Here is a 512,643-nt window from a genome sequence, read left to right on the forward strand (position 1 = left end):
TTATGTGCCTTATTAAGTTTATGCACTTAATAAGGCGCACCAGACTTATAGTGCAAAAAAATACGGTAAGTCCAGAAGATAGCTCATCCAGCATCGTCTTTTATTTCTGGCTCGTCGTCATGAAAATTGTGTCACCAATTTATCATTTTATGTAAAACTTGTATGAGGTGATACAACATTTTGTGAAGGAGACACTATAACACAAAATAAGGTCTTTTATGTTCCAATTAATTTGCTCTTAATTTAAAAAGAAACATGTCCTGGTCTTGTCATGACATTAAAATACTTTTCTGATGCCTACAAACCCCTTTTAAATTTTTACTTTCCGCCAAAGTGCCTATTGTTCCAATTAATTTCCTTTTAATTTGAAAAGAAACATGTCCTGTTCTTGTCATGACATTAAAATACTTTTCTGATGCCTACAAACCCCTTTTAAATTTTTACTTTCCGACAAAGTCCCTTAAAATGCTTAGTTTTATTTCAAATATTTTTTTAATTTCCCCTTCTCAAGTAAAATCCCGAGTAGAATCTTCTACTGCACAAAAATCTAACCTTTGCACACAACCAGCAGTGGGCAGCTATAAATGTCCTGGGAGCATTTCCAGTTCTCTCTACCTTTGTTTTGGTCAGGAGCGCTGACAGGAATATTCATTCTTAACATACTGTACATGTCGTTTGGCCGAGAGGAGGAAAGTGAAAAGCACCTGGCGGACGCCCACGCGCGCATGATGTCACCATGCAGTGAGAGGCAGTGGGTTGTTTTTATGGTTATTTGAGATGCTGCTGAGGTGTTCTATAAAAACCTTTACACTTTTAGCACTTTTTTATTTTCCAGTCAAATATAATAACTGTCAGGAAAAAAATACACTCAAGTATAGATTTTTGTGCTCTGCTCTCAACCACATGGAGCAAGATGCAGTTAAGATAAACTTGTTATTTTTTTTATTTATATATATATAGTGGGATTAAAGTTGAACAGGAAAGGTCTGCTTAGCTGTGATAAGGTTAGCTCACAGTGCATGACATTGTTTAATCCCTATACAACTATTCTCATACGTTAAATAAACAATGATAAACTAAATAAAACCGCGCTCACTTTTTCCTCTCAGTTTTGCCGTAATCTTAGCGAGCAGGAGTGTGATTGGGCTGATGCGCGACATGAGATCTGCCACATCTTTTTTTCCATCCTCTTTCACCTCTTCACCCCCCCCCCCCCCTCCCCCCCATCCTTTCCCTCCTCCTCCCTGCTTTCGTGTCCTGACTAAATAAGGGTGTTGAAGATGGAGGGCTGGTCAAGTCGCCTCCTCTGACTTTCAGCTAATGTAGCAAATACTCCAGTGTGTAATAGAAGTGGGAACCGATGCATTTTTAATTCATACTAAAATGTCACATTTTGACAAATAGCTCCTCGGGCCTCATCCAACCGCGAGGCTGCAATCCATCACTTCATTCGTGATTGTGGGTCATTTTGATCAATGCGATGTACTGAGTAGCGGTGTTGCTTAAGGGCCCGGAGCTGGCGGAACTGAAAACAAGGCGCTTTTATACTGGGCCGGGGCGTGACACATCCTGCTCTAATGGATTTAAGGAGAAAGCCTCTGAATGAACCAGGGAGCCGCCTCTGCTGCTGCTGCTGTCCGGAAAAGTCAATTCTACGCACACTGTCCAGAGCCTATTAAACCAGTGTTTAAATATAACTTAGAATCGATCAGGGATAGGGCCAGTAGATTCTCAAAATTAGCGGGAAACTACCATTTCACTGAAAATCAAATATGCGAGGAATTCTCACCAGAAATTATTCGGAACAAATTGATGACTGGTTGCTATGCTAGTACTTTAGCGAAAACTAAATGCTGTCTTAGTTGATAGTTCAACAGAGCTTTTTTGCGTGCTCAATGAGTGTAGTTAGGAAGGTTTCTGTATTCCTATTGTGTGAGTGGTCACTGAACGCGCCTCGCGTCAAATGCTGAGCACGAGATCAGTGCTTGCTTTCCAGAATCACTCCTTAAATGCCAGCACTTTTTATTTACAGTAAGTGTTTATGCATGTCATGTATTTATTTATTATTAAGAAAAGTGGAAAGTTAAAAAAAGAACATATATTTATGTATGTATGTATGTATGTATGTATGTATTTTGCAATCCTTGTTAACAAAACTGGAAATTAAAAAATAAGTATGTATGTACTGTATGTATGTACTGTATGTGTAGGTGTAAATGTTATTTTTTTGCAATTCTTGTTAAGAAAACTGGAAATTAAAATGTTTGTATCTATGTATGCATGTTTTTGATAAACATTTTTCAGGAAACTGGAAATAAAACACAACAATCTATTTTTTCTGGTCACTCAAGTTTAGAGGTCAAATTAAGTTCATCTAGGTACTTTTTTCACCACTTTTTTCAGTCGTTGTGGACTTGAGATGTCAGGTAAGTACATATACTTTGTTACCTAACTTATCTTCCCTCCCTGGGAGTATGAATCAATGAAAAAAATAAACATTGTTGAAATTTGGGGAGTCTAGCGATAATCATATTTTCAGTCTTTTTTTTTTTTAAACATGCAAATAATGGCATGTAAATTGGACATGATTTGATACCGGGGTGTCTTGAAAGTTCATTATAATAAGGGGGTGGGGACTTGTTTTGTCCATCTGAATGTTATAGTTTGTTTCATGCCCATAATGTAATGTGATGCATTACAGTCATTTCCAATTTGCTTTATTTTCAAGTCCTTTTAAAATAATTCTTTCTACATGAGTCGAGTTTTGCCTTCTAGATAAGTCTTCTTAAACCCGAATACATCTCACAAACGATAGATATATCGGCACCGCTGTCTACTTCCCGTTTTTTCCTTGTCACGTGACATTCAGTCGCATATTATCCGACAGTCTTTGAAGGCGGCATCCCCTGCCTGAAGTGGGGGGAACCCCGAGCAGTGACGTACATGAAAGCGTGTATGGTGAATCCCCAGCCACATCGTCATTCAATCAAAGTAGGTCAGTACTATCTGCAATATTACATTTGCTTGCTTGTTTGCATCCTTCCACTTGTCAGCTATGAGTTAATTAAAGACGTTTTACGCGGGTTGTCTATACGTTGAACCTACAGTGGAACACAATGGAAGCTTCTCCATTTGACACCGGCTGCCTCATTAAAGCTTAAAATCGCTCAGGCCTTTCCGTGCCCTCGCTTGTGAAGGGAATTTTTTTTGCCACGCTAGTTAGATAATGTGCGTCACTCCATATTTTAAATCACAATTAGGCACCAGCCATTTTAAATATCTTGTTTTTTAATATGCGATATTTTGTTGTGCCTCAAAGACAACCAGGTAAGAAACCGTTTCGTAATTGAATTAATCCATCTAAACACCTGTCGAAAATATTTGTGTTGTTGTTGTTCTTGCTCTCTGTTTGGGGCGACCCTTTTGCAATAATAACTGTAAAAAGATGTTTAAGAAATTACGGAATGAATCCAGCACAATTGTGTGAATACTAATTTAATCCTAATTTTCCTTGAAAAAAGATTGCGAATCAATGCTGATATTAGTTGTAACGCACATAATGCAAATGAATAGCTCATCAGTATGCTTCGCAAAATCCTGACGCTGATTTGAATCAGATGTGTTGGTCGAAGGGAAACATGGAAAACAGGCTGGATTGGAGCTCTCGAGGATCGAACTTGGTCACCCCTGGCTAAGAACATAATTCCGGCTGAAAATGTTGAAATACACTAAATACAATACAATACAAAACAAAACAAAAAAGATAACAAAATCTTACTGAATATTTTACAGATTTTTTTCTGCATTTAAAAAAACATTACATTTCCTAAAATAGACTGTGATTTAACGATTTTATCGATTTTACAATGCAACTGTAAAAACAACACACAAAACAGTAAAAATACGTGAATTCATTGTTAAAATATGTTCATAAATGTATCATATTTGCACAAATATTTTTTTATCTAATATTTGTGCTCTCTCTCTAGATTGGATGGTTTTAGTAACAGGGCTGTGATATCGATAAATATTACAATTTAAAATATAATTAAAAAAAAAAAAGCTTTTAGTGGTTATGTTATGAGCATATGCTATGAGGGGATAGCGTGATGCAATTCGCATATGTAATTGCACAACTACGCCACCAGGTAGTGCAGTGGCGCTCTTATTGTCAAAGTCTATGTGGGACTTATAAACTTTTGAAATAATTCTCAATTTACCTTTTACTTCTGGTTAAAATGGTGAAGATATTGATGCTCCTGTGTTAATGTTCTAGATCAATTAACATTTATTCTTATTATATTTTCTTCTTATTAAATAATCTGGGGGGTTCTTCAGCGTCAGTTAGTCAATAACGGTTTCTAGTTTGAACAAGAACATATATATATATATATATATATATATATATATATATATATATATATATATATATATATATATATATATATATATATATACTCACACACGTAAGTTTCAGGCACTTTGATGCACTTTAAAGTTTCAGGTTGAACTATAACTTGTACAAACCTTGTTAAAAGCGAAGTTAACATTTGTTGAAAGTTAATTTTTATATATTGTTTCCTTTTGTTAATGTTAAAATGATACAATTTTAGATTTACCTTTAAAATTTCTTATTTACAAATTTCTTATTTGCAAAAATAATTGAGACGCACTGGGCTATAGTCATCAAACAGACTGTTGAGGGGAAAATGATTAAGTAACTATAGTGCGAACGAATAGGGCTTTACTACAAAAAAGTTCTTTGAGAATTTTATTTTAACAGTCAGGAAGACACAAACGTAATATGTACAAAACAAGTGCGTATTCCCTTTTTATTTATTCTTTTAATTGAGAACGTTTGTTTATTTCTAGTTGTGACTTCTGCGCACATTTCAAATCGACGCGAGTGGTCGAGACGCAAAGGGTTAAAGAGGCGCAGCTAGAGCGGTCGGAGCTGAAGTCATCCAGCAAAAAAGCGCACAGCGAAGGAGGAAGAGCAGCAGCAGGAGGACAATTGGAGCTACACAAAGCACCTCCAAAAATACTCCAGATGCATTTTCTCTCCCGTTTCTCCAAGTATTCGTGAAGAACTGGAATGAGAAGAGCAGAAAGAAAATCAGCAGCCCCGCATGGCTCCAAGCAGCACGACGCTCGGAAGCGAGCTCCTCCAGTCCGCCGCCTCGCACGAGCGTGCTGTCGTGCGCCATGAGAGGAGTATTGTGGCTCAGCTCCACTGAGAGGAGGATATATCACCTGACAAGCGCCCTCCTCCCTCTCCATCACCACCGAAAGGGCGACACGAGCAGACGCCGTCGCTTCCCCCATTTCGCACACGGGAGGCAGTGAACGCCTCACAGCGGCTGCGCATCGTTGGAAGGACGCAACTTTTATCACCTGGGGAAACAAAGAAAAAAAACAAAAAACACCTCGGGGCAACTTGCGTCCCCGAGCTTTGAGTTTTGAAAGTCCAGAAAAAGTCCCGATAAAGTCCTGGGGGCACTGTATCGAAGATGCCGGTCCGGAGAGGCCATGTGGCTCCGCAGAACACCTTCCTGGACACCATCATCAGGAAATTCGACAGTCAAAGTAAGTTCGAATTTAATTCATCTTCCGGATCAAGGTTAACAACCTGCTAGTAATTGTGAACGTGAATTTTGTGACTAGAAAGCAGAATTAACGTCCTTAATTTCCACTTCGTCCTCACTGTGAAGACGATTCGGCACACCAATCGAGTGACTGTCTCACTAGTATTGGACTAATCTATCCCCCCCTCAATTAAGGATGTGAAATAAGCTCTCAAATTCCACACATATTCCCTATATTAGTGATGAAATCTTCTTTTCAGACCAGTACTCCCTAAACGTTTTGTGTCACTATTAATATTGTGTATCCATTTCAAATTTAATAAAGGCATGCATCATCTTGCATGCCGTTATAACACAATTTAGAAACGAGTTCATGTTCCAATCAATTTGCTATTAATTTGAAGATAAAAAAGTGTTCTTCAAAGAATTTAAAAATCAATAAAGTATGTTTGCTGATACCTGCAGATATCCGATTAGTTACAAGACTTAACAAATGAAAGGCATACAACGTGCTTCATGTGCCAATCAGTTTGCTCTTAATTTGAAAAGAAACCTTTATCTTCCTGTCAGAGAATTCAAAATTTAAAAATCAGTAGATTACATTTACTAATACCGGCAGAAATCTGGTTAGTTACAAAACTTAACAAAATAAAGGCGTCGAACATTTTTCAAGTCATAACACAATTTTGTTACATTTAATTTGCTCCTAATTTTGAATGAAATTAGATTTATTTTACCTGCAGAAAACCAGTTAAAATCTCATATAACAAGACCCACTCCTCTACATGGTCTAAGTAGTCCTCTTGTCCTCCTCACTAAAAGAACAACTTTGCCATTTAGTTACAAGGGTCAAAACTATGCACCAGTTGCCACACTTGATGTCAACTAGTAAACTTTGACCTGACTGTAATGACATAAAACAGATATAGGAGCTTCTGTGCACCATTTTTGTTGAAAGATTGCAATAACAAGTGACATGATGAATCATTATCGGAAACATACAAAAAGGTGTTGATGTTTTTTTCATGTTTGTGATGGATAATTTAAGGTCAACTGCATGTAATCTGTGAGGAAAAACGACGTAATATTTGATAGCCACAACTGACTTGAAGACAGATTGTGCTTGTACATGGACATATATGATAGATAAGATAGATAAGAAGAATGCTTGCGATAATCAATTATCTTTGAATATCATTTAGGTAGGACAGACAATATACAATATCAAGTAAGCAGCTGTACCGGTAAAGTGGATGTTCAGATATTAGTGCTGTATAAAACAAAAAGTGACACGTTTAGAGTCAAATTGATTTTTATTTTGCTTCTTTTTATGTCTGGTTATTTATGAGTAGCAATTACGGCAGTTAATAGTTGAGTCTGGCAGCTTGTCTGAAGCTACATAATCGTTTAGTTTTATATACACACCCAATAAATTTGTGTGGTTTTTTTTTTAACTAAAAAGAAAAAATATCTACACTATAAATGATGCTTTTTTTTTAAATGTATTTCTTTTTAAATCTACAGAATGTTTCCTTGTGCCCTTGGAAATATAGCCAGAAAGGTGCCCATATTGCAAGTCTACCCAAGTCCCCTGTTCCTCACATCCTTCCTAGATCTTTGATGCGCATCATTCATGTTTTTTTTTTTCCTCCCTCGTGAATGTGTGAGTAGACTTCAAACGAGTCTCGGTGGTTAACAATGGCACCGTTTCTCTGGAAAGTCACCCCAGGGCATGATGAAGAGGAGAGTGCTAGAGCTTCTGGTTTGCTAGATCAGCTCAGGTTGATTGCATTAGTTCCTCTCTAGCAGTTTCAATGGAGAGAAGACTAATATATATATATATATATATATATATATATATATATATATATATATATATATATATATATATATATATATATATATATATATATATATATATATATATATATATATATTAGTGACGTGGCACCTGTATGTCCGTTTCCAGATGATACCATGTATCTGTGCTCGAGATGGAATTCAGCACTAATTAGAGCACTCTCTTGGAGCACTTTTGTGAGCAAGGACTGGAAACAAGAAGTCAGAAAATTTGCAGTTAATTGTATAAAATTTTAGGGAAAATTGTCTATTTTTAAGGATGAGGGAATGTTGTGTGTCAAAACTACGAGTGGTGTCGGTACTTGGTATTGGCAAATCATCAAATTGTCATCAAAAATCATCAAAAAAGTCTGGTTTTGAAAAAAGAAATTTATTCAATAAATCTGATGTCAAACATCTGATTCATTAGTTAATCTATTAGTAAAATAATCATTAGTTGCAGCCCGAATCAAAATAATGTGAAAGAAATGTGTTCTTATTAAACATCCTGTGTAATATCTTTTTTTTTTAATTTTGGGGGAAAAAGTGTTACTCACAGAATTTTACTGATGACTTTTAATCGCAATCTGTTATATTTAACCGTTAAACACCAAAGCCAAATTTGTATAAAAAAAAAAAGACCTAGCAGTCCTTGAAGGCCAGTAGTCCACATAAATGTCTCCCCGCAAAGGTGAGCATTTTCCCCTGGCTTTCCTGTACACTTTCTCCAACACGTCTTCATCACAGATTTACATCTGCTCAAGCGAGTGGCAGGTTGCCCCTTCATCACCGGGCGGGATGAATATTTATGGCCAGCAAAATGTGCTTGTGAGAGGTCCATAAGCACACATCAGTGCTTTCCCAGTGACTCATTTCTTCCCTAAGAAATCTCACGTGGTTGCAGCAGGTCTTTTAGTTTGCCAAACAAAGCATGCTAATGGCCATGGAGAGCCTAATAGCTAAAATTCATTTCACTTTTTGCTGATACATATCCAAACTTGTACTAGTCTTGATAAGGGTGCCGGTGCCCGCCTGAACCAGAAGGTGGTGCTGTTTTGTTTTCATTGCATTTTTTTATTTGATATTTCAGTAGACACACTCAGCCCCTTTGGAGATGCTGTTTGCATTTGTTTAGATTCAATTTTGCTCGTGGGAAATTATAATGGAGCCACAGCAGTAAGTAAGCGTTTTCTTCACATTCGCGCGAGCGTAAAACCGACCACTGTGGGATGTAACGACGGTTTCGCTCAGATCAGGTGTTTTAAACTGTATAATGGAAACGATAAAATTTCGCCTGACAACTAATGGCGTGCTCTATTGTTCTGAATTTTTGCCTTTCATACGATGTAATATATTGTAATCGAATTTCATGTAATCTGATCAATGTCATCTACGGTAATCTAGCACAAATTAATCCAATGTGATATAATCTAATCTAATCCACTGTAGCCAAATGAAATTTATTGTAATCCATTCTATGCGTTTATTGGTGGTTCATTGTTACTGCCCTAATTGCTTTATCTTTCTGTTTTTGTGTTATAGCCTACCTTATTATTTACTTGATTATGGAATGTAGTCTGCTCGGGGAAAGTGAACAGAATAAGAATGTGGTGTGGTATTACTATGCATATGACAATAAAACTCTTGAATTTTGTAATGTAATCCAATTTGATCTAATCGTATATAATACAAACTGAATTAACGTAATCCTATACAATCTGATGTAATATAATCTATAATATAATGTGATGTTATATAATGTAATCCACCATAATGTAATCAAATATATTGCAATATAATATAAAAAATCTGAACAAATTTTTGTAATGCAATGTAATCTATAATCAAATACAGTCTAATTTGATGCCCTGCAATCTAATCCAATCTAATTTAATTGAATGTAATCTAATCAATGCAATTTAATAAAATCCAGTGTAATGTAATTTAATTTAATCTGAATGAATGTAATCCAATGTAATATGTAACCCTATGTAATCTAATGTGATGTAATGCAATCTAATTTAATCTGAATGAATGTAATCCAGTGTAATATCTAACCCTATGTAATCTAATGTGAAGTAATGTAATCTAATCCACTGTAATGTAGTCAAATATATAATAATAAAGTTAATAAAATAATGTAATCCAATGTAATTTAATCCAGTTTAATAACATTATATAATTTGATTTAATCTAATCTATAACTAATCTAATTCAGTCTAATGCAATGTATTCGCTGTGTTTCACTGAAGCAATTTTCTAATATTTTGTCATTTTTAGCGCAAAGGAATTAATGTTAATTGATGTGAGGCGAGGATCATTTTTTTTCCTGTCTATTTCTTCACTGACATGGTGACACGTTGGACAATAGAGCAGTCACTGGCAAATATTTTCAAAATGGAATATTCTGTTATTCCATCGATTCATTTTGGTTTGCTGATTGTTACCAGTTCAGTTTCCCAATGTATAAAATGATGTTTGCAAATGATTCATTTTGATCAAACGCAAAAGATGAACAGTACGGACTTGAAGACTCCAAATCGTTTGACCCGAGAGTGTTTCGCGACTAACCGGCCAACAGACCAAGGAAGTCAGCCGGGATCGGCTCCCGTTACCCCCGATCCTAATAAAGACGGCCGATCTAGAATTGCCTTCTTTGATGGCTCTTTATCAACATGCTGACTGGCTAAACTTTTGTCCCGGCGACAATCAGAAAGCGGGCCATTGTGTTTGTCGTGCTAGCGCTGATGGAAACCGTCGCAGGTGGGAATGAGTCAGGAGAGAAAAGCAATCTCCACGCTCCAATGAACATGGCAGACTAATTTATTTCCGCTGTGGTGTAGTGCTTTTGAAATAATGTCCTCGGATCACTCACGGCGGATGCTTAATAGTCAACCTTGGAGAAGGATGATTAAGGAGAGAAAAACTACTACAGTTGTCACCGTGCGGCAGATTTAGCGTACTGTATCGCGTGAGGCAATCCGCTGCACGCTGCGGACAAAAGTATTTGGAAAGAACAAAAAACTCAATCGGTTCGAACATTTGAGTTTCAGCCGGTGTGCCTCAGGGCTCCGTGCCGGGCCATCGCAATTTATATCCTCGTGTAAAGCGCGCGCGCACACGCGGTCCTCATGACGTCATCGCCACTTTGAAGTATGCCGATTGATTCAAGCGCAGACTGTTTGTGAATCAAGCAGGTCAAGGGTACACTGGCTGCTAAACAGAGCCTGACACGATGTAGCTGTTCATTGGATTATTCGACAGATGCGAGCAAGAGGTCAAAGCTATTTGGCATGCATTTATTGACGTGTCCACTGGGGGAAAATCAATGGGGCAGAGTGATGTTTGCTTCAATGAAAAGTTCCACGACTAGCAAGAAAGTCTATGTACAAACACATGGAATTATACTGTAAGAACAAAGCTTACTATGGGTGGTTAATTCGTACACCAAATTAGCAATTATCACAGCGTTTGTACACAAAAGACCTTTTGTGTTCTTTTTATATCCAAATGCAAGTGTTTTTGCTTAAAACAAATTGGGTTTCATGTGTAAAATCTCAAATATGTTTGCCCCATGTGGTCTCATTCTGAAATGTCAGCGTTAGGCCTGAGGGTTCGCTCTTTATTTATTTTGAGCCATTGATTGATGATGCATAATTCATGTTGAGATCTTTTACAGTCGCCGTGTTCTCTTCAAGCTTTAATTTTGTGTGCCGCATACACATTTTGCTCTGATACAGCAATTTGCAACCTTATTTCAATGATGTAGCTTCTGTAAGACCAATCAAGTTCTTCTTAACCAGCGTAAAGCATATTTGGATTTAAAAAAAAAAGACTTGAGTGCTGCACTATACATTTCTGATTTGATAAATGTTGGTACTACATTTGTAGTGTTAATCCTAGGCGTATTTTCTTCAGCAGCTTCAGAAAGTAGATGGTGTAACAGCATGAGTTTTATTTCTGGCTTGTCTGCCAGAAAATTGTGTCACACAACACAATTTAGCAAAAGAGGCTTTGTGTTCCAATTTATTTGCTCTCAATTGGAAAAGAAAGTAATATTCCTGTTATACTGCAGAATAAATGAGCAAATATTAATTTTTGTATTTCTTTAAAATAATGCAAAAAGGTAAAATTAAATAAGAGTGTGAAAATTCAAAGATGGACCAGAAATAACTCTTAAAAAAAATTTCAGTCACGAGAAATAAATATTGCTTTGTTTGCATTTGGGGATGCATTTCTGAAAAAATTAAATTGGATTGTGCAAGCAATAACAAGGAGTGTAAAAGTGCATGTTTAAGTTGAATTTTGTAGTGCAGTATATGTTGCAATTAATTGCACTGACAAGCACAATTAATTTTGAAACTATTAGAATATTACTGAAAGGCATGTAAAAAAAATCTTAAAATGTAATTCAGTGGAAAAAAAAATCTTGTGCAAACATTCAAATCCAAATATCAATCAAAAATATCAAATGAAAAATATCACTTTTAATGACCAAGAAGCTGCAAGAAATATTTTGGGGGCCTGCATTGAAATCATCAAAGTTTCCGAGAAAAACCCAACATCAACTAAATATAAGTAAAACTGCAAGTTATGAGTGAAAATAGCATTTTTAAGTAGATTTTGTTGTCTTGATTGAAAAAAAAAAAAAAAAAAAAATATATATATATATATATATATATATATATATATATATATATATATATATATATATATATATATATATATATATATATATAGTATTTGTATTCAGCCCCCCCCCCACACACACACACAGACAAGTTGTAGTAGAGTGTGAGAGTGCACGATGCAGCACAACAACAAACATCATTTCTGACCTCAACGTGAGGCCACAGCAACCTTTTGGGGCTTTATGTTTTTTGTTATGCTCCTTAGAGAAGGACGTCGTCCAATTACAATGCTTGAATCCACCGTCCTCCCTGGAGGAGGTTACCATTGGGCAGCTTCAAGTACACACACACATAGACATATGCACATGCGCACACATGCACACACTCTTCCGTCGCCGTGGCAACTGAACCCCTCGACACACCCACCCACACAACCTCCCACTGTCTCTCTCTTTTTTAGGACTGTAATACACACAACATAGAACCGCTGTGTGTTAGGACCTCATACTATTACAAAACTTTTACCCAGCAGAAAATAAAGAATGATTGATATTAAAATGGGCGGAGCAATATTATATGTGCACATGTCAGATTTGTTTAGACAATTTTTTTTTTTTTCATAGGGTGTTTCATATGAAATGAAAGAGTGAGAAATGTTAACAGCTCTGGTTGTTTGAAATCAGATTTATTTTTACATTATATTTTTAGGAATGAACAAAGGTACTAATGTCAATAAAATCCAAGAAAATTAATTAATTGAAGAAGAAAAGTATTTGGATTAATTTGTCAATCGATTAATCAGATTTTATAAAATATTTTTTAATTTCCATTACTTCATTGAAAAACAAAATTTGACAAAAATTGGCAGTGCATCAAATGCACAAACATTTCTTTTATGATTTGCACTAGTTTGGTCACAAACATGACACAAATGAGCAAAAATAAAAAAATAATTTTGTCACCTAATTCTTGTTTTTGTTGCAAAAAATTTCCAGGCTAATGCTATGTGATGCTAGGCCCTCTGCATTCGCAACGCTAGCTCGGAACAAATAAATCCACCTCTAATAATCAACCCAAGTCCTAAAAATCGCAATTGTACAATATTATGGCATCGCTGCCAACGTTGTTTACCAACAGCAGCAGGTCGTCCGCCAGAGTGTTTGGAGCTTGACGCATGGCTGCTTCATTGTACTTTGATGAGCTTGGCAATGGCTTGCATAATGTGAGGGGCCTTCATGTTCCCAGCGGGAGGGTGGAAGCAGGGAAGCCTTCTGTGGCCCTGTGAAAAGACAGGGGAATTACACGCAACATTATAATTGCACACGCACAGCTTTGCATCTTACTATAATTTCACGGAAAAACGTGAGCCTTTCATTGTTAGCAAACGGAAAAAAGAAGTGTAACCGTTGAGCACGTGAACATATATATGTCATTTGTCAAATATAATTGTTAGCCATTATATCTCAATCTAAAAATAACTTTATTGCTGCAACGCGCGGAGAAGCGAGGGCCTTCCCCTGTGGTTGGCTTCATTCCTCTGGCCCATCTGTTTAACTTGTCCTCGTGAGTAGAGCAGCAATGGAGCTAGCTAGCTTTAGCATGGACGGTCTCTCTTTCAATTCTATTGTCCACTACCTACTCGTAAACTTGGAGATCATGTAAACGCTCGCTGCTGACCTCACTCGGTTCTTTCTTCTTACTGTTCTTCTTGAAATGTTTATCAGGTTTTAAAGGGGAAGCCAACCCAAAATGTTATATATAATATTCTAAACATGGCATTACGATTACTATTGTGTCTGGAATATAAATGAAGTAGAAAAATTCCTCTTTTTTTTAAACCATCTCTGGAGGCGGTAAATTTTGCCTCTTTGTGTGCACTGAGAATGACATCACAGATGCTCAGGCAACGGCCAATCACAGCTCACAGGTTTTCTGAGTTTGCCCTCGTGACATTAACTAGCTGAGCCATGATTGGTCTAATCTAGTGGTGTGCATAAAATACATAACTGAGAAGAAACATTTTTTTTTTGACTTTCAAGTAACATTTGAATATTCCAGCTGTTGTGTGGTTTTGTTTGAACTTCCTCGAAAAACAATGGCGTAGTCGAAATATAACGAAGTGCTGGTGTCCCAAAGTGGGAAAAAATACAGTAAAAGGCAAAAACACATCTTGGGTCTGTATCTGTCGGTCTTTCGATATCCTACAGAAAACTTGAATCGACTATCCGGGGTTAAAATAAAAACAAGTTTTTGTTTTTTTTGCTTGATAGAAAACAATTATAAATACTGAAGAACAAATGCATTTTCACTTCATTTTTCTAAAATTTAAGTAGCCCTCTAGAAAAATTAGATTTTAGACAAATGTCTTTTTTTGTCTACTAAAAAAAACAACATTTAAGTCAGCTTGGTTTGTTTGTATTAGGCTGTCATCATGAAAGTGTGCGATCAATTACGTCTCTCATGCCAGCCTATATGGAGCACAGAAGCACTGCTAGCTAGTAGCTAATTTATACTAGACGCAGCTATAACAACGTCCAAGCCATTGTAAATAATGGCAACAGGTGCTGTATGTCAGCATAATGAAGACATTTGTTATTGCCCTGAATTGTGCTAGTGAGCCCTATTTCTTGCATTAACTCCGCCCCTTTTAGGCCTTCCCATTTCCTGTGCCAAAGACTGAGTGAGCAAATTAAAAAAGCTCCTACATTTAGCAGCTTCTGCTGCTAGCAGGTCACCCCACTGCCTAAACGTCAGTATTTTTCAGCCTTCCAATCTTCACTAAGCTCACTCGTTGTCATGGCGACTGGGAGCTCAACAACGCTCCATTGGAACATTTTGAATGTAATTCTGCTTGTCAAGTACCTCTTGGTGTATGGGCCATGAAGAAATTGGAGGACATTTCACTTAGTTTCTCTTGAACACTTCTACTTGTTTTTTTTGTTTTTTTTACAATAAATGTGAACAATAAAACGCCCCGAAAACCCAAGACAAAAAAAAATTAAAAATCCATGCAGACTTAATTATTTCCTCAATAGAAGTTGATCTGCACTCTGTGGATCAATGCAAAGAGTCAGACCATGTTTTTTTTCCTATGATTTCATTGCTATTTCATCATGATGAACTTGCAATTTGTGTTTTTGGTATTCAATTAAGTGGAGAGCATTTTGGCCCCGTTAGAGAGTTGAACTTGATAGGAAGACGCATAAGCCCCTCAAAACCAGCTTTTGCGCAAATCCATTTCTTTTTAGTGAGCCCTCTGATCGTTTCTCTCAGATCTTTAAATACATCACCCAGTGCTGCGTTTCCCTCCTGACTCCGGACTTATAAAATTGCGTGCCTATTATGAGAATGTGTCCAAGCTATAAAACATCAAACACCAGCGTCCCTGCCGAGTTTTCTTTACCTGCTCGGATAAAATAATAATTGAACGGGGACACATTCGCACGGTATTTCTTGAACGCAAAATATGAAACTTAATGGGCTGTAGAGTTGATCCCAAGTACTTGAACTCCTGCCCGTCTAGTCCTTGAAATCTTCCCATGCCACCAGCCTCCCTTTTATTCATACTCATATTTTCCCGTTAACACCTCCACCTTTCAAGGTGGTTTCCCACTCAGACAGCGGATCAAAATGTCATCTGCTAACATCATGGCCCACTGAGACTTGTCTGACCTCATCTATCAATCTGTCCATCAGCAGAGTAAACAAAAAAAGAGGGTGTCAGAGGCGATCCTTGTTGCTTGGTTTGAGGCACAGAGTGCTCATCAATTCCAGTTACTAGTTTATTGGAGGGAATATTATGAGACTCGGTGGCTGCTGTGCTTTATTTTGAAGTGTCGTGACAACAGCTGATGACTTTTGATACTGATACTGCACAAAGTTGAGTCGCCTCTCCTCACATAAAGAATGCCAATTCCGGGCACTTAAAAATGATTTAATTATGCTGACATTTTAGCGTTTAGCGCGGCATCTAGTAAAAACCGGCCGCTAACTAGCAGCACTCGAGTGCTCCCGCAAGCAGTCGGATCACTTTTCAAAGTCAATTTAATAGACGTGAATGACTCTGCGCACTTTGATGCTGATAGCATGGCATGGTTGCTGTTGCTACTGATCACTTTCAAAGAAACCAAGCTGGCTCAAATTTGTGTTCTGTGGTTTTGGCATCGCTTTGTCTCATTTACCAAAAAAAAAAAAAATAATACATATATATATATATATATATATATATATATATATATATATATATATATATATATATATATATGTATATGTATATGTATGATTGATCATCAACAAACAGGGACGCTCAGTGGATGAGTGGTTAGCATGTCTGCCTCACAGTTAAGGGTTTTAAACTTGGGTTCACTCAAGTTTGATTCCAGCTGGATCTGGCCTTCCTGTGTAGAGTTTGCATGTTCTCCCCGAGCCTGTGTGGGTTCACTTCGAGGCATTCCGGCTTCCTCCCACACTCTAAAAACGTGCATGGTAGGTGTATCTGGCACACTAAATTGTCCTTAGGTATGATTAGGTGCTTGAATGGTTTTATGTCCCGGTGTGCTCTGTGATTGGTTGGCAACCAGTCCCGGGGTGTCTCCTGCCTACTTCCCGAGGATAAACAGCTAAAGAAAATGCATGGATGGATTACCAATGAGTTTTTGGCTACACATGTGGACATTTTTAATTGGTCTTCTGTATTTGTTTTACACCAAGCAAAAAGCACGTATTTGTAATTTTTATCCAAATACCAAAAGACTCAATATTTGAAGCCCAAGACGATGCTCCATTTTCGAATCAGCTGTGAGGCAATATTTTGGTTTTCTGGTTGAAGAAAGGGATGGTAAAATATTAACAGATATAAATAAGTAAAAAGTTAAGAAAGTTAAAAAAAATTCGCAATACGCTGCAACTAACAGGAGTTTCTTTAGTTAAACTATTCAGTCAGGGGAAAGATCTCAGCAGCAGCTGAAAAAGGAGGTTGACTCTCCTTTTACGTTTACATTTGCATGCAAGATGGTTAATTTTGTTGCAGACTGCACCAAACAAAAAACAATTTGAAAACTGGAAATTTTATTTGAAGGTCTATTTTATATGAAAAACTTTGCAAAAATCTCATCTCATTCTTGTGGACTCAAGTTGGTGAGACATCTCTTCTCGCGAGATTTGTGTCTCATCCTAGATGAGTGTTATCCAACTCTAAAGCACCATTTAAACAATTTTTATGGATGATCAGACCGGAAAAATTTGTATTCAAATACCAGTGTCAGACTTTCAAATTTTTATAGCGGTAAATTTTTCAAAATGTTCTTGCTTGTAAAATTGATCAAAGCAAGGCTGTACATCCTAATTTCCTGTCCGCCTCGCAACATTTTGCTTTTACTTGTTTATCACTGCTTCATCACCCTCCAGATGCCCTTTCTCTCATGCCATTCACAAATCTATTCATTAATGTCTTCCCCCTTTATGTCTCTCACCTGTTCAGAATTTCCTTTTCATGCTCCTTTAGCTGCTTACGCCACCTTGAAAGGGGCACGGAAAAGGTCAGTACAGCGAATGAAAGACTGAAGTCCACAGAGTCTTTAGGATTAGTGCTCATTTGCATAAATCTGGAAAACCTCATTAAGACAGAGGGAGATGCTGTACACACTGTAGACTGAGACACTTTTGAGCGAACAAGCCCATTTAGGATTGCTGTGATTATGGGATTATTGCTGTTAATGACAGGAGGGGGATTGGGTCGCTGTGCCATGTTGCATGGAAGAAACCAGCATTTGGGCAAAGTCGTCTATTCAGTTGTTTACTCTTAAATTCATACAAATAGATATATTGGGCATTTTGACATAAATCGGAATTTGCCTTTTTTTTTAAATCTGATGGATGATTCTTATATTGCTTAATTAGTGTTTATTTCATGAAACAGTTTATTTACAAACTTAGAAAAGCTGCCTCACACTATATCTTTTGTTTTTGTTTGTCACCATTCTTTCCTTCCTCACCAACAAAGTTATGTTTTCTAAAGTTTAATTTAAAAAAGAAACTGTTATGTGAATTGGAAAAGTTGTTAGACATTTCCACAAATGTCGAATTTTTATATATATTTTTTTTAAAGTTGGACATTAATATTTGACCTTTACTGAGCATGAATATCAGCTCCAAATATTATGTGCTTCTTTGACTACTAATAATCTTTATAGACACACACAAAAAAAATCCAATGTAACCACAACAAGGATCAGAAACTAGACCTGGAAAACTTGACTCAAAAACTAGACTCAAACTAGACTCAAAAACTCGGCTCAGAATTTAGGTTCAGAAGGTAGACTTGGAAACTAAACTCTGAATACTAAACTAAACAAATCTTGGAAGAAAACTTGACACGACAGCTTGAGAGCTTGACATTGGTCTTAACATTGGTTTTCAGTCCTAAATGACCTACAATACGGTGACATACAAAAACCCTTGGAACAGTTCTGGATTGCGGCAGGTTTTTTCCAGCAAAGTTATTGAAAAAGATGAGTCATTTTTTTATTGCAATAGGGAGCTGTATTTCAATTATTACAGTAATAAAAAGAGCATTCGCAACCAGGACGGGATAGAATATTGTAACGGTTTGGAAATTTAGCAATGTCAGAGCTTCAGTTTCCATGGCAATAGCCCATTTTGAAGCGGGAGCCGAAATACAATTTCTCATCCCGTAGTGGAGTTTGGTCGGCAGCAGTAACACATAAATGTTCCAATTCGCTTTGTGCCTCTTGCGTAATATCCCCAATATTCTTTTTGCACCGCGTATCTCGCTATCCTTTGTCCTTCCCCCGCCGTCTGTGCGGCGAGCAGGCTCAGAGCGGCTGCGTGGACTTGTGCCTTCTAGCACACGGGCTTCCCTCCTCATCCGCCTACGCAGTGTACTCGGGGAGATTCCAAGCAAACACAGCAACACTGGCGGATACACGCTCGCCCACGCGCGCAGACACACAGCTTGCACATGCGCTAACCGGCAGACTGCAGAGAAGGCCTCAAAGTCTGCTGCCGCCGAGTGAATTATTCAGTCTGCGTTGGCGAGTCCGCTTTGAAACACGTGTGTGCATCCGAGATGCTTTGTACCCATGTGCGCATTTACACGCGCATAAATATGTACACGCGTGTCTGCGGGTGAATATTAAAAGGTGTTTTCCTCCCGAGCAGCAGCGAGGCTTTAATCAGCCTTTCTATCTGCGCTCTCTGGGCTTCAAAAGCTCATTAGAGAGAAACTGCAGAGAACTCTGCCAGTGATGTCACTAATAGCAGAGATGGCTTGACAACAAATGCGGATTGTTGTGCATTGATCAAGTCAAGCATGTGCTGTTATATTCAGAGCAGTTTGAGCAAACTGGTCCCAATAATTGCAGTGTGTTTTAAGTCAAATGTACAGTGGTGCTCCTTGCACTAGCTTTTACTTTCATACATGCAAATGTATTGAGATTAAGTGAGCTAAAGCATATCTATGCTTTTGTGAGGCAGGGTATACCAAATCACCCCTCTGGAATAAAAAAGTTTAAAATAGGAGATTTTTGTTATGCGTCTATAAACCTGTTTAACTCTTGTGTCCAATCCTTTCATCTGTATATCAAAGGCATTTCACAACAAAGAAGGAAGACACTAGGGACCTGAAAATTCGGGCAGGAGTCCTGCCCTCATTGGTCGATGGCCGTGCCAGGAGCGGATCACGTGTCTTGAAACTCACACATGCAGTTTATATTGACGCGAAGGAAGAGGAGAAGAAAACAGTGCCGCACCGGAGCATTGTAAATCTCTTATCTAGGTTTCTTTTGTAAAAAATTGGAATTTCAAGCCTAAATGGATTCTTTTCATGTTTGGTCAGCTACAGGCTTCACTTTAATTAGACTTGCGGGTGCCACTAATATAACCGCGGCTCTTCATGAGACTACAATAAGAAATTAAGATTTATGTAACTGCATGTACTGCAGTAGTATGACATTCAAGGAGTGCCTTTAAAGTTATATGCATTTATAGTATTTATATTTATAGTGTGTGCGTGTGTGTATGTGTAAATTAGGGTTATTTTTATTGTAAAATAAATAGTTTAATAAAAGCCTCCCATGATGACCTTAAAATTCAGTCTCCACATGGCTGACTTGGCTCTAAAACAGAAGAGTAATTAGACCAGTATAAACCCTCGATAATATTGCGGTGTGAGAAGGCCAAAGCACCGAAGAGCATGGAAGGTTACAAAGAAGTAACATGAGATGCAGCCCACGTTCAGACAAAAGACACGATGAGCTCAAGCAGTAGACACAGGAACTCAAAACCATTTCCAAATCCAAAGACCAGAGCTCAATCCCTTACAAAAGACAAACGATCTTTTCCAGAGTCAAATGCGTTCGACCTCTTCACGTGTATCTTTTTATCGTATATCATCGCACACATACTGTTTTCTTCCAAAACCAATGGAGCTCTCGAAACAAGCTTAACAGCATGAAACAACCTTTCTTGCTCGCAGGTCATTATCAATGACTAAAGAGCGCATAGTCAAAAGGCAGAAAAGTGGAATGTAGTACGCACGCTCCCATTTCTGCCGTCGGATTACCAAGTGCTCGTTGCAGCAAGACAAACCTATCAAGTTTTATGGGCCTCCGAGGACCACTGCTGCTGCTAATTCATGGAGGCGAGCTATCAAGCGCAACCACACAACGGATCTTCACTGTTTCCATGAATACGTGAACAGGCTTTCCATCACTTATGTCTCCTGTGAGAATGGCCCGTTCAATCCACAATCTACGCCTTTGATAAACTATGTTTATGGTCATAGAAAAAGAGAGTGCGACCTGTAATCATCGCCGTAATTGCAGGCTGAAAGTCTGAAAAAAATAGCAAAATAATTTTTAATTACCACACAGAAGGGTAAATATATTTAGAGTTTATGTGTTCGTTTAGATGTGGCCAAGTAGTTGCGCTCATGTTTGAAAAGGATGGAAAGTGCCCAACAGTTAACTCATTCAATCCCAAAGACCTATTATTACGTTTTTTAAGAGTTCAAACATTCAAATTGAGAAATGTAAAGTACTAGTTCATGAGTTAAGTATTAAAGTAATACTTTAGGTACTTAAGTAGTCAAATATTCAATTAGCCTAGGTAATAAGTACTAAAGCAATGAACACTAAGCACTTAGAACTCAAATATCCAAGTAGTTGGACACTTAAATACTCAGATACTATTTTTGTCCCCCTGGGGTAAAACATTCGGTGCACGGGCTGGTTGTGGCCCGTGAACAGGTTTGATCTGGCCCGCGAGATAATTTTTTCATGTAAAGTATAAGAATGAGCCTTTAAAGCCTGTGTGATGTCATCTTACAAAAATAGGAAGGATGTTTTTCCTATAACTTTGGTTAATTTTAGTTTGTTTATAATGTCTTAATAGTAATAATGACAATAATAATACTAAACTTATTATAGATGCAATGGTCCAGATAAAAGCAGAAAATCCATAGAAAAGATATAAAAACAATTTAAAAGCACCTTACACAATAAATAGTGACATTATATTACTTTTTTGAAAACATTTCTTTTTAAATTTCATCCATGAATATTCTCACAAACTGTATTTTTTTCTTACCGTTTTGTTAGTTTTTGTTAACTTAGGTTTTGTTGTAAATATTTTATCTACACAAGTGAGAATGTCCTGTTAGAAATCAGAGAATCAGCTCCTACCAGGAAAATAAAAAATATCTGGAAGAGTTTGAAATATTGCAACGTATTTGAGGTTAAATAGCTTCTTAATTTGTTCTTTCTTTGAAGTAGTGAAAACGCACAGATGGAAAATGTTTAACAATAAATTACGTTAAGACAAGATCCTTCTAACGATTCTATCTTAATGTATTTTGGCTTGAGTCACTGTAAGCTCATTGCGGTCCGAATCTGAAGTTTTGCATTCCGATTAAGAACGATGGCTGCAAGAAAATCAACCACAAGTCCTCGAAACCATTTTGCAAGAGTTTGCCTTTGCGAAGATGGCCTAAAATGGAATTTAAATGACACCAAATATTGTTTTTGGACATTCGCGGCGCTTTTAATGACCCGCCTGCCTCATATTCCCTGTCATAATAATCCTCTCGCTGAATCACCCTTATTATGATCCCAAATGAATTCTGCTAGTTGCGGTTGCAAATCTTTTCTCTTGCCTTCAAGAATTTGTCGTCATTAAAATAGACACGTTTCACTTGAAATACAGCCTTGTTAGCCGCACCGAAACGTGTTTGCACAAAAAACTTTGGATCTCGAATATCCCTTGATACCTCCTTTGTTCGAATCTCGCCATTTGTTATCATAGTGCTGAAATGTATTTCTTTAGAGAGCTTTATGGCAGAGTTTGCGAACTCATTAATGCTTGATTGGAATGGTTTCTTGACACAAAATAAATCTGCACTCATGATCCACTTTTCCTTTTAATTTCTAAGATTTTTGTTTGTGTTAAGTTATTTTAGTTTCAGTATATATTCCTGAGACACTGCCTATTTATTTGTGTCCACTATTGTGTCTATTTTGTCTCAGCAAGACAGCAAAGTGAGCTTTCCTATCTTTAATCAATATCCACAAAAAAGGGTACTATCGTTTTACTGTATCTTTGGTTTGTTCCCGTTTTTAGTTTGTTTCCTTCGTTTAAAAAAATAATACATAAAAATAAAAAAATAAATCTTTTGACTGGTTTGATTTAGAAAGAATATTGAGAAAAATATCAAGGTAAACTTCCAATAACTGTATAATCATAAATGAAAATTCCCTCAGAGTTTGATTTTTTTTTTTTTTTTTTGCTTTTTTTTCCCGTTTTAATTTGTTTCTTGAAACAAGTGAGCCTGTATTTGAAAATGATATGGTTAATTACTTATAAATGAAAATCCGCAGAAGTGAAATACGGCAATGTAGGGAGGTAGCACTGTACTGCCATGATTTTCAATTTAGAGGGAGAATATCTAACTCATTCACTGCCACTGACGGCTATAGACAGCAATTTAGTTAATTGCATCCCACCCAAACACACGAGACATCAAAGCGAAGGGTGTGGTGTCCTCTATTGAACACGTTAGGGTTTAGTAGGCTAGCAAGAATGAGACAAACGATAAAGATCAAAATCAAATGTCCACTACAGTGGACACAAATGAACGGGGTTTGGTTTCATCGCAGACCTTGAGAAAACAATGGATTCTTTCAAACTCCATTAACCTCTCCACATATCATTGTCCCTTCAGCATGTAGCTTCTGCTTCAGTCTTATAATTCCTCATCCCCTCAGTATGTCTTTATTTTTCCTTGAGCCGTCCACCAAGCCAACAGTTTCATCTTCTTTAATTCATGAAACCTCAACCCTCACATTTTCTTTATTTCCTCATTCTTCAGTTTTTTCATTCACCATGGATTCCACAGACTATATGCCCTTCTGAGACCCACTCTATTGATTTGCGGCCACTGATGTGAACTGTTGTTTTTCGTCTATAGCTTTGAACTGATTGAAGCTACTCTACTAAGTCCTAGTGTGCTCATCTGAGGACGTCCTGACCTTTCTTTCCATTGAGGCAATCTAAATCCAAATGTCTTGAGTATTAACAAGGAGCATATTACCTATTTAAAACGTTTGAAGAATCATTGTAAGATGCTTAACTTTTTAACTTTTGTTTCGCCAGGTCGCAAGTTCGTCATTGCCAACGCAAGAGTGGAGAACTGCGCCATTATCTTCTGCAATGATGGCTTTTGTGTCATGTGCGGTTACTCGCGAGCTGAGATCATGCAGAAGCCGTGCACGTGCAACTTTCTCTACGGACCCGACACCAAACGTCTGGCCATCGCGCAGATGGCGCAGGCCCTGCTGGGGTCAGAAGAGAGGAAAGTGGAAATCAACCTTTACCGTAAAGATGGTAGGATTTTTTTTCTTTAATCCTATTTGGGTCTTTCACCAGCTGTGTGTTGAATCGGGATCAGCGAATGGGCACAGAATTCAAACTCCTTTAGAAATACAGGATATTTCGTCTAAGGAGTGTCAGGCTAGCACTAAAACAAAGAAAAAATGCCATGACAGAAGCACTGTAAAATCTGGAATATTAGTCAATCTGAGACACTCAATCTTGGAATTATTCCATTTATCTTAATATTTGTTAAAAACATATACTGCGGTTCCTTTTTATTACATTTTATTTGTACAGGTAGTATAACCTTAATCTGTGCAACTTTTTCTCAAATTGCCTGATTTATATATATATATATATATATATATATATATATATATATATATATATATATATATATATATATATATATATATATATATATAGTGTTTTTCCCCTGCCAATTCTACATACTAAGATTTTTTTTTTGACAAGCTCAAAGTGGTTGAATTGCGTATTGGGTATGTTGTGTGACTGCTTGGTTTAGGAACAGTGAAAAATATGGTCCCTTTGTTGTTTGACTCCTGAGAGTCATCCATTCCACAATAAGGAGCCCGGTGACATTTTGGAAAGAAAAGCGAAAAAAAAATGTATCACTGATCTTGTGGCATTTGCTAGTTTGTCTCACTGACATATTTTATCTTGAATTCAACTCAAGCGGATTTGTTTTCAGCAAAGCTGTTTTGGTATATCTGTGACAAAAAAAGAATGGAATTAAGCCAATAGTGCGTGTGTATTTTTCAGCTAATTTCTGTGCGAATTGGTTTCAGGATTTGTTTTTTCGGTGTAACACTTGTTAATGTGCATGCTCATTTTGTATGCGAGCTGTTGTGCATGAACGACTTGACTAGAACGACTTGGTTTTGATATGCTAATTTAGTGTCCCTGTGCCAGCTATTGGATCGGCCTTTTCTCGTATTTATAGTCCTCTTCAAAGCCATGAAACTCCAAAAGCAATTGTATTATTTTTTCTTCCATAATTCCATTAACATGAATTAAATTTGTATAGCTAAAAATGTTCTTAAAAGAAAGCCAGGAGGGGTAAGCGTCACAGTCCGGTTTCCAAGGGTGACAGAATGTAATTATATGTGCACTCTGCACTCCTGACTGCTGGACCAGTCCCAGATAAGGGGCCACTGGTATTGGTATCAATACGCAGCTTCCCTGGCAATAAACTGCTGCCATTGTACTCATGTTGGCATGTCCCCGAGCCATTCAAAGCATCTGCTAGACATTTTGCACCTGTGAGCAGACACAAGAAGGAAGGAAAGGAGAAGACAGATGGAGGAAATTGGTGGGCAAGATGAAAGGCCTTGAAAGAAAAAGCGGTGAAACGAGAGGGCAAGAAGACATAAGAGGCAAGTAAACAACGTAACAGGCAAAGTGAGGACTCGCCAAGCAAGCGGGGGGAGAAACTGCGACAGTTTCAACATGTCTTTGGCACATAACGCGAGCACACTGCTGGCGGTCAGAGGGAGAACAAGGACGAGGCACAGATAGGTGTCACCAGCTGTTTCTCTCGGCACTTTTTATGTCGCAGTTTGTCAGAGAACCTTCACAACACAAACAGGTGGCTGAGAAAAATTCACATTATGTTCACTGAACGAGAGCATTTAGTAAACTTTTAAATTCATCCGTCTCGTTATATTTAAACACTGGCTCATGTTGCGCTAGCTAGTTAACGCTAAGCTAAGAAACGAGGTTTTCTCTGGGTAAGTAATGACAAAGGCGTTGACGCACTGCCAGGATGGCCTTCATTGACTTATTAAAGTGTATGAGACACCATTTTTACCATTTTTAACGTTTTATGAAACAATGTAATGTACATGTCGTAACAAATGTTTTTATTTTTAATCGATACTCATTAAGAGTGTCTCGTAGATTCTGAATTATGCTATGTAAACTTTCCCAACCTTGTGAGGAAAACGAGCAAATGACATTATTGAACCACTTTGAAGCTTGCTTGTTGTACAATACGCTGATTGACTTTTCTTCTGATTCATTCGTTTGATTAATTTAGACCATCCCGAAATGTCACATTTTCGGCTTTTGTTTGCTCATAACTATATTCAGAGTCTGTAGATGAGGCAAATCTTGCACAAACGAACAAGCTCAAACTGGGAAATGTGTTATAGAACTGACACGAATTGTGTCATGTAGTGCACCTTAATTTGATACTCAATCCTCTCAATCCGAGCATGTACACAAATGTATGTTCAGTGTATACTATATATATATATATATATATATATATATATATATATATATATATATATATATATTATATGTGTGTGTGTGTGTGTGTGTGTGTGTAGTAAAATAATAAATGTAGAGTAACAGTTCCTAAATTATTAATATGTTTTTGTCATCAAGAAATATTGTTCAAAATTCTCATTCCGAAGTTTATTTGAGACGCTACCTTGGCTCTTGGGTAATGTTGAGTAACGTCGGCACTTTGGACAGTCACAATTTGAGTTTTTCATGAAGTGAAATTCCGAGTATTCACGGTTATCAGTGTTTTCCAGATTTGTTTGGTCTAATGCTGTAAATTCTCAGTCTATGTTTAGTCTTTCCTTTGCTTCCACTTTGCTCTCAATTTTCACTTGTGACTCTTGCTAGTCTAACTCGGCTGACAGTGTAATGTGCGGATAGATGCCATTAGGCTAAAGTCAGACATCACAAATATTTATACGTGGCCCATTTGTCATCTGCTAGCCCTCTTTTTGTCTCTTTGCTCCATTGACGTGTTTTGTCAAACCTTGGAGGTTTGGACTCAATTAAATGCTGTCGAGAGGAACTATGATGACTTCCGAGTCCCACAAGCCCAGAAAAAGGCTTCAAACTGGCCGACGCAGACATAACTCATTCATAATACACATCATCTCTTCTTTTGCCCCTCCCCCAACTCCCAACCTCGCTCACCTTGTCCACTCTCCTACCATAAAAAGGAAGAACAAACTTTCCGCTGTTGTATTTTTAATTGTCACTCTTAGATAAGAAGAGTTGTGTTTTTGTTGTTTTTAGCGGCAAAGGGAACATATCCATGACTCACCGACATGCACTCATGGATGACCACAATTCTAACACATACAAGCACACACTCGTTTGGGCTCATTTATCTAGTGCCAAGCTTAGGCATGAGCCTTCACCATGATAGATCTCCCTTCTCGCTCTCACGCTCAATTGTCCGACTCCGATAGCTCTTTGGCTTAATCAATCATGCTCTCCGGGAAACCTGCGCACACGTACACACACGTGCACACACACAAAGTGCATGTGGGGGCTCGGGAGGAAAAGGATACTGACCTAGTTGGGTCGCTGAGGTTCCACATCCTCTGCACTTTGGTTTATTGGTTTTGAATTTCATTTTTACCTGTATAAAATGAGACTTTAAATTATGAAAAATTCAAGTTGTTATTTCTGCTGACAAATGTGCCAAAATCCTGCTCACTGTCAATTGTCACTTAAATACTGCATGTAGTGTTGAAAGTGTCTTTCTAGCTACGTGTTCATTAGCAAAATTATATAGATATTTATATTGATTATTCATTTTTCCACGCCGTGATAATAAGAGACTGTTTTGTGTTTTCACTCGCTCTACTGCTTTCTCAATGTGATTTGCTTGCTACAGCTAGCATTTTTGGGACGTAGGAATCACAAACTTGATAACTGCATTTCATAATAACTATCAAATCTATTTCATCTATTTAATATGGTTGAAAAGTCAGGCAAATCTTTTTCTTCACATGGCGAAGATGTCATAAGAATTGCTCCTTATCTGACAATTCCGAATGAATCGCCTCACACCAACTTCGGTTTTCCTTACCTTTCTTATTTCCTGTATATTACCAGTCCGTTCAAGTGGAATCAAAAAAGAAATTGCTTTCCCGGGTCCGAACTATCGGGTGTGACATTTTTATGAGTGCTGACAAGAAATCCGTATCATGCTATGCAAATAATTTTTCTATTTTAACATTTCCAACTTCGACTCAAGACATACTTTCAAGAGCGGATTTAGACTCTTTGTGAAGGCTACATAAATCTAACTAGCTATTTTATTTCAATACTCTCTATAATTTAAGAGTAAACATCTGTTATGTATTTTTTTGCTCTGCGTACCGAATGCCCTGTGTTGTGTTAACATAGAGAGCCCACTGGAACATGGCGCACTGTAGGGACTCCTGATTGCCTAGCAGCAGTAGTTAAGCAAAGTACTTAGATAGACATGCAACCTCTTGGGAGGGTTGGCACTCTTTGTCACCTGCCATGGATCAACCCACCTGCCGCTGAGTGCTTCTAGCACACAATCAGCGCAAATGCTGCCAGCGTTTGCCCACACATGAAGTTTCATGATGTTGTTTTGGCCAGAAAAAGAGGTGTTCCTTTCAAAACGTATATTGGGGGACGTTAATTATATATATGATTGCTTTTTCCACACTATAATTTGCACCGGATTACAAGACGCACCATCAACAAATTCTTAACACTGTTTTCATATATAGGGTGCACCGCATTATAGGGTGCATAGAATAGAAGCTAGAGTAGTGGCTGAAGGTGTGTTATGCATCCACCAAATGGTGCTGCTCTAAAGGGTATGTCAACAAAACAATCAGTCAGTGAAACGTTATTTATAGAATATAAACCAGTGTTCTCACAACTCAGTTCACCTCCAAAATAAACAGCTGTTTTGTATATTAAGAAAATACCTCTTGATTACAATACATTAAAAGTCTTGTCAAGAGTTTAAAAGAATATTTATGATTCCCTTGAACAATTTTGTCCCCCCCGCCCCCCAAAAATGTAAACAATTATATGTATCATATGATATGATTGACAGATAAGGTGCATTAGATTATAAGGTGCACTGCCAGCTTTTGAGAAAACTGAAGGCGCCTTATAGTGTGGAAAAATACGGTGAAAAAAAAAAAAGCTTGAATTTTGCCCACTTTTACCCGTACTTGGATTCCAGCACGCACTGTTATGGTCATCAATGTCGCCTTCATCTGTCTCCTGACAAAGCGCCGTTTCTGGGTTAGCATGCACATTCCTTGTTATTAATGGCACCCAAATAATTTATCATGACACATACAATTGTGATAGTGCTGTATTGTGCGTCTGCCTCATTAGTCACCTAATGTGCTATGCCAGGCTGCTTGGCATGCTCACACATTCACTCACAGTGACACATGGACGGCAAAGACGCAACATGGCGTTGTCCTTCCAAACAGCATGGGCAGCGATACGTTTATGTGTGTTTATAGAAGACTAACAGCAGTATCAATATTGATGTTGAGTACACAACAGCAACCTTTCCATCTGTTCATTTGCAGATAAGGAACCTCATGTAATTGCATTAAAGAGGCAGTTTAATTACCTTCTGTTGTACAGTATGTTGGTAATCTTCTTGAAAAAGAAATCATCTTGCACTTTATGGTGGCAGAGTTCAGCAATCTTTGGTTCCCTAAAAAGAGCCTAAAGATGAAAAGATGAGCTAAACAAATGTCAAAATCTACATTTTCAAACTAAAACCTTAAGGGTTTTGTGCATGGACAAAATATGGACAAACATGGTGTTTGTCCATATTTTGGACTTTTATTGGTTCAAAAGAGCAAAATACATATATATGAAATCAAATACATGTTGTTTTGTTTTTTTAAAGTAGGGTAGTTGACACCCTTGACCAATGCTCACCTAATATAAGCCAGTTGAGCACTGTAGTGATATCTGTGAGCATTTGATGGCAGTGTTTCCACACTTCCAACACAGATATTATGTACATGCAATTCAAAGTAAGGAATGTAAATCAATCTTTCATATTATAACACCCATATTTACATAGACATAGCGCACAATATTCGGTTGCCCTTGAAAGGTGAGTGAAAATGCTAAATATACTGGCCCTCTAGAGGTTTCCTTTTCCAGTAATGCTTGGCTTAATGTTAGTCCTTTTAAAAAAATAAGGATAATATTTCACATTTGCTCAAGGCAACTGTGATGTCATTTTCAGTTGACTGCAAATGGTAAAATGGCTGCCCCCTGACGTGGTTTAGAAGAGATTTGCGCTGAATTTATATTTCACAAACACAATTAATCAGAATGCTGTGTTTTAGGGTTATGATTAAACTAGTTTGGGTTTAGACGAGTAGGGGTGGCTAGAACCTAGTCTAGTCAAGAAAAAATTTGACTTGGCTTCCCTTTTATGGGATACTTTCATAATAAAAATGGGCCAAATTCCAAACTTTGTGGCACTCCAGTTTTCTCTCAATATATAGAAATAATTGAAGCTATTGTGTAACTATCACTAAATTTCTTATTTTATGCTAGAAATCAATTAAAAGCAAACAACAGGGTCTCACAACATTATCTTTCGTCTTTTAAATCTTCATTCGGATGAAACTTTGATTGTATGCTCTTTTTTTGATGGACTGATAACTACAATTATCCTGAGGGAAATTCCTGTTCCAGAATTCAGACGCAATAAAGCAAGTCATGAAAAGAAAGTGCAACTAAAATCCAAGCCGTAAAAAATAACTGAGAAGAGACTATAAAGTACAACTTGTGCAATTTCACTACACAGTCTTTTGAACAGAAGAGCAATGTAATCATGTACTGGTCGTGATATCGAGGTTTTTTTAATCTTACAGCTGCATTTGCTTCCTGTAGTTAGTGTGTGAATGACTTTTTAGCTATATATATATATATATATATATATATATATATATATATATATATATATATAATTTGAGGAGAGATTGTCTGGTTGACATTCAAGTCAGGTAAACATCATAAAAGTCAGGACGGAGAAGAGTGCGACGTGACCGGGGCGAAAACATGCACTCAATTTTCACTTCTGGACATGCACCAAGCCGAACGTTGGCCATAACGAGTGATCCGCGCTCGTAATAGGGTTGGGAGACGAGAAGAGGGCGAAAATAAACAACATCCAAACGGGTAATGGCTTCACTCTTATGGATTGAGCACTTCATTTGTCTTCTTGGCAGCGCGCCATCAGTGGCTGTCAGTCAAAGCCTGTACTTGCGTGCGGACCCTAATATCAGTCACTTGTGATTGAGTCTCCTCCACGGTGCAAATATCTTTGCCTTCATAGCCGCCGCTAAAACTTAACAGGAGATTGAATTGGACGAGGTCCATAATTAATCCAAATAATAAAAAAAAGGTAATTTTTAATGTGGCATGTAAATTCTTAATGGCTTCATTTTTGCTGGCATTAATTATATAACCCCATTTTCAGCGTTGTTTATGTTTTACGGAGAAAGTAGCCGGTTATTGTGGTGTTATCTCACGCTGACTGAGAGCTGTTTACAGAAAGAAGCTCAACATATGCTCATGCTACAAATCCGACACCATGTGAAGGGTGCAGTGTAATTCTATATATATACACACCATGAACCCAAAACAGAAATGAACCAAAACAGACAAAAAAATCTTAAATCAATTTTTTCCCATTTGGATAATTTTCATATTAAAAACCACACCCGTCGCAACAATAAAACAAGTTTGGCAGATGATATCCACAGTGAATTTTTATCATTCCGGAAGTATTCTGATGGAACTGTTCGATTGATGTACATATTGTATGTGCTAGGCTTTAATTTGCATCACTTTTTTATATGTGGTTTTAACTTTTCTGTAGTCCCTCATTCCCAAATGATGCAACTGGGAGAAATTTCTGAAAGTTTCTTAATAGTCCATGGGTACATGCTCTGATCAGTACATTCATTTGGCATTTTTGAAAGCCTATTTTTTTCCATATCGTTCATTTATTATCTGTGTCTGTGCCTTTGCACAAAATGGAAAAGGATATGAAGACATTTTGTATTCATTTATGCATGTTATGTCGGTGCTTATGAACATAAGTGTGTATGTATGTACAGTATAAATGTACATATAATTTTGTGTATGTATATATTTGTATAAATGTGATGCGCTTTCACAAAACCAGGTTTATGCCGCGTTTTGAGTTATTGACGAAAATATGAATTTTTGAGATATTTCCCAAAAGTGAACATGTTCAAAATGTAATTGAAGCAAATGAAAATAAGGGATGAACACCATTAAAAGAACAATGTGCCAAAATTTTAAATATGTTTTTCTCGAATGCCAATGAATTGGTTTTTGAACTCCCGTAGATTAAATCATTGTCTTAACTTTCATTTCAGAGACATGAGGCTGACTCTGTAAAAATACTCTCTCATATTCTCAAACTCTCATATTTATATCTGTGTATACTGTGTATATGCATATACAGTTTATACTATATATATATATATATATATATATATATATATATATATATATATATATATATATATATATATATATATATATATCTATATCTGTATGTATGTATGTATGTATGTATGTGTGTGTGTGTTTACATATATACATATGCATGTATAGATAGCGTATGCATGCCCTGTGAATACAGTATGCATATATTTATCAGTATGTACAGTATTGTGACAGCGGCAAAATATAATCCATGACCAGGATTACGGAAATCTATATTTTGACAAGGCCCTAACGTTGCAATTATGTCATAACGTATTTGAACAATTACAGCACTTAACAGCACTTACTCAGTATCTAATTAATTATTAGGGTTAGTCATTCATACATGAGATCTCTCAGAACCCTCAGGAGCATTTTCGTCCAGAGTAAAATCAAGAATGAATTTTCCTTTGGGTTTTTTTCTCACCGGCATCTGTTAACTTCTCAATTTCAATTTCATTTCTAATAGCAACTTGTAGATGAAGTTAATTCAAGAAAAAAATTACCATAGCCAGAACCGGCATCACAAAACTTGTTGGTGCTCATTTCAACGGGACCATAACAAAATCTGACATTGCTAGTGATGACATTATAATGTGAAGGTCTGTTAAGGGGAGGTTTAATAACCCGGTGCGGCTAATGATGTTTAACGCATAGGGTATTAGTATGCTTCTAAAATCTCAAGTGTGTGAGTGTGTACGTATGTGTGCGAAAACACTTTATCTGCTGAAATTGCCTTCCTTTGATCCATGGCATTTTTTTTTGTTCCTCAATGTTACTGCCGCACCGCAAAGTCAAAGACATCATCACCAACAATGACAAAAGCATGTCATTGGGCTCAGTGAATGGGCGGGGCATTTTTCCACCCGTCCTTAAGCTTTAAATACCAACGCTGATGCTTCCTCAGTGATGTTTACTAGAGCGCTCACGAGGCAGGCCGGGCTAAAAATAGCACTTGCTTAGATTCAACTTATCGGATAGTATGTCTTTGCCAATGCTTTTAGGGACGAATGTGGCCCAATTTAGAGGGCGGTAATGGAACAAGATGGATGGAAGGTAATCGAACTGATGCAAAAGAGAGCATTTTTACGGGTAATAGTATTTTTTGGAAAAAAGATAAAGCAAACAGCTCTTCTTGACACGAGTCGTAATGAAGCTATCGCTCGTCTTAGATATATTGTAAGATAATTAGAAAAAAAAAATCCCGTTAAAATGTCCAAGTGGATATACTTTACCATATTTTCCGGATTATACGGCATATTGTTTTATTAGGCGCAATCTCGATTATCGGGTCTATATTTGGACACCGTGATTAATGGTTCATTGCTTCCAGCGTATACAATGTACCTATTAAACAGTGGCGGACCGTGCATTTCACGTGTAGGCCTTCAGTGATGTCCTACCTGACAGCCGACGTCACGGCTGGAGAAATCACACGTGCGCATTACTGGGTGTGGTATCACCTTCATCGTGTACTACACAGGCTATGTTCCGGAGCATTTAAACATCAATAAAGCTGTATCAGCAATTAAAACGTATTACTACGGGTGTTTGGCACTATCCATTAATTGAATATGAGTGAGATAAAATTACAAAAACATGTTAAAAATGAAAAAAATCAATAAAATACTTGCACCCCGACCAAAACGGCTGTCCCCCAAAACACTTTTTTCATCAATAAATCCATTCTTTCCTCAAGAATACATCAATTACTTGGTTAACATTTACTTCTCCTTCAGCCATTGTGGGTTAACAAAGCAAGTAAATATATTTTTTCTGCTAAAGGTCCCCGGCCCTAGCTCTGGTGTTTTCTACACAGTTAATGTAGATCAACCAAGCCACACCATGTAACTTAGTTGCTCTGCCTAGCGCTGCCTCCCATCCAATCCATCCAATCACGGGGTGTGTACATATCATGTTCAACGTGAGGCCTTCTAGCTGGCCTTACTCTCTTCAACTTGTGATCTGATCGACTATCGCAACTATCTATCAACTATATGTTGATGATATATGTTGATGACGCCCACACTGTGGATTCTCGGGCCATTTCATACAACCTGGTGACACAAGTTAGCTGAATTCTGAACTTATATAGGTTATGTTAGGCCAGCATAAAAGGCCTTGCTGGCCCTGACGTCCCACCACCGCTATGACATATTCTTCTCCGATTGGTTTATCGTTGTAAGCATTTCTACTATTCGTACTATTCGTTTTCTGTCCTTGTGTCAGAGGTAAATGATTTTTTTGGACTCGGTGTGTGCAAACTGTTGAGTTCTGAAAAAATTAAAGGCTTTTATTCGTGCCTTGTGGTCCGGAAAATACGGTAATCAAATTTTTCTAAACTATCAGTGAAGCTGCCACCAGTGCATACAAGCGGCTTAACTTGATGTTTCCAATTGACAGACTTATCGATTTTACTGCGGACTGTGTGCTGCTTAGAGAATCTTTATGTTTTCTATATTTGCTATTTGCTCAGGCTCCACTTTTAAGATAGGCTCACACCAGGCTGCCCTATTGATTTCCTGTGGGGATGCCGCGCCGATTTAAAACACGCTCATCCTCAAGCCGCAAAGACTCCACACCGTCATACTCGAATCTGACTCCCCGTTGGCCCGATAGGTGTTTGACGGCAGGTGATATCTCGATGCCGGTCAGCTGACCTGCTGACTTCAGATGGCCAGATAAGTGCTTGATAGCCGGTGAAACCCTAGCGCCTCACCCTGCTAATCCTCCGGCCTCCACGCCGCGACCACACACGTGTGCCGCGGCTGGCCCCGGGCCCCCGCCGCATGCAATATTCACCACTCACTGCTTGGTGTAGCTAATCCACGCCTTCTGGAATTCAGGCTTCGTATTACCACCGAGGAGCCTCCAGTCGTTTTTTTTTTTTTTTTTTGCGCTCAAGTCACAAAAGTCATCCCATCCAGAGGCAGTTTCAAGGGCTTCACAAAGACTAATACAAATGGAATCTACACAGAATACATTTCCCAAATCAATAAAACCTAAATAGTTTGTTTAGCTCGAATAGACATCTATTTCTTTCATTCCGATCACGTTATAACTTCGTGCTGCAGATTTGAGCTCCTTGAAAAGCTTTTTATTCAAAGAGATTACTTTCCAAATGTCACTTTGAAAGTCCCACTTACTTAAGGTATTGCTCTGATTTGCTCACTAATAAGAAGGGCTACATGTTTTTATGATCCTTGCTCCAACCCCCAGCTGAAAACTCGTGGAAGCAGGAAAAGGGTCTTTAGCATTTTTTGTTTTAGTTTTTTTATACCCGAGGCAAACAAAGTACTCAGGTACTTGTTACACCTGAGTGGAGAAGTAAATGGAAAATAGTGGCAAGCAAACATTGAAGTTTGGGTGAATAATATATGCACTGAAATTCTTGTCCCTGACTTTTTGGGCCTTATTCACAGAGATTGCAAAAAGCATGCGCTAAATGGTGTGAAATTATTGGAGACCGTGCTATTTTTTTCACTTGAGGTAGCTCTGATAGTTGGAATGTTGTGGGGAAATTATGGAGAGCAAGTGCAAAGTGATGTTTGAAGAGATGGAAATGGAAGTCTAAACAACAGCAGCAAACTAGCCGCAGATATTTTACCAGAACATTTATAGGTGTTTTTTTGAATCACACATAGCTTGCAATGGAGTTAGCATATAAGTGCAGTATAATTCTCAATAGTCGAGTGTTTTGCAATCGCGGTGTGTGTTTTGTGTTTGACAGTGTGGCTAATCTTATTCGAAATGGCAGATATGAGGATGCTTCATCATCCCTTGGCATTTCATCAAACCATCCTTTCTTTCTTTATTAAAAGAAAAAAAAACACACCATCAAAATGACTTTGACATTTAGCTGGCTTTAATCCCCACTCTTTTAGCAGTCCCAAGAAGTCATTAGTTATTTTATAGAGATAGTGTACTCGGGTAGAATAACAAGTGTGTTTTTGGAAGTGTTCCCGCTGCCACTTAATTATTACAAACGACGTTTTTTTTTTCTTTTTTAATTTAGCAAAGCTGATTTAAAACTTTTCGAGACGCAGATATTTCTTCAATCAAAATCTGTACTTACAACAAGGGCTCGCTATCGGTTGGACGATTGTGTAACTCTGTTTGTACTATTACAGTAAATGCTGGCACCTCTGCAGGGTAACGTGTCACATACAGCCCTTATAAAGTGGCTATAAGTTACACCCCACTGCCTCTGGTCCATGCATTATTCCGTCAGTGTAAGTCCATACTGTATGAAGTGCGTCAACTTGTCTCCGATGACACCATCTCCTTAATTGCCTCCATATCTCTCTCCTCCTTCATGCTAAGTCCATCCCACTTCAAAGTTTCTTTTGCTCGGTGTTGTTTGACACTTGAAACAAGGCCAATTTGAAGAGCCAGGAAGAGGCTAACAAGATATCTGCTGACAAATGATTGTTCTTGTGTAATAGTCTACTATAAATATGGACAGCATGGAGTGACGACAAAACAAGATGGCCCTTGACTGGTTCCGCTTTCGACTATAGTAAAGATGAATATATATATATATATATATATATATATATATATATTCTAATTCATGCTCTTCCATCGTGTCTACCAAACGGCATATGTGAGTTTTATGAGAGAGACTGGCACTCCTACAAGACACGTGACTGGTTCCTGTCGTGACCATTGACCAATGAGACAAGGAGTTGTATTCTACTCCCGCTCGGAAGTTTTATCTACTCCTGGCCTCACTCTCCGTGAGACTACAGTCAAAGGAATGGGAAGGGATAACATTACAGTTACTGAAGATTTAATAATTAAAGATTTAATATGTGTAGTGCACATTTGTCCTAAATATGTAATGTATAAATACTTTACCAATTAAAAGAAATAAGGGGGGGGGGGGGGGGTTATTGTGTGTGTGTGTGTGTGTGTGTATATACAGTATACTGTATATATATATATATATATTTTTTTTTTTTAAACATATTTATGTATATACGGTTTATATGTGAGTGATATGTTTTGTGTGTGTGTGATGTGTCCCAAAATCAGGTTTATGTCTCCATGCATCCATCCATTTTCTATAGCCACTTATACTCACAAGGGTCGCAGGCTTTCTGGTACCTATCCCTGCTGACTCCGTGCATTATGCAGGGGACACGTTGAAATGGTTGCCTGCCACTTGCAGGGCACAATCACACCTAAGGGCAATTGTAATGGTCTGATACACCTGCCATGCATGTTTTTTTTGGAGTGTGGGAGGAAGCCCCAGTGCCTGGAAAGAACCCAAGCAGGTGCGGGGAGGACATGCAAATTCCACACAGGAGGTACGGAGCCAGCTGGAATTGAACTCGAGTCCCTTAACTGCGAGGCAGACGTGCTAATCATTCATTCACCGAACCGCCCACTACGCCTTTTCATTTGTGAATCTTCCTCCCCTGTTGGTTTATTTCCTCAGAATCAAGCATAAATCTATATAATCCTAAATGTGCTTCTCTGCATCGAAGGTAAATAAGGCGTACGTTTAATTAAAAGAAAACATCTTCTTCAGGTCATTTGCTGCAGTCAGCTGCTTCTCTACCTTCTAATAAAGTGTCACAGGGAGAGAAAACGGTTCAAAAAAGCCGTCTCTCATCTGCACGACATTATCCATTGATCGTCATTGTCTGTTACTTGTCCTCATTAGAGACTTTGGGCGAGAGGTGGAATACACCCTGGGCTTTTTGCCAGCTTATCGCAGAGCACATACTGTATGGACACAAGCATTCATATACACACCTATGGCCAATTTAGAGTCTTCTAATAACCTAAGATGCATATTTGTGGGACGAGGGAGGAAGTTGAGTACACATAGAATGCCCACACTTTTGGAAACTGTAAAAAAAATAGTCTTCTGTGTATTTTGGACATAGTATTGAATTGTCCCGTATACAGTATTCATGAGTGGTATCTTCAGTTTGGCCTCTCTCTATATTATATTTTATTGTTTGCAGTAGGCGGGAGAGAGAGTTGAACTTTTTGACCCGCTCATTGAGTTTGTGCGCATTTGTGTGTGCGCGTGTCCAGCCCCCTGAGTTTCTTGCTGATTAGAGCAGGTCTCGCCGTGAGCTAATCCAGCTCTCATGCTCTTGCTCGGCTAGCTCGGGCCACAGGGAGCAGAGGGGAAACACTCAATCAATCCCCCTCTGCCTTTTGGACCATGCGAGAGGTCGCTCATGTCACGGCACAAGGTGACTGCAGCGTACATAATCACACACTGGCAGACACATGCGGTGAAGGAGGAGCAAAGTATCAAAACCTCTCTCATCAACTTGGCCACAAATATCAATTGGTGAGACTTTTTTTCGCTAGACTGCATTTAAGCTTTACTCACTGACAGCCGGAGTTAGTGTGTAAAGTTTGTTGGTGTGAAAGTGTCCTCCACCATTGTTCTTTGATGAGAGGAGTTATGTGATACATTTGCAGGATAACTCCCATGACCCGCCTTTTTTTTATGCGTTAGCCAATGACAGTCCTCTAAACTCATTTCTATCCTTTGCTATTAAAGCACTGCATGAAAGAAAAAAAGTACACATTACTTCAATTTAATCGCTTTATATATCACTCGCTTATATTTGGTCAAGTGATTTTATCTAATATTTAACTCTTTGGGTTATTCATTTAACCCAGAATGCTGGGTGAAAAGGAAAAAGCAACCAAACAACCACAAAAAAGATAAGATACGTAAAATGGTGTTCTTTTGTGATTTCTTAATTTGAAGCACTTTTTGGGGCAAAAAAAACCTTCGAAAAGTTTTGGCCTAACTTTGTGAGTTAGTCATTAGATCCAAAAAGATGGAACAAAAGAAAAGCCCGCAAAACCCACAAAATGTTTGTTTTGCACACAACCCCTGAAATTGTCATGTTTAATGATTTCAACCCCAAAATTTGTTTGAATGAGCCAAAATGTTGTCTTGGATTCATAACTGTTTTGTACTAAACAACATCATTTTTGGTTGTTAAATTCAGCCTGAACCAACCCAGTTTTTGGGTTGTTTCGTGGGGTTATTTATTTACCCAAAATGTTGGGTCAAATGTAAAACCCCACAAAACAACTACAATTTTTTTTTGTGTGTTTTTCTTCATCTGACCTTACTTTTTAGGTTAATTTTTCAAGAGTTGAATAAATAAGCCAAAATTGTATGTACATCACCTAAATTTGTTTTCTACAAAACAACCAAATTTCCAGTTATTTAGTTCGAAACGCCCAATGTGTTCCAGCTGTTTTGTGGATTAATTTGGGGTTAAATGAAAAATCCAAAAAATGGGTTAAATAAACAACCCAAAATGATGGGGCGGTCCCTTTTAGGCCCAAATTGGGTATTTTTTGACCAAACCGTTTTTACGGCGGTACTCCAGTGAATTATTTCTCATTTTGTATTTTCTAAAGGCAGCTGTCCTCCTCGTTCATTTACGATATTTCTTGAAATGTCACAGCAAATAGTTGTCACAAATATCCTGCGGCTGCATCAACAGAGGAAGTCCATTAAATATTAAAGTGGAAATGAGCATTGCCACAAATCTCCTGCACTTAATTGCACTGGTAATAAGCAAAAGCTTCTGGCGGGATTATTGATACACTGCACAATATAGAAAATTATTCCCAAAATTATTAAATAGACTTTCTGAATTAAAGTCGTGAAGTTTCGAGCCTCATTTGTCGCCGCGCGTGCAAATGCGTTATTACCCAACTCATTTCCTCTGTCTCCCTAATCTGTTTCTTTCCCCAAACAAATTGTCTGGCTTCACTCTTCAAAGCGAGTATGTGAGCTGATATGGCAATAAGCAGGATGCGTGAAACTTTCTGAGCGCAACGCAGCATAATGGGATTAATTGTCACTGCGTGTGGTTTGCGGCACCAACCGCATCCTGGGCGGAGCCTGTAAACGCATCCACTCAGCAGGATGACAGAAGAGCAGCGGGATGACACGGGGAGACGAGGAGCGACTGTTGACCTTGCCTTAGCCCGGTGTGCGCTCTGTAAAAGTCGTTGTCATGAGGCGGCATCATGTTGTCATGCTTGTAATCACATCACCGTCTGCAATCTCTGCTCAAATGTGATTATGCCATCCATTCACGTATGACTAAACACGTTGGGCAATCCCATTAAAGTCTAGGAGTGCGTACAAATATAACGAGGGAAAGATAAGACCCAGAGTGTTCCTGACAGCAAGTCTATTCATGTACATATGTGCTAAAAGTTTTTTTTTTTTCTTCCAGCTGTTACAAATTGTCAAGCAGGTCCTGCTAATGGCAGGCCTGTTTCTCATTAGTAAGACCATTATCACTCCTCCATTATTTAATTGATTTAAATCCGCGTCCCGTTCTGTCCGCCGCTGCTCTGCTTCGCCTTCTTGTGGGTTTTGCGCACACTGTCTGCTTTGGCGTTAGCGACGGCTTTTGAGGGAATTTTTGTACAATTTTTGTCTAATATTTAAATATGTGTGTATTTTTTTTTAAATAGATCCCTTACTTGGTTGGTTAAGGTTAGAGAGTCACGAAATTTCAATTCTCTGCCTGTCCTTGCACATGTGGTAGAATTGACAATAAAGCAAACTTTGAACTTTGAACTTTGAACTTTGATTAGGACCTTAGACTGTTTTCATTACCGTATTACAAGGCAGGTGAGACCTGATGATCATTTCAACTTTGCGGCTCTGTAAAATTGAGGGAGGGCTGCGTCGCTGTGGGAGTGCTCATAGCCAACTTTAGTTGTAATCAGTTCAAAAAGACTCCTCTCATTTCTTTCAAGTACCAATAGCAAAAAAAAACAAAAAAACAATCAGGCTTGTGTTTGGCTTTATTTCTTTTGGAGCAGTTTTACAATGCCGAACAAAAAATTTCTAATCATAAGAATGGGAGATGGTTTTTAATTTCATTAAATCTTAAGAAATAACTGTTATGATGGATATTTCTTTTAAATGTCATTGTGCTTTTGGGGGAAATGTTGTATATCGAAAGTACAAGTGGTATTGTTACTTGGTAACCACACAAGCACTGAGGACTTGTGGAAAAAAGTGGTATCAAGCATCTCGACTTTTAATGTCATGCACTAGAGTTTTGAAATGTTGGAAACAATCGGATGGTCTGTTTATGAAAATAGAACTCTAACTGTTCTGTTATTTTCATTTCTTCATATTTACAGAGATTAACAGCTTTTTCAAATGCTTTTACACATATCATTAGGCATATTTAAATGTTTATAAATCGCTGGCACCAGGAATAAATATTAAATAATGTTGACTCTGGAGGAAAGCTCTTCCAACATTATTCCTCATGAAAAAAAATATTTTTGACCCCCAAAGAAAACATTTAGTCAAAACGTCACGTCCACAGTATTTCTTCTGCCGCTTTCCAATTGTCTTTACCTTTTTGTCTCATCGTGTAAATGCTACAATCAATCAAAGCATGATCTCTGCTTCTTGCCGGGTGGATGATATTAGTCTTCAAGGCTCAAACACTTATTGATTCTGGAATATTTTACTTTTCCCGCACATGAATCAAAGTCTGTATTATGGCCAAGAATAATAGTTAGACAGCAAGTCCCTCATAACTTATGGAACTATTTCAAATATCCAACCAGAGTGACACAATGCTTCTCACAAATCCTATAGCGGAAATTATTTAGATTTTAGAGCGCATCTAACTGATATACTGTGATATATTAAACATTAGGAGTCTTAATTTGGAACGGCATTTTGAAATAATCTCGCTTCCCATTTGTTTTTCTGTCAGTTGCTGCTCTTTAGCTTTGTTTACATAGTAGACAGACGAGTCCCTAATCTTGCTAATATTATTACGACGTAACTAAATATTGAGTAAACAAAGTGAAAGTGCGGGGGACTGTTTAGACCCCATCAGAAGCAGACGGGACCAGGACAGAACAGATTAAGGTCTTTACAGTAGAATGCGGCTTTATCTTGGCATCCCCAATGAAGTCTCATTTCCTCTTTCAAACTACATCAGATAACACAATTACTGTGAATTACAACATGCCCTGATTACTTGCACAATACTGGGCTCACATTGCAGTCACACACTAAAAATGCGCTTCAGTTGATATTGCCTGTAAATACCGTTTTTAAAATGACAGCTGCTTGGTTTCATAGGGAGAATATTTTATGTCAGCAGGGTAGATGTGTTCTACTGCAGTAACTTTTCCTGTGAAAGCATTTTTTGATGAAGGCGGATCACCAATGACAATTGCGCATCCGTGTTAAATTTAACAAAATATTGGCATAAAATGTTTTGCAAAATAGTCACTTTAACATCATTTTGAAATGACTTGCCTCCTGTTCCAATTCATTTGCTCTTAAGGTGAAGAGAACAACGGTACTGTTCCCGTCACAGCATTAAACCGACACTAAAGAACTTAGCAACCTTCAAAATATATTTTTCATACATGTCACTCACTTCCCATGCATTATAAAGACGGCAGTTGATTTGAATGTCGACACATTTTTACTGCAGACACTGTAAAAGCTGCAAAAACAACCGAATAAATAAAATGTTTTGTCTGAGGAGCCAAAAAATAAAGAAACAAAAAGTGAATACCCAGAAAAAAGGACAGGCAAGGATTAACAGTGCTTTGACTCAAAGAGGTGGAGGAATTTCCGAACGAAGCTCCCCTGGCTCCGTGTCTAGACTAACAAGTAGTTTTTGATGCTCAAATCCAAGTGGTAATTCTAAAGCTAGCTGTGGTAATGCTAAAGGTTGCTTGTTAGCAATAAATGGCCATCAGTATGATATTATTTCATCTCAGCTACGTTCATGATCTCGTCACTATTTATCCTTCGTACAGGAACTGGAAACACATGTAATTTAGCTGACCAGCAACAGTCTACTATTATTCAAAACACTCCCACTTTTGTCCATTTGTTGCAATCATAAACAGCAAAAAATAGAAGTTCTTAAGTGTTTCTTTTAAAAAGCACTAAATCCAAATCAGCCATACCTTCAAAATTCATGTACCCCCTTGATTGGTACTCATACCTCCATTTGAGAACCGCTGTAGTGTGTATGACTCATACAGTAAAATGTGATCTACAAAACAAGAAGGGTGAGCTGGTAGCTGGAAGTTCCTAAAAAGAAAAGAACTGATGGAACAATAAACACATCAGCTTGTTGCTTCTCGGTATCACATTATCATTAATTAAAGTGGGAGCCTGGAGGCGGGAGCACACAAACAAGCTGCTTCAGTTTGTGAAATATTGAACATCTAATTGGGGGGGAGTTAGGGGTTCAACCAGGGAATGAGAATTATACGGATTTTCCTGCTATTTCTATTTTTTTTTTTAGCTTGTAGACACACTCACTTTGTGTTGTATATGTTTAGTGGATATTTTATAGGCTTTAGTGGGGACAGTCGGAATGGGTCTTTTTTTTTGCCCTTTAAACACATTGACAGACTTTGTAATAATTGGCAGAACAGTTGGATTCAATATGGCCGAGAGCGGAACCCAGAAGACACCGGGTTTAATTAATAGTCTGCCAAATTCTTCCATTCATTCTTAATGCCAGATTTCCGATAAATTTCAGCATAATGGTTCCACACTGCAGTCCAGGGGGCGGGTAAGCGTGTCAGGCGCCGTTCATCAACAACGGCGCCAATGTTCTTTGACTTGGAAGCTCTAAGTTTTTTTTTTGTTTTTTTTGTTCACATGGTCCTCTGGTCTTGGCTTACAGTGTTTGTGAGTTGCCCCCCCACACAACATGTTGGAATGTTAAATCTCCGAGCCGCCATTTGCCTCACACTCGTAGCCAAATCAAATTGGCAGATGCTGCAGTGGCTAAGTGTGTAATTCAAGCTGTCTGGCTGTCAGGTGCCCATCACTCTGCCTTGCTGGTCATAGCGCTTTTTAATGACCCCTAACTGCTACCATCGCCATTTCTAAAAATGTCCCTCTCCTAATCCGCAGCTTGAGAATCAATCAGTAGCAAGCTGCAGCAAAGTCAATGACGACGTGTTAGGTGTTTGTTTGTTTGCTTAGTTGCTGCTGTTTTGCAACCGTATCATCTTGCTGTCATCCCTCATCACAAAAGAATGTTTTTTGGGAAGGAGATGAGAGGGGGAGAATTCATTTTAGCCAGTGCTGTCTTTTCGGGAATTTGACTTTCCCGAGAAGCCGAGAGGTCCAATAGTAGCTTCAGCCTCTCATTGGACGAAAACCCGCTTGCTCTGTCTGCTATCCACTTGGCTGTCTCGTCTCTCCTGAATGTCATCCCCAACCACCTTTAATTGGCCGTTAAGAAGATGTACCGTATTTTCCACACTATAAGGCGCACCTAAAAGCTTTTTTTTTTGTTTTTTAAAGTTGATGGTGGGCCTTATAATCAGGTGCGCCTTATAAATGGATCAATATTGAAATTGGGATTGGTAGATGGGGAATGAACTGATAAATTAAGCTTTACCTGTTTCTTTTGTGTGTTTACAGTCGAACAAGTTTGGTCATATTGACTGAGTTATTATGCTATTGAGAGTTGTTTTTTGAGTTATTATTGTTATTCCTTTGAGTGTTACTACATTGTGATTGAAAAACTTTAAAAATATGTCATTAATTGAGGGTGCGCCTTATAATCCGGTGCAATTTATATATGGAAAAGGTTTTAAAATATGTAATTAATTGAGGGTCCGCCTTATAATCCGGTGCGCCTTAAAGTGCGGAAAATACGGTACATGAGAAAGATGATATCGTCATACATGAGCAAAACAGCTTTTGTTTTTTTTTTGGCAGATCCGCAAAACATTCCCCAAGGTCATAATAATATAGAGTTGTATAAGCTTACCCATGATTTTTAAGCGTCTCCAAAAACAAGCTATAACATGCCCATATTCAAAGCTGGAATCGTACACGGCAACAGACCGGGAAAGATTAATTAGGATATTGACCCCGGGCCCTTGAGCTGCCCTCACCCTGGCTGTGTTGTATCGATGGCCTGTTAGATGAAGGTGATGTGTCACGGCAGTAAAAGGCAAACAGGCAGCACGCGGCATTGAACTGTTGTGGTCAGTGCTAAAGTCTGAGCCGGAGGCTTCCGGATGGTGATTGCTCTCCTTTGCTTTGTGCAGCTCGTTCCTCACCTGATACAAGTGATGTCCCGGACTATCCATGACTAAGCAGCAGATGTTTTTATCTAGTTCTCCTAACTCGAGAATTTATTATTTTTTCTGATCCCGATTGACTGTTTCTTGTGATTTATTCATCATGATTATTGACAGGATCTGTATAAACTGCCAATATACATTTTAAAAAGTGTCACGTTTACATAAATAATACGAAGTTTGTATAAATTGAATATATAATTTGCCTATCTTAACTCCTGCTGAACTTGGCAACCAAATCAGTAGGCGGAGCTGTTTCAGTGACATTTTTTCATTCAGCTCCTTGATTGGTTGTTTACATTCAATAAGTGTACATGCAAATATATATATATATATTTATACATATATATACATATATATATATTGTTGTTTTTGTTTTTTTAAATGACTAAACGTCCCCTTTAAGTACAGTTTTCTTTTTATTTATTTATTTTTTTCATTTCCAGTAAACTTTAATTGGCCGTATCAAAGTGTTTGAAGCTTGCATGCCATGCTTCTGGAACTAAGGAAACTTTTTTTAAATTTCTACTCATTTTTCATTACTAATAATACTAAGGATATATCAATCAGTGTTTTTAATAATTTATTATGTTAAACGAATGCGGAATGGATGCACCAGTTTTAAAAAGAATTTATATTGTGGGAGTGTCTAGAATATTTCTCCAAAGACGTTTATTGTAATGAATATTTCACACAAATCTTAGTATAAAATGCACGACAAGCACCGGCCTGTGTGTGTGTGTGTGTGTGTGTGTGTGTGTGTGTGTGTGTGTTTTTTTATGCCTCTTCTACCTCTCTTACCAACACATTAAAACTTGACAGGGCATTCGATACACACTTGAAAAGGCAGCTGTCTAATTTGCTCCACTCAGGCTGAAGTCTCTGAAGTGCTGTTCTTTCCAGTTGTCTCGCGACCATTTAAATGGCGCTGAAAGCCGACGCGGCGCTCTCGTTTGACTGTCGTGACATCGGTGGGGGCACGTGTGATTTTCCATAAAATCAGACGGACCCAACTGCCAGCATTTCCGCGCTGGGCTGCACTCAAGACCTCAGCGGGGTTGTCGCGACTCAAGAAGTAGCCCATTAAAATCGAGTTTTCGGAGATGAGAGTTATCGGAGGTGTTCTGGATTTTGCAACAGGTGTGGCTTTGTTCCTTTCAAATCAAACAACACATGCCAAGGGATATTGCTTTCATTGCTACATTGCTTTCTCAAGAGTGTACACCAAAAACTCTGAACCTTACTCCGAAGAATCCAATACATTTTTGTGGAAATCTACCAATCCCTATTCTGCTTGTTCTTATTTGGGTCGTGGGTGAGTTGGAAGCAAGCCCGGCTCACATTGGCGGAATGAACCTTGGACTGATCACCAGCCAAATGACAGCATTTGGAGGAAAATCCAAATACATATGCCAACTGAGAATGTGTTTTCTCTTTGTGCCCTTTGAATCTGTTCTTCTATTGCTGTATAGAATATACAGTTTATCACCATTCATTCACATGATGACAAAGCCATAGCTGTAGAAGGCTTTTATTTTGAAGGTAGCATTCATAGCTGTGGTAGTGAAGTGGCAAGATTGATTTTCATTGCCATTTTATCACAGAGCCACCAAAATCAATACACTCTTTAAAAAAAAAAATCATATTCAATTACTGATCTAACACGATAAGAAACCACTAGTCAATTACGGTCTTATTACATGATGTGGTACAAATCTTCAGGTTTGTGCTAATTACGTGTGGTGGACTTGGTGCATTCAAGCACCGTTGGACAGTTCAAACTCAAATTGAAAAATACTCTGTAGCTATAGTAAATGTTAGTAACTGCAAATAAGGACTTCCTGTCAATCTATATTAAAAAAAACACCTAAAAAGAATAATCGGGGTAAAATTACGGTGATATTTTCACGTTACGTCACGATATTTCAAGTTTTTATATCTAATTGGTATAACACGCCAAAAAAAAATGGAGCACATTTAAATCAGTCTCTTTTACATGATGTTAAAACACTGAAAAATAATTATCCCAGCCATAGTATGCATTTGTCATTTTCATCATTTGTTTACAGATGTTTGCAGGTTTGTGATTCAACCTTCTGTTCCCAGAGCCCATTTGCAGCCGCGAGGCGACATTTTAATTTTTGTTTATCCCTACTTTAAACCTTTTAATATTTTTCCCTGTCAGGACAACGTAGCTATGTGGGAAATTGTTGCTGGTTAATACCGAGTTTAATTTCAATTGACTTCCATGTTTGCGCAGGTGTTCTGAAGCTTTAGCCAGTCAAGTCACCATATTTGTTTGCGCACCATAATTGCATTCGTAGCATCACAAATCATCTCACAGTATATAAACGGCGGCCGACATGGCAGTTGAAGCCGACGTGTTAGTGCTGAGGCGAGTAATTGAATGAACTGTGAGCTCTCATTAGTACCTCTTACTCATTGATGAGCGAGCGGCGATGAGTTCTTTGAGTCTTTGAGTTTTTGACCTCATTACGTAGTTCATTGCTTGACACTTGATGAGTTTGTCATGTCCGGCTTTGTGAATTTGATTTTCTTTTGAGTCACATTATGTTAATAAATAGTATTGTATGAATTTACTTGACTATGTAATTGTTATTTTTTAATGGTGATGTTTAGGATTACTAAATGCCAAATGTATTTGCACAAAATCTTGAATTGGTTTACTGTACTCCATAGTTTAGTTTGATGCTGTCCTTGGTGCTGAATTCACAAAACTCCAATGTCTCCTTTCATTCATTCTTTGACTAGTCAAAGAAATGGTAACATGCAAAAGCAAAACTGAAATGTCTACTTGAGGAACGCCGCAGGACGTTGTGTTCATGTTTTTTTCTTTTGAATTAAAAATTAGGCCTCTAACTGTGAAATAATGGTAAAACATAGTCACTCAGATTGCTCTGGCGCTTTCTTGTCCAATGCTGTTAGACTTTTAAGCATAATCATCCACTCGCTTATTTACCAGCCCCCGCTGCGTTCATCATCTTCCTCTCCGTCTCATTTACCTGTCCTCCATTGCTTCTTCAGCTTTTGCACATTATAATTTAAAAAGCAAAATCTAAGACTTCTCTACCAGGCTCCAAGCCTCTCTCCCATCACGTCAGTGGAACATTCTGGCCAACTACGCTCAGCTTTCAGTTTCTTTCCACCCAGCCATCAATTCCACCCAAAGGCATGAAACGGCATTAGGAGCTCATTATGCAAAGTCATGACATGAAACCAACTCAAGGTTATCCAAGGTACACATCCACCTATCCTGAGGCTTGTGAGTGTGTGTGTGTGTGGGAAAGAAAAGAGCAAGAAGATGACTGTCATTCATCCTGTTGGGCGATCTTTGGTTTCAGAGCGCTCTTGTTTTCACCATTTGTCATGAGGTGCCCCGCGGTGAAGGGGAGGGCATGCAGGGAGCAGGTGGACCGGCTTACACTGAGCTTGATGGAGCGATAAATAAGGCCGGTCAAGTCCTGCCGGGTCACTGGATGCGTAGTGGTTCACGTAGCCGACTTCCACGCAGCTTGCGTGGGCTCATTTACCGCTCCGTGCTTTCCACAATTGCCTTGTGATTAATTGGCAACCAGACCAGGGGGTCTAATTAAGTATACTGGATGTATCTGTCTGATCACTTGGAATTAATCTGGTTAACTGTTATCTATAGGGACTAAATTCTCTACAGGATTCTATGAGGGAGTTACAGTATTTTTCGGACTATAAGCCGCGACTCTTTCCTCATGATTTGAGCCCTGCGGCTTATAGTCCAGAGCTGTTTTTTATTTTTTACTTTTTTGCTAGCCACCAGCAAGCAAACGTGTGTATCTGTTTGAGGTTTCAATTCATGGAACAACTGTGAAATAGAACTGGTGAAGCAATGAGATGTGAAGCAATGGCTGTGCTCCAAAAGAGTTTTCAAAATATATTATTAAAAAATATGTCTAAATTAAATAAGAGAATGTATAAAATTTGGGGTAAATTTGTGATGTGTAAATTTTATATACAGCACGCAGTATATATTATGTTATTTATGTATTTATGATGTTATATATGAATTATGTGCAATGTGTTTTTACATTCACTAAAATCATCAAACAAAAAGAAATGAAAAAAAAGATGCTGTTGAAGTATTGATTTGGATTTTGAACTGCTATTTAACTAACAGTATTCTGTTGGTGTTGAAAATATCCATCCATTCATTTTCTATAAATATGTTGGGACTAAACATGCAGGCAGGTTCAGACTGTTAAAGATCTCATTTTATTACCTGCGGCTATTAGTCCAGTGTGGCTTACACACACACACACACACACACACACACACACACACATATATATATATATATATATATATATATATATATATATATATATATATATATAATTTTTTTTTTTCTCCTACTTTGCTGCTGCAGCTTATATACCAGTAGGGTTTATAGTCCGGAAAATACGGTAGTTGGGTTGGGCAGATACACCCTCCACGATTCAGGTGATTGTCGCAAGAGCTTGTCCACCGTCCACCACTACAGTTAAAAAAACACACACTACTTCTGATTGCTTAACTTGATTGCCTTCAGGCTCCCTCAGGGAAAAAAAGGCCAGAACGGACTTAATGTCTCCTTAAGGAATTGGTCAGAGTTCTACAATTGGAAGACTTTCTGCCACTTGGGCCATTGATTGTCACTGTCATAGCTCTTAAGCCACATTTGTCTAGTCCCCTCCTGTTTACACTGGTTATAAAGTCCCAGGGCAGTAGAAAATACTGATTAATTGTCAAAACTGCTCAAATTATCAAATTTCTGGCTTATCAGTTACTATACATTGATGCGTTATCTTATGGTTTCAATCAATATGAAATGTGAAAACATCCGGCCGAACCAGTGACTGCATCGTTCTGAAAAAGATTGCATAATACATCGTGTTGTTTAGTTGTTATTTTTTAATCACTTTAAACACAAACATAAGACAATAAATGGTAAATAAACAGTGAGAGAAAAATACTGTAATACGGTTTCATACAAAGTAAAATTTGATCTGATTAATCTGAACCCAGATTAATTAATTAAAACATAAAAATGGATGGCATCCGAGATGATGTGAAAAAAAATATCTATTATTAGATTGACAGTAATAAAATTCTTGAGTCTGCTTGCAACTGTTTATTTTAGTGTAGCCTTCAGAAGCCTTTGCTTAAACCTGATGTTTCACCGACTCTATTTTAAAAAGCTCTGATGTTGCCAGGCAACATCAAGTGCAATGCGTAGACCTTTCGGTGATATTGCACATCAAGTATAAATTATCGACCGTCATTACGACTTGAAAAGTTTAAAACTTTTTTTTGCTATCTTGTCTGATTGTCTGGTCTGCTTTGATGAAACATCAGCAGTGTCAACCTGTCGACCTTGGGACTCATTGCTCCATCCTGTCATCGTTTATGCCCTTTCTTCTGCTTCTCGTTCACACCCTAACTCATTCCCAATGGACTTTTCAGAAAGAGATGGATGTGGAGGCAGTGCCTTGTTTATTCCTGTATTATTCTAACTTATGTTTTTGCCTGGGAGTGTGTGTTCGCTTCTGTAGGTACGCGCTCAAGCCCTTGACAGCAAAAAAGCTGACTGCACAGTATTGTACACAATACCCGAGTGACTTGGGACTCTACTAATGGACCCCGGCCTCAAGGCTGTCTATGTGATTGCACCTCAGTACGGGACACCCGTCAAGAGTTTGTATACTTGTATCACTTCAGGGCCCAAACGGCCTTCAGCAATATTTGCCAAGTGGCAGGTTGGCTCACAATCAGGACTCGTGATTGACAGTGTCATAAAGAGTCCTGGAGGTCAGTAAATAGCTTTCTGCCACAAGTGCAGCAGGTACATGGTATTCATAGTACAGCGGGCCCCGGGTTACGAGATTAATCTGTTCCGCGGTTGGGCTTGTAAGGCGAATTCACAGGGCAATAAAAACCTGTTAAATAGCTAATATAAACATCAAAATTGTACATACATAAAAACATCAAAATTGTACATACATATTAAAAATTGGAACCAAAATACTATAGTAAGTGCTATGTATATATATAATATACATGTATACAATCAGAAAACATCATAAATAAAAAATATAGAAAGGATTTATTTACCTTTGAGTGGCACTTGTTATTCCCATATTCCCCAGTTGGGGTAGCCAGGGCTAGGCTAGCTTCGTATTTCTTGATTATCTCCAGCTTCGTTTCCATATAAATCATCTTCTTACTTCTCTCTTTAACATCACTAGCAATCTTGGGACCCATGGCTAACCGAATTCAAGTTTGAAATAAGCAGTGGAATGCACCATAAATACGGTTTGGTAACCACAATAGAACAAAGCTTTACCGTTCCGCCATTTTGAAACTAGTGACACGTTGCATGGAGGCATTGACGGCAACGGAAAATAAGTGCAATTACCTAAAAACCCCTGCAGATGGAGACAAAACAACACAAACACAGCCAATCCCCTAGGGTCATGACAGTTGTTTTTGTCGCAAGTAAGGAAAATATCTTAAAGATGCTGTGACATTGTAACATTTGATGATACGTTTTTGCCAAAGACGAATGTTAGCTTGGGGCTAACCTCTTCTCCACATTCTCCACATTTTCTCACTGCTTTCTTGTCTTCAGTCTCTTCTTGACTATAAATAGCTTTGTCATTAATTCAAGGCAAAACATTTTTGGCCCAGGTGGTGAATTTTCAAATTCTGATTTGTCAAGCGTCTAAACAAAGCACACTTGAGCAAAAAGTGAAACACCTGAGAGCTCTCTCATGGTGGTGTCAGGGTCAAATTCCAAATGTCAGCACTCTGCATGTTTCCATTGCTTTGACAACCAACCCTTTTGCTCACTCTACTAACACTTTGTGTGTCCCAGAATGACTTTGGCAATAGAAGCTTCAGAGATAACCATCTACATATCTCATGATACAAAACCCTACTAAATGAATTTTTGAACAGTGTTATTTAACACTGTAACATATTTTTTTGCCAAGTACCCCTTAACCCGTGCCTTGTTGGATGAAAAAAAAATACTTAAAACAAGAGTGTGATGCTTAACGGGTCTTATTTAATAAACTTTGGAATGACATTTTTGGTGGTATTTCATATTTCCTCGAGAAGACTGTGTAACATTGTTTTTTTTTTTGTTTTTCTTACTTGTCTGCCAGAGAATTGTGTCACTAATGATTGTGCATCCATCTAAAACTTCACAAAATAAAGGCATATAACGTTTTTGCAAAGTGAGAGCCAATTAATTGGAACATGAAGCAACATATTGCTAAATCATGCAATAGGTCACTATTACACGATTTAGCAATATGTTGCTTCATGTTCCAATTAATTGGCTCTCAATTTGTTATTTTGTAGTCACGTCTTTAAGAAGCTTTAAATTAGATTTGCTAATACCTGCAGAAACCTTGTTAAAATCTCACTTATCCCCTGAAGTGTCTTCACATACCCTGAGGGGTGGACACAGCCAATAGCAGGGCACAGAGGGACAAACAACCATTCACGCACCCGTTCACACCTAAGGACAATTTAGAATGTCCGATACACCTACCAGAATATAGAATGGAAGTCGGAGTGCACGAAAAAAACCAACGTGGGCATGGGGAGAACATGAACACTCCACGCAGGAAGGCCAGAGAGAGCGGTGCCCACCACCCTTCCACCGTGCCACCATCGCCTCATTTAAATAATTGGAATTAACCATGACAAAAATATAGTATGAAAATAGAGGACACGTACTCTGTGTTTACACATTTTTGCTCTTAATGAAATGTATCGAATTCCCACCTCCACCCGTAATTAGTGCATGTGCTGCTCAGGGCGAGTGTCTTCTCGGAGCATAAATAAAATTTATACGGGGTGCTTGCATTTCCATCATTTTTCTTGCGAGGACAAGCTTGATTGCTTCACCTTACTTCTTTTAATAGGCCAGATGTGATGCCGTTAAATGAAATCGAATTACCGCCGTATTAAGATTAACAACCCCCAAAACAACATTATACAGGGATGTGACCATGAATGTATGTTGCGGAGGAATCCTTCAGAAGAACTTTATTGCTCTTCTCGCTTCCGTATTTTCTCTCATCTCTCGTGCCATCCGCATTAAAAACCTCAAATAAATATACATGCTGCGGGCAACCGCAATGTGAACGGCGTATTACATTTTCTTCGTGGTCTGGAGAAAGACGGGAAATGGCATCCGGCGTTGGGCCATTTGCCGTCCGATACTAATGCAATCTGGGAAGGAGACAATCATCAAGAGCGATACACTGTGCCGATTGGATTGTAAAGCCTGCACCGTGGAAAGTCAGGAAATCAGGAAAGTGTCAAATCTAACTCAAAGCGTCGAGCAGACTACTCCCAAAATGGAGAACTGATACATTCCTAGTTAGTGCGCTTTCTCCGCCTTTTTATTCATGGCGGCCTCTTGCGCTTATTTTCTCCCTCTCATCTTCCCTTTTCCTCCAATCTATCCCTCCTGCGGCGTGATGATGGTGTTCTTGTAATTTTTTTTTTCATTATAAACCCCAGCCTCGCCACTCACCGACCCCTCGGCTCGGCAAATAAGACAGCGGGAGGCAATGATGGTAGATGACGGGGGGTTGTCTTGCAGCAGTCCCTTTTGGAGGAAAATCAAAACCACGGTGTTAATATGCGCCGCGTGGAACGTGATTCCTAGCACAGATTCCTGTAGGTTGACAGATATTGACACATTTTTTGTGGTATGCATTAAAACATTGTTTATTTTCAATGTAATTTATAGCGCTCTCAGTATATATAACATAATAGGCTGCACCCGATTGCAAGTGGGTTCCATAAATGGGGGTACTAGTACTCCTGGAGGTGCTTGAATGAACTTCAGAAAGTGCTTGAGATTTGAAATAAAACGAACAAACATGCAAAAATCCTTGAAAAATATATATTGAATTAATTACGTTTCTGGAAAATATTAGTTTATAAAACAAATTTTATGTTCTTTAGGTTATTCAATGTCATTATTGTAAAAAACCAAATTCTCCCACGTACTATAATGGTTCGACCCAACTTGTCATGTGCCACCTCTCGTTATCTGTCTGTTAATGATTTTGTTTTGTGAACACATCTCGAATATGATAAATAAAGATAAAGATGACACTTTAAGCTGTGGACAAATATTTATTTATGATTATTTCTTTTTGAGAAGAGGTCTGATACTTTATGTTGCTTACTTTTTGGGGAAGAATATTTATTAATAATTTACTAATTTATTAATAATTAATTTACTTTTGTGAAGATATTTGTCTGACAAGTATCATATATATATATATATATATATATATATATATATATATATATATATATATATATATATATATATATATATATATATATATATATATATATTTATTTATTTATTTGAGAACATTTCTGACACTGTATATTGATTTTTTTTTTTTTTTTTTTCCGGGGGGGGGATATTTATTAATAGTTAAGATCCAAAATAAATTCTTGTTTTTTGTGGACCAATCCAAATAAATTTAAAAGTCAAAAGTTTAATAAATCAGACACTGATGGCACGTTTTAAGTCTTTTATTTTTTTCTAACCCCAAAATGCTTTGCCCTGGTTAAAGGGGTATTTGACTGAGAGGATATTTCACAGGGTTTACATCACTGAAAAAAAAGTTGAGGACCACTGACATAACAAATATGAAAGCTCAGTAATTTATGCAACTAATACGCGCCGACTTCAAACCAATGAGCCAAGCTAAAAGGCCTGCTACATTTTTCTCTGTAAATGTTAAACCATGGTTATGAGCGGCTTGAAAAATCGACCTTTCCAAAAGGAAGTGGAACCATTAAGAGCGATTGATAATCAAGCCATCAATAGGCAGACATTTTATAGTAGACTGACCAGATGTACTGTGTTAATAACATGTCTTGTGACAACATGATTTGGCCCATCAGCTTGATGCATAGAAAAAGGGAGGCACTGGAGAGGTTTTAGAGGTTATTACAGCGCAGCATAAGGACAGAAAATGACAGTGAAGAAAAAAAATGAAAAAAGAAGGAAATGAGTAGAATCATGGGAAACGAGTTGTTCACAGTGGTTTCAAGACTACAGCAAGAATGTGCGACTCGAGGCGCAGTCTAAGGATTTAATTGAGATACTTTCCATGCAAAGGTCACAATGACTTCATGTAGATGCAATTGAAGTTACTTGGTCGTATTGACTTTGAGCTGCACGCAGGAGAGTAAGTGATCAAAGGAAAAAAATGGGGTAGGGAAGGTAATGAGGGAGTGAAAAGCCATGAGGAGATTCTTCTCATTTCATCTTATTTTCAAATGACTTTGTTGTTGAGTATTTTTTCGCACGGTTTGGCCTGCACAATCCTAGGTACAAAATGTTGCACATCCCATACAAAAGTTCAGGCATCACTGGTATTGACAATGAAGGAAGTACAGTGCTGGCAACCGTCGCCATGACGATGACCGGCCAAAAGGGCCTTTTGTATTCTCTAATAGGGCCAACAAATATCTTGCAATTATCATTTTGGTTGCACAGCATATTGTAATAGAGCATCCAATTAGGCTAATCCAGTGTTCAATATTACTTACTTGCTTCACTTGTTAGCAGCCATTTTATTGCTGGGCAGAATTTGGGAAGCACATTTGTGCCCCACAGCCTGATTTAAAAAAAACAAAAAGTCAGTGATGACTACTTGGAATCAATAGAAATGCCAGCCCAGTGGTTAATGCTATCTTACACAAGAAGACGGAGAGTTTTTAGGTTATTTGGGGGCTCTGCAAGGACAACACACATGTTTCCATATCCTTCTGAGACCCAGCGTATTTATTTGTGTCCGCTGTTGTATCTATTTTGTCTCTGCATGACACCAAAGTGGCATCATTAGAACGAGCAGAATGACCCACACGGGGGTGACAAAGTACTTGCCATTTACCTTAAAAGTTCTTTTTTTTTTTAAATTGAAATGTGTAGACTTGACTTGAGATTCTTTAGTGTAATGATTTACATAGTTGACTTGCATGCATGTGACAAGAGAAATAAAACAGTCAAAAATAAACCAGTTAGTTATCAAAAAAGGGACGGTCCAATATTTAGGTCAATGTCAATTTGACCCATTTATTGTTTTGTATGAAACAATTCCATTTTTGGGGGTTATCTTGGAAAAAATGAACCATTTTGGGAGGTTGTTTTTTTTTTTTTGCAAATAGTTTTTTGCATAAGTTTGTAAAGATTTATTCAAATATTGGCCATTTTTGGACCCATAACGGGGTTGATTTTATTCCTACTGTTCTTAGAGTTTGAGATTCAACATTGAGAATTAGCGAGATAAAAAATGGATACATGTCAAAAATGTATTATTTTATCTCTGGTTAAATGTTGGCTTAGTATTGTAAGCTGCCTTTATATTCTATAGATTTGATTTGAAGTTGAATTCTGATCAACACTCTTAATTTTGTGTTCTCAGTGCCTCGTTTTCAGCAGGTCGTCAAGCTTTCTAGCTGTCACGTCTGTTTTTCTAAGTCTACTTTCCGAGTCTAGCTTTCCAAGTCTAGTTTGTGATGCGCATTGTGGATTTTTTTTTTACATTCAAATGAGAAGTTTTCACTGTTATGTTACATTTACAGCAAATTATTTGCAAATATGTGAACAGGCACTTTTTGTTGATAGGGTCAAATATGTTACTTTTAATGACGTGTGTTCATTTTTCTGTACACGCTAGCAAAATTACAAGTAAATATGGAACTTGATGGAGGTTATTGCAATTCAGCAGTCATTAGGCCAACTGCTGCTGACAGGGGGGGAAAAAATACCTGCTGAAGCTTCAATTAATTACAATGTTGCAGCATCCGTTTTCTAAACAATTGCACTCAATGATGACATATTACCTGTCCACAATGTAGGGACACACACTGCTGGGACAATTGCTATCTCCTTTCATTTATTGACTGTTACAAAAACTCACATGCATCATTAGAGTGTATTTGGGATATCACCAGTTAATCAAAGCTTAGTGGGGGGGTTGTTGGTGTTCCACGCTGCTCAAAATAGCTCACACACACCCATCCTTCTTTTAGTTTCTCACCTGGTTTTGGACAAATGCTGAGTTAAAGCATTTGTCGCACCGGTTTTTCGATGTACACGCACAAAAGCAGATTCCAGCTTGCCAAAGTTCTCTATTCATGTCCGTTTTGGCTTTTCTGTTGCTAATATGCGCTTGGAAGGACACTGTCGGCTTGAAATCAGCTTTGGATGATGAGGCCTGTCAAAATTGCGATCCGAACTTCCTTTTTTTTAAAACCATGACTGTCTTGCCTTGCTGTGTGGTACATATATGTTCTCCATGTTTTAACATGGGTTTTCTGCTCATACCCTGGCTTTATCCAACTATAGAAGCATGAATATTACTTTAATTGATGGTTGTCTTTCATCCATGTGAGTGACAGGTGACCTCTCATATTAATTCAGCTGGGATCAACCGTATCCATCTCTCTTGCCCATGGACAGGATTACCTCTGTAGAATATGTGTCTTCGGATATGTCTTCATTTAATGAAGCAAGAACATTTGTGCCGAGATGCTGGTAATCTCTGTTGTTGTCTGAAAATATCTGGCAGCTTTGCAGCGGTTAGGGATATTAAGCGCGGTATCCCTCAAGGCTTGTGTGGTTTGAGCCAAACTTGTCTTTGTAGAAACATGGCCCAATGTTGTTTTTAATCAATGGGACATAAGCTCGAGGCGGTGCAAAATCTGCGGCTACATCGGAATTCTAAACGATACAGAATGAGCGATGTTCGTTATATTTACTTATACAGATATTTATGGCATAAATATTCATCATTTTGGGCAATAAACTTAATAAACAGGTAAATGGGTACTTCCATTATAGGGGCTTTAGAAGCTTTTTCTGCCCAGACTTTTTGGTTTAATCACTCTACTTAAAATGTGCATTAAAGGGTTTTATGATGAGCAATTTGATCAAGCAAGTCACGGAATTTGGCATCCCATCAGCCTTCTCCATCTTTACAAAGTGCATGACAGTCAAGGTGAACAGGCGCCACAAAAATGCAAGTCGGACGGTGGCTTTGCGGTCTCAGAGTTAATGGACTTTGCAAGCAGCTGCCTCAGCCCAGCCATGCATTACGCTTCAAATAGGTACAGTGACCCTTCCCCTCAAAGCAACTCAAAGGACCATGCTTCATATGCTGCCTCAGCTCCGAGAGGGGTCAAGTGGCCGTTGATTGCTTTCTGTGGCAACACATGTAAAAGGTGGTCACCAATCAAACGCTGATGCAACACCGGTGATTGAAACCACACCATTCGTCTTTGCCCTTTCCGTTCATTCAATTTTGCCGGCGAGATTTTGCAAGTTGTTCTGACAGCAAAGCCCAGGATCCAGTCGGCGACGCCGAATGGAATGAAATCGTCAGCTTCTCTTGATGGTCTTTTACCAGAGAGCTATCCTTTGAAATGTTTGACTATTATAAGCTTGGGTGATTTCTTTTTTTTTTTTTTTTTCTTCCGTGGGATGTCATGCCCAGATGGATTCATTTTACGCTTTCTTTATGGCTTGCGCCAAAGGTTCTCTGTCAGAAGCATTACAACTCTCATCTGTATCGGTCAACGGCTTCTCTTCAGCCATCCATCACTTAATCAGTGAACGGCTAAAGTGTCATGGAGCACACTTGTCTCACTCCCGGCGAAAGCCTCTCGTTGGGCACCTGCTACAAAGTGGCGTTCCATCCTAACTGGAGCATTTGACTGAGGACTATTTGGTGATTGTTGAGACTTCCAGTTTTGACAGTAATCCAGATTCAAGAATTGATCTTTGAAAATCCAGAATCACACGTTCATATTGTGGGTAATCGATTATAAACGACGGTGTTTGGAAATGAGCTGGGTCACATGAGAAAGCATGTAACTATTGGGAGAAAAAAAAAATACCTTATGGGCAATCACTGTCTAAACAAAAGATTGAACTCAAGCTCACTATAAGTAAAATCCCATACGCACAATTTTGTCACTTGGACATGTTCTATAATAGAACTTTTCCCGCAAAATCTTTTCACCTCAGCCCCTGAATCAAAATTAATATGAAAAAATGTGAATGTCTCCCTCTATAAGGTGGCCATATATTTACTCTTTCACCAAGGGGTACAGGGGGTGGTACAAGGATGTTCCTCATGCATATATCCTTCCGTATTTTGTGAAAAAGTTTTGTTTTCCCCACTGGGATCAGGGGTCTTCAATCCTAGTCCTCGAGGGCCGGTTTCCTGCATGTTTTGTATGTCTCCCAGCTGCAACACACCTGATTTAAATGATCAGACAATCAGCAAGGTCTACAGAAGCTACAGTAGCTGCTGAGCATTTGAATCAGGGAGACATATAAAACATCCAGAGCTGGACCGGGTTTAAAGACCCTTGAATTAGATGATCAATCCAGCGTTGCATATGATTTTGATTTGGTTTGATTTGATTTGGTGATTTTTGGATGCTGCGCAGTTTCGGGTATTTATTGTCCAATGAACTCGAGTCGTGTCACGAGGGAAAAGAAAAACAACCGTTGCGAATGCATTCAATGTTACCCTGGCGAGGAGTTCACTGACTGTCACAATGTAGGCAATCTGAAACGAATTTAAAAGGAATTTACAAAAGATGACATTTATTCTGTTTTGCTATAGTGTTTACATTGTTGCCAGTGTCGGTGTGTCTTATACATGGTGACATAGAAAATACCAAAATTTGACCCCAAAATTAAGACACGGGTGTACTTGGGGAATTACGGTAATTTAAATAACCTGAATTTAACCCTTTCACTGCCAGCGCAGTCTGTGAATAACAGACTTGTATACCTGTCCATTTGAAATGGATCTTTGACGTCTATAAATGCTAAAAAAAGGCAAGTCAAAAGAAAAGTATAACAAACTTCCAAACCTATTATAGCCCTGCCTGATACTGTATGTTATTTATATTTTTTTTAGGGTTATACACTATTATTTGGCAGAAGTCAATGCATGACTCTGGCTTTAGTGGTCCTTGGCTCAGTGATTTACTCCAGGAAGGGCAGTCAGCTATGGGAAGTGTTACGCTATTTCCCCCCCTCCTAAATTTGACTTGGCTTCCTTGCGTAGATACCTTATATTGGCAGACACCTTCATTGCCTTCCCCTCACAGCGTGAGGCCTTGCTTCATGTGAAATGTAACGTTGCTTACCCCAGGCCTAGATTCTCACTGTAATGGAAGCCCATAATTGAATCAGTTGGGTATTGGGTGAATCGCTGTATATATTGACTCCTTTGGGTCTATCACCATTCTTTCCTCTCCGGTGTTCTCCCCCTATTATCTCTCCTGTGAGTCATCATCAGTATCATCTAGAAGACCGAAGATATAGCCGTTGTTTGAGTCGGGCTAATTTAAGGAAACCTTTGGCGCTGCTTTCAGAAACCCACTCACTGATTGCTCTTACCCCGCATAGCCACTCGTGCTTTTAACAATTGCTCACCCACCCACGCACTTTTCAAATCGTAATGATGAGACCTTTCTCTTGTTAATGTCCGTCTTTCTCCGCTCTGTGGCAATTACCCCGCTTTATCATCTGGAAGCCTCTTATCTTCAAACATATCTTGCCCTGCCTTTTTCAGTGGTCCCAGCAAAACGGTGCGAGTATATCACAGATGGAAGCAAAATTTACGACGCTAAGTCCATTATTTTCTTCATCTCCATTAACTTAGAAAAGTTCAAATGAGTGTGTACCCAAAATCAAGACAATGGGGAATAGAGGTGACTAAGATAAAAAAAAAAGGGAGGTTATAGCAGGTATAAAATTGAATGAGGGTATCCAAGACAGCAAATAAATTGGCAGCGGCAGATGGTGGGACCGGGTGGAATGATAGATGGCATGGTCCAGCTGAGAGGGACGTTCTTGGAGTATTGTAAGCAGGCAAGACAAGCAGAATAACGAGAATAACCAGATCAAAAATCTGCAAAAAACAAGAACAAACAGATGATCAGGGTATACATGTTTTATACAAATAAATTACAATGTGAAAAATAATGCAATCATATAATCACATTGGTGTCTCACGCTGTACCATTTTAATGTAAAAGACGTGTCGATGCATTATTGACATAAATGTGATTTCTTCCCCGTGGGGGGGGGGGGGGGGGGACCTTCGGACACGACTGGAGGTGTATAATTCTGTTTTGATGCTAATATAGCCAATGTGTGATGACGCTGAATCCTGGCGGCTACATTCCAATTTGATTTTATGACCGTCTCAGCAAATCTGCTTCGAAAGGAATAACTTTCGTCCGGGTGGGGCCACCACAATGGTGACCACACAGGATGTGTGAAGATGATACGGGGTGGACGTTTACCATTTACAGAGCCTAGTGGGGGATAAATGTGCGTGTTTATGCCGCGGCTGACATCAAGAGAGGCCTCCACAGGGAGATCCTGTAAGTTATGCGTTTAGGAAGAGCCCAGGAGAGCACTTAAAACCTTATCTCCCAAACAAGGTTGATTGCGGTAATGGAAACTTCCTTGAGCACGCAAGGAATGGTAGCTGGTGTAATTGTATTATATGTATGAGTTGAAATGTATACTAGTCCATCCAGCCAAATACATGCTGAATTAGATAACATCACAGCATTTTTCTATTTTTGCATGAGTCAAAGGGTGCATACAGTTTTGCCTCATTAAATACTGACAGGTTTTTTACCATCAATAGTCCAGGGCATATCGATATTACTGCAGTGGTTATTGCTGCCTTAGTGAGCCATGCAGATCATAATCTGGCAAACGGACTGGGGAAACTATCACAGAAATCTTATGAAATGTTTGAGTTACTTTTGTGTCAAATGTATTGTATTTTAATGCATAAAAAAATAATGCATTTCAAAAGGTATCAGTTATGTGCAAATTTTGACGTTAATCCTTGTTTGTTTTAGGTTATGTGCAAAATCGTAATATCCAGGTCATTTTTTTGCACAACTTGCATTTCCTAGCTAATCACTGTTTGTAAAAAAAAAAAAAACAATAATAAGGTTTACTTGTTTTGAATGATAGGTCCAGAGAATGACCTCTTCAGCAATTTTCATTCGACAGTATGTATGCTAGGTTATGTTTAGGGGGCGTGGCCAAAAATCTTTCTATGGGGTGGCCAGAGTGTCACGACACCTCAGTGAAGGGGTGGCCAGTCATAAAATAAAGTATTTCATTTAATTCTAATATGTATAATTAACTCATTCAATGCCAAGGATTTATTTTCACTGTTTTTTTTTTTTGTTTTGTCTTTTTTAAGAGTTGGGACATTCAATCCCACATATTGATTTAATACTTAAGTATCTGGAAATAAATGTACTTAAGTATCAATTTAATACTTAAGTATCTGGGATTTCATGTCCAGACTCGTTCCTGGCATTGAATGAGTTCATTAACAATTGCAGTTAATATAATGAACCATTTAACACCCCATAAGGCATTAAATTTATAATTCGGATTTTGCACTGAGCAACGTGTGCATTTCTTTTGGACTTTTTACATTTTGCCACTAAATTTGTTGTAGGAATTAATAACTAGAATGTTTCTTTGATTTTTGCGATGATTCGGGGTTCTCAGTGTTACGTCACACCGAAATAGTTTAATAGAGTTAATTTATGATGAATTTCTTGAGAGAGAGTGCATAATTGGCATTACGGCTTAAAATAGCAGAAAGCCGTTAGATTGCTGAGTGGGTCGACTTTAGTGTCAAAGGTGCATCAGTGGACAGCCTTCACGTAATGAGCTATGGACCTTGCGCTCCCTTTGACTCTGAGGTCCGCTTAATTAGCAACTTGGTCTTTAGGGTTCATTAGGACGAACCGACCCGGTTGAACTTAATAAGGCAACGCCGCATCGCTTTCGCTCATATCGTCAAACACGCGAGCTCAGCCCGATTTTACACAAGCGGATTGATTTATCTAAACTGGAAAGGAGACATTTTCCATGTCTGACAGGACTATTAAAGGTCAGGTCAAGGTGTTTGTGTCGGACACAAGGACTCTCTATTCTTTTGCTTTGGTAGACCCGCCATAATCCATAAAGTCTTTTTTATCGCAGCGAAGCAGCCACCCAAAGGCTGCGTCCGATTCACGTCGCCACTCTGATTTAATTGTACAGTTCGGGATGACTGGCTTTCACCTTCAGCTTCCGACAAGCTGAGCGCAGCTCATCCCCATTCACTCCAATCGTTCACCTCGAGGAGAATAGTGAAAGGAAGGCTGTGGCAGAAAGCTTAAACATTGGATAGACTCTGTTTTGAATATGCCACACCTTCTAAGGTCAAAGGGCAAATCAGTGTTTTTATAAGAGCAGACAGCCGAGCAATAGTTGGACTTGGGCTTCGTTCTTTAGTCTCTTGCCCTTTAAGAATATCCAAGTGAAAATTCACCAGCGCAGGCGAAAAATTACATTTAAGAAGATACTGACCAAATGTGAAAATGCACTTACTCAAAAAAAAAAAAATCCCATTAAACCGTATTTTCTAAATGTCACCGAGCACCGAAAAAAAGATAAGGAATTGGAAGACAGCAAGCGGCGTTCCCTGTCGCTGGATAATTGGTCCTAGGGAGGAAGAAAAAAACACACACCGTTAGCGATTTAATTATCTCAAATATGACAGTCATTAAAGTGGCTTTTCCTTTGTACAGCAAAGCTGACTGTTCCCTGCTGGCTTTTATCGTTCGGTGTGTAAAATTGCCAAAGTGTACTTTTGAGTTTTTCGTGCAATATATGGGATTGACTGGATTTGAGGGGAACGCGTGAAGGGAGAATGCTTGCTGGGTCCGCAGTAATCCTGCATGGCGAAATGTATGTTTATTTTTAAGCTAGTTTTAATGAGCTGCTTGTTAGTGCACAGTCCGCAAATAAACAGTATATTGCTGATATTGAACACATTATTAACTGCGGGTCACAAGAAAAGAACGTGTCCGTTGTCATTTCTGAAAGAAAATATGAAGTGCCACCATGCACGTTTCGCTTTTGCAAACTTATTTTTGTTCCTTGCGGAACCTAATCTGACTTTTCAGTATCCAATCACAGGGCATGCATATCTCCATTTTCATTTATTTCAGTTGTTTTTCTAAAGGAGGGTCTAAAATGGTTGCTACAAAAGGAAGTACTAAAGTAATTGATGACTTAAGGCAGTTAAGTACTAAAGTAATCAATTACTTTCGGTATTCAAGAGCTAAAGCATGCGCTTACTTTAGGTAGTTCTAAGTAACTGCATACTTAAGTACTAAAATAATTGATTACTAAGTCATTGATTACTTTAGATAACAAGGTACCAAACTAGTCAATTATTTTGGGTAATCAAATACTCAAGTAATTGAATAATTAGATAATTGATTACTTTGGGAAATAAAATACTAAAATGGTCCCATTCTAGGTAATTAAATACTCAACTCATTGAATAATTCTGTTTAGTGCTAAAGGAATCAATTACTTGGATATAAAGGACTAAAATATTCAATTACTTTAGATACTTTATACACTAGAGTAGTCTGTTACTTTAAATACATACTCAAGTAACTGAATAATTTCGATAATTAAGTGCAAAAGTCATTGATTACTTTGGGTAATAACGTACTAAAGCAGTCAATTATTTTAGGTATTTAAATAATCAACTAAATGAATACGTCTATAAGTCGTCTATTATTTAAGGGTATAAAGTACAAAAATAGTCAAATATTTTCGGTACTTTATACACTGGAGTAGTCAGTTACTCTAGGTACTTCTGAAATAAATAATTGATTACTTTATGTACTAAAGCCCTACAATAATTTAATAATTACTTTATGTGATAATTACAATTATGTAATTGATTATATGAATTAATTAACTTAATACTTAAACAAGCATTTTTACACCCTCCTTTAGACACACATCAAAATTAAAAAAATAAATTATATATATATATATATATATATATATGTATATATATATATATATATATATATATATATATATATATATATATATATATATATATATATATATATATATATATATATTTTTTTTTTTTTTTTGCGGTTGAATGTCTGAATTCCTGCATAAAAATATGTTTTTGGGATTTAGGGTTTTAGAGTCAAATTCACACATCTGGACAATTCAGAGAGTTCAATTAAACTGTGGGAAGAAACATAATTGTCATTCAGTCCACGTGCAACTTGTACAGTACGAGAGGACTCAAGTCTTTTATCATCTACGCAATTTCGCCCCATTGCGAGTACTTACAATCCCATAAATCCAACTCCTTCGGAGACCCTTTTGTCAATTATTATGCAAATGATGGACTGCTTTACCCTGCAGTAAATAAATTGCATCGTAATTAGGAATGTGATTTATTTGCATAATGGCGTGCGCTCACTCCGACCAGACAAATGGATGGAAGTTTTGAAGTGCTCTCCTCAACAGAGACCGCTAAGGACAGATCAATGTTTTGACTTGAAGTACAGTTGCGTTTTATCTCACGGCTCCTCCAAGTGCTCTCTGCACTCCAGATTTAATCTCTGCCAACCGTTTTCAATTGCTTTGAAAAAGGACACCGCCCAACACACAGCTGTTGCGTGTGTAACTTATTGCTTTGCTAGCCTCTCCAGATGATATTACCAATCTGCTCCCATACAGAACCGCTCCTAAACCTGTCTGTCACTAAACCCCAAAACCACTTTCCACCTATATTAATGCAGCATGTTGGCACGCCGAACAGGGTTTGATAAATGGTAATTGCCATTTTTCAGCATGCAGTCTGTTGCCTTTATTGTCCTCAATCTTTTGCCCAGGGCCACAAAATGCGTTCCACAGATTAAAAAAAATAAATAAATAAATAAACAACGGCCATCTTGGGTTTTCATGTTCAAAATGAGTTAAGTTCTCGCACTGTTAGATCTTGGCTTAATGTTATTCACTTTAGCTTTCTTGAGCACAAGCCAGAAGGACTTTGTCCATCTACTGGAGAAAAATGCTTTTTCGAAAAGGTCACAGCTCAATTCACTGGATGAATAATGGTGACATGCATGTGCTCGTGCGTGAGCAATCGTGCTGAGCCTTGCCCCGCCTCTTCGCGCTGTAGCTGGAGCCTCTAACGTTTCCTTTCTTCAAACGGCATGCGGTACACACACACACATTAAAAAAAGCTGTCAAAAAGGCCCATGAATGAAGTTCCTCAGGAACTCCAATGTAAAATATAAGTCCACAATTTGAGGTAAGAAAGATATAGGATTAAAGATCTGCATGAAAAAAGGCCAACCATCTGCGGAGTTTCTTAAATTGTCATATGAAAGAACATAAGCGCTTCTCATCACGACGATATCATTTAAGTGAATGGTCTGTTCATCTTGAGGGAAATTGGATTCGACCAGGCCTGCCTCTGGGGAAATTTCCACCTTTCAAACTCTTCCGCCCTCTGCTTTGATTGGAAGACCAATCTTCTGTTTTACTTGATTAGTAGATACATCTCCAGCCTGTTAAAATGGTAATTGCCACTTGGATAGCAGTCTTTAGTGCGTTTAGGTCTTTCCTTATGTCCTATAATTTCGATTTTAAGACTTAATTTTCTCGGTCTTTGTAACGTTGCGGGGATGGATGTAACGAGAGGCCTTCCCAAAAGAACGTCTTCGTTATCCAGAAAATCTCCGCCATCTGTATTTTGACATTTACAGCCAATGGCCTGGCCTCTGTGGGTTCAGTGGTATAATGTTCCAATGATAACCTTCTGCATAGATGATACGGGGGGGAAAAAAAAAAAAAACGTTCAACCGCTAACCTTTTGTCTGCTCTAGTTTTAATCATTTCACACATCAGTACCACTTTTTTTTGTGTTATTGAATGGGGTAATTGCATTGTATAACTTTTGGATGAGTATTAAATATCGGTTGCCATGATTAGAATTTGATGGGTTATCTACAGTAAAAGATCTTGCAATGTGCTAACAGCTTTGTATGTTAAATGCCAAAGCACATTGTCTGTGTTAGGTCAGTAAATGCATCAGACAGAGCAGGTTAACGGTGGGCCCTGATGGTCCTATCAACTGTGAAGTAAACACTCATTAACACATGTTCCAATTGATCACAAAGAAGAACAAAAGTAACGTGTACACACACAGACACACACAATGAACGCAAGCTTGAGTTTCCACAGTAAATCCAATGCTGAACACACTACAGATAAAAGGGTCGTTCCATGTGAATTCACCATAAGGTCCCCACGGACACATTTTTATTCCTTTAATTTCCTTATGATGTCAAATCGAAGAATCCAGAGGTTGCACCTTACGGCACTTCAAAGTTTGCGTGCCACGCCCACTTTTGTCATCGATTTGCACATTAAATCACTAATAGACCGGATCAGAATGCATAGGTATCTCAAATTATACATCTATACAAACGTCAAAATAAAAAGCCGAGGGCTTTTTCCAGGTACAAAAAGTGGGCGTGGCACCCATTGAAGAGCCATAACTTGAAAACCGTTTGAGCTAGGAGGCTCAAATTTGTTTTGATATCAAAGGCACCAATAGATAAATACTAGACACATTGAAAAGTTGGCAATGAGGAAGCTGTGTGACTTGATATAGAATGACCCAAAAGTCCACATATATAACAGAAATGAGGACATTTTCCCAAGAAGTACGATTAAAAAAGTCATTTGTGTCATTCATCCATTTTCTTAACTGCTTGTCATGTTGTAAAAATAAATTTTCTATAGATGGGCAGTCATCGGGACTAGCTCGAGATATTTCATTAAGAAGGTAATTGCTGTGATCTATTATGTGCTATGATCCTCTCACCTGTATAAATTTGCAAAACCATGTTAAATAATGATTCGCCTCACCACTAATTTAAACCAGATTAACTCCACACAGATTCTCACTTGTATATTAAAACCTGTTAGCTCTTCATTATGTTTGCATGAGTGATCAGCAGGTTATTGAAAGCTTTTCATTCGTCACACGCTGTTGCTGCGGCGATGCGCCGTTAACAAAGAAAAATGCTGTTTTTAAGGCTCCAAAGCTGGGTTTAATTAAGTATTCCCATCCACTTCACCAATAATTTAAACCACATTAGCTTTACTCTGATACACACTTACAAATTAAAACCTGTTGAGTATCCATTTTTATTGCGTGAGTGATGAGCAAATGATTTAGCTTCTTCATTTTTGTTACTGAAAGTTTTTTCTTCATTCATGCATGCTGTTACCATGGCGATGTGATATTAGATTAGATTAGATTACACTTTGTGTCATAGACCAGAATTGGCGTCTTTTAAAATAGTAATAGCAATAATAAATAATAAAATTCTTGTCAAATATGTTTTTTTATGGAGGGTAGCTGACACCTTGACTAATTGAGCACTGTAGTGATAACTTTGACCATTGGATGGCAGTGTTTCCACACATAAAACACAGATATTACCTACATGCAATTCAAAGTAAGCAATGGAAATCAATCGTTCATATGATACCGCTCATACTTACCTAGACACCGTAATCATTTAAACATAGTAATAATTTAAACCACATTTGCTTTATTCAGAAACACACTTTCAAATTCCAACATGTTAGGTGATCAGTAGGTGATTTAGCATCTGAATTTTTGTCTTTGAAAGCTTTTCATTCCGTTGCACACTGTTGCAGTGTCAATGTGTTGTTCACCATGAAAAATGATCCTTTTTTGAGGGTTTTCACCTGGGTGAAAATTTGTGTACTGTTATACTCATCAGAAGTGACATAACAATCAAAATCTGAGTAATTAAATCTCTGTAGCGCCTTTACAAAGTTTTCTAGAAAATTCCCATCCACATTCAGTAATTTAAACCACATTAGCCCCACTCAGATACACGCTTGTAAATTAAAACATGTCAGGTCTCCATTATTTTTGCATGAGTGATCAGCAGCTGCTCTGGCTTTTTAATTTAAGTCTTCTGATTTAAAGCGGGACTCCTTGTTTCCCCTTAAATTAACTCCCCGTGATTGACTTGCTGCTCTGTCGTGTTTAAGTGTTCTGGGGTGGGCTATTTAAGTGGCTCACTCAGGCAAGTAGCCTCGACGCGTGTTGTCAAATCCCACATTGATGTCTTGGTGTTTACCGGCTGATGAAATGTATTGATTGCGGGAGATAAGTGGGATTGTACTCATGTCAGCTCTACATAAGCATTTGGCCTCGGCGCAGTGGCACCATGAATTTTGAGAGAGCGAATATCGATCTGAAATGACCCCTGCAGAAATAATACAGGATGTACTCGACTAATGGGCGCTAGTTTGCTTTGCATCACTTCACAAATCTTTATTCGGAGCCACTAAAAGCAATCGGTTTTACCGTAAGATGATCAAATCTTCCGCTATAGGACCTTGGACAGGCAGACGGTTTGGGATGAAAAGCCAAGGCATTGGCAGGGTTTCAGGAACCAGAACGCGTGCCATGTTTTTCATTGAAGTTCGGCCAGGATGGATCAATGAGATAACTCGCTACCGGCCACCACTTCCATAAAGCCGAGCGCCGCATGAATTAACCATAGCCCTCAAAGGACAAGAGCGAGGGCGGAACTCGAAGGGGATAGTCTGACAGGCTAAAGCGGATGTCGGGTCCTTTTCCGAGATGTCACCACGATGGTCGAGCGTAGGTCACCGTTTTCCAAGGTTAACAGCTCACGGCTTAGCGTGTGCGTTCGTGTGCTCATGCGTGCGCTGTTGGGGTTAGAAATTGCTGAAGCGAGACGCCGAGTGATACCCTGGGTTCACGCTGTCAGCCAGGCTAATGGAGAGCCGCACTTGGGCGCCCGCTGACTGACAGGTGCCGAGCCAGACCGCCGTCAAACGGGCACCGGGTCGCCACCGCCGTCTTACTTACGAGGGACGATGACACGGGGGATCGCTCACTCCAGTAATGCTGACACACACGCGCGGTGTGTGCGCGCACACTCCCGGGCCTCTCACTCAATGTGGAGCGTAGGCCGCAAGATGAGATCGGCCAAAAAGTACCTTGACTCATAAGGCCCAGACAAGAGGGTCAAGTTGCGTCTTTGCAATGGGAGTCATCATTATCTGGGCCATTTCATGCCGGCGACTTCTGACCCTTCGTGGCTCACGGCCAAGAAAGACTTTTTGATGTGATTGCCAGGTTGCGTTGAGCGTTAATACTGGCAGGGTATGGCAATCCCGCCGCGCTTGGAAGATGGAGCAGGGATCAAATTAGTGATATAGGCACTTTAGTTTAGTGGTGTCCAAACCGCAAACAAAAAATAGAAAGATGTATAATGTAGATTTTGTTTTGTTTTTTAACCTGGTACATCAAGGCTTTATGATAAAGGTGAGGAGGCAAATTAAGATTTTTTTTCTACACGGTCTTTCATCAGATATTTTCATTACTTTTTTCAGATAACATGGGCCATGTCAAAATGTCATTTTAGTATATGCTTCAGGCCACGAACATGTGCGTGGGGGGCCATAGTTTGGACACTGATTTACTTGGTTTAAATTGTATGTCATAATTTGTAATTTAAGACCAGATTCTTCCTTTCTTGATATATATATATATATTTTTTTTTTGCAAAGCCTAGCACTTCTAACACGTGAACCAAGACAATTGTTGCATTTAATTAAATTGTTTTTGATTGTAGGATAACATAGGGCTGAATGGAGAAAGTTAATAGTGATTTTAAGGTAGCTATTTTTTTTTTTTTGGATTCAGATATCATAAATTTCAAGCAAATACTTAGTACTCAGATCATAATACAAAAAAAAAAAAATCCTGCCTAGTGAAAGAACAGAAAATACATTTATTTATTTGACGGACCAACTTTGGTACATATTTGATAATATATATATATATATATATATATATATATATATATATATATATATATATATATATATATATATATATATATATATATATATATATATATATATATATAATTCTAACTCAAATTTAAACTGGTTACTCCTTGGTAGGATTTCCGCTGTCGTCCTTTCACATCAACGGCGCTCCAATTTTTAAGGATTGTGGTTGTTTTTTGGAAGTACAATCATGACCCTCTATTTCTGGAGGGCCAAGATCTGTCCACATATCTGTATGTCACCAACGAGTCAAATACAATCCAAGCATAGCATTTACAATCTTTTATCAGAGTGTCAGCACTTGGACTCTTTCAAGGACATTGAAACTGGCCTTCTATTTAAAAAAAAAAAAAAAAAGTATTGGAGAATTATTATTCAGACAAAGGATGACCTCTTTCAGGGGCAAACACACAAAGGTGTCTTAAGAAAAACTAAAACTATCATAATGATGTAAATAAGCTGGGCCAATGACCAAAGAAGAACCGCAAGTTGTCACCTTATCTAGCGCCGTGTATCAGGTTGCTGGTAAAAGATGCAGCAAGTGACAGAATGAGACCGGCTCAGTCAAGCAGGCCAATGAGCTGTTGGATTTAAGTAATTGAGGTCTGGGAGGGAAAGCAGGGTCATTGCTGGGATCCAGACCAGCATCAGGACTCACATGTTAAGCAAAGTGATACACAGCTTGAGAAGCCTTTCAGGATATGTGGGCAAACTCTTTTTTTCACCATTTTTGAAGTATTTGTTAATTCAGTAACTCTTTATCACGTTGTTTTGTCAGAATAAGTACACTTTAAGAATCGTGGTTAAGGATGATATTTTCAGTTCTGAAATGATCAAAATTAAAGACACAATGATTCATACTTAGGATCGCCCTTTGGTGGGTGCTCAGTCAGCAGGATAAGAGGCCCTTCTGGCGTTATTCTATTTGGAGCATTGCCGCAAGGCAAGACTCATGCGGGCAAGGAAAAACTCATCAAAAATTAGCAGGATTACATACATTTGTTTTCACCATTTCATCAATGTTGTGACTGCTTGTCAGTTTCTTTAGTTTGTCACGTGGGAAGGTACGGCATGGTGACCTTTCGCCAGTCAAGTTTGAGTTGCTGAGTGACTCGTCAGAAGCTCTCACGTCAAGCTGACTTCCCCGTTTTCTTCCAGGCTTAGTTTTCCAAGTCTAGTTTTCGTAGTCTTGTGTTTAACTTTAGATTTTCTGAGTCCAAACATGGCAGTTTGGTACCAAAAATGTTAACACTAGCATAAATATGGCACTGACATTGTAGTTCAAAAATAAAATCTATTTGTCGTTTGCGACCTTACACTATGCATAGTCAGAAATGAACAGATCAATTTTTAAATCTCAATGTATGTACCGTATTTTCCGCACTATAAGGCGCACCGGATTATAAGGCGCATCCTCAATTAATAACACGATTTAAAACTTTATCCATATATAAGACGCACCGGATTATAAGGTGCACCCTCAATTAATGACATATTTTAAAACTTTTTCAATCACAATCTAGTAATACTCAAAGTAATAACAATAATAACTCAAATAATAACTAAACTCTCTGCAGCATAATAACTCAATGTCAATATGACCAACCTTGTTTAACTGTAAACACGCAACGGAATCAGGTAAAGCTTACTTTATCGGTTCATTCTCCATCTACGAATTCCAATCTCAATATTGAGTCATATATAAAGCGCACCTGATTATAAGGCGCACTATCAGCTTTTTAAAAAAAATAAAGGCTTTTAGGTGCGCCTTATAGTGCGGAAAATGCGGTAACTTTTTTTTAAGGCAGGTGGGAGAATGTATGTTTGTATTTGTTCACCGCCCCTCTAGGGATGAGTAGAAAAAGCTGAAGACACATGGAAGAAAATCCAATATTACACAGACAGAGACTGGGTTGATATTGTTTTAAAACTGGGAAAAAAAAGTGGGAGCTCTGCTTTAAAGTGCAAAAGCAAGAAAAACTGATAGCTAGCCCAAGAGGAGGCTGGAATGAGAAAAGGAGGCCTCGAGGAGCAGGACCGTGACCGCATCTCATCCTAACGTTACCATCAGCCTGTAATTGCCGCAATTAAATTGGTCTCTCTGCATATATCTGGGGATAGTGTGAGTGTGATAGCCTGTAGCGCTCTCATTGACATGGTGATAATTGTTTAATTGCAGTGGGCTTGAGCTTCGACAAGATTTCACCTCCTAATGGCCTCCTGCCTTCCCACTGTAGCAGGAGATAAATTTCCTCCCATCGACGTTAACGTTTTCTTTGCTTTGCTACATTATTTCGGACACCCTCAAGTCTGATGTGTTTTTTTTTTAGAGTTGACTTTTTAATTTGGATCACAGCTTAGGTTGAACCATTAAAAGTAACTTCTGGAAAGACAGGGCGAGTTGAAATCGCTATATGCATAAATCCATTTAAATATTGCGCTTTTGAGAAGTAACTGGTGTTGAATATTAGCTGTTTGTTGATCAGCAGAAGATATGTCCCATCGAGAGGTCTCGTTAAGGTCACAGCGCTCCACCCCTCTCATCATTAGATCCTTTGGAAGCAGTCAGCCATGCTCGCATTAACACTTAATTACACTCTATAACTCTTTCTGGATGACAGCAAAGTAGGCTGCTTGAAAAAAAAAAAAAAAAAAAGCAAAAGGGTGATGAGTGCTTCTTATCATGTTGCATCTCTAATGGCACTTGATGATTCTGTAATACCACCTGCTGGCTTTGTTGATGTTCAAACACGTTGCTACTTCACATAGACAGGCTATGCATAATTCAAATCATCCAAATCAAGCCACATATCCTGTTTGTTACAAAACACATACAAACATTTCGTTTTCCATGCATACAGTATGTCCTGGGATGTCATCCACTCCAAGGCAAGAATATTCTTTAGCTACGGCTTACACTGTACAAATTCACATAAAAACACATTAGCATTTTAGAGAGTGGGCCGAATAACATCACACAGGAAGCACTTCGCATGACCCCAAATTCAACTTAAATAAACTGACATGCTCAAAATCATCAACAAATAAATATATTGCTTGTGTAGACTTGTGATTCCTGGATCACCGGAAATGTAAAATTAAAATGTACAAATTAAACGACCAAAAAAGGTCTCTCTTGCTCGGGACTCATCACACCAGCACCATCTCAAGTGAACCGCATCACTTTTGTCAACTGCTACAATTAATATGATTAATTTAAAGGGTTTAAGAGTGTTTTTTTTTTCATCGTTCTTTAAGTGATACATTGTGATTATTATGCACTGATGTAATCCTAATATCTATTTGTTAATGTTTGTGATGCATTTTTATAATTTAATAATATTCATTTAAAGGGTTTAGGAGCATTTTGGGAGGCTTGGAATGGATTAGGCTATTTACATGTAAAAAGCGGCCATACTTATGAACGATTCCTGTTACGAAATTACTTCCGTAACGAATCACTTTCATAAGTAGCGGTACCGCTGTAGTGAAAACGAAATAGGATTTTTTTTTTGAGTCGATGCGGAAAACCATTACCGATGCTCACTGAAGGCAGTTTTCTGTCGCCTCAGAATCTCTCATAACTTTCATGACTGGAGACACTATATATTGGCAATTACAGTTTGAGTAGGCGCTCACATAAGATAAAGATCTTAGAGTATGGAAGAACAATAGCTGAATGAATCATGTGCTTGAATCAGGGCATACTGTATATTGTGCGTAGCCAGGTCCATTTATTACCGTAAAATGGAAGGTGATGGATCACATTCTTGACATTTTGTACAGCCACGCATTTTGACTTTCCTATAGAAAATGTGCTTGTCAAAACAAAGGCATAAAGTGTGCTCTATATTATGTTTGTTTTTGACAGTCAAATTTCCTATCTTCTTTTTTTTCCATTGGATTATTTTGCTTTGGTACCTATGCTTGACAGCACAGGAATGATTTAGAATGTGTATGTGTGCAATGGTTCATTGTGTGTGCATTCCCTGGGTGTTTGTAGACGGAGTGTGTACTCCTCTGAGGTTATTTATTATCCCCACTAAAATGCCTAACAACAGTGCACCTTGTTTGTGACATGTTCCCCGTGGTAATGATTGTATCTATCGTTGTGGAACTGGAATCCAGTATGCGCCAATATTTATATCAGCTCAATGAACAGGTGTGACATTTTCAGAAGTATATTACACCACACTGCCAAAAATGTCCAAACCTGAGCATGAGCCTCTTAAAAATTTAAGCCTACCTGTAGCTGTATTGAATTGCACTGCGTGAGTGAGTGAGTGAGTGTCTTTCAGGTGAACCGATATCCTCTACTCTTGGTAACTATTTTGAAGACAACATAATCTGGCATGTAGTTGGCCGATACCCCAGCAACAGACAAAGGAATGATGTTTTACAGGTTACTACGCCACTTAATGCCCTTACAACACAAGACAGTCTTTTTTGTCTTGTGGTGTGTGTTTGCATATATATATATATATATATATATATATATATATATATATATATATATATATATATATATATATATATATATATATATATAGTAGTTTTATTGTGATATTCATAGAAATACTACACAATGAAATTCTTATTCTGTTCACCTCCCAGAGTAGACTTACATTCCACACAATAGAGCAAATAATAAAGTAGGCATATATATATATATATATATATATATATATATATATATATATATATATATATATATATATATATATATATATATATATATATATATATATATATGCTATACATGAACTATTGAACTATGTATTTGAAGACATACATGTGCATAAATACCTCAATATGTTTTCATATGTATACCTGTCTGAAAATGGGAATGTATTTACGTAAATATGTATGTAAGTACACATATGAATACATAACTACATATCTTTTTATAAATATGTTCGAAACTATTTGCAGATACACTTGAATGTACAGTATTTAAGTATGCACATGTTGGGCCATGTTTGTAAATACGGTCAAACATATTGAATGTTAAATATTAAAAATGAGTGAGTATTGATACCCTTTATTGGTATCGGGCGTATACCTGGTCCAATTTCAAAGTATCCTCCTGATGGCTGTTTTATAGCTATTTGACGATCAAGTACGAGAAATCATTAAGTCTCAAAAGTGCTAAAGAGTTGAGCGCTAGTATTGGTTTGAAGAAACAAAGTGATAATGAACATCTTTATAAACTATGCAGTGCTACTGACCTCTATAGACTTCAAAAATGTATTTCACCCGGGCTTGCAGTGAACTAAAAACATCATTTTATTTCCACAATGCCCTGCCAGATCATATTTAAGTATGTGTATACATACAATATATGCAAATACATTCAAACGTATTTACAGTTATCTTAACTGTTTAATTTATCTTAACCATGACCGTACAGATAAAAGTTTGGTTGAATCACAAAATGAAAAAGTCACTGATGGACATTTGTGGAGTGGGAGCAGAAAGGTGTTTGCAGCAAGAGGTCTGTCTGGTGTCAAAATCCTCCCGATGTTCCGCCAGTCGCTTTTTTGAAAAATTATCACTGTATTGGTAAGCAGCGGCTATCGAGCGTCCCTGTTTTTTTCGATCTCCTGCTGTGTGCGATTTGAACCAATGCATTGGACCAGATTCAAATAGCATCCACCTACTCGCCGGCCATACTGAGCGAGGGTGGCGGCCATGTGGCCTATAGGCCCCGAGTTGCACAAGTTTGTTTTATGAGGGTTCACCAACCTTTTGGTGTCTCTCAAACGGCTCTCAGTTTGTTGCATAAATACCGGAAACAACAAGTTCCCCCAAAGTAACCTGTTTTTAATTTTGAATGAATATTTCATGTGTAATGACAATGACTCAATTAATGATCTCATTCTCACAATATTCATCAACAATGATGGAATAATGCAGGGAATAATAATCATGACAACCAGGAGCAAAACTATTGCAAAAATATAAGTTCCTTTTTTTCATTGAGTACAATCGTATTTATTTTTAAACAAAATATTGAATTTTTGGTAAATTAGGAAACATGTACAATGTTAGTTAAGAATTAAAAAAATTAGAAGCGACAGCGCCCCTCACTGCACCCCTCATTCTTTCTTTGAGACAAAAATAAGAGCCGGTCGTCTATTGAACTTCAAAGAGGCGTCTTTTTGACTCAACATCCAAAGATATTTTGCCCCATGTAGACACCTCCCTCAAAAAAAAAGAACAGATCATCGCATTACCGATGACAGACATGATTAATGGTTATAGAAACCAACCTAGCAACAAGCTATGGACACATACTTCATCATATGTTCAAATGATATTTTTACAAATGATTTTGCATCTTTGGTGAGCTATTTTTAAAACGCCCTCCGATTAATCATTGTATTTGGGGCTCGCTAGTGTGCTAGTGCGCTGCTATAGATTGTCACTATCGTATATTTATGTTTGTGAGTTTCGCTGCACATCTACATGGAATTCCAGTTTTCCAAATAATTCAGTTAGCATTATCTTCCATTGGATTCATTATGACAGCGAATTCACTGACAGTCCCATTGTCACTATGAGGCATTTACAAATACAAACCAAAGTAATTCTCCCCCCACCCTCTAGCCCATTATCACCTACTGCTCACGCTGCGAAAATTCTTCCAGGCCACAGGTTGCGCTCACTGAAAGTCATGACAGTTCGCGCTTGTGCCGAGCTGTGATCGACCGCAGCTGTTACATGTTTTAGAGGCTCCGAGAATAGAATGGTGACATTAACTACAATGTGTCGCCGTTCATGAAGGGATGCGAGGATCCAAAAAGGAAGCTAGTCACATGATTAGAGACGGATGTGGATCCAACTAAGATTTTTGGAGCATTGCTGATGCTTGGATCTCACAGCTTCCTGTCACATGGCCCACAGAAAGGGTGCTATTTGATATACGGTATTACCAAGGCTGGGCGTGGTAACTGATAAAGTGCAGGTTTCGCTTTGACAACTTGATATATTAATGAGTCATGTTGTATTTGTTATGGATCATGGTTATGGATTAAAATGAGAGTAAATTATACTTGCATGATTCCAGGCTGGGATATGGGATGAAAAATGCCATATGTATTTAAAAACAAATTGTCTTCTTAGTTGATATGTGGGGAGCAATAGTTCATTCGACAGACCTTTAGCCCATGTAAAGGGGGATGTTTTTTTTTGTTTTGTTTTTAACGCTGTGACAGGAGCAATACATTTTTCTTTGCAAATTAAGAGCAAATTAGTTGAAACATGAAGCGACCCATAGCTAAATTGTGTTAGATATTTTTGCAAAACATTGCATGCCTTAATTTTGTTAAGGTGTTATGCTGCACGCTGTAATTAGCGACGCCATTTTCCAGCAGACAAGCCTAAATTAAAACAGATGATGTAGATAGCACTATAAATGTACTTCCAAAGTTAATTAAATCAGACACTGATGCCACAGCATTGTTTTAAATCTTCCAAAAGCGCTGTTTTAAGTCTTCCAAACGCATTGATTCAGGACTACTTGGCTGAGGAAAAAAAAATCATGGGGGGTACATCACTGGCTTGAGAATTATATTCAGAGGCGGAGCTACATAGCGTCACTCTTTGGACACCCTTTTTGCCAGCCCTTTTGGATAATTTTGATATTTGTAATTTTTCTACCACTTTTATTAGCATGCATTGTTCTTAAACCCTCCATATTCTGTCACAAATAATTGGTTAAAAAATCATATTTAATTAAAGCTCAATATATATTTTAAAATAAATGTATAATTTATGTTATGAAACCCTGACTATTTATGGCATATAAGAGAACGATACACGCACGTTTGCATGCTTGGCAACCATTGGTCACCCCTCAATGAGGTGTTGCGCTACCCTGGCCACCCCACAGAAAAATGACTTGCTACGCCCATGGTTATTATTATTATACCAAATGAGCTCTGCCTAGCAACAATTGACCAGGAAAATAAAATGTTGCATCTGAATATTTCTCTTATGGTGAACGGCGCCACCAATGGGCTCCGGCCTTCCAAACCAATTTAAAGCTGATGCTCCTCAGGCAGGGAGACTTTTTAGTCATTTCTTATGTATGTGTACATCCAAGCAGATATGGATTGATGTGACAGTGAACGCATCACTCATGGTCTACCCTCACCTCAAGCTAAAGAGGAGAAAAATGGGGGCGTAAGAAGGGTCACAAAGGAGTCACAGAACAAGACGGAGAAAGTGCTAATGAGAGCCTTTGGATGTGGATGTTAAGGCTTTTTGTGAGTTAGCATCCATCTGAGTGTATGGAACGAAGCAGCTGCAGCAGCTGAGCTTCGGGCTCGCTTTGTTACATTCTGGTATCTATCACACAGCCTATTAAACTATAGCTGTTGACAGGCTGCAGTAAAAAGTCGCACACACACACAATGGCGGGTCACATTGTGTTTTTAAAGTGTCCGGTTAGGAAATGAGCACCCAGGAAACAACAGTTGCATGTAAAGGTGTAACTTTAGATTTTTATGGGATTTGAGTGTCATTTTTGTGGTAGTCCCAGATAGAGAAAACAAGCACAGACTAGAAGGACTTCTGTACATACCGTAGGTTGATGAACTGATGTTAGAGAGAGAACATCATACACGCGCTTTCTACCAGTCTTTGTTTTTCTGGACAGAAACATTGGGGAGATTTTGAGATGTTATGTAATCAAATCCAAACATGTAGGTCGGCAGTGGGTGAGAGATGGTGAGGAGGGCAACTCAGCATCCAAGATATCATACTACACAAAATAAATAAATAAACCAACACAACTTTCTATTCTACCTCGTAATTTCTCATTTGTGATCGTAAAACCCATAATACGAGCAGCTGTGAACAATATTATATGAGAGTATATATAATATATATATATATATGTATATATGTATATATATATATGTATATATATGTATGTATATATGTATATATATGTATGTATATATGTATATATATGTATGTATATGTATGTGTATATATATATATATATATATATATATATATATATATATATATATATATGTATATATATATATATATGTATATATGTGTGTGTGTGTGTGTGTGTGTGTGTGTGTGTGTGTGTGTGTGGCATCAAACAACATAAATTAATTCAATAAAGTGAGAACAATATTGTTGGTCAATAAAGGCATTTAAGATATGAAATTCATAGTAAAAACTATACCACATAATCAAACATACAGCCCTGGCTCGATTCTATGCAAATACCCTAAATGTTGCCTGCCACCTGTTGTTACTTGATGATGTACAACCTACAAATTTCCCATTCAAATAAGCTCAACTGAAGTATCACGTTCACATGTACTGTATGAGCAAAAGTAATATCATCTCAATTAGATGTGCTCTTCATGAGAATAAATGTAAAAACTTGTTTACGCTTGCGGTTGAAATAGTCATTATATTTAAGCAAAAAATTCCACACTGAGCATGATGCATCGGTTTCATTAGTCGGAGGACGACACAAAGAACACACCATGAATGTGATGATGATAATATAATAACGGTGTTCCAAAGTAACAGTTGGCCCATTTCAGGCCTTGCAATCGTGTATTTACTTCACACAATAGAGTAATCGGTGTGAATTGTGTGCCTCTGCCAGGTGCTACACGATGCTGGGTTTATTCAATGTCCTGTGGTTGATAATTACAGGTATACACAATGGAACATAACAAGGGGCTAAAGGCTCTTGGAGGACATACAGTCTGAAATGAGGCTCTGAATGACAGACCACATGTGCATGTTGCGGGTTCCACAAAAGCCCGGCTTTTTTTTTTTTTTGTCTTGAAAGGCTTGAAGGACCCAATTTGTGGGCCTTTCCATGTGTGCAGCCGTGACACTTCATCAGTTAATAACAGCGTATGTGACATGAGCCGAGCGGGCTGTAAGAGGCACGAAAGCGTCTTTGCTTTATGTGTTTGACACGGCGGTCTCGCTTGGTGGCTTTGGTGGGAATACCTCCACGGTGTGACTATTGATCCGTGTCATCTCGGGGACTTGGGGGCTTGTAAAAGACCCTAATGGCACTTCCAGCTTTTACTGTAGGCCCACAGCTTTGCAACATTTATGTCCTTCTGAGTGTGTGTTTTTTTTTTTTTTTTACGCCATTAATGAGAGTTAGCCTTTTTCATTAATTACATTACCATTGTAATGGCTGGCCTTTAAACCCTCCTGGTTAGTTTGTTTACAAGGAACAGCAATAATCTCCTTGGGCATCGGAGTGTGATAGGTCACAAATCCAATATTTTTGTTTTAATGCTGGGTTCATAAGCAAATGTAGACGTATTCTTTAAAAAGAAAAAAAAAAGCCATAAAAAACCTCACCGTTTTAAGGTGTTGAACGTGTTGATTTTATTAATTTACCAAAGTTGAATTTGAATTTGAGTGGAAAAATATTGCATTATTTATCCTCTATACACATTTTTAGATGGCAATAAAATTTGCTTAGGCTAATGAGTTAGAAATCACAATTAGCATTAGCATGCTAGCGATTACATATCAGTTTGACACACACTAACTACCATTTATTGCACACATACTTAGTATTCTTTACACATGCAATTCTGTCCTTAAAGGTACTTGCTGACGATGCATCAACAACTTTCCACTACTACGAGGTCAATAACTTCCTGTTCTTCTTCGTCTTGATTAGCTGACTGGGCACACTTCAAGCTTAACTGCCCCTTTCTGGTTAATATTTGTAAAGAACAAAAACCAAACCACTTTTGCTTGTTTATAGCCGTGCTTCTCAATTATATTTTGCCAAGCCCCCTTCTAATAAAGAAAAAACTTTTCGTACCCCCACTTGATCTACTGACTATAAATATTATCTATAAAAATTATTTTTAACATTAACAAAAAAAAAAGCAATGTAAATCAACTTTCAACATTTGTTAATTATTTTTTATACAGGTTACAGCTTAGTCTAAAACAGAAAAATGCACTGGTTGAGAAGCATTAGTTTATATTAACAGGCTATACTCAATGATAATACAGCCTTAGTACTTTTTGAGTTCTTTCCTTTATTTTGGGAAGCGCCGTTTGAAATAGAATAACCCACCTTGGTCAACTTTTTCATCAGCTGGAGTGGGAATGTTAAAAGTGTTGACAAATTGGTGAGTGTTACCATCCCAGAGTCTAGCAAACAACTCAATTCTACTTTCTGAAAACATTTCACAAACCCCTCTCAAGAATTCATCTACCTAAAAGTCCCCAGGCTTCAGTAAACACAACTCGCCGGCCCATCGTTTATTTAGGACAAGTTCGCCCTGGGAACTCCCCCATCTGGCCACTTAAATCAATCTTACATACTTGCTCAGCTGTATCACCATTACTTCTAATTTTCCACCAACTGAGTACAAGATGAGGCATCCGTCGCGTCACATGAACAGAAATACACAACAACGTGTGCGAGTTGGACTCTCCACGGGGAAACCGCATTGCAATCCAACTTCCAAATTGGCCATGCAAACACACAGCACACCATGTGGTTATTTGTCTCCATTACAGGTGAGGACGTCTGATGAATTGTTGTCAGGAATAGTTTGCGCCTCAACTGCTTCTAATCCTGAAACACTCTCGAAAAATGTGTCATCAGCCCGCGTGTGTGCTTGTGAGCGTATGTAATGTTATATCACTTATCAGAGGACAGCTGCCAGCCCCATATCTAAGGGACAAGTGTTTGCAAGTCCAATATTAATAGTCTATATGACATTTACTCAGTGAGGAGTCATACACAGACACACACTTAATTTATTTTTCCGTTTGCTACTACAGTGCAGTGCCGCTCTCACATCAACAGACTTGCTTTTGTGATGGAACATATTCAAACTGATAATGATAATCAACGCAGGACATTCGTATGTGTCTGTGTGTGTGTGTGTGTGTGTGTGTGGGGGGGGGGGGGGGGGTCAAATACTCACAATGTGTTGTGGGACCGCGCCATCTAGTGGTACAAAAATAATCTAAACATACGCGGTGCAAATGTAAATGTTTTAGTAGTTTTAGTAGGGTTCAAAATGATTCATATCAATACAAACAATACTGATACGCCCACTTCTCAAAATTTAGTGCATAACGATGATGGGTTGCAAATCAAGTTTTATTGCAGATAAACATCAACTGTATGATGTTGCCGAGGAAAGGGTGTCTGTGTCTCTTCATTCCTTTTTGTCACACGTTGCGCGGATGCGTGTTTGTGTGATACTGAGCAGAGCAGTATTAACAAGACACACATACTGTACCCGCTCACGTATTCTCTGGCTTCGCTCCACAAACAACAATGTGTGTTAAAAAAGAAAAAAAAAACTTTAGGTGCTTCATAATTGTCAGTGTTATGTTTTTTTTTTTTTTTTTTTAATCCATATTTTGCTATGTGCCTTACATGGATAGATATCTACCACCTTGTATGACTTTTTTGTTATTGTAGTTGTTCAGAGAGTACGCATATATTATATAGATAGAATAGCAAGACACACACACTAAATCAAAATACTACCGCTACTGTAATAAGGATTTTGAGACATTTGACACATTGATCTTATGCATCAAATAAAACATACACTCAAGACAGAAAGTCAAACACTACCATCTAGTGGTGTTTTGTCCCTAATGCAAGATGCTGACCAAAATGTTTGATTCGCAATTAAACGTATGCATACTGTATGTTGGTGTTTGTAAGTTTCATAGCTTGTGAGCCACTTCATAAATAATATATTCCAATTCAGTCTCATTATAGTTAGATTTGGAAAGGCAGGGTTTTATTGTTGTTATTTATGAAAATTAAATTTTATGTTTGGGAAGTTAAACACAAAACGTTGCCGATAGATTTGGATGTCAGTGTCAAATTAATTCCTCGATGTGTCAGATCTCATATTTATTTCACAGTACTTATAATAATAAAAATACTTTGAAACAAAGCCTGACATAATCATCCAAATGATTATTTGCCCACTGATTGAACTTTTTGCTTTTATGTAATCTTTTGCAGAAGATGTATTTAGGTATTTATCACAAATAAATCCACACCAGAACCTTGTACCCTTAAATATATGTCATGAAGTTTCTGAAAGGAAGTCATTCTTTCAAAACAAAGCAAATCTTCATTTTGAAAAGCAACAATTAGTTGAGCAATCCCAGGAAATTGTGCAAAACATTTTTTTTTTCAGGTCAATTTGATGCACGTTTTTTTGATGCACAATTTTTATTTCTGTTTCAGACTAACATGTATAAACATTGTAAAGGAAGTTAACAGTTGTTGAAAGTTGATTTATACTGCTTTTTTCTTGGTTCGTTTTAAAAAGGATGCATTTTTAGGCACACTAAGACAGTTTGTATAGATAATGTTATTTATAGTCGGCGTGGGGGGGGGGGGGGGGGTCGCGAAAGGTTTTCTCTTTCCTGGGGGTGCTTTGAAAACTATAATTGAGAAGCACTGTGTTATGGTGTTTATCCATCATCAACGATCTAATTTCTTGTGACCATATGCTCAGGAATTAGCGTTGACACTAAATGGAGCTACTTTTTATTTTGTTGCCAATTTGTTTTTTTGTCTTGTCTACCCATGATCCAACTAAAAAACAGCAGATGGTCAAGTTTGAAGGTTTCCAATGTGTTTGGCCTTATAATTGAGGACACATCATCGTCTGATCACAGGATCACTGGACCTCCATGAAAAGTTTGCCCTTCGTACTTTTTTTTTTTTTTTTAAGTGTTTTGATAATCTCCTCTGGCTTTTGTAAATCAGCCTCACTGAGTCAGATTACCAGATGCTACACATTCAATTGGAATCTATCCAAAGGGATCATTTTGATGAAATGACATTGGGAGGCAGACTATTTTTCTTTTAAATTATTTGCGAACCGCTAGGATCCAACAAAGTCCCTTTTCACGACTCTTGCGGAACATTTTCTTTGTATTAGAGATAGTTCTGAAATGGGGTAACACTTCCAGCTATTGAAAATATAGCAAAGGCAAGATGGCAGCTGTTAATGAACGCGGGCATGAATCGAGATGACCCAGAAGCTGGTGAATGAAAGTGAGCTTGTGCAAATACCTTCGCATACTGTAGGCGTGCACACAGACACATGTCCGCACACACACTCTCTGCGAGATCTAGCCAGATGGTGTAATCCTTTCGTTTTCTCCGTGTTTCATATTTCCCCCCTCCTTTGTGGGGATTACGGCGCCGTCCAATCGGATTTCGGCCTGTTCGCCGTGCTATGATGTGATATGAATGAGTGACACGCTGTATGTTCCTGTAAGATTTCCATGTTGGGCGCCGTGGTTGTTATTCGTGGAGTTGATCATTTAGCATCAATATGCAGGTAAGGGAGATGTCCTATTAAAAGCTGATATGCATATAGGTTTTTTTTATTTTATTTTTATAGTTAGAGTGAGCTTCTTGACGGTGAATTCAAAACTTGAATTTATACTGATGCTTACAATGTGAGTTTTAGAGCACTTGAAATTGTTTATTTGCTTGACTAATAATAGGTTTTCTTGGCTATTTTTTATTTCTGCCCAGTCAGTAACTCGTTCACTGCCACTGACGACTATAAACGTCAGACGTTCATTTTTACTTGGCTCTCAGTGAATGAATGAACGAATTCACCGCCGTTGAAAGCTTGATAAGTCCGAATCCATTTGAAATGGGTGAATGAGTTAAAAGGCAACCAATCCACGATGTAGTCCACTTCAAATCAGTTGGGATGGGCACAAAGTGAATGCTTTCAGTGGTTAAATGAGATTTTAAACAGCTTTCTTCAGGCTTTGGCAGATCTAATGGTTTCACCGTTCCAGTGTACGAAGCCTCGGACGAAAGCTTCCGCTGATCACGATTTGATTCAAGTGAGCTTTCCTTGTGCTTCCCTGCAGGTCAGTGCTTCCTATGTATGGTGGATGTGGTGCCCGTCAAGAACGAAGATGGCATGGTGATCATGTTCATCCTCAACTTCGAGGTCATGACTGAGGAGACACTGCGAGACGACAAACAGGAGCTCAACCATCGCCTTCCCACCTGGCTCGTCACTGGTAATTTGCGGCTTGAGATCAAAATAAAAGATACAATAAAAATGTAAAGGTAGAGTTTGCAGTTTTGAGGCTGTTAGCAAGATTTGAATGTAGCGTAACCCCACTTCTAACGGCACATTGCCCAAAGATGTTCCAAAATGTCCCCAGTTCTACAGTTACCTTGCTAGCATGAATGCTATTGCTAAAAATGAAATGTTCGTTGTTTCATTTATTTGAAACGTACAATCAATCAAAATATGAAAACTTATTTAATATAGGGGAACCTCAAATGCACAACATAGTCCATTCTGGAGTTCTGTTTACCAGTTTTGTTCACAATGCCTTTTTTTTGTTTTATTCGTCACATTTTAATTAATTCACTAATGATATTTCATTAGTAAAATCTAATGTAAAAGGAAAATATGCAGACACTTTGCAATAATGCGGGTTAGGGTGGGGGTTCATGACCCCTTCAACAGACTTTGCTTTTGAAGGGTGAAGTGTAATTACAAATCTATGGCACTAGATGGTGCAGTGGCGCTCTTATTGTCAACGTTTGTGCGGGAGTTATACACTTTTTAAATTACTGTCAACATTTTTGTTCTAAGACGCGTGATTATTGGGATTTAGGAAATAATCATCACAACGTTGTACACCTTTTTCTTCAGGGTAAAATGTTAAACATATGGGTGCACCTGTGCTAATGTTTCGATCAATTTATGTTGAGTATTATTTATTGACTTAATTTTTTTCCTACATCAAACGGTTCATTTGGTCAGAATTAAGGATTAATGTATGTTTTATTTCAGGCAGTTTGATGCACTTAACTTTATTTTTTTCAGACTAACCTGTAAAAAATAAAGTTAACATTTGTTTACAGTTGATTTATATTGCATTGCTGTCTTGTTAATATTAAAAAGGACACAGTATACATGTGAATTTGAATACGGATATACTTATAACGTTTTTAAAGCTAACAATCTTATTTATAGTAACCGTATCAAGTGGAAAGGCGCCATAATGATATAATCATTATATAAATGATAACATTAATAATAATAATAATAATAATAATAATAATAATTATTATTATTATAATAATAAAGTCTACTCAACTGGAGGTGGGGTAAATGGCTCTTTCCAAAGATTCGAACCTTTAAAAAAATGCGTGAACATCACATATCTATTTAATCCTTGTCATACTCATGCAAATCCATCTAAAATTTAGCTGAAGTCTTTTTTCGAGCGTTTGGACCAGAGAGAACATTTAAAATAAGCGAAGCAGTGTATTGCGCTTAGTGTAATCTGCCTTGATCAGTGTTCCATTAATCCACGGGTACAACAGGTGGAGTGATATTTGTAACATGATTTATTTGAGTCCTGTTTTTTTAATTAAGTTTGACAGTGTTTGTTCGGAGCTGTCTGGACTCGATGTTCCATAGCCTGTGGGACAATGTTCATATTTTGAATCAAGTCAAGCTCTGAAGTTTGGAGCTAAATTGTAATCAATGTCACTGTCCTAAATTCCTCGGCTCAACATGATCCCGTTAAAATCTCCCTTCCGCGTCACGCACTTGCTCGCACTCTGTGTGTTTTCCTCCATAAACAAGTGGCTGCCATCTTGTCATCTTCATCAGGTCGTCCCAGAGGCTTCAAGTTGCGGCTTCCCCTGCTGCGCTCGCTGTCCAACAGTAAAGTGTCTCTGGATGACGCGGAGTCCGGTCGAATCCCCATCGCCACGCCTCTGCACCCCGTCGACCACTGTCACGAGTCCCTCGGTTTGGGGGAGTTTTTGCCTCTTCCCCCTTTGCCATCAGATCACTCCGAGCAAATCAGTGAAAGCAGGTAGGGCTCTAAGATTTGTTTCCATCAAGGCATCCCACTGCAAAATGTCAACCCAGGCAAAAATAGCCCCTCTAACTTGATTTGGAGCATTGATCTTGATACATTCAATAAAAAGCATGAAAAAAAAACACTAGAATGTTACAGATGACTAAACAACTTAAATGAGATAAATATGTAAATAGTTTAATCTGCACACGCAAAAGAAGTGTGAAAGTGCAGTTGCTGGCTCGAATTTTAAGTTGCAATATCACTATTCACAATTCGATGGCCACTTACTATTAGACTATTAGACTGTCAGCAGGGTGATATAGTTTTGTAAACTTTGAATGGCATACAGGACAAACATAGTACCCCCATTAATGTTAAAAAATTGAATAAATTGAATTTTGAGTGAGGATTAGTGCACAAAATGAGGCCTGTTCAATATTTTTGGGGCATCCTGTAATATTTTTAAAAGCGAGCTCTTTGCAGTGGGGGAAAAAAACTTTATTTGCTTTAAACCCTTTGTAAAACTTTGGCCCATTCCAGCATTTAAGTGAGACAGTTTTAAGTAAGATTTCTTGTCAAATACAAACTAAAGCTCTGTTGCCATCTTGTGGCATCTAAAGGAAGCTTTAAATTCCATTAAAAATTAAATATTGGGCTGTCTCAGAAAGTTCAAATGTGTGTTTCAAAGTATAATCAGACTCCAAATCTGTTTTAATGCTGCCTCAGTATCCTTGTTTAATATCTCGTTTCTCTGTTTCCCAGGTCAGCTCTGCAAGACTGGCCAGAAGACCGCGTGGAGGACCAGCGAACTTTACTGGACTCTGTGTCTTCTGCACCCCACCATCCACCTCCTCATCAAGTAACCCACTTGGTGGGACCACTCACCCAGTCATCCCCTTGTGTAGCTCCCCACCATCGCCTCAGCCTTAACCAGGACGCCTCTGGCTCCAACTGTTCCCTTGCACGAAGCCGCTCGCGTGAGAGCTTTCACAGCATGAGACGCGCGTCCTCTGTTGATGAGATTGAGGCCATGAGGCCTGACTGGGACCGGAAAAACCGGAGAGCCAGTGTCCGACTGGGAAGCACTGGTGTGATATATTTTTATTTGAATTTAATGACATTTAATTTTGATTTCATTTATTTTGATGCAATATTAACTTTTTGTATTTTATTCATTGTATTTTACATTTTTATTTTATTTGATGTATTTTATTTTTATGCTATACTGAATATTTTATTTTTTATGTTTTTATTTTAATTTTTATGTTTTTTTTTAATTTTCTATAAACGGTTTTTATTTTTACGTGTGTTACGTTTGATTTTTATTTTTTTTATATTTTTATTTCAGTTTATAGATTTTATTTTATTTTAGTTAATGTTACAGTATATATGTTTATTTTTTATTATATTTATTCTGTACATTTTTAGTTTTTTTTGTTTGATTTTATTTTAGTGATGCACTTTAATTTTCCTTTCTTTTATAATGTTTTTCATGTTTGTCTATTCGGTTATTTATTTATTTTTTTTAAACCATGATTTATATGTCTCTGTGCTTCCAGGTGCAGTGAACAGTAAGTCCAACATACTGAACTCCACGTCAGACTCCGACCTCATGCGGTACCGCACCATCTCCAAAATTCCTCAGATCACCCTCAACTTTGTGGATTTCAAACCGGACCCGCTCATCGCCCTTCCCACAGGGGAAATGGACATCATTGCGCCTTGCAAACTCATTGACCGCACGCATAACGTGACAGAGAAAGTCACACAGGTAGGCCTGAGTTTCTTTTTGTTGCGAGAAGGCGGAGTTTGTGTCATTTGTTGCTGCTAATGAGCTGCTTTCCACTATTCTGCGGTTTATGAAGCCCATCACGACATCATGCAACATTAGCTTTGACTTGAAATGGTTTTAGAAGAGTTGACGTCATGACTTCGGTGCGCTCTGTGGTTGAATTTGTAGCTGATGTTTTTTAAAGGTTTTGCCTATATATTGACTTGGTTTCATGTTTGCTTACTGATGAGTCATGTATCTGACACATGGTCCCTCAGTGGGGATTCAATCCAGCTCAGGCAATTAGAGTTTTTGGCTCACTTTTAAAGATGCTTATTTACAGTGTGTAGAAGTGCAAACTCAGGGTGCAGATTTGACAAGATGTTTAAAGGGCCATACTGAAAAGCTGAATGAAAGTAGACATGAAGGTAGTTGTAGTGTAGTTTTTTCAAATTTTAGGGATACTCCCTCTATTTAATAGACAATATCCAAACATTTCCTGAAATGTAGGTCATTGTAAGTCATCAACACAATGAAGAAATGTTGATTGAATTATGTCAGGAACAAAACGTTAAGACAAAATGTTTTATAACTATATTCTTTAAAATATCCACCTTTTTTGCCCCCAAAACAAATTTTGTGTAGTTTGAGTCAGCTTTATGATGTGAATAATGCTCAGAATGACTTTTGGTTCCAGCTGTGCATTTTCAAGTTCATAGCTTAAATTTTCGGACTTCCTAAAATGCTTCAGACCATTTCAATTTTTAGGTGTTTTATCAATGATACCATATGTTAGAGTAATGCATATGTGTCATTTATTGATTTATTACTACTCTGTGAAGATTTAATTAACATTGCTTAAACTTGTTAGTATAGTATTTATGTAATAGTATATTTAATGATCCAGTTTTAAATTATTTGGTACATTATATCAAATATATTATTTCCATTAGGTTTTAGTAAATCAAAATGGAAGAGCTGTATTAACACAAAAAATTATTGGTCTGTTATTGATACCCATTGGCTCCTCTGGTTTATATGTTCAAGCTCCCGCCATGTGACTTTGCAGCCTTACAACCTTGAAGAAGCTCTTATGAACAAGCTAAATAAAGTGACAAGGAGAAAAAAAAAGAGTATTAAAGATTAAGTTAAGCCCTCTGTTAAGGCATGAGTCTACTGAGAGTTACTGAAGGGAATAGAAATGATTTGATCGGATCATGCTCTTTTTTCCCCCCTGTTCTCAACAGACAATAATCCAGAGTTGATGATGCAACACAATAATGTAATCATGCTACAGTACGCGAGTTGCAGATGGCAAGGTCAAAACACCAGCTCAACTTGCTTTCGTTGTGTGAGCATACATGTTTGTGTGTGAATTATTCCATGCAGTATTGTTACAAAGGCAGACGTGTCTCTAAATTTAATTTTTAAGACATATTTTTAAAAATCTTGCAAACGATTTGTTGGACAAGTTTGAATTTCACTAATAACACACGTGCCGATGTATTTGATGTATAAAATGACCATTTTTGCTAAGGTGTAATGCCAATTTGAGCCTGAAGAGAGCAGCATTACCAAGTCGTTTTATTCCAAGCTTCTCAGTGTGATCCGCCATATGAGTGATTATTGAAGCTCCTTAAAACTTCTGAAACAAGAAGACGGACTACTTTTTTTCTCCCTTTTCATGCGTGTTATCGTGTTAGCTCTCCCATTTATATTGATTTGTATTTCTTGACCGTTGCTTGTGTGCCACGCAAATAACCAGTAAATGAAGACATAATGGAAGCAATGGGGAAGACCGTTACATACAGTTTATTTTTCAATTGAAATGCACACAGTACATAAATAAAATATTATAAAGGATCGTTTTTGCGTAGTTGGTCAAAATCAGGCAATAACTAATAGTATGTTTTCTTACTTAGTGTGAGATGAGTCCTGTAAGGGCGACACACACTCATATCCATGCATAGCATTCACCAAGACACGTGAACATGGATTTTAAATGCCCCCTGCATACTCAAACATAGAATCAGTTAGATGTTGTCTTATACCAACACGCCATCACCTTGGCAGCCCATTCAACACCACACTTTGGATCCACTGAAGCAATTAGGGCTGATTTTTATAAGTTAGAAAATGAGTATGACTAGATTATGATATGCTTTTGTTGTTGTTGTTGTTGAACTAGGTTGTATGAGTTACTGTTACTGGGACTGGGATCAAACTTACCGTTGTTTCTGAAGCAAAACATATAATTCAAAGTACAGTAAAATTGTCAGAGTTGACTACAGTCTAAAAATTCAGACATTATTAGATGCAGTGGTGTAATGTGTATTATATCAGTTGTTCTCAAACAGGGGGTCCATGTACCTCTTGAGGTAAGGAAGGAGGTGTGTGTGGTTTTCACAGGTTTTCTGCAGATATCAAATCTATGTGTATGCTGTGATAGTAAAAGTACAGGTTTATTTTCAAGTTATGAGCAAATTAATCGGAACATGAAGCAATATTGCAAATTTTTGCTATGGGCATTCATTTGCAAAACATCTCCTGTCATTGCCACACATTTTTCCAGCAGACAAACCAGGAATAAAACAGATATGTTACAGATAATGTTCTCAAAATTTTTTGCGAAGCCCCACCAAGGGAACAAAAAACAATATCTGCAAAAAATTTCAATACAAAAAGTTTATTACTCCGGTACATACTTTGACAATGAGAGCTCCACTGCACCATCTAGTGCCGTGCATGTGCAATTACACGAAACCCAGGGTTATCCCCTCTTGCATCACATCCAGCTTCACTTCCGGAGTTGCCGAATAAAATATACAGAGAAGATACTGCTACAAATGTAGTTAAAAAAAAAAAAAAAAAAAAGTCATTGAATATGATATGGATGGCACAAAAAAAAATCACATAATTGAGAACCACTTTTATAATATTGCTTAACGCATTATGTGAGTATAGGCTGGCACAAGCCACTGGAGGCTCAACAAAGAACACTTGCTGTGACATCATCAGCATTACATTAAGTGAAATATAGGTCGGACATATTTATTTCATGGCAAACATTATGGCAAGGCTTTCATGGGGCGCAGGGGAGAAGTCACAAGTAGTGCTTTGAATCCTGATAGAGCTTGAAATATATTAGCATGCTTTTATGACAAACCTGAGTCATATAATAACTAGTGATAGTAAACGTGAATGGGGGGGGGGATATCGGAGGCAATGCCCCGGCACATTTCCAATTTTAACCTTTGTGCAGTATTTTGACTGTTTTTAGGTCAATTTTTTTACAAATCATTCTCATGTTATAACTAAGTGATCGTGCCATGTTGAACTTTGCCATGTTGTAACCATATGGGTGAAATTTCAGCTCCCAAGGGTCATCTTTCAACGTTTTCCTTTTGGTCAAAATGCCTTCGACGAAAAGATCAAAGCATCGGACAAAATACGGCGCAAGGGTTAAACGCACAAGCCAACTTGAACAGTAATAAATATGTTTACAAAAATGCTTTTGAAATCCTAGCAATTCATAAAAACACCCACTATAAACACATTAATTCTGCGAAACAGCTCAAACAAATGGTTTTCAGCACTGCCACATGATTTTTTATGGCTTTGTTTGGGGGGGCTGGACCCATCATTGAACTTGTTATGGAGACCCACACACCTCTGGCAATGTCTGGGCAAAGCGCTATGTTTGTGAAGTAGGGCAGAAATTAATGAAAACGTGGGCTTTTCATCTCCTCAATGAAAAGCGCTCTCAGTCCACCTGGAGGAAAATAACTTCATTTATTCTCTTTAGAGCTTTGGATGAGACAGACAAGAATGCGGCTTGGTTTGATTTCACCCGCTAGTTACCATTAGCCCTTTATGCACGCATGCCTTGTCTGGAATAAGGAAAGCAAGCTCTTCATAATAGGCGTCATATTACCAGCAGGCTCCTGTTATGCACTTGAACGTTCTTGTCTCCTTTAGTTCCCTTTTTTTTTTTTTTTTCCGACCTCTCTCGCTGTTTCCAGCATGTCGCTATTCTATATTTGGGTCTGAAAATTTTTACATGCTCTGGCACCGGTGCCAAGTTCTCTCAGTTAAATTGGCTGGAATGGAGTCTACGAGCATGTGACACAGTCAACCTGCAGGACTGTAATTTAGCCGCCCGCTCTGTGGCTCCGCCTCAATACCTCAGACTGATTGAGTGTTTTCCCCATGTGAGTTCAGTGACCCACAAAGTGGAAAAGCATCTTGTCGCTGTCTTGAAGCTATGCATATATCCAACAGGTCTACTTTTTCAGTCATATTGTCAATCTTTGAATGGATCCAATCACCATTGTTTTGTGGATATTGTGTGTTTTGCCACATTGCTTTGCTTGTTCTTTAACATGCACAATGGACATAATTTAAGTTATTATTTTTATGCCATTAATGCCAGTGTTTTGTGCCAAATCTTTGTTGCCTCAATATTTTAGCTATCAAATGTGATTAATCAAGAGTGTAAAGAATGCATGTCTGGTTTCATATTACAATGCTAGCTCATCTATGCTGGGAAACAATTTGAAAAAAAAAAATATTGAGCTGAGCTGAGCAATGTGGCCAAAAAAATAGCTTCCCTCAGTCATTTTGGATCATCACAATTTCAATCAGTTTTAAACAACTAACCCAACATGCATTTATTTAACTCATTCAATCCTCGTGACATATTTGAAATATTTCTTTAAGAGTTCAGACTTTAAATTTCAGACACTTATTTAATATATACACTTTATATCTTTATTTTTAAAAAAAGTCAAGTGAGAAGACACAAAGAATACATAGTAAGGTGAATCAAAATTAAATTAAAAAAACATATATTCAGAGGAAAATGCCATAATCAAAATCTGTGATGGTGCTTTTTTTATGCAAGAAGTGCAGTGAAGTGTAAAGAATGATGCTGGAGTGTCTCATTTTGGGCTCTAGGTGGCACTCGCATAATAATATACAGTGGACCCCCAGTCTACGACATCCCTGCCTTATGTTTTTTTCATCTTACAACGTGATCTGCAATGTTTTTTCATCCCCTTTTATGGTATTTTTCCCGCTTTTCAAAAGAACTCAAACTACTCAAAAACAGAGAAGTAAGAAGATGATTTTTACAGAACCGAGGCTGCGGATAACCAAGAAATACAAGTAAGGCTAAGCTAGCCTAGCCTAGGCTACCTCATTAGGGAATATGGCCATAACAAACTTGTTCCATAAGGGTAAATAAATCCTTTCTATACTTTTTATTTACGATGTTTTCACTTACTAGACTATTTTGATACCATTTTTTAATATGTTGCTTGAAGCTAATGCTAACACCACTGTAAACGTTTCTGTCAGTTAAAGAAGCGATTGGACCGAACCACAACTGAGCGAATCCTTTAACACACGCAAAGGTATTACAGTATTACAGCATAGACAGGGGACTAATGGGTTCAGTCCTATTCATTTTTTATAATGGTTGCAGGCCGGATTAAACCTCCCCAGGAGCCATACCCGGCCAGCGGGCCATAGGTTTGACACCACGGATGTAAAGTCTTTCCTGAACCTAACCTGCATGTTTTTGGAATTTGGGAGGAAGTTACAGAATCAAACCAGACGCAGACATGCTGACTATTCGCCCGCCATGCTCCCGGCTCGACTCCATCATTAATATTGCACTCCACAAGAGGCTCATCTCCGTTCCAAGATCTACTGTATAACGGGAGCCTTTTAGATAGAATAATCAATTAAATGACACAAACTGCCTGTGACTCAGATATCTCACTTTACACTTTGCTCGAGGTGGAAAGGATTATTATATGTAATCCAACTGAATTGAAACGAATAAATTTCTCAGCGGCATCCATCTGCCGAAGCATATTTGAAGTCTGTAGTCAAATTGATAGACTGGATAGCAAGCTATCCTGTACGCGCACAAAAAAACAAAAAACGTTGCAATCGTTGAACATTGTCCAGAAACGGCTTTGCAAATCGTCCCTCCTGTTCAGATCAAGCAGCTAATCCATATCTAACTAATCTGTTTCCCTTTCTGCCTCCCTCAAACAGCATTAAGCAAGCATTGATTTTGCCATTTGCAACGCTCTATATAACATTAGTTGTTGGAAAGTAAATCTGGGCTTTGTCTGTGAAAGAACATGATGACGCTGTCCCACGGGGCCGTCGCAATTGATTTGCGTTGAAATGGAAAATGTTCCCCCATTAACACGTGTGAGGTACTACTTGTAAATTAACTGTCAGGAAGACCGTAGCTTGATTTCAAGGTTGCATGGATTTAGCGGTGCGTGTGAACTGCGACCCGAATTTTGCCAGCACATAATCTACCATACAAATATTTACAAACAAACAAAATCGATCAAAATGATAGTGCTGAAAAACGGGAACTTTATATCTATTCTTTATGAAACCTCTTTCATTTTGCACAGATTTAACCAAGTCACTTACTCCCAAAGATGTATTTTTGGATGTATTAATCTGAGGTATTTATTTACAAAATGTATTTACAACTTTAGTAAATTAGTACCTAATCAATTTTCGATTAATTCTAATTAAGTGCCAAAATCATCAGTTAGTGAAGTTCATGCATGGCTGAAGTAATCAATTATGATAGGTAATTCAATGCTAAAGGCGTTGAGTACCTCAGGAATTTAAGTACTAACACTCATTTACTTTAATAATTCTTAAGGAATAAAGTATTCAATTACTTTAGTAGTTTTTAAGTAAAACAGTAACCAATTACTTTCTGTATTGAAGTACTAAAGTACGTATTGGTTTGATACTGTAGTACCTAAAGTAACAATGATTTTTAGCCCTTAAATACATAAAATGATTGATTAATTTAGTAATGAATTACCGAAAATAATTGATTGCTTCTTAATTCAATCAATACTACCTTTTGTTATCCAAAGATTTTAAAACATAAAATAAATATAATATGAATAATTACCTGGGATTGAATGTCTAGATTCTTGAAATATATATATATATTATATATATATATATATATATATATATATATATATATATATATTTGGTCTGGGATGAGTTAATAATTAAAAATAAATTCATTAAAAATAAGAACAAAAATGTGCTTGAATAATTCAATTAAATTATATTGGAGACATGATTAAATATCTTTTACTTAAAATTTAAACTACGTCGTAGTATTTTTTTTCTTATCCAGTCACATGTGTAGTTAAATATTTTTACATTATCAATTCAAAAATGCTAAAGTATATTCTATGCTTTTATTTGTTTTCCAAAAATATTGTAATATGATTTAGGACTATATGCTATATTGCCAACATTACGAAGGAAATATTTCTCTGCCGCCATCTTTCTGCCAAGAAACTTTTCGGTTTTTTTTTTTTTTTGCTACGTATGTCCGTTACCCCTACACACCCCCATTGTCCCCCTTCTTCACATCCCTCAGCACTGCGTGACCCATTTCCTTTGCCCTGGCCGCATTAATCACAGGGCCTCTCATCATAACAGGTAATTGAATCAGAGAAGGAGGCAAGTTTTATGAAAACACAGACATTGATTCGTTTGCCATTTCCGTTGGGTCCATCTTAACTCATTTAGTGCCTGCTGATTTGAGGTACTATCATAATATTTGGAGTGTACAAAGACGTATAAATACAGTGGCACTTCTACCTATGAAAAAATTTGTTCCAGAAGTCATTTTGTAAGAATCTTCCCTAAGTTAAGGCGTTTTTACATGTATTAGCCTAATTTGTTCTAAGGCGCGAAAAACGCTCCTAAACCCTTTAAATTAATACAGTCTTAATAAATTATAAAAAACGGTATCAAATAAATTTTAGATAACATTAGTGTATTGTAATAATAGAATTCAGAGTACAACATGTCCAGCAGATGTCCCCGACTGCTAAAGCGTTGTATTTGTGCCACTAAAGATTTTGAGCGCAGAAAAAAAAATTGAGCGAACGAAAACAGATTTTGAGCGCAGAAAAAAGTATTGCGCGCGCAATGATAAGAGTTCGAACGAGCGTCCATGGATTTTGAGCACGTAAAAAGAAGTTGCTCGCCCAAAATTCCATAATGCTCACGATACAGTAAAAATGATAATATTAAAAGTAATGTATAAGCATATTCGAACATATGGAAAGCAAGGTCTGAGGACGCGCCTTACGTTACCTGAACTGCACCCCGCCGTGTTGTCGTACAATCAATCCCCAGAGGTTGGACGGTTGCTCCAAGATCAGGTACAGTAAGTGAGGCAGTCAGGCACCAACCTCGGGCCAATCCATCATGCAGCCGGCGAGGGGGAGGGCGGGGCAGTGAAGCCGGCTCATCTCAGGAGGCAGTGGACTGAACCAAGTACAGAAACGTAGTACTCTGTCACTGACACTGCGCCATACTCATTTGCACCACGTTTTGTTGATCCCCACAGCTAGCGTCTAATAGCTTGTGAAACATTATTGCTATTACTCTTGAGCTCGCGTACTACATCAGAACATTTCATATACTGTTCTTGGTTTTGGTCATTCGAACTTTTTTTTTTGCTTGAAAGTTGAACCAACCACTCTTCTCGGTCACAAACTTGAACAAGCGTTCACTTACAAGCACATGGATGTGAACTTTCCAAGTCACCCATAAGGTCAACTCTTGGTGCGAATCAATATCTGACTAACTGTGTCGCATCTCTCTCTCTCGCACACACACATAGACACACACACATTCACACACATCAGGAATTGTGATTACCTTTAACGGTACTGCGGGTCCTCTGGAGAATACGAAACCTCTCCAGGGATCTGTGCGGTGGCGGCTCCTTGTCGTTTGACAGGATCTGGTAGCACATGCTGCCATTTAAACCTAGTCATTATCTTTGGCCCTTGTTCAGACCTTGAAACCGGCAGAAATATCAGGGTAAATACCAGCCGCAAATCCTTCACTACAGCAGCTCTACGCCATTGTATTTCAATTGATTTCACTTGGTTCACTTCATTGTTTTGTAACTCTGATTTCAAAATACTTCCGTGACACAATAAGACCAAAAATTAAATACCTAAAACAGGGGAGTCAAACTCATTTCAATCGCGGGCCAGATTCTACTTCTAGTCTGCGTTGGAGGACTGTTATGACATCAAGTCAGTTTAACCTTTGTGCAAACGCTTTGCAAACTATACACGTTACATTTTTTTTCCTAATTTTGTAAGTGCTTTTTAACTAATAATTAGTTATTTATGAGGTTTTTTTTCCTTCAACCATTCAAATTGTTCAATAACATTGTTGTCTGAGACGTGACTATGACACTTTAAGACTTAGGCATGAACTGATCTTTACCGCCACCTATGGTCTTAGGGTGAAACACAAGTCAACAAAGAATTTTCTGTTTGCTGACATAGCTTGATCGCTGCTCAACAGAATGTTGCAAGATTGGCAGGAAAATCAATGTAATAAATCCTATTCAACTGCTTCTCAAAAATTGTAATTATTTAATGATATAAAAAAACAAAGGAATTCCATAATTTGTAACCTAATGCCACAAGGGTTAATTAAATATGATTGTCACACATTTAACTCGTTTTGAGATCAAAGTCAGGTAAAACTTGTTCAAGAGGGATGGGTAAAATAAATGTTCACTACACATTGGCAGCTGAATGTTTCCTTACATCGTATACAGCAAAAAATAAATGAATTAAAAACGTGTATTCGTGATGCATTCCTAATAAAGCGGTCAGTACATTGAAAAACCCTTTTTATTAACAATGACCAGTGCTGCCACGAACGATTATAGTCAGTGTTGTCTTATTAATTTGGCGAGGAGATGTGAGTGTATGTGTATGGGGTTTCTCCATTGTCTGCCCATTGGCTTGTGTGAGGACCATCTGTACGAGCAGCTTGCACTGTGATGCTCACAAGACGCAAGATTTCTGGTTCATCTGTGTGCTAACAAATTACATCGTACTCAACTCCCCAAATACCTGCGCACACGTACAGTATATCAGCTTGATGAATGGAGAATTCACCAGTACACGCAAATGTGCGTAGAACAAACATACAGCAGGCAAGCCTCCTTTTGTACAGTACAGTGAGAAATAACCGTCTCGTTCTTATTTAGGTTAGCTCGTTTCCTGAAGTGCTTAGCGCATCACTTTCCGATCTTGGAAAATGACCGAAGCATGCAGGAATAGCATCGGGATTTGGTATTTCATCTGTGGGACTACGACTGTCCCAGCAAGATGACCTTATTCAGCATCAACATGAAACGGAGGATCCCATCATCTCGTGCGTGTCCGGGCTCTTGAGAGTTGAAAGTCTTGGCAAAACACCTGCTGTGCTAAACTCATTTCCCCAAAAGTTAAACGCAGCGGGAAGCTTTTTCTCTGCGCTAAACTCGATTTCACGTGTCTTTTTCACTTTGCCTGTCCACCCGCATCCCTCAGTGGCATTTACTCTCATTTCTTTGTGCCCTTTGGTTTTCTTACTTCATGCTTCTGTGGGTTTTATTAGGAGGTCCTAAATTTGGACAGGATGCATATTGTTGCCAATCATCTTCTCTGCTGAGTAAATGATCTGCTGCACTTTGCCCTTGTCCTTGGCAGAGACTGCAGACAGACAGATGGTGATGGAGTTGAGGTTTTCTTGCGCGCTGTTATTAGGATGGACAGGTCAAGCTTTCAAAACAAGCAGGCACCATACTCGGGGAACCAGAGCAGATGAGACAGATTGTCTTCCATTTGAGGTTTTCGGGAGCAGTGTTAAAATACATCACTGAGCACTTTTATAATGAAACTCAAAGTGTCGCAAAAGTCACATTTTTAGGTTTAAAGCAAGGAAGGGAAGACCATTTAAGGGGATCAGGGAAATTCAAGTTGACATTCAAAAAGTTTTTTTCACAACAACGGCATAAAATTAAATTGCTGAGCTGACACCAAGGGATATCACTGTAACCTCCTAAAATAGTTACTGGACTGACAAGACACACACACACACACACACACATTCACAGCCCTAATATATATATATATATATATATATATATATATATATATATATATATATATATATATATATATATATATATATATATATATATATATATGTGTGTGGGTGTGAGGGATTGCATTTTTAATTAGCATCCTGTAATTGTGTCTTATGAGATTGCTTCTACAAATCTTTTGCTGACTCTGCCATGACTGGGTGGAGGTCATTCCACATTCCACGGAAAGGGCAAGCGTTTTGTTTGGAAATGTCTGTAATATCAGCACTTTTCAAATGAAATGCTTTACCATCATCAAGGGCGTCAAAAGTGGCTCAAAAGTCAATGTGATGGTTTTAGAGCGAGACTGAGTGCTTTTTAAAGTCCCGTCATCACTTTTTGTTCATGGCTACGCACACACACACACAAACACACACACGGTGCGCGGTGCATGTCCCTTACAAGAGAAGGGGAGACAAACGTTCACTACAAATCAAGTATTTTTTAGGAAATGCTTTTAGTCGCAGACAAGTGCCAGTGAATTCAACTCAGGGCATTTTATAGTATGACATTCAACCTTGAAAGCAACCCATTGAAATTTTTCAATCAAACTAATGCGAAAAGACTTTTATGGTCCTTCTTTCAAAATGTCTATGAGTTACATTTTCACATGACGTTAATCCATCAAATATTTAGCGTATGCCACCATTTCACAAGCCATTAACCCTCCTGTCATGTTTGCATGCACAGAACAACAAAAATGTGTCCGGGTCAGTTTGACCCGGGGCATATTTAATTCCTCAAACAAGTCTGAAAAGCACATAATCCAAACCCAATATTTTGTTTTAACTAGTGAAATATTTAAATTTCTCAAGAAAACCAAGACTGTCTCTGGGTCAATATGACCCAGTAGTGTGCATTTATCCAAAAGTGTCAAAAACTGGTTTGGTTTTTTTGGAAACCAACTCACAAAATAAGAAAGGCAATACATAATGTATACTTTTGTGTTACGTTTGTTTCTCTGGAATAGTAATCAACCTGGGTCAATTTGACCCGGGGTCATGTGTGGTTAACTAAAAGGTTCTGAAATGTGTGTGTATAATAACTAACGTTGTTCCTGTATTTTCATTTTTCCCATTAGAAGCAGCAATAATATTCTTGGGTCATTTTGACCCGGGTTTTGCTTATGCATACAATTGCTCTTTTAAGGATTATGTTGATTATATGTTAACCAAGAGGAAATCTTGCACTGGAAAACCTCATTCAAGATTCACTTAAACTTGCATATGGGTCAATTTGACCCAATTAACAAGAGGGTTAAAATGACCACCATTCCTAGGAGTGATTTTATTATTCAATGATGAATGAAATACTAGCTAGTTAGATAATTTTTATAACTGATGCAGAAAATTCTTTTTATAATTTTTTATTATGTCGACAATGCTGCAAGTGCATTTTTCGGTGAATAATTTTCGATACATTTTTGAAGTGTGGGGTTTTTACAGTACATTTGAAAAATGTTAAGTGGATCGGGCCTGTTGTATATAACAAAGAAAACGCAACAATTGTATTCCAGTGGATTACTATAGCTGCAAGGAGCAACACATTGTGGGCCCCGCGGTATTTTTTTTGAAGACCCTCCATTTTCGCAGTTTGAAAGAGCAAATCCTTGGCAGCCTCAGGAACTCCGTGGGGGTTTCACTCCTCTTGCACTGTTCACACCTATTTGGTGGCGCTTTGTTCCCCTATTTCTCCATTCCGTTGCCTCTGTTTGCCTGTCGTCTTAAAAGGTCATCCCCACCTGGAGCGGACCGCAAAGAAAACTGTCACATCCAATCTGTCACAACACTCAACACTCGTGCGCGTCCGTGTGTGTGTTAGTTCCGTCACACACGCCGCATGCTAAACGGCTACGATGAAATTTTCTGTGGAATATTTGTTCTTTGACCTTTGGGGATTTGTTTGTGTGTTTTTCATGTTGCTTAAGCCGAGTCTTGAGCTTCGATCATCTCGGCTGACGATCAAGGTCAGAAAGATTGCTGGGGAAAATGTCCTGAATTGTAACCAAAAATTGTATCCAATTATCCAAAAAGAGAGGATTTAAATATTTTGCAAGTCTGCTTGCTTAATGAGGTGGGAGAATCATTACATCTGTAAATGTAATGAATTACTTTGAGCCATCAGCATATTCCATTTTTCTTGAACTGACTTTAGTATCCGATTATGAATAAAAAGAGACAACTTAGATGCAGGTAAATTTGTAGTCCGTGGAACGTTTGTGTGATGAATTGTCATGGCTCCGTAGGTAGTTTACCTGCATAAATTTAAACTAACTTGCCATTTCATAATGAGTATGTTGAGTCACTGTGTTTTCAGGGAAAATGGCGCTACGGTGACGTAAATACATGGTAATGAATTGGCCGGGAGCAAACGCAAACTTGTCTTAATAGCCAAGAGCTTGAATTAAGAGTTTCGATTCACTCATATTTGTTGGGCCTTGTGAGTCTCCCACTCTCTCTCCCTCCTCCCTTTGCCTCATTCCTACCTTGCCTTCTCTCTCCCTCCCTCTTTTCCTCCCACCTTCCTTCCCCTTCATTCTCTTACTCTCCCCCCCTCTTTCCACCCCATTATCCCTCCCTTCTCTCTCTCTCTCTCTCTCTCTCTCTCTCTCTCTCTCTCTCACTTTTGCTCAGTTTCTGTCTTTTCTTTTCACACTTTCTCTGTCTCTCCCTCTTTTTCTCTCTCCCCCTCTCTTGCACATCCTCTCCCTCTTTCTCCCTTTTTTCTCTCTCGCTCCCCCCGCTCACACTCTCCCACCCACCATCTCCCTCCCTCTTTTTCTGTATCCCTCGCTCTTTCTGTCGCCCCCTCTTTTTCTGTCTCTCGCCCGTCTTTCTCTCTCTTTCTCCCTACCCCTCTCTCTTTCTCACAATCTTCCTCTCTCTGTGACTAGCTCTCTCCCCCTCTTTCCCTTCCACTATCTCTCTCCCTTCCCTCTCTCTCACTCTCTTTCTCACTGTCTGTCTGTCTTTTTCTTCCCCCTTCTTTTGCACACTCTCTCGCTCTCTCTCTTTTCCCTCCCTCTCTCTCACTCTTTCCCACTTTCTCTGCCTTCCCCCTTTTTCTCTCTCCCCCTCTCTTGCACATCCTCTCGCTCTTTCTCCCTCTTTCACTTTCCCTCCCACAATCTCCCTCCCTCCCTCGCTCACTCTTTCTTCCTCTCACTTTCTCGCTCCATCACCCTTTTCCTTGTTGCTGCCCTTTCTCACTCGCTCTCCCTCTCTCTCCCCCTCCTTTTTTACTTCCCTCTCTCTCCCCCTCCTTTTTTACTTCCCTCTCTCTTCCCTACCTTTCTCTCTACCCCTCCCTTTCGTTCCCTTACTCTCTCTTTCGCTCTATATCTCTCTCTTATGTTATTTCTTGCAATTTAAAAAACAAAGTACCAATGTGCCTTCTAAAAATGGTATGTTTTTTTTTTTTTTCTCGTGTTTTCCGGAAACTCAATCATTGAACAAATAGATATTGTTGGATTTTTAGGGGACTTTTCAGATGGAACTTTCCTACGACGCAGCAGTACAACACCTCAGCAAACTGTTGGTTTGTTTACAAGACCCCTTCCTGTCAAGTTTTTCCATCTGGGATATTGTATGATGGGCGTTAGATTACTTCTGTCACCTCCAGTTCTCCTCATATGCTTTGAAATAGTTTACTTCCTTGTATTTGTTTATTTATTTTGCATTTTGCATTGAAGTTTAATTCTCCAGTAGCTGCTTTGATGACTGTCTAACTAGCGAAGTTTTAAAAAGTTGGCATTTATTATGGCTCTAAAACGTTTAAAAATATGTTCATAGTATAAAGTATACGATAAAAGAAACAGTTTCAAGTCAGTAATTTCTCTCGTTTTAGTGATGAGAAATGTTTTTTTTCTTATGTAGTAAATGTTTTCAAAGGCACATTTCCCCCATTAGTTATGCCGCTAAACATCAGCTTCTTTGGCATCCATCATCGGCGTTGATGCTAATTTCTCTCATCTCTCACTTAAATTTTGTTTGCCTGAATTCATTTGCTCACCTGCTTCAGGCGTTCTCCTCATGCATCACCGTTCTGTTCACCCAACCTAATGGACCACGCGTTCATCTTATTGCCCCTAGCTAACCCTTGACTTCCAGCTCTCCTCCCATTGCGTCCCTGGAGCTTTCTCCGCTGCCACGGCATCCTCATCGTCCTTCTCCATCTTACCCTCTACCACAGTCCCAAGAGAAAAGACTATCCATTACTCTCAAATCCACTTTTTATCTCATAATTTGCTTGTTCAATCAACCCGCTCTCGATAGGAGCTCGTTATTGAAGCTGATGGGACTGTTTGGGGAGAAGTCTCCTTTACCTGTCCTTGTCATTTTTGGTGTTATATTTGGGACTGTGTAAACCCTTGCAATGACAATTTATATAATTTATCAATGGTGGTAGAGGTCTTTCATTTAGCGTCTTGGCTGCAAGTCCAAGAGTGATGGAGGAACCATTCCAAGCCACTTGGAATTTGACCTCACTGAGGGCCAACCGCTATCTTCTCGGAATGCAAAGTTGAGTCAATGAAAACAAGGAGTATGTTTGCCAAAGCAAGAGTCACTCCGTGTCAGTTCATGCCAACATTGGCAGCTCAGAGTGGAGTAAAACAGTCATGGTGTCATCCCAAAGTAATAACAGAGTGATTCACATGGTCACTATGCTTGCTGCCAGAAAGATATTCACTTAATTATTTTGTGTTCCTTCAAAGTGCACTAAGATGTTATCATGGCAACATTGTGAGCCTGCAGCAAATACATTCACTTAACGTTATGTAATATAAGATTTGATTTGGCTATCTTTGACAAAACAACATCTCAGACAATAAGATAACTGGAAAGTGCTTTTTATTGAAGAAAAAAAAACAATGTATCTAATTTAACACAAAAATAGCAACTTTATGGGACAGACATAATATATATATATATATATATATATATATATATATATATATATATATATATATATATATATATATATATATATATATTCCTTGAATCGACCTTCATTCTGTCTATAGTCTAAAATCTTAACATTTCTAAGAGGTTCGATCACTTTTTAAGTGTCATGCTGCCGAAAAAATAAAAAAAATAAAAAACAAGTGAAGTGTTGTTTCATCTGCAGTCCTAAGAAATATTGATGTAATTAACTTGTAAAAAATAAGTTAATTAAAACTCAATATATTCGACATTCGTCTAAGTGGGCAAGCCTTAGTCGAGATTACAGCTTTGCGCGTCTTCCAGTCCGTTTTATGAAGAAGACGCTTTATTCGCTGGAATGGCTTTCAGTTCACATCTGTGCATTTTCATGAGTGAATACCTTCAATTTGGGGACCTCCTGAAGTGGTTGAGACCCAATGAATTTGTTTTTTTGTTGCTGTCCTACCAGAGCCAGAGCAATAGAAATACACCAATAGATAAAGTTTATTTTTACATCAAACTTGCAAGCAATCCAAAGCTACCATTTGCGAATTTGAAGCAAATGAATTCAAATCCAGGAAGGTGACATACACTTGCACTAGCACGCAATTACAAGGGCACGATATGACCATATATAGAGCTGATGGCGCAATGTCGTATGAGCACCTGCCATTGGAAGCATATGGCCCACGGTAAAGGGCCCCTGTAGACCATCGTCACATGCGTGATCACTCACATGCATCCGCACAGGAACTTGTAAAACCTGAACCACACACGCACATACTTGGGGCGACAGGATTCTCACACGTGCAGGATGCTTTGGAAGATGTATGATGGTGCGTTCCCCTTTCTCCTCCCTGGTGCTGTTCGGCCCTATCTGAGGGGTGAGGACATTATGATGAGGGGTTGGGCGAGGGATTCGCGATGGGGGTTCAGGCTGCCGACATCAGCAATACCCAAACATTAAGTGGGACACCACCAGCATGTGCCTCTGAGAGGGGCGGTAATGATGTCATTTTTTATCAGCCGTCACGTGAAAGGAAGGTGTGTTTGTGTTTGAGCATACATATTTCTGTTCTATAAATGGAACACCAGAATAACCTCAAATCACCCGATTAAAAACAGCCGACATATCTTCCATTTCAAATATATATAATATATATATATAATATATATAATATATATCCATTTCAAATTGCTATATAAAATATATATATTTTACAACTTTTTTATTTATATATTGTTTTTTATATATATACTTTTTTATATTTATATATACATATTTACATGTCTATATGTATGCATATATATATATATATATATATATATATATATATATATATATATATATATATATATATATATATATATATATATATACACACACACACACACACACATATGAAATATATCCAAAATATATCTTTTCGAGAGAGCCAATACGGGATGGTCAAGGTGATGAAACAAAGTTATACCAGGACGAGATCTTCATTTAATCAAAATAAGTTGTGAGTTGTGACACCATACAGAAAACGGTGCCATAAAATCTTATGACTGGTCAAAATAAATTTCAGTTAAAGCCGTTTTTCTTCACACAGTCAATTAAGCCAAAAAAGTAAGCCTCCAAAGGGTTTTAACTTCTCAAGGTCTTTCCAAGACATTTCTTTGGAAATTAAATCACTGCAGGAAGTTGGTCGGCTCCCCTTTTTTTTCCCCAACGAAGCCAAATCAAAACATTACAAGAATATCCACACACAAGCGGTAAAGACACACACGTGTTCCGTCATTGCAGCAGCCGCCACACGTCATTTATCACAGTCCCCTTCGCAGCAATGACCCAGGGGGCGATTGACAAGGTAACAAGGTAGTACCTGACTGTGATTGTGGAATTTGTCCTCCGGAGCTAATTGAATCCAGCCGACCGCTCTTTTGTGCGATAGAACTTCGAAAGTAATCTCTGCTGTCAAATACACATTGACACTTACGTGATTCAAATCCTGAATCCACGAGGCAGATATTCAAAATTAATACGTGGAATATTATGAGTATGTTTTTGTTACAGTAATAGTGTTTGAAACATATTTCTTTAGTTTTTACCTATTTTGTATTCAAGTCTTGTCTAATGACTAGCTTGGCAAAGATGGAGTACGCACTATCAGGCATCAACCTAATGTCATATGATTGTACAATTGGTATTTTGAAATGTACTATGCTAATCCTAATTTGCCATTAAAACGTCAATTAAAAATGTTTCACTAGCTTCCTTTAAAAGGTTCATTTTGCAGACATCAATTAGAGTTTCCTTGTCATCTTATATAAAATTCCTTTGCTCATTTCAAGACTTATTTAACTATTATGGAGGATTTAGTCACTTCCGTGGCTGTATTCAATTCTAATTCAGCCAAGATGGCACCAGGATAGTGAATATGTCTGCTCTCTATCTCCTCCCTGCGGAAGACTGATGATCGGGAGTCATCTGAGCATGGTAATAGAAAAAGAGAGCAGGAAGTCCCCATAATATTTGCGTCTAAAGATGAATGTATTCCATTCTGCAGAAGTGCCAAGGTTCCCCGTAGTTTAGTGATAATCGAGACATAAACGAATTTCGAGAAGTGCATAACCTAGATCAGCATATTTTCGGCAAGCAAGCACTGCCTAACTAGCAAAAACATTTGGGGATTAAAAAAAAAAAATGGAGCGCTGTGGCATCCATGCTAGATTTATCAAACTTTGGAAATATGTTTGTGATGGTATCCACGTCGTCTGCTTTATATCCAGCTCGCTAATGACAAGTGCTTCCGTATGAAACTTAACAAAGGCACGCAACACTTTGTAAAGAAGTCACAATAACACAATTCAGTAATAAGTTGCTTGCTGCTCCAATTGATTTACTCTTAAATTGAAAAGAGCATTAATTGAGCAGTGATGAGGATTTAGCAGCGGCCATTGTAGAGAGAACACTGTTATCTGCATGATGACTAAATGAGAGGACCACCAATAACAGCATTAAAAGCAATGATTGACATGTAAATTAGCCAATGGCCTATGAATGAGAAGCCAGATAGCGTTAGGGTAAAGTTTGTCCATTCAGAAACTAGGGAATTCGTGTTGAGGGCCAACTGAGGCAATGAAATCCAGGCTCATTTTATATTCATAGCCAAGGACTTATTCGGTCCCATAAAGGGGACACGTTCTGGAGAAAAGAGGACATCCTCAATGTCCTACAAGCCTCCTCATGTGTGTCTTCCTGCAGTCCAAATGCAATCCTTACAGTTTGACCTACTGCCAGCTTAATGGATTTTCAAAATGGTGGTCCTCTTTAGTCCTTCCCAATGTTGTGACCAGAAGTGCCCTCTGCTACAGAAATATATAACTTCTGCTGACCCCTTTCGGATAGCATTACTGTTACCACCTCTTCATAGGGTGAAATGTGCATCGTATCCCTGCTGCCTTTTCAACCATTGACCTTCCTTTCACCAAATACAACAGGTTGTTTTTGTATTAACCCATACATACCAGGAAAACCACCTTCATGAACTAAAACTAATTACAATTGGCAGGATCAGTACAACGCTTTATGGGGCATTTCCATTGGAAAAGGTCCAAGAATGTGACTGGTATGCTGGTGTATGATAGAACAAGAGACACTTCTGTTTATTGGTAAAAGATATTTACTAGAATTACATGAAAATTAGGATTGGGAGCTAAAGATGAAAAAAATAAAACACACACATTTTTCATAGCGTAAGGTACACCGGATTATAAGGTAAATTTTCAGCCTATGGCTATAGGAATAGAAGATCCAAAAGTGGCCTCTTTCAAGAAAATATGCCTGCATATTGAAACGCAAAAGTGTTTGGAATTTTGCTGTGTATGCATGCCAGACAGCAAGGTGGTGCTGGGATTTCATTTAATTAGCGTGAATCCAAATCATGAATACAAGCAAAATCCAAATAATGAATATAAGCAGGAAAAAAAAGGGAAAAAAGTTGAGTTAATTCTTCCACTACAAAGTAAACAAAATCCAAAATGCTATTGACAAAAATACGTCGATATATAGATCATGTGAATTTGTTGTAACGTTACGTCACATAACAATTAAAAGACATTTTGTATTCTAGCCGCATATATGGGAACACAACAACGGAGTGCATTCAGCTTTTCAGTCTGTAATTTTTTTAGTCTTTAAGACCATTTTGGCATCCTTCGATTAATTGGTATTGGTTTTAGAAATGTTATATATATATATATATATATATATATATATATATATATATATATATATATATATATATATATATATATAAACCACTACAGCAGTTTTTTTCGTACACATATATAAAGTACCACATTTTTCATACCATCACATGAGAGTAAACAGGAAGTGATTAAAATGAACAATTCCCAAATGTGAAGCTGACATCCATACATTAGGCTTACCTAATTATGCGGTGTGGTTGATTTTTGATCATACGAAATAATTTTAAGTGCATCTTATTGTATGTTAAGACAAAAAAAAAAAAAGTGATACGAAATGCAGTTTTATAAGAACATGAATTATATCCCTTTGGTACACGACAAAACTGATTAAGGATAATAAAAAGTTCAAAACATCTGCAGGCCTTTTGTTCCTATATCCATTTTTTTTTTGGTCTGTTGCTTTTAAAAAGCTGAATTGGGTCACGTCAAATATGAGTTCAAATTAGGGCTAAATGAAAAATGAAGGTAATTCATTGAAGACGTTTTAATAGAAAAAAATAGCAAAGGCTTTCAGGAGATAGGATGTAATGGTTGACAGGATATTTTGAGGATTTTTTTTTTGTTCTTTTAAAAAGCACAATATTTATTTCCAGTGTTAAGTGTGTTTTGTGTAGTAGTTTTAGTAACATACTGCTCATGAGAATAGGCACGTTTGTTGGTTTGTGTGTGCGTGTGTCCAATTGCTCCGAGCCCGGCGCTCCATGGTCCCCGTTCATGCAGCGCCAGCAAAGCCCTCACTCGGGATAATTACCAGAACTTGTCAGTGTCTCACAAACTCACACTGCTGTGCCTGGAACAATCTCGGTTTGGTAATGAGACTCATAAAGCATAAAGACTATTCTCAGTGCGATTCATCAGAGAATATTTTCATTCTTTAGATATCCTTTTCTTTTTTTTTTTAATTCCTCATTGGATGTGTCAAAAAAAAGGGAAGGAAAACGTAAATAGGACGTTCCGTTTATTTCAGGTTTTGACTTGTGTAAAGAGAAATGCATGTTTGAGAAACATACAGTACCATGTGACTCACACGCTTATATACACGCACACCTCGACTGACACAAACTAGGTCAGCAAAAGGTAGAGCACCATTTGGTATGAATCATAACCTACCACCACAGAAGTATGCTTCCAAACAATAAGTGGATTGTTAAAGACTCATGAGTGGCCACAATTATTTATTTTTTAAATCCGTCAGTCATGTTTCCAGTGTTATTTGTCATAAAGAGATCATCAGTTATCGTTGAATTTGTATGAGATCTATTTTGACTATGCTCCGAGATTTATTTGTTGGCTGTTATTAAGTGGCATTCAACGTGTCACCCGTAACAATCGGGTGCGCTGGAGCCGTTTGTAAATAATAAAAGGCAAAGTGAAATGTCTGAATGCTAAAATGCTACAACGTACATGGGCAAGATTTAGTTGGGAAGGCTCAGCCGTAAATTGTGGTGTGTAAAACAGGAGATTTAAAAACGAAACACGCTCCAGCAAGTGACACGGAGACCTGAAAAAGATCCGGTGCCATAATCCTGGCTGAGAATGGAAAACGTACTCTCACACTCACATACACACACATTATCAGCAGTGTTCTCAAAAATAAAGATGCAGGACAGGGACATATCACGAAGGAAATATATTTGACACTACTGGCAGCCATCTTACGTTGCTACTCGTTTAAGCGCCTAGAATATACAGTATTAGTTTCACCTTATTTTCCTCATATATATATATATATATATATATATATATATATATATATATATATACAGTGTTGTAGTTTTATTTAGCGTTTTTATCCAATCAGAATTAAGCTAACTTGTGTCGCTAGGCTGTATGAAAACTGCCCAAGGCCTTCAACCTTCATTTGCATTTTATTGATTTTATATATATATATATATATCTTCATTTGCATTATATTGATTTAATGAAGGCCTTGGGCAGTTTTCATACAGCCTAGCGACACAAGTTAGCTTAATTTTGATTGGATAAAAACGCTAACCTAAAACTACAACACTGGAACAAAACAACCTCCCAGTGTTGTAGTTTTCGTTGTAGTTATAGTTTTCATACAGCCTAGCGACACAAGTTAGCTTAATTCTGATTGGATAAAAACGCTAATCTATGTGTTTATTGTCTTGTTGAGACAAAACGGACAAGGTTGACACAAAGAAAAATCGCATCTCAGGAGGACTTATCAAAACAAGTCAACAATAAGTACTAACAGCTTAACGTACCTTCCATCGATTTTGTGACTCGGTTTGTCTCATGGCTCCAAGAGAATAATAACACTTTATGCGTACATTTTCATGATGTATGTCTTATTATCTATTTATAATACAACACAAATGAATGTACCGCTGTATGAATGAAAAATTGAGTTTTCTCCACGTCAGCCCCTAAAAGGAGGCAGCACTCCTTTGTCATGAGAGAGCAAGAAAGCTTCACCGGCCGAGAGAGCGACACGAGGAGAGGGGAGGGAGGTTGAATAGGGGTGGGGGTGGGGGGGGGGGGGGGGGGGGGGGTTAGCGGAGCGGAGAGAAGTCTCCACAGCGGCGGCGGCAGCAGCAGTTAGTCTGAGCATTCACTGAGCGCTACAGCTGTGGATCTGATATGAGCTTGATCCCCTAAGACTTCCAAAGACTCAGGCTGACTGAGAGGAAGCCAGCGTAGGACAAGAAGAAGCGAGGCAGAGGGACCAACCACAGGAGCCTAAGCATCGGGGCCCCGTCAGCGATAGGGTGGTCGGAGGGGAGGAGGCGGAGGCGCGGACAAAGGGTCCGAGGGGGCCACGGAGACGGCGCCGACTTTAGTGCCAACTTTGCACTTCGCACCTTTGGGAGGGAGCGGCGAGGGGAGGACGGCCGACGGAGTGGCAGGACGGGGAAGCGCAGATGGCGGGCGGGCACGGGGGGGCAGCTGGGGCGGCACGAGCGAAGTCCGGCGGGACGCGACCGCCGTGCCCTTGGGCCGAGGGTCCTGGGCCGATCAGATGAGTGAGATGTCGCTGAGCGGGAGGGACAGCCTCCCGCAGGAGGGGGGCAGGAACGCCAGGGTCCGACGGGCCGTCCGAATATCCTCCCTCGTGGCTCAGGAGGTGAGTGGGGGGCGTGTTCTCATTTGACGTGCGCGAATGTGTGTGTGTACCACTGCTGATTACAGCATCAGAAAATGAAAAGTGTGGGGGTGTCTGTGATTGAGTACGCAATCAAGAAAAGACATGCTCTGCATATTACGGACGCGCATGTGTGTGCATTTACAGTACATTCATCATCCGTCTGCCCGCCGGTACATGTGACCCTTGACCTCATCACTGTTAGTTGCTTGTAATGTTGACGTCTTGGAATGTTGGATAAGATCGTGCGGCCCTAAATCCTTTTGTGCCTCGTAGAAAAAAAAAAAAAAAATCCATCTCAGCGTAGACAGTTGTGGCATTTGAGTATTTTTATCATTCCTCATAAGGTGGAAAGAAATGTTCTGGATGATCTATAAGATATTATAAACCTTTTAAGAGGCATGTAGGTTGTGGAATTCTGCTCAGTACTACATATATATATATATATATATATATATATATATATATATATATATATATATATATATATATATATATGTATATATATATATATATGTGTGTGTATAAAATTGGGAGGTTAATTTCAAACTTGGATAAAGACAACTTTGATGGCTAATGGAGGATGTTATGAATATTCATGTGGTATAGGAAGTACATTGCCAATTAATATTATTTATTATTAATGTTCAATTATAGTTATGTATGCAATTCAATTCTTACCAAGGCATTTGATAGTATTTTGCCATGTACTTGACCTTGCAGCCTAAAGGGTAGCCATTCACAAATAATTCTGATGGAATTTAGCCCAAAAATGAATCATTTTAGACAGTGTACCGGTGCACACAAGGTCTTGCTGGGAAACGACAAGAAAATGAAAGTCAGTGTAATGTCCTCTGCAATGAAAATACACTGTGTGTGTATGCGTGTTTATATTTGGGTTGTGTGTGTGTCAGCTAAGTCCCTTGGCGATGTATGTTTCTTTGTGTTCATCCCAATGTTGTCTATGTAAAGAGGAAACACATTTGCACTAAAGCATCTGGGAACATTGAGGTCTAAAGCACTCAATGATGAGTAACCCACTCCGCAATTCTACCTGAAAACGATGATGGTCCTCTTAAAGTAATTATGGAAGTACATTGTTTGAATATAATGGTTCAGGCTTGTCTTTTAGGGTGTGTAGTGCTTGCGGCGAAATGTATTTAGGATTTGACTATAGTTATTGCTGACATTTGCAAGTGCTATTTATGCAGTCCAGCTGCTGGCACCACGGCACATTGAAAGTGACAAATGAAAAAAGCGGCCAGCAAAAAGCCAAAAAAGTGCCTTTTTCATCTCAAAATTTGTCTTTGCGGCTAAGCATGACAGATATAGCGAAGATGAATAAGTCTGGAGAAGTGAGTGTGTCGTTTTATCATTTGGTGAGGACTATTTTTATTGCATGATAGACACATTGAAAAACTAAGTTTAGTGGGTCTAAAAACAGCACAAACACTTAAAAGTTCACTTAATGTTCCATATTTGTGTTTTTTTATTTGAGAAGTCTTCAGATGTCATTGAAAATTATCCCTCATACACACTATTGAAATGCTCTCATACTACTATTGAAATGATCTAAAACGCCCATATTAGCATCCACTCACGTGCAACTGGCATGCTCACACGCTTAAACACTCTCATTCACATTACTGAAAATCTCACCACTACTGAAATTTTCTCCCAAAACACTGGAGAAATTCTCTTATCACTTCTCGCTCTCACACACTACTGAAACACTCTCACTCACGACTGAAATGCTCACATTACTGAAAAATGCTCTCAAACGCAAACGAAACACCCATACTCACTACTGAAACACTCATACACAACTAAACCCTCTCATATTACACTCTCATATATAGCTGGCACTCTCACCTACACGGTTTCTCCACTTTGTGTTTTGTAAGCTTTTTTTTTTTGCATATTTTCCTTTTGTTGATGTCCTGTTTTTTTTCCAGGTAATTTTCTCTTTCCACGTCAGATAAATGTTGTTTTCTCATTCATCCCCTCGGAGGCAGCACACACAATCCACCTCTTATGTGGACTGAAGGGAGGCAAAATAAATCAGTAATTGCGTCCAAGACAAATTGCTTTTTTTATTGTCCAGTCTCCACCTTTTTTTTCTTGCCTATGGGAAAAGTTATGTTGGCAGTTTCCAGGAGTGTCTGATCATGACAGTGTGTGTGTGTGCGTGTGCGCACGAGAGAGAGAGTGAGCGAGAGAGAGCAAGAGCGAGAGAGAGCGAAACAAAAAGTTGGTAACCATCCCCATCCATCACTTTTACCAGCAATGCCCTTGAACGTAGCAATCAGTACCTCTGGACAAATAAATCAGGACTCTTCCGTCTCCCTTAAATTGTATTCTCATAACGCACACACACACAACGGCCATTTATGGATAGCTTGATGATGAAGTATTGCTGCTCATAAGCGAATCCTCAGGTATATTCAATTTGAAATTGAATATGGCGTGTTCTCTAAGCCTGTCTGATGCTCTTCACGGAATATTGACTGCAACTAAAAAGTCTTCTCCCTCAGTGGAAGTGAAATTCTTTTTTCGGGTGTTAAAAAAATGTTTTGAAATAGTTAAAAGATGTATTGCTGCAAAATTCAGGGCAAGTGAAAAAAAAAATTCTTTCTGTGCTCAAGCTCATCACTCAACGTATTTGTATGAGTTCTAAATGGAGGAAAATACTCTGAAAAAAAACACAGTCCATTAAATTTTAAGAAGTGCATCACTCACAGAGACTCACCCAGTTTAATGGACTCTAATGCGATAGCCGTACCAGTAATTAATGTAGTCCAGCAAAGAAAGATAGTAATGTTCCATTTGGATTTACTCTATCAGTGAGACGTCAATATAACAATAACTATCATCATTGTAGTTTGCAATCGACTGTTTTGATTTAAGTTTGCCCTCTCACTAGACCAAACAGGAACAATTTGTAAAACATGAATTTTTTGATTCAACAAAATTGGCATTCGTGATTAGCGTTAGCGCACTAGCAATTACCATTAATGATCAACAAACTAGTTGGTTCACACATACAGTACATAATAAATGCGCGGTACTCATAAAAGTATTCCTAATATCCGTTAAAAATTTTGTTGCATCAATGTTTCATGAATGAACCTGAAAGTGGTGCTGACTTTTACCTACTTTGAGGTCAATAACTTCCTGTTCTTCTTCTTCTTGACGAGCATACAGGGCATGTTTAAGTCTTGATTAGCCCCAACAGGTTATTATTTTAACATCTAAAACTTAGCCACTAGGTTATTTGTGGTTACAGCCATAGTGTTCTTTTTCCTTTATATTGGGAAGCTCCAGGTGCTAATATTATCTTTAATGAAAGCCTGTTGACTAAAAAAAATAACTCAAGAAAGGTTTGTGTATAAAATGCTGGGGCAAACATGACTCTGGCTTTGAGGTGGATATTGTAAGCCGATGTATTTTTAAAGTCAACTTACCAGACTTGGTCGACTTTTTATTCCCAGCTATATTCAGAGTTTTTAATGTGTAATGATTGGATGCTTTGTCACGTTTGTTTTTCAGAGTCTTTCTCCCTTGCTGCCGTTTAAACAATGTTCCATGTAGAAAACTGGTACTAACATGATGCAGGTGGACATTTTTACTCAACCTATTTTTGAACTCGACTGACCCGGCTTGGTCAACTTGTTCCCCTCCTACCCACTTGAGATATCATTGCAAAGGCCATGATGTCCTCTACTGAGTACACTAGGACTTATTAGGCTAGCTCAAATGATTCAAAATATCAAAAACAAATAAACAGGCTGGGGCACAACCAGATAAACTTCCCCACGATAATACAGATGTATGGTATCAGTGGTGGCGCCAATGGCGCTTTGAACTCCCGTTGAACCCCCCCATATTATTTTAGCCCTGCGCCAGAACTGTCATAAACGAAACCCTACTGAGGAAGGATGAAACCTGCCGACAGGCAACGGAATTAAACGCCACCATGATTTAATTACCAGCCCGCTAACAGTTCACCCAATGCGCGTGTGTCTCCAAGGTATGAGGTGCGGAATCATTTTTTTTGTCTGTAAACGACCACCGGCCTCAGATGACAGAGGTGGTAATGGGAACAAGAAAAGGTGTTTGAACACACCTACGCCCATACACCCTCTCCTAATGAAGCCATGCCGCTAACAATACATAATGGTCGGAATTTAACACCGCGGCTTAACACAATTTCCCGAACAGGCAGCAGTTTTAGATACGCACAAATAACGGCATGTATTGATAGCGGTCAAGACCCCTTCAGAATAAATCCAGCGGTTCGTCTCACCGCCTCCTACACTGCGCACATCGTGACAACTTGTCCTCGGTAGCTCGCTCTCGCACGCACACACACCTACACACACATACAGTGACTGTAGATGCTGTAATTGCCTCTGTCTTGCCAAACATATCTTTGTCTGGATGAATGTGTCTATGAGGGGTGAATAGGAGCATGCATTGTTTTATTAATGATTACATAGCAGTCACGACTAGTCCTCTGTCATTGTGCCAACTATAGGGAAAAAGAATGGGCTCTTCCTTCCTATTCTTTTCACAGCTCATTGCTCATTTCTCTTGCCCTCTTTGTTTTTAACATCACTTGCATTTACTGTTTAACCACTTCATTTAATGTGATAAATATGCTGAGGGATATGAATAACGTGTACAGGACGAGTCAAGTGTTTCGAAATCTGGAAGACTTTGTATTTTCTTAGCTAGCTTTATGATGCAGATGATGAGTTATGACCTGGAATGACTGTGTTCACAGATGTGCACTTTAAAGAATAAATTGAAGGTACGAATATTCAGGTGTTTCCAAACTTTTGACTTTACTGTGCAAGCGGCGTTTGATGTGAGAAATGTGTTATGAGAGCGAACAGAAATGCCCCAAAAAGCACATTCACATGTATTTAGCATAGCACAGTTTTTGTTTAAATGAAGCTTCTAAACACACTGCAACCTAATTCCCTGGTAGAAATCTGCCACTAGATGGCGCCAAACCAACACTTATTGGTTTAGGTTTAGGGAAAAAAAAAAGCCTAAAGACAGACATATATTTTGATTGAGATGAACCTATACAATTATTATTAGTCAAGTAGGCTGATATTTGGAGCTGTTAGTCACTTTGAGTAAAAGTGTAAATATCTGCATTTTTTTTTTAAATTCAAACTCCAACTCTTACAATTGTAATGTAACGTAATTAAGTATGTTTTTTTTTTCAGACCTGAATTAAAGTATATATCTTAGTACAGTATATATCTTTGCTCGATTCAAAAAAAAATCATTCAGGGGGTTCCATTGAGTCATTAGCATGTCTTAAAATTTAAATGAAAATCTTAATGAGTAAATAGCTATAAGAAATATCAAATAAGAAGTTATCAAAACGTCCAAATAACAGAAAAGTTAAAATGTCATTTAGTGGTAAAATTCCAGATTTTTCCCAGGGTTTGCAGAATCTCTTAAAAACTGCAAATTCAAATCAATAACTACTAATAAAAAACTACAAATGTAAATAATTAGTTCCCTGAAGTTATCATAGTTGTAATTTATTTACTATTGGCCATCACGAACACTGACAAAATACTATATATTGGTGCTGATAATTGGTCTTATCCCTGTTACTTTGTGTACTATATATATATATATATATATATATATATATATATATATATATATATATATATATATATATATATATATATATATATATATATATGCGTGTGTGTACTCTATATTTAATGACTTGAGTGGCTTTTAGTCCTCTAGCTTTATGCTAACACGTATATACGGTAGTGCATACAGAAAATAGAGACCCGTTAAGTTGTCTGTTTCTGATAAAACGTCAATGAGATTGAGTGTGTGGTTGACTACTACGTCATATCTCCATGTCTTTTTGCTTGAATAGGATCTGATATGATTGTTTGTTTTAAAGGATGAGGTCATTCCCTCAATGCATCCCGCCATATGTATTCTTTTTTTCGCCACACACACGTTGAAAGGATGTTAGAGAAATGATCCGACTGCTGCTGAAGCCTGAGAAAGGGAAACTGAGAGCGGAAGCGTTAGGTTTTCTTCTTGTTGGACAAGCCGTCTTGTAAGTGCTCGCGCACTTTTTATACTTGCTTACTCAGACAAACACATCCACTTGCATCACAGCTTCCAGACAGGAGCTCATTTTGATTTCCCCCTAAATTGAATTTTTTGTTTTACAGCCTTGTTTTGATACGCACATAGTTGGGTTTCGTGATAACTGCCTTTTTTTTTTTTTTTAACTTTGGCTCACAAAGTTGAACTTCTGCAATTTGAAACCATAGGCAGCAATCTGTCACTGTGACATTTGAGTAACAGAGTACACCAATAGGCAAAAAACACAAAGTAGCATATATTCCTGTGTATGCTATATATTGTAAGTTTTATGCATATAATACCAAAGTATATGCATGTGAGGTTCAGGTTTCTATCCACTTGATTCAACTTCCTTACATTCTCCAAGTACCAGAAGGAAAAATGAATGACAGGAACACTTAAAGAAATGACAGAATAAGAATGTCATTAGTGTGCTTTTTGTCAATGATGGTAACCATCTGACATTCCGTCAAATGGGATTATTATTTGTTTTAATTGTTTTTGTTTGTTTCATTTTGATTTACATAGAGAAATTGCTTGCCAATAGTTCAGCAAAGGATTCTGGGATTCATTTTTGCAATCAAAGAGGTGACCAAAGGACACATTCCAAAGTGACAAGCTCACTTTGATTGGCTCTTAGTCAGGAAATGCAAGATAGAAGTTTTTAAATTGTCTAAAAAAAAAAGGCATTATTTAGTACATTTAACCTCAGCAACACCTTGCTTTTTACTTGTAGTGTATGTGACATGAAATTTAAAAAAAAAAAACTGTGATAATGGAAAGGGGGCGGGCACTGATGACTGAGACTTTCAAGGCCGCAGCCTAGTCAGTGATTCTTAGATTAGACTTAGCTGTGTGTTAACTAGCTAAACCGTTAGCCACTTAGTGGTGAATTACCTCATATCAGTTGTGCGGAGCAGCCGGCCATGTGTGAATATTTGCTTGTGTTTATTTCATCTGACAAACGGGGGAAGTGTCTCTGTCACGATGATAAGTGTGGGTTGTGATTAGCCATCGGTCAGGACCGCTCCATCCTTGAGACAGACTGCTACAAATTTAATCATAACTTTAGAAAGGACAAGTGATTTGTATTCTACGCCATCAAACAAATGTTGACATTTTTCAACTAAATGTGGCGTTTTGGAGCCAGGCAATGTATTTGGTTTGCATATGAACATTATTAAAACCTCTCCAGATCTTTTTTTTTTTCATCCTGGCTGAGATGACCACCACTTAACCACTTTGCTTCTGTTTTAGTTTAGTTAGCCGCATTGCATAATGAGTGTGTGTAATAGCCAGGAACAAACACTCCACACAAAAAAAAAAAAGTCATCCACCCCCGTGGTTTAAAAGATCGTGTCACACTGCGGCAAACTGTGCTCATTGGGTGGATATTTCAACAAAAGCTCTTGGCTAACTGTTCTTTTAAAGCATATTTCTCACTTGTGGACCTAATGGCAAAATGTGCAAAATGTGATTTGTGATATGATACACTTGTTTTCAGTTCAGCTTTCATTTTTAATCCTTTTACGTTCACCCATCTCTGCAGCTTGCCGATTTTTGAGTTGGTTAGATTTTGAAATTTCACAATTTTAAAAATAGAAATGCAGTGTTAAATGAGTTTTGATGTCTGTAAACGTAGTCTGAACTGTGATATTAAAATTTTACATTTGCTCACACAAGTGGCATCAACAGTCCACTATCTACAAGGGATGCGTAAAACCCGCCACAGAAATAGCAAAAAATTGTGAATAATTCATACCCTCCTTAACCCTTGTGCATTTTTATCATTTTTGGTTCATTTTCATTTTTTAGCCAAGGGATGGCACACTCCTGATTGTGTCATAACTAAGTGGTTGTGCTATGTTGAACTTTGACATGTTCTCACTATCTGGGTGAAATTTCACCTTCCTGGTGTCTTCTTTCAGTGCTTTCCCTTTGAGTTGAAATGCTTTTGATGTAAGGATTAAAATATTGGACAAAATACTGAACAAGGGTTGAAAAAGGTCCACAGTTGCCTTTAGATGCCACAAGATGGCAGCAAAATGCACTTTTGTCATATAAAAGCTTCTCCCAGTATATGTGCTTTAACTGAGCACAATTCATCAGCAAATAACGAAATCGAACAAAATAAAATAATGAATATGTTGGTTTCACTGTACAATAAATGCCCCCCCTTCACTTTAATAAAAAAAGATGACACACATGGGGACGCTTAGTCATTAGAAAAAGTGGCAAAATGATTTATGACTCATTTTGAAAGTGACACACATAGATTAGCATCACTGTGAGACATATCTCCTGAAACTTTCCTGTCAGTTTTCATCTATCTTTCATCGTCTGTGGACTGAAAGTCTAATTTTGCAGATTAAACTGCACATTATAGATGACTGAGGTCAAGTTAGGTCGCTGCAATAACAAAAAAGCAAGGGTACGTGTTCCACTTGCTTGCACTTATGTTGTAGCTCAGCAATTATTTTAGGGAATTAAATATTACACCTTCTTAATTTAATACCTGCTGGTGTGGAGTTGACGTAATTTAATGTGAAGTCATTAGCCAGGATGATAGAGGGAGGCAGGTGCCCTTCACATATACTTCCGTGCTGGGAACGATTTTGGAATCATCATGATGGACGACGACTTCATCTGGGTACAACACGCTTCATCCATCACCGTAACGTATTGACTGATACTGACAGACACTTAGAAAGTTGATTATAAGATAGATTCCCTGCAGACGTTATCTTTATGTATGTTTATTGTTTTCCTAAGTGGGTTTGAGCCCTTGGTTTTTCAAGCACTAATATATGGAAGCGTTTGCCTCAAGCAAAGTGATTAATTTGGATGCAACTGTCATGTGACGAGCACAGTTTGAACCCAGAAACAGACAGGAAATGAAAGTGGAAAAGATGTTTTATACACAAAAAGAATAAACGTAACCATTGAAGGCATTGGAAAATAGGCCTGAAAAACTAGACTCAGAAATTAAACTTTGAAACCTACTTGGAAAACTAGACTCGCAAAATTAGACTCGGACACTAGACTCAGAACTTGACATGGAAGATAATTTGGAAAACAACTTAAAGATGTTTGCAACCTTTTTCATAAGGGTCAAATTGACCCAAGAATATTAGCGCTGTTTCTGAAGGGGGAGAATCATAAGATTTGTTAGTTAACAGGATAACAAACAAAAATTACCCATGACCCCAGTTCAAATTGACCTAAGATGTTATTGCGATTCCAGAGAAGCAATTGTAACAAATACAAATGAAGTATTGCCTTTTTCACACAACTCCGGGTCATAATGACCCAGAGATATTGTTCCTGCTTTTGAAAGTTGAGCATAAATCACTTGTAAAAACAAAACATTGGACTTGGATTTTAAGCATTTCTGACTAGTTTGGGTGACTAAATGTGACCCAAGCATTGCCTTGCTTACTTTGTGATTGGTTTCTGATTTTTTAAAAAAACTGAGTTTTTGACACTTTTGAATAAATGCACACACACGGGAGGCTTAAAATGAACTTCTGACAAAATCTACTCGCTATTTCTACACAAAGTGCTGCTAAGTGATGAGGTACCTTAAATATGAATTTCAATACTACACAAGCTCAATTCAGCGAGCACCTTAACATCCTGTTGTTTACAAACCTTGTGAAAATATTCTTCTGAAAATGCTTTAGTCAGAGGCATAGCAGCATCAGAGAGCCTAGCCAGTGCAGTCGTATTAATTATTATAATAGCCCATGCATAATTGCCTTGTAAAGGACACCGTGAGAAATGATTTGTCCCCTGGATACAATTCAACAAGAAGAATGCTGCGCTTTGACTTCCCGGCCAGGGAGGGGAGCTGCTGACTCCCTGATGGAAAAGACACTAGCCCACTTGTGTGGAATCTAGAACCTTATCAAGCAATATCTCATTTATCAAGCGTATTCATCAAAGGTCAAAATAGTCAAAAGTCCAACCGACCAAAAATAAGAAGGCTCTTGTAGTCATATGTTTAGATCTTGTGTGTACATATGAAAATAAAATGTAGCTTTTAGGACGTATAGGTTGACTACAATAAAGCTACTCCGGAGCACATGTACATCTGATTATTATTCCAAGAAGTCGAGCATAAAACGGATTTTTTTCCCCCCTTTCCTCTGGCTTTGATGGCAATACGTGTTTAATGAGGAGCTTAGCTGTAAGAGGTTTAGCATCCAGCCTCCTTCTCTCTTATTCTTTTTTTTAAGGCAAGATGCATCTATTTGCGGTAACAGTAGCTACTGTATATGTTGCGACATGCTCACTGTCCTCCTCATCCAGCGTCTCCACTCTTGACCTCTCGGGTCTCGCATCACCTTCAAAGTGTCTGTCTTTGTCTCTTCCATCTTCATCGTTGCGATTGCTGCCTCTCTTTAATCCTCTGTATCCTGGCAACCCACCGCAGATAAAATTCCAACAGAGGCCGATTCTGCTATGAATTGTCTGTTGTTATTTCTTCTGTACTTTTACAATGAGACTTTGAAAAATATTTTCATTTCTGGTATGTTTACCTTTGTGTGCATGTGTGTGTCCCAGCAAAGGTGCGTGCATGTCATAGTCATGGAATCGGATGGAAATTTTGAAATGGTCACATGCGTGCACAGATTGATCGCTGCCGTTAATTCTAGGGATTTTTTTTTCCCAGTCATGATCTTGATTATCAGTCATCAAGGAGACAGACATAATTTACAGTAAATTAAGAATATTGATGTAAAATAAAATACAAATAAATAATCATAATGGTATGTTTCTTAAACAATTTTTCATATGCATACTGTTGATATTGTGGGTTAAAGCAAATGCTGAATGCAGATTTTTAGTACAATTGTTGTGTATTTTAGGACATTTTGTATTTTTTATTATTAAATAAATATAAAATAAAGCAAAACCAGGGTAAAACTGACCCAAGAATATTTTTCCTGATATGGACCCTGACCCTAAACCCAAAATCGCAAGATTTGTTAATAGGATTACACACAAAAAAAGTTATCAGAAACTTTTGGATCATTTTATATGACCCCGGGTCAAATCGACCCTAGATGTTATTACTACCCCAGAGGAATGATGTAGCACTCATTTATAAATTAAGCATTGCTTTGGTTACTTTGGGAGTGGATTTCCAAATTAATAAAAAAACTTTTTATCACTTTTGAATAAATGTACACATCTCCGGGTCATATTGACCCAAAGACAGTATTGAGAAATTAGAAAAATTAACATAAATCACTGTTTTGATTGGCAGTGACTGAAGTTGGCGTTGACTCCACCCACAGCGGCGCAGCATTCCCATTTGCTCATTATGCAGTCTAAAGTTTTGCTTCCAGCGTGTGTGAGTCTTTTTTTTTAATATGATACAAGCAAAAAAATGAGGCTTGTTATTGTTTAAACCCTGCGCCCAAGCAGCAGCCAGTTCATTGGTGACCTTTCCCAGCAAACTACGCATATATGCGTTTAAGTGTCTGAGTGTGTGTTTTTGTGAGACCTCCGCCACAGAACGCAATGCAGGGCATTTTTGACCATATATGACATCCACAAAGGCAAAGGGCAGTGTGGGCAAACTGTCATGCTGATTTTTAGTGGTTGACAAATCCCCTGAGGAGCAAGACTCCAACAACACCACATGACAAAAAAAAAAGGCAAATTACTCGCACATCAACAGTTTGTTTCTACAGCAGCTGCAATACGCCCATAAATTCTTATTCTGGCACTAATACTGTCATATTGTCAGCAGTTTTATCAGATTACGCAATTTTGTCTTCCATACAATCCAGTTGCGAAGGCAGAGCCACTGAGCTGGGAAATAATGCGTTAATATTTGCTACATTTTCTGACCCAATAAACACTCCAGTCTGGCAGTGGGCAAGCCCTTTCTTTTACCCTTCAATTTCTAATTTGTCACTGTCTGTCTGCACGCCTACAGCAGTTTAAATGTGATATATTTGCTGAGATATTGGGGAAATGAGCCTGTGAGGTTTCCTGATTGAATGTAACACATTTTACGGTCAAGTTCGCGATGGAATCCTCAGGATTGCGGTCTGATGCAGAAGGACGCTACGGTCAACGATAAAAGATGTTTTTCAGTATTTTAGGGATGAAAAAGAAAAACAAACAAATAAAAACAGTTATGATTTGTTCACATCAGTATGACTAGGAAATAAGATGGCCTAGAGTGTTTATTTTTTTTCAGTGATGTACCCCCTCTGAAAAATCTTTTCTGCCAAGTACCCCTTAAACAGTGCAAAGCGTTTTTAGGTTAAAAAAAAAAAAAACATGCCACTGTCCGAAATGCTTTTTGCATTTTTGCATTTCATTGTTTGTAAGAATTTGGTTAATTTATGTAGCAAAATTAAAATGAGGAAATCTATTATTTGGTTCTGTATGGTTCCATACGGACTTTGGTTTTGGAGCGTGCCTGTTTCAAGCAAAGGAATGTCCTTTCTAAATGAACTTTCTGGACACGATGACATCATAAGACTTTTGTTCAGACTTGTTTTTCATGAAACACTCGCCAAAACATGCTCCTTCTATTTCCTCGATCTCCGGTGAGTTTCTCACTCCCCCTCTCTCTCACCACTCTGGCAGCATAGCGGCACTACCCTCAGCAGCGGAACAGCATCCTGGCTTCATCTCCCAACTAATGGGAAATAACTCTCCTGCTGCCATCTTCCGTTTTTTTTTCTTCCTCCTCCTCCTCCTCCTCCTCCTGATCCTCCTCCTCTCCTCTGTTGCATGCTGATTTATTGAGTTAACAACCAAGCAGCCATCAGCAGTCACGCTGTGGGTGGAAGACAGTCAAAGAAACTCAATGAGAGGTGACGCCAGCGGTGGTTTAATCAGGACTTGAAAGACAGCTGAGGTTTCATCGGAGGTATGTAAAGAGAAGGAAGCCACATCAGAAGCAGACTGAAGTGCTTTGGGAAGAAGAAGACAACCAGGGGGGGAAAAAAAGATGAGTTCTTCCAGGAAGCAGGATGGAGGATCTTCCATGTGACAAGCGCCTCCGGGCTTGAGCGTTTGTTTTTTTTTCACGGCTGCCATGTGACCTCCATGGTGTTGCTGCGGCACTTGGTAAAGTCTGAAGCGGGTCTGAAGAGCCGGCGGTCACGGATGCTCGGGGGGCCGCCCTGACCCTGACCCCACCGCGGTGAGTCGCCGCTGAGGACCATGGTCCTACCATTGCTGCTCAAGCTCCTCAACATTTTCCTGCGCCACTCCACCTTCGCTAAAGCCGCAGATCAGCGCCCAAGTTCCTGCCGCCCGCCCGCTGTGATGCCGCGCCCGCCCGGCCTGCAAATTTCTTGTCGCCGTGGGTGGGCGAGGGAGCACCCGTCGCGACTGCCCGCCGAAGGGAGAGAGGTGAGATGGAGAGGGGCCGAGGGGTGAGAAGGAAGGAGATTCGATTGTTTGATTGAAGAAGTTTGGATGCCATCTCAACGTGGTCTACACCAACAGGGGCCCTTCATGGGATTTGTGTGATTTTAACAGGTCTTGGTGAAAAAAAAAAATAATAATGAAATTTAAAGCTTTTTTAATGCCGTGATGGGAACAGTGCATTTTTCTTTTCAAATTAAGAGCAAATTAATTGAATCATACAACCATTGATTGTTAAATTGTGTTATAGTGACTCCTCTGGCAAAACAATGTATGCCTTCATTTTGTGAACATATATATATATATATATATATATATATATATATATATATATGCATGCATTTCAGGCTTCGGCCAATAACCGGTTTGACAGCGAAAAGTCAAGGTTTCAACAACCGCTACCACTCAGTAATGACCCCTTTCCTTATTTGCTTCATCTAATAAAAGAAGAATTGCGTGTATAAATCAATAAATATGCAGAATTTTGATGATGTCGCCAACTTCTGAGAAATGATTGGATGAAGTTTCACCAATAAAATCTAGTGATGATGCTAAGCACGCCCTCCGTGCCCTTTCTTGATCTTACAAGATGGATCGCAAAACACGACTTCAAAAAAGTAAAGTGCTGATTTTCGATTAAAAACAAAAACTTATGTTCATGCTAGTCAAGCAAACTTACTTTTCTGTATTTCGTGATGATGTTGATAACTGGTGCTAGTTAACATTTCAAGTTATTTTGAAAATATATCACATTATTTTATAGGTTTTTTTTTTTAAAGTTTTGTTTGCCCCCCAGTGGATATTTGTGGAAGTGTGGTGCAGTTCAGTGACACTGTATCACAAATGCTTGCAGAGTTGACTCAACAATAGACTGCAACTGCAGTTTATGTATTTATTTGTGTTAAAAAATGTACGTTTCTTAATGTACCATATAGGCTATTCAATGCAATTTCCTGAGAAGCGAACCGGAAATAAAACAGATGTTGCACAATCTATCTTCTGAAGCAGAATATTGTAAAATAAAAAAACACCTAGATATAACACAAGAAAATGTAGAATCTTATTTAATATTTTTTAAATGCCATGACAGAAGCAGTTCATTGTTCTTTTTAAATTAAAAGCAAATGAATTGGAACATGAAGTGACTTAGTTGTGTTGTAGTGACTCCTTTGCAAAACACTGTAAGCATTCACTTTGCTCAGTCTTATACAGATGCACATTGTCCATTTTCCAGATGACCAGTCAGGAAATGAAATAAATAAATACATAAATAACCCAAAACTGCTTTACGATGGTTGGGAGTGACTGGTTGAAAAAAAAAAATTATAGAGAACCACTGTGTTAAACTAAACTGAGTCCAGAGAGACGTGCTGCTCTCTAAATTCAGACACGCTCAATCAGCATTACCAAAACGCATCTGATTTATTTTCCCAGTAGCTGCGTTCATTTTTCTAATCATATTCAAATAAGACTTTGCACATATAAAGTGGAGGCAGCCCATCTGCCAGCTTCTCGGCTAAACAAAAATAACCAAAACACATGTAGGCAAGTGTAAAGCATGACTTTGAAGGCTTTGCTAGTCGGATGTCCGTTTTAGTTGAAACGCTGATATCGGTCCCCGCGCGAGTGCCGCTGTTGCTTTCTTCCCTGCAGTTTCTCCAGGCCGTATCGAGTCACTTTCCATCATGTCATCTTAACCAGCAGGACATAGGGGCAATATATGAGAAGCCGCTGTCCTATATTTGGCGTTTCTATTAACAGGAGCTGCTTTCGTAATGACTATTAGCTGTGCGCTAGTAGATTTCCCTTTGGAAAGTGAACCGTGATTATGAGGAAAACACTTTAGCATTTATTTATAATCATTCATTTTATAATTTCCATTTATAAGGGTATATCATCTGTATGTATCCATGTATGTATATACCTCAACACATTTTTCTGTTTCCATGTCCAAAACTGACTGCTTGGGTTTTTGCTGCTTGCTGTGTATAGCACAAAATAACAGCAGATCATCCATAGTTTACACCGTATATGGTATTCTGTATATATACTATAGCAGAGAAATTACTGAGTTAAGTCAGTTTAAATGATAATTCAAATGAAAATGATTTTCATTATTCTGGAGCCATCAGTGGTTTTTGTTGCTGTGTATTTTTATATGCTTATTTTCAACATAATTATAGCCACAGACCTGTGCATAAATCTGTGTTGTTTAAAAGACATTGGCTATCATTAGATTTACTATTAATGCAATGTAGAATTACAATATTTAATGAAAACATAAGCAACAGAAAGAAAATGTTTTTTATCTGTTTTTTATTAGGCTACTTTCTGGTTCATGGAGAAAGATAAAACGATGCATGGTGGCAATCTGATTTGGAGGGATGGAGCGTTTTGATTAAACCATTATTATAAAAACTTAAATTTCATTTCATTTCATAACTTCATGCATCCGGACCTTTATCCTGACTCAAGAAAATGTTTTTTGGCAAGTGAATCCACCCCTCTATAAAGTTTCAAGGAAACATTTTTTTTAAGTGGTGTCTCTGTTTACAGTTTTACCCTCCCATTGACCGCTATGAAATTTAATAAGGAATATAATATAATATAATATAATATAATATAATATAATATAATATAATAAATAATTTTTCACATTTATAGAGCTTTTCTACCTTTGGTATAATATTTAATATGTACGTTATATACTGTAATTAGCTGGGTTTTTTGTTTTTTTTTTAATTCCTGAATTTCCTTGAGGATGGAAAGTGTGCTTTGTAAGCAAGCATACCTTATGTATGGATATTGAATTCAAGTTGAATAACGTCTTGTAATCCGTTACGCCACGTATATGAAAATTTCCCAAAATAGACCTGCTTATTGAGACTGCTCCTTATAATCCTGTGCGACGGTCTGCGAAATCTGCTAAAATAATATATCTTGGTGTGACCAGATGTTCCACTTTGTGTACTGGCATCGGGTGTTACCTGTCTCAGCTGAAGTCCGTACGATTCCCGCAAAGAGAAAAACTCAAATCTAAGAACACATACAAACGGCTAAAGTTAGAGTTTCCTGTCTGGGATTCGACCGGGGTCAAGGTTCAAGCGTCAAATAAGGAGCATATATATGCATGGTTTGTAGTCGTGATGCTGACTAGCATTTGATATATCCAGTTTTGGCCTATTCTCTGCTGCTTTCTTCTTTTCGCTCTCATCCTGTGTTCCTCCCACACAGTTTTCAGACAGGCCCTGTATGACACCTGAAAGCCCCCTCAGCTTTAAATGTACCTGCTTCCCTTGTTCAAAGTTACGCAACAGTTTGGCAAACCTGGAAATAGGACACAACCATTACATGAAATGTGTTCTCTCACTTTTTTTTTTAGAGGCAATTTAAATCCACCCTCACAAACCAACAGGATCTTATGACCATCCGAATGTCTTTTTGTATGTGTGCAATCTGTTGTAAAGCACAAGCATCCACAAATGCAACATTTGCTGCAAAGTGTTTATTATTTGATTATATCATACAGTATATTATGTCCTATCATACCATATCATAGCTGTATAGTTAACTATATGGCTTTTTCAATATGACTAACTGTATAGCGGTAGCTTTAAAGCTAACTACATAGCTATGAAGCTAACTTTATAGCTATAGCTCTAAAATTAAGTATTGAGCTATAGCTCTATAGCTAACTACAGTATAGAGCTAAAGCTTTATAGCTAACTATACAGCTATAGCTTTATAGCTAACTGTCTAGCTATAGCTTTATAGCTAAGTCTAAAGCTAACTATAGAGCTATAGCTAACTACAGTAGGCTAAAGCTAAAGCTCTATAGCTAACTATATAGCTATAGCTTTATAGCTAACTATACTGTTGCGCAGTGGTTCTCAACCTTTTTTCAGTGATGTACCCTACTGTGAAACATGTTTTCAGCCAAGTAAAAAAAAATAATAGTTATCAATAAATATTTGTCCACAAAAAAATCAACATAATGTGCCAGATCTGTTCTCAAAAAAGAAATAATCATAAATATTTTGGCATTACAGTAAAGATCTGTTCACAAAAATAAATCATGATTTTTTAAATTTAATTAATTAATTAATTGATAATCTTTTATTTCTTAATAATTATAAATATTTGTCCACCAAAAATAAATTAACAAAGTGTCAGACTTGTTCTGAAAAACAATAATTATATATTTATTTTTATTTATATTTTCCTGAAATCTTTAATTAACTCAATAATGACCGTATTTTAAAAGGATTTTTGCATGTTTGTTTGTTTGTTTTTTTAAATCTCGAGTACCCCTGGAGTTCCTTCAGGTACCCTCAGGGGGACCCATACCCCCATTTGAGAACCACTCCTATACAGTATAGCTCTATAACTATACTTAACTAGTGAAAGTGCCTAGACACACATCTCATTGCTTGTCATTGTCACGCATGACCCAGCAAAATTTTGGGGCATAAAGACATTTTTGAGAGGTTTATCCTTTTCTTTAGCTTCTTATTATGCGTGTTTGTCCTTTGCAAACATATTTTGTTTACCGCTGTTGATTTGTACTTACCACTGGGGTTTAAAAGTCAATTACGCTTCAACTGTAGGGGAAGCCCAGAAGGGAAAAGAATCCAATCTGCTGCTTTAATTTTGCTATATTTAGATACCGGTTGCATATATGTGTTTATTGTTGTGTATTTGTTTGGCGCATATACTGCATCATGTTTTCATACGTGTACATCTGGTGCAGCTTAGGTTAAACCAATGCGGATGGTCTCGTTGCAAGCAAAGCTTCATTTTTTTTTTTTTGGAGATCACACTCATCGCCTCTGCATGCTTTCCTGACTCAGCTCAGCTTGGTTTAAATGTAGAAATCCTCTGGGAAGACATAATATGCACCCTGTGTCTGTCACCCAACTGTTAGAGAGCTGGATTTTTTTTTTCTTTCTCGACATGAGGTAGAAGCATAGCAGAGGTACTGTAGAGGAGGTAGAGGAGGAAGACTAAACTGTACATTTTTTAAGCAGTGAGCCGAGATGATCGAGCCTAAGACATTCTCTCCTGAAATAACAAGATGTTGCGCCGAATAGGTGGTTTGTTATTTATGTTCGGCGTTTGGTCAAACGGCAAATGATTGTTTGTTGAATATAAATATTCAGCCATGCTATGTTGATATGAACAATACATGTCTTTGCTAGGGCAATGGGTGCATCACAATGTTTCTGAGACGTCAGTGACTTGGATAGTAATAAGTCAATTTGAATATTTTAGAGTGATGCAACAGGAAGTTGGGACAAAGACATCCTGATATTCACAAGGCCTGAATCTTGTTAAAAATGATTTATTCTCTCACGTCCCTCCGAGCAACTCGAAACAAGGAACAACCAGAGCATATATAAGTTTTCAATGTAATTAAGGATAATAGCTCTGAAGTTACTGAACCGTCCGGGCATCCGTGATTGCTCCAGTTCTGTCACCTGTTCCAATCAAGGGGCCACCGTCCCAAAATATTCTAAATTGCATACTCTAAATTGCATGTGAGTGCGAATGATTGCCTTTTACGACGTGGCAACCCTGTGATCACAATTGTAACATCAATAGCGTGTGCTTGTTTTGTACACAACAAAGCAGTGTGACCTTTAAACGCATCCTTGACAAGATTCATTGATCCCAAAATGAGTTCACCCACCGATAATACGTAAAAAATACCACGCAATATAAATGACATCCAATATTGTGACAAAATCTGTCACATGAGGAGAATTAGGACCCAGAAGGAGAAAATAAATGGATAATTAGGCTTAATACACAAAAATTACAGGGAACCACAAAGAGTATCATTAACTACTCAGAAAATTCGACTTAGAAAACTAGACTCAGAAAAAAACAGCTTGACATGACCGCTGGAAGGCTTGAGATGGTACACACACACATATCTAGCCATATATATATATATATATATATATATATATATATATATATATATATATATATATATATATATATATACATATATACATATATATATATATATATATATATATATATATATATATATATATATATACATATATATATATATATATATATATATATATATATATATATATATATATAATACTACATACTACTAAATACTACAAAAGAAATTCAAACTTCAGAATAGTGTGTATTTTTATTCTGTTTTTCTCATCACGCTTTGTAAGCGGGTAAAGTTGCATGGCTGTTTTCCGCAGCAGCACTTGTCAGACGAAAGAATGATGTGTGTGGTTGGATTTCTTATCCAATGATCCGTTTTGAGATGACTCACGGTCAGATCGTCATGCATCATTATGAAGAAAGATCATGAGATTCAATGAATGCCGCTGCGTGAATCTGTCCACACACTGCAGGAAATTCCACTGGAAATTTCAGAGATATCATGGATATTTCAAGTGATATGCTTTTTAATCAATTAGATAAGTGATAAAAGTTGCGTTTTGCTGCTAGGGAAATTTCTCTTCTCTGCATGTGAAATCTTGTGGCGTTTTAGCACTTCTAATATCATATTGTCTTCCAGATGACGCAATAATTATGTCCGTATTGTCGACCGGTTTCTCATTTTAGTATCTTATCAGGTTTTTGATTTTGATCAAAGCTAAAGCTAAGGCCAACCGGGCCTAAGGCCGTCATCTACAGTAAGGAAGCGCATTAAGTGTAAATCTTGAGTGTACTGTTTGTTCCTCTGTAGGCTCCACACAGCTGCCTCTTTGATTCAAGTGGCCTGATTCCATCGTTTTGAATGTTAATGCATGATGGCATCCCCTGATCACATGCAGCTCCCTTTTAAAAAGCCCTATGAACTCAAGCCATAGCTGTGTGTCATCGTCTCATCAATATTGCACCAAGCGTACGCCGGCGAAAACATAGCACAGTTATCGACACGTTTTCGTTATTTATTTTATTTTATTTTCCGAATCATCCGATGTTTTCCCTCGTCGCCACATTTTAAATCCCGTTTATGGGTTCTCGTTGAGCTGCGTTTTGGGGTTTTAAGACCACCCTTTGACTCCGTTGCATACTCGACTTTTGCACTTTTACTGCAAGGGAGTGAACAGAGATTAAAAACTTAAGATGAAAAGTCGACTCGGAAGTCTCTCTGTTCTGTAGATTAACACTTCAATGCATGTGTGTGTGTATGTGTGTGTCAGCAATATCCACACAATGTCAGTGGCCCTACAGCAGTTATTAGTGTTTCGCTGCTTCTTGAATATTTCAAGCCTTGCTATCATGGAGATTGCGAGAGAGAGGCTCAGGCTCAGTGGGGGTAAAAAAAAAAAAAAAAGAGGCAAGGGCAATAAGATCCTGGAACAGATTCAGTCAGGTGACATGCAGAGGAAAAAAAATACATCTGTTGAGAGAATTGGAGAAGGGACCTGTGGTGAGTTAGATAGAGGGAGAGGCATCAAGGCTTAGGAAATGTGTTCCTTTGTTATGCCTTCAAGAGAACTGTATGGGCCGGAGAGAAAAAGGTCAGCCACAAAGGCAATTGAGGTGGCAGCAGATGAAAGTGTATGCACACACTCTCGCTCGATCTGGATTTTTCACACTCTCGCACACTGTCCACGTTTCATGCAAAGTCGCTCTAGATTTTTGCCCTTTTTTATTTGATTTTTGCTCATACTTGAAGAATACTAATATTTGTCTATCAAGCAATGAATTGGATTTTTTAATATTTTCATTTTCATCCCTTTATTAGGAAAACATTTTTTTTCTTCTCGATGTTTGCAAAAGTCCTGCAAAAGTCCTGTTTTCATTCAACGCTATGATGGTACACTTTCATGCAGGTACACATATCGGAAAGTATCTCCAATAAAGAGACAAAAATTTTAGCTCACAAAACAATGATCAAAAATAAATATTGATTGAATTGGTAGTTTAGCTGTTTACTAACTCATTCAATCCCAAAGACGTATTCATATGTTTTTACAGAGTCCAGACATTCAATCCCATATACTTTTTTTCAGTATTTTTTGAAGCATTTTAATTAAAGCAGGGTCTGAAAAGAGTTGGCATTGAACATGCTTATTATTGTACTTCTACATTAAATGGAATACTATACAAAGTTACTTCTGCAAGATATATTATCAAAGTAAGTAAATTAGTAAAGTATATATTATATATACCTATATATAAGTAGAAATAAATAATGAATAATAATAGCCAATCAGTGATCCAATGACTATACAGTCAATTATCTCAATTGGAGATTACTAATAAAATAGTCCACAAAATGCCATTAATTTGCATAAAATGGATACCTATTGACAAGCGTTTGGAAAAAAAAAAACAATTACTGCAGTAACAATCAAACCCCAAAAGTTCCCCCTAAAGCACTGATAAACATTCTTTCCATCGAAAATGAAGCAAGAAAAATGTGACTCCACCCCAAAGTAAAAAGAAAAAAAAACAAGATTAGAAAATATTGGAATGCACTTCTTTATTTTTTTTGATTGACTGTACACGCTGTGAAACCTTCGATTTTAACGAATGGCTGCGCGGAAAATCCCAGGAGTCCGGCAAAGGAATGCTGCAGGCGATTGATTACATGTCATGTTTTCACCTCAGAGATGAATGATACGGCTGTTACTTGGGCTTTTACTTTATATATGATTTGCTGGTATGAAGGCATTCACAAAGGGCTTGGTCTCACTCGCGTTGTTGTTTCATGACAGTTTCACAGCAGAACAATAAAGCAATTCATGACACTATAAAATCGGAAACTGATTCTAAAGAGGGCTGGAACTGTTTTTTGCGCAGATACGTTAAACTATTGTCATAGTTTACCTCTCAAAATTGTAATTATTTAACAAAGCGACAATGTAACATGCCATTCAGTCTGTTAGCTGAGATAGGCTCCGCCTCCCTGTGACCTTGAACGGGCATTGCTGTCTAGAAAATGGATTGATGTTATTAGTTTGACCTTGGTGGGGGTTTGTGTTTTTCGGAATCAAACGGTGACCTTGGACTTTTATGGTCAATTTTTGGAGGCACGTTTCTACATCCCAGGAATGATTTTTGAGATTATACAAATATGATAAAAGAAAAAGGAAGTTCAGAAAAGTTTGATGATCCTAATTAAAATAAGGGGCTTTAATGAGACAGCTAGCGAGCGATAAAGATTGGGATTATCGTTCATTTTCCAGGACAGGAACGGAATATAAATGTCCCTACAAAGGAAATCGAGTGTATACTATCCATTATTTTGCTCTGGATATCTCATCTTGTCACATTTTTCTACAGGACAGATCCTCCTAAAAGTTAAATATATCCATATGTGACCCGAGTGTCTTATTTGTGTGCTATTGGTCAACATTTTGGGTAAATTGCCCTCCAGTAAACATACCAAACAGACTTGATTGAATATTGCATTATTAAACAGATATCAAACTTATGATCTGATTTGCTCCCAAAATAATGTTCGCACACTGGTCTGTTTACAGTAGAAATTGAATTTGAAAGCTTCTGAAAATTTGATGTGCATCTTGCCAGGAGAGAATTTTCATAATACTGAGCATAAGATGGAATGAGCAGTGCTGTTTGACCGACTGTTTGACTATAAATTATTGATATGTTGCTATTTTTGAAATATTGACCATGTTTGCAGAAGCCTTTGAGGCAGAGTGCCGTATTGGGTGTTTTAAAGGAATTCTCATAAATTTGTGAGCAGGCCATGTGAAAGATCAACAAATGCTCTCACCTTATTGGCGCAAGCGTGTTTTGTTTTTGTTTTTTCTTGTTTATTTCAAAAATGATGTGTTTCTTCTGGAGTTATTTATGTAGCTCATGCCGTTATATCTTGAACGAGTCTGTCAGGGGATTTGAACCCTTTCAGTAGGTCTGTAAAGGCTTTCATTTGGACCTTGCTAGTTATGTACCTGCCGGAGGAAAAAAATAACTTTTTACCGACTGATAGAAAGAGGCTAATTTGACCTGCTTTCAAACAGATGTGGTAAAGACTTCTTTTTGGACGCTGCTTTCACATAGGAGGCTCGAAATTGTCTATACTGTAGAAAAGTGTCGGTTGTCCGTCAAATAGGCTGGCGACCACTTCAAAATCACCTCGGAAATGCTCTTGTATGAAAAACCTTTCTTATATTGCTTAAATGGTTAAAATAGCTGGATGGATGGATGGATGGATGGATGGATGGATGGATGGATGGATGGATGGATGGATGGATGGATGGATGGATGGATGGATAGATGGATAGATAGATAGATAGATAGATAGATAGATAGATAGATAGATAGATAGATAGATAGATAGATAGATAGATAGATAGATCTTTTCAGTAGTTAAAAGGAAATCAAATTTCCTATAATGCTGTTTAACTTCTTTTCAGATTAAGAGCAAATGAATTGGAACATGAATTTATTGCTAAATGAGATAGATAGATAAATAGATAGATAGATAGACAGACAGACAGACAGACAGACAGAGAGAGAGAGAGAGAGAGAGAGAGAGAGAGAGAGATAGATAGATAGTGTAAACAAGTAAATAGCTCCCAATAGTTTTCTACTGCACAGTAAGTTAAGCTCTCAAATATTCCAGTAAGAAAAGTATTCAAATTTCTGTGGTCTTTTGTGTAATTTCAAACAAAAACAAAATGCGCAGAGTGTCCCTTGGGTCAGCAAAATCTCTCAAGTTACTTGAAAGGTTAAATAAATAGTGTGCTTAACTTAACACTGCTTCAAACAGAATAATTATCAGCCTTCAGATTTTTATGAAAGACCAATGCTGGTTTTCATGGTATGCTGGCTCCCATCTACCATCAGTTTGCATGTGATTAATTTATTTTTTGTGCAACCACATTATTTTAGCAGTTCCCTTCCGTAATGTCAATGCAAAACCTGCGGAAGCACGGCAGGTCACCATCTCAGTGCCTTTAGCCGCCCTTAACCTAATACGTATTCTTCGCACTCACACTTGAGCCGAGTGTCTGTCATGTTTAATAAAAGCCCCTATGCGACTACAAATAGCACAACAGAAAGGTGCTCTTGGGTCACTCAGCTCTGCTTGCTACGTTCCTGTCAGGCGCTTCTTTTTAGACATCCAATTGAAGTGCTTGAAGCAGCTTGTTTCATCAGGTTTTGAGTTATAATACATGAACTTAAGCGCCGATTCACAAACATCCCTAATCGGGACAAGCAGTCTCCAAAGTGAATGGATGGATGGCAGAATTTCAATTATGTCTTCATGTATTTTCGGAGACAGCATTGACAGGATAACATGGAGACATGAATTATGGTCACACGTCTCATTTAATCAGTTTTTAATTACACACTAAGATGAGCACCTCCTGAGAAATGTGGCTGCTCCTTGCGGAATTGGCGAAAGCAGACTTGTTGATGCAGGCGAAATGAATCCCATCAACTTCAGGGTCAAATGTCAAAGATGATTTGAAAAATGTTCACCGCATTGGAGATTCTGCTCTATAGACTGCCAACAGCATGATGCGGGGTGACTTTGGAAATATATCATGTTGATGAGACAGATAGCTGGACTCAACATCAACTGCATCTTGGCACTTAAATGTCTTGACATCTGAATTTCTTAACTGACCTTTACCTGATATATTTCTCTTGACAGCTTACCTTAACTTATTCAGTAGCAGCTACTTTCAGATGCTCCTTTAGCCTATCATTAAAAAAAAACGTATAAAATATGTCTTTGGGATTGAGTAATGGACAAAACACGTAGAAATACATCTTTATGGACCAATCATGACTCATCTTGCGAATGACCAAACTCAAATATTAGGTGAGCTGTGTTATTACAGACGGTCCCGACGGATGTGTGTTGATGAACAATGAATGAGGATAAATCTTAACAAAACCTTTAAAAAAATGGGCCAGTGAGAACTTGAAGTCAAAAACCACCTCTGGTAGTGACCAAGAGGTGACAGAAGAGTGGGTGAAATCAAACCACAGATCAACGTTCTGACAATAACAGTTTGGTTTGGCTCAAAAAAAATGCCAGACTAACCATGATGGAAGGTAAACCAAAGCAGTGACAAATGGTTCATGATGGACCAAGAAAAATGTGCACAAAGTCCAACTCTGCGATGATAAAGAAACTTTAACGTGGGTATAAGAAATCGATGGACCGACATACTGAGGATTACAATTTGCTGACGAAGGGTGGCCCAGTGTGCTAGCGAATGGTAAATGATGGACCAGCAAAAATCGTTTAAATGTCCACCTCTGGTGGTGATGAAGAGATGCTAGATTGGAAGCAGTGTGTAAAATAAAACGACAAACCAACGTAATGCCAATAAAAGTTTGGTTTGCCTTGAAAAAAAATTGCTTTGAAAAAAATTGGCTGACTAACCATGACCATTGCCCTGACTGACTTTCATCACTCCGTACTCAAGGGTACGGTCCATTCAGATGGCCTACCCAAGGTATTAAATATCTTGGGATAAATATAGATAACAACCTACTGTTTATTAATTGAATTATGTGCCACTGCTTGCAAACATTAAGGATGATTTGCATAGATGGATGAGTTTGGCCCTCACTTTGTTTGGAAGGATTACCTGCATCAAAATGGAAAACCAAAAATTTCACCAAGTGGTCCCATTCTATTCGCCCATAACCAAATATATTTCTTAACCTTTGCTAAAGAAGAAGAAACCCGTATGAGAAAAGTCTTCAGTAGCCTATCTACAGTAATGCATATTTTAAAATATTAGAACCTCACAATTCAATGTGAGCTTGGCATGAACATGAAATATATTTGCAGGTGGATCATAAATATATCCACCCGCTGTAAATGCATTGCTTTATTTCAATATTGTCCTCTTGTATCTTTTTTAATATCTATGCAATTTTGATGCGTCATGTAATATTCAATCATTACAAAAAGCTGAACTCCAAGTGTGTACCGTTTTGACACGCCATCTTGAGCATTACTATAATTGTGCAAAATTTGCAAGGCAGTTTCCTTTTTTTGTTGTGCGTGAGTTATGCATTCACTTCACAGCTGGCTGACACGTCCGCGCGGACTATCAAAAACGCATTCTGAAGTTGCGTATTCGTTCAGCCGAAGGCACGCTCCTGCGGTTCATTGTTTGATTCTATTAGGCAGAGACACAAGGCAGGCTTTCCTGATGCTTCTGTCACGGATTCATTCCTTGCTAGTGTAGATGCCGGAATATATTACAGCCAGTAAAGCGATTAATTTCTGCTGTGTAATACCCAAAATCATATTCCTTGTGTGAGTTTTAATGTGACTGTCTGGGGAAGGAACAGCAATAAAAAAAAATGTTTGTAAATGATTGTGAGAGTGGCTAACACTTCTGTAGTATTTGACCTCATCAGGGCCACCACGAATCGGTTTTCTTTTAGTCCTACCCACCTGTTCCAAATTGAACATGTAGTAATCCTTTCGATCTTCTCTTATTTCTTTCTCCAGGTGCTCTCACTGGGTGCTGATGTTTTGCCGGAGTACAAGCTCCAGGCCCCTCGCATCCATAGTTGGACGGTGTTGCACTACAGTCCCTTCAAGGCTGTGTGGGATTGGCTCATCCTGTTGCTGGTCATCTACACCGCCATCCTGACACCTTATTCGGCGGCTTTTCTCCTAAACGATCAGGTGTGTGATGAAAATGCTAAAAGAAACGTCACAGCTAAGCTATTATATGCAGCTAAGCTAAGTTACTATGTATATGACCACACATGACTGACGGAAGCTTTAAAACAGAGTAAAATAGTACAAGTGCCACACTTTTTTTTAATGTGTTTTTACAAATTTAAATTTAAATTTAATCATAATGGTAGTGGAGTACAATTATAAAACCATAGAAAGGTTTTCATGTTTAATTTAAAACCTCTTACTTGAACCTCTAGGACCTCTCGCTGTACACTGCACACTTGTGTCACTGATGTTGTGTTAGCTAGCTAGCACAAAGCTAATAACAAGTGTTTTGTTACTCCGTTTTCAAACGTGTACTCGCCTCATGCTACTAGATGAAGTGGCAAAAAAGGTTTTTTAAGTTTTATATACTGTTTGGATGGCCGTAATTGACTGATTTCTCATAATTTTAGTATTTAATATAGTAGTCTAATATGCAGCGGCTAATGCTTTAACATAGGAAGGTAAACCTACAGAGGTTTTTGTTTTTGATTGAAAAACCTCCAGAACCTCTCGTCTCTGGCCAAAGGCAACACTCAGGGTTGTTTTTCGTTTTTAGTAAACATTTAAATCCACCCGTGTCACCCATGTTGCGTTAGCTAGCTAGCACTAAACTAATAAACAAGAGTTTCTGATCCAGCATGCAAGTTTTCATACTCCCCTCGAGCCAGCCGGGCAAAGTAACAACAAAGGCCGTGATATTCTGCCTGGATGGCCTTCATTGACTGCCTGGAAGGCCTCTATTGACTGATTACTTCAAATTGCAATACAACTCGGATTTAGCTGGCTAAAACATGCACAAACACTTCCTCCTTGATGACAATATTCCATGACATATTTGAGTCAAATGGGAAAAATCAGATTCGGAGCTTGTTTCCAACTGGCTACTCAATTCGAGTCAGCGCTGATTCATTCCATGCTCTACTTTAAATGAATAGCAAATTTGCAAAATAAAACACAATAAAACTAACACCCTGGTTTCCTTCCATCTTTAGTATTTGGTATTTTTGTCCAGCTAGTGCCCGTTCATCCATCTGAAAGCAATAGACTCATACATCCGTCCTCTAATTTTAGCCTCTCATAATGATCTCCTTTTGTCTTTTTATATCCTCTTTTGATCTCAGGAAGAAGCAGCCATGCAGCGCTGTGGTTACTCCTGCTCTCCTCTCAATGTGGTGGACCTCATAGTGGACATCATGTTTATTATCGACATCCTCATCAACTTCAGGTCAGAATTACATCTGATGTGTGCATGTTCAACTGTCTGTCTGTTTGAAAAAGAGAAAAAGTACAATACAAGGAGTCAATGTGCAGCTTGTATAACTATGAAATTACCATCCATCTTAAAATAACTTAATACACTGCCATGAATTTGTAAACTGCTGACAACAAATGTGATGAAACAAAAGCAAAATTACATTACAAACTGAAAAGCAAGTAATGTTTGGGCTTACCTATTTTTTTTTTTTCCTCAGGACGACATACGTGAACTCCAACGATGAGGTTGTGAGCCATCCGCTGCGAATCGCTGTGCACTACTTTAAAGGCTGGTTCCTCATTGACATGGTGGCCGCCATTCCCTTTGACCTTCTAATTTATCGCAGTGGGGAAGAGGTAAGATGCAGTACAAGTCGAGGTGGAGAGGGGCAGATGGGTGCAAAATTTCTGTCAGCGCAATATAATAAATTGTGACATTTAGTATAATATATATATTTATATATATATAAATATGTATTTGTGGGTGTGGGTTTATGTGTTTATAAATGTGCATATGCGTGTGTCTGCCATTTTAATGTATTAAATAGTCAATACTAAGGTTAGGGCTATGACATCATTTGTGCCGCATGCCACAATGTCTACTAAACGTTTTTGCTCTATTTAGACCCACTAACCCAGCGGTTTTCAAACAGAGAGTTATTAACAGGGTTTCTGTGGGCAAATTTAACTGTTACTTAACTGTTACTGCTTTTTCAATGCAACTCAAAATAAATTAAATGCCCATATGTTAATGTTTGACTCCATTAACATACTGTATGTTGGGCATTGGTTACACAAAAATGTACATTTTTATTTTTGAATTAAGAGAAAATTAATTGGAACATGAAACCACTTGTGTATCAGTCCCAATCAATATAAACATATGGTATATACTATATATTTGTCATTTATAATTGCTAAATTGTAGTATCATGATTTACTTGCACAACACTTGTGTCTTTGTTTTGTCATAAGTGACACAGAGTTCTGACAAGGGGTACTTAATGAAAAACATGTTTCACAGGGGGTGTATCATTGGAAAAAAAAGAGTGAGCCACTGCACTAGCCCTTACAAACACTTTTAAATCATTATTTAGATTTCCAATAATGTAAAATGAAATGTGAAGCTAGGCAAAAAAATGTGGTTCAATGATGTAGGGTGCTCGAGTAAAACGAGGAAGGCCAACCAAGAGTCAGGAAATGAGAAAACCTCTGAGGACATTTCCTAATGAGGACCAAAACCACTGAGGCCAACGATGATTGATTCAGTAGACGGTGCAGTTCAGCCGGGGGGGGGTTCTTCTAAGTGCTCCTTCATCTGTCTAATGACATTTGAATAAGATTCAAGATTACTATTTATCTTATTTATTGCGATATTATATCGGAAAGAGAGTTGAATGTATATGTAGAAACCCGTCAGGCTTCTAATGGTGCCTGGGAGGGTCACTTCATTGATGTTGCCCAGAAAAGCCACTGAGGCAAGAAATTGCAGATTATTCTCAGCAGACAGCTATTACTTACCATTCGGGTGCACCGCAGCGCTAGGCTCTCCGTCAATGCCGCTTTCATTATTAATTGTACGCATTGTATGGACTTGAATGGAAGAAGATCTTATGTCATCAAAGCCTCACTCTGTATGTGTTTGTGTGGGAGCATGAGGCGCACATAACTTCCTTTTCATTTTGCCTCTCGTCAGACCACCACTCTGATTGGCCTGCTGAAAACGGCTCGTCTTCTCCGATTGGTCCGCGTAGCACGAAAATTGGACCGCTACTCAGAATACGGCGCAGCTGTCCTCTTCCTCCTCATGTGCACCTTTGCCCTCATTGCACATTGGCTGGCCTGTATCTGGTAAAATACCCTCATTTCTATCTTGTCGGAAAAATTTGCATATATTGGAAGATTTATTCAAATCAATTCTTACTGATGGCATTGTGTACATTATATATATATATATATATATATATATATATATATATATATAAACTTGATCTTAAGGGGCACTCCTACAAGACGCGGGTACAAATGAGGACTTTTTTTTTTCCTCTTTTTTGGGCAGTTCTCTGAGTCAATCACATGCAAGCAGCTGCAAAAGATTGGGGAAATTAGCGACTTTAGTACTTTATTTAGAACCAGTCATTTTCTGAAACTGGTTTAGTATGTCAAAACTCGTTTAATGTTTCAGCCAAAACTCTTGAAGGAAAAAAAAAAGAAAAAGTTATAAATAATTATGTGTCATCGAATCTCTTGAGTCTTAAAAAACATAAAAGTATGTCTTTGCAATTGAATGGGTTAATCTGTGATTATAATCCCCAGGTATGCCATCGGTAACGTGGAGCGTAACGGCTCGATCGGGTGGCTCCATACGCTCGGAGACCAACTCGGGAAACAATTCAACGACTCCATCCCAGGTACAGAGAATCTACTATTAGTCTGATACAAGACAAATATTGACGTCTTAACGACGCACATGTAACCTTTTTGCTTCACCAGGAACGGGGCCCTCCATTAAAGACAAGTATGTGACAGCTCTATACTTCACCTTCAGCAGTCTGACCAGTGTGGGTTTTGGAAATGTCTCTCCAAATACCAACTCGGAGAAGATTTTCTCCATCTGTGTCATGCTCATTGGATGTAAGTTGCGATCATTGTGTTGTTTACTGTACTCTATGTACGGCTTTTGTATGTATGGCTGTAAATAGCAATTGATAACTTTTTTTTTCATCATTAGATTTTTTTTTCTCCGAGTACTACCACATACTGTGTAGTCAAGTCCTTCTCAAATTACACTGTGTAGTGTAATTGCACATTAATGGCATCGGGTGGTGCTGTAGCGCTCTCATTGTTAAAATCTGTGCAGGGGTTAGAAACTTGAAATTGTGTGCTATAACTTTTTTTGATATTTTCTGCCTCCCTCGTCATTACTGCATTTCACTTAACCTATTCACTGCCACCCCAGTTAAAAAAGAACTTTTGACGTCTATAGCCGTCACTGGCAGTGAATGAGTTAGCATATCTGCCTCAACTAATGTATTATTTCTTCCAATTAGCGCTGATGTACGCTAGCATCTTTGGCAACGTCTCTGCCATCATCCAGCGGTTGTACTCCGGGACGGCCCGCTACCACACCCAGATGCTTCGAGTCCGCGAGTTCATCCGCTTCCACCAGATCCCCAACCCGCTGCGGCAGAGGCTGGAGGAGTATTTCCAACACGCCTGGTCCTACACAAACGGCATCGACATGAATGCTGTGAGTATCCCTGAACCACATGTGCGGAATTACTGCGTGTGCACACCAAGTCTCTGCATCAAATTGAATGAGTGCTCCGCATGAATACACACTTCGAGGCTAGAGTAGCATTTTGAGCCTGCGTTGTACATTAATAGGATGATTGGAAGACTTTGTCTCAGCATGCATGGTCCGACACCATCAGAGAAAATAGGAATGATGTGAGTATTATAAATAGCACACACACACTCTCCTCTCATGTGCAAAGAAAGAGGACCAACACAAGCTCGTGTATCCTTCTGAGACCCGTCGTATTTTTTGTGTCCACTGTTATGGACATTTTGTCTCTGTAAAAGAGCAAAGTAAATTGCATTCCACTGTTTCCCATGTAGCCAATCATCACGCACATATTAAACCCTTGGGGGTCAATGAAACATGCATGACTGGTGATCAAGTAATTCAATTGTGCTGAGCACAAAGGCGGTAGAATGTTGGACGTGGACAGAACGTGGGCTCGTGAATCACACCTGTCAGTCCATCAACGCCGGTGCACTCGTTTCAATGGACTCATACAAAGGGACCCCGGCCTCAACCGTTAGTCACGACTCCATGGGAGCTTGCATCCCAGTCAACCTCGTCCATTGGCTACAACTGGAAAGATTTGCTTTGACGCAGCTGTGACACACACACGCGCGCGAACGCACAAGTGCCATCATTAACATGTCATGCAGTCGCGTTCCGCTGACACGGGGGTATTCACCTTGAGTCACTGGATGTCGTCTTTATAAGCGTCACAGAGTGTCAAACATATCAAAGTATCCAACTAAATTGGGGACTATTTTTTCAGGTATTTTTTTAAGACTTGTTTTCATGTTTTTTGTTGTTTTTTGAATTGTTCGGACACATCCTAGGTATCTTAGGTATCCCATCCTAGGTACTTATATATATATATATATATATATATATATATATATATATATATATATATATATATATATATATATATTTTTTTTTTTTTTTTTTTTTTTATATTTTTGGGGCTAAAGCAGTGCTTCTCAAATAGTTGCAGGCACTTTGATGCACTTGGTTGTTTTTTTCAGTTTTAGACTAAGCTGTAACCCGTATAAACGCTGTAAAAAAGAATTAACTGTCGTTGAAAGTTGAGTTACTGTATATTGCTTTTTTGTCTATTCATGTTAAAAATGATACAAGGTATACTTATGCAATTTTTATCGGGTTGGGGGGGGCTTGGCAAAATATAATTGGAAGCATCAGGCTAAAGGATGGTCTAAAAATGGCTGGTACTGAGCAAATCAAATACTAGATCAGTTAAGTAATCAAGTTCTGAAGTAATAAATGACTTTAGGTAATTAGTTACTAAAGTATTCAATAATAATTAGTTTAGTTAATTAAGTTTTAGAGCTGTTGATTAAAGTACTGAAGTAATCTGACTTAAGGTAATTAAAATACTGAAGAGAGATTGATTTCTTTCGTACTTGAGTATCCAAAGTAGGGCTAAGCAATTTGCTTAAGTTGGGAAAATATTGAAAGAAGATGCTAGGGAGCTGAAATTTCACCCAGATGATGACAAAATATCATAATTCACCATGGCACAACCTCTTAGTTATTCTAATACCAGGAATGGGCAATCCCATGGCTAAAACACAGCAAGAATGATGTGGAAGAAAATGATCCAAAAATGGTCAAAATACTGCACATGGTAGATAAAATGATCCCGTGGAAAACATTCAGACATAAAAAAAATGTAAAAATATGTACTTGGTATTGAACGAGTTAATAATCAGCCCTCAATAGAGCTCATCAAACTCAATGAAGCAGACTCACAAAGAAATAACTATCATGTCTGGGATGTAGCTCTAATCTAACACAATACGGTATTTAATCCCCCACATTTGTATTTGTATAAAAAGTGAACCATTGAAGTGGAGGCTAAATGGTTTGATGAGACTCCAGTGCGTCATTATCTCTCTTTATTCAGGGCTCTGAAATGACTCGTTTGGCAAGCGTTGTAGATAAGGGAATGTTTATTGTGATTCTTGTTTTGGGTTTTTTTTTTTCTGCGAGGCGAAGACTCTTTTTGTTTTTCACTATGGCTGATTCAGTCCTTTGTGACCTTTTCTTCAGGTGAGGAGTGTGGTGTTTTAAAGCCCTACCACCAATATTTAAAGGGATATTAACACAGCAATTAAGTTAGCATTAAAAGTTAACATTTTTTTTTATTTAACGAAGTCATTTTTCGAGTTAATTAATTGCTTCAAGAACTCTTTTTTTTTCTTGTTGGTGATCGAAAATGATGTCATGTGCTCAAGGTAACAACCAATCATGGTTTGCATCTTTCCTGGGTTTGATCATGTGACATTGACAAGCTGTGCCATGATTGGTTGCGACCTGAGCCCTGAGCAACTGGAATGTCATTTTCAGTCGAATACAAGTGGCAAAATGGCCGCACCCTGAGAAGTTCCCCTATAAAATTTGGGCAAAGCACTATTTTAACCCTTGTGGGATTATGTAACAAATGATGGAAATTTTTTTAATATCTTAAAATAATCTTAAAATAATTAAAAAAAAAAACATGAAGGATGTGAATTTTCCAGCAGATGATTAAAACATGTAAACTTTGAAAATGCAAAGATTCTGACATTTGTATGTGATTGCAGCTGGACGCTGCGAGATTTTGTGTACAAAAATACTAATTGTCCAAATTTTGGACCATTTCAAACCATTATAATCACAACTTTTGAGATGCATTTCAATAGGATTTATTACATTGATTTTCCTGCGATTTTTGTAACATTCCATTGAGCAGCGGTCAAACTGTTAGCAAACAGAAAATTCTTTGTTGTTTTATATATAACAGTAATCCCAACTAGACCTTAATCTCCGCTATTTATTTGCTGTTTTTTTTTTTTTTTTAATAATTATTACCTACCTGTCGTGAAAATGCAGAAATAACAGACTCTAAAAGACTTATAAAACATTACTTTCACTCTTTTAACCTTTGCTGTGCTCAGAAGAAAAGTTCGTAAATAAAAACACCGTTATGCATCCTGACGGCGAATATTTATGCAGTGTGAATAAAAAGCATATCCTTGAAAGTTTACGGTTCAGCAAATGCTTAACGCACCGTTAAATAACGAAAAGTCTTTAGGAAGTATACGAAGGTATTTTGTAAGGGCAAACTGGGATCTTTCACGACAACAGATTGTATAAAGGAGAAAAAGCGAGTGCATGGGAGATATCTTGTCAGTAAACTACAGAAACATTGTAATGAATGACGGGTACAAGTGAGGCATGTAGCGCGAGTGCTTAATGCACACTTAAGCTCGCTGCATGCAGTCAGAGTTATGAAAGGGCCAAAGTTGCCACGTAAAAGGACTGGGGCTCCCCATGCTTCCAGCGATCTCATTAAAATTGCACCTATTCTTCACAATAATAACACTCTACGGGCCTGCTCACTTTGTTCCTGCTGAAACATTCACAACAAACTTCCACACTTTAATTTTGCAGTGAAACTCCAGAAAACAATAGACACGCACTGTTAAAAGTCACAAAGTGCTGATGCGTGTCCTTTTTGGTAAAAGTGGACTGAGACTGAATCAGTAGACAGACAGACCAACAAAGCAATTTACAGATTTACTGAAAAGTTAAAGACAACTGAGTTGTACCAAAAAAGGGAAGTCAGGCCCATTTATATGAATTAAGCAGCAAAGCCCAACCATGTTTTTATCCATCTCAGTGGGCGGCCATTTTGCCATTTGCTTGAAATGACATGACATTTGCTCAGCTAACCAATCATGGCTCGCTTGTTTGGACATGCTGAGCCATGATTGGTCGCTACCACCTGAGCAAATGTAATGTCATTTTCAGCTAGAATCAAGTGGCAAACTGACAACATTCCTGCAATGGATGACAACAGATGGATTAATGGGTTAATATGCGGACTGCGGCAGAATGTAATCCAGATTTTGAGAATCACTAATGTCAATATCATCAATCTGCTCGTCAACGCTAACGGCATGCATCCAAACTGACGTAACCCTCCTCTATCGATTCAACTGCTGTATTTCTAACACGTTAACCTTCCTCCTTTCCCATTGTCTCCTCCTCACACTCCTTCCCATTTCTTTACCCGCTTCCCATTTATTGAAATTTCCTCTTTCTAATCTTTCCTCCTCCATTTATCTTGGCCTCTTTGGATCTTGTCCTCTACGTCCATCCCCTCCATTCCCCACCAACCTGTCCCCAGGTGTTAAAAGGTTTCCCCGAGTGTCTCCAGGCGGACATCTGTCTCCATCTCAACCGGACTTTGTTGCAGAACTGTAAGGCTTTTAAAGGCTCCACCAAGGGCTGCCTCAGGGCCTTGGCCATGAAGTTTAAGACCACCCACGCGCCCCCGGGTGACACGCTGGTCCACGCCGGGGACGTCCTCACTGCAATCTACTTTATATCCCGAGGATCCATAGAGATACTTAGAGGGGACGTTGTAGTTGCCATTTTAGGTAAGTTGTCACTCGGCATTTAATATTTTCTTTTCTCTTTGTGGTTTCTTAATGTATTTATTGATGTTAAGTTCATGTATGAGTATAATACGTTAGTTGATGGCGCCCTCTGCTGGTTATCTGATAAAGGTTACATATTCAGATTAAAGTACAAAGTAAAGGACATTTTAGCTGTGATTGGGTGGGAAGTACTGTATACTCATAACTGGTTGCCAGCTTATCGCAGAGCATAAATGTATGACCATAAAATGTTAAAATTTCACTTCGGGTGAAGTGAAAATTACTTAAATAGGAAGTTCACTTGTCTTTTTCATAGCTTTGACAGTGAATACATTTCGGTAAAATGACCATAGGTTGTGTAAAGTTACTTTAATAATTCACTGACGTTGGTCTGGAAGCTCATAAGTCACATTTTAGTGTCTGGGGTTTTTATTTATTTGTTTTTGTACAATTGACTTGTCTGTGTTATTTTTAAATCATGGACCACCATAAAGTGTTGAAACTGACTAGCTATATATCACAATGCAATGCTATTGGGTAAACAAACTGAAATTTTGAAAAAAAGGTTCCATAAAATCACATTATATTAAATAAAATAAAAAATCTAAACGTTAATAATATATATTTAATGTATATAATATGTATAATTTAAATTTTAAATAATAAAGTTTTAATTATTAATAATTCAATAATTCTATATTCATGATCAAAATTGTGCTTGAAATATATTTTTCAACGAGAGCTTATTGACCATTACTCAAAATGTGTTCATAATTGAATGGAAGAGCAAAGTGAACTTGATTATGTGTTGTTGTTGTTTGTTTTTTTTTTATCTTTTATTTTTTTAGAATGGAGCAAATATACACGTCTTTTTGCTTTTCGTTATATGCTCAATGTTTTTTTTTTTTTTAAACATAGTTAGATAACTATATACACTATATATATATATATATATATATATATATATATATATATATATATATATATATATATATATATATATATATATATATTGTGTTGTGTAAAACTTACAATTCACCCAATGTTTGATCCTCTGCTTGTCCTTATCAGGAAAGAACGACATCTTCGGTGAACCTATCAACTTGTATGCTCGACCGGGTAAATCCAACGCAGACGTGAGGGCCCTAACCTACTGCGACCTTCACAAAATCTTCAGGGAAGATGTTCTGGAGGTGTTAGATATGTATCCTGAATTTGCAGAACACTTCTGGAACAACCTGGAAATTACATTCAATCTTCGTGATGTAAGTTACATAATATAAAAATATGTCATTCATAATAATCATGTTATGCTGTTTTATGTTCCAGACCAACATGATCCCAGGCTCACCTAGCAGCGATGAGTCGAAAGGTGGAGGGTTCAACAAATTACGAAGAAGAAAATTGTCATTCAGGCGACGCACAGAGAAAGGTAACACACCCGCTCTTATTGTTGTGGTAAATGATAAAAAGACACTAACATAAAATCGTCATTTTTTTCCACTTCTTTTCACAGATGACGCAGATGTCGGCGAAATTAAAAAGTCCCACAAGTCGGTAAATAGAAGAAGAGAGAGAGAAGCAGCCCACAACCAAAAACGTCAAGAGGCGGCAAAGAGGCAGTGTCGTAGCTCAGTGTCTTCTCATTCCAGCGGGGATGAGGTACAAACTATTAGTTTTTGTTCATCTGTCAATGGACTTTTTGTACTTCAATCCAAAAGACATATTTTTATGTCTAAACATTCAATCCCAGATGCTTAACCCTTGTCCGGTATTTTGTCCAATCCACTGATGTTTCCATCAAAGGCATTTCACATCAAAAGAAAGCACTGAAAGAAGACACTAGGGAGCTGAAATTTCACCCAGATAGTGACAACATGTCAATGTTCAACATGGCACGACAATTTAGTCATCACGCTACGAGGAGTGCCAAAATACTAAGAGAATGATGTGGAAGAAAATTACCAAAAAAATACTGTCAAAATACAGCACAATAATTAGTTACTTTAGTCCTTTAGTACCAAAGTAATTGATTAATTTAGTACTTGGCTTCCTTAGGTTTTGATTGCTTTACTATTTAAGTACCCAAAGTAATTGATTGTTAGCACTTAATTACCGAATCGATCACTTTGGCACTTAATTATAATGGATCCAAATTTGATCAGCTATTGAAGTATGAAATCATAAATATGTTTATATATACTACTGTATATATTATTATATTGAATATAAATATTATTGTGTATTTAGTATATATTTACCTAAAGTAATTGACCCGTCTTTAGCCAACACTTCAATAAAATATGTAAATAGATACCTTCGCATTGAATGTCTGGACTCTTAAATTGAAAATGTTTGATAAATGTCTGAGATTGAATTAGTGAATAGTAATGTGACATACCGATCCAAAAGGGAGAAGAATCAGTCGTGACCAGCCTTGCGCCGTCATCTGCAATGTTGGAGAACCATCATGGACAGACGACACACAAAAATTTTTCTGAGAGCGCAGATGGGGATGGAGAAGTCAAGACGGGTAACACCTGCAATGCATTGTCAGGTAATTAAAAAAAAAAAAAAAGAGTCAAATGGTTGCCTCTTAGATGTGAAACGTAACCTCATCCTTATTTAGTGTTCGCTGTCCTTGAGCGTTCTCCTCTTCTCGTCTTCAGGTGCCCTCTCAGGCGTGTCCAACATCTTCAGTTTCTGGGGGGAAAATCGAGGTGGGGGTCAATACCAGGAAGTCCCCAGCTGCAGCCTGTCCTCTCCCCCGCCCCTCAGCACACCTTTGCACAGCTTGAGCCGCCAGCAGCGCCACCAGCTGGACACACGCCTTGACCTGTTGCAAAAACAACTAAACAGGTACGAACCTATTATTATTGCCTTTCTGAGTTTTTTATATTCCCCGTTATGTGAGACCAAAATTTTGGCGCGTGCAGATTGGAGAGCCGCATGTCAGCAGACATCGGAACGATTATGCAGCTGCTGCAGAGACAGATGGCTCTGGTCCCCCCCGCCTATAGTGCTGTATCATCACCACCTCAGGTAGAACTTTAAGGATGTACAGTTTACGCGCAAAGCCTCACTTGGGGATTTTTATGACATGACTGGTGCAGAGCAGGACTAAATGAGGCCGACCACAACAAAGACAATAAAATGTTGTGGACAACTTCCTGTCGTAATAATGCTGCTCTACTCCCAGGCCTCCCCATGCGCTGATCCAGGCACCGGAGAGAAACTTGTCCCACCTGTTGCCCAACTGGAGACAAACACCTTGGCCTCCTTATCACAGGTGGAATACATTTCTAAATGGAATTTACAGTGAACTCAAAGAGGCTTCGCGAGTCTGTTTACTGCCAGTTTTTGCCTGTCACACAGAAAACAATAAAACATAATAAAAACAAAAAACATCAATAAAATATAGTACATAAATGAATAATAGCATACAATATGTTAATAGTATTATAAAAAATTATATAAAATAATAGGAATAACTATAAAATGATGTTATTTTATGGGATTTTACATATATTGATATAATATATAAGCAGCCTCCGTGGATGTATGAATGTTTAGAAATGAGTGAATGAGAGCTTTTATAAAGCACTTTGGGCACAGTGTATAATTTATATCTGAGGGAATAGAAAATACACCTCACAGTTCCGAGGTCATGTTTTCAATTCCGACTCCAGCCTTCTTGTTTAGAGTTTGCATGCTCTCCCCGTGCCCACGTGGGTCTTCTTCTGGTATTCCGGTTTCCATGTGTGCCTTATAATCGCTCAGGGTGCACCCCCCCCCCCACCCCCCACCCTGCTTAACATATGCTAACAAGTAACATATATGTGGCTTGGAAAAGTGAAAGAGGAATATTAAAGTTGCATCCACTAAAATGCGCCAATTTTTCGTAATGTGCAATTACAAAATGTGCAAGCTTTATTTAATGATATCATTGCCACATATTACTTCTCATAAACTAGCCTTCAATATTATAACCTGTAAATATTATTTTCCCATGTTAACAAAAAATTTTGTTGTTTCTAATTAACGGCATTTCCATTCATTTCAATGGGGAAAGATGATTTAGGAAACAAATATTTTCAGCAGCATGGATGGATGGATGGATGGATGGATGGATGGATGGATGGATGGATGGATGGATGGATGGATGGATTCAGCCAACTGAAACTCGCATGTCTTCCTCCAGATCTTGGACTCTCAGGACTTTGAAGAGTTCCCAGCCACGTCTCCCGAATCTCGAGAGCTGCAGGACTCACCTTTGATCGACACCAGCCAAAACCAGCTCTCCTCCTCTGGACTGGACATTTTGAGCCAGCATCTGGAGCTTGAAATTGGTTTGGAAACTGGAGGCGCAACTATTTCCGAGCCAGCCGTAGACTTAGACTTAGGCATTGGCGCGGGATCAGGTTCACCTTCCGGGATGAGCTCAAGCCTAAGAAGAACAGCAGCAGCTGGAACGCGGCTATTTTCCCAGGATTCTGAAACCCAAAGGAGGTTGTCTCTCCAAGAGTCACACACACCTCAGGACTCACGGACACCTCAGAGACACAGCTCGGACCCGGGGGGGAGCTAAGGAAGAACCCTAGGCCACGGAGAACCGGGACGGTTTTCCCGTGGACGACGGATGCGGAAGATACTGGCCCTATTAAAAACATTAAAACCAAAACCCTCCTGTGACCTTAAATGCAAGAATGAATTCAGTAAGACTGGTCTCAGCCCAGAGGGTAAAATGGTTGACTCTTCTCTCTTCCAAGTTTCTTCCCGTTACGCATGAACACCAAGTATGACCCCCCCCCCCACCCCTCCCAAAAAAAAAAAAAAGATCAGACAGGCAACGTAAATGGAGCTTGAGTCAAATGACTGCAACCTGTAGGAGTATCTCTAATCCCTTTACTGCTGAATCCAGTCTTGGATGAATTATCGAGGACAAAGACGAAAAAAAAAAACGTTAGACCGAATAATAATGAAACAAGTAGCCATCACGTCTTGCACTGAAACAATTCTTCTTATGTGTCAGTGGCGCTTCCAAAAACTCACAAACCGGTTGGTAAAAATGTAGTGTTAGCTGGCCTAACAGGAAACCTGCTGCCCCCATTGTGTCAACAGATCCTCACCCCCCCCCATGTCCCGCGCCAAGAGGCGGGGAAAAGGCTCCGCCCCCAATTCCCAAGAGCACACTTGACTGGCTGGCTGGTTTGCACCTCAGGGGTGGGAACTGGAGGGTTTAAAAGCCATGAATTTTCTTGACGAACATATCAGCCACCCTACCAGAACCAACGTCAACGTTTTCTCATGGGCGACGAACCCTCAGCACGCCGCCGCCGCGTCGCTCTTGCGTCAATTGGCAAAGTGAAACGTACACAAAATTCCACTTGTTGCAGAAGAATTGACGTCCACAGTGGGTTTTAATTTATCATTGTTGAAGTTGCTACCTCAGATTTCACTGCTCCATTGTTTTTCACCTAAGCACCCAGAATGCTTATAAATTGTACGTGGCAGTCATGAGCTTAAAATATACAACTTTGACCATTTACGACCAGATGAATGCGCCATTATTTTATGTACAGTATAATATGCAAACACTGGCAAGAAGAGATGAGTGAGTGCGCTTTGTGTGTTGTTACTTTTTTGTGTCGAAACTGTTAAGTCCAATATATGTGTGTGTTTTTATTTTTGAATTTTAATCTAGACCAGCGGTTCTCAAATGGGAGTATGTGTAGGAATTCAAGAGTGTACGTGACATTTTAACATGGTATAAACAGTAGATTTGTTTTCAACTTAAGAGCCAATTAATTGGAACATGAAGCAACATAGCTAAATTGTGTCATCATGTATGCCTTTATTTTGTTAGGTCGTATACAGAAGCCGATTGTCGATAATTTTCCAACGGATGAGCCAGAAATAATCTATCTTCTGGAGTTGCTGAATAAAACATGCAAAGAGGCATCACTACAAATGTGGTGGGTCAGCACTCTATTTTAACTCAGATAGTACCAACTATTTTCAGACTCTCTTTGACCATCATGTGAAAAAAAATAAGAGAAACGTATAAATACATACCTGGGGTTGAATGTGTACATTCTTAAGACCTAAAAATCCGTCCTTGGTTTTGAAAGAATTCAAATGAATATTTGAATTACATCGATCACCTGTTAAAATTGATCTTTGACGTCTTAAATCGTCAAAGGCTGTGAATGAGTTAAGATTTGGGGGTTTTTTTCATCCAGAAATGTTTTACAATGGCAGAAAAAAATACTTTATGGAAGTTACATATTTGGAAAAAAATTGAGAACCTCTGGCCTAGACCATGAGTCAGTTTCACCCACTGTTGATGGACTGTTTTTTTCATTTGTTTTTGTTTTTTTTTTATGGCAAATGAGTTGTTTTTTTTCTCCAGTTAGGTCAACATCACAGGCAAAATATTTTGTTTTGTGGATTTCAGCAGCACATGTAAAATCCCTTTAATATGAAGTTTCTAAATAGTTCCAATTTCACCTGAATCTGCCCAAGACTTTTTAATCCTTCTTCATAATGTTTCCGAATTTACAGTGTACCGCTTCGGTGCATTATTTTGCCAGGCAGAAACGTTGTATTCCTACCTAAAACACGACAACGCAGATTCGCTGAAATATGACGATGCTCGGACGCCCAGGGTGAGCTTAACTCCACTTCTTTAATGAAGTCAAAGAAAAAAAAATGTACGTACAAATGTGCTCATATGCTATAAAGGGTATCCCAAAAGTCATTATACACATTTTTTTTTCTATGTTCGTTTTCAGGTATGATTTGGACAGATGTGAGGCCATCAGCATTTGACAGCTTAGGCTTGGCGGTTTTTTCTAAACATATCATTCCTTTCCCTGACACACCAAATGAGAGAAGCTTTTTAAAATTGTCTGCGATACATTTTTCTCTGTCCCCAACCGCAGTTCATTGTAAGTATAAGAGGCTTTTATTATCATCACACTGCTCCGATTTTTCCGATGTGAGGTTCAATTCATCAATTTCAGGTTGTTCACAAACTACCGGCGCCAGATTATGATTAACAACAACATGAAGTCAGTACAGGTAAATCCCTCTTTAACATCTGCTTAAATGATACCTGCAGCTAAATTGTTAAAAAACAAAAAGTGTCATGACTTTTGGAACACTTTGTACATTATTTTTAACTCCTCGTTGATTCAATTCTGCAAACTAATACACCGCGCCACTTATAGATAGTGCACGATTAAAGTTTAAATGCAACATTATTGTTTGTATTTGCAATATAAGTAAGTAGTTTTCTCTTACATAGATAAAAGGCATTTACAATACAGTAAATTTCATTCCTACTATGGTGGAACCTCCAAGTGGATTATCCTTGATAGTACAAACACGATGTTGGTCATTTAAAGCAACTTAAAGGTGCATTAAGGAATTTTAAATGTTAAGAATTTCCATCTCATAAGTGCTAAAGGAATGTTTTGATATGTACAAGAAGCCCTGATAATCACAGCAATGACCAAAAAGCCCTTTTAGGCACTAACATTAGTCCAAACTTGGCTCAAATCCTCTAAAAAGTCAGACTTGTCCCATTCGGATTGTCCCAGTTCTGATCTTAAAGTGTTTGACATAAACAAAGATGGCTGATAGTGAGGTTTTTTTTTTTTTTTTTGGTGGTCAGGGTCATTTTGTTCCACACTTCGTAACTCGGACCTGACTTGGACCGTTCAGTGCCCTTTTTGTAGTCGGGAGTCAGAAAATTCAGACTTCCCAGCGTGGCCAAATGCAGCATATGAAAATATACCTGACAAATAAAAATAGGGATGCCCCAATCACATTTTTTCCAGAGTCACCTGAATTTGAGGATCAGCCAATACACTTGTAGTACACATACGTTTATTTTAAGCAATATCTGTGAAGTTTTATAGCTTTTTAAAAATAAATAAATGAATGAAATGAACTTTTCCTGACCCTGATCGTTTTTGTTGAAATTGCTGTGACTGGGATTTGGGTAAATAAAATACATTAGCTGTGATAAATATGCATTCCATCAAATTTGCAGCTACGCATATAGCCAAAAGATATAATTTTGCAAAAATATTCATTAATGCACCTTTCAGTATTTAAGGGGTAACTACATGTGTTTTAATTTTGCTTTTTTTTTTTCTTTTATTCCAAGAGAAGGAAAAAACTTCAAAACCCCCAGTAAAATCAGATTATAATGAATTTGGCACACCAACATCATTAACAGACCTGCCAAATTTGAACATAAAAATGAAGCAGCAAAATTGTGAGAAATATAAGCATCCTCTCACATATCTGGCGATGTGGGCGTGTCTGCTAAAAACTCTTCTCATTACTTATCTTCAAACAACTTTCAAAAGTCATCACAAAAATCACTAAGAGGATCTTGAAGCAGAGTTAAGACAATTTTTCTCTTCATACACTGAATATGTACTGTCAAATAGTGACAAATGTTATCGCTTATAAGCATTTATTCACCATAACAAATATATAAATATATTCATATATAACCCCACCACCCTCCTTTCCACTTTTCCAATCGTCTTCCCTGAAATTTTGTGCATGAAGTATTTGAGCCTCTAATAGGAAGCATAGTGCAATAGTCCTTTAAATGAAATTGTAGCAGCCCTTCCATTTTCGTTTTTCGCACTTTATATTTTAATCAGTGCAAATGTTTCATAGAGACTCAGGAATGTGTCCTTTTGGTTCATTTTTCTTTGTCTCATTAACAATTTCAAGAAAATTGACAACGTTTGCCGAGTCGCAACCTTAATCACGTGGTGTATATTTCCCCTTTAAGGCGGCATTTTAAAGATTGTATCTTGCTGCTTGCCGCTGGTTTGAAACTAATTTATTTATTTATTTGTGTCCAATTTTTTTGGCTGTGAATTATTTAATGATTTGTCTACACGTGTTCCATCCACATGTTTTGTTTTTGTTCTGTGTGGTCATGTAACTGAGTCCAAATTGAAGTGAATAATCTCCCGTGCTAAGAGATTTTACAATATTCTCAGTGTGAATTGGAATATGTGAAAAGGTGCACTTTAGTATCGAACCAAAGCAAGTGAGTGCTTCAACAAAACGTGGGTTACCTCACGTCACGCGTGTTTCCAAACTTTTGAAGAGATCTTCGCCAGCATTGTAGCGTGTGCTGACAAACATCTGTGAAGGGAGTAAACCAATCTTAAAAGGGAAAGTCAACCCAAATGTTTTTTTTTTTTCAATAATAGTCTAAACACAGTATTCTGATTTTCTCTTTCTATCCAAAAGTCGTAGACGTTTTTATCGAGAGCAGACATACAGTCCCATTTATTTATAGCATTTTTTTTAAATATTACTGTAGAGTCTGAAATTAATTGATAATTCACTCATCCAATCCCAAAGACATATTTAATCCTGACATATAATCAGGTTCATATTTACGTTTTGTTACATTTTTTTCAAGTTTTTGGTTCAAGGAGGGTCTAAAAATGACCAGGATTAAATGGATTAAGGACTACAATAAGTATAGATATAATAATATAATAAAACAATTTAGTTAACTACTTAAGTAATCAATTACTTTAGATAATTCAGTTCTAAAGTAATTGCTTACTTTCAGTAAGTTCAGTGCCAAAGTAATTGATTCTGTTAGGTAATCAAGAGGTAAACAATTATTTTAAGTAATTAAGTACTCTAAAGAAGTAATTACTTTAAGTACTAAACAAGTATTAAAGTAATTGATCACTTTGGTACTTTACCTCTTAGTTAGGTAATGTAATTAATTCATTTAGTACTCAATTTATTTAGTACCAGCCAATCTTCTTTAGCCAAACACATCATTTAAAATAAATAACTAAAAATAAGCGACTGGGATTAAATGTCAAGACTCTTAAAAAACATAAAAAAATGCCTTTGGGATTCAATAAGTTTATATTGCGTTTGTGGAATGTAAATTAAGCAGCTCGATCAGAGCTGAGGAAAGGACTAATCACGGCTCCGCTTGCAAACGTCACATGACTCAAACAGGCGAGCTGTGATTGGTTGTTACCCGAGCTCCTAGCAACTACAATATTATTAACAAAATGGCCGTCGGCAGAATTGGAAAACGTGGATTTTGCTGCTTAATTCACATTCCTCAAACGCAGGACTAATCAGAATGCTGTGTTATTAAAATTTGAAAAAACAGAAAACTTCCCTTCTAACAATAATAATTTTGATTATTATTTAAGGTTTGCAATTTTTCTTAAGCAAATACCAAACTTTGTTTTATTTGTTTGTAATGAATGGATGTTCACTCACAGGTTTGTGTGATAATTTTCCACCCAATTTTTGCAACTTTTTTTCCAGTGCGGCCCAAATAGTCCTCAATCATCTGTAGTCAAATTTATAGCTTGGAAATTGTCATTTATGTTTAATTATCGTCTTTTTTTTTCTTAAAAGTTTCCAAGACTCTATAATAATTCACCAAGGGCGAAAGCCACCCTTTGTGATCATTTATTCTGCGTTTCTTTTCCTTGTGTGCAATCTGCTAACCTTTGAAAAGAAGCACAGGCATGTTTTATTATATTCAAAATCATTATGTACAGTATGTGTTGTGTGTCAGTGAGGCCTGTAACGAAAGACTTTTTGATTTTATATCCAGCAAGAAGCCAGTCAATACTGTACTCTATTTTTTCGGGGCTCTCCTTGCCATCTCATGTACTGTAGCGATTTTATTTTTGTTTGTTTTTTGTTTTGTTTTGCTTGTCTTTTTGAGTCCAATAAGTCACCTAGTGGCCTGAACTGTAACTTTACATTCAGAACTATGACCTCAAACGTAGAATGTGGTTGTATCTTATTTGACCTTATAAGTGTCGGTAGACCTAAGCCTAATATTCAATGCTAGCGAATACATTATGTAATGCATACTGCATCTTTAAAAACCGCTATGGATACACTTTGAAAAAGACGATAATGATTTTGCACCAGATTGGGAAGTGCTAGTGCATGAGATGGGAAGGTGTGTTGAGATGAGAGATGTTTAGGGAGTCTTTAAATACAAACAGTAACAAAAACTAACAAAAAAAATATAAATAAATAAATAGCGCCTGCACTCTTACAGACACACTCGCTTGCTAGCTCTTCCATACTTTGGAGCATTTTTCAGCTCTAGTCAACTTTCTATATGAGTTCCAACAAACTTGTATTTGTAGATATTTTGAGCACTGGAGGTTTACACGATACTGGATCTACTCACGTCATTCTTTGTCTGTACATACCGACTTCTTGTAAAGCTATCAAAACTTTGGCACTCGTATAGCCAGCACTATGCAGAAACTGAAACATTTCTTTGGCATGCTTTGAAATGCAGAATACTATAGAGGATATTGTGAATAAAGTTTGCTCTAATTTCCTATGAGAAAAACGTGCCCTATTGAAAGTAAAAGAAAAAAAGAAATGCGAGGAAAGCAGATGAGCGAGCTAAGGACTTTGAATATTGTGCACATTTTTACTTGCATGCTGCACTGAAAATCTTGCAGAAATGAGAGGATTTGATGTGCAAAAGAGCTGACTTCTGCTGTATGCTTGCAAACTGTATTTAAAGTGGATTATGGAAATCTTCCATAATATGGGAGAGTCATATTTATATATACAGTACAGTACACATACATAACACTCCCATGTTATGGGAGAAAAGGATACTGACTATCTGCAAAAATGACCATCTGGAAGATACAATATTACTTCTTGTATCTTTTATCGCAAACTGCTGTAATGGAGTGATGAATGGCTGGCAGTCAAGTTTGAAGAACACTCGATTTAGGAAGTTAAATGAAGTGTACTTTGATGATTGACTGGGTTAAAGGTTTAAACTTTTGCAATTTTGTACACATTTGCTGTATGCTGTGCTTTCCCATGGAACTCCATTTAAACTTTGTTCAGACATTTGGCTTGGAAATTAATGAGTTGTGTGATGTCCAGGGGAAAAAAATACTTTATAATCTATAGCTAATAGCAGTCCCTATATTCAATTCAATTATTGAGTCTCTTATGGAGAAATGCAAAGTTCATTCTTCTTATTTCATATCATATTTTGGATAGACTTGAGGGGGGGAAATGGTCCAGTTCCAGGTTCTGATTGTGTGATAGCATTATCAATGGTTGAAGTTTATAAAATTTCCAAATATTTATTTCAATAAACATCTTTGAAAACAATATCAGGGTGTTGGATAAGTGTTCCTATTTAGATTCATTCCTGTGCTGAATAAAACGATCTCACAAAAAAGGAAAAGAACCACAACTTTCTGGCTAATTTACTATACTTAACACGTTGTGTACACTTTCTGGTTTGCATATACACCGCGCATCTTGCGTATTTTTTTTTTAATTCAACATTACGACTTATCTTGCATAAGTTTGATGACCAAACTCAGAAAACAACTGAGAAAACAATTTGGTCGTTTCCTGAGCAATTTAATCAATCGCCCCTCATTTACCTATTTTTTTTAATTGTGCTGTCTTGGACAAATAGCGGGAGATTTTTTATTATTATTATTTTAATTAACACGAAAAACCACTAGACTCTTGTGATGCTTTTAAGTGGTGCGTGAGTTAAAGGCACAGGATTCGCATCTTCCCGAAACACAAATAGAAGCGCTTGCTCATGCAGGGCTGACTGCACTGTGACGTCATTACATGATTACCAAGTAAGAGTTAATGAGGTCACACGTCAAGGTACTTTTTGCCAACAACTTGTCCTTGCCATTTTGGTCGCAAGGTGTCACTATTATTCAACATGTCATTTGAGACACAGGGGCGTCTTCTTCTGTTAATCCCCTTCACTTTTATTTATTTATATCGAAGAGGAAATCGCATTAAAAGAAAAGAGGCGAATGCATGAAAAATTGTATTATTTTTTCACTTTTGAGTCGCACTGACATTTCAGCGGGACAAGCAGACGCCTAAGGGCGTCTTCCAGTCCGGAGGGCCTTGCCCCGTTGCCCGAATCGTTAGACAGCAAAACCGGCCATTGGTTCGGGCCTACCGTAAAAGGAGTCGAACTTTTCCATTGAAAGCGCCATGTGTCTGTCAAAAGTCCATTTGTTGACGACATGATGCTGCTCAGCATTCAAAAGCCGCGATTGGTCCAAAGCTTTGTCATGCGCACAAAAGCAGAAATTTGATTGGGTAAATAACAAGTCTATCACAAGTCACGACTGTGATTGGCTTACAGGCTCCACATGGGCGAGCAGGTTCGTCTGCGGCTCGGGTAGCGCTTTCTCCAGTGGGCGGACTGTAGCGGTGACAGCGACGCTCGGAGTCTCCCGACAAACTGCCAAAAAGCAGACAACAAACGGTGAGTCAAGCTGAAATCTGACTTTTAAGTCGTGTCTGCGTTAGAAGAAACTGTGCACGGATAGTAGTTTGTGTAAAGTTTGTCGGTGGGGAGCTCGAGTCTGTAGCAGTGACACGACGGTGATTTTGGATGAGTGATCTCACATTACGGTGTGTGCAGGATAATGGTGCGTTCAGGTGCTGGTCGGAAAGCCGTACTTTCTGTTTGAGTGCGCAGTTGGAATGTCCGCGCCCTTTGTGCTCATTAGAAGCCGTGCTCGCTTATGTTCTTGTCTGTCTGTGCTTCCCGTCATCACAAAAGTCGACACTTCGCATGCGCTGCATAGTTGGCAAGAAAATAAAGTAAATCCGATGGTGATGAGCTCGTCTATCTTCCAAGCAAGTTACGCAAGCGAGTTGGAGTGTCTCTGGCGGATCATTCATTTGCAGAGTCTTGGGGAAGAGTTCAGTTGTCGTGATAACTGTGTAAATGGTGGGGCATTCAAGTGTATTGTTTCCTACCTAAAATAAACTTTTGTGTACATAGTGATCTCTTTATTCCACTACCAAATCTCTCAAAATGTGTTCATACTTCATGTCAGTTCATCCTGCACGCTGAACACTTTCTTGAACACGGTAATCAAAACGTGGATAAGCATCGTCCTTATCTGTTTGTCATATCATTTTAACAAGTTCTTAAATGTGCGAAATGTGCGACCTCGGGCATCGTATTTCTTGACAAATGGAAATTTGTGTTTTTATTTAAAAAAAAAAAAATGTATCGCTGTGTCCACGAATCGAAACTTAAATTAAAATGGAGACTTGATCCATTTTAAGCAGTAAAGAGTTGATATTTTGTCTAATTTGATGACATTGTGTTTCGTGTACAATTAATAACTTTAAAAATGCGTTTTGCCACTTGTTGCCCATTGAAAATGACAATGTGCTCAGGTGATGACCAATCACTGCGCACCTGTTTCTGTCATTGGCCACGTGACCTTCGCAAGCTGAGCTGTGATTGGTTGTTACCTGAGCCATGAGTACATGTGATGTCTTTCAGGCGATAGCATATAACAAAATGTGTTTTTCAAAAGTATTAATTGTGCATTAAAAAAGTTTTGAATTATTTAATTATTAACTTTAGACTTTTGAAAATTCCTAAATAAGTGAACTATCCTTTTAACTTGAAAAGACAATGATAAAAAAAAGATAAAAATAGAAAAATAAGTCACTAAAAATATAAGTAGAAAACAAACTATTGTGTTGGGCCTTCAAATCTATGAATATAACTCGTTTGTGCCTGTGAGTGTTATGTTACCTAGATTTATGTATTTTGACTGCGTTTGCATGTGAATATTCATTATTTGACGGAATATATGATGTATATTATGATATACATATACTGTATGATATGATAGTAGGAATATCATTTTGACTTATGTCAATGCTAATTGGCTTCTAGTATATCTGTGCGATTTATTGCTTCTTATACATTATCATAACCCATGGTTCAAAAACAAAGCATTGAAATATACATTCTATGTAACTATTTTACCATGAATTTCATATTATACAGTTAAGCATTTCAGTTACTTCCAACTAATACATTCTAGCAAATGAGTTACTTCCAATTTAGCCTTAGCTTTTGAGTATTTCTACCGAAATTGCGTTCTGTAGTTTGATACACTTGTAGCTGCCAAATAAGCTTTTCTTAAACCTGCTAATATCAGCTTTTCCACTACCTCTTCAAAACTCATCGCGGAAGTTTCCTTAAACGTGAAAGTTGGTTTATTTAGATATATAGCATAGGATAGTCATGGTTTACAGTAATTAAGAGATTGATTCAATCTGAGGAAAGAAACTCTGAGAGGATTACTCGCCAATCCTTCACTGTCAGTGTCAGATTACAGAGTTGGAAATCAAAGGTGGGACTGATCTGAAGTCCTGAACTTCTTATGAACCTGATCCAATCATCGTAAAATAATGTTTTGTCCACAGATGCTCATATAATCGGGTATTGTCCCATGGCTCCAAAAATGGTCTGAAAGATCATTTCACCTTTCCAATAAATTAATATTAACATCGTACACCTAAAACAGAATACGGCTAATCTTTCACATAATAGGATGATAAAGTCTAGCGGTGACTTGAGTTTTGAAAATGTCACAGATTAGCACCAAAATAGATTTTTCCCAAATTCTCTCACTAGATATCATAATGTCGAAAAATGTCACTGGCTAGCATTAAAGGCACAGACTCAATCTTTTTCCCATTGAACCACTTTTCAACATGCTTTTTATTTTAACAATGAGCTTGTTTTTAATGATTCATTTGTTTGATTGATTGATTTGATTAAGTGACTTGAGATTTCCAGTCTTTTTATTGAATTTAGATTGCGTTACTAATGGGTATCTTCAGGCTGGATGGAGTATGCATTATTAATTTTTGATGTATCTTATCAATACAGAAAGTGTAGTAATGGCTTAATTGCTCCCCAAGTTGTTGAACTAACAATGGACCTTGTCAGCATATTTCTCAAAATCTTATTTTGGTAGGTCTAAAACAGTGCTTTCAAATACTGTGGGAAATTTGAATATCAAAGTAGAAAATTTGGCTAAAAGCGCATTTATTAGAAAAGTGTTTCGAAACCTTTTTTAAATGTACCTGTGAAATATTATTTTCAGCCAAATACCATTTACCTACTCAAAGCATTTTAGGATGCAAAAAAAAAAAAAAGACTTAAAACAGAGTGCTGCATCTTGGCATATTTCCTGAAGCAACTTCAAAAGATGGATCTTGTGACATCTGTTTTCTTTCTGGCTCATCTGCCGGAAAACTGCATCACTCACGACAATACACATCTGTGAAGAAGTTAACAAAATTAAGGCCACCGACGTTTTGCAAAAGAATCACTATAATATTGTTTAGCAATAATTTACTTCATGTTCCAATTAGTTTGATTTTATTTTGAAAACAAAAACCTCCCATTCCTGTAATGGTATTACAATGCATTGAAATAGCTTTACTGATGCCTGCAGAAACCTTGTTAAATTCTCATGTCATCGCTGGACTAGACTAGCTGTCATTTTGATTAATTGCCTCATCAAACGTAAACAGGAAAATATTCCCCAAAGACCCCCGCTCACTTTGCAATACTCTGTGGGTGAAATTTTGGCTCTCAAGTGACCGAAACGAATCAAAGAGAATCCGGTCAGTTTTCAAAATCAAAGGTTTTTCAAAATATTTTTCAGACTCAGACAATACATAAAGCGGAAATAATCACTTCCTGTGCCTGCCGGGTACCAGGTCCCAAAGTGGTTCTCGGGGACCCCTGATTCTCAATACTTTTCATATAAACAAAAATTTAAATTGTAGGTATCGGCTTACAACCACATTGAAGTCAATTTACTATTAGAGTGGGGGTAAAGTATTTGTTTTCTTCCCAACCTAATGAAATATGTAATGGTTCATTGAAAATAGGATTTGGAGTTTTACAGAGCATTATCTCAAAGGCAGCCCAAACACAGATGTAACTGACAACATTGCAGTGTGTGTTTATATTTGTGAACACCCCACCGTGTGTGTGTGTTAAGGATGAATGTTTGAACTCTGAAGATTGCGTGACAACCGCAGATTGACTGAATGAAATGATGGAGGGATAGATGGCGAAGGGAAGCGGGATGTCGCGGGGTGAACTGCTGCCTGTAATCCCCGTCACAACAGCAGCAGCTGGAACAGAGTATCAGAAACCGGGCTTGGACGCTTTCATCTGCCCTGCTTGGACTTGGAACTAGAGCTGGGGTCACTTGGCACTTAGGGGTATTGAAAGGTTGATGGAGGGACACACTTAAGCCACTCAGTTCAGTATTGTCTTTACACAATTCAATTTGAAATTCAGGACCAAGTTTTAAAACGGTCTACGTATGTATTAGGAATATACAGATTTATCAAGAGTGATACCAAAAGCAGTAAAGTAATCAATTAATCAAATTTGAAACAAACTTTTATTTCCTAAAGACAGAACAGGATTTTTTTTTTTCCTATTTGTTAGCTGGTTTGCTCCGTAATGTTAGAAAATCAGCAACAATGTTGTTTTTCCAAAGTAAACACAGATGCTTTGAAATGTCTTACTTTGATTATTCACAAAGATGATACATCTACTTTTCATTAAGGATTAGGACTCAAAACCATTGATTATTAAAAGTAATTGAGTAATTTAGTAAACGATTGTTTGCATCATTGCATTTATTAAATAGTTATGTAACTTTAGTAGAGATGCTGCTGACCCTGAGAACTTGCTGTTTTTGTTTCACGTTAAAACAAAGCTGTGTGTGAAAGTTAAAATTATTATCACAGTTATTTTGAAGTTTTGGAGAGGTGGGTTGGTGGTGCAGCGGTTAGCATGCCCGAGTCACAGTTAAGGGAAACAAGTTCAATTCCTGGCTCCGGCCTTCCCATGTGGAGTTTGTATTATCTCCCCGGGCCCGTGTGAGTTCTCACCTGCCACTTTGGCTTCCTCTCACACACCAAAAACATACATGGCAATATTGGTATTGGACATCCTAAATTGTATTTGGGTGTGATTGTGTGAGTTAATGGTTGTTCACATCTGTATGCCCTGCGATTTTCTGGCAACAAATTCAGGGTGTTTGCCGCCTACTGCCTGAAGCCAGCTGGGATAGGCACCAGCAAGCCTGCAAAACTTGTCAGGATAAGCAGCTATAGAAAATGGATGGATGAAGTTTTGGTAAATAATTTATTTTTTTAAACTTCATGGTTCCACAGTAAATTTTCATCTAACTTGGAATACCTTGAACTTTTGTTTTGAATTTTAAAACAGATTTTCAAGATTTAAAAAAAAAACTTTTAAAACTTGAAAATCTGTAAAATCATTTTACAAACATATGCTTTCAGACATTTATACTATGTTATTAGTTTCATTTTTTTTACGTCTATTTTTCCCCCTTTTACTTCGCTCCAAATATTGGCCTCCTTTCCTAACAATATGGCTATTGTTATGGGGCCTGAAAAAAGCCATATCAATCTAATTCTACCTTTTTTTGCTTTATGATTTTCAATTGTTAACATTATTATATAATCCTGTAGGCAATCAATTTGTTTTTGATGTGTTTTGTTCGGCTAAAGTGAATTTATTTCAGAGCTGAGTTAAGGGATTCTTCATGCTTGACATGGCTAAACCGGATGAACAACATTAAATGGGCTGAGAGTGAAAATTACATAAATAACTAAATAAGTTGTCAGGTATTTTCGTGTTTCCGCTGTCTGTTTATTTTGGAATGAATTTGACCTCTGTTTGTACTGCTATGCATTCCAGTGCAATGTTGTTAAGCTCCGGCCGGGCAACAATAGAGCCTAGTTCCCAAAGAGATACTCTGTGTCAAAATGTGTTGAGCTGAAACCATTGTGGTCATACAGGGAGTTCATTCATCACTGTGTGTCCCTTTCCAAGGGGAGGGGAGGACAAGTCTACCTGGCAGTATGCTAGCACGTGGCCTTGAACCGTATCAAGCTCCAAATAATACAATTGTTTGAGACATTTTGTGAAATTGTCTATAATTTTGACTATTAATGTTCCTTATTATACAATTATTTTCTTTTCTGCAAGTAGCTACATACTTGTCAATTACAAATTGTGTGCCAGGGTTGGTAATCTTCAATTGTCTCATTTTTGGGTTTACGATCTGATCTAGAATCTTTTTTTTTTTTTTTTCAAAATGATCATGCCATAATCTATAGATGTGCAAAAAAATGGTCATAATCTACTGCGGTCTTCTTTGCAAGACGCCGTGAAAAATTGAGACAAAGTGACATTTATTTACTTACATTTACTACATTTGAGTAAATGAGTGAGTGAATAAATAATGTTGAATAAAGGTTTTAAAATCTTTATCTATTTATTTAATTTTATTATTCCGGTCAGTCTAGATGCTTATGATTTTAATCCATTTTTAATCAGAGTAGTAAACCCAACATTTATCTAAATAAGTTTTGATTATTCAAAAAAAGTTTTTAAACTGCATGCAAAATGTTCAGAAAATAATGTATCGGGATTTGAATCAGTTAAAACGTAACCTGAGATCGTGCAAAAAAAAAAACTACAGTATTTATAGCTTGCATGACTTGCTTAAAGGTAACAATTAAGTATTTAATAACTATCATAAACTATTGTGCAAAACCTCAATTTCACAATTTATCAAATTTTCAAAAAATACAAATTATTTTGAATAATTCCCCAACGCTTGTTGGGAAAAAAAAAAAAAAAAACGAGTTTCAAGGAGTCAAAATAGCTGGTAGCAACCACCACAGCGAATGCCACCTTCAAAATAAAAGTGTGCTACGACCATTGTGTTGACATCCATGTACAATTTATGTTTTTTAGTTTGGCCTTCGCAGTATGCTGTTGACGTGCAATGTAATATTGTTGTCTCTTCCTTGGCAGTTCCAAAGCATAGTTAAGTGGAAGCTGACAGGAAGCAGATTTGTTTTATTTTCATTTCTTTTAATGTATAAAATCCATCTAGGGATGTTTTTTAACAAATCTGAATAGTAGTAAAACAGAACCGTGATTCTTATGGGAATTCATTTTTTTCCCTCTGCATCCAATTGAAAACTTATAAGTGCAATTTGCCATCTTGCGATTTAAATCCCTCAAAGATAGACACACTTTGCATTATTAATAAACATAATATAGAGTATGAATTATATATGCTTAATGTACAGTGCACATCATTTAGAATAGCCATGCTGTTAAATTATGTATACTAGTGGTAACTTTTTTTTTTTAAGTTTGGGCAAAAAATAACTATCTGCACTTCTATTCCTAGGATTTGCATGAAGTAAATATGATCATAATTTTTTGATGCTGCCTTATGGTTGGAATCCCCATTACAAACACTCTGAAGGCACATTCTGTGTTTACATAATGAGTACACGATGCAATAACTGAGCGTACTCCTGTGCACATCATTCACATATGTTGGTCCATGTCAAATCATCCTAATTTATTGGATTTGCATCTGGAAGAGAAAATGATGTCTTGGTGAAAATTAATGTCACGCTGTGTGGCGTTTTGCGTGTGTATGTGTGAGGGTCATCCACTGATCAGGCGCATGTTTTTGTTTAAACAGCTCAAAAAGGCAACCGCAGTTCGAAACGAATTGAAAAGATTTTCCAAATAGAACCAGTAATGAATGTGTGGTTAACCAGTTGAAATATTTCACATCAACCTATTCTGGTTCCACCTTGGCTCACACCCTACTAATTACATTTACAGAAGTCTCTGTTTGACTTTTTATTGAACCTTCAGTGTAGTTATCCTCATGGGATTAAGTCATTAATTTTGGATTCGGTGCTTTTCAGAAGCTTTAACATCACTCACTTTATCCTCTCTTATATAACATGCTTCCAAAGGTGTGTGCGTGTGTTGGGTTTTTCTGACCTCCTTTATTTATTTCAACTTGATTGTAATTTCACATTGAAGGTTCATAAAAGGTCGCAAGACAACTGTGTTATATGTCAGGGATGGGACGAATCCTACGAGACGAGATGTCTCACAAGATTGAGTCCACAAGAACGAGTATATTGTAATGAATATATTGTAGAATAATGCTTAATATTTTTTTTCAATTTTAATTTTTTAACATTTTTAACATTAATAATTTTGTGTGCAAACGTAAACATAATCTTGCGGGCAAATGTAAACATAAAAGGAGACAAACTCTTTGATTTATCTGAAAATATTTTACCACGTAAACATAATCTTGCGGGCAAATGTAAATATAAAAGGAGACAAACACTTTGACTTTTATGAAAATAGTTTACCTTTTTTCTTCAACTAAAATACTAAAATATGACCACACAGATTATTTGAAGACCAAAAAAACACATTTACACTTAATTATGAATGACAGTTTATATATATATATATATATATATATATATATATATATATATATATATATATATATATAGTTTATACAACAAACTTTTTTTTAATCATTCAGCATACATAGTGGTCAATAAAATGTAGTGACAACCACAGAACACATTTGAGACAAAAAAAGTGATCAGTAGAAACGGCGACTGTGCATCAAAGCGAGTAATTTGTATCGATTAATTGCCTCTAAAAAGTAATTTGCTCTTGAGGGAACTTGAGCATTGCGAGCTAGCGGCTAGCATATGCTAGACAGTGCGCGAAACACAGGCAACAGGCATTGTACAATATATCAGCATGCTTAAGTCCTTTTTTTTTTTTTTTTTTTTTAAAGCACCCTGAATTAGCAATTTGAATGATTTCAGAACGACTGTATTTTTTTATAACCATACTCAAGACTCCTGGAGCAGCATTCTCTGAGTGAAGGTAGTCATATGCCGCGTTCATGTCATTATATCAATTGGTATGGTAAGGTTTATTTTGAAGTTCTCACCATGTTTGGTGGCGTGTTTTACTCTATTGCAGAGCTTCAGGAGGCAGTGCATTCTAATTTTACCCTAATTTTTACCCTAATTTTACCCTGTCAAAAACAAGAAAATAGATCTCATTCTGTGGCATCAAATCCTGTTGGAATCTCGCACGATCTCACCATACGATATCTCTTCCCATCCCTAGTGTGTATATATAAGTGGGATGAATTGGGGCTAAATTCCATAAATGCTTTTGTGGAAAAATAAATCATCCAGAGAAATATTCAAATAACACCCATTAGTATGCAACAAACAGGTTTAGCAATGCGTGAACAAGGACAGTAAAAAGTTTAGACCAAAACGTAGTGTAGTTTTGATGTCTTCTGAGACTAATTACACCACTGTCTTCTCTCCTTGGGGCTCTGCGCCACTCCCAGCATTGGATAACAAGCCAGAGGCCTACAGGCGCTGTCTTGGTCTCCTCCTCTGACGCTTTTTTTTAAGCGATTGTTTTAAGTTTCGTCACTTGTTGCAGAGCCTGATGCTTGGCATGCCACCCCCTTTCGTCTGAAACTTCAATGGAGCTTATGGAGCTCCCATTGAAGTTTTTGACCTTCTTGATTGTCAGCTTTGTTGTACTTGTGAAATGAGAGAAGCGTGTGCTATTGAGAGCATTTGTGTCTTTGCGTATGTGGTTGGGTGTGTCCGATTTTGGGACACTACTATGCAGTGTTATTGAAAAATCATGATCTCACCGGAATTTGAATATGACAGAACATGATGCATTTAAGTCAGATCAAACTGCTGGTGTCTGAATCTACCCTTTCGATGCTTATTTTCAGCAGTAAAACGTTCATATTTTGCCTATATTCACCCGGTTTTGGGGTTTGATTTGTAACATTGTCAAGTCGTGCTGTGATTGGTCGAACTAATTCGATTAATTTGTCATTTTAAAATTAATGATTTGAGAATCTGCTCTATCGTTAAATAACGATTTTGGCAGGCTGCAAGGGTGTTTCACTACACAAGTTGAAAATATTTATCAACTACTAAAATGTGACATTTATGCAAGGTATACACAGTCTATGAATGGCTGATATCAGTACACATTGTTGTCTGAATAGTCTCCACATGGTTTATTTTTTAACTAATCAACTTTAAATGTTAAAGCCGTAATTGTCCAGAAATTTGAGATTTAATTTTTTTGGCCCATATCATCCAGTCGTAGGCTGATGCGGATTTTGGACAGAAAAAATGCTTATTGCAGAATCGGCTGTTTAATTAAAATGAGAACAATAATAATAATGTATACAATAGCATTTGCTTCCTCCCATTATATTTTAGTAGGTGTCAATTTTAGGTGGATTTTCACTATTCAAGAGCTGTGTACCTATTACCTGCAAATAACAGGCACCAACAATAAATGTTGTTAATTAAAAAGAAAAAAAAAACTTTAGCTCACAGAATGCATTGTGATGCAATTAAAGATCTTATGAGGACATTCATTATCGTCATTTGTTTGTTAAGTTGTTGAATGGGTGTCATTTTTAACACATGTATGTTTAGTTTATGCATTGTTTTGTTTTTTGTTTTTTTACTATATATAAACTGTGACTAGGTTGTAGGTTGTGTAATGTTGTGACACTTAAGTCAATGATTTGTACTACTTTCTTGCATTGCTTACCTGATCTTTTCTTGTAAAAATTAAGATTTGTTTTGCTTTGTTTGTATACAACTGTAAATAGAGCACATAAACGTTAAAGTTGAGATAATCGTCAAATATTGGCCATTTGCCCAATTATTTTTGGCCAATGTTTGAAGGGTCATAATAATCGGTCGTCTAATCGCTTGAGCCCTTGTTGTGTCTTGAGCCCCGGAGCATGTGATGTCATTCTCACTTGACGGAAAGTAGCAAAATGTGTTTTTAAACTGTCAATTGTACATGGAAATTAAATAAGTTTTATTAATAATAGACCAAATAAGAGTTTTTTTGACTAGGGAAAATAGTAGATAGGCCGAAAGGTGTTGTAAAACCATTCAGTAACGCTACCCACTTCATTCAAAAAATTTCTGGGATTCCTACCTTCGAATTTGTGTGTTCATGCGCGTGCATGGATGTGTGCTGACAAAGCTGTGATTGTGAGCCTCGGTGACTGGCCAACATGGAATGTTAGTGATAGCATCTTGCTCGTATTAGTGTGATGGCAGCTGGACACATGGACGCTTTAGATGTCAATGTGTACACTCTTAAAGCAGGCAAAATGTTATTGTTTTCCGTAGTTATTCTTTTTTTTTTTACATGTCTTCATGATCTTTTGGCAGGGATGCTTGTAAAATGTACCTGATTTCACCTTGACTTTGTAAATCATTACTTTTTGCAGCTTGGTGGGATTTTTGTACGGATGTAGGTCTTAATGGGATAACAGTAGGTTGTTCCCCATTGGCCTTCATGCAGTTGTGATTTACTCGGTGTGGGCAGGTATCACATGACAGTGTCTTCTTTCATCCCTACCCCCATCTGCTTTCTAGATAGTGAACAAGGTTCACGCTGAATGTGCAGCTTGGAGCGAATTTCTCAGGATTTAAATGGAATTGTTGACCTGTTTGCGTCAGAAGCACACAGGAATTTTTGAAAGCCATTTCCAAATTTATCGCAACCTCTAAATAACAATATTATAAGTTCATATTTTTTCTGAAAATAACATACGTTCTAAAAGACAAGTATCACATAAGTGATGTTATACTTTGGAGTTTGACTCGATGCTAAAACGTTAACACAATTTGGAACAAATCAACCTTTTTCGTGTTCAGTAGTTTGAATAGAGGAATATTTTGTCTAATATTTTGTCAGGGAGAATTAGTAGCAATCAAGCCAGCCAAACTGTTATCTGGAACCTGTATTTGTTTTAAATAAAAAGGGAAGATGTTAGTATGAATAAAGTAAAATCAAACTCCAACTCGTAACTCTGTTAAAATGTCTTAAAAGCTGTGATTATTGAACAACTTTTAGTCATTTTTTTTTTTATTGTTACATTTTAGACAACATATGTCTTTGTTGTAAAATTGTAACAAAAGTTCAGGGATTTCACAGTCATCAACATATCTTAAAAAAGTTAAATGAAAACCAAAACAAGTCTTTTAAGGGCCGATTATTAATAGCCAAGGGAGCCGAACTGTTTTTTTCTTGAGTAAATCAAGCGCTCCAAAATGTCAAAATCACAGCTATTTCAAAATTAAATGTATCTTTTTTTATTCTAATCAAAAACAAAATGTGGCAAGTGTTCATAGGTTCATCAGAATCTGTTTTGAAGTTAATAAAAAATATAAATACTGTTCCCTGAAGTTAATGGTTTTAATTTAATCTATGATGGGCCATCAAATTTTTAAAAGGTCCATGCTGGTATTCATTGATATGCCAAATATTAGCGCAGATCATTCAGCCCAACCGATAATTGTCTTACCCTAAAATTGACATCAAAAGAAGAACCTATTAACAGCCATCAGATTTTTGAAAAAGGACAAAAGCACAAAATTTGGCCTGGCTTCTTACTACTGTATACTGGATTACATACAGTAGATTACATAATGTTGTGTATTCAGTACAGTTTCTTAAAATTAAATTATAGCTAAATGCAGATGTTCTTTGCTACTACTTGAAATCTTAAGTATAATACCTTAATAAAAAGAAATATTTATTACAGATAAGACTTCAAACATAATAACTAATGTGTACTTTCATAAGAGCAAAACATAAATAATTAAATAACAGCAGCTCTAGCACCTCAAGCTAAAAATAAAATTTAAAAAATGACCAATTGAAACTCCAAAGGTTCTAGTACTAGTTATAAACTTGTGTTGTCCTGATGTCTCAACTTTAACAGCAACACAGGTGGCATTTGTACAAAGATGTGCTTCCCCCTCAGTCTGTCTGTGCGCATATGTGTGGGGGAGGGAGTTTAAAGAGAGTGAAATGAAAAACCCTTGGTCAGCTGTTTCTGAACACTGACAGAAGCGAGCAGAAAAGGGGAAATTGCGCAGATGAACAAACAGAAACAATCACACATTTAGATCACTTCCCTATCTCTATGTAATAATAATAGTCATCGAAGTACACAAATTCAGTTGCAACATTCTAATAAGGATTTGTTTACAATTAGTGACCTGGAAGTTAGCGTCTTTAGCCAGTCACTGAAATTATATCCACGTAAAATCGACGGCGCTATTATACCCCAGTGCTCTCTCTCATAATTATAGGGTTACATTGCAGTAATGCAGGGATATTAAAACTGGCGGCCCTGTATTTATTTTACAGACATGAGTCAACTGTTAACAGTTCAGTGCTCCAGCTCTGAAACATTTAGTGAATCTGTAGGCTTGACGTTGGATTTGAGTGGTTTTAGCTTGCGCTAGCTGCTTCAATTTATTTCTTTGGCTGACGGAAATCTTGAATCCTTCAACTTTTTGTTTTTTACTTGAGGGAAGAATGTTGTTACTCAAGCACAGTTTAGTGAGTTCACTATTTGAACACCCCATTCTTCACTAGCCAATTCATTAGCCATTTCGCAAGTGATTTATGCAATGATTTTGGAATACTTAACCAGAGGAGTCGCATCAGTAAATGTTCCTTTTCAGCACTTTACCTGTCACTTGTCATGAACGGTTTCCAGATTTCTAGTGCTTCTTGTATTTTGCAATACAACATGTGGGCATTAACGCAAAAATATTAGCAATAGCATCAGCAGCCAATGTGACAAGGCAAGAGCAAGATTTTAATGATATGCTGTGATAACACACTTTTTTCTCTGAAGTGCATTAGACCTGCAACTCATCATTGATGTCAATAAGTAATTATTCTGACGATTGTTCTGGTGATTAATCGATTCGTCATATTACAACTATGTATATAGGGAGAGTTAGCTTCCGCTCACCACACGATCGCACTGTGTGTTGTAAAATGCCCACAATAATAAGTTGATATGTGAAATTAGACTTTACCTCTGACAGACAAGCATAAGTAAAGTGTCTGAAATGTGTTTAACCCTTTATTGGCCACAGCGGCCACTTTCGGCCAATAGTCTAATCAAAAACGGCCTATATTAGGCACTCGTTTTTCTATTTTTAAGTCTAAACAGGCAAGAATTTTCAGGATTTTACAGAAATGTGGGGATATGTTAGAATTTAAGCAATGGCTGTAACAGAAGTTTTTGGCCGTTTTGGCTGTATAGACTATTGGCCGAAAATGGCTGCTGTGCCCAGGAAAGGGTTAATAAAATTTTGCCTTCCTTTCTTCCCCATGCCTAGCTATCTCCATAGAATGGAGGCTGAACAAGCATGTATCTCTTTTTGAGCACAAACCTCATTTTCTTGAACAACACACAAGATAACAGTGCGCCAGAGTGTGGTGAGAGGTCACTAACTCTCCACGAGTCTCCGCAGCCCATAGCCCGGTAACATCACAATAGGCCTATTTTTTTTATTTATTTTTTCCTGAGTAAAGATTGTTTGTAGAGATCTTATTTTGATTCAACACAATGATAACGAACCTGCTTTCATAGGGATAGATTCTTTAGAGATATAAAGAATATTTGGTCGGGCAAATATGCACAAATTTCTGTCTTTGAATGATTAATCGATTACCAAAACTTGATTATTTTGATTATCGATTACTTGTTGATTAGTTGATTAATTATTGCCCCTCTAAAGTCCATGTGATATCTTCTTTCAGACGGGTAATTGTCATTGTGTCTTTACTTAAAAGCTTGGCAGATAAAAATTTGATTAGGGAACTGTCAGGTTATTAAAACCATTATCTTTTAATTTATGTGTACTTGTTTTGGTTTGTCTCTGTTTACATACAATAGTGATGTGTTGGGAAGCAGATTAAAAAGCAGCTTAACCTTCACCTCTGCTTTTTTTGGCAGCCAGCAAACCCTCGCTCTCCCATGAACTCAACCGAGCCAAACCACACACACACACACACACACTCACTGCACACATGGGTAATCCACAAACGCATGCGCAGACACACATTTTTTAAGCAGACAACACAATGGAAAGTGCCTTTTTCATTGATTTCCTTCCTTTGCTGAATCCAGATTGTTTCCGAGTGGCCACACCAAAGCTGTTTGCAGGATGTGGCAACCGACTTTGTGACTGTTAAAAAAAAAAAAAATACAAAACACCTCATTCATGAAAAATAAAGACAGTAGGAACAATGTATCTATCAAAATGATTTGCCATGACCCCTCTGCAGCTCACGCAGTACACCCAAAAGAGACATCGACACAAACACACACACTCGGATGATGCTGGGTTAAAAATGGTAACTAGGGCAGTTTCGGACTAGTATGTTCTTTGTGGTGGAGGCAGTTTGCAGCAGTCTTCCTGCGACACACCCTTGATGCAGTGGGGGAAGCTGGAGGGGGATGGGGGCTCTCGAGTAACTTAGCTCATACACTGATATTCAAAAATGCATCCAAATCATATGCTTTTAATATCTTGGTCTGTTACTGCATCACAAAAGCCAACCTGCTTTTCCTCTTTAGTTTCTATTTGGTTTATCATGTTCCATATTTTCTGAGTAAGGAATGACTACACGCTACTGATGTCTGGGTTTGGCTCAGCCGCTGAATGCCAAAAGGAATTTAAAGCATCTAATGGTAAAATAAATGTGTACTAACCGAGTAATCCAGGAGATGGGGCTGCAGAGTTGTTTTGAGTTTTAGCTGTCTTGTTTTTGACACCCTATTCGATGAAAAAAAATAATGCTAATAATTTTACCGTTTCTTTTTTTATTGAAAGTCTTTTTGGTTACATGATCTAATGTGACAATCATGACAATAGTTGCAGCGCGCTCAGTTTAAAGCTGTTCTCGCATGGCTGTAAAGATGGTTTGGAATTTGACAGCAGATGTGCTCCCTTGCATTGCCCTGCAGGAACAACTTGACCCACACCCTGCTTTGAATGACAATGAGTGTCCTATTTCGGCAAGGTAGCTTGTGTGAGGTTAACTGAGAGCCTTCACAGGTTGAAAAACATGTCAGGAAGAGAGGAAGGATGGTGACCAGATAAATACAGGCAGTAGCTGAGCAACAAAGTAAAACAGCCAACTGGCACTGTGGATAATCTGGCATTATATTTGGAACATAACAACGTGACTCAGCATCTATCTATCTATCTATCTATCTATCTATCTATCTATCTATCTATCTATCTATCTATCTATCTATCTATCTATCTATCTATCTATCTATCTATCTATCTATCTATCTATCTATCTATCTATCTATCTATCTATCTATCTATCTATCTATCTATCTATCTATCTATCTATCTATCTATCTATCTATCTATCTCTATCTATCTATCTATCTATCTATCTATCTATCTATCTATCTATCTATATCTCTATCTATCTCTTCCTTAGTTATATATTTTAGCTAGTTATAGATTAAAGTTTGCTAGCTATCTAGGCATTGTAACAAGAAAATGAACAGTAATTTAACAGGTGGAAGAGGGACAAGTTTTCGGTGAATGGAACATGCGCACCATATTTAACAAAATGAAGTCGTACTGCTGGCTGGATTTTGTTGAGAAATACGAGTATGTCAACATGACTGCAGACTAGCAACAGCCAGTCCACCAAATATAAACACAGATGAAGTAATACAGATGGTACAGGTTTGTTAGCTTGTTTGCTAGCTTAGCCAGTGTTAGGTGACTTGTTCCTGTCACAATTTCTGATTCTGAATGCCCATATCCTGTACATGGCATTGTATAGATGTATTACTGCCTGGAGGAGTTATGCCAAAGATGAGTTTTTTAATGTTTTTTTTTTTGAGGATGTAGACTTTAGATAATCATTTTGTTATTCATATAGCATTTCAAAACGTGAAGCAGAATCAGTGCCTCTGCTGGTTATAGTCAATAAATGAACTTTATTTTGTTTCAATAAGTAAAAAGCAATGTTTTATTTTGGCTAATTTACTGTACTAGATAATGCCAAAATCCCCACCGGGCAGTTTCCCTGTAGCCAGTCCCGCTTTGAGGACAAGTAGCATAGAAAATTGATGAATGGCATTGCGAAATGTGGAATCCATGGCGGAAAATAAATGTTACCACCATGTACTGGACAGTATCACATGGACACAGGCCTTCCCTCTGTGTATTCTTGTTTGCATGCAACCTTTGATGCACGAATACCTCTGACTGATAATATATTTTTTTTGTCTCTTCTATTTACAGCCATGGCGGAGTTAGACTTGAGTCTGAGCGACGCTCTGGTGGACAGTGCTCCGCAGCAGGGTCAGGAAAGCCGGGTGGAGAGGGATTTTGTGGCTCAGTTGGAGGCGGAGACCTACGACGATCAAATCGGGGAGACTGTCGGCAAGACGGACTACATCCCCCTGCTGGACAACGATGACCCCAATGCAGGTGAGTCAACCTGTCTTGTTTAATTGGATACAAAGCTTACATGTATGACTTGTGAAAGAGAAATACAATAAACTCCTGTTTGTTGCGCTAATGGAGTAGCATAGATGTTAGTGTTATTTAAAATCTTCAGAAAACCGTTACTTTAGTATGCATGGAATAGTAACACATACAAACAGAGCATTTCAACTATTTTTATTTTTTGAGGGTCGTCATTTGTATGTTTTTGAAACATACAAATACTGTACAGTGGTATGGCCATGTTCCATTTTAACAATTATGCTTAATGTCTTCACAAGCAACTTCATGTTAAATGTTTTTTATTTTCGTTTCGCATTTCCGTTCATGTTCAGGATTTAAATTTCCTTTATTCATCTCTTATTCTCTTATTCTTATTCAGCTTTCTCTCCTTTGACATCACTGATGCATGATGTTCATTGCTTGTTATTCATATTTTGGTTGATATTTACCAGTAGGAACTGCATCATAGTTTTTTTTTTTTTCTCTTTTTGTATAATCCAGCAAACAATTTTCCTAAACAGTGGGCCTCATCTGTTCCCTTTAAAACCCTGAGCATGCATAAGCATGATGTTTTGTTTTATGTAATATTGTATGAACCGCAGATGCCCTTAAATGACGGATGGTATCAGGCACTGCTGGACCCTAGCTGCCATTCTGCATCTGCTTGGATGTCATTCAGCCACTGGGCGTAGCGTCTGAGGATAAACAGACTGCCGGCCACCGCTTTGAATATACTATCTTACTGGTGAAATTTATATACTATAAAGTTGTGTCCCCACATTCTGCAATTATAATCCAGATGGTTGCAGGGCAAGTTTTGACCCAGCAGTGTTTTTTTTTTAATGTTGGGCTAAATTGGTAGCTTCTACTCTAGTTAAGGGGTTCGGTTTTGATTTATGTAGGTTTGATCATATATGAACATACAATTGCACAGCTTTAAGTCAAGTGGTTTGATGGACAAATTAGTCTGTGTATCTTTGGCTGTTGCCTGGGGTATTTTGGGGATTTCCTGTGGTGTGAGCTGTTGATTTACAAAATGGTAATGTATTTTTTTCAGTCTTTTTTTTTCATTTCATCTTCTTGTATTGGTTTGCTGATTTCAACCTGTAAAAAGTGGAATTGAAAAATATGGTATGCACATGTAACAAAAGTCAGATGTAAGACATTGAAAAATATTTCAATTGGTTGTTGAGTATCAAGTTTTCTAGTTTATTATTTAAAGTAACATAGATTAAACCTAACTTCTCCAACACAAGTTTTAGGGACTTAGCCATGTGATATAAAGTGTTTGTGCCAAATGTAATTTGCTTTATTGACATCTATTTCAGTGACGTTGATAATATCATGACTATAAAGGTTTGTTTTTCAGGTGCGACTAAATTTCATATATTTATCCTCAGTTTACTATTATCTTTGCTAGTATAGTCTCTTCCACAATTCAGTTAAAATTGAATTGAAATTTTTGACATAGCTGTCCGTGGCAGTGATTGAGTTAAAACTAATCATGCGTTTTCAATTGTTGTTGCTGAGTGGTAAACTTCCTAAAAAGACCGGCGACTGACTGCATGTGTGGATAGCATCGCATTTAATTCCAAGCTCTAATTAAATATGAATAGATGTTGCGAGGTAGATAGCGGCTATCAAATAAACCAAGTGACAGTTAAACCGGCGATGACTCAGCTCTCAGGGCTGTTGTGGCTCCTCAGACATTCGGGTCAGACAGTCAGACTGTGTGCGGGGCACTGGCCAGTGACAGCCAGCTACGGGACAGGCTGTGGGTGGTGTTGCCGGTGATCAGCTCTGGCACGCTTTGCACATTTGGACAAACGCAGACATGCTGACATGCAGTGCCAAACAGCAGGGTGAGGCAGTCTGCTTGTTATTGTCCTCTGTCTGCAAGCAGGTTGACTGTTGAAAGGAGCCTTTTCTTTTTTCTTTAAATCGCAGTTGTTGTTCTTTCAGGCAGATTGTACAGATTGTCGTTAAAATACTCGAGCATTTTTGGCTGAACTTCAATGAAGAACGTTTTTTCTCAAACATGTTCACCCTAACAATTTTCATATCATAAATGAATAGGCACTTTAATAATGAAAAAAAAACAATTATTGAATCTCAACAAGTACTGTACTGCCTTTGGCTTTAACTAGGGACACATTTGAGAGTGATTATGTTGAAATATGTGAAATTGCCTCTCAATCTGGGTAAATTGAACGACTCACTGAGTATTATTTTCAATCAAGCTGCTAACAACATATGTGTGATTATGTAATGTCACTCTTGATGGCTTGACCAGCACTCAACGACCCAAGCAATAAGAAGCCAATTTTCCATCAGCCTGATTCATATTTATTGTGAATCATATTGCCTCATAATTTGCTATACTTAGTCACCAGTGTTGACATTAGTCGGAGAAGCTTAGACCTCATGTTGGGCCACCTGTCCTCGTTTGCATTTATTTCCCAATTAATGTGGTATTTCAGCTTGAGACCTGTTTAACTCGTTCTGAGATGCATGAAAGACAAATCTCATGCTGTGGCCTGGCAGCTTTTCGCAGTCACACAGCATCTTGCTCATGCAATGGTACCATCTTATATGTTGGTCCTGCTTACCTTTGATTGGTTCATGTGGTATTACTGTAGTTGTGCCCAGTGACTGTTATAATGTACCCTTTTAATGAGACACGGTTTCAGGGTCAGTGGTTACTCTTTATTGCCAGGCTCAGTCATATTTCTGTTTATTACTAGGTGTTGGGATTTTTCTCACTCTCTCTTTGACATCATCCAGCCACTCGGAATTGGATGGATGGGATAATAATGTGTTTGCTTGTCTCTGTGCTTGCGTGTATGTGTATTTGTGCACACTCAGGTACAGCACTGGAAAATGGAGAACAGCAAGCTCAGGGCGTGCAAAAGCCTGGTAAGATAGATCCCGCGCTTCCCTCCGCCACCAGTCAAAATGTTGCAGTCACTCCATCTGCAAATGCCAATTATGGCCATAGCCTGTCTTTAATATCTTTTATTTCCCTTTATTTGAGTTTATATCTTGTCATTGTGTTTGATGTGTGAATGGAGGCAAGGAAACCAAAATGCAAGAAAAGCTTGGATGAAAACATTCCCGTTAATTTTTTTTACCCTGGAATTTTTTTCAAAAATACAACGTGAGAGCCAATTTTTCGTGTTGACAAGTGTTTTTTTTTCTTCCATTTTTTAAAAAATCGTAGATATTTAACTGGTAAGAGTGAAGTCCTTTAGCTTTTTTAATGCAATAACAGCATTGATAGTAGGGTTTTATGCATTTGTTTGATATGTTCATCAGTCTCAGAATATTTGAAAGGAATGTCCGTTTGGTTCAAATTCTGGTTTTGGCAAACACATGACTAATCAGAACACTCGTGACTACTCCCTTTGCGCCTTGCAGCTTCGCATTGCGCCCACTTTATGCATGGTTTAACAAATTAGAATTAATAAGACACAACATTTTTACATTACTGCTTACACTTGAGTCCCTAAGAGCCTGTGTGCGGATATACTATATACAGTCATAACCTGAATAAACTCTGAGCCATGTTGGCATTAAACATTGGTAAATAAATCACGACGAACTTTTGAGCTAAGCTAATTTTTGGTTCTAGAACCTCCTTGCTTATTCACAGTCTGCGTTTTGGTACAAAAAGCTCCTGGGTGCCTCAGTAGGGATAAATGTCGCTGACAGTGTTGTGCATGTTAAGTCGCCTGCTTGTCGTCTCTCGCTGCTTTGCATGGCATGATGGAATGGGCAGCTTGTGTCGCCATGGTTACCCAGCTGTATAGGCGCATGTGTCATACTAGCGTTTGAAAGTCATTATTCAGAATTGCCGATTCCCCAGATTGCGTGTGATCATTCCAGGTTATTTATTTATTTATTATTTATTATCATCATTATTATATTTTAATGGTGCTCCAATAGTTTAAAGATATGGCATCTGGTCTTTGAGGCTCATTGAACAAATCCCCAGGGATGGTTGTTAGTGAGTTGGAGAAATGAGAGCGAATGCGAGCAGAGCAAGTACAGGTGTGCATGTATTTATGCATGTTGAGATTTGTGTCATTGCTGAATAACTGACAAATAGGCAAAATATTGCAATGAAAGCAAACATTCATGAAATAAGTGATTTACTCTATGGATATATACACCTATTTTGTTTTGTTTTGTTTTATTGACTGAATTTGCGAAACCTGACTAATTGCTTTCTTTCCTTTTCCCCTTGTATTCCTTCTTACCCCACTCTCACATTCATTTTCCTTTTTTTAATTTATCCTGCTTTCATGTTCTATTTTTTATTACTTCAATTATTCTTTTGACTGCTGCCATTTGAATTTTTTTTTTTTATGTTGCTTCCGAAATCCTCCCCCACCCTCTCTCTACAATCCCTAATGCTTCAGAGGACTAGATCCCGCCTTCATCGCCACACTGACTGCCCATCAACTGTTTCTGCTTCGAAGCACCTATTTCCCTCTGCAACGTTTACGCAAACACTAATCCTATTCTTTCAACATCTTCCTTGATTCAGCAGTGGAGAAACGTTTGAGTCACAAGATCGCTCATCGCATACGTATGAAACTATACAGTAGGATTTGATTTTGCTATTATGTGCAAATTTGATTTGGCACAAATTGACAAATTTAATTCGCGCCTTGTGGGAAAAGGATATGCAAATTAAGTGTGCAATGCTATTCATCAAACAATTTTCGGATTAATCTGTGACTTGATTATAACATTTTAATTTCCGCTCTTTTATTCAAAAACAGGTCATTATTTCCAATTGATCGTACAGAAAATGCCTAACAAGAATGAATAAAATATACTTAAGAGATTATGTTGTTTACCAACTATTTGTTGATTGCTCATCACAGCTCCTATCACAAAATATCATCAGCTGAGAAATGTATTCTTCTCAAAGTGTACCTGTTTTCCAGAGGGTAAATATGATTAATCAAGAAAAACAACATCCAAACATTTTTTTTTTATTTCAATGTTTATTTTGAAGCATGCTTATTATAGCTGTGGAAACCTATTTGCCCAGACATCATGCACAGTCATACTTGCCAGCAGGGGGTGGAAACAAGACAAGGTGAAGTTGATTGCGGGTCTTTGCTGTACTTTCTCCCAATCAATGCAGTTTTCTTTTTTTTCTTAGAAACTCATTCAAATTGAGTTTTTCTTGATAAAACATTTATAGTTCCCCTTCTCAGCACCGCAGGTACACTTTACATACTTACAATAAGGAGTTATGTAGTTGTCTCTTCTCCTAGCAATTCGAATTTAATAACTTGAAATTTGAAAAAAAAAAGTTACTAAAATATCACCGCCAAGATTACCAGGAGGAAAAAAAATGATCATTGTTGTGGTAATGTAATGGAGACAAACTATTAACACTTTCATGTCCACACTTTAGTTTTGTAGCCCTTTATACGTCTTTGCCAATAGCTTGCTAGCTGCTAGCCCTCACTTTTTGGGATGTTACTAATTCACACACACTTTAGAGTAGCTGTTAGACTTCAGCACACAATGTTCCTCTAAATAACATGCTGGAAATGTGTGTTTCCTTGGATGTTTAGAATTCAGTCAGTCTGATTTGAAGCCCAATTTGTTTTTTGGGGGGTCTGTGGAGTCCTTGCCCATTTTATTTCCTCCTTCTCCAGTGAAATGTTCTCTTGTCAGTTTCACTCTCATCACTGAAAAGCAGGACGGATAGTTGCAAATCGACACAGTCCAGACGTAATTTTAGCGCCTACTTGTATAATCCTTACTAAACTAACAACCTGAGTGAGCATTCTACCCCACACAGCATTTGTCCCCTGCTGCAATCAGCCCATTATAAATTTGTGACCAGTAGTGGGCAAAGACATGTCTGAAATTAACTCACCAATGCTGTGAGACTCATCTGTCAACATGGAGTCGCGAGGTTGTTTGGCATACGCGTGTGTATGTGGGTGTGTGTTGGACTGCGTGATTGTGTTTATAAATATCCCCACTGATTGATTATTTATACTTCTGTCAACATGTTTGTTTTATTATTAAATGTCTCCCTTGATGATAACCTTTCAGTTTATTGTTAGTTGCTTGAAGTTCTGGACTCCTTTGCACTAATCTAATTCCTCAACCAAATATTCTACTTTAAGATGCTGTTATTTGACAATCAGTAATTTGAAGAATGTCAAGAAGAGTTTCAGGGTTTTATTGTATTTTCAGTTTGTTTTCCTCAGTCACTTTGTCAATTATTTAGGAATTTTTCCCATTTCATTTGTTTGTTAATGTATCGAGTCAAATTTATTGCAATTGTTTGGCACTGGAAACTGGAAACAGTCTGGTTGATTTTAAACCATTTACTAACCTTACTAACTACAGTGACACTGAGGTTTCATTATAATATATTGCTAATTATTGAGTTTTAATAATGTTATAATAAGTTAATGGTCATTTCAGAGAATTCCAAGATCAAATAACAGATCTGTTAAAATGTTCTGGGGTTTTTTGTAGTCCAGAGCCATTGAGTTTACATTACATTCTTAAGCCCCTCCCCTCCTGAAGGGCAAATGTTTTCACCTGTTGACAAATGTAGCAAAATTTACCTTGACCTAATAGGGTCCCAAGCTAATTTTGAATTCCCTGGCCAAGAGAAAAGAATGAGCGAACGTCTCTTCAACATCTAGTGACCATTTGACGAAGATTTGCGACTTTGAACGAAACATTCGCTGGGATAGTTTTTTTTAGTTTTTTTTTTTTCACTCGCTCAAGCCCAAGGAACTTTCTTAACATGCAGTCAAACCAATGCAAACTTTTTTTTTGCAATATTAAGCTACTGTATATTGATTGGCTGTCCTGCTTCCAGTGCGATCCAATACCTTGAACATATCAACAGACGAGCCACGAAAGACGTTTACGTATAGTCAAGCACATTCCATCACTATGTTAATAGTACCAAGTCATGTAGATACCATTGTAATCCTCTTTTGTTTCATTTGGGTGTCTATCCCAGATTCTTGCTTTTGTATACTTACTTTTCTCTGCCCACATAACGTGCTAATAAACTAAAACCTAACACGCTCACCTTGTCTTTGGCGTCTTTCTTCTAACAATCCTACACTTACAATGTTGATCTAATATCTGACCTGCTTATTGTTTTCATTATTGAAGCCTATTTAGAATATGTTTGGTAATATTTCCATCTCAAACATTTATATCTTTGAATAAAGCTGAACTACTCCATTTCTGGATTTGGGATGAGTGTCATTTCACAAAGGAAAAGCTTAAGGATTACAATGTGCTACAGTGAAATGCTTTTCTGTTCTATCTTTAAATTTATCTTTGATTCCAAAAGTTTTATATGTGGTACCATTTACATTTAGAGACTGAAAGACTAAGATGCATGTGTAGTAATGTATTAGACACATATATGTGTACATTACACATGCAATGCTGTCATTGAAGTCACTTGCAGACGATGCTTCAATATTCCATGAGTAAATTTGAGAGCGAAGCTGATTGTTACCGAATATGAGGTCAATAATTTCCTGTTCTTCTTCTTCTTCTTGGCAAGCATACAAATTTTCTTCCTTGCCGCCATTGCAACACTGCATATGTCTGAAAGAAATGTCCATATAGAAAAGGGTGTCACAAACACTTTTCTGCCAACGCTTCAAGGGGAATATTTTTAGTGGAACTCTTTTTGAAGGTAGCTTACCCAACTTGGTCAACTTTTTCCCCAGCCTTGCATGTATACGGAAAGATAAATTATAGCATTTCTCTGTCCAAGCATTAACGCACACTAGACTGACAGACTGATGTGCAGAAAAAGGACGGATAGATTGGATTCAATCGCTATGTAACTTTTTGCTTTAGCACATCCTCTCTAAAGTTCTAAGCACCTTAAAGTCATTGGTACAAATTGCTGGATGAATCTTTCTTTTTTTTGTGGATCTTTAATCCCCAAGCTCAAGGGGGAAACCTAAAGCCGCCTTCTATTAGGCTGTCTCTCCTGACAGAATACTTTTCATCTGTTTGAGAATTTTATATGTGTGGATTTAAAGTGAAAAAGCCTGGCTTTCTTTGTGGCTCTGTCACAAAAATGTATACAGAATTGAATAGCTCTGATATGATTCAATGTGAAGCTTTAGATGGGTTTTCAGGAATGAGAATGTTTTTATTTTCAGCAAGATTATGAACCACATAATACTTTCATATAAGATTCTACATTCAGGAGATCTTAGCCTTTTTCAACTGTTATTGATAGGTATCATCAAAAATTACATTTCTGCTCCAAAACAGGAACCGTTCTCTGATTTTAGAGTTACTGAATATAATAGTGGTATTATAATAGGTTCCTATTTTCAAAGTTGGGTAACTTTAGCACTACTTGGGATATAATAGTATAGAAAACATTAGCGCAGTCAACCAACAATTAGTTGCTTTCTGCGCACCTGTTTGATTCATTTGTTGAACGGACATGTACTGACTATAATCCTTGCTTCTGAACAATAGTCACTTCTTAAAAGACTATCCATCATTTGTTGAAAAGCTTGGCGGCTTAAAATGCAAATTTGAGGGATCCAAATTGCTGGAATAAAAAATGCTAGAAGGTAGCTAGCTACAGTATAAGCTAGAGGATCGACTCTATATTCAGAAATGCAAATGCACTATTGTGAATTATTGAAGGGAGAATGACAAATTCTTAGAATTTCCAGACAAACCTCTGCCAGCAAGACATGCAACGCACAAACACTGAAGGGATGCTGTCATATCCAGTGCACCTTGCTTCTCGGGGAAAAGCGAGTTTTAATTCAAAGCACTGTGCTGCATTGTGATGTTTCAGGGCTGGAGGCAAACACACGCACATTATTTTGCTTTTTAGGAAACACATTGGGTATGACAAGATCGTACCCCAGCACGCATGGTGCTAGAGGCATGATACATGCTGTTTGCCAGTTTTGGTTAACTTTATTGTCATATACTAGGATAGCGTGCAATGGTTTTTGCATGACAGTGCTCGGAAATAAAATGACAACGAGGGCAGAAACTAGCAATTTAACCAGTGTGTAATCTTACTATAATCATGTGTAAAACCGATCCCGGCTTCGTTGGCTCAATTAGCTCTCAACATAACAGCGTGGTCAACAGTTCATCATGTAAATTGATGATTTGACAAGTTCACCCCAAGATCTTAATTAAATGTGTTGTCACAGTTAACTGACACCACTAGCATCACCTAGCTTTTTTTTCTCTTGCCTGATTGTGTCACATGCTGCAGGCATTTCAACTATGCGGGGTTCATTGTGTAATGTCTTGTGTCATCAAATGACATCCCCTCTTTCACACATACACACAGACCTAAAAAAAATGTGTTACAAATACTTCCATCCACTAGTCTGCCGCTTCTTTGGGTGAAGGTATGTGATTAATGATCAATAGAGCGATTAGTCATTAACTATTTATCAAACCCGATGTGCCTCAGCAGGATCAACTCCAAAACGGTCGAGCTAAATTTGGCCAGATTAGATGTAATTAGGTCAAGCTTTGATTTCTAAAGCAAGCAGACGTCAATCTAAAACAGGTTTCATTCAGTCGATAGTAGGAAATGCATGCAAGTAATGTTGCACAAGTAAATAACATGATTCAAAAAGATTTGGACTATATGAGGATGTTGTTAGATAAACAGGAGCGTGTATCGTTGTCATCTTAAAAGAGATGCAATCTGTCCCTTTGATGAAGCGTCACAATGCGTCTGTGGTGCTGTGGCAACTCTGACACAAGGTGCACAGTGAGAGCAGGGTGAGACTGAGGTCAGCTGGAGGACATTCCACTGTCCTACTGGCTTATCCCTGATTACGGTATATGACTCTGGTAAAGCTAACTACTGGACACCATCCTGAATCTGGGGTGGAAATAGGTTTGCTTTGCTATAAGTCTGAAATGCCTATGGGGACAGTTTTACACCCAATGTTTTCTTATTTACAGAATTATTTCCTGATATCTGATGTACTGTTTATAGGTTGGCCATAAGAACCTTTAAATGAAAATGAATGAGTGAAAGATAGCATGCTAAAACATCCACAAAGCTAAAAAAAAAAATAACACCAGCTTGCTAACTGAGGTTAAGCTTGCTAAGTTACAGAGCTTACTTTGCCCATTCAGCAGCTTAACTAGGTGAAACAAACGTAATGCGATTATTATTAATAACAAGGCTCGAAATAAACGATTTCGCATCACTGTTTGCTGTGTAAACGTTGGACTTTGCGCCTCATTTAACCACATGGACTCGCCAAACAATCAAACGCTCGCCGGCGATCCCAAATGGTTTTGGAACTACAGCTCATTTGTGTTCAAGAGTGCCAGGTTTCCTTACACTTAATTCAGTGATTTACACGGAACAGTTGCCATGGTTCAACCCGCTGTCAGAAGAAGAGATGGAGGAGTTAACATATTGTCACCAACATGCTAAACACGCCAACTTTGTTTCCGTTAGCTTGACTTGATCAAGTTTCTAATTGATGCTGACAAGTGTTGTGTTTTCTACTATTTGTTTACTGGGGCTCAAAAGAATGTTACAAACTCATTCAAAACCATTGGCAGCTATAGATGTCTAAAATTAATTTTAAGTGGGCCGATGATCGGAACTAAGTTGTCAATATCCGCGTTTCCATCCATATTTGTGGCAAATGTTGGATTTGTCCATTCAAAGTATCTACACAATTTCATATGTAATTTTGGGGATTTTTTTTTAACTAATTAATTGCAAATTATTCCCTAGTAATCCTAATCGCATTTTTTCACCGCCATTTTTTATGATATTAATAACAGATGCTTATCTTTAGAACTAACTTAATAATCAAATAAAGAATACTGTACCTGAGATTGTTGTAATAGCTTTGTTTGATCCTTTAATTTGATTCTTTTCCTAAACAAAACTACTAAATCTAACTCATTGCCTCAGGTATTTTTTCTATACTTTTCTCATAGAAAGAAAATCCATTGCAAAGGTCACTTGAGCTCTGAGGCGCTACATAAAAGATAGATATATATAATACGGTGTTTGAATTTAGCTTTGAAAAATGTGCAAAATTTGTATAAATTTCGTTAAGCTGTCGTAAATGTTTTTGGAGTAAAACTACTTAAACCTTTGATGAAATTGTGGGAATAAAGACGCTGTACTGGTGGTGCCTGACTGTTCTTAGTGTGATGTCAACAAGTTGGACAGCTCAGCATCCGCCATCTTTCCACTTCAATGATTTCTTGGACACATTGTTCACTGTAATCTCGCAAAATATTTCAGTCTTCCCACAAAGTCTCTCAGCTATGAACGAACGTTCATTTAAAATCAACAGGATATACCCGGTAGCCCCAGTGTTTGAAGAATCAATCGCTGACCGTGTCCAATAAGCTTCATGGCTTTTGTTGAGCCAAACAATAAGCGCCTTCTCTATGGCTGCTTTGCATGTCTGCATGTGGAAGTGTTTGTGACTTTGCTTGGCATCCTGTCTATTCGCCTCACTGTCATCCTGTGGATGCTGCTGGGAGAGGATTGCCATTGGCGCCTCCCTCCTTCTCGTTTTTTGCCCTCCTCCCTTCATCTGCGTCCTTCCTGCGGATCCTCATTCTTAAAATCCCCAATAACATGTTGCCGTAGTCGTTTGCCTCGTTTTTCCCGCCATTTCCCCTTCATCTGCTCCCGATCGATCATCTTATGTCATTCAATCAAATATTCAGGGGTTTGATCTGGACGGTCTAGTGAAGATTCATGGATGGTGACTGGTTTGGGTTGAAGGGCAGTCAGGGAGGCAAGGGGAGGTACTAGTGGCCACGACCCGGGACGTCACACCCTACCCAGACGCCCTGACTGCAATAGCACTCTTGTTTTTTGTGTGTGCCTGTGTGTGTGCATGCGACCGGGGGTTCAAAGTGTTAGTAGCTCAGTCAGCTGAGGCTGCAGTGGAGATTGAGACAAAGGCACTCATCCGCATATAAGAAATATTTCTGAACAATCAGTTAAATGGAACAGGGACAACATTTGGGAGACCAATTGCCAGGTGAGAGGTTGGGTACACGATTGATTCATTCCTGTCGGTTCGTATGTTGGAAATGCCCACTGGACGTTTGGATTCAATCATACTGACAGCAACATTTACTGCAATGTTTTTTGTGTGAATGCAGGTTGTAAACTGACCACAGGGGGGCAGACGTCAATGTCGTTCCCAGAGCATCGGGGTGATGGGCAGCAACACAAAGTTGATGAGCAGCAGTTCTTGGCAGCAGACTTCTTATCTGGTATGAAAGAATGATTTGATATTCCACCCGTCTCTTGTAACTATCTAAAGACAACACTTAAAACTTGTACTGTCATTTTTTTCTTTCTTTTTTTTTTTTTACCTGTACTATATGACAAACATGGTTTTTGAAGATCAGTAATTTCAGCGTGCTGTGCTATCAGTGTCTGATTTATTAAACTTTGCAAGTACATTTGTAGTAGTAGGCATTTAAGTAACATTATTTGTTTTAATTTTGGTTTGTCTGTCAGCTCCTTATAAATCTTAACTAGATAAAAGAAGAACATTTCACAAATGAGTCACTGCAACCCAATTTAGCAATAAGATGCTTCATGATCCAATTAATTTGCTCTTAGTTTGAAAGGGAACGTGTGTGGTTCCTTTCACGGCTTCGAAAAGCATTCAAATTCACTTGTGACCCTGTTAAAATCTCACGTAAACCCCAAAGTGCTTTGACGTATCGCCAGTGCACACCTACCCCCATTTGAGTACTCCTGGTTTATATGAATGATCCTGATTATTGAACCTATTGGTTGTAGCTTTCAACCAACTGGACTTGCTTCTGTATCTCCAACACCCGCCAGTCTGTTTAGAAATTGTAGCCTAGTGATAGTTTGTTAAATACAGCATATTTAAACAAGAAAGCAATGATATAAACATATACATAAATAGGATTTTTGTCCCCTTTCCCCTTGTATTTCCATCATCCCTGGTGACCTCTCTTTCTCATCTACAACAACTATTATGGCTGAGCGATATGGCCCAAAAGTCATAGGCTGATATTTTTTACAATTATTAGCATTCACAATGTACTCTAGTGTTACATTTTTAATTAAAATGAATAACAAAACTTGTTTAACTTTTTTTTTTTTGTACTTGTGTGAACATTAAATAAACTGGTAACTGGACACAATGAAAATAGTCAACAATTACACGAATGATTTGCATGTATCATTGTTGCTTGCTCAATTATGAGCTTTTTTTTTTTTTTTTCAGTTGGTCTTTCAACCACTATTGCATGTTTTAAGATTCCTAATCCCTTCCAACAAATAGTAGGGCATTTATATAAGATTCAATAATCACTTACGAATGATGTTGCCTTTTCCTGTATAGTGAAATTATATGTCGTAAGAATGTCATAATGCCCAACCATAAGCATCACCCCCATTTTTTTCCTCTCTTTTTCTTTCCCTCTTGTCATTCTCTCTTTTTTTTGTGCTTATGACTTCCTCCCGACGGTTACCCTTTCCTGTCAGCCTTTTTGGGAGCTTTTTGGGAGCTTACTCTTATGGCTCCCCTCCCACCCCTGCCCAAATGATACATTCAGGCCTGACAGGACTATTTTCAGATGTACTACAAGTGTGTCTCAGAATATCCGACGTTGCTTTACGCTGTACCACTTGGGAGTGATAAACTATATTTCATACTATAAACCTTTGTCACTTTTCACATCACATTGCTTTTTCATAGCTATAATTAAATCTCATTAGGTTTGGCATTTTATAATCACACAAATGCAGCGCTTACTTAATAGTAATCAGATAAATGGCTTGTGGTGAGCTGTACAGTACAAACACACACGCAATCGCACACATTTTATGCTACGAGTTCGAGTTATGCCTTTCACCATGCCAACCTCTACATTCTCAGATGTCACTGTTGCTTTGATGAGACATGGCGTGCCCGGGTTCATGAATTACTGCTCTAGGCTTCAACACAAGTACATAATATTTAGTCTCTTAACACAATTTTCTTCAGTTGAAGTCACACAATGCCAGACTTTACAACTTATCTTGTGTATTATGGATTTTCATGCATCCATAAAAATGGTCAGTGTACATATCAGGGATGAGACTTGACACAAATTCTATAAAATAAGATTTCTCACGAGACGAGATTATTGCTAAATTTGCAATGTACTGTAAAGCGGCTGATATGAATTTTCCAGTTTTTCAAATTTTTCTTTTTATCTAGCAGGCAAAGAGAATCAACAAGCTATTCTGCAAATGTAAATATCTTGCATTCAAATGTTAAAATAAAAGCAGACAGCTTGTCTGATGCATACAGCAGACAGTCTTATATGCCAAGATTTCACCATTATTATTTTTTTTTTTGACTGCAAACCAAATTATCACCACATAGATGATTTGAAAGTAATCAGAGCATCCTATATTTCTTTTGTACGCTGCTGTTATTGAGTATTTTGGCATTTAGATCAAATTAAAATGTTTTTTTTTTCTTGGAAAATAAGTATTAACACTGAAGACCAAATGGCACATTTATACTGAATTATGACTGACTAATTTTTATGTTTTTTTTAAATTAACATTTCTTTTTTACATAAATATAAATTGAGATTTGAGACAACTATTTCACCATGGATAATGAAATAATAATGAAGCCAGTGAAACAAAGTGAAGATCACAGGACACATTTGAGTTAGCCTGGTTTGTTCAAAAATGATCAGTATGAACGGCAACTGTCAGCAATTAATTTGCATCTATTGAACTCCCTTTTAAGGTAATCCAAATGCTCTCATCAGACAATATAGAACACTTGTTGCTAACTAGTGGCTAATTTATGCTAGATGTTGCCAAATAGTCTGGCAACATCATCAGTGTAATTCAATTCTTTTTTTTTAGCTTCCTGAATTAGCGATTGAATATTATTTCAGTTGTGTTGACTCACGATTCCTGGAGCAACAGTATGTGAGACAAGTTAGTCATTGCTGTGACACGCTTCCGGGAACAGCTTAAATAAAAACATACCAAGGCATCTGTGGTGTTATTTGTGATAGTAAGATTTATTTTGAAGTTCTCTCCATATTTGGTGGCCTTTTAATGTTATGCAGAGCATTAACAGGAAAATGCATTCTTCTGTGTAAATGTCAAAAACAATCAAAAGAAAATAGATTTCATGCTGTGCACGGACAAGAAATCTTGTAGCGTTCCATTATCGCAAGATCCCGTCATACGAGATCTCGTTCCATCCCTTGTACATATTTGTACACGCAAAATCAGCATGTTCAAATTTATGAAAGATGCTTGGCATTCAATGTGAAAAATAAGTCTACATTTTTTCTGACTTGTTTCTCAGGTTTCTCACAGCCTGCAGGCCCAGGGTTGAATATGGAGGGGGGCACTACAGCTCTCGCTGCAGAGAAGCCTCCAAGTATCGCCGATCCACTGCAGCCCGTACCCTCAGCAGCGTCAGAGGCCCCGAAAGTGGCCCACAGCCCCATGCTGCCTGAACCGCAAGTTCCTCGCAGCCCCTTGGATCTGTCAGCAGGTAACACATGCAGATTTACTAGCATGTCACCAACGTTTAGCCTTTGCTTGGCTAGCAATACACTGCTAATTACATAATGTTACAATTTAATCAGGTATGTTTTGTTAGAGCTTAACCTGTCTAAAAAAAGTGGTTATCATGAATTACCATGTAGTTCAAATGCCATCCAACATTCTTGCCTTTTTTATGTATTCTAACAAACATGACTGATGTTGTTTGCGCCACTGGAGGCTTTACGCAGATCAGTTGTGTGCCTTCTTTTCGAGAGCTTCTTCCTCTCGCACGCACACCAGCTCAGATCAGATTTAATCATCGGGCTCGAGGTCGATTCACATCTGATGCTGTCATGTATACAGTGTCCAACTTTGCTGTGGCCTCTAGTACTGCCTCCATGTGTTTGCGTGCTGGGTTATGCATCTGTATTTATCATACACAGGAGAGCTTTCTGCGGTAGTTGCTGTCTTGCTGCATTCTTGCTTGCTAAATATATACAAACTTTTTTTCATGGTCACCTTACAGGAATTCTCCACTTGAAGAATCTTCGTCATTTATTTTATGAGCACCTAAGCACATGCCTTTCTTATAGTTTACCAAGATTTAAGGGATCATCGTTTAAGGTTGAAAACACACTGCTTGAGAATTGAAAGTGACGGAAATGTAGTTTTAATGAAGGTGCATTAGATGGAGGGAGAAAATAAAGAAATTTGGGACATATCAGCCATCATTTTATTAAAAAAACGAGAAATGCCCAGAATTTACAAGTGTGGCACTGAGGTAATTTTTCTAAATCTTGCTAAATAATATTTTTAAAAAGTTTAATAATACGTACCGTAATTTACCATCCAAGATGTTTCATTTTTCATTACTTGACCCCTGTGGCTAAAGCAATGAATTCTTGGATTTTTATTGGTAAACAAGCTTTACGCCTCCCATACATTTGTAAGGGTCAATCAATAGTCTGGAACTTATGGTTCTGTGTATAGAATTTAAGAAGAGTACGATGGCATAGTTCTCTCACAATCCTTTGCTATTTTTATCCCAGCTGACATGGTTTGAAAATGAAGGACAAAGAAAACCCTTCTAAATTGCTTCTATGCTACTAATTTTCTATAGCGGTGAGATTTTTTTTCCATAGTCCTGTGTAAAACATGCTTTGAGTTTTACTGAACATTTGTCAGCTTGTCCCAATTATTGTGCCCAAGCAGCAGAATTGTGTAGGCTTGTTCTTCAGTTTAAAGCCCTCCAGAGAGAATTTTAATGTATGGGGCCGGACAGGTGCCCCATTTATTGGTATTAAATGAATGTGTATTTGTGTCTCTGTGCACTGGAGCTAAGAGTAAAACTAGTTCAAACTATAGATTGTACATTGTGTATTTTTTGTCTGTGTGTGGTTGTGAAATGGAGACGCATTGCCACAAGTCCAAAATGGGGAGAAAAAAAAAAAAGTAAAATCAACCTAACATTTTGAACGCTTCATATTGCTAGTTGTAAATGTGTTCAATATTATGAAGTTCTTTTCACCCCTAACCTATACCCCAAACTTAAACTCTTCCCTCTTCACCCACAACAAGGTGCCTTAGGTGACTGCTGGCCAGACCCGATTGCCTGCCTGTCGTCAGACCTCGCTTTCACCCCCAGTGTCAACTCTGTGATCAGTCGTCATGCTAACAATCTCGCAATGATTCGTGACAACCCACCTAAGACCTTGCCCGGTAGAGAAAGCGCTGCTTACGCCGCAGGTGATGAAAGGGACGGAGAGGAATCAGACAGAAAACAGAAGAAAAAGAAGAAAAGGAGACAGAAAGACGAGGGCTCATATGAACACTTTGAGAGCAAGGGTCACCTTGAAGTGCAGTCACAAGGAGAAAACATCCACGCAGATGAGTTGCTCTGCCAAAGACCTGAACCAAAACCAGATAGCGGAGAAGGCGGATGGGAGGAACAGATTTGGAAGAGCGGAGGGCGGGGAAAGAAGGGCAAAAGTAGGAAGAAGATTCCTGAAGAATGGGAAGTGTCTCCTGAGCCATTTGGAACTTCACCCACTGCGAAAATCACCCAAGAAGCTATGATGGATCTGGGAAGTTCTGCTCTAACAAGCATGGATGTCTCTTTTGCTGACATAAATCCCAGCCATACCCCCTGGAAAGAAGAGAGCTTCACAGAGGAAGGCCTAGTGCCTTCTCCACTTTCTCATGATGTATTAGTTCCTGTTCCCATTAGCCCACTTGTCTTGAACAGCGAGCTGAAAGCTACAGCAGCTCCATTCACGATGCCTTCTTCTACCAACGCTGGGCCAGTTGAGTTCGTCCCCACGGCCGCTAGTCCCGGGGAATCATTTGAACTTCTGGTTGACACAAAAGACGTTAGCTCGGGCGACATAGTCGACAGTGGGATGTTTGACAGCAGCGGTTCCGTCCAAGAGACGGCTAAGCAAGCCATTCCCGAGGTAGACACTTCAGCTTTTAGCCCTTCATCCCAGCCCGACTCCGCCAACGGTGAGGTGTTTGCATCAGCCCCGCCCCTTTCACCATCTGACGCGTCCTGGCTCCTGAACAACTCCCACGCCAGCAGCAACAGCGACGCGTTTGACTTCGGCGGTGACGTGAGCACTTCCAGTCATTCTGTGCCCGTGGACCTTCTATTTGACACCCCTTCCCCGGCCCCACTCCGCTCCCCCAAAACCACAGCGCAGGAAGTCCAAACCAAAGAGCACAAAAATGAGCCATCAGACAAGAAACAATCCAAGAAGTCCCGCTCTTCATCTTCTTCCTCCGTTAAGAGCCCGAGCACCTCAGAGGCAAAGAAATTCCCTCCGCCAGCATCGCCAAGTGATAGCCCCTCTTCCGGCTCACTTGGAATTCCAGCGTCTGGCCTTAACCCTGCAGCAAAGCCGTTCTTTCCCAGCTTTGCTGATACCGCCGAACAACCAAGTCTGGTCCCCCCCATCATCGAAGGTTGGTTGTGGATGAAATAGCAGTTAATTATAGAGTACAACGTACGTATTAGCTGTTAGCATGATGTGTGGTTTTGCCGTTAGGGACACAGTTGTATTGTTTCCTGCATGAAGATAATAAATATGCTAGAGGTATTTTTTGGGCTTGTGACTGTGTGACTAATGACCTCAAGAGTGTTTTGCGTTATTTGAATCTAAGGGTTTCCTAAATCCTTATTAACCATGTTTTATGACAGGTGCGATGCTACTAACCACCCAGGCAAATTTTCTCCTCAGTGGATCTACTCTGCTTGCATTTAAAAAACAAAAACTTTTTTTCGTGCACTGTTGTGTCATTAATACAATCATTTTTGTTGAATGTTTCCATTACACCAAGGGCTTGGATGTCACTATTTTCTTCTTCTGTGTCTATTAACTTTCTTGTCTTCTCGAGCAGCCTTTCTCTTTACACCTCTTCTTGAAATGAATCACACTGGAGTGTCATTAACTCTGTTTGGATGTGTATACACAATCATGTTTTTTTTTAAATCAATTGCCAAACTTTAATGATTTATATCTTTTTATTTTGCATGCACTATGACTGCTGACTCGGACACCCTGCCGCTACAGGTAAGTCCACCTTTATTTTCTCTGTTTATGATGTGCCTCAATTATCTTCACAATGCTCACTTACCTGTTTATTGATGTCAGGCAGTTGTTTTTATTCCAAAGGTGTTTCAGAAATATTAGAATTATTGTGCACAGTATATTTACACTACATATGATGATATAGCACAAAAAGACGTACGTTTTGCAAAGGAGTCTCTATGACACCATTCAACAAAAACTTCATGTTCCTGTCACGTCAACTAAAAGTATAAAATTAAATTTGCTGATACCCGCAAAAACCCTTTCACTCACGCGCCCCCTAAACAGCCTTCAAGAACCCAATTTGAGATCACCGAGATAACACATTCTGTTTGGATGGCGTGCATCCCAAAAAAATTAAGTTGATATAAGTGTGTCTTTTCTCAGAGTGGTTTTGTGGATCATCATGATTTATGAATACACAGGGCAATTTCCTTGTCATTTCCTCCCATTGGAGATGATAATAAGAACAAAAGAGGGCTTCGGTGCAGGAACAGCACTGCGGAAAATGATTACAGCTTGGTAAAAAGACAAAAACTTGCAAGGGCAGCTTCTTTACATTCAAAATTTATTCAGCCATCTTGCTGGAAAGATATTGTCATGTTTGGGGGGGATTTGTTGTGGCTCCGTGTAGGCATTAAAAGAAGGCTAGAACGGAGTTCAAGGGAGTCTTAAAAAGTTTTTAATCATGACTATTAAAGTTTTACTTCCCTTTTAACCTGTTGTCAGTGTGTCAGGGTATATCCGTCACTGAGCGCCTATAAAGCCATAAAATTGAAGGCACCTCTGTCCACAGCTCTGAAATGAATCATGTCCCATTTGCTCTGGTTTGCCACTACTCCTTTTGAAGTGCAATTTGGAATCCTTTTTTGAACTTGAACTACTCGCATTAAAATGTAATACTCCGCAACACTAATTTTGTCAATTTCCCTTAAATTTCCCTTTTTTTCTGGCAAATTGCTCTGTATAATTCACACAATACTCAATAGCAGTACATTCTGGATTCGCAGCTTGGGACACTTCCATAAATGTGATAAAGTCCGATAGAGACAACCACAGAGGGAACATTAAAACAGACGCTATCTGAAGCAGAAAATCCGTCGGTCGACAAAGCGGAAAAGAAAGAGATTAATGGAAGCCAAGCGATAAAGATGCAAGTCAAATTCGATGCGAAGTACTGTCAAAGTCAAAAAGAAGGCAAAGGATGCCGATCATTTGTGCGGTTTGTGAACAGATTTGCTTTTCATGCCTCAGCTGTTGAATTTGTACCCCACAAACGGATTTGTCATTTTGTTGATGTCTCTCTTTAATACGATTTCCTGACTGACTGAAAAACAAAGCTTCACTCGTCATGAAATTGTTTATCTTCTCTTCTTTGCATTTCTGTAAAATGTTCTTTGGATTCACTGTTGCAGGAAGGCAAATTGTTATCTTCAAGTTTATTCTAAGACACATGCATAATTCCCTTTGGTGGGGAGGCAAGAGATGGCAGCTGTAATGAAGACAAATAATCGTTATTGTTGCTGTGGAAAGGGATCCTCTGCATTGACGATTAGTCAAGCGTTTTTTTTTCTGTTGTCTCAGAAATATTGTACTGCAGCAGCGGTCATATTTGCTTAGAATTTGTGGTGTTTGCACAAACACCAGCAGACCTTCTTCATTTCATGTTTTTAATTACACAATGTAAACAAACACAGTAGGCCGCTGTATAGTTCCACTAGAACGTGAGACCCATTGGAAGTTCCTGTGAAAAACACGATACGCTGGGCCCCAGTTTTTGGCGTTAGTGTTTCAAAGCAAAAAATAACTGGTATTTCTTTGGTTTGACACTCATAAGGCGGGCCAAACGGATTGAAACCCATTGGAGGAACGATGTAGTGACACAGATTAGGAAAGTAATGGCAGCTTCTGTGTGTGATATGTACAATCATAAATAAATACCGTAATTCCCCAAATATCAGACACACCTGCGTATAGGACACTACCTTAATTTTGGGGTCAAATTCTAGTATATTCTATGTTACCGTGTAAAAGACAATGTAAAAACTATAGCAAAACAGAATAAATCTCATCTTCCTAAACTCTTCATATTTTCTTGTGTTTATAGCCGTAAGTTGTATATTTGTTGCGGGTTAAGGGTGTTTCAGATTTCCCACGTTGTGAGCGGTCAAAGAACGCGGCGCCGGTGTAACATTGAATGCACTCGAAGCGGTTGCTTTTCCTTTTCCTCGCAACACAGCTGGAGTTAATTTTGCCGTAAATAGCCGAAGTTGTTCACCATCCGTGTTTTACCAAGTTTATGATTGTGTGCCAAAAGACGACAATTAATAAACGAGTCAAATGGATTACATTTCCCTGTTCTCTAACCAGAACACTCGACTGCATACGTTGCCATTCTTAATTGAATTAGATGGCGACATCATAACCTTTACATGATCCTCTCTGTTTTAGTAATATTACTGTGTGTGAACAAGGATGGACTCGGACGATGGTTCAGTCTGCTCGCTTCTTTTATTGAAAATAATCCTATTACAACAATAGCTAACGCGAGCTGCTGTTCACTGACCACAGGCACTGGCTGCAAATAGCCTACTCACTTTCACCCTATACGGTATCTCGTCCCGCAACGGTAATTATTGAAAGTGAGACTACGGGCGATTTCAAAATGGACGTCTGTGCGTCAAAGTTCAGCTTATGTGGCTATGTACCATTTATAGGACGCCCTCATACTTTTGGCCATCATTTGGGGAAAAATATGAATCTTATGTTTGGGGAATTACACATTTCGTGTTTTTATTTACGGTGTATTGTTAGACTGATATAAGACAGTCGAAATAAAAATAACATTTGCTGTATATGCGATCATTCAGTTAGCACGTCTGAACCCCCCCACCCCCCGAGCTTCTGGAATTTTCAGCCAACACAACAACCATCACCACCAAAATGGCTGGAACAGGCACACTGATGAGGAGTCGGTCACCATAGCAACAGGAGGCGGTTGCGTTGGCAACTAATGGAAAGAGGGTCCATTGCGGGAACAATAGATGTTTGGCGAAGAAGGGGGTGTTGTTACTTGGCTGGGAAGAAGATGAGCTGGAGCTAAAAATAGACATCACTAAAGACTGTCTGTCTACATCATCTGTATCTGTGACAGCCCTGCGGTGATAAGTGTTTTCTTCCACACCTGTGATCTTTGCTTCTTTATATATCTGTCTTTTAGAGGCGCGTCAATTCGAACATTTCATTGATGGCAGGCGTTTAGTTTTATTCCCTGGCATCGAGTATGTTTTTGTTTTCTTTTAATGTCAGTTAAGAATAATTCAATACTCGCAACAGAATTTTGTTGTGGTGAACATGCTTTGTTCTTTTTTTCCCCCTTTTGTTTTTAAGAGAATCAATAGAAAGGGCTTTTTGCAGCTCGATTGGATTTTTTCCCCTTGTCTATATGCCCTCCCGGTGGCTTACATGGGCTATTAGGTACAACACAGTGGGGTTATATAAGAATTGGTCGCCTCTGTATTTGCCTTGTCCCCATGAAATTTAAAAGTCAGTTTTGCAAACAGGAGAGAACGGATAAATCGGCTTGAATACTTGATACACAGATGCAGTGACAGTACACCAGCTGCCCATCTGCCTGCACCTCAGGACTTGTTGGGTTGCAGCTGCCCGTCAAGTTGTCTTTGATTTTTCCTTGAACTGATTTCATTGATATACTTTTTTGGTAACTATGAACTGTTTCATACTCTTTATTAGATGTCCAAAATGTTTACTTTTCAAGCAGATATTGATTTTTAGTAGTCATGTACAATTTTAGAACAAAAAAGCAAATTTTCTAAAATGTATTTAGAAAATTTGCTTTTTTGTTCTAAAATTGTAAGTTTAGAGAACTGCCAGGTTAATCAGCATGTCTGAAAATGCTAAATGAAAATTTTAACAATCGGCCCCTGTAGTTTTCTGCAGCACTGTTAATAAAGCAGTCCAAAATTTCAAAATAACAGAAATATTGAAATTTCTTTGTTTGAATTTCAAACAAAAACAAAAGTTTCAGTCGGTTCCCAGGCTCAGCAGAATTTCTTATAGTTACCATAATATTTAAATAAACACAAAAAAATTAAAGAGTTTTGAATTGATTTGTCAGCCCGCCCGTCGGATGTTAGTGCCAGCAATCGACTCGGCTGATATGTCGATTCTTATTCCTAATAAATTGAGCAATAGGTGTTTTCCAAATTGTAGTGGTAATTTGTTGATTCAGTGAGATTTTAACCAATCATTGAAACACAGTGTGTCCACACTAAATTTCAACATGTCAGACACTTTAGAAAATTACTCCTTGCAAATTATAAAACCAACAAAAATCATAGTTACTAAAATTCAACAATATATTAAGGCACACACGGTTAATTTAGTCTTTAATCTGTATTTGTTTAGCTAATTTCATACAGTATATGTAAACACTGTTGTAGTGCTGTAGGGGTTAATGGAGGGTGATTCTCCACAATGTGACCGGATTCATTGTGACAGATAACAAGGTCTCTTTACCAGAGGCTTCCTCTCCATCCCCTATGGTTCTGTTGCTGTTCTTGTCCTACTCTCTTGTAATGAGTAGACAGACTGTAGACGTGCCGATGTCTTGTACGAGCTTACATCCCGCCATGGACATTCTTGTTATGACAAATGGAAACGTCGAACATTCTCTAACGCTTACTCGTCCTTTAACTTGGAGGAGTGGGCTATATTTTTTTATCTGTTGAAATGGGCAGGACAAGTGATAGCTAACGAGGAAAAATAAGGTGGTCCTAAATTAAACGAGCCCTTCAAAATGCCTTTTGCTGTCCTTGCTCTGCACTCTTGAAGGAAAATTCAAGGGCATAGCTCTGTATGTGTTTCGGGGCAAGAAAGACGTGAAGGGAAAGTGAAAACTGAAAAGGGAGTGGGGGGGCTTTCTCTCTCTCCACCGTGAGGGGCGGGATTTGGGAGTTGCAAGTAACCATTTGGCATTCACAACTGGGTCACGTGACTAGCACAGTGTGTGTGAAGCAGTGAGGCTGAGCGAGAGAGAGCGAGCAATCACGAGAGAGAAGTCTACATTCACAACAGCATCAGTTTGAGGTACAGAGAGATTTCCCATGAACAGCGGACCCTGGTAACTGAGTGGAAGGAATTATAACGCAAAGAAACCAAAAGAAAAGCGAAGATCAACATTTAAGCTCCTGAGACCCAATAGAAACGGGGAGACAGCATGTCGTCTCTCTCAGATCAGAAGTCGGGCTCTCCCTTCTCAGAGTATAGTGAGCTCTGTAAGGGGGCGTCCCTGTCACCAACAGGAGCGACCCCGACTTGGGATTGGCAGTGTCACCCCGGTATTGATGTGGAGACACCGAGAGGCTTGGGAGTAGCTACTGGCCTCAGTGGCGAAGAAAAGCTGCGCTTCTTCGAGCAGACAGAAAAGACCGGCGCGGATGTTGAATCGAAGGCACCAGGCGGGGTTGGGAGCATGCCGGGGTCCACCTCCTTAGGTAACGCTTCATTAGGCTCTGCGGGGGAGAGCCCAGAGAGCCCCCGGTCTTTTTCCCCATTTCCATCCCCGGCTTCCCCCGGCAGTCTCCCCTGTACACCTGCCCCGCAATGCGGCGTGAGCAATCGTGTGTCTTTGCCACCAGTTCCTCAAACTCCAGCCGGTCACACGGCGACCCCGATGCCCACCGCAACCATGCCTTCGCACGCATCTGGACTCCCCTCAATTGAGGCCTCTACTCCAGGTGGATACTCTCCATCTGAATCATGGGACAACTCGAGATTTGTTGAGACCAGCCCAAAGGTTGCCATGCCCCAGGTGCCTCCTAACTATTGCACCATGGGTGTTACCGGTGACGACTACTTAAAAAGAACCGATGAGGATATCGCCAGAGAGACCCTCGAGGAGCAGCTATTATCCGTGGGTTCCTCAGGGGAAAGTAGTGATGACACCGAAGAGGGTGAGGAAGAATTACAACCTTGTTTCATGGGAAGAGCGCAGCAGCAGAGGAAGGCGATGCGACGAGCAATGTCTGACTGTTCCCACCTGTCGGTACCCACCAGTCTGGAGCTTTCTGATAAATACCCTGGCGGTGAACTCGCAGGATTGGACCAGCTAGGGTCACCGGTCGGCGGGTCACGTCGACCCCAGCATTACATGCAACGTTCGTTGACAGTTGCAGATGATCAACACCCTGATACACCACCTACGCTCTCTGCCGCCGGGACCACGCATATCGACCTAAGGCAAACACCGCCTGAACCTCGCCTGGTTCTCTCCCCATTCTTAGCACAAAGAGACCTTCCTGAAGAACCCTTGGAAGTGTTAAAGTTGGAAAAAGAGCAAAGAAACATAGTTCTTCCAGTGCCCCCGTGCCCCAAAGCTTTCAGCGCAATGGACTTTACCTCTGACGTCTCGGTTGGCTCAAACAGCTTTGATAAACTGGCTACGGATAAAGACCTGGGCTATACCGAACCCAATCCTAAGCTTATTTCTGATTTAAAAGTGGGGGATAAACTAGCGGCGGAACCTGATGATCATCATGTCGTAAGTTCCTCTAACAAGTTTGGCCTGAACGTGACTAACCCCGTCATCAAATTTGATGGTAGGTGAAAGTGTGGCATTATTTCTTCGGTTTAAAAAAGCGTGGCATTATTTCTTCTGTTAAAAAAAAACAAAAACAAAAAAACATAATTTGCAGGTTACGCCATAGTCTTACACATAATTGAATTGTTGATTCTGGGTTAGTGTACATTGGTCTTGATTGCAGTTGTCAGTGTGGGGGTGCAATGCCAGGCCATATGACTGAAGGGAACAGTCTTTGATTTTGCCGTGTGAAGTGTATTTGCACAATCACGTCAGCAGATGGTGCTATGGGACTTTTGTTTTAGCCGCCCTCATTTTTTTTTAGATTCAGAGCTATTGAGTAATAATGGTTCAGTGATCTTTATGCTTTTTTTCCTCCATCTGCTCAACTTCATATGTCATTGCCCTCCTTTGCACTAGTGTAAACAGACGCCAAAGTCATCATCTTTATCTGAACATACAATGTTGTTTGTGTAGTTTAATGATATAATTTATGATATAAGATAAAAGCTTAACTTTTTACAAAAAAATATTAAGGATTAAATGTTGGGGGTTTTTTGTTCTTGTTTTTGTTTTTCAAATTCAAGATCTCTTTACTGATGGGGTTTTTTCCCCCCTTGCTTAGCTGCATACTAACCTGAACCCGTTGACCCATCGTTCAACCAATCAAATTGGAACACCTTTATTGCCAGGGAACATTATAAAACTCTCAAGACCAATTTCTGTAACTGCACGGTCACTACTTCCTACAGAATAGAATGCAATTTCCAAAAATCACAGAGGGAGCAATACTTTGCAATAATGTATTGTAGCAAAGTAGCAAGTGTGTGTAAGAAATTTTGTCATAACTTAAAACATCATGTGTAAACTTTGCAAGTCATGGGAGTTCCCGTTTCCATGAGGAGTTTTTTTTTTTTCTACTAATACATACATATGTATAATTCTACCTTTGGATTTTTCCAACACCTGTACGGGATTTTGTGGAACATCTAACTATTGGCCTGTATGAACCGTTCCAAAATGTTCCTGACCCCGCCCCCCCTCACAATTTGAGCTGGCATTTATACTTGACCTGCTTTGTGATCCAATCTTCTCAAGAAATATTTGTTCTCGAAATGACCCTTTCACGGACATGCAATTCACCCTCCAACGCACATCGCGTCAGTGATTGATGCCTCCAATTGCATCGTAAATAAATCGTGAACCACTCTCACAAAGGTTGAAGGTGAATGTCGGTGGCTTGTTTCACTTTTTGTCATTTTCCTGCCCTCTATCCTCGTGAGTCCTAGCCTATTCATTTGTGTCCACTCAAGTGGACATTTGTTTTCGGTCTATATCTTTTGCCTCATTGGCGCTGCCAAGTGTGCTCAAAAGAGGACATATAGGCCTTTCCAATGTTGTCATTATTTTAGGGTAGAATACAATTGACTTTACTGTTTTTCTGAGACAAAATGGACACAACAGTGGACAAAAATGAATATTTGATGTAGCATTGTCAAGCTCAATCTGACGTTCATTTTTAAATAATGTACCTATGAAAGAGTTCTTTTTCAGGTCTGATGATGATCTGATTTCATTTGTTTTATTCTCTTCACACTACTCCAAATTTTGCATCCAAAAGTAAAAGCATCTGAATTGCGTTACATTCTTTGTCAACTGGGATAGGCTCCAGCGTTGTAAATTAGACGGGGTTAATTAGAAGCTGCACACGCTGTTCCTGATCTGATTCCAAAGCTCCTCATTGGTCTCCCCAAAGATTCTTATTGATTGGCATTTGATCTGCTATATCTCTGGTCATGGAGTGTCTCCAACAACAGTGATGGAAACCAGAAACAGGAACTTGCCAATGAAATAGCTAACTGGATGACAAGTGTGCCAAATTATCTAATTTAGGGCAACAAGGCATCTTGTTTAATCCGAGTGAGGTTTTCTAGCACAAATGGGTCAAAGCGTGAGTGTATTTTTTTTCAACCCAGCCTGAGGTCATCATGACCTCAGGTCAGGTGATGCAGATGTTTCATTGAGTGAGTCAACATATCTGATTTGTGTATGCCGTGCTGCATCTGCTGACTATATGAAGGAAACTTCACGCTCCACATTAAAAACAAAATCTTTTTTAATGTTTCGAAAGACAAATGTTGACATTTTTAAGTCAAGTATTTATTACCTGCTAAGCTTCATCAGCAGGGAGCGATGTTCCAATTCGTTTAATAACAACCATATTATTGAAAATAATAAAATTGCATTGTATCACTTAGTAAGCAGCTTTTCCTATTGAGGTGATTTCTACTTTATTAAATACAACAACAAAAATCTTGAGCAGAAAGTTGTAAAATATATCATTGTTTCACCTTGTAAAATGTCCCCACAATCATGACTAAACTAAAAGACAACTAAAATGGCGTCAAAATAACTCTAAACTGTATCTGATAACCTTGTACAAAGACAGACTGGGCAATTTTGGAAATGAAGGATCTAAGGCACACAACAATAATGGATTTTTTTTCTTTCGCTTTCCATTGTAGACAATCTTTCCAAGTCAGACAAAAAGGAGGAGAAGCCCAAAGTGGACCTTATTGATCCAAGCGGGCAGAGGAGCGTGAAGGTTGAATCACCAATCAGTGAGACGGCGGCCAGCGTGAAGAAAGACGTCGAAACGGAAAAACAAAAACAAACAGATATCAATCTGTGGAAAGAGCCTGAAAGTGTTTCGCAGAAGGAAAAAGTGGCAGAAAAGGTCACAGAAGGAAAAGATACTCATGCGAAAGAGAAGGCCACTGTAAAAGTTACTGAGGAAAAAGACTTTGAAACGGTTCCTAATGAGAAAGAAACAATGAAAGTCAAAGAGGACGCATCTGAAAATGTGAGGAAGCTACCAGAGGAAAAGATGAAAGACAAAGAGCCTGAAAAAATGGATTTAGTCCAACAGAAAGCGGAAAAAGTAAAAGATCCCGTTGAACCCACAGACAAATTAATCAAGACTGAGAAATTTGACAAGGGAGAAAAGGTGGCCGAGAAAAAAGCAGAAGATGCGGTCAAAAATGAAGCAGGTGTCGAGAAAAAAATCCCCGAGAAGACTGAGAAGCCCGTCAGCAAAGAGCAACACGTCGAAACCAAAGTGGAAAAGACCCCCGAGCAGCTGCCGACACCCGTCAAGCTCGACGCCGCTCCAGACAAGGCGGAAAAGAAGGCTGACACGGCAGCTGATGTGGAAGAAGCCACCAAACCTTCCGCACAAACACACAAAGCTGAGAAAGCCCCGAAAGAGGATGAAGTGGAGAAACTCTCGGAGAAGCCGGCGGAAGCAGCAAAGCAGATAAGCGCCAAGGAAGAGAAGCAGGAGAAACTTCAGAGTGACAAAAAGGCGGTGGAGAAAAAGGATGACAAGAAGGAAAAAGCTGTGAAAGCAGATGGAGGAGAGAAGGCCAAAAAAGCAAAGCCTTCCACCAATGGGAGCAGCGCAGCACCGGGCAAAGACTTGGCCGGTGCAGACAAGAAGACCAAGGTAAAACTCATCGGAGATGTAAAATGATTACACAGGGTTCTCAGACTATGACAAACATTGGCCTTTTTTTTAACAACTGAGTTACCTTTAATTACCATATACAGAGTTTCTACTCTAAAATGCACTGGGTTATAAGGCACCGTCTCAATTTTATTTTTTGAACATTTGTGAGTATTGAGCCAACTATTGCATGTTAAAGGCAACAAATCAGTAAAGTAAATGAGTCTAACTTGATTCCACTTATATTCAACATCAATAGACACACCCAGGTTTAACCCTCTAAACAGGCAAAACTGACGAGAGCTTTCGTAAGAGCCATTGCTTAAATTCTAACGTTGCCCGAAATCCTTCTAAAATCCTGAAAATTATTGCCTGTTTAGGACTTCAAAATAGAAAAACAAGGGCCTAATAACGGCCATTTTTGCCTGTTTAGAGCATCTGCCATTATAGCCAGTAAAGGGTTTAAGTGCAATGATTTTTTTTTTTTTTAGAAAATGATTTTAAGCCCTCCTTATAATCCGGAAAATATAGTCATTTTGAAAGGAGGTTTGTTAGTTTAAATTTTTGTTTGGGTGTAAACCGTTCATTTTAGTTTAATCGGCGAGCGCTTCATGATGGGATGCCTTGTAAAAATACAATCTGAAAAAAATACAACCTGAAAAGGACCATCTCTACTGACCATGATCGACAATCAATCTTGAAAAAGTGGGCGCGCTCCCCAAAGCAACCCGTTGCATTGATGACAGCCTGAATTTTCAAAAAATAAAACTAACAAACCTGCTCTAAAAACTACCATATTTTCCAGACTATAAGGCACACTTAAAATCCTTACCTCAAAAGTTATCAATGCACCTTATCAGGTGTGTTCAACTCTATATGGATGCTTATTTGAAGTTGAATAAAGTTTGACTCATTTACTGTGCTTACTGTACTGGTTTGTCTTAAATGTGCACCAGTTTGCCTTTTGTATGCAATTTTCCTCAAACAAAATTGAGACGGGCCCCTTAATCCATTGTGCCCTGGATTTTCCCCATTGAGGATTTAAAAAAAAAAAGTGAAATTTTTGTATTAGAGATGTGTAAAATATTTGTACTTTACATATTTGAGGTTTCAGTAACTTCTCGTAAAAGGACATACATAAATCTCAAAATGAATCATTTAAAATGAAACCCAAAAAATCATTCGTGATAACTGTTTAAAATTAAGGATATTTTTGCTTTGTGGTTAGTTTTAGTTTTATAAACAGAAGCTATAGTTGCAGTTTTTTGTTTTGCACAGCAAGCACAAAAAGGCTTTATATTGTAGTTTTGTTTTTGTTTTTTTTTGTTTTTTTAATTAGGACTGTAATAACTGTTAAACATTTGATATAGCATATAGGTTATCATTCCCTCATAATGGGGATCTTTCAATTAAGCTCAACTGAAGCAGTCATACAAGTTTACTTAAGACGAGCTATTTTTTAATGCATGCTGCTTTTAGCTTTTTCTAGTGCTTTTTATAATTACTGTACAGTGGAACCTCAAAGAATGAATTCCACCAAAATGTTATTAAATATGTAGAGAATTTCATCAGTGTAAATATAAGTTAACTCCAGTTTAATAGTAAAATTTGTGACTTTTCCCTTGCTGAGATTGTTGCTTTATTCATGTACAGTAAGTGGGAAAAACACTCAGCTAATTAATTTTGTATGCTGACACTTGAAGTCAGACAGTACACGCCACTTTGTTATTTTTACATCCAATTTGGGTCAAATTCGGAATGACTTTTTTATAGGTTCCACTGAATACAGTCCAGGTTCTGTTTTACACATCCAACAAGTCTTATTTTGTAGATATGATTTCACCGTTTGCAATTGAATTGCTGCTTCTGCAGTTTTTATGATTTAGTTTTCCTTTGCTTCATCTTTTACTTTTTTTTTGTTTTTGTTTTTTTTTGCCTGCATCCATCTCTGTCTTTGCCACGCATCTCAGCCTGCTGCTGCCGGGGCAACAAAACCGAGCACCCTCTCCAAAACACGGCAGGTTGCAGCCACTGCTGGTAGTGGTTCTGCCGCGGCACCTACTAAGCGCCCCGCCCCCTCCTCAACCACAACCACCTTAGATAAAAAAACAACCACCAGGGCACCATCGGCAGCCGCTGGTGGCCCAAAGCGGCCCTCCACAAATACTACCAGCCGCCTTTCATCCTCAGCCACTACCGCTACACGTGATGTTAAACCCAAGGTAAGCTATCGGACATGGATGCTAATATTTTGACTTCATTTAAGAAACATTAAAAGGTTGAGGTAAGGTCATCTCTTAATGAGCTATAGTGGATTTCATTGCTTGAAAAAATGACCAACAGTTGATTGAACATTAAACTCAAGGCTTAAAAGTCAATACATACACATGCCACATACAAAATGTCTTAAAAACTGTCAAAGTATGAACTCATTCACTGCCATTGACGGTTATAATCGTCAAAGATCCATTTTAACTAGGCTGGCTGTAAAAGAGTCAAAATGGAAGCATTTTCTACACTTTTTAAAAGTGTTGGTGCACTGAAATGGAAAGTTGCACAGAGCGTTCTAAATTGACTTGTTTGTCTTTGTTTTTTTAATGAGCCATTAAATGTCTACTGCTTTAAGTCCTGGGGCGAGAGAGATGCAGTCCCAATACAACCAGAGTCATTAGAATCATACTCCTTGTAATGAAAATTACCAGCTTGTCTCCTGTTGAAATTCCCTTTAAGATTTGACTCAAGTACTAAACTGAACACAATAAACTGCTGATAGCCTACTATAATTAAGTATCAATTGATGCACTGTTAAGCCCCATATATTTTGTGGGCTGTTCCAGGCCCACTCGCAATTGTAATGTTTGTACTAATTTTACACTCCTATACAATTTAAACACATTTCTTTTGAGGGAGTGAAAAGATGTTCCAAAAAAATGGACGCAAACGACAATAAATCAGGATTGAGCAGTTTAATGTTGCCAAGCCGGCTTCTTGCTCGCCCTTTGTCGCCCTCTTTCGGTGGCCTGCTTAACTACATCACGTAGTGACACTACCCATGATAAATAGGCAGGCTATTTTTAGCAGTCCAATGCCCACAGGTGCAGGGTGACTGGGTTCATCATGGCCAGCTTGTAGTAGGCGGTCTCAGCTGTATGTGGAGCGTAGCATCATCCCCGGAATCGGTCTGAATAAATTCTGCAATTTGCAACAAGGACCGAATATGCGTTTTACATACGTGTTTGACCCAGATTTTTCGGTTATGTCAGGAATCAAAACAGTGCTTACATAATGGCCTTTTATGAGTTGTATTTGTAGCGTTTTCGCTGTTGTACATTTGCTGCAGCTAAATCCATGGTGGGAAGTAATGATGTACAAATAATTAGTTACTGCATTTAGGTAGATAAAGTAGTTTGTAATTTTTCTTAGATGAATAATTGATAATAAAAGTTGCATGCAAGTGCATTTCATTGTATTTTTAATGAGTTTAATTATTTTTTTCAGGTCACCTGTTTAACTTAATTTTTAATTCTCCGAGATGTGTCCCATCTTGTTGAACAGATCCCCGCAGAGAGGCGCCCCCTCGTGCCAAAGGTCAGCGCTGCCAACTCAAGTCTAGCAAGCTCCTCTGCCGCTACCAAAAACGGAACCACCACCACCACCACAACAACCAGTAAAACGACCACATCGACGCGCACAACTTTGTCATCCCGCAGCGCGACCACCACGGCAACCAAAAGGCCCCTGGGTAAGGCACGCTTGCGCACATGCAGATCTTTGACGATAATGTGACATGACAGCTTGTTTCTAGAAAGCTGATTTGACATATTTGACCTAGCCTGCTGAGGTATGTTAAAAGTTTACTCTGATCTGGTAGTGCAAAACTGTCAGCTTCAATTAGTTAATTTAAATATGCGTGGTTTGTGAAAAGAATCTTAAAGGTAAGTAATCTGTATGGGTAATTTGTGCACGATACACAAAGTAATCCTCCTTTGTTTGATCACCCTAAAAATTTACCTATGTTATGTTTTGGCGTAGCTAAGGAGAAATTTGGTTGACATGACACAGCTTGCTAATTGATCTGCAGTCATTTGGGGTCGTACATAAATATTGGGTGTCATCTACATAGCTGTGATAGCCAAAGCGTTTTACCCAAAGATATCAAAAACTGACTGAACAAAATGGGTCCAATGGTAGACCCTTGAGGGACCGCCCATATCTCCCAATGGTTCTTCAATGTAGCAATGTGAAAAGTGGCTGCCATTTGTGTGGGGGTTTGTTTGTAACTCATTCATTTTTTTTGTGTTTGCAGAGTCCAGACATTTATTCTCAGTTAATTTTTTTCGAACCATTGAACGTTACAAATGAAGAAAATTAACTGCTTTCGTACATGATCTATTCTATTGGCCACAATGCTTTTCTCATCAATAATCTTCCATCTTCGCCAAGTTAAATTGAATTTAGGGGGGCAAGTGTCGCCGATGTTGAAGCATGACGCTAATTTTGACACTGACATCTCGAAATGTTGGCCTTCCTTCCGAAGATGATGACTATTTTAACTGAAACTTGTCAGCCAATCAGAGAAGGGGGTTCCCTGAGTAGAAGGTAAAATGGAAGAACTTAGGAGTGTGTTGAGAAATACTATGCATAACTGGTTATTTGTCATTGAAGATATTCAGTTGACAATTAAATTCAATGGCTTTCCCCAAAATGCCATTTTATTTTCCCACACAATATGTAGAATTACTCCGGAATAGAAAATTCCTTCTGGTGGACAAGGCCTATTTAAACATACTTGTAATTTTTACAAAAATCTGATCATATTGCTACTCCCACGAGAATCTAAGGCACTTTGGAACCGTTCCACCCACTTTCTTTAGATGCTTATCCTCACAAGGGTCGCAGCCAATCACACCCGAGGACAATTAAGTTTGACCAACACCCTTGCCATGCATGGTTTTGGAGTGTGGGAGGAAGCCGGAGAGAACCCACGTGGGCACGGGGAGAACATGCAAACCCCACACAGGAAGGCCTGAGCCAGTTAAATTCAAATTCGGGTCCCTTAACTGTGAGGCAGACGTGCTAACCACTGCGCCACCGAGCCGCCATGAACTGTTCGTTTTGTTAATACGAGTTATGTTTAGCATTTTGGGCAATGTTAATCAAACACACAATGGATTACATCATGGTAGTCGTTTTTGGATTTCATCATCGGTGCAGGCTTATATGAATTTCATACTCGTTGGTTTTGTGTCTCAAGCCTCAAAGACAGACAGCCAAGCGAGTGGGGAGAGGAAGCCGAGCACTCTGAAGACTTCCACAGGTACTGCTGCACTTATATTAAAGCTCAGCACGTTAGCTTGGACCCTGACAATTTTTCCACTTTCTCACATACTCTCCTATTTAATGCAAAACCTCATTGAAACTTAGCGCTTCCAAACCAGTGACGTAAATTTGGTATTTTAAAAGTTGATGATATTCCCCACACGCGACTGAGAACTTTCTGCTGTGTTCTGTCAAAGAGCGTGCCATTTAGCATACGCGCTGCCCACCCGTGACAATGTCGCAAGTCTTAGAAAACGGGGTGAAAGAGTTTACCGCTGGAAGTTAAAAACCTCCACCGCTGCAAGCGAGGGATTACTGTCCCGCTCCCGTTGACAGCAGTTCACAGCTCCTGCTGATACAGCCCGGAGCCGTTTAATCTGCCGCGGTACTTACAGTCAGGCAAATAACACTTGAACGTGGAAGCAAGGGGAGGATTTCCTTCATTTAACACATCTTAGGAGGAGCTGGAGATATGCACGCAGCTCCCAGGCTGCTCCTGCAGTTCTCAGCATTCTAAAGACGTGCTGCAAAATAGATGTGGATGAATAAATTATACGTGATGCAAATGCTGCTTACATGGTCAAGAAAAGTATAGTGGGGCTAAAAAGTAAACAGCTCTGATCAAATGTCAGCATTTGATTTAATTTCCACATCAAATATTTTAGAAAGGGGAAGTATAAATAAATAAGATCATGTACGGTATTTCAAAAGTAAACACACCCCTGTATAACCGGGTATACCTGGGCACACAATCGCCATCATGAGACTCCGAAATAAATCTCAGCTGTTCAAGTAGGCTTTTCCTAACATTTTTGCTTTCTTTTGTCTCATATGAATCCAACGCATCGTCCTCACGTGTATTTTGGAAAATTTCAAGTGTGCGTGGTGTTTTTTTGTGCCTATCTTGCCACATCACACCATAGCACAAACTCGCAGTTTGAAGAAGGCGATTATTGTCACGGTAAAATCCTGCAACTTCTTCAGTGTTGTGTTGTCTGTTTTATAGTCTTCCTCACCAATTTTCTTTTTCGTCTGTCAAGAGGATCAAATTTTTTTTAACCCGAATCTGAGTCACCCAGTTTTGAGGATCTGTCGATACGGAGTCCTGATTCAATACGGTCTCCATTCGATACTTCGATTTATAAAGGATAGGAAAAAAATAGTATCTTCATTTATTTATTCATTCATTCGTCCATTTATTAATTTAAATGTACCACACCTTATATATAGCAAGTGAACCAGTGGTTTAAACAGAGGAGCCTAAAACATTTAATGTGTTTAATACCGCATTTTCCAGCTAGGTTTCCATGTTGCGTATAGTACACACATTTTTTTTCTTTTTTGAAATATTTTCTTTTGGCAATCTCTGTGTACGATGATGATTTTTTTAAGCCAATTGCCGAGATATATATGATAACCTTTCACCGGTCCAATCAAAAAATGTGGCGATGAGTCTATTTTGATAAGTTATTTACTACTTGTATTAACAAAAATATGTAAATAATATTCATAAAATCAAACATTTCTGTTAATAGTTTCAGTTAAATATGATTGCCGTAGCCAAAACTTATAGAAATGCACAGTTAAAAACATCATTGACCTCTAGAAGGAATTTAATAACAACCGAAATAATTGATGCAACAACTAACTGTAATTAAATTACTTTACAGCATCATGTTATTTTTACAAGAAATTGATGGTACAGCAAACATTCCTACAAGCCTAGAAAATTAACAGTCACATGAGAGCAAATAAAAGATGTCATATTGCCTCTCAAATCCTTCATACAATAAATAAAAATAAAGTAATGGAATCTAGAAATAATCCGTTTTCAAATGTACAGATTAAAATTGCAAAGTGATCAGAAAAATCAGGTACAAAGACCAGAAATATTTTTTACTTTATTTCTAGTTTATTATTTCCGTTGCTTTTCTCACATTTGTAGCTGAACCCAAAGCCAGGACCAGCACCACAATGCGCAGCTCCACCTCCACCACAAGCACCGCCTCTCGCACGCGTCCCGCAGCCCCCAAAAGCGCCACACTTTCCACCACCGCCGGAGCGGCCACAGAGAGGAAGCCAATGGTACCTCGCGCTCCCAGGGCCGCCTCCTCCGCCACAACTAACACCGCGACCAGCACCTCGAGGACCACGGCGCGCCCCGGCACCGCCCCGGCTCCCGATATCCACAATGTGCGCTCCAAGATCGGCTCTACGGACAACATTAAGCACCAGCCGGGGGGTGGAAAGGTATGTTAAATACTTTAATGATTCTCTAAAAAAAAAAATTAACTTTCATTTTATTTTGTTTAGTGGAAAAAAACAACAATTAAGCAATGCCACCGGAGAGGGATGAATGCACTCCCCAAATTTTTGAAAGCGATTCAGTTAGTGGTTTACACAAGGGAAGAGAAAATCTTTGCAAATGTCTTATTTTGATTAAACACCAAAAATAATCAATCTGCTTTAATGGCAGACTACAAAACTCTGCTAACAACTACGACTGAGAGTCATAAAATCAGAATATTTGGGCAATTTTCATTTTAAACAATAGCGCAAAATATTGCTCTTTTTTTTAATATTTTTTTTATAGTTTTGGTAATTGATTACTTGTGGGTTAACCAATTAATTTTGACAGTTGTAATTATTTTAGAAATAAAAGCATTTTGGTTAAGGAGTACTGGTGTATTTACCACTACATACATACAAAAAAAAAGAAATATATATATATATATATATATATTAAAAATACATATTGAGGCCATTGATTTTGCGTGGTGTTGTTCAAATACATTTACAGTACTGCATACTTGTCATTCGCTTTTACCCTTTTTTGACCTCGCTAATTAGTAATCAGTCACTTTGTGGGAAGAAGCACAGTAGCGCAACAGTTTTGTAATTACGTGAAGGGTCATCCTATATATACCTCCATTTCATATGGATATGATAACATTATAATTATAAAAATAACATGTAGGAACACAGTGAGGTTGCGCCAATGAGGTGTTGATCAGATATGGTCCTCCTCCACCCACCTCCTCTTCCTGTGGTTGACCCGGGGTGGGCGTGTCTCCCCAGGTGTCAGCTGCCTCTAAGGGCAGGGTCCCCGCCTCCAAAGAAAAAAGCCAGGTCAAAGTGAGTTCCTTCGCCATCCACCCCGCCATCTTCTTTTCTTCCCTCACTCTGCTCTGATTGACAGTGTTCCTATCTTCTGCCGTATGCTGTATTTTGCACTCTCTTTCTTTGCAGACCGTTATTGTCTCGGTTCTCCGCTTTTTTTAAGTGTCTTTACAGGTTTTAAGTCAAAAAGAATATCGAGAATCATCAGCGAAATTTACTAACCCACTTTTTATTCTTGTTGGATCCTCACAAAAATTCCACTGTTTCAACCTTGGCCCATATGAGTCATGTATGTGAGTCACAACATAAAAAAGCAGTTAAATGACTGTATCCAAATGAGTCTAATCACTATATGAAAGCCAATACAAAAGGAAAAACAAAAAATAGTTAGTGAGCTACTGACCTTACCGCCTCTGCCTGTCCTTTCCCACTTTTGACGGTCACCTTTTATTTACTCTTTCTCTTTCCCCTTTTTCCTCTCTTGTCTTTTCACCTTCCCTGCCCGCTGCTGCTCTCCTGTCCATCTCCGGTTTGCTGTGTCGGCTCCGTGTAGGTTCAAATAGTATCCCAAAAACTGGACTTCAGTCACGTCGGCGCGCGCTTGGGCTCCAAGGACAATATGAAGCATGTTCCTGGTGGAGGGAATGTAAGTACAGAGTTTAGAGGGGCAGAGAAATTGATAAAGTCATTAGAAGACATCTTATGGAGTGTGCTGTACACTGATAGTGGCGAACACCGACAACTTTGAAGCCTTTCCACAAAATGCAGCACTTGATAAGTCAAGTGTAGCCAACAAATAAAAGCGAGGTGTCCCAATCAAAGGGGTCATCTTAACACAGTTCAGCAATAGGTTGCTTCATGTTCCAATTCATTTGCTCTTTATTTGAAAAGAAAAGGAAAGCCCTTTTCTTAATCTATGGCCATGCATCTCTCATCGTATTCAAAATAAAAGGCCAAATGAATCAGGTTTTTGTTGTTGTTGTTGTTGTTTCAACTTTGCGTTGTCAGCCCTCAACAAAAGAGACTAGAGTGAAAGAACACAAAACGGAGTCATCACCGTAATTCCCCAAATATAAAATGCAGTTGTGTATAAGACGCACACTTAATTTTCGTGTATGAGATGCACCAACACTTGAAACAAAAATGTGTGTCTTATAGTTGGGGAATTATGGTGTGTATTTTTTTTTCTTTTTTTAAGAAGTTTTCCTAGTCAGAACAAACGATTTTGACCAGTGCTGGGCTCCTCTGGCTTTTTTTTTCCCCCTTCCTAAAGTGAGAACCGTGGCGATTCTGGAATTTGCCTTCAGGGATTTAATTTGTGTCCCAAACTTGATCGGGACCTTCCTTAGTTGACCTTTGGGACTACAATGATGCCTTTAGCTGCTTCATACTATCAACACTAACATCAACCTTCTCCCACTTTCTGTGTAAACGTGATCATTAATAATACATGTCTTTAAATGAGAATAATTCTAAATACACCCCCCCCAAAAATATCTTTACAAAATGCTGACAATTAAAATGTCTTGTGTAATATTTAATAGGTGCAGATTCTCAACAAGAAGGTCGATCTAAGTAAAGTGACGTCAAAGTGCGGCTCCAAGGACAACATCAAGCATAAGCCTGGTGAGCCACAAATGGTTCTTTTCAAAAGAAATATCAAGGGGAAGCTTTGTTGGCTTTGAACAAAATGTATAATCCCCATTGTTGTGGAATATCCTCAGTCATTACGCGTTTGTGCTGCAGGTGGTGGCGACATTAAGATTGAGTCTCACAAAATCAACTTTAGGGAAAAAGCGCAGTCCAAAGTGGGTTCTATGGACAATGTGAGCCATTCACCTGGTGGAGGAAGTGTCAAAGTGAGTATACAAATGCAACCTTTACGGTTCAACTTTGACCTTCTTTAAACTTTGAATGTACATTTTCAACTTTTCTTGCTTTTTTAATATATTTTTTTTTAATCCATGAATGGACATATACCTTTATTTACCGGCTCAATCAGAATGATTTATAAATTCCTTATCAATGCTGTTCATATTTTGACATATTGCGACATTGTTATTCGGTTTTGTCAAAAATTGAGTTTCTCTTTTGCCTGATTTACTACACATTCATCTGAGTTGTAATCAGCAACAATTAGCCATTTAATGAATAATTGTGGAATATTCATATCATTACAGCTGCCACTCATCATAGCGTTATTGTTATTGGTCCACTTACTGTTATAAACTTTGTTTCCTCATATCTACCTCTCATTTTAATAGTGCATACTTATATGGTGTTGAGTTGCTTTTCCCCTGCAAAAAAATAGACATCAGAATACAAACATTTTTTTAAGCAAGCACGTGCAAATAACACTTGATAATCATAAGATCAAGTTATAAAATGACCTGTTGGTTATCATGTTATTTAACCTGTCCCCTCAGCCTACAACAGTTCATGTGCGCGTCATTATCACTGCATGATCATGTATTTTGTACTTTGTTTTTTTCTCACGTTGTCATCAACACATTTTTGGAGTCTCGTCCTGCACGCTCACGCACAGTCAAAAGCTAAGAATAGGCATTTTGGGCTATTTTCAGACATTATTTGAAATCTATTTTTGCAATGTTTTGTGATATCATAGGTTCATTATATGTGATTATATAATATGATGCTTGAATGACCTTTCTGTCTCCACTTCACCTATAATTTCAAAAATGAGGAAAATTAGCCACAGAGTTATGGGGTCGCTATAAATAAGTAGTTTGTTTTTATCGTTGTTATTATAGTTTTATATTATTGCTTGATGCCATAGTATAGAGTCTGTAAAATAAAATATTTAAATCATCAAGTCATCGTTTACAGCTATTGTTTATCTTGAAATTGTCCAGATCTTCTGATTTCAGCTTCTGAGCACTGATTATTCACTGATTCCTTTCATGAAAGTAGATTTTAAGATTGTTTTTTGTGTTTAAACAAAATGTTTAAAATGCAAAAGTCTACTTTTACCTTAGAAAACGATGACCGAACAAGTAAGAGAATGTGTTTTTAAAAAGTTTGGCAAGTACAACATTCATTGCTTCATTGTTGTTGCTGTTTTTTACGAAACAATAAGAATAATAAAAATAGGTAATTGGATTTGCAATACACGTTCATGCAAAATGAAATGCTATCAGATAATTGGATTATTCAATTAAATAATTGGAATAAAAATTGATTCTAAAGATATTTTATCATGATTATACCTAAAATTAAATAACACCAGAGCGATAATACTTTGGGTTGGGATAAAGTCAATGAACCGAGGAATTATTTTGCACCTCTCCCCATCTATAATTTGTCTTATTTACAATTCATTTTTGTACTGAGGAATTATTTTGCACTTCTCCCCATCTATAATTTGTCTTATTTACAATTCATTTTTGTTCAGTTTGTATCCTATTCTTTATTTAGTTTCGACTGTTCTTGTCCATCCTTCACCAGTGCGGTCTGGCTCCAGATCCGTTCAAGTTTTTCAAAAGACACCAACGTCTGCTTGGACGATTTGATACATCTCCTATCTTTCCTCTGTTGGGAAACTGATGGCATTTTGCCAGTGCGGGAAAATAGGATTTGGAGCCAGGTTTTCCCATCCCCATTGGAATGACACACCCTGCTATGTGTTTCTAGGCTGAGGGGCCCCAGGAGGCAGGGGAGGGTGCGGGGACACCGTCCCTAGCCCTCGGCCCAGAGTCTGGGCAGGTGGGGAGCCCTGCTGCCCATGAGAATGGGCTGAAGGATGCGGCCCCCTGTGATAGCGAGGGGCTCCAGGAGCCCCAGGCGCTGGTTGCCCACATCCCAGAGACAAGTAAGTCAGACGCCAAATTTCGCTTTGGAAGGTGATTGCAGATGCAATCTGCTCTGATTTGGGGGTTTGCTAACTCTGAGGTCCTGGCGGTACACATTGCAATATCTACCATCATTGTGTGTTTGGGAAGGGACGAGATTTTCGTGGTGAGGAGGCCAGCCAACGCTTCAAAATAAACATTATCATACCAAATCTTGTATGGAAACGAACGCCTTGTTATGCTTTTATTTTGAAGTTCTTGGTGGAAGCAGAACTTGGAGTAGTAGGATAACTTTTCAGAGACAGTTTAATCCTTGTGGCATTGTTACAAATTATGGAAATTTCATTGATTTTTTTTTTTTATGACATCATAAAAGAATCAGTGGAGGAGAAAAACACTAGGGTGCTGAAATTTCCAGCAGATGATTAAAACGTAAAAATTCAAAATGCAACGATTCTGACATTTCTATCTGATTGTAGCTGGGCATGCAAGATTTTGTGTACAAAAATATTCAGTCCAAATTTTGGACCATATAAAACCATTATAACTAGATATTTTGAGATGCAATTTAACAGATTTTATTACATTGATTTTCCTGCGAGTTTTGCAACATACCGTTGAGCGGCGGTCAAACTATGTCAGCAAACTGAAAATTATTTTCAAAAATAACATTTTGATCATTAATAGGTGGAAATGTGTTATTTGGTCTTGTGTATTTATAATTGGTTTTCACTATCAAAAAACAAAAAAAATGTCGTTTCTGTTTTTATCCAGATGCCAAAAACTGCATATCTTTGTTTTATGCTTCCGGTGGCAGTCGCACATAGCTGATCACACCCAATATGTTTTGACTTCTTATTTTTCAGGCATTTAATTCTGCTGTCCCTCTGTCCTCCTCATCTCATTCCCCCTCCCCTTTCTTGTCAAACTCCTCCTCCTTTTTCTTTCCAACATTTCTGCCGCAGATTGAGTTTTTCAAGCTCAACTTCCGCGAGAAGGCTCGCTCTCGCACGGACCACGGCGCCGACATCATCACCTGCTCGTCCTGATGACAACAGAGCCCCCCCCCAGCCCCCCACCCAGGTTCCTTTTGTAGTGTGCGCCACAACCCATATCCGTACAGTGTCTAAGATGGCCTCAATAACCAACACTCTCATATCGCGACTTAAGTGTAACAACTCATTTGTTTCCTTCCACTTTCACTCTAGCTTAGAAAAATAAACAAGCTGGCATAGCGTACACACACACGGGAAAAAAAACAACATTTTAGACTGTTTAACTCTCTTTGTGATAGTGTTATGAGTGGCAACCCTAAAAAGTAGCTTTTGATGGGGTCCTTTCTAATCGCGTTGATTACCTCTTACCTTTTTATTTCTAACATGGCTTATTTATTTGTTATTTGAAGTTTCTTGACATAGATGCAACATTAGGTCTCAGAGTCCTGGTTCACTTTTTTTTTTTTTTTTAAACGAAAAGCACACGTTATTTGGCATCTTTTTTTAAATTAGGGCACAAAGCGAAGGTGAAATATCGAAGGCGTTAAGAGGAAAGTGTCGTTTCTGGATATATTTTAGGGTTGCGGTAGTTGGGAGTTTTATGATAGCAATTCGCAGGGGGATGAGGAAGGTTGTTGCGAGACGTACGTGCCTCTGATGACTACGTTTTTTGTAAACTGCAGTAATCCAAGAAGTAGCCTGAATGTGCTGTCTAAACCGGCGGAAATAGCAGCATGTAATTTCATTTGAATCCACAGCTAAATGCATTAAGACTCAAAAGCTTTACTTTCTATTTTTTCCTCGGTGAGGGACACAAAGGAGTAGTAGATTCGGTTTTACATTTTTAGTTCCAGGATTAAATTGGACTACTTCAGACAAACGGGAGACTTAAAACAAGTGGCGCCATGTTTTGAGTAGAACACGTATTAGCTCTTAATTCTGAGTAATTTTTTTTGTGTTTATTGGTTTATTAGCTTCTTTTGCTGTCCTCGAAATGAGCAAGCCCTCGCTGCAGTTTTAATAATAGTATTTGGTCATTTGTTGCGTTGAGTTTATATTTTTGTCCACTTGGGGGCAGTAAAAGCCCTAAAATTCATCCATCAAACATGGGTAGCAAGCACCTATTGCCTGTCTGGTTTACTTACAGTAATACGAGGAATTAATTCCATTATTTTTTGGTAACCGTTCAGGTCCACCGCAAATCCATCTCGAATTCGTTTAGATTTCAAATACTTTTGTTCCATGCAAAGTGTTGGGAGCTAACAAACGTTGTAACATGTTATTCATGTTTAAGCAGCATTTTAATCATTGTAATTGTTATACATTGAAGTTAACCACTGTTAATAATTGAAGTACTCAATGTGCACTCAAATGTGACTTGTTTTTTTGCTACAAATGTGTGTAAGTTCAGTTTCTGATTGTCATTTGTTTTCTTCTTAGCCATTGCAAAAAAAATAAAAAAAAATTAGTGTGATAATGGCTCAAAGGATATAGTTTTGAGCAATTTTAGTGGCATTAACCTCCCCCCCAAATAAATAAAATTAAAACTGTTGAATTGACGATACTTGTCTTTGGGATTAAAAAGGGATTTGTCACCAAAAAAAGATATATATTGAAAGTTTTAAAAATATCTTAAATTTTGTGCCAAAGGTGAATCCATTCATCTAAACACTCCTGGATTTTGTTTTGAAAATAATCCCTTGAATGTTTGGCACAAACTCTGCAATTTAACTCTTGGATATACATATATATATATATATATATATATATATATATATATATATATATATATATATATATATATATATATATATATATATATAAAGTGGACTCGCTCAATTTTCAACAGGTTTACCAAAAATGTGTTATTTTCTTGATGATATGGACAAACATTAGCAAACAAATTAACACACATCAGAACGTTTCCTTTCTAAGTTTTAAAAACAGTTCCATTCATTTGGAACAGATTTCCCCCTCCATATTTTAGCATTGCCTGTACCCCGATTGTTCATTTGTTTGGACGGATGTTTTTGTTTTGGCTACATGCTATTATGAGACTGCACACAGATGTATATAGGTATTTTATTGCTGATGCTCTCTCAGAAAAAAAAAAAGAAACGAACAACACCAACAGCAATGGTCGACTCGTACCTTGGTTTCCAAATGGGAAGGATGCTTTATCGTAACAGTTTAAACGATTTATTCGGCGGAATTTACTGTTATAAAATGTTAAGCCTTTTTCTTTTGAAAGGGGCCCTCGAAGTGAAAGAATGTCTTAGACATATTGATCGACTTTTTTTTTTTTTAATGTATTTATCATTGTGTTCCTGTAACCTCACAGCCGGCATGCTCTCATGGTTGAAGATATTAAAAAATGAATCATAATTTATTCACAAACGTTAGAATAGGGATGGGCATGTTACTATTATAATTGTGTTAAATGAGTTTTAGTTTTTGGTTTCACAGTTTAGCAACCAATATTGAAGTTTAAAAGAAGTCAAAATGTGGTTTTTGGGGTGTCATTTGTTAGTTAAAAAAAAAAAAAAAGCTAAATGACAAAGTTGGGGAAAATGCCCATCCCTATTGCGCAACAATTTGACCTCAACAGATTGAATGGATTACATATCAGATAACCATGTAGCGTTCCAATTTGAAATCAGTTCATGGTTCAAACCAACTAACTTAGCTGTGTAGGTTTGGCTTGTGCAAAAAAAAGCTGCCGTGATTGAGTGCAAACCTAATAGCTCCTAAATAGCTGTCGTAAACCTGCAGAGCATGTTGACAAAATAATAGGATGTGTTCAGTAGACGTACTTCATGTCATTGACAGAACCTCCTTGTTTTTGTGTCGCTTACTTTTTTTTCTGTTTATTTGAATTTTTTCTGGTTTGGAAAAATAAAAGTGTTTATTGTGACTAGCTGTTAATTAGTGATGTGACAATTAAACATTAAATGAAAATGGTAGTGTCTATTTTTGTCCATTTTTTTTTTTTTTTAGAGTACACGGCGCAGTATAGAGAATTTTTTTTTTCGGGATAAAAAAAGATCTGGAATGGTTGAATTAGTTAACTACTGGTGAGATTTTAAAACTTGATTTCTAGGTGGGATTGTTTTTTTTTTGTCATGTTGGTCGTGTTGTACAATGGCAAAATGGGATCAAGTGAGTTTGAAATCCACTTTTTGTGGTGCTTGATATTTATTTGAAATGCATGTGGACATAAATATTGTATAAAAACAGGAATAGAAGAGACGCACATGCCGTCTGGAAATGTGTACTGGTGATGGCGCCAAAGGTTTGAAGATAGCCGACTCCAAGAGGCAAATTAATGGGTCTTGTGAGTACCTACCAAACTACACAAAGTGTCCACATAAACACTGTGCAAAATATTTATTGCATTAACTGTGATTTATATGCTGAACTCATCCAGGTGAGTTGCTCACAAAAGGAGGGGGCAGCCATAACCTGCACCAAATCTAGACCACCATGGAGACTCCACACACACCAGCCCAAATTGACATCAATTCCAACGCAAAGTAGGTGAATTTGTCCTTAAAACAGGAGGAAGGTTTAGGTGCCACAGCTGAGTAACCCATGGCCACCCCAAGGAAGAAGATGCCACCACAGGAAGGTGCAAAGGGCTGAGGGTTGGAACAAAGTCCTCGAAGTGGGGAGAAGGTTCTGACAGCGGGTAGCGCCAGGAGGGCAGCGTACAGTCTGTGAGGAGGAGAAAGGAGCCTCGCTCCCTAAGGGTGCACACCACAAATCCATTGTCAAGAAGAGAGATGCTCGAATGCATGGCTTGCACTGGAACTGAAATGAGAAGTTTCAATTACATTTCGGGTGGTATTCTTTCGCAGGTTTGAAGGAATTAAGGATTACTGAAATGCAGTGTGGGCATGTTTGAAATCAATCACTGCAAGTTAAGTCCACACGCATGAAAGATCCATTTTTATTTGGCTGGTTGTTATTCACTCTTTTTGATTCATATTACAGCACTTAAATTGTTGTGAAGGTTGTTTTATAAATCAATCACATTCAAAGGAAAAGGAATGGATTAAACAAGAGTAATGTACATAGCATTAAAAGCACTTAAATTGTTAGCTTGTCCACTTGTATAGCCATTTTCAGCATTAAAAAGTAAATTATTCTCAATAAATAATTGGATGAGCAAATTGTTTTTCATGTTCAATTAGTAAATTTTAAAATGTTTCTACTTGGATTCAACTGAAAATGGCAACACTGTGCTGAAGGCTCAGGTAATGACCAATCACGGCTCAGCTTGTGAATGTCACCTGACCGACAGGGCAGCCGTGATTGGTCGTTACTCGAGTCGTGAGCATAGGTGATGTCGTTTTCAGTAGACTAAGAATGGGAAAGTGTTTTGAAATGTACTTATGATTTTTTTTTTAAAACACCTAATCCAAGTGTTTTTTTTTTTTTTGTTTTTTTTTTTTTTGCCGAAAATGGCAAAATAAGTTGTCTCCCTTTTATTGTGATCTTTCCAGAGTACGCGGAACATGTCAGCTCTGAATGCCATACATGGACGCTAGAGGTCGCCCGACGCTGCTCTTGTCATAAGCTAAAACACCGAACTTTCTACAGTTAAACCAAACAGTACTGTACAAATAGTGTGTCTCATCTAGTGGTCAATTGTGGAATTGCACCGTACTCATAAGAATATGAACTGAACACAAAAAAAGAACCCAGAGGATCTAGGTTTGGTATGGGTCTCTTAACTTTGGTGCTGTTATAGTCAGCCTTTTTTCAATTCTAACCAACATTGATGCCACATACTCAGTTTAGAGTCTTCAATTAACCTAGCATGCATGTATTTGCACAGTGGGAGGCAGCATGAGCACCTGAGCAGGTCTGCAAACAATACCAGGGATTTCTCAATTTCTGCTAACCAATCCGACACTATGTCGCTCGCTCCTAAATGAATAATCCTTGTAATAAAAGCCCTAAATGATGTCAAAGCCTTCGTCACACCCTTACATCATACGCCATCACAGACTTTGAGGCTTTGTTACGCCATCGCTTAATATTGAACAAACCTGCTGTTACGGCGCTTGCAATATTTCATGTTAGGGATACCTTCAAGGTTACAGTCCATGTTAAAATGGTTTTCTCACATACACCAAGCATATTTCCACACTTCTCTATATTCCGACAGGTGATTATGTTTGTCCATTTTGAGCACAAACCTCAGATGCTGCAATCATACCATTCATTCTATGTACGTTTCCCACAGTGCACCTGACCACCTGCTTTGAATGAAGTTTATTAACTCCATCTTCCAGACATCAAGCTTTTGCTTGTTGCTAAATTCATTCATCTTCACAGGTATGATTTGCACCTCTGATAGTGTAGATAGTTACAATCGATCAGTTATTTTTGTAGTATTTTTTAAACGGATCCATTTTGTAATATATGCGCAAATTTCACAGAAAAATGAATTTATGAGAGCTAGTAAAAACATGTGCTAAACAGGTGACTCCAGAGATGCCGTTCCTAAAAAAAGCTCGACTAAACTTGCCCCGCTCAACAGTATCTGATAACAAAGCCAAGAAATCGGGGCTTCGTGGAACGATATATGCGGTCAATGGAGATAACTACACTGGGGAGTGGCTGAATAATAAAAAACACGGTGAGTTTTGGGTGTTTTTTTTGCCCCTAAATTGCTTGCCTATGTGCCGTGTTCGCTGTGTCAATTGTTGATTCTCGATTGTTAAAGGTTGGGGAACCCAAGAATGGAAGTCTACTGGTGCACTTTACAATGGCGAGTGGAAATTTGGGAAACACGATGGATATGGCATCTTTAGTATCCTCCGACCAGACACAAAGATGTATGTGACGCAGTACTGTGGAGAATGGAAAAATGGAATGAAACACGTATGTCTTTTTATGAGTCACGCATTCCATATCTCACCCGCGAAATATACAGTATCGTTATTCGTTATCCAATTTTTTCACATTCGGTTATGGTGTGAAAAAATTGACGAATGCCTCTCAAAGTATTTCCCATGTGCTCACACAGAACATTTAGGCGTTTGAGTTAGCCCGGTTTGTTCAAAAGTGATCAGTAGGAACGGCGACTGCCAAGCTTTCAGCATCAACGTGTGCATTATCATTTTGAAAAGTAATCTGAATGCTCGCCAATCAATATGAGGTACATTAGCTAGCGGATAAATATAGCTAGACGCTACAGTGTAAGAGTAATTACTGTATTTTCTGCGCTATAAGGCACACATGAAAGCCTTACGCTGCCTTGTAATCAGGTGCACCTCATACAGCGCATAAACCATGAGTTTGGGGGGGAAAGAATTTCAGTTCGAAATGTGTTTTTTTACAATTACAATTTTTATAACACCCTGTTTGAAATGTATGTAGGGACAAGGCGTAATTAACGCAAGTTATCGTCATGAGAAAGTGCTTTATAAAAAAAAAAAAAAATCCAGAATTTTTTTAAATCAACTAAACAGTATCTGTAATAACTTAATGCATCTTTGCATTGATCTAAACAGTCTTTTAATGTAATAAAGGGGTATTATTTCTTTCCACTCTCTTTCCACTAATCATCATTATTCTTCATTTCTGATTGTTTTGTTGGCATTACCGTCAGTGCAGCTCCATCCAGTGGATGCATAGCGCAATTACAGCAACTACTGTAGCTTCTATGTGTTTTATAATCCAGGTGCGCCTTGTGGTGCGGAAAATACAATACTTTTTTTAACACCCTTAATTGGCGATTGAACGTGATTTCAGAACGACGTTGGTATATGTCGGGACTCTGGGAACCTACGGTTGGTGATGGGCTAGTGGCAAATCAACAATACAAAGACAAGTCAAGTGAATAATAAATCGCGGCGACGTGTTTCCGGGAGCAACTTCAAAATAAAAGCATACCAAGGCATTCATGTCTGCATTTAATTTGGTAATATTTGTTAAATTGATCTTAAACTTTCTTGTTGAGGTTTTAACCATGCCGTAAGATTATTCACTCGTTCAATTCCAAGTCCATATTTATATATCGTTGCTACAGATTTCAGACATTCAATCACAGGTACTGATTTGCAGAATAACTGGCGTAAACTCATTAAATACCAGCCATTTTCTTTGTAAATAAATACATTGATAAAATATCTGGGGTTGGACTGTTGAAAGAGACGTAAAAATACGTCTTTGGGATTGAATGATTGAAAGTCTTGGTCGGAATGAATTAAAAACAAAACAAAGGAATCTGAGATTGGAATCTTGAAACTAGAAATTTAAAAATCAGTCAATTGTTCTCCAAATGGGTAAGCAAGTGTGTCCCATGTGCACGCACTACAGTATTCAGTATTTGGTTATTTCACCCCGAGCTTTCTCGCTTTTAATGGTTGATTCCACCATGGTGTAAATGACTCGTTTTTCTCTCTGAATCTCTGCAGGGACACGGTTCCTTCTTCGATACCCATGCAACTTATGAGGGAGAGTGGAGCGAGGACAATCGCAGTGGTTGGGGGAGACTCACCTATAAATGTGGTGATCTTTATGAGGGGGAGTGGCTATGGGATAAGGAAGATGGAACGGGTGTAATACAGTTTGGTAAGTGGTTTTTTTTTTTGTTTTTTTTAAATCACAGGTGTCGAACTCCAGTCCTCGAGGGCCGATATCCTACATGTTTTCAAACCTTTTCCCTCAAAAACACCTGATTCAAATGATTGGGATCATTTTGAAGCTCCTGCAGAGCTTGCTAATGAGCTAATCATTTGAATCAGGTGTGTTGGGGAAAGAAAACCGAAAAACATGCAGGATGCCGGCCCTCGAGGACTGGAGTTCGACACCTATGTTTTAATTCATCACGGGCACATGGGTTTAAAGATCCAATTTAAAAAATTGTCTTTGCAGCCAATGGGAACTGGTATGAAGGATCTTGGAAGGGCGGCAAGAAAAACGGTCACGGAAAGTTCTACTATGCCGATAAAGGTCTCATTTATGAAGGTCTATGGGTAGACGGCGATGCAAAATGCGGGACTCTGTCCGATTATGGCAGGGAAACAGCGCTGTACCCGACCAAGTATCCAATTCCACAGGTAACATGTTGCGCTGCATTATCCATTATTGAAAGGTGCATTGTTGCAAAGTAGTGACTAGAAACCAAGAATTTTATTTTTTTTTAACTTTAGGTAACACTAGTGGATATGCAAATGGTGTTAACGGAAGCCGAGTCAGTATACGCTGATGAAAGCTGAAGTGAAACGAGGAAACATCATTTTGTCCTCGCTCCAGCCAAGTTTTCTTCTGTGTGAATTCATAAAACTTTTTACCGACAAGAACTTAAAATTTGCCTTTTCGTATATGAACAATTACCTGAAATGACTCTGTTTGTGGCAGCATTTTGGTCCATTTACAAGCAAGTATTTGGGGTTAGTTCTTTCTTCAAATTCCTCCCGCAATTGAGTCATGTTTACACCAAAAAAGACCCATAAAGATGAAATAAATGCACTAATATCCAGAGATTGACCCGTCCTTAAGCTGTTACAGCACATGAATTTCTTGGTCTGAAATAGTTTAATTGCGTAAAGCAGGTGCAAACCAAAAATGTTGGAAAAGAACCTCAAAGCTTGCCAGAGTGCCAAAATTTTGGCATAGCCATAAAAATTCCAAGTAGTTAAACCAGATAGTATGACAAATTGGAGAAGTTTCACTAACAATTTCGGAATAAATCTTCAGGCTAAATTAGAAAACATACAAAATGCAAATACCTGGTACACATGTTTATTTAATTTAGTTATTTACTCTTGCTAAACAAATCTTGGGACCAAAAACTGATGTGGCTCACAGCAAATGTAAAAAAAAAAAAAAAAAAAAAAAAAAAAAAAAAAAAAACCTGGGTCATCCTTTGTTTACCAGGCCTATACATATATATATATATATATATATATATATATATATATATATATATATATATATATTTGTCATTCAAAGTGGTTTGTGCCAAGTGAATGATTTAGCCTCCGAAATTTTTTTTCTGAAAACAGGCCACGAGGTCATCAGCGCTAATTTGTTTTATACACGACGACCCCTATAATCCAGAGAAACATTTCAAGACTCGCTTACCAGCATGAATTTCACAAATGTCCATGTTTTTACATTCGTATAGCAAGAATTTCTTCCACAACCGTACCGAGACTTTCCGTTCGTGTGGCAACGATTTCTTCTACAACAGTACAAAAAACTTTCTATGTAATTCTAAAATATATATAACGGTATATAGTCGGAACACATATATATCTCTATATAAATTCTAAAATACAATTCTGACAAATATTCACAGCAGTTTGGCGCAAATGTGAGCCAGCACAGTGCAGTTTTGCTATACCCCCAAGTTAGGTACAATATGTGATCTTCTGACAGCAGAGCAGGTCAAGTATTATGGAAAGACAGTTTTGGTTTCAACCCGGCTTCCTCGTCGGTCCTGTCCCAATCACGAACCACTCGTGGCTCGGCGGCGCGTCAACGAGATGGCCGTCTTCCTTCCTCGGCATCCTCCAATAGCAGCATTTTTTTAAAGTAAATGAATAAAATAGAATTTACGGTCCAGGCGGCCCCTCGGATAACCTCAAGGGCCATTGTGGTGACACATTTCTTTCCAGGTTTTCAACTCCTCCTTCAGAGCCTTGTTTTGATTTTCAAGTTTGGCCACGCGTTCCTCCAAGCCTTGCACGTAAGCCTTTCTCCGCCTCCTGTATTCCCGAGCGGCTTCCCTGCAAAGGTAGCGAATGTGTTTAGACCGGGAAACGGGTAACCGATAACTTCATTTCTCGTTTGCCTGTTTTTCATCAAGCTGCGTTCCGATTGGTTGCGGGGACCGCTGCCTTGCGCCACGCCCTGCGGGAGGATGGAGTTGGCGTATTGCAGCTGCGTGGCTGTCATGTCTCCTGCCAAACCAGCAAATGTTAAAATTGCGAGCGAAAAAGAGAGAAAAACATGCATTGCAAGTCAGGGAATTTCGTTTCAAGTCCAGTCGAGTCACCTTTTTATGCCGTCTTACGGGAACTATCCAGTCTCGATCGAGGCGACGCGACATCCGATTTTATTTCATCTAAAGTGCAAGTAACGCACTCCCGATTCGCCTCGGGGAATTCGAAACGTAGTTTTTACCGACTCGTTCACTGCCATTGACGACTATACACGTTACAGATTTATTTTTACTGAGCGTGCATCGAATAAACTCGCGCACTCACTGCCGTTGACGGCTATATACGTCGGACTTCTATTTTAAATCGGCTGGCAGTGATGTTTCCTTCCTTTTAAAAGCCGTGTTTTAAATTTAGATTTACTTTCTAACAAACGTACTCCCGTTTCAAAGCCCATCTCTATTTTTGGATTTCAAAGCATATTTCGTAAGCGCCTATCCTCATTAAGATCGCGCCGAGCTGGAGCCCATCCCAGTCGAGGGGAGGGAGAGGCGGGGAACCCTCAGTCAGGCCCGAATGGAGATTCAAACCCAGAACATAGGTGGATGTGCCGTTAAAGCAGTTCAGTATTTGTACCTGCAAGCGGTTGAGCAAATTGCATCTGCAGGTTATCCTGCCGCTCTGTGCAGTATGGAATGGGCAGAGATTGTGTTGGTTGTGTACTTGGCATAGCCATTGTTGCCACCGTCTGTGCTCCCTCATTCTGATAACAGAAAGGACCTCCTTTAAAATGAAAGAAAAGTGTGTCATTTTTTTTCACACAATATTTTAGTTGACATCTTGGTCGGGCATTTAAAAACAAATGCATCCGAGATGTTGCTCTGACACAGAAAATTAAGAGTTATTCTCCACTTTGTTACAAATCTGCGTGATAGCTTTCTTGGTGTGGTTGTTTACAATGGCAGTGATGTCATTGGGGTCACCGTCACTTTAAGTCAGATATTTGAGGTCTTTAAAAAGAATTGTCCTGTGGCGTATGACAATCCCCAATCGGACGGAAAAGGTTTGGGGCCGACAATTCGTCGCAAAATGTAGGAAAACTCTCCCAAGTCGTTCACCTCAGTAAAAATGACAAAGGACTAGCTAGCCACCAGATAAAGCTAGTTAGCAAAGCAAGCAAGTCGCTTGCCCAAAAAGCAACTCAAATTTTCAAGGCAACTAACCTCATAAAAATCATGTTGGGCAATTGAATGTAATTTCCAGTTTCAGTTCAGTTGGTGATACACACTGTAGCTTTTGCAACCCCACCACCCAAAAAAAAAAAAACCTCTGTCCCTTCAAAAACAAAAAAGTCTTTTGGAGCTTGAAGCAAGGTCAATCATGCTAAAGTCAGTCATTGGTATTTTAACGTTAAATTCCTTACCCAAATAACTTTTTTTCAGTGAGTGTCCATGTCCCCTGAATTCCTGAGTCCAACCTTCATGACAACTGATGATGGAAATTACCTTGTATGGGAGGGAAATAGTTATTTGGATGATTCCACATGTTCTGATAGTAGCCAAAGGCATTGGATTCGGGAGCAAGCGTCTGCGGGTTGATCGTCGTCATGGCTGTCAGCGTCTGTGTCCCCTCGGTGTTTAAAGCGTGAGATTGAGGAGGCTGAAAAAGAAAAGACAGTCTTTGGAAAAGCAATTCAGGCTAAAACCCAAGTCACTTCCGTGCCTCCAGCCGACTTCCAAGAACTAATTTCAGTTCCAAATGCTTTCATAGTCTTGGAATAATATATCCCCGCCCCCTCTACCCCTGGAACAGGTTCAAGACATCCTGTGCCGGATGTAGCAAAGAAAACTCAGAACATAACTGACCATGCTTGCTTTATGGATTTTTTGTTCTTTTTTTAGTATACTTGGAAGAGAATGAAAATAATGCTGTATTACTGGTTTGTTATAAAACAACAACACAGTCGTTAAATAGAAATTGCTCAACTGCGTTTTGAAAGACGCTTAAAAAAAAACGTGGTATCCAATGTAAAGCGCTTTGCAAGCGGCTTTGGTTGTAAATTTGATTTACTGTAAAACAAAACAGAAGACTCAGTCTTGCAATAGCTTTGATAAATCTGAAAGCTTTGATAAAAATCTTGAACCTTTGCTGGGTTTCCAATACACTTTGCTACATATATAAAATTTTAATTTTGGTCCGAGCGAACCCTAAATCATTACCGATATGAATGAGTTCTCAACTGTTTCAACTCTCAAAAAAATAGGGAAAAAATGTTCACTGGCTGATTATCCAATATTCTTTATGTAGTCAATTTTTTGACCGTCGGGATACTTTAAAAGTGGTCATTAGCCATAACGGAGTTCAGACCAAAACATAATAACAACAACAATGAAGTCAGCGACCAAAAAAAAAAAAAAAAAAGGTCTGCTGTTTTTTTTGCATTGACATTTTGGGTGCTGAGTTTTACAATATTAGATTTAATGTCCTTTATTTTATGTATCACAATATACACACACGTGCATATATGCACACACACACACACACACACACACACACACGTTGCAATTATAATTTATCAAGGCAGTAAACAAATTATGTCTGATCAAAAATCCTACCTTGACAGAAAGCCCGACTTTGTGCCAATAAAGCGGGGCTTTATAATCTTTTTTTTTTTTTTTTGCTATAGTTCTGACTACCTCTATAGTCGGGTGGAGCCTGGTAGAACGGCTCTTGGCTTAGATCATCAAAACTCGATGTTGCCTCTTGACTCGAGCTCATTGATCATAGGTGGAAAAGGGATGCTGTTGCGCTTTCGCTAAGGATTTATGGAATCTAATTAGTGGCGAAAAAAATCTGTATACTTTTGTCTTCAAACGAGAAACTCCAGGAATCAAATGAAACGTTTCGATTTGGAACGAAAAACGTCTGGATTTAAAAAGAAAACTTTTGCGTTCAAAGGAAAAACACATCGGACTTTTACTTTAGACTTAAACTTGACGAGTAGGCGGAGTTTATGAGGAAGGCTTCTCATTGGCTGCATTGTTTCGGAAGGCATTCTCTTGTGCAAACGGAAGTTATTCCTACCTGCTAATGACTTGAACCTAAACGCGGGAAGCCGACGCCAAATGGTAAAATTATGTGGCTAACATGTTAGAAACACAGCCACTTGTTTAGCATCATATTAACAAATAGAGGATGATCTGATTGTATTCGCCGACTGAATAAAATCACACGCTTGCTTGTGACTGATACATCTTAAAAAGTGGAACGTTCCCGTTGTGCCAAGATTTATAAATGCATATTTCAAGTGTAACACACACATTCAGTATTTTTGTGCCAAGATTTATATATGCATATTTCAAGTGTAAGACACACATTTGACTACATTTTATTTATATATTTTTTAATGAAACTGTCGTATCCACGAGGCGGTAAACATTTATTCTAATCAAACAGTAAGAGTCTCATCTATTTTTAATCATGGGACGAAAATACTTCCCGTGAGCGGCATTGTGAACCGGAAATAACGTTATTGGAGCCGCTTGCTAACGATACAGTGCACTGGCGGCTTTGCATAGATTCATGTCATGATTTTAATTTGCCATCACATTCCGTTGGCTGACTTTTGTTTGTTCAAAACCATCTTCAGAGTGTTTGGATCAAGCAACTCCTCGGTGCTCGAAGCCATAAGCGAGGTCTGTCAGCTGAGTTGTCCGAGGCTAATTCATCACAGTTCTACCAAGGTACTTGCACTGTTATCTTAAAGCTGTGACAATTCTTTGATGTTTCATACACTTTTAAGCTACCAAATCCAAATTCCAAATAAAGGCCATGTATGAGTTGGGCATGTTTTGTTTTTTTTTCATCTATGATCAGAAGTTGGGAAGTGTACTTAAAAATTGTATTGTACTGTAAATACCTACGTTTGGCCTCCCATACTTGAGACTAAATAAAAGGGCTCATAGAATGAATGAATAATGAGGGTTTTTTCGTTACTGACATGTCTAACCAGGAAGTCAAACGTCTCATAACTCTCTCAACGTGGCATTGTTTGAAAGCAGACAGCCATGATGAAACAACAGAGGCAAAGTGAATGAGAAGGCAAAAACAGATGTTTCACAGACATAGAAATAAACTAGAATGCCAACAGAGCAAAATTATGTGTCAAGAGACCGCAGCAGTAATACTCGCTAGTTCTCATTCCTCAGGAAACCACCACTCGTAACAAATGTTGCGGGTGAATTATGTAATAATGATTATCCGGCTCTGTTCCGCCAGAAAGATATTGTTGCCGCCTGGAACACTTTCTACTGCAAAACCTTGCGATAAATGAAATGTTACTGCATACTTGGCCGTCTGTTTTAACTGTTCAGAATTTAGCCCCCCAAATATGAACATCCCTTTGTATAAAGTGGGTGTGTATTTACTCTTGCACCGACTAAGGATGTCACATGAGAGAACGCCGCCGCAAGTCTTAGAAATGCATCAATAAAGCAAAATAACAAGGGTGTTTGAGATGAGAATCTTTGTAATATTTTTTGGCCCCAATAAGTTGAATTCCCATGATGCGGGTCCTTTTAAGTCAAAAACGCATGCAACAATTTTTTAGGTTATTAATTTTCACATCAAACTTCTTCATGATAGTTTGTTTTCTGAGCACTGTGTCCAACTAAGGACTAAAAGCACACTACTTTGCTATTTAAGCGCCTTCTTTTTGAACCTCTATCAAAATATAACCGGTTCACAAAACACTGTAAAGCTTCATTTGCCCTTTGCTAACTCCAAGCACACGGGCAGTAAAAAAAAAAAAAAGTAGAATGTGGTAATCAAAAGTTTTATCAACTCAATTTTACTTAACCTAATGCAGACTGTTTCGTATTGATATTGCAAGCGATTCTAATGCGAGAGTGCATGTCATGTTTTGTTTTTAATTGATCTAAAGCTGTTTCCTTGTCTAACTGACTGCCTGTGTTCTCACAAACTTTCAATCTAAACACAAGCTTGCAGTCTACCTTTTATTTTGCAATTCTATAAACAATGTATTGCTATTTTTTTATCATTGGTCAAACTCGTTCACAAGTAGACGTTTAAAATTTAAAAAAAAGTATTTGTTGTCAGGCAACTACTGCATCATTCCATGGACATCTTCATCCTCAGCTCTTCCATCTGGGTGAATTTCAGATATGAGTTACAGTACAGAGGTGCAAAAAAAAAACGATGTGTTACTTAACGGTAAGTCAACATAGGTGTAAGTTGACCAAGATTCTTCCATGCATTGGTGTTGTTTACTCCATCGTGCACATTAACAAACAGGTAACGCACTCGTGCAAAGCAAACATTTTAGAGGGAACCAAAATTTGATATAAATAATATCCCTATACATACTATAATAAACCCTAATTTATAGAACTCAAAACAGACACCGAATATTGCATTATTTTCCAAATGTTAACACTAAGATACGGGCTTCTAGATTACCCCAAAATGCATGTGGCTGTTGAAAAATGTTATTGCAGTAATGGGTCTGCAGATTGGCTACTATTTCACACTGCTAATTCAAATAGTGTGTCCAGGTGTAAAAAAAAATAAAAAATAAAAAAATGGAGAAAAACCTCAATGTGGCTTGTGTGGGATTTGACCTAAAGTTATGTCATGTGCTTCAGCTCAAAATCTATTAATACATCAAAACGATCGCCTTCATATCAACATTTCGCCAAACACTCGGTTTATACCAATATAATTATGTCACCACATCGATACTTACATGATTAAATCTTGCATCTTGTTTTGGTAGGCAAGCGGCTGGAAAAGACTTCCGGTGTCACGGGAAATGCCAATCAATGCAGCCAATGAGAAGTCATCTTCGTAAAGACCCGCCCACCCGTAAAAGTCGAAAGTACAAGTCAAAAAAGTGCTCGGGGGAAATCGAGGAACGTTCAAATTTTTTTTTTTTTTCGTTTAAACCAAAAGTTTCATGATTTTTAAGGTTTTTTTTATTTGTTTGTTTGAAACATAATAACGTTTGATTATTTTGGGCATAAATCAGAATTTTGTTAGAAAACGCAAAAGTTTTATTTTGATTCCAGAAGATATTGATTTGTTTGATACTATTCAGGGATGAATCTGATTCCATGTGTATTTCAACGGTGCGCGCAGTGCTTTACTGTAAATTCTTACATATGCATCCTATATGACACCCACATTTACATACAAGAGAAAAAAAAAAATCCGTGTATTAATTCCGTATTTCTAAATTGAACCCACACCAAGTCACCCTCCTCATTTTAATATGGGATTCCTTTTAATGTAAAATTGCATATTATGCATATATGTTATCTTATATACACACTCGAATGGTGGACCTATTTATTTATAATTTAGCGCATCCGAATTACAGAAGAAAATAAATTTAGAAAATAATTAGCACAGATAAAATAATGGTATGCAGATTTCTTTAAAAAAGTAGTTATTCCTTATTTTTGTGATTTTGTGAATAAACCGACGTACAGCAGTCGTATTTTGTGCGCATTATTCAATCTGATGATTTAGATGGGAAAAAAACATTTTATTTGTTAATATTGAAACACCGGATATCTATAACGGTATATACATTTAAGAATGGTGTAATGAGCAGTGTAACGCGCCCGTAGATAAAATAAGTGTAGAAAAAAAAAACAACATCGCCTTTTGCCCCCATGCCTTCCATTACTTATTAAAAAAAAAAAATACAAAAACAAATAACTAGATAATTAATCATTTGTCACGCCCGACTCCCGTGCAGTAGTGATACTCACATCCATAGCTGAAAGTGAACGGTGCCAAAACACATGTATCACATGGGTCCTTTTCCCTTTGTGCGTAAAAAAAAAAACAAAAAACCTACATGATCTTCAAAAAAACAACAAATCGGACCGAAAATTACATCGCAAGGCCAATCTTCCTTTCAACCCGGCCTGTTTATTGCGTCGCATCTTATGTCACCAAAGCTCTAAATGTAAATTTTCTTATTACACCTCAACTTTACCATATAGGAAGACTTTGTTGGACGTCACGGGATTCATGCGTCAACTCGAATTTCCGCGGTTAAAAAAAATCAAGATGAAACCATTTGCGTGTTTGAATGTGATTCTTTTCTGTCATTTGTTTGCGACAATGTCTATACAAAGAAAGTTATTGGCGGACTGCATGATCAAACATGCGGTCTTAAGCAATTGACGTAAGACTTGTATGGCACCTGTATGACGTGCGATGCACGTAAATTGCGAAATCATTCAAGATATGAATGAATACGCACATGAATTGGTACGTCAATTCCCCTGTGAATGAATGTGCGTGTCCTCTTCTGAACTGCTATGGCAGGAGAAATGCAAGATCGTTAAATTAAATAAACATTTATAAAAGTGTTGCTTAAAAGGGACAGATCTTTTTTTTTTTTTACTCATCGTACATATTCGACACAACTTTATTAGCATTGTAATTAAACGTCGTGAAATGTTGATGGCCTGTGGGAATTCCGAGGTGTTTATATTACAATATAACTATATCTTATGTTATAACTATTACCAGAAGTAATACATATTTATTAAAGATTTGAACAGTATGGTAACGTTTGAAAGTTTGCAACTTTGAGACTGAATCACGTGACAAAACGAACAATTAGGTAAAAAAAGTCAAATGATTATTAAAGTGGGAAACAAAACATTTCAGTCATGAAGGGAAAAAAATACGAAGCCTACTATTTACTGATATTCTCAACAAAACCCTCACAAACTAAAATACTGCACGCATAAATAGCTTGCACTATTATATATATTTTTTTAATTTTTTGCAATACATGAGATTCTGGACTACATTATTAGCACCGTTGTCTCTGTTGTTTATCGCTATTTATTGCTCAATTATGGAATATATAGTCTGCGGGGAAGTGAACAGAATAAGAATTTCATTGTATGGTACAACTATACATATGACAATAAATTGCTTGAATCTTAACGATGCAAACTTCACTAACAATTTATAAGATTGGGGAGGGTGCTCGCGGGGTGTACTAGACGTGTGATTGACTCACATTAGTCATTTCCAACGGAAAAAAAATTGAGTGTTAAACGAATTAGGCCAAACTGCTTGGGTCATTTAAGGTCATGCGGGGGTCACATCTCCTGACCTAAGACATTTCCTTAAACTTTGCGGAAAGCGTCATCAGGTCAAGACGTGAAGGAAAAAAAGTGGGTTCCTTTCGAACATAGGACAAGACAGCATTGTTTGAATAAAAATCCATTTTGCCTCACGACGTCACCCTGTGACGGCGAGTATCGGTGACGTCCAGTCTGCAAGCGTGCAATTCTCAAGGCGATTGACGTACAGCACGTAAATGACGGCACGTTGATAGGAAATTTCACCACCATAAAGGATTATGGGTAGATTAACTCTTTCCTTTAACCTTTTGCCAAAGGTGGGTAAAAGGTCGCGCCGGGACACAGTTCCCAAGCATATTTAAATTTCAGACAACCTCCCTCGAAGTACTTCCGGGTCATGTCGCTGGAAATGCAAAATCCAGAGGAAAATAAATAAAACATTATCCAAGGAGGCACGTGTATTCCACACAGCTGGGGTATCATTGCAAAATCATCGGAAGAGGGGAAAAAAAGACAAATAAAATTTGACTGTCGCTAACGTAATTTCCGCAAGTCCAGAATCTTCATAAGTGAGCCTCCCGGCGAATGATCTGAAGCATATCGTCCCTGTCGGACGTATATGTATGAATCCGACTAACAATATCGCCTCAAACACGTTTTCCTTTTTCTTGTAACTATTCCATTTACGCATACTTGAACGTGTCATTATTAATTCCGACGCTGTGAGTCCGTGAGTGTGTCGCGTATGAACTTTTATTAGTTGCACATAACACGATCGCAACCATGTCATTTCGCGCTGCAAAAAGTAAGACAACGCGTATCGTAGACGCTCAACAATGGCCGTGGATCAACGTGGCGTTCAAAAGTTGCGCCTGTTTTGTTTGGGGGCTTTAATATATTCAGTAATTTGGACACCGGTTCCGGTCGTTCGAAACGGCATCGATCGTGTTTTAGTTTAAATTTCTTTCTGTAGGAAAAAATAAATAGATAAAATGGGCGTGTGCCGCGCACATGTCCACTTTATTATTATGATCACACGTAATGATAATTCAGCCATGAAGACGATTGTTGAAGTGCAGGAGCATGGCGTGACGCAATCTTTTGGTGACGTTTTTCTGAAACGATATCGTGGAGCGAACACATTCACACGTGCAATAACTTTAAAAAACAAACAAGCACACACAGTATAGAAAAAAAACATTAAATATAGAATGAATTGTCTTGTGAAGTAATTTAATTATATTTAAGAGATTCAAATCTATGCCGAAATGTTAATTGTTTCAGGAGAAATCGAAATACAATTCCTGTCATTACGCAATATTGCCTAGAGAAGGCAGCAAAAGGCATTTTTGTGTTTGAACGATCAGCGAAGAAGAAAGTTGCTAGGTAACGTCAGGTTTTCATGCTCAATGATAGTTGGGCTAGCATCGAAAACAACCTTCCAAAACATACGTTCACATTTGAAATATTGGAGAAAAGAACAAAGCGACATAAAAGGTAATTGGTTTTATGATGGTTTATGGTGAGTATAAAGTCGACGGTATAACAGTGCTCGATCTTTTAATGGACAGCTCGTCATCAAAGCAGGGCGACAGATATCAAACATACATATAGTGGTCCGGTTTTTATGGATACAACATATAACCCGAATGTATATAGTTTTGTTTACTTTAACGTCGCAAACTTGCGAGTGTTTACTTTGCCTTTTTTTTATTTAGCCGCGTTAGCGCGCTTCTATACTGTGTACGGACAGGCGAGAAAAACAACCAGAAATTCAATTTCACCGTCCAACCTTTTAAAAAGCAACTTTTTCGTCGGCGGGGTTTGTGTTCTTTTAACGTCAAGAGAGAAGCGCTAGTGCAATACAAACTATACCTAAACTGGATTGCTTGTGCTGTGTTTTCACCACGACCTTAATGTACACCTTTGAAAACTTGGCCTAAGAGTTCAGCGTTACAGATAGAAAACAGTGACAACCCCCAAGAGGGAATTCATGTTAACTGGGAGTCACCTAAATGCACGCAGAACTGTATTAACCCTGCGATGCCAAGAAACTTGCCAAAATGCAGCGTTTATGAATGTATTACAGGTTACGGCATTATGGCGAGTCAGCGGCCTCCCACCAGCATGGGTCGGCCCATGAGCCGTACCGGATCAGCGGTACCAGGAAGCGGAAGACCTTTAACAGCTGTTCGACCACCTCCTACAGCCATACGCATACCAACTGGGGTAAGTAAGACTTTGAGCTGCGGTTTCGAACGAAACATTCAATATGTACTGATGCCGTGACTTAATTTTGAGAAAGTCCCGCTCTACTTCCATTATGCGTTTGCTCAATTCAGCTTCTTTTCTTCCATTCGCCATTAAAAAGCTTTGACGTATTTAATAGTGAGGAACATTGAGTTGTTAGGCTGACGCGCTTCATACGAACGCACATATAGTTTGTTTTGTTGAATTTAGTTTTTTCTTTTTATCACTCAGATGGTTCCAGGTACAGGTGTTCATCCTGGCGTCAGGGCTATCATCAGCACTCCCGGGGTACTGTCGGCACAGATCAAAGTGGCAGACAGGCCTGTGACTCAACAGGGACTCAGTGGCATGAAGACTGGGTTGAAGGGTAAGCACAAGTATTATTTGTAGGTGGCGATGTGACATCTGATCACTTTAAACGAGGTGCCTTTCGGTGTCACGACACAGTCTCGGTACAATGAAACTGCATATTCTGCAATGAAATTTAGATGAGCCGGGCTTTTATCTAGGATCCTAATAAACGGTCTTTACGGATTTAGAAAACAACGTATCATATATGATGTAATGAGTCGATTATGTTTTTGTCATTTCCACCCCACGAAGGACCTCAGAGACAAATTCTGGACAAGTCCTATTACCTGGGTCTTCTCAGGTAACGCTCAGAAAAATCGCCCCTCTGCCACTCAGTGTCAACCAGAAATATACTACACAGGTTGAAGTACATGGCTTACTGTACGTTTTGGGTATTAACCATCCAAACGCGTAGACATAAGCTACATAACAAAGATGAGCCAAATGAAAAGTAAAAATCAACTACGATGGTAATAGCCAATACGTACAATCCTACGAGAAGCTTTTAATAAACTTTGGTTGCGATTGTGCCGACAGGAGTAAAATCAACGAGCTGACCACAGAGATTAGCAAACTTCACAAAGAGATTGACACCTTCAACCAGGAAAACTCTGTCTATCTATCCTATGAGAAGAGGTCAGTGAATGCAGTGATCGGTAAGTAGATTAAAAAAAAGTTGTATTTATTCAGTCTACGTTGTCCCTAAGAGCCGAAAGCCTGGCAGCAGAAATCCGAGATCTTCAGGGCCAGCTTGCCGACTACAACATGGTAAGCCATCAGAGCCGTTTCTATATTTGTGGATTTTTTGGACTTTTATATATCGATAGGTACGATGACCTTAAACGTTTTGAATGGCGAAAGTAAAAACATTTATTCTTACACATGTACGGCTTAAACACTATTGGATAAGTAACACAGTTTGTTGTATATGTTCAGTTTCAAGCCACGTTTTCCAAATACGCATAACAGTTGTGCTTAAAGTGGAACCGTAACGTTCACATTACGCAGACGTCTATTTTAGAAATGTTTTGTCTTTTTATGTCTAGTTGATGGACAAGCTCAACACCAACTCGGACATGGATGAAATGATCAATGACTATAACAGCGTAAGTACATGTAAAGAATAAACCGCAAACGTAAACGAATGACAGAGGATCAGTTGTCATCTCATTTCTCGTTTGTTCCTCCAATCAGCTGAAAGCCCAGAATGACAGAGAGGCAGAGGGCATCGACAGCATTTTTATTGAGAGAAGAGAGTAAGTAACATTTACCCTACAAATCGGTGTATATTAGTGATCAACACCATGAAAATTTACGGATGGATTAGAATGAGGGTATTTTTTCGATCCACATAACAATTTTACACATCTTCAGCTTCAATAGAGGAAATGTAATCATATAGAATAGTTTTTTGAGGTGTCTCCAAAATGCGGCTCAGTGTGCTTCATGTCTTTAGAGGCAAAGTTAAAAGCTTCAGTCTACTCTTCCGCTTTGACGTAAGGATCCTCAAAGTAGTGGCTATCGTCCTCGCCCTCGGGCCCTCGGTGCCGGAAGGCGAACGTCTGACGGTCGGGGTATCTCCCCGCCTCCGAGTAGACGCTCGAGGCCGCTCGGCCCTCCGGGCTCTCCTCTTGCCGCAGACGGCGGTGTCTGTAGTTGTGGAAGAGGCGATACCAGGAGGGGCCCTTGACGGCGCACACGATTAGCATGGACGTAGTCAGCGCCAAGGCCGCGACGCACGCCGCGAACCTCCAAGTGTTCCCGGACTCCCGTTTTCGCTCTAATTGGGGTTGAAGGCGGTTTTTGTAAGACAGTCAAGATTCGCGCAGTACCAAGTTTGATCGAAAACGGCGTAATCTCTTACCGCCGGTGTTTGGGGTAGAGGTGGGCATCAAATTAGGCAATTTGGGTGACACTTTTGTTTGCTGAGAGCGCCCTGTCGCGCTAGGCGGTAAATGCTGAGGGTCCACAGTGGAAGTGGGCGGCGATGTCGGATAGCACTCAGTGACAGCCTCCAAAAGATCCATTCCAATCTTTCGCTCTGGCGAAGCACATTTGGTGTTTGTTCCTGCTATGGATGCAAACACGACAGTTAGTTAGTAGGGCATTTGACTGAATTTGTTATCACAGTATAAAATGCGGTTTTCAGAGATCAGTTACTAAATTAAGCAATTGAGCTTCTTACCAAAGGCGACTCCTGCTGCTTTTATCTCTTCGATGCCGCTCAGCGGTCGGCAGGAGCAATTCCACGGATTGCCCTGTAGGTCGACCACCTATTAAGAGGCCAGAGTAGATGAGGATATTACATTTATGCTAAGCCGATTTCAGCCGCTGTACGATGTTGTTTTGTCAAAGGGTGGCTTACAGATAGATAAATCATTTATTTTTGTCTACTTTTCCTAACTTTGTCTTAAAAAGTAGTCTTTCACAGTGTCATAATACCGTGGAAGTCATCTTTAATTCAGCAGATGACATCAAAGGAAATACATCAAAGAACAGGGATGGCACAACCACTTTGAGTGTGCCATCCCTTGGCCGAAATATTGCGAGAATGATGAGAAAGAGTCCCAAAAAGGGTCCAGATACTGCACGAGGATTCAAGGAACAAAGCTTGAGCTGGACAAACATTTTAAACAATTAATAGTGTGAATGTCTGGGAATCCATGTATGTGATCGGTTACCTGTAGATTATTGAGATGGCTCAATAGCTGCGCAGGAAGATTAGTGAGCAGGTTGTGAGACAGGTTCAGCATTGCGAGTGCATCTAGGCCATAGAAAGCCTCTGGCTCTAGGCTAGAATCAAATCCAAACGTCAATGCGGGTTGTCAGAGTCGTAGAACGGTTCCAAGCTTATACCTGCCGATTTGATTTCCAGATAGCGACAGCACGCGTAGGTGGGGTACAACGGAGAAGTACCGAGCTGGTATACGGCTCACCCGGTTAGCGTCCAGGCGGAGCTCCACGAGTTGGAGATAAGCGGCCAGAGATAGCCTGTCCCCTTCGGATAGAGTAATGAGATTCCTCTCAAGCGCAAGACTGGAAACAGATGAGTTGGCGCCGGCAGGAGGGATGGCTTTCAGAAATGGGTCGGTGAGGTTATGGATCTGCCACAGAAAGAGGGAATGGATGGTTACGGCACGGAAAGTAGCAAGGAATGAAGAAAGGTGCGCATTAACTAGAGATTTATTTACATGTACATGTTCCGCGGCAGCAGCAGCGAGGTTCACGTTTGTAGCTATCGCTACAAGGGAGACCAACCAGAGCAGGTGGAGAAATCGCTGATGCCGGCCCATAATCCTCTCTTGGGCATTCAAACGGAAGCGTCATTATATATTTAGGTGATTGGTTACACGGGAACATGAACTACATACCTTTTGTCGCGTTAGCAGTAACATGAACAAGCGCGTCAACCTCGGTGCGGCCAGCACAGCAAAGGACCTTTGTTCCTTGTCGTAAACTGTAAAAGCTTACCAGCAACATTTTTACTATAGAGAACCGTTTGACAAAGTTTTACTTCCTTGTTCCCGTCAGTGACGTCAACTCTTTTTCTCACTTTTACTCCTAGCTGTCACTCATATACAGACATATAAAAAAAAAATGGAATAAATGTTCCTATTGAGATTCAGACTGTAATGTGTGTAAATCATTAGAAAAGGGGTGAAAAAAAAAGAAAGGTAAAACAAGCTTTGTTTCATCACGCGTGTTTGCTCCGCAGACGGGAGGACGCCATCAGGGCCATCGAAGAAGAAATCAAGAAGGAAAGGCGTGTTGCCGAGGAGATAGTTCAAGCCATGCCAGCTGCAAAACAGGAGAAATATTTCACCATGACCACAGCCAATGAGGAGCTGCTACAGGTCGTTTCTAAGTCCTTGTCAATATAACGCGAAAGTAACTCGAGTATTTTCTGGGAGAAACGTGCCAGCATTTTTCCCGGTTGCTGTCATACAGAAAAGAAATAAGCCATGTGTAAATGTCCGATGTGGTTGTTTGGGAGGTAAAATGGAGTTACACAATAGTGGACAAAAATGAATAGGTAAATTCATTTCTTCAAGAAGTTATTGTAAGTAATAGTAAAATTAATTGGGGATTTATCAGGTCTTGGGATTTGACTCAACCAGATGGCCATACCTCAGTTTGATTTTTCTGTGCGCTTCTCTCCCAGGAGCTGGCTCTTCTTCAAGAGGAACTCGATGCTCTGCTAACCCGGAAGGAGGAATATGAAGCGGTGAGAGGGGGGGGAAAAGCAGCAAGAAAAGCACATATTAAAGGATTGATGCTTGGAGCACAAGTAACACGTGTTGTCTTTGAGCAGGAGCTGGCCCATTCTCAGATCAAACAGGAAGTAGTTCGGCTACACGAAACGTTGTCTACGCTGGAGGCTAAGAGGGACAGCATGGAGGCGGAACACAAGAGCTTCAGCACGCCTCAGGAAGAGAGAGAAAAGCTATTGAAACAGGTAGTTTGATTATTTACCAGTAATAGAAATGCTTTAAATGGACGATAAACCACTAGTTTTATAATCCAGCGTGGTTAAGACGGAGTTGTTTTGAGTCGGCCACTTGAGAGCAATCTCTCGGTAAACAAAGAGAGCCAGCAAAGGACGTAGCGGCTCTTTTACTCGTCGCTAGGGGGCACTCTCCAATATTAACACAATCAGGCATGTTGATGTTGTGTTGGCGCAGTATTCAAACAATCTGAGTGCGTCGGTGTTTAGTAGAAAAAGAATAATTATTGCCACTTTTTTTCAGCGTGCAGGCTTGCTGTTGAAGGCATGATGTTGCTGTAAATTTGCAGTAGGAAGAAAAGCTATAAATGTAAAAACAAAAACCAGAAAAACTCCATATGCCATCTTTCTGCATTAATATCTGATGTTACAAACATGTGGCTTATATGCAGCTTATGACAAAAATCAATTTCCTGTTGAAATTTAGTTGCTGTGGCTTATAGTCTCCAAAAATAGGTGACATGAAATATAGAGACATTTTTCATGTCATTGTCTTGTTTTTATTTTTTCAGGTGAAAGAGGATAATCAGGAAATCGCCAGCATGGACAGACAGTACGTATCGATGTTACAAACGCTCGACAGCTTCGGATAGAAAAAAAGTCAATATTAGGACAGTGTTGTTAATTGTGATGTGTTGTGTGTGTTGAGGCTGGTGGAGATCAGGGATAGGACCAGTCAAATTTCTGAAGAGATCCGGCAACTCGAGCAGGACTCGGAGGAAGCTCAAGGTAATATGCAGAAAGTTTGGAGGCGTCTCAGACACGCTAATAGGATATTTAGCCCAGCCGGTCGGATTTTGTATGAGAATGTAGTGTATCATGTAGAGAAGAAATGAATGAGTAAAAGTAATAATGGTAATAAAGTATTAATAGTGTATGTTGTCTTTTCAAGGGGAGTGTCAACAGAAGTACAAGGAGCTGAAAAGAAAAGAGGAAGAAATAGATGGTAATTATACACATGCTTATTGACGATATGAATATTCATATGATACAAATACTCGTAGATACCGTGGCTGTCAGGGTTGGAGCTACACGGGGCGAACCCCTTTTCACTCTCTGGCCACGTCCAAACTCGTGCGGGAAATTTTGATATGTTTGAATCTGCTGCCATTTTACATGCATATTGAACAGTCTATATGAAATATGTATGCAAGATGCACCCAGAAGGTATTACCGTAATGAATCTTTTTCCAGGGGTTTTCAAGACAGAAGCATAAAAAAAAAATATAGATCATGTGGGATCAAACGGTCCTATTGTAGGAAAGATTCAAGGCGTGGGCATTTATTGTTACCGCTTAAATGACGCATTTCCAAAATGACCGATTGCAGGATTCCTGCAGGCCTTTGAGGATTTAAGAAGTCAGGAGCAGAACAAAATGACGCATACCCAGGAGAACATCGTTGCTCTTTTGGAGCACTGCAGCAGGGTGAGTGGAGAGGGAGCAGCATGGGGAACTAAAAAATGAGCATTGGGGGAAATTGTGAAGGAACCACGCTGTTGTCTTTACGTACGAGAAGTAGTTGAGGTGATAATGTCAAAATGAAGCATCCTCCGACGATGTCTCTAGAGCGGGGCAGGCAAAGGTTTTGACCGGAGGTCCACAAAGCTTTCTAAAATGACTCAAAAGGGTCACTCTCATGTGCAGAACATGTTGCGGCTCCGTCGAGTGGATACAATCACAGCCAGCGAGCTGAGGAACATGCAGGACGTGCTGGTCAGCAAAGAGACGGAGGTGTCCCAGTCAGCCAGCACCGCCAAGGGACTCGGCACCGGTCAGCGAGGCGGCGCGATTTTCCTCCCGGAAAAACGACCTTGCTGAAGTGCGCGCGCGCGCGTTTGGCGGGCAGAGTCGCAGCGCTTGCAGCAGGACTTGGAGAAAGTGCAGCAGCTGGAGGGCAAGATCACGGGAGAGCTGAGCACACTCAAGGAGAATGTCAAGCAGATGGAGTCGGAGCTGATTACTTACAGGGACCTGGAAACCCTCAGACACACGGCGGACGAGAGGAAGACAGTAGGAACATTTGCCACAAGCATGATTGCGTACACGCACGTTTGATACAGAATGTAGTTGTAGAAATAACAACCTGTTACATGCTAGCATGAAGCTAGCGGCCTTTGTGGAGATGAAACGACATGGTTTGGTCAAACGCTAAAGGGAAACCCAATGAATATCTAAGCAATAATGTTTTGTACAGCCCTTGTAGTTTGAACAGTATAGAGAAGAATATTGCATTTGTGCAATATGAATTTAGCAATGCGATCCACTTGTTTTCATCTAATCTGATCAGTAAGTAAAGAGGAAATGGCAGTTCCAGATGAAGTAGGAAAAGGAACTTAACATCTTACCCAAAATCATGCGGGGGGCCAGATCGTTCTCCCTCCCGAGTGGCGCGTTTGCACCGCATTTCCTTGCACCGTGTGGTTTTGCAGAGACTGCAGGAGGAGCGAGTTTTTCTCACACAGCGTCGAGACTCATTCCGGGAGCTTTTGGATGAGATGAATCAGAAATATGAAGCGCTGAAGACCAAACTGGAAGAAAATGAAACCCACGCACAGGTTTGGATGCATTTGGCATAGTACATTCCGTGACCTTGTTTGCTGATAGTTGTGTGTTTTTTGCAGTTGGCTAACCTGGAGAGGAAGTGGCAACATTTGGAGCAGAACAACTTTGTCATGAAAGAATGTATCCTTCCCAACAAGCGATACGGCTCACCGTAAATGCATGGTATGTTCTTATTCTTGACCGCCGGCATCAGTCATCGCCTCGAAGTCTCAGGAGAGCGACTTTGCCAGCGTTTCCCGCAACGTCTACGAACGCGTGGCCGAGTACAACAAGAGCCTCATAGAGTCGCTGCAGAACATCAGGAGCTGAGATAACTCAACTGCTGTAAAGGGATAGTGTAAAGTAGATGTGATCATATTGTAATGATGTAAAAAACAAACCAAAACAGACACGTATGTACTTTATGTTGAGAAAAATAAACCGGTGATTTTGATGTATATCTTTCAAAGAAAGTTGAAGGTGGCCAAGCTAAAGCTTACAATAGCAACCCTGGGAAATGTAGGTAACACAATCACAACAAAGGCGTGTGTGTACACACTTCAAATGACGCATTTAGCGTCAAGATTTATCTTCCCAGCGACAGGGCGACCTCTGCTGGGCGTTTTAGAAAATGTAGAATAATAGAAAAAAACTAAAAATTTAAAGGTTTTTCCTGCAAGACAAAGTAAGGTTGAGGGATTGAAGTGATGGTTGTAAATGGTTGAAAAAATAGTAAATGGGAAAATGTATAAAAAAAAAATTATGGGTAGAAATTGAAGCTATAGTCATGACGGCATGTCACCGGATGGCGCTAGCGAGCCAAGCGACGTCTAGCTTAGGCGAAGAAGATTGTTTTAAATTGGCTGTGACATCAGCTGCGGGAGTGATTAGGGTAGAGACAGGTGTGCGCGACCTCTCATCAAGATGGCCAACGTTTGCTGTTGGTCTTTGTCGATTCTTTTCCCCAGGGAGATCTTTTTTTTCAACTGCAGCATTTTTACAACGTAGCGTTAAGAGGTTAGACCAGCACATTTCAATTGTGTAGCTTTATTCAAGGACCAGAAAATAGCAGTTTTTAATGTCGTCCCGAGTCCATTCCTGAGGCGCTACAAGGGTATGGCAAGCTAGCTACCACGTTGCCTTGCTCAGGTAAGCCAACACTAATGAAATATTAATGTGCTCGGTCGTCACAATGGTATTTTGCTTGTAGCTGGATTTTCACACTTGAAAAAAGGAGCCGTTCCACAAGTCAAGACTGAAAAGTAGTGCACATCCAGGTAAGGTATGTATTAAGTATTAGTGTATTAACTTGGTGTGTGACTGGCAGCCTTGTAAAGAAAAATCTGCCGCCTTGCTGTTTAGTACACAAGAAAAGAATGGACGATAAGTAAAAGAAATATTTAATTTAGAAATTAAATGTAATTTGGCAAAGTGTTAGAAACAAGTAAATGGAGGCAACCAGCCAGGCGTGTCTCGCTACCTTGTCTGTTTTGCGCATGTCCCTAGATAAGCTAAAACATTGAATCAAAGCATGTTTAGTAAGAATTAAAAAAAAAAAAGCAGAAAGCACCTTTTGTCATATTGATTGCTGTTAGTGACCAATAATGCTTTCTTAGTTAACGTATTTCATTGTAGAGTTGAAAAGACATTTAAAGGGACAAAAGTAATCATTAATGGGCTAAAGCAGGGGTAGGGAAGTCCAGTCCCTTGAAAGCGGTCTCCTGCCGGTTTTTTGATGTATCCCATTCAACACACCTGATTGAAATGGAATGTTAGTCAGGATTCTACTGAGTTTTTTTGATGAGCTGATTATTTGAACCAGGTGTGAAAGGTGAAGGAGACCTAGAAAATAGGCAGGATATGGCTCTCAAGGAACCGGAGTTGTCTCCATCTGGACTAAAGTCATCACAAATGCAGGTGCGAAAAAGGTTTACTGCCTGCATAAGTGTCAAATGTATGAAATGGAAAGTAGATCTAAAGAATCCTGGCATTTGGTGTTGATCTGTTTTTCCTACCAGTAGAGTGCGGCTGTGTGTGTGTGTGATATTAGCCTTCACTGTCAACTAGTAAGATTCAGCTAGTTCCTCGGGTTTGTTTAGTTCATAGGTGTCAAACTGCAGTCCTCGTGGGCCGCAAAGCTGCATGTTTTTCATGGCGCTCTCCTAAATAACATGCGATTGAAATGATTAGGATCATTTACAAGCTCTTGCCGATGAGCTAATCAGGTGCGCTAATGACACAAGCATCCAAAATCTGCAGGATTGCGGCCCCACGAGAACTGCAGTTTGAGACCTATGGTTTAGTTAGTCACAAGAAAAGCTGTGTTTTTAGGAGCTGCATATTATTGAATGGGACCCTTTGTGAAGTATGTGAAATGTGTTACCAAATAAAAATATTTCCAAACTTCCCTGGTGTATGTCAGTTATTAGCACTGATTGTGTCCTTTTAAAGATCTTATTAAAACCAAATTTAACTAATAGTTTAATTGCCTGGTGACTACTCTGGCAATCAAAGGCAAAAGGTGCTTCAACAGAAAAGAAAAGTCAAAATTGTGGCGTTGTATTTAAAAATGTTTGCAATGATGTAAAAGGAAATACATGTATGTACATGATTAATGCAGAGCGAATATAGAGCTGTAGCTGTTGCCAGTGCTACTAAAGCCTTAGCAGGTAGCAGCACTGAAGTATCCCTGGAAAGCTTTTGTTTATTAAAGATTTAGCAGAAATAGAATGTTAGCTAGGGTTAAGCTTCTTTGTATTACCTGCCTAGGTTGAAAGTAGGTGCTGTTGTAGCTAGTAAAATACAGTCAGCAACTACCTAGTAACAAGCAATGTAACAGCAAAATTTGTGAAAAGAATCCTTATTTAGTTACAGTATATAAGTTAGTCGTTAAAATTAATTGCCTGATAATGGAGGAACCCCAAGTGTATAACCCCAAATTATTACAGAAAGAGATTCCTTATCAACATAAGACACCCTCAGAATGGGTGCTTCATATCTGCTACTCAGTAAATGTAACGGGAGGCACAGTTCTAAATGGTTGCATTCCTCTTGCTGACCGTTAGATGGCAGTGAATATTCCAAACCGTCTTTGAACAACATAGCAGAGCACAAACATGCAAAGATGTAAAATAAGAGAAGATGAATTGGATAGTCCTCAGGGGGAAATTTGCCCCGGGCAAAAGTGTCAAAACAGACAATCAGCGTAGCAGCATGGCAAAACCGTGCAGAGAAGTTAGGATATTCTAGCAATTAGAACGTTCCAAAAAGAGAAATGAAAAAATAATGATAGCACTGATATCGAATAGTAGGAAAAGCCAACAAATTTGAAAAATGTCACATAGTGTTCCAAAGTAATGTCGTACTGTACAGTATTTAAAATAGCATTAATATTTGGCTCAAAAGGTATCCATCCCGAGGTATGTTATTGTATATGGAACAAATACAAAGCTTTGATAGAAAATGTAAATATAAAGTGCAGTTTCGAAATCAAATCATGTTAGTACTGAGCAGTAATGGAGAGGTGTGCTGTAGTTGTAATGTTGAATAGCCTCCCACACTAAAATGGGTACGGGGAGACGAATAACCCGGTAAGGTATATTAGATAGGAACGTAAATTGACAACTGCTGATGTATTTTTTTGTTCTTTCCCCACTGCGTTGCTGAGATGAAGGCAATGGTGGCCTGGGCGTGAAGGTTCTGAGAGGAACCTGCAAAGACTGGATGAAGGTGATCTCATCATGCACAAGTCAAGACGGTGAGGGGGAGAAAAACACATCAGTATTCCGATGTTTATTAGAATGAAGTGGCGTTTCTCCCCATGTGGCGAAATATGTCAAGTAAATATGAAATGGAGTAGAAATGCACTTGGGTAGCAATCAGTAATAACCTTGTTTTGGTAATGTCATGTAGGTAAACACAAAAGAGGTCATGTGATTGTTGCATAAGAATGTGTTTTTTCGGTGATGGCAAATAGTTTTCAATAAGGTGTGTATTGCACAAATAAATATGAGAAATAAATGATGCTTGTGTGAAATGGCTGAATGTTTTTGTCATTTAGGAGCATATACTTTTGTTTCTGTGGAATGGGGTAAAAAATCAAAACAAAAACTGATGTGTAGGTAAGGCCTTTAAATATTGCATGGCCATAATAGGGAAAAATACATCTTTAAGACGTTGGTCTCTGAAGTTTATGGAGCAATAATGAAAAGGTTCAACATATCAAGCAATAAAGTCAACTTGAGCAAAATGAATACTTTGGTCATTTGTGTCTTGTAAACTCCCAATGTGAGGAATTTGACAAGGTGATGTGGAGGTGTTCTTCCACGGTGGTTAACAGAAGACATCCTGTCAGCATGCAGTCTACTATTTGATGAGTTCATGCTATTTCATTGTTTTCGAGAAGGGTAGTGATAACTGAGTTGGCTGTCCAAATCAAAATCCCACATGGCAAGAAACTAAATTAGAAAATGATTCCAGTTGCGCTATTGTACATTCTTGGGTTTCTGATTGATGAAAGCACAGGCCAATATGTATGGATGAATCCTCGACTGTTTTAAAGATACACTTGGGTAAATGTGTTTGGTAGGTATTCCTTGGATTGGCCTCATCTTGCTGGTGTGCGAGTCATCCTCCATGCAGTCTATGACTCTTGTCATAGATGTAGTGTTTTATGTTTTGAATGTTGTGTTTGTGTGCAATAAAGACATGGTACACAAGCAAGTCGATTGATGCTTTTTATTGAAAGCAGGAGCAGCAGCAGCTGAAGTTGAAGTTTAAGTGTAAGTGTATTGGTATTCGTATACTTATACTTAAACTTCAACCAGACCAGACTTCAGGGGTCTAAAAGGAAAAAACTCATGCTCACAGGAACACACTTTTTATTTTAAAATCAAACACTCCAGTTTCCACAATATTCACCACCAAGTTCAGATGAAACAAAAGGATGACCATCTCCTACCCAGCATGCCAAGTAGAAGACAAACAACCTCTTGCCCCACCTTCACCTTGGAAGGGAATATTGTGGAAACCAGAGTAGTCCAAAAGACTCACCTCTGCCAGTCTTTACTTGTCCTCTTCGCATTCAGCCTGCAAATATCACCTTGCCACTCCTGCTGCAGTCCACACCAAATCCATTCACCATCCTGCAAAATAAAAAACATTTATTGGGCCCATCAGCTGTAACATTCAGATTATGTACCTTTCCTTGTTGCATCCCCTTCTGCACAACACTCCTCATCTGACTCTGCCAACAGACCTGCAAGTCAGAAAGCAAAATGATAGCAATTAAGTACAGGACCTCCAGCAAATGCACACTTAACTTTCAGCCCATCCATTTCACCTGCTTGCTACATTCATCCTCTCATTAATTCCACTGCCTTCACAAGCCGATATATATATATATATATATATATATATATATATATCTATATCTATATATATATATCTATATATCTATATATATATATCTATATCTATATATATATCTATATATATATATATATATATATATCTCTATATATATATATCTATATATCTATATATATATATATATATATATATATATATATATATCTATATATATATCTATATCTATATATATATATATCTATATATATATATATCTATATATATATATCTATATATATATATCTATATATATATATCTATATATATATATATCTATATATATATATATATATATATCTATATATATATATCTATATAGATATATCTATATAGATATATATATATATATATATATATATATATATATAGATATATATATATATCTATATCTATATATATATATATATATCTATATATATATAGATATATATATATATCTATATCTATATCTATATCTATATATCTATATATATATAGATATATATATATATCTATATATATATATATATATCTATATCTATATATATCTATATATATATATATATATATATATATATATATATCTATATATATATATCTATATATATATATATCTATATATATATATATATATAGATATATATATATAGATATCTATATATCTATATAGTACATAACTATTACATAAGATGAATAAATTGTGGATCTTATGCTCATTTGAAGACCGCATCGCCTCTGCCGAGCTTTCGCTTCCTTTGGGGAAGAAAACATATCCACATTACAACACTAACGAGGCACAGATGCAACTACTCAATCAGCGATCTTTCGCCGAATCAATACCTTGGAGTAAATGCTGAGAAACGAACTACTCCCAGGGCGACTGCTTTGGGATTCTTCGCATTTCTCCGATTGACAATTTTCTCCTCCCGTCAACGAGCCACTTCTCCACTCTGCAATCATTTCTAAACAAAAACACAAACGATCAGGTTCGCGCTGAAACTTAAGACTCTGTCTGTTGCTTTCATTACCCTCGTCCTTGTATTCTTTCTCTCCCGCCCTAAAAACACAAGAAAAAACACGTCAAATTAGAGCGGGGAGAAAACCAGGTAAAACAATCAGTTGAGGCTACATCTTTTTTTTGGCAACATACTGTGAAATGTGTCACTTCACTTTCCGATTGGACCCGACTGCACGTGAACACACCACTCGCAAACTGGCCTGGATTTCATCCATCTCTCCAGAGTATAAAAAAAAACTGCAAAATATCGTTTCCTGAGACAAGTCCAGCAGCATAGTACTCCATTCGACGATTCCGCTCTTGCATCCTCTGAAATATTAAAGACAGATTATTGCATTCGTACGATGCCGCGAGCGCCAAATACTAGACGTGTTGATTGAACTAATAAGGCGACGCTTTTCCAACTGCAGGTTGACACGCTGGCTGTCCTGTCCAATGCGGAAGGTCTTCCTGCAACAAACAAAATGACATTGGTGAGAAGGGCCAGAGGAGCTTCCGCTGCTGTGCTCACTCACCAAAGTGACAGAATGTCAGACGAGTGCCCTTTTACACATCTGTGCGGCGCACTTGATCATTAACACCTGTTTCCCAATTAGCAAGGGCGGCCTGTCAACTTTCGCTGCTTCTTCTACGGTTCCTCTGCGCGCTAGCGCCATCTTGTGGCCTGTCCATCTACCCGGTTCCCTTTGTGCGGAGTGTTCAGTACATTTCACCCAGCGACATGCGTACGCTCGTCATATTTTTCACCGCGTATTTGATTTGGTGAGGTGGAACGTGTATTATTTAAAAGCCAACTACATCCCATTGGTTCCTTGTTTGTTGGATACAAAATATTCACACTAGCCCCTCCAGTGACCTAATCACTATTCTAGTAGGAAGTTATTAGGGTATGTAATCTCATTATATTGTTTTCAGGTTATGGTATTGAACTACTATATACTCATTTTTGTATTATTCAGGCTGCCATTGCTCGTACGCATTCGTAATGTGCCGTCCTCCGTTCTGTTTTCTTAACGTGATTCTCCTGCAAGATCGGGTTAATACTTTACTCTTTTTTTGGTTACTCCTCGGGTGCACTTTTCTCCTCTAATATTTTATCCATATTTGCATAGTATTCTATTTTAAATGGGTTGTCTTTTTTTTCTTGTTTACACATACAGTACTACTGTACACTACAATACTAAGAATTATTCCTGCAGTGTGTAAGGCCCTGAAGACTTGTTGATGAAGTTCTGCAAGAGAAGCAGATCCTTTATTTTTCTCTATGGGGCCCCCAAAGCTCAGATGACTTTAATAACCCAAGCTGATTTAATCTGTCATCATCATTACTCAAGTTGTTACAATGTCCCACCGTGAGGTCAAACACTTCAAAATGACTACCACTGTGTGTTAAAATATGCCACTTGTTTCTTCAAATAGTCATGATTGAATGAGTTCCTTTTAACGATGTATGCAATTCTTTCGTCCCATATAATGACTCAAGTTACATATGTGAATATAAAATACATTTATTCTTTTTTTTTTTTTTTCCTTATCCCTTCCTCTGGCCCTGAAGTATTTCCGGTTTGAGATCGAGTGAAACATGAAATATTTCATTGGCCGTTGTGCATTGATGGTATTAGTCTTCAGAACACTAATGACATTTACTAGTAACGTTGTCATTTTGACAAGACACTTTGATGCACCCTGCCTGTCCCTGTCTTCTGATCTGACAGCAGTCAAGCAGTACAAATTAAACCAAAATCAACCGCAAACTGGCTCAGTTTGACACGGTCACAGTTTGGCTTTAGCCATCTGATCCCTGAGCTCCAGGCGGGCTATGGAAGACAGGTGGACCTCGTCCGGGCCGTCGGCCAGGCGCAGTGTCCTAGCATAGGAATACCTGGACACAAAACATTTTGGGACCATATTGTTATCCTTTCCCAGAACAAGTGCCTGAGAGCTTTCTCACATTTGCGCCAGGGGGAAGTCTCCGGAGACGCCAGCACCTCCAAACACTTGGATGGCGCAGTCTACCACTTTGCACGCCATCCTGCCAGCCGCCACCTTGATCAGTGCGATCTGAACAGATGAAGGCCACAACATTCAAATAACATTCTGTATAATTTCTGGTTTTCCACTGGCAAACATTGGTTTGTCATGATCGAATATAATATATTGGGTTTTTTTTTCTACTACCATTATCAGGCTTCTAACGATGAAAAATAATATACCCCGCTGGTGAAAAAAGTGAAAAAGACAGTCAAGCTAATTTAACATGACTTCTAATTGTTCCCATTTTGCATCTAACAAAGTCGGACATGAAAACCGTTTTGCTCACATGAATGATAGACGATAAATGTCACCTGTTTGCGGGCAGCTCGACTACCGAGCGTATCGACGGCGCGGGCGGCACAGAGCGTGAGCAGTCGGCTTTGCTCGATGGCGAGTCGGCACTCCGCGATCCAGTGGGCGACCACCTCCTACGCGCACAATCGCGTCATGACACGATTCGTCCACTAGATGTCGACATTGCGCCGCCTACGTGTTGATAGAGCTTCTTGCCGAAAGCCCGTCTGGAGCCGGCCCGCTCGCAGAGCAGCTCGAGCGCCAGTTCGGCCAGGCCCACCGCTCGCATGCAGTGATGCAGCCGGCCCGGGCCCAGACGGCCCTGGGCGATCTCGAAGCCTCGGCCCTCGCCTGTCAAGATCGTTTACAGAGGAGAACCACGCGTTTTTTGGGGTGTTTTCTTGGTCACACAATCCATAGGAGAGCAAACACGCTTTGGGTGCAGCCTGCACTTACCGAGAATGATGTTGGCTATGGGAACTCGCACGTTTTCAAAGTGCACCTCAAAATGGCCCCCGTGGATAGCATCTGGGAAAAGACGTGCACGAAAAACTTTGCAATAATGCCACAGTGGTCAGTTCATCACTAATATTTTCTGAGAATCTTTTGGCATGTGATGCACTTTGATGAATAATCTACACTCACACCTTGTCGTTAATTCTTTCTAATTATAAATATTTCACATTGATCCTTTCTTATTTATTATGCAAGTGTTGCTTTTCTTCTTCTTTCTAACCTCTTTAGAAATCTTGGTCAAAATGTATTTGTTCCAAATCATTTTCATTCATAAAGACTTCACAACCCAGTCTTCTGAGTTCAGTTAAAAATGTCTGTGTGTCATTTATAACACTTGGTCAATAACTGACAAAGAAGCAGGTGCCCTTTGTGTTAATAACAATACACTATTTGTGATCATTTGGACAACCGTTACTTCCCTGCTAGCTATTTCATTGGACTACTTTTCCCCCCCCTTTGACTAAACAAACAGTGCTATAAACTGTTACCTTGACCTACATTTCTGATTATTAAAATAACATCTGAGGAGGAACTTGGATCATTGCTTAGGCACCATTTGTAGCCCAGTTTGGGTTTTGTATTCTTTGTAAAAGTCCATTTTAGAAGAGACGGACAAAAAATATAGTCAGAATGCTGCGCCTTGTCCGGCAAGATGTCCAACACAACGCCGCTCATACCGTCTTGTCCAAATACGGTGAGAGGCCTGATCAACTTGACGCCCGGCGTATCCATTGGCACCAGCGCCATGCTGTGCCCGGCGTGTCTGCAAGCATTGCGTGAGAGACAACGCGTTGAAGTTTGTTGTTGTCGTGGAACAGAATGAGAGGGTGCTGGATTACGCTCTATTATGGGTGTGCCGTTCTCCGCAATGGCTTCTCTAACCTCTGAGCATTAAATCAACAACAAAATGACTTTGTGTGATAGGGCGGGACTAAGTCCAAAGTCTTCAGGACAAATTTTACAGAAAGTGGAACAGGAAAACTAAAGTATAGTAAACAATACTGAGAAACATTTCTTCCACGCTTGGTTGCAGATGACAACTTTAAACGATGCAACTTCTGGATGTCTCTTTCTTTTCTTGTACTGATTTGATGAAACATATGTTGGACCTTTGTTCAAATGATTGTCTCTTTTTTTTGAAAGTTAAAGTTAGATTGATGCATTTCATGTTTTTGAAACGCAATAAGACAAAGAAAACACCTATTTATGTGGCTTTGAGCAAAAGTACATTACAGAATAAAGTCACTTTATTACCATACACAGTAAGTTTGTACACAAATAAACTACATATGCAGTTATTTTCTACATCATTTAATTTAGCGCTTAATAATCTTATATTTTATTGAGCATCCAAGTGTAATCTTTTTTGATTTTATTAGGTCATTTTCATTATTTTAGGTTGTATTGGGATTTACATTATTATAAAAATAATACATTACACAAGAACTTTCTACATTGTGCTCACCTAAAATTTGGAACGTGATCCATCATTGGTTTCAAAGTACATTGAATTATGCTGATTAAACAAACAAACAAACTAACAAACAAAAATATCTTGGTGGCAACAGAGCATCTGACCTGCTGGCGGAATCCTCAGGGGCGCTCCTGCACATGACAATGGCCACTTTGCATCGAGGGTGCCCCGCACCTGCGAGGACCACGCGCAAACGCTTTAGTCAATTAGGGTCTCACCGCCGGGTGACCCTCCTGCGTGGGCGTGCGCGAGTGCTCGGAAGCTTCGACCCAGCTGGCAAAGTACAGCCGAGCGGTGACGAATTGATGACCGGCCGCGTGCTGATTGATATTTCCCCAAATATTCACCTCTACTTGCTAATAACGGAAACACAAGGCTAGTACACGTATTGTAAGACTACTTAAGAGCTTGATGAAGCTTAGTTAATAGATTTTTTTTTTTTTACCATCTGGTGGGAGGTCTACTTTGATGTATACTTGTGGTTACTTGGTCTCACACGGCCTCCAAAGTCATCTGCAGAGTCGCAGCCGGCAACAAGTCGGCTTTCCTGTTTTGATTTCCATGAGACGAGCCCCTCAGGAGAGGACGGGGGACATATTTACAACAAACATGCGCGTCGCAGCTCAAGTCTCATTGTCCGAGTATACAAAATGCTCCCATACTTTAAGGTGAACGCGGTTGACCAAAAATCTATCGGGGGTATCCAACTTATTTGATCGGGGGCCATGTTGTACTTTTAGTTTCGGTCAGAGTGCCTAAATAACTGTCCAGTCAAATACTTTTTCCAGTTCCTCCAGAGGTCAAGAGAGACGGTCAACTAATACATTTTTAGCCAGAAACTTCAAGTCCAATCAGCAAATGTCTTTCTTTTCCCCATCTTAAATCCCCTTAAAGCCCCAACATTTTATTTGACAACAAACAAGTCACAAAATAAAACACCTGTCATTAGTTATTCCTATTCCTCCTACATTTAGCTTGCTGTAGGCGTAATTGCCATCCATCCCAATACTTTTGACCGTTTAGCATGAAGTCTGGCCATAAAAACAAAGATGGCCTAAGGCATGCCGGGTTCCCGGTACACAAAAGTGAACGACAGAAGCCGTCAGGTCCAAACGTGTTCCCTCTGCTCTGGAATGTGACGTCTATTTTTATTTACGACCTCATCTCATCCGTTAGACACTTTGCCTTTTCGTTCATTTTCTGTTGCTTAACTGAAGCGCAGGCCAGGAATGTTGTTCTGCGCAAAATGGCCAGAGATGGAACATCGCGCTACTGTTCCGCAACATCTCTTTTCACGACCTCTTGATTGCACAAACACCGCAAATGGGGTGACGAGGAAAAACCCAAAGAAATAATTACACTTGCTAAAGTTCCACGTGACTCGGGTTTTGGCTGTTTTTACAACTCTTTGTTATAAATGGTACCGTGAATCATGTAAAATTGCGGTTTTGGCTGGATAGCTCCATGGATTACGAATAATTGCACAAGCAAAAACCAAAACCAAATTCACACCATTGATGTATCTAATGAGATTTACGTTGAAAGTTTTGGTTCTGCGACTTTAAATATATGCTTTGACAATATTAACTTTTACTATTATAAAACTATTACAAGAATGACAGTTGATTCTAATCTAAATATGTCTTCTCAAACACAGTTTTTTGTGTTTGTTTTGTGACATTAGCAAGCTGAGCTGGGCAGCTGGAACATCATTCAGTCAACTGCTAATGGGCTGCTCCCAGGCAGGGATAAATATGGCCGTATTTTACCGCTCTATTCACATTCCGCAAACACAATATTCACCTTTTTACCACCCGACGTGGGCTGACTTTGAATAAAAACAAATGAATGCATTTTGACTTTCAACCGCTTGCCGTCAGCTCTGTGCATACATATCTTTATTTACTGATTTTATTTTATTTTTTGTGGGGGAAAAAAATACTTTGACATATATTCTATGTTGCTGATTTTACAGACGTGATTTTGCAGAAATGAAAGCTTCCCCGCAACTTCTTGGATCGAAGCCTTTTGTCGACTACTAGTCCCACAATGCATAGCAAGAATTTGCATCGTGGGAGTCCAAGCTAAGCCGATTAACAAAGTCGTTGAAAGGCTTGCAGATGTCAATAGTCGGCCGCGAGCGCTACCTGTCGGTTTTCATGTCCAAAATTGACTATATAAATGAGCGCGACGGGCTAAAATTGACATCCGCAGGGCGTACCTTTTGACCTCTCGTTTGCAAGCATTTCAAAGACATGCCGGGACAGCATAATGATCGCCGACATGTTTTGACAGTCCATGCAATATTTTAGCCTCTTTGTGTTTTCCTTTGATATCGCACATCAAATACATCTAAGAGTCAGGTGCTAATTTCCTCCGGGGGTTCAAATAAACGCTGTGTTTACACTCGTGAGGGCACATAGAGCATATTAATTGGAGCCATTTCTTTTGTGTCGGCTTTCCTTTAGCAGGAGTTTAAAAAGAAAAGGGTCAAAAGCGTTTGCCAGGGGGTGGCGTGCAGTCCAGGTTTCTTGAAATATAGTAACATTTTTTTAAATTCCGTTATATAAATTTATAACAACTCATGCATGTAAAAATCTCAGATGTCAGAAATTTCCCTCAAGTTACACGAGAGAACAAAGGAGTGGCCCAAGAGTGACAAGGGGTGTCCGTGCCCCCCAGTGTCACCGTTTTTCTGCGCCCCTGCTTTTTCAGACAAATCAATGAATGCCATGAATCATACAATTTCTGTAGAAATACTCTATTTTTAATATTCATTCGGTAACACTACAAGTCATTACGAAAGTAACAAAACTTCTACTTTCTAGAAATGTTGCATTTTAAGTAGCTAAATTCCAGACTTTAAAGAGTGGCAAAAATCCTAGTGGGATACAATATAAAGTCTATTGGATTTTTATGATGCAGTCACAAGAGCTCTGCGTTTAGTCACCTCATAAGGTGTTGGGTTCGCACGTAAACAAAGCGCGTCTCGGGAAGCTGAGGCAAAGTTTATGAGCGCGCGCACATGGATGGCGGGGCGTGCTCCACTCGCAGAGGGAGGGGGTGGAGGTTATGTTTTTTTTTTCTTTCCCTCAGACTACTTTTCTGCACACAAACGCGCAGCACACTGTGTCCGAACGTTCCAAAAAGTTAGCAGAGCAACAGACTAAACCAAGAAGGTAAGACGTTTGTTTTTTTTTCTTTTTATGGTCTTTGGATTTGGGATTTATCTAAAGGAGGGTGTGTGTATAATGTATGACAATTTGTTTTGCCTTATTTCCTGTAATGCTATTTCGAAGGTTATTTTGTTTTCCTGTTCAGAGTTCAACAGTAAGTTAAAGGTCCTTTTCTTTTAGAACCAATGGCGATAAAAATAATAAGCCTATTAGTGAAATTTGCTGATTGGTTTACTTTTTTCTTTTTGGAATTTATGAATATGATGTCAATTAACCTTCCTGCTATGTTGTGGGTAAAATGGAGCGTAAGTGTTCAATGAATTTTTTCTAGACGTGACCTCCGCTTGGCTATGTAATCGAAATAACCATTAAAAATGGGCATTTGTATGCATTTTTGTCATTTGGGGGATTTCTTAGAAACATTTTGTCAAGGTTTTTTTTTTTCTTTTTACTATTTTGAAACTTCTTGAAGGTATAAACTTTTTAGATGTATAAGCAAAACCGAGAATTAATTATTCGAGGGTAGTCACTTAATGTTTGGATTACAAAACATGAGCCCGGGTCATCGGACAAACACATTTAACACACAAGTTGATATTAAGGATTGCTTTTGTATCTGTGTGTGTTTCCATTGAAATTAAGAAAGGCTTTGACACTTTTGAAAAAACGTACACGCCTCCGGGCCATTTTGACCCAGGGACATTATTATTGTTCTTGAGAAATAAACACAATTCACCGGATAATTCAAATAATTGATTTGATATTGTTATTTTTTGGGGGTGAATCCTCCTGAGAGTCAAAATTTGATAAGCCAAAAAAGTAATTTTAGTATTTGGTTATGCGTTCCTACAAAATAAAATTATATCAGTCATCTTCAACTCTGCTTTCCAAGAATTGCTTCATCACTTATTTCAGCCTTAAATATGTGGCCGGTGGCAGCGGGGGAAATACTTGACGTGTTTTGGAATGTTCCGTCTGTTTCACGCGTTGCGTAACAAAGCTGGACTCAAAAGCAATGAAGCGCAGGCGTGATTTGGATCTCCGCGTTTTGGCTCCTACGTTTTTGCCAGGTAGCGCGGCGGACTTCTGATGGAGCTCCGACCCCCGAGCGGATGCTCAGTGATGTGTTCACGGGCCGGGATGTGGGGATTAAACCGTTAGTGAAGCCACGCGGGAGAAATTCCGCCGATGCCCTCCGTGCTCAAATGTCCCTCTTCTTCCCCCCGTGCAGAAAAACATGGAGGATTACTATTACCACCCCGACGACGACTCGAACCACAACGACAGCTACGACTACAGCTACGACCACTCGGTGTGCGACAAGGAGGAGGTGCGCTCCTTCGCCGGCGTCTTTCTGCCGGTCATCTACTCGCTGGCGTTGGTGCTGGGCCTGGCGGGGAACGCCCTGGTGGTGGCGGTGTACGCGTCCCGCTCGCGCCTGCGCACGCTCACCGACGTCTGCATCCTCAACCTGGCCGTGTCCGACCTGCTGCTGCTGGTCACGCTGCCCTTCTGGGCGGCCGACGCCGTGCTTGGCTGGCGCTTGGGCGTCGCCGCCTGCAAGCTCACCTCCTTCCTGTACAGCGCCAACTTTAGCTGCGGCATGCTCCTTCTGGCCTGCATCAGCGTGGACCGCTACCGGGCCGTGGCGCGCGGCGGGGCCGGGAGGGGCGCCCGGGCGCCGAAGCGCTGGATCCTGGCGTGCTTGGCGCTGTGGGCGGCGGCCGTCTTTCTGGGTCTCCCCGAGCTCGTCTTCTCCACCGTCAAACATTCCAACTACAGGACGTACTGCACCGCCGTGTACCTGCCCGGCATGGGGCGTTCCGCCAAGGCCGCCCTGGAGCTGCTGGAAGTCACCCTTCGGTTCGCCTTGCCTTTCCTGGTGATGGTGGTGTGCTACTGCCGGGTCGGCCGGGCCCTGGGACGAGCGCCTGGGGTGCGGCGGGAAAAAAAGTGGCGGGCCCTGCGAGTTCTGCTGGCGGTGGTGGCCGTCTTCTTGCTGACGCAGCTTCCCTATAACGTGGTGAAGCTTTGCCGAGCGCTGGACATCATCTACTTGCTGGTGACCGACTGCGAGGTCAGCAAGGGGCTGGACCGCGCCCTGCAGGTGACCGAGAGCCTGGCGCTGACCCACGCCTGCATCAACCCGCTCCTCTACGCCTTCGTCGGGTCCTCCTTTAAGGGGCACGTACTAAAAACCGCCAAGCGTCTCGGACAGCGGCTCGGTAGACACCCCGGGGACGGGGTGGGCGAGCCGGCGGTGGAGATCGCGCTCAACGCGCGCGATCGGAACCACTCGCAGTCTGGTTCTGACGAACCCGATACCAGCACCTTCAGCATGTAAAGGAGCCGCGACGGCTCATCGCTAATCTGCAACTATTTAGCATTTGGGTCCCGAGGGAGGATAAACACTAGTTCGGTCCTCCGTTAATGGAGCGGCGAGTTTTTGAGCGAGACCAAATAGTCAGAGCTAAAAGGCGTTAACGATATACAGGGACCGAGCCCTCCGCCGAGAACCGTCAGTAAGTCACCCCTCCACAAAAAAAAAAAAGGGTTACAATTGCTGATCTTAAAGGTTCCAACCGTAAATAAAACACAGGCTACGATTCCGCAACACTTTAACATAAACTCAAACTAATCCAACACTTTCAATATACTGGCTAACACAAGCCTCTCTTTTGAAAAAAATATAAATAAAAACAATATGCACCAAACGCACATGTACTGTACATGCTACTTCCATAAACGATCCAGCTCCATCTCAGTGTATCAAACTGTTTGGTATCCGATAACCACATTCATATGAGCCGTGGATTGGGCACCGCTCGTAGAGTATAAACAAAACAAGGAATGAATATGTGAACTGAGCCGCTGAAACACATTTGCTAGGCAGGCTTTCACTCTCCGTACAAAAATAAATAAATAAAGATGTTTAACGCGCGTTGGCCAGAGGAAAGACACTTTTATAATGTGCGCTTTAGGCGATCAAATATGCCTCAAACTTACAATACACTATCTGTTGTAGTACCGAGTGTGACCGACAAAAGGCTGTCCACTTCATTTCAACTGAGGCGAAACCGATGACCGCTAGTAGAAGAAATACTAGAAGCTCGGCTAACGCTTAGCTTCTCTGCTAACTACAACGCACTTACAAAGTCTTCATTTTTTGGCCGTTTCCTCACGAGTCACGTTTTGGATAACACCCGTTTCAAGTCACAATCACGTAATCTGTTGCTAACGTGCAGAAGGATTTGCAAACACAAATATAAACTGGTTTAACATTAACCCGAATTCTTGGGGATAATCGCTCAGAGATATCAGTCAATCGAGCCTTTGCTGTGAGTGCCGTGTTCCCAGCAGGACGTCATGCTAGCGACTTATTTTTTTATTGCTAAAAGTTTACTACCGTACATCTATCTCTTGTCGCTTCTTATTTTGAAGGAGTTCAAATGTTAGGAGATTGATAGTCTCGAGATGAACATTGAGATGGAGGTTTTGTACATAAAAGGCACAGGCTGTATTTTGTTTTGATTGTATGTTATGTTGACTGAATTAAAAAGTCTAATTGTTATCTGACTTGGCCAACAAGTTCTCCTTTGGTACGCTGATAAAGACAAGAATTCGTACCGCTTTTCCACGTGTTTTTATGGTTTCAAAGTTGAGGACGTTAAGAATGCATTTTTATTATTTCATTGAATTGCTACGTGTGAACTCCTACTACTATTTAAAAAAAAAAAAGTGTGCGTGTGGTATGGGCCATTCTTTGAACAAATGACGGTTGATATTAGGCTTGGATCACTTGTTATGATCTTTTTACGTGAAAACAATAGTTTGATGTTTTGGTGCAGGTTCATGTAAGGGCAAATGAGGTTCTATATTTAATGGGCTTCAGTTACGGAAATGTTTGATGAAGTTGTGGGACTTATTATTCTCCAGTATGTGGGTTCAATTTGGAAACAAATAATCCTCTTTTTTCCTATGCTAATTCATTCAAAGTACATAAAATCAAGCTACAGTCTGCTCGTGCCAAACGGAATTGGACAGTTTGTCATTCTTTCCATCCTCGGTACCTGTTAGTCATCCTCTTTCCGCCGCACTGGCTAAACCAAAAGGCTAGACCGCAAGCATTTGGAAGGGATCATCGTGTCCTGCGTGCAGTCTACAGGGAAACAATGGAAAAAAAAGCTGCCGCCTCATAATAAGGCACGTCATTGTAGAAACGCAATCCCGAGCACGGGAGAGGACACTCTTGGGGGAAACACCCTTAAGATTGTGATTGGTCACTGTCAACAATGTTAGTCGACTTTTGTTTATGGCGAGATTGCAGAGAGATGTTATGACTCCCTTTGGAACGGGGGTGGGGAACTTTTTTTCCCCATCGGTGTTTACAAACTCTTTCAAGGACCTTAAACAATATAATGGAGCAATTGAGCAAATGTTTATAATTATACATGATGAACCGCGACAACAGACACTATCATAGGCCCTTGATTCCACATTGCTACTTTAGAGATTTGGATTTTTTTTTTTTTTAATTAACATTCCTTTCCAAGCAAACGTTTCAGCCCCTTTCGGTTCAACGTGTGTGGGGATGTGTAAAGACAAACAAGCAAACAACAAATGAAATCTCGTATTCCATCCGGGGCGTCGGTCAGCCCGCGGCAATTTGCACAGCTGTGATCTGCAGCGCTAAGATGAGCTTTGGGTGTTAGCTCTTGGGTGAAAAATGACTACGCCGGTTGGAAACTAACCAGAACTGTCGGGATGTGAGATATAGCGAAGCTTCTGAGCTCAAATTAATTGCATTACATTTGGAGATTATTTTGATCAGTTCCAAATGTAAACTGTCATCCTGGTAAATGCTTAAAATGCATAAGGTACAGGTGTCAAAATCAAACATTTATTGCAATCAATTAGTTTTAGTCATGGTTAAAGCATTTTTATGCATTCTTTGTAAAAAGGTGCTTGCCTACCACAGAAGCAGCTGAAGTTATGCTTACCGCATAAATGCAAAGCACCCAGCTGTGACTGCAGCCAAAGTGAACGATAGCAACAAAGATGCTAATGTAGCCAGCCAAAGCAAAACATTTTGACAAATTGAACTTGAGATCGCCACGCATTTGAGCAAGTTAGCGACGGTCAGGATGCTTCATGTTTTATTTTAGTCACATTCTCTTTACTTTGCAAAGGACTAAGCAGCACAATTCCTCCCGGTGAGATTAAAAAGATTGATTTATTTAATTAAGTCAATGAATTACAGATCTTAACTAATCACGCAACACTAAACACTTTATTATTCATTACTATTAGGTCATAACCAACCATAAAAAACAAAGGATAAAACACTCTGTCCTGAGCGTAAAGATGATTTGTGACAATTACCTTCTCGCATCATGAAATCATAAGTCAAGCCAAATGTTTATTTTCGCTATCTTTTACGCCCTGACTAGTCTAGACATTCAGATTATTCTTGTATTTAAGACTCGTTAAAAAAAATGTTAAAGTCGCTAAAAGGAAACAACCTTTTCGGGTCTACTTTTGCTGGAAAAGCTTTAACAGACACACAGCAGGGAATGATCCCGCCAGAGCCATAAATATCTTGATGTTTGAAAAGCACTCCGCTAAATCCAATTCAAACATCTCCAATAAACAAAGCATGTTTGTTCAGCCAATCTGAGGCATAGCCCTGCGCAAGTGCGCAAGTGCAAATCATCAGTCCAGGAAATAAACACATCCAGGATTCATGTCATGTGTGCTTCTGTGACTCATATGAACAATCTAAAGAGGGTGGACTTACCGCTGCTCCACCACTTCTTTCCGTTGATGACAAACTGGTCCTTCTCTCGGTGGAGACTGCACGCCATGTTGGTCGCGTCGCTGGACGCCACGTCGGGCTCTGACGAAAAGCAATTTGGTTTGATAATCACACTTTTTCCACAAGTTATCTATCCAACACTACACATGTTCATGTACAATTAATACCTTTAAAAACATATCTTTCCACTTGACTGAAAATCTCCAATCTTGGATAATCACCAATCGAGGCTCACCTCTTGGTCTCATTAGCTGAGACTTCTGCGTGTGAGGTCATTTCAAGTTGATGGCAAATGGAATAATGTGTTTTAAAAGTATTAAATGCTCATGAAACATTAATATATGTTTTACTTCTGATAGGACGAAATAGATGGCCTTTAAAGAGGACAAATTTTAGGACAAACTTATATATAATTATTTTTTAAGGCAAACCGATCAAAAGTCTTTCTCTAAATCTGACCGTTAAGAATACATAATTTAATTTTGAAATATTTTAAAAGTGGCTAAATACATACTTGTTTTGTTTTTTTCTAGAATTTCTGAAAAAAATAGAACAGCTTTTTGTGCTGGGTTTTACATTGTACTGCACTTATAAAACCTCTTAAAGGCAGATTTAAATTTTGAATGTAATTTTTGACTTGACACGTTAACGTAACTCTACATTAATTGATAACTATGGCATTCATTATGAAGAACTTGTATATTTTTTAAGAATAGTCAAGGAACTTTTTTACATAACTTTCAAACAGTAACTTAATGACTTTTTTTTTAGTTTTTATTTCTTTTTTTGTATCATTATTTGAATTATTCTTATTACTTTTTTTAAGCTCCTTTTGGTAATGAACTTGTTTAGACAATGATCATGTTCATTCCATCTTAAACGTTGGCTAAATATTCAGGAAAAACACATTAGTGACGTGTTTGAAAATCCTGGGGGGAGGTTCCCACCCACTTTGATTACCCATGCCTGCAGCTGTTTTCACGCAGCATAGCGACCAAATTAACAGAAATCTGGGAGAAATGACTCACTCCTTTTGGATTTATTAATAAACACCTCGAGCAAATGTGTGTGATTATCTTCCTTGTGAATAAATTGCGGCAGCGTTCCAACGAGCGGATGCATCATGTCACCTGTCATGCAGAAGCAGGAGCGCATCTCTCCTCTGAGCATAGGTTCCAACCACGTCTTTTTTTGCTCCTCGCTGCCAAACATGTGCAGCACCTCCATGTTCCCTGTGTCTGTTGACAGGAAAGAAAAAAAGGCTTGCATTGTCATAGCAACATGCAAAGTGGACGAGACTCCAACGTGGTTTACACTTCAAAGTGGAAAAAAATATGCTAGTACAAATTGAGGAGAATAAATATTTACAAATTCTACTGCCAACACTTCTTTTGTTATGACTACTGTTGCATTTGTACTATTCAAGTCACGTTATGAGGGCAAATGATGCCCATTGAAGTGTTACGCATCCACCGGAAATACTTCTCAGTTTTGGCAAGCTCACTGCTAGATATTTTTTAACCAAAAGTTGTCAGCTGATTGGATAACACATTTTCACATGAGCATATTTATTCCCAGCCATTTTGTGTGGAGTGACCACTTCTGTTATGGCAGTCTATTGCTATATGAACATGGAAAACTCCACTCCAAGTTCAGTTGTGTCAAAAACAACCCAATTACGGCTCAAAAAAATGACCGACCCAATATTTGTGTCAATTTGACCCGACTTTCTATCGACTTTTTATCTTTATCTGTTCCTCAGCAATCAATATCAGAAAATAGCATTGCCACTTCTGACAAAAAAAAAGATAAAACAATCTTTCATAAAAATATTCACTTCCAGCAAATTTGACTAACATTCTTATTGTTTTTTGCTTTTGTGACTGATCAAACCTCTTAACTGTGATATTCCTTCTACACTACAACATAACTACAAACTATGAAAGGGGATTTTGACAAATAAGAGGATATTTACTGATGTTTTATATTGAAAATGAATGCATCTGTATGTTTTGTGCATTCATTGAGTTCAATGAAAGCATTTATTGGACAGATTTTCAATAGGGAGTATCACAAAATAATAGTCCAAAAGGACTACTACTCCAAAACTCATTCCATTTTTTTAATTTGGGGGTTACATTCTGACATAATCTAATGGGGGATCTTGTCATGTGGCTAAAACTTATATTGATCAGTTTCCTACCTTGTTAAATTATTGCTGAGAACGTTTGTCAATGTCTTCCCATAGTTGCTGAATGACATTTAAAAAAAATGACATAAATACGGGTAATGGGGAAATATGATTAAAAATGTGTATGAAGCGAGTAGCTCTTCACATTGAGCAGAACTGAAGACATAGCTCTCAGTTTCGAAAAGCTTTCCAAATCATCCGAGAGCGTGAATGGGTGTTTGTTTCTCGCCTTGTTTGGGCTTCAGCTCATTCTGTTGACAAGCACTATAGAAAACAGATGGATTGTTTGCTTTTGGGCGACCCCTTGAAATGACCCTGAAATGACAAATTTCCTGTGTCTTTTCAGCAGGGCTTTAAGAGAGCCTCTGCTTTGAAAGCTAAAGTCCGCATAAAAATAAAAAAACGCACACATCAGTCAGTCTTGACGACCTTAATGTGCAGATTGTGTCGATGGGGCGTGAAGGTGAGCGGGATGTTTACCCGGCGCCTGGCAGTTAAAGACTTCCGGAGCAAAGAGGCAGCGTCCGGTCTCCTCGGCGATGTAGGCGTAGTCCAGCTGAGTGAGGCCGCTGGCCGCCGGCAGGAAGAGGTTCCATAACCCCGCCTCTCGAGCTTTTGCCTAACCGCATACGCGCGTACGCCCTTTCATTATGACGCTTTGAGGGTTCTTTGGAGAAGCGTTAAAACGTTTGAACGTCTACCTTTAGATCCTCGATTATTTGGGGGGTGTTCCATCTCAGTGGTGAGTGAGCGTATTTGATGTAGTAGTCCGCTACTTCCTGCGCAAGCAAACAAGTCGTGCAAGTCTTCTACGGTACTTTGGTTCTTTTCATCTAGCGCAACAGAGAGAAAGTGATGATGCCGGGCCAAAGGTGATGACTGGCCATGTTGCATTATATGTGAAATCAATAGAGGTCTTGTTCTCTCGCTCAGAGAATCTGTGTGAACCAACGGCCCAGGTCCAAAGGTTTAATGGGTAAAAGGGGGGAGCGAACAAAAGGCCGCTTTGTCTCTGCGCTGACCTTCTGCGCGGGAAGCACGTGCTGCCTCATGAAGTCCTTCACCTGCTGGAGAACCGCCTGGCCCCTGGCCGTCTGCAGAAAGAGGCCGGCTTCCTGCGGAGCCGGCGGAGGCCTGCGGCGAGGGGGAGGCGAGCGAGACTAAAGTCATCCGGCGCGAGCGGAAGGGGCAGCAGCTGGATACTGAATTCCAAACTTGATTTCTATGTTTACTGGCAAAACCTCCAAACGGCAGGTGGAACGAATCCTATCTTTTTACTGGACGACTAGACAATACAATCATTTACACTGGCGTCAAGGGAAAACGATAACACAAGAGACAAGAAAACAGTGATAACAAACCTCTGCGCCAGCTGCAGGGCCAGCGCGGCCAAGGGCTCGACACACTGGCCTAACTCGGCGGCGTTGGGAGCGCTGGCGTTGCCCAGTAAGTGGCGGGCATAAACACCCTAGATGGAGAGATACCAATGAGAATGAGATTAGACAGCATTTCCTTCATATTATGACAGAATTGATCGTGACTTTGCGTTGTGCTTTAAAATATAAATATAACTTCAATATTGCCCCTTGCACCACTTCCTCTAATCTACAATTATTTTAATGGACATGACTATAATAACAGAATGCTCCAAAAAAATCCTCAAGGACAGCTGGTTGAAATTAAACAGGCGGGTCGACCATTTTGGTGAGAAGTTTACGATTGGGTGAATTCAAGGACTTGTGCTTTGATAAACTCTTAGGAGGGAATTTGCTGAATTGAGGAGAAGCGGCTATAGAAAATGGATGGATGATTTAAACTTAGTTCAAAAGCTCAAAAGCGGGTGTCGTATACAGGGAGGGTGCTAAACTGACTTTTTTCTTGAGCCAAAAAATATCAAGCAAAAGCTTTTTTAAGCGATAAAAATTGTTACTAGGGCAAATTTCAAGTTCTAGTACATGGAAAAATACTTACAAATACAGGTATTTTATTGAAAGTTGTGATTAAAATAAAAACATTAATAACAGCCAATAACAATTTCTGTGCATTGCCAAGTGCCAATTCTCATGTAAATGAAGAAAAACCTACAGGATACACATTTAGCTCAATCTTATCAAATTGCACTTGTGATGCTCAGAAGGACAATTACATTATTATTATTATTATATTATATTATTATTACTGTATATATATATTCCAGCTGTATATATTGCTGTAAAAAGGTCGCATTCTAGCACTTTTTTTTTTTTTTGTTCCGCTGATTCCACTTCAAAAAATGACCAAGAAACAGCTATACCTGAGCGATTCCTGCCATCTTGAAAAAGGACAACGCCAAGTAAAAATTTAAGCACGGCAACGGGGACGAGATCCCCCGTCGGCGTTTGTAAATGGAGATCAGGTCGTCCACGGTGGGAATACCTGCTCAATGACACACATACATGAAGAAAAGAGTCAAATGTGTCTTTTGTTTGATTTCAGTATCAAATTGGAGTTCTTCACACCTTCTATTCCTTTCAAGCTTCCCATAGAGCTCAGTATGTTGATGCCAAAGGGCCAATAGTGGGGCATAAGAAAGTAGGCCACGTCTGCCAGAGGTTGCCCGGTGGTAGACAGCTCCCAGTCCAGCACTGCTAGCACACGAGCCTGAAGGGCCACAGCGCGGATGTTGCCCTTAACGGTCATGTGAGAGAATGCGTCATCGTGCTAAGAAGGTGCGCAGTACCTCAGTTGGATGGAATACCAAGTTGTCCACTCGGAAATCTCCGTGGACAAGCGTGACTTCCTCGTCGTCGGCGGGCAGATTGCTCATCAACCACGTGGAGAGCTCGTTCATGGCGGGGATGTCTCTGTGGGATGCTGCCGTGTACTGCTTGGTCCAGGTGGACACCTTAAAGACAAGAGATACGTAGCATTGTAAACTGACTTTTTTTTTTTATTGCTCATAAGAATCTGGGTTTATGATTGTTTAAATGAATACCTGAAAATAGGAATAGAAAAAAAATAGCAAGCCGTATCACCTGTCTTCTACAGTAGCCTGATCCTTTCCCATAGCCGTCCAACCTCAGGGTCGCTAGGTCCAGTGAATGCAGTTTGGCCAGAACCTCCACTGCTGCAACGTACAGAGCCGCCCTCTCTGCTGGGATCACTCCGGGCAGACGTAGGTCCCGAAATATGCGACCCTGCTCAGTTATGGCGGCCGTTAACTTACAGGTTACCTCATACGCCCGAAAATTCACAAACTCACAACAACGTGCTCCATCAGGTAGAACTCTGTTCCGATGATGTTGATGTCGGTGCAGTGGAAAAGGGGCTGAGGAACCGGGAATCCAGCGGAATGCAAGGCCTTTTGGACACGATATTCCCTGTCCACCTGGGGACCAAATCACAATATGCAAATATTTAACTTTATACCAGCGATTTTTGTTAAGATTTTGCCTTCGTTAAAAAATAACCGTAACAATGTATTCCTTTCATGACAAACAAAAAAATAAATCACTTTTTCATGATTAAATATATATTTATATCATGTAACATGAAAAACAGAAATGCAAGGGAACACGAACCGCGGTGGCGTCATAGGCGCCTCTTGTTTGAAGCGATTATAGATAAAAAAATTTAGGACATGCATTAAACGTATCAACAATAAATATATTACAATACGCGAATTATTTACCGTACGTTTTTACCATAATGTAAATAAAACGTAGGCGCAGTGTTTTGACATTTGAAAAGAAATGACTCCCCCTGCTGTACATTTGTAGGTACTACAATCAACAGGATTTAAGGCAAATTTATCTTGTTTTTTTTCTTCAGTTGTTGGTTTTGTTTATGATGTTACCTTGTGAGCGCCGGGTAACAACGCACCAGGTGGCTTCTTCCTGAGAACATAACTTTTGGAAGGTGTCTGGATCAGGAAAGTGGGATTGGACTGGCCCGCACTGGAAAAATGATTAGCATGTTAGCTCAATAAAGTTGCTCACTTTTGACAGGAACCTAAACTCACCTGTACTGTCTAACGGCGAACGTGTCGTCGTTTGATACGAACGACTCTGCGGAAAGATACTTTTTAAGTCTGTCTTCGTCAAATTGATGCTGCGGTCGCACCGTAGTTGTCGATTCGTCCATATTGTTTTCTTGAAATGATAACACGGTAGATTAATTATTTCCAATTCCAGTTGTTGCGACTCACAACTCACCGACTAGGTCGGACTATTACGGCGATGCACATTCGACACAAACATCATTTAAAACTAAACAAAAATAACATTTTTACCGTTCATATTCACAGTAATATTTTTATACTAATGGGGGTTCACTTGAAGCAAAATACTGTACATAAATACGCTGAGCGTAGTGTGGCAAATTCCTCGGAACATTTATTTGGCTACTCAGATTTCAGCACGAATTGTATATGCTGCGACACACATCCACACAGCTGATTGGACTTGTGAAGACGTGTACTTTTCTGTGTGGATTATTACTGTTTGGGCACTTTGTTGTTACGTGTATTCATTTTTTTCCCCAAATTGTTGATTTCATTTTTTTCAAGCCATCATGGCAACGGTGGAGGAACTGAAACTTCGCGTGAGGGAATTGGAAAACGAACTGATCAAGTGTAAGCAAAAGCAATGCGCCGCCGACCAGTTACACCGACCCAAAATTGAAAAGATGAGCGCAGAAGTTGTCGATTCCAACCCTTACAGGTATGTTTATATTTATTATTAAAATGAGTTTTGGGGATGCCGCGCCCTTTGGGAGAATGGTGACTCATTCAAGCTTTTTCTCCCCCTCCTCCCCGGTCCTTGCAGCCGGCTAATGGCTCTGAAGAGAATGGGCATCGTGGATAATTACGAGGTAGCAGCGTTCCCTCTTTGACACATTTTTAGAATTGCGTGTTTTAATATTATTTCATATGTTTGACAGAGCATCCGCACGTTCACGGTAGCCGTGGTAGGTGTCGGAGGAGTGGGCAGCGTCACAGCCGAAATGCTTACGCGATGTGGCATCGGTAAGGTAATAACAAAAAGCTCTTATTATGGGTTGGGATAGTAATTTTTTTTAAAAAACGTAATCAATGCTATATTCATTTTTTTTCTTTTAAATTGCATCCCACTACTTCGTTTTTGACTGTTGTTGCCTAAAGTTTACCGTTAACGTCTTCCCAGCTGCTACTGTTCGACTACGACAAGGTGGAGCTGGCCAACATGAACAGACTCTTCTTCCAACCTCACCAGGCCGGCCTTAGCAAGGTGGAGGCCGCGGAACACACGCTCAGGTACAACTCGTTTTTGGAATATTCTAGACGAAATTACTTACGTTTTATTTTACCAACCTGTTCTTGAATGCACCCTAATCCAGAAACATCAATCCGGATGTGTCGTTTGAGACGCACAACTACAACATCACCACCTTGGACAATTTCAACCACTTCATGGAGCGTCTCAGGTGACTTGCTTGCGCTCTATCCTCCACGCTTAGTGGACACATCTTCATTTCTTTATCTTATCAGTCATGGAGGCCTGGAGGATGGCAAGCCCGTGGATTTAGTCCTGAGCTGCGTGGACAACTTCGAGGCCCGCATGGCCATCAATACAGTAAGATTGACAAGCAAAAATCACTTTTTTTTTTTTTAAGCTTCTGTGTATCATTATTACTGTTTTCCTCCTTGTGAAGGCTTGTAATGAGCTGGGACAGACCTGGATAGAGTCTGGAGTCAGCGAGAACGCCGTGTCTGGACACATACAGCTCATCAACCCGGGAGAGACGGCATGCTTCGCTGTAAATAACACGCGCACTTTTTCCAAGAACCTTACTCCTGTACAGCTACCATACTTTTTGCACCTCTGTTTTTGACGTGTTCTTCCGCAGTGCGCCCCACCTCTTGTGGTGGCGGCAAACATCGACGAGAAGACCCTCAAGAGGGAGGGCGTGTGCGCTGCCAGCTTGCCCACGACCATGGGCGTCGTCGCTGGCATCCTGGTCCAAAATGTCCTCAAGTAAATTCCATATATGTACAAATGCATCAAAAAATTGTGAATCGCTCTGTTACTGTCACTCGCACCCCAATAACAGTAAAAGTACAAAGTACTAATTTGCAATAAATACTGAATAAAGTCACATGTTAGGGCGGTTACATTTTATTTTTAAAAAAAAAATGGTTTCTATGAGAGACTAAAGTATTAGACAAAATCTCATATATATAGACATATATTTGGTAATTTTGCTAAATAGGTGTTTTACAAAAAAAATGTTCATTTTAAAACATCAAGGTAACGTCAAACTATTTACAGTCTTCAAAGTATTTTTTATTATGAAGCTTAGAATAAAAAAATGTGATCATGGAAAATTTTGCGATTCACTAATAAGTTAAAAAATATAATGGCTTGACAGTATTAGTTATGTAATAAGAATTTAAGTTATATACTTTGAGTCAATATTTGTTGGAAATTATAACTGAAACCTGTAGAAGTTTAAAAAAATATATAATTGGAGACGCTTTTCATATTAAATGACCAATATTTATCTTTTGTCCTAATGTATTCAAATATTTTGGTTTTCTAATTGGGGGGGACTTTTTTACTTTGAAGATTTTGGGTAACTATTTAAAATGAAAATTACTTCTTTTTTTTTTTTTAATGGAGACAGTATTTGCATTGTTGCGGTACAATATAATTGAATAATTCTGATATTCTTAACGCAAAGATATTTTTGCTCTTTTTTTTCCCCATTCTGTCTTCATTAAATTACATTATTGCATTTCCTAGTTAGGGAAGGGGTATTTGAAAATGTTCTAAATCATTTTGCCGGTTGAATACGATTTTCTGCATTGCAGGTATTTGTTGAAGTTTGGGCGCGTGAGTTATTACCTAGGCTACAACGCCATGCAGGATTTCTTCCCCAGCATGGCCATGAAGCCCAACCCGCAGTGCAACGACCGCCACTGCAGGAGACAACAGGAAATCTACAAGGTGAAAACAAACTCACTTTGCGCTGCTTTTTTTGCATCTGTAAATGACATCAAATGACACAAACACATGCTAAACTTTAAGCTAACCTTATGCTAACGCCTACAGAAGCAAGAGGCGGAGCGACCCAAGACTGAGGAGGTCCAAGAAGAGGACGAGGTGCTACACGAGGACAACGAATGGGGAATCGAACTGGTCTCTGAGGAGGCCAACGAGGAGACGCAAGCCACGGCCGCCGCCGTCGCCGACCTCCCCGAAGGCATCACCGTGGCGTACACCATCCCAGCGGCGGTCGGTTCCCGCCCAACGATTACTAATGCCGATCGAATGTTGTCAATTAATGATATTTTTTGCTTTGCGGCAGGGTAAGGGCGACGGGGAGATGGTGGAAGAGACTGAGCAGAGCCTGGAGGACCTGATGGCTAAGATGAGAGAGTTGTAGGCCGCGCGGCAGGCAAATTAAAGGAAAATACCAGAATTATCATGGCATACATTGATTATTAATAAAGATGATTTAAATGTGCATGAAATAAGGTTGCAATGCTATTAGAAAAGTTAACATCTCAATAAAGTATTTATTAGCAGGAATACACGTGGATATTGAATGTCATTTCATCCCCCCCAACACATAAATATAAAAATAAAATCACAAAGTATAAATGCACTGCATTTGGCTAAACAATTTTGTTACATACGGCCACTTTATGAAAGCGCCTGCCGTCTGGCATCAAGTGCCTCACCGCCAACTTTTTCAACTTCAAAGAGCTCTTTGGTGTTTGAGCAACAATAAAAAAAGGTCAACTCAATTGCATTTTTTACGAACTAAGTTTAGCAGGTGAATAACGATAATGGTCAATGATATTTTAATGTAAAAATATTATTTGTGTTAAAAGATCTTCCATATACCGATATGTTAACTATGACAGAAATGACTATTTGGCAGTCCCATCTTTCACCCCTCCCAACACATTTAAACACTTGTTAACACTGTTGTTTCATAGAATACTATTTAAAGAGGTCATTACAAATTCCACTCTTAATTCCTACTTATATTAGGCTTAACGTGCAAATCTAATTTCCCATTTGGTTGTGTACCTGTGATCGGTGGTCACCTGGGGCCTTGAGGGAGGAGGGTGGGCCCCCTCAGGCTGAATGTGTCGGCGCTGGATGAGTGGCGCGACGGCGCGTTACCGCACGCCAACGACGGCTCCGCCTCCTTGATCTCCATGGCGCGCTTGTACAGCTCGGCTGCAGTCTCGAAGTCTCCTTCCTCGTAGCTGCAAAATGGCGGACGTTCAGCGATGTACGCTTCATTTTTTTATTGTTTGCAATGCGGCTCTTCTGGCCCTGATGTAAGTGGACCGCTCTTAAGTTATGTTCAGAACAGCTTGTGGGGGTGATTGCGTGTTTTTAAGGTGGCGTACCTCAAAACCGCCAGGTTCTTGAGCGTCTCGCCAACGCGAGGATGCGAGCGCCCCAGGCTGTCTTCGTACACTTTCAGCGCACGTTCGTAGAGGGGCAAGGCTTCACCATGCTTCTTCTAAAAAAAACGTACACCGCGTCACGTAACAATGGCAAAAAACGAATTTAATAATAAAGTATAAATTGGTGGTAAAGATCACCAGTTGACAGTAGATGACTGCCAGGTTGACCAGTGCCGTGGCCACGCTGGGATGTTTTGGCCCAAAACTTTTTTCCCGGATGTCCAGAGAAAGCTCATAGAGGGGCACCGCCTTCTCCAGCTTCCCCTGCATATATATTATACATTTATTAAGAAACAATAAACACTACCTAATGGCATGCCATCAAATGTCTTCCTGCTATTTTAAGTGACCGCTGTCTATTGCGTGACATTGTTTACAAGCGAGGGTTGATAGTTAAATTGATACCACTGCCTTTGGCTATCACCTATTTTAAATGGGGATGAGAGTTGTGTTGTTTTTTTATTTGAGATGAGGCATTAAATTGCTAAAAGCTGTGGTAAAAAAGTAAGGCGGGGCATTGAGGCCGGTGTTTTAAGTGTCAAATGATTGAGGGAGGGTGTCTTAACTGCCGTGGCAACTCTTTTGGACTCAATGGATTCTTCTACTCACCCTGCGCTTGTAGAGCATGGCCAGGTGTTTAAGCGTATAGGCGAGCGAGGGGTGGTCCGGGGAGAGGGCCCTCTTGCGGATGTCAAGCGCCCTCTCGTACATATCCTCGGCTGCCTCGTAGTCACGCCGCTCCGTGTGCAGCGCCGCCAAATTGTTGAGGGACTGCGCGCAGTCGGGGTGGTCCGGGCCCAGGACGCGCTGCCGCATCTCCAGAGAGCGAGTCAGGAACACCTTGGCCGCGCTGGGGAGAACGCGCGAGGCAAGCGTGCTGCGGTGGAAGGTTCTCGAAAAATCTGCGAAAAAGTTAGCTGGTGACCTACTCCAGGTTGTTCTGGAGGTAGTAGAGCACGCCCAGTTCATTGAGGGTCCGGGCGCAATCGGCAGAATCGGTCCCGAGGGTGAGCTCTTCGAGTTGGAGGGCCCGGCGACGTAACAGAGTGAAACCGTACTGAAATGAATAAAGCATCGGGAGATGAGGTGACAGTGTTAATCCAAGCTTAAGTATATTCATAGAGGTAAACAATGGCAGAGGGGAAGCACTAAAAACAAATAACAAAGCTAGATTTGACACTTTTTTTGCAATAATATTTGAACTATTCAATTTTGAGCATTTTTGTATATATTGACTTTTACCTTATAACTATTATGGAGGTCCTTAAATAAAACAGTGATGGTAGTAGCATCTCTAATTCCTACTCACCATATGGCCTTTTTGGCGAGCCGTTTTCTGCCTTATCTTCATGGACCTCTTCCTGAGTTTTTCTGCCTGTTCATACCTGATGATGCCAATGACAAAAGTAAATCGCTCAGCTGGAAGAATGAGGCACGCGATATTATAAAGTAGCGCTCGACAACGGGATCGCCGTACTTGTTTTGTTTCTGGTAGAGCACGGCGAGCGACTCCAGCTCTCGCGCCACGCTGCCGTGCTCGGCCCCGTAGGCGTTCTCGCTGATCTCCAGCGCCTGCTTGTACAGCTGCTCGGCGTTGCCGTATTTCTTCCACTGGACGTAAACGGCGGCCAGCTGGTGCAGGGAGCGTGCCACGCTGGGATGGTCGGGGTCCAGGGCGGTCTCCCGGATCTCAAGCGACCGCTGGAGAGGAGCCACGGCCTGGTGCGGAACAGACGGAGAATTTAGTCTTTTCTTTCGGGTTGAACCTAAAACATAGAATAACCGTGTAACTGTTCCGACCTGACTGGGAAGGCCCAGATCTTTGAGGAAACGGCCCAAAGTCTCGTACAAGTTGGCCAACTTGGTCATGCTGTCCTCACTGTCGCAGTTTTTCTCATAGTGCTTCAGTGAGTCAAAATACTCGGTGGCCATGGAGCTTTTGTCCTTGCCGACATACTGCCAGTAAGCCAGCAGCTCGGAGAAATGACCCCTGGGGGTAAAAACCATGAATAGCAGCAAATATGGGCTGGGGGTACTTATTGTGGTGGCTCTCAAAACACAACTTCAAAAAGTGCTATTTTTTTTCTCAAAAAGATATTTATGCTCATATGCTAGTCAAATAAACTAATTTTCTGAATAACTTTATAGGTAACAAGCTATAACATTCAAATGCATATTGAAAATATGTCACAATACTTTCACCTTTTAAGAAAATACGGGTAGCTCGGCGTGAGGGTCAGTGAATATACAAACCTCTTGTACAGGTTCTGGGAAACAAACAGGTTCAAAAGGCTCAGTTGCAGTTTGGCCCGGTCTTCCTGCTGTTGGAGCAACCAGGGCAGCTCGTCGGCGACACGCCATGTCACGCAATCGTGACTATGATGAACGCACAGCCAATGAATGTATCGAGTCAAAGAAAAGGAGAGAAAAGCGATTTGTGCAAGGGCAAAGATGGCCGCTCGGCTGTACCTGAGTTGATGACTGAAGTAGTGAATTAGTTTCTCTCTGTATACAGCGCAGCTGCGTCCACCGCTCAGGAACTCCAATCTAACCGCTTCCCAAGCCTGGTAACGAAAAAAAACAAAAAAAAAAACAAGTATATTTGTGTCAAGTAACTATCTTAAAGTAATTGATGTCAACTGAGCTTTTTAATTCGGGAATTTTTTAAGTTGTCGTTCTGGATGAAAAAAAAAAAAAAGGGCTTTAAACGTTGAAGCTACATCTGTATTGTTATCTCTAAGGGTAGTTTATACAGAAACTCCATAAGAGAGATTATTGGTTTAAATTCTGGCTCGTATGCCAGGAATTGGCATCACTTATGACAATGTGCATCCATATAAAACTTAGGTAAAAAAAAAAAAATAATAATAATAATACTAACACAATTTTACAAGAAGTTGCTTATTGTTCCAATCAATTTGTTTTTTATTTTGAAAAGAAAGATGTACTTTTACTACGCAGCATTAAAATGAATTAAAATAGATTTGCTGATACCTGCAGGAACAATTTTATAATTGGACGAATCCCTTGAAATGCCTTTGTGTTCCCCGATTTGAAAATCACTGCTCTATATGTATGTTTACAATCAAATGACAAATTGTGGCCATTGAAAAATACTTAATTTCTTAGGTTCAAAACAACTTTTGTGGCATGCTTGTAGCCGGTACCTATTTGTTTTGTATGATTGCCTATGTGTACCTAAACAAGTGTCCAAAGGAACTCATTGTACCTGCAAGTGCTGGAATTTGATGAGGCCGCAATGGATGGTGACCACGCAGAGTCCACTCAGACGAAAGAGCATTGACGCCAAGGGAGGAAATTCCAACTCCGGGAAAAGATCTAAAACCTCCGACTCGCTCACTCCGTTGTGGCTGGAATACACGAGGCAGAGTATCTACACGCAAGACGAAAAAAGCGTTAACATAATCCATCCATAATCCATCCTATCTTTCCATTGTGAAAACTTGCAACCTCTCTCATAATGTGTCGCTCTCTGTCCGAGCTGAGGGATTCCAGCGTCATTTTCAGCGCCAGGCGGTAGAGCGACAAAGTGTCCTGACACTGCAAGCACTGCTCGAGGATCTTCTCCAACGACCAGCCACTACACATTCAAAAAAATTTGATTACATCCAGAGTTTTCTCTTAATTCTGAATTAAAAAAAAAAAATCAGGACAACCTGGTGTTCATCCTGGCGAGAAGTGTGACGTATAACGCGTTGCAAGTCGACGCAGAGCGACAATGTTTTTCAAGTTTCTTCTCCTGAGGACGCAAACTGGTGTTGCTCCCACATTACCAAGACGGACGCACGCGACAGTGAGTTACTACTACCTGATCTTTTGTGAGTTGGACGTCCATGCGTAGGCACTCTGCGTTCACCACACTCCTGACCTCCTTGGGACTCAGCGGGTCCAAGTGGAGAGTGGGCCACAACCTAGAGAAAAAGCATCATCAAACATTCCATTTCATCCAAAAAAGGCAGAGTTTCCCTGAAAGGGTATTTAGCAATGATTTTCATTGGCCAAAAATTCTATATTCTTTGTTACACTACCCACAAAAAAATCTAACATTTTAATCTCTCTCTTTTTTAAAAAAAAACCCTATTAAATGTATTTTAAAATCTATTATTTGTTGATTTTATTCAGCATTTTCTAGTTTTTGGGGACACACTTGTGACAGATAGGTGCCACCAAATTATATTTTCTTGGCATCAGTTAAATGACGATTTTAAAGGTTATTTGCAGTGCGTGACTTTGAGGTCATGAGTGGCCTTTAAAAAAGCAGTATTGTAAAGTTTGAAATATCTGATGTTTGATCTTGGTTAATATTAAAAAGTCATTGATTGGCAATCCCTATTGTGTGTTTTCTTCTCTTTTTGTTCCCTCAGAGGATGACCCTAAGAAATGGTAGGTCTTTAAGAAAAAAAAGCCAGTCTAGAGGATTTTTAACGCTGCATAATGTCGCTGTCCCCTTTAGGCAAGTGGCTGCACACGTTGTCTCACAAATAAGGTTTAAGCAGCGGTTTTAAGCTTCCTTTAATACAACCACAAAACAAAAATACAAAGCACTGACCTCCATGCTTGAGGGCACGTCTCAACATTGACAGACACGACCACCCTGACGTTGACAGGCAGCGGGTCGATCAGCCACTTCATATGTCTTTCAGCTTGCTGGGGAGAAAAGAAAAAGCTAATGTAATCATTGACGTGAAATTACGCTACCAAAGCTGAAATTACCTGTATTTGATCAATAGAGTCTATGATGATGATGATGTTGCCCTGGTGGCGCGCCGAGAGCCTCTCGAGCCAGCGCGGAAACTCCTCCAAGATCTTGCTGGGCTCCATGGACAAGCCCGAAATGGACCAGAAATGCTGCAACAGCTACGGCAAGTCATTTGGACAACAAGTTGTGAGCAGGAAGTGCAATCAAACGAGCGGGAAGGGATGGCTTACTTTAACGGTGAGGCGCTTGATGATGAGTACCGGCTCGGAGCTGGAGGAAAAAGGTCGCCCGACAAAATGGGAGAGGAACAAGGTGTTGGGGGACTGTTTCTGCTGCAGCTCGATCCTACAGAGGACAACAAATGGTTATTTTGCGTTTGCACACTTTATACTTCCAAACTTTGGAACCGAGAGTCATCTTGAGAAAAAGGATCTTTTTTTTTTTTTTTTTTTTACCATTTGGCAAGAAGAAGGGACTTCCCTGAGCCCGGACCGCCTGAAACCAGCAGCGGCGGCGTCGGAGGAGGTGCGGCGATCATGTCGTTGAGCCGATCCACATACTAAGAAGGAAACCACTTGAAGCTTCTGAAAGCGGTCGAGAAGAACTAAAGAAGGAATGGAAGCTCACCTTTTGGAAGCCCATCTGGGAGCTGGTGCTGTTGCACGCTTGCTGGTAGGCCTCCATCTGCTCCTGCTCGTCGTGAAGGTCCCACAGGACGTCGCCTGAGTCTTCCTCGCGGCCCTCCTCAATCCCAGAATCCTTTGGATCCAAGTCTGTTCCTTCGTAACCGAGCAATTCCTACGCCAGAAAAATAAGCGCGCTATTGAAACTACTGAGGAATACTGCAAGAATGCACGAACGGAAGTACCTGTTTGACGATTTTCTCCAGCTGAGCAGAAATGAGGCTGGCTCCTTCTTCGGCAGAACCGCTATGATCCAAGACCTGGTCACATGTCCATTACATGTTAGATTTTTATTTTAAATGTATACAAACACAAACGAGCTGTCCAAAAAGTAGCCCCTAAAAATTAGATAAATTGTAACAGTTCTGCATGGTGCACCTTGATTTTAGCAGCCTTGTCCGCAGCGTTGACCCGTTCCAGAAGCTTCCTAGTGGACCCGGACAAAAGCCCATCTCCTTCCGTTCGGAGATAGAGCACTAGTGGATGTCCTTCTGGATTCTTCACAAAAGCCTCCTCGCAATCCTCCAGCATAGAACTGTGACATCACAACAGAATTATGTTGGCTGTGAAATAAAATGAAGGCGTCAGTTCAACTGGGATGATACGCGTCACCTGTTGACGGTAGATTTGAGAAGAAGCACGCAAACGGAGCTCCTTTCGATCTCCTGTTTGCGCACCGACGAGAACGAAGCGGGGTTGTTTTCGTGGAAGCAGACGTTAAGGTAGAAATGTCCTAGGCCCTCGCACAGCCGTCTCAGGGCCAAAGAGTGTTTCTGTATGTAAACACAAGCAATATTGTACAATTTTATTTTTTTTCAGTTAGCTTTATTGATATGCATGATGGTTTATGACTTAAAATGACTAAGTTCAAACGGTAGCTGAGCATTTTTAAAACTTCGAACTGGTAATGTATGTTGTACTGCTGTACCTGTACCGTACCACGAATTTTAGGTAACAAAAAAAAAAAAAAAAAAAAGGATACCATAGCTCATAAATATAGCAAAAATGATTTGAAGTGAGTTAGCTATGAACTGACATTTCGATGCCTTTTACAGATTTTTTTGCCATGGGACCAACTTCAGTGCCGCTTTTGGGGTACTTAATGTAAAGGACAGGCAAAATGTTTTATGTTATATTTTTTTTTTACTTTTGATGGCAAGGTATGGCTGTGTTTTTCTAGTACTAATATACCCTGAAACTCTAATACAGGATATACAATGAGCACCTTGAGATTGGATTGCCTTGATTTGAATTTCTTTGTGTGCTTACAGAACTATATTCCCTGAATTTTATGTACGGCACTATTTAATTTGTCAAAAGCGAAAATAAATGTAATCTCTACCGTGAAGATTTTGGTTACTGCGGGTATTTGGGAATGTAACACCAGCAATAAAAGAGTGAACTCTTTACCCACAGAAATATTCTATTAAGAGTCAATGACACCTATGAAAATAAGTATTCCAATTTTCTCCATTTGAGATTGACGGCGTTCAGCTCATTCAGTTTGCATGCAAAAAAATCTGATTTACAAAAAATACTACACACGTTAAGGTTCATAACTTCCCATATATAAGGCACATTCATTTTTAACTACACAACACAGATTTACAAGGTCCCCATGACAAAATTTGATTTCAAACACATAGAGAGGCCAATAAATTCTAAGCTGTTACCGATCAAAAATGCAGTTATGAAATAAAAGAAATTCCAGGTCAGAAAACATTATCCGCATCATAAAGCTGAAAGATAAAAGACCAAGTTGGGTAAATCTGTCATCACGGATCCCATTGAGGCCATATCAGCTTGGTCGGACACGCACCTTGGTAAAGATCTCCATTTCGGCTTTGGTGTCCGGCGTGCAGATGAAGTAACAGCGCACCGTGTTGCTCCACAAGGCTTGAGGCACGTGAGGTGACACCTGCAGCAGACTTGCCACCGCAGCATCCCAGTCGTCTAATAGCCAAATGACCGATTCTCATTAGGGCAAACGGACTTAAAAGTCCCAAAAAGTCTAACGTTCTGCTTGCTTACTTACCTCTGCTCACATTTGCAAAGGGGCCCTCGACGTCAATGAGGCTATGCGCAAACTCCGGACCGCGGAAGGTGTGCTGCAGCTGCATCATGCTTCCCATCGAGGGCTCACTTCCCAGCACGCCCCCAGTCCAGTACTCACACTGAGTGCCCGCGGCTGGAGACACAAACCGTAATTGACAACACAATGGCGGCGCTTGCGCTTGTTCGATGTTCTGTACTCAAAAACGAGTTGTGCTTTACCGGTCACAGTGGTTTGGTTGTCGTCCGAATCGGAATCGCTGGGATAGAAAACCTGGATGCCCTGAGCTTGCAGTTGCTGCAGTTTTGATTCCAGATCCCGCTTGGCACGAAGTAGATCCTGGATTTCCTTTTCCTTTGTTTCACGAAAGATCTGGAGGCCATGGCATCAAAAAACATAAGCTGGATGGAAAATATATTCATGAGTGGGACGTACCTTAAATTGTCTTTTCACTTTATCCCGGTCGTGCTCAAAGGTGGAAGCCCTCTCCATGGCTTGGTACTTTGCCTCCAGGGCGTTCTCCTTCTCTCTCAGGATCTTCTGGTATGTCTTCTGCAAAGCCTGGGGTTACATTGAGGACACTTTAGTGCCAAAGCTACTTCTTTATGTGACTTTTATGGTTCTCCTCATGATCGAGGAGTTTACCAAATCATATGAAACTGACACCTGACTTTATGGAGTTTAAATGTAGATGTTATTGTTCCCTTAAGTATAGTAGTTATACTTTCAACGAGAGTAATTTCTCTGTCCAAATTGTTTCTCCAATCTCTGCATGCCACTGTCTTTATAATGTACCTGTAACTCCGCCCTCAGCCTTTTATTCTCCTCGTCCAGCTTGGCCTCCTTCTTCTGCATGGACGTGATCTCGTTGTTCTTGCTCACACGGAAGATCTCGTACTCCTTTCGAAGGCGTTCGTACTCCGCGGCGTACTCGAGGTCAACGGAACCCGTCGACTTGAAGCTGGCCCCAATCACGCGAGGTCCTCGGCGAAAAGAGCTGCGCAGAAGCCGGGCTTTGGGCTTCACCTCCACGGGGATCTCGCACGCCTCGCCGCCTTCCACCCCGTAGCCATCTTCGATCACCTCCCCGGGGGTGACCAAGGAGGAGGCCGTGCCCATGGTGGATAACGGGGCCTGCTAGCCTTTGAGGAAGTATAGTGCGAAATTGTAGCCGTAAAAACTATCATTAAAATAGGCCTCGTCCCAAAAAGGGTTCGCAAAAAGAAACCAGCGGTATGTCACATGCTAATTACCGCTGAACATAAGAGTTGATTTAGCTAGCGTTAGCATCACGAGGGAGGCTCGCGAAAAAAAGTAACGACACGAGGAAAAAAACTCATTAAAGGATTACATGGAGTTCGTTTTAACTATGCCGCATTGTAGGAAACGTTGTCACGCTCAAAATGTTGGGAAAAAATGAACTTTGGGCAGACGCAAGCAGGATTCCTTCGCAGCTTCTTCCTGGCTGCCTTGGTAACAAGCGGTGCCTACGGAGACTCGCAAGGGACAAACGTGCTAAAAGTCGAAGTAACAAAAACAACAGAAAAAGAAATGGGGTTTTAAATATTCAACACCTTCAGGTGGTTTATAACATCTACATCTAAAAAAGAAATTTAAAATGTTTTATTACTGATGAGTGCACAAGTGTACACAGCCTCTTATAACGGGATACCGGGCAGCCATCACAATTTATCAGAATTTAAAAGAAAATGAAGGGCCTACAATTACAAATGGAAAATCACGTTGTTCTAGTAGGCTTTCCCTGTTTTTTTTTTTTTTTGCCCTCCAGTAGAGGCCTGCAGAATTGGTATTCTAAATACCGACTGGTATTTAGTTTTTCACAATTCCCTCCATTGTAGTAGTCTTGTTTTTTGTTAGCTTTGTTTTTCCACTAGATGTGGAGCTTTTCATAACTTCCTCCACTTTGACAAAGGCCCCAATGCAAATTTCAGGGAAATTAAACCCTTGGTCAGCAGTCAGTTATTCCATTTTATCTTTTACAGCATTAAGATACAAGCAATATAAAATTGTTCAAATTGACTTTTTGATCATTCTTCTTACCCGTAGGGCCAAGACGCAGACCTTCCAAATGATCGCCGATACCTTTCACTCATCAGTCTTTTGCATATTAACAATATGGACACAAACATACGCACTTGTTTAAAACCTTTTATTCAGAAAATTCAAATATGGAAGCTCACATTCCAGCAGGAGTGGGGAACCTTTTCCTATTTTAAACGATGAAAAATCAAGATGTGATGATCAAGCAACCTTTATATGATTATATAAACGACAAGCATTTGTGTTAAGATGTTTTTGAGGCTTTTTCTAGCCGGTTGCCCACCCCTGCTCTACAAACAGGCTTCAACGTCTGCTGCTACTCAACATGGCGATATGACTTAAAGCTTTACAAAAAACAACACAAAACAAACAAAAAGAAATATTTACATGGTCCAACTGTGCAAACATCTTTTTTTTTTTTTTAACACCACTCTCCTAAAATATCTGATGGATAGGCATGCATGAACATTTAACTTTGGTGTATTAACAAAACTACTTATTCTCTTAATGCAGAGACATTTACTTTTGTGTACAGACTCCCGTTTTGATTCGCGTACGGTTTACATGACAGTACACAAGTGCTTTCCCCTAAATCTGCCCCAACTTTGGCAAATAGGCACACTTATGTTAATAATCAGCATGTTGCTTCTTTTTTTTTTTTTTTTTTTTACTATTTCCCCAAATGTTGGCAGTTGAGACGCGTTAAACTTTTATGAGAAAATACTCGGTCTGTATACAAGGCATTTACAAGGGTGAATAAACATCGAAAGATTAAATATACTACGCATATTCAAAGCTCTGGTACGAAAAATAAAACAATCTGTACACCGTTTGTGTAGTATAGTACAGGATTCTAATGAAGTAGCCCCTTTTGCACTTCCCATATAATTCTTACACTGTTCTATACAAATGAGGATAAACCGAGGCGGAAATGATCAGAGCCGTAACAGAGGTGGTCATATACTGCTCCGTTGAATTGAAAGCAATATTTTAGAAATGGGCCAGATATTCCATGGAATATTATATTGATTTATTCCCTAGGGTTTGTTTTTTTTTTGGGCTATATTTGATTTATTTCATTGTGCAGCACTTTGGTTGGTGTGAAGGGAATCATGTATTAGGTTGTTACTATTATGTGCTCATTTCTTGTCTAGAATAGCGTGCATTGCAATCCATTTATGCAGTCCTAGACCATCTCGCCCCAGTCCTTAGATAAAGCTGTTGACGCAGGAAAGTGCGATCCGGGACCTTGGCCCAGCTGTTGGTGGCGCCCGGCCGGCTCTTTTTGTTATGTCTTGTAATGTGCAATAATTTGCTGAATGAGTAAAAAGCAGGCGGGGACGCTTGAGCGACGAAAATGCCGTTGGCAACGCATGAGTATATACGTCAAGTTTTTCCCTTTGCCTAGGCGGAGAAAAGTCAATCTTGGCTGGTCTGAGTTACTCTTTTGCTACTTAGCACCTGGGCTTGTCCTAGTCTACTTTTGAAGATAACCCTGACGGTCTTTTTAAATGTGCTTTACAAATACATTTTCATTTGACTATACGTATTGGGTACGGACAAATAGGATGGGATCACAGTGAAAGTGCTCATTTTACAAGGGAGCCAGAAAAGGATAAAAAGACAAAAAGCGATGTTGGATTATTTTTCGACGCTCTTTTCTACAAAATGAACTGCTTGAAGTGCAAAATACAGAATAAACTGAATATTACACTGCGAAAATTATGGAGCTGTGGAGTTAAAAAAAAACAGGAAAAAACATGAAATAGAGATTTCGACCTTGGGTTTTTGGCACATTAATTCTCTATATACAATGGAAAAAGAAAAGCCCCCCAAATAACTGAAACTTTCACCAAGTGGTCCCATTCTATAGGCTTGTATTCATATGTTGAATTTGATTTTTCTTCTGTATTTTGCCAATCTTAACCTCGATGGGGGATGTGACGTCTTAAGAGGCGGCCATCTTTGTTACGGCTTTGTTGCGCGGTCCGAGCGGAACCAGCGACACAACGGTTAAAAAGTAATAAAAGTCAAGAACAGTGAACCGGTTGCTGCTGCGCGAGAGGTGTTAAGAGGGGCCTAAGGTGGGGCTAGTCCTTAGCCGCCGAAGCTGTCGGGATGCAGGATTTGCCGCCGCTGCCGTTGTGGGCCCTGTAGCTGGTGAAGCTGGGGGTGTGTATGGTGCGGATGCTCTTCCCGCCCGGGCCCAAAGGCGAAAGAGGGGAGGGGGAGGTGGAGGATGAAGAGGAGGAGAAGGAGGAGGAAGAGTGCGCTCGACCATTGGGGGTCTGCGAGGAGAAGGAGAGAGCTTTAGCCGCGTGCTGCGAGGGGGGCTTGAGGGAGCCGTTGGACAGGGAGGGGATGTGCGAGGAGGGCGGGGGAGCCGAGCGAGGGTTGTGGGAGGGGAGGAGGGAGGACTTGGAGGAAGAGGAGGACGGGTTAGCGGGATTAGCGGTGTCTGAGCTGCCTTTAGTAGCGCTAGGATAAAAAGCGGGGATTTTAGAAACGGGTACAGCGGGGGAAGTAGTTTTATGATCCCCTCCCACTCTTTTAGTACTTCCGTTAGCCTGTGAACAGAGATGCCAAAACACATACTGATTGTCAAGTAAAAAAAGAAGCAAAAAATACACATACAGAACTCATACGTAACTCAAGACTAATGATACACAGACAACAATGAAGACTATAGTCTACTGGGATTACGTAAAGGAATAGACAGCAGGGGTGGGAATCACTCTTGATATCAGTGCAAAACCATGACATCATCTTTTCATGACGCTTGAAACAAAGGCAACTGGACTAGATGAGAGATGGGATGTCTGATCCATTTTTACCGGGCCACGGTGTAGTTGCGGTTTTGTCGGAGGGCCGTTATAACTGTGAAGTCAAATCAATGTAAAGTATGATCGTCACACATTTTAAAATACACTGTTCGAAAGGGGTATTGATAACAAAGAAAATGGTAAAAGTTGAAGAAAACGTTTGCATTTGAGCCAGAAACCGATAACCACAATAAGCATAACTCAATTTGAGATATAGTACGATGTCTTGAAACCTTCATGTTGGGCATGACTAGCACACTGAAACGGAATAAAATAACGTCAGAGAGGATTCATAAATTACACGGAATTAGCGTTTGTTGTTTGTAAACTGGTATTTTATCATCTATTTTTCTTGTTTATTTTGCATTGCATTGCATATTTATAAAACAACAGTTCTCCAAATGATAAATTTAGTGTTGTAGTTACACTCTATTTGTACAAATAATTCATGCTACCAACATAGCAGTTGTGACTAACCTTGGCACTGCTATGCTATCTTCTTAAGATTGGAAAGGTGAATGAAATTATCTTTCAGCAGTTCTTAAATATAATTAAATTTATTAAAAATAATACTAAAGTGCTATGGCATCTACGTTCGGGGTAACTAAACAGACGGGGGCTTGTTAACTATTTGCTGCCGAGTTCATACCCTATGCCTGTGAAAGTTTTTGGAGCTGCAGGAAGATTTCTGGACTGTTCAAGAGCGTCCCTCAACAAGGCAGAAAACCTTTTAATTACCAAAGAAAGATCTTTAACCGCAATAAGGTAGTCCAGTTGCCTTTGATCCAAGCCAGTCTATTCCCGACGTACCATTGCGACGACATTGACACATGTCCCACCCCTACTAGACAGAGAGACGTTAACAAGAAACAGGACACGCCATACAGTAGGTTAGACTGGAAGGGACATCTCTTCAGCTTCCGTTATTAGTTGGAGTGTTAGGTCCTCCGAAGAGGCTGCAGGAGATGTTTCACAAGATGCACGGAGGGATTTGGAGAAGATTACGGAGTTAAAAGAGGGGGCAGGCAGGCTTTGAAATTTTACGGGGCCGGCACTCGTTTGCCAGGACCGATGGTGAGAAGATCAGGACGCGGTGAGTTGAGATTCAGGATTTTACAGGAAACAGGTCTTAGTGAGGTTAAGAAGTGGTCAAAGCAGTCAATTCGGGTTTGCTCAGAGGTGCACGGTGAGAAGGGTGCGGGAGGTGTGAAATATAAGCATCCTGGGGGGGGGGGGGAGAAGTGTTGATGAGGAGGTACGGCAACACTGTTAAGGAACTCAGCTGTGATGGGAACTGGAGATGCGATGACGCTTTTCTTTCTCTGCCATACATTCCAGTTTTTGTTTTTTTTACATTTAGTCACCAACACAGTGAAAACCATGAGCAGTGTGGACATGCAGAAGCATACAGTACAGTGATGTTACGGGGTAACAGTCAAGAGTCAATCATGCCTTCCTGCCAAAGTGGAAACATCAATCCATTCGCAATCCAAACATTTCGGTACGTTCCCCCCGCCTCTCCCTGACAACCGTCGTCCTGTCGGTACGGGTAAGGCCCTACAGTAAAACTACCTGTCGGAACTGCCTTTGCGCGTCTTGCAGTTTTTGCTGCTTTCCTGCTTTGTCAGTCGTGGCCGGCGACTGCCTGGACTTGGCGGACAAAGGGATGGGCATCCGACTAGTGGGGGAAGCGACACTGGCGTTCTGCAGGGGGACCCAAACGAAACAAAAAAGAAACAAATAAAACAAAAGAAGGGGAAAGAACAACACAACATAGGAAGAGTGAGAAATCGAGGCACCGACGGTGGAAAAAAAAAGACAAAAAACCTTGATCGTTAAAACACCAGTGAAAGCTCATGCACCCTTGTTGAACCTCGCACTCGTTAAACAGTGGTACCGTACATGCAACCGGGACAACATTGAGATTAATCATCACGGAAGTGTCTTTGATTATTGATCGCTGAACACCTTTCAGCGATGAAGTGAAGGAGTTAGGGGGGGAGGTAGGAACCCAACAAAATGCCACCTCAAATCATGTCAGCATGATTTTTTTGTTTGTTTGTTTGTTTGTTTTTTTTCAGGTAAAGCCAAGGTGGACTTTGCTGATATTTCCAAGGACCTGCGGAGTGGATTAATGGTTTTGTCATTTCAGTTTGGAGCGAAGGTAGGTTGGAAAGAGAAAGACCCGAAGCCTTGTGGAGCGACAAGAGCTAGAGAGAGACCTGTTGGATGGTGCTGGGGGCACTGGGGGCAGTGACGGTGGAGCTGCCGGAGCTGCCGGTGGCGGGTATGACTACAGGGCGCGGAAGGAGCACGGGTTTAGTCTTGTGGAACGAACCTCTGCCGGCTATCTTAAGCGACGAAGCCTTGGAGGTGGGAAGCGAGGCGGACCTCTTCAGGCCGAGCCCTTCAGACACTTTCCCGTTCCCTCCCTTTTTGGCCTCAGAGTGAACCGGCTCCTCTGGGGAAACTGGTCCGATTTCGTTAATGGTGGTCTCCAGCTGCTTGATGGTTTGTTCTAAGCTGTCTAATGTCTTGTACGTGTTCTTGCGGATCTCGTTGGTCCTGCAGACCGAGTCCGAGTTCTGCTTTTTGAGCGGGGTGGGGCTCGGTGCTTTGAGGGCATCCGTTGTGGCTTTTGAGCGCGAGATCTCAAATCTCTTGGCTTCTTTGTGCTGCTTCACCGTTCCGTCCGATTCCTCCTCATCCTCATAGACAACCACCTGTAGCGTCTTTTTTCCCGACTTGGTGCCTATGCGAATGGCTTGGGTCAGCGCCGCCAACTGTTTCTTGGGGAACTTGAACTTGAATTTCTTCTTGCTATCCTGCTTGGCGTCTCCGTTTGACACCCCGCCGTCCGTCGGTTCCGAAATCAATGACGACGACGAAGACGACAGGCTGGTGTGATCCTCGGTAGCTTGAGAAGTGACCTTTTCCCCGTCCGCCGCCGCTTCGGATTTCACCCGTAGCCCGCCGCTCCTGTCAGTGTCCGACTCCTCGCTCTCCTCGTCGATGCGCTCGGCCGCCAGCATTCGATCTAGCTCCTCCTCGCACTCAAAGATGGTGGAAAGGCGCTTGTAGGCGGCCCGGATGTCCATGGGTTCGTCGAAAATAATGATGACGGGCTTCTTGTTGAATCCGTTATCCAGAGGAATGTCGGGATTTGCCGTATTGTTCCCTCCACCGACGGTCACGGTCTGGACGCTTCCTTTCTTGGCGTTGACCAGTTCCTTGTACTCCCCGCAAGATAGGGCCTGAACCTTGGTGTTGGTGATCATAAAGGCAATGTTGTCTGGCGGAGGGGGGGCCTCTTCTCCTGGTAAATCCGGGCTAAGAGTAGCTTCTTCATCAGCCTCCTCAAAGTTAGACTTAGGTGAATCGAGGTCCTCGGTAGATGACCTTCTCCTTGGTGGCGGCGGCGGAGCAGAACCCTTAGACCCTTCCCTGGTTACAGCCTCAGGTTTTACATTCTTAGTGGGAGAAACAGCCTCCAGGACCAGCTGACTCTTCTTTTCCGTGCTTATTCTGCTCAGGTTCTTCCCCTTCTCCATTTCCGCACTGGTCTTCAAGGACTCGGAACGTTTTAGCGACTTCTTGGGCAGTTTGAACGCAGCCAGTCCTACGGGCTTTGGCGAAATAGGCGGCGGTGACTTGAGCGGCGGAGATTTAGGTGGCGGTGACTTAGGTGGCGGTGACTTAGGTGGCGGTGACTTAAGCGGCGGTGACTTGGGCGGCGGTAATTTTGCCGGCCGCTGCTCCTGCTGCTGGCCTGGGGAATTGTCATTAATAGTGACATTTGACACCTGTGATGGAGGCGGGGCAGGATCCTGGTGTCCGTGGGATTCCTCCATTCCGGTATGGGGCGGAAGCTCTTTCGGAATCTTTCCGGTCACGTAGTATATGACCTGCAAAGTTGCACTTGCTGTTAAACAGCCCAGTGTTTGAAATGAACTAAAGCATAGAAAAAGAACTGAAGACGGTGCGGCCAAAAGTGACACGGTACGTACCCCTTGGCTCGACCGGACAGTTGTGTTTCCGTTTTCGTCCGTGTCTGGAACTTTTTCGTCCCGTTTTGGCTCTGAGCTCTGCTATGACAGTTTGGGAAATTATATCACCGTGCAACTGGTATGTTCAAACTGTGACGTGACTAAAATAACAAATTCTCTCAACTTCTATCATTTCTATCGCGCTCAATCATTTATCTCCATTAGGGTTGCGGGTGAGCTGGAACTCACATAGCAGACCTCGAGCAAGTGGCGGGTACACCCTGGAGTGGTCAAAAGCCAATTGCAGGGCAAACAAAAACACACAACCATTCTCACCCAACATTTAATCCTTAAAGCTCCTATCCCACAGAAGGGCGAGTGTGAGCAAAGGTAAGACCTGTTTTGCTCTTGTCAGGCTTCGTTCAAGCTCGTCAATGTTGCCTAAAAGTTGCAACATTCTGGTGACCTCTTTTTGCAAACGCCGGTGACCTTAAACGCACCCTGACTAGATCCAAACAACAGCGACCTTCGTTGACACTCGCCAACATTCGCATCCCTGTGAGATAGCATCTTAAAACAATTTAAGGTCTTACGTTAAGGTTGTGGTAATGTGGGAGGGCAACGGTTCACTGCATAAAGCCACACAAGCACAGGTCCAACAAGCAAAGTCCTTTTCTTTTACTTATCACGAGCTATTGGTTTTGATCATTTCATTTTCAATATATTGAGAGTACATTATTTGTGAGACTGTATAAAAAGAGACGGAATCGATGCGAGGAAGTCGTGAAGCCGGGTAAAGTTAAGCGGAGGCGGAAAAAGTGAAGTGACGTGACAGAAGCATGCACATCAGGGGTCTAAAGTGAACCAAGTCTGCAGTAATAGGTTTTTGTTTACACTAAATGTGTTGTCGAGTAAAAAGACACAACATCTCACAGAGCAATGATTTTTATTTGATTTGGTAAAGTCAAGTTTGGAAAGGATTGTCCATGTTGGATTCCAGGGGCTTCCATTCATGCAGACTTAATCCTGAGAATGTTTCAAGCGGCAGAATCCAAAGAGAGGATGAGGAGGAGGAGGTGGCAGCGACAGGTGGCTTGAAGGTTAAAAGTGTTGCTCAAGCCCAAGCGAGTGTTACTAGGCGCAGGCAGGCGACGACACAAGGGGTGGGGTTTACCTTCTTGTCCGCTCTGAGCTCTCTGATTTGAGCTTCCATGTGAGTGGTGTGCTCCACCGTGTTTGGTGGACTTACTTCCTGAATAGTGCACTTCTGGAAAACCTGGTGCGGAAAGGTTGTATGGACAAGGAATTTGAGGGAAAATTGGATTTGTGATCAGCTGCCAGCGCCCACAGCGTTGACACTTGCGAGGTGGGGAAGGAAGGCAATCCAATACCCACAGTGAGGAAATCAACCACCCAAGTCATATCAAGATGGAAGGAAAGGAGTGTGGGTGTGTGCGCACGTGTTTATATGTGAGTGTGACCCACCTGGAGTTCTGCCATGATCCTGTCGCTATCATCATCCTCTTCCCTGGCAATCACAGGGGGAGGGGTAGAGGGCTTCTTGGGTTCCGGTGGAACGCTTTTGTTGGGCTTGATTTGGGCTGCAGGGAGAGGACCGTCCTCTTCACACTCCTGGAGAAAAAAACAATATCAGTGGTCCAAAGAAACCTTGTATGATTATTTTGCTTCTGTGTGAGGGTATGAGCAACCTGAGGCGTACGTGATAACAATTTGTGAGACTTTAAAAGGGCTTCTGCTGGTATCAGCAAATCTAGTTAAAATATTAAAGGACAGGAACAACTCATTTTTCTTTTCCAATTAAGAGCAAATTAACTGTAACATAAAGAAACTTTCTGCTAAATTGTGTCACAGTAAGCTCTGTAAGCCTTGATTTTGTTACGTGTTATCTGATCTATTTCTGTAAAACTGTAAAAATTCATGTTTGTATTTCTGCAAGCTGTCACCTGAGAATCCTTCCTGTTGGTGTAGACTACCTCTCCAGAACGTGTGGTGGTCATGCCGGAGCTGGCAAAGGTCTTCCTCGGAGGCGGCGGGGGTGGGGACTTGGTGGCCTTTTCGATTCCAGTCTTGTTAAAAGAATCCGGGGACGCCGGTTTTGTGGCCGTCTTGGACGGTCTTTCTGGTGCTGGTTTGGCAGGTTTTTCCATCACCGGCTTGGGGAGCTTCTCAGGAATCCTCTTGGTTGGATTGTCCAACTGAAGCTCAGGCTGAGGCTCTAAGACAAGACAGAGAAGTGTTAATTGAACCGGAAAAACACTTCATCTTACTGTTATTGTATTATTTGTTGCAGTGACCTGTTGGGGACTCGAAAGGGATTTTGGCTTCCTCTCTAGAAGCAGCAGGGGGCAGCATTGGGTTACTTTCCACATCAGGACTGTGAAGGCCCTTCGTCATGTTGGCCTCTGCTTCCTGGAGGATTTTTTCAAACTCTTTTTCGTCATACTGACCCATGTTCTGCCTCCTCTCCTCCCACTCCTTCTCCGCCGCCTGCGTAATAAGGGAAAAAAGCAGCGAATAAAACACATTGTTTTGTGAGTGTGTTTTTTTTATTCAATTTACTAATTCTATTAATAATGTCTTAAAAGACTAAAATGACTTATTTTCTGTGGACCCTACACCTTTAAAATGTAACTAAATAAAACTTGCCAGTTATTAATATTTATTTACATGAAAATAAATTGGCTGGACTCGATTTCGGTAGACATTACTCAGTTTATAAATTGTGCAATTGCCATTTTATTTTCAAAATGTATTCATTATAGGTTTAAAAAAAACAGTGACTGACATGAGTTCTATAGATTCTTTGATTGCGCCATATTAAAATTCTGCTGTTGGCTGTCATTTATTCACTTGTTTATTGAAATCAAATAAAAAAATGACAATTACCTCAATGGACATGGCTCTGTTCTTGCACTTGTCCTTACTCTGCTGCAGCTCCTCAATGACCTGATCCTGGCTGGCGGTGGCGGTGGCGTTGCCGTGGTTCACCGGGCTGCCACGCGCCTTCTTATGGTGGGCCGAAGCGAGCGGGTCCGCGGACGTCGCCTTGGGGGACTCCCGGCCTTGACTCTTGTTCAAACTGGGAGCGTTGAAGTGAGTGGGGCTCGGTGTGAGCGGCGGGCTGGGCTGAGCGGCGGATAAACTGGTGGACTGCTGGGACTGCCGCACGGTGACCGGGGAGCTCTGGACCTGATGGATCACCACCGGAGAGGGCGGCTTCACCTCGGACTTAACGGTGGAGCTTTGGGACTCAGGTACCACTGAGGTTACTGATAACTCTGATGAAGGTGGGGTGCTGTCCAGTGGGATGTTAGTTGAAAAATCGGTAAGTCTCTGATTGCTCTCACTTGCAGATCTGCAACAATGACAGGAAGTAAACACCTAGAGCTTTCTGGTGCTATCATGTCTAAAATAAGTGACTTTGTTTTTGACTTTCACACTCTAGTAACTCCTTATCTGATGCCCATTCTGTCACCCTCACCTTCGCAGAGCGCTCAGCGTGTCTGTTAGGCTCTTGACCCTTTTCAGCATGCTGTCAAGTTTGTGAGGCTCCTCCTTGAGGAACTTGACGGCTTCCACCTCCACGCGGAGCACGGCGCGCATTCTGGTTTGCAGGGCAGGAAACTCTCCTGGGCAAACATAGAAGGAAAAAAAATATTTAGTTGTAGTATCACGCACTACTGTGAAGAGACTGTAATAGAGTAATCAGTAAAGCTGTTTATGTGCTGCTGTTTTGGTTAGCAAAGGATTCAAAGAAATGTCCTGTTGTGGAAAATAAGTATTTAACAAGCATCTGCATTACATTTTTGTTGCTTATCGTGACCACCTGCTTATGAACAAAGAACCTTTCACTTCGTGTACATGAGGATTCTCCGTGAAGTTGGAATGGGACAACCTTGACAGATAAGTCAGTTCAGCAGAGAAATACGTTTGTGTCTTAGGGTTGGATTTCTTCCTGTGGAAGTCACCTCTCTTTACTCTGCACAATGGTCATTGAGTTGAAGCAAAAAATGAAAAAATAAGCATGCTCTCACCTTTAAGTCCTGCCAGAGACTCTCCCACCTTCCTCAGAGTCATCGCCCCCTCCTCCACATCCTTGAGGGTCACCGGTCTGTGAGTCCCCGACGAGTCCTTCTGCAGAGTGCCCACAAACTGCTCCAGATCCCTACAAAGATACGCCCCCCCCAAAAAAAACAAAATAACAGGTTGTTAAATCTAAAATGTAGAAAGTCAAATGCTGGACATAACATTATGCACAGAGTGGCAAAGAAAACAAAAATAGACAATTAGCATTGCACTTTCCGGACTGCCTAACCTGTTTGAGGCTATGAGCTCACTCACCCCCCCTCGAAACCACAAATGTTTACACGCCGACGGCCAAATTGTGAGAGCACTCCTTCCCCCGTGTTAACTTTAAGCTGCTTAGCCAGCTCATGAGAGAATGGGTTTCTCCCTCCAGGGGTTTGAAAAAAAGTGCAGTGGTGATAACATTGTGAAGCCATGCCGGATTGCATGTTTGATGGTGAAATGGTGTTTTCCTCTCTTTTATATAAATCATCTGAAGTGCAGAGAGAAAAGAATAAGAAGTGCGTGTGTGTGTGAGTGAGTTAATTTATGCAAATAACTGTCCTTGAAAACCAACCAAAGTCCAGCGCCGCCTTGAGCTACACTTTGACTTTGGACTTTACAAATTACAAGCCATAGTTGAAGGTTTCTTTCAAACTAAACATAAAACAAAGATAGTTAGACCTCGTGTATTTTGAACAACCTCGTAACTTTTCTTAAAATCGCATGAGATAACACACGATGGTGCGGCAGCACATATAGATAGACAATAATAACAGTCATCACGGGCATATTTTCTTTACACAAAGATGAAAAATGACAGATTTTACTGCTGCTTAATGAAAAACTGAGCCGTATGTCTGGGTAATACTGCCCACAGGTGCAGCACATTGTCAACTGAATTGAAACAAAAAATGTATTATACGGTAAATAAATCAGAATTCACTGTGCAAATGCTCATCAAAAGAATTCAGCTATCCTCAGCAAGATAACACAAGTAGAAATAAGAGCCCAGAGCTTCAAGCACAGCTTTCCTGTCTAAACCTGTGTTTTAAAATGGGGGCGTTGGCTTGACTTGACATCAGTCAAGCTTTGGAGAAATTTCCTGCATTCGACAACATGGGTGTGTGCACAAGATGAGCTTCACACACATTAGGTCGGTTTGAAGAAAGCATTCAAACGTTAAAAGGTGGCCTCCTTACCCGAGCTGCGTTAGCACACGCTCCTCCAGGCCCATGTACTTTTGTCGGTCTTCTTCAACCAGAACCCTCTGTTTTTGGACTGGGTCCTCCAGGCGTCGCATGGACTCCAACAATTTAGCACCGATCTCTTGCTCGGCTCGCTTCAGCTGCACTCGCATGATCTCCTGGTTCTGGAGCTGAAAGGGAAAGGTTAAAGGGATTAAGCAGATATGGTGGGATGATGTTTTTTGTGCTTTTTTTTTTTTGCAGTTTTCATTTCAGGAAAACATAATGTAATGATGTCATGACATTGAATAAGAAATAAACCCATTTGCCACAGTTTTTTTGCTTCACTTTAATGGACATAGTGCTGCACTTTCTGATGTGAGCATCTTGGCCACATGGGGGCAGTATAATACAAATGTATGAATTGGAGAATTCCAAAACTGTAGATTGTATTTACTGTATATTAGTTTCTCTTAGCACAAGATAAAGACAATTGAACAACCAATGCTGTTCATTAGCGTGTATAAAAATAGTTTTAAATAAAATTCAGCCTCTGAAGCAACTTTGAGAAACTACATTTGGTTAGCATGTTGATCATGAGTAAAGAAGAAATTCCTGTTTTGGACTCACCACAATGATAAATTTCTCATTAAAAAAGTGTGTTGGTTACCTGCAACTGCCTCATCTGATGCAGTTGCATCCTGAGGTCCGACACATTCCTCCTAAACTGCAGCAGGTTGGCTTTGAGAGGAATCTGGTTCTGCTTGTCTTGCGGTGCCACTGCCGCCACTGCAGTGGAAGTGTTGCACTTGGGCGCCAATACTGGCGAGCCACCTAAAATTGAAAAAAAAAAAAAAAAAAAATCCAAAAATTAAAAAACAAACAGACTGGAAGACTCATTGAAAGGCAGTAGACCCAAATCCATGAACATTTTCATAGCTTTCCACATATTGTGAATCCTGCCCTTACCTCCTTGTAAGAGAACACCACGTTATGGGTACATCCAGAAATTTCACCGGGAAGTTGAACACCCATAACTTTTTGTGGGTAAAAGTGTAGTTGCTCTACCAATTCTAGAAGTTGGTAAATGTGTGAAATCATCTTAACACTTAACAATAACAGTGTGACCTGCACACAAAATGACTCTACCGCCCAAATGTGCTCCAACAATAAGGCACTTAAGAAAAAAAAATAAAGCAACACTAATGAGCACAATAAAACAATGTTATCTCCCTGCCCAGAGGCAACACAAGTCATTTAGGAAGTGGGACCACGTGCGTTCATACAATCAACCTCTGTCTCTGGGAAATAGACTTGTGTCACCACAAAACCCTCAATGATGCTCGCTTATCAGGCAGGATGACTGACAGCCGCCCCGACTTGAAGCGCAGGTTCTAATGCACGCGGGCGCACAGGGTGTCAAGGAAAGTTCATCTGCTGTTTAAGCTAGCGATGGGACAGGTTACGCAGGCCTTGACTCCAGCTCAATTGTCAAGTCACGTAATCGCCACACACACACCAAAATAAGAAGTTCAAAACAAAAACCTTCTGGACATTTTCATAGAGGTGCAGTAATTAATTGGTTAAATGACAACTTATTTGCTATTTATGATTGATAATTCATCTCAAACTGCCTGAGAGCTTAAGATTTTTTTCATTTTTAATGAACATTTTCGCCTAATTTCTCACATTTTATGTACAAAATCAGCAAATGGCTCAAAACCGGGACATTTTTTTCATGATCGGGATTCTGCTATGCTTGCAGATGAGCTGATCATTTTAATCAGGTGTGTCGGGGAAAGAAATCTAGAAAACATGCAGGATACCGGTCCTTGAAGACCGGGTTTGGATACCTTTCAAGGACCGGGTTTGGATACCTTTGCTCTTATCTATTTTGAAGCTTGTAGTCATATCAGATACAACTTTGGAAACACCCTGCTATGTTATTCCATTATTTAAAAAAAAAATTCTGAATTACATAATTATTTGGTAAACAACGAAATGGTAATCAAAACAGAATTAGTTGTATGATTTAATTCTTCAAAGTGGGAACTTTTATGCTGGAATTTCGTGACTTCTTTAAATGGTTCGGACCTTTTGAATTTGAAAGTGTTTCCAAACTTCTGACTGGTACTCTATACCCTGTAATTGGCATGTAGTTGAAACCGAAGTGACCCGGCTCATGTTTAAATCATTCAGGGTTAGTTGTTTTCAGATGTTTTTTTTTTTTTTAATCCTAGTATTTGAAAAAAAAATTACAAATCAGTTTCTGGGATTCAATGTCTGGATTATGTTAAGACGTATAAATACGTCTTTGAGATCGAAGAACCCGCAGAATTTCATACTCACTGGAGCTGTGTGCACTGTGCGCTGGGGACGACGTCTTTGAGGGTCTCTCACTGCGGCCACATAAAGAAACTCGTCAGGAATTTTTACCAAGAGGACCAATGCATTAACAAGCATTTTAAACGCACTCGGGTTATAGAGTTAGTGAGGACATGGCATGACCAAGGATGATGGGAATAGTCAGACAAACCGAGGTTAAAATGATGTTAATAGAATTATCATCTCTTGCAAATACGTGGCAAGCAAACATCAATACAAGAAGTAGAAGAGCCAGTTCGAAACGGTTTAAAATGGCCACAAAAAGATTTAAAATCTCACTTGGATTTGTAATTGGCTTTTTTGACTTATAACTTGATAGCCTACCATTCGGAGCCCTGAAGCCTATCGGTGTCCTATTTTGTGATGGGCTTACCTTAGAGGCTCCTTGTCTGGCCCCTTTAAAAGTGCATGCTGAACAAGACCAGTCAAGCTGGCAATCTGTTGCTCCATTGCCTTCATTCGCTCTCTGCAGAAGACATCAGAAAATTCTACTTTCAGCGCTTAGAGACCTGGTCAAATTGGCGGGAATATTTTCCTGACTGGATGCCCCTGCAACTCATGGGATTCATTCGAAAACGATTCGGAGCCAGGTTGTCTTCCTTTGTCTGACGTCTAAGACCAAGAGCAAACATTGGATTGGACTATGTTTATTTGGAAAGTTAATACTTTCCCAGCCAAATTCCTCCAATCTTTTTCCAGACTCCCTCGACATCTCCAGCTGTATGTTTGGTCAGGAATGGTACAGGTGGTCTGGCCTGATTAATTTTTTTCAACCTGCTTTCAGTCGTGTTTTCTTTGGTTTTACGAGGTAAGAACATACAGTAAGTAACCCCCCCCCATCAGGTCCGAAAACTCTCAGCGGGCTTCTCATATTTATACTGTCAGATTTGTCTTCATAATAATCAGCTAAAGAAGCAGGGCAGAGATTGTGAAAACATCGGATCCGAAAAGTAGAACTATTTGTGTAGTCCAGAGGTGGGAGTAGGCAGACTTGTGAGGTCATGAATAGAGGCCTTTTTTCCTTGCCCCGAATCCCTGCTTACTAGTGCACATCTCGGAAAAAAATTGTCAATTGCAGCAACAATTGTTAATGCGCTGTATAACAGTAAAACACACCTGGAAACGCTCTGAGAAGGCCAACTTCAAAATAAACCTTATTTTACCACATGAATGCCTTTGTACGTTTTTATTTTGAAGTTGTTCCGAGCAGTGTGCCGCAGCATAACAACTTGACTAGAGTTTCTATTGCAACTTTTGCTCCCGATACAAACAACACAATGTTGTTCTGAAATCACATTCAATCACCGATTCCGGACATTAACAATTTCACTTCAAGTTGACATACGGCACTCGTTGACTTCCTTCTTTTTTTTGGTGGCTCCAGCGCCATTACAGATGCACCTAACATAAATTAGCCACTAGCTAGCAATGCTCCATATAGGCTGGCATGAGACATACTATAAATAACTGCACACTTTGATATACATAGCTTTAGCCAAGTAAAGTCTCAAGTTAAAAACTGTGAACTTTCTTAAGTCAAGCCATGCGACTCTAGTCTTCCACTGCTGGTTTTTGCAAACCAAATTGATCATCCTGTGCATTAGTCAGGCTGCAACTAGCATACAGTATCTCAGCGCTCAGAAAGTGGGGGAAGACATATCGGTTAGCTTGAAACTGGGATGCAGAGTGAGTTAGTTCATGCTACGATGCACTTTTTTTCCGTCCCTATTAACCCCAACGCAAGGTTTACCGTGTCTGAATGTCACCGGCGGCTGGAACGGGCCCTTGAGGGTGGCCCTGGAGGTCTGAGGACACCACGTTGTTCCTGGGCTTGGTCCCTGTCACGTCCTCTTTCCTAAAGGACTGCCGCACAGATGAGCTCCTCTCCATGGGAACGCCGCCGTGGATATCAATAAGCCGCACGTCGGCCATCCGGTGAGGGGACGGCGGAGGCGTTTTGGAGCCCAATGTTGGAAGTTGGCTGTTTCTTGACTTCTGCCTGTACAGGGAAGGGTGGTCGATGGAGTCCGTGGGGCTGGGCCCGCTGTAAGAGCTGGTGGAGCGGATGGAGGCCCGATGGAAGCCGTGTTCCGGACCGTCGTGCCCAGTGTTGGGGTGCGGTCCCAGGGCCGTCGCCATGCCCACGCGTCCCTCTTGAAGAAGGTACGGGTCGGCGTACAAGCCCTCGTTCCCCCTGGTGAGACTGTGAGACTTCACGCCCATGTCCCCGTCAGGCTTGACATCCCGCCTCTCCAGGATGGCGCTGGGGCAGGGCGAGCTGGACCGGGCCGGGGCGGTGGACAGCCGCTCCCTGGGTACGGTGCCGTTACCGGGCAGAGAGCCCTGCCGCGGGCTGAACGGGATCCGCGACGGCGAGTGCGGAGATGGAGGGACTGCTGCCTGTAACGGGTGGTGTGCTGGTGGACCCATGGGAGGCTGCCTCAGAGGATTCGCCATGTCACCGAGCATCTGGGAAAAGAGACGTTGGAGACTCAGTGGAATTCATCTTGTTAGTATACGGTACCAGTCAAAAAATCAGCAATCCCATATAATTTGTATTTTTATTATCTTTTAAAAACTTCCTGAACTGTAGATGAACACTTAAGTCATTGATTGACATTACAAAAAAAAAAAGAATAAATAAGAATTCGTTTTATTTTTGATTCTTCAAAGCAGGTTACATCTGTCTACTCAACACCTTTACACATTTTTGTCAGCTTTATGACCTGGATGACGCTTTATGATTTGGACTTTCGGTCCACCGTTTTGCATTAGAGTTTTTAGCTTGAATTTCTTGACCTTGCAATGTTTTTGAGACCATTTGAATTTGAAAGTCTTTCAAAAATAATTTTTGGTACTGTTTTCAGACAGTGCAAAACAATATTCAGTGAAAAGAAGCAAACAATGTGTAGAAAACTTATGTTTACAATGTAATGACCTAATTATATTATAGAATAATATTCTCTTATTGAAAAATAATCATTTTTTGTATGAAACATTTGATAAGATGAAATGTTTGGTATTGATATTCAACTTTGTTTACATCGAAATAAGCCTAGATTTCACTCATTTGCAAGTAAATTGATAATCAATTAGCATAATTCCCCAATATTAATGTTTTGTTGTGAGTACTATTAATTATTTCGTAAAATATAAAGGTTGGGAAACCTTTATACCGCTCTCTCTTTTGCTAACAACGTGAGAACTTTTTTTAATTTTACAGAAGAACACATGCTTCTTATTAACAAAATTCAAGTGTGCTCAAAAGTCAGGTTTTGATCAAAGTGCACAAGTTGGTGCCGATCCAAATTCTGATCCTTCTGCCTTGTCGGAGTCCCGAGTGCCACTCTGGCTTTTGTACAATATAAATCCGGTATTTCTGGAAACTGCCCTTGAAACAAAAACATTCGCCCAGCTCATTTTTACACTGTTGCTTTTTACAACAAAAGCCTTGTTGTCAGCACATTTTCCAGACACGCTGGCAAAGCTCCGACCGGCCGGGTACGCGCTCGCTTGCACCCACGGGCCCCGGCGAAGCAATAACACTGTAGCCGGAGAGGTTAATCTGCGACAACAACATTTCAGCCGTCAGCTAATCTGGGGCCGCCGTTGTGAGGTGTGATAACCTGTAACAGGGCAATAAATCTAACCTCGCGCTCGGGCTGGAAAAAAAAGGAGGTCGATTATGGGCGGAAAAAAATTATCAAGCAGACGGACATGCCTGCGATGGAAAAAAAAAAAAAATACAGCAAGTTCTCGTTTCAAGACTTTAGGGACATTTGAAAGTGTCCAGAGCCAAGCAAAAGACATTATATGTGTGGGGAAAAAAGGCAATATTAATTCAGTATTTCATGTTATTAAATCGATGTTTACCCACAACTTTGCAGAACTTGTAAACTGAGTAACAAAAATGCAAGTTAGCTAATAGGGGTGTGATGATATCTCACATGATTAGGATGTCACAAGATCCTTTTTTCCTTTGGCTGTTGTCAAAGGATTACACAGGAAAATGCACCACTTGTTGCTGCTTTGACAGTAAAACACACCACCGAATTTGGTGGCACTTCAAAATAAACGTGATCATGTCATCACACAAAAACTTTTAATATTGAAGTTGTTCCCGGGAAGCATGGCACAAACGGTTGACTTTATACCTTGCAACTTGTTGCTGTGGAAGAGTCTCGAATCACGACTCTATACAAACAGCACAACCTTTTCCTGAAATCACATTCAATCGCCGAAAACACTATAATTACGCTGACATTTTATTGTACGTTGGCTGTTGCCAGCATTAAACAAGGCATAAATAAATAAATCGAGTGCGCTATATCAGCTGGCAAGAGCAGTCAAATTACCTTTCTAAAGCAGTTAAATGACGCAACGCTCTTTGAAGGTGGCAGCTAAACAGATGCCGTTCCTACTGATCACTTTTGAACAGACCGTGCTGACTCCAATATGCGTTCTGTGGTTCTGATGTAACTCTGTCTCGACCAAAAAGCACGTGGCGAGAGTTATTTAATATTTTAGTATATATTAAACTAAAAAAATCTTAACGATAAAAAAATATATTTAAATTTGTCATTCATCATTAAATAAAATGTGTTATTTGGCTGTATGTGTTAATATTTGATTTTCAACAAACAAATTAAGAGATTAACATGTATTTCATTTAATTAATACTCAGTTTCAATATCCAAAGCCCTACAGGAGAAATACAGAACGGTCAGATTGCTTTCAAAGCACCTGTGGCGATATTTTGGTTTTCCAGTTGAAGGAAAAAAATGGTAAAACATCGACAGATATGACATGAACAGTTTGACACCGAAAACGTTGAAAATAACAATATAGGTCATATAGCGTCGCTAACAGGAGCTCATGAGATCATTTTCTTTATTTTTTTGATTTTTTTGTCGCAGTCTACTCAGCAAAAAAGAAAACATTGCGGAAATTGGAACGTTTATGTTGAGCATTATTTTGTATGACAAATTTTTCAAAAAATTTTGTCTCGTGGACTCAATCTTGTGAGACACCTCGTCTTGTGGGATTTGTGTTTTGTCCCAGTCCTACTAGTCAGCTAATGATAAGAAAAATAAACAAATCACGAAATATATATGCATCTCATTTCAGATTGACTGATGCTTTTTAGGCAGGTACAAGACAAAGGAAAAATTATTTGTCTGATATCATTATTGGCGTTGTTTGAATTGAGAAATGAAAACAAATAAATCAAGCCAATTTTTCAAAGAAAGAAGTATAAAACTCCCGATATCTCTATTACATGCTAAAAAATCCACAAAGTAAATATTTACCATATTTTCGATGGAAATAAAAGAAATTACTTTTCCCAGCATGAAAGAATCTACGCACCAAATTTCAAGGACTTGAACATTTGTGCCAAACAAAATATGTTACATAACCATCGGATGCGCGATGAGGGGTGTCACCATGCAAAGTCAACACTCTTCCTGACAAACAAACAAGCTATTGTTCGCACGAGGTACAAGCCTGATTCATGGGAAGTCAAAGCCTCATGCAAAGTTCACTTAGGCTTCAGGTATCTTTCTTTCTTTTGTGTGTGTGTGTGTGTCTTCATTTCTCATCCGATTGACAAAAGGCACAATTCAGAGGGTGAGACACCAACAGCGGCCAAATCCTTTTAAGTTCCAGTGGCCGGAAGTAACTAAGTATAAATACTTTGTATCTGTACTTAAGAAAATAATTCAGGTGCATGTACTTATTTTCTTTATGTGTTACAGAAGTTTTAAAAAAATGCACTGAAGGAATTTCCTTGCAATGCACAATTCCATATATAGTAAGAGCTGTGTTTGGCTACCTCTCTGCACAATAAGCATAAATCTCTCAGAGTTTGGAGATCACAGAAAGGAGCATGTCGAATAAGCGCACAAACATCAGGGCTTGGCAAATGACAGGCCTCGCTCACAACATTTGGTTTCAATTAGGACTTCACTTCAACTTTCCAGACTGCTCCTAAACGGACAGGCTACCATCTCCACTAGTCCATAGAGTTGCTGGTTATCATAATATAATAAGAAGTATGTCCCCTTTAAAAGTGGATGTCCTGCACATAGTTAACACATTAAAATGATGCAATGCTTTGAAAAACACACACAGACACACCTCATCCACCGTAACCTTTGAATGTGTGTCAAGTGCAGCCGGGTTAAACAGAGACAGAGTTAATCGTGACACAAATCTTCCGGTGAGGTAAGATAAGAAAATGTTGTTTACAATCTTGACCTGCCTTCCTTTTACATAACCATTACTATTGTAAACTATATCTGAGACATAGTACTGTATTTCTCAGCGTAAAGTCGGGCGCAATAAGTCGACCCAACCCTTTTCATTTCCATTTTTTTCAAGTTTCAATGATTTTTTTTTTTTGACACACCTGATTATTAATTTGTCGAAAAGCGGTGGCTCTAATTTAAGGGGTGGAGCCCACCACAAAATCTTAAAACTATGCCACTGTTCTCTTTTAATAGATAGGAGTAGGTAGTTGATTTTCCAAACATAACTACAATATACTAAAAAAAATAAAATACACCATGTTTTGCGGAGAATAACATGCACCAGATTACAAGTCGCAACAACAAAACATTGAACATAAATCTATTTTTGTCTCATATGGACACTTATGTTGACTTATGTCAAATATTTACACAGAATTTGTTTTGATTTTCATTTTAAACATTTTTTTTCCCAAACTGCCTAAAGTTACAGCAACATCGTGCCTTCAACACAGACTGAACATGCCTGCATGTTTAGGAAAAAAAAAATGCAGTACAAACATATTTTCAACATACCACCGGAGTGTTAAAATACTGTAACATAACAACAGTAATATGCCATTAACAACAGTTGCTCTGTACATCCTAGGATATGGCTGGAATCGACTTGCTATAAATGCATTTGAATTTTCAAAGTTCTAGGTCACGTGCGGGGATTTTTTTTTATTCTTATTATTTTTTTAATCTAGATGATGCCGCATAGCCACTTTTTTCATTGTCTAAGCAAAAAATTAATTGTTTTGCCAGGACTGACAAATTCAAAATCTGGTGACTTTTCGTGCATGTTTAGGCCCCCCAAAATGCAATCCTGTATGGAGACAATAAAAGTAAAACAAGAGGGACCTTAAAGCTGCCGCTGTTCATGCCCAAATATTGTCAAAGTAGCCTTTGCATCCATTACGTTTTGTGTGTGCAACCCTCAAAGAATAAAAAAAAAACTTAATGGTTTGAGAACCCCCATCTGAAAAAACTTTCATGTTTGCTTTATCATTACTTCATGAATCATCCTGTGTTACCGGGATTGAAGTTTTGGGGGTCTGCAACACCCAAGCAGGAGCTTAAAAAGGTGGTCAAGATTAGAGGCGAGGACTTTATTTTTGTTCCATCAGCAGGAACCCAAAAAAATGCAACAATGTGAAGAAAAGAAGGAGATTAGAGACGCGTTGAATTGAGCTCAAGCTGTGAAGCGTACAAGCAAGTGGAACAAAATGCCCCCCCCCCACTTGCACACTACTAGAGATTAATAAGAGGTAGTGGTCATGTTCAGGGGGGAGGGGATGGCACATTCCTTTCCTTAAATACAAAAGGGATGTGAGGGTGCGAGGAATGAAGTACAGTCAATTGGGGGTATAGAAACTATGAGGAACTGACGCTACATGTAATCAAATGCTTGTGTTAGCTAAAAATACATGGGAAGATCTTGAGGAAAATGAGTTAAAAAAATCGCAATCGGATTATTAAATGTAGCCCTACTTCTTGTACACCTGTAATACTTTTAAAGCTTTTCACCACCCTTTGCCATTTTAGGGAGTTAAAAGAAGATCAGCATCTACTCACTCTGGCGTCGCCATTGGCCGGCCGGGACCCATGGCTGAAGGCCTGTGCCGGGTCCTTGTGGTAGACCTTCAGGCAGGAGTGGTCCGTGATGTTCCTGTAAGGGGAGGAGGTCACCAAGGGTAAAAAAGGGGCCCAGGTGTCGCCGTCGGAATACGGCCGACGCGGCCGACCCCGTCTCCAAACCAGCCCGGCCAGCGGGACGTATCCTGACGCGGGCATTGAGAATCTGGCGTACCGATCCATGTTTAAATAAAATTCACGCCTGATACCGCCGTTCGTGGTCTACGTATGAGAGGCGAAATGCTTGCGACAACCTTCGGCAAGCATAAAACCCATTTTACAGCCACGATAAAAAAGCTGGGCCCAAAGTACACATGGTATTGGAGGTGGAACTGCTTATCATCTGTAGCACTTGATAAGAAAAGGCATGCGTACTTATAGTGAACTAGGGGTGCGTTTTGTTCCTTAATCTGACCCACTCAACATTTATTTTATCATGACACATATAATATTTGTTGCGCAATTTCTCCCCTCTAAAACGAGTTAGTTAAAATGTGGCGCGTTTGATTGATGTTGATTTTTGGCGCGCAGCATCTCAGAAAAGATGAATTTGCTCCAGCAGTTCAATTCATAAATTAAATTTATTTTATCAATAGTTAAAGCACAAAAGCAAAAAATATCCTTTGAATTTTTTAGTTCAAAATAATTGTGACTGTTTTTTATGTGATAACCATATTACACTAGACAGTGGAGTTTGGGTTTTGCTGTAACAAAAAAAACAAAACAACATCCAACAATGAATCGTTTCAATCGAAGTACTGTATAATGTAGATTTAAAAAAAAGAACGATTAATCTGTCGATTAATTTGTCAAATAATTGGATATTAAAACGTTTTTTAATTGTTGTTCCATTAATGAAAAAACAGATTTTTTCTTTGTGCAGAAATTACACTAACACACTATACATATATATATATATATATATATATATATATATATATATATATATATATATATATATATATATATATATATATATATGCGTGTATATTTATGATTATGCGACTTGTTTGAAGATAATAAAAACATTAAAAAATGTTGATCATTGTTTTCCAAAATAAAAGCAGGTGTTTGTAATTGTTTCATTTTGATTCATAGCTGTTCATGATGTCGTACAATCATATTAACTGTCGAGAGGCTGAAATTCTCAGGATTATTTGGACAATTTTAATTCATTAGATGAATTAATTTGATTATTTGTCAATTAATTGTTGCACCTCTGGGATATTGAATAAATCATATTATTATTATTATTGATAATTTTGGATTCAACATAAATGATATAAAATAAACCCACCACTCCTCTAGGAAGTTTTGGAAACAGGAGTTCAGAACATTCTGCAACTAAATTGAGGATTGATTTTCTGCAAAACCGTTGAAGGATATTCCTATCTACTCATATAAAATACATTTACCTGACATCACTTAGCTCGTAATACATGTTCCTCATGTCGTCTTTGACGTAGACGGCCACGCTGGGCGACTCCAACATCTTCATGGTGAGCATCTGCGGGAAGGCGCTGACGAACAAGGCTCGGACCGTGTCGATGCTGGTGATCTCGTTGGGCATGCGGATCTGTTTAGTTTCGTCTCCGTACTGCAGGTACAGCACGCCTGAGGGGCGGGGAGAGCAAAATCAATCGACAGTCACCAAAAACTTTCCGATTTGCATGCTTCGCGCTGTTTATTCACCACACTTTCCCAGACCTGGAGATGTTTTAAAAAAAATGCCATTCTTTTCCATACTTGAGAAGAATCCCTGTTATCACTTGATATTTGGAGCTGCGTGCTCCCGCTGCGCATCAGATCCCGAGTCTCCCAAGTGAACTGGCTGCGTGTTGCGTGAGCTTCGATTTTGGAAAAACCAGATGTGGTCCGCAGAATGTCTGGACACGCCTACGCAGCACTTGTACAAACAATAGCAACCTAAAACAAAACGTCCATTGAAGATTCTGCACCGATTGTCCGATAGAAAAAAAGTTGCCTTGTTGCCTGTAGGTTTCGTATTTCAAGATAAAAAAAAAAAAGGATCGTTGCAGGGACTTTCTATCGAATGCCTCCAAACAAAGCGTGCTCTCACTTGGTGTGACTTGATAAAAGCAGAGAGCTGGTAAAAGCTACCAGATGTCGGTGAGATTTCGATTCCTAACAGCTTTTCCCCCCTGAGAGCTGCTCTGTTAGCGCTCCGCATCCAGATGTTTGACGCGACAAGGGCGCCATTGAGCCGATGCGCATGAATATGCAACGACGACAAAGGTGAATGGAGTCCGCTTATGATCAGCCGGGAGCGGGGGGCAAACGGAAAAAGGCCAGCTTCTTGAACTAATGGCCTTGCATTTTTAGAAATCTCCAACACATCCAAAAGTTTCAAGTAATCGCGAGAAAAGATGAAAAAAAAAATCCATACTCACATTTTTTCTCTTACAGCAGAAGTAGCGCAGACTTTTTGGGATGAGCGTTTTGTGTGTGTGTGTGTCACCGTGGGAGGGACGAGGCAGCAAAGCCCTATTTCACTCCACCCCTCTTGTCACAACTCAACAACCCCCCCCCAATCCACATTTTGCTGTCTCCAAAACGCTTTGTCCTCATCAACAATCAAATGCAAAAACTTCTCACACACTGTACTGAAATAGATGGACAGATACACGTGTGTGTAAAATAAACTAAAAACTAGACAAGTACTAATTTGACTCCATTACATAAGTAAAAGAACAGAGTGAAATGTATCAAATCAAACAAACAAACATTTCCCTCTGTACTTAGAAGAAAAAAGCTAGCTAGCTTTTCTGCTATCGAAACAACAGGTTCTCATAACATTGATAAGATTGTAAACTGACTAAGGCAAATCTGAATGAACTAAACTGACTATTACATTATTTATATGATACAGAATAGTTAAAAGGGTGGTTTAGCGGAAGAGTCGTTAGTACGTCCGCCTCACAATTTAGATTTCCTGAGTTCAAATCCACCTAGCGCTGGCCTTCCTGTGTGGAGTTTGCATGTTCTCCTTCGCAATAAACAAGGGATCATTGTGTGTAGATGAAGCCTGCTAAACTAGCATCTGGCTAGGCACTGACAGGTAAAAATGTAAAGAGTTAGGTCAGCGTTTTGCACTGGCCCCCAACCGGATAGCACCGGTGCGCTTTAGCCCAACATGGAATTCTGTTTATGCTATAACACAGGGGGCGCTGTAGACTGAGGTTAGCTTTTCGAGCTAACTGCCAGTTTGCTGCTAGTTTGGACTCATGAATGTAATTTTGCAGCTATAACTGATCTCAGATAGAAATTGTGTTCATAAAAGACAACCAAATCTCAATCTGATAGCCACGACTTACCAAGCGAGCGGTCTTTGGTCTGGTTGGTGGATCGGACCACGGGCAGACTGGCGCGGACCCGGCTGCCCCGGGTGAAGCCCAACGGTGCGTCCGCCTCTGACATGGCCTCCAGCGAGTCCAGGGAGGTGAGGGAGATGTGGTCTAGGTCCACGCCGGGCTGCGGGCTGGGGCAGTGCTTGGGGCTTCTGCTCTGGAAGCAACAAAAAAATGCAACGTAAGGATCTGGAACCCAAGTTACTGTGGACAAGGAATTCAAACTGAGCAGCCACTAAATTTTAAACAGGTCAACTCAAGTCATTACTTGAGTAAAGCATAAGGATCCACTCCAGCCAGGTCATGTGACTCTGCCTTCAATAACATAACATCACAAAAATGATGCATTATCTTGCATGATTCTCACAGAAGTCCCCCAAAAAGTTGCTACTAGTCAATGGGGACACAGGACGTGAGCACTGCTTGTAATCAGATCAAGCCTCCGTGATGTGACTAAGGAGCTTGGCGAGCTTTTGTGCCGTGTCGGTAAGATGATCTGCGCCGTAGGGACGAGGTGGGGGGGCTGAAACCAAGAAGTGGGGACGGGTCATAGAACAGTGGTCTCTTTATGCAGTGACCTTCTCCTATCGCCACTGTAAAGTCAAAAACTCCCATAAACACGTCTGCATGCGCATGCTAATACTTCGTCACACATGTTAGCATTTTGTTTTAAAAGTTGATGGGTAAGAAGGTTTACAACGCATTCAAGTTGGATCTTGGGGTATAGTGAGGCGGCATACAGCACCCTACAGGTTGAAATCAGTGAAAATATAAGAATGGTGAGATAAATAATTCTTGTAGTTGAGATGGAAACCCAGACTTAAACCCAAATGAGTGGTCACTTGTGGGAAGGATAATGTGTTCAAGAAGAGACAAGGAAAAGTGAGAATGTTATGACATGTAAAGGCAATAATGAAATAAATATATATACATTACTATTATTTATTTTCATGTAGCGGTATGTATTATTCTATGTATATTTTATAAAAGGAATTAAATAAAATATTCTGTATTCTTACATAAAATAATTCCTGTAGCTGGTGGATGTCAATTGGGTGTTAGCAGAAAGTGCCTGTTGCAGCTCATAGCGCCTCGTGTTAGCTAGGTTGTTAGGGTATTATTTTCAATAAAAGAAGCGAGCAGACTCAACCAATGCCCGAGTCTATCCTTGTTCAAACACAGGCACATCAATAAAATTGAGAGGTTGTGATGTCTCCAGCTGATTCAGTTAAGAGTGCAGCGGTTAGAGAACACGGAAAGGTATTCCCTTTGCCTCGTTCGTTAATTGTAGTCTTTGAGCATATACACACAATCATAAACTTGGTGGAACACGGGTGATGCAGAATTTCTGGGATTTATGGCAAAATGAATTTAAGCTGCGTAGCGAGGAAAAGTAAAAACAATTGATTTGAATGCATTCAACATGAAATCTATTCTGTTTTGCTATAGTTTTTACATTGCCAAAGTGTTGGTGGGTCTTATACATGGTAACATAGAAAATACGGGAATTTGTGTCCTATACACAGGTGCTTCTTATATTTGGGGAATTAAGAAGTTGTTCATGTTCCAATTAATTTGCTCTTACTTTGAAAAGGAAAATGTATGTAAAAGTATTAGTTCTGTGCAGAAAAACTGTTAAAGCCTTCTGATGGAAGTGCCTTCAAAGGCAAAAGATTTATTGTGGTTTCTGTTTTTGTTGGCTGGTGTATTCACTTTCAAAAGCCATTGTACTCATCCTTTTAAACCTTGTCCGTTTTGAAAGTTGATGCTGACTAATGCATCAGAATATCGTTAGGACACACACACACGGCACACAGCAAGATGCAGAAATGCAAAACGAGCGGACTGACTGTGCGGCCGGGCGACTGGATTGTCATCAAGTAGCTCTGAATGTCAAGCTCCGAGTGCAGGGAGGAGAGCATGGCCTGCAGAGACTGACGGGAAGGCAAAATAGGAGAGCAACAGAGGAAATAAAAAAACCCAGCGGGAGGCTTGGAGATTGGAAAATGAGATGGTCATCAAACCCAACAGAGGCGCCATGGCAACAACGAGATCTAAACACAAAACAGAGAGTCGACGGAAAAGTGCTTACAATAGCGTGCGATACTTTTGTAGACTTTGCCACTTTTAATCATCCATTCTTGCTATATTTGATTAGTCACAGTGCACCGGGGTTTATTTAACACCTTCTCGACAAGGCCGGTGAAAACCGCTGAGTCATAACTGTCTTGAAATTATGCTTAGCCATAAAGGATTAAAAACATGAATAAAAATGGGACTGTTCAAGCATGATGATAGTAAGAGGTGCCCGGGAGTTGACGGGTCACTCGAAACCCAGCGCGCGCTGACACTGGAGAGCAAACGCTTTAAAAGATTGATGTGAAATTCTTCTGTGTCACCTTGTGGCAGCTTGGAATTTTTGAAAACAGGTGTACTCAAACGTTTTAAGTCCTTTGAACCATCGATCCATTCATCATGCAGACATCCATCATCTGACCAAGCACCTGTGTATCCAGACCTAATTTGTATGTAAATGCACTACAATGGGAATGTCCAAACAATGGCCCGAGGGCCATTTGTGGCACAGCATCCACATTTTAGTGGCCCTCGGTATACAGTGGTGCCACTATTTACAAACATCTCTTGTCACGAAAAATTCAGGTTACAAAACACCTCTTAAGAAAAAAAATGTTTTTTACGAAAGAAAATTTGCATGACCGCAAACTAAGCTTAAGTACACTTAGATGCTGAAAATTATCCGAAAATAAATATTACTGCTCTTGTGGACATGTAAATGATGTCTAGATGACTGGCAGTGTAAAACAAAAACGTCCAAAAAAACAAAAAAACAAAAAACAAACCTAAATCAGTCTCTGCAATCACCACCAACACACCAGCGCCACCTCAAGGCAAACCAATGAACTGCATTCATATTGTCAACGGCTACACTTTCTATGATTAATTTAAAGGGTATAAGAGCGTTTTTATATTGTTTGTTACATGATGTCTTTTAAACTCCATGATTATTATGCATTAATGTAACTAATATGCATTTGATACACTTTTTAATGCATTTTTTATCATTTATTAATATTAGTCATTTGAAGGGTTTGAGAGCATTTCTTTTTTTTGGGGGGGGGGTTCTTGGAACGAACTAAACTATTTACATGTACAAAGTGAAAAATTTGAAAAATTCTCATTATGGAATGGAATGACATCTGGAACAAATTAATTTTGACATAGCCTGCAATGCTATTTAAAAAAAATAATAAAAACTAATTGATAGGCAGTTTTTTAGTTGTGGAAAAAAAAAATCATAATTTGCCTAATCACAGAACAGAAAGCTTTGATGTACTCTTTATTTATTTTTTCAATAACTACATTATATAAACTGATTGTATGATTGATTGATTTTTATCATGTTCGACACATTAAAATAAAAAAATGAATAAAGTGGCCCTCAGAGGAGAAAGTTTGGACACCCTTCCTCTACAATGTAACGTCCACAAAATAAAGCAATACATGGTTGAAAAATTGCATCTTGATACGCAAGAGCAAGTCATCAGTCGGCTTTTGTGCGGCCTGTCAGCAGGTACATCACACTATAATAACCACGCAGCAGGCTCCCGAAGACAGCCGCCATTACTCTCAGCAATTTTCTTTAATCGTGCCATGTTGGCCTGTCCTTCTGACAGCTGACGGGTCGCTGGCTTAAAGCTTTTTTTGTGTGGCGATATATGATCAAAACAAGCCCATGCGCCGACCGTGAGATTTGAATAGCATACAAATAAGGCGGCGCAGGCGGGCGTACGACAGTGGCGGCGGAAATGTTTCCAGGATGTCCTGGGCCGGGGTCACATTTTCTGGAACAATGGCTCTCACTCGCTCATGCGTGTCTTTCTTTGTGACCCTCCTCGCTCCAAAAACACACGGGGTGCATAGCAAAACACACATTTAGCCCTCTTTTATCTGGTTTCTCTTCAGGCACACTTAGTGTTCTTTTCCTTCCACCTAACAAAGCACTCGACGTCAATATAATTTATGGATGTTATTTCAAAGTTATGCAAAAGACCGTAAAGAAATAAAAAGGCACATTATGTTCCGAAAAAGGTTTCCATGTACTGCAAAAGAAAGTGATTGATGCCCCCCTAAATGTTTCTAAGTGCCCATATTAGTTAGGGCTGAAACAAATCCTTGAATAATTTGAGGATGTCAGTTAAAAAAAACGTATCTTCCAAAATAACATATGGACATCAATGCCTTTGGATATAGTCTGACGTTGGTGCTGCACCAAGATGGCGAACTTCACTACTCAGTGATGTCAACAACACGACATTGTCCTGAAATCAAGTTCAATTGCTAATTACGCTAATTAACGATGCTTAAAAAACTATTACGCTGACATTTTATTATCTGCCGCTTGTTGACAGTGATTAGCGGCGATTCCAATATTAGTAGCTAGCAGCGCTAGCAGCAGTAGATGCCAGTAGCGTTAGCAGCACTCAACTGCCCCAGATAGGCTGGCGAAAGCCATCGCTTATTTTTTCTATCCCTTTCATAGTAGTAAATGACTCCAATGACATTTGCTGTTCCTACTGATCACTTTTTTTTTAACAAAGCAGGCTTACTCAAATTCGGCCAATAAAAAACTGCTACTTTGGTTTTGACGTCATATGTTTCTTAAACCAAATGTGGAGCTATTTGTCTAAAATTCCATGAATGTTCCTCAGGAGTAAAATAAATTGCTGCTACACATGGTTTCAATGAAGTAAAAAAATGTTAGGTGTAAATCATGAGATAAAAATAGGTTAAAAGGTATTTTATTGTCTTCAGTATTGATAATTACCCCAACTAAGCAAAATATATATTTTTACATTTTTATCCAAATAACCAATTATCAGCAAAATATTCAATAACATTAAGTTTAAATCCCAAATATACCACAAAGGACATTTTCAAAACCCTTTAAAATCATTTCAACTACATCTTCGAACACTAGAAGGGAACAGTCAAGATTCATCACTTCAACATAATTCCTTCAAAATTCGACGCCATTTTCCGGCATTTTCTTTTGTAAAGAGCAAAAAGTATGCCAAGATTCTGCAAGAAGGCGTTTTGAAGCAGGTTTCACAAGACAAAAAATGTGAATATGTTTTCTGACAAGCAACCCACTAATTGGCAAGCGTTGACTGTAGTTGAGGGCCCTGCACGTTATTTCCTGAGCTGCTCCAATTAAACCTGACCGGCAAACTTAGCAAAAGTGTCCATGATTTTACATCATACTCTCCATGTGTCAGATGCACATTCCTCATGGCACATGCTAAAACCATTATTGACAATTTGGACCAGAGCAGAAGAAATCACTCGTGTGGAATTTCACTGCAGGTGTGAACGGGTCGCAGCAGGTTTAACTGCGCTGATCAGTGGTTTCCACATTTGCAGCCCGAAGCAGGGACTGCAAACCGCGACTCCACAATCTCATGTTTGTGTGCATGTATGTGTCAATGGGCGAGAAGAATGGGAAGATGAACAAGTTAGTCAGCGTTAAATAGTTGACCTAGTTTAGAGACCTTGTCTATCACGCAACTCAAATCAGTGAAGAAGGTTGGCAAGACTGTAAGTCAAAGTACCGGGCAAAAGTTTGGAAACATTTTCAAATTCACATGCTCACGTCAAGTCTTTAACCCCTGGGGGAAATTTTGACCCAGTATATCAAGAGAAAAGCATACAAAAAAAACAAAAAACACTTGGAGGCTAAAATATTGCATGGGTTGTCAAAACATGATGATGCACAATATGCCGTCCTTTCTAAATGCTTATAAACGGGAAGTCGAAAAGTGCACCCTATACGTGTAAAATTTAGCCCATGTCGAGCTCAGTTACTGCAATTCAAAATTGAAAATATTGTCAATTTTGGACATTCAAATCCTGATGTTTTATAGTGCATTTCCCCCCGATTTTAATTCATCTTTTCGACGGCAATCGAAATTTTTGTGTTGACAAAAGCACAGAGAGGCGCAGGCGACCATTTTATGACATTTGCAAGCCTTAAAAAAAAAAAAAAAAGGTTAAAATGCACAGCCGTAAACTGAAAGTCATTGCGGATCATAACGCTAACACATCCACATTATAAAGCTGATAGAAAATACCACGATGAGAAAAGCCGTCATCTAAAATCGAAAACACGTTTTTGAAGCCAGAACGCCGTGTTCAGTGACATTTTTGGTTCTAAACACCTGCAAATTGTTTCCCTTTCAACCAGTCGGGGCTTCAGTCCCTACCTGCTGTCTTGCGCTCAGACCTTTTTGTCTTCCTTAATGACATTACGACCAAATCCCCTCGTCATCCATTCCCTTTGTGGCTGCCTCCTCTGATGCATTCCTCTTCTAATCCTGCAGTCCAAAAACCCCTGATGGACTTTCTGACTTGTGCTGACTCGTTAATTTGCGTCTTAAGTGGGAATTACTCTTCAGTCCCTCAGTGTCACGGCTGAACGTGACTTTTGGAGGGTTCTTTTTTTGTGCGTCAGACATTCAAGATGTGAACAGTAACAACAGAGACAAAAGGGAGCCTGTCGACCTAGCTGACATTTCCGACGTCTGAGCGAACGCCGTCCAATCGATTTCACGCTCTCAGGCGTATACAAATTAGTTGCGGTTATCACGGGCAGACATCAACCATTCCGCCGAATGAGCGGGAAGGAGGTGTGGAGGGGAGTTCAAGAGTCAACTTTGCATAACCATCAGATATGTCTGCCTCTGGGAACAGCAAGCACTCAAGGGCTCTGCTATTTAAATGTTTTTCTGGGCTGGCATTCTATTCAAATATACTCACAAAACCCTCTGAGATCCAGATTTTTTGGGGAGCTGATGCAACCAGGGAACAGCTTCCTTAGTGAAGATATATATATATATATATATATATATATATATATATATATATATATATATATATATATATATATATATATTTGTTTTTACAATGACAATATGCAGGTGGCTATCAAAATATGCCTGCAACTGGAAAAAATAAATTAAGTTTTAATTGCTCTAGTGTTATTTGGTGTACAATGTTGACATATTAAGTACACTTACAAGTGGTTAGGAGATTTTTTTTTCCGTTTAGACACTTTGGCTAAGTGGTTGAAAAAGCTAGCAGCAAGCCTCAGTTGGTATGCCGACATATCACAAGATAGCAACCGTGAGAACAGACAGTGATAAGGATTTTACAGCTTGTACAGTCTGGGGATATTTCAAATAACAGAAAATGATGAACTAGCATATCACAAGATAGCCACCTGAGTAGACAGGGCCTGAAGACAGATCCAAAGGATTTGATTTTGTATCCAGGGCTCCATTTCAAATTACAATTGAGTAAAACGATAACATGTAAAAAATTGCTATTCAAAGGAAAATAAATAAACAAATACAAAATGAAACTTATGAGCATTTACCATACTAGAAATATGTGGAGCTCCATCCACCACTTTCTTCCACACATGAATGGAAATCCCCTGGTCCAAAGGAAACCAGTTCTTCCTCTGGGTGTTGTTTTAGACCTTGTAGCACTCTCTCTCTACAACTGTTCCTGTTCCTGCCTCTTCCATTTCGGGTCTACCTCAACTCCCTCCCCTCTTTATACATTTTCAAAAAGCCTCTCAACACGAGTGGCCATGTTCAGCTCGGGCGCTGATCCCCCGTGTCTGAAGATGAAGAGATACTACTGGTATCCCATGGAGATAAGACGGCAGTCTATGCAAGACACTCAGTAGGTGATGGACAAGACACACACACACACACACACACACACACACACACACACACACACGCTTTTCCATATTTGAAAACTCGACTGCAAGCGTCTTGGAAATTCAGTCCCCCAAACAAGTTTCACTTAGTAACATAAAATCTTGAATGTCTAACATGTATAGCCCCCCCAAAAAAGTTTCAAAACACTATAACTCTTGCGAATTTAATACACGCAAAATATCACCTGTTCTTTGAATTAAGGCATTTTGCACCTTTATACACGTCTGGTCTCAGATGTAACAAAAACGTGAAACCCACTGGCTTCAGTATGAACTCCCTCTCTTACCGCCTTGCATCAAGGAAATACATGCAAACTATTTGCTGACGGGGTAACAGTGCTCCGCTCTGTCTAGACTTGCCTTTTAATATTGCTTTCGTCCAGAATAACATGCAACACTTTTATAGTGCAAAGCGGTGGACGGTGGAATACAAAGAGGAGCACACCCATCCATTCACTCAGACTGGGCGAAGCTCATATTTCACACAGTTTTGTTTATGTCAAAAGGTATACTCAGGTGAAACGGGAATGTTTCCAGAGAACATCTTATAATAGGGATGAATACGGGTGGCAAAACGATTTAAAAAATGTTCCCAGAAATTATCAACGTAACAAGCAGCAAAACAACAAACTGTACGATCAAACTTGTTTGTGCAGTTTCCTTACATATTATCAGGGGAATCTTCTATTTTGTTTTCTTTTTTTTTCCCCGACACCCCTCCCACCCCTATTTGTTTTCAATTCTTAAATATGATATGTAAGATCTCACAACGGTTCATATTTGTACATTTCTGACATAGAATTTGCACAGAATCTTTTAAACAACTGCAAAAACATCTTGTTTTTAAACAGATGGTATGCTGACATTACCTGAGTAAAAAAGAAGCGTAAATAATAATGTTAATAATAGCTGGGATTTATTAGGTGTCGACCCTTCCAAAGGACCCAAGGACAATCAAAAATAACTCATGCAGGTAATTTATGTATTGAGCGTTTTAAGCACACCATATTAGCGGAGGAGTAGCTAGCATTGGCCACCAGTTGAAAGCTAGGAGGCTTGACAGTGAACAGCAGTGTTTCCAACAGAGATCCAAGAGGCAAGTAAGGCAGCTTGTGGGGTGGACATCGGAGAAAGCGAGGTGGTAAATCTCTAAAGATGATGCAGAGAACGATTTGGATCACTGATAGCCTGGTTGAAAATTGAAACGGATCAACTGGTCATGGCTAGTTTTTCAACCTAAGGTAATGTAGTCATTCAAGATTTACATTTGTTTTTTGTTTTTTTCTTAATGAGAAGATATCATTGAGAAGATTGGAAAGTGGTAAATGGTCATTTTTAAGGGCCGTGGTACTCCAGTATGCCTCATGCGGTCGCTAAAGTGAAATATGGATGTTGAAGGTGTTAAAATCATCATAAACTTAACTGCAGGCTATTGATGAACTTGATTTTGGAAACATAAATATTTCTAAATGTAAAACGAACGGATGATGCTTATGTTGTTCGCCGGGACATAATTTTCCTGTATGTTCCGTCAAGATAAACTACGGTAACTTACGACTCCGCAGAAATGAAGAAACTGTACATTCTCAGATAATACACGTTGGTCATTTCCAGGTGTTACGCAATTTCTATATAACAGAATCACATTTCAAACAATTCCAACTCATTTGATGCCAACTTTGCTCTCTTCAGATGAACATTCCCCGTCTTCACGGGGCCTTTTGACGCACGTGAATATTTTTGGCCCAAGGTGGAGTCCAGATGTCAAGGCCGTATGCGGAGGCTTGACAATTGAAGATGCAGAGCCACAAAATCATTGTGGTTTCTGTTTGAATGCCAATGTACGTGAGAGTCATTAACAGTTGCGTCAAAATTTATGGGTGCAGTTTTATAGTTTTCTCGGGCTTCCTTGGCTGAGGCTCCTATCATTGGTGGCAGTCAATTTAGAAACGCTTTAACCTGCCTTCCTCAAGACATGGAGGGGCTCTACATCTGGAGATGGTCAAGCGAATGTTCTATGGACTCATGCTGGCGAGATATTGACTCCAAAAGAGGGAACAGCAAACAAACGAGGATAGTTTATTGACAAGTTAGTGGTGCGAAACCACATTTAACAAACACATTTTCAGAAAATAAGTACCAAACAAAAGAGTTAGTTGCTCGTGTAATTTCACCATTGACGAGTGGGCAAACACTCTCGAGACCTTTCTCTTTCTATACAAGCAATCACAATGTCATTTTTTCAGAGGTGCCGAGAAGCACGCTTTGTTTATCACGATAGACAGCGAAGAATCTCGTGTCTTTATGGACCACTCCACCCCCCTCGCATTCTTCTTTGTGTGGACTTTAAGACCCTGTTAATGCTCATCATCGTCAAGGTCAGAGAGACACTGCTGCATGAGTCCAACTCCCTGGGGATGAAGTATAACTCCTTCAGGAAACAATCATTTTTGTGTCCTCCTTATTGGCGTCACAGGAATGATTGTCATTGCGCTTCCTAGCAAAGCGTCTGTTTCCAATCATTTCAGCTCCGCCGCCAAAATCAGTAGCAGAAGCCATCTTAATGACTTGGAACACCGCAAACAAGCGGTACAAAGTTGACGGCGTGTGCGCCTTGACCCCTTCGGGTTAACAGGGGGGAGGTGTAGGTGGAGTTCCAGGGGCGCAGCACCCCGACTGCGGATGGCAAGCGGCGCGGGCAGTGGCGCCGATGCCCCGTCTAATCCGGCGTGCCTGTGGGGTTAAGCCCCTCCTGACAGAAGGCCTGATGATTGGCCTGCATCTGATCGCCACTGATAACGAGCCAGGCCAGACAGGGTTTTTTTTTTTTTTTTTCTAAACACGACACAATACTAGTGTCTTAATCAGGGAAGCTAATCGGGTCTGAGCTCCTTGGAGCGTGCACTTTTCGTTGTGGTATAACACGGCCTTGTTAGCCTGATCTTCGCCACCCTACACAAATTGGGATTATCTTTTTTGTGTATCACGCAGGCTAACAAAACATAGATCTGGAAAAGTTGTGATTTTCTTTTAAAGTATCATAGAAACGCAACTTTTTGGCGATATTAACAATTTTCAAATGTTAATTTCTCAACCTAAACTCACCCAAATTGTAATGTTCCATTTTTGATCCATTTCTAAGAATTCCTTTCTCCCCTTTCTTGTTACTACCAAAAAAACAAGTGTTTTTATAGGACATTAAATCACCAATTTCATCATCGAAATGCATATATTTAATTGTGGAACATTTAGAATGTGTGGAACATTAAAATACCATGAGACTGGTCCTTTTCAAAAGCCAACCACTGTGATCCCTTGTGATCATTTATCAGTAGCTATCGAACAGTACATAAAAAGCGTAACAACTTGGAAGCAGTCCCTATCTGGGACAGGAAGCAAATTCATTCCCTGGCATCTCACACTTGACAAAGCCAAACCATGTGGTGCATTTACCTGCTATGTCCACTGTGAGAAAAAAAATAAAAGGGAAAAAAAATATCTCACAATACATCAGAACTAGACAGAGAACTGCAAAACTGACAGCAAATTCACTTGTAAGATTTCATTGTAGACACAAAAACTGGTCCTACCTAAGTGGTGTTGGTACCTAATGCATCAATATTTAATCACAAGAGACTACAAAAGGAAATATGACCACAGGGTAAAACAGTGGACGTTTAAAGCTACAGGAGCATGCATAGCTCCCACATGGAACACATTAGCAAAAGAACAGGCAGTGTACATATTAGCATCACTCTCGAGCCACACACATAATCCGTAAACAAATACAGTGCAGCTCTACCTCTGGTTAATGGACAACATGGCAACATGGTTTTGGTCATATGTTGAACAGTGGCATTCAAATTAAAACAACTCATTCCCAGGCTTGTCGGATTGAAACAAATGTCTTGATTTTATGGAATAATAATTAACAATTGATCCAAATCTAAACACGACTTTGTTTACTTTACACAAAAGTAACCACTAGCAACTTTAACCACGTTTTAATATGTACTTAGCAGGGATGGGATGGAATCTTGTACGAAGAGATCTTGCGAGATTAAAATGCAACCAGAGTTCCCGACCCAGCACGGCACAAGATTTTTAAAATAATGTATGGGCACAAACGCACACCTTAGAATGCTTTTATTTTGAAGTTCTACCAGGAAAACTATGCCGCAACACCAGTGACTTAACTTCCTATTGCCCAACTATTGCTTCCTACAAACAAATAACACAGTTGTTCCGAAAATCACGTTAAAAAGTTGTGAAATTACGTTCATTCGACAATTCAGGGCACTAAAAAACATCATTTTATTCTACGATGTCTGATGCCAGTATTTAGTGCAGCCTTTGGCATAAATTAGCCGCTAGCTAGCAGGGCTCAAGGGACCCTGGGTTGAATTGCTTGTCAGACACAGTAGAATAGATGTAAATTAAAACCGCACACTTTGATACAGACAATCTGACGTGGTTGCCATTGATACTGGTGACCTGTTGAACATATAAAATGGCTCTCAGTTGAAAGCACCATTTTCACTGCTAATTGATTAAAATTTGCTTAAAAGTAAATAATGCGCCAACCACTACAGCTAACACGAGCGGGCGTTTTGTTAAACTAGCTCGGTTGAAGCTAAAAAATGAACTCAACGTGCTAACAATAAATATCTACAAATTATCTATAAAATATCTATAAAATCTATATATCTATAAAAATTTCAGAAGGATACCTAAATCTGTATCCTTTTAACATTAACAAAAGAAAAAAGCAATACAAATCATCTTTCAACAACTGTTAATTAATTTTTACAGCGTTTATATGGGTTACAGCTTAGTCTAAAACAGAAAAAAAATGCATCAAAGTGCCTGAAATCAAAATAAAAAGAAAAGATGATAAAAATTCTTATTTTATTGCAATTACACTTCACATGACAAAAACAAAGCCTTTTCCCATGAGGTCACCCTGGCATCACCTTACGACCCCCAAAACAGGTATAATTTTTTTTTTAGTTTGGGGTTCCGCCACTCTGAAACAGTCACTCAGAGAAATTAGAACGATTTTTTATATTACAGCTCATTCAGTAAACAACCTCAAAAGCAAGTACACTGGAATCACCCTAGTCCAAGGACGCCCAGTACGAGGAGCACAGACTGTTGTTTTCGCCTTGATATCCTTCTTAGAAGGCCGCACTTGAACGCAGCGCAATGCTAGCTCACACAGCTCTTACCTGCCGGGCTGCACAGGTAAACAATTACTTTCATGACTCGTCCACAGCCGGCCTAAAATGGCCGCTCAACTGTGTCGAACAAAACTATTCACCTCGGAATTCACGGCTCATCAAACACAGACACACACACAGAGGCGGAAGGAAGGAATTGTGTGTTCATGTGTGTGTGTGTGTGTGTGTGTCAGGCGGTTCTGTTGCTGTTAGCTTGTGGTGGTCTTGCCAGTGGGATGTTATCTCATCTCCACTGATCCATGTCTTTCATGGCCTGGAAATGAAACCATTGGCTTTTGTAAGGAAGACAAATACATAAACGATGACTTAAATAAAGCACTCTCAAGGTGAGAATTTGGGAAGTTATGTGTGCGATTTGCGATTGTATCGTGGCCTTTTCTCTCCGCCTTTTGTAACTCAAACCTCCTGAGACATTTTCTTTTTTTTTTCTTACCCGCGAGGCACGTACCATCGCTAAAGGTGTTGTTCTTCCTGTATGGTCGGTACGCTTATGGCACTGGCGTGGGAAAAACTTCCATTCGGTCCTGCTTGATGAATCATGTAGAATGACAGGTTAATGTTTTCCAATTCCTTTTGAAGCTCTTCGTTATTTAGATCAGCTGACTAATAACAAAAGTAATAATAAAGTGGAAAAATACACTCTATTCTAAGTAAAATCGTCTTTATAAAAAACCAAAATTATTAAGTATACGTCATTAAAATTGCTGTCTATTTTATTCAAAAACTTTTATATCATCTACTGTTTTCTGTGTTTTATTTTAAATTTGATTCCAGGATGACCTCGATAAAGATATGTGGATCCCAATGGAATTTTTCTGGTTGAATAAAGGTGGAATGAAACAAAATGAATATATATTAAATACAACCAATTGCATAAAAAAAAAAATCCCCCAACTTCTATGCTAGTATATAATAATAATATAAAAATAAAATTGTATCATGGACCACACAGTAAGAGGTGGCTCAGTGCGTGCCACCAGAATAAGAACCTATAATCAAACCTAAGATGAAAAAAATGCAAAAACACTAACAGTTAAAAAATAATAACACTCATAATGTAATGATAATATTGATACTACTAAAATAGTATCATACAGAATAAAAAGATACATTAAATAAAAAGTAATGTATTGCAAATAGATGTACTGAATGACACAACAAATGATCAAATAAAAACATAACAGTATAACAAATTAACATATTTTGAAGATTTTAAAATGAATGATCACACACTGACATGTCTCATACATGCAGCTGCAGCACTTTATTTGGTAATATTCTAATTTTCTGCTTAACTTATTCAAAGGAAAACAAAATATGCAATATGCAAAATATTCATAATGTAAACAAATGACTTAAGCCCTGCATTTTGGCATAGCATACATAAATAAATTAAAATTACATACAAAACAATATTTTAAAATACTAATAATAAATACTTCTAGTACTAATTACACTAAGACTTCAAAACTATTAATACCAATTATTAAGATTTTAATAACAATAAGTTGAAAAATATCACACAGCCAAAACGATAAATCAAAGCTTAAACGGAAACAAAGCATTTCTGCCACTAGGAGTTCCCTTCTATTATACATAATGTTATTATTACGAACACAACAAGAAAACATTGCCACCCAACTGAAACATTTGAGTTTGGCAACGGCAAAACCGCACACCAAACATTATGTTTAAGTGAAAATGACAGCATTATTCCTAAACTGCCAAACTCGGTGGAAAACCACACGTTTCTTACAATCCAACCTCGATGCAAAACAGTAAATGATTTGCGTAAAACCTGCATAATAAACAATACGCGGCGTACGATCGCGACACCCAAAAGTGACAATTTCCTCAGTGCAACCCCCCCAAAACAACTTTTTTTGTTGTTGTTTTGCATTGAAGACAACAAGCACCTGCCCAGCTTGCAAGTTGCCAAACGAGTCTGCGCACGTCCTTTGAGTACAACTTGGACTCAACAGGAGGGAAAACATTTGCGACCTACCTCAGTGGTCAACAATTAACTGCAGGGATTGTAGAAAAAGTTGTTTTGTCATGTAAAAGAATGAAAAAATCCATGTGCGCGCTCGGCAGGGCGACCATCGCTCGTTCTTGTCTGCACCTCGCTCCTTTTCTCTCTCTCTCTCTCTCGCTCCTGCAGGCTCCTACAAGTCAAACAGCGAGCCCCCTCCAGTGGTGACATCACACTGCGTCGCCATGGCAACCGACATGACTCCACCCCAGCGAGCCCAGCCGGGCTGCAGCTGACTGAACCTACCTGTCTGACAAGCTCGCAACAACAGTGCGTTCTGCTGCACTCAGCAATAAAGTGTACACTTTTTTAAATGTAAAAATTAAAGCAGGGTTCAAATAATCATTATAATAATAATAATATTAATAATAAGACACCTATTTTCAAAATAAAAAGTCCTAGAGAAAATCTACAGTATTCGGGCTATGAAGTGACACAATATGTGAATCACTATAAGATGTTCAGTTTCGTATTTTGTCACAACAAAAGTATTCAATTAATAAATGTTATCAATTTTTTTGTTTTCATCAACTTTTTTTTCCCTCGCCAGAGCAAGTGACGTCACAGATCTGGTATGTTTTGCTCGTGATTTAAGTAGCAAAATGCCTGACCAAGAGTAGAGTACGAAATTGTTGGCAATAAGAGGGCAAAATCGTGTCACTGGAAACAACAGCAACAGCATTGTGGATAAAATTGTGGTGTGTTTTCATTGCCAAATAATTTTATGTTCAGAGGAGATCACGACTAATTCGACAACGCGCATGCGAAGTCACCATTCGGCCACAACAAGCATGTCTTAAGTAGGGTCCAGCAAGGCAGACCATTCATTTTCAAACAATTTCATAAAGAAGTATGATAGCAAGTCAGCAAAAGCCCAGGAAAAGAATGTCATAAATAGAAATTATGTATTCTATTAGAACGTTTTCTATTTATTCAGTAGCTGCCCAATATATCGTAGTATGTATGGCAATACACCATTGCTTTATTGGAGCGTAATACAATACGGTTTCAAGCCACAATACTCAAAACTAATTAAGATCACATCAAGGCTTTTAACTGAGCCATAATTAACTCAGTCAGCGCCTGTCACAAATATAGCTGATAAATATAATTTTTTAACAGACTCCAATCGAATATGTTAAGGTAGAAAGGATGAATAGATCTGCTACAGTTAAATGTGGCACTAATACCACCAGCAGTAATCAGGCTCCCTCTTGTGGTAAGTGAAAGAATCACTGAATTAACCATCAAGGGCAATAAACCCCGAGAGCATCGTCCCTTATGGCCTGATGCCAAAGCCGCCATTTCAGTGATTGGTTTGGCAATATGCAGTTATTTTGGGGTTCCGTTTTATCCAGTGCTAACAATGTGACAAGGCCTGCAATATACTCGAAATCAAACTGACATCTTACCTGTTCCCGCAGCCTTTCCTGGTGGCCCATGATGGCCGATGCGTGATGGGGGTACTTGTGCTTGAGGTGTTCCAGGAAGGCCTCCCTCTTCTTGTCCATGTCGGGCGGCTGCATGGCCAGGATCTCTCGGCTCCCCCGGGCCCCACCTAACGTATGTCTCCGCGGGACGGCGCGGCCGCTGCCTTTGGCGTCTGCCCTGGAAGCCGGCGTCCCATTTGGCGAAACCTGCCTGCGTGCGGCGTGCTCGGCGTCCTCGGGGGAGGTGACCCTCAGGTTGCTCTTGTTCTGTTCTGAATTGGGGATCACAGAAACACATGAGGTCAAGACACATGTGAGGTGCTGATGTTTTGTCATCAACAGAGATTGTATGCAAGTATGTTGGTCCTCGCACAGGTCATGAAGAGGGTATGTTATTGTGAGCTTTCAACGGACTCAGTGACCCACAAGTTTATCAAGCAAGAACATCGACAAAGAATGTCAAAAAAAATCCTCATTATTGATGCCCCTCCTAAAAAGATTTGATGTTGTCAAAATTAAAGGAGACGACAAAGCAAACATTGTCTTGCAAGAATGTGTGTGTGTGTGTGTGTGTATATATATATATATATATATTTTAACTCCAAATTGGGAAGTGTCTAGCTGCTCAGGACAATGTGAGTATTATTCATGCATATACTTTGTATACACATAAGTAAGTTGTACTTTATTTTCTTTTTAAAGTTGTATGACAGTTGTGAATGTTGAAATGTTTCTAGAATTCTTTGGACATTAGGAACAACTGTCAAACAGCGTTACCGAGGGAACTGATTGTAGTTTTCTTTTGGTGGGAGGGGTTCTATTTATGACAATTGTCAACACAGAGAGCCACTTGAGTTTTCCACTTTTATAGCGCTAGTTGTCTCGCAGTCGCCTGAGCGTTTGCTCGTATACACGGTGTCTCCGGTTGACAGCACAAGAAACACATCATCATCACGGCCCATTTCTCCAAAAATACCAGTTGTCAATTGATCCTTGTAAACACAGCACAAAAAAATGTCAAATGATAGAAAAAGGAAAATAAGCACATAATGACAGGATGGAGTTAATGTGCCCATTGGTAAAGGTTCAGTTCTTCTGTGGTTGAAGGAGCGCAGTTCAAGTAGTCTATTCATCTTGGGTAAAGATGGTTTTTAGATTCTTCCTAACGAAGAACAAGAAAGCAAATTGGAGGAATCCTAATGCAAATTTGATGAGCCTCCTTTTCACGGGTTTGAGTTTTCAACCGTGGATCTTTTGAGGAAACCCAGCTTTGATGGGTAAACGCATGCAAAAACCGGCGACGGTGCATAACGACGCGGCGTCTGTCACCGGCACCGTGGTCCCAAACGCCCCGTAAACCACCACCCCCACCCGGCTCTAAATCAGGGCCCCAGCATGTCTCATGTACTTCCAGACCTATTTTTAACTCCCAAACAGTTCCCCCTCACCGCTCACTAAATTACACTCAGCAGACAAAACAAACTCGGAATGAACTGCGCTTACCGGTGGAGTGCTATGTGAGGATAAAAACTCATTACCTTCCGCACAGGAACAATCTTCCTCTGCCATTTCTTCCTCCATTGCACCTTCAGAATTCACGGAAAAAACAAGCCAAACAAACAAAGCCTATGGCGAGGGGACGAATCTCCGGTTGACCCGCTGACTGACTGCTTGCTTGCTCGCTTAGAGATTCCAGGAGCAGCTCACGTGGAAAAAAAAGAGAGAGGGGGGCTTGAGATAGGCCCTGCCCCGCCGCCCCAGGATAGACTGCTGGGGGATTTAGAAAGTCAACTGCATTCCAGGACAAAGTGCGACCAGCCTCTTTTCGCCTTCGGGTTGGGAGATCGACTGCAAGCATGGTGTGTGTGACACCACAAGCGGAGTCAGCACTGTTGTGGTGAACGCCAGCAAAAAAAAAAAAAAAATCTAACAGGTGTCATATTGCTTCCTTGGACTTTGGTTCTAGAATATCCAAGTCTTTGGTCAAGGGTAAACGCTATGATCTGAACCGTGGCATGCAAGATGTTGGAGCATTTGTCAGCAGAGTTCGATTCATGCGCAGCTGGAATGCACAGACCAAAGACTATAACAAATTACTTAATTGCAAGTTAGGCTGGTTATAATACTGTATATCAGATGAACCCTGATGTGCACCTAACAAGCTAGAAAACATTTGACTGTCGGTCTAATGACAACAATCTCTGGTATGGACTACATTGGAAACGTTCTATCGACAGGTATTCAGGTCAAAAGGACGAGGGAAGGAATCAGAACATCGCAAATTCAAAGCACTTTAGGTTTAACTGTCTAAGTAATAATATATGATCCTTGGTCCCAAACTAAGGAGACCACTATGGCTCTAGGTCCGTTAAAAAAAAGACAAACGAAATCTGAACAATAAAGTTTAGTTTGACACAGGGATTCTCCAAATAATGTCCAACCTATTTTCAATGTTACTTTCTTCCAATATCCCAGTTTAAAATGCTCTGAGTTGACAGTTTTAACGCATTTTCAGAACAACACCGTATGAACGTGACTTCAGAACAACACCGAGTTCTTCACATCGAAGCCTGCTCGCTATGGGAGCCAAAGATGATCAAGTTTGTTGAGAGTTGTCGCAACTATGCTTACGGGAGGAACTTCAAAATAAAAACTGCCCAAGGTATAATACGTTACCTATAAGTACGTCTTATTTTGAAGCATTGGCTAGCTTCTTGACAACATTTGGATTTTACAAGGAAGGGTGGCTGCTGGAAAAGAAGATCTCAGGGCAAGAAAGTTTGAGCATCCATGCTGTATAGGTCACAGGTATACACAGGTATAACTTGGGATCATAGTTTGTGACATGTTCACCATTTAAACTATTACTACTGATAGATCGCACCCAATGTAAACACACACCTGTTGCCAACCCGGTGGACCCTAACCCTTGATTTTGAAGGTGGCAGACTGAACCCTTTGGGCCAAGCATGTGATCCAAAAGACACAATATATCGTGTAGCGCTTTATTCTGGACCCAAAAAGGACATTGTCGCGCCACATCCAAACACATCCACGCATTTGGCAGGCAGTGAAGTTGTAATAAAACCTAAATCAAATCAACACGGAAGCACAGACAGCACTTGTTCCCAATTAGGGACCACGTAGGAGAACCCAGATGCTGTTGTTTTCGTCATGTCTGGTCCTGGATGCAATAATAAGAGCACATCTTTCTCCTTAAGGCGGCCGCCAACGCTTATGAGCTCATTGGCCTGTTGCAGCCGGAATCGATCCCAAGCCGCAAGGAGAAGGCGCGACATTGGCGCACCTTCACGGTGGTCCGCGGAAGGGAACGCGATCAATGGGGGAGTTTGTGGGCCATGTAATTGGGAGCGGTGGGCCGAGCGCACGGGCGACTCGGCACTTGACGGCCGATGTCGAAACGCGAGAGGCCGAGTCCGCTTGGGCATCACTTTCACCCTCGCCGGGGATCTTTCCTTAAGTGTTTTTGCTGGCCATGTGTCGACGTCTTACAATTTATTTGAATGTCGGCAGGAGCCTCTGGAGAGCAGGCTTCAACCTGTTGCTCTCGGGAGCCAGGAGCAGATGCTGCATAGGTAGCATAAAAGCAATGCCCTTCAATTTTGTCCAATGGAAAACAGAAAAGAAGTTGACGAAGGCTGACACAAAACTAGATTTTAACAAATTTAAATTGAGCTCCAAACTGTTACAGTTAACACATATTGCCCAATCCAGTTCAGTAAAACAATTAACATGCATGCATGGATCGTTTTCATATACCGGTAACAGGATTTTTAGTTTTGATTAGTTTTCATAAGTATTTGTAAATGCATTGTTGTAGTTCTGTTGATCTCTTTTTCTTTTAATTTGGAGAATTGTTGAATGCAAGATCTAAGTATTATTTTCAGTGAATAAATTACAATTCCCAAAAGGTCATTCGACCACCCCACAGCACCCTTGATTTTAATTTTTTCAAGCTGAGGTAGTTCAGTTTACTATGTAGGTTATATTTTCATGGATGCAAGCACCGTTTTTATTGATAAATGACATTAATTTATTTGAAATTATTTTAACTATTTTTATCTCAATTTGACAATCGCTACTCTAAAAAGTGCTACCAAAAAGTACAGCCCGCAGTCCACATTCTTTCCCTCAGCATTTTAAATGGAAATTACAAAACAAACACAAAAAACGACCCCGCCTCCTTTTCTTACAGCATCATGCAAGTGAATTATGCAGCGTTTGCCTCTGAACATCCAGCTTGGCGAGCCTCCACCTGCCGGTTGTACGCAGGAATGAATGCCTGAGCTTGTGCCAAACTCTGCCGCGCAACTAAGCCTGTGGATACACAAAGTGCTGACGCGGACAAAATAAAAGCTACCCAATGGTTTAGTATGAGGATTCATTGAAAAAAAAAAACAGCAGTATTATAACGGAGATTTATTTTGACAATGGAATTGCTCTGTATTAAAGATAAAATGTTGTTTGGATCAAGGAGTTTATTTCAACAGCCGCTTTTGCTAATCAAGTTTCAGTAATTTTATTTCTATTTTTTATGAGCTGTGTTTACAGTTTGAACTGTACATATATTTTACTCCATTGTAATTGATAGGCAGTGTGAAAGGGGCTTTACAAATGTTTTTCTTGTTTTGTCACTATTTTGAATACATCATAAGCCAACAATTTACAAGTTAGATGTAATCCCCTCCATTCTGTGTCTTTCCTAGTACAACTTCATTCGGTGCCAATGATGACTATGAACGTAAAGAGTCGTTTCTACTTTGCTCTATTGACATCTATAGGAGTTAAGGAATACTTTTAACTGGGCACGAACATCGACAAAGGGTTCAGTCTTGAGCTACAGTAGCCTCAAGACAAATGTGATTTATCACTGGAAGAAGTGACAAGTAGTTTCCGCACAGGTAACCGACACCAGAGATGTTGCAATGCCCCGTGCAATGCGACCTAGCCATATTTGTTTCTTACAATAATTCGCAGGGAAATATCACATTTCCCATGCGAGTCTCTGTTTGTCTTCCGACATGTAGGGTGTATATTAAAACATGTCAGGAACACTGAGGGAGAACATGCGTTTCGTACCCAAAAGGAGGTTCCTGTTCCGTGCAGCCTGAGGCCGAGTCATGCCGTCCACTTAAACTGTCAACTTCAGCCTTCAAACCCTCCATTCAATTAAAAGCCACATCCTGTTTTGTTTACACAGTTGACTGAAAGTCGAGTGGGTGGGAATTTATTGATATGTGTGTCAAAAGAGAGTATGCACTCATTTTTAAGTTCCTGTGTTATCAGTGCCAAGTTCCTATGTATTAAGCCTGGGTTAATGAGGTATCAAATCGAAAAAAAAAGGCCTCTTTCTCTATCATTAGCCAACATCTTCACATACTGTCCGACTCCAGTCTCTGGACAAACCCTGAGAGCAAATGATCAGTCCGCATGCTGTGAAATGATCGGAGAGTACATCTCGCTGCTTTTTGTCGCTCATTAACCAAGCACTGCCTCATGAGTCGCTGTGTTTGTTAATGTGCACTTCATTAACTTGTGGCGCGAGTGTGTGTGTAAGTGGGCCTATAGACTCGGATGCCTTGCTGGTCTCCCGTGGCAACAGCAGCCTCTGGGCCAACGCGGCGAAGGTGGTGGCGTCTAGAAGGGTTGTGGGTGGAGGGTTAAATGCATGGAACAGCTGCAGTCGGGTGGAGGAAATCCGCCCTGCAATTGGAGCTGAGAAGCTCTTGAAATTTTCCTATGGAAGCTATAAGCTCCTCAGGATGGAAGGCTGAAGACCACTGAGGAGCTGCCAAGCTTAATATCTGGATTTAGAATCTTCAAAAAGGATCACTTCAGATACAAACGGAAAAATATGTCTACTACTCAATATTCAGCATCTTAGAGAATACATAGACCTGCTAAGGTCAAAAAACGTCTGTTGTCAGAAGTGTGTTGACATTTCAGTAGTCTAATTATTCATGATGTACATTGATTAACACATTTTTATAATGATCATAAATCTGAGTGCAAAGTGTTACATTGCACATAAAGGCTCCGGAGCTCCATAATCGAGAACAGGAACAAGACATTACCAGGCTCTTAGGTATGGTCTGATTGGATATTAATGACATCATCCTCAGGGACAGCCCCACCCTCCCCAAACTCAACGATGTCATCAGTGCCAAAGCATCCCAGTGATGTAATGCAGGGAGGGCCCGGAATGACGTTCAAGTGGCGTTCCTTTTCTCCCTTTTTCTCTCGTGCCGTTTTTCCTCCCTCCTGAATGCGGCGGGATGAAAAGCCCATCCGCTTGTTTATTACCGCTCAAAGCCATCGTGAAAGAGATTTGCAGCTAAGCCCTGTGAGCTATTTAAAAGATGAGGGCTACTGACTAGGTGAGAGTATTTGCATACCCCAAATCCAAGGCTGCATCCTGCCACTGTAATCAAAATGTGGATTAGAGATGATGCCAATTTTGCCGCTAAAAAGGTGCACTAAACAATTTGAATGGAATTTGTTTCAAACTAAATGCACACCAACCATCCAAAAAAACTTTAACGTCACAAAAAGGGGCAAAGCAAGCTTAACTGGGACATCCAAACTCCAGTTTTTAGTAAGTAAAGTCCAAAAAATTGGTGCAAATCAGGAAAAAAACGTATCTACATGAAATGGCCAAAATTAGCATAAAATGTCTGGTTTTCACCAAAATAGCAGACTTCCTGTGTCCTTTTGGGCATTTTTTTGTGTAGCAACTCATGATAGACATCTCTACCAAATGTCGTATTGCTCAACTCCATGTGTATTTTCAGGCTTGGGTTCTTAAGACTTTTATCTGGCTCTACTCACAATAGAAATCCCTACTAAACGTAATGGTGCTGTGTAAAAACTGGCTTCAGGGGCTGAATTTTCTCCAAAAGAACCGTGAAATTGCCAAAATCGCTAAAATGCTCACATCAAATCATCATGTGTCTTTTTGAGATTTTTTGTTGGGTATACAGTACTTATCATAAAAATATTTAATAAATTCCATCTTCACACATAAAAAAAAAACAGTCTGCTGCGGTTGTGATGTTTAAAGGCGGCTTGACTTACAACATTTTGGGAAAAGCATCAAAAGTTTGACATGGAAGCGTTACGTCACTTCCGATCTAATTTATTGCGACAATTTTTGGCGGGGCGCTCACATCTGTTTTTTAATCACAATTTGAAAGTGTGTGTGAGTGCATGTGTGTGTATGTGTCGGGCAAATATCCACAGCTCAAGAGGATTAGCGACGGGACTCTTGGCTGATCAAAGCAGCAGTGAATCCAGCTTACTGGAACACACAACCGCTGAGGGAGGACATGATGCAAACTTCTGAGCCAACTCAACGGCACTACACAAATATGCCATAGAAAGAACATCTCAATTAAAATCCTTAATTAAAACTTTGCATGCACACACTTCTCCCACTCAAAACCGAATCTTAAGTGTTTTTTTTTTTAAAAAGATTCGGGACTTAAGGCTCCGATACTTTGGTATTTGAATATCCTACTGAAAATTTGCAGCTGACCATAAAATGTATTTCTACTTGATACGTTTAAATGTTCAGTTTTAGAAAACTTTTTTTTTTTTTTATGAAATTTAAACTTTGTGTAGCAGCAGATTATTTTGCTTGTGAGAAACTGTGAGATTTCAGACAAGTTTCTACCTGTTAAATTTAAAAAAATGATGCCAAAAAATAGAGTAGCAGTTTTTGCCAGCTAAAATAGCATTCGATTACAAGTTTTACCCCTAGGCCAAAGCATTACCGGGTGAAATTTGAATGCATCACTTACCCCACTAGCCATTTGAGTGGTGGTTTAGTCTTGTTTTTCTTTCTTTTCATGGAATGCGGGAAACTTGAACACAAATGTAGTAATAAATAATTCTTTTTAACGAGATTCGGTTTCAAGCCTGAATAAGGTCTCACCGCTCCCAATTAAACAATTGTTTATTGGAATCTTGATGTCTTTTGTGAGGTTTATTGTGCACACTGTTCGACACATTGTTTCCTCATCGTTCATGAATACCCTACAGACAAAAGCCATCGCCATAGTCCTGTATTAATAATGATACTATTATTCCAACAACGGGTGGATTTATGTACAAATCTGTGACTGGCTTTGTTTGCAGTCACCGGAAATTATCACTACACTGGCTTTATGGTTCCCTTCAGCTTTAACACAGCACTTTAGTATCTTTCAGCGCATTGTTCGGCATTTACAAGCCGCAACTTTTACTGTTTGGTTTGCTCTAAAACACGCCGCTCATTAAGCCTTGCCAGCTGTATCGAGCAAACCGCCAAAGAAAACAGACACAACAAAGCAGTAGCCTATAAAAATGTATCGAATCCCTATACGGACATAACGCTTGAGCAAAATGATCATTTCTGCTTATCTCCTGGAGGTCAAGTCTGCTTGTGATATGATTTTCCCTATGTTTTTGAGAAACTTGTATTTACGCACTGGGGGTGACTCTGCAATTACTGTCAGTTACTACACCATTCATTAGTCTAAATGGGAGGCAACAATGGCTACTCAAACTTTGGTTTTTCCAAACCGACATTGTGTTTACCCAAAAGAGCGTGGAGGAAAGACGTGATGAAGCAACCATGATTGGTCGTCCCTAATTGGGAGCCCGGTGATAGCGAATAAGCCATGCATTATGGATACGCTGGGAGTAAATCCAACGTGCGATAGGGGCTATAATTAAGTCTCTCTCTGATTCCACGGAGTAAGTCTTCCATCAAGCTGTCAGAGCTGATGGACTCAAGGGGATGTGTTGGAGTCCAATAATAAAAAGCTCCCTCAACAAGTCAGAGCGCCATTGACCTTTGGTTTTGGAGGAATTCAATCGACTTCGGATGGCTGCACCCGCAGCCTCCATTCATTTAGGTAAACTTTGATTACCTTAGAGCAGACTGATTTGACCTGATTGATTTGTAAGCAATTCAACTGGTGGTTTTCGGGACAGAAAAAAAGAAAGTCCGATCTTCCTTTCCACTTGTCTGGAAATAAAAACAAAGCCTCGATAGCTTCGCTTGTTAGTACAGCCTGTTAGCTTAGCTTTCTCGCACCACAGATTCGGTTTACAAGAGTACAATAACTTTTCCTTTCGACATCTCTGGACAAGTGGTGTCCAGAAGGCAGAGGTCAACAACTCCGATCCTCAAGGGGACTTATCCAGTATGTTTTCAGTGTAAACCCCCTCTGATGCACCTGATTGAAATGACCGAAATCAGGCTGGTCAAGCTTCATTTGAATCAGTCGCGTAGGAGGAGTGTCGCATCAAAAACATGCTAGATAGGTGCCCTTGAGGACAAAGACTTTCTTTGTTTAGTATGTTAGCTTAGCTAGTTAGATTTGAAAAATAATGTGATGTTCATCTAACCACAGCTTCATTTAATACAGCTTTAGGTTGAACTTGGCCATTTTTGTTGTTCTCGTGCCAGTTGTTTTTCCACAAGATGTTTTCCACCATCCACAAAATGGATTGAGCATGTCTTTATTTACCCAGTGGCTTTGGTCTGGTCTTGACATATAGCGATGGAAACACAATAGCAAAAGGAAAACCTGACGCAAAGGAAACCTCGAAAACAAAGGTGATAAAGAGCCCATGGTGGGTTTTTGAGGCCTGGTCTCCCTTCTTCCTGCCACTCTGAAAAGGAATGGAAATGTTGGATGTGTGACAGAATGTTCTGGAAGATGGTGGGTATTTGGGGATATGGAAAAGCCAAGCCACAGTCTTCACTTTGTCAATAACTTAATGACAGACAAAGAAACACCACAACTGCCCCATAATACTGATTAATATTTGTAAAAAGACTCCTTACTATAGTTTCCCAAAACGTCTTGTGAGGGAAAGGATACAAGAACCTCGTCTGACCTATTATATAATTTCAAGCCTGCAAAGCACTTACTTAATATTTACACACTGGGGAATCGTTTAGCTTTTATTAACGTAGGTAACAGTAGACTTGTGAGGTGGAGCAGGAATGGCAAAGACGTACTCTGGGGTGCAGTCTAGACTTGGAGATCTGTTCGCAAAGCAACTTTTAGACCACAAAAGCCTTCCTGTCTACTGTGGAAACGTTGAAGTTGAAAGTCCCTAAAGTTATAGCAAAGAGAATACGCCTGTAAGAAAAACAAGCTAGTCGCAAATGTATTATTGTTTTTGTCTTACCAAACATCAAAATTATGACTTGGGAGTTTCATTGTCTTTACGTCTTAAAATTGACTGAACCCAATTACAATTTTTGGTCACCCAATGTCCCGCAACTTAGCAACACCATTTAAAGATCTTTTTTTTTTGCTGTGAGTCTATAAGATCAGAAACTCTCAGTTCCTGGTGGTTTCTGATCCAAGGTTCTTGAGTGTGGCCCACGAGATTGTGTTCACATCCAGCGACAGTGGGCTAGCTAATTTATTCAAACCGGACTGATGGCATGGGCGGGCTGCATTAACCCTCCTGTCCAACAAGTGGTGCTAGCTAAAAAGCTGAATGACAAATAAGCAGGAAGATGAACAAAAGGTCATCATTTGTTGTGGCCCACTGCATGAGAATATATTCAGCTGTTAGTTTGATATTACTAAATCGATATATTTAATCAGATACTGGACATTATTATTATTATTATAAACTACAACGTTGAAGTAAATTGCCGTTGGATGTTCTTGTTCTGGTAAATACTCAGGAGAGTCTGTTCCACATCATCAATCCACTTATCAAGTTTTTCTCTATTCATTATTTCAGTACAGTATATTAAACTGGCAAATGCTGATACCTGAACAACACACCACTTGATTAAATCGGCAACCGTTAGCACAACACAACCACTCGATGGTCCCGGTAGGGTGAGGAAGACTCTAGTAGATAGTAGGTGCTCCAGCATACCCTGATGGAACCATTCCAGACCTGCAATGTTTTTGTGAGTGAAAGGACGGAGAACTCAAATGACCAGGGTACCAGGGTACTTTCTTTCTGAAAGGTGATATTATCAACAGTCATGTTATTTGTAGTTTTAATCCTATTTTTATTCTCAGCCGGGACTTTACGAAGACTGGAACGTTTACGTAGCGCCCACTCCAAATAACCTACAGTGCTTATATTCACAGTCTGATGGAACTCCGGCACTACATACATGGTATTTTAACACTGACATTCTCCGGATCACAGGAAGCTGGGTAGCTACATGGACTGAATATCTGTGGGGGTTTTTTTGCTTGGTTTGGGCTTTTAACAAGGTTTGACGATATGTTTTTTTGGCTCATCGTGTACATTATCAGTCCCAAATGGATTGGAAGCTTAGATGTTTGTATATACAGTACTTTATAATCCTACCACGACTTAAGGACAGCATTGGATTTACTCTGCATCAAGTTGAGTATTTACACAGCGCTGTCGAGTTATCAGTCAGAGCAGGAAGGACTTCTCCAAACACATCATGCACAGACACAAGGCAGGTTTCCTCCAAGAATAGCTCTTGCTAAAAAAAACATCCCATCGGCAGATTCAAGCAGGGAAATTTTTCAAGAATGGACACTGAATTGAAATCTGGATCAGATGATAGATATTGTCAGGCAGTAGGGTAATTATGAAGTCATGGCGCGGTAATGAGTCATGAACAAGTAGGTCAAGGAAAGCATAAAATGAAAGAAAGGGGCAGCCATTGTTTAATTGCGTTCATAGATTTTATGAAGATTATCCTGTTTTAAGATGTATTCTATTACACTACGAATCGTTCAAGCATTTGTTTGCCATATTCCTTGACCTTCACCTTATTCTGCTCGCTAAGAAACAACCAAGGGCTATGGCAAACATTCACCATTCTTCTAAAAAGGGTGAGTGGATGTCAGAGAGGCGGGGTGATGTTTACTCTTAAAGAAAAGCAGTTGGCAGGTTAATAGCGCCAGAAGAGTGCCAGGCCAGTGTCCTTTCACGCCTGCAGGACATTTGTCTTGGGCCTTCCTTCACCTCAATGACAAAAAACAAGGGAAATGGACAAAGAAGTAAGTGACTTCAACAAATAGGTGGGGTCCAAGAAACATGGTGGCAAGGCCACGAACATGCAAAGAAAGAAAAGAAATTGCAATAAGACTCTGGTTTCCATGGCTTTTTTAGCGCCATTTTTTCTGTAAGCACCAAAACGATAATGCTGCAGATAAAATGTTATCTGTGGGTCAACAAAAGGTGTATTTGTCGCTAGTATTTCCGTAGATTACAATCAGCTTTCTGAGGAGGGAAAAAAAATAAACAAAATCAACTAAAACATTTTTTAGACACTCAGATCTATGTTGGCTAGTCAAATGATCATCCAGAATGAAACAGCTTCATTTGAGGCTATTTTGGTTTAGCCCTGGCTGCTTTGAAGTGTTTCCAGTAAGCGTCCAGACCAATTATGGGTATATTAAAAAAAAAAAAAAAAAAGAATTAAAGGGGAATGGGAAGGAAGAACACAAGACAAGATGGACACTAATGAGTCATTACCAGTGAGACTGGCCGTAAAAGTATTACTGTCTGTGGGGTACAGTGTTCGGACTGCTTCTGTTTTATAACAGAAAATGATGTTTTCAGCCGCTCATGAAACTACACTTGTCTTGGAGTATGTTTCCATTAAAAGGAAAACGTGTCATGTCTTGTCATAAAAGAAAAGTAGTTGCAAAGGGATTTAGAGAAACAAGCCACAAAGCAAAACATATTACAGTATTTTTTAGACAGTAATGTGCACCGAATTTTAAGCCGAAACAGCAAAAATTTAACAGAAAATGTATTTTGTTGAGTATAGACTATACCAAAATATAAACTGGAGGTTGTAACTTCAAATATTAATGCAGAAAGATGGTAGATGGGCGTACTATATATATATATATATATATATATATATATATATATATATATATATATATATATATATATATATATATATATATACACAACATGATACTACACACTCTGATTGTTAGAATACCACACCAACACAATAGTAACATGCATACTTGAGAGAGTGTCCCATGATGGAAAGTAAATGAAACCGCAGGTTTCAAAGCGTGAGAATAACGTAGCGGCTTATCACCCAAAATGTACGGTACATCTAAGAATACTGTTACACCTCTATTATTTGTGTTTTTATAGTAGGGAAGAAAATGGACTTTTTACTTCTAGTCCTTAAAAACACACATACACAGAACAAGCTTAGGCCTTCACGATAACCTCATTAAGTCTCATCATTGACTCAAGTAGCTCAAATCGAAAGCCCCCTGCAATGACGTCTGATGAAACGCTGCAGTGATGCGATGTGACCGCCAGCTGGCTCGGGGCCATGACGAGGGATGACAGCGCAGACGGAGAAACACCTGGTCGGACCGCTACCATCCCTCTTGACTACTGGCCACATGCCACAAGCCCAGGTGTCTTTCTACCGCCTCTTATCGACGCCACGTGCGTTAGCTAATGGCTACGACCAGCGTTTACCTTTGCATCGAACCCTCCAGTCAGGTAATAAGGACAAAAACTGAGTTTGCCGAGCTGCTGTTTGCCTTTGCTTGGGAAAACACTGCAGCCCATATGATAGCATTTACAGACAAATGGCTTGGCTGAATTAAACTGGCAGCCGTCGCCTTCCACTTAATAACGGTTTCCTCGCTACATCAGCGCTGGGCAATGCACACAGGAAACTTGGGAGAGACAACCAGAAAGATGAATGTTGAGGTTCCGTCTGAGTATTAAGAAGGGTTTGGGATGTACCGATTGTGAATATCCTAACGGATTTTTCAAATGTGAAAGACCACATACTGTGGGGAAAAGAAATATCTTTGACTTTCAGGCCTATCAGGCTGAATTTGATTAGATGGTGGAAATCAGATCATATAGAGTGTGATGAGACCTTTTGAAATCAAGACAGATAATAAAAGGAGTTTCGTGACATTTTTACAAAGGTTCGCCTTTAAATTTCCAGGCAAATGAGTGTCCTCCAGATTTAAATCTACTCAACGGCTATTCAGGCAAAATTGGAGATTTCTAGATTAGGGTTGCTTAATTAACAGTTGGAGTGAAGCTCTCAGGCAAAAGCCTCTTTTGCACACAAGCACAGTCATAATGAGAAAATATGGGGCGTAGATGTAATTTTCATACAGCGACATACTGTATGATGACGTCTGTGCCAGCATCTGGTATGGCACGCAAAATAACTGTCAGATGGCAACAATTATTTACAGCGCAAGTGGGAGCAGTGGTAGTCGTATCAGGTGCTAAACTTTACACTTCTACCCTGTCATGCACAGCAAGCAAATTAAAAAAAAAAAGCTTGCATATCTTGTTGCTATGCCTTTACTCAGTGTGTCTGTTTTTCTGAATATTCTGAAGTAGTTTCTGGTGTGCCACAAGAATCTGTCTTTGGCCCCCTGTTATTTTGTATTTGCATGCAGCTCCCTGGGTAGGATTAAATCAGCTTGTTTATTGTTCATATGTTTATTTGTGCTCTTCCTATAAAGTACTAAAGCTCGCGCTTCACTTGGCAGCGAACATTTGCGAGTGCTTTGGAAGACAGCGAATATTGCGTTTTCGTCAGGGTTCATTCAAGATTGCAAAAGTTCACCAAGTGGTCGCCAGACATTTGCCCGTACTTCTGTTGAACATGCTCAAAATGTCCTTGCGATCACTAGAAAAGGAAAATCACAGCAAAAAATTTGGCGAATGTTTGCAATAAATCTTAATTTAGAGGAAAGCTTTGTATTTTGAGGAGGAGCTGGATTTAGTGTTTGTTGTTCTTGGAAGTTAGGTGGAACTGGTGGAATAAATGTGCATTACAAGTATTTTTATGTTTTTTTTTTTTCTTTTTTTTCATCAAAATTAAATCTGCAGGATAGGGTAAGGATAAGGGTAATTTTTGAAGATTCATTTAAACTGTTTAATAATATATTTATTGTATTAACTATGAACATGGGTGATTGAAGAGCTTGGCAGTTACTTTTGTGTTTCACAAATCAAAATAAGCTCATTTCATACTTCCTATTGCTGAATCCTTCAAACTGTTGCCTTCTGGTCAATGATACAGGGCTCAAAAAAATCTGGACAAACAGATTCAGAGACAGCTTTTTGCCCAGCGCTATTAACACTCTGACTAACAAAACAAGAACACACTAAAATTAACGACTGCAGTCCTGTGAAACGATCATTTCCATTTTATTCCTTGTTTATATATCATGTATTCTATTTATTGTTCATATTACTAATATGCACCTAATGGAGTAGCACCAATTTTGTTGTATACCTGTGTTCAATGACAATAAAGGCATTCTATTCTATTCTATTTTATTCTAATCTATTTGCAGGCATCATTTGCTACCCACAACATGGTGGGAAAGTCACTGTTGTTTAATGTGTATTCTTAAGCCGCTGTTATGCCATCCGTAGCATCGACATGTCCGTAAGTAGATGAGAACAGTGCAATATCCGAGTGGTACAAAATAACTCTTCGGAATAGGAAGGGGCGCATCTCCCCCCGTGGGAAAATCTCATCATTTGTTTGATCGCCCCTGAGCAAACTTGGACACGCACGTCCAAATCGCATGCGAGCCTGAGCCGCAGTCACCCATTTACTGTCAGTCTCCTCGTGATCCATCGAGGGGAGGTGAGTTTCTCAGGAGTGATGGCTATGCGGCGGGAGAGGACGACGCATGCAACAAAACGCTTAGTTGAGATAACGCACTTTGTTTGTTAAATTTCTTGTTTTGAGACCAGATCACCCCCAACTCCAGCAACCCCATTAGTTTAATTAGACACAGCGACAAAGCCACAAACAGTTTATAAAGCCCCCCCACACCCCCCTCCTATTTTGGTTAACTGAATGGTTGGCTGCAGTTCAGATCAGGCGGAAAAAAAACAACAACGGTTATGCAAAACAAGCTTTCAGAGGCATACGGAGGCAACTGAGCAGGAAAGACAAATAAAGATTTCCAAAGGGAATTCCCTTTGGCGTGTTCTTGAAAATGACAGGAAGTAATGTTTGTCATCAAGAAAATTCGAGATTGTCTGGTCGTAGCGCGGAGGTGACCACTCACCTTTGCAGTGAAGAGTGTCCAAACTCCACAGTCCCAAAAACTTTTTCCGCTCCTTCCCGGTGGATCCGCACACTTTTCCCAACTCCAACTGCCTCCCCTCCCTCCCTCACTCCCTCTCTCTCTCTCTCTCTCCCACTCACTTACTTCCTTCAGAACTTCCTGGGCTGCTGTTTATGCTCCAATCAGGTCATCCAACAAAAGTCTGCGCCCCCTCCTTCTCCTAACCCAAGTCCTTTCGCTCAGCCATTGTTTGGCAAAGGCTTGTCACATGTATGCCCGCAAGAGAGAGCGTGTGGTAATACATACAAACCAAAGAGGGTGGTCGACTCCCATCTTAAATATCTTACAAGGATGAATGTGTGTTTTTTTAATTAGACCGGGGCAACTGAATCCGTTTTACGTCTGGAACTTTTTCTCCAAAGCCAGCAGCTCGCTGTTACAAACCTCAATGAGGCTCAATCTACGCTGGCCGGCTGAACTGCCGAATTCCAAACACAAGGCGCCTTCACTGAGTTTTCCGCCTCGACCAAACCATAATTGACTGTCGCGCCGATACAACCGACCCCACTCCTTCCTGGCAAAAAAAGAGTGGTGGGGGTGGGGGGGGGGGGGGGGGGGGGGGGGGGTAGTGTGATTTGGGGACCAGGAGGTGAGAGGTGATGTGTGGGAGGAGGCAGGTTGACAAGAACACACTGAGCTTTTGTTTAGTGTTGTCAACACCTTCATCATTGCACCTCCTGACCTGTGTAAGAATTCAATTCAAACATAGAGACACCATTGGTTGGGATTGTGTTGGCTGATATTAGATAAAGGCTGATATTATAAATAAGCCTCATCCTTGTTTATGAATTATTATTTGCAAGTCACAATGCCATGTCACTAGAAAGCTATTTTTAAGACAAAGATCTCCTTCCCTATCATCCATGCATGCCAAACAGATATTCCCATCTAATTATTTTCAGTCAGCTTGTTAAGTCAACTCTGCAAGCATTATTGATATCGTACCAACAAACAGCACCACACTTCCATAAATGTTCGCTGTGAGGCACACAAAAAAGCAAAAAAGTAATGATGTGATACATTTTCGAAATACCTTTGAATTTGATTCCTAGTAACCTTTAAAATTATACAGAATGCAAGTTTGTTTGAAAAATATGAGCATAAATATGTGTTTTTGATCATTAATGAGCACTTACGCCTTTTTTGAAGTCATGTTCTGAAAGCCATCTTGTAAGATCCAAAATGAGCACGGAGGGCGTGCAAAGTGTCATAATTTGATTTAGATCAGAAAAGCTTCAATCATCTTTCAGAAGCCGGCAACATCACCAACATTTGTTTATAGACAGTAGTGGTTATTGAAACCGTAACTTTTTAACACAACTGTAAACTGTCAACCTAGTTCAATCCATGCCTAATTAAGGATCCGCTATCTATATTACTTTTAGGATTTTAAACAAAGAAAGGAAGCGGTGTGATTTTTTTTTTAAATGTTCCCACTCGGTATGTGAGTGTTTTGGGCGATTGTGTACACACATCTGACTTATGGAAGATGTACCCTGTGTGAACAGACAAACGGAACTTAGGAAAACATAATGTTTTTTCTCTCAAATGTGATTGGATTGGCATCTCACTTCTAAAACCAGTCCATGATCTTACTAGACAATCATTTGATTGGAACCGACAAAGAAAGAAACGTGGAGGAAGACCCAAGAGTTATTTGCTGGGAATCTATAGAATAAGAACCAAAGGAACTATTTCGGTGTCTGCCATAGTCTGCCAATTCTCACTCCTCATTTGGGGCCATCGGCTTGACAATTTGAAATTGTGAAAGCCTTACCGCAATAAACACATCAGCCTGATGTAGACATGCTAACAACAACTAAGAGTAAAATGAGGGTCTCCTGTATTGTTGGTCATGGTGAGTGAGGAGTATAATACTGCAGCATCCAAAGCTAAAAGTGGACCCTTTCAAGGTGGTATCAAAGCCATAATAGAAATGGGTAACTAAACATATGCTTGTGAAAAGTAACACTCGGCCCAACTTTAGTTGACTAAAAGCTATTTTAGTATCAAATCAGACTGCAGGCTTAGATGTGTTGTGTGAAGGGCTCTAATGCTGTAATTTTGCAGAATTTGTCTCTGTAAATGGAAGTAAGGATGTTACGATGCCTAAAATTGCTCAGCCAGTGCGTAACAAGCAGTGGTTTACACGTATGGCATATATACGTATTGCCTCCACCTAGGTGAAAACATACCGGTAAGTTGACCAGGTGGTAAAAATAGGATATGAAAAATAGTTTTGAATATAGGAAAGATAGTCATATTGCTAGAGTGCAATGAAGAGAGGCATCAGAATATCACAGTTCAGCTCAGTAAATGTGCTAAACTATGAAAATAAGAACTTATTGGTAATGAACTGGAATTATCTTTGTGGTGTGACTACACTAGAATCCCAAAAAAGCCACTCTCCTTATCTTTTCTACCCACGTGTCATCTTTTTGTTCCAGAAGCAGTCCCTAATTGCCCCCTAAATGCAAGTCTGGGGAGCCACAAGGACAATTGCAGCACCTCTTTTGCCAGTTTGAATTCTGGAGACATTCATCTTGTTGTTTAGTCTGGGCTCGCATGCTGGACTAAGGCGTATAAAGAAGGGGGTGGGGGGTGGGGGTGTAACGCTGCTGCACAGACGCTTTTCACTTGTGCTAGACGACAGACGCAAAGTAGATTCTTCTATCTGTGCTTCATTATTTTAGACAGGGGTGCAGATCCACAGAATGCAGGGACGACAATGTGATGGCATGAAAGGGAGAAATATGCATTGTCATTCTCTTTGGAGATCAGGTGTGCTTGTGTGTAAGCGTCTGGCATCTTGCCCTAAAATCTAACACTCTGTCTAAGTAGATGTGCAGGTACATGTGGAAATAGAGGACAATGGTCAAAAAATAAGTTGCTAGTTTAATTCCTGATGATGAAAACCTTGATGAATTTGCATTGTCCTCATACGAAGAATCACAGGACACAAATGACGCTGATTGATAAGTACAAATAGCTGTAAAGCTATGAACTAAGTGACAAACCGCTTCAATGCAAACATCCAATGCGAAAGTACTTGTACTTTATAGTAACTGCTTCAATGATGAAGTAGTCACCGAGTGATTTTCCTGAAAAACTGAGAGTGAGGCAGGTGCAATATTTGCGTCCTCTTGAAAGAAGTGCAACAGCTTCACTCTCTTCTCTTTTAAGGTAAAAAAACCTCCCTGCTTAATCCCTACCAGATAAATCCTCCCCTTGCTGAAAGGCGAGACACAAAAAAATCTGAGGAAATGGACCAAAATATTTGACAGCGTCAGAGCGAGCAGGTGAAGATTACACGTCTCGCTATTCACCCTGGGAATCTCGGTGTACTTTCTGTGAGAGTCACGCTGTCAAGGAGCCACCTGCGCCAGCCGGGGGAGAGCAAAGTCGACTGCGCTGCATTGGTACGACGAGTCAAGTGACAGATGGATGCCTTTCAGCCACACAAATGTCAGCAGATTGAAGAGGTGCAGCAGGTTCACGCTGCCAATAAAAGCATTGCCTCTCAAAGTCTTCATTCCGCCTGGGCACAAGTTGATATTAGATTCTGACGCTATAACCTTGAGCAAAGGTGTCACGGTTCCAAAGGTATTAAAATTACAGCTCCACTTTTTCCCACTGAACATAATCAATGGTATTCTTAAATAAAAGATTGACTATTTGGTACATTGAGAAATTTGTACCATGTTAAAGAATAAATACATAAATAAATATATTGATGTGTATGGATGGAAAACGTCACAGTACCACATCTCTAGTAAGATATTTTTGTGATTGCCATCTACTTATATTTAAATAGGTGTCTTCTTGCATCAACTCCGAAAGCAGCCAATCATATTCTGCTCCATTTAAATACTTAGATTATTAAGCAAAAATGAAAAGCACTCATTACTGGTTATAGAGAGCAGAAGCGGGTATTAACATTTGCACTTTTTAAAGGGATAGTGTGAAAGATTTAGACCATTTTTCATTATGGCCAGCAGTAGGTGCTGCGCCGTGTCCGTAGCTATCACAAACATGGCCGCCTCTGGAGAAGTGCCACCCCACATGTAATATAATTTAATGATAACTGGACCAATGATTATATTTAAAACATATTGTTTGTCATTAAAAACACATCCATTTGCACGTTTTTGAAATTTACAATCATTTAATGTATTCCTTTCGAATGAAAAACGGTCTAAATCTTACACACTGTCCCTTTAACACCACGGTCAACTCCGTTAACCTCCCATGCCTAATTTTGCCATATGAATGGCACAGACAGAGAATACCAGAATAAAGGCAACTTGATGATTTTCCAGATTGTATATCCTCCTGCAAAATTATAGTCTGTTCCAGCCATGGTATGATCAATTAAGCGTGATCAACTGAAGGTTTGTTTTTACATTTTCATTGTCCTTTTTTTTTTTTGGCAAACTCATCTGTAAAGATGCTTACTCACGTCATAGGTATCGCGTAATGTGCCTCCGAACCTCAAGAGACATCAGTGAAGCAAGCATCAAGATATTAGGTCCTCGCTTTCTTTCCTTGGCTGTTTGTATTTTTCTTGACCGTGTCTAAATAGAGTACAAAGCCATGGGAAAGACCGAAAAGTCAGACTTGCTGGCTCATGTTAGTTTTGGCTTGCAGGGCATGTTCCTACCAAACCGATATGGAGAGTGAGAACGAGTGAGGAAAAGAGCGAGCATCAAAAGGGGCTAAAAGGCCTTGGCTTCCATCCCCCTGGATCTCCCCCTCTAGCCCATGGACCAAGCTGCCTTTTACGTATATTTAGCCTCAAATCAGCCAAAGCCCTTAGTGAGCTGCTCCCCTTCGCACTAAAGCCAGTTTCATAATCTTTTTACGGGCTGGTGGAGGGTGGGGGCTGGAAAGTTTAGGCCGACGGCAACAACTGAGCCTCTTGACAACTAAGACAAAAAAAAAAATCTTGACTAAATTGCACATAAATACATTATACTGAAACATAAATGCCATGTACTTGGGCTCACGGAGGTATGCACAGTCTTAACACATTGCAAGCACACATACATGGAACCGGGAATAACTGAGTAGAACAACTACAGTACTATATACTACTCATTCACTGCCATTGACGGTTATAGACATCAAAGATCTATTTTGACTGGGCTGGCATTGAATGAATCAATTATTCTATTTGTCACTATACGTCACTGGCATACATTGAAAAATAAAAGTACTATACTCGCGGTACATAACTGAATACCTAACGTTTTGCAGCAGAGGAGTCAACTCATTCACTGCCATTGATGGCTATAGACGTCAAAAATCCATCTTGACAGGGCTGGCAGTGAACGGGTTAATGTATTCCATTGAGCAAGGCTGGGAAGGGCCGAATGGATTGACGACAGTGCAATTAATAATTGGCTGACGGACCGCCGATTATAGTTTGGGTAAATCTACAAAAAAGACCGACGACCGCAGAATGGGGTCCGTGTACGGATGGGACAGTAAATGATGGACCAGCGAAAAACTGCCAAATGTCCATCTCTGTTTTTTATAACAATAACTGCCAGGTAATGATGCCCTGTATACAGAAGGCCCACCATTATCAAGGAACATTATGCCATTATCGCTTCACAAAGTAATCAGCGGACTGTAAAATAAAGCGTTGTCATAGAGACACAACCCCAACACAGGTTTAAAGGACAATGCTGTATTTATGTTCAGTTGATGCACTTTATAACCTAGTGAGACATCCAAAGATTAATGGGCCTTAGTATGACGTATCAGAGTGAAAAATAACAAGCTTTTGTACAGTGTAAATACAGATGCAAAAAGCTCATTTGTGATGTCTCCGCAGGCAAAGACATGGGATAAAATGGAATAATGGGAATAGAAATGTATTTTCATGTTTGTGATTGTTTTTTATTGTAATACGTCAAGTATTCTTCTTGCAATCACTATTGCACTTAGTCAAAAAGCGCAGAAAAGTCAAAGCAAATAATTGCGCTGTATTTTCCAGTCATTTCTGTTCCGCTTAAGTCCTGTGGGTGTGGGAAGAGCGTGTTTCACACTGTTATCTGTCAAAAAGAATTAAGAACAACACATTTCACACGTTTGTGGATTGAGTGGAATGAATGTACAAAATGTGCTCTGTTTTTACTGTGACTTGCAAAACTTCAATTTGCTCTTGGGTGAAAAAAAGTTTAATTGGTTGACAGTATGCTAATGTTACAACGGTACTTTGGACATAACGATACAAATTACGAAAGAATGGCATCCTTTATTGGTTCTTTGGAGAATGTGTCAGCCATGAAAAATTGATAAATGGTGTGTGCACATCAAATGAAGTGCCAGCTGTCGCTTCCATCAGCGTGCTGCGTCTCACGACTTGACACTGATGGGAGAAACGCTCGCTTGTCACAGCCTTCCGGGGCATAATGGCGCAACAACAAACAAATGTGTTTTGACGGTACGCGGAGCTGAGAAACGCTCGGTTCCCCCGCCACGATGAATAAACTCTCCCTGAGAGCGTAAACAGCGCAGGGAGGAAAAAGAAGACGAGGTCAACTAATTAAAGATTACGTTCAGTCAAAAAAAGTCTGTGTGAAGCGAGCGCCTCAAAAGTCAAGAAGGTTTTTGTGCTTTGCCCTCAAAAAGGTTTTAACGGTACTCAGGATAACAATTCATTAAATAGAAATGACATATTGAAACAATTAGCCAATCAGAGGCTAACATGAATAGCATATACCATGATTGATGTGAAAATGGCTTTCAGATTCATTCAAAGGGTGAAATATTCACTGTAATTTTGCTTTATTATCCAGGTTTTAATTTATTTTTGCAAACGGTAAAGAATGTTCAACTGTTCCTTTAAAACAGCCCGTCCAGCCAATAAAGGCTTTATGAGGGCAACAGTTTGATTAATTTGGTAAATATTATTTCCTGTGGGGAGAATTGTAATAACAGAAGTCAACCACCATCACAGAAGTGATTATTTACTTCCATTCCTCCAATTTTATTAATTAGAAGAATCCCACAAGATCAAAAGCCTCAAGTCAGAGATGTTAGGGTGTAGACCACAGGAAAAATCATTGTCTAAAATGCAGATTTTTTTCGAAAAGTGTAGGTTTTCATAATGACAAAGGGTGTTTTGCAACACGAGGCAAGGATCATTTAGAGCATCGGGAAAAAGAGCAAAACTCAACCAGCAAGGGGCGCTGAATCTTTACAAACATGATTTAGAGACACTGAAACCAAATGGAGGTAAGAAACAATATGAATGTCTGCATGTGTTTTGTTGTAGCCTCAAGACAGACACATGACCACAGAGTAGAACACAAGCTTGAATTTACTAATCTGTCTCATTCATTGAAGTTCAATGCAAAACGTGAAAAAGAACTATAACCAGGCTACAACAACACATTTCTTTCTATGGAATAGCAGAGTATTGTCTTGCCAGATCACCATCGAGAAAAAAACAAAACAAAAAACATCTGTCCAAATTCTATGCAGCTTGTCCTCATTAGGGTTATGCATAAACTTGAGCCTGTTCCAGCTGACTCTGGGCAAGACAAATTTTATACCCCCAGCGCAGTCAATCACAATGCAGATATTGCCTAGGGCATTAACTTCCTATCACAACCAGGCATGGGCCGAGAACTGGCTTGAAGGTTGACCTTGGTGTGAAGTTTCAATAACCACTAATGCAATCAAAAACAGGTCATGAGCGCTTTTCTTCTTTGCTTGATCTAAAAAAGGGGGCGGTTAAACGGATTGGCTGTTTGCAACTAACAAGTCGCATCTTTGAAAATAATAAGTGGCAATTGCTGTTTGCTTTTTTAATCGAAAACAAAAAAAAGTTATGCTCGTGCTGGTCAAATGAACTTGCTTTATGCATAATTTTAGGCCTACAGGTGTTAACGTTCAAAGGTATTTTTAATACAAATCACATCAATGACTTTACACGTTTTTTTTAAAGTCTAGTATCGATGTCATGAAGGGTGAAGATTTCCACTGACGACCCATGCTAAACTTGGCTCCCAACATACAAAGATCCAAATCTTTCAGTTAAGACTTTATTACTACTTTCCTATTGGTCAACGCTTTGGCACCAACTGCGCAACAAGATGTTACATAAAAGAAGAAAAAAAAAATCAACAAAAACAATCGGATGAATGGAATGTCAGCATATGTTTCTCAGTTTTCTGAAGGAATTTAAAGCTCCGGGCTGTTAACATCAGCTCAGCAGAAATCCATCCCTCTCCGCATTTGCTCCCCCGCAGCTTAGCGACGCAGCCGGGCTGAAACGCTGCGTCAACGAGCCGTCTCAGCTGTCGAGTTGACAAGCTTGAATGTCTTCCCACTGACTTCATTGACTGACCAAAGTGTATTATTTCCCCTCTCAAAAATCCTTCCTGATCTAAGAACAAATGGAAGAGAGGAGCTGATCCCCGGATCAAAGTTTCTAGTGATTTGTACAAAAGGGATGTGAGAAGTTCAGAGACAAACCCATCTGGCTGTTAAGTCTAAAGTTCTTCACCGCACGCTAATTGAACAAGTAATGCTCAGGGAGGTAAAAAGTATAAACGTCAAGTGACATTCAGACGTAACACTCCATACCACTTGAGGCTACATGGAGCTAACCTCAAATCCCTTTGGTTTCACAGCAGGGGGCGCTGGCTGCCAGGCGCAAGAAGACGAAGCCCAGAGGAGCAATTATATGAAGGGGTTGAGAAACCTTCTCGCTGTCACACACTTGAGAGGGATTCAAAGGTGGGCAGGAAGTCGATTTTATTCGCGGTTGCTCCAAGTGCAATGCGTCGGGAATAAATCTGACACACTCCTCGTTTTATGCATCCTGTTTGTGTGGTAGCTGCGGACGAGGGCTTTTATTTTCTCAGCAACAAAAAAGCCTCAGGACTTGTAAACTCTCTGGTTTTGTGAGCTTCACAACTAAGATCAGGTCAATGTGGTTGAAGAACACTAGCCTCTTTCACTACGGTCATCGTCTTGTATTTTAGTCGATCTTTGAATTTGGCAGCTTTTCATATTGTATCAAAGACAAAAGGGAGATGAGATGCCACAAGCCACGGCCAGCGTGTGAAATTTCACACCCAAGAGTCACGTTGTTGAACTCTATTGTAGCTGTCATAAACGTGACAGCGTTATTAGAAAATAAATCACTCAATTGAACGGCTGTTAAGAAATCCTTTGAAGACCATCCAGAATAATCCAAACAACTTTTGACAACTCAAAAGTTACATTTCAACAAAAGGCGCCTCAACACCACGGTGGTCTTGTATGAGATTGCATTTTTAATTCACTTTACAGCTGCAGCCAATCAGCTAGACAGTGTCTCCTGCCTCAGAGGCCAACGAAAAAAAAATCCCCAGAGCAAATTATACCCCCAGAAGAAAAACACTGCAGTCCTAGCGGAGAGAATTTACAATACACACTCATGAGCAATCACCTAAGCAAGATTCTTTCTTTTTGCTCAGCGACCCGTTTTTTCGTCTGTTTCTGTTTGGAGGAATGAGTCATGTCCACTCATTTGCAATCCCAGACTGCAAGCCCATGAACGCACCATTATCCCACATACTGTAATCTTATGTCTCTAATGACTCACGGCTTTTTTTTTTTTGCCTTGGAGATGTTTTGTCCCATCTTTACATGTGGCATTTGGAAGAAAAGGTCTTGAAAAGGTCTCTTTTGTTGCACTTTTCACAGTTAGGCTGAGGACTGATGTCAAAACCATTAGGAATAGAAGACCAAAAAAGGGGGGAAAATTTGAAAATGCCAAGGTGAATGAAAGGCAGTAGTTACTCTAACCATGCTGAAACCCTAAACAAATGGCTGATCCGATTCCAATAGTTTTTTTTTTTTTTGCCATTATTCAAACAACAAACCCACACCTTTTTGTTCTTCTCTCTACCAGCAAAAAGATAAGCTTGTCTGAACAAAAGAAATCTAAAACCTTTTGTCATCACCTTGTATAATGAAACCCTTCAATCGCGCCATGACTTGCTTGGTGACAAACGTTGCAGACGTGAGTTCACACAAGCAAGTTCTCAGCTGCTTTTGATGACTCACCATCTGAACTCGCTCACTGTTAGATGAGTTAAGCGCAGAAACCCGCCCGACGGTATCTTCAGACCTTCAAGTGAACAAATCCTTGCATGATGGGACATGATAACCCGAGGGCCCACGTTTTGAATACGATGTGTTGAGTTGAGCTTTCAAGTTGAGCAAGAAGAAAACTGAGAATGAATGAATTGAAAACAGCAATCCTTTGGTCAAGGTCCACAAAGCCTCAAATGATGGGGCCTGCTAGTCCACACCTTGTTGGAAATGTGCTTCTTTTTTTAACAAAAGCAAAAAGAACCTTCTCATCTCCTTCTAGGCGATAGAATAACTCCCAAGAAGTCTGAAATTGGGCCTTGTGTCAACCAGCGGTCAGCTTTCAAGCTTTCACACAGTGGAAATGTCACCTGTCACGTGCTCTTATTGTCTTTGCCTTGCACATGACCCCGTGGTTCTTTTCTTTCAGCTGCCATCGTGCCCTGGAAATAACAGCACCTTAGGGGACTAAAGAAGTGCATTTGCAAGGAGTGTTCAAAATTTGATTGGCCATTTGTTAATTTTATGCACATTTTATTCTGCTCTGGGTCTATGATTGTGATAATCTTTTGCACATTCTATAGCGAGATACATCTTGAGAAAACTCAGGCAAATAAAAGCGACAAAGTGGGTGAAAGCACATGGAGACAAAGGGGGTGAAGGTGGGGGACATTTTAGCTATGTGAAGACCCTCAGAAAAAGACACAACCCTCATTTGTATTCACAAAAACATCTGGTTTCCAGTACAAACCTGCCCCCTTGTAACCCACAAGCACACGTTTTTTTTTTAACCAATGGGGAGGGATTCATGCACAGGCAGGGATCGAGACCTGTTGATTCCCCAGCATGCCCTGCTCACATTCCTGACCTCCTTCTGTCACTCTCTTACTAACTTCACCCCTTTTCGGTTGCCTGCGACTCCACCGCCCCAAAGACTGCAACCTCCTTATCTCCACTGACTTCTTTGAGAGCAGCTGACAGGAAGATATACGATCTGTCAGTCAAACACTTACAGGACAATTTCGGAACTTGGTGAGATTCCTGATGTGAGCGTGACCCTAACGCGACTGTGAAAGCTGACGCCCTGCAGAGTTGGAAGTCTGGTGAGAGTCAAAAGGGAATGATAAGAGTCCTTTTTTCGAGAACAGACCTTTTCCTTCGTAATCAGTGTTCCAAAAAAATATTTGCTGCAGTTTCTTTTGCTGAAACTGCAAATGTGAGCATGGGTTTGTTTGTCGAGAAAGTTCAACGTGTAGCTCAAACTGACAGAAAAAAACAGCCAAATATCGAGGGGTAGTTCTGTGGAGAGGTAGTTGAACATCCACAGGTCCATCAAGCCTGATCCAACTACCTATGAAAAAAATAGCCTATTGTTATATTAATCCTGTTAAATTTGTTTGCAAGAGAGCAATAATGTCCATGGGTCATTTTGACCCAGAACGTATTTAGCCGTGTCCAAAATGAGTACAAATCCAAAGCCAATATTTTGTTTTAACCAGTGATTTATGTTCATTTCTGAAGAACATCAATACTGTCTCTAGGTCAATATGACCTTAAGTTGTGTGCATTTATCCCAAAGTGTCAAAAACTCACTTACAAACTCACAAAGTAACAGAGACAATCCCAAAGTTATACCCGTGTGTTACATTTATTTCTTTGGAATGGTTAAAACATTCTGGGTCAGTTTGATGCGGGTTCAAAGTATCCCAAAGTTTCAGAAACATTTTTTTGACTATAACAATCTTAGGTCACTTTGACTGGGGTTTTCCATTAAAAAAGGGTGAGGGTTAGTATTTCAAAGCATTTCAAAGAGCATTGTATCTAAAATACATACAAATGGCATTTTTAATGGATATGTTGAAAAACCAAGCCGAAGTCTTGTTCTGAATATATTTCCTTTAACCTATAAATATACTTTAAGTTTCAAATGGGTCAATTTGACCCACAACATAACAGGATGGTTAATTCATATCTTCAAAGGACCTGCAGCAACAAGTTTGTTAGTGTGGTTTTTGAGATTGATGCAGCAGATGCTTAACAAATTAATTTCCTTTCCTTCAGGCAAAGAAGATGACTAATGGCCAGAATTAAATACAGCTTTAATCCCAGCATATTAGAAAGATGAGCAGGCCTGAGTTCAAAGTTCAGTATCCCTGAATGAGGAGATACAAGTTGAGGATGATATTAAATAGATGTCTTACTGTGTGCAGATCCTTGATGGTGAACTGACGCTTTAGGTGTGCCGGTTTTACTCTTCGGGGGGTTCGACTCCATAGTGCGTCCGGCCTCACCTAGGTTCTTTTGTTCCACATGGTTTTCACTCAGTGCTTTGTCCGTGAGTGACTTCTGCCTTGTTAACACACTGTCAGTTCCCGCCCTCATCAGCTTCTCGCCCACACTCTGTACCCGGGCCTGACCGGCCAAAGTAGCAGTGCCGTGGCATTCCTTCCTGGGGGAGGGCAGCTTGGATCCGGGGCCAGCTGAGGGAGGCCGGGCCAGCCTGGAAGTTTTTGACATCCCGCCTAGGTGAATCTCGGTCGGTCTCTGCGCCTGTGGACTCTCGGAGCTCCCCGCAGGTCTCCAGCGTGTTGGGACTGGTGCAGGTAGGCTGGGAGGCCGGTGAGGGGAGGGGACTTTAGGGAAGTAAAGGGGGTGGGGGATTATTAGCTCTCAGGAAGGTGCTCTCCTTTCCTGGCGTGGCCTCCTGGGATCATTCTCCAAAACAAACTATGTGTGTGTGCACAAATCTGGGGAGCAGCAGGAAGAGCTTTGCCAAAACTAACAGACTCTTAGTCCCATGTGACTCTAATTGTCCTTGGTGCAACGTTATTTACTCCTTTAGTATTTGACGGTTCTCATTCCTACCTTGCCATGTTTGCGTCCTCTTCTTTTTCAGTCGCTCAAAAGGAAAGCATTCCGGCGCTCCAGAGAGATTTCGATTTAAAGAGGTCAAGAGAGGGAAAAAGAACAAAAGTCTTCCTTCAGGTGCAGCTGCTGAAGCTGTTCCAGATGTGAGCGCGCCGCTTTCGTGTCATCAGCGCGTCGTTTCGGTTCAATCCCCGGGCTCCGTCTCGTGCTGCTTTCGCTCCTTCCCCTTGCTTCTCCCCATCCATCATATACTCTTTCGTCTCTTGTCCCTAGAGACGGCTTTGCACTCCTCCTCACATGTCAGGTGGCGATACGGCGAGCGGAGTCCGAACCGCGCTCTCATGTGTTCGCCCTCTGCTCGGCGGATGGAATTTGCGGAGAATTAAAAAGTGCCAAAGGAGCGAGCGTGTCTGTGAGAAGTATGGGTCTGTGCGATTTGCTGCGCCAAAAACATCAGCTGTGACAAGGAAAAAAAGAGGAGGGGGGTGTGTGTGAAGAAGTTGGCTCAAAGAAAAAGACAAGGAAGAGAAGATAACAGCTTCTCCAAGAGACAAACACATTCTCCTCCTTTGACAAATTGCTAGGAGCGAACGCTTGGCCCGCATGCAAAACCACAGAGATGCTTGCCAAAGTATGTCGCTGGTGGGGCAACTTTCCACGTGAAAAGAGGATTTCATAGCAGTGGCGGGATTGGAAAACGAATGTTGTGCCCAGGTTCTGATTCATGAACTCTGGAGACGGGTCATGACAGGAGGCTATTTCATCTGGATACCTCTTGACACTTGTGTAATATGCTGCCGCACATGTGATATATTACACGGGGACGCCATTGCATGGCGTGCTCACTGACTAAACACCAGAAAATGGATTAGAGATAGCCACTGGCTCAAGCGTGTCCGCAAAACATGCTGAAAAGAGCAACTTTGTACATGCTGCTCATTTTATTAACAGGCAAACATCCTGTTGTAAAATTACCAAATTGAAAACAGTCAAACATAAAATAAGAAAAACTATGAAGATCAATTATCCAGAACAGCTTAGCAACCCTCCAAACAAGCATCACCCACTGTATGGATATCTAATATTAATATGATGGCCACATATCTGCATGGCTTTAGATGAGGCAAAGCAGATTGACCTACATACATTTCCCGGGAATGACAGACTGGGATTCGAAAAAAAAAAAAGGACTTCATGGGACTCGCGGCATTTCTGACGGATTTTGGGAAGCGAGGGAGTATGCGAAAAGGACAGAGCGCGCCATTAGTGTGTGATTGGATATCGGAAACGATGTCGGATTTGCGCGCGTGCGTCACTGGCGGGCTCGGGTGTGCTGCGTTAGCAACATGCTACCGGGGATTACCTCAAACCGAGGACGACCACGACTCCATGTGGGTTTTACTCAAATTTTCTCAGTATGGTTAGATTGCTATTTGTGTGTGTTAGGAGTAGATGAAAGCCCTCTGTGTGGACTGGAAGTCTTCCAGCCTTTAAGCCACTTCATACTGTACAGTATACAGAAGTGCAGGCAGAGCCCAGTTCAAAGGCTTTAAATAGCATAGCGTTTGGAGAAGGGTATAATTTCAGCGTTCGGGTTAAAGCTGTGTTTTTGCAAAGTGTGACGGCTCATGAAATGCATCTTTATATGAAATAATAAAGCCTAGTGTTGACATATTGCTTGAGCATGTAGCTATGAAATAGCTTTACTTTTTATTTTCTTGTAGGCAAAAATGCACGATATGTATTTTGGACACTGAAAATTTCCCTTTTGTGTGTTGGGGAGGGTGAATGGTTGTACGTTTATGTGTATTGGCTGGCAACTAGTTCAGGTTTTACCCCGCCTAATGCCTGAAAACAGCTGAGATTGGCTCCAACAGGTCCGTGACCTTAGTGAGGATAAGCGACTAAGAAAATGGACGGATGGATATTTGCTCGTGCGCAAAGAGCTGGGTCTCCAGAATGCTTGCTGGGAATTGCATATCTAAGTACCATAACTCCCCAAACAAAAGATGCATCTGTGTATAGCAGCCTTAATTTTGGGGTCAAATTCTGGTATTTTGTTTATCAATGACTTGCACTTAAACAGTAGCAACTTTGTTTAAGTGTTAGCATTGATTAGCATTAGCTTACTTTAAACTTTGGATAACAATAAGTACGTTCAAAAATGTTCATTGAAGTTTTCAAACAAGTTGACTCCAGGCTCTTTGAGTACAAGCACTTGTTTAGTCCCAACACCCCATCCTAGCCATCAGTCATCATAATGGTCATTGAATATATTCCTGTAAGTATTATTATAATGTCTGTCTAAAACAGTGCACATAATGATTTGTGAAGATGAAGTTTGGTGTTGACGTTGTGTTATATGGTCATGGAAACTGAGGGCCATAATCACAACATTAAAAAAAAACATGTAATCTAACTACATACACGATTATAAGAAATACGCGACCGTGATATTTAATTAGGCTTGTGTGTCGTCAAGGTGCCACTGTGGTATTTCTGTACCTGACCTTTCAGTCTGTGAGTTATTACGGTGGCAGGTTCCAAGTAACTCACCCCCCACGGACAATATGGGCTGCTCAAACAAAATATGCTACGAGTGCAAACAGAAACGTCACAGGAGATGTGATCAAAGATGATGAGAAGCTAGACCTTCTTTAATGAACATTTACCGTCTAGATGGGAACAGGATGGCTGACTCACATCATCTCAAATTCACCCAAATCCTTTGTTCATGCATAGCAGCAATTTTCTGAATGCAATCCCTAATGAATGAAACTTCTTTTTGCTCATTTTGGAGCAAGAGGCTGAATGATGTAATGGAATGAAAAAAATAATCACAGGGAATAAAAGGAATCCGTGCCTAATTACAGTTTGCCATTTAGGAATTTGCTTATTTGTGCATTTTATGTTCTTTCTGTAATGCTCTAACGTTACCAAAGCCCAGGTGAAAAGGAAAGGAGTAATTAGTGTTAAGATAATATGTTACAATAAAAAACCCTGAACTAAGTTCAGCCTGGGTTGTTTGCAAAAGTGATGGAGATGCTTCAGTTTTTTATTGTTTAACTCTGCTGCTTGTCTATTACCATAAAATTTTGGACCATAAGTCGCTACATTTTTCTCACACATTGAATTCTTCCGCTAACAATCCAGAGTGGTGTAGCTGTAGTTTTTTTTTTTTTTTTTTGCTAGCTACCAAGGTCAATATCCATCAATACACATTGGGAGACATAAGAAGAAAATCTCGAAGTATTCATTTTGAGTTTGAACTGCTATTTTACTCACCACCAGAGGGCACCCCTACTAGTAACCGCAAATGGGCATGTTACTGTTGTGTTGGTGCCGTATTCTAGCAAGCCCAATGTGTCAGTGTTATGTTGAAAATATGTTGGTGATGCTCCAATTTCTAACATGCATGCATTTTCATTCTTAAATATCGGCATGATGTTGCTATAACCAGGCACTTTGAAGAAAAAGTTTTAAATAAAAACACCATTTTTAAAACCATCTATATACTATCTTTTGGCATAAATAGCTAATGTTACAAACTGCAGCTTATACTTCGGTGCAGCCTATACATGAAAAAACAAACAAACTAGCTTTTCTGTTGCAGTTTTGTTGTTGCGGTTTATAATCCAAAATGGTTTATAGTCCAAAAAAAATACAATAATAATATTTTGCATACAAAAAACAAAGGCTGCTGTGACCTCAGATCAACTTAGTGTTCTCCCAGTGTTTTTCATGGGGTGAGGGCCCAACTTTCCGGGACGACAGAGCACCTGATATTTCTGTCTACTTGATGTGCCATACTTGTGTACAACAGTAATACATATGACTTTAAGGCGGGGTCTGCCCAGGTGTAGTGCCAGTTGGATGTTACCACAATAATAACTTAATAATAATAATAATGATAAAAATAACATTTAATAACTTTACTATCAAACTTGCAATGCATAGTATGTACAGGCCTAATTATTTGACTCAAGGTTTTTTCCTTTTGTATAACCCAAAATAGTCCATGTATATTCAGAGTCTCTTTACGTCAAGGGTACAAAAACTGGATCTACTCTAGTGACAAGCTATTCTATCAGAAAAAAAGGTAGTGTATTTTCTGAGAGTGCAGGGTGTCAAAGAACCATCTGGGTCGAGAGGTACACAGTGCCTGCTGAGGATTAAAGTAGATGTTTTGCCTGCCCCTGGGGGGGTATTCTCCCAGACATTCCATCAGTGGGCTACCTCCCTGCCATATCTTGAGTCATTACTCACTAGCAGCCACTGAATCAGTTACCGGAGGCCCCCTGCAAGGCCAACAGAGATGCACAACAATAGCAAGGAGGTGTGTGTGTGTGTGTGTCTTTATGCGTGTCTGGGCTGCAGCTATCCAAACAAAAAGTTTCAATTGTGATCATTCTCTGTGATAGGTTACAGCACAAAAATCTATAAAACGGGTCCTAATAAACGTGTAATGGGAAACTGCTGCATCATGAAGTCGGTTGATTTTATGCACCAACAGAGGCAACACAACTCTTCACGGCAACAACTGTTTTTTTTACCCGAACAAGCAATCAATATTCTATCAGTGACTTTTTATTGTACTGTAACTCTTTTATAGCATAGGAATTCCAGGTCAGTAATAGGGGACAGAGAGACCCTTGACTTAAGAGTGTCACAGCTTGGTTATTTTCTATTGACAGTCGTTATTAAATTATATTTTTTGGCCTTCAATAGAGAGTTGAAATTCAACGTACATTCTTGGCAACGATTCATATTTAGACAGGTCTATAAACACATTCCAGAAGAACTACATAAAAGAAAAACAAAAGTCAATCCATTACTTTATAATAAGTGAAGTCTGAAATATTCAAAGTATATATTTTACAATTCTCTTAGGCATATTTTTATAGCATTGACAGAACTTAATTCTTAAGGTCTTGAAACACACGCAACAAAATTAATTATCATCTCACAATATACTTATATTACGCCCGAAAATATATGAGTGCAAAGAAAAAACAGGATTTGAGAACCGCAACATTTCATTAACGTAATTGATTTAATGAAAATTTGGCTGTTCTCAAATGCCTGTTTTCATTACTCTGCTTTTAAATTTATATCATCCCATACTAAACAGTAGGACTGGCTAAATCCAAAATGACTGCATCAAAACCGGATTGTTTTTCACTACAACCATTCACTTCCAATCCATAAAACCAAACTATGTTATATATCCTCAACTTCACTTGCAACATCGCATAAAACAGACAAAATGTGACCATGCTTGCCATATTTCTCCGTTTTGGTGAAATAAAATATCACAATAAACATGCTTATTTCCGATGACAGTATCAGGAAAATTACATCCATTACTAATTAGAATCGGATTGGTACAGTATGAGATTGGCATCAGACGATTTTTGAGGTTGAGGTATAGGTAACGTGAAAAGTGATATCAAGCGATCCCTACTAAATAGTGTGCCGCCATCTAGTGGTTGACACTGGAATTACATCCAAAGAATGAGAATTAGAGCAAAAACATCATTAAATCAGCGAAGCAGGAACATGAACCTGAACTCTGCAATGGACATGAATTTACTGTTGGTGTGTTCTCTTTAAATAGTTACTTGATAGATGTGAACAAGCCACATGGTTGACTTTCATTCCATCTGCAGGGTCAGTAGTCATACACCCTGATGTAGTCCTGTCTAGCATTTTATCAAATAGTGAAAGTCTCATGAGGTTTTTTTCCTGCCAACGGAGCAAAAACTAGAACAAATTTAACTTGAAGGGACTCTCCCAGCGTCATCAATGAACAGACAGAAGGCGTAAAGATTATAGCCAGGAGCAAAGCAGGAAGTAAGTACAAGTATAAACGCAGTGGAAATTTGGCGGGTAAACAACAGCATGTGGCTCAATTAACAAAACAGAAAACATGAGAAAATAAAAACACCGTTTTGACGTCATTAGTGTCATATTTTCAGAAGGACTACAATATGAGATTTATCTGTGCATACTTTTGGAACGGATCTAATTTTAAAGTTTACTTCTGCTTTGGTGGTCTTCTGTTATCTGAGTGTGCTAAAATCCCAGAGGAGGCATCCTTCCTAGTTGTTCTATCTCTGGGGCCCCCATGTGGCCTGATTAGTCACTCTTTTTTTTTTTTTTTAAATCCTCATTAGATATTGACATGAAGAGCCCCTGGATATTTTCACAAAGACACCACACAGCATGAAGGAGAATTCCTTTGCGGGTAAACGCTCAGGGGGAAGAGAAGCACTGGTAACCCTGAATTTCCTCAATTTTAGATGCAAATGACAACCTAGGAAAAAAAATATTCTTCTGCTTGACATTAATAGCATTATGACATGAATAATGAAAGAGGAACAATATTGTTTTCTGTGATGGGGAATCCTGCTTATGAGTCTTCAGCTCAGGGGAGTATTAAAACAGCCTATGACGCAAATTCGTTTTTTCCATAACTCATAGGGCAAGAGGATGTATTAAATAGATTTGAAAAAAAAAAAAAAGATTTGAAAACATGTTTAATACTTGAAGATATTTATATATTTTTTTAACACAACTGTTATTCTAGCGTTCATAATTGAATTCAATTGAATCTTTTTTTTAATATTTTCAATTAACTAAATTTGAATTCACTTTTAAAAATGAACAATGTTTAGGTTAGAACAATTTGTTTTGACAGCAACAGTTTTCCATCATTTTCAATTATATTTTTTCTGTTCATTAAACTTGAACTATGCATAATTTCCTTTTCTTTAATATCTGAAATATTTAATAATAATAATATTTAATAATTGCATAATTTTACATGCAATGACTGACAATTTAACAGGTACTGATTATAGTGTTATATCATATCTATCTCTCTCTCTCTCTCTCTATATATATATATATATATATATATATATATATATATATATATATATATATATATATAGATATATATATATATATATATATAGATAGATAGATATAGATATAGATATATAGATATATATATAGATATATATAGATATATAGATATATATACAGAGAGAGAGAGATTGAGATAGATATAGATATATTAAATGTGTTTTCACTAGATCAGGCGTATGTCTCAGAAAACCGATATTGATATATTTTAAATTACACTTAATTCCCTTTATATATATTATATATAATGCAATTATATATAACAGCAATTTGAAATCCGTTTATTGAGTTACTTATGGTTAGACAAACAGTCTACATGAGTTGCTCAACCATTTGTGTTCAATTATTCATTGTGTAAAGCATTATAACACTGCGACATGGATGCCATTCATCAGCCCATCAATGTCAGTTTCCATTTTGCCATCAAGCTAATGGACTTCAGGTGTTCTGAGAAATAATGAGCGATGATGGAAAGAAGAAGACGAAGCTAAAACCAGAGGCTGATGAGCAACAGTATGGATCCAATGACACGTGAACTGCAGTGACAGCAAACGCCAGCATCAGTGTCACAATGAGGGACAGGAAGTCCAGGGACTGTATGAATCAGTGTATATACACACACACGCGCACACAAGCCTTCAGTCAGCAGCTGAGATGTGCTGAGCCAACAGCATGGGTCAGGGCCAAAACGGGACACAGCAGATAATCATCTGATGGAGCCCAACAAACACAGTCAGACGTGTAGGGGCGCACCAGATTTAAAGCTGGGACGGCGAGCCGTTCTCAAATAAATCACCGTTAAAAGGCTCCAATAGATTGTGGAGTCTGGGGGTAAAGGGATGTGGCATATGTGCGCTTAAAAAAAAAAAAAACTCAACTCGCGATCATTATGCTATGATGGAGTTCTGCGACAGCAGTGATGATCTCCGGTCTTTATGGCTTTTCTTTTATGGCAATGAAAGGAATTAACAGTGCTCCACAGGCGGCGCTGACTTGAGGCTGATTGCGATGAATGGCACCAGGGAACAGCTGCAGGCTCTCGTTTTGCCCGCCTGCTCAGGGGAAATCCAAAACTTGAAGTGATTTCTCTCTTTTTTTTTTAATCTTGTTTACTTCATGTCTTGTCTGATTTTTTAATGTAAGACTTTCGCTATTATTTTACTTGGGATGTGGAGTATGACATTTTTCATTAAAATTGCTTGACATTAAGGGATTTTTTAAAAAATTGTTATTATTGTTTAATATGTAATTTCTGATGTTAAGACAGCTCTAAGAGAGCTGCCAATACTCATATCAGCTGCTATGGTGAGTGTCGATATCTTGAAACAAGGCCAGGTATCGGTCCGATACCCTTACAAAGTATCATTACTCACCTATCGCTATTTTTTTCTTTTTTGAACTACAATAAAGCCAAAAAATGATGACAATCATATTATATATATATATATATATATATATATATATATATATATATATATATATATATATATATAGATATAGATATAGATATAGATAGATAGATAGATAGATAGATAGATAGATAGATAGATAGATAGATAGATAGATAGATAGATAGATAGATAGATTTCATGAAGAACATCTGGATTTATGTTCATAATGGGGTTAAATTCATTGAAATTATTTATGTTTGAATGTTAGAACCATATATGAAATGAGGTTTGGCCTATGTATTGGAGACCTATGGGACACCCAGTACATATACATATATATAATATTACAAACAATAAAATAACATGTCTAGCACAAAATTTTGAATAAAACAAGATTGAGCTATACAAATATGAGTAAAAAAAGATCTAAAAAAAACATTTGAACTATTAATTCAAAAATGAATTTAACACAATGACTAAAAAATAACATAGCATATCAATAACATAACATAGTCAAACGTCTTAATAGGGTGAACAATGTCTTGATTGTATAACAGAGTTAGAGCTGTGTCAAGATTCTGTTGGTATAAAATGATGACAAAATAATGGTCTAATTTGAAAATATACTAGCAACAACAAAATATGGTGTGTGGTCAGAATTGTATGAGCATATGAATAAAAGTGGAATTTCTCCATTGGCGGACTAATGAATGCTTTTGCTTGTCTTCTTTACCTATAGGACATTCTTCTGTTTGCTATGCCCGCAATTTTTGACGCACATCTGCACTGAAGTCACAGTGGCTCTTTGTTTTGTTTCGTTAATATATCAAATGTGTCTCTAAGAAAAGCAAAGCACCAGAAAAGTAGAACACACATGTTACTTATTCACCTTCGATTGCAAAAACCTAGGTCAGGGGTTAGTCTGGCCCGCCCCTTGGCTGACATCTGCTCTGACCTTTGACCTCATCACAGATTTGTGTACACACATGTTTCTCCAATGCTTGTGTCCCCTCGGTGGGGTTTTTGAGTATGTTCTTCTGAAACCTCACTTATTTTCTCTAAAAAAAGATTTCCCTTGTAACATTATCTCTTAGGTCCTCAAAAATAGGCATCTTAATCATTCTTACGGGATAAAGTCCTTGAAAAAAAAAAAAATGCCCTGGTTCAAAAAAAGTTTGAGAACCCCTGCCGGCAACCACTGATGAAGCGGCTGGATGATTCAGAGAAGCAGAGGGTGCCAAGAAGGCTGATTGAAGAAAGATGAGGAGGTAGAGGAGATAAAGCATGAAAGAGAAGGAGGAGAGACTCTCGCCCGCTGAGGTCCTCCAACACCTCCACCGTCAATCTCTGGTGGCGGTGGGGCAGCTTTGGTCCTAACTTGGTTCGTCTGATCCTCATTTGGAACATCAAAGACCAACCGCAGAACTCTATCAGTCAGGAGCACCCACTTTCTGAGTGATATTAAAACTCTGCAGCACCCTTCAAGCTCGGAGGTTAAGTCTCGAATGTTCTCGTCAGTGTACTTATTGGCTGAGGCGCAATCCACTTTCCGTTAGAAGTGAGACGTGGAAGATTGTGGGTACACATTTGTTGGACCTCAAATGTTGTTGGACCTATGATTTCAAGCTAAAGCCAGCAAGAACTTCAGCAGACCTTCACCATGTGAAGTCAACCATAATCCATTTAATTATCCTACCAACATACTCTAACCGATTTAACAACCAACCAGCTTGCTGGCTATTTAACTAGAACTTGGTCATTTATAATCTAACTAATGGTGATCCACGTTTAACATTTACACTAACTCTTACCAACTACATATGGCTAAAAATAAGATTTTAATTAGTATCCAACCTTTAAACCACCTAACCAACTGTGATCAAAAGTATCACTTTTTCCGTAACTAATATTCCAGATAGCTATCTCACCAATGAACATACAAGCTATCTGATGTTCAAACCTAAAAAAAATCTGATTTTTTTTGTTTTCTTGTAAAAACAGTTTAGAGGTATACTTGTAATCGATCTAGGGTAAAACTGCAATTAAGTGCATTTAAGCTAAGTTTTTCGACTCAAAAAATAGACCAATTTGAGTTCAATGTGATACAGTTACAAACAGGTTAAAAAGCCTTTTTGTCTTCAGATTACAGTCAGGAGTGATGGATCATCCCTCAGCATGCTGCTAATTAGCAGACTTTCCCAGGAGAAAAGTGGATTACACCAATGTGACCTACAAACTTTGCCAGGAAGTGCTGGAGAAAAAAAAAGTGATTTTGTTTGTTCATTTTTACATGTTGCTGATGAGGCAGTGCATACTTTTATCAGCAGAAAAAAAACAGAAGTCAAGCGATCGGAATGTACCACTACTGGGTTGAGGGAGCTTTTTTTCAGGGTGGAAAAGAAAGTAGGCCCTTTCTCAGCACTTTCTCCACGTGTACGCACACGTTCCCACACACTCTGTGGTGTTCCTTGCGCTTATCAACATCCGCCTGCTTTCTCATCATGAACCTCCGACTACAATTGCTTGCTGTCAGTAACCTGGAGTGTCTTTACTTTTACTTTTGCTGACTCATCAAATGTCAAATGTCTTATTTCATGTAAAATGCATATGAAATTTGTCACTAGAATGGCTCTCAGTAGAGAGCAGACTTCTGCCATCAACCCTAAACTTTGCCTCAAGTAACTTTCGTGGAAAACTTAACTGTGATAAATCCTTCAAATTTTTCATTAACTGGAACCAACTGTAACTAACTAACTAACTAACTAACTAACTAACTAACTAAATAGCAGGATAACCAACCAACAAGCTAACACTTTATTCTAACCCAATCAACCTAACTAACTAACTAACTAGTATCTAATCGCTATCGTGCATTTAAGTGTCATTCAAGCACAACTCACCAACTAACTAAAAATCAAAATTGGTTGATAGATATCTAACAATTAATCCCAAAAACATTTCAAGTACCGGTAACTAATAATGAATAATCTAATTAGCCAACAAAGAAATGCAATAACAAATAACTCAAACCTGTGCAGTCATAATTTCATATCTAACCAACAGAAATAACTAGAAGCACAAAGTAAACTGTCTGGACAAAAATCCATCCAAATGTGGTGCGACCTCTATGATTAACTAACTAATTAACTAATTAATTGCTGTTTTTAAAATCAAGTAATGTTAGCCAAGCATATCCTCTCAACTACTAATGAATAAACCAACTGTTGGTAGTTCAAGTACTCCTGAACAAATGAGCACGCTAGCTAATTACCTAGCCAAAAAAAAAAAAAATTAACTGACCAACTAACTAGCTGCTCGACCCCCTTGACTAACAGGGCAATAAAATGTGTATTTAACTTTTGCTGTACCTCCCAAAGTAGTAAAAAAAAAAAGTGTTACTGATTAAGCTTGAGAGACACATCAAAAGTCAGACCTCAAACGCAACTAGCAAATCGGCTCAAAACAAGCAGCGCGTTTCCGGGCAAAACAATGAGGACTGCAGATGCAGGAGTTCTTTTGTTTGTGTTCGTGCCAGCCGACCTCAGTGGCAGCGACCCAGATCTTTTGATTGATTTGGAAAGTCATTAAAATCGCAGTTGGTGGGCACGACAGTCGCCAATGCGGAGTTTGACGACATGCCAAAGACAAGCCCCGTTATCAGGTAAGCACACACATTCTTTTAGGCCAATTTGTCCTAACCTTTATACAGCCAAGATACAGTACCCACGGAAAGCAATCACAGTACTTTACTTTTTCCACATTTTGTCATCTTACGGCCTCATTTCAAATTGGCTTAAATTAATCTTACCTCAAAATTACACACACAACACTTTATTATGACCATGTGAAAAAAATGTTTTAGGGGCTTTATGAGGGAGTTGAAGAACCTGAAGTTCTTCCAGAACCACAACCATCTCTGCGGTAATCCACCAATCAGGCCTGTATGGTAGAGTGGCAACAAGAAAGCCACTCCTTAGTGAAAGGAACATGGCAGCTTGTCAGGAATTTGCCAAAAAGCACTTGAATTACTCTGAGACCATGAAAAACAAAAATCTCTGCTCTAATGAGACAAAGATTGAACTGTTTGTTGTGAATGGCAAGTGTCATGTTTGGAGCAAAACAGGCACCGCTCGTCACCAGGTAAATAACATCCTAACAGTGAAGCACGGTGGTTGCAGCATCATGCTATGGGGATGTTTTTGAGTAGAAAATTCCTGGATGAAAACCGGTTCCAGAATGTTCTTGACCTTAGATTGGGGCAAATGTTCATTTTTCTGCAGGATAACATCCAGAAGCACACAGTCAAGATCTCAAAGGACTGACTGGGAAGTCAGAGCCCTGGCTTGAATTCAATTGATCATCTCTAGAGAAACCAGAAAATGGCTGTGAACAGACCTCACCCATCAAACCTGGGAGCTTGAGAATGACGGCGATGAGGAAAATGGATAATGATAGGTGTGCTTAGCTTGTGGCATTATTTGGCTCTTTAATTGTTTGTGAAGGTGAATTCACAAAGTACTAAGCAAAGGCTGTGAATCCTTACGTCAATGTAATTTCTTATTTATTTTTTTTAATACATTTAATTTGGCATGAGGCTGCAGCATGACAATGTGGAAAAAGTGAAGCACCGTTTGGATGCACTGTACATATTCAAAAATATTAAATTAGACCATCAAACAAAATGTTCCAAATACTGCAAGACTAAATAATTTTCCTACAAATGTACAACTCTGTGAAATTTGGGCCTGCTCAACACATCCAGCTCTGTTGTATGATTGGCAGCAGCAGAATCGTTGGAGTGAGTTCTGGGTGCATCCTTAATATCTGGACTTTTCACATATCAATTCCGGTCAATTTGTTAAAGTTGACAATGGCGCCGCAGTGGACAACATGGCTCAGTCGTGCTTTGGGAAAAGCATGCAAAGAATGTTATGAGTTCCCTATCAAGAAAGAAATACAGCCCAGTCGTCTCTAATTGCCAATAAAGCAGCTGAGGTATTTCAAGATCAGCGCTCGGAGGCCAGACAGGCAGACTCTTTGCGATCCATCACTTGCACATTCGCCCTCTGCGTATTAACGGGCTTTGGATTCTCTCAGTCTTGAGGTGACCGTAAACATGATAGAAGAGTTTGTTTACTCCTCTGCGGATCCCACAGGCAACTGGACTGCAGTGGCCGGTCAGGCCGTGGGCTTATGGCGAGCCATAAGTGGCCGACGCTGAGAGGTCCATGTGTCACTTGTTGCTGCTGAACAGGTGAGCTTCATTATTTCCCTGACACCGCTTCGGGCCTAGCACTCAGGGGAACGGCAAACATGACTAAAAGATAGAAAAGCATCTGGTTCCTCTCAAGATCATCACATTGCTGCCCTGTAGTCATAGAGACTTAAAGGATGGGTCGTTTTTAGTCTCTAGAAATTTCAACACAATACCATTGACTGTACTGCAATATCGAGGAGGAAACACGTGTGAGACTCCGCGAACAGCCGAAAGCGACTGAAGTGGACCATCACAAAAGAAATTACAGTCTACAACTCTTCAGCGTTCATACGGCGATCAAGCACCACACACGTGTGCGATGGAAAAACTGCAACGCCGCTCTGTTTCGGGTTTTCAGGTACAATACTCCATACTGCATTATATTGATTTAACCACAAAATCACAGCCTGATTTTCTCTGATACTAAATACTAAAGGAAATTTGGAAAATTGTAGCTCATTTGAAAATCGCATTCTTACAAATAGGGATTTGACAAAAACAAATGTAAAAAAAGGTTTTCTTGACTTTCAAGTCGAGAAGCATTGAAAAACATCGGGAATATTGTTCCGACGTAAAGAAAGCAATCAATGGAAAGTGCTACAGTGAAAGGACATGAACCGGCATAGAAAGCTGACAAAAGCCTCTGCGGACATACAGCATAGCCGTTACTGGCCATTTCGCATCTTAGAGTGCCGCGATGTTCACGCAACTGTTGACAAAGTCAACTCAAGGTCATTGTTTTTTTATCAGAGTGGCAAGAGAAAAAACATCAGCATCAATCTGCTCTGAGGGATGAGAAGGCCACGGCGTACCGTTGAAGCGTTGCACTTTACGAGAAGGCCAACTTAAGAGCCCTTAAGAGAGAAGCACTTAATCCACCGTGGAAACAGCTGTTTAAAATCTCCTGGGTCCATTTTCTTTCTTCAAGGTATGGACAAACATATGAGAACCTCGCTTAGTGAAGAAGAGTTGGTAATAGATGGCATCGAAATGGTACCAGTAATACTACGCATCGGAACGTAAAATCAGAGTCGAGGTTGAATGATTTTTTTTTTTTCTTTTGGTAAGGTATAATGCGTAGTGTCTTCTGTGCATTATTAGATATTTTGGTGAAAAATGTGTAGTTTCATTTTGTAGCACTGCCTTCGTCTCGAGTAATGCTGAAATGAATAAAAAGCACCTTCTGAAGTTCCAAATTGAGGTCTTGATGGGTGAAAGGAGCAATATTGTAAAGTTTGATAAAAATCTGGCTTTCCAATTTTTGTGACCAAAATCACACATTTACGCCATTTTGGAAATGAATGCACTGGACTATGAACCACAGGTCGTAAGATCAGATATTTAAGCAGAAAGATGGTATATTGACGTTTTTTTTTTTTCAGCAACAACCTATCTTCAATAGAATGAACATGCTTGCATGTTTAACACCATCATATTTATAGGAATGGATGGAGGGATGGATTATATGGACTACAAGCCGCAGGGCTCAAATCATGAGAAAAAAATGTAGGTTCATAGTCAGAAAATATATAGTATTTCACTTTTATATATTTATTGTATTTTTATTAGAGTAAATTTATTTCAGGGGTTTACATTTATTTACTTCATAATTTTACATATTCTGTAATGTTTAATGTGTTGACTGTTAGTTCTATCGTCTGAGTGCCCGACTTAAAAAAAACTTTGATAAACATGTTTAGTTATGAACATGTTTTGGCTGGAACTGGTGTTGTCTGGTCGTCGATTGAGCTCCTTAAGACAACTATTCCCAACACTCTCCTGGCATTAGATAAGTTTGAGTATATAATGATGGTCTGTTTTGTTTTGCGGCATTCTTTTTCTGTCTTACTCGTTCATGAGTTGGACCTGCGTATTGAGGAAAGAGGGCCAGCTTGGATCTGTATTGGATTGTACCTCCCTGGATTTCAGCGATAAACTCGATCAAAATCGAACTCAAGAATGAGTGTTATCCTTGATTATATTGTTGTATTATTGTTTCATTAATTACCTTTTAACGGAGATTAAACAAACACGGAAATAATTAAGTGTGGGATGGAATCTACCGCTCCAAAATTCAACACTGGATGGATATGTTATTTTATTGCAGTCTTTTGGCATATACACACAATCATAAATTTAGTGAAACCCAAATACTGATCAACTTCAGGTATTTATGGTGAAATGAACTCGAACTGCGTCGCTAGGAAAAGTAAAAAAAAAAACTGCTTCGAGTGTATTCAACATTACATTGGCAAGGCGTTCACTAACCGCTCACAATGTGGGAAATCTGAAATACGCTTAACTTAATGTGCAAAAAATACATAACTTACAAATATAAACACAAGAAAATATTACGAGTTTCCAAAAGATGAGATTGAATCTATTTTCTTGTAGTTTTTACATTGTTGCCACAGTGTTGGTGTATCTTATACACAGTAACATAGACAATGGCAGAATTTGACGCCAAAATTAAGAGTGTGTCTTATTACATAGATGTGTCTTATATTTGGGGAATTGTGGTAACTCACAATTAGTTCAAACCTGAATCAGAGATGTGGGAAGTTTCACACCTAACATTGGATTATAATGCCTTTGCTACATTCCGTATAAAATGTTTTCTGCTTGACCAAAGGTTATAGTATCTATTTTGCAGGATCCTTGTGTGAAAGAGTTCATGCTCAATAATGCATATCTACGCAATCTACAGTAGATTGTATCTACATGTGAATAAAAAAAGTTCAAAGTCAGAATTCTGACCAACAAAGAAAGTTGTTGCTCTATTTTCCTTAAATAATCCAAAGCACTGAGTTAAAACAATGATATATTACAAGTAGAGGTCATGTACATCAGGGCTAAAATGACAGGCAGGTGGTTGCTCTGAGAGACAAAAATACTCATTTGCTCTCGGGTCTTTTAATTTGGCTCAGCGGACAAAGTCCCATGACTTTACATGGGGGCGCTTCTTGGAGTGGTTTCCTGTAAAGATCAGACGAATGATTGATGCCATAAGTTCCACTCCCGCCCTACTCTTCATGCTACCGATTGAGCGACAAGGCACTCTTCATCCCTCGGCCATCCAATCAAGAGGGAGGATCGTACTCCCCACAAGCTGTTGACGCCCCCGTCCTCAAATACTTTGGAGATGATGAAGGCGGGCGAGTGTGCAGCTGTCTGGGGCTTTAAGGCGGCTTATTGAAAGACATTGCACCGCTTTGCTTAACAGACGCTCAGATCTACAGCTTGTCGATCTCGGAGAGGAGTGGTGGGTTTATTCAATCTGGATCGTAGACCTTTATAAGCCAAATCTAAAAATCTGCAATGCAATACCGGCAAATAGAATTTCCTGAGAAACCTGGTAATCTAATCACCTGCGACTTAGTACTGCCAGCAAGATAATTAGGCTATCTTCAGTTTCAATATCATATAAAAAAAAAAAAAAAGTAGAGTCCTCAGCCTTTCCCAAATGGGGGTATGCGTACCCCTGGGGGTCTGTGAAGGCAATTCACGGGGCATGTGGGAATTTAACAGTACAGGTATTCAAATTAATGGAATAGCAAGTACATTTTCTTTTCAAATTGAGAGCAAATTAATCAGAACATTAAGTAACTGAAATATGCTGTTATAGTGACTCATTTGCAAACCGTTGCATGCTTTTATTTTGCTTTTATAGGGATGTACATTGTCATTAGTGATGCAATTTTTTTGCGGACGTGCAAAAAAGAAAACAAATGTTACACAATCTGTCTTCTAGAGTTGCTGAATAAAATTCGGCCAGAAATAATACTGTACATGGAGGATTAATATCTTTAAAAACACATTTTCAACTTGAAATTTCAATCACCTGAAAATGATGTCACATATCCTCAAGGCTCAGGTAAAAATCACAAAGTTTGTTCATGTGATATTTGTAAGATGAGCCGTGATTGGTTGTTTTCGCAGATCAGAGGACGTGTGATGTCATTTTCAGTCGACAGCAAGTGGCAAAATTTGATTTTAGAGGTGTTAAGCATACATGAAAAATAGTTTAGATATCAAGAAAAAAAGAAGAAATATTAACTTTACTGCTGAAAAATTATGAATTTAATTATATTTCCTTTATAAATTACTATTAAGTCATTTTTACTTGAAACTGAATTGTTTACGTCTGCTACAAGTAACTACTAAAGTAACTTGTTGCTGTTTTTAAAATCAAGTAATCAGTAAAGTAACAATGACGTTTTCAAGGTAACAGTGGCAATGCTGACAACCAATAAAAAATCTTTTTGAAGAATGACAGCCATATTTTAGGAAGTGGCCATGTCTCATGCAAATGAGCCTCTGCTCCCCCCATCTCCTTCCACCGCGGTGTGAGCAAACATGAAAATGGCTTTCGTTACCATGCAGACAAGGGGACGCATCGAATAAAGGGAGCTTGTTAAATATTTACTTGGTTGTTTAATTTCCCCACTTGACGGATCGCAAGGTACTCCGGGGAACCAAGTATATGTATATGAGCAATCAATCCATTTTCTGTTGTACCTATTCAGAGGATGTGTTGAACTCTTTCCACTGTGTTCCATTAAAAAGTTAATTTGACGTAATATGGCTGCCTGCTTTAAAAACAACAAAGCCTTTTTTTTTTGTCCGGTGCACTGCATGTGGGAAGCGGAGATGAGATTGCGGTTTGATGTCACCTCGCCTCAGGTCATCGGGAGTGATGAAGGGCTGTTGGCGGTGGGTGGGGAATCTGTCAGCCTGCCGCCCTCACACACCCACGTGTGTGACATGACACAAAAACACATCCCTGCCACCGGAGATGACATCACTCTCTGCTGGGGGCACGTCAGCAATTTTCCATTACGTCTCAGCTTGCCCCGCACTCGGCCCGTCGCCATGGCGATGCCTGCATCTCGCCCGGGATCACGCGCTCCTCGTCAAAAAGCCCAACGACACTTTGAGGGGAGGCTGTAAAGCACGGAGGAGGCGATCTCGAGAGGAGCGTCATCCTACTCGGAGTCGACATGAGAGGACACCTGAGGAAGGGGGGGTTGGCGGGAGCATGCAAAGGGCAGCTGCCACTTCCAATGAAAGCGCTGGATTCTTGCGCCAGTGCTGCTGACTCGCATCAGAAAAGAAGCAGGCCGTGCAAGGGGGCTTCCAAACTTCGATGATTTAATTACGCTGAGAGGACTGCACTAAAATAAACTGAAAGCTGCAACAGCAAGTTAAATCAAATGTTGCCAGTATTAAACACAACTTTATGCTTATTTTACCTCCATGCTCCACCAAACATTGGCTGGGTATTTGGAATCATTCCGTAGAGTTCTAATGTAATGCGTTTTGTAGTTTTGTGCATTAAGCACAGCAGTGAAATAAAACGTCTTTTTCCAAAATTTTGTTTCCATTCAACGGATTTGGGGTGAATGTGACTTAGACCAGTACAATAGAGACATCCATATCAAAATGAAAATAGCTCACAGTATTGTTAAACATTCTTCATATAGGACAAGGAATATATGCCTAGGAGTATTTTTAGATTATTTGTCTACTTGTGTTGGTCCACCATTTGTGTTCAATGAAACCAAAACAGATGCTAATGCTTAGCACATTTATAATCTTCTCCATTTTGTGTTAGCGTTAAGCTACTGGACTCAAAAATATACCTACATTTTTAATTGCATGTTAATTTTTGTTTTGTGCTTAGTTTGACAGTGAAGATGAAGCCTCTTATTTAAGGAAAGTTCTGGAGGTACGGGTGTACAAGGAGCGAAAGGCTCCTTAAAGCTACTATCTATGCAACATACTTCCATGACACCAATTGGTACTTTATTATTAGCTAGGGCATCTGCACCACATTGTGGTGATATAGAGCACAAAATGCGTGAATGGCTGATCGATTCCACAGATAAACACACACAAACACATGTTAATAGTTCTTCACAAATACGAAGAGATTCACTGTACATTAACCTAAAACTTTTGCAAAGGAGATAGCATAAAAGCAATAAATGAGTTGTAATCTCAGATAGGTGAGTGGTGGGGTACACCCTGGACTAGTCACCAGCCATCTACTGTTCACACTCACACCTATTGACAATTTTGAGTCATCAATGAATAGATTAAGCATATTCTAAATTGTAGATGAAAGCCATGCCATGGAGACTCGACACAGAAACGCCAGAATTGAAGGTTAATCCCTGAATCTCAGCACTGAGGCAGATTTGCTAACCACAAAACCACCACAAGGCCCAAACCACTAAAATCATAATTAAAACATTGCTTGTACTCTTAATCAAATTGAGTACCATTTAAGCATGGTGGAAATTAATTTACTTTATTTCCTATGGGAAACATCAGAGCAACTTAAAAGTCAAGCAGCGCCCTGTTACTTGCTGCATACACGGCTTAATTATATACTGAATATGTAATCACAAACACACATCCTCTGGTCTGCAAACAGCTGCATCCTCATCTATCGCAGCAGAAATATGGTGCGCTCCAACCAAATTATTGACTTTTTAATATTATTACAAGAACTATTACAAGGAATATTAACTAGTATGACACACGTGGACGGCAAGGATGTTTAACAACGTGAATCAATTTAGAAGACAAGGTGCAGGAGTATTGATTTGAGTAGTGCATCTCTATCAATCAAGGTCAATTAGCGGAAGAATAAAATAGTCCCTTACTGTGAAATTTGCCACCTCCTCTGTGGTCATTCGAGGTGGGGAGGTCCGCGAACTGCACGCGGTGTCGAGACATGTCCAATGTTTTCCTCAGCCGGTTGCTTGCTGCTCCTTACTCTCCCCTTTTTTTTCCCTTCTTTTTTTTCAAAGACTCCGCGAACTGAACTTCACCAGCCCAGCTCAACTGCGCCGGGGCGGCCGCGTTCCAATTCGCTCGCAGCCGCCCACCTCCGCCCCCACCACCTCTGCTCCACAGCCGGACTTCTCTCGGGCTGCAAATACAAATACACTTCGGTTATTTTTTTAACGTTTGCATTTGAATCAAATGAGATTGTGCGTGATTATAAATGTGATAACATGCAAATCACATTTTTTTCTTTTGCCCATTATTTTTGACATGCATCTGTTTCAACATCATTCATCCGTTCACATCATTACAGCTGCAACGCATTGACAACATTTGCAGGCTATTATATTTTTAATTCCCCAAATTCTGCATTTATTACAAAAAAACGTTCCCCTTCATTAATAAGACATTTAATATGACTGATCCACTATGCTTGAAATTCAAAGTGATTGTGAAAATCTAATTTCCAAATTCCATAAAATACCCATTTATTAAATTTCCTCATCATTAATCACATTCCATATCAATCTGCATGCATCCATAGTTTTTCATTCAGAATTCTGATGCAATTTTTCCAGAAATGTCAAATCTTTGATATAAAATGTTGAAAAAAACTGATGGCACAAGTTTGAACATTTCTACGCAGCCCACTCAAACGTTCAAAGTGTGCATAGTATATATATTTATATATATATATTTCCCCCAGTACAGTTACGTTGTATTTAGCTTTAGCCACAATAAATTTGCATCTAATCAGTGAAACAGGCTTGTTTAATATTTTTAACCAATGTTACATGATCTTTATATGCAACATGTACAGAATTTTTAAAATGATTTTTTGTCAACTGAGTTATTTTCCTTATATTTTTTTTTAATAAAATAAGACTGTTCACACTGTGCTAACTCCTCATTTACTGCCATTTCCAATTCGTCAATAGAAAGGAATTGTACACATTTTACAATACAACCTCTGCTTGTTCGGCCTGACTTACAGGTCATTGCATTTTAATGTTCGTCATGTGTAACAAAAACGTTTGTTTATCACTGCTCCGCGCTATCCATACTTATGTGGGATTGATAGCACCCTCTAGCGGTGAAAGAATAAACATTACATTGGCCAAAGAGAACAAGCACTTTTAAAGTAATTTGTAAAGATTATAAAACACAACGAGGATGGGTATAGAGTTGTTAAAAAAAAAAAATATGGGATTGACCAAATCTGGGCATATTTTTTCGGGCTGGACGCTATAGGGATTGTTTTACATGATTAAAAACTCCAGTCACGTTACCAAACAAAAATGTCAATCATAACAACTGTAATGTGTAATTTAATTCGGTGTCTGTTTTTGTCTTTTTTGTTATGGTTGCTAGAGGGGTCAAAACAGTCACTAAATATAGCAACAAAATTGCTAAGCTCGCAACAATGAGGCCATATCACAGTAATAGAATTGTGGCATTATCCGTAACTAGGCCAAAAGAGTTGAAGGTTTTTTTTTCCCCCCAATCATGAGTTAGCAGATTCCCTCAGTTGGCAGTGTTTATTCATCGAGTTTAAAAATACACACACGCACAAAACCCTCTAACATGACAGGGAGCCTGACCCAAAAAACTCTTCCAAGAATCCTACGGAGACACGCAGTGAGTCAGACATGGATTTGTCAAATATAAGGACACTTTTATTTGTGCAACAATTGCAAGTAGAAAAAGTGAGACAAGTGTATGTATATGAAAACTTTTATCTAGATTACTGAGCATACTCACATTAAAAAAAAAGGCTTTTATGATCTTCGATTTTACATTAGAAAATTATCCACGTAAAATACTTCAAGATATTATACTGTACATAAACAATGTATTGCAACAAGCTCGAATGGAAAAAAAAAAACACTTTGCAATAGAAATGTGCAACTGCTTCATAATCATTTAAAGTAGTTTTAGGTCCCAAGATTAAGCCAGTGTTATAAAAGTGCAGCAATAAGTACATAGCGTTTCACTCACATTACAAAAGAATATTAAGGCCCACGGTGACTTTTTTCTTCTTCTTCTATTATTGGGTTTTACATGATTGTGTGATTTTTACTGTATTTTAGTTATCATTTGAGAGCCAAAATAGTTGAGCTATATTTTGGTACATTTGAGTTCTATTTGTTTAAATGTTGTATTGGGGTCATTGTCTAAATAATGTGTTTGTGATGTGTTTTCACAAAATCCGGCTTGTCTCAGAAAATGAAAGTTGATATAGTATAATTCTACACTTAATCCAATTTGAATGTTGTTGAAGTTGAAATCCCTAGTTTTGAGGAAAAATATATCTGCAAAGCTTTTGGAATTTTTTTCAAAATGACTTCAATTCCTTAGAGAAAAGCTAAATATTTGAACGGAAATATCGTACAATTTATATATAGTAATGCTATACTATGATAATTATGTTTCTCACGAAAAAAAAGTACATGAAATCCCTTTGTAACTCTGTAACTGTATCTTGTCATTAAAAACTAAGATTCAAAACTTTGTTTTAAAACTTTACCATAGAATTGTTTTTTTTTTTTTTATGTGTAGCCCTCACAGTCTTATTATCAACACAAACGAGCTGCGTTTGGAATCATTCGCCCAGTACTCTCGTCATAACATCAATTTTGTAGGGATTTTTATATATTTATCAGTCTCATGGAAAAAATAAAATGTTCTGAATACTTCTCGGGTCAATAATTACAATGTACCCAATTAATGTCAGCCAGTGGACGTTTCGGAATAAACATTAAAACTGCAAAAAAACTGTTTTAATGTTTTGAGCTGAGTATATTTTACATTAAGACAAAAAAAGACTGTCCATCCGTGTGATTTCCCATAAGGTTACATTGTTTTCACTTTTATAGTGACCATTAGTTGTTAAACCTGTTTTGGGATCTATAAAAGGCAGCATGTAGGTGACTCTAAATGAAAACAGCACAAAAAAATGACAAACTCACTATATGTACAGCATATATACTACAGTATATAATAGCTAAGAAGTAATTCCGAACACAGCCACACTTCCATCCACAAATGTAGTAACGGTGGCAAGAAGAAAGTGTCAAGTATGTGCACAGCACGGTTAAATCTCAAACATCTTAGAAAAATATATATTTATATTACTAAAGTCATAAACAAAAAAGAAAAGGCCATCCTGCATTCACACTGCTCCGTTTTTCTCAATGTACATTTTGGACAAGGACGCCGCCATGGATTTGGCCAGCTCCTCGTCCCGTCTCCTCTGCATCTGGGATTGTCGGCACCAGTCTTCGTACTCCGGGTTGTCCACGCAGGTGTCCATGAGCACGTCGTAGTGACCGTTGCTCAGCCAGCTCAGCCAGACGGCCGGCTTGGATGGATCCTCCTCGCCCAGGAAGTGGACCATGGTGGACACGGTGGGACTCTCGGCGCTGCCCCCTGTGGTCAGGTAGATGTTGACGTTGAGCATTTGGCTCATGGCGAGAAGCTCGGGGTATCCGGCCCAGGCGCCGTCCTGCGCCGCGTTGATGAGGAACTCGCCGGCGTCGCCCTCGATGACAGGGTTGAACTGGTCCAGATGATCGGCGATGTGGTGCACGGTGCGCTCGCGCAACTCGCCGTGCCCCGCCTGATCCCCGTAGACTGCTTTGCACACGGCCCGATACAAGCAGTTTCCATCCGGGATGATGTGGTACCTGAACTTGCCTCTCTCCCGAAGATACTTATTCTGCGTTTCCACCTCAGCCAGGTAACGGGCTACCTTTTCATCCTGGGTCACCTTGTTGTCCCCTCTCTGCTCCTGGAGGACACTCAGCTCAAAATCAGATTTAGCTCCTTCATCATCCAGGTGGGGTTCTGGTGGAGTGCCACAAGGATCCCTTTCCAGTACCAACCTGTTGCTTTTATCTGAATTCTCAAACAGAAGACTTTCTTGGGGATCATCCATGAACAATCCATCCGTCCTGTTCCTGAGCTCATCGAAGAAGTCAACCAGCTCGTCATCAGGGGACAGAGGCTTGGGCACCCTGGTGATTTGGACCGGTACCGCCCTCTCCGCCCCGTCCCCTCTGCGTATGAGCAACTCGGCAGTGGATGTGAAGTAGACGGGCCTGGGCCTCGAAGAGGAGGCTTCGTAGCAAGAAAAGGCAGGCATGTTTACGGAAGTAGAAGTCGCGTCTGGCTGGCTCGGTCCCGGTGCGTCTTGCTCAGGTGGGCTGGCGGTTCCGCCGGATAAAGTGATGGTAACTTTGCTGGACGATCTCGGGTAGTGCGTCAAGGCGCTGTTGTAAAGCTGCATGTCGATGCGCGTCCTTTATAGCAAGCCCACAGCCAGCCAGTCACAACGCGATGACGGCCCCAGCTAAAAATACCGCCGCTTGTCACCGACATCGACGCGGCGAAGTTGCAGGGCAACTTTTTTTCGGGACCACCCTTCTGATCACGATAGCTTAAGAATGAGGGGAGGGTGACACGCTATACTTCGGCTCCACACACGTAACTCGGGGTGCCTCCCAACAAGCGAAGAGCTTGGCAGTTGTAAAACACTATCAAGCTAGACCGGGTGACTCCCATTGTGCTGTTGGTTGTTTTGCCTTCAAAATAAAACTGCCATACTTAAAGTGAACGCTAATGCACCCGTGACAATAAATGGGCATTGATTCAACTCCATAAATTAAAAGTAGAAAAAAAAATTCCGATAAAAGAAAACATTCAGAGGAAGTACAAAAGCATTATTTATTTATGGAAATGACCAGTGTTTGCTTAATTTTGAAAGTACGATTGGTCAGTATCTCGCACACTTTACACACATATACTTCCGGTCCAAGTCATTGGAATGCAGTGATGTACGGGGCTATTTATGAGAAAGATGCGATACTGTACTGATTGAGTAATAACGCTTTAAACGAAAAGAACTCGTTCAAAAGTACATTTTATCTCTTGCTGACAACGAAAATTTGCCAATGAGTAACTGAATGGGGGAAGTGATGGATTTTGTTACGGTATTTATTTATAAAGTAACAATATAATAAAAGGTGTCAAGTGTCAATCACTGAATGTGATGATACAGGGCATTAACGGTCTCAATTTCAGTGTGACAGTTTTAACCAAGTTGCCTGATGTCCGGCACTGAATGACCTGGCACATGTTGTACAGGCACAAGCTAAATATAGGTATCACCACATCGTCTCAACAATACATGCATGAGGTCATTTTTAAGGAAAGATTGATATCAAAATGGGGTGTATGTTGTAACTATGTAATAGATTGGTTAACATTTTGCAACGTTAGAAAATAACACATTTTTCATGGAATACATTTTAAACTGAAACGAAAATCAAACAATGCATTAAATTCTTCAATGTGATTTTTCAAATAAATGCGGACAGATCTAAAATATTTTCAAATAATCTTTTGTTTTTAGGTTTGCAACACAAGCAAAGATATAACCTGAATTTTAAAGTGAGGTTGTGCCATAGTCTCCCACTAACATAGTAGTTCTATAAATCTTAACTGCAGTAAATACAGTAGTTATGAATATTAAACAATCAAATAAAAAATGTACGACTGTGATATACTTTGCTACTTACGTGCGTACTTCTAGGCTGCACAGACCATAACCTCAAAATATGACTGGATGGCCCAAAAATGTATGATCCTCCATGAATCATTCTTGAAGATGACAAGGAACAGTACATCTCCAAATCTGTTTCATGATTCACGTTCCTCCGTCTCGGTTGACATCAGCTCTTTTTTGTTTGTTTTTGTTAAATGGTGCCGTGACCTGTTGAAATTGGGAAAAGTAACATGCTTATTTTACAAACTTTGACTCACAAATATCCAATGTTTACAATTTTTCTACCCACATATTTGTAATTTTAAACAAAAACAACGCCTCAGACCTCTCTTCTCCCGAGCTATTATTTCTGTGTTGGCTGTTTTGTCTGTGCACGACAGTAAAATTAATTTCCTTTATTTTTTCCAAACACGAGACAACATCGGAAAGGCCAAAGTGTCCTCTACTGAGACAACATCGGAAAGGCCAAAGTGTCCTTTACTGAGCACACCGGGACATAGTAATAAGTCGACTTACAAACGCTGCAGTCCCACAATCATCCACAAGATGGAGACATTTAACTTCAAGAGCGTAACCACAGCTTTTTCGAGCAGCTGTCGCATGGCTATGCGGCGCATACAAATGAAGGCATTGATCTTGTTTTTTTTTTTTTTTTTGCGTGTTGACTAGTGCGCCAACCTCAACTGCACACATAAACACACAGCGCATATAGGATTAGAGAAGTCTATAACGAAACCAATAATTAGAAGGGCGGCAGGGGGTGAAAGCGAGAGCGTAAACAAATCGTAAAAACAACAGTAGCTTGTTTTGGCAGTTTTGCGTGCGTGTGTGCGTCAGGAGAGAGGGGCGCGCTGAGCTGATGTCAGCGGGCGGTTGGGAAAGGGGAGGGAGCATCCTCCGTGGGTTGAGTCACGCAGCTGTCAAAGATAGCTGTCACCCAGTTCCCTCCATCAAACACACACAACGCAGTCAATGAGGAAAAAGCCTCGCAGAAGGAGAGAGAGAGATCTCAGGTGACCCCCCCACCACCACCTCCTCCTCCACCCCCCCAATACACAGCCTTCCTACCTCCGCCACGGACCAACACACGACACAGATCCCCTCAAAAACGGGATACATTTTTACATCACCCCCCCTTTCTTTATGAATAAGGATCCTTCACATTTGGATACGCGCTGAGGCAGCAGAACACCACTGCAGGGACGTTTGCTTCTTTTCTTCCACGCGAGGATCAAAAGTGGGCTTTTAGGGGGGATATGAAGACGAAAAAAGGTAAGATGTGGTGAAAAATTGAAAACAGACAAGAAAAAGGGAGGCTTTCAAAAGCGTTTTCCCTCCTCGGGGTCTATTGTTTGCGCTGCAGACATGACAGGCTGCGAGTGCCATGTGCTGGCTAGACGTCACCGCAGAAATTCTCTTGTTTGTTGCCTGCTTGTTTACGGCCGAAGTCCTAGCCGGAGCGAGGAGAGAATAACGCCGAATTTTGCGCGTCGTCTCTCGGATTTAAAACTAAACGTCCACGCTCGGGTAGAGCCACTCTTTGTTGGGAAGTTTGAACGCGTTGCGCGAGTGCAGCACTTTCGCTACGGAGTTTGGTTGAAAAGTTATAACGTGTGTATTTTGGTTTATTATTCAATTGGGAAATTGTGCAATTATTTGTAAAACTCGACGTCAGTGTCTTTGTTCATATGTGTTACGGAACCAATGGAAGTCGTTTTTTTTTTTTTTTTGGAAGGGGGGGGGTGACCTCATTGTTGGAAGTTTGCTCACCGCGTGTTCTCCACACACAAAAGAACACGAGTTTTAAGTCGCTGAACATTTACGGGGAAAGTGTCAAACTGGTTTTTAATGTGGTTTAGGGCTATTCTGGGTGGTGTTTGGTTTTGGGAAAGAGGGTTCGAAGTTTTGCTGCAGAGCGTACAAAGAAAGGCAAGCAGCCCCCAGATTCTTTTGTTTAGTCTGGAGACGCTGATTTGCAACAGGTCTCCCCTCCCCCTTGCTCCTCCACCAGCACCACCAACATCTCCCCGGCCCACGTAATTACCTCATCCTGTTGGTTGCTCTACACTTTTTCCCACTAGAGTTCGGCCCCCAAGGCGGTCTGCTTGGTGCGGATACATGAAGACCCCCCTAAACACACACACACACACCTTGCCTCAAAAGACCTACTTCCGCATTAACTTGGGCTCACGTGACCAGGTGCCATTTAAAACAAGAAACCCGGAAATGTCTTTTTTCCCCCCAAGGAACTCCAACTTTAAGATGGCGGATGTTTGACCTACATCTGTCAAACACCTCATAATGCCCCAATTGACTCTTTATTTTAATGACATTTTGTTATTTTTCGGGGTAAAAAGTAAAAGACAGGTGGTCCACATTTTATTTACAACATTTTGTGGTTCGAAACAGTGCACAGTTCCCTGTTTTTCGATATAGGTTTTTAAAACAATCACACATTGTTGATGGAAAGCTAAGTTGTATTTATCCCCCACAAAGAATATGATTTTTTTTATGCTACCAAATGGTTTGTCATGGAGTTACTCTAAATATTAAGTTCCAAATAAAAAAATCATATGAAAATCAGTTCAAGTGAAGGATGTCCAAACATGTTTTTTGTTTGAGGGCCACATACAGAAAAATAGCAAAACAAAAGGACCATTGTAAAAATGTTCTGCTTTCATTCAAGACACTAGAATCGAGCAAACAAGCCATCAAAATTTCTGTCAAAGGTTATAAAGCAAATAGTGAAGGATTTCTCAAGATTTTGGGTGGCCGATAGCACAGTATCCCACAAGACCTGATTCACACCTCCAATGAACAGCAGTTGAATCCCATCTCCCCATACAGAACCAAAGCAAGAAAATTTTGAATAACATATCCTTTTTAAAAGTTGAGAATCATTAATGTGAAATAGTCATAAATCCGACCTTGACACAAAGTGGAAGAAACCGTTTTGGCACATAAAGTTGAATGATCTTTACTTTCCAGAAATTTACTTGAAAAAAGGTGTTATTTTATTCCTAAATAATTGCACAATTTGCATATTTAGAACAGATCTGTACCACACAAACCAAATTAGTTATTTTTTTACACAAACTTTGAGGCCATGTAAAATGCCATCTTTAATTAATGTTTGAAAAAGCTCAACAGTATAATCCTATTTATTTATTTTTAGCTAGGCCATGTCATATATTATGTTTAGCGCAGTTATGTTTCGTGCTGCAGGCTAGTGAAAAATAAATGGCGGTCTACGAATGGCCCCCAAGCCACAGTTTGGATATCCTGGTTCAAGTCATTGTACTGCCATGATGGGGGGGGGGGGGGGGGGGGGGGGGGGGGGGGGGGCTCAAAACACTTGATAGGAGCTTATCCTTAAGGTTTTTGCTGAGCTGAAATCTTGCCAGAGTTGTTTGTTGTCTTTTGACTTTTTAGGGATAACGTACTTTATTTTGAACGCTTGAGATGCTGCTTGAGCTGAAATGTCACCAGATGTGTTTGTTGACAAGTTGTTTGACTTTTGAGCCCCGTTTTGAACCTCTGACATGTTCGTTGAGCTGAAGTGACAAATGTGTTGACATATGTGGCATATTTTAAAGCTGAGGGATGTTCACTGTGTAACTGTTTCTTTGTTGGATTTGTGTTTTGACTTTTGAGGCATATTGGGGACCACGTAAAATGCTTGTTGACTTTTGTATTTGGGGGCCTTGGGAGGCTCAGTTTGAAAACAGTGACTATTGTAACATCCAATGTTTTGGATGCCTTTTGAGCCTTTGAAAGTCCCTTCTGCAGTAGTTCCATTAAACAATGCGGCCTGCGACGGTCAGCCTGAGTCACACAAGCACGCGAGGTGCGTGGCTCCAATGTGTCCGATCTGGTTTTATGGCCGCCAACGGCTTTTGTGACGTCCTGCCGCCCGCTCCTCTTTCTCACACATTTCCTGGCTCCACGGATGAATCGCGTGGCGCAGGCTGACAGCCAGGAAAACCAACCTCTCTTTCCCGTCTTCTCTAAGGTTTGATGATGCTGTCAGGGAGCGAGACTGATGACGACGACGGCGTGGACACTCCTCTGGACCTGTCGTCCAGCGGCGGAGGCGGCGGGAAAAGAAAGCGGCGCGGCAACCTGCCCAAGGAGTCGGTACAGATTCTCAGGGATTGGTTGTATGAGCACCGGTACAATGCGTACCCTTCGGAGCAGGAGAAGGCTCTTCTCTCAAAGCAGACGCAGCTTTCCACACTGCAGGTATTTATGCACGCCCACACAAAGGATACACTCCAAGTAGGGGGGGGCTGAATCATTTCCTGTCAAAACATGACACACCACTGCATTGGAGGTCGTCTGCTTTTGTGGCGCAACTCCGCAATGTGAGGAGGAGGAGGGAGTAGTGAGTAAGTGAACGCTGAGGAATTTCCCTCCCCGCAGCCGTTCCCATCCCAGCTGTCTGGGAACAATGCGGAGTCATTTACATAGCTGCAGCCAGTTACGACTAGCCCGCGGAACCAAAGAAAACAAGGCAGTTGACCCCCCGATTGTTGCTATGACAACCACCGTTTTATTGCCAGCAGTCAAAATCTAACCTCAATTACAACACACGGCGAGATCAACGGAAAAGGAAAAAGTGCACAAGTCAGCAAAATAACCCTTAATGAGGAGCATGATTCAACTACTAGGGTTATAATAAAAACAATGTGAATCGGTTTTATGCGAAGATGTGTACATCGAGTCAAACTAAAATTTATTGACATAGATATCAAATAGTCTTTTTCCTGGAAAGATGCACACACCAAGTATCCAGCAATCCAGTCAATCGTTGACCTAATGCAATATGAGTCATAATTACAAAAATAAATGTACAGAACGCATTTAATACACCATAAATATGAAATAATCCAATGAAAAACGGTAAGTACGGACATAAATGCAAATTTAGAGCCGTTTATTGGATGTGGCACACTAGTATTTTGGTTACCTTTTTTGACCTTAATTACATAATAATGGCTGCAACTAATGATCGTTTAGATAATTGATTAATCCGGTGTTTATATTGTCGAGCAATTGACGAATCAGATCAAAAGAACAGTTTTAAGGTCATTAACTAAAATTGACTGCAAAAATGAAACAAGCATGTTTTTATGAATTAATGATTTGGACCTGTAACGCCAAAAAGAGATTAAATATTGATAACTAAATATTTGTAATAAAATATTTGCGGTCAGCAGGCTGAAATTTTGAGTATTCCAAGCAAGTCGATGAGTAAACATCATTATCAATGAATATGATGATCAATTACTTTCATCTTTGCAAATCTATGACCAACGTGAGTTTATGAAAGTGGGTGGAGAAAATCAACTATCGGGTGCAAAGTTAGAAAGTGGTCTTGAAAACCACAACACTGATATAGATAGTATGGAAGTTGTCACATTGATGGGGAAGGTTAATTATCTTGATGAAGGGATGAGAGGAATTTTCCTTTTCTGTAGACTGAGGACTGGTTTCTGCTGCTTGGTGAACTTGTTAGGTCTCAGCTGGTGAGGGGATGGGTTGTTCTGGGTCTTCTGGGAAATTTGCCATTTTTGGGCAAAACTGTCGGGGAGGGGTTGTTCCACACAAAGATGACAATAGTTGACCTTTGGTAAAGTGTTCTATGATATGATTAATGGGGTGAAGGTGGTATTGGCTTTCGCCAACCTTATGGCATTTGATTGAATCAGAAAGGGATGATGGTTGCTCGGTGAACTTGTCAGTTATTCAAGACAGGTTTTCTTTCTTGCAAAGGTATCATTTTTGGGGGGCGAACTGGTCAATAGGTTAGGGTGTTAGTTTTTGGGAAACATGGCAGATTTGTCAGTGTTGGGGTAACAATGAACACTTCATGGAGTTTCGTTACGTTTAGCTTCCGAAACTGATGTCACGTGGCCTTTCCCAGGTATGCAACTGGTTCATCAACGCACGGCGGCGCCTGCTCCCCGAGATGTTGCGGAAAGATGGGAAGGACCCCAACCAGTTCACCATCTCCAGGAAGTGCGGCAAGGCGGGCGACAGCTTTTCCGACAGCTCCCAGTCGCCTAAACACAACAGCAGCAGCAGCAGCCCGGTTGGAGGCACTCACGACGACGGCGGCTACGACAAACGGGTCCTACACCCTTCCTGCTTCGAGCCTGCTATTCCCGGTGTCCTGAGAAAAGCGGCGTCGCCCTCCTCGGCGCACTCCCCCACCTGCACATCCCCCTCAACGGCCACCCTCCCCACCCGCCCCTCTGTCATCTGTCACACCACTGTCGCCAGCCCGACCGCCCTGCACCCGTCGCCGCTGAACTCTGACAAGGCGGCCGAGCGGCTGCAGGCGGCGCAGGCGCTCCTCAGGTGTCTGGATAAAGGGGCGGGCGCCCACCTGGCTACCGGCACCACCAGCACCATCCTGGAGGGAAACCTGAGCCCCCGCAGCGGGCTCTTCAACACCCCTCCCCCGACCCCGCCGGACCTCACGCAAGACTTCAGTGGCTTCCAGCTCCTGGTGGACGTGGCCCTGAAGAGGGCCGCCGAAATGGAGCTGCAGGCCAAACAGTTAGTCTCCTAAAATGGTGGACCCCCAAGTTCAAAAACTGAGAACAACCACCCTCATGATTTCTATCTTTTCTAAACCAATCTGATTTTTTTTTTTTTTTTGTTAATTAAAAAAAACAAAAAACTATCACGGTGCCTTGGCTCAAAGATGTTTATCCATTTCATATTTGTATCGACATGTATCTTATTTGCACCCCAGGGACCAAAAATATGGGACAAATGCTACCTGTCTTACATCTTTTGTCCAAACACATTTCAATTCCTGATGGATCTCAGTGTCTTAACATTTTTTTTGCTTTTGGCATCAACATATTCACTACTGTAGTTAATGTTACACTATAGTTTGTCATTTAGCTGTTTTTTTTTTGTTTTTTTTTTTACTCTATTATTGCCCACATAAGGGACATATTCCTGGTGACAAATGTAGCAGAGTGGGCCAGTGGACTGGACGATGACACACTACACGTTTCTTCACGCTGTTTTATTTTTATTGACAAAGACGGCCAAAAAGAAGCATATTCATGTACAATAAAACCCCCTGTATAGTTGATGTGATGACATGACGCCCTCTGATGTGATTTCTTTTCATACTGTGCAATGTTTGTGGCGAGCGAGAGGTCACGCGGGACTCAAATAAAGTTTTGTTTTTTCTACATTTCATGTTGTCATGTATCGGCTAATTAGTTTAATCCCGCATAAATTAACACGGAGCGTGCCTGCGGGGGTATTAAGTGACGCCTCCGCCGTGTAAGGACACTTCCTGTCTGGCCCGACAGCTGTTGCATCGGCAAAGCTGCTCAATAGGATTTGTAGTCGGCTTGCGATGACGCCGCGGCCTCGTTCATTCATGAGCTCCAGCAACCATGGTTTTAGTTTTGAAATTCCTCCAAGATTATATATATATATATATATTTTTTTTTTCCAAAGTAAAACGTTTGTGAGTTATTAATATATTTTAATAATATAATATGATAATAATGATAAATTAAGAATAAATTCAAACAAAAAAAAATCCCAAATTGTTGGAAGGAAAATAATACCTTAGTTAAAATGTGACAACCTAGCAAAACAAGCAAAAATATTTAAGAAACAAAATTGGGAGAAAATTCCTCATTATTTTTTTCTTCACATATTCACTGCAGAGTAACTAATTTCATTATTTACTGAGTATGCTTGCATGATGCGATTTTCAAAAGCAGTGCAATTTCACATTCTTCCTTTTATGTTTGAAGGGCAAAATAATGGAAAATTAATATTGGACAAAAAGTCTGGTCTGATGAGTACCTGATCACCTATCAAATTTACATAATAACCAACCCACATTATAATATCATTAGCTATACTCGTAGAAGATCCAGAGCCACTTTCAAGTGACAACACCATATGAAACATTGATGCGATCATTGAAGCAATTAATCTCCTGCAGCTGTGACAACGCTGCTATCATGTTTAAGCCAAAAAGTAAGCAGAGCCGCACTGAATTTTGTCAGATGCCCAGATTGGAATTTGTGTGTGTGTATATAAATATATATATACATGTATATGTTGCGTACCACTCACAGCTCAAATGCAGGCAACACTGGAGGACTGGCGCGTGTTTGACGAGCCAGGAGCAGAAGCAGCACAGAGGTTAAGGCGTAATTACGGGGCGACGCCCCTGCGGAGCGCATCGCGCCGGCCTTTTCACCTCGCTGTGTCTTTTGATTGCGGCGCGATGAAAAACACATGCGGAGAGAGCAGAGAAATGGCCACAGGGTTCATTTTTAATGCTCGCACACGCGTGCCATCACGTCCATTAAACATATAGCAACATTAAATACAAAAAAACATCTTTTCCATAAGGTTATCTGATTTCATTTACATTTACACAGGGGGAAACATTCATTTATGTACAATTGAACTACACCACAGACTCCCTGCTACATCAGGAGTTGATATGTTCTTCTCTTGATTATGAACAATGTGTCATTTTCGGAACTCGACGCACAAAATTCAATTCATAAAAAAATAATAAAAACATAAAAATGAGCAATGGCATCTAAAACACGCCCCCCCACTCCAAAAAAAACAAAACAAAAAACAAGCGCCTGCTAGTCAAGAGTCACTTTCACACAAAGATTCTGCAAAATTGCAGCAACAGAGAAAGTTAAACTGTCATACAGCCATTGCCTGACATTTAAAAAAAAAATCCAAGCTGTTTTTTAAAAGGAAAATATCTCTTTGCTTTGGAGGGCACCTATTCATTTTTGTCAATATTTTACCAAAATATATATACATTACATCAAAATACCTCTATTAATATAATCACTGTATTGATTAGGCTTCTAGTTGTGCCACTGTTGATCTGCAGTAAATGAGACACTGCGATTTGGACAAGGGTGTGTAGACTTTTATATGAACTATAGCTCCACTTCACCTTATCTGTAAATAGCTTTTTTGAATGTGTTGATTCAGGTAAGTCGAAGCATTTTAAATTATGTGAATAATTTTGACAAAAGGTGTGTCAATTTTTAGGGTGCTTGAGCACCTGCCCCATAAATGCACGTGACTTTTTCAAAGACTCCTTAGAATAGCCAATTTAGCTCAAAATTATTTTATTTTGGAATGCCACTTGAAATTGCACTGTTGAGTTGGGCTTTTCAATTTTGTTTTCATGCAGTTTACTCTCAACAGCGCGAGAAAAAAAAAAAAGCAAACTTTTACAATCTGTATGAAAGGAGCTAGTGATTAGCAGGCTAATCGCGTTACTTCATTTCAGTATTGAGTCCAATGGCACAAAACATAAGCAGGTCCAGTTAACACGAGCCGAATGGTCACATCTCCTACGCGCTAAACTAGCCACCGAGCTTCCTTTGTTATGGCAAGTCCCACTTGATTGACAGCAGAGACAACGTATAGAGTGACACATAAACAAACAAACAAACACACGCCGCACACACACATTTTCCCCTGAGACCGCCGTTGTGCTCGACTGTCCAAATTAAGGCGAGAAGGGAAAACAACAACAAAAAAAGGAAAACACAGTGGACGGGCCTCAAAGTCAGTGTGCCGGTAAACAGTCCCCTACTCAATAAAAAAATGTAAAAAAAAAATTAAAAGAAAATATTAAAACAATCACATGACCACAGAGAGGAGAAAAAATATTTTAAAAAATATTAAATTATCAAAATGCTTGCCTATGACCTTCAACAAATTACCACAGTGAGAAGAAAAATAAATATATTCCCTGGCTAGTTATCTTGTCTTAATACTGTCAATAAAGGTGTCATACAATGACATTATAAAAAACAAAATATAGAAGCAGTTTATTAAAAATAACCCATCAATATTTTAAAAATTCATCTGAGACCGTCTGACCAGGTGTGTTGACAGATACTACATATAAGTATACAATATTAGGTACACATACACCATGCGAACCAATGAATTATGCCGTTTAAAATTCAATTAAAAAATGCGTGGAATATGTATACAGTGAATTTTCTTCAAGCATTACCGTTTGGAAATGGACAATTGAGGGATTAAAATTTGCATTAAAAATAAATGTAAAAATGCTTTTACAAAGATAATGCCATTTTTTGAGGCAATACATTGCAGAATAATAAAATAAATAAGAACTTAAAGTATTTACAAGGGTGTCAATATACAATAAAATTCCAAATAAACTAAGAGATTCATAAATATTTATTATGACTTTACCTTCAGAGATCTTTGTAAAAAAAAAATAAAACTTACAAAAATGTAAATGAATAAACAATGAGCTAAATATGGTTCCCGCAGCTTTCCATGAGATTCGCTACAAACCATAAAATTAAATTAAAACCCAACACGAGTAAACATTATCTTTGTAAAAGCAGAATTGTTTTAGTTGTTTTTGTTTGTGCAGGTGTACCTAATGTTTTTCCTGGGACTGCTGACATTGTCCTTGAATTCTTAAGACGCCTCACACGCATACGTACGCAAGTGCGGATGTAAATCAGGATAACCTCTCGCACATACCATGAGAGAGATTCCCGAGTATGTGAGTCTTTCAGTTGACCGTGTGTCATGACCCGTGTCCCTAACTGCCCCTCATCCACACACCAACACACACACATACACACTTACACATCACAGACAAAATGGCCTTTGTGGCGTTCTTAAAAAAAAAAAAAAGAAGAAAATCTGGAAAAAACTGCACACCTGGGCAGACAAAATGCAAGCTCTCGACCACTGCGAGAGATTCATTTTGCCGCACAAATGTGCAATTGTGCACCCAAACATGTGCAATTTTATTTCAACTGTCTGTCGTTACGCTACAATGTTACACTTCAATATACGGCTTAAAAGATCGCATACAGCGAGCCCATGACATGACATGGGATTGAAATATATATATATATATATATATATATATATATATATATATATATATACATATATATATATATATATATATATAGTTCCCATGAACAATTTACACATCAGGGGATGACCGTAGAACGGCAATATGGCGAAGGAACATTGTACATAGGTGCCTTGAGATACTCCTGACTAAAATTTATTGGCCAATGTCGTGCTGACGTGTGACTTTTGATCCAGCTCAATATGATGGCAGTGAACTCAATTCACTTCATCTTAAGCAGCGGTTTAATATTACCGTCAAAGAGTAGGATTCAAGCTGTTTATTGCCACTTCCAGTTGAAGTTTACCATCAAAATAGACAAACAGAAACACACGTATTTAAAAGAACTTAAAAACTCCTTAAAAACGCCTTCAGTATGTCACAACTAGCTTAGCTTTTATTTAGGTTTAAATGTTATTTTTTGTTTGTAAATGAATGTTTTCTAATATGTGATGCACATTTTACCTTGTGTATTACCTTGTGTATGGAAAGGGTACTGTGAAAAAAGATTCGTCATTTTAGTGTTTTACACATTATGGAAACAGGCTAACAATTAGCATCACAACCAAATGAGAATAGAATGTTATAACTTATAACTTATTCACACGTATTATGTTCTTTATTCCTTACTAAGAATAACGAATGTAGCAACATATTGGATCAAACTTTTTCGGAAACTATTCTTCTTTGCTTGTATTTGGTGGCCAAGGCGTTTAGCACCAGCTAGAACAGCACAACCCTTTACTGGGCACAGTGGCTGCTGTCAGTCGCTAGTCTAAACTTTAAAAACGGCCTTTACTAGGCACAAATGTTTTAAGTTTATTTTTGACTATTTTTAAGTCCTAAACAGGTGAGAATTTTCAGGATGTTAGAGAAAATTTAGGGTTACGTTAGAATTTAACCAATGGCTGTTACAGACACTTTTTGCTCAGTAAAGGGTTAATTGAAATGAGTGATGATGCACAAGTAATTTAGACGGCCTATATCACCAAAATTCAACTTTTAGGAGCTCTTAACTATGTTCCAATGTAATTTCTCACCTTATACATGCCCAAAATGTTAATTTCTTTTATTAATGCATTTTGAAAACAGCCCCAGCCAAGCAGATAAAAATCACTTGCGGGAGGCAATCGAACGATAACAGGCTCCTGTATGACCTCCACATTGCCTTCTTGCCGCCAATGTTATACCTTCGGTTTCATTCAAGCGTTTGGTGAGGGGTGAATTTGCGCCAAGTCTGTCAAGTAAACAGTAAGGTTTCATTTATTAGTTACAAAGTTTTGCTGTAGTTATACAGCATGATTCACCCAGTAGTTATGAGTAGAAGTTACCCAAGGGGGCCCATTTGATAGGATAGTTTGATTGATAGTTATTGTGAATGCTCTCTTGACACGTCTTTTGCTTTGTTGGCAACTCCAGTTCGTTTCAATGCCAGGTTTGGGCATCTTTTTCTGACTGCCATTACTGATCGCTACAATTTTAGCTTTTTGTTGTTATTTCTTCGTTGGCTTTTGAACGACTTCATAAAGGGGGCGCAACAGCCAAGCGGTGAGGGCCGGGGTTTCAGTAAACGAGCCATTTCACTCCCTGGTATTTCATGAGAAATAAATGCGTCAAAGGTAAGACTCTGTCATTTATACGCATATAATTAACCATGGAAAACTTAAAATTTCATATGTATAATGTACAAAATTTTAATCATTGTACTATTTTTCTTTATTTGGCATTTTTCTTTGGGGGGGTGGGGGGGTGATTGTCATGTTCATTCATTTCAATGAATGAAAGATGATTTCATTAAATCCGTGTCTCAAGGCATCATTGTATCAATGATATGGCCATAATTTAGATAGACAAATAAAAATATGCCTTATTATGTGTGCTGCTCCATAACTTACAAAAGACATATCATGTGTGAACGTGTGTATGGATGTGAGCTGCTGATTTGAGGGAGGTGTGGGTGCTACATCAAAGCTGAGCGATGGGAGAGGCGAACAAGGGGTTCGATAAATCAATCAATAAATATTCCAAATATACTTATTTCCATGGCGACAGTGATGTGGTATAGTCCGTGAGCACCCCTACCATACAGTGCTACTGCGAGTGTTTCATAATCGCGTCTGCGCCTCTGGGATGTAAATCTCGATGCTGTCTGCGCTCTCCGTGGCGGAGCTCTGGCGCACCGAGGCGGCGCGCTTGGCAGCGAGCAGGCGCTTGCGGGCCTCCAGACGCTGCCGCTCCGAGCTCTCCAGAGAGCGGTCCCTTGCCAGTGGGGCGTGGCCCTTCTGGGACCTCTTTGGCACAGGAGGGGGTGCGCGTCTCTCCTGGACAGGTGGTAAAACACACTTAAGTGGCCTGCTGCATCCACCTCATTCAGGGGCCAAAATAGATCAAAATAAAAGTGTAGCAAGTGACCTTTTTGAGGGGGCGCGCATGCATTGAATTTTTGTGGTGTTATGGTGGGCGGAGACAGCCATTTGTGAGGTTAAAAAACAATAAAGAAGCACAATTGGAGATGGACAGGCTCTCCAAAATGGCGGCTCACTGTCAACAAAACAAAAAGTGGTGATGTCAGCAAAAAAAAAATTGAAATCATAAAGAAAAGCACATGCATACTAAAAGTGAAACCAAATAATTTCTGAGGCCACAGCTGTAAAATTCTAACGACTGTCATAATGCCAACAACAATAAAGTCAATTACAGGCGGAAAATTACTATAACTGTTATACTAAACTTTACTAAACCAAACCCTCTATTTAAAGTAGAAAATAAAAACAGCCAATTATCATTGGTTGGGCCCTAATTCCCTCTTTTGCAAATTAGCAAAACACTATCAACAACAAGATAACAACACAAGAAAGAACCAATGTAAAAAAAAAAACATGCAAGCAAACACTAAGACAAAATATCCATCTTATATGATTTTACTATGAAAATCTATGCATATTGTCACTTATTGTACACACGTAAAAGTCAAATTCAAGTTTTCTCTTGGTCAGATGCATAAATATTAAGATGGTTTTGCTGTTTGCAATATTAGTATTTTGGAAGATATATTAGTCAGTCAGTGGTCCCCTTCCATTCAAAATGACCAAGTGACCCACGAGTAATCATCAAACTGTTATCGATAGTGGCACCATATGCAAATAATGTTATCTTTGGGAAAATACGCAGTGGCTAAAAATAGTAGTCCAAAATATCAAGATAAGATTGGTATACTGTATTATTACTGACACAGTAATGTCAAATCTCAAATTTCCCAGGGACAAGTTGTAAAGAAATCATGATGCATCATGCATGGTTTTCTTTTCATATACCAAAAATTGTGCATTATCGCAATACTGTCAATATCTGTGGAACAATATCAAGTTATCGTATGAAATAACCGACCCTGGTCCAAACCACAACAGCAGCAGGGAGCATGCAGGTTAGCAGCCATTAACCGTTCCCAAGTGACAACAATAATAATCGCAACACATTCGTCGAAAAGGGGCACCTGGATTTCCGGAGGCGTTAGAGGCTTCCAGTTGTTGGCTTTGAGCTGGTGCAGCTCATCGAACTTGAGGCTGATATTCTCGATGGACAGTTGCAGCATGTCCCAGAAGCCCGCCAGATCCTGGGAGACGGGCCGCGGGTTGGCGTCTGGGTTCTGAGGGTAACACAAACGCACACCAAAGCATCATTATGATGTAATTATGTCATTCAAATCTGTGACATCAACGAAAAGGTTTGTATTAGGCGTGGGCCGATATCCGGGTTGACCGTTTACCGTGGTGTTAAAAAAAGTCAAGGTTTCAATAACTGCGAGTACTGTCTCCATCCAGTAATGAGCATTTTTTTTGGTTAATCTAACATATGGGCGTTTAAACGGACCAGAATATGATTGGCTGCTTTCAGAGTTGACTCAACAAGCCGCCTCTTTGAAAATAATTAGATGGCTTTTTTTTTTTTTTTTCACCGTCTTGGCATGTTGGGAGGATATCCCCTTCGGACCTAAGGAGCATGTTGAAGGACATAACATGTTTATGTGTCCAAACCAATAAATACGCTGTATTTGCTTTCTATTTGCTTAAATTTGCTTTCTATACATGTTTACGGTTTACAGGTGATAACATTTGAAGTTATTTTGAAAATATTCGCATCGTTCGTATAGAAATGTTTTTTTCAAAGTCTAAAAGGCCCCACAGTGGACATTCAATGAACATGATGTGGTTTGTTGATGCGGTATCACTAGTGCTTGCAGAGTTGAGTCATTAGGCTGCCTCTAAAAATAATTTGATGTCAATCGCTCTTTTCTTTTGCCCCTGGCATGCATGAAGGGGAGTAAGGAGGGTTTTTGTTTTGAAACTAGCTTACCAGCGGCAGGACCCTGCGCTAAGAACAATTAGGAAAAAAAAAAGAATGTTAATGTATTTAATTATTGATATTAAACATTGTACGCATTTCTTAATGAACAAAATATTTGATATTTTGTTCCAAAATAAAATTGATTGGGTTGTATGGAAAAAAAGCTGTAATTTTAATACTGTGATACTGAGATATTTTTGCTCAAGGTTATCATACCATAAGAAACTGATATCGGCCCATGCCTAGTTTGCATAGAGAATTTATCGTGAAAACCATCAGGAGAGTATGGAAACCTTATTTGGTTCTTTTGACTGGTATGCACCTTATGATAAGCGATACTAATACGATACATCACATATCAATATGTTTTCCTCGTCCTTAATTTTTATTCCATATTGTCCATTTGTAATTGCACTGTAGATTCTGAATACGGAGCCGTTCTGACTACCATTTTTAATAACAGCTTCTCAGTTATCTTTGGAACATGGAGCATTTCTAATTACAAAGTTAATCACTGCTGCTTGGGTACATTCTGAATATGGTACATTACTATTTGATAGGTTCAATCACTGCCGCTTACCGGTAGGTACATTCTAAATTTGGTGCCTTTTTAATTAGAATGTTCAATCAATGCCGCTCGGGTACATCATCATTGCGGTTCATTAAATCATGATTTTCTTGATGCGGCTCAGCTCAGGTGTTGGTTGTGACCAACTGCCTCTTGGCGGCTCAGTCAATTTTCTGGAGACAGCTTGTGCGGGCGCACGCTGGCTGCATGCATAGTCAATGAGAGCCTCACTCGCCTCGTCGGGGTGATTTGTGCAGGATGACGTCAGTGTCGCGAGTGAGACAAAAAGGGAGGAGGGTCGGGGGTGTCATCATGGGGGGAGGAAGAAGGCATGTAGAGGGTGAGGTGACATACCAGATTCTCCTCACACAGATCCTGGAACTGCTGGAACTTCTGGGACATGAGCAGCTGGGCGCTCCCCACTGCACTGCGGATCTTGCCCAGGACTGCAGACCCACACGCACGCACGCACACACACACACACACACCGCAATTACTCACACAGCCTAGCGCATACTGCAGGCATGTTGCAGCACTGGCAGGGAGAAGGCATTAGTGAAGCAACAGCATGACAATGGCAAGGCGGTGACATCATTACTCGAAATGCTGCTTCGCGTCCTATTACAACAGTGATGTCATGCGTTTTCCAAGGTTACATTTAATGACCAGCTTTACACTACTTCACAAGGTGCTACATTTTGCACAAATAAAAATGTAACATCATATGAGAGACACAGGAAATTGTATTACTGTATTCAATCAAAACGATCATTTAAATTTCTCAGTTGAGCTTGATATTTATTATTAGTATATGCATATTAATCAATAAATACAAGAATGTTCTCTATTGTGAAAAAATATTTAGTTAAATTAATAATATTGCGCTTGAATTTATCATGTGTCTAATTTCACTTACTGTTCATTGTATTACTTTTTAACTATGTAAATCACTTTCTCCATTTTTTAAAACATGAAACAATTTTCGAGCTGTAACAATTTCTTTTTGAGCTATAATAAAATATTATAAGCTTCATGCTGTACATATCGAGTAATTAAACTACCCAACGCTTCACAAAACTGCTTTGACTTTGACTCTCAATTCTGTTTTATGTGTCTATTGATCTGCTACATGTTAGAAGCGTTAAATTCAAGAAAATAATATATTTAAGGAGATTTTTGAGACACGCTGTATTGAATAATTTGAAGGCCCATTCATTTACCTGCTATACAGGAGGGGTTACCAACATGAACCATGTGCCACATGAAAAGCCTGCGCTAATAGCTCACCATTGGAAAATGTAATTTTCTGGGAAGGTTGTCAGAGTTAGCATTTGAAAATGTAAACTCTCAGAGATTTACAGAAATCAGTCTTGTATCTTGATATTTCAGAAGTGTGTATCAAACAGGTAACCCTTCACAATAACCTGTAGCCACTTGGTAGCCCTCAGTTTAAAAAATGTTGGTGACCCCTGCTGTACAGTACAGAGTGCATTTATGATGCCGTATGTGAAGTTTGACCCACTGTCTTCCGGGAGCTGGTTGTCCGTCTGGTCCTGCTCCATCTGACAACACCATCCCTGCATCCGCTCTGTTTCCGCCTGCAGCAGTTTGAGGAACCAGCGTCCATCTCGTGGACACACCGAGAGGCAGATGGGCTCCAGCGCCCCCTCCGCCGCCTCCGGTTCGGCCGCGCTGTCCATCCACGGGTCCGGAGGGGGAAGGATGGACGGGTCGAACCCCGCCTCGCCGTAGTCCTCCCCGGCGCAGGCGTGGTAGTGGTTGCCCGAGCCTTGGATGCGGACCGTGGAGGCGCCGGACGAGGAGTCGCGGGAGTGCTGGCGCGGCATGGTAGCGCAGTGGCGCGGCGGTGGCAGCTGCGGGCCGTCTGAAGGCTCGTCCAGGTCGGCCTGGACTGCGGTGGTGACGCTGTTGGAGCGAGTCATGCGGCGGTGACTATAGAACAAGGACAAGGAGGTAGTATGTTAGTGGAGTTCTAACTACTTTTTTTCACATTGAAATGAATGAAAATGTACTTCATCATTCAAGTACCCCATGAATTTTTCTATGAGAAGAGCAGCACTAGAATACTACCTATACCAAACATTTTTTTCATACTTTGCCTCAAATAATTGGCTGATCTAAACTCCTTGTAGAGAATAAAGAATATATGACTGTGAAAACTGCTATATTGAATGTGTTGCTGCACTGTTCAGTTATCAGCACTTAAGGGTTTAGATGTAGGGGTGAACTCTTGAGTAGTGACCCCCCCCCCAAGAATAAAACACATCAGCTGTCATCGAATTACTGCTCCAAAACAGTAAACAATACTTGTCTAAGCTGCCATCTCAAATATCAATTAAAATTGGCCGAATACCAATATTGGTATGAGTACCTGCCCATGCTTATTTATGGTGTTTCCAATATGTGTTTGCAATAGCATTAAGCTAACAAACTAAAGGCTAAGCTATGTGTTTGTTTTCAATACAAAAAGTGTCATTCTCCCAGTTATATGTTTAATTGTGAAATCTTACAGTTGCACGGCCCTCTGGACTTAAAACTAAAAATGGCAGCACAACTGTGTGAGAAGTAGCAATAATTTCGCTTTAGTGAATGAATTATGAAGAGGTAAAAAGGCTGCAATGTTGGCAAAAACATCTTGGGCAACCCTCAGCTTGACCTGCCCCACATACACAAGCACACACACGCCTGTGAACACACACAGAGTCAGGTCCTCCTCATCTCCAGACATGCAGTCCTCCTTAAAGCTTCTCATTCATCACTTCCTCCCTCTTCCTCCTCCTCTCCATTCATCTCTGTTGTTGCGTGAAACGCAGAGCGAGGAGGTGCACATGGGAGTAGAGTTCGGCTGACATCAAACACATTGCCGTGTGTGTGTGTCTGTGTGTTTCTGTGTGGCACAGTTAAAGAGTAACTCCTCCGAGCAGGTGTTCAGTCATAATGACCTGAGCCTGCTCCATATCGACCAGCTAACAACTTCCTACAGGGGGCCGAGATGCCGGGCAAGGCCAAACACTTGAAAGTAGACCAAAAATAGTGCTTATCAACAAGACAGAGGGCGGAAAAACACAGAAAAACGAAAAGGAACTGGATTTTTGGAGGAACACACTTTGAGGTTTTACTTTTGAAGATGTTGTCAACAAGTTACGAGAGTTCTGGATTTGAAAAAAAAAAAAGGAAGTTAACTAAGAACTATTTTTATGGCTAAAATTCCCTTGATGCAAAGCGGCTGAATTAGCATGCAGCACAGGGACAGCGAGCGTCCCGCCAGTGGATGACTTGTAAGCGCATGAAGCACACTCGGCTGCTTCTTTTCACAGTGTCCCCTCTCACAACTAAAACTCCGGCAAACGACCCCCACCCTCCGCCATACAGCCTCCCCAAAAAAGTGGCCTGAATCACAATGACTGCTGCAACAGATGGCTGTCAAACACCCTCCCCCTGTACCTCCACCATCCCACTAGCTGCACCGCATCCTCTGGGCCCAGCTGTCACGTCGGGGGCCCCCTGCTTGAGGTAGACCAAAGGGGGGGTGGCGGAAAAGGAGGGGAGGGGGGTGTTTCTCTGATGCCAACCATCAGTGAGCTGAGACAGCTGCTGCACACTGGACACAACAACCCTCTCTGTGTTTGGCTAATGCCTCTTCCTGTTCATTCGAGAAATGTTGTAGGATTCCTGACTGCAGTCCTGGAGGACATTATCGTGACATGACCTATCATCAGGTGTGCAGCATCAAATAGTCCAAATTGGTCTCTCTCTCTCTCTCTCTCTCTCTCTCTCTCTCTCTCTCTCTCTCTCTCTCTCTCTCTATATATATATATATATATATATATATATATATATATATATATATATATATATGTGTGTGTGTGTGTGTGTGTGTGTGTGTGTGTGTATAAGGGAGGTGTGCATCTCTTGGGGACACCAAGGAGTATGTGACATTTTTACTGTGTTTCTGTAAATCAAACATACTTTGTCAGGCCATTTCAAGAAAAGTACATTTTTCTTTTAAAATTGAGAGCAAATTAATTGGAACATGAAGTCAAACTGGGTTAAAGAGACGGGTGAAATACACCTAGAGAGATTTCTACAAATGTAGTTCCAAACATGTAATAAATAGAATATGGATGGCGCAGCACTTTGAGTGTTTTCTTTTTCATTTGAAAATCCTTTGCGTACTTGAATGAAAAAAGCATTTCACAGGGGATAGATGACTGAGAAAAGTTTGAACCACTGCTCAACCGTCAAACCAAGACTGCTGCTATAACATTCTCGCACACCCACGCAGACAAACACAAGCTGCTTAGGTTTTACTTTTCCGCGTCCATTGTTGTCTTTGCACTCACCAGCGCTCATCTTCCACCTGGATTCCTATAGAGTGAAACTTAGACTGCTCCTCTGTCGGCCCCTCCTCCTCCGGCTCCACCTGTCAGCAACAGACCAGCTGTCAATCAACATGTCGAGCATGACGGTGGGGATCTGGCGACATGTTTGTGCAGGCGGGTGGTCAGCTATGTAAACAGAAGCTGTCTTGCTTAAGCCAAGGTCCAGCACATGTTAGTGACACCTTCTCACTAGCGAAAAAGCAGGTTCCTGGATTCCCGATGGTGGTTGCTTATGAGTCAAAGCGGTTCGTCATTTTGAATTTTAGAGTACATTCACTAGAACAGGTGTGCTCCAGAGATAGTGTTGGTTGACCACATGATGGAGAAAAAAAAAGTCAGAAAAAAACCATAAATGAAGAAATAAACACTGTTTACAAAAGGGGAGGAAAAGATGATTAAAAGTTGACTGTTGTCAACAACCATGATTCCGGGAGGAACTTCAAAATAAAAGCATTATATGGTTGTTTGTGTCAGGCATTGCTTGTTGTGGTTGAGTTTATTTTGAAGCAATGACTGACCTTCTCACAATGTTTGGCTGTTTTGCTAAAAAATACTTGGTTCAGATTGACTATGTGGACGGCGTAACGAGCAACACATTTGAATTGCAGTCAATGAAGTTTGTGTGATTGGGTGACATCTACAGTACACGTTTGGTGCGATGCCCATGAAACGTGATGAAGGACAGCCAACCAGTTTCAGGAAACAGCAAACAGAAATATAGCGCGGCCTTCCAAATTTAAAAGCAGTATTTCAAAATCAGATAACACAGGTAAGTGAACAATTCAAACTGGATGATGAACTTCATGAACTCTGAAAACTGAATAAATCTCATCTTAATGCCCATGTTTGTGAACACGGATGATTCAGACATTGGTTCAGTCTGCTTGTTTCTTTTAATGAAAATAATATGGTACAACTGATTCCTCTGCTCTCACCCACATTTATAACATATATATATATAAAATGTTTGAGCACCCCTGTATTAGAATATCTACCTTTGGATAAGAAATATGTGCAATATGAACATTTTACAGCAAATACTGTAGTTAGCTGCATAAACATACCAAAGCAAAGGCATTGTTTTCCACCAACCTGGATCCCGATGGAGAGGCACTTGCGAAGCGCTTCCTTCTGCGCCTTGCTGTCGGTGGAGACGTGGGCGACGGCGGTGGACGTGACGGTGACGGTGCTGGTGCTGTTGGTGACGTGCTGGCTGGCGGGGCCGTGCACCTGAGCGTTGGCGGCCTCGATGGCCGCCGTCAGGGCCTTCATGCTGTCGATGCTCTCGGTGGAGTTGGACAGGCCCGGCTGCGAGCTGATGCCCTTGCGCGGGCCCGAGCCGCCGTCCATGTAGGCATCCTGCGCTGACTCGGTGCTGCTCTGCGCCGTGATGGATATGAAGGGCTTAGATGGGGTAGTCCGCGGGGGGACTGGAGGGGGGGTCTTCTTGTAGGTAGTGATGCATGATGACACTACGGTGAACAGAACACAGAAAAAAGGGAAGGGATTTCAGTATAAACCGTATTTTTCGGACTATAAAGTATGCGGGTCGCAAAAAAACTATAAATCGCAGGTTATAACCTAATTTATGCAGAAATATGCAACATGGACATTTTTAAAAAGTCTTTTTATTTTATTTCAAACTGCCTGGGTAAAGCAGCATCATGCTTTCAACACAGACTGAACCTACCTGCACATTTAGAAATAAGAGAAGCATCCACATATTTTCAACAGAACACAGAACTGTTATAATATTGCACAAACACAACTGTAACGTGATTGGTTCTGTGGAAAGTGGAAAGTGATCCCTGGCGGTGAGTAAAATAGTAGTTCAAACACAAATTCTAAATGTTCTAATTCAAATCGAATTACAAATTATATTTTCAACACCATTTTACCAGTAATTTTCAAGCCTCCCGCGAAAGCATAAAAATGGAAATCGAGTCTGAAAATGTGACAGAGGCATGAGACAAAACGCAGTGTTGCATTATGGGAAGTGTAGTGCCTTTTTAGATCACAGTGGACATTCGGGAGTCACAACGAGCAGCAGATTAGGGTCGCTTGAGAGAAATGTCAGTTCAGTAACAGGATTATTCTGCCAGCCTCTTGACCCACTGATCTACATGACTAAAGCCTCCATCCATACGCTGACTGTACAAAGCACTGAATCCTTCAAGTGTGTCACAATGCAAGGCGCTCTTGAGTTACAGGCAGCAATACAATGGAGCCTCTCAGATTTACACCGGTCAAACCTGTACCAAAACACGCCAACACACTCATGACATTGGATGCCTTAGTTTTATAATGATGAAGGTGTGATAGTGTGTGATAGTTCTCCGTATACACTGCCCCCCCCTCAAAAAAAAAACACTAGCAAAAACCTATGAGAAAGTTAAAAACAAGCTAGTGCTGCTGCTGTGCCGATCAAACCACGCCCATGCCCAAAACCATTAGAGCTTCCATCAAGGCCTCTCTAGAGGTCAACCGAGAGGCTGACATCATCCTTATCCTCCGCCCCGCCGCCTGCACCGACATCCGAGCCAACTCGAGGAGCGAGCGGATCTTCAAACGGGAGGATGAATGGCGCGGCGGCTGCGGCGACGGGCGCGGTGACATCAGCGCTCTGAAAATAAAACGTGCATCGCGAGCCGCAAAGCAGATGCGAGACTGTTGACTTCCTGTGTCTTTTCATACATCTGCATGTGCTTTAAGGCATTCCTTTCCTCGGTTGACGTTTAACTGGAGGATTTAGGACATGAGTACAGAAGGGAATTGGATTGCTTAGGTAAGGGTAGGATTAGGTTAGTACAAATAACTAACACTTGGAGAACAAAAAGGGGTATAATAAGAGTAAATTTACTACAGGCCTGTTTTAGACCCTCCTCAATCCCAACACAGGATGAAAACAAAATTATATATATACATATATACCCTAACCCTATATAAAAATAGATAGTAGATGTTTGAATTTCTGGACTCATCTAAAAACATCTAAAAACGTTTTTGGCAGTGAATGAGTTTATTTAAACATTTCACAAAGCCTTTGTGAGTTTCAACACTCGGTATTTTAGCCATTATTTAGCCATATATGCAGGACAGAAAAAAAATGATTTCTTGTTGTCAGATTAAAATTCCAAGGAATCAAACAATATTAAATGAAAACAGGCCTCGGTTTCCTCATTTCATACCATCCTCATGTAGTCTAACACTTAAAAATGAGAAGAAAAAAAAATACATAAGTACCTGGAATAGAAGGTCTGGGAAAAAAAAAAAAACAAAAACGTAAAAATACGTCTTTGGCACTGAACGAGTTAAAAGTCGCATTTATTACAAATTTGAGTCTCGACGTTTCCCAGCTGTCGTGGGGAATATAACCAACGCCGATGGCTTTATCTGGGCGAAAGGTCACCGGGTACACGTCCACAAGTGGGAGGCGCAGGGCGAGGTCCTGCCCCCCCATCCGCCGCGTAGGTTCAAAGGATAGAATGTCAGACGCTTTCAGGGCTGCTATCCCCTCAAGTCATCTAAAAGTCAGTCCGATAACAAAGCGGGAGAAGCTGTCAGTGCCCAAACCAGACGCTCCAGAGGATGACAGCTGTTTGGAAAGCCCAGACAGGTTAAGTAAACACGGGCCAAAGAGACAAGGGGAGCGAGATATGTAGAAAAGCACGACGTTGATGCGGCCCCGCCACATCAATGGAGACCACAGACTTCCTGCCGCTGATACGCTTGCCAACCTTCACAGGGCTGGCGGCAAAAGACCCCGCCCACGCATGAAACAGATACTACAAACACATCAGCAAAACCACATGAATTCACATTTGCGCCACTGAAGTGACTGAGAATTTACACTGCGGGTCAAAGTGCCAGGGTTCCATTCATCACAGGCGACATATATGATAACGTTGGGGTTAGCTTGAAGAAAAAAAAAACTGAGGAGCACCATATGCTTCACTTGGATCAGGTCTCCTAAATTTTTTGGCATATCAATGTCAAAACATGTCTCCAGCCTTGCTGTGGGCATGGACATGATCTTCAGATTTTTTTTAGCTACTGTTTCAATGGAAATTTGGTGTTTGGTGCATGGCAGGCAATCTGTCCCTGGAAGTCTTCAAAATCTGCACATAAAACAGGAGGTGCTATGTCAACTGAGACTGAAAAATTGTGTTCAAAATTGAGGGGTAGGCATACGGTAGGGTAGGCTGGGCAAAAAAAAAAAAAAAAAAGATGAACTCTTTCAGGGCCATTGACGAGAGTTCTTGTCTTTTAAAGTAATAATAATGAAAATAAATGATAAAATGATCGTCAAATGTGTTTTTATATGGAGGGTAGCTGACACCCTTGACCAATGCTTACCTAATAGAAGCCAATAGAAGCACTGTAGTGATAACTGTGACCATTGGATGGCAGTGTTTCCTCGCATACAACACAGATATTACCTACTTGAAAGATAAGTGAAAATGCTAAATATACTGGCTGTCTAAGAGGCCTCCTTTTCTGATAACGCTTGGCATTGAAAGAGTTAATTGATGTCATTTTAAAAATTGACTATTAGAAAATTACCTTAAATCATGAAATGCACAAATTATTAGCTTTTTTCCCTACACACTATGGTATTACATATTTGTGCTGTAGGAATGTTAAAACTAATTTAAAATCAGTATATGTTACATTTCACAGGATTTATTTTTTTAGTAATTTAAACATTTAACACTTGTCTAAGCATTTGCAGAGACATTTCACATGAAAGGGAAAGCATTGAAAGAAGACAGTAAGGAGCTGAAATTTCACCCTGATACCAAAGTGCAACATGGCACGACCACTTTGTTATCACACTACAAGGAGTCTTCTATCATTTTGGCTAAAAATACTGCGGGAATGATGTGGAAATGATCCAAAAATGGTCAAATTAAACAGATTTCATCTGTTTTGGGGGTTTTGGGGGTCCACACTGCCAAGCTCCATGGGAAAGATATGGATGACAGTTAGGGGTTAGGGGTGAGAAGGTTTTAGGATTAGGGGAAAAGTTTAGGGTTTCAGCATAGTGTCAAATTTAGGCTTATTGTTAGGTTAAGTTTTGAGGATTAGAGTAAATTTGGGTTTAGGGGTTGTGGATTAAAGTCAGTCAGGATTCGAGGATAGCTTTAGGAATGTTCACTCTATTTTTCCAGCTTCCAAATATTGTTAGTGTGTAAACATCTGTTTTCAGTCAGCAATGATCTCAATGTAAACCCTTCAGGTTGATTCTAATAACCTCAACGGTACGGCACCCCGTATCACCACAAAGAAAACTTGTGGAATTTCCTCTGGGCTGCGAGCACTGTAGATTTTGTGAATGACAGGTCTCCTTGCTTCAAACGCCGACACGTCGGTGTGAACTCCCCCTCGCCTCTTCTGCCGGCCTATCAAAGAAAACCTCCGCCCTCCCCCTGAGACCGTTCATTTCTGCAGCCCTTATAACCGAAATAGACTTCCTCTTCTTTGAGGTTCGGCCGAGTGTGTCGGCGCAGAGGTGTTCGTGCTGGCGCAGCTTTGCGATAGACTACTTGGGGGGAAAAAAAAATACGAGCAGATGGAGCAGGGACGAGCTCCCTCGCGCGGGGACCGAGGGAAAATCCAGATCATTCGAACAAATGAGGGTGTAACGGGGGGAGTTGACAGCCCAGCTGCACCGTGTTTGGGTCCACCATTTGCCCGTGTCACACAAGAACATCCATTTGTCCGTCCCTCTTCTGCCGCACGTAAACACAGCCAGGCCAGCTGGACGGCTTTTGTGATAGTGTTGCCACGGTGACACGCGGCAACATGAACTTTGCCAGTAGGCTTGGCGTCACACCAGAAGGGCGGGAGGAGGTGTGGTAAGGGGGGGGTAAGCTTCTGTTGGTCGTTTGTTTACCTTGATGGGCCCGCACTGCAGCTGTAGCCGGCAACACCTCAACGGCAGCCTGCCAGCCATTACAGAGAGAATAATAGGCCCGGGTGTTCAAAAACAAGCACACAATGGACATCCGAGGAAAACGCTCATGTTGTCACCGTTTCCAAGCCTTGCTGCTTTATGTTTGCGATATAAAAACCCGCAAAAACTCCACCGGCAGGTTTGTCAAAAGCTTTTTCTGGGACACTGTCCTAAGCTGGGCGGTTCATTGGTGTGACATTACAAGGCCACAATGCAGGGCAGAAGCATCCTGAGCTCAGTGTCAATATGAGTCGCAACAAAAAAAAAAGAGCATCGGAAGTCACCCCAGGTTGGCCGACATCACGCTTTGAAGTCCAGGTCTTTCTTTGACTATTCAATCCCGCAAGTATTTTTCCAGAACCGTAACAATACTTTCAACTCATAACGTGTCTGAAATCACCTTTCCTATTGAAATAAATACAAATGCCGTTAATCCGTTCTTAACAAAGAGAATATCCGAAGAAGTAGTCATTATATGGCTTGTATACTAAATAACTTCCTGTCAGCTCCCTTGGTTCTTTAAGAGTCCTCTGACTATGCCCTGAGTCACCTGATGTTGGCCTTGGGCTTTCAGCCACATGGTACTCGAGGTCAGCCGAGGGGGTTTGTACACTCCAGATGCCAGAGCTCCATCAGACACAATAGCCCGCTGTAAGTGTGTGGAGCAGCTTTTACAGCACTATATTTAGTATGTGGGACGGCCCGTAGAGGAAAAACTGCCACTTGTAAAAACACACTGCTCTTAAAACCGCTGAAACTTGTAGATTTACTTGTAACAGTGAGTTCAGGAAATGGCACACATGTTCATTCTTGTGAATGATATTCTGCATTTCGGCAATCTTACTTCAAGTATGAAATATTTGACTAATAACTAGAATCCCTACTGCAGTAGCTATAGCCATGGTTGGTGGTCTTTTTCAATGATGCCGCCGGTGAAATATTTTTCTAGCCAAGTGCCCTCTTCCCAGCACAAAAAAAAAAAAAAGAAAAAGAAAAGTGAGCATTGTGCAATCTATGTTTGGTTTCTTAAACTTTGGAACTAAATATGTAGCCGTATCTCTATCGGTGTATCGTCTTTAGCGAGTGAAGAAGATATATCGCGTCGGATCATCTACTGAATTTTTGTCTCATCTGCCGGAAGATTTGAGTTAAATGTGGATCGTAAAGACATACCATACAAAAAAGTCACTATAATACAGCTTAGCAATATGTTGCTTTATCTTCTAATTGATTTGCGCTTAATTTGAAAATAAAAATGTACTGCTCTTGACTTAAAAAGTGTTCCCTTCCAATTTTAAGTGCTTTGTGTTTTTGTAGTTTTTTACAAAAATATGTAGCACACTATGTTACTGTCACATGCTGATAATACTGGCGATGTAGTGTTTGCGACATGCGACGGCCGCTACCCCGAGGGCAACTTCACCTCTAAAGAGAGAAACTCCCATGTCTGCTGACTACCATCAGGGGACGGAAACAGGAAATTTTACGCCCAAAAAGAGACACATGACTGTTCAGCCTCAGTACTATACTTAAGAGATCCCTGGGAATGGTGAAAAAAGGTTGACAAATGGAGGAACAATGTCCGCCAGGGGTCAAATTCACTTATTAACTGTGAAAAAGCAGGGAACGCTGTTTTGAGAAGCATTATATTAGATTTGCTGATACCTTGTAAAAATCTCACGTATATCTTGAAGTACTCTTACGTACCCACTATTTGAGAACCACCAAGATGTAGAACTTTGTTAGAATCCAGTAACAATGCCGTCATACTTTCTGAATGTACATTACTGATCAAAATATTTGACACACAATCAAATGAGAAATAGTGTCTCAAGGCTTTTTTTCAGTTAAGTCCTTTTAGCGTGACTTATCGGCGAGCAAAAGGAGGACGGAGGGACACATTAGGCTTTTGTTCGGCGGTGCCTGCAGGGGGGGCCGAAAGAGACAGCGTCGCTCACTCCACGCTCGGCCGAGATAAGCGGGAGCTGAGCAAAAAGGAGCAGGATGAAGTTTTCCAAGCCCTTCAGTGTCCCGGCGCATTCCAGCTGCTTTGTGGCGCAGAAAGCCGAGCGTTAGCTAAGCCGGTCGCGCCCACGCATCTCACGCATGCTTTCCCGCTAAGCCGTCGCTCAAGAGGGCCCGTCCGCTCCTGACACATCGCATGTCAGCGGCGACAGCCTTACAACTTTGGCAAAAAAAAAAATGCCGCAGCTGTGACGCGGAATATAAGTAAGTGAAACTGAATGCGTGACTCAGCGCTGACTGGGCCTGCACAGGAGAAAGACGTGCGAGTGGTCACTTACAAAACATCTTGGCTAAAATTACCAGCGCACATGTTACCGCATGTTGATAGAACAGTGCAAGCTCCGCTTCCAAGGTCTTGAAGTTAAAAGCAGACATGATGACAAGCTCCATTTTTATCAATTGAAAAGAAAAAAGGAGCTAGCGTTGTGGAAGAAATTGTTTTAACTGTTTTTTTCCCCATCAAAAAGCTCATTTGAATATTTGTAAACATTCGGAAGAAGAACAAAACCAGCAACAATAAAATGCCTGATGGTTAATCAAAATTCGGACAATTTATTTTATTCATCTGAGTGAGTTGCATGAATGATTGATGGAGTCATGCTTCACAATTATTATTTGCAAAACCCCTTAGGAAAGAGAAAACATTTTGTGCCTCTTACTTAATGCAGTGACTATTAAAAAGAACATTATCGATATACATGTTAAAAGATGCATCTAAAATTATAGACTTTTGTATATAATTTTGTATATCAACAAAAAAAAAATGAATATACCAGTAACATCAGGACTACTGAAAAAAAAAGTCAGGAAAAGCTGACTAGAACAATTAAACTCTTTGGTTAATCATAAGGTTGTAAATCACCATTTAGCATTCTTTTAACCCTTGCAATCCCATTGGGACAATGCGCCCCAGAGCTTTAAAAAAAAAAAAAAAATGGCAGTGGGACAATTTCTGTACAATTTTCTTGTACAATTTCTCATTAATTAACCATCTAGTACTGCGGAAATATAAACAAGTAATGAATGCCATCAATTATATTTTGGGGAAAAAAAAACAGCAGGGAAAGGGTTAAATGTGAAGTTAAATGAACAAAGCCCCTTCAGATATTAGAAGAGGGTGTGCGCACATTTGCAACCACTTTATCCCATGTATTTTTTCCGATGGTTGTACAGGTCATAGGTCACAATGGTGGAGTTGTTGGACCTATAAGGGGCAACTTGCTAACTGGAACGTCACATGCGGGCCGGCCTGCTATTTCCATTTAAAAGCAGCAGCATGTGGTCAAAAGTTCACATGTCTCCCCCCCCCCCTTCTAAACTAAAGACCACTCTCGTGATTAAACTGGATTCTTAACTCCCCTCCCCAAAAAAAATCTCCAAAATATAACAGGAAGAATCTGATTTGATGAACTTTCAAGCATCAGCACAAGTTGCAACCCCTTCCGCATTTTTTCCCCCCGTTCTTTGTCTTGACCACTCGCACATGGTCTCGGGTGGGGTGCAGGGTTGGAGGGGGCAGAAAGGAGACACTGCAATGTGGGGTCGTAATCCGCAATCCACACCCAGAGGCACTCTTAAAGAAAAAAAAAAAAAAACCCATCTGGGCCTGGAACGTCAGAAGGCTCTCTGTGTGCGGACAGGCCTTGGGGGGAAGTCACCAAAGGGTGGGGGAGCGCATTCGCAAAGTTGAAAAGTTTGCTGAGAAGGGGCTGCGCGGACCGTCTTTAGTGCCGACACATCCTGCTCACGGGATAGACTGCGTCGGCCTCTCTCAGGTGTGACTTTTCACACCCACTTTTTTTTTTTTTTTTTTTTGCACGGGGTGGAGGTGACTGGGGGCACAATGGCCTCGCCGACATTCCCACTCTCCTGCCGGGAGCGCTCGTTTGTCTCCCGCATTCCTTTGCCCATTCATCTCTTTCTCCTTACACGGGGAGGAGGGGGTCTTAAAAACTGCCTCCCACACATACACACACACACACACAAAATCCCCCCCTTCCACCTTTTTTTTTTCCTTGCTTGGTTAGTGAAGCAGCAAAGAGGGAGGAGGACGAAAAGAAAAAGGGAGATGGATTCTTGCTGGGGTTGTCTCTCAATGTGCATCGGGGGTGAACTGTGGCTTATTTTTAATGATGGGTTCAAACGAGAGAGGAAAAAAAAAAAAGAAGGCTGGGTTCACACGCACATATGCGCACACATTACTGTAACCGAAGTCTGGGACTTTCACAGAGAGGTCTTTAATTTTCCCTCCTTGCCCTCCCACACTGCAACGGCTCCAAACCACCCACTTATATCCAGCAAAAAGACTGACTCCAGATCAGCCGAGTCCAACAGACGAGCAACTTGGTCACCAGAGCAAAGTCCAAAAAGTTGGAAAAGTTGGTATTGTACGGGTTTCAAGTGCTAAAAAAGATACATGTACTTGGAATATTTTTTAACACTGCTGACAAGGCTTGCTGCTGTTTACATGTACACATACACACATCTTCATTCACGTATAGCTGCAAGCTACAAAAGTGGTCTTCAAAGTTCCTTGGTATAAAAAGCTTGATAATCACTGATATCCTCCTAAGACTCTGCCTATGCATTTGTGTGCACTGTTGTGTCCATTGTGTCTCAGTAAGAGAGCAAAAATCTTTTCCGAATACATCGTTGGAACGGCTGGATTGTCCTCTACTGGGCACACTAAGATAAGATAAGATATAGAGCAAAAACAAATGTTCACTACAGTGGACACAAATGAATAGGCTGGGTTCTCAAGAGGACATTGATTATTTAACTGATACGTTTGCCCCGATCGGCCCACAGTCCAAAAAAATAAAAAGTACAGTAAATGTCTTTATTGTCACACTTTCTGTTCTGCAATTTATAGTCCAGTGAGGTTTATCTGTCTTTTTTTTTTACTTGCAAGAAGAGGGTAATCTCCCTGCTAAACAAAGGGACATAGAAGACACTCTCAAAGTTTTGACTTTACTCGCCACACGTAAACACGATCAGGCGTGTTACAGTTGTGTTTGTGCAGTATTCTAACAATCTGATTTTTATCGGGGTTATGTTGACAATGCGTTGGTGCTACTCTTGGTTCTAAACGTGCAGGCATGTTCATTCTGTGTTGAAGGCATGATGTTGCTGCATCCAGGCAGTTTGAAAGAACGTTTTAAATGAAAACAAAAACGTAAAAAAACGTCCATCTTTCTGCTTAAATATCTGATGTTACGGCCTGTGGCTTATAGTCTGGTGCGGCTAACACGTAACACAATTTTCTGTTGTATTTTTATTGGCGCGGCTTATACAGATAATCCTGTATTTGATTATATTACTCGACGTAAAAAAAAAAATCACAAATACTAGCACACATATATGGGAAGTCCCTTCCAGATGTCGCTCCTGCTCCAATATCGATACTGGTTGTTACTTATATTGGTCTAAACAATATATTGGTCTCTACAAACAAGTCTGCTGTCTGCATTCATATTTAATGTTATTATTTTTAAGCATGTCTACTGTCCGCTTCGCTGCCATAAAACCAGACTTCCCCCATTTCGGGGCTAATAAAGACATATTGTAATCAGCATAACACTTATGTGTTGTTTAAACATCGGGGGGCTTTTTGAGTTTAGCTTGCAGGAGCCACGAGGATCATCTAGCATCTAGACAGAGGAAATCCTTTGCTTTTCTTTGCCAAAACATAGAGAGAGAGAGAGGATCCAATAGCCAATGGGACATCTTGGGCCTTATTTTTTTTTTTCCCTTTGGCAGGAAAGCACCCTAGCAAGAAATGCAAGCAGCGAGCAACCGTTCTTTTGTGTCAGCTCCCTCCGCCTCCAATCTGACAAGAGGGAGAGAGAGCAAGGGCGGGAGGGAGAAGAATGAGTGACGTTGCGCTTCCTGTGTCAAAAAACATCCAAACATCAGCCCCTTCCTCTCCTAATGGCTGTCATCAAAGTGCCGCAGGACATCCTATTCCTAATTCGGGCAATGTGAAACTTGAAAATGCCCAAATTACGCTGACATTTTGGATTAGCTTTATCTTTATACTTATCAACCTAAAATCTAAAAAAGGTGAGTGTACTACAACTACAGTGACTCAGTAAAATGTTGTAAATTTTACAAATTTTCTAGAGGAAATAGACTATATGACCATTTGTTTTGTTGTATTTTTCTGTCTGCATTTATTGTTCCGCTGTTTTTATTCAAATGAAGTTCATCGCTGAGCAGGGCCTAAACCATGATTATCGATGCCTACTTTGAGCACGTCAATGGCGATTTCCATTTTATGTTAGCATTAAGCTAGAAGGCTATCAGAATCAGGCTATCAGGCTATCCATAAAGTAACTTTGTTTGAAATACACAAAACATATTTGTTTTCTCTTCAGTTAGAAAGTAAGATTGATCCGGTATTGACATTAAAAAGCTTGAAGCCTCTTTTTTTTTAAAAGTGGTGTTTATTATAATTTAAATGTTTTGTTTCCCCCAGTTCTTTAGGTTCCTCTTAGAGTTTGTTGTTACAGTTGCAGAATAGGCAGCAAGATGCACCTGTTTTACGTAAACGTCATTTCCATGTCCTATAATTGAAAAAAAAAAAAAAAAACTATATACTGATCAGCATAATTTGAGCCAAAGTTTCTGTGTACAAATTCGCTTTTACGCCAGGCTGGCCAGTAGTGACTACATTTGAGGCTATAGTGACATCTAGTGGAAGAATCGATCATTGCAGGGTGTCTAACCTGCATCTGCATCTGGGTCACAATAATACACTGAAGTTTACTTAGATCCTGAAATCACAACAAAGCATCATAATAGTTCGAGGATGTTGAATCTGAATCTGGCAGTAACGGAACAAAAGAACTGAAGTGTGATTTTGTGATTAAGGCCATTGCAAGTTCTCACTGGCTTGCATTCTCAGACTGCCGTGACAGGATGAAGTAATTACTGAGACACACACACATACACACACACATACACACACACACACACCAGCATGAATGGAGATTTATCTCAACGAGCATCCAGTTTGGGCTTGATGCCCGCAGTTAGAAACACAAACTTGAATGCAGGTGTTTTTTGTTTTTTTTTCACTGACATGACACTAAATCCACCAAAAGCCATTCGGTTGATGCTTATGACAAAAAAACAAAACGAACTCCAATATTATCTAGCTTGAAAAGCCATGAACTGCAAACTCATTACCATTTTTCGTCTATGTCAGCAATTTATACTGAAATTATGAAACAGTTTGGGAAATTGCGATAGAAGAACGTAAAGGTAGCGCATACTTTTAGGCACTTCTCCATATTAGCATTGTTGCATGTTCCTGTGGTTCTCCACGTCTCCACCTGGTCCTTTTTCCGCCTTCAAGCATCAAAGCCCGCAGAATGACAACATTAAGCAGGTGTGAGTGGAAGTGAGCTGTTTAATTCTCACTTTGAATAATAATTCCACCTGGGAGGCGGGCGGCTTTGATGGGCTGACACACAGGTGCCGCTCACATGTTCAGACGCCGCTGAGATCCAGTCCCTGTAATTAAAGTCAGGGGAGGAAATTGGACGGCAACGGAGGGAAGGACAGAGACGTATTCCCGCACTGCGTCACTGGACGCCTTTTGATGTGAATGACTGCAGGTATTTGCTCTGCTTGTGTCTGTCCACAGCACGACATCCTGGCAGGACACCAAAGTCTTATCTTGAGTCAGGTTATGCGAGACGGGACTTGTGCTGTGGCTCCGGCATTGCTTTTTGCAGGTTTCATTAACATATTCCAAGAATAAAGGCATCATTTCTCCTGTGAACTTCAAATTGAGAGAAGAACCCCTCTGAGTCAAGTCAGTGGCCTTTATATGATGCTGAGCCAAGAAGTGTGTGACGCACAAGCACTCTTCCTGGCACCTGTCACAGACACGCACATACACATGCACGCACACTAAAATAGCAGGCGGCTGGAGGCGGCTCAACAATTCCCAGCAATCGCGCAGCAAGCACAAGTAGGTTAATCTATGGATTTTTGGCAACGATAACGGCTATTAATAGACAGCTGTGTTAAACTAATAGTGATTTAATGGCTTTGCTTTGATTGTTCCATTTAGATGCATTGATTGTTGGAATCAAATGAGTCAATAATTGATATCTTAGTTCTAACTACGTTCAAGTTTTACGACAGTATAAGTTATGCTATAAGACTATGTCCAGTTTAAGGATGAATAAGCACAATAAAACAGGGATGGGCTCTGCGTTGACAACATCCGTTAAGTTGAAAGCGTTGCAAAAACACATCCGTAATCGTTTACAAAGTTAAAGCTTTGCATGTTTAACTGCTACGTCAGTGATTTTTAAAATATCACCTCTAGAGAACTAGGCCGATGGAACTAGTCATTTTTAATGCGATGATATTAATTAAATTGTTTAACAGACTCGCTAGCAACCACGTCTAAATTTTTTAATCTTTTACTTTGAAGGTCATCTCACACCGCTTCCTGCTTTGTTCGCTTCAAGCGCCACCCAGCCGGCGACAAGCAACATAAACAAGCAGAACACAGCGACTCGATCGTTGTATTTCTTTCTTTTTTTACTTACAATAGCGGAGCCAGTCGTCACACATGCCGTAGAAACAATGGAAGAACGCCATGGTGGCTTCGTGGTGCCACTGTCAGCGGTTAACGGGGAGGGGAAAAAAAGTCTTGGGAGTGTGACGGGGTTGTGGGCTCATGTGTCGGGACTCGGGACGCCCCCCCTACATCCCGATCCCCCGCCTACCCCACCCCCATCTAATTTCCATAACATGACGATTTTTATGTATTTATTTCAATTTGAATGCATGGCCATTTATATTTAAAAAAATGTTGAAAATATGAAACTTATTTCCTGTCATTTAAGGAGGGACAATGTCGATAAGTTTAATTGCTGTGATGTTTGTAAGGTGGACTTTTGGAGGGCAAATTGTTCGGGGTGCCTGGATTTAAAAAAATGAACAAAAATGTTGAGAATGAGGGGGGAAAACAAGTATAACTTACTGTGCTATGCTTCACTCTGGCCCCTGAGGGGCGCTGTTGCCCAAATTATGGCGTCAAAATACACAAAGCACTACTATGCAATGATTGGGAATTTTATCAACTAAAGAAAAAGTTGCTTAAGACACTTTTTTTGTCGTTGTTGTCACAGTTGTATGTTAAGTGCTCAGATAAGAAGCTTAATCAAGAACTTCATTTATTATTTTTCCATGTTAAAATACTTCCATTATGCTTGGAGGTTAACTGCTGAACGAATGGAAACCGCATAATATTTTTATATATTTCAATTTTTTTCCACGTAATTCTCAATGCAAATGTATCCATATTCTAACTTTGAGCAATTGCCCCTTGCCAGTATGTATTTTAAGATCCTTTTGTCCGAACAAGGTGCATAAAAGTTGTCCAAAAAAAAAAAAAAATTCTAAAACTGAGCTTAAAATGTGTGTTTTTTTTTTATAAACTATAAGTATACACGTTTTTTGTAATCATCCTATTTTGCCAATTGCAACAATACTTTTGTTAACGCATAACGTTGTGTAGTAATGTATTAAATCTTTGTAATTATTTCACATTCCTTTTTTATTTTTGCAAATTCTCATTGTTGGTTGATTTTTTTTTTTATTTTAAGATAGCCAATCATTTTTATTATTTTTTTTTTTAAACATTGCAGTATTGTGCCATGCAAGCAAAGCACATAAGTACGCTGACACTCTCACACATGCAAGCCTGCTCATGAATATATTTCCCATGTATGTATGTATGTGTGTGTGTATGTGTGCGTGTATATATATATATATATATATATATATATATATATATATATATATATATATATATATATATATTTTGTATGACGTTCCTGTATAGAAGATTCAAGCTTTCTGGGGGGGGGGGACACCGCCGCCTCCACTTTCAGCATATTCTTATGTATAATATTTTATGCATTTGCTACTCATGCACACGTGGGAAAAGATTACATCAACATTCTCACTTTTTGCCATGTGCATGCAACTGCCAGCTGGAGTTAATATTGATGACCTTTTCAATGCCCGCAGTTGAAAAGAATCAGGCTTTGATGGATGCTCTTTGAACGCAAAATGACTGCGCCACAAGAACAAGAGGCAAATGGACAAAAGTATAGGGACAGCAGTTGGACAGAATGCTCACATTTCTAAAATCACAACTCCTATTTCTAAAATGTTTCTCAAAGGTCTGCATGATGCAATAAATAAAAGTGAACAAAGATGTTTGATTGACGGAAAGAAATTTGCAGACAATTACCATCATGGCTGACCAGTTTCTTCTGCACTGAAGCATAAGTGCGATTAATTTTAACAGGCTCACCGAAATGCATCTAAAAAAAAAACTATTTTTACGCATTATTGTCTTAAACAGTAGTTGGGGATATGTGAAGGCAATTCTTGGGGTGCATGGGATTTTCACCGTTTTTTTTTCCGTGTATGCAAATCTAGTTGAATCCTTTTTACTGCCGTGCCAGGAACAAAACATTTTTGTTTTCAAATTAAGAGCAAATTAATTGGAGCATGAAACAACTTCTTGCTGGATTGTGTTATGACTCCTTTGCAAAATGTTCCATGCCAGTGTTTGTTAAATATTATATGACAGATACGTACTGTCATTTTCTCATTGGATGATGTTACTCGAGCCATCGTCTGGAGTTGTTAAATAAAATATACCTAGAGATACCACACAAATGTAGATCCGAGGTGAACAAACGAATGAATGAATGAATGAAGGTATTTAGCTGAAAATGATTATTTACTAGGCGAAGATCATTAAAAAATTATTCAGTTCACTGTTGATATGCTATGTTCCAATTTCTAAGCAATTTATATCAGGACATGGCGCAAAAAAAAACAAGTGTTTTTGAAAAAGAAAGTACAATTTTATGAAATAAATCCAGATTTTTTTTATTCAAGAAAATAATATATTTAAAGTTTTTTTATGGTTGCAATTTGATCCAAAAATAATAATTAACATTTAATTGAATTATAATTGTATTGTTTTGTATTGTATTGTTATCGACAGTCTTTTAATATAATCAAGAGATATTACTTTCCCCCATTCTTCAGACAGTACTTTCTGCAAATTAACTTTCCTTGTAATTTCTGATTGAAAAATGTGACTAATTGTTTTGTTGACATTGCCCTTATCACATTTCCATCTAGAGAAGTCATAATGCAACTGCAGCTACTACTGTAGCTTCTATTCTATGTGCATTATAATGCGGTGCGTTTTGTATATGAAAACTGTTTTTAAAATAGGCCAATCATTAAAGGTGAGCCTCATAGTGTGAAAATACGGTATTTTTCAAATCTAAATAGGCCCTTCAAAATATTTTCAAGAAAATCCAAGAACAGATATTGACCTCCAGCGTATGATTCAAATTAAGATTGCGCGACGCTTTTGTATGGAGTATGTTTATCGATTGCATTGAAGCAAATGTGAAACAACTTAATTGCCAGCTCTGAATAGATTCCCGCTCTAACATTTCAACGGGGGTTAGCAGAATACTCCCTTTTGAACGGCCAAGAAAAAAAAAAAGAAGGGAATGCCCATGTGACTCATCTGACAGCAGTGAGAGGGACGCTGGCCTCATTCAGCATCAATACTGCATGCACGCAGCCGTGCAAGACCATAGGAGACGCAAGAGGGCTAAATTAAGACCAGTGCTGGAGTGCTGAGGGGAAGAAAACAACTTAGCACTTATCACAATGTTTCCTTCAAAAAATGTGGCATCATGTGGAGAGTGAACGTTTTACCAGTCTGCTCAGCACTGGAAAAGAAAATCGATCTTAATGGGCATATGAGAGGATAAATAGTTCAGATCATAAAGTATTTCAATCAGAGGTGTCTGAACTTTTTCCTTTGAGGGCCGCATTAATCAAGCACACCAAAATTGCATATTGTTAATACTGCATCCAACAGAGTTTCCTTTGAAAATTTGCTTCATAAATATTTTTGTAAGGCAAATAGCTTGGGACTTTAAATGTTTTTTTTGGGTGTGAATGAGCCTATAAATCACCAGGAAAAAAAAAAAAAAAAAAAAAAAAATATATATATATATATATATATATATATATATATAAAAACCAACAAGAACCAAATTTGTCTCTATGGAACAAGAACAGGAGGAATCTTTTGTAAGCTCATCAAATTTTCAATCACATTATTTGATATTTTCACACGTTGTACCTAAAAGTGGGCTTGCTTAAATTATCTTTAGTCATTACAGTGTTTTAAAGTGAGACATTGATGACTATTTTTTCTTGTAAATATTTGGTTTGCAGTTTTGCATAATTATAAAAGCTTGAAAGCAAGGGTGTCCAAACTATGGCCTGAGGGGCATTTGCGGCCAACCAATGTATTTTTTTGACTTCCCAGCGACAAAATTACTCAAATTCACATCTGAACTTGTCAACAAGGCCACTTTGAAAAAAATGTTTGTGTCAGTGTTGAGGAGTGTGATAAAAAGAATAAGTTGACAAAAAATAGTGCTACTGGTGGTTTATCTTTTAGCTTTTTTAGATGTTCAAAGAAAAAATTATAACTAAAATAATAATTTGTTTTTAATTATTTCATATGGTCCAAATATAAATATTCAACCTAAAGTGGCCTCTTTTTGATCATAGACGAAATCTGTATCAAAAACAACTTAATAACTTAATAAGAAATATTTTTCAACAAAAAAAATCAATATAAAGTGTCAGACCTGTTCTAAAACATATATATTATAAAGAAATATTTGTCTACAGAATAATATTAAAAATAAAGTGGATTGTTTTGGGATTACAGTAGAGATCTCTTCACAAAAATAAATCAACAACTTAATTATTAATAAATATTTGTCCACCCATAAAATACAGCAATCAAAATAAAGTGTCAGACCTGTTCTCCAAAAGATGAATATTCACCTTAAAGTGTTCTCTTTTGGGATCGTAGTAGAGATGTGTTCACAAAAATAAATCATTAAATCAGTAACTAGTTCTAGTATGGGGGAGAATCTGGCTTTTTACAAAAATGAAACCGAATAACCCACTGAACATAAAATGTGTTTTATGAACAAATATTTTCCTGAAACAATTCAATAATTATTTTTAAAGGATTTTTGCATGTTTGTTTGTTTTATCTAAAATCTCAAGTACCCCTGAAGTTCCTTCAAGCACCCTATATGAGATCCACTGTTCCAGAGCATATAAAACTTATTAAAAGGAAATGTTATTTTTCGGATATGCTGTGGGCCACTTAAGCACAGACAGAGGGCCTCAAATGGCCCCGGGCCACAGTTTGGACACCAGATTTCGAGTATGTGAAGTCCTCGGAAAAATGTCTCAGGGGTCCCCGAACCCCTAAAGGTTCTTGAAGCCCAAATTCAAGCCATCTGAGGATGAACTGAAGTATGCCAAGTAAGCTTTTGATTTTGCGGACAATATCCACATAGCTTCTCTGTACATGCATGAATGTTTAACACAGCATGGATTATACATGCTCACTCGAGAGAGTCAAAGACCGACCTGTGCTGCTCTGGATGGTTCTGACAGTGGTGGTGGTGCGCGGGGGCGATCCCGCCTTCCGGCCGGCCCCCCCACCTCCTCCTCCTCCTCCTCCTCCTCCTCCCGCCGCCGCTTCCTCCTCTTCCTCCTGCGAGCATCCCTTCTCGATGGCTCGCACGTAGCTGTGGCTGCGCATGCGGAAGCAGCCGGGAACGGGTAGGTCCAGCGCGTCCACCGCCTGCGACTCGATCTCGCTGAAAACCGCCTCGCACACCGCCTCGATCTGCCCGTTCACCTCCACCTCGCTCACCTACGGGCGACAAGCACGTCCCGTTGCAGAAGCAATAAAAGAATATGACTTGTTTAGTGGCAAATCTTCAGCATACGCAAACAATAATAAAGTGGATATTGTCATGAAGATTTCGGCCGGTGATCTAGTTATTAAAAGGGATGCACTGCCCACAATCACCGTGCTCGGAAAAATCATCATCCAAGCTACGGTTTTGCATCCCTTTCCCTTACAGATGACCAGTGGCTAGTTTATTTGACCTTGAATATAAAAAGTTTCATAACAGCTAGCCAAATAGCGGATTTGGCTGAGATGAGCTGCACGCCGAGTGACATGGCGGAAGTGAGGCTCGCACGAGAACCAGATATTAAAGTGAGCAAAAAATGAAATCGAAAGAACATTAAATTATATATACTAGGAAATTATATATAAAAGGAAATTTGACTTTCAGGACTTGCTGTGGGCTACTTAAAAGCAGACAGAGGGCTGCAAATGGCCCCCGGGCCATAGTTTGGACACCTATTCATTGACTAGCTGTACTTCCTCATTTTTAAGACACTTTTTCAGCTGAGGCTCAATGTGACTTGTGACACTGAAACCTAATTATTATTGATGGTACTGTCCACATTAAGTCACATTTGTCAGCTTTTAAGAGGTGTGGCTTAATGAGTGATGTCAACTCTGATAGGCAATTTTCCTCATGTTAGTTCAATATGTGCATTGAGTGTTTTTTTTGTGTGTGTGTTAGAATGTATTCCTGTTCAATAAATTGCTGAAAATTTATTAGAAACCAACACTAAGCACTTTTTTTTTATTTTACTGACTTAAATAACACATTCACTTGCTTATGAGTGACATAAAACAAAAACAACCCTGTAATCAAAGAAAAACTTTCATACAGTTTACAATACTGCCCTCCATTGCTTTGTTTCTTCGCATAATCCCAATTTGGACTCAATTCTATCCTGAATTATTCAGAACGTCTACAAGGCTGCTTTTTTTTTTTTTTTTACGTCTGTATGTTGACCATGCCAAATTGAGAAGAAAAATAGGATGCAGAGGTAAACTAGGGGGCTTCTGCGCATCATCGTGTTTAATTAGCTATTCTCAGTTCCAGCAGAGCAGCGCGCGCACAAACACACAAAAAGGGTCTAATTGGGAGTTGGGGGGCTTAGTTTCTGTTCAAACTTTGTCGGATGATGACCTGATTGTGAATTCAAGCCTCAGGAAAGCTTGTGGACAGGATTCCCACCTGCACTACCACCTGACTGCAAATAGCAGAGCACAGCAGTTCCCTTTTGGGTCCAGGTCGAAATATTCCAAGGACCTCAATGTGTTGTCCTAAATGCCTAAGGAATAAAAAGTTGGCAAATTTGTTGCCAAATCTAGCACATTTTTTTCAATCTTGCGATAGCTCGGCAACAAAAAACTTTTGACATCGACTGTGGGACTACATTAAGACAAAAGTAGTGCTTTGGCATTATCTTGTGGCATCTTGGTATCGAGGAATTACGTTGACGTGCGTTGTTTAGGCAAGAATTGTCCTTTGCTGCCATCTAGTGGCGAGTTTCTGTCATGAAACTACCTCGAAATTAGTTGAACAACTTTGTTTCGCAAATGTGGTGCTTTACTGTCATTTTCTGGTATCTAGTTGGTAAGGACCTATGTTGGAGTGATTTAAGGAGCGTCATTAAGACCAAAAAGTGCTTTGCTGTTAGATTCATCCAATCATCTTTCAAAGTAAGGAGGAATAATTGGATAAATTACCCGTTTGTTATGATGGCGCCATGTGTCGCTATGCACTTCTTTCAAAGGATAATGACGATTCATCGCAGATTATTTCGCGGACCCTCGGGTGTTCGGCGACCTCAATTTAAGAAGCAAATGGCGTAGGAGGAGCATGTGTGTTGACAAACCTGACTGATGGTGCTCATTGCTCTCATGTAGCTCTCGTTTCGGGAGCGGAACTTGGGCGAGGCCAGCAGCCCCGCCGGGTCCAAGCTGTCCAGGCTCCTATTGATAGAAACCTCGCTCACCGCCCGCAGATAGCTGTGACTTCTGATCTGCAGCTTGGGCGAGTGTTCCGTGGAAATTCTGAACGGGAGAAAAAAAAAAAAGGGGAGGTGGGGTGTTAAAAGCAGAAGTAAAAGGTGAGAAAGCATGCGAGATGAAGCTGTAAAAATAAGCGGGAAAAAAAAGGGAGCTCTGCGGATGGTGTTTGTGCGGAACGATACGCATCAATCCGCAACGGCTTCGGGAGACACACTCTGCTTATCTAATCACAGAGAGTTGTTGAGGAACACTCACAATGGCTTACACGGAGCGTCCTTGGACCACCTTATTCTCAAACACTTAACATCGAGAGCACTCGCACGCAAGCATACGTGGCCTCTGTGTTCCAGCACGATCTGTTCTGTGACGCTGGCTGACTTTCCCAAATGTAATTTCCCCATTGAGAAATTCAAACTGTGCCGTTAAAAACTCATTCAATCCCGAAGACATAGTTTTACGTTTCATAATGGTCCAGACGTTCAATACAAGCGATTCATTTATATATTTTTCCCGTTTTTCCTTCAAATGTTTTGCTAAAAAGGGCTGTTGCTAAATTAATTAAGAGCTATGGTAATCAAGTACTTTAGATAATTAAACACTAAAGTAATTGATGACCAAAAGTTATGGTTTAGTACTTAAAATAATTGATTACTTTAGTACTTAATAACCTTAAGTATCGATTACTTCAAAACCTTAAAGGGACAATGTGTAAGATTTCGACCGTTTTTCATTATGGACAGCAGGTGCTGCATTTACCATTGTCCGCAGCTATAACACACATGGCTGCCTTTGGAGGAGTGCCACCCCCCATGTGATATCATTTAGTGATAACTAGACCTACGATTACATATAAAACATACTGTTGGCCGTTAAGAACACATTTATTTGCAAGTTTTTGAATTTATAAAAACTTAATTTATTCCTTTTGAATGAAAAATGGTCTGAATCTTACACATTGTTCCTTTAAGTACCAAAAGCGATTAGTGCTAAATTATAATCATCAAAAATCGATTAGGTACGTAATTGATAACATTATTAACTAATTAATTTTGTTAATCGGACACTTTTAGACCTTTCTCTAACCAAACACTGAAAAATAAGTAAAATGCTAAAATGCTAAAAACTCATTCAGTCCCAACGACATACATATACAGTATATATATATATATATATATATATATATATATATATATATATATATATATATATATATATATATATATACAGTATATATATATACATATATATATATATATATGAATAGACAAAGTTTTATATATATATATATATATATATATATATATATATATATATATATATATATATATATATATATATATATATGTTTTATATATGTTTATATACTATTTTTTATGTTTTAAGAGCCCACACATTTAATCCCCAAATCTTATTTATAGCTCATTGATTTTTTTTTCCAACTGTTTGCCTAAAGGAGTGTCTAAAAATGGCTCTTGCTAAATGAATTACGTATGAAAGTAATAATTTACTATTTAAGGTCATTTTTTATTAATTACTTTACACATTAATCATTACTTTTATACTTGCACAATGTAATACATTGTAATAGATTTCTTTAGCATGTAAGTACCAAAAATAGTCAATTAAGTTACTAAAATAATTAAGTACTAAAGTAAATTATGGCTTTACTAATTAATTCATGCTTAATTCTTAATTCACCAGCTGTTTTTAGACCCTTTCTAAGAAATACTCTTGGAAGGAATAATTCTGTCTCATCTGAGAGCAAAACGTGATGGACCAATTGAAAATCTCTTTCTTTTTTTATACATAACGATGATCAATGCTAAAAGAGGAAATACAGAAATACACACTAAAGCTGGACTGCACCAAAGTACTTGGGCACCGCCGTCGCCACAGACAATCCCGGGATCAGAGTAAGCCTACACACATTCTGTTGTCAAGGATGAAGAAAAGGTGTCTCATTAGAGCTCACCTGCCTCCAATCACTGTACGCAGCATGATACCCTTTTGTGTGAAACCGTGTGCATGTGTGTGTGTGAAAACTGCAAACATCAGGCATCAGTTAGATTGAAGTTAAACAATTATTCAAAGACGGTAAATAAAGCTTCTTGCTCATTAGTTTTCCTTGGTACAGTCTTGAATGGAACAAACAAAACTACAATAAAATAGATTAGAATAGAATCCTGTGGAATAGAACATATGCCCTTATTTTCATTGTAAATGATGTATACTGTACAACGAAATTGGGAATGCTTCTCTGATTGGTGAATATCAAATAAATAGGAACAATAATTAGATGTCATAGTGTGAATTTTAAGTGTGTTTTTGATTTGTTGTTGTTCAATACATTAATGGCGCTGGGGAAAAAGTTTTGTCTGAGTCTGTTTGTCCGGCTTTTATCAGCACTTTAGTGCCATCCAAAGGGCAACAGTCACTCTGGACAAAGCTTTAATATATGCTAAAAAATACTACTATATATACGATTGTGATAATTGTTAGCTTGTCAGTCTACATGTGTTGCTTCATTTATTTGTTCAAATTGCTTCAATGGTTTTAAAAACAATGACTACAGATGCCTTAGCATGTCTGAAAGCATTTGTGTTAGCGTCAAACTGGCGAGAACTATTTAGAAAATCTTGGGCATTTTACATTTTTTTTGCTGGTCGCTCGCTAACTTACAGCCCCATCGGTCTGTTCGGTCGGTTGTTTTTTTAAATGTTTTCATGATTCAGATGCCTGTCGCCAAAACGTTGGTCTGTGTCAATACCGATGGACTGCCCACCTCATGATATAACTGCACAAAAAGTGACAATTTTATGCTGATTAAACGATGATTCATTTTTGTTTTAATAACATGAGGAATCTTTGACGTATACCGTATTCATTAAACAAAGGTAAATTTGCATGAAAAGGAATGAAGTTCGACTTTTTCTGTAACCTCCAAACAGGTGTTACAAGAAGAATCTCAAATGCGTGTTTTTTGTTTTTTTTTTGCCTCCCGTTCTCAATGCGACATTTTCCATTTTATTGTCAACAGTAGCCCATTTTCTCGCCTGGTCTTTCCGCTCTCCCGACTTGATTGAAGAGAGCGATGAGGTGGTGCATGACTGAGACCACTACGGCAATAATAAGACATGAAGTTTCAAATCATGAGGCGCTCGCCGTGACTGTGAATGGCCAGAGATTAAAAGCGGGTCAAAGAAAAAAAAAATCTACCGGCGCTGTTATCTCCAGCCACACGTGGTTCTGATTTCCCAGTGGGGCTGATTACGCACGGGCCGGCCCAATCATGTCCATTGAGGAGACCTGAATGGCGGTAGTACTCAATAATCACCTTCACCTCTCGGGTGAGATTAGTAATACCCGAGAGGGTGGCGGGCTGGGGGTTATTCTATGGAACAAGTGACATTAACAAACCTCAGCCAATCAGGAATCTGCTGCGTTGAGGTGACCCGGTTACCCTGGCTCTCAATTTCAGGTACAGTTCGTTACAGTCCTGCTAAATCCAGATCCGGGTCCACCTGAGATCTTATTTCACGTGTCTTGCCGACTTAATGATACGTCCCATCCTGAGTCCCGCGGTCGCAACCCGCTAGCCCGAGGACTAAAAAGAAGTCGGCGGGCACTTACTTGAGCGTGGTCAATTCTGTGAGTGACGGCTGCGTGGCCTTCAAGTAGCTGGCCCGCCGAGCCTGCACCTTGGGCGAGGGCTTAGGGCTGCAGTCCGAGTCGCCGCTGTCGTCCTCGGCCATGGCTTTGATGTAGCTGCCGCTTCGCATCCTTCGGCAGGGGATCTCGTCATCCTTCGCCAGGGGGGAGAAAGCGGCCCAGTCATCCTGAGGCACCTGCACGGCGGGATGGTTGTCAGATTGAATTACGATGTCCTAGTTCGGCAGTCGTAGCTGAGCTGAATGGTTAACCGGGCTCAATTTCATGCAGGTTTTAGGGACAATAAAACACTCTTGATAATATTCATACTTTAACATATTTTCAGCACTTTTGGTTCGCGACTCCAGCGGTTCTAAAGTGAAGGTATGATTACTGCTGGGGCTAAGTGAAGGCACGTCGGGGATACATGATATTTTAACAAGGTTTCTGCATGTACAGAATCAGCCAATCCATTTGAATGCTTTGTAATACTGTAAGGGACAGTATAATTTCCTTTTCAAAATAAGAGACAATTTATTGTAAGATGAAGCTACAGTGTGCTATAATGGCTCCCTTGCTAAACACTGCATGCCTTCATTTTGTTCCGATTCATATAGATGGGTAATATCATTTGGGACCAAATTTTTCAGCAAACAAGCCAGAAATGAAATAGGTGCTATACGTCTATCTTTTGCTGAACAAAATCCGCAGAGCGATACCACTACAAATGCAATTCCGAGGTCTAACAAATAAGATACGGATTGCAGAGCACTGTTCAAAGTCTTTACGCCCATCCAAAAATGTTTTGCGTTTGTTAGAAGGCACCACTGATTGAATGCAAATTCCTGAACATAAGCCTTAACCATCCCTAAATCTCTACCCTAGCCCTTACCTTAATTTACGATGCTACAGCATTCCAAATCCTTCGTAATAAACTCCTAATCCCCAACATACACCAAATTCCTATTTAAATGCAACCAGAACCAAACACTTACCCCAACCCCCTACCCTTACCCCCAAGGCCGCTTGTAGTATCTAACCCTAGAAACCGACCCTAAAACCTAATCCTGGCCAAGTACCCCCTTCCCTAAACCCAAACGCTAACCTATATTTTCCTAACTCTGACCAGACATTAAATAGTTACAAAAGTATTCCTCCCAATAGTGTTTTTTTTTTTTTGTCTGTCCTCTGAATGTGCTTCAATTATTGATCGTTCCTTGGCTGCTGCCTTCTGCTTGACTGACTTTTCGCAGTCCCGCAAAGGTAAATCTAAATCCCTCATCTGTAAGATGGAGAGCCAGAGATCCAGGGACATGAAACACAAACAAGAGAAAAAAATAGCACTGACAATGTGAGCGACTCTTACGGTACTTTCAAGTCATTGAGATGCATTAGTCCTGAGCTACTTCATAGCTCTGCTAGGCAACCGGGCTGGCATCGACACTGGCGAACATTTTGGAGGAGACTATATACCGTGTCTGTTTCAGCATTAGCTAAATAAGGTCACGCTTGGTAATCGTATCAACTCGGCAGTGTTATCCTGTGACTTTGGTTTGGACGTCATCCAAGCGCGGCCGAGAACAACTTGTCTTCAGACTCAAAAATAAAAGGGTTTTCCTCATCGATCTTTCTTTGGGGGAGCGAGTTGCTACAGTGACATCTGTTCCCTGAACGCCTCGCTCCTTCATCCTCCCTCCCCCCCCTGCTCTTAAAATGCACCACCACAGAGAACTTTCCCTCAATCTTTTATGTTTCTTTTCTCTGTTTTCCAACTTCCTGCGTTCACATCCACCTCAGTGGCCCTGATTTGCTCTTTCTTCGACAGCTCGCCCCCTTCCCACCGCCTGCTCGTCTCACTGGGGGCTTTCATGTACGACTCACTTCGACAAGAGGAAATGTACGCCACCGGTAAGACTTTCATCTTCGCCAGCAGAGATCTGAGATAAGGCGGCTCGATCTTCGTGCATGTTTGCTTGTTTATCTGTATACAATCTGGGAGAGGGTGAAAGCGTTGACAAAGATCTATAAAGGTTTGTTGGTTGAGGTTGTGACCTTTTTTGACAGAGAAAATAAATAAATAAATCAATCACAACTTTGTTGAAGTGTATGCTAATTTTTTTCAGTATTTCGGACAATATTTACATGGCAGGTCTAAGAGCTGCCATGTACATTTCAAATGGCATATACAATATGGCTGTAATTATGCTAATGGAACTTGAAAGCATCATCGGCACATATCCAGTACATGCCTGATTCTGATCTGAAGCCTTTCATCTGCTGCCCAATCATGCCACTCGAGAGCAAAAAAAAAAAAAGTGCCCCTTGAACATTGCAGTATTCATTAAGCCGGGGGCTGTATTTCACCTGAATACAACATAAAGCCAAGCTCAATGTCAACATTAGCTTTTGTTTGACTTCAAAAGCTCCGCGGTATGTTTCAAGACTGCATGGAAGAATATAAGACTCCAAACCAGCAGGTGGTGGCCTCCGAGAGAATAAAGGACAAAAAAAATTCACAATTTGACCTTTACCAAATGGTTTCTAAAATACTACCCTTGTTTATCACGTGCTTTCTCTTTGACTGCTTTAACTCAGAGAGGAAGCAGACGGATTTCACAAACATGTCCATGTAGCCCAAAGCTTTGGGCTGTGATTAAAGTATTGTTGAACTATTGTTCACAGCTGTAACAATCGACAACTAATCGATCATCGAAATCATAAATGACCATAAGTACAGGAATGTTTAAGGACCTACCGAATTTCTCTGAGTACAAGTTTTTTTTTCAACCATTTTCAACCATCAAATTCGGAACTTCGACTTAAAACCTAATATCAACAGACCAATTTTTTCCACACATCTGCGTTTGAAGAACATGAATATGAATGTGAAATAAGTAATATCATGTCATTTACAAGGCTTAAAATGATTATATATACCTCAAATTCGATATAGCATGAATTTGCTTTAGTGCGTTTGCACAGAATGTCGTAAAAAACGCACTTCCGGCAAACGCCGCCATATTGCCTCTTTGTGGTCAACAAGGCTGCATGGATTTTCTGGCGGACTTTGACGCATTATGAAAAGGGAAAGACGGCTTGACTTGGCTCCTTCAGCCCGGTCCGAAGACGACTACCCGGGGAAGCATAATGAGGATGTCTGCACGACTGAGGAGCAGGAAGGAGAGGATGTCCACGAATTAAATGGGAGGAGCTTATTTATAACTAGTTTGACCATTTTGAAGATAATTCTCATAGGCTAAATGGTTTGCTTGCAAAAGGACACAACCACAAAAAATGTACATAATAAAGTGCACTGAATATCACAATGAAGATGAAACCAAAAGACTGATGGCTCTGGATGCAGGAGGATGAGCGCTGAGGATGCACATGCGAGAGGCGGGGGCGTCACAACTGTCGTACCTGCAGGAAGTGGCAGGTGCGTCCCTGCTCGGCTTTCACTAGTGCTTTATCTAGGTTGACAGAGGCCTTCTGGTAGACCTCCCTTGCTCGGCTCACCGTCAGAGTCGAAGACCACGAGCTCTTCTTCAGCTGCACCTGTCCGTCCAGCGGGCCCATGAGCGGGAGCGGCCCGCCGCCGCCGCCGCCCCCGGAACAGGTCGAGCACTTGACGTCGTTGTTGCTGCGAGATGTCTTGAGGGAGTGGGCGCTAATGGTGTTGTAGGACTCCATGAAGTACTGCGACTGGGACTTCTCCGGGTGCCGACCCATGGTCATCACCCCCGTCGGTTGGCTTCCGCTGTGGTGGTGGTACAGGCACATCTCCCGGTCCAAAGTGTCATCCGAGCTCCAGTATCCAGAGATGGCACTACGCATCTTGGGCTCCGACTTGGATCGATCTTTGTTTTTGCTGCGTTTGTTGTGTTTCAGAGTTCCGGATGACGAAGGCGGGTCGTCGGGGCTGGATTTGCTCCCGTTCATCTTCCCGGTCGTACCGGATCCCGAGGGCCCCTCCAGGGAGTGGGACTTGGTGAAAAGCTTCTGGACGGAGTGAACGAGGTGGCGGATTCGCCCTGGGCTGTCGCTACGTTGGTGTTCCACCGCCGTGCGCTTGTACTGCAGCGTATGGTATCCTTCCCGCCGCACCGGAGCCTGGTGATCTAACTGTTCCAGGAGGTTACAAGGGACCCGGTTGTTGTTGTTTTTGCCACTGCTTCCTTTACCCGTTCCTGTTGGCCCCGTGTAAGGCACCAGAGCCCTGCACTCCTCCTTGAGCTCATGATGGGAGCTGTAATGCCTGCGGGGGAACGTGCAGCTGGCCAAATCTGGGTAGGCGCTGCATTCCGACTGGAAGGAGCTGCGCTGGGTGTAGCACGGGCGTTCGGCCGGGTGAGCCTCGCTCGGGTTCAGGAAGCAGGGCTGACGATCCGAGTGGCCGAGCGTCATGGAGTCGTAGGAAGGGTCACAGGTGACGGCGTGATGGTGACCGTGGCTGCTGGACAAGCCTTTCATCGTCATGGTGGCTGGGGTGACGCGGCAGCAGCCAGGAAGAGACAAACAGTTGAGGAAGAAATAAAAAGCAGAATTAGAAACATGGCCATAGATGTCATGTCCAGTCATTAGGACAGGGGTCAGCAACCCCCTGCGCTATAGCTGCACGCGCTAGTAGCTCATTGGAGTTTTTTCAAAAAATATATGGAAATGAAAAAAGATGGTTTACAAACATTCTTAACGTGTTCCAACCTTGTATAAACGTGTAGAATACATGATAAATTTCAACATTTCTGTCAACAGAGATTTATGTCATAGCCTATGAAATGGTTTTCCGCCTGCCGTGGTGCCGGGCATGTGCTGTTGAAAAATGAAAGAAAAAAAAAACTGGTTGTTTGATGGGCCATAGATGCCAAAGGGAAAACGTGAAAGACAGCTGAGGTGACAAGAGGATTTAACAGATCCTGGACTGAATCATTTGCTTTCATTGCCTGCATGTGTGCTTTCTCATAAGAAGTTGTCAAATAACAAAAACATTTTACATGACCGATATGTTACAGTCAAAAAACAGGAGTCCCATTAAACCGGTAAGAACACAATCCTTTCATCGGGACATATTTAGTGACAGATTTTGTTTTTATAAAGTCATTTCAAATGTCCGTATATACCCGAATTTGGAATGAGACATAGACGTATTGTTGTGTTTTGATGGTCAGGTTTGAGTTCCATTTTGTCGTTTTTTCGAATCTTCAAAATATACATAACAAAAATCAGATTTCTTCATTGTATCGCTATAATTTAATCAATGCCTTGAAACATAATACATTGATTTTTGATTATTGATTAAGGGGACTTTAACCTAAAGCACCATCGTGCAGCAGAGTAGTCTCGTGGTGCATCATTCCCTCCGGGATATGCCGCAGGGTAAACAAACATTTAATCATGAAGGCTCATTGTAGCCTACTTAGTCTTTTTGACAATAGGCTAATATATGTAGCTAATATTGACACTCATGCGTTGCATGCATTATAAGGATTTGTTGTTTCTTTTGGTTCTACATGGCTCTTTCAACATTTTGGCTTGCCGATCCCTGAATTAGGAGCTAAGCATCATTGGGTCCCTTCTGAAAGTCTCTCTATAAATCTTTGCTATTATTTGCATTCTTATCATCTGTTTCTCAATCCTGGCCCTCCTCCAGAGCCTGACAACACCGACAAGACACACATATTTAGCACCCATTCACCCTATTATTTTTGTCCTTCAAAACTTCCAAAAGGATTATCTCTAAATATAGCAGCAGATTGATCTGCACCCATAGTTGCGTTTTCTCTCTGCTCCAGTGGCTCTCTCAGTGACGGCGTCGCCGGGGTCGAGGAGCCGTTATTTTCGAAGCATTAAGAACGTAATGAGAAAATACTAAATTGCCTCGGCTTCGTCCCAACATAAATCTGCCGCTCATTTCAGAACAGCAAATTGAGTCATTCAAAAAAAAAAAAAAAAAAAAAGCATTCATTTTTCCGTTCCTCCAATTCACCTTATCCGAGCGCACAAGCAGAGAAGATAATCACATCGGCGGTCGTTTCCGCACCGAGAGAAAACTAATAGGCCAGTAAAAAGCATCTGACAGTCTCCTGAACCCGGCGAGGCAAAGCCGGCAATAAACGACCTCGCCCTCGCCCTCACGTGGCGACGCGACAACATCCATCCGCACCTTTTGGTCGTCTACCTTTAAGCGACTGCAAGCTGTGAGAGGCTAACGAGACAATGATAAGACCCTGCATAACCTCCCACGTTGCGCGGTTACGCCAGCGCGGTCGAGCAGGCGCGATTCATTACTCCGATTTATAATGCCCGAGCAAAAGGCCACCCTGCTACACAGAGGGGGGAGGAAACATAACAAGGGAAAAGTGAGACGGAGTAGTGCAATAAAATACCCTATTTCTGCAAATAGTGGTCAGGGACATTTATATACTCGCCGCTTCTTTGTGTGCTCCTTCTGAAACGCTCTACATGCCACGAGATGGCGCCAAATAGGAAAGTAGTCCTTTAAGTGGTCGAAGGTTCAGCTTTATTCATGATTGCGAAACCATTTTTTTTATTCTCTGAAACTGGCCACAGTAATCAATGTAATGGTATCTTGTCGAATCCTGAGGACCCATGAGGACAAAATGCTATGTTTTGCTCCTTAAGTGTTTAGATTCCAGCAACACTCTGTCAACATAATATGTGATGCGTTTCCACAAAAACCAGACTCATGTCTCTTCAAATGTAAACTGTGGTACTGATATATTCTAATTCTACACTTAATTCTAGTAAAAATAATATATATCGGAGGTGGCTCAAAAATTGCGGAAGTTACAGCAATTTGAATGTTCCCAGTTTTTGCAGTTTTGCCACATTCATCATCTACTAGTCCCATATATATATATATATATATATATATATATATATATATATATATATATATATATATATATATATATATATATATACACACACAGATATACAGTACAGTGATTCCTCATTTTTCGCAGTTAATGGGGATAAGTGAAAAACTGCAAAGTAGCGTAGCCATCAGAAAACAAACACACAGCAAATTCCATCAATGCACACACGCACACGTTTGTACGACTATACTTGTGAGGACCTTCATTGAGGTAATAGGTTTCCTAGCTCCTAACCTTTACCATCAAAAATGATTGCCTAACTCTAACCCTTACCCGAAACTAATGCAAACCTATACAACAAAAGCAAGTCTTGACCCTCAAAAAGAAGTCTGAAAAAGTGAGGAGCTGTCTAAATGTCCTCGCTTCTGCAAAATGTCCTCAATATGTGGTAGAAAACTCCAAATTGTGCTCAGGAGTATAGCAGTAGAGGAACACACACCTACGTTTGTACGGCTATACTTGGGAAGACCTTCATTGATGTAATGCATTTCCTAGCTGCTAACCCTAACCTTAATGAATGCAAATGATTGCCTGACCACAAACCTTACCCTAACCTCATCTCAATTCCGACCAAAAAAGCAAGTCTTGACCCTCAAGCATCAGAATGAATCCTGATATGTCCTCACATCTCCAAAATGTCCTCGCTATGTTCGTAGAACCTTGGTAAAATGGTGAATAGTAAACTGTGAATTGACGGAGGTTCACTGTAACTGACAAATTGTTGACATCATTTTTGAGGCAAGGCAGAACAAAAGGCTAGAATCACTTGAGGTGGAAAAGAATTAAGCCAGTGTAATCATCTCGCGGCCACCCGTCGCTCACACACTTAACAGTCCACTTCTAACGCGGCACTTTCCCGAGCCGACCATGTCCAGCCGAAGGTATTCATTGCGGTGGACAAGAGATCCCTTCTGTTGGCCGCTGGAGCGTAGAATGTGACCTAAATAAAACGGCCCTCGCGGTGATCCACCGCGGCGTTTGCCACGCAGCTGTCCACACACCGCTGCGTAAAGCTGAAAAGCTGAAGGTGGGTCACGCTGGCGTTCGGCCCGCTAACCGCGCACACGCAAACGCACAATAACATGTCGGATTGAGATGCTGCCGCCTGGTAAAGTTTGTCAAGCAGAAGAGGAGGACCTGCTGGTTGTTCCGCGCTTGTCAAGCAGCCACCAGTGACAGGGCACCGACTCATAGACAGCTGTGCCTCTGTGTTACGCTCTGTGGCCATCAGAGACGGATTCGTGACCCTGTTTCGGCAGGCGTGAAACTAGAAATGCGTCGCTCTAGACCGCTGAATCTCAACCGCTCCGCCACGGTACATTGCTCTGTCGGGAAAAATGATCAGGTGTGCCTCGGGAAAATTACACAAATCATTTAATTGACCTGAAAGTTGGACCGGGGTTATGTGAAAGCGCTATAGGGGGTACGTCGGATTTGAACAAAAAGTAGTTAAAAAAGTTCTATGGATCAATATTGAAATTGGGATTCGTAGATGGGGAATGAACTGATAAAGTCCGTATTTTTCGAACTATAAGGCGCACCTAAAAGCTTTTTTTTTTTTTTTTTAAAGCTGATGGTGCGCCTTATAATCAGGTGCGCCTTATATATGGATCAACATTGAGATTGGGATTCCTAGATGGGGAATGAACTGATAAAGTAAGCTTAGTTTAAGCCAACTTAGCTTAAGTAAGCTAAGTTTAGAGTTATTGAGTTATTATTATTACTTTGAGTATTACTATATTGTGATTGAAAAAGTTTTGTCATGTTTTGTCATGTTTTGACATGTTTTGTCATGTCAAGTTATGTCATTAATTAAGGGTGCGCCTTATAATCCGGTGCGCCTTATACATGGAAAAAGTTTTAAAATTCGTCATTAATTGAGGGTGCGCCTTATAGTGCGGAAAATACAGAAAGTGTACATTTCTTTTGTGTGTTTACAGTTGAACAAGGTCGGTCATATTGACTGAGTTATTATGCTATTGAGAGTTTAGAGTTTTTATGCGTTATTATTGTTATTACTTTGAGTATTACAATATTGTGATTGAAAAAGTTTTAAAAATATTAATTATCATTATTTATTATTATTATTATCATCATTAATTGAGGGTGCGCCTTATAATCCGGTGCACCTTATATATGGCAAAAGTTTTAAAATGTGTAATTAATTGAGGGTGCGCCTCTCTCATCCGGTGTGCCTTATAGTGCGGAAAATACGGTATATTTACACAATTTTTATAGCGACCACAAAGAAAACCATTCTGACACACAACTTCAATAGAAAAAACAACAATCCCATGAATATATGCGCAGCTTCCACGCTCCTCTCCCTCTGCTATTTAACATGGGCAGCCAATCAAAGATAAAACCTTGGCATGGTCCGAGGTGGCTTTCATTTGCTCTAAGGCTGACTTAGGGGAGCAACTGAATTCTCTCGCTACCTGCAATCCTTGAAGGGAGCAAAAAATCGATATGCTGCGGATGCCGCTTGTATCGTGCTCACTTTATCACCTTCAATCAACTTCAGCCAGCGGCCGAAAGACCAATAAAATAAATAAATAAATAAAAAAGCTCAGGGCAGTCATTTGCATTTCGAGGCCGCAACGGTGAAGAAAAAAACTAAACAATGGCACGTTTGCATAAATTGGAAACTTTGGAACAAAGTGAAGAATAATATGTGGCTCAGCAGAAAGGGTGACAAGGTTTATATACTCAAATGCATTGGGTTGCTGACACAATTTTGTCCTCAAAGGAAACAAAAAAAAAAGACTGGACTGTCTTGTACTTCATTTAAAACGGTTTCGATTGGTTTACTTCAATGGTTGGTCTTATACTTTAAGTGCTGATTACCATCACTTCCCGCAAGAAACATGGAGGAAAGACGACAAACCTCCACTTGCACGTTCATCATTAATCATAAAAAAGGAAGACTACAAAAAGATGCATAAATGCTCATATCAATCAACTTTAACCAATATGAATATTTAACAAGATGAATATTTCAAACAAATGGAGAAACGTTGAAACGGAGGCAGAGAAGAAAAGAAAAAAAAAAAAACCAGAGCACTAGCTCGCCCAAAAGAAGCATGTCAGGGAACGTTTTAAAAGACAGAGCAGGAAGCATTAAGGGACCCGGTGAATGTTCACATTATGTCAAAGTGCTTTTAAGCAATGTCAGGAGAGACCCAGCACCGCCAGTTTAAGTCTCATTACTGGCGCCATGTTGCGAGGGTTTGCTTTTACAGGCATTCAGTATATTTAAACTGCCCGTTTTCCCTACCGCATGTAAAAGTAGCATTGTTAGAAAAATTAATCGGAACAAACTCATATTTTCAATGCTAGTTAGCTTGTTATCATTTTTTTAGCATTAAATATAAAATATTCTATAGCTGCAGCCCCATTTTAAAACCACACAATACAGCAGGCATAAAATGCATGGAAAAGCGAATTAAATATAAACGTCTTCTTGATGCCTAAAGCCTTATAATAACCACCACACATGCTTTAATCATATTTTAATCACCTCATATGTATTTTATCATAAAAAAACAATATATTACCTTAATTTTTGGACCATAAACCACAACTTTTTTTCTCATGATTTGAGCCCTGCGCCTTATAATCCACTGCTAGTTGCTGTTTATTTAGTTTTTTGCTAGCAACTGGGAGACAATCCAACAGCAATGCAAATGTCTGTATCTGTTCAAGGTGTCAATTTATAGAACACCTATAAAATAGAACTGAGAAGATGTGAATCAATGGCTGTGCTCAAAAAGTTTTAAGTATAGTATTAAAAATATAAAAATGATGTATAAATCGGATAAGATCCTGTATAGATTTGACACATGTAAATTATATATACTGTATATATATATATATATATATATATATATATATATATATATATATATATATGTGTGTGTGTGTGTGTGTGTGTGTGTGTGTGTGTGTGTGTGTGTATATGTATGTATGATTATATATATATATAGTATTTGAATTACATGCAATGTGTTCATATGTTCGCTAAAATAATTAAAAAGAAGTAAACGGAAGAAGGCACTATCAAAGTACTGATTTTGAGTTTGAGCTGCTATCTAACTCTGCATTATTCTGTCGGTGTTATGTAGAAAATATTGATACATGCATGTATTTTCTATAAATATGTTGTAGATAGCATGTTGCTGTAAGCAGCCAATTAAAAAAAAAGTTTTATTATTATTATTATTATTATTTTTAAACATCCATATACCAAATTTCAGCGAAAATATCTGACACATGGCCCAAAAAATTGTGCTCACTTTTATAGGCGGGTGCGGGTCCTCGACGCCACAGATACAAACAGTCTGCCTAGCCACCAGGCTACAATTAAACCGACATTCAGGCAACATATGTCCAATGCAACTTTAATGCGGTCTTTGTCAAAACACTCAGCAACCAAACGGCTGCTTGGCATTAAAATTGAATCTGACGCGTCATAAATAAACGTCCGTGTGGACGGACGGCTGGCGGCTTTTGCGAGACGGCTCCTTTGTTACTACCAAACTAATTAGCCACACTGTCACGGCGCTTTGTGACAAATGGAGCCGCCGCGTCGAGTCCGCGGCTCTCGGCAGCACAATTTTCCACGGGCAAAATTTCCTCGAGCGATCGCAACTATTTGAAGGTTAAATTCACCATGAAAATGTATGCAAGCTATCTCAAGCCACTTTCTTTGCTAAGCTAACTCAACTTTCCGTTTTGTTTACAAAATGTAGCTGAATTAATAAAGCAGAAGTGGACTGTATTTCCACAAAAAGAGGCCATCCTGTAAGTTGAACATAAACCTATTATTCTGATATTTTATCTTTTATCTTATTTTATCTTTATTGTACCTTTTTTTTTTGCATCTTTTGTTTGCTACAATATATGGAATTTTCAGTGTAATTTCACTGTCGCTCACTAGATGGCAGCACGATAAACATCACAGTGAATATTGGAAGGTAGAGAGGAAAGAGGAAGTATTTCATGCCCGTCTTAGCCTTTTTATTGACGAAATCCTCTTTAATCCTGCTTTTTATAGCAACAGAAAATTTTGTTGGTTCGGTTCATAATGCGCAAGCGAGATTATTGTGAGATAAATGTGTATTTGTTTGGAAAATCTGGATTTGCTTACGGAAAATGGTGTAATCGGTGCACCGCAATTGTTTGGTAAATATTGTTTGTGGCTGTGTTGTGTCCAAATTTGCGCCTGGTACTACAGGCCCCGGAGCCAATCGATTATTTGACACGAGCACTTTGGCGTGGCCCTGCCGACACGGGTCTGCTGACATATTGATGTTTCGACACAAGCCCTCTGGCATAGACCCTTGTTCCAGTGGTTACTTTACATAGAGCCTCAAACATATAGATCATTTGTCACGAGGCCTTTCACATAGGTGCTGACATGGACGGTTGGACGCAAGTTGGCAAATAAGCCCTTGCTCCATTTGACATAGAAACAGATTTGTCTTCTTGCATTAAAATCCCCCGATGACGGCGTTAGGGTCCTCCGGTCATGACATAATCCGATCTTGTACGCATACTATGGAGGGTGCAGCCTCGTGTAAAAATACGGCTAAGTTATATGTAAAAATGAACCATGTCTTTGGGAATGTTCAGCGTAATTGAGTATGGCCTTCCAATGGGCTTCTTTGTTATCATGTTGCAAGTTAAAAATGATTTTTGGTGGTAAATAAACTTCTTAGTCATGCAAATCATCTTTGCCGAATCGATTAATCGCCTGTGATCTTTTTAGAGTGCACACCTTGGACATCTAAAGCCAGTATAATACAAAGTCAATGTATGTCAATAGTACATTGTTTTTGCAGAGGATAAAGAATATATGCACCTGAGTAATAATACTGTATACCTTCTTTCTAGACTTAAGATATCTGTTGCTTTTGTGTATGACACTATGATGCTGTGAATTTTTTATCGATCCAGTTTTGCGTAATTTAGCCAAAGTTACGCAACAGTACCAACCAATGTGTGGTATTTCTATTCCAATCATTTGATCATGACATTAACTCTTTTAGTGCCACGCGTTATCAAATAAGGAAACCTCTGGTATATTTAGCATTTTCACTCATCTTTCAAGGCTGACAGAATATCGTGTGCTATGGTTTTGTTAATATGGGTATTATCATATGAAAGATTTCCATTACTTTAAATTGCATGTAGGTAATATTTGTGTTGTAAGTGTGAAAACACTGCTGTCCAATGGTTGTCGTTATCACTACAGTGCTCAATTGGCTTATATTAGGTAAGCATTGGTCAAGGGTGTCAGCTACCCTCCATATAAAAACATATTTGACGATAATTTTATCATTTATTTTCCTTATTACTTTAAAAGACAAGAACTCATCAATGGCACTGAAAGAGTTAAAGGCAATTCACATCAAAGGGAAATAATTGAAAGAAGATATTAGGGAGCTGAAATTTCCCCCAGAAGGTTGAGAACATGTCAAAGTTAACCACTTAGTCCCTTGGCTAAAATACTGAGAGAATGATGTGGAACCAAATAAGCCAAAAATGGTCCAAATACATTACAATGGTTTAGATTTTTTGTTTTTGTGTTTGACACTAAACATCATCTGAATTTTGTTTTGTTGAATTTTCTGGTCTGTCACAGCGCTAGATAGAAAGCTGTAGGTGTCACTTGAAATAAATCTAAGCACCACTGTATTTGTATTTTCGTAAGTATTATTAAAAATAATTTCTGTGAAAAAAAATGGAAAAATTCAATCCAAGGCTTTATAACAAATGACTCACTGCACCGTCACCATTGTATTACAACATGCCATCATAATTCGCGACGTGATCCAAAAGATATTCCCTCAGATTCCATCTGCCGTTGTCAGACACGCAATTAAAGTTTGCTCGAAATCACACGGCTCTCGGGCTACCTCTCAGCATGGCGTTGACTCTAATGCTTCTTGACGTCTCGACGTGACTGTACCGCGCGCACTGTACATACGCGCGCAACACCGCAACGCCCCCCCCTGCTGTGAACAATATGAACATTCTATGAGCGGCAAGAGGATTAAAAACAACAAATCCCTCCACGGAATTGCGAGCGTGGCGAGGCAGCTTAAATTATGCAGGTCCATGTGTTACGTTTAATTGACTCGGCTCGTCCACTTTGGAGCGTCCGACTCTGGTAAGGGCGGCGCTAATAGTGAGGCTAGTGTTTCTCATATTTGCTACAAGAAATAAGAACGCAGAACCAATGCCACAGGGAAGAAAAGTATTTCAAACAGGCGTAAGACGCTACTGGCGAGTTTTTATGGCGTGGGTTGTGGCCGCTGTTTGACAGGCTCCATTGAGATTGTGCACATACTTTGATTACTCTCAAAACGTGAGGCCTTTTTCTGTAGAATCACTCGCCTACATGTATAGCCTGAATTCTAATTTTTTCATCAGTTATTTCCAATAGTCCTTTTTATTTGTTTTATTGTCCAAGTTTTTGGAGAGTGATTTCCAACAGATGTGTTGGGAAAGATCATCAAGTGAATTGCAGTCAATGAAGTTTGCGTGATTGGATGATTGGGCGACATCTACAGTACGTGTTCGGTGTGACGGACACGAAACAATGAGATAACACAGGTAAGGTAAGTAAACAATGGAAACTGGAGCGCTTGAAGAATTCTTAACGCTCTCCTCTTAATGCTCCTGTTTGTGAACACGGATGGATTCTGACGTAGGTTTGGTCTGCTTGCTTCTTTTAATGAAAACGATGTGGTACAACCTTGATTAACAAAAGCTAATAACACATAGCTAATTTCAATTTATATATATATATATATATATATATATATATATATACCCGATGCCCGATTGGTCTGTTTGTTGACCCTCCTAATACAGGGGTTGAAAATGAAGTGAAGAAAAGTTGACTCGTACACTGAGAAATACGGTAGTCAAATGTTCTGCCAGTAATTCACATCATTATCATTATTTTTACATTAAAGTGGTGTAAAATTGAAACTGTTTTGCCAATTATTCAATTAACTCATTCAATGCCAGGGACTTATTTTAACGTTTTTTTTTAAGCATCCAGACATTCAATACCAGATACTGAAGTATCAATTTAAATTAATGTCCTTAATATACTTATGTATCAATTTAATTTAGTAGTCTACTTTAGTATCTGGGATTGAATGTCTAGACTCTGAAAAAAACGGGAAAATACGTTCCTGGCATTGAATGAGTTGCTATCAGAACTTTACTCTTCCAAATATTGGCCTGAAATAAAAATCCACATCCATTGAGACATTTTTAGAATGAATGCAAATTAGTTTGCTAATTAATTCTTAATATGCACTAGTGCTATTATAAGCATAGGCCTCAAGAAAATGAGGTTTTTGCTTTCATTTTTTGATGTATTAAAGAACCCTAATTCTTCACTATAAAGCTTATCTTCACACTTCTCCACTTCATTAAATCATAATAACTTATTTACGAACTTTGACTAAAGCTGTTTGCCTCCCTCTCAAAGCCTGATTTAAGATCATATCTGCCTCTGTGGAACTGAGGCTTGACCATGTTTCGCATCTTAAGCATTTGTGATAGCATCATGCTTTAAAATTTAAAAAAAAAAAAAAAAGATATTTTTTTATCAAGCATTTGTCACCTCTGCGTGCCTGTTTGTCAGGGGCTTTTATCGTGGAAGGTTTATGGAGTTGGAAGCCAAATGAAGCCGCTGGCTCGCCAAGGCGCGCATTTCACAGTTCATTTCGTGAAAACACTCGCTACTAAATCACCTTTATACTGTTTGTAATTAGTACTCCAAACTGCAGCGGGCCAGTGCGGGCAAAATTGTGTGACGGGGCAGAAACGTAACAGAAACACTCAGTGAGTTCCCAAGTGAAAATATTCGCATGAGTAAATGTTCTACCTGGATTGACAAAAAAATAAATAAATAAACACAATTAAAATAGAGAATTTGCCAGCATTACTTCTCCACCATTTCCTTGAAATATCAAACGAGATTTGGATAGCATTTTTGGATTTGACAGTATTGCGATGTAACACATTGACATAGCTCCATTATTTTATGTTTTTATCCTTGATTTATCTTTAAAAAGTGAGAAATTAAACAAGTGATTGTGACTGTTGTGCTGTCACAATAGTACAGCAGTTTTGTTTGTTAGCAAATGCACATAGCAGTTACTTATATTATTACCTATCTAATGCATTTATTTCTTCTTAACGTTTTCCTTGCTATAGATGAGAATTCTCATCATGTAAATTATGCTGTCTGCCATTAACAGTTTTTTTTCCCCTCTTTTTTCCCATGATTGGATGGATGACACTCGCGGCCAGCGCTCGTCTTAATATTAAGCCAATCGAGCACTGTAGTGATGACCTGTGATCATTTGATGGCCGTTTTGCTCAGGCTGGGGAAGAAAGATGTGATCAGCCAGGCCAAGAAGAAGAACGAGTTGAAATCAGCTCACTATAAGCTAATTTAAGTCTCATGGTCGGCCATATGATGAAGATGAGTTGATTTTCCAAGTATCCTAGACTGATAAACAAAATGAGAGGAAAAAAAAAGGACCTGGGATTGAAAGTTTGGACTCGTAAAAACCTAAAATTGCAGGTATACAGGTAATATACTCCACAATTATTATTTTTATTGAAACAGTAGTGAACAGTACTAAAAGTGTTAAATACTAAATTAGGATATAGACTGTTATTATGCCATCAAAAACACATTTTTTTGTTTTTGTTCATGTTTTATAGAAGGGAACTACTGTTTATATGTTTTAAATGCCACCAAATCCAAAAATATTACTGACAAAGTCACTGTTGAGCATAAAACACATCTTTCACAAAAAAAAACTCATTTTCAACTTATTTTGTTCAAAATAGGCTGGTGTCACTCATGTTACCTATTTTCAAATGGTGATTACCAAAGACCGGAATACGGTAGAATTATACTTTCCATTCATGTTTACATAGCACACAATAATCTGTCAGTCTTGAAGGATGAGTGAAAATGCTCAAAATTGTCTGGCATTCTCGGATAACTTAAGTTAAAGGGACAGTTTTTCATCACAGCCAGCAGGAGGTGCTGCAGGTGCTGCATTTACCATTGTTTGTAGCAATAACAAACATGGCCGCCTCCGGAGAAGTGCCACCCCTCATGTAATATAATTCAATGATAACTAGACCTAGGATTCGATTTAAAACATACTGTTAAGAACAGTTCATTTGCAAGTTTTTGGAATTTACAGTCATTTAAGTCATTCCTTTTTAATGAAAAAGGGTTTAAATCTTACACACTGTCCCTTTAAGGAAGATTGGCATCTGAGTCAAGGTGTGTTTCTGTGTAGTGACAAACCAACCCTGACTTATTATTTTAAAGGTGTGCTGCCTGTGGTGCGGAGGGCCAACTAAAGAAAGTCTTTCCTGATCACCGCGTCAATAACATTAGCATTCAAAGCGACCCGCACAAACTAACCTGCTTCAACGTCTCAACTTGGGCATCTTGTTTAATTCTGCCGCCTTTGTCCACCGCACGCGCTCATCTCTCCACCTGCAAAGCCAACAAAAAGACAGAAGTCAGCGTCACACTCGCCCGTTTTCCTTCAGCTTTGCCGCTGCCGTGGAGGCGGCGGGTAAATTCTCATTTGGAGGATGAAAAAGGAAAAAAAAGTACAACAAATCCCCGGCAAAAGGAAATCGAAACGCTCCATCTTCAAAGAGCGCAGTGGTGAGATTAGAGGGCCTTAAAATGTGGCCGTGAGAATAACAAGCAAAGAGCAGTTGTGTTCTGTTCTGTTCTGTTCTTCGGTTTGGCAAACACACCGAATTCATGGACAGGGTGAAGAAAGAACAGAAAGAAATCGAGAGACCCTTGAGAAAGTTGGCGGCAGAGTCAATCTGAAAGTAATGACAAAACTCCGCTTGAAATATTGACAAAATCACCCACATTCAGTCCAGAGGGCTCGATACATATGTATAACTGTTAACTAAGAGCAGTGGTTGTTAAATGGGGGTGTGAGTCCTCCTGGGGTTACGTGAATGCACTTACAGGGTATGAACGATTAAAAAAAAAAAAAAAAGGTTTCTGAAGTTATTTGCAAATCTAATTAATTGCTTTTTAATGCCATGGCAGTAACAGTATAGCTTTCTTTTCAAAGTAAGAGCAACTTAACTGTAACATGAAGGAACTTAGGGCTTAACGTTAAACAGAGTTTTTGAAGGTATCTGTAAATCTAATGTAATGCTTTGTATTACTGTGACAGGATCAGTATAGCTTTCTTTTCAAATTAGGGGCAAATTGATTGGAACATGAAGGAACTTCGTGCTTGATGTCAAACAAGGTTTCTGAAGGTATCTGCAAATCTAATGCTTTTTAATTTCGGTGACAGGAACAGTATAGCTTCATTTTCAAATCAAGAGCAAATTAATTGGAATGTGAAGGAATTTAGTGCTTTATTTTAAACAGGGTTTCTGAAGAGATCTGCTAATCTAATTTAACGCTTTTGAGTATCATGACAGGATTAGTCTAGCTTTCTTTTCAAATTAAGAGCAAATTAATTGGAATATGAAGGAACTTAGTGCTTGATTGTGGTACAGTGACTCCTTTGCCCGACGTCAGACATTTTCATTTTGTTTGACAAGGATATGCATTGTCAATATTACCCGGCAGACAAGTCAGAATTACAACTATATGATGTTACACCATCTATCTTCTGGAATAAATAAAATATCTCTAAACATCACTAAAAATGAAGTTCCAAAGTTAATAAATTACACACAGATGATAGCACTCTCTTTTAAGTGTTTTTTTTCTTTTCCTAGCGAAAAATTATTGCACTTTTGAGTGGTATCTTGATTTAAAAATATTTCACAGAGGGTAAATAATTTTAAAAAATGGTGCGCATGAAAAAAAATGCTGTCTTATTTTCCTAATCGACTCGCTGGGCAGCCGTAGAAGGCTTGACAAAAACATTTTACTCCCGGTCACTATTTTCCAAAAGAAAACGCTTGATTTAACTTCAAAAAGAAACACTCTGGTTCGTTGAACATATTTCGACAAAAAACATTTTATTCCATCAGATTAAATATGCCACGGTGCTCTTTCCTCGTTGCCGAGTGAAGGTGATGAAGAGGAAGTGGCAGGAGGTTCAATAAGAGGGCAGCGAACAGATGGTGGTCTGAACGACGGCATCCTGGTGGGATGTGGCCGGGCACCACACGCGCACTTACACACACCGCCAGCAATACAACCGCACACACACACAAGATGGAGGACAAACGTTGCCAAATTATAAATGTCAAATCATCACTTCCCATTGAAATGAATGGCAACGCTATTAATCTGTTCCAGGTTTTTCCTAAAGCAAAAAAAATGCTAACGTGGTGAAGCTTCATGACGCGCTTGCTGCGCTATGATTGGCCAGTCTGCATTTGTGGGTCCGATTGAACTAATGGCGATCTGGCAAAGAAGTCATACCGACATGCTCTAAGCTTCTTAGTGATCTGAAAGCAAAATGCCAAACAACTTCAGTCAAAAGATGACTTTTTACATCTGCTTTGCACTTTCCTCTCTGTCAATCACGTTAGCATCCGCAGGGAGGAATTTCAATTTCACACTCTGTTGGGGTGCCACACACACACGCGCACATTTAAAAAACATGACTGCCGCAGACGTCGGGGCGGGTGTGGCTTGTAAAAATAAGGATCAGAGTGCATTCACAAGCTAAGGATGAAGGAAAAATGATAGAAGATAGAGCATAAAGAGTAATACTAATTGAAAACAAACAGTTGAGACAGATTTATTCAAATAGACTAAATAATTTAATGTAGTGAGTAGAATATGGAGGGTGGAGCAGTGGTTAGCACGTCCGAGTTCAATTTCACCACCCAATTCCGCCTTCCTGTGTTGAGTTTGCATGTTCTCCCCGAGCCCGCGTGGGCTCTCTCCTCCCACGCTGCATTGGGCGTACTAAATTGTGATTGGGTGCGGGAATGGTTGTTTGTCTCTGGGTGCCCTGCTATTGGCTAGCAACCAGTTGAGAGGGTCCCCCGTCTAATTCCCGTAGCCAGCTGGGATAGGCACCAGCAAGCCCGCGACCCTTGTGAGGATAAGGCTCTAGAAAATGGAGGGATCGATGCAATATTGTGAGATTTCAATATCCATCCAGATTTAACTGTGTGTACCACAAGGCTCCATTCTAAGTCATCTATTGTTGTGGTCATAAGCTTTTCCGCAGATTAATTTTTATAAGGCTTATCCTCACTTGGGTTTTGAGGAAAGTGAGGCAGACCATTGACTAGTCACCAGTCAAGGTTTTTGTGGACAATTTAGTCTTTAATGAAACTTAAAATATTTTGGCTATTTCGGAGTAAGAACCATTTTTTGTCTTTTTAAAAACGAGGCACCGTTGCAAAAAAGTTTGCACAGATTTTAAAACCAGTTGGTTCCCACGTGACGTTGTTTTTACCCCCCTTGTTGAACACCTTAGTCCAGTGGTTCTCAATGGGGGTACTTGAAGGAACTCTAGGGGGTACTGGACGCTTTAAATAAAACAAACAAACATGCAAAAAAACTTTTAAGAATAATGATTGAATGAATTAATCAGGAAAATATAAGTGAATGAAACAAATGTTATGTTCACTAGGTCATTATTTTAAAAACCCAGATTGCCCCTCATACTAGAATAGTTCGACCCAACTTGTCACGTGCCACCTCTCGTTACCTGTCAAGTTAATTATTTATTTTTGTAACCAGATAACCCCAGATTGTAACCCCAAAAGAGGACCCTTTTAAGTTGAATATTTTTCTGTGAAGAAATATTTATATATAATTATTGCTTTTTGCAAACAGGTCTGACACTTTATGTTAAATAAATATTATTAATTAATTTAATGACTTTTCTGTACTGTAATCCCAAATAAGGACATTTATGTTTAATATTTTTCTGGGGACACCTATTTATTGATAAATATTTATGTTTGGAAGCCGACGCTTTGTGTTTATTTATGTTTTTTGGACAAATATTAATTAATAATTGCTAACTGATATCTTCTCTGATCCAAAAGGTTCGAAAGTTTAATAAATCAGACATTGATGACATGTTTTAGGACTTCTTTTTTTTTTAACCCGAAACTTCTTTATGCTAGTTAAGAGATATTCAGCTGAAAACATTCTTCACAGAAGGTACATCACAGAAAAAAGTTTGAGTGAACCCCTACGGATGCACAGACGTTCTGTACAAACCTCACATGGAAAAAAAAACAACAAATCAGAGTGGAATAAAATTAGCGCATCACAAATGAGAGGGCGGCAGACAAAGCTCCATATGCTATAGTGCGATACGGAAAAAGTTCTCTGAATTCATAAATCTCCTGCAGCACAATCATTGGGCGAAAGTGATACATAAAAGATGAGGCAGTTTGACCTCTGCTCTTTTAAGGAGGAGTTTTGCACAGCGATATGGACTCCGCTTGGGTGTACTTTGAAGTTGCGGCAAATGAGGATGGGCTGGGGGGGGAGGGGGGCTTTAAAGCTCCGAGACCTCCGGCTCCGCTCACTATGAGTCAGCAAGCGCAAACAGCCTGGCCCAGCATGATGCATCGTGTTTGCTCGAGAATTATACAGAACGGAATTTGTGACCTTTGTGATTGAAATCAGTACAACTTGTGACTCTTTGGGCTATGCTTGGATTTCTTTGGAATAAAAATTATTATGTGCTTTCTGTAGTTCTCAAAGTGGGGTCCGCGGACCCCCGTGGGTCCCTGGCCTGAATGCAAGGGGTCCGTGAAAGAATTTGGGTTATCCTAGGCCAGGCCAGTGAAAATGGATCATTGGGGTCTGTAGCCGTCATTGGCAGTGAATGGGTTAAACACCTAAGGTACTGTAGTTGATTGCCTTAGTATTTAACTCATTCAATCCCAAAGACATATTTTTATGTTTTTCAAGTCCAGGTATTCAGTCCCAGGTACGGGATTGAATCTTATTGTTTTTCCTATTTTTTTCCAACCTTTTTTTTTTTTTAGGTTTTTGGCTGAACGGGCATCTAAAAAGAGCTTGTACTAAATTAATTTCGTAATTGATTGCTTTAGGCAATCACTAACTTTAGTACCCGAAGTTCAGCTTTATTCAAAAAAAGAAAAACGTAAAAATACGTCTTTGGCATTGCATGAGTGGGAACAAATTTATCTTATGTTGAAATGTGAAAATATTCATGATTTCTATAAAGCAATCAATTCAACCAGTTTCATATATTTTCAAAAATGTAACCATTTTGAAATTTGTCAAATAGACCCACGTAATCCGCGTCATCATCAAGAGCTTGATTATTTAGTCACTAAATATGATAAAGATTTTTTTGTCTGCAAATATTTACAATTTGGGAAAATTTGCTTTCCAAAAGGGGTCCCTGACTCGAAGAATTGCTGTAGAGACACTTGTTTATTCTCTTATATTAATTATTCATTTGAAATCATATTTTTCCTCGGGAGGGGCGGAGGTTGAAAGTCATTATTTGTCCGATGTTGTTGGAAAATAAATGGCAAAAATCAGTTAATACACTCAAAAGGTTCCAATCATTTTCCATCATCAAGTGCGGGGTCTCAAATTAAATAAATAAAATAAATATCGGATGAGTACCCGGCTTTAATCAGTGCTCAGTTATCTTGGAGCACTCGTGAAGATCCTTGCCAGTTTGGGATCTGTCCCTCGACGCACATGATATGTTGCCAAAACAATCCGATATGATGATCAAATTTGTTGAGCAAACGCGGCAGAAGCGCGAGGGCTTCTGTCCAGTTCTCTTAACGTTAGCAAGTCTGAAACGGATATGAATACCGATGTGACTTATAAGGAATTAAAGAGACTGTTCAGTGCTGGTGGCCAACTTGTTCAATTCTTAATTATCTCGCGCTCGCCCTCGGTGCCGCCTACCAGCTCGTCCCCCTCCTCCCCCGAATCTGCTTTCTTGTCACTAGCCCGTTTCTGAAAGGCCGCCGAGGGGCTGCAAGACATCTGTGACTCACTGAAGGAAGACTATGAGGGAATCAAAGCTGTCTGAAGCTTAAATGTTTTGCTCACCCGGAGAAACTTTACAGGATGTAATACTTTTCGCGAGGGATAAAGACGGAGCACTGCAGTGAATAGTGGAAAAAAACATACGTTGGAACAACAATCTCTTATCAACCATTTGCAATAATTCTTCTGTAAATAGGGGGACGTACATTAGGTTTTCAATATAAAATTGACAATATTTCCAAATTTGAATGGCAGTAAATAAGCCCAACATGGGCTAAATTTGACATCTACAGGGTGTACCTCCCATTTGCAAGCATTTAGAAGGGACTGCAGCATGGCATTTTGAAAGTCGTCTTGTTTTGACAATCCATGCAATATTTTAGCCACCTTGTGGGTTTTTTGTATGCTTTGCCGTTGATATCACACATCAAAAGCCAAAGTTCGGTTAAAATTTTCTCCAGTGTTTAATGCTGCACTTAAACAAATATTAATATCCCTTCCTGGTGCGCTAAAATTTTCTCCAGGGTTTAATGCTGCACTTAAACAAATATTAATTAATACCTCTTCTTGGTGCGTCAGAAAGAAAAAAAAAACATAATGTGTCACTAGTATTGTTCAAGGGGGCGGGCAAAATGCGGAAGCGGGCCGGATTCGGCCCACGGGCTGTAAATCAGTCACTGGAATGCCATGTGCTAAAATAATCTGGCTATCTGACGTAGGTAAAAACCTCTTTTCATGGCATCAAACAAATATACTTCTGACAAGTATCACTATCACTTTCGGAGAAGAGAAGCCATGCTAACTGCTAAGCTAGCACAAAACGCAGAGTACTGAAACCCAAGACTAAGAGCTTAGATGGCAAGTACATCACTCTTAACAGAACTATAAACAGTAAATCGACAGGTTGATTCAAGATGGAACAGGCAGTTTTTGAAACAGCTAGCATGATTTGAAGGTAGCCTCATTTCACTAATCCTTCCCCTGGAGTCCTTGACCAAATTCCTTCTTGACATGCACAAACACGATTCTCAAACACGCTTCTCATAATGACATATTGAAAGTGTGTAGTCGTGATAAATAATCACAGACGACGCTGTCCAGCTTCAGCACAATAATAAGCTAGCATTAGCAATGTAAACGGCCCGCTAATCAACACTCGCTAACCCCTCAGCTTCACTTCCAGTTCCCATTTCTAACCTATATTTCCTTTCCTCTTTCTTATAGGTTTCTTTGCAATAATATCGCCTCTTCGAGTCTCTATTCTGTGCTCATCCTCCGCTTTTGTCCCCCTCTCATGCTTAATCCGCGTTCCTCACTATATTTCCCCCCTGCAGACAATCTCGCTCCATCTTTCCCCGGCTCATCACTCTCGGCGACTCGGTCAGAATAACAGCCGCCATCTATCAGAACATTTTCTATAACCGGGGGGCAATTTTCCCGACGCGCCCTCTCGCCGTATTGTAGTGAGCCAGCACTGTAATTTTAACAAGAAATCTGATGCGCGTCAGGTCTCCGGGTCGGCGGTTTCATCTGAACGCAGGCGACGGTCTGCGCATGACCGGCGTGGGGATGAGGGCCGTATGCTAAACAGGTCGAAGAGAAGGAAGTGGGCTCCGTGATTACGCGGACACGCAAGCCAGGCGCTCTAATCAGGCCAAATCAATGCTAACTAATCCCGGGCCAATTAAGGAACGGCTGCTGAGCGTCCGCAACCCGTATCAATTTCTTTCACGCTTCTTTTTGTGAACTCATTGATTTCGACGCCCTGTGCGAAGGGTAGATAAATGAGAGAGCGCGGTTATGATTTACTTTTTCAAATAAAAATTTAAAATTGCATTGATTAGCAGGCTCACCGTGATCCTCAGATCACCTACATGGTTGCTCAAAATAATGAAAAGAATCTAGGAAGCGCAAACAAAGATGGTGGATGGTATGTTAGTCTCCTGTTTACAGTTTTACTGTGCAGTATAAGAAGAACACCAAACGAAAGCTAGTGTACGGATGTTAGCAACTTTGAAATGAACTCATTTATTGCTAGCGACGTATTTCCACATCTTTTTTTTAATTTCAGACATTCAATCTCTTGTAGATTTTCTTTTTTGTATCGTAGAGAGACAGAGACGTGTGTGTCACCGACAGTCACTGCTCTCAACCTTCCTCACTACAAAATGTAATACCAACAGCGGCCAGAGGTGGCCCCAAAAACAAAGCCAAATAAAGCACAAATCAATGACCTGTTAAAAGAATAAACTAAATAAGACCCCCCACATTATTTCAGGTGCCGGTACCAGTTAGTTGTTTATTAATCAATTATTGCTGCACATTAAAATATGGTTCTACAATCCTATCGTGCTTTTTTTTATTCAAAACGTATTTTGTCAGTTAAATGTGCTGAAGCACGGTTGCCTCTTGCAGCCCGGAGGCCCAACAAAGAAACCAGCAGATTTAAGTGAATGAAGGAAGGGAGAGGGAAAAAAGAGCATCAATCTTGAGGGATTTAGCCCAGATTTATGGAAAAAAAAGACTTTTATAATCTGTATTTAAATACAAATCAGAAGGGATCAAGCGGAGTGACTTTAAGAGCATGTCAGCATCACAAGCATCTCTTGCTAGGATATTCTGGCTAAAATGTTGGAATTTAGAAGGATTTGTTAAGGGGGGGGATGTACTAGAAATAGTGTCAAACAGATTTTTTTTTCATTCCCTTTTGTATTTTGTCGTCTCTTGCTGACATTCCAGCCCAAATATTCGAGTGGAAAAATAGTTGAGCCTGGAACAAATCAATCTAATATCCCACCCTGATTCAAATACTGATTGAATCATAATTTGAATGATGCACAAGGTGCACAAGAACGAACTGCGTGATTTGGGAGCGGAATAGTGACTGGCCACTTCTGATGCGACTCAGCAAGTCTGAGCGGCATCGCTCAACACATCGCCAGAAACCGGAGCTGACCGAGAAAGAGACACACAAGGTTAAAAGTTCAGGTCGCGCCACTGCAGAGTAAGCAGATTAATAAAACATGAGTGCCCGTTATCTCGCTATGCTAATGTTATCATCATTTTCGCGAACGTACATCGTCAAGTGGCTCATTTGGCCCCGGCCGGCGGCGTTGCGTTCGTGCTCCAAAGGTTCGCATGAGTTGCTTCTTATGTAGAGCCTTTGACAGCTCCTGGGAGTTTTGTTCCGCATGCCGAGCCCGGCGGCGACGGCACGCACATCCACAAACGGGGGAGGGGGGTCAAATGTAAACATTTTTCAGATGTGGATGCATGTTCCTCTCTCAATCAGTTCTCATATATGGAAACGTTCATAAAAATTTCCAGGAACGTCAAGTTCAGTACAGTAAGGATTCCTCTGCTACAAACAGCAAAAATCATGACAAACTAATGTTGTGTTTGGAACTGTACTATTTAATCAACAACTAATCATCACCGCTAATTTAAAAGTGATCCATCGTTTTCAAGATTCAAGAGTTATATTGTCATATGCATAGTAATACCACACAATGAAATTTTTCTTCTGTTCACTTCCCTAAGCAGACTACATTCAATAATCAAGCAAACAATAAGGTAGGCAATAAAAAAACTGTTTTTAGACTAGTGAAACTGCACTAAACATGTTATTGTAAATATTATATATTGAACATTGTTATAATGTTTGTCTACTAGGTTGTCAATGGTGTTTACATCGCTAGCATTATGCTAAACATACTTTATTAGCCTTTTAATTATTTTAAGTACACAAAACACGTTTCTTTAGTTTAATTTTAGCTTGATAGTACATTTCAGACAGTAGAAAGTAGAATGAACAGCTTGAAGCCTGTTTTTGGAAAAATGTGTCTACTATCTCATGCTTATTGCCAAAAAAAAAATGCCCGAGATGGAGTAATTCATGTTTTGAATTGTTCAATCCGATTTAGAGCTAGAAAAAAAAGACATGGTGTCAGTATATTTTGAGAAACTTCGGTAATATAGTTCAAACAAAATGATAAAAATAAACGTCGGTTCCACTGTCTTGAAACATCCAATTCCACGGACGCTAATTCACATCCCGGTTGCAGAAAGGGCCGGATCCGGAGCCGGGCTAATCTGAAGCAAAGGTAGTCGGGCTATCAGCGAGGAATTTAAGGAGGATTACACGCGCTGAGCAAAATGAGGCTCGGGCGGACGACGCCGCTCGAACCTGCTGCCAACGCATCCGAGTCTCCGACAGCGCGGCGATATAATGATACCAATTAACGAGGAAAGTGCTTACCGCTGCACTGATTTGCATTGAAGTGAGAAATGGGAGATGAAGGGGATGAAGCAAACAAATAAAGTATTGCCAGTCGCTTTTAGTTTCTCGCTTCAAGGGTATGTGATTTGAAGTCATTTGGCTGAATTTGATCGCTTTATACTAGCGTTTGTTTCCGTAAAGGATGGTCACTTTATTAGGGATAGCAAGGGGCAGTGTTGCTCAAATAGTGATTGGCATTTTTTTTTACAGGCACTTTGATACACTTATTTTTTTTTTCTGATTAGACCACGGGTGTCAAACTCAAGGTCGAAGGACCAGATCTGGCCCGCCACATTATTTTATGTGGCCGGCAAAATGCTGATTGGACTTCAAGTTTCTGGCTAAAAAAGCTAATTTTGGCTAAAATATCAAATTTGCAAGTTGTCATCAACTTTTAAACATTTTTTGGGGAAAAAAAGAGCATTTTTTTGCGCCTAATCTCCCTTTTAGCAGATTCTCCCACCCTCTGATTTCAAAACTGTGGAAATGATTGACAAACACATTTAAAATTTGACTTCCAAGTCAAACCGGCCACATGACAGCATCTATAACTACATTGTGGCCTTCGATAAAAATGAGTTTGATACCCCTCGCTTAGGCAAAGCTTTAACCTGCATCGATGCTGTAAAAAAAAGTTTATATTATATTGCCGTTTCCTTGTATCAATGTTCCTAAGGATGCAGTTTTAGGTATACAATTTTTTGTTGATAATAATCTTATTTATGGCAAGGAGGGAGGCGCGAAATCTTTTCTCTTTCCTAGGGGGGGCTTTGCAAAATATATTTGAGAAGTATTGCCTTAGCCCAAAAACGAAGGTACAGACTTTACTCCCCACATTCATCATCTATTCCAATAGCCAGCAAAATAAAATTTTGATAATACTTTAATTAGCCGAATAATTAAAATATACTGTATATAAATAATCCATTCATATATTTCAGAGGTTTTTGCAGTACTCCACGCTCTTGCATATGTTTAGTGTTTAACTTTACGGAGGAGAGATCTGCAAAAAAAACTGTCAATTCAGGGAATGTGTGTGAGGAGCCGAGGGCGTGAGCTTTGAATGACTTATGGTGTGAATAATGTGTTAGTGTGTATTAAAAACAAAAAAAAAAGCAAATCAGCTGATTTTAAAAGAGCTAATATTGCCCATTAATCATTTTGGCCCCAGTTACAGTTAAATAAATAAATATAAACAAATAAATAAACACACACATAAATAAACTAACAAATAAGTGAAAACATCCAAATTTTAAATTTCTAAAATTCACAATATGTATAAAAATGGTTGTAACAATAAAAAAAAAGTCATTTCATTCAGAAAAACCTGCACTTGTCTAGTTTTGCACTCGCAACGATGTACACAAATAACTACAATAGTGGAGAATTTTTCTAGAAAATTGCCACCAGATTCGCTCCATACATGAATATGTTTTTATTTTTCTGTTTTTAACCAAGCTGCATGTCAGATGCACCAGATGCATTTCCCACCACTTGGGTCTCACGCTAGGGAATCGTTACCTTTGTTGTTGGTTTGCATTGGCCCTGCATGTGTGATCGATACACAAAAATTGATTGTTTGCCACCCAGCTGCAACAGTAGAAAGACACTCGCTGCAGTACATTTCCTAAAAGAAGTCATTTTTATTTGGATGCTGATTGTGTTTGAAGGATTTTGATCTACGTTTATTCATACCCATTTACAATGAGCGTTCCGGGGAAATGGTGCTACTTCGGAGAATTTATTATCACGTGGCATGCAGGCAAATTACCTCAATTATTTTTTAATCCCGCAGCGGGCAGCGATAATGTATTACATTTTCTGGCATTTGCAAAAAGGAGACTATCCCAATTGTACTGCCATTTAAGGAAAAACAGATCCTTTTAGTTGTACTCAAACATTATTGGTCTTTCAGTTTATTTATGTATGATATTTACGAGAATAGAAAATTTGAATCAAGTGCTTATCTCCGTTCATTTGACCAAGAGCTGTGTGATTACGGAAAAAAAAATGTTTTTAGTGATACTGATATCACAGTAAACACAATTGTTCATTAATTTTAATATGTGTTTTTTTAATTAAAATATACAAACTGTTTCTACTATGCTAGTCTTGGCATCATGCAACTAACAATTATTTTAATAATCACTTAATATGTCAATTTGATATATTAGATTTTTTTAAAAACTTTTCATTTCTATCTCTTCATGCAGAAACAGGACATTGTAAATTGACAAAGCTACAAAAGTACAACAACAAACAAAAGAACACTAAGATTCAGTAATGTGCTTTTGTTTGTCAAGAAGACAAAAATGTTGATAATTTTTCCGTTACAAATGTTTTGTTTAGTTTACAGTTGTTGTTTTTTTCTACAAAATAGGAAAAAAGACTGTTACTTTACAGCAGGGCCAATCCAAAGTGCTGCAATAACACTCCCACGCTCAGGTGGAGTCTGAAGCAGTCAAACAGCCTGTTAATACTCGGTCTTGTTCAGCCGCAAATAAAGGCACATAGGCTTAAAACTAAAATACTACTTGTCATTCTACATCGATGGGGTTATGGAAGTATATATGGGAAACAACTCTTTACAGGTGGTGGGCTTATGGCTGTGAGTGAGAGAGCTGTGCGGAGACATACATTTGGGGGAGGGGGTGGGGTGTGAGTGGATGCATAAGGGAATGACAACACAGACTAAGACACATGTTCAGCCTTACTATGGTTAGGAGATCACTGGACTTGCGAAAGAAAGCTCGGTAAGATTTTATTAAATACTTTTAATACAGTCTATTTATGTATCTGTACAATGTCCGTCGATTTGCCACTTCCGTTTTCAAGTCTCGAAAAACAAGGGGGCCAATGTAATCTATTTTTAATCAATGTTTGTATTATTTTTATAAGCCAAAATCAAAGCCATGATTCATTTTCAATTGCCTAGCTACGATTGCCAAGAAACGAAATTTTTCAGGCAATAGGTTTTCAAACAATATGTATGTATGTAAGTTTTTGACCTCAAATAGTCATACGTCACTACTTCCCGCCACCGGCAGCGAGCGTATAATGACGATGAGCGCACTCGCTCGTTGTGATCGGAGAGACGACAAAAATAAATGGCATTGAAGCAGCGGGGGAATTGCATCCCCTCCATGATAAACACACACTCGTCGGCGCCCCTTCTCCCGCCTACACACCAAATTATGATGACAGTGACTGCTCATCCCGCCGGCTGCCGCGACGTCAACGCTGGCCCAGATTTCATCAGATTATACAAATGACATCATCGAATGTGTTTGGATGCCCTGTACAAACATGTTTGCGTTGCCCCAATGCCCGTGTGCATTTCAAAGCACTCGAATATCCTAATATTGTAAAAAGCACCCGAGTGCATTAAATAAATGGACTCGTAAAGGTAATAAAGCTGGCTTATTACAAAGGCTTTGGCGTGCCTGTTCGCACAGGGGGTGCATCTGCTCTTTTGCAGGCCGCTGAAGTCAACCCGAACGGCCATGTGTGCTTGTCCAGAAGAGACGCATGCACCTTGACATGCAAAAATTAGCCTCGCTGCGCTGCTTCCGAACTCAGGTGGCGTGACTCCTGTGGAGCCACTGTCACTGAAAATTACAGTACGGTTTGACGGTCCACGACGCGGCGTGAGCTTTAGCGCCGTGCCACGTTAAATGTATGATGTACAATTTATGTTTGGCAATTTAACATCTGACTGTGTCAAATACATAGAATCTGGAATGTACCGTATTGGATTTAATTTTTTTATTTTTTTTTTGCTTTATGGCCAAGGCATTTCTTATTCATACTTTGCCTTTACCTATTGATGACTGGTTTCATCATCCTCCACAGGACACCGAAAAGTGGAAATAGAGCTCCCATTCAGCCAGGGCCTCGATTTTAATATCCTGAGTTTTGACATCTTAAAACTTAATACTTTACTTATTTATCTGTTTTCAGCAATAAAACGTTAATATTTTGTAAAATAAAAAATTTGATATCTAAATCGGAGGTCCCCAACAACCAGTCCATGGATCAACTGCACACGATAAAATGATCCTGTGTGATTTTTTATAAAGGTCTGAAAGTTATTATGTCTTCGGGAAGGGGAACATGCCCAGTCAAGAGACAGGTGACGAGCCTACAACTACAAAAGAAAAGTTTTAACAGGCAATAGTGGGAGTACAACTTCAAATAATGATTTCTCGCAGTAAGGCCTTTGAGCGCTACTTAATAGCCGAAAAGGACCCACAAACTGACAAGGAATGGATTCTCTACCTTTCTCTACACTTTCCAGATTCATATTTTATGTGCACCTTATTTACGCCCCCTAGGTGCACAACAAAACTCTCAAGTGTTGACCAGTCCGTGGTGATACAAAAGTTGGGAACGCCTGATCCAAATTACTTTTCATACGCAATAAATAGCTTTAAAGGGACAGTGTGTAGACTGTTTTTCCTTAAAAAGGAATAAATTAAATTATTGTAAATTTCCAAAACCTGCAAATGAATGTGTTCTCAATGACCAACAGTATATTTAAAATATAAATGTACGTCTATTATCATTAAATTATAACATGGGGGGGTGTCACTTCTCCGGAGGCGGCCATGTTTGTTATTGCTATGGACAATCATAAATGCAGCACCAGCAGCACCTCCCGCTGCTATTCTTTTGAAAACAAATTTTGCCACTCGCTTATGAATATGACATCACACGTGCTCAAGGCTCAAGTAACAACCAATCGCGGCGCACTTCTGTTCGGTCATGTGACGTACGCCGTGACAGGTTGCGACCTGAGCCCAGACTGCACTTGATGACATTTACAGTCAACAGGAAGTGGCAAAATATGTTTTTAAAGGTATCAATTGAACATGAAAAATAATGTAGTTATGTAATTAATTGCAGACAAAATATTTACTTTGCATTGTTCTGACCAGCTCAGGTAGGAAGGCTCACCATTGACACACTACAGGAAAATAAATTTGGATAATCTTTCATTAAAAGAAGAAATCCAATAATCGGGCCCGCATTGGCTTTGATTGATAGGTGGGCAACCCCGCATTGAATAATAACCACGCAATTTAATCTTACACATACTACAGTATATATTGGGCCATGAAGCGTATTTGCTAATGTACAGCGCGTAGATGTTAAAAAGGGATGGGGCATGCCTCCACGAGTCCTGTCGCGTCGTGTGATTCATTTCCAAGTATTATAATGAGAGTCCTCCAGAGGCTTGGCTTAAAAGCGTTGCGGTTCATCATGTGTGTTTGCGCAGTCTGTCACCGCCTGCAGTGTGGCGGCACATCAGCGTGATTTTCAGCCATGATGCGCGCTTCCTACCCCCACATCCCCTTTTAATTCCCATTGATGTTTGCACACAAGCCAAACATATGCAAATATAAATTCTGCCCTCTCGGGCTCCAATTTATTCTTGGGTAATTTGCTAAGTATGCGCAGCAGATTTATTTTCACTTGGCAGCGGATACTTGCGTACCAGTAGGTGTCGTAGAAATACTACAATCGCCCATCGCCATAAAAGCGATAATTACGGCTGATGAAGCGTTCGAGGATCTTCTCTCGCTCATCCTATCGGAGTCTTGTGTTCGCAGCCATCCGGAGCTATTGGCAGGTGACGACCCTGACTAAGCCGTTTTCTGCTGCCTTTGCGCTCTTTTCTTCCGGCTGTTTGAATGTCCTCACAGATGCCGGTATTTCATGCTTTCGACACGCGGGCTTTCACTGTCTGGATGCCTGGCAGGCGTGGCGAGCATTTGGGGGAATGAAAACAAATAACGGCCTCTTCTTCACAACACTGTGCCAATTGCGCAATAAAAGCTTTAATGCGTTCCAGTCAGATTCCAAATTACACACGCCATCAATCTGCTCGAATTTGAGCATGTCTCTCTATCCCCGGCGCCCGATTCTTAGATGTCGCTGAACGATTACCCTGACCGATTATCCGAGTGTGTATTACAGTAGTTCTCGAACGGGGGTACTTTAGGGTATCAGTAAATGTCATGCTTTTTAATAACATGGCTGGAAGAGTCAAATTTTCCTTTCAAAATAAAAGCAAATTAATTGCAACAACAGCCCATTCATCCATTTTCTGTAGCCGCTTATACTAACTAGGGTCATAGGCTTACTGCTGCCTATCCCAGCTGATTTCAGGCAAAAAGTGGGGGACACCCTAAAATGGTTGACAGCCAATTGCAGGGCACACTGAGACTAACCATTCACGCACCCAATCACACCTACGGACAATTTAGTATGTCCAATACACCTGCCATGCATATTTTTGGAGTGTGGGAGGAAGCCGGAGTGCCCCGGAGAGAAAAACGCAGGCTCGGGGAGAACATGCAAACTCCACACAGGAAGTCCAAAGCAACATGCTAACCACTGCTCCACTAAGCTGCCCTAATTGAAACATGAAGCAACTAAATTGTGTTATAGCAACTCTTTGGAACAGCGAACAAAACAAACCCAAAATCTGGTAGTCAGGTTTGAGTGAATAAAAGAAAAGATGGACGATAATAAATATTTAGATGTCAAAAAACAAAGCATCCAATGAACGCACGTTGCTTTGAAAGTATGCGCACCTGTCATAAAGTATGCAGAATTCCGCGAGCACCTTGGCCAAGACGCCAACTTCAAAGCCTGTCTGAATAGATGCCAGGAAGTAAGTGAGATGAGAATGAATATTCGATAGTAGCGCAGATAAAACATTTGAAAATGAGCCCCAGGATCTTGTCGCTGTCAGGTGCATGCAGTCATTTGATGGTGCTGTCAAAACTACAGAAGCTAATGGTAAAAATCAAGTTAACGCATATGGACATTCTGGGGAAAAAAAAAAAAAAAAAGAAACTGCCAGCGTGGATAAAGTACAGATCGGATGTGGCAGTATAAGTCAGCCGCTATCGCCTTGGATCATTTATTATTAATTTCTAAATATCCACGGTTCAAAGTGAAGCAATTCTAGTCATAACACCCAAAGACAGGCACGCAAAACTTGTCACACACTTAAATAGGTTAACATTCAAAATATTGTAAACTGAGATAACCTCACTCAATTCATTTTCCACTGCCTTGAGTTGCATGGTACCTATGGGAATTGATTATTGCATGTGAAACATGATTTCTGTGGCTACAAAAAGTACTCATATTGTCAGCTGGGAAAAGTTCTTCCTATTGACTTCCCACAAATGTGATAAAAAAGCAACTCCTGCAGGCCATGACTTCATTAACGTTGCACATGTCAAGCAACTGTTCAGAAAGCTAAAAAAAGACAAAAGTGCTCACTTAGACACAATAGGGTGAACTTGAATATTTACTTTCTTTGTCTGTGTTGTAAAACAATGAAACTGGAGCCTATGGCTGTATTAATATTGAATGTCAACTGTTCCAACAGTATAAAAGGAAAAAGGCTAACTTTGCCAACTGGGGGAACTTTACTCCATTCGACTAGTCAGTGTTGTTGGTAGTTGCTGCGCTCTATGTGTTCATAAATACTGCATGTCAAACAACTGCTACAAAAGTAAACAAATACAGCGCAAACCTTCCCAATAGGGTGAACCTCACTGTAGTCTTTTTGCACTAGTCTATGGTATACATTAAAATTTTTGCTTTGATTCTTACTCATCCAATTGTTAACAAATTACAGAGGATACAGAGTTAATGTGCTAACCAAAAACCTTGGGAATCCATTCACCTTTGACTAGATATTGATATAAACTCACAGACTTAGTGATGCTAAACTTACATACCTGAGAGACTGCATAAACTTTTCTCAATTTACGGTAATCCCTCGTTTTTCATGATTAATGGGGACAAGACCCCCCCCCCGCCCCGCCATAGGTGAAAAAACGCAAGGTAGCTTCAGCCCCCATGGAATTTTCATGCATGTGCATCTGGGTACCTGAATATATTAATTAATTATATTTTACATAAGAGAAATTATACTGCAGTACTCATAGTTACTTAAATCTTAAAATATGATTAAACCTTACATAGTAACTATACTGTTATCCCTTCCCATCCCTTTGGCTGTAGTCTCACATATTGGCGCTGTGCCCTGAAATCTGATTTGTGTGAAGCCTGTGGCTGACCAAACATGATAATAATCAGAATTTACACTTGAAGCTCCAATTTATTACAAAATAAATCTAGGCAAGAGATGTAAGTTTCATGTGGGAGGCAGGCACTCCTACAAGAAACGTGATTTTTGTGTGTGTATATATATATATATATATATATATATATATATATATATATTATATATACACACGTGTGTGTGTGTGTGTGTGTGTGTGTGTGTGAGTGTGTGTTGGCGTGGCAACAAGTTGCATGCTGAGGTGCAGTGTGAGAGGCGCTGTCCTTGGTACTGAAATCTTTTCTGAAGCGGATATGAGCCCTTCCATTCATCTCCCGCTCTCTATTTGTGACAGCTCACATTCCCTGACTAAAAAAAGGGGAAAAAAAAAAAAAACGCAAAACCTCTCCCCTAAAATCTCTTGTACTGAACTCAATCCAAAACCACTTTCATTACGTATATCGAGATTATCTATCCTAAAAATCTGCGTCTCTGGAAAGGCTCAGTGAGAGCAGACATGAGTACTGACCTGAAAAAAATATAAATAATAAATAAATAAATATAGAAACCAATAACAGAACAGGAAGCCAGCTAATTCCATAACCGACCCATTGCTCAGGTCACAGACTGATCCCCAGCTGTCTGTCCATTTTCTGCCCAAAACCATGTAGGCAAAGCACTAACGACCTTTTTCCTTCCACACCAATTTAATTACTCACTAATTCAGCGCTAAATTCTGTCACACACACAAAAAAAATGTGAAGGTTGGGAGAAAGGACAAAAAGAGTGAAGGTGACATCACAAAGGGGTTCTTTGGGGATCCTCAATTCATGAGACAGTACACAACAGAAAATATGCTCCTCCTGGTGGCCAAATCGAGCATAAAAGAAGGAGCAGCACAACCTGAACTGCAGCATTAAATCTTAAAAAACTGCTTCATTCTTTACCTCTTTCTTTCCTTTATTCCTTTTTTTTCCTGACACGATCATCCACACGGACCTTGTCCCTAAAAAACACCTGCGGTGAGATAAATGAACGCCCCCTAACAACTACATTCATTCTGTCAAAATGAAGCAACCGACGACGAGCCATTAACGTGACAATGAAGAGTCAGAAAATGACATCTTGGCTAAGTAGAAAAATGGACCTTAACACATTTGATGGTACCTTCCGTACCAAAGGAACAAGCCTGAAAAGCCTCGCGATGTTCAACAGGATTGGTCAAAAATAGCCGTCTTTCCATCAGCGCCCTTTCATTCCGGATTTCTCAGACGAGACCAGCATCCCTTCTCTTCTCTTCTCTTTCCCGTCCTGCCTCTTAGGCATCTGTTGTGCTTTTGCCGCTTCATTTGATTACCAAACAGCATTTGTGATGCATCAGCACCATTAAAAGTGCAAAATAGTGCTAAATCTGGTAATGAGAGATTTATAATCCCAAATGTAGCCTAATCTATTTAATGTATATGCGCATTCAAATAGATTTCCCCCGAATCGCTGATCTGGAAAATGAATGATCAATTATTTTTAAATCTCAACATTAAGAAGCAGAAAAGCCTCAAAAGAAAAAATTGAAAATCGAGGCTGAGAGCCTAATAATAATGTATAAACGGGTTTTAGGTATACTTATACATTTAGAGATCGAATTCATAATCGGCGCATCGAGTTGGGAGGGGGGTTCTCTTTCCTGGGGGGGTCTTAGCAAAACATAATTGATAAGAACGGTTCTACAGCAACTCATTTAAGTACGAAGAAGTGTTGAGACTCAATTATTTGGGCCAGAATTTAAAATAATTAATTTTTAATAAAATATTTTAATTAAAGTTGTAAAACCTATATTGGGGGATTTTTTTAAAGGGGAATTTTCAAGTCATATTTTTTAATAATGAAATCAGTCATTTTATAAGATCTTAATTGATAAAGAAACAAGAAGAAACTAAAATACCACATGAGAAAATTTGGTTTTAAGGTATAAAGTTAGACTTATAAAATTAGGTTGTAAGCTTATGAGCCCTATAAAATTAACTACATATACATATATATGCCGCACTTTCCACATCACTTTCCATTTATAAGTACAATATTTTAGCTTATGCAACTCTTGTTACTTTTTTGTTGAAAAAAATCTGCACTCTGTTAAGATTCCTGTAAATAACATTTAGCATCACACATATAGATATTCTTTATCCTCTGTGAAGAACTGCCCCACTGAGAATTCAACAAAGGAGCCGAGGCTCCAGTTCTTTATACCTGTTTGTATGTCTTATACTGCCCCCAGGTGGCCAAGGTGCACACAGCAGAATGTGTTTTGTGAGTAAAGCACAACTAAATCTGTTCAATTCATTATTTTATTCGGTGCATCGTCGTATTTTGGCAGCGAGTCGGTACCAGGGCCAGAATAGAATTACACACCCATAAAAAGGATCCATTTATTATGCCCATCTTTACATTCTTTTGCAATTTAACTGTCACAGGGCTGTGACAGCGCTGCTACAAATATGCTAATTCTGAATTCTCATTGCACACAAGAGAGGTGTCAAAGATAAACTTTCAACAACCTCCACTGCCATGAAACCAAACAGAAGCAGGCGCATGGGTGTTAAATATCACATTTTGTCCCCTGTGCACTGGTTTGTGTGGATAAACAAGCCTGAGCGTCACCAGCAAGCATTCACTCATTCACACACGCAGTCGCCATCTGTCACGCCGCAACCTCGCCGAGCTCGCTTTCCTGCCGGGACACATGCTCGTTAATGAATCCATAACTTTGTTAGCACCTCATGATGGCGGTTAGTATGCCCGCCATAGCTAGATTGACCGCTTTCTAATGGACTTTATCGTGTCGTTGGAACGCGGGTCGAGACGGCGTGGTCGGTGACCTCCACCCGCGCCGTCATGGCGTCCATCTGCCCATGACTGTGCTGCGGCGCCAAACGTTTATGAAAACATGTTCCCAATGACCGTCACTTACAAACCTCGCGGCCGTTATGAATGACGCTTTCTCACACGCCAATGCTGTACAATTTCACACCAGCTGGCAGAAGATAATAAAAGGACTCCCCGGGAAGAAAAAAAAGGGAGGGGAGTGGGATATGTGCCGTCAAAGTACTCTCAAAGGATACCGAATGTGGGAAAGATACCCCGGGCAGGTGCAAAGTGAAGCATTGCACCAATAACAAAAGTGAGAAACTAGCGCAACCATGGTGACGAGGGGTAGTCTAAAATGTCCTAAGAGTGTTCCCAGTTATAGTGATTATTATTTATGGATATTTATTTACAGCTTTTATATTAAAATAGATACTGTATAGTACTGAAAACAAGCACTGACTACAATGTAGTAAAATACACAAACATCAGAGAGGTCGAAGGATTAGATTAGTGGCGTAGATTTAAATTTGGAGTCAAAAAAATGTTCCAAGGGAAAAAAAAAATCTATCTATCCGTTCCAATTTCTTAACCTCATAAAGGTTGCAGACTTCTAAAAGTTGTGTTTGGTGCACCCTGAACTGGTTGCCGCCAATCACAGAGCACACAGAGACAAAAGACCATTCGTACACTACACACCTGTAGGAGGAAGTCAGAGAACCCAGAGAAAACCCATGCAGGCATGGGGAGAAATGCAAACTTCAGCTACAAAACCAAGACCTGCACTTGAAACTACAAACTCCACATGAGAGACAAACGCGCTAACCAGTCTTTCACCGTGCTGCGCCGCCTCGAAATGTACAAAAACGAACACAAATTATATTAAGTCAAAGTTAACTGAATTACAGATGCTATTCATTTCAATACAAAACATGTATTGGATGCAAATGAGTTTGTATCAATGCAAAACTTTTACACATGCTAACATATACCAAAGGGAAATACCTGGCACAAACGAAAATGCTAACGAGCTAAACGCAAGGTAGCACTGTGTAACATGCTGAAGATAAGCACTAACATTAGCTAGCATGTTACACACAGTCACAAGTCGTTGGATCAAAAAACAAACTAATTTTGGGTATATTATCATAAATGACAACATTCTTACAAATAAAGTACAACTTACAGACACTCGCGGCTCAGATTTCACAGCAAGACAGAACAATATGTGTGTCATAGATCTCTCTCATGCTCTCAACTGCAGCTGCAACGTCCTTCCTCACTACAAAATAATAAATAAAATAATAAATAAAACATATTTGTTATGAAGGATGGCATATGAGGCATATGAACTGTTTGCTTCACATTTTATACAAAACTTCCTAAAAGGTGGCAGTTACATTAGCAAAGATCTTAATGTGAACTGAACTGCTCGTGCCACCTTGGACGTAAACTACGAGCGGCGGCGAGCTAATCAGATTAGCGGCTAGCACAGCAAAGTCGGCGCAAGGGGTTAAACTAGCCTCACGAGCTTTACGTTAAAAGACGGTCAGTTGGACTTTGTCAAGATCATCCCATCAAACAGTTGGATTAGCAGCCTGGCCAAAAACCCCTGCCCGGTGTTGACATATGTGATCATAATGAAGAAAACATATCAATTGTGGGCGGATGTTTATTGCTGCCGCAATTATCTTTCAAAAGGTATCGGGTGATTATGTAACATCTACCGTCACGGAGCGAACAATCCTTCTAGCGCTTGGACGAAGTTCCTTATTTGTGGGCCCTCGTGCCTGATTTAGCCAGCGCCTTGGGCCTGCAGCAAAAGGCTGTACTATGGAGGCCCATGTAAATGTCACTGTCTCTGAGGCGGAGCTCTGCCGAGCGTGAAATGAAATCTGGCAAGAGTTTTGGGGCTTCACCTTCCCTCGCACTTCGCCTATATAAACACCCGATGCACAATCTGGACCCCCTTCTATTATTGATGGCAAAGGATAACAAATCCTAGCCGCTTTACCGGAATAATTATGCCCCAAGCTGGGCTTGACTATCAACTAGAAATCGATTATTATGATTGCTGATGTGAAATCTTTAATAATCCGGAATAATCCTCTGGCTCATTCAGTCAAATCGGGATTACTGTATGTACTACATGTGTACTGGAGATTGTAACGTAAACAATGGTTATTAAACCGGGGTCAATGGTCCCATTAGGTTGGGGGTCCACAAATTGTGTTTTAGAAAATTTTGAGTTGGATCACTACTTGAATTAGTCTTTCGTACATTCCGTTTGGGCCAGTTAAAAGTTTTGATAAATCTGATGTCAACACTTGTGTGTAGCATTCCTAGCCACCTGCAGTAATTGCAATGATTATCAGAACCAGGGGGTCGGCAACCTTTAACATTCAAAGAGCCATTTTGACCCGGTTTCCACGGATAAGACAATGCTGGGTGCCGTAAATTATTTATTAAATCTTAAATGAAGATGTTTTTCAGGTGGTGTTAGCAGCCCTGTGCCCAGTAAAGACTTAAATTGACCCAAACCAGTGTTTGAATTTTAAATTTGGCTTGTCAAGTAAACGAATAACTGACAAGTAGACCATGGTTCAACTAGAGAATAAATAGCAGTAGAATAAATATTTAAATTTCTATTTCTTTCAGTGGTTTTTGTAAAAAAAAAAAAAAAAAGGCAGATGTTTGATGGACCATGGATCCCAAAGGCTCCAGAAAGATTTTTTTTTTTTTATTCTTGGTTCAATACAGCTATGTCAACATTTTGTGTTGCCAACCCAAGATTGAGCAAAATGGAAAAATAATGTAGCTTTTGTGTCTTTGTTGGTTTTGTATTGATGGTTTTGTATTGACAGATGAAGCAATAGTAGATGTCCTAATTGTGTTTATGTTGTCTTATGTCCTATGTGTGTGTACCATATGGTATAGAAAGTCCAATTTTGGGCGCACTCCTTTTACCATTTCCCGAAAAACAACCTTTAACATGCAGATTTTTCTATATTACTAGGCATAACTTATTTAGAGTCAAAGTCAAATCGAGCCTCATGAATACCAGGTCAAAGTCAAATCGCGCAGGTATGTCTTCAATTGTAAAATTGGCTGACGCTGATTGCGGTTTTGCTGTGACAAAGTTTTAGGCCCTGGAAGGTTCCCTCAGATAGGCTTAATTTAGTATAAAGTGGATTTCCGTTTTTGCTGACGCCACGTTGAATATGCAGGACGTCGTTGCGAAAGGTCGGATGAAAGCGAGGCCGCACTAGACGTATGGGAGCTTTGATAAAAGGATGCCAGAAGTGCAATCACGGGCGCTGACTTCACAGGGTGCTGTCAGCATCACTGTTATTTCCCATTCAAAAAGTGAAGGGATCAATTAAATGCCTGCCATGGCAAAATATTCCCTTTCATAATCTCCATTGTTGCCCCGACCCTTATCGCCTTCGTTCACCCCCCCCCACAACCAAGCGCTTAAAGTAGGGCTCTTCCTCAAATAGTCTCCTCGATTCCATTCCGAGCCGGACCTATTGGCGGCTTATCTCAGCCGACGGCTTCTTAAATAAAGCTCCTCGCTTTAAATAAACCCCTGCCACAGAGACTTTCTAGGATGCTTGGTCACATGACAGTCTGGTCCTCCCATGGACACTAACGTCATCAACGGCACTTGGGTGAAAGCTGAACGCCAAGGCCTGGCGATCATAATACTTGTCTCTCTTGTAAAAGATTTTGCAGAAAAGGAAGGAAGCGTAGATTTAGTTTTGTCAATAGGATTCAAGATTAGTCCTGAAGGTAGCGGCGAACAAAAACGGCGCATAAGTGACACGCAGCAGCTTTGCCAAACGACACTCTTGCCGAATGTAACTGTGATCACACACCCGCCCACCGCTCGACGGCCAACGTCGGTCCTCAGCTTCAGGGAGATCTTCGTCATAACCCTGATTCATCGAAGGTCTACTCCACAGCAATAACCGCCCAGTTATTTGACCCAACGAGACGCCGCAGTAGCTGCCGACGGGTCAAGTCAAGTTCGCCGGGGTTAAACGGACATGAATTCTGGGAATGAAGTCACCGTGCGGCTTTTATTGCCTTATAGTCTCGACCGCTCAATATGACTTCTCATGTATTCCGGAATCTTTATGAAGTCCTGTCAAAACTGTTAGATCCTGTCAGCATCTTTTCACGGGAGATGTCAGCCATCTCCACCGATCACTGTCACCCGAGTAGACAGGCCCTCTAAAAGCTTCCTCGAGCTTGGGTCTGCATGTAGATGCGAGCCTGCGGCTCCAGCGCGCAAACATGCAAACGCTGTTTGATGCAAAGAAGTAAGCGTAACAAAGCACAGAGCGGATTGCTTTTTCTAAATGCGTTTACACCGCTAACAAACTGAAAACTGAGTAAAAGCCAGAATCTTTACTTGGGTCAATGCTGCAGGAACTTCTGGAAGGACTTTTGTTTCCCTTGAGCGGACATCCACCGATAACTCCGTTGTCAATAAGGCCGACCCGTCGAGCGAGTCAGCGGGCAGTCGGTTTGCGTTTGGACTAACAAGCTTCACGTCTGCCTGAGTTGTGTAGCAAAAGATCACTTAGCATGCAGCGGCTGATTCTGGCACAGAAAGGACTATGCATGCGTCTTCGTGGGGTTGTGGCCAAAGGCCTCCCCTGGTGGATTGTGTAAGCCAACAATGCGAGTGGCCTTTCGCAGTCAGAGCATGCTCCAGTAGCTGGAAGGCAAACAAAGACGCTTGGCTTTCCTTTGCTGTCCCGGTGGGGATCACGCCGTACCCCTTGACAGTGCCGTCAGTATGTCTTTATATCTACAGAAGCGCTGACTACATCCTAGTGGATGGGAAATAAATATTGTGGCGCGGGGGGGGGGGGGGGGGGGGGGGTGAGCGCTAGCTTGAATGGCACGGCAGTTAAGTAGAACAGATCATAAGGTTTTAAAAGTTTTAGCAATGCGAAAGGCAGCCTGTTTGCCAACAACAGCCAAATGTCAACAGAGGCCACCATCCGAATGTTGGATTGTGTGCAATGGTCGCACAAAAACAGGTGTAGAGTCCCAAGTCAAGCCTGCAGGCATGAGCGCATATGAAGGGGAGCTGAGTAGGTAAACAACGCTCGACACCAGTGATGCAATAGCATGCGACTTCAAATCTGCTGCACACAGAGGAAAAAAAAAAACCCTTCGGCAGCTTAGCGCACAAGAAGCGCTGCGACCTCAGCGACTCTTCAGCTGAAGCCCGATATCAGGCTTTTTGGATGGCCTCCCAAATTTGTGTACGGAATACAGAAAAGTGTTGGCATCGAAGAGATTGTGCGGTCATGCCCTGATGTTCATCGTTCTTTATTTGCAAATTAATTTAAGTGGAAAAAATTAGCTTACTCTGGTTGATAGCAGAGATACATACTGTAACCATTTATATAATAATATATGTATGTATGTAGCACATTTTGCCCAGTTAATAGCTTTGCATATCTTGTTATGTGCTCACTCAGCTTTATAATGTGGATGATGCTTATTGACCTGGAATGTTTTTCACTTCACAGCTATCCATTTTAGAGAGTTAATAGTGTGAATTTGTTTACCTTCTAATTAGTCTGAGACCGTATGAATTTGAAGGTGTTTCCAAACGTTTGACCGGCAATGCAGGTATTCTATTCAAGTGTCCAAATCCCAAAATATTGGCATTTCTCTCCTCTATAATTGGTGTGATTAAATAGGGTTCATTTCCCAATCTTCATCTTCAACTCAAAAAATGTTCTGACCTAAAAAAAATCGGTACAATGCTGGTATCTCCTTGTTATTAATTGACAAATATATTCGCTTGTTGGATCCTAGATAATATATAAATGTCAATATCAGTGAGTGAGTTTATATGGGTAATTACAAATATTTTTAAAGGGGCTATTAGCTATTTATGTTTTCTTGCTAAAGACCTTGTGCCTTCCTAATAAACAGTGCAAATCCCCATGCAGGCTATTTAAAAAGACGTTGAAAGTATATGTTATAAGCCTTAAATGCCTAAAAAAAAAAAAAAGATAATCTCAAAAGGGAAGGGATTAGCACATTTATCTGAAAACTGATTCTCAGTTATGGAGAACGCGTAAGGCAAAGTGTTTCCACAGGGAAGTTCTACTCGCATTAGAGACGTTACAAATTGTAGCATGAAAAAGAAATGCAAGTTATTCCACAGGTTTCCTGGGGGTAACATGCTGTTCACTTGCTTGTTTTGGGGGTGGAGGGATTAAAGCAGACTGCTGACAGCTCCCGTACGAGCCATCTAAGTGTCTAAGTGTGCAGGAGTGGTGCAGGATGGAGTCCCTTCGAGCCAAATTGCTATAAACAGAAGATGTCCTGTTCTTCGCTATAGAGAGGAAGCGAGGCTGGAACTGTGACTTACTGGGCAATTAAAAGGCAACCAAAGAGAAGAAAACAGACCCGGAAGCGAGAGTATATACGCACTTGCTGACTCATCAATGCCGTCATCCCCGGCATTATTACAACACCACCGCGACTCGTAGCCTTCAGGTAATCAAATTTGAGACGGGACAAGTTTTGAGTAATGGCTACAGCATCCCTGCGCGAAGCAAAAAAACAATACTAATACCTCTAATAAACCTCAATTTGATTCAGTATGCATCCCTTTTAGAAGGTTTGTGCGGAAAATCACAAGAACGCACTTTTGTCAAGCGTCACCTAGTTGCCTCTTTGTTGTCAACATCGAGGCTACGAGGATTTTTTTGGGGGCGGACTTTGACGCATTATGAAAAGGAAAAGACGGCTTCACTTGTGTCCTTCAGCCCGACATGGATGTCGGCAGGACAGGGGAGAAACCGCGAAGGGCCTTCCAGAATGTGATCTCACAACAGTCATTACTTGGGGAAAGAACATCCCAAGTAAGACGATAAACAAATCACCTCCGAAGACTTCCATTTCAAACAAATTGGATGGGTCAGAAGATTGAAGTATTGAAACTTCTAATCATTTTATTGCTGCAACATTACTTTCAGCATGAGCGTCTACAAGTACATTGCCTCGCACCTGTCTCGTTTCCGTCCCGCCCCCTCACCCCATTACCGCAACCGTTGTTCGATATACGATGAAGAAATGCTTCGTTTTGTCATTTTAATAACACACACCATGTGTTATAATTAGACAGCCATGATCTGTGTAACCACTAAAGTCAGGGGTAGACTTATAATCGCGTTTTTGTAAAGTTCACCAAAATTGAAGGAAAAAAAGGAGGGGCTCAACTTATAAGCGAAGTTAACTTGTACTCTTGAGATATACTTGATGATAGAATAGAGGTAATAATAGAAATTAAGTAAGGCTAGAATAAGTTTTCAAATGCGATGTACGGTACCTCAATGTAAACATATTGTACTGGGGAATGATCAATTTGTATGCATAAACATTTAACTTAACTTGTATGCATAAACGTTTCACTTAATGTCGAGAATAAAGAATAAAAGGAGAATAAAATTACGTATTTAAAACTGTCTGCTAGCTTATTGTTGTGATACCTTATTGGAACCAACTGTTTATGAAAATGTGAACACAAACGGTGCACATAATATTAGTCAAATAGTCTTAATACTCAGTGAGGAGCTAAGAAAATATAATGCAATATAAGTATTCAGCATAAAATTTTGCTTTGCGGCGATCACTTGTTTTGTTTGAACAAAGTCGAACCTTTCATTTAACGTACATAAGACCTCTCTGTGTAGCTAGAGCGAGACGACCTTGACAGATAAGTGAGTTCAACACAGATAATTGTGTTGTCTTTGCCTCGCTTCTTGGAGTTCCTCCCTCCTTAGCCATAAGAATTTTTCTTTCACATGTCCAATTAGAGTCTCAGAACACAAGACTGCTCTGTTAAAACTTGTGTCTTTGAAGCATCAAATATAAAGAAACCCAAAAAGACAATTTGCTTTCCAGACTATTTCACTGATTTCGCCTAAATCCTGAAAAAAAAAGCTCCACACCAGAAGCTTGTACCGAACAGACATTCATGTGCAGCCATCCTATTTTATTTTTGTCCTTAAAAAATAAAAGTATTTTGTTGCTTTTCTAGGAACTTGGAACGGATTAATCCCAAATCCATTCATTTCAATGGGGAAAGATGCTTTGAAAAACAAATGTGGTCAAGCATCAATGGATTAATTACTTTCCTATGTAGACAAGGCTTTGGAGACATCAAGGACGTTGCAACACAAAACCACCAGAGTTCCCCAGCATATAATTATGGCTAGATTCCACAGGCAAAGGGTGAATTTACAAAGACTTAACTGCAAATATGTAGCAGGTTAATGAATGCGACTTCTTCCAACCTCAAGGTGTGTAGGGAGGTTGAGCTATAGCAGAGGACACACGAGAATGAGCTGCAAAAATAAAAGGGAAAAAAAAACGAGGGGATCTAATGAAGCAAAGGCAAAAGGTGGAGAGTTCGGCACAGAGCCCATCATTATCTGACAGGCAAAGACGCCACGGCAGCTAATAATGACTACGCCGCCACCATCGCCGTGCCCTAAATGTAGCGGGCGAGATCCTTAACGGGGATGGGATGGACTGCCGTATCTAACTGGCAAAGCGTGTTTAAGATGGGCGCAACAATCGTCGGAAGAGGAAGATCAACCGATTGTGGGCTGCTTCTTTGAGATTAAAAAAAAAAATGTCTGCCTTGCAGTGCTTTTCACCAGCCAGGAGCAGGCAAGAAGATAAAGTTAAAGAGGGAGTGAAAATCATTAAGTGCGCTTCTTGCTCCACACCTCATTAGTTCAAATGTTGTATGCGGCTCAGCGTTCCCGTTATGTATTGCTCCAAACACGCGCTTGCTCTTGCTAATCTACTAATGGTTTCTCCATACACGGCTGACCTCTTGGCCTCCGTCCTTCCTGGCATCCTTGAATCTTGCCGTAGTCAGAATAACAATTCCCCTACCCCATACACACACACAAATACAGTGGACACCCGAAATTAATCCATTCCGGAGTTGGGATCATAAGGCAAAATCGTCGTATGGCAGGTAATACAAATCTATCCTAATTAGCTAATGCGTATGAAACCGTAGGTAAAAACATCAAAATGTTACATACCTATTAAAAAGTAGCAACAAAATAAGTGCTACTTATGTACATTATTAGATAACATCATGAACAGAAAAATACATAAAGGAAAAATGAACTTTTATTTCCCTTTGGAGAGATGTGACTAGAGCTATTTACGGCCATATTCCCTCGCCAAGGTAGCCTAGCCTAGCCTAGCCTAGCCTTCTTTGGATTTCTTGATTATCTCCAGCTTTGTTTACATACTAATTGTATTATTACTTCTCTCTTTAACATCATCAGCAATCGTCAGACCCATTGCTAATCAATTAATGTTGGAATTAAGCACTAAAATGCCTAATAAATACAATATTGTAAGCATCTTAGTGACACCGTGACGCCAACCAATAGCAGACCAGCATTTGTGACGTATGCAGTGACACACGTAGTGACGCATGAACGTGGTGCAACTCGCACAGTCATATGCAGGCACGCTGACCGCCAAGATTCAATTTCGCAATTGTTGTTGATGCCGTAAAGCGGGGAAAAATGCCATAACCAGGGGATGAAAAAACTTTTATTAAAATTTTTATTTTATTTTATTTTATTAAAAAGTATTCTGCTTTGAGAAAAAAACGTAAGACACGGACGCCGTGACTTGGGGGTCCACTGTACAACGATTCCTCAACATGTGCCATGAGATCATCAAGTGTGCCACAGGAAAATATATCATTATACTTACCGTACTTTGAGTACGGTATAAATTGAGTTTTGTTTTTTTTCGTACATTTCAACCCCTGTATCAGATAGTTGAAATAATCGCATGTCGAGACCAGACGGCTTATACTCGAAAAAGTACGGTAATTGGATAGAAAATAATTCTGTTACAACAAATGATGTATCCTCCAGCTTTACGTTAGGTGTGTGGTGAAAGGTAGACCAATTAAATGGCCACTTTCTGATGGTTGAACAGCTGGAGAGTCAGTTTACAGATGTGATGCTGATGAATTTCACAGGTTACTACTTGTGATGGCGAGAAACTCTCTCATTGCGCAAGGCAATTTGCAAGAAGGCTCATTGGTGCGAGAAGCCTGAATGAACTCAAAAGAAACGAGGAAGAGGAAAGAAATAGGACAGCTAATCGACACTCGTGTTAAGATGGAGGATTAAGAAGAAAACCAGGGCTGTCGGGATTGGTCAAACAGGTGTCTCTTTGCATCCATGTTTCTTTTCTTGTAATCTCTTTCCAAACATAGTCAGGTTTAAGTTAAGTTTGTTTTGAAATGGTAAAAAAATGGATAGAATGCACCACAGCAATTTGCGAAAGCAACCACAATCTAAAGAAAGAAAGATCTGATTTGAGCGAAAAATATTGTCACACAACTGATCCCCATTTTGGAACTTTTACAAAAACGGCCTCCTTAAGGTCTCGGCTTTCATTCACAATCAGCCAAAAACTTTCAAATTGTAACCAAGGTGAATAAAAATAAACGATGCGCACCAATGAAAAATGTGTGTACCAAAACTTTAAAAGTGTTTCTCAAAACCATCGTATTAATTTATTAACTTAAAGACTTATTTACTTAAGTCTCCATTTGAAATACTGTCACCGCCTCCCCCCAAAAAAGGACAAATTACTATTTAGTAAGTACACGGTATCGGCAGACCATCGGCATACAGTGACTGGATGCAAAATAATTTAAGCAGGACATCCCATCTCAAATGCGTAGGTGAAGAAACTCAAGCACACCTTTGATCTGGAAACCTTTCCAGGTTATAAACCATCATCCATATCATAAAGCCGACTGACGGTGCAATGCTGTTATCTGGGTGAAAGACATCATTTGAAATTACCGTTAATATACTTCGCCAATGCTTTCGCAGTCCGTGAGCGTCACCCAAAAATTTGCAACAATGGAGCAATTAATTTCAGTTATTGATTGCAATTTTGCGGCAAACGAATCAGACTTGAACCGAATTAAGGGTAGCCATGAGTGCGCAAGTGTGAAAGCACCTTCACTCTGCATCTGACCTTTTCAACAAAGCTTGAGCCTCCCCGCTGACTTGCATTATCCCTCCGCTGCCTATAATGAATTCCCTTGCACAGTGTAATTAAGTCTTTGACGATACTTGTGGCCTCTACCCTAACAGGCTTGTGAATCTCACCGCATTAAGTGGAAAAAGAAACAAGAATGATGCGAAGGTGAGCACAGGTTGATTAGATGCATTCGTCTTTGCGACATTATCACTTTACATTACGTGGATATGAGGGGAAAAAAAACTTTCATGCAATTCATAAGAATTGGAAAAATAACCTGCAGTGAATTGCAGTGACATTTACGCATGCACACTCGCACTGAAAACGGTTTGCGCAACAATCCCAAGTGATGTGAATGGAGAAAGCGTGTTGAACATTTTGCGCATTTGGTTGTCTTACCTGGGCAACGCGGCTCGGCGTCTGTCTGGTAGGGAGAAAGCCCTGCGCGATATTCCTTGGCCGTGAGCTGATTGCGGCGTGGATGCGGTAGTGGGACGTCACTTGTGTGGCCGGGTCCAACACGCCGTCGTAGTGTCCCCCAGCATCGCTCCGTGTGTTCGGCTGCATAGGCATCACGGAGCATGTGTGTGAGTGTGAGTGTATGTGAGCGAGAGAGAGAGTGAGAGAGAGCGAACGCAAGCTGCACGAATGGGCGCGAGGCAAAACCTGGCCTGGATTTCATGGCTTCGAACTCAGCGAGACTGACCCATGGAAAATTAACTTTTTCTAAAAACTCAATTGAAGAGGGAAATGATGAGGTTTTTTGACCTTGGCATTTTATCACTCCAACCCTCAGAGTACAAGTCCACCTCACTTAAAAGTCGACCACCCCTTCGATTTGGGTGAATTTGACAAAAACGCGATTACAAGTCTACCCCTAATTTTAGTGGTTACAGAGATCATGGCTGTCCAATTATAACACATGGTGTGTGTTATTAAAATGACGAAATTACGGTACTTTTAGACAAATTTCTTCATTGCATATCGAATAACATAGTGTTGCGATTATGGGGGGCGGAAACGAGACAAGCGCGAGGCAATGTGCGTGTGCGCGTGGACGCAAATACTGAGAAACTCATGTAAACTCACTTTAAAATAATCTTAAGTTTCAAAGCTTTATTTTTTGGACACAGCTGAATATGAATTTGTTGAAAAGCCCTAAATGTCATCATCATTATTTGACACGCCAAATAGCTCCTGCCATTGAACTCACGGACATCCTAGTCTTCCTTTTGGTCATTTGTTCAAACATTCTCGCGACTCTTAAACCGGTAGTCACCTTTGGACCTGTCCAATTTATTTGAAATGGAGGTCTTCTGAGGTTATTTGCTAATCATCTTCTTGGGATGTTCTTCACTCAAGTATGCCGGCTTGTTTCAAGCACACGTCTAAGGGCTGAAGGAGACAAGTCAAGCCGTCTTTTCCTTTTCATGATATGTCAAAGTCTGACAAAAAAGTATCCACACAGCCTCGTTATTGACAACAAAGAGGCAATTAGGTGACGCTCTAAAAACGGATGCATACTGTATTGAATCAGACATATACATAATAATTTTAAGCCTATAAACTACATGATGTTACTTATTTTGCATTAAAACTAATTTTATTCAAACACAGACATGTGGAAAAAATGTATTTTTTGATTTATGCGGTTATAAGTCAACCCCTCCAAATATGGGGGTTAAAAATGAGGAAAAAAAAAAAAACTCGACTTGTACGCTGAGAAATACGGCAAGTCAAGGGTTTCAAATATAAACAGTAAATTAGTTTCTGGTGTGTGTGTGTGAGACTTGTGGCTGCACAGGGCAAATGCCATCCATTCCATCACCCAAAAAAATAAATAAATAAAATAAAATGTAACCATGTGTATTTAATTAATAAAAATAGCAATATATTACTGTGCTTCATTCAAACATACAATAATTACTTGAGTTTCAAGAACCCGACACCACCATGCCAAACCCTAAAGGTCATGCCAAAGCCTAAAAGTAAGCAGAGCTGCAGTTTTAGCATAAAAGTTGGCTCAATGTATTAGCATCGATGCATCCTCAAATATTCAATAATTTGAATGGAGAGGATACTCTTGAGTGCGAATTAGTCTTTCTTTTTGATTAGTTATATTGCATGTCAGTTGTGTGTCTGTGAAGGTTCCCACACACTTAAATCCTGAACATAAGAGCTGAAGAGGCAGCAAGGCACATGCCAGATACATTCACGTAGGATGAAACATGAATGTACATGTGAGAATAAGTGTGTTGTTTATTTGGGGAAGGGGGTACTTCAACTAATTTTATCGCTGGCAGTCAATCAAGATGTTGCGTGGATATGTCAGGCAAGTAAATAAAGCCCGTCAGATTCAACAAAGATAAGCAGACGCTAAAACGTCCAAAGCCGAATTATTTCCTGTTGTTGTGCGATGACTTTTACCATAATGAATCCCAAAGGACACCAAGGGAAGCATCACGTTCCCCTGCGGTAAATGTTTTCAGCGCGACCCTGAAACAACAACACACTGTGGCTTACTTACAATTCAGTCGAGCCCGAGGAGCTTTTCCGTCTCGCCTGGGGGGAGCTGTTTCTGTGATTGCCCCCCCACTCCCAGTTTGTGTTGTGAATCCTGGGGAAAAACACAATCAATCATTCAGCTTTCAATAGACATGCTGTTGCTCCTTCTAGAGGCAGGATAATAAAGCTGTACTAATGTGCACCAGTTATTCTTTGCAGAGGATAAAGAATACATGCTCTATCTACATGTACATAAATTCATACATTTCATTTCTTTCGTATGACCTGCACAGTATTGACTCTTTCACATTCTATTGAGTAAGTAAGACAGTGGTTCTCGAATCGGGGTTTCTCAAGGAAATTGAGACAGGAGATGTGCTGTCTTTCTGAACAGCACATGTGAAGAAATTGACAATAAACTTGACTTTGACTTTGACTTTGATATCTGCAGCTATCACCAAATCAAATGTAATGCAGTTACAGGAACAGAATAGCTTTCTTTTCAAAATAAAGGCAAATTAATTGGATCAAGAAGCCACATTGCTAGGTTGTGTTATAATGACCCCTTTGCAAAGTTTGCATGTTTTTATATTTTTAAATTTAATGTGGAATTGTTATGTCATTAGTGCATAAATATATATTAGCGCTCTGGTAAGGGAGGTGTTGGCAAAAAAAGAAAATATTTCACAATGGTTTAGGCCAGTGGTTCTCAACATTTTTTCAATGATGTACCCCCTGTGAAATATGTTTTAGGCTAAGTACCCCTTAACCAGTGCAAAGCATTTTGGGGTTAAAAAAAAAAGACTTAAAACATGCCATCAGTGTCTGATTTATTAAACTTTAGAACTGTTGGGATCATAGATGAGATCTGTTATCAAAAAGAAATAACTTTCTTATTCATAACTATTTGTCCGCAACGTAAGTGTTGACCCTGCTCAGAAAAAGAAAATACTGTATATATATAAATATTTGTCAACAGAAAAATATTAAAGAAAAGCATCCTATTTTGAGATCAGAGATGTGTTCACTAAAATAAATCATAAACTTAATTATTAATAAAAACTTGTACACAAAAAAATAATCAAGATAGTGTCAAGGGTCAGCCCTGCTCTCAAAAATAAATCATTCAAAATAAATATTTGTCCACAGCAAAATACTCAACTTAAAGCGTCTTCTTTTGAGATCATAGTAGAAATCTGGTGACAAAAATAAATCATTGACAGGTAACGAGAGGATCATTCTAGTATGGGGGAGAATTTTTTTTTTTGTTTTGTTTTTTTTAAATAATGAAATTGAATAACCTGCTGAATAATCACGTTTTATGTACTTGTATTGTATTGAGTACCCCCTGGATTTCCATCATATACCCCCAGGGGTACGTACCCCTACGCCCATTTGAGAACCAAAGGTTTTAATTAACTCCTATTAACACAGTAAACATTGAAAAAAATCTCTGTAGTTCCGCTCCTTCTTTTCCATCTATCTCACGCTCAGCGTGCAACAGCCAGGAGTTATCTATAATTCATATCAAGGATGGTAGTTGAAAACATATGAAAGATGACATAGAACTGTTGCATTACATGGCTGTCATGTTTTAATTGAATTAGCCTTGAACAGTGCATATTGTTGCATTGTTTGTAAGTAGTTGAATATCACCATTGAGGCCCTTGTTTGGCATTGACTGGCGCATACAGTGCACTGACTTTCTCAGTTTATAATTACTTCCTTGTTTATAGTGAAGCTTGTGCAGGAGACGAATGAATAATGAATGGCCTCACCTTAATAGAGATTCCAAGCTGCCACACAGAGACATCAATACTGGCTCAATTAATTGTGGGTCCCAAGGAGGATAGAGCAGTGAAAAAAAAAAAAAACGGTACTCAAATAAGAGTACTGTAACATTAATATTGGTCTAGTAAAAGTATAAAAATTACTTATGAAAATAACTGCTTGAATGCATTTCAACTCTTGTGCAATCCCTTTGCAAGCTACACACATTGCATTTTTTTCCCTAATTTTGTAAATGCTTTAAAGAGTAATAATTTGTTTTTTTTTCCTTCAACCACTCAAATTGTTCAGTGGCATCAGTTCTATCCATACATATGTAGGTAAAATGTATTAACACCCACGAAAAACTGAAAAAATGGTATGGTCATTTTTTTGTAGTCTGTGGCGTGATGATGACACTTAAAGACATAGCCATTAAACGGTCTCTACCGCCACCTACTCTCTTGAGGAGAAACACGAGTCAACATAGAATTTTCAGTTTGCTGACATAGTTTGACTGCCGCTCAACGGAATGTTGCAAAAATCGTCAGAAAATCATTGTAATAAATCCTATTAAAATGCTTCTCAAAAATTATTCTCACAAGGGTCACAGGCTTGCCGTCTGTTGGAAACGTAAGTTCCCCGGTTCCCCCCCCCCCCCAACACTTTTCTGTATTCTTTCATTATATATATATATATATATATATATATATATATATATATATATATATATATATATTATATATATATATATATAAATCTAAGTAATTTCCATAGTTTGTGACATAATGCCACCGATAAAAAAAAAGAAGAATCCTTTGTATATTACTCGTAAGAATGTTCCAGAATGTTCATCTTCCTTGCAGTCATCTTCTCTCTGCTGCCTTTATTAGAACACTTTGAGAATTCATGGATGATCCAGGGTACAATACGAGCCTTAAGTATGTTCATACCTAACCCTTCCGCGGGGACGTCTTTGAACGTTTGACGCTCCCTTGAAGATTTCATCTCCTTTGGACTCGTTTTGGAACAACTCTGCCTTGAAGCATTTTGAATCCAGTCATAAAATGAGTATCCTCCCTCATTAGCTCCATATGAGGCTTAAGCGTATACAGTACATATTCCATCCATATAATAAAAGTAAAAACAATGTAAATAAAAAATAATAACCCCCAAATTTCCACCACGGTTTCAACTCTTGGCCTATTTGAGGTTCCCTTTTTCCTTTGTGGGTTTAACACATTCTACTTTACATGTGCTTGAGTGCGAAAGTTTCTGCGTGCAGTCCACTGCAAAAAAAAAAAAAAATTCTCCGCGGGGGCAGACACGGCTCTTAACACTTTGTACTCGCCTTCATTCTGGCCGAGTGCTCCTCGGGGGCATCTTCACACCTCCCTAAACTTGACAAAACAAAGTCGTGAGGAAACATGAACGACTGAGCAGATGCAAGCGCGCGCTGGGCGGTCGGTCAGCTAAGCGGATGAGCGAGACGGTGAGGTGTGAATTAAAGCAAAGGTAACAAACACAATGTTGGCTGGTGCGAAAGCAGCTTTGACAATATCACACAATCTCTCAAATGTCTTTCTTTTCAGATTACACATGTAGCATTAATTATAATTAATATAAATTATTAATTAAATATTACTTATAAATTGAATAAATACTCTATATATATATATATATATATATATATATATATAAGGTGTGTGCAAAAAACTTACATAAGGATCATTTCACATTTTCAACAGTTTCATTATTATTCATTTTATTATGAAATAAAAAACATCTCAAAAGAAATTCGCTTTTTGTATGGCCACAGTAATTCCCTGTCAGAGAAATCTCAGAAAAGAAGACTAGGACAAGCCTAGCTGCTTAAACAGCAAAAAGAGTAACTCAGACCAGCCAAGATTGACTTTTCTACGCCGGCGCAGGGAAAAAAGCTTGAGCAAATGTAACTCGTGGGTCTTCCAACGCCAGTTTTCCACTTGCCCAGCCGTTCCCCCCGGCTTTTATTGAATAGAAGCATAGCAGATTACAAGACACAACAAAAGAGCCAGCCGGGCGCCACCGGCAGCTGGGCCAAGGTCCCGGCTCACACTTTCGTGCGTCAACAGTTCTATCTAAGGACAGGGTCAAGATGAACTAGGATTGCATAAATGGGTAACAATGAACTAAGAACATAATGATAACAACCTAATATATGATTCCCTTCACATTCCCCAAATTCGGTGGTTTGTCATGATATTTTTCCCAGATAAAAATACCGTAAACACTCAAATAAAGGACGCACGTGTGTATAGGACGCACCCTTAATTTTTTTCCAATGTTACCGAATATAGATACAGTTTTGGCGACTATAAACATATATAAATATATTAGAACTTGGCTGTTACTTTGATCATGCGGTCAAGTGGACGTGGCAATTTAATATTCTAATCATAATTTGTGGAGTTAGCTCAAATGATGTGACATCTTTTTTCTTTCTTAGCTGTGCAAGACATTTTGAAGATGCTCCACGATTGTTTAGAAAAAAGCTTTTCACGTATATTTTCAAATAAGCAGTCAAGCGCATAGGTACCAAATCGATACATAGATGTTTCCCACTGAGCATCTGCAGTGTTGCGCAAGACCTTGTTAAACATCATTCAAGACTTCAAATGGATGTCGGCTATATGCGCATCATCAATAAGCTAAAAGTTGCTCCGCTGCTAATCAATGTTTTAAAAATGGATTTCATCGACAATAACGACCACGATGGTCGAGCCAGGAAGGCTGACAGGTAGAAGATGCCGGGAGAGCCGCGACGACGTGATTTTTTTTTTTTTTTTGCTTCAATGCGCAGCTTCTCATCGCACATTTCTTTTTCTCACCCTTCCTCCACACCATCTTTTCCATTTTCCTTTTGCCTCCCGCTTCCTTGCCGGCCACATGTTTACCTCGCTGAGTCCCAGCCGAAGTGACAGGTGTCATAAGGGCTCCGCTGATACTGGCTAAAGAAGCTGACCCCGGAAAGCCAGTCAGCTCGCGTTACGTTCAGCGTGACAGCTCGAAACAGCAGAAAGGAGGGTCATTACCTCTGCCAGGGAGGTTATGCTCTCCCTTTGATGTACAATCTACCGCCTACAGTGTTGGATATAGCTGACTGGATTCCAGCATTTTCAGACCTTCGATGTGGCCAGTCACATACCCAAAAATGAAGGCCAAAAGTACGTTTGCATCCTATAAACTGTAACTGTAACAGTAACCCGTGTTAGCTGAGGTTCTAATGGCATTATTTTCGATAAAAGAACCAAGCAGATTGAACCGACATCCGAGTCCATCTATGTTCACACACAGGAATATTACGAAAACAGAAAGGATGATGATAAAGTTATGATGTCGCCGGTTGGAGAGCACGGAAAGGTATCCGTTTATTATATGTGGTCTTTTGATATATTACACACACAATCATAAAATTGATGTAACCTGAATGGTGCGCAACTTCACATATTGATGGCAAAAGCAACTCCAGCCACGTCGCGAGGAAAAGGAAAAACAACTGCTTGGCGCGCATTCAGATTTACACTGGCAAGGCGTTCGCTGACCGCTCAATGCGGGAAATCTGAAACAAACTTAACTCGCAACAAATATAATAATGATGAACACGGGAAAATATGAAGAATTTCCAAAAATGAGATTCTTTCTGTTTTGCTCTAGTTTTTACATTGCTGCCACACTTTTGGTGCGTCTTCAGCATGGTAAAAGAAAATACCAGAATTTGACTCTAAAATTAAGGGTGCATCTTATATTTGGAGATTACAGTATTTAAAACCAAACCCTCAAATCAAATTTTAACCCCCAAAAAAAAAAATGAACCTCTACCAAGAAAAAAAACAAAAAATTGAAAACAAATAAATAAAATAACAACTATTTATATATTATAACAATTAAAAACAGAGAATAACAAAAAAAGAGATGCCCATCAATAGTTTAAAAAGTAACTAAACCACCAAACGTTATCTTAAAACACTTCCGAGTACCCCTAATTTTCAGAACAAAAACCTCATTCACTATCATTGACATCTATGCATGTCCAAGATCCAATTTTACTGCTACTCAATTAGCTAAGGAAAACTGGATTCTCCGCCGCAGCTCACAAATGTTCCACGGGACAGCGGAAGGGCATCACAGCCGTACGCTTTGTCCATTCAATACAAAAAGAAACATGACCGGGAAGCGTATGGCGCGCTCTCGGTTATGAGCGAAGGGGAAGAAAAATCCGCCTTTGTTGGCCATAAGTAGCGAGCCATCCTCCGGCTGAATCGAGCAATTCCACGAGTGACGCCTGAACAATGCCGCTAAGCTACTGGCTCTCAGACGGGATTTGGAAACCAAATCACACAGACGGAAGGGAACAACAAAGACAGATGCGGAGTCGGGTGTAGCTTTCAGGATGTCAGGGGACGTATCCTTACTCGATTTCAAGTTCCGCTTACGGCTCTTTTAAGGTGGATGCAAACACAAAACAGGAGGCCTATCTGCCACTAAACACGGACTTATTCCTCTCTACACTCATGAGCCAAAATATTTCACTCAAAATAATCCACTCACGCCGACTTTACTTTTTATTTCCCGTTATTTTGAGTTCCACCTAAAGCTATAGTAAACACGCTGTGCGCCGTGCCATTTTAGCCCATAGTGAATGTGTCACGAGAATGGCATTTTAAAATCCCATTAGTGGCATAAAGCTTACATTATCTGCACAGACTTCCACACAAGACTTATGGATGGGCGGGAGGGGGAATGTGTAAAATAAACTGTGTAATTTCGTTTCTCTTTTCTGGTTCAGAATTGGCCTGAAAAGAAACATTGGGAAATTATACTGTCTGAGCGGAGGCTCGTTTCCATTCATACGGCAAACAATCCAAAAACGGTTCGGCCTAAGTTAACCCTTTCATATTTATTTCTATTTAGAAAGAAAAATTGCAAGAAGGCTCCAAATAGTTGCTGACAAACTCTACTTTTTTGTAAGCTAGCTCTTACTGTACCTGTCCATAATCATGTAAAATAGCCCTAGCAATTAAATCCAAATGCATGGCTAAAATGGATTCATAAAGATGTTCATTTGCCAATTAAAGGAAATAGTATGTAACATAAGTAGTGTGATGGCTAACGACTCGTAGGAAAATTAGCAGAGGATCCGGCTAACTGCTGCGGGTCTCCCACCATGAGTTTACCCGTCCAAACTTAATGAGCGGGCAGTCAGCGCATGAGTCACTTCATTATCATGCTAATCCCACTATTTAGTGAGACCCTACGCCCTGGAAGGAAGCACGCTAATTTAGTCTGTCTGCAACTTTATAAGCATGTCATTGAACTGTCGCCACATGAATAATAACAAAAGAGTGGCCATTGTCCCGCTGGAGTTCACGTCTGACTTGAATGATGAATGAGATGACTTCGTCTTGGTCCCTTTGGTTTTCGTCAAGATGGGTAAATACTTATTTTAATAGCTGGAAGGTTTTGCACCCTTTCTGGACCAGCCAATTTATAGGACATTCATATCTACACATACACGCACACACAGACACATATATATATATATATATATATATATATATATATATATATATATATATATATATATATAGATAGATAGATACTTTATTCATCCCCGTATATACACACACACACACGTTTATATTGCAAATGTTTGATTTTATTTGAGTTCTTTTCATACTATATGAGGATTAAAAAAAAAGGTTGTTTTCCAATTCACAAACAACCGTTCGATTTTTTTCTTCTATATGGCCAAACAGTAATATTAATTTTTTTTTAAAAAAGAATGGAATGCAAAATGTGTTGTTTAAAAAAAAGTACTACCATTTTTGACCATTTTTAAGGCTGTAATACACTTCACTAATCAACTAACCTGTCAGTTAGATTAATCAGATTTTTGTTTCAGTATTAATTTCCTGATCTTCATTTAATATATGTATATTTGCCCAAGCATTAAAAAAAAAAAAACTTTTTTTTGATGATTTGGTTGCTGGTTTTGCCCGTAACATGAGTAAAACGGCAGAAATGTTGATAATTGTTTCCCAAAATTAAAGCAGGTATTGTGCAAATGTTCTGAAACACAGGGCTAGCTAATCAGTCTGCTTTCCCAAAATAACCCTAAATAACGTACGAAATCTGAGGATTTTACCAGATTGAAGAGACTGAAATTCTGATCTTCTCGAAATAATTCTCTAAACAATCAGATTATTTAGGTAATCGACTGCTTTTCCATGAACCGTTGCACCTCTAAAATATTTGTTTTTAAATGCTAGTTTTAGTTATTTCCTACCTATCACCTTTGCACTCGGACTGGAATCCATTTTCGCTTCAAGAAGCAAATCATCAAGGACCCATCCAGCGCAATCGACTTCATTCTCAGAGCTCCGCTGATGTCAATCCCGAATATTAACCTTCGGGGTGCGGGACTCAACGGGAGCAATTCAAAAGGGGATCAATTGCGATTACCGATGGCCTTACCTCTCCAAAGATGCCATTCCACGGTCCGATGCTCCTCCGCGCCTTCTTAACACGCAGGCTTCATCTGAGGTTTGAATGGCGGCTGAGAAAAGGCCTTGAGAGTTCAAAGAACAAAATCCAAACACACACACACATACATAAGTAACCGCAGCGGCACAGCAGCTACGATAAAAACAAAACAAAACAAAATAAATGTCACCCTCATCCCTCACCTTCTCCGTCCTTCCTGGTGCTCATTTGTAATCTATCCGGAAGCAGCCGTCGGTCGCCGACGTCCGGAGGGGCGCCTGCAACGGCGGGCCACAAATACAGCGTGAAAGTCACATCGTCTTGGCAGCCAGGGGGTAAATACACAGAGAGAGTACGCGGAGCTAGTTAGTCATGCTCCCTAATTAGGTTCGTGAAGGAAAGTCCAATGAGGGAAGCGTGCCAGGGAAGCGGTAAGCCTTTCTTCTAACGTACATTGAAAGTGCCAACACCATGTTGGTCCGCTTTCAAGAAATCTCCCAAAGGAAATCATGGGAAGTGAATCCTCTTGTCGACACTCGTTGCATTGTAGTTTGCGCACGGGCCTTTTTGGGGGGAAAACCATTTTCTAGTTTTTTTTTTCTTTTTCTTTTTCAGAAATCAAACCAATAAAAGTCTTTGGTGCCATCTGACGGAATTTCGTTTGGTTTGATTCATTTACAAGTCGAATTGAAAGAATGTTTCAGCTACAAATAGCCCTTATGGCGAGAATTCATATGTATATCCTAACACTACTTACGGTGTAAACATGCCAAAAAGTGAGTTTAATGAACTGACATCAATTCTGTTTATAGTGCTTGTCCGCATGTGATTTCATGTTTGTGCTATTTAACAGAACTGCATCATGGCTTTGTCCTCACTTTCCACAATTAAATATATGTATATAAATTACATTTGGCACTTTGGTGATTTTATTTCTTTAAATACCAGTTTTATGATACTAATACCTCTAACCAAGAAGTGAAATGTCTTGTTTACTGAATTGCCCACCGTGTGGCTGCCTCACCCTTTTTATGACACCGCTCAATGTCGACCATCCACGAAACACCTATCCATCCATCCTTCGTGGATTCAACCCCAACAGGTTGAATGAAGGAGCCGAAACAGGCATTTTACTTACATTAAAATGCAAAACGGCGTCGCGTGACCGTGCTCACTAAAAGCTGCTCCTTCTATCAAATTGGTCTGGTGGAAAACCAGAATTTAAACAGTTTTACCCATGGGTGAATTACATTCCACTGATGTTGCTTGTCTGTCCGTGCTGCCAAAAAAAGATTTTGCCACTTCAGCATTTGCAAAAGTAAAACGTTGTAACTAATACATGAAAATTGGTGTTTACTTGGCAAGCTTTATACAAAATCTCTCCTCCTCAACTCCAGAACCAAAACGAAACTAAAAGAAATGGCTAAGGTCGTGTGTATTTACTCTTCCACGCTTGGTACAAGGTCTTACTATCCACTGCTGAGAGTACAGAATAAGAAAAGAATTCTTAGAAATGCATCAATAAAGGCAAATAACACTTCGGGGGTGTTTCTACAAGCCCTTTAAGCAAGAACGCTAGCTAATACTATTGCTGCTTGAGTTGTAGAATTACAACTGTGATGACGCTTTATGACCCCCTTTATTTAAATTGCCTCATAATTTTTGTCAGCATCATAAACTACCATTCAAGTTACAATACCCAAATAAAGTGAAACTACTCACCATTTGGAGAAAGTAAAGGGAACTCGCTAATATAGTCAACACTAGGGATGGGAGCGCGTCAATAAGTATCGGCATTGGGCTGATACCCGATACGGGAAGTGGAGTGCAAACTCCCCAAGCGTGGTGGGCACAACAATCATCTAACATTGATCTTTTGCAAGCACACCCGTCACGCCACGCGGGCGATGAAAGACGGCAGGGCGTGCAATCGACTGTGATTTAATTCATTAGGATGACAGAGCGGCTAACAAATTGGGCCTTGTCCTCTATGGACAAACGGGTTGGACGGGCGCAAATTCGGAACAATGAGCATTGGTGATTTGTTTAGTGCGCTTGAAAAAAAAAAAAAGTGGCAAGAAAACACATCTAAAGTATGATTAATGACTATTGTAAATTAAACTAACCATTAAACATATTGTTGCTCATTAACAATACCGTCATTCGCAAGTTTCTGAAATGTACAATTATTTAATTCATTCCTTTTTAATGAAAAACGGTCTAAATCTTACACACTGTCTCTTTAAATTTTGTATGGATGCACATACGAGTACAAACTTTAAAAAAAAAATAGCTCTAATGTTGATGAAAACAGCACCCTGTTTCAAAACATTTTGTATGAACAAAGTTTATGAATCACTGAACTGAAATACCATTAAAAAGATTGATTATTTTAGCAGCAGTTCAAAACGCTACACCTTATATCATACAGATTCCTGAAACACAAGAGCAATCTCTTTTCTTCTCCAATTTGTTGAAAATAATAGTTATGTTTTTATTTATTGTTCGCAGATCTTTTCAGCGTTAAAAAAAAATAGGGTGACAAGTGAGTTTTTTTTTGTTTTTTTTTACCCAGCCTGTCCACGTACCGTAACTAAAGCAGGGTGACAACATGCGGATGCTCACACTACAAAATGGTCCAATAGCGACACCATGTGGAACAACGGAAATGCATCATATTGAATCCAGTTATCTATTTAGAACTGTTATAGTCCTCAATGTAATTTATATTTATACAGAAAAGTGGCTGGGGGGGGGGGGGGGGGGGGGGGGGGGGGGGGTGATTGGACCGAGGTCAGAACTTGCAAAACATAAGGGACATCAAAACGTGACAGCTCGGGAGAATCAAAATGGCATATTTTTCTTTTTACTCTACATTTTATTCTGGGCCTTTTTAATGGCCTTTATTCCGCGCTTTTAATGGCCCCTAGTTATAATAGAAGTGAAGCACTAATAAAACCTTCATAAACAGCGTGTTTTGTGTGCTGTCTTACTGTGTCATGGTGTGTGTAATTAATGAGCTGATTTGATTATGGGAGGAAAGAGGCCATAAAGGGAGATAAGGCCATGATGCGCTTTATGGCAGGTTATTAAAAGTTAAAGCAAGCGTATGAGGATACAGTGGAATCTCTACTTATGAAAATAATTCGTTCCACAAGTCATTTTGTAACAAGAATTTTTCGTAAGGAGCTTTTTCCATGTAAATACCATAACCCCTCCAATAAATTTTAAAGATACAGTTTGGTTCAGATTTTTTGACTGTTAAAATCAATAATAGCTAGCTAATTAATGATTCTCTATTCTAATAAACAAAAGAGTGTATGACAAATAAACATACTTTTATGTCAACTAAATGTCTTCAGTTCAGATGGCACAATATGCAGAATATGAGGGACATTTTCACATAAGGAAAACAAAAGATTTGTCATTTTTTTGGAATTATGTTTGAACGGTAAAACCTTTCAGCTCATACAGAAGCAATTTAGTTTCCCGTTTTCATTTTTCTTTATCGTAAATTGTGTGCCAAGCAGTTAACAATGTCTTCCACGTCCGATACTGTAAAGAAGCTAATTACGTATTTTATTGTTCATAAGTCAAGTCATTGAAAAAAAAATGTTGGTAACCGATCTGTTATAACAGTAATACTAACTGAAGATTTCATTAAGATAAACATTAAAATTTTCTGTTCAGGTTTGTGTTAAAATTTTTATATATTATGTAGAACCTGAACAACTCGTGCCCAAAACGAAACCCCTCTTACTAATGCAAAAAACAAAATAGAACAAGACAAAACAAAACAAAATAATACATAACAATAAAAAAATTGACAGTCACCGAAAACTCTTCACCTGCATTAAAACATAACATAAAACATGAAATAATTAAAAGGCGTGAAAAAATACATTCCTGCTCCTTGTCGCCAGTGCGCACCACATGCTAATCACCAAAAGGGGGCAGCACAATTTTACCATAAACAGACAAGTTGAAATGCTTGTGATGTACCGCTAGATGTCACTGTAAATCAAAATTCTACTTTGTTGAACTAAAAAAATGCCTGTGCCAATCTTTTTTTTTTTTTTTGCTTTATAGTTACATGTAAGATGGGATATTGTAGCTTTATATTTAATGCGAAGCATGCTTTAAAAACATATTGGTTACTGTTAAGATCCTTGGTAAAACCAAGCCCACCCAACTTTATAAATACAAAGTGAACGTATTTGAGCGCACACACACACAATGAAACTATATAAAAATAAAAGACTACATAATATTGCATCACTGTGTTAAGATCCATGTATATGCCTTTAAGAGGAGGAACCAGACGAGGAACCGTGATTGTGAGTGTCCGAGTGTGAGCAGCGGCTGACAGCATGAATGTGCTTATGGTGTTAGTGTTTTTGTTGTTGTTGTATTTTCAGAATCCAAATGAATGGCTGGGAATTATGTTGATGGCTGTGGGTTTCTTTTCCCATATATGAAGTGTATAAGTGTGTAAATGGGTAGCCGTAATAAAACGGTTGTTAGAAGGAATATAACACTGCCCATCGATCGTGCTTTCCATTATTTATTGTATTAGGATTACGTTAGCAAGGGCATTCCGAATGCGATTATTTTTTTTAATAACACAACATGTCTCTCTATGTTTTTTGTATAATTTTGATAGGTAAACAACTGACAAAAAATAAAGTTCCTTTACTATCAGAGTGCAATCCATTCGCAATTAATATTTTATAAGTGTTTTCAAATTTCGAATTAAAGTCTCAAGGTGCTGAAGTTTTAACCTAGGTAAGTTTTCAAAGTGGACGTACGATGACATCTGCCGGAATCAGAAAATGGGGGGGGGGGGGGGGGGGGGTAAAAGTGCCTCATGGGGGTGCGAACGAATGCATGCGTCCATGCTTGTTCGCGCTGATGACTTTCCGCGTTCTTTGTTTCCGCCAGGATGACTAAAGCAATTGAAGGCGGAATGCTTCTCCAGGGGCAGCGGATAGACCGCTCCTTCGGAATTGTTTGCCTTATTTAGCTTGAGGATCATTGATATAAATGCGCCGAGCCGCACCAAGACCGTTTCTGCTCAATTGTTATTCTGTTCTATTCTATTCTCTTTCCAGACAGACGTGCGTTCTATTCAGGAGGAGGAGGAGAAAGGTGGGGGCGGGGAGGGGTTATGTCTGAAACCCTGATCATAAATTCATATTGGCAATCGACATGGCTGCTGCAGACAAGTCATTATCACTGTTTTCATAATGCGGCGGGAAAAAGGATTAGTTTTCGAGGGTCGTTACGCAAAGAGACAGTGAGGGCAAACAGGAGTGGAAAATCATTCCTTACAAACCTAATCAGAATCATTTAGTGTTGTCTTTTGATGTGAGCGGATTACGGAAATGGTCGACATGCTGGAAAAGCGCACGAGGCCACTTTTGGAATACTGATCCGACTTTGGTTCAGCCTTCAATATGATAACGCGTTTTCCCCACGCGGGGGATGGTTTTTTTCGCAGTTTGATGAAACCAAGGTTGAATTATTCGGCTGTAATTCAAAAAAAAACCCCACATCGCCAAAACAACATCTTACCTAAAGTGAAGCATGGTGGCAGGAGCATCAGTTTTTCTTTTTCAGCAACCCCTTGGGCCTCAAATCGTGATGGGTTTCCAGATACCAGTCACCGTCGTAAATCTGCTGGAGAGAAAAATATGGCAGGGATATCTCACTGGAACACCTGAAAACGTATTTGGGGTTAATATGTGACACTTTAAATTGTGGCGAGTCTTGCACGGACTCCTGTCTGAGCACAATCACAAACTGCATATGAGAGGGTATGAAACATTTAGCGGTTTATGTTTTACTTTAGTTGAGTTGTTTAGATTATTGTTACAAGATTACAACTACATGTTTTGTTTTTTTAATGAATGAATAGATGACATTCGTGGCCAGCCCTCCTTTTTAAATTAATCCAATCCAGCACTGTAGTAGTTTACAGTGGTTATACATATAGAGGCAAGATGTTATTTTGGCATTTCAAAATGTATTTTCATTGTTTTTGTTTTCAACAAACACGGCAAGTAGTTCCTCCCATTTAACTCACGGACGTCCTCTTTTTCCTCCTCGGGCAGTCATCTTCGGACACGTCTAATTTGTTTGAAATGGACGTCTTTGGAGATGATTTGCTGATCATCTTAATTGGGATATTCTTAACCCTTATATCTTAAAGGTTGTCCTTCGCTGTTTCTCTCACCTGCCGACATCCATGCCGGCTTGTTTAAGCAAACGTTTAAGGGCTGAAGTAGACAAGTCAAGCCGTCTTTTCCTTTTCATAATGGGTCAAAGTCCAGCCTTGTTGTGGACAATAAAGAAGCCATTAGGTAGCGCTTAACGAAAGTGTATTTTGCAATGTTCTGTGTAAACAGTCTAAAATGGATGCATACTGTGTAGAATTAGGGTTATTTAAGATCATTTTAAGACTTGTAAATGACATGACTTATTTGGCCTTCAAATCAACGGTATTCAAACACAGATGTGGAAAAACAATTGGTTTGTTTTGAGTTATGCGATCTATAAGTCGACCCCCCTAATATGGGGGTTGAAAATTGGGTAAACAAACAACAACAACAAAACTCGACCTGTACTCAGAGAAATATGGTACCGTTAATGATATAACATTCTCTTTTGATTCACAATTTTGTTGTTCCTACAAAACGTTAGCCGCCTTGTGCTTTCGCAAAATGCGGAAAATACTTGAAAATGTCAATAACGTGGGCTTTAGGGAAATGAAAGTTTGTTGCCTTTAATTTGAAGCTGGAGGTTAATATTAGCCACAGAGACTTTTCAACCAATAACAACACAGCCGATCGGGGACTCCAATATTTGTACGATGAAGCAATAAGGCTTTCTGGAGCATGGAGGCATATTCCCACGTAGCATTTACTGGTCACAATCAGACTTGCAAGTTCAATGAAATTGCCTTTAGAAGTGATTCTTATTTCCCACCCCAAAAAACAAATGACTTCACCTTTATACAAACATTAAAAAAAGAAAAAAAAAAGCACACCCTGTGTGCTATTTAAAAATATAACTGATGATGTGTTTTAACGGGGGCAGCAAAGTCCATTAAAATACTCCATTGGTGTGACTCCTATAGCGTGCCCTGATAAAATCTTTTTTTTTTGTTTCCCAAGGTGTTGGGATCATCCCTACCCCGAGAGGGCGAAAAAGAAAAAAAAAAGAAAAGGCAGACGTGGAGGAGTTGGACTGTCTGGCGCCTTATAATTATTTCTTCCTTCCCTATAGACTCACTTCCCCTTGAAAAAGAAATAACCCAGATATTCAAATGTGCAAGCCTCAATTAATTTAATTCACATAATTATGCGAAGAAAAGATTGGGTTGGAAAAGTGATCTTACCTCGTGTCAACTTGTCCTCCCACTTCAAAGGCCTGAAATTGGAGCCAAGAATCATTTGTCTTAAACAGTATATATATATATATATTCACAGAAAAAAGCCATTGGGTCAAGAATAACCCAAAATGGGAAGTGATTTATTTCATGCATAAAATTAATTCAAACTGATACCATTTATATGAGTAATCCCAAAGTCGGATTTTTGATCAAATATTTTTAAACAACTGATTTGAGAGTGCATTGGTATACTAGTAAATGTGCTTAAAATTACTGAGTCAAAAGTAAGACAAATTGGGTGAAATGGTTAATCCAGTCTAAATGAATTAATGCTGGGTTCTTGACAATTTGCATTATAGTGGGTCAGTATTTTACCTCGTTAGTTAAACTTACCAAAAAATGTCTTAAAATTATTTTCGGGTGGCCTTGAAATTGTCCTTCAACTTCGGTATGGAAAAGTCCAGGTTCAAATGATTATTATTAAGGTCTCCAATACCAGTGCGATCCAATTCATGGAAGTCAGTCTAATTTGATTAAATCCAATTATAATTAGTCATGGAATATGATTAACTATAATTAAAATCCAATACAATTGACTCCAATCACGATGCAATGCCCATAAATCCAATTAGGATAATAATCACACAAATTACTATAGTGTTCATTCCAATTTAGACTTGATATGATTTACTAGATTATGGAATGATTTACCCTAATAACAAGACAATTTACATCAATTATGATGTAAATACATTTCAATTTTTAATTTTTTTATTTTATTTTTTACACCCCATAGTGCATAGTAGTGCCAAGTCCAGCCCTTTTGTGCATTGTGCATGCTTCTGAATTGCTTCACAAATAAAGCTGGATTGGAGACTAATAATTTTTTTAACACTGTACACAGTGGATTCGTTTAGTGCCTCATAATACAAATCACTATGAAAGTAATTTTATTTGTGTTATTCTTAGATCTAGGAAAGCAACAGGTGCACAAATTGCAACATGTGAGTTTGTGCTCAAAAAAAAAAAAAACAATTCAAAAAGCCAAACAAGGTGATGCAAATGAGCTCAACACGACAATTAGAATACATGTAAATGTGGCGAGTTAATTAATCCTAGGGAACAGTGGCGCTAATTATCAGCTAATCCCCAACTCGTATTCCTCCGTATTTAAAACAAAACTCTCTTGGTCCACATATGGGCACAGCACAAACCAAAAAAAAAAAAAAAAAAGTGAAATGTCTGAAGATTAATTACGACTTTGAACTGATGATGACTCTAATTAGCGATGTCACTCAATGCAACGCAAATGCAGATGAGCATTCTTTGAGGAAACAGACAAACCAACAAGGAGTAAGTTGATCTTAATCAAAAAAGATGACTTACACTCTTAATTACTGAATAATTAAGACTGATGTTTTTTTTCTGCGGCTCCCCATAAATTCTTTATGACTTGCGCAGGATTTTTTGGAAGCAGTCAGTGGAATCCCGTCGGGAAGTTTTAAGGTGGCAATAAATCACTTTATTCATGCTGAGATGTGCAAAAAGGAAAAGTCCACCTTTTTTATTGCTTTTTTTTTTTATGTGTCAGATTACGACCCCAATGCACGTTAGGAATCACACCTAGGAGGAACTCCGCTTCAGGATGGCTCTAATGAACATTTTTTTTATTCTGGGTTTGGGGGAAATGTTTTATTGTGACGCAAGTGGTGAAAAAAAGTCCTGCGAATTTCTGTGAAAAAAAAAAAAAAAAACCCTTAAGAGACCAATAACAGTTTTTACTTCAAAAAATGCCAAGTTTGAAATTTATTGTCAAACTAAACATACAATAAATGGAAATTACGTGTTGGAAACAAACATATACTTTAGAAAAGTGTTTTACTTAATGCTAACAAACAATGGAAAACAACATTGTCACGCTAACAAAATACATTATGTGTCGTGGTGAAACAAAGCAGAGGTCATTTGAACACAAAAGGTGGAGCAACACAAGTAGACTGATTGGGAAGGGTTCATGAAGGGGTCCCTGACCTACCTGACCTCGATTATTTTTTTATATTATCTTTGCAGATTGTTTTTTTAAATTTTGTTTTTGTTTTCAAAATTATGTTTTAAAAAATGGGGGGGGGGGGGGGGGGGGGCTTCATGCAGCTTACAAAAAGATCAACTCCATGGAAAAGTGAAGCACAATATCCAATGAAGTGAAGTACAAAATTCTTTTCCAAAGTCATAATCTTACAAGGAAATAGGTCAACGTTACCGGAATGACAGCAACAAATTATCCATACGAATAAAGTGCAAATGTTCTATGTGCCCTGCAAATGTCCGGTGACCAGTGCCCCGCCTCTCGGGTGAAGTCACCGGTAAACCCCAACACCCTCAAGCCAAACGGGTAAAGTTCCCGTGTCCCTCACCCAACTGGAGCAGTCTCATTATTCGCACATTAGCATTTAACAACTCGGCGTGTCCTCAGACTTGAGGTTTATCGTGGCCATTGATATGCTCCTCCACATTTCTATTTAAAATCGGCCCTTCAATGAACCTCGGTGCACTGACAATTTCCTCCACTATAGTTTTTTTTTTTTTTTTTAACCAGCGTTGGGAGACTTGTTTTGGCTACAAAAAGTCGAATCACCCCTGTTTGGGATCCATATTTTTGTGATTCAAAAATATAAGACCAACAAGTGCAAATCAACTGGAAAATTTGGCTTTTCAAGAAGCTGGAATAATGTTAAATAAGTATCCACACCCTCTTGTGCTGGGGTGTGGTTGTGTTCACAGGTATTGCATAAAAACTGAGGACTGACCGATTAATGGGCATATTTGACCATTTTTATCAGTCAAACGTACAGTATTTGTATCTTATTATAGGACTTATCTTTTTTTCTTTTAATTAATCTTCCTGTTATCAGAGCCATTTGTGAAGCATAGGATTCAGCATCAGTCTGTTTTTTTTGTTTTTGTTTTTTGTTTTTAATATATATAAACTAGAGCAGTCAGGCCCTAAAGACTACATTTTGCACTGGAGGAAAATAAAGCCATAGCAAATACAAATGACGATTTAAAAAGTATACATATATAAAAAGAGTGAAATATGTGAATATTGGAGTCTTATCAGTCTGGTATCCATTTGTAGCGGGACAGCAACATTCCATTAAGGGTTGGACATGCTGCCCCCCCCCAATCCCCAATCCAGACTATTACTTTACACCTTGTTTCACATGGCAGTCTGCTGTCTTTTGCGGTCCCCGACGGCGCTAATCTTCAGCTACATCTTTCTCTCCTTTCAAATGAGAATGGACGCCTTCATTTAAATTCCATGCACATACGCCTCATACCTTGTGAAGAAAAAGAAAAAGTCACGGACCTCTGCGACTTGGAGCTGACTTTTTCTTCCCTTGTCACATTCACTTTATTCTAAAATGTTCGTGTATGTCAAGGCGCCCTGAAATGTTAGCAAATAAGGTGACTGGATGAAGCTATTGTGATCTGTAAAACCATCCCTTTTACACACACACACACATATATATATATATATATATATATATATATATATATATATATATATATATATATATATATATATATATATTAGTATATTGCGGACTATGACCTGCAACTTTTTTCTCATGATTTGAGCCTTCAGGTTATACTCCAATGTGGCTGATCTGCATGTTTTTTAACAGCCACCAGGGGGCACTCAACTAGTAAAGCAGATGTGTTTATCTGTTCACCATGTCAATTTATGGAACATATAACTTAAAAGATGCGAATCTGTGCTCAAAAAAGTGTTTTAGACCCTGGCAATCAAAATATAAAAATGATGAATGAGTTGAATAAGATGTTGTATAAAAGTTTATGTCACGTGTACCGTATTTTCCGCACTATAAGACGCACTGGATTATAAAGCGCACCCTCAATCAATGACATAATTTAAAAGTTTTCCATACATAAGGCGCACCGGATTATAAGGCGCACCCTCAATTAAATGACAACTTTTTCAATCACAATATGGTAACACTCAAAGTAATAACAATAATAACTCAAATAATAATTCTAAACTCTCAATAGCATCATAACTCAATGTCAATATGACCAAACGTGTTCAACTGTAAACACACAAAAGAAACAGGTAAAGCTTTCTCTATCAGTTCATTCCCCATCTACGAATCCCAATCGCAATATTGATCCATATATAAGGCGCACCTGATTATAAGGCGCACCATCAGCTTTTTTTTTAAAAAAATAAGGCTTTTAGGTGGGCCTTATAGTGCGGAAATTCAGTATATCAAATCAAACAATAGTTTTTTTTTTGGCAAATTAGGTGCGTCTATGAGCATGCCACAATTACATCAATGTTTTTCTTCTCAGATCGATTCTTTTGTTGGAAATTTCGGCCAAAACGGTCGAACGTCTGACACAACAGGAGTAAGCGGAATAGTTTGGAGTTTGGTTACTCTGCAAATATGGCGGAGGACCATTAACGGAGGGCACGCTCAAGTTGACGCTTAGCCGATCAAGAATTCCCTGAATAAACAATTATTTATTGGCATTTCAGGTGGACATGCCTTTTAAATAAGATTCAAAGTAAACTCCCAGCTCACAAGACTTTGGACTTAAAGTGCATTTTCACGGCTGTAGCAATCAATAAAGCTAACCCCTTCTCGGTGTATAGATGCACTTGAAGTTGTGTACTGCTGCAGCTGAGGTGTGCGTTGCAAGGTAGATAGCGTATTGGCTTCTGGCGCTAACATCACTTAAGGTGAGGAGATGTCTCGGCCAGCTTCCAGTTCTCGCTCTCTGTGGTCATTCATCAACCATCCGAGTGGATTTTTGGGTGTCCTCACTCGACCTTGATGGGATGCTTATTATACCCGGCTCCCCTCCCTCCCTCACATGTGTCGTGTCGTATCCATGGAAAGCGTGAATCATCTGGAAACATATTCCTCCTGGGTTATTTTCTCTTATGTTGCCATCTGCTGGCTTTCTTCTAACCTGGGTTGTACGAGGTAACGTTGGCTCGAGCCGCGTGAGCGTTCAAAGGAAAGACGACGACGTTATTGTTTTTGTCATGCAATGCTGGAATTAAGCAGATTTTTTCCTCAGTGTGCTTTCTGCAAATAGTGGACAGAAATGACTGAGAAACACCTATGCGTAATTTTCCGGGGCTTAATTTTTTTTTTTCCGGTTTAAAAATCCACCCATGTGAGAGCTTTCTTTTGCAAAAATCCCATTTAACACTTTCCTTTCTTCTTCGTATTTCTTGGTATTTCTCCAGCTTTGTTTCCATGAGACTCATCTTCTTACTTCTCCCATCACATCTCTAGCAACCATAGCTAACCAATTCAAGTCTGAATTAAGCCCTAAAATGCAAAATACAATCTGGTAAGCACTCACTTGAGATTAAGTCTTTAGCATGTTAGCATCTTGACACTGTGACGCTGACCAATTGCAGACCAGCATCTTAGTGACATATTCCGTGACATATGTAGTGACGTATGAGCGTGGTGCGACTGGCCGAGTCATACGCACGTTCACTGACCACCAAGTTTGAATTTTGGAATTGTTGTTGATGCTTTAAAGTGGGGAAAATGCAGTAACAAGGGGACAAAAAAAACGTTGTATTCCAACTCATAACGTGAAAAAAAAACAAGCTAAGGATGCTGTAACCTGGGGTCCACTGTACTTCTCTGCCAGTGAGTTTTTTCTTTTTTTTTTTATAGAGTGATGACACTCATGGCCTGCGCTCTTCTTAGGTTTAAGTTTATTGAGCACTGTATGAATGAAGTTTGATGGGAACGCTGCTCGATAGCTCCAAAAGATGTGATCAGCGGTTGCCTCCGATAACACTTGGCACTGAAAGAGTTGAAGAACGCCTGACTTTTTTTTTCTTTTTCTTCTTCAGGCACAAGGTGTTGCAACCTCTCAGCCTTGATGTTGAAAGGGTTTGTGTGATTGTAATTTTAAGGACCGCAACAAAAAACTTTTCCCAAAAACGTCACACAAGCCCATTCATGAATTCAATGCGCTACAACTCTAAAAAATCCCAGCGAAGGGGACAAAGTGAGGCACAGAAATAGAAAGGCGCACCCCCATTGTGCAACGTCTAGCAGGCAGGGAGCAATTTCAAGTCACGATGATTCATGGTGGACCAAAGGCTGCGGGTCCCTGATTGCGGCAAATTACACATTGAAGAGCTCTCCAATGAGTCCCCACAAGAGCGCCCGATGATCTGTGCTGCGCCACTCTCGTGGGGGTGCATGCGGTGGGTGGCGGTGGGTGACATAAATACAGTGTTACCTCCAAGTTTCAGCACTAAATTTTAACCAAGGGGTGAGTGATATGCGAAGCCGCCTGGTTTGGTATCGATCGGACACAAAGTAAGTACAGTCAAGCCATACAAGAAGAAACTTAAGACACTTTTTTTCGAAGTGACTACACTGCATTGGTTAAAAATATGTCACATGATTTATGGACGCCTGCGCCTCCATTACCGCCATTAAAGTTGATGCACCCTCAATTTTGGGGTCAAATTCTGGTATTTCCCATGTTGCTATGCATAAGAAGCAGCAAGAGTTTGGCAAAATGTAAAAACTATAGCAAAATAAACTCTCATCTTCCTAAAGTCTTCATATTTTCTTGTGTTCATATCCGTAAATTAAACTGTGAGCAGTCAGTGAACGCAACAGCAGTGCAATGTGCTCCAAGCACTTGTTTTTCCTTTTCCTCCTCATTTTACCGTAAACACCCAAAATTGCACAGCATCCATGTTTACGACTGGGAGAATATGCCAAAAGACAGCAATTATTAAACGATTCAAACGGAATATATTTACGCGTTCTTTAACTGGAGCACTCGGCTGCATACCTTGCCACTCTTAATTGAATCAGCTGAAGGCTTTCTAACTTTTACACAATCGTCTCCGTTTTAGGGAATCTTCCTCGGACGGTGGTTCAGCCTGCTCGTTTTTTTTATTGAAAATAATGCTGCACATAACAACCTCAGCTGTTTTTAGATGGGAAAGGCCTCTAATAGCCCTTAAGTTCATCCCATTATGATAATTATTGTAAGTAAGAATACGGATCGATGATTTGGCCATTTTTGGGGAAAAAAAGTGTGACCCTTATTTGGTGATTTATGGTATTTGAATAATATACTACATTATGTTCGAGGAGAAATAAAGACTCATGAGGTTGTTTAGAATCTGTGTAAAACTTAAGATAATTTCAAGCAAAAAAAAAAAAAACAACAGTCAACTAATCAAAATATAATGGCAGCTTAATCGACTACCGAAATAACGGTTAGTGTTAGCACTAGTTTGAACATATTTAAATACGACTGCATTGTACAATTCAAACCTATTGTATTTGCAAGTACAGTCAGTATTCCCACCAACGGACCTCTGTCAAACAGAAATTCCCGAACCTGGAAATACTGTAGTTAAGTACAGTACAGTACTGTACGGGCGTAAGTTTATAACAGTACAATATTTGGACCATGTTTTCGCACTTCCAGTATTGTGTTCAAATACTGTACATGTACTGAAAACTGCTGTTTTTAATAAACAAGTTTCAGAGAATATATTTTTGCATCACAATGCTTGTGTTGTTTTGCATGGATTTTGTTAACGTACTTGCACGTTTGTGCGTCGTTTCCCACATAAGGGAATTCTGTTATAAGGAAAGATTGGATGACGCAAATTGTAATTCCTTACAAGAGAATACTTACTGTAGTTGTGAAGTCGTTTAATGACAGAAATGTGTCCTCCAATACTAAATGCAAATACATTTTGCATATGGTTGTCCCTTTTTCTGTGAGTATCCAATTAACCTTCGAAACCCCGATTTAAAAATATTCATTTCTTTTGCATACAGGAGAAAGTTCAGCTAAAATATCGACGGTATAAATCAACATCGATACCAACTGATTAAAATATAAATTTTTGGCTCGAAATGCCCGCCGCCGCTACGCTTTGTGAGTGCAAATATACGTAAAGGGTAAATTGCAGAAGGTAACCTTCACCTATATAGATTTAACATTTCAAGCAAGTCAAGTTATTATTATGCTGCGCAAGCAATATTAAAGAAAGATGGAGCTTGAGCTTCGCCGCGTCCCCAGGAGTGCTTGATGGACCGGCTCCTCCAGCCAAACTTTCTCGCCGTTTGTCCTTGAGCGCTTCATTAATTCCCGCACTTTTTCAGGACCCAACCTCCAGGCTATTCACCGCCGAGATGAGGCGAGGGATCACTGGAGGCGGGTCATTTGAAATTGCCGCAATTCCCAGTTAAACACACGCGCCCGCTGTTTCATTATGGTTTTCAATTAGAATTCATCAAAACTAAAATTAATAATCGTTTGAGGAATAATTAAATTATAATGATCAAATTAGATTTTTTTTATGTTTAACGTGCAAAGTAGTCATTTCAATTATTACGGATTGTCATTGTCATTATTATTTAATGGATTTACTTTGGTTGACGTATGGTGTCAGAACTGATTTATCACGTTAAATCCACTGGGAACTTCCGTTCCCTTGCAAGAGACTGCAGTAATATTTTCCAAGAGGCTTCGCTTTTTTTTTTTTTTTTTTTTTTGGGGGGGGGGGGGGGGGGGGTAAATGGGCTACACCAGATTACCAAATTAAATAGAATAATTTTTATTTAACACAAATGATAAAAATGAACTGTCAGCATGCATGAAAAAGGAATAGATTCTAAACAAAATATTTCAAATAACTATCTAACTTCAACCGTAAAATGATCAAAAAGACATCTTTCTTCTTCGTATTTGAGCCAGAAACCTGAAGTCAAATCAGTATTGGCCTGCCACAAAAAAATAATGTGTCGGGCCAGATCTGGCCCCCAGGCCTTCAGTTTGACTACTGTGCTCTAGATCCATTTATATTAGGTTAAAATGCTTTCAAGTTCAATGCAGGCCATAATCAATCAAAGTGATGCTGGCTGCTTTTGAAGTCATACTTCCAACACCTCATCTCTGCCATCAATCCTCGTTACATAAAAATATAAATATATTTTATTTTTTTACAGTAGTGCCTTCGGGGATATCAATCACTGTGGTTTAGATTTATTCATTGGCGCCTTCATCTGCTCGAGCTCAAAAAAGTCTGAACGGGTTTGGTCGTCGCCGTGACGATGGAGCCCACCAGAGGTCACTGTCACAGCAAGTCAATGCAGAAATAAATTTGCTTCCTGATGTTTTGTTAACGTACGTTCGAGGATTAAGTGTTTATCCTGCTTCCCCGCTGCTTCTGGCGCCGTTCACAAAAGATGTGCTGTACTCGGCACGTCTTTCCTGGCTGAACCCGCGCTACCTTATTAAGGCCGGTAATTACGAGCGGGCGAGCGGTGCAAACGGACATCGTTAGCTAAAGGGGATGTGTGACAATAGACAGCATCAAGCGTGTGTGTGTGTGTGAGGAATTGGTTTTGGAGGAAACACACACAGACTCTCCAGAAAACTTGACGTTTGTAGACCACCACTACGTATCCGCGTACAAATCTACTTCACTGTCCATGTTTTTCGTGTTATTGCTACGTTGCCATATGGTGATACTTCTCAAGGCTGAAGGTTTTTGCCCAAATTTTTGCGGTGTCCCATGAGATTGTTGGCACGGTACGGTAGCACCGCAGTAGACCAATTCGTGTGCCGTTGGAGTTTTTCAAAGACGAAAGTAGAGAAATTGATTCTTTCATGTTTTACAATCCCTGCAAAACAAAGGGAAAAAAACACACTGAGAAGTGTAGTAGAAGTAGAGTGGAGTTTTAGCTGTGGGTGTTTTGGGGCCATCTAAGGTCCTGCCCATAAACACGGTACCTACTAAACAGCCGCTAAACTGAGCAAGGGGATAAATGAAGGAACGGGCACAGCGGTGTATTTTCTTTTGCACCCCTGAGTCTTTTAAAAGAAGTCACTATATCACAACGCTACGCCCATCCGAGCAGAACCCTAACGACTATGAATGAACCGAGAAAAAAGAAAATAAGACACATGTTGTTGCTTCAACTTAAAACAAACAACGTTTGGATTCCCATTTTTCTTTCTCTGGCCATTTCACCCCGGACCCACAGGGCGAAGTTGTCTGAGTGTTGCGGTAAATCGTAGGTCGAAGTATGTGATTCCTGGACTATTTACGACCCAGACGTTGAGAAAAAGAGAGAGCGAGAGCGGGACAAGGTCACGGTTATAAATTACGGCCATGAAATTCATGAAATGGCGACGGCGCCGCGGGCCGAGCAACAGCAGGCATGGAGCGGCCCTCGTATTTCACTTTTTCTTAAGTAACGCACCAGGCAAGTCCAAACGCATCGAGGTTTTGATGTTGAGAGAGAGGTGTTCCACGCCTAAAGATGACACGCCACTGTTTTTGTTTGTTGTTGTTGCCTCAGATGCTGAATAAATGATTAGCAATCTCAATACCTGCCAGTCAGAAAGGTTGCGTAACTTTCAGTCGTACCAAGTTGCCTCATATCTCGTGTCATGTATTCCAACAAAATTTGGTTCATATTTGAGTGAAAATATCGCCCGCATTTCAAAAACATGCGTGTTGAGGGTCGGTCTAAATTGTACACAACTATGATTGATGGTTTGAAAGTGCCCTGACCATCAAGGTCTATTACCATGCCTCTCATCAGCTGGGCGAAGCTAGGCTAGTGAAGTTAAGTGCTACAGCAAATAAACGGTTAGAAACATAACACGACTGCAACGATAGACCATTCAGGAGGGAGCTTTGTCATACAAACACAGTCAATATTTTGTCAAAATACAACTCTCAGTATGAAGTTTTACACCGACTAGTGCAGTCTGACTAACATTCCCACTCGAGTAGTAACATATTCAGTGCATATATGTTCCGTGCATCCATGCTCACCCCCCAAAAAAAATATTTATCTACATGGTTGGGGACCACTGACTTGAACATCATAACCACCAAACCGAACATCAACTCAGCAAACCCCTCCTCCTAAGAAAATATGCATTTTCACAGACAATAGATACACAATTTGGAGAAAGAGAGACACATACATTACATACATTATATATATTACATACTGTAGACAGACAGACAGACAGACAGACAGACAGATATTCTCTTCATTTGTTATCAAGGATTTTTCCTTATTTATTGGAGGTAGATTTGGAGTGTTAAAAATATTATGAACCACACTCTTCAGCAATAGACAAGCAGACACAGTTCACATAAAATATGGTGAGGCCAGGGTAAGTGACTGACGATAGAGCAGGGTAACACCATAACCCAAGATTGCTTATAATATATCACAATATACATTTGTTTGATGGTTGCCTCAGACTTTTTGATAGCCTTTCGGAGGACTGCCAACATAAACGTGAGCAATTCAATACGTCTGCATATAAAATGCTGCGTCGAAAAATGAAACAAATACATTTTTATGGCCCCAATGAAACGTGAGACAAAGATTTAAGATTTTGTTTCTGCCGCTTGCATCACGCCGAACAAAAACGCACACAATGTGGGCAACACCAGCAAGGAAGGAGAAAGTCCATACACCTGTGGGACTGATGTGATGAGAGCGCCTACCGCGTCGAGAATCCTTCCTGGCGGCCTGACTGCTTGGACAGGTGGTTGAAACAAATCCCCCGGATTAGCGGAGGAAGCCTTTATTAGCATACGCGGCCATTAGATAAGCAAACATTTGCTTAAGTGAAGGAGTGTTTGTGTGAAAGGGGGTTTAACCTCATACCTGGTGTTTGCTTCCATGTTAATGAAGCACCAAAGGGGAGGGGTGTAACACCCTACAATTCAATACAGTAACCTTTGGCATAAAGTGTATTCGAGAAAAGTGGTAAAGCTGGACAGTTACAAGAAAAATAAGCACCATCAGTATTTGGACTAACACTAAAATCACAAGAAATACAATCATTCATTGATTCCAAAATCTGGTATTCATTCAACCACAAAAACACTATTTCAAGTTTGGTGCTCAGAAAAAGAAAAATGCAATCAAATGCGTTTTGTTTTAGGAAAAAAAAAAACGGTATGATTTACCAAGAAAAACTGCATATATTTTTTTTTGGGTTTGTTTCTCGAGTTGTGTTAAATCAAGCTTAAAAGAGGTCGAATAAATAATTTGTCGAGACGACATGAGCATACCCATACTTGCCAGGATGGAGCAGAGACTTGTTGACAGCCGATCCTTCCTTCCATTATCTCCCATTCAATGCGTGTCATTTTCTCGGTCAGGCTACAATTTTCCCGAGTCAGTACCAACAGAAAGTTCTACAATCCAACACTAAACATCGGAAGGACCATTTGTCAAACAGTGCACTCACACTCCTGCCCTTTCTGGTCAAGTATAGCTGCGCGCATGTTGTCTCCGCAAATAA

At 39.5% G+C, this 512,643-nt stretch overlaps 16 protein-coding genes and 1 long non-coding RNA gene across 43 annotated transcripts; 9 read left to right on the forward strand and 8 right to left on the reverse strand.

Moving 5' to 3' along the window:
• The first annotated feature begins 5,510 nt into the window (after positions 1–5,510).
• On the forward strand, positions 5,511–89,177 carry LOC148407828 (voltage-gated inwardly rectifying potassium channel KCNH2-like). Its single transcript, XM_088402468.1, has 6 exons — positions 5,511–5,586; positions 23,723–23,953; positions 86,229–86,384; positions 88,001–88,208; positions 88,959–89,097; positions 89,166–89,177. The coding sequence occupies exons 1-6, from the start codon at positions 5,511–5,513 to the stop codon at positions 89,175–89,177; spliced, it is 822 nt and encodes a 273-aa protein (XP_088258594.1).
• On the forward strand, positions 89,156–90,066 carry LOC148407829 (voltage-gated inwardly rectifying potassium channel KCNH2-like). The gene is made up of 2 exons (XM_088401547.1): positions 89,156–89,284; positions 89,756–90,066. Exons 1-2 carry the CDS (start codon positions 89,191–89,193, stop codon positions 90,025–90,027), a joined length of 366 nt encoding a protein of 121 aa, XP_088257673.1. The 5' UTR covers positions 89,156–89,190; the 3' UTR covers positions 90,028–90,066.
• A 17,681-nt stretch (positions 90,067–107,747) lies between these two features.
• Positions 107,748–161,708, forward strand: LOC148407830 (voltage-gated inwardly rectifying potassium channel KCNH2-like). The gene is made up of 18 exons (XM_088402469.1): positions 107,748–107,771; positions 112,910–113,266; positions 140,286–140,465; positions 141,629–141,732; positions 141,980–142,118; positions 143,458–143,612; positions 144,078–144,172; positions 144,255–144,395; positions 144,812–145,011; positions 149,258–149,510; positions 150,582–150,775; positions 150,840–150,942; positions 151,027–151,172; positions 151,923–152,067; positions 152,180–152,369; positions 152,447–152,552; positions 152,710–152,799; positions 153,712–161,708. The coding sequence occupies exons 1-18, from the start codon at positions 107,748–107,750 to the stop codon at positions 154,096–154,098; spliced, it is 3,009 nt and encodes a 1,002-aa protein (XP_088258595.1). The 3' UTR covers positions 154,099–161,708.
• Positions 161,709–162,761: 1,053 nt separating this feature from the next.
• Positions 162,762–225,176, forward strand: LOC148407831 (uncharacterized). Of its 8 annotated transcripts, none has more exons than XM_088401489.1 (16): positions 162,762–162,849; positions 179,496–179,684; positions 191,889–192,002; positions 195,098–195,289; positions 196,861–198,243; positions 207,996–208,975; positions 210,946–211,197; positions 212,531–212,717; positions 214,230–214,292; positions 216,240–216,544; positions 217,373–217,429; positions 217,968–218,060; positions 218,959–219,040; positions 219,161–219,273; positions 221,066–221,243; positions 222,090–225,176. In XM_088401489.1, exons 2-16 carry the CDS (start codon positions 179,498–179,500, stop codon positions 222,095–222,097), a joined length of 4,194 nt encoding a protein of 1,397 aa, XP_088257615.1. In that variant the 5' UTR covers positions 162,762–162,849; positions 179,496–179,497; the 3' UTR covers positions 222,098–225,176. The 8 variants fall into 8 exon arrangements, with proteins under 8 accessions (XP_088257615.1, XP_088257616.1, XP_088257619.1 ...); XM_088401490.1 differs by having other exon boundaries at positions 222,189–225,176; XM_088401493.1 differs by lacking the exon at positions 217,968–218,060.
• Positions 225,177–225,590: 414 nt separating this feature from the next.
• On the reverse strand, positions 225,591–227,105 carry LOC148407832 (uncharacterized). Its single transcript, XR_015863642.1, has 2 exons — positions 227,013–227,105; positions 225,591–226,028 (listed from the first exon to the last, which is right to left on the reverse strand). It is a non-coding gene; the product is annotated as an uncharacterized LOC148407832 (long non-coding RNA).
• A 171-nt stretch (positions 227,106–227,276) lies between these two features.
• On the forward strand, positions 227,277–230,715 carry LOC148407833 (MORN repeat-containing protein 3-like). Its single transcript, XM_088402154.1, has 7 exons — positions 227,277–227,391; positions 227,470–227,561; positions 227,709–227,865; positions 227,953–228,110; positions 229,649–229,805; positions 230,109–230,293; positions 230,387–230,715. Exons 3-7 carry the CDS (start codon positions 227,721–227,723, stop codon positions 230,450–230,452), a joined length of 711 nt encoding a protein of 236 aa, XP_088258280.1. The 5' UTR covers positions 227,277–227,391; positions 227,470–227,561; positions 227,709–227,720; the 3' UTR covers positions 230,453–230,715.
• A 538-nt stretch (positions 230,716–231,253) lies between these two features.
• Positions 231,254–239,170, reverse strand: LOC148407834 (cyclic AMP-dependent transcription factor ATF-1-like). 2 transcript variants are annotated; one of them, XM_088441854.1, is made up of 5 exons: positions 238,915–239,117; positions 233,626–233,779; positions 232,757–232,903; positions 232,033–232,141; positions 231,254–231,967 (listed from the first exon to the last, which is right to left on the reverse strand). In XM_088441854.1, exons 1-5 carry the CDS (start codon positions 238,918–238,920, stop codon positions 231,823–231,825), a joined length of 561 nt encoding a protein of 186 aa, XP_088297980.1. In that variant the 5' UTR covers positions 238,921–239,117; the 3' UTR covers positions 231,254–231,822. The 2 variants fall into 2 exon arrangements, with proteins under 2 accessions (XP_088297980.1, XP_088297979.1); XM_088441853.1 differs by having other exon boundaries at positions 231,816–232,141; positions 238,915–239,170.
• Positions 239,171–241,589: 2,419 nt separating this feature from the next.
• On the forward strand, positions 241,590–253,939 carry ift74 (intraflagellar transport 74). 9 transcript variants are annotated; one of them, XR_015863650.1, is made up of 22 exons: positions 241,590–241,752; positions 242,345–242,484; positions 242,737–242,872; positions 243,109–243,157; positions 243,394–243,492; positions 243,564–243,624; positions 243,903–243,962; positions 244,051–244,112; positions 246,572–246,710; positions 247,019–247,081; positions 247,169–247,312; positions 247,873–247,913; positions 248,010–248,089; positions 248,253–248,306; positions 248,690–248,787; positions 249,007–249,133; positions 249,209–249,372; positions 249,792–249,917; positions 249,984–250,044; positions 250,118–251,052; positions 251,114–251,185; positions 251,726–253,939. XR_015863650.1 is itself a non-coding variant. In XM_088402188.1 (20 exons), exons 1-20 carry the CDS (start codon positions 241,665–241,667, stop codon positions 250,231–250,233), a joined length of 1,908 nt encoding a protein of 635 aa, XP_088258314.1. In that variant the 5' UTR covers positions 241,590–241,664; the 3' UTR covers positions 250,234–253,939. The 9 variants fall into 9 exon arrangements, 1 of the variants encoding a protein (XP_088258314.1); XR_015863653.1 differs by having other exon boundaries at positions 253,571–253,939; XR_015863649.1 differs by having other exon boundaries at positions 251,114–251,180.
• LOC148407836 (leucine-rich repeat-containing protein 19-like) lies at positions 244,087–246,885 on the reverse strand. Of its 2 annotated transcripts, none has more exons than XM_088402191.1 (7): positions 246,228–246,885; positions 246,054–246,157; positions 245,713–245,960; positions 245,538–245,649; positions 245,042–245,129; positions 244,721–244,927; positions 244,087–244,636 (listed from the first exon to the last, which is right to left on the reverse strand). In XM_088402191.1, the coding sequence occupies exons 1-7, from the start codon at positions 246,334–246,336 to the stop codon at positions 244,335–244,337; spliced, it is 1,170 nt and encodes a 389-aa protein (XP_088258317.1). In that variant the 5' UTR covers positions 246,337–246,885; the 3' UTR covers positions 244,087–244,334. The 2 variants fall into 2 exon arrangements, with proteins under 2 accessions (XP_088258317.1, XP_088258316.1); XM_088402190.1 differs by having other exon boundaries at positions 246,048–246,157.
• Positions 253,940–254,626: 687 nt separating the features above from the next.
• On the reverse strand, positions 254,627–276,352 carry acad11 (acyl-CoA dehydrogenase family, member 11). Of its 4 annotated transcripts, none has more exons than XM_088401484.1 (26): positions 275,810–276,352; positions 275,645–275,744; positions 275,051–275,176; positions 274,824–274,985; positions 274,529–274,693; positions 274,308–274,449; positions 274,103–274,224; positions 273,171–273,277; positions 272,832–272,943; positions 272,511–272,588; positions 272,290–272,428; positions 270,749–270,856; positions 269,601–269,699; positions 260,732–260,801; positions 259,831–259,916; positions 259,094–259,165; positions 258,834–258,988; positions 258,655–258,771; positions 258,261–258,370; positions 256,825–258,191; positions 256,442–256,759; positions 256,320–256,348; positions 255,976–256,253; positions 255,104–255,160; positions 254,956–255,047; positions 254,627–254,745 (listed from the first exon to the last, which is right to left on the reverse strand). In XM_088401484.1, exons 1-20 carry the CDS (start codon positions 275,929–275,931, stop codon positions 258,083–258,085), a joined length of 2,301 nt encoding a protein of 766 aa, XP_088257610.1. In that variant the 5' UTR covers positions 275,932–276,352; the 3' UTR covers positions 254,627–254,745; positions 254,956–255,047; positions 255,104–255,160; positions 255,976–256,253; positions 256,320–256,348; positions 256,442–256,759; positions 256,825–258,082. The 4 variants fall into 4 exon arrangements, with proteins under 4 accessions (XP_088257610.1, XP_088257611.1, XP_088257612.1 ...); XM_088401485.1 differs by having other exon boundaries at positions 255,976–256,044; positions 256,132–256,253; positions 256,442–258,191; XM_088401486.1 differs by having other exon boundaries at positions 256,132–256,253; positions 256,442–258,191.
• Positions 263,705–267,379, forward strand: ackr4b (atypical chemokine receptor 4b). The gene is made up of 2 exons (XM_088401488.1): positions 263,705–263,806; positions 265,035–267,379. The coding sequence occupies exon 2, from the start codon at positions 265,041–265,043 to the stop codon at positions 266,145–266,147; it is 1,107 nt and encodes a 368-aa protein (XP_088257614.1). The 5' UTR covers positions 263,705–263,806; positions 265,035–265,040; the 3' UTR covers positions 266,148–267,379.
• uba5 (ubiquitin-like modifier activating enzyme 5) lies at positions 276,210–279,359 on the forward strand. Its single transcript, XM_088401487.1, has 11 exons — positions 276,210–276,509; positions 276,615–276,660; positions 276,730–276,819; positions 276,972–277,081; positions 277,165–277,251; positions 277,316–277,400; positions 277,480–277,584; positions 277,675–277,802; positions 278,639–278,774; positions 278,880–279,062; positions 279,136–279,359. The coding sequence occupies exons 1-11, from the start codon at positions 276,361–276,363 to the stop codon at positions 279,211–279,213; spliced, it is 1,197 nt and encodes a 398-aa protein (XP_088257613.1). The 5' UTR covers positions 276,210–276,360; the 3' UTR covers positions 279,214–279,359.
• Positions 279,327–289,193, reverse strand: nphp3 (nephronophthisis 3). Its single transcript, XM_088401481.1, has 27 exons — positions 288,507–289,193; positions 288,147–288,272; positions 287,933–288,083; positions 287,694–287,846; positions 287,478–287,611; positions 286,271–286,431; positions 286,037–286,193; positions 285,844–285,918; positions 285,603–285,773; positions 285,431–285,534; positions 285,206–285,320; positions 284,990–285,133; positions 284,826–284,923; positions 284,085–284,187; positions 283,933–284,015; positions 283,727–283,856; positions 283,485–283,649; positions 282,725–282,819; positions 282,509–282,631; positions 282,056–282,245; positions 281,733–281,974; positions 281,565–281,640; positions 281,185–281,312; positions 280,865–281,105; positions 280,394–280,519; positions 280,196–280,311; positions 279,327–280,048 (listed from the first exon to the last, which is right to left on the reverse strand). The coding sequence occupies exons 1-27, from the start codon at positions 288,828–288,830 to the stop codon at positions 279,880–279,882; spliced, it is 3,900 nt and encodes a 1,299-aa protein (XP_088257607.1). The 5' UTR covers positions 288,831–289,193; the 3' UTR covers positions 279,327–279,879.
• Positions 289,194–289,866: 673 nt separating this feature from the next.
• Positions 289,867–361,235, reverse strand: LOC148407841 (sickle tail protein homolog). Of its 4 annotated transcripts, none has more exons than XM_088402387.1 (21): positions 360,482–361,235; positions 332,023–332,312; positions 315,499–315,688; positions 313,579–313,777; positions 312,104–312,197; positions 305,989–306,707; positions 304,612–304,704; positions 304,203–304,252; positions 302,524–302,687; positions 301,869–302,044; positions 300,636–300,766; positions 300,083–300,230; positions 299,488–299,956; positions 298,896–299,088; positions 298,545–298,816; positions 298,066–298,212; positions 297,755–297,856; positions 296,602–296,682; positions 294,817–296,499; positions 294,167–294,298; positions 289,867–292,339 (listed from the first exon to the last, which is right to left on the reverse strand). In XM_088402387.1, exons 1-21 carry the CDS (start codon positions 360,795–360,797, stop codon positions 291,863–291,865), a joined length of 6,126 nt encoding a protein of 2,041 aa, XP_088258513.1. In that variant the 5' UTR covers positions 360,798–361,235; the 3' UTR covers positions 289,867–291,862. The 4 variants fall into 4 exon arrangements, with proteins under 4 accessions (XP_088258513.1, XP_088258514.1, XP_088258515.1 ...); XM_088402388.1 differs by lacking the exon at positions 360,482–361,235 and adding an exon at positions 333,579–333,688; XM_088402389.1 differs by lacking the exons at positions 332,023–332,312; positions 360,482–361,235 and adding an exon at positions 322,990–323,273.
• A 21,936-nt stretch (positions 361,236–383,171) lies between these two features.
• otud1 (OTU deubiquitinase 1) lies at positions 383,172–386,037 on the reverse strand. The gene has a single exon (XM_088441861.1). The coding sequence runs from the start codon at positions 385,807–385,809 to the stop codon at positions 384,694–384,696; it is 1,116 nt and encodes a 371-aa protein (XP_088297987.1). The 5' UTR covers positions 385,810–386,037; the 3' UTR covers positions 383,172–384,693.
• A 2,028-nt stretch (positions 386,038–388,065) lies between these two features.
• tgif1 (TGFB-induced factor homeobox 1) lies at positions 388,066–394,306 on the forward strand. Its single transcript, XM_088402396.1, has 3 exons — positions 388,066–388,359; positions 391,100–391,329; positions 393,014–394,306. Exons 1-3 carry the CDS (start codon positions 388,344–388,346, stop codon positions 393,662–393,664), a joined length of 897 nt encoding a protein of 298 aa, XP_088258522.1. The 5' UTR covers positions 388,066–388,343; the 3' UTR covers positions 393,665–394,306.
• A 1,086-nt stretch (positions 394,307–395,392) lies between these two features.
• dlgap1b (discs, large (Drosophila) homolog-associated protein 1b) lies at positions 395,393–484,697 on the reverse strand. Of its 4 annotated transcripts, XM_088402393.1 has the most exons (13): positions 484,597–484,697; positions 482,469–482,630; positions 450,214–450,288; positions 436,258–437,318; positions 432,820–433,034; positions 429,054–429,231; positions 426,870–427,158; positions 408,443–408,822; positions 407,312–407,391; positions 404,470–404,900; positions 403,302–403,393; positions 401,529–401,681; positions 395,393–400,356 (listed from the first exon to the last, which is right to left on the reverse strand). In XM_088402393.1, exons 4-13 carry the CDS (start codon positions 437,311–437,313, stop codon positions 400,141–400,143), a joined length of 3,090 nt encoding a protein of 1,029 aa, XP_088258519.1. In that variant the 5' UTR covers positions 437,314–437,318; positions 450,214–450,288; positions 482,469–482,630; positions 484,597–484,697; the 3' UTR covers positions 395,393–400,140. The 4 variants fall into 4 exon arrangements, with proteins under 4 accessions (XP_088258519.1, XP_088258518.1, XP_088258517.1 ...); XM_088402392.1 differs by lacking the exons at positions 450,214–450,288; positions 482,469–482,630; positions 484,597–484,697 and having other exon boundaries at positions 436,354–437,626; XM_088402391.1 differs by lacking the exons at positions 450,214–450,288; positions 482,469–482,630; positions 484,597–484,697 and having other exon boundaries at positions 436,258–437,626.
• Between the last annotated feature and the right edge of the window lie 27,946 nt (positions 484,698–512,643).

This window comes from Hippichthys cyanospilos, chromosome 19, assembly GCF_059441005.1.
Source record: "Hippichthys cyanospilos isolate Australia breed blue-spotted pipefish chromosome 19, RoL_Hcya_1.0, whole genome shotgun sequence".
NCBI lineage: Eukaryota > Metazoa > Chordata > Actinopteri > Syngnathiformes > Syngnathidae > Hippichthys > Hippichthys cyanospilos.

Bases quoted from the DNA above. Each gene is read 5' to 3' on its own strand.
- otud1 (XM_088441861.1), bottom strand. From the start codon at position 385,809: ATGCAGCTTTACAACAGCGCCTTGACGCACTACCCGAGATCGTCCAGC.
- LOC148407831 (XM_088401489.1), top strand. From the start codon at position 179,498: ATGGCGGAGTTAGACTTGAGTCTGAGCGACGCTCTGGTGGACAGTGCT. The intron at 198,244-207,995 runs GTTGGTTGTGGA...TTTCCATTGTAG, and splicing joins GGTCCCCCCCATCATCGAAG to ACAATCTTTCCAAGTCAGAC. The intron at 218,061-218,958 runs GTAAGTACAGAG...AATATTTAATAG, and splicing joins ATGTTCCTGGTGGAGGGAAT to GTGCAGATTCTCAACAAGAA.
- LOC148407828 (XM_088402468.1), top strand. From the start codon at position 5,511: ATGCCGGTCCGGAGAGGCCATGTGGCTCCGCAGAACACCTTCCTGGAC. The intron at 5,587-23,722 runs GTAAGTTCGAAT...TTGTTTCGCCAG, and splicing joins CAGGAAATTCGACAGTCAAA to GTCGCAAGTTCGTCATTGCC. The intron at 88,209-88,958 runs GTAGGGCTCTAA...TCTGTTTCCCAG, and splicing joins GAGCAAATCAGTGAAAGCAG to GTCAGCTCTGCAAGACTGGC.
- LOC148407841 (XM_088402387.1), bottom strand. From the start codon at position 360,797: ATGTCAAAAACTTCCAGGCTGGCCCGGCCTCCCTCAGCTGGCCCCGGA. The intron at 332,313-360,481 runs GTAAGACATCTA...TCCCCAATTCAG, and splicing joins CCATCAAGGATCTGCACACA to AACAGAACAAGAGCAACCTG. The intron at 312,198-313,578 runs GTAAATGTATTT...CTCCCCTTACAG, and splicing joins TACGAGCTAAGTGATGTCAG to GAACATCACGGACCACTCCT.
- LOC148407829 (XM_088401547.1), top strand. From the start codon at position 89,191: ATGAGACGCGCGTCCTCTGTTGATGAGATTGAGGCCATGAGGCCTGAC. The intron at 89,285-89,755 runs GTGTGATATATT...CTGTGCTTCCAG, and splicing joins TGTCCGACTGGGAAGCACTG to GTGCAGTGAACAGTAAGTCC.
- LOC148407833 (XM_088402154.1), top strand. From the start codon at position 227,721: ATGCCGTTCCTAAAAAAAGCTCGACTAAACTTGCCCCGCTCAACAGTA. The intron at 227,866-227,952 runs GTGAGTTTTGGG...CGATTGTTAAAG, and splicing joins GCTGAATAATAAAAAACACG to GTTGGGGAACCCAAGAATGG. The intron at 230,294-230,386 runs GTAACATGTTGC...TTTTAACTTTAG, and splicing joins CCAAGTATCCAATTCCACAG to GTAACACTAGTGGATATGCA.
- uba5 (XM_088401487.1), top strand. From the start codon at position 276,361: ATGGCAACGGTGGAGGAACTGAAACTTCGCGTGAGGGAATTGGAAAAC. The intron at 276,510-276,614 runs GTATGTTTATAT...CGGTCCTTGCAG, and splicing joins GTCGATTCCAACCCTTACAG to CCGGCTAATGGCTCTGAAGA. The intron at 276,820-276,971 runs GTAATAACAAAA...ACGTCTTCCCAG, and splicing joins CGCGATGTGGCATCGGTAAG to CTGCTACTGTTCGACTACGA.
- ift74 (XM_088402188.1), top strand. From the start codon at position 241,665: ATGATAGTTGGGCTAGCATCGAAAACAACCTTCCAAAACATACGTTCA. The intron at 247,082-247,168 runs GTGAGAGGGGGG...GTCTTTGAGCAG, and splicing joins GGAAGGAGGAATATGAAGCG to GAGCTGGCCCATTCTCAGAT. The intron at 248,788-249,006 runs GTGAGTGGAGAG...TCTCATGTGCAG, and splicing joins TTTTGGAGCACTGCAGCAGG to AACATGTTGCGGCTCCGTCG.
- LOC148407836 (XM_088402190.1), bottom strand. From the start codon at position 246,336: ATGTTGCTGGTAAGCTTTTACAGTTTACGACAAGGAACAAAGGTCCTT. The intron at 246,158-246,227 runs GTATGTAGTTCA...TGAATGCCCAAG, and splicing joins TACTGCTAACGCGACAAAAG to AGAGGATTATGGGCCGGCAT. The intron at 245,961-246,047 runs GTAAATAAATCT...TTTCTGTGGCAG, and splicing joins CTGCCGCGGAACATGTACAT to ATCCATAACCTCACCGACCC.
- tgif1 (XM_088402396.1), top strand. The intron at 391,330-393,013 runs GTATTTATGCAC...GGCCTTTCCCAG, and splicing joins CGCAGCTTTCCACACTGCAG to GTATGCAACTGGTTCATCAA.
- dlgap1b (XM_088402391.1), bottom strand. From the start codon at position 437,415: ATGACTGGACATGACATCTATGGCCATGTTTCTAATTCTGCTTTTTAT. The intron at 433,035-436,257 runs GTACGACAGTTG...CCCGCCGTGCAG, and splicing joins GCACCTGCCACTTCCTGCAG to GTGCCTCAGGATGACTGGGC. The intron at 407,392-408,442 runs GTTGGTGGAAAA...TGTTGCTGACAG, and splicing joins GCCTCTCCATCGGGATCCAG to GTGGAGCCGGAGGAGGAGGG.
- nphp3 (XM_088401481.1), bottom strand. From the start codon at position 288,830: ATGGGCACGGCCTCCTCCTTGGTCACCCCCGGGGAGGTGATCGAAGAT. The intron at 285,134-285,205 runs GTAAGCCATCCC...GACTTGCCGTAG, and splicing joins TCAAGCGCCTCACCGTTAAA to CTGTTGCAGCATTTCTGGTC. The intron at 281,641-281,732 runs GTACGGCGATCC...TGGCATCATCAG, and splicing joins CTCTACCAGAAACAAAACAA to GTATGAACAGGCAGAAAAAC.
- ackr4b (XM_088401488.1), top strand. From the start codon at position 265,041: ATGGAGGATTACTATTACCACCCCGACGACGACTCGAACCACAACGAC.
- LOC148407830 (XM_088402469.1), top strand. From the start codon at position 107,748: ATGACCCAGGGGGCGATTGACAAG. The intron at 152,068-152,179 runs GTAATTAAAAAA...TCTCGTCTTCAG, and splicing joins CACCTGCAATGCATTGTCAG to GTGCCCTCTCAGGCGTGTCC. The intron at 152,800-153,711 runs GTGGAATACATT...GTCTTCCTCCAG, and splicing joins CCTTGGCCTCCTTATCACAG to ATCTTGGACTCTCAGGACTT.
- acad11 (XM_088401484.1), bottom strand. From the start codon at position 275,931: ATGGACGAATCGACAACTACGGTGCGACCGCAGCATCAATTTGACGAA. The intron at 274,986-275,050 runs GTGAGTTTGTGA...ATAACTGAGCAG, and splicing joins ACCTGATGGAGCACGTTGTT to GGTCGCATATTTCGGGACCT. The intron at 273,278-274,102 runs GTATAGCTGTTT...CTCTCCATCTAG, and splicing joins AGATGGCAGGAATCGCTCAG to GGTGTTTATGCCCGCCACTT.
- LOC148407834 (XM_088441853.1), bottom strand. The intron at 232,904-233,625 runs GTAATTTCCATC...TTCATTTTAAAG, and splicing joins CTATTTCCCTCCCATACAAG to GAGGTCCTTTCTGTTATCAG. The intron at 232,142-232,756 runs GTACAAATACTG...CTGGTTTGGCAG, and splicing joins ATTTGCTCAACCGCTTGCAG to GAGACATGACAGCCACGCAG.